The 576,716-nt window shown below is 32.2% G+C and overlaps 39 protein-coding genes and 2 long non-coding RNA genes across 67 annotated transcripts; 17 read left to right on the plus strand and 24 right to left on the minus strand.

The window, feature by feature from the left end:
* Window positions 1-698: 698 nt before the first annotated feature.
* Window positions 699-2,206, minus strand: LOC130450728 (uncharacterized). Its single transcript, XR_008910613.1, has 3 exons — window positions 2,147-2,206; window positions 888-1,045; window positions 699-822 (listed from the first exon to the last, which is right to left on the minus strand). It is a non-coding gene; the product is annotated as an uncharacterized LOC130450728 (long non-coding RNA).
* Window positions 2,207-11,490: 9,284 nt separating this feature from the next.
* Window positions 11,491-15,044, plus strand: LOC130447991 (uncharacterized). Of its 3 annotated transcripts, none has more exons than XM_056785310.1 (5): window positions 11,491-11,646; window positions 14,148-14,388; window positions 14,457-14,590; window positions 14,642-14,794; window positions 14,853-15,044. In XM_056785310.1, exons 1-5 carry the CDS (start codon window positions 11,577-11,579, stop codon window positions 15,011-15,013), a joined length of 759 nt encoding a protein of 252 aa, XP_056641288.1. In that variant the 5' UTR covers window positions 11,491-11,576; the 3' UTR covers window positions 15,014-15,044. The 3 variants fall into 3 exon arrangements, with proteins under 3 accessions (XP_056641288.1, XP_056641120.1, XP_056641202.1); XM_056785142.1 differs by lacking the exon at window positions 11,491-11,646 and adding an exon at window positions 12,675-12,910; XM_056785224.1 differs by lacking the exon at window positions 11,491-11,646 and adding an exon at window positions 12,789-12,914.
* A 1,246-nt stretch (window positions 15,045-16,290) lies between these two features.
* On the minus strand, window positions 16,291-16,988 carry LOC130448153 (vacuolar protein-sorting-associated protein 25). The gene has a single exon (XM_056785432.1). The coding sequence runs from the start codon at window positions 16,910-16,912 to the stop codon at window positions 16,379-16,381; it is 534 nt and encodes a 177-aa protein (XP_056641410.1). The 5' UTR covers window positions 16,913-16,988; the 3' UTR covers window positions 16,291-16,378.
* A 298-nt stretch (window positions 16,989-17,286) lies between these two features.
* Window positions 17,287-18,657, plus strand: LOC130443366 (6-pyruvoyl tetrahydrobiopterin synthase). The gene is made up of 4 exons (XM_056777942.1): window positions 17,287-17,669; window positions 17,728-17,807; window positions 17,863-18,145; window positions 18,507-18,657. Exons 1-3 carry the CDS (start codon window positions 17,608-17,610, stop codon window positions 18,138-18,140), a joined length of 420 nt encoding a protein of 139 aa, XP_056633920.1. The 5' UTR covers window positions 17,287-17,607; the 3' UTR covers window positions 18,141-18,145; window positions 18,507-18,657.
* On the minus strand, window positions 18,153-18,866 carry LOC130443377 (small integral membrane protein 12). Its single transcript, XM_056777953.1, has 2 exons — window positions 18,651-18,866; window positions 18,153-18,345 (listed from the first exon to the last, which is right to left on the minus strand). Exons 1-2 carry the CDS (start codon window positions 18,778-18,780, stop codon window positions 18,221-18,223), a joined length of 255 nt encoding a protein of 84 aa, XP_056633931.1. The 5' UTR covers window positions 18,781-18,866; the 3' UTR covers window positions 18,153-18,220.
* A 271-nt stretch (window positions 18,867-19,137) lies between these two features.
* On the minus strand, window positions 19,138-21,453 carry LOC130441590 (protein arginine methyltransferase NDUFAF7, mitochondrial). The gene is made up of 5 exons (XM_056775334.1): window positions 20,702-21,453; window positions 20,443-20,647; window positions 19,775-19,908; window positions 19,575-19,723; window positions 19,138-19,517 (listed from the first exon to the last, which is right to left on the minus strand). Exons 1-5 carry the CDS (start codon window positions 21,225-21,227, stop codon window positions 19,260-19,262), a joined length of 1,272 nt encoding a protein of 423 aa, XP_056631312.1. The 5' UTR covers window positions 21,228-21,453; the 3' UTR covers window positions 19,138-19,259.
* Window positions 21,454-21,554: 101 nt separating this feature from the next.
* Window positions 21,555-26,281, minus strand: LOC130444819 (transmembrane protein 145-like). Its single transcript, XM_056780088.1, has 12 exons — window positions 26,146-26,281; window positions 25,933-26,082; window positions 25,696-25,879; window positions 25,078-25,235; window positions 24,838-25,026; window positions 24,065-24,149; window positions 23,337-23,558; window positions 23,108-23,280; window positions 22,921-23,052; window positions 22,472-22,633; window positions 22,045-22,417; window positions 21,555-21,849 (listed from the first exon to the last, which is right to left on the minus strand). The coding sequence occupies exons 1-12, from the start codon at window positions 26,230-26,232 to the stop codon at window positions 21,650-21,652; spliced, it is 2,115 nt and encodes a 704-aa protein (XP_056636066.1). The 5' UTR covers window positions 26,233-26,281; the 3' UTR covers window positions 21,555-21,649.
* Window positions 26,282-26,610: 329 nt separating this feature from the next.
* Window positions 26,611-42,615, plus strand: LOC130447280 (serine/threonine-protein kinase Tao). Its single transcript, XM_056784009.1, has 15 exons — window positions 26,611-27,056; window positions 29,213-29,477; window positions 29,532-29,747; window positions 29,807-29,933; window positions 29,991-30,203; window positions 31,437-31,629; window positions 31,691-31,965; window positions 32,026-32,199; window positions 32,257-32,468; window positions 32,523-32,796; window positions 34,031-34,147; window positions 36,793-37,029; window positions 37,089-37,247; window positions 37,744-37,862; window positions 37,926-42,615. Exons 2-15 carry the CDS (start codon window positions 29,245-29,247, stop codon window positions 38,077-38,079), a joined length of 2,703 nt encoding a protein of 900 aa, XP_056639987.1. The 5' UTR covers window positions 26,611-27,056; window positions 29,213-29,244; the 3' UTR covers window positions 38,080-42,615.
* Window positions 42,616-43,869: 1,254 nt separating this feature from the next.
* On the minus strand, window positions 43,870-79,856 carry LOC130447287 (rabankyrin-5). The gene is made up of 16 exons (XM_056784020.1): window positions 79,738-79,856; window positions 78,922-79,646; window positions 58,752-58,978; window positions 58,577-58,699; window positions 56,568-56,887; window positions 56,323-56,514; window positions 54,016-54,134; window positions 53,835-53,956; window positions 52,186-52,425; window positions 51,953-52,121; window positions 51,664-51,900; window positions 51,378-51,595; window positions 49,989-50,187; window positions 49,022-49,135; window positions 48,842-48,964; window positions 43,870-46,510 (listed from the first exon to the last, which is right to left on the minus strand). The coding sequence occupies exons 1-16, from the start codon at window positions 79,739-79,741 to the stop codon at window positions 46,250-46,252; spliced, it is 3,393 nt and encodes a 1,130-aa protein (XP_056639998.1). The 5' UTR covers window positions 79,742-79,856; the 3' UTR covers window positions 43,870-46,249.
* On the plus strand, window positions 61,700-75,745 carry LOC130447295 (uncharacterized). The gene is made up of 3 exons (XM_056784033.1): window positions 61,700-62,086; window positions 74,804-74,980; window positions 75,053-75,745. The coding sequence occupies exons 1-3, from the start codon at window positions 62,026-62,028 to the stop codon at window positions 75,316-75,318; spliced, it is 504 nt and encodes a 167-aa protein (XP_056640011.1). The 5' UTR covers window positions 61,700-62,025; the 3' UTR covers window positions 75,319-75,745.
* A 588-nt stretch (window positions 79,857-80,444) lies between the features above and the next one.
* LOC130447300 (protein NipSnap) lies at window positions 80,445-82,798 on the plus strand. The gene is made up of 5 exons (XM_056784046.1): window positions 80,445-80,599; window positions 80,658-80,831; window positions 80,894-81,065; window positions 81,119-81,386; window positions 81,892-82,798. Exons 1-5 carry the CDS (start codon window positions 80,553-80,555, stop codon window positions 82,038-82,040), a joined length of 810 nt encoding a protein of 269 aa, XP_056640024.1. The 5' UTR covers window positions 80,445-80,552; the 3' UTR covers window positions 82,041-82,798.
* A 7,820-nt stretch (window positions 82,799-90,618) lies between these two features.
* LOC130447310 (TBC1 domain family member 4) lies at window positions 90,619-182,474 on the plus strand. 3 transcript variants are annotated; one of them, XM_056784059.1, is made up of 14 exons: window positions 90,619-91,004; window positions 124,451-124,645; window positions 166,456-166,581; window positions 167,697-167,858; window positions 167,916-168,326; window positions 170,588-170,705; window positions 170,761-170,905; window positions 173,021-173,324; window positions 173,385-173,572; window positions 173,749-173,984; window positions 174,037-174,357; window positions 175,153-175,304; window positions 176,461-176,713; window positions 178,114-182,474. In XM_056784059.1, the coding sequence occupies exons 1-14, from the start codon at window positions 90,891-90,893 to the stop codon at window positions 179,103-179,105; spliced, it is 3,717 nt and encodes a 1,238-aa protein (XP_056640037.1). In that variant the 5' UTR covers window positions 90,619-90,890; the 3' UTR covers window positions 179,106-182,474. The 3 variants fall into 3 exon arrangements, with proteins under 3 accessions (XP_056640037.1, XP_056640054.1, XP_056640045.1); XM_056784067.1 differs by lacking the exons at window positions 90,619-91,004; window positions 124,451-124,645 and adding an exon at window positions 159,259-159,489; XM_056784076.1 differs by lacking the exons at window positions 167,697-167,858; window positions 167,916-168,326.
* Window positions 127,746-149,692, minus strand: LOC130447326 (fasciclin-1-like). The gene is made up of 6 exons (XM_056784090.1): window positions 149,420-149,692; window positions 147,226-147,377; window positions 145,087-145,307; window positions 143,209-143,649; window positions 131,975-132,263; window positions 127,746-128,110 (listed from the first exon to the last, which is right to left on the minus strand). Exons 1-6 carry the CDS (start codon window positions 149,473-149,475, stop codon window positions 127,779-127,781), a joined length of 1,491 nt encoding a protein of 496 aa, XP_056640068.1. The 5' UTR covers window positions 149,476-149,692; the 3' UTR covers window positions 127,746-127,778.
* Window positions 175,039-189,531, minus strand: LOC130447333 (uncharacterized). The gene is made up of 6 exons (XM_056784103.1): window positions 188,981-189,531; window positions 188,324-188,922; window positions 186,479-186,687; window positions 186,212-186,413; window positions 185,981-186,152; window positions 175,039-175,339 (listed from the first exon to the last, which is right to left on the minus strand). Exons 1-6 carry the CDS (start codon window positions 189,219-189,221, stop codon window positions 175,296-175,298), a joined length of 1,467 nt encoding a protein of 488 aa, XP_056640081.1. The 5' UTR covers window positions 189,222-189,531; the 3' UTR covers window positions 175,039-175,295.
* Window positions 189,532-190,428: 897 nt separating this feature from the next.
* Window positions 190,429-193,417, minus strand: LOC130447927 (protein pygopus-like). The gene is made up of 5 exons (XM_056784984.1): window positions 193,213-193,417; window positions 192,410-193,155; window positions 191,884-192,351; window positions 191,597-191,822; window positions 190,429-190,810 (listed from the first exon to the last, which is right to left on the minus strand). The coding sequence occupies exons 2-5, from the start codon at window positions 192,660-192,662 to the stop codon at window positions 190,690-190,692; spliced, it is 1,068 nt and encodes a 355-aa protein (XP_056640962.1). The 5' UTR covers window positions 192,663-193,155; window positions 193,213-193,417; the 3' UTR covers window positions 190,429-190,689.
* LOC130452352 (protein CUSTOS-like) lies at window positions 192,671-193,306 on the minus strand. Its single transcript, XM_056791558.1, has 2 exons — window positions 193,213-193,306; window positions 192,671-193,155 (listed from the first exon to the last, which is right to left on the minus strand). The coding sequence occupies exons 1-2, from the start codon at window positions 193,304-193,306 to the stop codon at window positions 192,671-192,673; spliced, it is 579 nt and encodes a 192-aa protein (XP_056647536.1).
* A 414-nt stretch (window positions 193,418-193,831) lies between the features above and the next one.
* LOC130443065 (ras-related protein Rab-43) lies at window positions 193,832-197,598 on the plus strand. Its single transcript, XM_056777527.1, has 3 exons — window positions 193,832-194,185; window positions 194,239-194,580; window positions 195,987-197,598. Exons 1-3 carry the CDS (start codon window positions 193,973-193,975, stop codon window positions 196,095-196,097), a joined length of 666 nt encoding a protein of 221 aa, XP_056633505.1. The 5' UTR covers window positions 193,832-193,972; the 3' UTR covers window positions 196,098-197,598.
* Window positions 197,599-197,947: 349 nt separating this feature from the next.
* On the minus strand, window positions 197,948-222,801 carry LOC130443055 (uncharacterized). 2 transcript variants are annotated; one of them, XM_056777506.1, is made up of 5 exons: window positions 222,678-222,801; window positions 202,724-202,973; window positions 200,339-200,480; window positions 199,934-200,284; window positions 197,948-199,882 (listed from the first exon to the last, which is right to left on the minus strand). In XM_056777506.1, the coding sequence occupies exons 2-5, from the start codon at window positions 202,965-202,967 to the stop codon at window positions 199,792-199,794; spliced, it is 828 nt and encodes a 275-aa protein (XP_056633484.1). In that variant the 5' UTR covers window positions 202,968-202,973; window positions 222,678-222,801; the 3' UTR covers window positions 197,948-199,791. The 2 variants fall into 2 exon arrangements, with proteins under 2 accessions (XP_056633484.1, XP_056633493.1); XM_056777515.1 differs by lacking the exon at window positions 222,678-222,801 and adding an exon at window positions 211,072-211,327.
* Window positions 213,901-222,325, plus strand: LOC130443046 (RING finger protein nhl-1-like). The gene is made up of 7 exons (XM_056777494.1): window positions 213,901-214,082; window positions 215,654-216,056; window positions 217,453-217,594; window positions 217,657-217,844; window positions 218,824-219,059; window positions 220,230-220,627; window positions 221,920-222,325. Exons 1-7 carry the CDS (start codon window positions 214,000-214,002, stop codon window positions 222,282-222,284), a joined length of 1,815 nt encoding a protein of 604 aa, XP_056633472.1. The 5' UTR covers window positions 213,901-213,999; the 3' UTR covers window positions 222,285-222,325.
* Window positions 222,802-222,906: 105 nt separating the features above from the next.
* On the plus strand, window positions 222,907-229,889 carry LOC130442705 (uncharacterized). Of its 3 annotated transcripts, XM_056777051.1 has the most exons (8): window positions 222,912-223,013; window positions 223,135-223,217; window positions 223,340-223,560; window positions 223,618-223,882; window positions 225,167-225,391; window positions 225,456-225,482; window positions 225,542-225,844; window positions 229,480-229,703. In XM_056777051.1, the coding sequence occupies exons 2-8, from the start codon at window positions 223,173-223,175 to the stop codon at window positions 229,693-229,695; spliced, it is 1,302 nt and encodes a 433-aa protein (XP_056633029.1). In that variant the 5' UTR covers window positions 222,912-223,013; window positions 223,135-223,172; the 3' UTR covers window positions 229,696-229,703. The 3 variants fall into 3 exon arrangements, with proteins under 3 accessions (XP_056633037.1, XP_056633029.1, XP_056633022.1); XM_056777059.1 differs by having other exon boundaries at window positions 222,907-223,217; window positions 229,480-229,889; XM_056777044.1 differs by lacking the exon at window positions 229,480-229,703 and adding an exon at window positions 225,931-226,290 and having other exon boundaries at window positions 222,917-223,217.
* On the minus strand, window positions 229,679-232,481 carry LOC130442733 (sodium/bile acid cotransporter 7-like). Its single transcript, XM_056777085.1, has 5 exons — window positions 232,257-232,481; window positions 231,983-232,202; window positions 231,770-231,920; window positions 231,422-231,665; window positions 229,679-230,242 (listed from the first exon to the last, which is right to left on the minus strand). Exons 1-5 carry the CDS (start codon window positions 232,366-232,368, stop codon window positions 229,953-229,955), a joined length of 1,017 nt encoding a protein of 338 aa, XP_056633063.1. The 5' UTR covers window positions 232,369-232,481; the 3' UTR covers window positions 229,679-229,952.
* On the plus strand, window positions 232,439-237,184 carry LOC130442723 (uncharacterized). The gene is made up of 5 exons (XM_056777073.1): window positions 232,439-232,633; window positions 232,691-232,920; window positions 232,976-233,525; window positions 233,586-233,678; window positions 236,926-237,184. Exons 1-5 carry the CDS (start codon window positions 232,576-232,578, stop codon window positions 237,099-237,101), a joined length of 1,107 nt encoding a protein of 368 aa, XP_056633051.1. The 5' UTR covers window positions 232,439-232,575; the 3' UTR covers window positions 237,102-237,184.
* An 86-nt stretch (window positions 237,185-237,270) lies between these two features.
* On the minus strand, window positions 237,271-241,409 carry LOC130442689 (protein-cysteine N-palmitoyltransferase Rasp). Of its 3 annotated transcripts, XM_056777023.1 has the most exons (7): window positions 241,234-241,409; window positions 240,667-240,841; window positions 240,433-240,614; window positions 239,843-240,382; window positions 238,274-238,491; window positions 237,903-238,222; window positions 237,271-237,850 (listed from the first exon to the last, which is right to left on the minus strand). In XM_056777023.1, the coding sequence occupies exons 2-7, from the start codon at window positions 240,752-240,754 to the stop codon at window positions 237,759-237,761; spliced, it is 1,440 nt and encodes a 479-aa protein (XP_056633001.1). In that variant the 5' UTR covers window positions 240,755-240,841; window positions 241,234-241,409; the 3' UTR covers window positions 237,271-237,758. The 3 variants fall into 3 exon arrangements, with proteins under 3 accessions (XP_056633001.1, XP_056632991.1, XP_056633009.1); XM_056777013.1 differs by having other exon boundaries at window positions 240,667-241,263; XM_056777031.1 differs by having other exon boundaries at window positions 237,718-237,850; window positions 239,870-240,382; window positions 240,667-241,256.
* Window positions 241,410-241,820: 411 nt separating this feature from the next.
* Window positions 241,821-244,826, minus strand: LOC130445212 (putative glycerol kinase 5). The gene is made up of 10 exons (XM_056780764.1): window positions 244,537-244,826; window positions 244,390-244,483; window positions 244,115-244,284; window positions 243,970-244,059; window positions 243,603-243,914; window positions 242,727-242,958; window positions 242,567-242,661; window positions 242,349-242,512; window positions 242,156-242,289; window positions 241,821-242,106 (listed from the first exon to the last, which is right to left on the minus strand). Exons 1-10 carry the CDS (start codon window positions 244,645-244,647, stop codon window positions 241,952-241,954), a joined length of 1,557 nt encoding a protein of 518 aa, XP_056636742.1. The 5' UTR covers window positions 244,648-244,826; the 3' UTR covers window positions 241,821-241,951.
* A 256-nt stretch (window positions 244,827-245,082) lies between these two features.
* On the plus strand, window positions 245,083-257,414 carry LOC130446631 (SKI2 subunit of superkiller complex protein). 2 transcript variants are annotated; one of them, XM_056783008.1, is made up of 16 exons: window positions 245,117-245,617; window positions 245,667-245,880; window positions 245,934-246,101; window positions 246,292-246,612; window positions 246,672-246,925; window positions 248,541-248,815; window positions 248,873-249,118; window positions 249,685-249,829; window positions 250,703-250,981; window positions 251,037-251,264; window positions 252,962-253,273; window positions 253,754-253,927; window positions 253,978-254,233; window positions 255,410-255,600; window positions 255,683-255,817; window positions 256,975-257,414. In XM_056783008.1, exons 1-16 carry the CDS (start codon window positions 245,435-245,437, stop codon window positions 257,185-257,187), a joined length of 3,594 nt encoding a protein of 1,197 aa, XP_056638986.1. In that variant the 5' UTR covers window positions 245,117-245,434; the 3' UTR covers window positions 257,188-257,414. The 2 variants fall into 2 exon arrangements, with proteins under 2 accessions (XP_056638979.1, XP_056638986.1); XM_056783001.1 differs by having other exon boundaries at window positions 245,083-245,617; window positions 248,541-249,118.
* Window positions 257,415-258,490: 1,076 nt separating this feature from the next.
* Window positions 258,491-261,181, minus strand: LOC130452460 (transmembrane protein 209). Its single transcript, XM_056791752.1, has 9 exons — window positions 261,051-261,181; window positions 260,853-260,987; window positions 260,622-260,800; window positions 260,458-260,568; window positions 260,057-260,401; window positions 259,865-260,001; window positions 259,489-259,815; window positions 259,123-259,335; window positions 258,491-258,797 (listed from the first exon to the last, which is right to left on the minus strand). The coding sequence occupies exons 1-9, from the start codon at window positions 261,062-261,064 to the stop codon at window positions 258,669-258,671; spliced, it is 1,590 nt and encodes a 529-aa protein (XP_056647730.1). The 5' UTR covers window positions 261,065-261,181; the 3' UTR covers window positions 258,491-258,668.
* Window positions 261,182-261,456: 275 nt separating this feature from the next.
* LOC130452462 (microtubule-associated protein RP/EB family member 1) lies at window positions 261,457-271,880 on the plus strand. 6 transcript variants are annotated; one of them, XM_056791753.1, is made up of 7 exons: window positions 261,690-261,763; window positions 261,841-261,902; window positions 264,027-264,295; window positions 266,632-266,902; window positions 268,966-269,084; window positions 269,912-270,046; window positions 271,241-271,880. In XM_056791753.1, the coding sequence occupies exons 3-7, from the start codon at window positions 264,029-264,031 to the stop codon at window positions 271,295-271,297; spliced, it is 849 nt and encodes a 282-aa protein (XP_056647731.1). In that variant the 5' UTR covers window positions 261,690-261,763; window positions 261,841-261,902; window positions 264,027-264,028; the 3' UTR covers window positions 271,298-271,880. The 6 variants fall into 6 exon arrangements, with proteins under 6 accessions (XP_056647737.1, XP_056647732.1, XP_056647733.1 ...); XM_056791759.1 differs by lacking the exons at window positions 261,690-261,763; window positions 261,841-261,902; window positions 266,632-266,902 and adding exons at window positions 261,457-261,572; window positions 265,597-265,822; XM_056791754.1 differs by lacking the exons at window positions 261,690-261,763; window positions 261,841-261,902 and adding an exon at window positions 261,457-261,572.
* A 1,049-nt stretch (window positions 271,881-272,929) lies between these two features.
* LOC130443330 (putative uncharacterized protein DDB_G0271606) lies at window positions 272,930-296,908 on the minus strand. Of its 5 annotated transcripts, none has more exons than XM_056777900.1 (9): window positions 296,514-296,741; window positions 293,654-293,683; window positions 293,407-293,588; window positions 293,086-293,339; window positions 292,853-293,030; window positions 292,686-292,795; window positions 287,351-287,494; window positions 285,320-285,442; window positions 272,930-285,216 (listed from the first exon to the last, which is right to left on the minus strand). In XM_056777900.1, the coding sequence occupies exons 1-9, from the start codon at window positions 296,642-296,644 to the stop codon at window positions 284,077-284,079; spliced, it is 2,292 nt and encodes a 763-aa protein (XP_056633878.1). In that variant the 5' UTR covers window positions 296,645-296,741; the 3' UTR covers window positions 272,930-284,076. The 5 variants fall into 5 exon arrangements, with proteins under 5 accessions (XP_056633878.1, XP_056633909.1, XP_056633901.1 ...); XM_056777931.1 differs by having other exon boundaries at window positions 296,612-296,699; XM_056777923.1 differs by lacking the exon at window positions 296,514-296,741 and adding an exon at window positions 296,861-296,908 and having other exon boundaries at window positions 293,407-293,683.
* Window positions 296,909-298,158: 1,250 nt separating this feature from the next.
* LOC130452353 (dynein axonemal heavy chain 10) lies at window positions 298,159-366,151 on the minus strand. Its single transcript, XM_056791560.1, has 59 exons — window positions 365,920-366,151; window positions 365,808-365,864; window positions 365,468-365,656; window positions 364,906-365,243; window positions 363,708-363,997; window positions 363,476-363,656; window positions 361,570-361,809; window positions 361,325-361,515; window positions 361,068-361,266; window positions 359,130-359,377; window positions 358,457-358,601; window positions 358,198-358,399; window positions 357,484-357,657; window positions 357,278-357,421; window positions 357,023-357,225; window positions 355,191-355,412; window positions 354,858-355,130; window positions 352,666-352,935; window positions 351,715-352,071; window positions 350,139-350,484; window positions 347,570-347,760; window positions 347,215-347,471; window positions 341,909-342,294; window positions 338,656-338,802; window positions 338,415-338,598; window positions 338,102-338,354; window positions 337,863-338,050; window positions 334,394-334,531; window positions 333,724-334,336; window positions 330,960-331,199; window positions 330,202-330,870; window positions 330,025-330,144; window positions 328,780-328,943; window positions 328,309-328,563; window positions 325,666-325,916; window positions 323,136-323,465; window positions 322,821-323,077; window positions 322,138-322,489; window positions 320,457-320,807; window positions 318,864-319,110; window positions 317,109-317,290; window positions 316,762-317,010; window positions 315,527-315,756; window positions 315,231-315,472; window positions 313,376-313,558; window positions 311,679-311,865; window positions 311,327-311,618; window positions 309,738-310,120; window positions 307,752-307,964; window positions 307,399-307,643; window positions 305,246-305,437; window positions 304,911-305,191; window positions 304,316-304,599; window positions 303,171-303,342; window positions 302,403-302,534; window positions 301,822-301,981; window positions 299,056-299,275; window positions 298,820-298,999; window positions 298,159-298,481 (listed from the first exon to the last, which is right to left on the minus strand). Exons 1-59 carry the CDS (start codon window positions 366,149-366,151, stop codon window positions 298,185-298,187), a joined length of 14,418 nt encoding a protein of 4,805 aa, XP_056647538.1. The 3' UTR covers window positions 298,159-298,184.
* Window positions 365,355-365,768, minus strand: LOC130443033 (uncharacterized). Its single transcript, XR_008909814.1, has 3 exons — window positions 365,718-365,768; window positions 365,468-365,656; window positions 365,355-365,414 (listed from the first exon to the last, which is right to left on the minus strand). It is a non-coding gene; the product is annotated as an uncharacterized LOC130443033 (long non-coding RNA).
* Window positions 366,152-367,005: 854 nt separating the features above from the next.
* Window positions 367,006-367,679, minus strand: LOC130441080 (50S ribosomal protein L27). Its single transcript, XM_056774603.1, has 2 exons — window positions 367,403-367,679; window positions 367,006-367,326 (listed from the first exon to the last, which is right to left on the minus strand). The coding sequence occupies exons 1-2, from the start codon at window positions 367,547-367,549 to the stop codon at window positions 367,045-367,047; spliced, it is 429 nt and encodes a 142-aa protein (XP_056630581.1). The 5' UTR covers window positions 367,550-367,679; the 3' UTR covers window positions 367,006-367,044.
* Window positions 367,664-372,789, plus strand: LOC130441069 (lysM and putative peptidoglycan-binding domain-containing protein 2). Its single transcript, XM_056774592.1, has 3 exons — window positions 367,664-368,162; window positions 370,103-370,356; window positions 370,408-372,789. Exons 1-3 carry the CDS (start codon window positions 367,977-367,979, stop codon window positions 370,616-370,618), a joined length of 651 nt encoding a protein of 216 aa, XP_056630570.1. The 5' UTR covers window positions 367,664-367,976; the 3' UTR covers window positions 370,619-372,789.
* Window positions 372,790-373,600: 811 nt separating this feature from the next.
* LOC130441091 (TRAF3-interacting protein 1) lies at window positions 373,601-379,364 on the minus strand. Its single transcript, XM_056774615.1, has 6 exons — window positions 379,016-379,364; window positions 378,669-378,956; window positions 377,351-377,743; window positions 375,633-375,983; window positions 373,831-374,026; window positions 373,601-373,772 (listed from the first exon to the last, which is right to left on the minus strand). Exons 1-6 carry the CDS (start codon window positions 379,266-379,268, stop codon window positions 373,631-373,633), a joined length of 1,623 nt encoding a protein of 540 aa, XP_056630593.1. The 5' UTR covers window positions 379,269-379,364; the 3' UTR covers window positions 373,601-373,630.
* A 587-nt stretch (window positions 379,365-379,951) lies between these two features.
* Window positions 379,952-388,366, plus strand: LOC130441098 (zinc finger protein 678). The gene is made up of 9 exons (XM_056774628.1): window positions 379,952-380,007; window positions 380,566-380,861; window positions 381,680-382,094; window positions 382,986-383,102; window positions 383,157-383,441; window positions 383,496-383,652; window positions 383,724-383,833; window positions 384,877-385,198; window positions 387,466-388,366. Exons 2-9 carry the CDS (start codon window positions 380,569-380,571, stop codon window positions 388,044-388,046), a joined length of 2,280 nt encoding a protein of 759 aa, XP_056630606.1. The 5' UTR covers window positions 379,952-380,007; window positions 380,566-380,568; the 3' UTR covers window positions 388,047-388,366.
* A 1,776-nt stretch (window positions 388,367-390,142) lies between these two features.
* On the minus strand, window positions 390,143-407,438 carry LOC130447559 (putative phosphoenolpyruvate synthase). 2 transcript variants are annotated; one of them, XM_056784436.1, is made up of 20 exons: window positions 407,248-407,438; window positions 406,190-406,317; window positions 405,995-406,133; window positions 405,426-405,597; window positions 405,263-405,373; window positions 402,256-402,477; window positions 400,464-400,753; window positions 399,088-399,251; window positions 398,404-398,549; window positions 398,088-398,348; window positions 397,556-397,703; window positions 395,518-395,784; window positions 394,291-394,575; window positions 393,845-394,226; window positions 393,543-393,787; window positions 393,329-393,483; window positions 392,010-392,237; window positions 391,745-391,956; window positions 390,412-390,510; window positions 390,143-390,356 (listed from the first exon to the last, which is right to left on the minus strand). In XM_056784436.1, the coding sequence occupies exons 1-20, from the start codon at window positions 407,354-407,356 to the stop codon at window positions 390,232-390,234; spliced, it is 3,888 nt and encodes a 1,295-aa protein (XP_056640414.1). In that variant the 5' UTR covers window positions 407,357-407,438; the 3' UTR covers window positions 390,143-390,231. The 2 variants fall into 2 exon arrangements, with proteins under 2 accessions (XP_056640414.1, XP_056640421.1); XM_056784443.1 differs by lacking the exon at window positions 402,256-402,477 and having other exon boundaries at window positions 390,152-390,356; window positions 407,248-407,390.
* Window positions 407,439-409,147: 1,709 nt separating this feature from the next.
* On the minus strand, window positions 409,148-442,006 carry LOC130441396 (uncharacterized). Of its 3 annotated transcripts, none has more exons than XM_056775081.1 (6): window positions 441,599-442,006; window positions 436,565-436,585; window positions 420,034-420,218; window positions 418,356-418,613; window positions 416,914-417,095; window positions 409,148-414,344 (listed from the first exon to the last, which is right to left on the minus strand). In XM_056775081.1, exons 1-6 carry the CDS (start codon window positions 441,874-441,876, stop codon window positions 414,210-414,212), a joined length of 1,059 nt encoding a protein of 352 aa, XP_056631059.1. In that variant the 5' UTR covers window positions 441,877-442,006; the 3' UTR covers window positions 409,148-414,209. The 3 variants fall into 3 exon arrangements, with proteins under 3 accessions (XP_056631059.1, XP_056631044.1, XP_056631050.1); XM_056775066.1 differs by having other exon boundaries at window positions 416,904-417,095; window positions 441,599-441,978; XM_056775072.1 differs by lacking the exon at window positions 436,565-436,585 and having other exon boundaries at window positions 416,904-417,095; window positions 441,599-441,978.
* A 17,592-nt stretch (window positions 442,007-459,598) lies between these two features.
* On the minus strand, window positions 459,599-460,782 carry LOC130452355 (tetratricopeptide repeat protein 12-like). The gene is made up of 4 exons (XM_056791561.1): window positions 460,500-460,782; window positions 460,284-460,432; window positions 459,851-460,094; window positions 459,599-459,648 (listed from the first exon to the last, which is right to left on the minus strand). The coding sequence occupies exons 1-4, from the start codon at window positions 460,780-460,782 to the stop codon at window positions 459,599-459,601; spliced, it is 726 nt and encodes a 241-aa protein (XP_056647539.1).
* A 304-nt stretch (window positions 460,783-461,086) lies between these two features.
* Window positions 461,087-480,059, plus strand: LOC130445930 (citron Rho-interacting kinase). Its single transcript, XM_056781842.1, has 18 exons — window positions 461,087-461,817; window positions 463,065-463,298; window positions 463,350-464,015; window positions 464,080-464,608; window positions 465,974-466,242; window positions 466,291-466,571; window positions 466,627-466,912; window positions 466,974-467,194; window positions 469,477-469,650; window positions 470,858-471,107; window positions 471,170-471,433; window positions 472,434-472,531; window positions 472,618-472,881; window positions 472,941-473,239; window positions 473,542-473,715; window positions 474,960-475,159; window positions 475,221-475,474; window positions 477,958-480,059. The coding sequence occupies exons 1-18, from the start codon at window positions 461,248-461,250 to the stop codon at window positions 478,499-478,501; spliced, it is 5,577 nt and encodes a 1,858-aa protein (XP_056637820.1). The 5' UTR covers window positions 461,087-461,247; the 3' UTR covers window positions 478,502-480,059.
* A 1,082-nt stretch (window positions 480,060-481,141) lies between these two features.
* Window positions 481,142-490,285, plus strand: LOC130440548 (sodium/nucleoside cotransporter 2-like). 3 transcript variants are annotated; one of them, XM_056773796.1, is made up of 13 exons: window positions 481,158-481,298; window positions 483,195-483,332; window positions 484,118-484,215; window positions 484,308-484,458; window positions 484,513-484,717; window positions 484,937-485,090; window positions 486,350-486,547; window positions 486,609-486,770; window positions 486,838-486,931; window positions 487,049-487,208; window positions 487,963-488,108; window positions 489,692-489,879; window positions 489,929-490,285. In XM_056773796.1, the coding sequence occupies exons 3-13, from the start codon at window positions 484,186-484,188 to the stop codon at window positions 490,157-490,159; spliced, it is 1,719 nt and encodes a 572-aa protein (XP_056629774.1). In that variant the 5' UTR covers window positions 481,158-481,298; window positions 483,195-483,332; window positions 484,118-484,185; the 3' UTR covers window positions 490,160-490,285. The 3 variants fall into 3 exon arrangements, with proteins under 3 accessions (XP_056629783.1, XP_056629774.1, XP_056629791.1); XM_056773813.1 differs by lacking the exon at window positions 481,158-481,298 and adding an exon at window positions 481,633-482,845; XM_056773805.1 differs by lacking the exon at window positions 483,195-483,332 and having other exon boundaries at window positions 481,142-481,298.
* Window positions 490,219-544,327, minus strand: LOC130440568 (uncharacterized). Of its 3 annotated transcripts, none has more exons than XM_056773824.1 (9): window positions 543,981-544,327; window positions 500,267-500,431; window positions 498,635-498,844; window positions 498,321-498,566; window positions 498,073-498,269; window positions 497,667-497,818; window positions 496,137-496,285; window positions 495,795-495,986; window positions 490,219-495,449 (listed from the first exon to the last, which is right to left on the minus strand). In XM_056773824.1, exons 2-9 carry the CDS (start codon window positions 500,413-500,415, stop codon window positions 495,077-495,079), a joined length of 1,668 nt encoding a protein of 555 aa, XP_056629802.1. In that variant the 5' UTR covers window positions 500,416-500,431; window positions 543,981-544,327; the 3' UTR covers window positions 490,219-495,076. The 3 variants fall into 3 exon arrangements, with proteins under 3 accessions (XP_056629802.1, XP_056629809.1, XP_056629817.1); XM_056773831.1 differs by having other exon boundaries at window positions 544,155-544,294; XM_056773839.1 differs by lacking the exon at window positions 543,981-544,327 and adding an exon at window positions 538,241-538,292.
* Window positions 544,328-559,645: 15,318 nt separating this feature from the next.
* Window positions 559,646-569,635, plus strand: LOC130444557 (uncharacterized). Its single transcript, XM_056779763.1, has 8 exons — window positions 559,646-559,788; window positions 562,148-562,390; window positions 562,529-562,795; window positions 563,958-564,140; window positions 566,827-567,030; window positions 568,259-568,439; window positions 568,498-568,705; window positions 569,459-569,635. The coding sequence occupies exons 1-8, from the start codon at window positions 559,734-559,736 to the stop codon at window positions 569,597-569,599; spliced, it is 1,482 nt and encodes a 493-aa protein (XP_056635741.1). The 5' UTR covers window positions 559,646-559,733; the 3' UTR covers window positions 569,600-569,635.
* The last annotated feature ends 7,081 nt before the right edge of the window (window positions 569,636-576,716 follow it).

Raw genomic sequence — 576,716 nt, forward strand, 5'->3', positions numbered from 1 at the left:
AGACCACGTCATCTGTGAGTGCCCTGCTTTCTCTTGGGCATGGTTCGATTACTTGGGCAAGCCTAGTGACGTCAAACAGCTCTAGCCAAAACGATTTTTCATCGTCCTTTCGTGATTTCAAGTAGATGGATTTATCAGAAGGCCTACGTGTTTAACTGTCTTTGGTCATTATTGAACCAATAATGAAGATCCTCAAAAGAGTAATTTTTGAATATGGATTGCTGGAAACCATATCATAGATCAGTTTTTCAATTCAGAGCAATTTGTACGGAGAACTATTCTGTAATGCATTTTATTCCATTAATTGTTGCAGTAAACTTAAAAACACAAATGTTTCTAAATAGAAAATGAAGAAACCTCGAGTCTCATTATTACGTTGAATAATATCAATTTATAATTCCAATTTGACGTGGTTCGGGATTTTTTTTTAATAAATATGCACAATGACAGTTCCTTACTTGCAAGGTAACGACGGATCATCCTGATTTTTACGACATATTTCTAAATAACATAAAGGAGTTTTCGGAAAATGTTTCCCTTTCGAAACTCCAGTTGTTTTCGAAGCTCCTTTCCGTTTTATTGGTTGTTTAACCTCAAATTTACTTTTCTAAAAAATAACATCTAAACCACGTTCATGAAAGTTACTTTTAAAAATAATATTAAACCTACTTTTCTGAAAATCGAATCCCTATCGATTAAATTTATTTTTTCGGAATTACCACAGTCCGTTTTGTCTAAATTCGTGGCAGTATCTGTCTTATTCGGAAGAACTTGAAAACTCTTTTCTCGAGGCGGTTGTTTTTCGTCCAAAGATAATAAAATCTACAAATAAACAATGAGATATCCGAATCTAATATATTGTACCTATATATTAAAAGTAATCATACTTCTTGAATTATATCTTCTAATAGTATTTTGATGTCTTGAATGTTATTTTCGACATTTCTTTGCATTCTATCGCTTTCCAATATCAACACATTATTCACGACATTCTCTAAGACGTGCTTCACCTCATTTTGAATTATATTGAGTGGTGATATTGGAACTGCAAATAAATTCTCTAAATCAGTGATTATTACACTAGACAACGTCGAAAAAGTAAAAATAAGATCTGTTCGGTGCTTAAATTCGAATTCGATAATTTAGCTGACTAATTTCTTCTCAAGTTCTTAAAGTGTTCTTAAACCAAAATCTCCAACTCAACCGATTTAAGTGTTCAAAAACTCAAAAGAAAGAAGGTGTTTCAGCGAGTGTTCCTAAACCAAAACGAGCTCTGTAGCTATATTAGAACCTGAGATATAGATCTTTGAATGTAGAAAAATTGCCAAAAACCTACAAAAATCCATAACTCCACATTGAATGTCCGCGCCTACCTCCTCTCCAACTCAACCGATTTAAGTGTTCAAAAACTCAAAACAAAGAAGGTATTTCAGCGAGTGTTCTTAAATCAAAACGAACTCTGTAGCTATATTAGAACCTGAGATATAGATCTTTGAATGTAGAAAAATTGCCAAAAACCTACAAAAATCCATAACTCCACATTGAATGTCCGCGCCTACCTCCTCTCCAACTCAACCGATTTAAGTGTTCAAAAACTCAAAAGAAAGAAGGTATTTCAGCGAGTGTTCTTAAATCAAAACGAACTCTGTAGCTATATTAGAACCTGAGATATAGATCTTTGAATGTAGAAAAATTGCCAAAAACCTACAAAAATCCATAACTCCACATTGAATGTCCGCGCCTACCTCCTCTCCAACTCAACCGATTTAAGTGTTCAAAAACTCAAAAGAAAGAAGGTATTTCAGCGAGTGTTCTTAAATCAAAACAAACTCTGTAGCTATATTAGAACCTGAGATATTGAGGATAGAACGTGTGTATGTGAAAAACTCCCATAAGTAATGTACAGGGGGAAATCGCATTTGAGTATAACTTGAGAATGGTGAAAATTAGATGAAATCCGATGATTGATGGTGGATCTGTGCATCAATACCTTTCATTGAAAAAAAAATTAAGCAAATCGATTGGGTAGAACGCCTGAACGGACTCGGAATGGAAATCATCAATTTTTTTAATATAGTTCTCGATCAATTGGCGATATAAGTATAAAAATTAGTACATTTGAATTACAAACATCGTATTATATTACCTGAAGTGTTAACTGTTATTTTTTCTTGATTATCCGTAGTGGTATGTTCGACAGTCTGAGAACTGTCCAACGATCTTATAGTTTGCGTAGATACGCTCAATCTTCTTTTAATAATCGGTTGAAATAGAGTAGGATGTAAAAATTCGCATTGCGTTAATACTAAATGAACATTTTTCGCTTGTTCCTCCAAATTAGTTTGGAGTAATTTCGTTAATTGAATCGTTACGTCTACAAAAAATAATTAGTTACCACATTTGATTCGTATTCAGATTATTCACATTATCAATTATTTACTTGGGCCCCAAAAGTAAAACCAGGAAAGTCTAATATTCGTTTTTTCAGTTCTATTTCGATTGTTTGATATTCTAGATCTTCTCAATAACTCTGATGATTCTATTAATGATGGCTGCTCGCCATAAACTGTGTTATGTGCAAATCAGATTAGATATATGGCGCTCAAGTGATCTTGTTCACGATTGCTTAGCTAAAGGTGCTATAATTAAGGACAGCAAGTACAACAGCTCACAACGCCGTCTAGTGGCGTCCGTATCAAAATTCTGGAGAGTATTATGACAAATTTACCGAGGATAAACCCTGCTGATACACTGGAAGAGACTAACAATCATTACAAATTGTAGTATGGCAACATCAGAGACCGAGCGATGTTTTCCAACACTAAATCGAATCAAAATATTTCTTACAAATATATTTATCAACGAGGTTAATTTTTTTTTTTTTGAAAAAATTACAAAGCACCTTATATTTTCCACCACGAGCTGTCATTGGCGCGTCATTTAATGAAGTGGTAGTTTTTATGAAACTCTGAGGTTCAATACTAGATTTATTCATAATTTCAAGGCAACAGAATAAGTTTAAAACAAAAAATAATAAATAATTTATTGATGCAGTAACTGTATACATAATTTATTATGAGTTTTACTCATTAATTCATAGGTTTCCAATTAAACCGTTTGAATACCTTATGGTGGGTCCACACGATACAGACTTTCATAAAATGTCGGTGCGATCCAAAAGGCGGAGTATGCATGTAAATCTGCGTATTTATCGCAGCTAAAAAATTTAAATTGTATATATATGTATATCCAAATGTTGGGTGAAATTTTTCACACCGACTTCATAATTTGTACGAACAAAAGTCTGTATCGTGTGGACTCACCATTAGTAATTTTAAATTAAATGATAGTCTGCTTAAAATGGAGACTCAAACTGTAGTTATAAGCCTAATTGTTCAGTCATAGACTTCGATATTCGTCTAGTAACATGCTGAACCTATAGGCAATTGAGCCATTTCAGGAGGGATCGAAATTATTGGACAGGTGAGATAGAAACCGATCGATGCTTTTGGTTATTGGAAAGATTGGATAAATACGAGATTTTATAGATTTAGATTCATTTTTTTGTAAAAACACTGATCGTTCATATTCAATACGTACTCAATTTTATACTATTTGCTAAAGACTTTAACACATTGTAAAAACTTACCCAATAAATTTTTGTAATCTTGTTCCAGTTGCTTAAATTGATTGCGCTTATCGTTATTAGGAATTTCGCATTTTTTTACCTTTTCTTCAACCTTGAAAATGAAAATCATTTGAATGAGAAAGAGGTTATAGACTATTCGTTAATTTTAATCTGTATACAACCCGTTTCCTCGTGAAAAGCCTAGGTTAGGGATAAACACACTACAATCAGAGTATATTTAATCTGCAATCTAATTCGCTATTTCTGAAGACTTCGTTATTGAAATTGTGTTAACATATATTTCAAAAAATTATCACTCACATTTCGTAAAAACGTATACATCGTTATTCTTCTATCTGTGGCGGAAATATTTTTTTGAATAGACTCTTTACATTCATATAAAACTTGACCAGAAATATTATTTAATAAAATATTGCGATCCCTGCATTCATTCCTCAGAACGTCAGCTGATTCGTTGAAATTGTTATTTTTTAAAAACTAAAATATATATAATAAATAAAAATAAAATATTTAGTAAATTTAGCAAATCTTACTAAAAATATTGTTGCTATCACATCTCTGAAATCTTCGCTAAAAAATATTTACAATCGTTAATCAAAATTGAAGAGTAAATTTGAATATTCAGTATTATAAGCTTTAATCCTAAACTGAAATGGCCATTTTGTTTGTCCTATATAGAATAGTAGACGTTATAGACGTTAGTTTAGTCATAACTCGTCCAAACGAAGGAGCTTGCTCTTTCAGCTTTACTTCAAGCCTACTTTTGGTTTGTTATTTTGTACGCATTTTCATAAATTGGTCATCGCACATCACATCAATCAATTTCCAATAGAATCTGACGTGAAGCCCTCTTCGAAAATTACTGTTGATATTTATGAATATTTGATTTGTTCGTACTCGTACAGTTTTGTGAATCGACAGTTTCAAATGTTATATCCAAGAAAACCAGAAGATACGCAAATTACACACTAGAGATGAAAAATAACAATACAGGACTCATTCGCCGCCGAATCCTGATGAGTACTTTAAAAAAGAAGTCTGGTGCCACTAGCTCCATTCTATATCTTTAAACCATAATGTTTCAATGTAGTTATCCAGATTTATTTCGTTTGGGTTTGTATCTAGAGCAGGCACTAATTCAAATATTCGAAAGACTTAATAGAATTTAGCTATATTAGAAAAAGTATGAACCTATTCTGTTGTAAATGATAAAGGGTTTTCCAATAAGAGGTGTTATTTTGAACAGCCCGCTATTTCGGTAAATGTCACTTTTGAAGCTGTCATTTTTTGACATTTGACAAGTAGAAACTACGTCATTAATGAAAATGGAACGATACACGCTTCAACAATGCATTGAAATTATTAAAATTCACTATAAAAATGGTGAAAGTGGCAGAGACGGTTCGTAAAACTAAAACATTTTTGGGTCGACGTGAAGCACCTTCTCGGACCGCAATACAGAAATTGGAGGAAAAATTTGAGCTGTTGGGACAAGTTAGTGATGTGTCGCTCAAGTACAACTGAGAATATTGCTGCTGTAGCCCAAAGTGTTGAAAAAAACCAAGGTTTGTCCATTCCTCGTCGTTCTTTGGAATTAGCCATTCCACAAACGTCATTACACCGTATTTTGCATAAAGACTTGGGTCTTGAGGCCTATAAAGTTCAGTTAACACAAGAACTCAAGCCGGCCGATCATCAACAACGTCGTGTCTTTGCTGATTGAGTCCTTGAAATGCATGAAAATGATCCGGGATTTCATCGAAAAATTATCTTAACTGATGAAGCCCATTTCCACCTTGGTGGTTACGTCAATAAACAAAATTGTCGAATCTGGGGCTCGGAAAACCCAAGAGTTATTGTTAAAAATCCTTGGACCTTACTTTTTCGAAAAAGAGGCTGGAGCAACAGTTACGGTGAATGGATTGCGCTATCGAGAGATGATTAATGATTTTTTATGGCCGGAATTGGATGGTATTGATTTGGACAACGTTTACTTTCAACAAGACGGCGCTACGTGCCACACAAGCAGCGAAACCATCGATCTTTTACGGCAAAAATTTCCGGACCGTGTTATCTTCCGAAGAGGTGATCCCAATTGGCCACCGAGATCTTGTGATTTAACACCTTGCGACTTTTCCTTTTGGGGCCACGTGAAAGATTAAGGTCTACGCCAACAGTCCAGCATCGATTCAAGACCTCAAAGATGGAATTCGTGAGGCTATCGAGGACATAGGGCAGCCGCTTTGCAATTTGGTTACGGAAAATTTCATGAAAAGGATATGGTCCTGTAAGCGCAGTCGTGGCGGCCATTTGGCTGATGTTGTGTTCCATTATTAACGGCATACCTTCCTCTTTATAATGAAATAAACATCCGATCATTTATCTCAAAAAATGGCATTTTTCTTTGAATATCAAAATAAGACCTCTTATTGGAAAACCCGCTACCTCTCCATACATTTATATTTTGGGTTCGACGTTAAGTTTGATCTACACAATTTTGCATTTAAAGAAAAAATATAGAATTGTGGCGAAAGGCTGAGGAAAAAATTTTGTTAGTGACAAAGATTTCTGATTGAATACTAAACATTTCAATCGAGAACACTGAATGATATAATGGACGAAAATATTAAAACTTTCAACAATATTTTGTTAATTATAAAAATTTTGAAACTCACCTATATCCATCCATGATAATGGAATGAATTGTACAAAATTGTGAATCGCGGGGTATCTTTAGTCTTTGCGGAGGAGCCGCGGGATGGAGAATTATAAAGGATTTTCTTAGCGTAGATTTTCATCAAAATTCAAATCGATAAGAAACTTCCCGTTGCATGACGAAATGTGTTCGTTCAGCTGCGTCACTAATACATATAAATTGAATTTTTCGAAGGAACAGCTCGTCATTTATTAAAACAAAACTCAAATATACGAAGGTAACATGAAAAATTTCATTATTTGATAAAATAAATAGTCAGAAACAAATCTATATTGAAAATCTCATGAGTATTCTCTCCAGAATGTTGGTTTTGATAGATTATAATAAAGGCAAGATTTATGAAGGCATTTTTGGATTTGGATCGTTAAACATTAAGCAGAAAGTGTTCATTTCATTACGAACGAGCGGAAATGCAACGGAATGCAGTTTGCCAAATCTACTCATATTCTTCACCTGTCACTTTTGAAGTAACGTAAAAAGGTCAATCGCAGAAGGTGAATCGTTCTCCACCACTACAATGCGAGCTCTCACAATTCAGTTCAAACAAAAACGTTTTTGAACAGTCAAAACGTCGAATTGATGGGTCATCCACCGTACAGTCCTTGTTTGGCACCAAATGATTTCTTCTCATTCCCGCAGATCAACCTGAAGAAACGGTGGATGCGTTCAAATCACATGTTTTAATGAAGAATATTTTGTAAACAATAAAACCATATCCAATTATAAATATTTGTTTTTATTTGTCTCAAAACTTGAGTAGCAACCCTCGTACTATATAAAAAATTTGTAAAATTGTCACTCCAACAATTCTTTTTTACTTGACTGCTCTCAATACAGGACGATTTGGGCATATCCTTAAATTTGGAATAGCTGATTGTTCAATTTAAATTTACACCGCAACTCGTTCTTGTTTGATCGCAAGTAAACTAAACAAAAAGCAAGATAAACAAACTGTGTACTACTTTGGTTCTTAACAATCCCAAACTACAAAGATTTATACAGTAGATTAACAGAATGAGCTTCGTTCTTCGCTCCCGAGACCAGCTCTACACATCGATCACAAGTCCAGAATACTCGTTGTATTGTTAAACATAAATAACAGCAATAAATTCATTAAAAGTATATAGTTAATGTAATGATTTGAACCAATCTGTTAATGCATTAAAAACGATTGATAGTTCTTGCGAAACTTTATAAAATTGACGCTTTAAATCAAAATTCGAGTTGACCTAACCTAACAAAAGTCCGACTATGGTTTGCGTGCTTGAACGACGGATCAATTTTGAATATATCTGTCGTACATTTATCATAAAGTATTATATTTTCTCGTTTAATCTGGGAACAGGGAGTTTCGTGCCTTGCTGTGTTATGCTCTAACGGTAAATACATTCTTCAAGGAATAATTAAATACACCGAGAAACAACTTTCGATAAAAACCAACATTAATAGGTATTAGAAACGTCGAAGTTGTTATAATCATTTTGCAAGCTACAAGCTACCAAATAACACAAGAGTTAGTCATGAAGGCTTACGTTGGATGATTTTTTATGATTTTAAAAAAGGCTTTAGTCAACGACAAGACATATAATCGCTTCGTGCGGCTTTCGGTAATGAATCACCATATGAAAAAATTGTTTACAGAATGGTCGTGCATCCTTCAGCGATGAATGTAGAAAAGGTGGGCCAAAATAGGTTAGGTTACGTTAGGTTAGGTTAGGTTACGTTAGGTTAGGTTACGTTAGGTTAGGTTACGTTAGGTTAGGTTACGTTAGGTTAGGTTACGTTAGGTTAGGTTACGTTAGGTTAGGTTAGGTTACGTTAGGTTAGGTTACGTTAGGTTAGGTTACGTTAGGTTAGGTTACGTTAGGTTAGGTTACGTTAGGTTAGGTTACGTTAGGTTAGGTTACGTTAGGTTAGGTTACGTTAGGTTAGGTTACGTTAGGTTAGGTTACGTTAGGTTAGGTTACGTTAGGTTAGGTTACGTTAGGTTAGGTTACGTTAGGTTAGGTTACGTTAGGTTAGGTTACGTTAGGTTAGGTTACGTTAGGTTAGGTTACGTTAGGTTAGGTTACGTTAGGTTAGGTTACGTTAGGTTAGGTTACGTTAGGTTAGGTTACGTTAGGTTAGATTACGTTAAGTTAGGTTAGGTTGGGATATCGCATTATCGCAAATTGTGATACATTCGATTTTGGATGAATATTTGGGAGTGCAGCTCCCACAAATCACATTAAACAACTGACTATTTGAAGAAGAAATATCGAATTAATGTCTGGTATTCAGATTTCACAACAAACAGACATCGACCTCAAAATCATGTTTCTACGATATCCTCTTCAGAATGGAAAAATTGTTTTCAGAATTGGTTTGAGGTGTAGAACTTAACAGCGAATATTTTTTTAAATGTTTCGTTTCTGTTAATGGTTTTCACAAAAACATAAGAACCATTTAATTAATTAAAGTTTGATTAATCTTAAAGTGTTTTTTTATCAAAGCCCAAATGTTTCTATTATTATCTCAGACGATGAATTAAAGGTTAATTATTTTAATATGCAGAAAATTTTTTATTTTTTATAATTATTTTATCTATTTTTACATTTACCGGTTCTAAGAATGTTGTTCATAGTCTAGGTTGTTAAATATTTATGAAAATTTATGAAAATCGACTTTTAAACATCTTTGAGACGTCTTCATGAAAGGATAGCAACGGCACTTTGAATTGGTCTCGATACGCTTATGAAAAAACCATTTGCCCCCTTGAATCACCATGAAACACCTCCAATTTCCAAAGGGTTAGTGGATATATCTAGAGAAGAAGTGAATTATGAAAAGAAAATCTCGTCTACCATAAAAAACGAAGCAGATTTCAACGATTCAGAAAATTAGAAAAAAATGCTTGATTTAAATTTATCATTCTTCGAAAAATTCGACTATTACGGTAGGCATGACTAGAAGAAAAATGGGGGGCACATCATTTTTCCCATGTTTTGAGACCTCCTGGAACACGATTATGATGGTTTTTCGAATGTCTGTAGTTTATATATATATATATATATATATATATATATATATATATATATATATATATATATATATATATATATATATATATATATATATATCTGTTTAAGCTACAATTCTTATTATCGTCTCTCGAGCAATTGCTATGGGTCCAATTTAGTTCAAAATTAGCATACATGGCTTTTTTGGCGGCGGATTGATGTTATTAGAGTTTGGTTGAAAACAAATGAATATTTCGAGGGGTCGCAGTGCAAAAAAAGTGGTTTTTGACCTTTGCTCACCTCTGCAGGTCAAACGAAAAGCGACTGAAAAATGAAATTTCACACGTAGGTTCAATTAGTTGCGAGATGATTTCCTGTCTAAGATCGAAACTTTCCATTTCCACCCCTCTCCATTTTATGGTCATTTTTGTTATATTTTCTTATTTTTTGGCCAGAAAAAGTTTAACTAGAGGGTTCGAACTTCGCATGCAAGTAGGGGTGATGTTGAAGAATTGTCTTTCTCAAGTTCAAAGTTTTCTTCTTCAGTTCTTCTAGCACAAAACGCCCGAAATCATTTTGATTGTTGTAATTGTTGAACTGGACTTTTTTTTACTTCCCATTTTCGAAATTTCTTGTCATTATGACAATTTTTTCTTTGTTGTCAATTGGAATTGAACAAGAGGGTTCGAGACCACCGCGTCTATTGAAATTATGAATTTTCATTCGAGAGAGAGAGTTAACTTGTGAAATGAAAAGTTATTGAGGAATAGCAAACTTTCCATATAAAGAAATAAGATTGAGAATTGATATCATTTCCAAGAAAATCATTTTATCGAAAGATTTGTTTGTGTATTAGTTAAATTCTTCACTCGACGAAAAATTCGACTTTCGTGATGGAGCTCTGCTGCTCACGGCTTTTTATATATAATTAGGTTTTGTACAAAACATAAAACAGGCGATTATAACACGGAAATTAATACCTATAACTTTGGTAATGGTTTATTCTAAACATTCCAAAAAATGAGTTTTGATAATATAATATAGTTTATCATTGCAAGAAGCATTAACTATAGATTTTCGCACTTTTGAAATTGCTATGAAACGAAGAAAACAAATTGTTTTCCAACAAATGCTGAAACCGGTGTTTACCTACGTACTCAGAAGCATTGTTGATGCTCCCACATACATTCGAAATAGCTAGCCCCATAACAACTTAGAGAGAGAAGATTCAAGAGGACGAATCCTTTTGAGTTATTTATTCAAAAAGCTTCTACTCAATAAGACTCTTAGTTTCAATACATTTATAATGATTTATGATAGAAAGAAATTCTTCATTATGGTACAAGAGGCCATCATTTATCCCGCGGCATCACTGAAACTTAACCATGGAATTTTCAAAAACTATTCCAGCAGATCAAAAGTAAATTACAAGGTCAACGTTTTTGTTCACCCTCAGAAGCGGTTGGTGTGTTCAAATCACTTGTTTTGGAGGTACCTCAATCGGAATGTAAAAATTGATTCAAACGCATGCAAAAGGGTTTTGAAAAATAATAAAACCATAACCGATTTATTTTTATTTGTATATCTGAAAACTTAAGTAACAACCCTCGTATACACCTTGTATTAATAACAATTTCGGCTTTTTGCTTTCGGTTTTACAAGAAAATATCTCGAGAAAATATTCATGTCGAGATATGAATATGGGGGATGTCATTTATTTGATTTGTTTCAATCGTATTCGGTAAATATGTCAGGGCCGGGTCCGCAAATATTTCAAATGAAAATAATTTTACATAAATACGTTCTAATATAAAAAATTATTATAATCTTTATGTTATTAGAAAAATCGTTCAATTAATGTCCGATTAATTACGCTGCTGCCATAATTAATATAAATTGGAGCTAATTATTTTTTAATGAATACGATATTGACTTAAGTTGTTTATTATTGTGAAAGACGATAAAAATTTTGAAAATATGAAAAAATATACGTTCTAGTAATGGATTTGATTCAATTCTCATAGATGTAATGGTAACATTTAAAAAAAAGGAGCATGCTGACATTGAGAAACAGAATCGTTTTGATGGTCAAAGTCATAATTTAAGTGGTTATGGAAACTTGTTGTATTAGGTATATATATATGATATGCACATTTTAATCTACTACAAACAGAAGTTTTAAGCAGTTTAAAATTGTTTATAAAGTTAGAAAATGAGGTCGTTACTGAATATATTTATTTTCACTTTTACTGGTTTTGTATTGACATATGGAAAAATGATACGTGAGTATTCTTTTTAAATCACTTATTTCAAAATGGTTTTTCCAAATTTAGTAGATTATTTGTAAATTTGCATCATCGTTATTTTCCCTTAATCAAGTCGGGGTGTTAATTACTCAACATCAAAAAAACTAGAGCTTTTTCTATCGAGGGAAATTCTTTTCTTAACGAAATGATAGTCAAATTAGCGTGGTTTAGTACCAACAAAAATTATAACTGACGTCCTGCAAATCAGTAACTTTACAAGAAAAAGGAAATTTCACACAAAATGATTGAAGCTGAAACAGTTATGAAGGAATTTTTCCTCTTTATGTCGTAGATACAATCAAACCTCTTCGTCCATTTCTTCGTCGATTGTGAAATGCGTTCGTCCCGAGTACTTCTTTAATCTAGCAAAAAGATGGTAATCACTGAAGGCCAAGTCTTGACTGTAAGGGTGCTGTGAGGCAGTATTACATCTAAATATGAATTCTCTACACCATTTGCACACTAATACACTTGGAGGAACGTTTTTTGCACATAAAATGGAAGCCCAATCTTTCACACCTACCAAAACAAAAATTAACTGAGCGGAAATCGGGAGAAAGAAAGTCAAACTACTCGTCAGTCTATCCAGATCCTGCCTAACAGCGTTCCTAGCGTCCCCAGCTCCTTGGTAGCCTTATTTTGTGGATAACCCTAGGATTTGTAGTATTTGTATATTTTTTGTATCAATAATACTTGATAATAATAACCACAGGGGTAGAAATGACTCGTTATCGCTAGTGCTCAAGGAAGAATAGGGGTAACTGTTGAAATATGTTCAAAATTTTGATGGCCGCCACCGCTGGGTTATATATATCAGCTCCACTGGGGTCTATTTTGAAGCAAACCATTTTGAAATTACAATAATCGAATTATTAGTCCCTTATCTAGTTCTTATTGAATTTGGGTGCATTAAAAGCGGCAATAAAAAAAATTAAATCGTAACTTTAACAGGTGTTATGGGTTGTGGTTACAGTAATTTACGCAAATGGAACCAAATAAAATTTATATTTAATGTGAATAATTTGAATATTACATTTATGCATCGACCTTCAAATTTTTTCAGCGGTTATCGTCACTTTTTGTCTTAATGGCTTTTAAATTAAATGTCTTTACGATTTATATTTCGACTAAGGAGACGCATCTGGGTATTTAGAATGAAAATACCGGTCAGGGAAGGTAACAATGTGGTTTAGTTCGTTGTTAGTTCTTTTTGTAATTCACTGTGATGGTTATTCTTTACGTACGTATGTAATATCTTTAATCAACCCACCTTAAGTTACATAACAAAATATTTAATTATTAAATATTCGTCCAGTGAAATGACGATTCAATTAATAACAATCCTGCATTTTTCAATATAAAATAATTTGTAGACTCTCGCATATTTGTCAAAATCGGAAACTATTAGAATAAGTCAAGATTGCAAAGTACAAAATTAAATTTTAACCACTTCAGAACAAGATTAAAAATGCAGAAATATTCGGTATGACCTTCCCTGTTCTGCAGCAAGTACTTAACTCGCTTGTGCATAAAAACAATAAAGGTGTTAATGGTATACATGGTATTCCATTATTTTTATGTCGCGAGTGTGAATTTATGTTTGAGACTGCTCGTCCCACCAGCTCCATGTGCTCATGCATTGGATTCATGCATTCATTTTCCTTCTAGAAATAGTTTCCTTCGTGTAATATACGTTTGTTTCGAGGCAATAATTCGGCATAGCACAGCCACATCCAGGTACTGAAAACTATGGCAATCATCGCGTCGACAGCTTTTTCATAGCCAAAATTCATGCAGAGTATGACCCAGGCGATTTTTTGCAATGCCTCATCTATTTGCGCACCTTCAATAGATCAACAACAAAACAAAACTCGTTAAAACAATTGTTTAGAAGAAGAAGAAGAACTACTCAACACAACTTCCAGGCGCATTTATTTTCCAAAAGGAAGGACCCGATAAACGAGCGATAATTTTCTTTTTCCATTTTTCCAAAAGTCGCTTCTACAATGGTTATTACAAAATTACAAGTCCAATAAGGCTGAAATTTCATCAGTAGTCGTCTACGAGAAAATAAATGTTCTGAAATCTGAAAATATTTTCCAGAGTATTATTTGGACCACTTTAGTACTTATATTTTTCACCACAATTCTAAACGACTAATGGTTTATAAGTTACAGCATTTTGTATTCTAATCTGACACTGAATTATTATTTAATTAAAAGTATGTTTCTATTTATATTTATTATTTCATTTACTTGGTTTAATTGTTTATGAATTAACTTTTATTTTTTCTATTAATTAATTGGCCTTCGGACCGTAATATAATGAATATATGAATAAATTTATCAATATTTCAATTTTTTATCTTATATTGTAACTTCCTCTTCGTAATCTGAAAATTAATGTAATTTTTTTATCATTCTTCACGATGAATTTTTCCGAAAGTCAATACCTCAAATTATTCTTTTTTGTTGTAGCTGAATATTTACCTCGATGTAATAGATACGATAAAAACTTGAATGATTGCCTACTCACTGCCACTGAAACTATGAAACCTTATTTAAGGAAAGGTATACCCGAACTAAAAATACCCCCTTTCGAACCTTTCATAATACCAGAAATAAATTTGGAACAAGGAACTTCAGCTTTAAATTTTAAAGCGACGTTGATAAATACAGAAATATATGGACTCACAGATTATACATTCACCAGATTTGAGTAAGTTGGGTTTTGTAATATATCTCTTAATTTAAGTATATTCTCTTAATGGATCATTTATTTTGTAGTTTTGACGTCCCGAATCTACAATTTTTCTGCGATTGTAACATAAATTGTCTAACTTTGAAAGGCAATTATACTGTTTCTGGTAAAATTTTCGTAGCACCTATTCTTGGATCTGGTACTTTCACAGCCTCTGTTGGTGAGTAAAGATTTTTTTTCATATATTCCAAAAGTAACATCTTCTTTGTAGAGAACTGTAACGCTTCCGTTTATCAAAAAGTAAAAATAGAAAAACTTAGAAACGATCAAGACTTCATAGTCCCCACCCTTACTAACAGCAGCATAAATGTCAGTGGACCTAAAGCAAACTTACAAGGACTCTTTAATGGCAACAAACAATTAAGTAAGATATCTATTATATATTAAGTGAATTTACATTTTATTGTTATCATTTTTTTAAGGTGAAATCACAAATAAAATCATTAACGACAACATAAACGAACTATTCCAAGATTTGAAACCCGTTTTAGAAAAGATTATGACAGAAATTTTAGAAGATATGCTTTTAAAAGCCATCGAAGGACAAGTACCATTTGATGAATTATATCCACCTCTACCCTGATCATATCATAAAAAATAAACTTAAAATTTTATCACTTGGTTTAATTATTACTTCAATTATGAACTATAAATTCAAAAAATTCGCATCCGTTAGTTTATTCTCCAATAAAAAAATCGATTAATAAAATCGGACAAAAACCATCGACTATTATATTAACTGTTATATCAACATCTGAAGTCAGAAACTGTATTAGAGTAGTGTCAGTGTAGTTGTGGTAAAACCACAGAATTCCTGTAGTATAACATCGAAACATTCGATTAATCGTCTTTTCATTAGACTCGATTGCAAAGAATAATATGGCGAACGGTAATGTTTACTAGTTGAAATAGTTACTATTAAAAAATAATTTAGTTAAAATAAATAAATTTATTAAAACAAGATATCGATTTAGTAATGGCAGCTGTTTGGACAGCCCTCGAAAAACGAAGACTTTTATATGCTTTATACCAATACGGTCCGGCTAACATAGATGCTTTACATGAAATGATACCAACGAAAACTAAAACAGAAATAAAAGTATTGTGTGAAGAACATAAAAAATTATCTCTACTAAAACCAGACGAAAACTCCAAGGCCCCTGCTGTCAAATTATGGCTTCAGCTTTTCAAGAAACTAAGAAGAACACAAACCAAACCCGAAGATATAGTGCCCAGAGTTTTGAAATATATAGCCTTATTTGAAAAGGGTCGGCCTTTATCATCTATAGATCTAAAACAGTGTTATTTGGCTTTAGCCAGTATGTGCAGAGGACTGGATTTTGAACAATTAAATGAACCTAATAATTATTTTTTATTTGAATGTTTATCACAAATGGCCAAACATTTGAAACATGGAGAGAGCAGCTATCTTAGGAAGCACATTAAAACTCTAACTAAATTTAGAGATCTGTATAAACATAAAACAAATCCCAAATCAAAAATAGAAAACTCTTTGGTTCTCAATCCTTTGGGAATACCAAATGATCTTTTACAATTGCCTGATGCTGCTTTTATGACAGACTAAGGAACATATAATTTTAAGATAAGTATTGATAAATTTTATGATTTTTGTTGTTTTTTTTTTTCGTCATAAATAAAATAAAAATTCAATCAATATTTTTGTTATTCTTAATAATAGAAGCATCTGTGGTTTATATCAAAACTTCTCTGTAATACATACTACTAAGTTCAAATATGCAAGTTATACTTTAAGAGAATTGTCAATATTGTAAATTAAATATAGTTTCCTCATCATAATTACATCATTTTATATATACTAAATAAGTTTATTAAATGTCGAGATTCTAAAATTTTACATTGAAAATGTATATTGGAAAAGAAAGAAATATCAGTATATTAATTATTTATTTGAATTATACATATACATTTAAAAAAATTTTGCTCCTTGAATATCATCTTCCAAGATTAGTTCACATTTTCGTTCATTCTCCAGAACCCTTAAAGCTTTAATAAGTACATCCTGATTCATCCCGAAAAAGATGAGATCAGTAACATCATCTCCTTGTGTAAGTTCATAGAAAGTCACTACAGTATTCTGCATACCTCTATCGCAAATAGAATCATATATTATACTGGCCCATTCTTCTAATGTGTGCCAATATATTTCCCATCTATTTTTGGATTTATCGACGGGGGCTGCGTTACCGCTTTTTTGTAATTCGCTCAAAATTGATATTATAACGTCTTGTTCTAGCTTTCTATTTATTGTGGTGTTATTGAATAGAGGATTCTGGTTTGTTTCTCTTACATCTATAGTATACGTTTTGGTTTTTTCACAATAGTTCAATATTAATGATTTCCACGCCGTTACTTGTTTAGCTCTAGTCTCAGGATGAGGTTGTAACGTGAAAAAGGGTGGAAAATTATATTGCCAAGGCCATTCTATATCTACTTCAGGCATATTTGGAATTTATTATTATTATGACACTACTTTTTCAATCATTTACTCGACTTCGTTTTGTTCGAAACCTATGTCTAATATATTAAGCTATACAGTCAACTATTTTTATTCAGGTAGATACATAAATAACTCTATGGTTAAGTTGCTGATGCACATATTTGCTCGATATTATTCGATAATTAAACTTAGAAATTACTAGAATGCTTTATAAACAGGTTTGATATACTACAAATATTTTATAGATGCATTTAAACGTATATATATTTAACAAGTTTCTTAATTCTCATAGATTACACTAATGTATTCTATGGTTCCTCAACCACAAAACTAAGATTTTATATAAAGATCTTCTCTTTTAATTCAAACAATATGGTAAAATGAATATCTTGTCAATTGCCAATATAGTATGAAAAATGTACTAAGAACTAATTAAACGTGAAACTCAATATATGAAATTAATATTATAGTACTTACACCTCTTTTATTTAATATGATCAATTTGTCAATTTGATAGAATCTTGTTTTCCTCTACCAAATATTACCATAGTTTAAGATCTTCCAATATTTTCTACATTGACCCAATTATCCTGTGTAATTTATCGATGATCAAAACCAAGGAATTGAGTTTGTAGTATATCTGTACTTGAGATTAATTTCTTATTTTTTAAATTTTAATTTGAAAGTTAAATATAAAAATGACTCCGAAGGCATATTTAACTAGAAGAACACATTTTTCAGCATGCCACAGATTACACAGGTTCTTTTTCATTTTCACTCCAATAATTCCATATTTTCACATTCATCTTTAATTTTAGTTTGCATCTCTCGGACGAAGAAAACAAAGAAATTTATGGGAAATGTAATAATATTCATGGACATGGTCATAACTACATAGGTGATTTTGTTTAAAGTCGTACTAAGAAATTTGTGTATAGTGTTTTCATTTGTAGTTAAAGTGACTGTGTTTGGTGAAATTGATGAGGCTACAGGTATGGTAATGAATATGGCAGATCTAAAACGAGACATGGAGGAAGCTATTATGAAACCTATGGATCACAAAAATCTCGATTATGATGTCGAATATTTCTCAGATAAACCCAGCACGACTGAAAATCTGAGTGTATTTATATGGAAACAAATGAGAAATGTGATGAACAAACCAGAACTGTTACATCAAGTAGAAATACATGAAACTGAGAATAATATCGTGATTTATAGAGGAGAATGATGCTAGTAAGAATTGAATTAATCACTTTATATTAACATAACTAAGCTTTTACATAGTAATAGATAAATCACAGATAATTTTCAACTCAATGATGGGGACAGATTGGTATCTAGTACATCCGTTTTGTATTTCAACTTATTTTTTTCGTTAGATTCGCTCAAGTTTTCTGTTAAAACTCTATCTTGTCTCTGATCCTTTACAGATTCTGAAACATAGAATATTTAAATATAAACCTTCAATCACATTAAAAATGTTCCTAAAGTTAATTTAATATTACATATTTATTTCTTGGTGGTGCTATTTTTTAGATTTTTTAAAATAAATAAGTGAAAAAAAGGTCTGCTAATAATTTTTTTATTATTTTAGATGATAATAAAATACATTGAAACAAGGTGCATGTCTTCTAAAATAATATCGTTATAAGCTTATCTACATTCCAAATGAAATATTTTACATAAAAATATATTTATTTATTGAAATTATATTTATTTGTAATTAAATATTACTTACTATTGTATGGAGTATATTTATCTGAAAGCCAGTTTTCTAAATTGTAACCAACTACCCCAACTAACGCCGCGAATGGTAAAGTAACGTACGGTGCATAGGTCCTAAGTGCGTTATATATAATCGGCCACATTTTACGAGGAAAATTATTTTTTATAAATTGGTTATTTAAGGTTGTTTTTTAATACTAAAAACAAAATTGACAATATTGACATCTAAAGTTTAATATCAATCTTCTTTTTTAACTCATAACTATCATTTATAATTATGTTGATTTGATCTACCAATGTCAAGAAAATTGTACATGTAGCTACTGTATGAATTAACCAAGACCATTAAGAAAAAGAAGAATGATGACATTCGATTTTGGAAAATTCAAATACTGAAAGTTTTAGTAGAATTTTGGAAATTGGTCAATTTGGTAAACTTTATAAATTAAATTCTCTTGTATCAGTTGAAAAAATACGTGAAAATTAAATAAAACAGTAAATGTTTTTTGTATAAATATATTTATTAATAGAATTATCACAGTTATAAACTGATTAGAAAAATCGACATACATTTGGCAATAGTGAAAATGTACTAGATAGTAATAAACTTCCGACTTTGCTTTTAAGAAAACCCAACAACCGGAAATCTGTCTAAAATTTTCTTCATGGTTTCAGGAAAAAGTGCCATAAATTTGAACCGTTCTCCCATCTTGTCCGCATCTATGAGGATGCTATAACATTTATTTAAGTTGTATAACTCCCTGGAACTGGTGAGATTCTCTTTCAGAGCTTTAAATCGTAACTCTAAACCTGTTTTGAGGAGGAAATCTCTTTGATTCACTGGACCCAATGTTAAAATTCCTTTTACTTCATCTGCTACCTATCAAAACAATAAATTCACAAAATTTTGTATTACTGGTATAAGCACAACACTTACTTGTCTAATAGAACTGAAATCTACATCTGCTGTCAGATCAGCCGAGCCTGGTTGAATCAAAGGATCAACTTGTTTATGTTTTTTAAAAGCTCGAAATGTATCAGTACCAGATCCGTAATGACCATAATCACAAATCAATGCCAAACCACCTTAAAATTGTTCTTTTTAATTAAAATCCAAACCCTGAATTGATAACTAACCAGAATACTTCAATCTCTCACATATATCTCTTTGGATAATCATAGAATCGGGCGATATTTCCACATGGTCTCTTTTTTCGTGGGGACTAATCAGTTTCTTCTGTATAGGAGTTTCATGACGCGAAAGAACGTACCTTAAAAATGTTATTATGGGATAAAATAAAGCAGACATTAGAAGAGAAAATAATAAATGTATGTGTAGTAGTATAGAGCACAAGAATGAATTAATTCAATTAAAATGAAATATATAAAAAGAATAATGGTTAAAAGGAAATTTTAAAATGTTTTCCTTGTAGACTTTTTTACATGCTACCTCCTTGAAATGGAATGTATTGAGAAAACATAAATAAAGATTATAACCAAATTTGGCTAATACAGGATGTCATATACAATGCAACTGAACATAATCTATTGTATCTTCTTTTCTTGCTGCAGCAGTGGGGATTCTAAGTATTTACAATTGATCTTTTTATCCCACTCATTTTATAAAGTACAAGATGCAAAATGATTATAGCTGTCAAATATCTTCATATATCATACTTTAGGTTTCCCTAGTCCTCTACTTAGCAGTTTCAAGCCCTATACCTTATTCCAGTAACTAATTAGCTCTTAATATAACACATACTTATACTTCAAGATGAGCAAATGGATATTACAATATGTATTACCTAAATTTTGGTTCAAGATTCTCATTATTCAGCTCATAACTTGGATCAATATCTATGAGCACTTCTTTGTACCCACTGTATGTTTTGTGAAATTTGTGAATAGGTAAAGCATCAAAAAACTCGTGGGCAATTAGTAGACTAAAACATCTCGGTACATCACTCAATTGCTTGTACCAGTTTATAGGAATACCTTCCTTTGTTATACCTATAAATATATTTTGATAAAAAATTTCACATAAAATTAAACAAACTTACATACCTGTTCTGTATACTGGAACTTTTTCGCCTATAAGTGTACTTTGACTACAAAGCTTTTTTGCTTGTATTTCACTTAATGTTGGACTTACTTCAACTAATTGCAAACTTGTTTTTTGAAGAACTTTAAAATGGTTGAACACTTTTAAAATGTCACTAGCTAAAGTTCCTCTGCCTGGACCAAGTTCTATAAGTTGTAGGGGTTTGGGAGATCCCATTTTTTGCCACTCGTTCAGTAACCATACCGCTATCATTTCACCAAACATCTGAGAAACTTCAGGAGATGTTATAAAATCTCCAGTTTCTCCAAACATGTCTTTCTGCATGTAGTAACCAACTGTAGGATTAGTGAGAACTTCCTTCATATAATCGGCTATAGTGATAGGTCCTTTGACTTTGATTTTTTGATATATTTGTCGAGGTAAATAATTTTCATCTTTTATAAGTTTTTTTTTAACTGAATAATAACTTCTGTATACGTTTAAATAACGAAGGGTAGATTTTGTTTGTAACAAGTAGCTAAAATTCATGTTTTATTAAAAATTTAATTTTTCATTATTACTGAACTTCTCTAAATTGTCAGATTTATTATAATATAGTTTTGACGTTTACTTTATATTTTTATTCTAAATTTTTGTAAATACCTAAATCTTCTTCTTTTTATGTGTTCGGTTATAATATGAATGATAATTGACCCAATATCAAAAGATAAAAAAATTATGATCAAGACCGTAATTGAATCTTCTAGGTTAGGTTAGGTATTAGGTTATAATACTCTTCTTTATAAAAGGTAGTGTCTAGTGATGCGAATAGGCCGACGATTAATTTTTTATTTTCATTAAAAAATTGTTCGAGTAGATTTATATTATTTATTCGTATTAAATACCCTACAAAAATAAAACAAGGAGAATTTCGAATTGTCATAGCAAGTAATTATTTCAAAAATGGTTTTTTATTCTGGCAGCGGGGGAGCTGTAGGCTTCGGTACATTATTCGTCGTTACTATCATCTTACTGACCGTGAACAATTCTATAGGAACTTCTCGTATATATCCTTCGTAATGGGGAGTGATATTTTTAGAATTAGACAAGTCTCTAAACGACGAATTTCTACTTAGAACGTTACTGATGTCGCTTCGTGAATGGGCTGAAGCTAAAAAAAAGGTTTTTCTCGTGACATTCCTTTATAAACTACCCCTACACCAACTCTGACAATTACACGCGTTTCGATAATCGAGTTGTCGTCTTCAGAGACCAAGCCCTCCGCCGGTCTCTGAAGACGTTAACTTAATTACTGAAACGCGTGTAATTGGGAATTTTGGTGTAGTGAAAAATCACTATCGAATACCTGTAGCACTATCACTATTGTGGTTTAATCGATCTTTTTTATGCAATTCCAAATTTTTAGCCAAAGACCAACTCAAAACGTTATCTATCGTTTTGTCCCTTTCATTTTCATGAAGTGGCTCGGTGTCCGGAAGATCAGTTGAAGTTCTTCGATTTGTTTGTTGGTACATGTTTTCGAAAATTTCTTCCGTTCTACGCGTCAACGGTATAATTACGGTCTGTTCGCGCAAAGTTGCCGTGGGTTCGTAAATGTGATGACCGAATTGTTCCATGGTACTAGTACCGGTTCGACCCGTCAGTTCCATTATGCCGATTTGAGTAGTACGTACGTGATAAGGAAAATTCTTATTTGCTACAGAGGGCATTGTTAGAATCTAGAAAAAAATGAGTTTCGGGCATCGAAAAATTTTTAGAAGATATAATTTTACCAAAAACATCAAGTGCCCTCCGAATGATATGAAAAGAAGTATTGCAAATACCACCGATTCTCGTACCCATTTGTCAATGTACGTATTTGCTGATATGATGAAAGCCGGTCCTGCTACAAACCAGACCGTTCCAAAAACGTTGAACGGATAATAAAAATTTCCCTGAAATATGTTATTGATCTATTTTTGATATTGAAAAACAAAATATTTTTTGATAAGATTTGACGATATATTTCACAAAACTATGGATGACAGAAAAAAGGAAGCAATTTTATTATTAAACAACAATTAGAGGAAATGAGTATAAGTTAGGCAATATATTATACATACATGTAAGAGTAGTTGTATGTAATAAATAATTATATTTTGACGCCATCTATGTTGTAATAGCGACATCTAAATATTTTAGATTGTCAATCGTTTTTCTTTTGATATAGGGACGGACTTACCTTTTCAGGAAAACGCTTAAGTGTGAATATAGTGGAATAAATGAACATACACCAAGCAGCCACTCTTAGTATAATCAAACCGTAACCCGCAGGTGACTCGTAAAGATATAATACTTCACCTGGATCGAAAACCTTGAAAAAATTTTCATATTTTCATCCCTATACTGATTTTCGTAATAGTTCGTACCTGTGATTCGTATATAAATAAAGCGGCGTAAGTAACAGTGTACATACACATGAATACTGTTAACTTTACTGTACCGCGTACAGGTAACCGTCCTCTAGTAACTGTATAACCTTTAGCAAGAAGTAACAGGAGCAATAAAAAACTAATTTCCGATATTCCCATTAAAATTTGACCTTCAAAAAAAAATATGTTAACATTGGATTTAAGAAGAAAAAATCAATAAACTTACCGAATCGTCTTATTTTGGTAACCATAAAACCGGATATAGCCAGTTTTAGATAACAACTACTAACGAAAAGTATCCCAAATAACTGTATAGTTACAGAAAATACGAAAATTTTGTATGTGGTGTGTAATAATTGCCTAGATTTTAATTCTAAACTACAAACTACTATTCCTAGAAGAAGAAAGCAATACGCTGTTGTAAACGCCATTAAAACTGGCAAGATATCTGGAAAACAATAAGTTTTATAAAATATTATAATGTTTAGTTGTTTCTTTATTTTTAAAACACACTTTATAAGCCGAAAACGATACAATAAATTTCGAATTAATTACTAAATATACAAATATTTGGCTATGATTCCGTATCTGCCTGGTTTCGGATCATAATAAAAACACACTTAGCTTAGCGTTTTCGATGTCGTAGAATCCATTTATCAAGGTCTCAGATATCGGATATTAGTACTTATGGTTGTTGAATTGATTGACGCCTTGTTAAAAAACTAATTATTGTTGTTTTTATTCACAAAACCATTTTCTGGTTAGGTTATTTGAGCTTCGATTAGGTTATGTTTACTTTACACGAACCAGAGGTCAACAAATTCATTTCTGACATCTTGGAATTCGATAAATGGATTTCGTTATTTCCAAAACGCCAAATTAGCGTGTTTTGATTCCAATTCTAAACGGAAGTGTTTCCAAATATTTCGAAAAGTGAGTTGATTTGCTACTTACAAAATTCGTCTGCAGAAAAATGTTCGTGCCAATAATCTCCGGGCGGACCGTTTGTCATCAATAAACGATATCGAATATCAATTCCCTAAATAAAAGAAGGCTGGCAACATGTTATACAGAGACAAGAAATGATTCACATTTAGAGAAAAAATCATTTTAAAAAACTAAAACTAGTTCCTCCTGTATATATTCTTCGATGATTTGTATACCGATTGATTCGAAATCTAGACAATATTCTTCAATTAGGCAAAATAGTGAATAATTATTAGAGCGATTTTGATATAAAAATAGTCATATCTTTCTAAATAACTTATTTAATTCGAAAAACTGCATATTAAACAAACGAGATCTATATGAGGAATCTAAATTTGAGCAAATATACAGGTTTTGTTATCAGCCACCCTGTACATATCAGAAATCAGTTAGTTTGACGTTTTTAAGATCGTTGAATTCATTTTTCGAGATCCCAGATGCCTGAAATTATTACTTCCGGTTTTACCACGAACTGGATTGGTTGACAACAATCAAAATCGGACAATAACCAATCAAATTATTGGTAAAACCGGAAGTAATAATTTCCTAGATATGAAACTTCGACAAAATGGAAACTGTGACCTTGAAATGTCAAATTAGCGTGATATATAAACAGGAGTATTTTCGTGATTGCTGCTTTTTTGTTGATAACTTTTATGGATAATATAAACAGTTGTCACACTGCGTGTTTACTCATTTAAGAATATACAAAGAAACGAGACTTTAGTTATAGCTTTTACCTTTCTTCCATCGCAATTGCTTATAGCAATAAACCACCATCTTTCTCTAGAACTTCTGAATCTTCTTGCGTTGTGACACATCACAGTTCGTCCTTTGCGCATGAGCTGATCGTTATAAAACGTCATAGGAGCGTATCTTTTTGTCAAACGCGATTGCTTCACAGGTTTAACACTAATCGTGGACGTTATCTTGAATAATTAATGAATTAAAAAGTAAATTGAAATGGAAATATAACTTACTTCAGTCGTTGAAATTCCATCTGTACTTGAAAACGTTTCGTCATAAGCAGTAGTGGACATTTCATTGTCATCAAAATAAGTAGTATATTCTGAAGAAGTCGATGGAATGGTAGACCATTCGGTACTGTATTCGTTTGTAACGGCAGATTTGGTAGTTACTACAACATGTAATATTTAACAAAACAATTTCGAAAATCCCTTTAAATAGACTTCTTAAAATCAGTTCGCCGATAAACTTTCAACCATAATTTCAAGAGAATTTAATGGAGTATTTTGTCATGGGGAAATCTATCGAGATTGCAGTATAACCAGTCGCGGTTCGTGGTAAAAAATTTTGGAATGTTTCCAAAAAAAAAAAAACTTACTTTCTACAACAAATTTCTTTTTCTCTATAAAAAATTTTTGACTAAACCTATTTTTCACGTCATTTATAAACGTTCTTTTACAGCAAGTTCACAAATTTGTTGAGTATTTGTAGAAAAAATGCAACTCCGATATATCTTTCCATTACAAATTTCCTTAGACTTGGGATAAAATAGACATGACAACACCGCAAATCTCCATAAAAATTATAGAAATTCCCCATTTCTGAGAAAACGTATTATTTATAATGAATACCTTTTTCTTTTAATGTCTGATTTACAGGCTTCAACGTTGGAACGATTAAATTATACGTGGGTACTGTAATGGGTTTTTCTAGAAAGACGCAGCCCGACATATCTTTGTAAGATGAGAAACGCGCAGTCAGATTTATTATTTGATTTTGTCGAATATTTAGAACTCTCTCTTTTTCTTCACAAGTCTAAAATGATAATTACTAGAGATGATGTTAAAAAAATTAAAAAACAATGTTACTTTATTTGTTTTATAGACCGCTGGCCATTGCGACTCGGTATCGTAGTAAAGTAAAAGATTAGGATCTCCCTGATCTTCATTGAAGTCGATTTGATATTCAAATTGACCTTCTTCCGATAAAAAACAAAATCTAGTTAAAAATGCCCAATTCTGAAACATTATAATAAGTCGCCCTATTTATTTTGCTATGTTCTTATTAAAATAAATACTCACCTCGCTAGTTTTTAAAACACCCTCTATATATTTACAATCAATTTTAATCAAAATACAAAAAAATATAACAAAAATTAACTTAAACATAATTAGAAGGAAATATCGGGGTTGTTAGCGATTACTTGGATTAAAATGTAAATAAGAAATGAATATCGACGCAAAAAGGGTTGGCATGGATACGTTGTATACAATACTATTGCTACACATTTTGTGATTACCCTCGAAATCTTAAATTTTAATTACTTATTAAATCTCAAATAAATAAACCAAAAACAGTTTATAGAGTAGATTTTTAACAATATCACTATGTGTGCTGCAAAAACTGTATAAAATAATTGACATTTATGCATTTTCTTGGAAAAAATACAAATTTAAAATCCTTTTTTATGCTTAATTAAAATTTTGATATTTCCTGTATATATAGTAAAGCAAAGTTGTACGGTTGGTAGATAGATGTCGCAGAAAGGACTTGCCAAAGAATAAAAATCTGCTTTATCTACATGGCTAATGAATGAAAAGTGAAATTTATTTTTCAGGGTGGGGTTTTGTATTTTCCAGTTTTTCAATACTTTTTGTGATATTTTCCCATGTATTATATACACACTGTTTTATTATTTACTTATTACGTATAAAATAATAAAATATACAAAGTTATCGATAGAGACAATTTGTGTAACGTAATGTGAGGTTAACGATGTATTTCTGTTTGTGACAGATCGTACTTTTTACGGCTTTTATAATAAATTTTATAGGACTAGTTGCAAGTAAAACGTTTAGTATTAATCGAAATACATAAAAAGAAACGAGCAGCAGCTTCAAGAAGCAATGAAGAAGGTGTTACAGAAAAAGTGAGAAAAGAATTTCAGTCTATCGAATTTTGGCAGCCATTTTAGTTTTCTTGCAAGATACTTGTAAGTTTTTTGATTTTGTTAATTAATTTATTAGTTATTAGCTATGTTTGGTTCGTTAATTTATTCATTATTCCATTTCATTACCGTTTAACATTCGATAATACTTTTTGTTAAAGGCACTTTAGGTATGTTAGTTACGAAAATGTACATAACAAGTGTGTCCCTTCTAAGCAATGTTTTGCAATAAAGACCTTGATTATTAACAAATTCACTTATACAGATTTAAACAGGCTTTTAGAGTTTAAATTTCTACAAATATGAATTTAAAAATGTATTAATAACTTTGAAGAAATATTATTTTATTTCATAGTCTTGATAAATTTGGTTTTCATTGAAATAAATGGAGGCTACTGCCCTAAGAACTAAAAAAATATACGCTTAATAAATAATTTTATTTTCTAAATAGACGGTATTCAACTTACAAAATATATCTTAAATAAATATAATATTTTATTCATGTGAATAGGATAAGTCAAACTATGATTCAACTTTCAAACATCTTAGAGTTTTTTTACAACTCTAATGGTTCTTAATTATCAACTGGAATATTGAATGAGTTTTCACTACTTCTACTTACTGAATTCACATCGAGTGTCTTTAAAACCTCATTATAATTATGACTAAAGATGTGCTATTTCATTGTATACGTTCAGTACATTTAGACATATATTGACTTCTATTCAAGGTAGTAGAATATATTTAATGTTGTGGAAAGCACACAATGTTTGAAATATTCCACTTTATTGAAGTATCAAAGCACCAAAATAAATAATTCACTTCATCTATTTATATTTAACATAACAGCCTATTAGAAACGATTTACAAAGTCTTTATTTCTTTTACATGTGGTAAATAAGTATCATTATTTGCAGAACTATTTTTTTCTTATAATCAATTAATTTCCTATAATTTGTAAACAAAGGAACTTAAAATTTCAAACTGTATTTAGTTTTTTAGAAAATCAGTATAGATACTGTCTAGCAGAGCATTATTATCTAATAAATTTCAATATTTTTGCTTGAAGTATATTCAATTTGTTACTGTCGACCTTATTCTTTCAATATTTTATGCTTACCCTATAGTATGTGTGATACACAACAAATAAAAACAATACAACAGGTTTTGGTATTTATATTTTAAAGAACATATATTTAAAAAATATGTAGTTATTTCATTGCACAATTTTGGTATTCTCTCTAATAATTCCAACAAATAATTGTCGTCTATTTGGTTCCATTTGTTTTTCAGGATATTCCAAAGATGGGAAGTGAAAATAAGATACTGCTTTCTGACTTCCCAGTCCAATTTGTGCTACAACAAATCAATAACTTTCAGTGCTTTCTTCCTTTCCAATTCATTCAAATACATTTTGCACAGGTTCTACAAATGCTCGGGATTGTTGTCATACTGGAAGATAAATTTTCTGCTGATCAGGCATTGGCTAGAACATACTACATTGTCCTTTATTATTTTTTATAGTTTCCTCTCTTCAAATGCCTTCAATTTTTACCAGGTCTTCAGTCACCCCTTCTCCAAAACATTCTCAAACCATCACCAAACCTTTGCCGTGTTTTATAGGCGGAATTACACATGGATCTAACATCTGTTCTTCCTTTGTCCTGCGCACAAATACTCTTCTGTTAGACCCAAAAACCTTTGACTTGTCACTCCATAAAACTCTTTCCCACTCTTCGTGCGTAAAATTTCTATGTTTTTTGGCCCACTGCAAATTCTTAAAAGAGCTTTCTTCACTGCCACCATTCCAAAGGTGCCAGCTTCTCTCAATCTGCTTCTCACTGTAGAAGTACTCAAAGACAGATCCCTAGATTCATTGATCCGAGCTGTTATCTCCGCTGGTGAATGCATATTTTTTCACGTCGAGATTTTTTTAATTCGGCGTCAATTGTACAGCTACTTTTGTTAAGTGGCTAACTGGGACTAAACTACAATCATAAACACTGAAAAAATAATTCACAGTTAAACAGTAATGAACCAATTAGCTTGAAAGTTTTAACTTGTCGCACTCACACAATTTGACAAAAAAAACTATAGGGTGAGCAAAGATTTCAACAAATATTTAACTATGTTTTTCGTGACGAATCTTGATATTAGGTCTCTTTGGATTTTTTATATGGGCAAATGAAAATTGTTTTTAGAACATGCCATTATAGCTGTGGCAGTGCAAAAAATGGCACCCGTGCCTCGCCCGGGTAGCCTACGCGATCCCGAGATCGCCGATCTCTTTTTTAAACATGATCCAGAAAAGATATTTGAAGATCTCAGAGAAATTGGACACGGCAGTTTTGGAGCAGTTTATTATGCAAGATGTCTCCTTACAAGAGAAATTGTGGCTGTCAAGAAGATGTCGTATCTTGGAAAACAGAGTTTAGAGAAATGGCAGGATATCTTGAAGGAGATAAAGTAAAATCGTTCGATATTATTTTGATTGGAGTAGTTGAAATAATTTTATTGCAGGTTTTTAAAGCAATTGAATCATCCTAACACTATAGAATATAAAGGATGTTACTTGAGAGACAATACAGCTTGGCTGGTGATGGAATATTGTCTAGGTTCTGCTTCTGATATTATTGAGGTACATAAGAGGCCTCTAAAAGAAGATGAGATATCTGCTATTTGTGATGGGGTATTACATGGATTAGGTTATTTACATGAATTAGGAAGAATCCATCGGTAATTTATTTTTTTCTAAATTAAACATGAGCGTGAAGAACTCATTTGTTATATTTTAGTGACGTCAAAGCTGGCAATATACTATTAACTGAAAATGGTACTGTAAAATTAGCGGATTTTGGTAGTGCTTCAGTTAAATGTCCTGCTAATTCATTTGTGGGTACACCATATTGGATGGCACCTGAGGTAATATTAAATGAACATTATTTTATAATTAAAATAATACATTTTTTTTCATTTTAGGTTATATTAGCTATGGACGAGGGTCAGTATGATGGTAAAGTAGATGTATGGTCTTTAGGAATTACATGTATAGAATTAGCTGAAAGAAAACCACCATATTTTAATATGAATGCAATGTCTGCTTTATATCACATAGCTCAAAACGAATCCCCCACTTTATCTTCTTCAGAATGGTCGGATGTATTCAAACACTTTGTAGAAGCATGTTTACAGGTAAAGTGCAAGTGTATTATGAAAGTTAACACGAAAATATCGTTTTATCGAGAAGATTTTATCGTTTGAAGTATCCCATTTTTTTGTATATAATAATGGCCTAACACCCCTAATTAGGTTGTGTCACAAACATACTTTCTAATTTTTTCTGTTGGAATGGATTAGTTCTCATAATCTATCTCTATAAAACTTTTTCGTTTCTTTTCCACCACAACTTCCTGTGCCAGAGTCTAATTCCTACCCTGCTTAGGTCTTTTTCTACCATCGGGATGCCATTGAATCAAATTGTATGGTATAGATTTTGTTCTGTCTCTTCATACATGTCCCAACCACTTAATTCACTAAGATTTCTTACATCTTCCCATTATTGTTCTGATTATTTTTCTTTCTGTTCTTTCGTCATCATTTCTTGTTAGTGTACACAATTTGTTAAATTTTCCATTCAAAATTGAAAGATGAAATAAGAAAATGACTTTCATTGAGGATTTCGTTGTACTTAACTGACTTAACTAATTGATAAGATTAAAAAACTCTTTGTAAAATCACATCTTCAACAGAGCAGGTTAAAAATTGTTTTATAAATCCAAAAATATATAAAAAAAAATCGTTGGGTAATCTCAAGGTTGAAGTACTAGATTTGGAAAAGTGGTATTTACGAAATTAACTGTAATGATTGTTACAAGAAGTATGTGGGCAAACTAAATGATATGTTAATGTTCGGTTTAAAGAACATCTAACTCATTTAAAATATGGATGGACAGAAAAACCATTTAAAAAGTATTGTTTATTACAAAAATAATTTAAATAGGGACAGCCCACTCTATTGTTTTTCACGAAAAGAGGTTTATTTGTTTGAAAATTTAGTATAAATAGGTAGGCCAAGTTAATAAATTACGTCAGGCAGTGTAATTTAGATCATAGTATTGTAAACAGTATTTTCAGTAGATTTTTCGAGGTTATAATTTTGATTAACTCTTGGGAGGCAAAAGTTTTGGTGTGTAAATAAGTATTAGCCCTATTTTTGCCAAATTATTTTCAATCTCGTTGTCTTTCATACCCAAGTAAGTTGGTACCCAGGACAGGAGAATTTTGTATACTTCATTAATATTTTTAAACCAACTTTGACTTATTATTTTTGTGAGTTATGGCTACTTATCTGTAGGATGGGTCTGTTACATCACTTTTCTTATTTACATTAAATAATAAAATTTAGTTGAATGTTTTATTTTGAAGAAATTACCAGTACAGCGTCCAACTTCATCTCGATTGTTGAGCCACCAGTTCGTTACTAGAAGTAGATCACCGAACGTCCTAATAGATTTAATTCAGCGTACTAAAGCAGCAGTTAGAGACTTGGATAATTTGAATTATAGGAAAATGAAGAAAATACTAATGGTAGATAATTGTGAAACAGAAAGTACTATAGGTATAAAACTCTTACAATTATCTAATTATTTTATTATAATTTTTATTTAAATGATTTTTAGATGTTGATGATACTCCAGACGAACATACAGGCGGCGATAGTTCAAAAAGCAATTCAGTTACCTCCGAACAAAGTGTTCATTCAGTGGGAGTTTCGGCTAGTAGTCAATCGAGTAGTACAAACAGTTTACCAGCAGGTGGCGAGGACGGTACAGCCCGGAGACATCGACAAATTAATCATCCGGTGGCTGTAGTTGTTTCAGATCATGGTACCAATAATTTTGCTACCATAAGAACAACGAGCATAGTTACCAAACAACAGAAAGAGCATATGCAGGTAAATGTAAATTTTTATTCATAACATTAATTGGAGAAATATTTTTATAATTTTATTTAGGAGGAAATGCACGAACAAATGTCCGGCTACAAGAGAATGCGTAGGGAACATCAAAGTGCCTTGTTGAAATTGGAAGACAAGTGTAAAATGGAAATGGATGCACACAAAAATCAACTAGATAAAGAATACGAAAGTTTATTACAGAACTTTAGTAAGGAACTGGAAAGGCTGCAGGTATAAACATGATTTTATGAATTTCATGGCGCGGTCTATAGGATAAATTTGTTTCAGATAAAGCACCAACAAGAACTCGAGAGAAAGCACAAACAGAACGGCGCCAGCGAAAAGAAATTAATTAAAGACATAAGCGGTCGACAGGATATGGATCGAAAAGCTTTTGATGCCAATAGAAAGAAGGAGTATAAAGCAAACAAAGAAAGGTGGAAACGTGAATTATCACAAGACGATTCAACGCCGAAAAGACAAAGAGACGCTACTCTACAGTTAGTATTTAAACATATTTCAAATTCGATTTATAATTCTTTATTTTTTTTAAGGACTCACAAAGATAATTTGAAATTGGTAGATGCTCAAGAAGAACAACGTTTATTGCGTTGTCAGAAAGAGTACCTCGAATTGGAACTGCGTAAATTCCGTAGAAAAAAATTGATGTCCTATCATCAGTTAGAACAGGAATTGTTGAGGCAGGAGTTGAATAAGCGTCAACATCAATTGGAACAAGCGCATTCGATGTTATTGAGACATCATGAAAAGACACAAGAATTGGAATATCGACAACAGAAAGCTGTCCATGCCCTGAGAGAAGAACAAGTATGTATTACTAAAAAAAATAGTTTTCTTTATCTATATATTGCACTAAGAAGAAGCAATACAATCTAAATACTGTTAACTACAAAATGAAAAACTTCTAGAAACAAAGACATGTTAGAATGACATTTTTTAGTAACAGGGATAAGGCAAAATAAGACCTTTATAATCAATTTCACCAACCACATAATTTAAAAACTACTAGAAATTTGAAATAATTGAGATGAGCTAAGGAAGATCAATCAAATCAATATTACAAACCACAAAATTCAAAATTTACTAGAAACTTGAAACGCTTAATGTGCTAAAGGAAGATCATCTTACTCAATATTAGCAGCCAAAAAATTCAAAAACTATTTAAAATTACACCATTTTAGAGAGGAATTTTAGCTTTTGATTTGAAAGAGATTAATTTTACCTTGGAATATATAAGATGAACTGAGTAAAAGCAAGACTTTTTCATTCAATAATACCGACCACGAAATCCAAAAACTACTGGTAACAATACCATGTTAAGCTGACATTTTGTCCCTTGTAGAAGAAAAGAGTTTTGGTTAGAGGCATCCATAATTCAAGATACATCTTATTTTGAGGTTTCAAGTCCTAATCTAAACCTAGTAGAACATCTTTGATATTTGTTAGATATAAGTATTCCGAATTCGTGAACAACTAAAATAACTATAATCAAGGAATGTGAACAAGGATTAAATGCTCCAAGCTACAGATATCTGAATTAATTCGTGGCGGAGGTTATGAGGAATTGAATTTACCACTTCAATAAATATGTTTATTTATAACTGCAATCTTTGTATTTTTTTGCGAATCAATTCATAGATTTTTTGAAAAAAACAATCAAAAACAATTTTTATATATGAATAACATACTTTAGAAATTTTTTTCTTGGCAAAACATTTATTTTTATTTTGGATTTTGATTTACATTGCAGGGAAGATCATTACCCATATATTACCTTTTTTAAATTTTCTAATTCCTTTTTCAAAAATAATAAAATAATATAACAAAAATAACATTTTTATTGATCAAAATATTTACTTGATTACATTAAAGTGTGAAAAATGTTAGCTATATAAAATACGACGCCACTGAAGCTGAGGCTGTTAATAAAAAGTTAAATGTAGAATTTGTTTTGTTTTCCCAAATTTTTAAAATATAAACATTTAGATTAAGTGGAAATTAATGAATTCACCATATTTTTTACTAATGATATTGTTTCCAGGTTAAAAATCAACATGATACAGAATTAGCTAATCAGGAAGAATACATGAAAAGGGCTGAACGCGAAATGAGAAAAAAACACGCCCTAGAACTAAAACAACAACCTAAATCTTTGAAAGTATGTGATTTGTAATTCTCTTTGTATATTTTTCAATTTACCATCTCTCCTTTTCGAATATCCAATAACACATTGCGACAATTTTGTGTTTCAGTTTTGGTTATCAATGAAGAAGTTTTCATTTTTTTTATATTGATAAATTATAAAAATTTAAGTAAAATAAAACAAACACGTGAAAGAATTAATAAAATATCTCAAGAAATTAAAAAGTTATGGGACTTTGAAGTTACGCTTGCAAGAATAATTTTATTACACGCGGAGCTCCATCGTGTGACGTCATTTGACCTAAACGATGCAGCACGTATTCGCTGAGTACGTACGAATGTATTGTTGTGTAGTTGCTTGCGCCGTTCGATTCGCATTTTGTTTATTACCCGATGGCAGAAGTTGAAAAAAATGCCTACAAATATTGTATTGTTCCTATGTGTCAAAGCACAACAGTTAAAAATCCCAATAAATTTTTTTTTTCGTGTACCAAATAATATAACAACAAGGAAAAAGTGGTGCAAAGTAATGAAACGTGATTTAATTGGCCCTAAAAGCACTAAATATGTGTGTGAAGATCATTTTGATGTAAGTAACTATTAATAATAGGTGCCTATTTCTGATCGATATAGCTATTGAATCGTAAGTAGGTCCGGAATAACTTATTCAGTAAAAATAACTATAAATTTTATGTAAATATATTTGTTATTTACTTCATATGTATGTAAGTACTGTGAATATCGAATTTATTTATAGGTTGAAAATGACACAGAAAATTTAGTTGAACATCGACTAGTTGGGGGAACATTGAAGTTAAAAGCCAACATATGTCCTCATAAATTTGACTGTCAAAAGGCGATGAAACCTCAAAAAAAACGAGTAGCGTATGAAAAAAGACGTCGAATTTAATTTTATGAAAATCTATTAAAAAAAGAAGTACCGTCGACTTCAAGTCAATCATCTTTGTTTCAATCTTTTGAAATGATTGTGTGTGATGAAATGGAGTTAGATGAAATAGAGGATCCGCTACCAGAAAGCATTATTTTTACAGAATCAGATAATCATCCCAATAAAAAGAGAAACAAAGGGGTTCAAGTAAATATGAAAACGTCACAGAAAAATCAAGCAGTGCAAACAATTGTAAGGAGGAACAGTGGGAAAAATACAGGAAATAAATACTCCCAAATTGTTTATGAATCTCCTCAGCACTCTCCATCGAGAATATCGATATCTTCTCTAAGCAGTTCTCAATCAAAAGCATCAATATTTTCACTGAACAGTACAAGTTCAGCTAACTCCTTCTCAAACACAATCAAGCCTCAATATTGCAATGATACCATAAACAAAATAACTAAAAACGTTATTTTTTATATAGGGTTGCCACAAGAGATTTTTTTTTCTCACGAAACTACTATCTGAAAGTGTTGCTAGTCCATTAAGATATATTTTAATGTCATTGAAGAAAATTCGTTTAGACGATTCCTATGTACGTCTGGCTATAGATTTTGATATTTCTAAAATCTCAGTAAGTAAAATATTCAATAAAACTGTTTCCTTAATAGCTGACCGAATGAAACAGTTAATATATTTTCCACCTATCGAAGAAAAGTTACCGATATCTTTTAGAAAGATATCGGCAACTCGGAAACTAATACTTGAATGATTCGTGGTGCGGTGATATTGAATAGGTCAAATGACGTCACAGGCGAATCAGAAACCACAGACGTTCCGTACTAAAATACGTAAATTTCAATAATTTATTTCTAAGTCATTTATAGATGGATTTCAAAAAATTTTTCAGTGATTAATTACTTTTGATCTATATTTTAATACCATCACGTTAAATATAATATTAACAACATCATGAAACTTCTCCATTCATTGATAACAATTTAAAGAAATCAATGAATCTCTATCACGCTACAGTATTGTGAAGATAAGCTACTATTTATTTCGATTTCTCAACAGGTGTCATTGCTTCAAACAATTAAATTTATTTTATGATAACCACTGGAGAGCAGAAATTTTCTTCTTAAAATATAGTGAGTCCTAAGTAGTTACAAAATTAAATGATGATTATCATTTAATTACCTTTAGTTTCTCTGTATAATAAAGTTTTACATGTGTCAAGAAACTTCTTCATTTTGGCTCTATAAAGAGCATTTTCTCTATAAATTCTTTCTTATGAAGTATAATTTCTTCTAAAAAATCCCTTCCCCACCTTTATTGTAATGTATAGGAGAACCAACAGCTCAATTTAGTTGTTAATGGTACATAATGGATATTAATCAATAATTATGGCAAATTGTATTGAGCCTAGTGATAATTGGTATGGGATTCCCCGAATTATTCATAGAGCAAAAATTGACTTGAAATTAAAAAAAATTTCTTTGTACACACAATTCTCTTTTTAGAAGAATTTTTTGGAAAAGTATCTATCGTGTAAAAAGATAATTAGGTGTAAAATTTAGGTAATTTTTATTAGAAAAATTCAGCTCTAATATCTGAAAAATATGAAAGTTGTGAGAAGACTTCTTATCCCAACATAGGTTTTCTTGCAGTATGCAGCACAGGGTCTTTTCCCCTCGATCTCGATCTATTTTTCTGTTAAAATTATATGGTAGTAAATCAACAAAATGTACGATGGTTTTGATTTTTAGCAAAAAGAAATGATGGTGCGCAAACAATTTAGAGAGACGTGTAAGGTCCAAACAAAGCAATATAAAGCTCTAAAGGCTCAAATACTTTTGAGCACACCTAAAGAAAATCAAAAGGCGGTGATAAAGAAGTTGAAAGAGGAACAGAGGAGGAAATTAGCTCTATTGGGTGATCAATACGAGCAGAGTATCGCAGAAATGTTGCAGAAGCAATGTATCAAATTGGACGAAAGTCAAGAGGTGAAATATTTCCCAGTTGTTTGAATTAATATTTTGTAATTGTTTTTTTTTTTTTTTAGTTGCAATGTCAACAATTGAAAGAGAGGCTCAGGTACGAATGGGAAATTTTGATAGCCTATCAAAGTAAAAATAAAATGCAGGCCCAAGCGCAAAGGGATAGAGAAAAGAATGAATTACAAGAAAGGGTCGCGGTTAGGAAATCTCTCCTTGAACAAAAGGTAATTTCAGTTTCTATTTGACAATTGTGCATAACAGCGAGGAATATTCTCAATATGAGGGTAGATATATATATATATATATATATATATATATATATATATATATATATATATATATATATATATATATATATATATATAATAAAATGAAGTCAAAAAATTATTTATTATCCAAATTAACTGTTTTATTTTTCAAAATATTCTCTATTGATATTGATACATATCTATTCGATTTACTACTGACTTTGTGCAACGGCTGCTTTCCCTTTCAACTAGACCCTAACTTGTTATTGAATATTCTACAGGGTTCCTGAATGTTCTAGGAGAGAATCTAGAAAAATACGGCACAACGGATGATGGAGAATCTTTAATTCTGTATAATTGTTGTTTCTTGTTACTAAATAATACAAAACCCTCATTATGTAACAATATGCTTAATAATGACTATTGATTAAGCAGTTGTAGTTGTTAGAAAAAACTTGTTAATTTTTTTTAGATGACTGCTGAAAATCAGAGGTTTATCGAAGAGAGAGGTGAAAGGATAAGAATTCTCCACGAAAGACAAGAAAGGGAATTGGAAGATTTTGATGAAGAGTCTGTAAGACTGGGATTTAGGTAAGCAAACACGTTCGTTTCGTGTATATAATGATATTGACTTATATTTTTTTGTGTTTTTAGTGCATTAATGATAGCTGAGATGTCGCTAGCATCTTTGGCATTAAATGACATGTCTCGTGACAGTTACGACGTTGACGACGCCAGTTTATCGGGTTCGATGCTCAGTTTGGCGCATTCAAACAGCTCTACCAGTTTTCCACCTAGTTCCGTTTAATAAGTGATGATCGATATTACTTTCGAACAACAACGAATTTTTTTAAAAATGTTTTATTTAATAAAAAACAAGTTTCGTTTGATTATAGACGTTTTTCATTGTTTGTTTTACAGCTCACATGAATTATTGTGGGAATCTTGTACTAAATTTTGAGTTTTTTTAGTTATACAAGAAATTTTAGATGTGATAGTAGATTTATCTTAATCTATCCTATTTGTTAGAGATTTTCTATGTCCACTTTGTTTTTTTTTTCTTTACGTTCAATTAAATCTTGTCTATTGGTGACGTTATATTGAGAAAATCGTTAAATAAAGAAAAAAAAAGAAGCAGTTTATTGACGTATACATCATTTTAAAGAATGTGCAATACTCAATAGCATAAATTCGTTGTTGGTCGAACAGTGATATTGATCCCTTTTTATTAAAGGTAAAAATAAAAAATGTATATATTTATTTAGTACATACTACCTGTAATATAATTTTACCAACTTTTAACTAAAAAATGATGAAAAAATATTCCTTTTTTTATATATATATATGCATAGATCTTCCAAACATAATCACCGAATCGTGTTTGATTTTTTTTTAATTCTCTTTGTAATTCCCTCGTAGATCGGACTTTTTTCGAGGAAATCTCCGTTGTTTTGATATTATTTTTTCGACTAGTTTGGTCGTTTTGGGAAAAAGAAGTGTAAACACATTTTTTATTGTTCCGCTTTCGATACTCAATGTTTTGGCTATTCCTAGTGAAACTGAAACCCATCTGTTAAATACTATATGCCCAATTGAACTTTAAATTGTTAAAAATAACAAAAATTGATAAACCTCAGTCCAATTTTTAATTATTTGAAAGATGGCATTTGAAAATGTTTTCAGGCATATAGTTACTGTTCTTAATGAACATTTTATGCTACTTTTCAGAGCATTATTGGTTGTATGTCGTGAAGAAGAAGAATCCATCAGATCAATCGTTGAAAATTGAGGTTCACTTCTCGAAATCAATTTACCATCAAAATTTAAGTTGAATAACTCCACATACAATGATATAAATCGAACCAAACGCTGCGTAGATATAATAAAGTCTTTATTGGATTGGTATAGCTCCTTATGCGGCCATTTTATTCATTAACAAACTTATTATTCCAAAAATGATCCTCATTTTGAGACAAAACATCAGATCAGTTTCTAATTGATCTAAAATAAGACCTATTCATATGAGTGTATGTCAAGATGAAATATGAGATGAAATGACCTCAATTCTTCCGAATTCGGATCTTTTTATAAACTTCATTTGAACTACTGGGAATTGAATTTTTTCTTTATTATAATCGAAGGTTTATCAGTTACTCAATGGCGATATTTCTTCGACGTTTTGCATCAATTAAAGAGTTTGTGATATAAAATCTATCCGAAATCGACGAACGGCTTACTCAGACAATACTCAAACTATTCAAGATTACTCGCCATAGTATCTTAATTATAAATATAAACAAAGTGGCAACTAACTCTTTCTCAAGTTCTATCGAGCTTTACAAAATACCAAAACAACCAGTAGTTCAGGAATTTTTTACATGTCCCTCTCCCAATAAATAGAAATAAAAAAAACTTGATATATCGATAAATGTATCATAAGCAATGAAAGTAGATTAACATTACATTTCTCTATACTTAGTGTCGAACAAGTAATTTGTTAAATACTTCTCGTATCTCAATGGATCATTTGAAATAGTGGCAATTGAATTTTTTTCTTTATTATAATCGTAAGTTTATCAGTTTCGCAATGGATCATTTGAACTACTGGGAATTGAATTTTTTCTTTATTATAATCGAAGGTTTATCAGTTACTCAATGGATCATTTGAACTACTGGCAATTGACTTTTTTTACTTTATTCTAATAATAAGTTTATCAAGAAATTGGAGTTGGAGCATATATGTTTGTATTTTATAAAGTATACAGCATATTTTTAAATAACCTAAATTATTTATATTGAAGATTTTGTGTATCATCAACTTTGTGCCTATTAATTTTTGACGTTGGGTATCTGCAACTTCTTATCATCCCTGCAAATATGTATTATACTTTCTCTGACATTTAAAGAATAAATTTTAGATTGAACTGTATAATTTTTTGTAGTTTGAACTAGGATTCGATAAAACTAGTGTTTTGTTGATAGAATGTAGGAGTTTCCTCGAATCTGGACGCTATATCTTAATTTTAATATCTAATTATTAGATTAACAAAATTAAAAGACTAATTTGTACCAAAAATGTTTGGTAATACGCTTACTTATATAAAATAATATTTGCTAAAAAAAACGTTTATTGTAAAAATAAAAGGCAGAAAATTTATACCCGCAATTTCTTTGTTTCAAATATGTGAATGTAGACTTGGAGATCTTTTGGACCGTAAGATTTGCTCAAAAAAATATATGGAGTTTTTTAAGTTTTTTTTAATTTATATTTATAAAATTCCAAAAATAGTTTGTTATGTTGAAAAGGAACATTTTTTATGCGTAGGGATCTCTGCAGTTTTGATAAAAGACGAGAACGTTCAGTTTTTACGTAATTCTTTTAATTTCCTCCTCAACAAATATTTATATAGTACCTTTAATTTTTTTGTAGAGCTTGTTTTTCAAGTTTTAATGCAAGGAAATCTACATTACACATTTAAAACAAATTAGGTTCAAAAATAATGAATTTTGTTAAAGTAGAAGAATTGTGAAATCGTAAAACCAACGAAACAGTGTCAAATTGACACGTACTAAGAGGATATGTGACAAAAACACGTTTTTCCCCTATATGTACCCAAATGAACAAGTTTGCAACCTGTTAGCTTTTCCACATTAAAAGTAATGCTGGGTCATTACGAATCTTTCAACTACACAACTTCGTTTTAGCAATATTCTGAACATTGTCAATTTCTATGGATTCACTGATCTCAGAAATAATCAAAATGATTCATTTGAACTACTCATATATCACATCCAAATACAAAAACCAAGTTTAGTTATTGGCCAATAGGAAATCTTGAATATTCTCTTAATGTGCTATTTGAACTACTATCAATTGAAATGTATTTGAACTACCGTTAATAGGTATCATTTTCTCTAAATGCAAAAACCAAGCTTAGTTATTGGTAATGGGAAATCTTGATTATTCTCTTAATGTGGTATTTGAGCTACTATCAATTGAAATGTGTTCCACAAATTATTTAAATTGAACTTAATTTTAGTTAGATGATTTTATTATCCTTTTTCTGAGTGTATCATTTGAACTACCGTTAATACAAATTATCCTCTCTAAATGCAACAACCAAATTGAGTTATCGGTCAATAGAAAATCCTGAATATTCTGTTAATGTGCTATTTGAAATGAATTTAATTCTAGATGAATGATTTAGTTATTTATCCTATTTTTGAGTGTAACATTTGAACTACTTTTAATTGAAATATATCCAAATACAAAAACAAAGTTTAGTTTCTGGTCAATAGAAGTTCTTAAATATTCTCTTGATGTGCTTGATGATGCTTGATATTTGAACTACCATTAATAGGAATTAGTTTCTCTAAATGCAAAAACTAAATTGAGTTATTGGTCAATATAAAATTTTGAATATTCTCCTTATGAGCTATTTGAACTACTATCAATTGAAATTATCTTATCCAAATACAAAAACCATGTTTACGAGATCTTTAATATTCTATTAATGGGTTATTTGAACTACTATCAATTATTTGTTTTTGCAATGATTTAAATTGTACTTCTTTTTAGTTAGTTTAATAACCTACTTTTGAATTAATCATCTGAACTACTGTGTATTGAAATTATTTGGTCATTAAATTTGTTCAAATTAGAAATAATTAAACTGAAATTCAATTAATGAGATAAACTTTCTAGTGATGAAATTTTTTAAATGTGTATTGTAATTCCTTTTGTTCCAATAAAAATATAAACATAGTATTTAAACCTCGGAGCTCATTAAAGGCGCGATTTGTTGAAGATTTTATGAACATTTTAGTATTAATTAGCATATTATATAATTCTTTACTCGGTTTTTTTCATAATTATGTATTATATACCCAATTATTTTCTGTGCAATATAAAGAGTTTTAATTTATGATATTCACATTGTGCTAAGTTTGATTTAGCAAAAAGTATAATATCCGATTTTAATTATGAGCTCTTGGTTGAAGAAGTGATACGAATAAATTTATATAAAACCACTATTGAGACTAGGTAATTATCGCCAAAATATTTGTTTTCTTTTTAGTGTATATATTTATATCGTTGTCTTTTGCCTGGATATCTTTTTTAATAGTAAAAAAAATTTGTATAAATTTGTAATTTTGTTAGATTATGTTTTAGTATTGTATAGTAAGTTAATAACATCTTTTTTCATTGAGCATTAGCAGTATTTATTATGATAAATTTAGTTATTGTATTGTAAATAATATGTTGTTGAAAACTTCTTTAGTGTCAAAGGTCTATTAATAATGTTTTTTTTAACTTGAATTATAGTTTTCAGCTCCAAATAAACACATGTTTCATTTATTAATAAACTTACCTTTAGATGTTTTGATTACTGAAAATGATAACTAAGTTTTTGAAACGTGCATCACATAGTGAAATGTATTTGTTAGAGTGGTTCCAGTGTAACCAGTGTTAATTAACCGTAAAGGTTCCTGATGTACACAGCAAATTATTAACGATTTGAAGCTTGGACTTGAGTTTTTGAAACGTGCATCACATAGTGAAGTGTGTTTGTTAGTGTGGTTCCAGTGTTAATTAACTGTAAAGGTTCCAGATGTACCCAGAAAATTAAGGATATGAAGCTCGGACTTGAGTTTTTGAAACGTGCATCACATAGTGAAGTGTGGTTCCAGTGTAACCAGTGTTAATCAACCGTAAAGGCTCCAGATGTAGTCAGCAAATTATTAAGGATTATACAAAATGACTTTGGTAAGTACAAAATGCATCAATTATCCCGAAAGTTGGTAAAAACTGGAGTTCCAGGAAAAATTTATTGAGATTTTGTGTAAAGTACAAATGGGATTAATTAATTAAATTATAGCGGGTAGCAAGTGGGGAAACAGAGTACAAATATAAAGTATATTAAAAGAAATACATCAGTCAAATGGAGAAACTTTAATAAATTTTCTTTATGTACATACTAAACTGCAAAATTGACTGTAAAACAATATCTGGCAGAACCGGTACACCCAGTTTGTTAGAAGACGATCCACTATTCATACAAAGTTGAATTGGTGCATGAATTATTAGATGATGATTTCAATTGGAGTGAAAAGTTTGCCGAGACAATGGTGGAAAAATGTTAAAAAAATTTGTTTTTCGTGTTTCCCAATATTTCAATGTCTGTTATTTCTACAATTACTGAGTTTTTACCAGAAACCTGCACAAGTTTAGAGACTGTGATTTAAGGAATTTTGTGAACTGAGATTAAAAGTGAGGTTGAGGACATCACGTTGTCAGATCTTGTCATCAAAATAAACAAGTAAGTACATAATACTAAATGATTGTAAACAGTCATCGATGTAATTATAAATATTATTTTAGTTATGGCGTTTCTTTCACTGCGGATAACGAGACAGTTGGATGACTAATGGTAATGGTGAATTTTATGGGGTTATTGAAAATATTGACCTACATTACGCATTCCTTTTATTCACTGAGTAACGGCATCATTATCTGAGTATAAGATACTCACATAACTGAGTGCTTCAGTTCCCTTGAATCAAAAACGATTAAAAAAAAGAAACAAAAAAATTCGTGTATAATGATTTTAATTAATAAATAATCAATTATTTATAATAATATAATATAAAGTATTAGAGATAACATTCTTCTTAAAAAATGCGAAATAAATTTTTGTTTTTAGATACAAATTTTTCAATAGATATAATAAAGCAAAGAAAATGAATATATAATTTAAGTATGCACATAGAAATAAAATAATAATAAAAAATAAAGTTTTATTACAGGGAATGTATAATTTTCTATTATACTTTTCACTTGCCCTCGTATATCAAACAATGCAGGACAGATTCTTCAACAATTATAAAATTCTATATAATTGGGAATTTTAATTTTGAATAACAGCGCAGATATCATAAAATGACAATAGTACCAGAAAATGCCCCCAAAATAATTTATATGATTAAAACTAGCAATAGAATAGTTTTTTTCTGGTTTAATTTCCATACCAAAATTTTTCCTGTACTTTTTGCTAAACATTTGAATTTGATAAAATGCAAGAATCGTTTTGTATCGAATAAGCAAGGTCTAAGGCTAAGGCTGTTTGACATGAAACAGTGCAATGCAAGCAAAATTTCTTGATGAAAAGCATTCGCAGATGAAGTTCAGCTGATTCAGTCTGATGTGACCAAGATGTGTCTTTAACTTGAAAAAATCAAGTAAAATTTTAGTATCTGATCTAGTATCTCCCACCTCTCCACATAGTAATGGAAAGCGTTGCAAAGAAAACATCACTTAGAATGTTCAGAAACGGAATCACCAAGAAAAAACCTTCACTAAGCGTTGTATCAAAAAAGAAGGGCTGTAAAAGCAAGTGGGACCAAAACACCATACAAGAAATGAACAGAAATGCCATTGAATGATTTAAGGACGGATCTAAAGCAACAGAGAATAGTAGTATATGGGCCCAGAACCAAATACTCTGAAAGTCTGAGCAGTGCACTAATCATTTTTCAACCAGAATCAATGCAATTGAAAAATATGTTCAGTTAAATCTAGAGAGGAGCTATTGCAAACTAGAGATCATCATCCTCTTCCATAGCCCAGCAGCCAAGCTCTAATATCATAAAATGTAAACTCGTTTGGGATTGCCTCGAAAAATTAAATGTACTAAGCAAGAAAAATAAAGTTCTGGGGCACACTGGAGTGGAGAGAAATGAAATTGCTGATAAACTCTATAAAATGGGGGCAAACAAGCCCTTCATGGGATTTAAACCCTTCTGTAGTATCAGCTACAAAACAATGGAAAAAAACATTGTAAAAGAAGGTAGATAGGAGCAAAACTACTTATTGGGACAACCTACAGTGGCTGAGACAACACTGGATTGTTCAGTATCGCAGCAAGAAAGGGGGACATGATAGATCTTTTGGGTCGCAGTGTATACGATACCCCAAAATCCATACATACACGCACAGGAATTTTTTTATTGAAAATTGTTGCAAATACAAAGTAATCTTTTTTTTTAAAGGGCAGTGTATAATAAAAGGAGTATTTTTAAAAAAATTTACTTTAAAATAATAAAAATGTTTTTTAACAAAACTACCAACATAGTGGGAATAGACTCAGTCCTAACCTCAACTTCCATTAAAAACAACTTAACAGCAAAAAATCTGGACACCTTATATTTTTCGTATTAGAAGCTAATTGTGAGTAAAGTATTTTGTTTTTGTGAGTAACCTGGTTATGTATGGGGGTTAAGTCCATACAGAAACGAGCTACTGATTGGAGAAACAGTCATTCAACACCTCCACAATACGAAGTAAACTGAAGAAGCATGGAATTGCATCAAGGCGACTAGAGACGAGGCCAATTCCTGGAAAATCGATTATTCATCGATCAGCATTCTGCTTGGAATGTAGAGCAATGAGGAACTGTTGTTATCCTCCATATCACTCAAACAATCGAAATAGAGTGTGACGACGATTGGAGGATTTGCTCAATGTTTTCTTCGAGAATTCCTACCTTTCAAAAGATCACTTATGATTTGGAGTGGAATTCATTTCATTTATAATGGAGCTCTGATTGCTAGGAGTACATCGACCAAGTACTCCTAGAGACGGTTTTCGAATACTGCGGATAAAGCATTTGTGAGATAATTTAGTAACCTAGTAACTTAAACCAAATACTCTTCGTGAAGATGCCAGTGAAGTATATCAAAGGTTTAATCTCTACAAATGAAAGATAGTATTTTAAAAATGTGTTATTTTCTTGCTTTTTCTTTGTATTTTTTCGTTAATAATGAAAGAAAATTCTTTTTGGCGGATTTTGTATGAAACTTACAAATTAACTAATTATTACTTTGAATTGATAAAATAATTTAACAAAATAATAAGATAAAATTTGATGTCATTTTTTTTGTTGTTGAGTATATATTCTTTTTATCCAATAAAATTTTCGTTAAAATTGACTACCTCCTGTTTTTAATACATCAAAACAAACGTTACAAACTCGAACCGGTTTGTTTTCGCCGAATTTGAGAATCGGTACTTCTTTTTCCGAACATTTAGTACAAAGTGCTCGGCCGCAATGACGACAATGATGCATGCGTACCGTGAGGGTGAAATGTTTACCGCATTCTTGACAAGAATCCGTCGTCGTCCATGGTGCGGGCTGAGAGAGCGTGTCGAGAAGACGATAAAGAAGTCTCTTAGTAGGTACCTACGAAATATTTAAATAAACAAGAATTACTGAAGCCGGGTTTCGTAAATCCTGTTAACTATTATTTAACGAAAAACCAAAAATTCCATTTTTTTCACCTTCTAATAAATTAAACCTCTGAATAAAAAGAGATATGTGCCAAATAACTTATTAAGCAGTCACAACGTCAATTAAAGAGTTTAGTAGAAACTTAACCTAAAATTTTATACATCAAAAGTGGTTTGTTTGTTTTTTAACCGTTTTCTTTTTCCTTTCCTATCAATTATTTTCAATATAAATTATAATCACAACTTTCTCCAACTCGCGACTACTTCAACATTAACCTTAACAAAACACGTGTAAATATAATTAATCACAGATCATTATCACAAACACAGATCATAGGAAATCGTCAATAGAAGAAAGATTTTTCATTTATTTCTGTCCTTATTTAATATATGGACGATTACTATGTAGGCATCTTTCATAGTGTTACCAACAGTAGACTATTTCTTGAGTACATAGTAAAGTGACAAATACTTGTTAGTTAGTTCGAATTTAAACCAACTAGGGTGAAGAAACGGTAAACATTTATTCGACAGTCAAAAGTTCCTACTAAAGTTATGTAGCTAATAATTATTTGGCATTTTATTAGAACTTGAAGAAACCGGCCCTTTAATTTTTAGGAGAAAAGATCAGAAGACTTTTATTTTATATATAATTTAAGTACTAACAGTTCTGACATCTACCGGTAATTTCTTCATATTTAAAATTGGAATTAAAAATGTTTACTTATACGGCCATTTTAGATGCAATTTAAGTAAAAGTGGTGACATCTAGCAGTCCAAAATCGTAATTTATATATTGTTTCTTCTTTTTTAGTGCCAATACTAGTTTACGAGGGTCGTAAGTAATATCGACGACATAATGATGTAATATGTCAAAGCTGTTAAACAAAATATGAAATATCACTGTTTTTAGGTATATTTCTAAATTGGGAAAAGACATAATGGCTAATTGACAATATTCTGCCAACAAAAGTTCATATTTCTTGAATTGTTCTTCTGTTTCGTTTTGAGGATTTGGGTACGTGGATTTGGAATTCTCGAGTATAAACCTGTCGCAACATAGTGTTCTTAAACTGATTAATTTTTTCATACACCTCGTAATATGTCAAAAGATTCAAATAAAAATTGACAATAATCGAAATAAAATTAATAAAGAGCCTTTTTAGATTCAATCAAAAATAGTTAAGTTAGGTTATTCGAATGTCCTCTAGGGTTCTTTCAACGTTTTAGTTTTGGGAAAAAGTTACAAGGATTCGAATCAGGATTTTTAATCGTTGTCAATATTCTATTAACCAAACCGTTTTCTATTATCCTTCCTGTTCAGTTTTGATTACATGTAATTGGAACTGTTGATTGTAAACCTGTTTCTAGACGAAACGTTGCCAGATCACTCGTAGTGTTACTAGTTTCATTATTTTTTTTCATACACCTTATAATATGTCAAAGTATTTGAATAAAAAGTGACATTTTTTTTGAAATAATTGTAAATTGGAAATTTCTAGTTGGAATCAAATTGATAACCTAATTTTTACATTATTTCTTCTGTTTTCATATCAATACTGGTTTACAAGGGTCGTGAGAAATATTGATAGTGTATGTAAGAAATGCTAAATGAAAATTGGGAATTTTTGTAAATCAATGAAAATTCGAAATTTATATTTAAAATAAAATTGAGGAGTAAGTGAGAAGTGTGGCGACATCTTGCGAATACAAAACGAAATTTTTAGATTATTTCTAATGTTTTAGAATCAATACTAAATTACGGGGGTCGTAAGAAATATCGACAATGTACTATGACAGAGAAGCTGAATAAAAAGTGACAATTGTTTTGAAACAATTGTAAATCGGAAAATTTGTAGCTGGAATTAAACAAATAACCTAATTTTTAGATTATTTCTTCTGTTTTAGTGTCAATACTAGTATACGAGGGTGGTAAGAAATATTGATAGCTTATGTTATAAATGCTAAATAAAAATTTTTCGAAATTGATTAAATTTCCAAATTTATATTTAAAATAAAATTGACGAGTAAGACGTGCGGCGACATCTTGTGGATACAAAACGACATTTTTAGATTATTTCTAATGTTTAGATTACGGGGGTCGTGAGAAATTGACTTTTTTGAAAACCGTTTTATTCCATTAAAAATAAAAATTTCTAAGTTTCTAACAAAGGGATTTCTTATATTTTGGGATAAAAATAATAAATGATGTGGTTTAAACAAAAGTACGTTTGCGAAATATTGAAAATATAGTAAAAATATGAAATTTTTTTAACAATCTCACCTGATAATTAAAAATAGTCACCCTTTCGGAATTTTCCGAAGATAAACAAGCTTTTTTCGACACCAATATTCGGCACAAGTTCGCGTTCGCTTTCATGTATGCTAACAGTAAAGGCGAATTTCCCTGAAATTGGAAAAAAAAATCAATTCCGCATCCACATCGATACCATTTACAACTTACCATTAAATCGGGGCTATTTATAGGATAATTCGGCATACATTCTAAAAATAATTCACAAATCGCAGCCGCGTTGTCTTTACCGTATTTACATAATTCGTGTAAGGGATTCCGACCCTGAAAAATCAAAAATTTAACCAACTCTGAGATGAAACGGAAAATTTCTTGAGGCAACAGTGCCGTTATAGTAAGAAAATTGATTCGAAATGTTCGGTAAATTCAGAAAATTATAAATAGGGCGCTGAATAATTTTTTTAAATGCTGCTCAAACTACCAGTTTTTAACCAACCGAGAATATCGAGTTCTCGATTTGGTACATTTTTTTCTACCAAACAAAGTAATTTGAAATGTCTTTGGACTCATGGAAAAGTGATAAGTTTGGCAGTACAACATTTCTATGATCATTCATCTGTTGTCACTGTGACAGCTGTCAATAATTGTTGTTTCGTATAGCAGCGCCTCTACTGTTTTTTTTTCTAAGTAATATGCATCTGAGGTATTATCCAACTGCATAATGGTAATAGCCTTGTTGTCAGATCTAGTTAAATTAAGCAATCTAAGTAAAACTGGTGACCTTGGGGTAAACGATCAATTTTCTCGTATGTACCTACCAATGTTTATCTTCATTTTCATGTTTCATTGCGTATACGGAATTACGTTGTTGTCAATTTTACTATATCTCTATATCTAGGCAAATAGAGGCTTTGTTATAAGTATATTGGAAATGAAATGTTGCCAAACGTACTATATACCCAAATCTAGGTAAATAGAGGTATCGTTATAAATCAGAGTAAGTAAAATGTGTTGTTGCTAAATTTATTATATCCCCAAATTTGGATAGAAAGAGATTCGCTATTAAAAATGTGGTGTAGTCAAAATTACTATATTATTAGTATATTAGATTAGTATATCTGGGGAAATGGTTATATTGTTGTATGAAGTTTTTCTTTATTGAAAAAAATTAACGTACTTTCAAATTGACTGCTTCGGCGTCTATTGTCGATTCAATTAATAAGGTTCTAACGACGTTCAAATGTCCTTCTCTGACTGCGATATGTAAAGCGTTATCGTTTTCGACGTCTACGGCATCGTAATCGGCGTCGTTTTGTAAAAGCGCCAAGACGGCGGGAGCGTTTCCTGCTTCTGCTGCTATATGTAAAGCGGTTCGTCTAAAAAATAGTGAAAAATTATTTCTAAAATGTAATTTAAGCGAAAATAGATTTTATGAGTTGATTTTAGTTAATAATTTTCCAATTAGTAGTTTTTCTAATATACATATATTGATAACAAATTTGTTTTGCTGGCCTTATTTTGACCAAAAATTGGCTTTTTCCAGTTTAATTTTGTTTTCGAGTTTTAGTTCGCCAAAAAAATGATTTTTTCTAATTTAAATCGGAAAAAATTGGCTAAAAACGATTTTTGATTGTCTTTGTTCAATTGATTGAAAAAAATCGTCTCAAAATAACTTTTTTTTGAGTTTAAATTTGCAACAAGAGTTTGAATCAATCAAGATTGGGATTAATTCGGCCAAAAAAGATTTTCCCAAGTTTAAATAGATAAAAATTAGATTTTCAGAAATTAATTCACTCAAAATTGAATTTTTTAAGTATAACTTGGTAAAAAAGTGTCTTTTGTTTGCCAAAAATGTTTTTTTTTTTTAATTATATTCGATACAAAATGTTTTTATTTTGGATTTGAATGGGCTATCAAAAGGTTCAATCAATCAAAATGGGAATTTCCAAGTTGAATTCGGCCAAAAAAGATTTTATTAATATAATTCGTTAAAAAATATATTTTTTCATAGTTTAAATTGGTAAAAGTTGTTTTTTGCACTTAATTGAATTTTTCAAGTCAGAACTCTCAAAAAATGATTTTCCCGAGTTTAAAACGATAAAAAATAAATTTTCCTAATTTCAGTCACTCAAAATTGGATTTTTTAAATATAACTTGATAAAAAAGTGTATTTTATTTGCCAAAAATGTTTTGTTTTAAATAATATTCGATACAAAATGTTTTTTTCCGGATTTGAATCGGCTATCAAGAGTTTGAATCCATCAAAATGGGGATTTTCAAAGTTAAATTCGGCCAAAAAAATACTTTTTAACACTTTAAATCAATAACAATTGTTTTTTTGCACTTTTTTCGAATCAAAATTCGCCAAAAAATGTTTCTCTCATGTTTTTCGAAATGATTTTTTTAAATTCAATTCGATACAAAACTTTTTTTCATTCTAATTCAATAAAAACTGTTATTTTCAATTTTTATTCAATTTCCATTTTCTTTCGCAATTCCAAAAATCAGTCAACGTCCTTAGGTAAAAATATACGGGGTGTACTAAAAAAATGATTAATCGGTTTACTTTTGAGCATCTCTATCGTCCACTCTGGCTCCGGCAAGTATCAAACTCCTAACTAAAGTTTCGTTACCAGATCTGGCGGCTAAATGTATCGGGGGCGTTAGCATGGGATCCTGTACCCTCGAATTAACATCAACTTGCACCGTCAACAAAAATAAGGCACTTTCTATGTCTCCCTTTTTTATTGCTATATGAAGAAAATTTTGACCCTTCGAATCGAACTGAAAACATAAAAAAAAATAATCGCAAAATACAGTGTTGAACAAAAATCAATTAATAAGATAATCACCTGTTCTGCGGCGTTGGGTAATTTATCCAAAATCGCCTGAGCGGCTTTATTATTCCTATAAGTAAGGGCAGTAGCGAAAGGACTCAAACCACTCTTATCCCTTAGACTCAAATCAATTTCCGGTACGCTTATCAACAAGGATATTATTTCGTCCTGATTATTTTCGATTGCTATATGTAAAGGAGTTTTATTTTCGGCGTCTCTGATATTAACGTTCGCCCTGTGTTCCACTAAAGTCTAAAAATAAAAAAAGTTAATAAGTCCGCATAATCGATAAAAAAATTCGTACCCTAACTACAGGTTCCAATCCCCATTGACAACAAAGATGTAGGGGTGATTTTTTATCTTTAGCCTCTTCGCCACCCTCGCCGTTATGACCGGGCATTCTGGGCGAATTCAAATCGCAACCGGATTGAATTAAAAATATAGCCGCGGATTCTTTATTTTCGTCTATCGCCCTTAAAAAAAATAGTTTATGATAATATAAAACTTAACGCGCTACACTCGTATTTAAAGATTTACCTATGAAGAAGCGTCTGACGGCAACCGTCAGGTCCCGGACCCCAACAATCCGTATCAGCTCCGTGTTTGACGAGTATACTAGCGATGTCTTCTTGATCGGAATCTAGAGCTGCCCAAAGGGCGCAATTACCTAATCTATCCGGCGCCGACATATCAACACCTCTCGTACACAAATCGTCGACTACTTCGCCTAAACGACAATGGATGGCTAATTGTAAAGGAGTTTCTCCTTCGGTGGTTCTAAAAAATTTCAATATACGACGATTTACTTATAGTTTCGCAACCCCGAGGAGTTGTCTTGGGGTCAAAACTTCATTTTCAACCGTTCAACTCAAAAATACCATTTTTTTATTTCGAATAATGGTAAGTAGTAGCTGATCTAAGTGATCTAACCTCAAAATTTCACATTTTTATTAACCTTCCGGAATGGTTCAATCACCTTCTACTTACCATTACTCAATATCTCCATATAGTGTACCAAATTTGGTATTTTCAAGTTTCTGGTACCTTTGACTAATCGTGGATGCAATTTGGCACAGAAGTAAATTCCCCCAATCGTCATATATTTGTCTCCCCTATACGTCTTTGATTTTTGTCGGTTCTTTTGCAGGGCATCCTGTATAGGATCGAGGTCAAGAGAATTGTCTCGTTGTTTGATTGGCGTCACAATAGTTTCGATCAACATTTTGAAAAACTTTTTTATAGGTTATATTCCTCTAATTATTTTGGACTAAGTGCTAATTGAGGTCTTCAACTAATCAAATTTTTAACTCAATTTCACCCATCTACGGTTTTCTACCAACAACTAATTACTAGAAAAAAAATTCAGCCCACAGAAAGTCTGTCTAACTGAAATAGGGAAGTTTGAAGATCAATTCCCCCTTTAATCAATTCTGGAGTTTGTGTGTTTATCTTAGGAGCCCTTATAACGCTGAAGGAAGTTCCTCCATCCTTTGGGGATTTCGAAAGATCGAGCACTTTCCCAGATAAACCCATTTGAGAGTTAGAAAGCCGATCAAAAACAGTGAGGAAGTCAGATTCATATTAAGAGGTTATGTAAATGTGATTTCCACACATTTGACACAAAATTCAAATGGTTCCATGGAGATACGTAACAGTACAACTGCACACTACTTGAACTTTTTCCTTTACATCATCTACCAGTCACAAAAATTTCAGCCCACAGAAAGTCTGTCTAACTGAAATTTATCTCCTCTTTTAACCCGGTTCTCCTTCCATCTATTCTCCATAAACGCTAGATGCGATCATTAAGTTGTTCTTCTTTTTTTTTTAAATTTGGCCTCTGTCTACACAATTACACAGGTATCAATACACTGTTCTGACTGCGTTCGAAGAATATATAAGAAGAAATCGGATTGAAGTTGACATATTATTTTGAGAAAAAATAAATGACAACGTTTAAAACCAAGATGTGTTACAATAATTGTTATAGAGATGGGATCTGTATTGTTATTAGACTTTTAGTGTTGAGATGATCGGCAGTAAAATTAATTAGTCCTACGAATCATATACTGACGAGACCCACGAAGGTTAAAACCGAACTAGTATGAAAATCGATAATTATAACGTAACAGATATAACGATATAAATCGAATTTGGAAATATAGATGGTGTTTTAATATACTTACATTGCGTTGAAGTCGATGCCGTGATTCAATAAAAATATGGCGGTTTTCGGGTCTTCTTTTATAATGGCTTGATGTAATAAAGATTGATCGTAATTATTACGTACGTTTATGTCGGCTTTACCCTGAAGATTTTTTTTGAAGTGTTTAGGCAAATAGAAAAAGGTTTTATAAAGTGACTCACCTTTATTAAAACCGGTACTAGATTATTGCGATTTTCGGTGAGAGCAAGACAAATCGGCGTTTCGTCGTTTATATCTCGACAATGGAAATCGCACATTATTTTATCGTCCTTGGATGTTTCTACAAAACGACAAAAATATCCTACTCCATGACGATTATATAGAAATACAAATGGGTTAGATTATTGTTTAGAAATTTTGGATCACCCCTCGTATAAAAGGATGTCTCAATAGTTTTGGAAAAGTTGTATTCAACGGAATAAAATCGATTTATTTAAAAAAAAATAGTTTGATCGAAAACGAGTTTAGAAATATTTGAAAGATACAATTACAGCGATATATGGAAAATTATTTTTGGTTTGGAAGGTGATAATTACGTCAAATAATCGATTTCTTCTTTTTTATATTCAAAACAACGATTTTCTTCTCATAATTCGAAACATTATGATTAAATTAAGGTAAATGGTTTTCGATAAATATGAAAGTTGGAAATTTCGTTATCAAATTTGTTGAATTAACAAATTTCATTTGTTATTCATTGTACCGGGGTTGATTGAAGAATTTATATATTGTGGAATACTCTTCTTTCGATTTATTTTTTTCAAATCGATTATTACGTCGAATAATCGATTTCTTCTTTTTTATATTCAAAACAACGATTTTCTTCTTATAATTCGAAACATTATGATTAAATTAAGGTAAATGGATTTCGATATATATGAAAGTTGGAAATTTCGTTATCAAATTTGTTGAATTAACAATTTTCACTTGTCATTCATTGTACCGGGGTTGATTGAAGAGTTTATTATTGTAAAGGCATACTCTTTTTTTGATTTATTTTTTTGAAATCGATTATTACGTCGAATAATCGATTGATTTCTTCTTTTTTTCAGTCATAACTAATTTCGAAATTTAGTTACCAATAGAAAATTTTTATTTACATTTTATTATACCAGGGTTCATCGAAAAATTTAGTCAATATATTTGAATAATAAGATTACAGGGGTACCTAGGAAGTTTCAATTTCAAATAATTCTTGATTGGATAATAATTATGTCAAATTTATTTTTTTTTATATTCAATATAATGATTATTTCTCATAATTACGAAATTATATCAAATAATCGAGTAATTTCTTCTTTTTTAATATAATATAATTTAATATTGTAACGATTATTTCTCATAATTACGAAATTATATAAAAAAATCGAGTACTTTCTTCTTTTTTCATTTTATTTTCGATAAATATGATAGTTAGAAATTTCGTTATCAAATATGATAAATTAACAATTTTCATTTTGTTATTCATTATACCGGGGTTGATTGAAGAGTTTATATAAAAGATAGGCATTTTTATTTCGTTTTATTTTTGAGAAATCGATGATTACGTCAAATAATCGATTGATTTCTTCTTTTTTTCAGTTTTTTAAGATACTAATTTTGAAATTTCCTTACCAAGAAATAGAAAATTTATTTACATTTTATTATACCAGGGTTTATCGAAAAATTTGGATGTATTTGAATAATATGATTACAGGGGTACCAATTTCAAATAATTCTCGATTGGATAATAATTATGTCAAATAATCGATTGATTTTTTTTATATTCGATTCGATAAATTATAACAAAGTTTGAAATTTCGTTACGAAATCTAAAAGATTAACAATTTTAACATTGTACCAGAGTTAATTAAAATTTTATACAACATATTGAAAAAATATGATTGCAAGGGTATCTAGAAAACCCTTTTTTCGATTTATTTTTGAGAAGTAGATGATTGAATCGAATAATCGATTAATTTCTTCTTTTTTATAATCGATTTTAGACGTTTTTACGAAGCTAAAAATTTCGTCAAATCTCAGAAATTGACAATTTCTATTCACAATTTTTTATACAAGGGACGCTAAAAAAATTCATATAATTAATTTCAACAATATGAGTACAGGGGTATGCAGAAAAGTTTCATTTCGGTTTTTGTTTTAAGTCGATAATTACGGGTATAGTTAGAAACTTTTGGTTTTACAGCTAATTTTAATTTTTTTTTAGTAATTTTTTATACAAAAGGCAAACGAAAAATTTCTTCGATAAATATGATTATAGAGGTATTTTGAAAATATTTCTTTTCCGATTTTTTACACTCAAAAGTATAAGAAAATTATAATCGACTGTTAAACGACTGAATCCTTCTTTTTTTTATATTGAGGTTTTTGTCAGATTCGAAATATCGTTACCAAATCATAGTAACGGACGATTGTATTGTACCGGGGAGGTTCCAAAATTTCAAATCTCATTCATAAAATCTACTTACCGGAATTTTCGATTTGTTCATTATATTCGACCAAAGACAAAATCGAATCTTCGGCATTATTTTTAACGGCGTAATGTAAAGCCGTTTGACGAGTTTCATTCGTCAACAAATTCGGATTACAACCGTTTTTTAATAACGCCTTAACTAGATCGCTATAATTTTTCGAACAAGCAAAATGTAAAGCGGTTTCACCTAAAACAAACGAAAATTTTTATAACACACCCCTTTTATATTCATTTTTTTACCTTCTGCATTAGCGTGATTCAAATATCCCGCCAAATGTTGACATAAATATACGGCGGCTTTTCTAGCTCCCGCTAAAATGAGCACTTGCAATAAACTGTTGCGATTCGAAGAATACAACGGATTGGTTTGGACGTCGTGTTTGAGCAGTTGAACCGCGTAAGATTCTTCGCTATCGTCACCGGATTCGTATTTCAACAAAGCGTAATATAGCGGGGTGTGTTCTTCGTTCGTTTTCAGATTCACGTTGATATAATCTTGTTTCAGGAGTAATAGGAATATCGGTTTGTTGTCGGCTTGGATAGAGATGTGAAGAGAAGTACTGACCAACGGAAAACAAGATTTTTTTTAAAATAAATACAAGTTATAGTATACAGATATCGAGCCTTTAACTGTTTATAGTACATCGGAAAATTTTATCATATTATGAAGGTTGTACCAAAAATAAAATTCTTAATTAATTAGAGATGAATCCGACAACATTGCCATGCTCAGTGGTTCCCCCATTTTCGATCAGAGCGTTTCGGGATTCGCTTATCAACCATTAGAGATGAAGGGGGTTCATGGTGTAGAGTTCATGTCCTCACCTGGTGCAGAGCTTTTGCTGAAGGTTTAACGCAAATTCACGACGAAGACGTGATTATTCAGAAGATGAACAGTCGGCTGGTGTAGGATCGAAGGGTCTGACACAATTGAAGGAAAGTTGGATTATTTTCATTGAACCTGAACCCTTCTGTGGTATCAGCAGCAGAGCAATAGAAAAAACAAATCATAGGTAAAGACTTTATTAGGACACAATAACCAGATAAAATTTCCTGCATTTATCAGCCTGAATAAGAACAATCACTGTCGCCTCCGTGCGTATTTTGAGGACATTCTCTCGAAATGTCAGAGTTCAAGGGTGTATGAAATAGAAGACGAAGATTTGTGGTAGCTAGAACCATCCCAGAACCTGAATTTTCTAAGAGAAGTGGGATTAATAGATCAGCTGTAATCATAAAAAGTCAATATGAACCAAGTTGAACTGACGCAAGGACAAGGTTGGTAGTAACCAAAATTTCGTTTATAATGTTAAACATTTAAAAGTTAGTTTAGGAATTGACGTATTGTAATTATATACCCGGTAATCTAGAAGATGTGTTATCTCAATATATACAACTAATTCGAATGAAACCCCTTATAAACAAATTCAACGTTAATATCCAAATACAGTATTTCAAACTAGTTTTTTTTTCATTTTTAATAAAATAATTCACCGTATTTTTTGATCACACCTCGTTTTTCAACAGACCTGTTGATACATTATGAATTCCTAATAGATTGAATTGAAAAATACCGAACGCGAGATAAAATTGTACGATTTATTTCAAGTAACTACTACCCTAACCGCCCCTAATACAACCACCCCGATGTAATATCAGTCGGCGAATAATCAAGAAATTAATAGTCCAGTATGAGAGGCGGTTATTTTTTTTCGCGACGGAAGTTCATCAGTTCCTTTACCAATTAAAACCTTCAACGTCGAACTGTTTAATACGTTAATTCGGGTTGTTTTCATTTTTTAACCTTTCGGACTCGCTATTTCCTTTCTGTTTAAATCGCTATCCGATCTTCGAATTCCTTGAATGTATTGCGGATCCAATTCCTCTCCAAGCATAACATCAAAGCAACGCACGTCAAGTTGGAATTTTTTTAGATGAATCACATACATCGCAGATTTAGTATCCAGTGACTATTTTTTTATGAAATTCCAAACGTACCTGATCGTTAATCAAATAAATTCTACGTGCTATTAAATACTTAAATAAACTTGTTAATTCTGTATACTTTTCAATTTCTTATTTTATTTGTTAATAAATATCTACTTTCTTCACCACCCCTCGTATTAAAAACTTGCCTTGTATAAAGAAATAGTTTGAATATCGAGAAAATTAATTAATTATACTATACATAAAAAATTGTTATATTTAGTATACGAGGTATATTTGGAAAGTTATTTATATATACTTACAATCCTTGACGATTTTGAGCGTTGACGTTGACATTTCTATTAATCAACTTCTCGGCTATTTTCTCGCAATTTTCGATATTATTAGCCCCTGCGATTAGATGTAACGGCGAATCATTTTCATTTCTATAATATAAGATAGGGTAACAACATTCCTTTATGATATGACTCGAGTTACCTCGTAGATAAAGTTGCATCGCAATTTTGTTCCAATAAAAACATCGCCGAAAACGAATCTTCCGTTTTGATGGCTCGATGTAATAGAGTATCCCCATTATTATCTCTCATGTTGATGTCTGCGTTGTGTTGTACTAAAGTGACTGCTATACTTTCGTTGTGAGACCTAAGTGCTAAATCTAGAGGAAGCTCTCCGTTGGGGCTCCAGAGGTTCACTATATCCGTTAACTGCAAACAACAAAATCAAAATGATCAGTTAATTAGTGGATTATCATATATATTTACAATCCTAAAACTCGTATACTGGCCAAAATCATCTAAGATAACAAGAAACATTTTGATTGGTAAACTAGGCAAAAAACTAACCAACGTCTCATCTAATCGCCAATAAGCTAACAACAACATCCATACTTTTGAAACACTAACTTCACCACCTACGAGGATGGTTCCACAAGTACCTGCCTTGACCTAGAGATGGCGGTACACAATCTACACAGCATGTGTTTCAAATTTGAAGACTCCCCGTTGTGTTTCTTAATTGTTTGGCAGCCATCATTAGTGAACGTTTTCGGCACAAAATTGGTCATCGTTATGTGCATTAGCCCAACTAATATAAAAATTGGAACTAGATTCTACTCCGGGTGAGACTGTTTGTTCAGTATCAACGGCAAAATATTTTGTAGTAGAGTTCAAATGAGACGATCTCTGAGGTGACAACTCCAGAAATGTTAAAGGAAATCCACAGCAATACTGGATGAGCGTCGACTGAAAGTGCGTGAGCTCTTAGACATAGTAGACATTTCAAAAAGTGCGGTATATCGCATATTAAAGTTGTGTGCAAGATTGGTGCTCACAGTGGAACAAAATCAACGTCGTCAGAATGTTTCTATCGAAGGTTTGGTAATATTTCACAGAAACAAAGCCGAAAGGGGAGAACCGGCTCCAAAGAAGGCAAAGACCGTTCTATCTGCAGGTCATGGCGCCGGCATCCGGAGAGGTGGCAAAAATGTGTAACTAGTGAAGTGAAACTGCAAAAATAATTGGGGTTTAGAGGAAAGTTTTGCTATACTTTAGATTTTCTCGCCATCTATGTTTTTTGGCATTCTTTGTTCAAATTTTCACACCTTTTACAGTTTTTGGCCCATACCTCAGAAAGATTGTAGACCAACGCTCTAGAAATACAGAGTTATCCAAAAAAACTAGTACAGGCATAGAAAATTTTCATGAATGTGTCGTTTCGATCCCATTTGAATCTCCCTCGTATTTTACCATAAGTTAACCAAACTGCAGGTTTCTCTGTACGGTATTTGTTCCCTATTTTCGTGAACAACCCTCATAAAGGATGTAGATATCTCGACTATTTTTATTTTTTTAAAGAAACTAACCAGATAAATAATAAACACGTTCAAAAATGGGGCATGTCTTACGTAAAAGATTATTTACTTAATTTTTGTTTTTTTTTACTCGATGGATGTTTTAGGTTATTTTTTACATCTGTCGTGAACTAATCAATATTATCAACAGTGTAGAAAATAGAATCGGAAATAAACATTGATAATGCGTCTAATTAAAAAAACCAGATAACCCATTGGATTTTGTTTATCTGAAACTTTTAAACCATGTATGAAAATCATAAATAAAAAAAAAATGAGATCATTTTTCAAATCTTCTACCCCTTAACGTGGTTTCCAGTTTTGCTAACAAAAAATAGTCGAACGGTACCAGATAAGGGCTATACGGTGGATGATCAATCAAGTGAATTTACATAACCCCTAAGAAAATAATCCAATGAGGTCAAATCACTCAATCTGGTTGGCCAAATAATCAGACTATCAAGTGAAATTATTTTTTCATCAAATGTTTCTTCGAGTAAATAAATTATGTGTCATGTGACTTATTTCTATTAGAATTAGATCATTTCCAATTAATTAAGGTATTTTGCAAAACAAAAAACTCTAATATCAAAAAGAATACAAAATCTAAAAGTTGGCAGTTATTATAATATTTTTTTTTATTTTATTTTCTGCAAAGGGGTAGTTTTTAAGGGTCGAGTAATAAAAATTAATAACCAATTCAATTTTATTAAGATGCTATGAATTTTTCACAGTAAAAATGATGAAAGATTTTTTCTTATAATATTTTCATGAGAAGGGTAGTTTTTAAAGATTTTTAAGGGTTGATACTTCAAAATATATAAATTTTCTATTATACAATATGTTAAGATATTTATGCTGCATAAACGAAAAACATTTGAATTGAAAATTAAATAGGAAAAACTATAATATTGGTATTTTTCGATAAGGGGTGGTTTTCACTACTTAAAAACAATTTGTACACCTTGCGACCATGTAGATCTTCATGTGGAGGGTAAGACGAACTTAATTCTAAATTTTTATGAGAATCGGAGCTGCATTAAAAAATTCGGGAGGTTTGACATAATTTTGAGCTAAAATACCTGCACTATTTGGTTTCTGTGTTACTGAAAATTAAATTTGGTACGCAGTGTATAAAGATTTATTATTTACTCGTAGTTCTTTAAATTATGTAGGTAGGAAGTGGAATATGGTATATTTGCGTACGTTTACCGTAAATTATAGAAAAGTAATGGGGAAAAAACGTCTATAGCGGTTCTCTATAACTAATTCGACGTATACCAAGCGTGTTAACTTTACATTATAAGCCAGTCCTAATAGAATTGCGACATAACACGATGTCAAGTACTGAATTATATGAATCACTATGTACAAAGGTTAACAACGCCGCACTGTATTAACATGCGCGACAAATCCCGATGACAAAAAGTGTAAAATTTCAACGGACTACTCCGAATATTTATTATTGGGATATAATGCGGTGTATTATTTCTGGTCAAATAAACGAACGAACGAACTGGCCTAAAAAACATTTCTCATCGTATTGTAATCACAATGGCCCTGGAAACAAATCAACGAGTTGAACGCTTGCACATCGCGGCGGCGGCGAATTTCGTGTTACTCAAAGCCGTCGCGATTTTGAATCCACTATTTCCAAGTCAGTCTACATAACGCGTTCGAGCGGTGCGTACTGACTAACGCGATTTTTTTCTTGTTCAAGATTTTTGCTCGCAAAAAAATGTTTATGGTGTAACGCGGTTTCGAGGATTAGGAAATGTTGGGAAAATAAATAAAAGTTATTTCAGTTTACGCGACAAGTGTGAAAAACATGCAAAGCTGATGAATGAATCGACAAAATAAAATTTAGATACAGGATTTATTAATGATAATTCTAAGGAGAAGATGACGAAGGGTATTAGGATTAATTTTGTTTTGACTGTGATAAGCGTCATATTTTTAAAAAGTAAGCATATTATATAATATATAATATATAAGCCGGTAAATTGTGTAAATTATATTTATTATATTATTCAGATATTATTTTCCTAGTAAATATTTTAATATAAATTCCTGTGAAGTATCCGAAATAGATCAGTCAAGAAGTTGAGTGTTTTTTTTGAATTTTAGAGAAACGGTGAAAATCATAAAAAAAAATCTTCAAATCAAAATTGGGGGAGAGTACGATTTTCGGATTAGGTTTAATTAGGCCAAAATAAATCGAAAATGAAGAATGACATTTTTCGATATCTCGTTTCGTTTTCGAGATATTGATACTTAAAGTTATAATCAAACGTTAGTTCAAAATTGAACAGGTGGCGTTCAATATTTCCTTTTAAATGAATATTTTATCACTTCGAATTCAATATGAATCTTGTAATTTAATAAACAGAATTTTTTTTTTCAATTTCAATATTATATATATATTATATTTAAAAAAACAGATTTTTATAACAAGAAAAGCCATTTTTGATAAATTCCATTACTCTGTGATGAATATAATTTAACATACGATAAATACATGAATAATTTGATGTTTTTCATAAAGAATTGTCGGTTGTTTTGTTGTTTTCAACGACAAAATCAACTGAATAAGAATAATGATCGTAAAAAATCGTTCCAAATCTTATCCGCTCCGAATTTATCTGCCCCCAATATCCTCTCTCCAAACTCACCCGTTCCTCGCGGCGAAGCCCCCCATAAGAAAAAAAAATAATAAAACAAAACTAAAATAATTTTGGTTGTGAAAAATTCACGATTTTTGAATTTTTTGCACTCAAAATCCACCACGAGATTAAGTTAGATTAGGTTAGGTTGATATATACAAATATTGAATAAAAATAAATGTTTCCAACTTCAAGTATCGATATCTCGAAAACGAAGCGAGATATTAAAAAAATTTATTCTATATTTCCGACTTATTGGGTCGATTTACAAAATGGCATAGTCAAATCCAGGCGCCACGGAAATCGTACTCGTGTCCAAAATATCTTTTTAATTTTACACAGAAATAGCCATTTTGAGTTTTGCTAATAGTGGCTGGATTTTGAGAGATGATAATTAAAGTTTTAAAAAATCATAATTCCCCGAAAAAATACGATTTTTCCAAAAAAATCGTGTTTAAAAATTTATGAATCTTGATTTCACTCAAATTGTTATAAAAAAATTCATTTTCAACGACTTTTCTCAATGGAATAATTTTTCAGCGAAATTTTTTTAAAGCTATCATTATTATCATCCCTTAAGCTTCAGCCACCCTAACTTTGTAAATATCAGTAATAGCGAAAAACCTAGTTTATGTGAAATGGGAAGATCCTAGTTTTTTTTTCCATAACTTTTAATGCCTTTCCGAAAATCCGAAAAAAACTATTTCTATACCTTTGGGGCCATCCATAAAGTACGTCACACGAATTTTAGGACTTTTGAACCCCTCCCCCCGTCCTTGTCACAGGTTGTCACATTTTTATAACCCCCCCTCTTGATGTGACGTCACACATTTTTTAAATTTATGTATGTATTTAAATATACGAGAGAAAACAGCTATTTTCATTTTTATTAAATAATAATCTAATAAAATCAACATAAAGTCCAACATTTCATAATACTTTTTAAATTTTCAATTCACATTCAAACTTTGCGTTATAGTATTTTAAATTTTAACATGTGACGTCACAAAACTATTGATCCCCCCATGCCCCTTGTCACACGATGTCACACTTCGGTGATACCCTCCCTCCCCATTAACGTGTGACGTACTTTATGGATGGCCCCTTTTAAAAAAATTTCAAAAAAAGTCTCAAGAACCTACACAAAATATGTAATTTAACAACCAATTTTTTTGGACTGTTGAGAAAAAATATTCACAATTTTTGTTTTTTTTCAAACCATTTTGAGATCAAATTAAAAAAAAGTGATATTTGGGGTAGTTTTTAATTGTGTTCTACATCTTAAATGAAATAAAATATTTCGAAATTAACAAGGAGGCGATTTTTGATGAGTAGTTACGTTTTTACCAGCGAGATTAAAATTTTTAGATGGAAATGGCAGGCGCATTATCATGAAGTTTGTTTCGGCTAAAATTCGGTAAAACTTTTCAGAAAATCAACAAAAAATTGGTCAGTTATCGTTTTCCCTTTTTCAAAATAACCAAAAACGTTTCAACTTTGAAATACAAAAACAGGATGAAACTAATAATTTAGACTTTTTAAATTTTTGCGGCAATTTCTAACGTCCGTAAAATTACCATTGACTTTACGTTTGCGAGGGAACTTTTGATCAGCATTGAACGATTGCAGCACTAACCTTACAGATTTAACTATTACATATCATTAAGTGGGATTCTAGGATATGGAAATTTTCCCTAATTTTTTTCATTGTTTTTCAATTAACATCGCCAAAAAATTTTTTTCTTCGTGTTAATCTAACAACGAAACTATTTTTATATAAATATTGGAACTAATATGTGAGATTTACGTGAAATTTTGACAATCTTAAACAATGCGTCAATCAACCAGTAACCTCGCTAAAAATAATCGAAATGTGTCAAATATGACATATCGTTTGACAATTAAATGTAAGTGGTGCGCATCAAAAATAATCAACAATCAAAAATATTATGGCAAACAAGAACAACTTGAAATAAACGGGAATGGCATACATTTGTGTAAAAATTAAATACCCTCAATTGGTTAGGTTAGGTTAGGTTGGTTTTTTGTCTAACTTTCCAAATTATTAGCACTACTCCTTCGAGGTACTGAAACTTTTTTCTGGATTGTACAGGAAATTACTCTGCTACCTCTAGAGGTCCGTAAGCGTTTCTCAAGTAAAAGCTGAAACCCATTAGCAACACGCCACCCCACGCCACGTGTCGAATATGTGTGCATATGGTTTCCTATTTAATTCGGTGCGTCCACACTCAGGCGCTATCGCTATCTCACGTGGGACGATTCAAAATTCTCAGATGTATTGAATTAAATGGAAAAAACGAATGAATTCGACACGTGGCGTGGAGTGTTGCTAATGGGTTTCAGCCTTTACTTAGGCACTAAAGATGATAGGCATAGATTCTAAGAGCAAGCTATAGAGAAAGCAGATCAATGTCTTTTCTTATGCTTAGAGTTCGTTCACCCTCCTACTATAAGGTTTAGGACTTTCGAGGCCACTTAGAGAATGTAAGATCATATGTTTATTGACAGGAACTCTGTCTGGAAAATAATGGTATGGAGATTTTGGTCCTGGAAAGCCCAATCAAGTTCCTTGAGCTTGCTTCGAACCATTTTTATATGCATATCGAGTTTGCGGAAGATAATTCATCGCCATTTCGAATGGTTTATCTGTTATGTTTATCACGTTACGTATTTGATAAATTTAGCTCTTTGAATAAATTTAGTTTCTAGAGTATCTATTATTTATTTTTAATGCGTATTAACTTTGGCCGAGATCCATTCAGAAGAATCGGTTTTCCCGATTGAAAATTGGTTTCAATATCAATTATCCTAATAGATCTTTTGCTGGTGATGATAGAAAATATTGCAGTTGCAACTAAACTACTGAAAACTAATAAATAGTCCAAGAGCCCCAACCAAAAAAGTAGAATATGATAAAAACAGGTATCCCCTGAATGTAAATCCAAGTGGGCGTGATGAGGGGGGCTTCACTTCAGACGCCATCTTGAAAAACACGTTTTATTAAATATCTCGCGAACCGCGCATCGTGCAACAAAATTGTATAGATCATTATTGTAGATAATAATATTTGCCATCTTTTTTATTAGAAACTATTTTTTGTATAACGCATAGGTTTGTAATTATAACGCTCCAAACTTTTTTCAATATGGTTTTTGCTAAATATTTAGTTAATGGACAATGATCGATTAAAAATGTTTTCAAATAAAAAAGATTGCCAATATTATTATCTACAATAATGATCTCTACAATTTTTGTAATACGATGCGCGGTTTGCGACATATTTAATAAAACGTGTTTTTCAAGATGGCGGCTGAAATGAAGCCCCCCCCCCCATGACGCCCACTTGGATTTACATCCATACCTGTTCCCGTACATTTTTTACAAAAAAAAATCCGGCTCTTGGCCTAAAATATTTCGCGGTATTCCTATGTCGGCTAGTGAATCATATTAAACGGAATTCGATAAACGGAAGATAGAAACCGCATGTTATATATATATAAAAAACAATATGAATCATCGTCTACGTAAAGAACTTGAATTTATTCAATATTATTTAATATTAATGTATCGTTTAAGAAATTTAAACATGTTAGATCAAATTTTATTTAGTCCACTATAGATTAACAATTAACAGAGAAGTTGTTTTAAAAAGTTTAATTGATTATATCAATTGGAAGTATAGAGATGAGAACATCTACTAACTAGTTTAAAAATAACAGTTCCTTTAATTTGTTATTTGCGATTTTTTCAACGGCGAAGCACGTTAAGCTGTCCGCGAAGAGTTTCAAATTCTTCTTCAATGGCAGTTCGGAATGACAGAGTATTTGATCGTTCTCCATTTGCCCACGTGAATCTTCGAGCATTTCCATATAACTTTGGCCCGTCACATGACCCCCATAAACCCACGAGACCTCCCGCATAAGTACCTGCCCACACACACACCCTCCACTCAGGTTTAATCCTTCTTCAATGAAGATGTAAGAATTGAGATCGATATTTCAAGTTCTACCGATAACCGCACTGCAGATTCTTTCTGATACTCTAGCTAACGCCCGCTGTTTTGATATTTTCGTTAGTTGTTACAGATTCCCGTCGTCCAGAATGCGGCGCGTCGTCAACAGAGCCCGTTTTTAAGAATTTCTGGTACGTCTTTCATACTGTTGAACGATTCGGTAGCGGCGTGTTCGGGAATTGTTGTTGAAATTCGGTAAACATAGTTTCGTAATCCGAAAGCAGATACGACGTAACAAAAAAAATCTTTCTTGTATCGGTTATTCCTTCGGAAAATGTGTCTAATCGACGAGCACGTTTTGTCATGACAGATACATGGGCCATCCTCAATAATTTCCATCCTCTCAACAACTCGGTCTTTATAGAACTTGCGCATGCAAAATTTAGCCTCCGATCTCTCCCTTATTAGTCTGTTTTATTGCGGGCAATGCCTTTTGTTACAGTTTTTTTTTGTATAAAGTTTTACGAAATACACAGGGTGTCCCACTAGGACTTAAAACTATCTGTATATATAACAAAATACTTATAGTAAAATCATGTCGACTGTAACTTTGTTAGTTTAAATGGAACACCCTGTATATTAATACATTTTTGAAATCTACGTAAAATTTTAGTATACTTTTGTCAGAAAACTTTTTTTCGAAAAATGCATACTTTTTGAGTTATTAATTTTTTTGTAAAAAATTTTATCAGTTGCAGACCCAGTTACAAATTATTTTTTTACGAGTTTACCCTTAAAGATATGAAAATTTTTTTTGGTCGGTTGCTTTTAGCAAGGTCAGATGTATTTGAATCTATGTTGAAAAATTTCTTTTTTTATACAGGGTGTATCAACGGGTCAAAATTGCATCTCTAAAAATTTACAGAAAACATTTGAAATCTGGATAAGGATAAGGTGTATGTATATATTAATTTGCCTTATTTTTTACCCCTGAATGCAGTAAAATAGGAAAAACCGAGTGATCTATTTAAAAAAAAATAAAGAAATTTGATATTTATAAGTTAAACTTTGAACACTTTTTATACACACCCTGTATAAAATGAAAAATTTTTCAACATATATTCAAATACTTCCGACCTTGCTAAAAGTATCCGAACAGAAACCAAAAATTAATAACTCAAAAAGTATGTATATTTCGAAAAAAAATTTAGACAAAAGTATAATAAAATTTTACGTAGATTTCAAAAATATACTAATATACAGAGTGTTCTATTTAAAATAACAAAGTCAGTCGACTGACAGAACCGGTAGTCGGCCAATATTTTAGTTAAAAAGATCGTAATCGAAAACCCAAACGTAGAAATTTTCATGATTCTACTATAAGTATTTTCCCATATATACAGATATTTTTAACTCGTCGTGGGACACCCTGTATAGTAAGTAATAATATTATCAAATTATTCGGAGTGTTTATGATGTAATTACGATGATTGAGTAAAAATCGAATTGCAAAATTGACCGTAACAAATTATCTAATAGTCGATTTACTACACGCCGGATTTAATTTCGAATTCAAAAAAAGTAAAAAAACACACACCGGGTATGTAGAAATTGAAGAAAGACAAAGTAGATTGTTGTTGACCATGACTTGGACGTTTTCTTAAACTTTAAATGGATATAAATAACGCAACGTTCATTCGGATTACCTATACAAGTTGTCCCCGAAAAAAATTTTAACCGGTCCGAAGAACTACTTCATTCGAAAATAAAAAGTATTTTTTAATATAATCGATCAATTCATATTATCGTCAACAGCGTGAAGATGAACAAAGTTTGTTATAGTCCGGGGAAGTATGATCATAAAATCAATCTATTAACAACTTTTCCATATAATAGTCCGGTCAAATTAGACCAAAAAAATAAGAGTGAAGTTACATAAATTCCAATCAAGCTGAAAATCAGTAAAGTTTGAATGTTCCCTATCATTTCCATGTATGGAAAAAATTTTATTCACGATCAAAGGTCAAAAAAATGAGTTTTTCGCGATTATCAGCAAAACGGTAAGTTTTATCATAAAAATATCTTAGACAAAAATTGTAGATCAGAAAATTATCTACAAAAAACGTATGAGCCACCGTTTCTGAGATATAACGATGCAAAAAGTTGTAAAAGTTAGATTTGAGTTAATTTTTGTTTCGTTATATCTCAGAAACGGTGGCTCTTAGGAAAAAAAGTATTGATACGTTTTTTGTAAATAATTTTAAGATCTACAATTCTCGTCTGAAGTATTTTTATGATAAAACTCACCGTTTTGCTGAGAACTCATTTTTTTGACCTTTGACCTTGATAAAATTTTTTTCATACATGGAAATGATGTGGAACATTCAAATTCTATGTTCAATTGTATTTTAAACAATTTTACTGACTTTCAGCTTGATGGGAATTTATGTAACTTCGAATGTATAAATTGACCGTACTATAAAGAATAAATTTGGATTGAGCTTCATCGAAATTTATGCAAATTATTGAAAATTTTTTTTATTTTTGATTAAAATTGACAAACGTTAACGATGTGACGTCAAAAAGATCTTATTTGACAAATAGTGTACGAGGGTTGCTACTGAAGTTTTGAAATACACAAAGAAAAACAAATATTTATAATTGGATATGGCATTATCGTTTTTCGAAATATTCTCCGTTAAAATCAATGCACTTTTACATATGTTTAAACCAATTTTTCCGTTCCGATTCAGTTACCTCCAAAACAAATGATTTGAACGCACCAACCGCTTTTGAGGGTGAACAAAAACGTTGACTTCGTAATTTATCTTTGTACTACGGGAATAAAAAGAAATCATTTGGTGCCAAACAAGGAGTGTACAGCGGATAACCCATCAATTCCATGTTTTGACTGTCAAATTTGACATATACACATTAGGGTAGCTGCTTTTATAAAACCAAAAATTGGACATGATTTAGACCAAACTGAAATAGAATCTTTAGTTTATTTTGATGTAGTGTGATTTGGAGCATGAAAAACTTGATAACAAAATGGTTGTTATGGAATCACGTTGTATCATCGAACTTGGTTTATTGGACTTATTGGTCTCGTATAATAAATAGATCGCTATAGTTGTTTCGATGGGAAATAGATGATCCACGTACAGGTAATGATAATTCTGACATTTGCGTCAAAAAATTATCGAAAAAGTGACACGGCAAAATCAGAGAGATGTGTCTCTTAACAGAGATTGAACACCCACCATACAGCCCTGATCTGTCGCCGTCCGACTATTTTTTGTTCGCGAAGCTCAAGGTCGAGTCAAGGGGTGAAATACAGACGTTTTGAAAAGTGTTCATTTCAGTTATAATCTTGTTTTGTTATGTTTAGAACCCATGAATTTCACTATGTGAAATACTTGTTCGAATGACCTCGTATCTATATAAAAATTTAGCGACACCTACGTCATAATTTCGCCGAATTTATATGTCGCGTGTTGGACAGTTTTATCGGGTTCATTTCCATATGAAAAAATATTTCATTTACATTTTTTTTTTTTTCAAATCAACAGCTATTCGTTTGTGAGTCATATGTTTTAACATAAAAAGATGGTTTATCAGTTTTGTTTACGACAAAATTTGTTGTTGTTTTTATTCCATTTTATTAATTATAGAGTGTCCCAAATTGATATTGCATTTATTTAATCAAATTTCATGAAATTTTGATTAAATTCTTGATTTTTTTGAAATCTTATCATCATTTTTGTCAACTACTTTGATCAATATTTTCGTAACGTCTTCAAGAGATACGGGGTGATGTCCGTGAGTTTTTGGTCGCTAATAGCAAAAATCTTAATGTGATCAGTTTCAACAATACTACTTTGATATTTTCGAAAAACAAAATCGAATACAAGTCGCAAAAATAACTACCAGGAGCTTGGGGGATAGAAAATGTTAAGGGCGGACTGCCAAAGATAAACGTTTCGTATTTATCAGTGAACGTGATCGACGACTCACCAGCTCAGATCAATGAATCTACAGATCTGCCTTTGAGAACTTCTGCAGTGAAAAGGAGATTAAGGGAAGCTGTCTTTTTTGGAAGTGAAGAAATCTAAGATGTCAAATAGAATTTTATGGTGTGATGAGTCAAAGTTTGAGGTTTTTTGAGGATTTCGAGGAAAGAAGACTATAAAAAACATTAAATGACAATGTACTACATTCTGATCGGCAGAAAAATTGATCTTCCAGCAAGACAACGAAAAAATCTAACGAATTGCGCTATCAAAATGAGTCGAAATCGTAAAAACCACAACGAAAACGTTTTTCTTTGAATACTGTGATGTAGTTTACCATAAATTCGTCTTAGAAGGTCGAACAGTCAATAAGGAGTGTAACTCGGCCAATTTGAGGCATCTACGAGGTGAAATTCGTCTTAAATGACCGAATTTTTGTGTGTACAATTCATGGATTTTTCACTACGATAATAAAACTGATTTTTTTCGATAAAATCATCATTCAGCCACCGAATTTTCAAGATTTTACTCCCTGCTACTATTAAATTATTAATAATCGATACAGATTTCAAACAATACCAAATATTTTAATACTCATAGCAACAAGTAGTTTTGTTTCTTTAAAAGGTATCGGGTACAGAGTGAATTGTTTTTTTTTTAATGATATAAGGGACATCCGGCATAGAGTACAAAGAGACAGACATCGAAAGAGGAAGTGCTAATCACGGTAGTTACGACGATGGGAAGACGTGGGCCCGCTACATCAGATTTTTACAATCGACAATTTATACGAACAAAGTTTCGATCAAAAAGAAAAGGGACAAATATATACGAGGGCGGTTCGATACAAAATTCACTTCATATAGTCAGTTCCCGTAATTATTTTGATGTCAATTGTCAAAATTTTGAATAAATCTGACATATACGAGTTTTAGTATACGTATCGATATTCCGAAAAAAGTACAGCAATGCGTAGAAAGGAAATAAGTCCATACGAAGCTTTTTCGAATCGAAGCTGCGGCTTTTTCGATACGAAGTCGCGGGTGTTTAGTTTCATAAGCAAATATTATATATTTTATCGAAAAAAAAAAATATTTGAAAATCCTTTTGAATCTATAAACGAGGTTTATCACGGTAGAAGAGCGGCAAGAATTCAATCGGGATTGCTAAGAAATCAAATTTAGAGAAACATTTCACTAAAAAACATACCAACTTTGATAGTAAATATCCAACCGGCGAAGAACAAAAAAAATGTCGACTAGGAACAAAAACAGCGATCAAGTTCTAGTAATTAGATGCAATAAAACTTCGTCTTCTTCATTTTTAAGATCTCATGATTTTTTGATTCATTAGTTTTGTAGGTTACTCTGTATCAGTTCTTGGGAGCTGTCCATCCATCTCTTTGGTGGTCGTCCGGGTTCTCAATATACCAATAATGTAAATCGGTAAAAATCCGCTGTATCAGTCGATATTGCAAGAAAAGAAAAACCATTCACAAAATGGTGATAATGTCGATGATTGCTTCATACGTGCATCTAAAGAACTGTTCCGTGATTTCAAAAACAAACGAGAAAAAAAAAAGATCAAAGATTCGCCATTATCTGTTGAAATATATTAGCTAAAATTTCTTCGAATGTAGCATATTTACAGATGAAAGATATTCAACTTTCTTTCGCTTTATCACTTGCTATCGATGAACCTTGCGAGATATATGTCTGTCCAAAATCAAAGAGAAGATCTTCTAGGATTGCAACCGAATTCCGTGTAGAAATGCCTTGAAGACAAAAGGAGGAAAACATAAAGAAGCAACAACGATCATTTAGAGCAAAATAAACCACGAAATTCTGAGGTTGTCACTGAAGCGCTTTGTTGAAATTATATGATCAAAATTGTTAAAAGCACCGTGTCAAAAGCACTCTACTATCGCCGGTTTAAAAAATTATTAAGAAAGGGTTAAAAAATAGACATGATTATATGCCTTTTTTTATTTTTTACGTTGGAAACTTTTCAAACAACCCTCATAAGTGAATAGAGTTATAAATAAAATTGAATAGTTGTCGAAACGCCCTCGTATAATATACTCCGTTGATAAAAATGAGAACAGTCATTAACGTTAAAAAGTCAAGAACCCTTATTAGATCATTGTACGTTTGGAACGTTTCGTTTGACGCCCTAACATTATTACGAATGTTATACAGGGTTATATACAAAAAAAAAATAGTATATAGTACAGTCTTAATGTAATTTCGTCTCTATACTACGATTTCGCCTGTTTTTGAGATGCTTTTTCCAACAAAAACCTATTTTTTCAATAAAACTTTTCATAAAGTGTTTCAGGGTAAAGGCCGAAAGCCACTAGCAACACGCCTCGCTAGCCCACGCCACGTATCGAATAGTGTCCCACTTGGGATAACGTGGCGTGGCGTAGGGTGGCGTGTGTTGCAACTAAACTAAACTGGAAAGGATACACAACTTGGACATCATTACTAAAAAAAATGTATTTTTGGTGAAATTTGTTGGGAAGAATCTTATGATATAGCTATGTAATCTTCAATTATCCAATTATGAACCTAACGGAGAACATTCTACGAATACCAACAGGAGTTCTATCGGGACACCACAGTCGCCTCAGCAAACACCTGAAGACGTTGGACCTAGCAGATAACGCTGCGTGCAGATTTTGTTGCACAGAGGACGAAACCTCTATCCACATTCTCTGGAAGTGTAAAACACTGAAGAGCTCCAAAGCACTACACCTCGAAATGTATGAAATAGAAGACGAAGATCTCTGGTAATTAAAGCTATCCCACATTCTGGAGTTTTTAAGGAAGGGATTGATGAATCTGCTGTGAAAACTGGTATCTCAGGAAGAAAGGGTCATACCATACAGTCTCTTGGTAATGACGGTAAATTCTGGAAACGTCAGACTAACTCATGATCAGCGCTGGAACCATATTCTCTCAAAGTGTTAGATACAACTGGGAGTATATGAACTAGAGGATGAAAATCTTTGGCGATTAAAGTTATTCTACATTCAGATCAGCTGTGAACACTGGGTTATTCAGTATCGTAGCAAGAAAGGGGGACTGAATAGATCCTTTGGATCTATCCAGACCTCAAATCTATACATACATACATGTAATTTCCAATACACAGGTCTTTTGGCCTATCCAAACCATTTCTCATTGTTCTGTGCAGGTTATGGTTATAAAGAACCAATAAAAGATCGGAAATTATAAATTAGGTTTCGCAAATACAAATATACTATAGATTGGTCAAAAATTTTAAACTAATATTACAAAAAAAACATTTTTTTCTCACCAATATCGTAAATTATTTAAAAATATTTCGTAATTAAAAATAATATTTACAAATCGATAGGTTACGTATTAACCTTGGATTAAATACTTTTTTTATGTGTAGGCGTGGTTCAAATGACCTAGAAAGCTGTTATTATTATTATTGATCACTTTTTTGCTTAATTGTAACAATGATACAATGTCAATTCAATACTTTCAATTTTATTTATCACCGAAAAATGTTTCCTTGAAACAAATTTGAATGAAATTGAGACAAATAATAATAATTTTCAAAATTCCCGCTAAAACGTTGAAACCGGATATATGGAGGGGAGAATAACCTTAGACGAGCGCGCATCGCCTCCATTTTGATATTTGCATGAGTTACAACGTTGTCAAGTGTTTTACATAAAATTAAGACGCAGATGTGTCAAAATAATCTGATTTATATAAAAATTATGTTAATATATGTATTTCGTCCCAAAAAAATAATACCAGTATTTAATGTTTATAATTTTATGTTCTAAATTTAAAAATGTCGTTCTAAAGCCGGGGTTGTCGCAGCGAGAAACTGTTTCGCGAAACGATTTTCGCCTTCGTACTTATCTCGAAACTATTTCCGCCTGGACCCGAAACGATTCGTCCAGTCGACCGAAGGCAGTTTTTCGCGTAGTGACAATCCGGTTTAAGAATGAAATTTCCATAATTCATCGAACAATAATCGATTTTCAGATGTTCCTACAGTCGAGAGCACTATCAGATGTTACAAATGTTTAGCAGCACTGCCTCAATATTATAGTACCGAGCCTGTTAGACTATGCAAAGATTTCGATTATTCTGAAAAATTCATCGTGACATGTCCTTATTCAACGTTCTGTACAAAGAAAATCACTAGCGCCAAAATTCCCAGTAAGTAATTATGATATATATATATATATGAAAACAATTCGATTTAATTCGATTAATTGCGATAAATTTTAGCTACTATAAATGGTACGGAAAGAGATTGTGCCAATCAGAAACATGTCATTCAAAACTACCATCACGGTGAATGGCACCAAGAGGTATCAGTAGAAGAACCATACACACCGGGATGTCATAAATTGGATGATAAAGGAACTAGAACGTCCAATATCGAATATTGTTATTGTAATACGGAATTATGTAACTCGGGCAATAGTTACAAAACATTAGGTTACCTCAAGTCATTTATATTTGTGATACTCTTTTTGTATAAATATTTTTAAATATTTAATTCCCGTCTCGTGCTTTTACGATAATTCTAGAACATTGTATAACTTTCTATGTCTAATTCTTCTTCCGAAAACACATTTTTCTTCCCACTATTTTTTATAGTTTCCAATATATAATGAATGGCGACGTCAAATGGCGTGCGACTGTGTACCAGTCACAATAATGTCATAGACAAATCCAAATAATGAATGAATTGAAAATGCGAATATTGTTTTGAAAATAGGAGTCAAGATGATGTTCTGGACGACATTTTCAAATAAATATTCCTGTACGACTGTGCAAAAATTTAATATACTAGTCAATGGTTATTTTGCTCATTTTGTTTACAGCAGACTAAAAAAAATATATAAACTTGTATGTATCTAAATATGATGTATATTTTTTGTAATATTATAAAGAATATATTTAAAATATGACGTCTATTGCTTATTTTTTTCTCACCTTCTGGACTTAGAGCAATGCTTCCCCAGTAATGGCGCAAAAATAACGCATAAATTTGAGTTGAATAGTGGAAGTGCTGTTTCGAAGTGGAAACTTGGACCTCGAAAGCTCAAATTATCAAAAAAACTTGAAGTATTTGAGATATGACTCTATAGACGCATCCTGAAGATACCCTGAACTGATGATAATCACCAGCGACGAAGTACTAAGTCGCATTGGTCACGAAAGAAAGCTGTTGACAATTATTAAACAGAAAACTAAACTTACACCTCAGAATAGGATTCGTGGAATGTCATGCGTGGTCAGAACTGCTGTACGGAGAGGAAACCTGGACCTCAAAAGCTCAAATTTTCAAAAAAAACTTGAGGTATTTGAGATATTACTCTAAAGACGCATCCTGAAGGTACCCTGAACTGATGAGAATCACCAGCGACGAAGTACTAAGTCCCATTGGTCACGAAAGAAAGCTGTTGACAATTATTAAACAGAAAACTAAACCTACACCTCAGAATAGGATTCGTGGAATGTCATGCGTGGTCAGAACTGCTGTACGGAGAGGAAACCTGGACCTCAAAAGCTCAAATTTTCAAAAAAAACTTGAGGTATTTGAGATATTACTCTAAAGACGCATCCTGAAGGTACCCTGAACTGATGATAATCACCAGCGACGAAGTACTAAGTCCCATTGGTCACGAAAGAAAGCTGTTGACAATTATTAAACAGAAAACTAAACCTACACCTCAGAATAGGATTCGTGGAATGTCATGCGTGGTCAGAACTGCTGTACGGAGAGGAAACCTGGACCTCAAAAGCTCAAATTTTCATAAAAACTTGAGGTATTTGAGATATTACTCTAAAGACGCATCCTGAAGATACCCTGAACAGTGTGAGAATCACCAGCGACGAAGTACTAAGTCGCATTGGTCACGAAAGAAAGCTGTTGACAATTATTAAACAGAAAACTAAACTTACACCTCAGAATAGGATTCGTGGAATGTCATGCGTGGTCAGAACTGCTGTACGGAGAGGAAACCTGGACCTCAAAAGCTCAAATTTTCAAAAAAACTTGAGGTATTTGAGATATTACTCTATAGACGCATCCTGGAGATACCCTGAACTGATGATAATCACCAGCGACGAAGTACTAAGACGCATTGGTCACAAAAGAAAACTGCTGAAATAGGACACATCTAACGCAACGACAAATACCTACTGCAGGGCAGAGTAGAGGGAAAGAAAGGAATGGGTCGGAAGAAGAAATCAAAGTTCAATGATTCGATCGCATCAAAATATTTCGTTGAGTTCTAGTCGCGTAACTGGATCAGTTATGAAGCAGAAGTCGTCTGGTAGTGAGGGCGTCGGTTCTTCACCGTTAGATAGCGTGCAGCCGTGTATATTACGTTATAGGTGGCGACATTAGATGGCGATGTATTCGTCATAGTATTAATACTTATACAAAAGAAAACTGTTCTTGTTGTTGGTTCGAAAGAATTTCGAGTGTCAATTGAATATAAAACCACAAAGAAGTTTTGTTAAGTTGAAAGACATCATAAAAAGTGTTTTAGATATATTGAGATGCAATTATGTCTCAAGAGCATCTGTGATTTGAAATGTGAATTGAAATTTCCAACTCACTAATTCAATTTATTTGTACACTAACACTAAATGCACTAAACTAAACACTAAACTATGCGCTAAGACTACTAATTTATTTAATTACACTGTTTACTTGTCTATCCCGATGTGTTCGGGATAACGTCAGATTTTTCACCGATTTTTGTATGTGATAAACAAGCGTCTATTTATTCAAAAACTGATTTCTCGATAATTCGCATTCTAGAATGTACCAATACATGAAAAAGCCTTTTTAGAAATTGATTCTATAAAACTGGCCATAATATACTGTAAATAAGTTGAATACTAAAGAGATTGCCGCAGGATCCGTTGTTGAAAATTTGTACCCTGCGCGTCCACCAAATAATCGAAAAGAAACGGCTTCACGGTCAACGTCAGTAGACGATTTCGTAATGGTATTATGTAGATTTTTTTGTTGTGTATAATTAGTTATTTGAAATGAAAAACGAAAAAAAATAAAAAGAGATCGTTTTTTCACTTTGTTTTACATTGAGAATATTCTTACGTTTGTTTTTTTATATTTTTTCATAAATTTATAATGAAAGAAATTGAAAACATGTTATTTTTAATAATAAATGCGACCCTGTATATATCCTTGAAACAAATTTGAATAAAATTGAGACAAATAATAATTTTCAAAATTCCCGCTAAAACGTTAAAAATCAATGTTTGTACCGGATATATGGAGGGGAGAATAACCTTAGACGAGTGCGCATCGCCTCCATTTTGATATTTGCATGAGTCACAACGTTGTCAAGTGTTTTTTATGAAATTATAACGCAAACGTGTCAATAAGATCAGATTTATATAAAAATCATATTAATATATGTATTTCGTCCCAAAAAGGGGTTGAGTTGATAAAGTATTACTAAAATAAATAATACCATTATTAAATGTTTATAATTTTGGGTTAAAATAGTGATTATACGTCAACTGGCAACGCTGTTGTGTTTATTGTTACAGCTGATTCGGCGCATTCGGTATAGAGATTGTTTTCTGAAGCAATGTGCTCGTGTTTTCTGAGTTTTAGTCACATAGTACGCAGTTTTAGTTTATAAATATCATTTAGTGAAGAATGTAGTTGTTCAGAGAGAATGTGTAAAAACACTAAAAGGTTTAAACCTGAAAGTGAGTCCTTTCACTGTAAGTAGACCTGTATCATAATTTTTATGCAAGTTCAGAAGTTTTGATTACTACAAATTTGTCACTGAAGCCAAGATCAAAATGGCTGCCTATGGCAGTAGTACATTTGCGCATGTTGACGCTTTTTCTCCCCTCCACATGTAAATTTACCACTTGGGGCGAAAAGTTTTGGAACATCCCTCGTATATACACATTTAAAAATCTTATCGTAAAATAATGTTTTTTCGTTTATACTAGATCTGGGGGTACGTTAAACCCTTTAGAAATGAAGATAATATAAGAAATATAATAATTAGAAATCAAATGTTTGGATACCTCAAGTAAATAAAATCGATTTGAATGTAAAAAAAATATTTTTAGGTAGAAAAAACTCTTACCTTAGACGAATTTTCCACCAAACACAGAAACACTACGTCTTCCCTTTGCAATCTAACAGCAGAATGTAAGGGTAATTGTGTTTTGCTTTTCAACATCTTGTACAATAAAGGTCCTGACATATGATCGAAATCTGATGAATTGAGATCATCCCAATGAGTTGAAATCAAACCAGAGCAGTATTCCCTTAAATTGATCGCATCTATTTCCTCGGCTACCGAGTAAAATTTAACGCATGATCGTATGTTTACCACAGATATTAAAAACTGTTCACATAGCTCGACTAAGCTGTTCAATTGAAACTCGTGTGCTTTCTTGATTAGATTCAATGTTAAAATTGAAGATGATAGATTTAAATTGTTGGTGTACAACCACAAAACTATGGAATTGGCAACTTCTGGATCAATTTCGGTCCAATCTAATTCTTTTTTATTCATTAAAACGTTTTCGTTCCACATACTACTTCTAGCGGTTAATACTAGTTTGTGGCCGTTGATTTCTCGATCTTTTAGTTTGATTTTTATATCACTATACGTTTCTGAATCGTAGAGGTTGTTAATCATCTTCAAAAGTCTCGAAGCAAATGTATCTTCCGTATTTTTAATATCTGAAGCTACCAGATTGTTGTATTTAAATTCTATATCTCTGTATTTAGTTAGAAGTTTCGAATATTCTTGTTTCAGCAAAGATAAATGTTGCTGGAGTTTTATAACTTCTGATGATTGAGCTACAACAATAAATAATATATACATTTATATTGCATCGTTAATTTCGTTAATTATTATAAAATTATGTTGATTAAATAATGGAGAAATTACCCATGTTGTGTACTTTTTATGTTAGAATAAAAAACAATTATTGGTGAGATATTTATTATTGTTTTCTTTAAACCACCCCAAAAATTTTAACCTCTAAAAATTAGACATTTGACATTTGCGATTTTTGTAGACCGTGTATACACAAGTTATATTAAAACGTATAAAGTAAAATCTATAATATCATCACCAAAACCAATTTGTAAATAGAAAAGAATAGTTGATCATTTACTATATAGCTTCAATTTTTTTAGTCTCTCTGACGATAAATTTTTAACAAAGTTTCTATCCTTCGTGTTGTATAAATAATTTCGAGTAACATGATACGTCGGCGATATTTTATTTCATTTGTATATTGAGAATTAATCATTTTGGGCACTTTTTCTATCGAAATGAACACTTTTGGTTCAAAAAATTGAAATAAAACACCGCTACTAATAATAATTGTAATGTAAACGAAAGTATTTGTTTCCGAAGACAATATTATCATTGTATAAAGAATATTCTTTATACAATGATATTATGATGGTTGGTTGTGACGTTATAAACCTACATTTAATTTTTCATTATTTAATATCGGTAAACATCAAATAAAATTATTTATATTAAATTTTTATTAAGAAACTATTGATTTTTAAACGGAAAATTTATTTAAGTTTCTTATATGCACAGTTGCATAACTGAAAGGAGAATCAGTGGTTTGTGTAAACGTAGTCGTTGGTCTATACCCCCACATGATAATATAATAAAATCAAGCACAGAGTGATAACCTTTTAATGACACCGATAGTGTAAAAATAAGTATTTTAACAAAAAAAAATGGCCAACACCTTCAAATATCTCAACAAATTAAGCCAAAGTTATAGGTAAAACATCCTATCTACAATAGGTAATTTTCGAAAAAAAATTCATTTTTTTCCATAGGTCACTGTCTACAACTGGTAGCAAAAATGATGCGTGGTTATCTAAGATATTTGTACGAAAAATTGAACCTACCAAAGAATCCCATAGTAGAATGTTGAGCGATAAAGAAATTATTTACTCTTTACAAACCCATAACTATAGGCCTGATTCTAAAATTGCTTATTTACAAAATGTGTAAGTAAAAACAATTTCTTTTTTTTTAAAGACTCGATATATTTTGCGTGTTTTTTTTTAAGTAAAAACACGGTTGATTTTATAAAATCAAAAGATTCCCTATCGAAAGAGGTCGAATTAGTTGGTTCTTGGACCGTCAATGTGGGTGATCAAGATCAAGCTTTACATCTGTGGAAGTTCACCGGAGGCTATCAAATGATCGATACTTATAACGAAGTCGTAGGTAACAGCAAGGTAAGTCACCAATAATTAGATTAATTACACTTTATTATCAACAAAATTATTAGGATTTTCAACAACTGAACGAAGAACAAGGGAAAATCGTCAGATCTCGTCATTTACAGTATCTTTTAGCGTTTAGTTACTGGCCGCAAATTTTGTTGAGACAACCGAAAAATATTTATGAAATTCGTAGCTATGCGCTTAAACCGGGTACAATGATCGAATGGGGCAACAACTGGGCTAGAGCTATCAATTACAGGCAAAATAATGATGAAGCTTTTGCTGGATTCTTTTCACAAATTGGTCGATTGTACAATGTACATCATATTTGGTGTAAGTACATAAAAAAAACTATCATTTAACTATTTTTACTAAAAAATTAGTTATTAGTTATTTTTTTAAATATTGATGATTATATATAAGAATAGACTTATTATTAAGTATATAAGAGTGATATCAGGGAAGAAAATCATTATGTGTACTTACCACAGGAAAAAAAATTATCAACAATTATAGTGACTGAGATTATCTTCCTCAAGAGTTTAGGAGATAAAGTTTTTGATCTTCACTCTCTCAATAAATATGAAGAAGAAAAAGCTCTAAAAGAACACCATTACTTAAACAGTTGAAGGGAATAAAAAAACACGAGCATTTGCAGATTCTTAAAAAAGAGTGCCAGGGTACAAAAATAAAAAACTAACCTCTCCCTTAGCTGTCTCAAATAATGTATTTTAATCAATAGGGAACAAAGGGGAGAAAATCTTTTTATTTAGCAATGCATGAGTAACTTTGTTACAAAATTGTTTATTTTTTGGATTCTATTTTGTTTTTTTTTTAGGTTATAATAGTTTGAACGGTAGAAAAGAGACCAGGGAAAGTGCGTGGAGGTCTCCTGGATGGGACGAATGCGTAGCTTATACAGTTCCTTTAATTAGAGAGATGCATTGTAGAATAATGGTCCCGACTGAATTTTCCCCAACTCAATAAATCTTATGTCAAAGTTTAGATCAGAAATTAATTAAAAAAGTTCACTCGTAAGAAAATAGTTGAAAATTACTTATAATACATATCTTACACAATATATATTGTGTTTTTAGTAGAATTTTCTGGTGAAAGAGTGAACCGTTGCTGTGGGACGTTTGATAAGTTGATCACGCAATAGCAACACTTATAATCACAAGTAGCTAAACGTGGTAACAAAGTATACCGAACATCAATTTTAACCTTGTTTTTACTCGGTTGCAACGTTCTAATGCGCGTTTCGATAACCGAGTTATCATCTTCAAAAACTGTCTCTGAAGATGACAACTTGGTTATCGAAACGCGTTTAATTATGATTATTATTGCAGTAGTACCGTGAACAATATATTACCGAATCGATTGTTAAGTTTCCAGTTTCATTTATACATTTCTTACTCTTAAATAGATATTAGTCAGTTGACGTTTGATAGGTAATAGTTGACATATGTCAAACAATTCTAGTGGCTCCATCGCACGGAATATATTGTGACTTATCAAACGTCTTTGTAATATTATATATAAAGCTTCTGTCAAATTTTAGAGGTTATAACTTGACATTTATATCGATAGTCAATTATTTATATATCATGGGATATATTTCGTGTAAATGCCAGGATATAATTGCTTCTATTTCATTTATTAATGGTATTAAATTGCAAAAATCGAGGGTATATTACAAATTGTATTGTCTTATTGAATATAGAAAAAAACTTATGTAATTTGTATTTATATTTGTTTCATATTATTCCGTATATCTGCCCGGTTTAGAATCACAATACATTCATTCTAATTTCGCGTTTTCGAGATTTCAGAATCCATTTATCGGAAATTAGTACTTCCGCTATTGTCAATAATTGTTCGACTTCCGGTTTCGTTTTTTGTGTAGACATGTATGGTATAAATGTAGCGAATTTAGATAACCTAACCTAAAAAATTATAAAAAGAGACGCACTTTCTCAATAGTGCTTCCATTAAAATCCACCCCGATGCTAATATGGTGCCGGTAATAATGGCAACTCGATGGAAATAAAAGACCGATGTGAAAGCGGGAAATGGAGATACTTCAGTCTCCAAGGACTACCAAAGTCACGTTTATTGATCCAAAAAGCGAATCTATCGCACAATTCTCCACCCGGTTGTCATGTACGCTTGCAAGACTTGGGGGTGTTGAACAGAATTGAACACCTGGGAGCGAAATATCTCACGCCGAATATATAGCGCAGTCGTAGCTCTAACGAGCGTATGCGTGAGAAGCGGAGAGTGCGCAAAACGTTTCGATACAAGCGACCGCGCAAACGATGTCCGGGTGATATCGAATAGGAACTAGGTGTAAGAATGTGGAAACGTCGAGTGTTGGACCGTGATCACTGGATGAATGTGGTGGATGAGACCAAGGCTCTTCGAGGGCCGTAGTACCAGTGGTTGTAGTAGTAGCCACCCTTATTTAACGCACTTTGACGTACACTTTTATATCTTTGGTTAAGGTTCGCTTAAATTACACTATTTTAGTTACGATTAGTATAATAATGGCGCTGCTCTAAGGATAAACTTTTTGTTCCGTGATTGACGTTTATTATGTCAAGTTATAGTGGCGCCGCGTGTTTTATAGCGGGAATTTTTACCATTTTAAATTGTCAGGTATGTTTTAATCTTTATATATTATTATGAATTAACCAATTAATTTTGTTACAAGATTCCTTTATTTTATTTTCTATAAATTTAGCAGCTGTGTATGTACGTCCACAAAATAAGGTTCTCAAGAAGATACGTACGCTAGGAACGATGTTAGACGGGATTTTATGAGACTCGCGTATATTTTAACTCCTTTTCTACCAGTTACCTCCCCGACGAGTGTCTCCAACGTTCCTTATAGTCTTGATGGCCGTGATTACGTGGAAAAATCAAAGCTAAAAGATCGTTTCGGGGCATCAGCGAGATGATTCCTGATAACAGCAAATCCTGGATTCACATCATTTTGAAAAATTGACGTATGACGACGGCAACGTGTAGAAGCGTCCCGCGAATTTCTTCACGTCTACGAAACCGACTCTGTTGTCATTGAGGAAGAGATCTGGGTTCGCTATCTCACACTGGAAACATAAGAATAATCCTGTTAGTGGAAAAATCACAACTCGCCGAAGCCGAAGAAATTAGGATAGCAAAAGGTTGTTGTTTTGTTGTCCATTTGGATGGAATACTATTTCACACTCACAGCCCAGATGTAGAGATGGTAATCATAGTGATTACCATCTCTTTCCTGAAGTAAATAATCACTTGGGAATCTTATTTTATGGACAAGTCTCGTAAATATATTTTTGTTTCCAATTAATTTTGCATTTCATTTTGTATTTTATGGCATTTTTTAGGAGTTTCAAACACGTCCCTCCATACAACTCCTTTAGACTAAATATGTTTCCATTTAAAACGTCCTAAAACCCTCAAAATATGATTAAATAATATTTCAAAACGTCTCTAGTCTCTGTTATCTTATGAAAGACAAAAAATGTCTCTTGTCCCGTCTTCCGGAAGCCATTCTATACCATGGGGTTGAACACCCTTTTTACCCTACCACTACACCACTAATTACATTGTTTGGGCACGTAATTCGATTACCTAGTTATCGTCTTCAGAGACTGATGTTAAACTAGATCCTATTAACTTGACTTAACTGCTTTATATTAAATTTTCCCACCATAAAACCTTTTCAAGCGAAAATTATTTCAAGCGTGAAAACATCCTTGGCGGGAATCTTCACATTCATTTTTTAATTACTAAATTATAGAGTGGACTGTAAGGAATTGGACTTTTGTCTATATTTAAGTTGTTCTTCATCATCATCATCATCAAGCCTTTTAATCCTTTGGATTATGGCTATCGCTTATACCGCTTTAAAAATCCTTTTTTGAGGTGTGTTACTCCTGGTTTTCTTTATAGTTTATCGTTTGTCTAGGCTGCTTTTGTTATTATTTTCCATTCCTTTTGGTTCCGGCATTGTGCCCTCCAATTCTCTACATTAAATGCTCTTATGTCCTTTATTTTGTTTCTCTTGTTTTTTCTTGGCCTGCCTCTCCACCCTGGCCACAAAAGGGTCCATCTTTTGATCTTTCCAGTTGGTTTTCTTCGCATTATACGCCCAATCCAGTTGAATTGAGAATATATGAAATTGGCTGTAGTGATTGTGACGGGAAGTATATTGGGCAAACAAAGAGATCCGTTAATGTACGGTTTAATGAGCACCTAACTTATTTAAAATATGAACTGACCGAAAAATCGTGTATAATTGCCAGACATGGTATAAACGGGGCTTTCAATATAAGTATCACCAACAGTTCCAAAAATTCCTTATATACCATGGTGCGTCAACAATACCTTGTTTTAGAATCTAATTTCTGACCGGTTCAGCTCCAAAATTATATGTAGTGTGTTCACACATCCTTTAAGACCTTTTTGTAAATCAACTCATTTAATCAACGTAGAACGAAAATATTGTTCGTCTGAAGGTAAAATTTGTTAAATCAATCATTGATAAACTAGTAACCTCCAACGATGCCCAAACATGCTGGAACATAAAAAATTCTAACAATCAAAATGGGCGGGAGCGTTTTGAAATTCAACTCCACTTTTATATTATTTTCTTGTACAGAGTAATAAAATATATTAAACATAATTTTTGTGTTTTGTTTTCACCTTCAACCCCGAAATTAATGCTTGCAATCATAAAATAACAAGAATAATCAAAATGGTCGATTCGCACGGGGAATTCACCAATACGAACACCGCCCTGAAGAGTCTCAACGCAGGCGATGGTTACTACGGGATCTAATTGACAACTGATGTACAACTGAAATTCAGCTTCATCGTCTAGAATCCTCGAGGATTCTGCAAAAAGAACAGAAAGATACCAAATGGAGAATTCGCACGGGGAGATTCACCAAGACGAATACCACCATGAAGAGTCTCAGCGCAGACGAAGCTACCAGTACTTGTAACTGCAGGACCTAATCTACGGCTGATGTACAGCTTCAAAGAACAGGAAGATACCAAGTGGATGTAGCAGAATCATCGACGTCAAATGCCTGGAAGTAAAGGGTTGGCATACAAGAACAATGTCGAGTACCTAGTGGAAAAGTCAAAGCAAGAGATTGACTGATATGCCCGATCCACACTCTCTACGAGATTACACCAAGGAACGTATACGAGAGTGTGGATGGTGCGTTCACATTCTTTCGCTTTTCTGTCGTTCTGTTTAGTGTCCATTTATCGGAAGCTAGTTCAGCAGAAATCGGTAGTGTGGATGGCTAGCACTTAACTCACCAAGAAGATGCCTCGCCTATTAGGAGTCATTTGAAGATAGTACAAAATTGAACTAAAGATTAATCTCCACTCTAGCATGTATGCGTCTATGGTGAGAGAAAAAACTCTGAAGGATCATCGCGAGCTTAAGAAATAGCTTGAAGCAGCAATGGTACATCAGGATCTAGTAGATTATAAAGTTGTACTAAAGTAGAAAGGATAAATTGTAGAAAAACATTTCAATCAACACAATTTACAGTTGATGGATCTTACGAACTATATCCGGGACTTAAGGCCGAGCAAATATATGGATCTTGACCAGCGTTAAGCATAAGAAAAGTACAAGGATAGAAGGGATAATCTACGAGAATTTGTGAATTCTGGAAGAATCTCTCGTAGAAACATTCGCTTCTTCTACTAGCAACGATTACTTAACCAACAAAAACCTCCTAATAGAAAAAAAAAAGAGTGTAATGCATGATAATACCCTGGAGAAAAGCAGAGGAATGGAGGCTTCATTTGAACCTTTGGAGGTAAGGTGAAGAACGAACAGCTTCGGATGAGTTGGGGGATGGTAGATATTCTAGTTCTTGTGCGGTGAATTGTTAACTGATTTGAAGTACAAAACAGACCTTGAAACTTCTGATAATTCCGTGAATCTGCGGCTTTCTGCAATCCTTCCTGTCAATTCATTGAATCGGGTTATCTGAAACGACAAATTTGCGTCCTTTAAACTTTCGACATCATGCACGCACAACACTTACACAATTACTTATTAGTTTTCCCCATACACACGGTTCATTCTCTGATGAATTTCTGCGCCCCTACAGTCTTCAGTTTGTCGAAAATGAATTACATTTGGCGGGCGCATCAATAATGTTTACGTGGCTGTAGCACAACGCCGACTGACGCCTGAATAGTGCGAGAGATTCGCATTGATATTGTCACAAGTCTATGGTCTGTTATTTGACTTATATGCTAGTTCCATTATTTCTTACGCATTCATTAATGTTATCTACATCACATGATCGTCTAATCACTCAAAGTAGTGTAAAATCGAGGTCAAAAACTACAGGTGAAACTGATAAAACCGTGTTAATTATTTTTAACGACTTTTTTTACCACCATGATATTTAATTTTATAACAATTTACAATTAGTGAATATCCATTTTTAATCGATAACTAATGGCAAAATAAAATTCTCCATGCCATAAATTTTTATAGTAATAAAATACCAAAAGATAGTTTTATAACTACTTATTACGTACAAGAGAAGTCACTTATAAACAAAATTAACGCACCAATCATATTTTTCTCGATATTCCATTATTTTTTATTGATAACTGTAGGCCATGAAACTTGTTTGACAGTGATAGTTGCTATTTAAATCAACTATCGTATCATATAATCTTGTTTTGTCTGTCAGTGACAGTTGCTATTTAAATCAACTATCGTATCACATAATCTTATTTTGTCAGTGACAGTTGCTATTTAAATCAACTATAGTATCACATAATCTTGTTTTGACAGTGACAGTTGTTATTTAAATCAACTATCGTATCACATAATTTTATTTTGTCAGTGACAGTTGCTATTTAAATCAACTATAGTATCACATAATCTTGTTTTGGCAGTGACAGTTGCTATTTAAATCAACTATCGTATCACACAATCTTGTTTTGACAGTGACAGTTGTTATTTAAATCAACTATCGTATCACATAATCTTGTTTTGACAGTGACAGTTGCTATTTAAATCAACTATCGTATCACATAATCTTGTTTTGACAGTGACAGTTGTTATTTAAATCAACTATGGTATCACATAATCTTGTTTTGACAGAAAATCGTATTAAACCTCGTTTCAAACTAAAACTGTGTTGTTGGAAGCAAACTGTTGATTGCAATTGTTTTTATTAACGCGCGTTTGGAAATTCATTTGAAAGAGGCAGTACGAATAGCGATTCTCCCGAATGAAGGATATTCAATAGGACAAGGACGAAAACGTTGCACTAATCAAATTGATGATCGTTTTTTGAGACAACGCGCTCTCAGAAACAAGTTAAAAAATGGAGACGTTTACATGAAGTAGGGTTAAAGCAACAGAATACCAACCAAAAAACCCTTGCTTACCATAGAACACAAAGTTCAGAGATTTAATTCTACAAGTTTACATTAGAATTGGACCATCAATGATTGGATATGGGTTTTGTTCTCCGATGAACCTAGAGTTAGCCTTAAAGGTCCATATGGACGTGTGGGTGGCTGGTAACTGCAAAGAGAAACGTTTGCTAGCTGTTATATCTCTCCTAAAGTGCTTTTTGGTTGTGGATCCATACTATTAGGAAAAGTTGCTAGCGATCCTGAAGTCCAAGTAAGCGTGGGGGTGCAAATAAACTCTTAATTCGTTGAGACCCAACTGATGAACTTTCCTCAGGGTCCAAAATGTTTACTACTAGAAGAGGTAATCAATAACCGCCGTCGTAGTTCAAAAAAGATCTTGAAATGTATCTTCCTCGTATATATATATATATATATATATATATATATGACTCGAAGCTAACCGAAGGAGCTGGGTTAGGCATTTTTGGACCAAAATGCAAGCTCTCCATACTACTAGGAAAAGTTGCTAGCGATTCTGAAGTCCAAGTAAGCGTGGGAGTGCAAATAAACTCTTAACACGTTGAGCCCCAACTAAAACTGATGAACTTTCCTCAGTGTCCAAAATTTTTACACTCCATATAGGGTGTGGATCCAAGAAAATATAATAAAAAGATTTATTTCGAATAAAAAGTTTGAATAATGATGTTTTTTGTGTGTGTTACACAAGTTTGGAGTGTACAAAAGAAGCCGAATAAAGGAAACTGTTAGCAAAGAAAACGATTTTAATAATATTAAAATTGAAGGATAATGATGCTTTCTACAAAATATTTTGATGAGACAATAAGCATTGGATAGACTATCAGGCATGGTTGTAAAGCCTAAAGCCGTGGTCGACTATAACAAAGGCAAATCTTCTATAGATCTGTCTGATTCAATAGCAAGCTACAAAATTTTTTTCAGAAGGACGTTGAAGGGGCATTGCTATTGAGCTGTTTTTTGATGATAATGAAAGAAGTAGAAAAAAGAATATAGCAATTACTGATTCTCCAATCAGTGTAGAAAAGAAGTTACTGATGAAAGAAACTACGACTGTTGCTGATTAAGAGACGCCAAAACCAAAAAAACCCATTGCCTAGTAAAGAAAAAAGGTTCAAGTCACTAAATAAGAAGAAGAGGTTTTTTAGGGTATAATAGATAAAAAAACAAAAAGACCAAGTCTAATTTAATGTTTCAAGGACGCAGGAAGGTTCAACCAAACTGTGAAACACATTTAAATATGGTCCTTTGGGCCGCGGAAAAGGTCAACGTGTTAAAATAACAGAACAGGCTGAAGGAGTTTTAATAACACCTTGGGAAGTGGGATAAAAAAACAATTACCCCTTTTGGGAGGAGTCTATTATCTATCTATCTTCTAGGTTTAGGTGCGGAAAGGCTGAAAATCCGAAAGGATCCCTTAAAAAATCTAGGTAATTGCTTAGAATTGGGGCTCCAGGCAAAAATCTTTCCAAAAAATGTTTCAAGCATTTCAGGTTTGTTTCTGAGGGTACAAATAGTAAATTTAAGGCGGGGTAGACATATTATTTCCATTATTTTAGACATTACAAGGTACAACTTACATTTGATAAATCAATTAAACCTAACCTAACCTAACCAAGATGGTAATTATTTAGAATTGGTTAGGTTAGGTTTGTATTTGTACCCTGAGGAACGAGAGCGTGAAAAATGGTTTTTGCCTGGAGCCCAATTCTAAATAATTACCAAAATCTAGAGTAATCAGTGAAATTCGTTTTCTTTTCAATAATTACCGGAATTTATTGGTTAAAATAAATGAAATATTTGATTACACCTCTGTGTAAATGTTTACATAATATTTTTCGAATGAAATATTTTAATTATGCATAAGAATGTATAATTTATCGATATTTTATTAGTTGCTGATACTTGACCATTCTCTTAATGACTCATTTTAAGTGATCGTACCTGAACGACAACTTTTGTCTATTGTACTTGCGTAGTTTTAAAGAAAACACGCAACTACAAAATTAGTATTATTACAAAATATCTTATCTAAATGATAGTGGTTTTGGTACCGGCAAAAAAACCACAACCTAGTTGAAAGAATTAATTATTTAACCTTGCTTCTCGCTATTAAGCACTTATCTCGGTAACAATTCATTTTTTTTTATAAAAAATAAAACATTTTATTTTGTATACAGTCGTTGGGTTGTGAACGCGATTTTCCCAGTAGATCAATAAAGTGTCTCTAATGTATGCGCAGTAAATACACAAATAGGTAACCTCCAAGTGATTGTATGTTTGTGTGTGTTTATAAACTTGATGACATAAATTTAACATGCGTTTAGTGAGTTTTACGTAAAAAATAATTCGTTAATCTATTTTTCGCGATAAATTTTTTTCAAAATGAAATTAATTCCGGTAACTTATCAAGGCTTTACCGCTATGGATAGACGGTTTTCTAGCCCTATGCTGCCTTGGATAGTATCGGAAATAAGGAAGAGGAATTGCGCGGAAAAGGTAATTCATTGTTTTTATTTTGCCAAATTTCAAATTATTTACGCATAGATGAGGTTGAATTTTTAACAAACGTGATAAATAATATTGCAGACATATAAATATTTGTTTATTAAAATTGTAAATTAAATCGATTATAAACAAAATGACGATTATATTTAGATGATTTTTGGACTTTAAATTGTTGATTTGCTATTTCAAAATTGGTCACGAAAAACACCATCACTAATTTATAGTATAAAAAATGTCATTTCATTCTTATTAATTATTCTTTATGTACGATCTGCTAAGAAAGTTTAATTAAATATACTGACCTACACAATTTTGGCCACACAGTTCAAATAATTATTTTTATAACGCTAACACGTAGCGGGGTCCATTAGTTTTAAGCCAAACAGATTGAAATGTCATAAATAAAAAAACTGATAATTTTTTAATATATTCTCCTTTTATTTCCACACACTTTTCCCAAAGTCTCACTAAAGCTTCTAGGCCATCAAACCATTGAGGGTGTCCCATAAATTATGTCGTTTTCCACGTTTCACTTTGTTTATTAAATAATTATACAAAAAGAATGCCTTAATACGAAGGTAGCTATTTCAGTTTTTTCATATGTCAAAACTGACGTGAATATGTCAAATCTGACATTGTCATAGTATAGTTTAACATTTTGAATGTTGACAGAACGTGTTGTCATACGAGAGCTATTTGAGTTGTTTACATATACTTGAAACATGAAGTTTCGTACGATGATTTTCTATGGTTAAACCAACAGCTGTATGCTGATCAATTTTTGGTGATGAAGCATAATTTGAAGCTACACTGCTTCGTTGGTTTTTCGAATTCAATTGTGGTCGCACTTCGCTACAAGAAGGTCGTCCAAAATCTGCTGTCAAAAAACATCGATGTGTGTGACATACCATGAGATTGAGGCATACTTAGGCATTAGATCCTCTCGTATACATTCAATATTGCATGAACATTTGGCTGTCAAAAATATTTGTTCGCGTTGGATACCGTAAAATTTGACAATCGCTCACAAAAAAGCTCGTATCGATTAGTACGAAGAATGCTGAAAAAATTCACTCGCGGTACTTCAAAAAACGTCTATAAGATCGTGACAGGCTATGAATCATGGATATATATTTATAAAAAAAAATGATCTGTATGAACACCTTCACAATCACTATTCGCAGTTCGATTACTCGACTCAACTGCCTCACGTCGCGCCGTTTTATATGGTTAAGGAAGGTTCTAGTCTAGATCGAAGCGCGTGGAATAATAGGATATTTCCGCTTGCTGCTAAGAGATGGCGATACTGTCTTCTTCTCTCTCGCTAGCGTAGACACGCGCTGTCCTTGAAACTGCATATAAACATCCGTAGAGGAAGCGAATGAAGTCTAAAGTCCGATAATCGCTAGGCAGTTGGTTTTCTACTGCCTTCCTTGTAATATCAATATCCTACGCATGACTTTGGAGCGCAGTATCTTCGAGCGTCAAATTTTCACTATTAAAACTATTAAACTAACAATACGACGTTCCTTTCGCTCAATAAATGCGTCTTCTCCTTCAATTTCATATATTCTCCTAGCTGCCACGGCTGCTTTAAACTAAAAAAAACCTTCTCTAGAATGTAAAGTAGGAGCGTTGCTTTGAAACTAATAACGCCCGGAGGAGGCTCCAATCCTCGAGAGCCTCGTTGGGTTAAGTTGAGGGCGACCAAGTATACTTCCAGGCAATTAGCACCCCATACGCAGTAGTATTGTATTAGTATTAGTATTTATTTAAGAACCCTGTTGAGGAAATGGAAGAAAGTTAATAAATTACTGAATTATCATTGATTTTTGATGTGTGCAAAATTATAAATTCATATATTCATTTAGAATACGTCAAAATCAAATCAATCCCAAGCTGCCTGGTCACTCCAGTAACGTTTCTCGTTACTATACTATACAAAACACTCAACCTGCAATAATTTACTTATAAATATCATTTAAATAATTTTTGCGGCTACTGCGTTTACATAAATCATTTATATACCTAAATAAAATTCCTTACAGTTCTAGAACAAAACGAAATAAATAAAAAGACTTTTCTAGAAATTATTTGGAAGAAATACTGTAAATAAACCGCCTGAACTAAAAAAATTACATACAAACAAACGAACAAAAATGTGAAAGACGCCGCTTGTTAAAATTCCATTGTATCTGGACAGGGCCGACCTAAGTATCCATTTCGCGAGCTTGTTCGTAATAATTTTGTGAAATTATTATATTGTGATCGGATTTTTATGAGAGATTTAGAAAAATTATAAACAAAAACTCAATTAAAACAAGTTTATGATATGAAAATATGATTTTAATAATAAAAAGATCATGTAAATAGAGGGCTGTTGGAGAAATTCTTCAGTAGATCTTTTATAATCAAAGGATGGGCGTACATCGGTAGCAAATCCAAATGACTTTTGAGGAAATTCAATACTTTTTGTTCGATCATTTTCGGATACGCTAAAGACTTGAATTTTTCTTCTAATATTATTTTCGATTCGGTAGGTAACTGTAAAAAGATATTATAATTAATAAGTTATCGAAAACGATTATAGCAGATCAACAAAGTGCATATGATGAAGGAGCACTTCGTAGATATTTGAAGCTCTTTTTTGCGTTGCCTTCTTACTTCATAAAGCAACAAATACTGTTAAAGTGAAAAATAACAAAGGATTTTGCCGCCTTCAGCGGCGTCTAATTGTTAACATAACTGTGTTATAAGGGACGATTCGCGATTATCCGGCCCACAGTTATACGTATTCGCGATTATCCGGCCCGCAGTTATACGGATTCGCGATTATCCGGCCCGCAGTTATACGGATTCGCGATTATCCGGCCCGCGGTTATACGGATTCACGATTATCCGGCCCGCGGTTATACGGATTCGCGATTATCCGGCCCGCGGTTATACGGATTCGCGATTATCCGGCCCGCGGTTATACGGATTCGCGATTATCCGGCCCGCGGTTATACGGATTCGCGATTATCCGGCCCGCGGTTATACGGATTCGCGATTATCCGGCCCGTGGTTATACGGATTCGCGATTATCCGGCCCGCGGTTATACGGATTTGCGATTATCCGGCCCGCGGTTATACGGATTCGCGATTATCCGGCCCGCGGTTATACGGACTCGCGATTATCCGGTTCACAGTTATACGGATTCACGATTATCCGGACTATCAACTGCGACCAATTAAATAATTGAGTAATATTGAGCCAAGTTACAAAATATAAGATAGTGGGTCACTTGTGACAGTAATGATCAAGGCTTTCAGATTATGTCGGATGACGGAAACATATTACAGATAAACGAACAGCAGGAAAGATGAAACAGAAAAAAATCTAGACGTGGAAAATGATGTAGGACCATCTCATGATTATTTTTGCTTAATAATATTATTTATTGATGAATATTATTATTCTTAAACTTATTTTATTTCACAAAATCCGTTTTTCTTCTTACATTCGATTATCCAGACTTTCGATTATCCGAATCCATTAAGTCGAGTTTCCACTACATTTAAAATTAATTTGATTGAGAAATAAGATTTGAATTTATTTTTACTTCGAATTGACTTCGTTCTCTTAGTGGGCCCCGGCTCGATTTTAGCTAAATCCAACACTGGTTTGAATCGTGCTCGTGAGAGATAACGTGGTCTGCAGTTTCATCATGGATGGGTTCTGGGCCCACACGACTTCTTATCAACATATACATGTTGTTTAAAAAAATACAAATATCAAAATCGTTCTTATTGTTTATATTTGTTGTATACCACGTAAACTATAGGTTGGACAAAAACTTTTGACCGGTAGTGTATATTTTCGAGTCTGGTAACCTTGTAAAAATTCAACAATACTATTAGAAACAGCGTCGCCTTATACAATTATGCAACACATGTTCAAGTTTGAATTCTATCTTTTTTTATTTAGAGATATTCGTAGTGTATATGAAAAACCTGTATAAATAATTAATTTTTTGATTAATTTTAAAGCGAAACAAAACCAGTAACAGGTCATAAACATTAATTATTATAAGTAATAGAATCCAAATTATTTTTCGTATTTAATACATTCTCTATTTTATGTAGAGGGATAATTAATTTATTGTTTAAATTACTAGCTTTTGGTGCAATATAAAATATAAAAAAAAAAGTTTTTATTATTTAATGAATAGATTTTTTTTCCGCTTTTTTCGTTATTATAATTGGAAGTAATTGATGACAATTTGTGAACTGAACTTTCGTTTTCTTAATCTCGCTTTACGTAAATAATAACAACAGACGTTCGAATTTACCTTCGGTAAATACGAAGATTCCAACGTTGCCGAGGTGTTTTTAAAATCTGTATTTGTCATAAAAAATCGTCTGGAAATATGTCCATGTATATAGTTCTTCCAATATCAATTGCAGATTATAAAAACCCTTGCCGACAATTTCGTTTTATCTACCATAGGCGTAGATACCTCATTTTATAAATTTATAATTTTCATAAATACTTTTAAAAATATTTATATCCAACTAATGACCAGACATCTAAAACGTCATCTTCAAACCATGGGCATCAAGGATAATCCTGAGTGTCGGAGAAGGACGAAACTGCAGACCACGTTATCTGTAAGTGTCCTGCACTCACACGGGTGCAGCTTAAACACCTGGGCAAACCCCATAACCTGTCTAACAACAGCCAAAGCGCCTGATCGGCTTCTTAAAGAACATCGGACTTTGGTGACGTGAAGTGGGGCACGAGGGACCTATTTGAAGGCTTGACTACCGCCCACACCTACGAACTATTAACTTATACGAATATTGGTTAAAAGGCAATTGAATCATTATAAATCGGATGATGTTATTTAGACAGATGGATTTAATTGTACTTCTACTTGCTACTAAACTGAGTATTAAATGATAAAACGTAAATAGACGAGTAAAATGTACGTGTCTGTAAGGGACTTTGGTTTAAACAGGGTACCAGACGTGAACTGGGTCCGTTTTGTACCACGTTCGTTTTGTTTTCTGTAAAACGAAATTTCGAAGCCAAAACCATAAAGGAAAACAAATTCTTTCCAAATAAATCAGAAGAAAAAACTTATATAAACTATAAATTGTCCTATGTATACAATCTTGAGTAGCTTTCAGTTTTACTTAATATGTTTTTCGGTTCTGTCCATCCCTTTCGTGATTACTCGATAAATGGAAAATTTATTTACTCTAGTTGATTCAGCAATTTTTATTATGATTGCATTATCAGGTTGCTGATTATTTCCCTTTTTTAAATATTCGAATATATTTAAAATAACCTGTGTTTGTATATCTGAATCTTTATTATGAAATTGCAATTTCATTGTCTTCATTCGCCGATGGTCTAAAGACCGTCATATTTCTATTTATTCAAAGAAATTCAGGAACGCCACTGCTTTTTTTGTGTTTAGATTAATGAGGTGCAGGGGGAACCTTCAAAAGGTACTCGCTTGGATGAACCTTCTACCAGCCAGGCGAGTTATATGGGATTCTTACCGCACTAAACCTTCCCTAACACCTCTGACCCTGCTCCTGGAACGGTGGTTCCCTGGCGGCACTCTTCGTAAATACTACTTCGCCGGGGCGTTCTTATATGATGTTACTGTTACTCTTCGTACGTGGTGCGGAGGTCCTTGATGATGGTCTCCGCGTACTCCGCTACCTTGTTCCATGCTGCTAGGCTCTTCAGCATGTGTTCCACTATATCTTCTGGACTGATGCTGTGGTCCAGGTTCCTCTCTAGTTCCTCCCGTGTCTCTTCATAAGAGGGGCACTTGAAGAACACGTGCTCCGCATCCTCGGTCGCATCGCCGCAATGATGACAGTTTGGGGAGTCACTTCTCTTGAATCTGTGTAGGTATGCCCGGAAGCACCCATGTCCAGTCAAGAGCTGAGTGATGTAGTACCCGACTTCCTCGTGCTGGGAACGCCAATGCTTATCGCAGGCTATCTGTCAGGAATATTTCGAATACATTGCGTACATACGCCTTCTGACAGCTTCGACCAATAGAAATGCGTTTATGTTTACGATTCGATATTTTCATTGATAAACAGTGGAGATGATGAGTCCGCGTGGACTGACTAACGAATTTTATACGGGGAGTAAACGTTATTTTTCATTTATTAATTTGGTATATTGCGTGAGTTGTTATAACTGTCTTACGCAATTTATATCGGAAGTACTATACTTTCTGGATGCTCCTCGTAATTTGATTTCGTGAATTTTCAAAAAGGGAAGATATTTCTTTCCTATCACAAAAATTTTTTAGTTTTTAAGTATGTTATCAGATATTTATAGTATTTCTTAATTCTTTTACGTTACTAGGAAAACATGAGCTTTTATAATTGGGCCAACTTTACGAAGACAAAGCTCTTATACCTTTTTCCATTTGTGCTCCTTATACAGATTTATCAGATCGTTTATCAAAGTCGCGTGACCAGATGAACCCTGCAAAAAATTTCAATATACTAAATCATAGAGAAACGCAGTACCTATTAGATTATATTTACAATATTAGACGAATGTTTTGAGCACCCTTTTTTTACTACTGGTTTTTAAATCTAACTTTATTGATAATTGTTGAGATAATAACATTGTTCATCAGCTGAAAGTGTTTATTTAGATAATAGATGGCAGATCTGAGGATCCTCAAGATTTGTATTGATGCGTTTGGCCCTATTTTAACATCATCCGCTGGTTAGGAATTGTTCAATATCACACAACCCATATCGAGGAAAATATTTCATATTTTTTCAATAAATTCTCCTACTTTCTTTCCCGGAATATCCTCTAGAGCACCCCGAAAAGTTATGCAGGATATTGAGCGATACCGATCGACTGCTATTTATCTTGTACCAACGCTTAGTAATCAACTCGACTTAGATGATCTTTTTCTCTGTCGAATGCTTGTATTATCCATCTGTTCAAAAAGCTGTCTCCAGAACTTACGCCCATTGAATTTTCCTATTTTGTATTCATGAAATCAATCGTTATTAAACAACTAAAAGAAACATCAATCGAATTTAATACACCAGCGTATGTCTGCTTCATCGATTCGATCAAGGCATTTGATAGAGTCCGCGTCTCCGCATCATAAATATCGAAAGAACAACACAACCAAAATTAAACTAAAGGAAGGAGATAGTTATACTAACACCAGGAGGCATCAGGCAGGGCGACAGCCTCAGCCCGTTTCTTAATGGACAGAATTATAGAGGAAGTATCATCACTAAATATGGGATACCGAATGGGGCAGAATAAAAGAATCAGCAGCCGACGATGCAGCTATTTTCGCGGAAACGCAGGACGACCTACAGAGACAACTACACAAATTCTGCCAGATTAGCCAATGATTATATCCAGAGAAAAATCGAAAAGCATAACCTCTGATAAAGAGCCCGTACGATGTAAACTGATCCAGATCCTGAAGCCAGATCAACAAAGCGACTGCCAGATCTGGCTGCTTAAGGCAGACAATACGGGCAAACGACTACATGCGAAAGGATAACCAGGTTAGGATCTACAAGACTTGTATTAGGCCAATCAACATATGGAATAGAAACCGGAGGAAACAAACAAAACGAAAAGCATGCTTCGGGTAGCCGAAATGAAAATGAAATATATAGTGGGAAAAATAAAAGTATATCGAATCAGGAACACTGACATCAGGGAACAAGACATCTTAAGATGGAGGAGACTGGTACTCCCACGTGAGAAGAATGGAAGAGAGAAGACTGCCACGTATCGTACTTGAAGAGAAACCAATAGGGAAAAGAGAACCACTTAAGAGATGGCTGGACAGTTGGCAGTCCACCTACCAGGAACTGATACAGAAGAATCTGTGAAACTAACAGATCACGAGATCTTAAAAATGAATAAAAGGAGTCGTCGCTAACCCGTCTACCCTTTTATTTCCATTAACACCAGAAACCACGCAATTTTGATCATTTGCGTCGACGGCATCCGAAGTTTTATACCACCTAAGAGTTGAGAGCAGATATAGATACTTTTGGTTTGATTTTGTGTCCTGCGCAGACCTCTACTTTAAAAAATATAGCTAGGGCCTTCTCCATTATCGGCGCGTCACTACCGAAAGCTTTTCCTTCTCCTAGTTGTGATTTGGACCCACCTGAATAGATAATTGTATTCAAAAACATTTTGGGTTTCGACAGTATCATATGACATACATGAAACATATTTTGGACCAATAGATTTGGTGTTTTTGATGTAGGGTGCTCAAAAATTTCGACGACTATTTCATTTACCACGCTAGACGTCATCAGCATATTGAGTTCATCTAAAAGACAATTGAAATCTTGATGGTACAAAGCGTACGCCCAAGGTTCTTTGAAATACGCGAACAGATCAGTTATAAGTACCATTTCGAATCTGATAGTCAGATTGTTTAACAACTTCTCGTGTTTCCCCCAAAGACAGTGCAGGTTGTATGCATCTATTGGCTATAAAAAGAAACTTTTTAGAAAAAATGATAAATTAAAAGCATACGGGGTTTATTCCAAAAGTATTTGGTGTTGGTCTACACCAGTTTCGGTATTTTTTGAACAAACCTCACATGGTAATAAAAAACTATGAGAGTTGTCTATTGAATAATGTTCCCAAAGGGCCGAGGACACTAAGAAAGCTGTTACGCGGGTTTTGGCGAGTTAGACGAGTAGCTTGGTTCCCTTCCTACTACTTCCCGCCCCGACGCACCTATTACAGCGTTCATTCATGTCTTGGTGGTCGTGAAAGAAAGAACTTTCAGTTGATTCTCACGTCAGGCACGAATTAAGCTCTTTGATCAGTTTTTGGTGTGCACTAAACGTTCCTCCAGTAGACATGAGTGTAAATGCTGCTTCCCTTTACAGCCCAGACTTGGCCCCTAGTGAATACTATTTCATCACCGGATTAAAAAAAACATTCTACAACCGATGAAGAGCTGAAAGTTGTAGAAATTTGTTGGGAACCTTATTCAATGGACAAATTCAGTTGCTTATGGACGCCTTCAGATTTAAACGACTTACCAAAGTGTGTAGACACGTGATAGTTTCCACTTTCTTAAATTCGTTCAAATGCAATTGAAAATAACCTTGTTTAGTTAGGTTACGGCAATTGCCGGTTATCAAAACTTGACCCTGAAAAAATTTAGTACAAACATCTTCACAACAAGATAATAGAACTAATTAGCATAAAATACTCTATATATTTTGAGAAATTACGAAACTAGAGTAGCTAGAACTAAGAACCAGAGAAATACTGCATTTTTAAAAACCACCATCGAAAAGTGGTCAGCTCTTAGTAATATCCACCCTATTCCCCTGATCTAGTTATGTCCGGATATTCTCTCTTTTTTTAACCTAAACAAAAATATCCGAGATTGCTTTTTCACAAAAGGGTCTAGCATGTTGTGGGGTAGAACATCTTTAAGGGCTCATACAGAATTGGAAGTTTTAGAGTGGTCCGCACGTAACCCGGACTTGAATCATATTGAGCATATGTTGGAAACTATTTATAGAAGGGCGGAATGTATTACATGTTTTTTTTTGGTTATTTATTTGTATTTTAATAATAGAAATGTTCTTACATAATTTTCCATACTAACTGCCGTTTCGAGTGGGATTCGTCTACCCGGTTTTGTTATAGAGAGATAATAGAGATTACCAGGTAATCTACAATATCTCATTATCGGATCTACGTATCTAGGTACTAAAGATTCGCCTCTTTCTATACGGAAATTCCATCCCGCTTTCTTTTCCTTAAACAAACTCTTCTAGAATTAGGGAACAAATTATGATCGAGACATAAACGAAATGACACTTCGAAATGTCAATCTTTTTGACCGTTGACTTTTCGAAATACCTAACCTTACAGCGTGGCACCAATTTTTTTGATACATGCGTGGATTAAACGACGTAATTATATAAAAATACTTGGCAACGCTGTAACTTATTTCACGATAAACACAATTAGAAGCAATTAACAATGACTGTTAGAACAAATTTCGCATTTTCGTTGTATGTTCGTTGTAACACCTTAATCGTTTTGCTTTTAAATATTTTTCTATAGAAATATGAAAAAAAGATAAGAAATGATTAACACATACATTTTTCATTGTTTATTAATAAAGAAGATGACTAAACTATACGAAAATAAACACACGTGTACAAAAAAATCGACTCGGGCGACTCTGAGAAATCGCGCACTCACTGGTGTTCAACAAGTCCAACAAGAACTCAGAGAAAAGCGTCGCGTAACATAAAAGAAAACGTTGTTTTTGCAGAAGGTTCCTAGATTGTTGGTATTGCTTTGTTCACAAAGAAGACAACGAATCTACAGAAGACCTGGAGAAAGTTTTTCGTCGCGTTACATAACAGAAAACGTTGTTTTTGCAGAAAGTTCCTAGATTGTTGGTATTGCTTTGTTCACAAAGAAGACGACGAATCTACAGAAGACCTGGAGAAAGTTTTTCGTCGCGTTACATAACAGAAAACGTTGTTTTTGCAGAAAGTTCCTAGATTGTTGGTATTGCTTTGTTCACAAAGAAGACAACGAATCTACAGAAGACCTGGAGAAAGTTTTTCGTCGCGTTACATAAAAGAAAACGTTGTTTTTGCAGAAGGTTCCTAGATTGTTGGTATTGCTTTGTTCACAAAGAAGACAACGAATCTACAGAAGACCTGGAGAAAGTTTTTCGTCGCGTTACATAACAGAAAACGTTGTTTTTGCAGAAAGTTCCTAGATTGTTGGTATTGCTTTGTTCACAAAGAAGACGACGAATCTACAGAAGACCTGGAGAAAGTTTCGCGTCGAGTTACATAAAAGAAAACGTTGTTTTTGCAGAAGGTTCCTAGATTGTTGGTATTGCTTTGTTCACAAAGAAGACAACGAATCTACAGAAGACCTGGAGAAAGTTTCGCGTCGAGTTACATAAAAGAAAACGTTGTTTTTGCAGAAGGCTCCTAGATTGTTGGTATTGCTTTGTTCACAAAGAAGACAACGAATCTACAGAAGACCTGGAGAAAGTTTCGCGTCGAGTTACATAAAAGAAAACGTTGTTTTTGCATAAGGCTCCTAGATTGTTGGTATTGCTTTGTTCACAAAGAAGACAACGAATCTACAGAAGACCTGGAGAAAGTTTTTCGTCGCGTTACATAACAGAAAACGTTGTTTTTGCAGAAAGTTCCTAGATTGTTGGTATTGCTTTGTTCACAAAGAAGACGACGAATCTATAGAGGACCTGGAGAAAGTTTCGCGTCGAGTTACATAAAAGAAAACGTTGTTTTTGCAGAAGGTTCCTAGATTGTTGGTATTGCTTTGTTCACAAAGAAGACAACGAATCTACAGAAGACCTGGAGAAAGTTTCGCGTCGAGTTACATAAAAGAAAACGTTGTTTTTGCAGAAGGCTCCTAGATTGTTGGTATTGCTTTGTTCACAAAGAAGACAACGAATCTACAGAAGACCTGGAGAAAGTTTCGCGTCGAGTTACATAAAAGAAAACGTTGTTTTTGCAGAAGGTTCCTAGATTGTTGGTATTGCTTTGTTCACAAAGAAGACAACGAATCTACAGAAGACCTGGAGAAAGTTTTTCGTCGCGTTACATAACAGAAAACGTTGTTTTTGCAGAAAGTTCCTAGATTGTTGGTATTGCTTTGTTCACAAAGAAGACGACGAATCTACAGAGGACCTGGAGAAAGTTTCGCGTCGAGTTACATAAAAAAAAACGTTGTTTTTGCAGAAGGTTCCTAGATTGTTGGTATTGCTTTGTTCACAAAGAAGACAACGAATCTACAGAAGACCTGGAGAAAGTTTCGCGTCGAGTTACATAAAAGAAAACGTTGTTTTTGCAGAAGGTTCCTAGATTGTTGGTATTGCTTTGTTCACAAAGAAGACAACGAATCTACAGAAGACCTGGAGAAAGTTTTTCGTCGCGTTACATAACAGAAAACGTTGTTTTTGCAGAAAGTTCCTAGATTGTTGGTATTGCTTTGTTCACAAAGAAGACGACAAATCTACAGAAGACCTGGAGAAAGTTTTTCGTCGCATTACATAAAAGAAAACTTTGTTTTTGCAGAAGGTTCCCCGATTGTTGGTATTGCTTTGTTCACAAAGATGACAACGAATCTACAGAAGACCTTGAGAGAGTTTCGCATCGAGTTACATAAAAGAAAACGTTGTTTTTGCAGAAGGCTCCTAGATTGTTGGTATTGCTTTGTTCACAAAGAAGACAACGAATCTACAGAAGACCTGGAGAAAGTTTCGCGTCGAGTTACATAAAAGAAAACGTTGTTTTTGCAGAAGGCTCCTAGATTGTTGGTATTGCTTTGTTCACAAAGAAGACAACGAATCTACAGAAGACCTGGAGAAAGTTTCGCGTCGAGTTACATAAAAGAAAATGTTGTTTTTGCAGAAGGTTCCTAGATTGTTGGTATTGCTTTGTTCACAAAGAAGACAACGAATCTACAGAAGACCTGGAGAAAGTTTCGCGTCGAGTTACATAAAAGAAAACGTTGTTTTTGCAGAAGGTTCCTAGATTGTTGGTATTGCTTTGTTCACAAAGAAGACAACGAATCTACAGAAGACCTGGAGAAAGTTTTTCGTCGCGTTACATAACAGAAAACGTTGTTTTTGCAGAAAGTTCCTAGATTGTTGGTATTGCTTTGTTCACAAAGAAGACGACGAATCTACAGAAGACCTGGAGAAAGTTTCGCGTCGAGTTACATAAAAAAAAAACGTTGTTTTTGCAGAAGGTTCCTAGATTGTTGGTATTGCTTTGTTCACAAAGAAGACAACGAATCTACAGAAGACCTGGAGAAAGTTTCGCGTCGAGTTACATAAAAGAAAACGTTGTTTTTGCAGAAGGTTCCTAGATTGTTGGTATTGCTTTGTTCACAAAGAAGACAACGAATCTACAGAAGACCTGGAGAAAGTTTCGCGTCGAGTTACATAAAAGAAAACGTTGTTTTTGCAGAAGGTTCCTAGATTGTTGGTATTGCTTTGTTCACAAAGAAGACAACGAATCTACAAAAGACCTGGAGAAAGTTTTTCGTCGCGTTACATAACAGAAAACGTTGTTTTTGCAGAAAGTTCCTAGATTGTTGGTATTGCTTTGTTCACAAAGAAGACGACGAATCTACAGAAGACCTGGAGAAAGTTTCGCGTCGAGTTACATAAAAAAAAACGTTGTTTTTGCAGAAGGTTCCTAGATTGTTGGTATTGCTTTGTTCACAAAGAAGACAACGAATCTACAGAAGACCTGGAGAAAGTTTCGCGTCGCGTTACATAACAGAAAACGTTGTTTTTGCAGAAAGTTCCTAGATTGTTGGTATTGCTTTGTTCACAAAGAAGACGACAAATCTACAGAAGACCTGGAGAAAGTTTTTCGTCGCATTACATAAAAGAAAACTTTGTTTTTGCAGAAGGTTCCCCGATTGTTGGTATTGCTTTGTTCACAAAGATGACAACGAATCTACAGAAGACCTTGAGAGAGTTTCGCATCGAGTTACATAAAAGAAAACGTTGTTTTTGCAGAAGGCTCCTAGATTGTTGGTATTGCTTTGTTCACAAAGAAGACAACGAATCTACAGAAGACCTGGAGAAAGTTTCGCGTCGAGTTACATAAAAGAAAACGTTGTTTTTGCAGAAGGCTCCTAGATTGTTGGTATTGCTTTGTTCACAAAGAAGACAACGAATCTACAGAAGACCTGGAGAAAGTTTCGCGTCGAGTTACATAAAAGAAAATGTTGTTTTTGCAGAAGGTTCCTAGATTGTTGGTATTGCTTTGTTCACAAAGAAGACAACGAATCTACAGAAGACCTGGAGAAAGTTTCGCGTCGAGTTACATAAAAGAAAACGTTGTTTTTGCAGAAGGTTCCTAGATTGTTGGTATTGCTTTGTTCACAAAGAAGACAACGAATCTACAGAAGACCTGGAGAAAGTTTCGCGTCGAGTTACATAAAAGAAAACGTTGTTTTTGCAGAAGGTTCCTAGATTGTTGGTATTGCTTTGTTCACAAAGAAGACAACGAATCTACAGAAGACCTGGAGAAAGTTTTTCGTCGCGTTACATAACAGAAAACGTTGTTTTTGCAGAAAGTTCCTAGATTGTTGGTATTGCTTTGTTCACAAAGAAGACAACGAATCTACAGAAGACCTGGAGAAAGTTTCGCGTCGAGTTACATAAAAGAAAACGTTGTTTTTGCAGAAGGTTCCTAGATTGTTTATTGCTTTGTTCACAAAGAAGACAACGAATCTACAGAAGACCTGGAGAAAGTTTCGCGTCGAGTTACATAAAAGAAAACGTTGTTTTTGCAGAAGGTTCCTAGATTGTTGGTATTGCTTTGTTCACAAAGAAGACAACGAATTCACAGAAGACCTGGAGAAAGTTTCGCGTCGAGTTACATAAAAGAAAACGTTGTTTTTGCAGAAGGTTCCTAGATTGTTGGTATTGCTTTGTTCACAAAGAAGACAACGAATCTACAGAAGACCTGGAGAAAGTTTCGCGTCGAGTTACATAAAAGAAAACGTTGTTTTTGCAGAAGGTTCCTAGATTGTTGGTATTGCTTTGTTCACAAAGAAGACAACGAATCTGCAGAAGACCTGGAGAAAGTTTCGCGTCGAGTTACATAAAAGAAAACGTTGTTTTTGCAGAAGGTTCCTAGATTGTTGGTATTGCTTTGTTCACAAAGAAGACAACGAATTCACAGAAGACCTGGAGAAAGTTTCGCGTCGAGTTACATAAAAGAAAACGTTGTTTTTGCAGAAGGTTCCTAGATTGTTGGTATTGCTTTGTTCACAAAGAAGACAACGAATCTGCAGAAGACCTGGAGAAAGTTTCGCGTCGAGTTACATAAAAGAAAACGTTGTTTTTGCAGAAGGTTCCTAGATTGTTGGTATTGCTTTGTTCACAAAGAAGACAACGAATTCACAGAAGACCTGGAGAAAGTTTCGCGTCGAGTTACATAAAAGAAAACGTTGTTTTTGCAGAAGGTTCCTAGATTGTTGGTATTGCTTTGTTCACAAAGAAGACAACGAATTCACAGAAGACCTGGAGAAAGTTTCGCGTCGAGTTACATAAAAGAAAACGTTGTTTTTGCAGAAGGCTCCTAGATTGTTGGTATTGCTTTGTTCACAAAGAAGACAACGAATCTACAGAAGACCTGGAGAAAGTTTTTCGTCGCGTTACATAACAGAAAACGTTGTTTTTGCAGAAAGTTCCTAGATTGTTGGTATTGCTTTGTTCACAAAGAAGACGACGAATCTACAGAAGACCTGGAGAAAGTTTCGCGTCGAGTTACATAAAAGAAAACGTTGTTTTTGCAGAAGGTTCCTAGATTGTTGGTATTGCTTTGTTCACAAAGAAGACAACGAATCTACAGAAGACCTGGAGAAAGTTTCGCGTCGAGTTACATAAAAGAAAACGTTGTTTTTGCAGAAGGTTCCTAGATTGTTGGTATTGCTTTGTTCACAAAGAAGACAACGAATCTACAGAAGACCTGGAGAAAGTTTCGCGTCGAGTTACATAAAAGAAAACGTTGTTTTTGCAGAAGGTTCCTAGATTGTTGGTATTGCTTTGTTCACAAAGAAGACAACGAATCTACAGAAGACCTGGAGAAAGTTTCGCGTCGAGTTACATAAAAGAAAATGTTGTTTTTGCAGAAGGTTCCTAGATTGTTGGTATTGCTTTGTTCACAAAGAAGACAACGAATCTACAGAAGACCTGGAGAAAGTTTCGCGTCGAGTTACATAAAAGAAAACGTTGTTTTTGCAGAAGGTTCCTAGATTGTTGGTATTGCTTTGTTCACAAAGAAGACAACGAATCTACAGAAGACCTGGAGAAAGTTTCGCGTCGAGTTACATAAAAGAAAACGTTGTTTTTGCAGAAGGTTCCTAGATTGTTGGTATTGCTTTGTTCACAAAGAAGACAACGAATCTACAGAAGACCTGGAGAAAGTTTCGCGTCGAGTTACATAAAAGAAAACGTTGTTTTTGCAGAAGGTTCCTAGATTGTTGGTATTGCTTTGTTCACAAAGAAGACAACGAATCTACAGAAGACCTGGAGAAAGTTTCGCGTCGAGTTACATAAAAGAAAACGTTGTTTTTGCAGAAGGTTCCTAGATTGTTGGTATTGCTTTGTTCACAAAGAAGACAACGAATCTACAGAAGACCTGGAGAAAGTTTCGCGTCGAGTTACATAAAAGAAAATGTTGTTTTTGCAGAAGGTTCCTAGATTGTTGGTATTGCTTTGTTCACAAAGAAGACAACGAATCTACAGAAGACCTGGAGAAAGTTTCGCGTCGAGTTACATAAAAGAAAACGTTGTTTTTGCAGAAGGCTCCTAGATTGTTGGTATTGCTTTGTTCACAAAGAAGACAACGAATCTACAGAAGACCTGGAGAAAGTTTTTCGTCGCGTTACATAAAAGAAAACGTTGTTTTTGCAGAAGGTTCACCGATTGTTGGTATTCACATCCGCCTCGGTGTTTTATTTTTAAAATTGACATGAAAAAAATGGGTGAAAGCAATGTCTGAAACTCATCAATGATCTTTTGACGATGGAACACTGATTGACAGTGTCAGGAGGTTATAGGAGCTGCATAAACTGAAAATTACCATCAAGAAAGTTAAGTTTAATGTTAATTTCAATTCAGTTTTAATTATTACTGAATAAACCAAGCTTTTAATGACATATATTTACCTTTTTCAAAACAAAACAGGAAGGTAAATTTTTTTTAATATAAGAAAAAAGCAGCAAAAAGCTCAAAAAAAAACAAACAAAATAACAAAAGAGAACTAGAACTATGACGTAAACAAAACGTCACAAACATAACCTCATTTATTCGTTTTTTATACCGTGGAAATTAGTTTTTTGTAGACGAATCTCGTACTTACTTTTTGTGGTAATAATAAATTACCGATTTGTGCACCTAAACGTTTACCGATTTCGATTCGGTTATAATATTTGTGCGCCATATTTTGGGCAAAATATTTTCTTGAATATTTCGTTAAAGTTCCAGCACCGAATATACGAGAATCGTTCGTTTGACAATTACTATCTATCACTAATCTACCTACAAAACGAACAGAAAAAAAAAACGTCAAAACAACGAAATTATCTACGTGTCAATTTTTTACACCCAAAGGCATTCGACACAAAATTAGAGCAGCTACGAATGCTCTGAGGACCATAGATATTTGAAATTCGATGGATATTTGAGATTCGATCAATACGAAAAGGAAAAAAACGAAATCAATCATCAGAGTCAATCAGCATCCAAAGTATTCCTACTATATACTCCGCATAAGGGAAAACGTATATATAGGAAAAACAAAAAGGTCAATAAACACAAGATTTTAAGAGCATAAATGTAATTACTATTTGAAACGCACTGGAAATTCCGCTGTAGAGAAACACGCTCACAAAAAGAAAAAAAAGCTAGACAGGAAGCTAGAACAAGAATAAATATCTACTGAAAACTTGGTGGAAGAGAAAGATGAAGGTCGAGATGGTTGGATTTGAAAAGAGTTTGTAGTCAAGACAAAGGTACAAAAGATAAGAACTGAGCCTCCTTGGAAAGGGCTCTTCAAAGCTGGAAATGGAAGTGACTGGTGAACAAATTGAAAGCATAAGCAGAGAGGCTCTGAGCCTCCCCTGAAAAGGGCTCCTCCTAGCTGGAAATGGAAGTGGCTGGTGAACAAATTGAAGACGCAAGAAGATAAGCTCTGAGCCTTCCCTGATAAGGGCTCCTCTGAGCTGGAAATGGAAGTGGCTGGTGAACAAATTGAAGACGCAAGAAGATAGACACTGAGCCTCCCCTGATAAGGGCCCCTCTAAGCAGGAAATGGAAGTGGCTGGTGAACAACTCGTCGTGTGACACGCCGTATATAAAATAACATTTATTTACCGTCATAAACTAAACCAGCGTTATTGATGACGCTGTATACTCTCGGACTGATTTCTTTTTCGCTGAAGAAAAACAAAGCCATACACTCCATCTCTAACATTTTATGCTTTGATTCGAATTTTGCTTTGGTGATGCAGTTGCTTTCCGTGTCGTACGTCCAATCAATAAAATAATAAGATGAATAGATCTGCGGGAGAAAAATTGTTTTAAATTATAATCGTACATCGCTCAACAGACAAACACCTTAATAGCCAAACAAGCCTCTAGATGAGGTTTTTTTTCTACAGTATTCCAATCAACGATTCAAAAGTCCCCAATTACACACAAGTCCGCCCCCCCCCTCTCAACCATTAAAGGCTCGTTTCCATTCTTCTCCTAATTTTATTATAATAGAGTAACTGCATCTATTGCAATACTTAGCAAACGAGCCACGTCTACAATTTTGTCCCTTGCCACATAATTTCGCTTTTTAGATTAGTCGCCATTAACCTCTATTTGTAAGTTATCTAACATGAAAAAAACACGACTGAATAAATAAAAAATAAACTCCCTATGTTTATCAACGGTAGAATTAAGTAGAAACTTGTTTTTCTCAATTACCTTGACCCGTTTGTTTTCAAAAGATTCATAAACTACCGAATCCACTTCGGGATTATTATAAATCGAAACGTTGTGTCTCTGTCGTTTCTCCAAAGCCATACTATAAGGGAAAGGTTCTATCAGAACCAAATGATTTCCTGCTATACCGAAATCGATCAAACCGTTTACGGTGGCGTGCGCTTGAAGAAAATGACCGTAAACGATGATGGTATCTACGAAAAAAAATTCCCGATCCATATTGATAGCGTAATTGGCGCAGTCAGTAGTATACTTACAATTATTATCTTTCCGTTTCCGATATAAATGTCTCAATTTATTAACAGCTTGATTCGCATCTAACGCGGTGTTTATTACGAAGACGTTTTCCGGTTTTTCCGGAAAAGGTTGTTTGTTAAGTTTCGTCGGTTTTTGGAATTGTTCTCCAGTCATCAAGAATAGCATGTCGTATTCGAGAAAACTGTTATTGTTTACAACAACATACTGCTCCTTCCTAACAATATAAAATGATAAATCGGTATAAATAGAAACGTAGTGTGATCCATGAGTTCTGGGTCGGCATGACATTTAATATCATGGTTATTATAGACTGTTCGCGTAGTCATTTTGACTTTACGGCTATTCTGAACTTATATCTAGAAGATATTTTGTATAAGGATCAAATTCCTCACAAAGGAAGCTATTTTTCTGGGGTTTTCGTGTTCCATTCCCCATGGCTTCTTGGAAGAATCCGCAGTTGTCCTTTACCACGCATAACGTCTTAACGGGGCATTGACCGATCAGTATTTTTTTTTTCTGGTCATCACGAGAGGTTCTTAACTGAGATGGAGCGTTTCTCCATTGAAACTCCATCTAACTTTTCAACCATCAGTCCAGTTCATTATTGATATGACCACAATCCTAGGCATCAAGTCGTTATTTCTTCTTGTCAAGGCTGTTTGCTTCCTAGTATACTTTTAGAGTTTATTTGCAGTCTTGAGCACATGTTTATTGCTAACTACTCTACCTGGAACATTGTGAGTGATGTTTCTAGCTTTCAATGCTCAATCCGACTCCTTCGAGTTTCGAGCATACGAAAGATTTTTATTGACCCATGATTGGTGGTCGTTAATCGCCACTTCGAAAGGGATATATTCATCCATTATGCTGTTCAGTTGATTCATTGGTTTGTTACTGTTTTCTAGCTCGAAAATTCTTTGGTGATCTGTCAGATTTCCTGGCTTTAACTTTACTGTCGACCATCACACAAGTTTTGTAGTATATAATCTTAAGCTTAAGTCCCCCAGTCTTGCCTACGAGCTTGTGACAACTCCTTGTCTATATAATTGCTCCAAATAAGTATTTTATCTAGATGACTCATTATAAAGTAATAATTCAGTTCTATATATGCCTTCCTCGTTCTTCAATATGTCAGTTTTCAATTCTAACGTCATTTTGATGGATTAACGTGAAGTGTTGTCAAAAGCTTCTTCTTTTTTTTAGTTACAAGTTCCTTCACAAAGCTGTCTGTGTTCAGGTGCTTTTCTAGGGTTTATTTGATGTCTGATGACGTGTTTCACTTCACTGATACACTGACTAATTTTTTTTCTCTAGAAACATCTAATTGATTTGGAGGTCTTAGTAAGTGGAATCGTCTTCAGGTTTCTCACCAGGGTACGAATAGAATGTCTACCGAATGATTCACATTTGTCTCTAGGTTGTTTTTGGCCCAATGACCTTTACAGCTCTCGTTTGCTTGCGATTTTTGGGTAATTCAGAGATTAAAAAGTTGCTCAACTAGTGTTTGATAAGTTTTGTGTCCTTGTAAGAAAATAAATTAGTATTATTATCATTACCTGTCGATTTTAGTTATTTTGCCTTGAACGATATTGATGTACGCCTTCAAATTAATCATATCCATATACCGAGCGTCCATAAAATTTTTTTTCACCACAAAAGAATCTCGAATTTTATTGTTCATCTTTTTATGTCTAAAACCATTCGGGCATATCATGGTAATATTATTATAAGTTACCTTGAAAAAATTCTCTAATTTTATTAGGAATAATGTGCGAAAAGTGTTTGGACGTACCAATAAAGAAACGCTTTGTCTGAATATTAGACCATGGATGAAAGCTAGAGCCGTATTACTGCATCCTACTATAATGATTTTTGTATTGATGACATGTCTAGTATGGCTGCAAATGTTTACTGTCGAAACGTACAAAGCGAAAGGCTCCTTTTTTTCGGTTACTACTTCAGAAGGTGCGCATTCTACAATTCAGTGTCCAATTTAAAGCAATTTATTTTTCGATATACGAAATTGATTACGAAAATGAGTTTTATTATAAAAATCATTTTACATTCGAATTCTCTCCTTCAATATCGTTTTTTCCATTGATCGAAGCAGTGCTGGAATTCTTCTTTGGCGAGGGCCTTCAGAAGCTCTGTCGTTTTTTGTTTTATCGCTTCCATCGACTCAAATCGGGTCCCTTTCGAAGCAGATCTTTGTCTAACCTTTCAAAGAAATCTGAGCAGACCCGTTGGCGCAAAAGCAGATTTTTTGGAACCAACTTCGCACAGATTTCGTCATGTGTAATTCCTCGTGTAAAATTTTTCAAACAGTTTACAGCCTCGTCAATCATCCGGATACTCATTCGACGATCTGCACGCTCAATTGGTTGATTTTGGTCACTGTGTCTGGTCACGGGGCGACCTGGGCGCTGGTCATCTTCAGTTCTCTCTGGGGCCCTCACTATAGCGCTTACACCACTCAAAAACACGCGTACGAGATAGAGAATTGTCCCGATAGGCCTATTGCAACAATTTATAGCATCAAGTCGGATTTTTTTTCAATTTAAGATTAATAAGTTGCACAAATACTAAAATAGGGTTTTGGACCGTGTATAGACAAGATATCTAGATACCCCATACTACTAGGGCGCCCTCTAGGCCAGCAATCTCTTTATTTAATAACCAGACTCGTATCGTCTAGATCAAAGGTCTCTTATGATTGAAAATTAGTTTATAAAAAAACAAGTAAGAAATGGACATTTCGACTTTTCTTTGAGTGTTTATTAAAATATGAGTTGACATCGACAATTCATATTAATCAATAGGTCATATACAATGAATTTCAAAATAAAATCTGATTCAACTACAAAAAATTGCCGCCATCAGTTGCAAATAAGTTGAAACCCTCTAAAATATAGGGTCAACGAAAACTGTACAAAGTAGTAAGGTCCATGAGTTCCCAGCCTTATATAGTAAAAAAAGGTCGTATATAGAAAAAACTAACCATTTTCCAATATGTTCTCTCTTTGTTTCCGCACATTTTTCAAAACGTCTGATTTTCAACCCTCAACTCGGCATTTGCCGATAAAAAAAGTCTGACGGGGCCAGATCGCGGTTAAATGGTGGGTGTTCAATCAAGTGTAAAGCCCTGGAAAGCGAAGCAGTGTGAACTGGAGCTTTGTCATAAAGCAAAAGCTTTCCATAATTCCATAATTTTTTTGACGCTTTTCGTGACCTTTGCTTTTTTAAGGCACAGGTTCTCCTTTCCGATGCTACTCCATTGAATCTCTTTTAAATATTGAATCATACTGAAAAAACGAGGTTCGTAACCAGTTACAGTTGATTACTCTTTCTTGGACCTCTCGACAAAGCTCTAAACATTCTATTCGACTCTACCTCGGCTCTAAGCTGGGAAGTCGTAGCACCATGTGTACTATTAACAGTCTCCACCCCTTTTGTTTTATATTCTTCATCAAACAAGAGAAGAAAGACAATTCAAACCACACAATAATTTCGTATTGTCCCGGCCGTTCGATTAGAGAATTTAATGTGATTCCAGCTGACTTAGAACGTAAGTTTCTTCAGCTAGTTTCCTCATCTCTTAGAATCTTCACTTGGCGCTGTGTAGACCTGGTTCTCATCATTCTAGTGCATGTTTTGGTTTGATATCCTGCTTGACTAGCAGCTTTCGTCCAATCGCTCACGATGTATCTTGAAACTGTAGATGTTTACATCATGATCGGAATGAAATGCCCTCGGAGATGTAACTTTGATTCCATCTCTACTTTTTGAGGCTTGTCCACGTTAATTGATAATTATTTAAGAAATGTTTTTAAATTAGTTATCTATACTTCTAACTTACCTTCCTCTTTGAGTACGTTCAAATCGTATTCCGGCTGCATGATTGGTAAGATAGGAAGTAGATTTTGCAGGTTATTTATCAAAGGTCTATCTCGATAAGCTTCTAAATTATCGTACGGGGTATGTCGATAAAAAAGTATAGAGTAGTTGGACAAACGATGTAAATCTCTCAAAAAAAATTTGTCGTGTCGTTGGAATATGGGTGATATTATGATGCTTTCTATGATGCCGTAACTTCCCGGAGGGTAGGAATCGACGTGTAAGGAACTGATGTCGTAATGAGATGTCAGGTAATCCAAATCGATTTCCTCTGACAATACTACAAATAAAGAAAATTAAATTCAGCACGCCGCCTCCGCGAACTTTTCCGAATGTAAAAAACTTATAATCAAATTTTTGAGATAAAAACGCTAGAAAAAAAAAGACTTTTTGTAATGACCATGTAACGGCTAATGGTATGTCTTCTAAAAGAAGTGGCAGGCAGTTCGTCTAAATATCTTTTTCCAATGAATTGTCTCATTAAAAAAATATTTCAATTATTTGTTCACCTGGAATCCCTCATGACACATTTACGGATCATCGACGTTGTTGCTGGATCTTCTAGATCCATCTGGGATTCGTTTCGGACCAATAGTGCATATTATGGTGATTTGCTTTACCATTACTATGAAACTTGGAATTATATCTGGTAGAATATGTTGAAGAAGTTCCACTTAATTGGGTAAATTTAAAAAGATTTCGCTTTTTTTTATATCAGTATATACTTACTGCAAATTCCGATGATTTCTTTATCACACAAACACACAAAGGACGTGTAAAGACCTCTGGGAAAGTTTATCGAAATTTCAAATTGTTGAATGGCTGAATAACTATCGGGAATCGTCGACAATAGTTGTTTAACTTGTTTCTCGTGACTTTTAGAAGCAATCTGTATACGAAACGAAAACAAATAATAGTTAAAAAAAAACTGAAAAACACGCTTTTATAGTATTCAAAATAAAAGTCTAAAGATTCCGTTATATTCTGCCTTAGTGTCCCTAGCAAACGAAATAAATCATTATTCATCCATTTATTTGACCTAGTTCAAAATATTACACATTTAAATTGTTTATTCAGTAATATAGTGTCAGCTCCATTTTGATTTTAACAATAGACTTGTTGTTACCAATAACTGGGTCGACAACACAGCGAAAAACGAAAAAGGGCACGATTTAATTTAGAGTTAACATTACGATATTATAAGAAGTTTTAATGCATCATAGTGACGAATCACCGATTATCTTGCTTCGCCTCGAAGACAATTCGATTTTAATGTAAAATAAATCATTAAACATTAAAAAATTCAATGAGATACGAATTGTGACATAACCTATTAAAGCTTCTGCTGTATTTTTGCAGTTGCCATTTATTATTATTCACCCCAACGCTCCGGAACTAAGTGGAACGGGAAAGACCGTGGTCATGAACATGCTGGTCGTACTGATGCACCAAATATATGAGGACGTGTTTGATAATCATTTTCACACATGAATCAGACGTTTTAAAGTCCGCGGAAAGTCGAATTTATTTTAAAATGCAAGATGTGGCGAAAGTAAGCAACCAATCTTCTTTTTTTGTATCTTTTTCCATCAAATTGAGAAAAAGTGGCCGCCATCAGAGTTGATGACAGATTCTCGCAGTCTCTGCGAATATTCTTTACAAGGATTTCAAAAGTCAGAGTTTCGTAAGCTAGGAACTCCAAGAAAAGAATTCTGAAGCTGTTGAACCTCAATTCATCCAAAAGAGGAAAGAAAAATTTGTTAATAATTGCCACGCGGAGTCATCCTGAAATTTGATCTTATTGACCACCGAAAAATTCTCAATGTCGTAGTACTCGATGGTCTTGATCGACAGCAGCGATATTTCAAACAAAATGGTTGCTCTTGTGCCCGCTAGCCTCAAGAAGATCTGATTCATGGCTTGTCGATTTGTATTTCACTAGGATGATTACTTTTGCCGTACCCGTTACATTTTTTTTTATTACTATTGACTCACCTCGACCGCCAATTCTCCCAGCATACTATTTTTATGCATGACGTACAATTCCGAAGGAAAAGTACCAGTACATCTTGGCGGTACTCTACCGAAATACTTGGTCAGTTTGATTACGCTGATCGTAGTTGGTACTGCCATCACGCAATAATCTCTATTAGGGAAACATTCGAAAGCTGATTCGAATAACATTATCAGACCGTATTCGTGGGAAGGAAGACAAGCTGCTATTTCCAAGGAAAAAGCATTGTCTTCCCCTTTGAATTCGGGAGTTTTTTGGATGTGTCCCTTTGAAGTCGAATCTAAAATCACATTATAATATATGACTTAAGCTCTAGCTAAAGCATAGGTAATAATTAGTATGGACAAGGTTGAGTAGACCAGTCTTGGGTCTCCAATAAATGACCAAGTTTGGATCATCTAATATTAACCAAACTTAGGTAAATCACCAAAACTGGGTTAAGTAGTCTCAAGTTTGGGTAATAATCAATAACTTCAACCAGGCTAGTCCCAAATTTGGGTGATGACTGTTATGGTCGAGACATCTATTCTCAAGTCATGTCCAATAAATGACCAAATATCTATTGGAGGGTTATATCTATTCTCAGGGGTTTTAAGCCCTTTTTAACAATAATTACATCACTACAAACGTACTAAGCCTGATAGTTAAAATCGAGCTCAATAGTTAATTATTCAATTGTATTAATGTTCAGTAATGTACTAAGATTAATCGTAAAATGTGCATGTACATATTTATAAGGGGTTTACCAATAAGGACTTGACAATTTTGAATTTAGTTTGTGAACAGACCTATTCACTTAACATCGAACTGTCACTATCAGTTTATTCAGTAGACATAACCTCTTCATCATGGTGTAGTACACGAACAAAAAACGTCTGCAAATCTTATAAATTTACTTCAGAAATTCGGAGTCGGTGGCCGCTACTTTAAGAGCGTTAACTTCGATTTTCGGTCGTAATTCTCGACCTAGAAACAAGTTTAGTGAAAAAGTTTGAGTCTACGTATTCGTTGTGTGATATTGCCGTGTCAGTGAGACTACGGGTTGGTCGGAGTGTCGAAAATATTGCTGCCGTTGAAACGTCAGGTAGCAAATGATCCAAATCAGTCGATTGCACGGCGTTCTCAAGAATTGGGCATCGCCGAGACCAATTTTGCGTAAGGATCTTACTTTACGCCAATACAAGATCAGGCTCACTCAAGAATTGAAGCCGATGGACCATTCGAAGCGACGTACGTTCTCCGATTGCGCCAAGATGATCAATTTCATCGCAAAATCATCTTCAGTTGCGGAGCTCATTTCTGGCTGAATGGATTTGTCAATAAACAAAATAAGCGGTATTGGGCAGATGAAAATCCACATGTGCTCAATGATAAACCACTTCATCCACAAAAAATAAATGTTTGGTGCGGTTTGCGTGCCGGCGGCCAAATTTCTTCATCGAAGATAGTGGTCGGCACGTTAATCTGAATTGTGATCGTTATCCCGCCATGATTATCGATTATTTTTGGCCCGAATTGGAATATATAAACATGTGGTTTCAACAGGACGGCGCCACAAGCCACACAGCACACCTTAGAATCGATTTATTGAAGTTTGATGAGCGTGTTGCCTCAAGAAATGGACCAGTCGATTGGCCTCCTCGTTCGTGCGATTTAACGCCTCTAGATTTTTTTCTTTGGGGTTAAGTCAAGTCATTGGTTTATGCTAATAAGCCGACGACGTTGGAAGAGCTCAAAGCCAACATCGTACGCGAAATAGCAGCCGTTTCGGCCGAAATGTGTGGCCGAGTCAAGGAAAATTGGGTCCAACGAATCAACCGCTGCAAACGCGCCCGCGGTAGCCATACGTGCGCAGTCGAGTTCCATTGATAAATGTTTTGAATGTACTTCAACCCGATAATAAAGTTTTTTAAATATCTCAAATGGTTTCATTTTATTTTGAAAAAAAGTCCTTATTGGAAAATCTCTTGTTTATCAAAATTTTTCCTTACATCCAGATATCCAATCGATGGTATTATCATCCAAAACTTCTTTTTCCGGTATATCCAAATATTTGCTCAATACAGATTCGGAGCTAAAAGATTTGCTATCGACGTGAAAGGACCTCACCGAAATCGATCCGTCCTCGTCGTCTTGGAAAACGAACATCGAAGCGGATGTAAACACCAATGAAAATTCATCCGATTCCGTTAACGAAACCGTCATAAACATTTCCTCGTCTTTAATTTCCGTTTCAGATGTACGCGAACGCTGTTCTACTATATCTAAAATTCTAAAATAAAAAATCCTAAAAATGTCTCAACTTGTTAAGATCACTTTCTAATTTTATAAAGTCTACAAATTTGCATACATCGATTAGGAAAATAGACAAATAAAAACCAAAACGCATTAATTGCTTCTTCAAGTGTAGAAAATAAAAATAAAAATCCTTTGGTACCAAACAAGGATTGTATGGCGGCTGATCCATCAATTCGATGTTTTTACTGTTCAAAAACTGATGTTCGAGAGCCCGCATTGTCGTGGCGGAGAATGATTCATTTTCTGGGATTGGTTTCCCTGGTTTTTGCAAACACTTCGAAGTGCTTGTTGGATTTGGATCGTTTTGAAAGACCCATACAGTCAATTGTGATTTAGTTTCAGATCCATTATTCGTCGACTTGACCATTAGGTCATGATGTTAAAAACTAAATTGATATACCAACTCCAAATTTCGAAATACGTACTCATCATCGGAGGCCCTGGAATGGCGGATCCTTTCCGCGCTATGTTTAGGTAAATATTCCACAGATAAGTCTGTAAAATCGTCAGGATGTGGTTTCTTGAGACCATTATACGGGATCAATTCGAAATCTTCATTTAGGACCTGTTAAAAAATGACTGTTTTACGAGGGTATTCGGACAATCAAACGAATTTGTTTGTACCTTATAGTTGACGACGGAATTTAAACACAAAACTGCTACGGCCGTACCTTGGTACTCGGCCACGATGATATGTCTTCCTAATTCCTTGCCGCTCATCAATATTTCAGCTATGTAATATTGACCGTACAATTCTGTGAATTTTTTCGAATGGGTTTCTATCAACGGTACAAGATCGTCGTTATCTTCTTCGACGGCTCGTCGGATCTTATATTGAACTTGAAAATCCTTACGGCAAAATACGTACAAATATTGACAATTCGCTATATCTTCATCTAAAATATATGTTAGAAGTACATAACATGTCGGAAGGTAAGACCATAATAACAAACACCATGTACAAGAAGACTTGAAGACATCAAAAGAAGCTTTCGACTAAAGAAGAAACCAAAAACATAACAGACCAAAACACAATCGGAATCAAACGGTTGGAAGCCATTGCTAGATACACTATTAAAAAGGACAAACACGAATCCTGGAAAGAGAAAATGCCAAACAACAATCAACCTACAACAGGTCACTAGCATTAAAAAAAATGGGGTTCCCACATCTATACAAGACTAATGCAGTACTAATTTTGGCATCCGTTTTTTATGCATTCTCTCAATATGTCCCAAACATTTCACTCTCCGTCCCTTAATAAACGGAGCTTATTGCAGCTTCTCCATAAAGTTCCTCCAATTCTTTATTAGTTCTTCTCCTCCAGCCCTCTTCTGTGTGCGTTCCTCCGTAGAATCCTCTTAGTATCTTCTTCTCCCATCTTTCCAGCATGGCTTCATCTGCATATGTTGCAGTGGGTTTGATATATTTTTGTTTTTGACTTCATCAGTGATCTAATGCATCTAATTTTTGTGTTCCTTAAGTTATCCTGGCTTTCAGTTCTAATTCTTGTACTCCCTTGTCTTCTACTTCTACTACCCCTAGATACACAAAGTTGGCAATTCTTTCGAAATTGTGCTCTTTGTGTCTGGTTGTCCTAAAGGACAAGTAATATTCTGTATATCTTCGTGTATTTCCCATGATCCTGAAAGACTGCAAACTAAATAATAAAATCTACATTGAAATCCCTTGAGTATTGAATCTCGATTACTTGCTAAAAACCCTGCTTGGTTGAAACGAAAAAAGTACAACTGCTCATTTTAATATGAATAAATTCCATTAAATTGGACAAGAATTAGAAAAACTACTATTTCAAAACGTTTGACACACAACTACGCTGGAACTTAGATGAAGAGGACATTTAGAACGTGATTTCCTTGTATTTCTACTGGTTGTTTTTTCTTTAGTTGACGAAGACTTGAAACACAACCGAAGGCATCCCAATAGGCTGGAGAAACCTCGAAGTGCCAATCATGATGATTCGTTATACGTATTTAAAATAAAAAAATATAATATGGTGCATGAGCTTATATATTGATCCGTACGCAATTGCGTAATTTGAAACTTTTATTCCCTTAAAACGAAAAACCCGTATAGGATTCTACAATGGGCCCAATATAGATCTAAACTTGGGCCAAGTATGTACAACTCTAGGCTTATCTTGGGAGCATTTAATGGCTTAGATTTTGGTGGGACCCTGGGATGATAACAACTTTCCTCGCTTGGTTTGCAACCCGGCACCACCGACACCTGGTTACCTAAATAAACCCAAGGTCTGCAGCCGTAAACCAGGCTGGTTGCTTATAATGGGACGGGATTGACTTCAACCAGGCTTGGACTATTATTGGTTTGCCAAAGCCGGGTTTCCCAGCTTTGGTACCAGCTAAGCCCCGTCGTTCAAGTCTGGGGGCTTCTACTTGGGAATGTTTGTGTCATATTGATCAATAAACTGTTTATCGTACTTTTACATTTTTTTCCTCAAATGTACTTCGTACGTCTCACGAATTTCGAACTCTACAACATAGGCCAGGTATTCAAGCATTCTCCCTCCGAATTCTTTAATGCAGATCCGATTTATTTGAAATTTTGACAGATGATTGGTTTGTATCCAAAAAGCGAGGTCTACATGGTGCCGAAGTGTTCAACCCTTTTCGGAGGTGGAAAATTTTTCATCCAAAATAGCTCCAGGAATCGAAAGATAAACAAATTTGAAGTGAAAAATGTTTTTTGCCAGATCAATGGTATTTGAGTTATTCGGAATTGAAAAGTACGATTTTTCGTCAAAAAAACCGCATTTTCAATAGTTTTCTACGTATAACTCTGTAATGATGTGTTTTATCGAAAAAAGTGTAATAGACAAAAATTAAGCTTATAAAAAATCAAAGAAATTAAGCTATATTTTAAGATCTTAATGTTTTGTCTGAAGCAAGTTATAGATACTTGAATCGTTTTTATACGTAATTGAGAATTTAACCTCAAATAACGGGAAAAGGGTACATATTTCAACAAAAAATCATAGAATACTTTTTAAAAAGCTTGAAAAGACCTTCCAAATGATTATTAATAAAAGTCGTTTCGACTGAAATTTCATTGAGATATGATGTAAAATAGTGAAAGCTAAAAAAAATTGCACTAAAACTAATGCAATTTCATTGATAATCAAAATTAAACTTATTTTTTGTACCAAATACTTTATTTGGATGTTATTCACGACATCTAAAAGTTTGGCATAATTTTGAAAAAAATTAACATTAAATAATATTTTTTTTTTTTCAAAAAAATTTATTTTGCTCATTTTTTCTCCATAACTCTGAGAGATAGAAAACAAATAAACAATCAAATTAAAGCATTTTTTATGACGATTATTTTGCTTTTTTGATTTTTTTTGTAGCATCAAAATTGACGGAGTCACTATAGTGCGAGGTTATCTTATCCACAGCCCTTTGATCCTTTATTAATAAAATGTGGAGGGCCTCAAGCCCTTTTAACACACATAGGCTTGTAGCCCTGAAAATTAACTTTGAAACGGTTTTTTGTAGGATGTGATAGCTTCAAAATTAATGGAGTTACATAAAAAATAAAAATTTGAAATTGTTTTTGTGAATTGAAAATGAATTTCCATTGATGAAAAATGTATAATCAAAACATTGAATGTCATTAAACACTACTTTTTCATTGTATTTTTGATAAAGGGGTGGTTCGTAAGGGTTGACAGGGTATAGACAATAAAAAATTACTTCAAATAGAGACAAGAAACTTGAATGCCTGTACTATCATAATAACCTCATATATTCAAATGATGACTCACCGTCTGGAAGCACTTGAACGCCCAAATCGCCCAAGAAGTCCAATTGATGCTGCCCGGGCGGTATCACTACAACTGCGTATTTCAAAAAATTTCTTAATAGGAACAAATGATGAACGAGTAGTTTCAAAAAAGACGAACTATAATCCGGAGAAAATAGAATCATGTTAATGAAAAGCGTATTACGAGGCGTTGCCAAAACCATCCCGTATTTAATTTTGATCCAATATTCCCATTCCCACGCCGCCATAGTCGGTATATTCGGATGAGTATTCACGAAAATAGCCCCCACTATTTTATTATCTTCGTTCATCAACCCCAAAGATATATAAGAGTTGAGTCTGCAATATAAATGAGGTTTACACGTTGCGAAAATTTAATTTAAATACTTACAGTATTATTTCTATTTTTTCATTACCGAACAGATTGGAAGTATTCTCGCCGTCTTTCAATTTTTCTAAAACTTTAGCGTGTTCCAAATAAAGTCTGATAACGTGCAGATGCGGTAACATTATAGAATCTGCAGATTTAAATCTCGTACTCATAGACGGTTTTTGAGTTATCCTTTCCATTTCTGAATAATTATTTAAAATATCGGTGTATATAATGAATATTTAAATAATGTCAATATGACACATTGACAGTTCACTGACTATACAAAATGGTGCTTGTTGACGATCGACGTTTATTTAGAGCGTTAAACGAGGTCACGTGATACAAATTTGACTGGAGCATCATTTCTAACCAAAACATTGTTTAGCTGACAATTTATATTCAACACATACTTTATTTTTATAGGTTATCAGACTGACGCTCTTATATTTTAGGCTGTATTAATTTAGGGTGATACTTCTGTCTAAACTAGATTGAGTGATATCATTTGGCGCCATCTTTAATATGAAATTGGACCATTATATTATTTTCCTACGTCCATGTCTGTAAACGTCAAAAATCGGATTGTCGATATTCCTTGTAAATGACATTTAACTATGACATTAAATTACATTCAAATTTTTATTTACGTAAGACTTTGTTTGATCTATTTACACAAATTTACACAATTAAAAAACATAAAAACTTTTTTCTACGCCCATGTCTGTAAACGTCAAAAATCGCACTGTCAACATTCCTTGTAAATGAGATATAACAATAACATAATGAGATCTCATAACATAACATTAAATTACAATCAAATTTTTATTTACGTAAGACAAATTTAGTCAATTAGAAAAACATAAAAACTTTTAGCATTATATATTTAGAATTGAAAGAGTGATGCCCCTAAATTTAGGCAGCACATTATGCAATTTCTTTAAAAATATATATTTCTTTCTAAGTTTCTTTCTTGTTACATAAAACACGAGTGGGAATGTTCACGCACAAGGCCCCAGCGATTTATGTACAATATTTTCCCTACGATTTCCACAAAGCATTAAATTTTTTTTTTAAATTTACATATTTTCAAACACTAGCTGCGTCCCGCGGTCAACCGGACCTATACAGGGTATCCCACGACGAGTTAAAACTATCTGTATTATTATTTTAAATGTTGTGTAAGCTTTAGAAAATTGTATACAGGGTGTCCCAAGACGAGTTAAAACTATCTGTATATGACAAAATCCAATTCTATCGGAAGTCGACTGTAACTTTGTTATTTTAAATGGAACACCCCGTATATTAATACATTTTTGGAATCTACGTAGAATTTTAGTATACTTTTGTCTAAAAACTTTTTTCGAAAAGTGCATACTTTTCGAGTTATTAATTTTTTTGTAAAACATTTGATTAGTTGCAGTTACAAATTATTTTTTTACGAGTTTACCCTTAAAGATATGAAAATGATTTCTATTCGGTTGATTTTAGCAAGGTCAGGCGTATTTGAATCTATGTTGAAAAATTTTTTAATCTATACTGGGTGTGTATAAAAAGTATTCAAAGTTTAACTTCATAAATATAAAATTTTTTGAATATTTATAAATAAAACCGCCTGGATTTTTCTATTTTAATGCATTCAGGGGTAAGAGATAAGGCAAATTCATGTATACTTTTCTATCCCTAAACCTTACCGTTATCCAGATATTATATGTTTTCTGTAAATTTCTGTAAAGATGCAGGTGTGATTTAAATTTTATTTTGACCCGTCGATACAAACACTAAGAAACAATTTTTTTCTTTTTCTTGTCAATTTCTGTAAAAACAATCAAATCAAATTGTATTCACTAATCCTATTTCAACTTTCAGTCGTTTCCAAAATATTTGAGATTTTAAATTATTACTCTACTACTCTACTATAAGTATTTTGCCATATATACAGATAGTTTTAACTCGTCGTAGGACACCCAGTATAAGTCGATAGTGGTTGCATTAGGGATGAGCATTTTGACCATGAATCCATGTCTTTCTTTTTGCGATATTGGGGAACCCAGTGTTTACAGCTGATCTGTTCACACTGATCCCACTCATTTTAGAAAGTTCAGAATGTGAACTGTAGCTGCCAGAGGGACGCACTTACCAAAGTTGTTAACACCTACTGGTTGTCTCGTATGTTTTTCTCATTAATAATTAAGAAAAATCTGATTTCGAATATTTTTTGCAGTTGAGTTTGGGAGTTGAAGAAGGAACGTTACAAGCGTACAATCAAGATTTTGAATTACAATTTTCGCATAGAGTCTCATCGATGACGAAATTTTCTCAAGCGGATATGGATCCGACTACTTTCCTTTATCTTCTTAAAGACGAACAAGAAAATCTTCTTTATTGTTATCTTTACCTCGCCAAGAACGTTTCGGACGTAAGTACATCAAATTTTTAACACCTGTTGGAATGGAAGATATAGAAAATTAAAAATTGAGAGATGATTTCGAAAGTTGGAATAGGGATCTAAATTTCGATTTTAAACAATTTATATCAACAACTTTTTATCGTATGTGCCATATAAAAGGCACTTTATTGTAGAGACAAAATTTTCAAATCAATTTTTCAAAACTAAAATTACGAGGGTGATTCCAAACATTCGTTATATTTTACACACTTTTGGCACTTATCTGGAAGCTTTCGAATGCATTTTACGTAAAAATTTTCTCTTTCAATGATTTGGGGCGCCGCGTATGTGATAAGTTAACCAACACCAATCATACCACGGTTGCCAACCGTCCCGGATTTACCGCGACAATCCCGATTTCCACTTGTTTATCCCCTTGTCTGCCCACGAGCTACGAATTTATTGTCTGTTACTAATTCGAAATAATTTTTAACAACCTGCCCACGTAGGGAAAGTTTTAAGGAGTGTACCTCTAACCAAGATCTAAAATTTTATATTGCTCTTGTTTCTTCGGGAAATTATTACCCAAATGCGTTGAAACAACTACCGAGCTTAGAAGATATGGACCTAAATCAACCAGGAACATTTGATCATTCGAAATCGCTGTTTATAAACATTTTCTAGCTTATATATGCGCCACCATGGAAACACCAAATAGAATTTGCAACAGTGAAACGTTTAAAGGAATAAATTTTTTTGGATCCTATCTGGAGTCCTTTTAGAAAATGTCAGTGAATTGGGCATTGAGTACAACATCTATTCAATGATCATTCTATCAGAAAACCAGTTCTTTCTGAAGTTAGCAAGCGTTCAACTTTGAAAGTTCACGAAAAATGTTCTGCCCACGAGAAAGTTTTAAGGAGTGTACCACCAATCAAGAACTTAAATTTTATATTGCTCTTGTTTCTTCGTGAAATTATTGCCCAAATGCATTGAAACAGCTGCCGAGCTTAAAAGATATAGACCAAGATCAACCAGGAACATTTGATCATTCGAAATCACTGCTAATCTTCATTTTCTAGCTAATGGAAACACCAAATAGAATTTGCAACTATGGAACGTTTAAAGGAATACATTTTTTTGGATTCATATGAAGATGGCCAAGAATCATGCAGATGTAGACGTTTTTCTATAGTTTCCCATTTACATTTTTTTATGACAACATTTGCTACTATTTATTATTGATTTCTATCAACCCGTGTCAAAGGATATCTCTTTTGAAGTCCTTTTAGAAGGTGTTAGTGCATTAGGCATTGAGTAGAACATCTATTCAATGATCATTCTATCGTAAAACCAGTTCTTTCTGAAGTTAGCAAGCGTTCAACTTTGACAGTTCAGAAAAAATGGAATAGTGCCAAAGAAGCGAATTTGGTAGCTCTAAAAACCGTTTTGACCTCTCTCCTTCTAACGTCTATGTCGAAAGGGTATTTTCCCACGTACATTTCCAATGAACGAAATACAAAAACTATCTGATTATATTGAAAAAGGAGAAACAGCCATTGGATAAAAAGAAAGTCTTGTTTCATCAAGACAGTGCACCAGGTCACAAATTTTTCATTGCAATGGCCAAAATTAATTAATTAAAGTTTGAATCACTACATCATGCACCCTATTAGTCAGATTTATCCCCTCTGAATATTTTCTGTTCCCAAACTCGAAAAAATGGCTTGTCAGAATTCATTACCAAATAATAGTAATTAGTCCGGTCAAATTAGACAACAAAATAAGATAGAAGCTACATAAATCACCATCAAACTGAAAATCAGTAAAATTGTTTAAAATACAATTGAACGTAGAATTTGAATGTTCCCCATCATTTCCGTGTATAGAAAAAAATTTATTCAAGATCAAAGGTAGAAAAAATGAGTTTTTTGCAGCAAAACGATAAGTTTTATCATAAAAATACCTCAGACAAAAATTGTAGATTATAAAATTATCCACAAAAAACGTATCAATACTTTTTTCCTACAAACCACCGTTTCTGAGATATAAGCTATGTTTCAGAGTTACTTTTACAACTTTTTAATCGTTATATCTCAGAAATGGTGGCTTGTAGGAAAGTATTAATACGTTTATTGTACAATACAATTTTTGTCTGAGGTATTTTTATGACAAAACTTACCGTTTTGCTGATAATCGTGAAAAACTCATTTTTTAACCTTTAACCTTGAACAAATTTTTTTCCATACACGGAAATGATGGGGAACATTCAAATTCTACGTTCAATTGTATTTTAAACAATTTTACTGATTTTCAGTTTGATGGGAATTTATGTAACTTCGAATATCTAAATTAACCGGATTAAATCGTGATCTAGACATACCTAATATTTGGTAAATAGTTTATACACATTCTTCAATACTTTGTTTTTGTTTATCATTAGTTTTAGTGAGAGAAATTGATTATTGGTGAGTCAGCCAACATATATCGAGATTCGCAGCGTTGCCAAGCCGTTTGAATTTTGACCGTAATAAAATATATCAACTTTCAAACTGTTTTTTCATTTTTGCATACTTATAATTCTTTCTACTCGGCATATAACTTTTTTTTAACAAGCTTCAAAGAGCACGATACTATGGATGGAGCAGCAGTTTGTAGCCCAATTCGACCAAATTAAGTTGATACGAAATAAACATACCTTTTGAATCGTTTGACAAATACTTGTTTTGATTAACAAAATTTTTGCTAAACAATCGTCGGATTGTTGCTCAATACTTAACAATTCTTGATATTAGGCCTGTCGCCATTTCATTTCGCTTTTTCGCTACCGCGTCAACATATCAAAATGTGCTTATCGCCTGCCAACTTAACTAAATTTAAAAAAAAATCAACTTGAACATGGTTACCAACTTTGAGTCTATATAAAACAAAATAGTATGAGGTATGGATCAAGGTTGGGATAGGTCAAGTCAACTGTCAATTTGATTAATTCTTACAGTATCCGAATGCTCAAACGTTCACGAGTTATTTCGACAGTTGAAACTCGTTGAACTAATTTTTGACGGTTGCAATCAAAGGAGAAAAGTCATCATACATAGCATCCAATTTTGCGAAATAATTAACTCTTGTATTTTTTTTAAAGTTTTATTGCATTTTTTTATATTCATTCTAATTCATTATCTTTCAAAATCACGCTAATTTTATCTAAAAATCTCCCTATAATATTTCCAAAGTCGTTGACATCCCTTCGTCTAAAATTGGCTAAAGGACTTGCTAAAACATGTACAATGCCATCACTGCATTCGTAATTCGTTCTAATTATTTTAATGAAACGATTATGCCATTTCAAGTAATAATCTCCATTAATTAACAGTACCATTATTCTAAGAGGACCTATTGGGGTATTCAGTTCTATATCTGTATAGTTGTTAGCCTTTGTTAACGAAAGCAACTGTTCTATGGAAAAAGGCGAGTATGATAATATTAAATGACGACCTACAACAGAAAAATTGTAGAAAACGTTGGGTTTCCGTAGAAAAAATATTTTTTTCTATGTCCGTTAAAATATTTACGTTTTTTTTCATTCATAAAAATAGTTACTTGCAATGTCAATATTAATTTTTTTCTTTTTCATCATCATCTATTATTATTCATTAATTTAGACAAAACTTATGATAAAACAAATAATTACAAAAAATTAGAAATTTATGGTTATGCAAAATCATCGAAGTGAAACTGTCAACTGTCAACATTGAAGTTGTCTGCTCCAGAACGTTCCGAAAGTGTTTTGCAGTACGGAACTGTCACTTTCAATACATGGAACACTCGAAACGCAACTTTAGATATGTAAATGAATATAGAACGAAAACTTTCAGATGGCGTCGTCTAAAAATGTAATTTCTGAATCGGTCAAGATTCAATCATTCTTTTATGGAGTGGAGTACTAAAAAAGGCGTAAAAACTTCACAGAAAGAGTGTTTCTAGCTTACTTTGAAACTAAATTCGAAATGTGGACAACACTTCGGTCGACGTCAGTTCAAAACTGAAAAACACCCTAATGGTAAATAACGACGTAGATATCAGTAAATACTCGAAAATAATTGCATATTTGAAAAATAAATCAGTTGTCTATAGATCCAAAAAAACCTGAAACATTTGCCCGTGAATAAATTAATAAGTTTCTCCAGACGACGACAGCAAAAAATCGCAATAAAAAAAATCAAAAATATGAGCATTGATAAAATGGAAGTGTCAAGTTAATTTTTATATTTGGCGCGCTTAATACCAAACGGAAAGGCAACACTGTATCGATGGGAAATAACAAAGAAAAACGTCAACGCTATAATGAGGATTCGAGAAAGGCATTTGGAACAATGCGACATCTGACAAGGGACTTCAGTGGAGGATTTGGAAAATATCGTCTCAATTAAGGATAATATTGTACAAAAAAACGTTTCTTTTTCTTCGTCTTCATCATCAGACGATAATTTCATGAAAGATAAGCAAAAAGGAGATCAAAGAGAATACGAGGAATACAGTTCGAAGAGTTTTTGGAATATAGGATCCGAAAAGGACGTTGACGAAAATTATATACCAGATCTTAAATAAAATGTACCAAGAGAAAACGACAATTCCGATTTCCGTTTATTTTTATATATAAAAGAAGAAGCTGGTGATTCGGATGATACCGAGACGAAAGAAAATAGAGATATCTAATAATTTAGATATAAAAATGAAGAAAACGACTTCCCCGGAAGATAAAATATGGTTGAAAATTATGTAGATCGTACAAAAACGTACAAAAACAACGTACATTGAAGATGAAGGGACTTTTAAGAAAAAAACTGTCAGAAATTAAAGAAAATGAAGATATCAAATAATTTAGATATAAAAATGAAGAAAGCGACGTCCCCGGAAGATAAAATATGGTTGAAAATTATGTAGATCGTACAAAAACGTACAAAAACAACGTACATTGAAGATGAAGGGACCTTTAAGAAAAAAAACTGTCAGAAATTAAAGAAAATGAATATATCAAATAATTTAGATATAAAAATGAAGAAAGCGACGTCCCCGGAAGATAAAATATGGTTGAAAATTATGTAGATCGTACAAAAACGTACAAAAACAACGTACATTGAAGATGAAGGGACCTTTAAGAAAAAAAACTGTCAGAAATTAAAGAAAATGAAGATATCAAATAATTTAGATATAAAAATGAAGAAAGCGACGTCCCCGGAAGATAAAATATGGTTGAAAATTACGTAGATCGTACAAAAACGTACAAAAACAACGTACATTGAAGATGAAGGAACTTTTAAGAAAAAAAACTGTCAGAAATTAAAGAAAATGAAGATATCAAATAATTTAGATATAAAAATGAAGAAAGCGACGTCCCCGGAAGATAAAATATGGTTGAAAATTATGTAGATCGTACAAAAACGTACAAAAACAACGTACATTGAAGATGAAGGAACCTTTAAGAAAAAAAACTGTCAGAAATTAAAGAAAATGAAGATATCAAATAATTTAGATATAAAAATGAAGAAAGCGACGTCCCCGGAAGATAAAATATGGTTGAAAATTACGTAGATCGTACAAAAACGTACAAAAACAACGTACATTGAAGATGAAGGAACTTTTAAGAAAAAAAACTGTCAGAAATTAAAGAAAATGAAGATATCAAATAATTTAGATATAAAAATGAAGAAAGCGACGTCCCCGGAAGATAAAATATGGTTGAAAATTACGTAGATCGTACAAAAACGTACAAAAACAACGTACATTGAAGATGAAGGAACTTTTAAGAAAAAAAACTGTCAGAAATTAAAGAAAATGAAGATATCAAATAATTTAGATATAAAAATGAAGAAAGCGACGTCCCCGGAAGATAAAATATGGTTGAAAATTATGTAGATCGTACAAAAACGTACAAAAACAACGTACATTGAAGATGAAGGAACCTTTAAGAAAAAAAACTGTCAGAAATTAAAGAAAATGAAGATATCAAATAATTTAGATATAAAAATGAAGAAAGCGACGTCCCCGGAAGATAAAATATGGTTGAAAATTACGTAGATCGTACAAAAACGTACAAAAACAACGTACATTGAAGATGAAGGAACTTTTAAGAAAAAAAACTGTCAGAAATTAAAGAAAATGAAGATATCAAATAATTTAGATATAAAAATGAAGAAAGCGACGTCCCCGGAAGATAAAATATGGTTGAAAATTACGTAGATCGTACAAAAACGTACAAAAACAACGTACATTGAAGATGAAGGAACTTTTAAGAAAAAAAACTGTCAGAAATTAAAGAAAATGAAGATATCAAATAATTTAGATATAAAAATGAAGAAAGCGACGTCCCCGGAAGATAAAATATGGTTGAAAATTATGTAGATCGTACAAAAACGTACAAAAACAACGTACATTGAAGATGAAGGGACCTTTAAGAAAAAAAACTGTCAGAAATTAAAGAAAATGAAGATATCAAATAATTTAGATATAAAAATGAAGAAAGCGACGTCCCCGGAAGATAAAATATGGTTGAAAATTATGTAGATCGTACAAAAACGTACAAAAACAACGTACATTGAAGATGAAGGGACCTTTAAGAAAAAAAACTGTCAGAAATTAAAGAAAATGAAGATATCAAATAATTTAGATATAAAAATGAAGAAAGCGACGTCCCCGGAAGATAAAATATGGTTGAAAATTATGTAGATCGTACAAAAACGTACAAAAACAACGTACATTGAAGATGAAGGAACCTTTAAGAAAAAAAACTGTCAGAAATTAAAGAAAATGAAGATATCAAATAATTTAGATATAAAAATGAAGAAAGCGACGTCCCCGGAAGATAAAATATGGTTGAAAATTACGTAGATCGTACAAAAACGTACAAAAACAACGTACATTGAAGATGAAGGAACTTTTAAGAAAAAAAACTGTCAGAAATTAAAGAAAATGAAGATATCAAATAATTTAGATATAAAAATGAAGAAAGCGACGTCCCCGGAAGATAAAATATGGTTGAAAATTATGTAGATCGTACAAAAACGTACAAAAACAACGTACATTGAAGATGAAGGAACCTTTAAGAAAAAAAACTGTCAGAAATTAAAGAAAATGAAGATATCAAATAATTTAGATATAAAAATGAAGAAAGCGACGTCCCCGGAAGATAAAATATGGTTGAAAATTATGTAGATCGTACAAAAACGTACAAAAACAACGTACATTGAAGATGAAGGGACTTTTAGGAATCAAAACTATCAGAAAATGAGGATACAAAAGAAGTTAAAAATTATATGATGATGATCTTGCAGCGCTAAATGATATATTCTCATAGTTTACCTAAAATTTGAATGTCCGTATCCAATTTTTCCAAATAATTATCCTCTGCTATTTTCCAGGCCAGATCATTAGGAACAAAATAAGTGAAAGTGACGTTTTTCCTGGAAAATATATCGTTGAAACCCGTCCTTTCGCCCATTTCATAAAATACGTTCGTATTTGGATCCAGAGTAATTTTTTCTAATACCGATAGGTACGGAAACGGTTTAAGATTCCTCGAGTAAATACCTAATGGTTGTGAGATCAAATGTACCACTCCATTTCTAACAGGAATATTCGGTACTAAAACCTGAAACAAGATTACAAAGTATCCAGAGCTTTAGCTATCTATATATCTATATATTATGATGAAGTTTACTCAAAAGAATTATTCATATGAAGTTATGAAAAGCTTCGTTTTAATGTTGTTTTACAATGTGTAGACTTTGGAAACATTCTAATAATAGTCAGACATCATATTCGTATCACAAAAACTTTGATAACGCCTTTCTATCACAGTATTTTTGCTCTTCGCTCATACCTCTTAAATTTTCCCAAAACCCATCCAGGTGATTATGAAATTTTATTCTCAAATGGATACCATATTTTTATACTCTGCATCAAACAGAGACAAAAACTGCTAAAGCTTTTAGTTCTAAGTCTAAATTGAGTATCTTTCGAAAGTTGTCTAACCTGTGGGCCATCGAAAATATCGTCTTTAATCTTTTCCATAATGAGCCGAGAATATTTTTAACAAACTCATTCATGATGACCAGTTTTATATGTAGAGGTGCAAGGATAATTTTGTCCAGAACTACTAATGAATTCTTGGTAATATTTTCCTTCCCAGACTCCATATTTTCCACATTCTTCTGGGCAGGAAAATTATTACCATTTTCCACTTATTAACAATATTAACAAAATGGTAGGATGCAGCTATTTTCTGGTATATTCGGCATTAATTTAAGTTTCATCGCAGTGATAATTGAGACTGGAATTCGAAATAATCTTGCTAAAAACATCCTCCCCATAATTATCCTGTTCTTCTGTTCCTGTTTATTAGACAGAGCTATCGTATAACATCTTTTGGAACCATCAACCTATCCTTTACTGGGTGTATCATGGGTGTCCTTTGAACATCGTAGAGTACACTACAAAAGTATAGCGAAACGATAAATCCCCCCATCAGTTTCTTGGAACAGTCTCCGTCAAAAGTGTATTTTTAGAAGGTAACAAATTATTAACAACTTTCCAAACTGTTCGTCCAGGAATGAAAAGTAGTTTTTGTGAAATTGCTCAAACAACTTTAATTATAATTTCTGCCTCAACGGATAAACATCAAACTTTATAATACACTGTTTCGTGGTTAGAAATGAACTGACACAGACAACGGCACACAACTTTCGAAACTGTACTTCCAGGAATGAAAAGTAGTTTTTGTGAACTTGTTTAAACAACTTTTATTGTAATTTCTTCCTCAACGGATAAACATCAAACTTTATAATGCACTGTTTCGTGTTTAGAAATGAACTGACACAGACAACGGCACACAACTTTCCAAACTGCACTTCCAGGAATGAAAAGTAGTTTTTGTGAACTTGTTTAAACAACTTTTATTGTAATTTCTTCCTCAACGGATAAACATCAAACTTTATAATACACTGTTTCGTGTTTAGAAATGAACTGACACAGACAACGGCACACAACTTTCCAAACTGTACTTCCAGGAATGAAAAGTAGTTTTTGTGAACTTGCTTAAATAACTTTTATTATAATTTCTTCCTCAACGGATAAACATCAAACTTTATAATACACTGTTTCGTGGTTAGAAATGAACTGACACAGACAACGGCACACAACTTTCCAAACTGCACTTCCAGGAATGAAAAGTAGTTTTTGTGAACTTGTTTAAACAACTTTTATTGTAATTTCTTCCTCAACGCATAAACATCAAACTTTATAATGCACTTTTTCGTGGTTAGAAATGAACTGACACAGACAACGGCACACAACTTTCCAAACTGTACTTCCAGGAATGAAAAGTAGTTTTTGTGAACTTGTTTAAACAACTTTTATTGTAATTTCTTCCTCAACGGATAAACATCAAACTTTATAATACACTGTTTCGTCGTTAGAAATGAACTGACACAGACAACGGCACACAACTTTCGAAACTGTACTTCCAGGAATGAAAAGTAGTTTTTGTGAACTTGTTTAAACAACTTTTATTGTAATTTCTTCCTCAACGGATAAACATCAAACTTTATAATACACTGTTTCGTCGTTAGAAATGAACTGACACAGACAACGGCACACAACTTTCGAAACTGTACTTCCAGGAATGAAAAGTAGTTTTTGTGAACTTGCTTAAATAACTTTTATTATAATTTCTGCCTCAACGGATAAACATCAAACTTTATAATACACTGTTTCGTCGTTAGAAATGAACTGACACAGACAACGGCACACAACTTTCGAAACTGTACTTCCAGGAATGAAAAGTAGTTTTTGTGAACTTGTTTAAACAACTTTTATTGTAATTTCTTCCTCAACGGATAAACATCAAACTTTATAATACACTGTTTCGTCGTTAGAAATGAACTGACACAGACAACGGCACACAACTTTCCAAACTGCACTTCCAGGAATGAAAAGTAGTTTTTGTGAACTTGCTTAAATAACTTTTATTATAATTTCTGCCTCAACGGATAAACATCAAACTTTATAATACACTGTTTCGTGTTTAGAAATGAACTGACACAGACAACGGCACACAACTTTCCAAACTGCACTTCCAGGAATGAAAAGTAGTTTTTGTGAACTTGTTTAAACAACTTTTATTGTAATTTCTTCCTCAACGGATAAACATCAAACTTTATAATACACTGTTTCGTGTTTAGAAATGAACTGACACAGACAACGGCACACAACTTTCCAAACTGTACTTCCAGGAATGAAAAGTAGTTTTTGTGAATTTGTTTAAACAACTTTTATTGTAATTTCTTCCTCAACGGATAAACATCAAACTTTATAATACACTGTTTCGTGTTTAGAAATGAACTGACACAGACAACGGCACACAACTTTCCAAACTGTACTTCCAGGAATGAAAAGTAGTTTTTGTGAACTTGCTTAAATAACTTTTATTATAATTTCTTCCTCAACGGATAAACATCAAACTTTATAATACACTGTTTCGTCGTTAGAAATGAACTGACACAGACAACGGCACACAACTTTCGAAACTGTACTTCCAGGAATGAAAAGTAGTTTTTGTGAACTTGTTTAAACAACTTTTATTGTAATTTCTGCCTCAACGGATAAACATCAAACTTTATAATACACTGTTTCGTCGTTAGAAATGAACTGACACAGACAACGGCACACAACTTTCCAAACTGCACTTCCAGGAATGAAAAGTAGTTTTTGTGAACTTGCTTAAATAACTTTTATTTTAATTTCTGCCTCAACGGATAAACATCAAACTTTATAATACACTGTTTCGTGTTTAGAAATGAACTGACACAGACAACGGCACACAACTTTCCAAACTGCACTTCCAGGAATGAAAAGTAGTTTTTGTGAACTTGTTTAAACAACTTTTATTGTAATTTCTTCCTCAACGGATAAACATCAAACTTTATAATATACTGTTTCGTGTTTAGAAATGAACTGACACAGACAACGGCACACAACTTTCCAAACTGTACTTCCAGGAATGAAAAGTAGTTTTTGTGAATTTGTTTAAACAACTTTTATTGTAATTTCTTCCTCAACGGATAAACATCAAACTTTATAATACACTGTTTCGTGTTTAGAAATGAACTGACACAGACAACGGCACACAACTTTCCAAACTGTACTTCCAGGAATGAAAAGTAGTTTTTGTGAACTTGCTTAAATAACTTTTATTATAATTTCTTCCTCAACGGATAAACATCAAACTTTATAATACACTGTTTCGTCGTTAGAAATGAACTGACACAGACAACGGCACACAACTTTCGAAACTGTACTTCCAGGAATGAAAAGTAGTTTTTGTGAACTTGCTTAAATAACTTTTATTATAATTTCTGCCTCAACGGATAAACATCAAACTTTATAATACACTGTTTCGTCGTTAGAAATGAACTGACACAGACAACGGCACACAACTTTCGAAACTGTACTTCCAGGAATGAAAAGTAGTTTTTGTGAACTTGTTTAAACAACTTTTATTGTAATTTCTTCCTCAACGGATAAACATCAAATTTTATAATACACTGTTTCGTCGTTAGAAATGAACTGACACAGACAACGGCACACAACTTTCCAAACTGCACTTCCAGGAATGAAAAGTAGTTTTTGTGAACTTGCTTAAATAACTTTTATTGTAATTTCTTCCTCAACGGATAAACATCAAACTTTATAATACACTGTTTCGTGTTTAGAAATGAACTGACACAGACAACGGCACACAACTTTCCAAACTGCACTTCCAGGAATGAAAAGTAGTTTTTGTGAACTTGCTTAAATAACTTTTATTGTAATTTCTGCCTCAACGGATAAACATCAAACTTTATAATACACTGTTTCGTGTTTAGAAATGAACTGACACAGACAACGGCACACAACTTTCCAAACTGCACTTCCAGGAATGAAAAGTAGTTTTTGTGAACTTGTTTAAACAACTTTTATTGTAATTTCTTCCTCAACGGATAAACATCAAACTTTATAATACACTGTTTCGTGTTTAGAAATGAACTGACACAGACAACGGCACACAACTTTCCAAACTGTACTTCCAGGAATGAAAAGTAGTTTTTGTGAATTTGTTTAAACAACTTTTATTGTAATTTCTTCCTCAACGGATAAACATCAAACTTTATAATACACTGTTTCGTGTTTAGAAATGAACTGACACAGACAACGGCACACAACTTTCCAAACTGTACTTCCAGGAATGAAAAGTAGTTTTTGTGATCTTGCTTAAATAACTTTTATTATAATTTCTTCCTCAACGGATAAACATCAAACTTTATAATACACTGTTTCGTCGTTAGAAATGAACTGACACAGACAACGGCACACAACTTTCGAAACTGTACATCCAGGAATGAAAAGTAGTTTTTGTGAACTTGTTTAAACAACTTTTATTGTAATTTCTGCCTCAACGGATAAACATCAAACTTTATAATACACTGTTTCGTCGTTAGAAATGAACTGACACAGACAACGGCACACAACTTTCCAAACTGCACTTCCAGGAATGAAAAGTAGTTTTTGTGAACTTGCTTAAATAACTTTTATTATAATTTCTTCCTCAACGGATAAACATCAAACTTTATAATACACTGTTTCGTGTTTAGAAATGAACTGACACAGACAACGGCACACAACTTTCCAAACTGTACTTCCAGGAATGAAAAGTAGTTTTTGTGAACTTGTTTAAACAACTTTTATTGTAATTTGTTCCTCAACGGATAAACATCAAACTTTATAATACACTGTTTCGTCGTTAGAAATGAACTGACACAGACAACGGCACACAACTTTCCAAACTGCATTTCCAGGAATGAAAAGTAGTTTTTGTGAACTTGCTTAAATAACTTTTATTATAATTTCTGCCTCAACGGATAAACATCAAACTTTATAATACACTGTTTCGTGTTTAGAAATGAGCTGACACAGACAACGGCACACAACTTTCCAAACTGCACTTCCAGGAATGAAAAGTAGTTTTTGTGAACTTGCTTAAATAACTTTTATTATAATTTCTGCCTCAACAGATAAACATCAAACTTTATAATACACTGTTTCGTGTTTAGAAATGAACTGACACAGACAACGGCACACAACTTTCCAAACTGTACTTCCAGGAATGAAAAGTAGTTTTTGTGAACTTGCTTAAATAACTTTTATCATAATTTCTGCCTCAACAGATAAACATCAAACTTTATAATACACTGTTTCGTGTTTAGAAATGAACTGACACAGACAACGGCACACAACTTTCCAAACTGTACTTCCAGGAATGAAAAGTAGTTTTTGTGAACTTGTTTAAACAACTTTTATTGTAATTTCTTCCTCAACGGATAAACATCAAACTTTATAATACACTGTTTCGTGTTTAGAAATGAACTGACACAGACAACGGCACACAACTTTCCAAACTGTACTTCCAGGAATGAAAAGTAGTTTTTGTGAACTTGCTTAAATAACTTTTATTATAATTTCTTCCTCAACGGATAAACATCAAACTTTATAATACACTGTTTCGTGGTTAGAAATGAACTGACACAGACAACGGCACACAACTTTCCAAACTGCACTTCCAGGAATGAAAAGTAGTTTTTGTGAACTTGTTTAAACAACTTTTATTGTAATTTCTTCCTCAACGGATAAACATCAAACTTTATAATACACTGTTTCGTGTTTAGAAATGAACTGACACAGACAACGGCACACAACTTTCCAAACTGTACTTCCAGGAATGAAAAGTAGTTTTTGTGAACTTGCTTAAATAACTTTTATTATAATTTCTTCCTCAACGGATAAACATCAAACTTTATAATACACTGTTTCGTGGTTAGAAATGAACTGACACAGACAACGGCACACAACTTTCCAAACTGCACTTCCAGGAATGAAAAGTAGTTTTTGTGAACTTGTTTAAACAACTTTTATTGTAATTTCTTCCTCAACGGATAAACATCAAACTTTATAATACACTGTTTCGTGTTTAGAAATGAACTGACACAGACAACGGCACACAACTTTCCAAACTGTACTTCCAGGAATGAAAAGTAGTTTTTGTGAACTTGCTTAAATAACTTTTATTATAATTTCTTCCTCAACGGATAAACATCAAACTTTATAATACACTGTTTCGTCGTTAGAAATGAACTGACACAGACAACGGCACACAACTTTCGAAACTGTACTTCCAGGAATGAAAAGTAGTTTTTGTGAACTTGTTTAAACAACTTTTATTGTAATTTCTGCCTCAACGGATAAACATCAAACTTTATAATACACTGTTTCGTCGTTAGAAATGAACTGACACAGACAATGGCACACAACTTTCCAAACTGCACTTCCAGGAATGAAAAGTAGTTTTTGTGAACTTGTTTAAACAACTTTTATTGTAATTTCTTCCTCAACGGATAAACATCAAACTTTATAATACACTGTTTCGTGGTTAGAAATGAACTGACACAGACAACGGCACACAACTTTCCAAACTGCACTTCCAGGAATGAAAAGTAGTTTTTGTGAACTTGTTTAAACAACTTTTATTGTAATTTCTGCCTCAACGGATAAACATCAAACTTTATAATACACTGTTTCGTCGTTAGAAATGAACTGACACAGACAATGGCACACAACTTTCCAAACTGCACTTCCAGGAATGAAAAGTAGTTTTTGTGAACTTGTTTAAACAACTTTTATTGTAATTTCTTCCTCAACGGATAAACATCAAACTTTATAATACACTGTTTCGTGGTTAGAAATGAACTGACACAGACAACGGCACACAACTTTCCAAACTGTACTTCCAGGAATGAAAAGTAGTTTTTGTGAACTTGCTTAAATAACTTTTATTATAATTTCTTCCTCAACGGATAAACATCAAACTTTATAATACACTGTTTCGTGGTTAGAAATGAACTGACACAGACAACGGCACACAACTTTCCAAACTGCACTTCCAGGAATGAAAAGTAGTTTTTGTGAACTTGTTTAAACAACTTTTATTGTAATTTCTTCCTCAACGGATAAACATCAAACTTTATAATACACTGTTTCGTGTTTAGAAATGAACTGACACAGACAACGGCACACAACTTTCCAAACTGTACTTCCAGGAATGAAAAGTAGTTTTTGTGAACTTGCTTAAATAACTTTTATTATAATTTCTTCCTCAACGGATAAACATCAACTTTATAATACACTGTTTCGTGTTTAGAAATGAACTGACACAGACAACGGCACACAACTTTCCAAACTGTACTTCCAGGAATGAAAAGTAGTTTTTGTGAATTTGTTTAAACAACTTTTATTGTAATTTCTTCCTCAACGGATAAACATCAAACTTTATAATACACTGTTTCGTGTTTAGAAATGAACTGACACAGACAACGGCACACAACTTTCCAAACTGTACTTCCAGGAATGAAAAGTAGTTTTTGTGAATTTGTTTAAACAACTTTTATTGTAATTTCTTCCTCAACGGATAAACATCAAACTTTATAATACACTGTTTCGTGTTTAGAAATGAACTGACACAGACAACGGCACACAACTTTCCAAACTGTACTTCCAGGAATGAAAAGTAGTTTTTGTGAACTTGCTTAAATAACTTTTATTATAATTTCTTCCTCAACGGATAAACATCAAACTTTATAATACACTGTTTCGTCGTTAGAAATGAACTGACACAGACAACGGCACACAACTTTCCAAACTGTACTTCCAGGAATGAAAAGTAGTTTTTGTGAACTTGCTTAAATAACTTTTATTATAATTTCTTCCTCAACGGATAAACATCAAACTTTATAATACACTGTTTCGTCGTTAGAAATGAACTGACACAGACAACGGCACACAACTTTCGAAACTGTACTTCCAGGAATGAAAAGTAGTTTTTGTGAACTTGCTTAAATAACTTTTATTATAATTTCTGCCTCAACGGATAAACATCAAACTTTATAATACACTGTTTCGTGGTTAGAAATGAACTGACACAGACAACGGCACACAACTTTCCAAACTGCACTTCCAGGAATGAAAAGTATTTTTTGTGAACTTGTTTAAACAACTTTTATTGTAATTTCTTTCTCAACGGATAAACATCAAACTTTATAATACACTGTTTCGTCGTTAGAAATGAACTGACACAGACAACGGCACACAACTTTCCAAACTGTACTTCCAGGAATGAAAAGTAGTTTTTGTGAACTTGCTTAAATAACTTTTATTATAATTTCTTCCTCAACGGATAAACATCAAACTTTATAATACACTGTTTCGTCGTTAGAAATGAACTGACACAGACAACGGCATACAACTTTCGAAACTGTACTTCCAGGAATGAAAAGTAGTTTTTGTGAACTTGCCTAAATAACTTTTATTATAATTTCTGCCTCAACGGATAAACATCAAACTTTATAATACACTGTTTCGTGTTTAGAAATGAACTGACACAGACAACGGCACACAACTTTCCAAACTGCACTTCCAGGAATGAAAAGTATTTTTTGTGAACTTGTTTAAACAACTTTTATTGTAATTTCTTTCTCAACGGATAAACATCAAACTTTATAATACACTGTTTCGTGTTTAGAAATGAACTGACACAGACAACGGCACACAACTTTCCAAACTGTACTTCCAGGAATGAAAAGTAGTTTTTGTGAATTTGTTTAAACAACTTTTATTGTAATTTCTTCCTCAACGGATAAACATCAAACTTTATAATACACTGTTTCGTGTTTAGAAATGAACTGACACAGACAACGGCACACAACTTTCCAAACTGTACTTCCAGGAATGAAAAGTAGTTTTTGTGAACTTGCTTAAATAACTTTTATTATAATTTCTTCCTCAACGGATAAACATCAAACTTTATAATACACTGTTTCGTCGTTAGAAATGAACTGACACAGACAACGGCACACAACTTTCGAAACTGTACTTCCAGGAATGAAAAGTAGTTTTTGTGAACTTGTTTAAACAACTTTTATTGTAATTTCTGCCTCAACGGATAAACATCAAACTTTATAATACACTGTTTCGTGGTTAGAAATGAACTGACACAGACAACGGCACACAACTTTCCAAACTGCACTTCCAGGAATGAAAAGTAGTTTTTGTGAACTTGTTTAAACAACTTTTATTGTAATTCCTTCCTCAACGGATAAACATCAAACTTTATAATACACTGTTTCGTGTTTAGAAATGAACTGACACAGACAACGGCACACAACTTTCCAAACTGTACTTCCAGGAATGAAAAGTAGTTTTTGTGAACTTGTTTAAACAACTTTTATTGTAATTTCTTCCTCAACGGATAAACATCAAACTTTATAATACACTGTTTCGTCGTTAGAAATGAACTGACACAGACAACGGCACACAACTTTCCAAACTGCACTTCCAGGAATGAAAAGTAGTTTTTGTGAACTTGCTTAAATAACTTTTATTATAATTTCTGCCTCAACGGATAAACATCAAACTTTATAATACACTGTTTCGTGTTTAGAAATGAGCTGACACAGACAACGGCACACAACTTTCCAAACTGCACTTCCAGGAATGAAAAGTAGTTTTTGTGAACTTGCTTAAGTAACTTTTATTATAATTTCTGCCTCAACAGATAAACATCAAACTTTATAATACACTGTTTCGTGTTTAGAAATGAACTGACACAGACAACGGCACACAACTTTCCAAACTGCACTTCCAGGAATGAAAAGTAGTTTTTGTGAACTTGTTTAAACAACTTTTATTGTAATTTCTTCCTCAACGGATAAACATCAAACTTTATAATACACTGTTTCGTGTTTAGAAATGAACTGACACAGACAACGGCACACAACTTTCCAAACTGTACTTCCAGGAATGAAAAGTAGTTTTTGTGAACTTGCTTAAATAACTTTTATTATAATTTCTTCCTCAACGGATAAACATCAAACTTTATAATACACTGTTTCGTGGTTAGAAATGAACTGACACAGACAACGGCACACAACTTTCCAAACTGCACTTCCAGGAATGAAAAGTAGTTTTTGTGAACTTGTTTAAACAACTTTTATTGTAATTTCTTCCTCAACGGATAAACATCAAACTTTATAATACACTGTTTCGTGTTTAGAAATGAACTGACACAGACAACGGCACACAACTTTCCAAACTGTACTTCCAGGAATGAAAAGTAGTTTTTGTGAACTTGCTCAAACAACTTTAATTATAATTTCTGCCTCAACGGTTAAACATCAAACTTTATAATACACTGTTTCGTCGTTAGAAATGAACTGACACAGACAACGGCACACAACTTTCCAAACTGCACTTCCAGGAATGAAAAGTAGTTTTTGTGAACTTGCTCAAACAACTTTAATTATAATTTCTGCCTCAACGGATAAACATCAAACTTTGTGGGTAGGAATGAACTGACACAGACTAAGGCTGTTAGAATCTGATATAAAGATTCTATTGCATCTCACATATTTTTTCTTCTACTCAAATAATTTAATGTTAAAAAAAGAACTTACTTCGGAATAAAAATCCCCGTCTCCAAGCATTCCTCTCATCGTCCCTTTAACAAACAACTTTTTCTGTATTTGCTCGAAGGACAAAACTATATAAACCGTCTCGTCATTGGCTAAAGATTCGTAAGCGAATTTCCTAGGCGTAGGTCTAGTGAATAGCACTTGAAAAGGTATAACATGTCCGAAAATAATATGTTTGTTAATCATCTTGAACTTGTAAGGTCCTATGCCGGAATCTATCGGTACGAAAAATGTATATCCGGAGTTTTGTTTAAATACGTATTGTACTTTAGTTTCCTGTATTTTCGTTAAAAAATTCGATACGGTAATATCCGTACCAAGGTTCCAATTAGATATAGAATTTAAAAAGTCATAAGCCGTGGGGGATGTTGTTGGGGTCTCTGTTATTATGGGATCCAGTACCGAATCTATCACATGGAGAACCTGGAATTGTAAACTTGACGATATACGCTAAGATACGAATGCATTATTTAAATTCATTAATATAAAGAAAGCTTTTGACAACGTTTGGTAAAACAAAAAGCAAAGAAAGTCCTCTACAATTGTACTAAATTACCTAGTTAAAACTATTGAAAATGCTAGTTTCTCCCGAAGTTAAATACTTGAGTTGAAATTTTTGAAAGTCACTGAAGACGATAACTTGGCTATCGTCAAACAGTCTAATTGTGAGTGTTGGTGTAGTGGGAGCTCCTTGGAAATATAAGTTTAAAATGGTGTACTAGGTATACTAAAAGGCCATCAGCTTAGAAAAAATTGAACAAAATTCAAAGGCTGAGTTGTCTTGGTATCACTGAGACAACAACAACTTGTCGTACCACAGCCATAGAGGCGTTGTTAAATCTACCTTTTATTGACCTTTTGGACATGGACCAAATTCACAACAACGAGCTGGTTTGATCATTTTTGGACCTCTTCAGAAAAATCTTCAACACAAATGGTTGAGGAATGTTTGGATAGAAATCACATTCACATTTTCTTCGATGGCCAAGTGGCCTTGGAGGTTCCAAAAGCTATTAAGGCTTGAATCTATTACTTTACGATTTATTTACGATATGATAAACATCTGCTTAACCAATTCAAACAAAGTGAGCGTTCTATGTTAGAATATGGAAACAGGGAAATATCTGTAGAAATATTGCAAAATCTATGGAAAAACTTTAAAATCTTATATAATACACTAAAGCAGTTTGGTATGCAGGGCCGGATTAAGATTTATAAGGCCCTGGGCTAAAATAATGACGAGGCCCACCTAAAGAAATCGGAAACCCTGAAAAATTTTATCAGTTTTGAGGTTTTAATACATCAAAAAATACAGAATGTTTTCCAAATGATGGGGCACTCTTGGACCTGGGGCCTGCGGCTATAGCCCACCAAGCCCCCAACTTAATCCGGTTCTGTTGGTCTGAGAAAGAATAGAGAATTGATTTAATACAAGAAAGACTAAGTTAAATGTGTAACAAGCAATTTATAGATGCATAACGACTGTGAAGTAAGGATTCATGATATTTATGAAACAAAGACAGTTAATTGGTGGTCATTTACAAAGAATGTAAGAGGCAAGATTAGTGAAGAGTGTATGAGACGCAAAAATAACCAAAAATTAAGTAGTATGGGGAAACTTAATCAGTAATATATCTTAGGAAAGAGATACAACATGTAGAAAAGTAAAAAAATTGACAAAAGTCGTATAGAGTATGTCTGAATGCTAAAATCTGTCGCAAAATCTAGTTACGTATTTAAGTTTTATTTTTTCACATGGATTTGGAAATTATTTTAGTAAGTAATAAATTTTGTATATAAATAAAAGAATTTGATGGAATATTTTTATTGTTTCTCTTAATTAGTCCGATTTTTTATTACCTGCTGCTTTCCCATATCCCCCGCTCTACTTCTAGCGGAATAATCTGACTTGTCCTGTATAATTTTCGCATTATTGACATATATATCTCCAGCAAATCGAGTTATCCATAAAGGGGGATTTTCTAATATAACTGTAGGTATAGAATTGATTTTGTACAGCATTTCAAGCGTTATTACTTCAAAACTCATGTGATAAAAAGCTACATTAGGACTGTATTTCACTAAAAAAATATTTAAATAACTGCAATCTTATAGTAGTTTTATTTTTATTTGAAACAACAATTACTTAACAAGGATTCAGACGCTTTCAGTGACGTCCCTTTGTTAACATAACTAAGTTGTATTAACACTCAAGAAATCGCGTGACTAACTAGAAAAAACAAATTCTTTTGCCAAAAATCGATTTTATTCATCAACGTAATCTCCTTCAAAAGCATTACAATCATTCCAACACTTCTCAAACTTCTCGATGACGTGTTTGTAGAAGATTAGTCTTTTGCGTCAATATAGCCTCAAGTTTCAGCAGTTGTTTCTTCATTTTAGCTGAATTTCTTACCGACGAGCATTTTTTTGATATCAACGAATATCTAGTAGTCACTGGGAGTTAGATCTGGACTATACAGTGGATGAGGAAGCAATTCCAAGTGTAATTAGTTCAATTCAATCGTCGTTTCCATGGACTTTGTGAATCGCTGCATTTTCTTCGACATAAGAGACCGTTTTTCTTAGATTTATGCATTCAAACGATCCAACAACTCTATATAATATTCCCAATTGATTGTTTCCTCCTTTTGGAAATAGTCGATGAATAATATTCCATGCGCATCCCATAATACTGAAGCCATAACCTTCCCAGCTGACTGTTGTGCCTTTGGACCTAGTTCACCGGCTGCAGTCCACTCAGATGATGATCGTTTTGATTTCGGAGTGAAGTGAAGGATCCTTGTTTCATCCTTTATCACATATCGAAGCAAAAAATCTGATTTTTACGTATAAACATGCCCAAACATTGCTCTGAATCATCAACACGTTGTTTTTGATCGACTGTGAATAAACGCGGCACTCACTTTGAAAAATGCTTTCTCATGATCAAATTTTCATAAACACGCTGCCTTCTGATATCTCCAATTTCAATTTACAATTAGAAATAACAAATTTGTAGACTTTTTTGGAGTAATTACTTCAATTGGACGACCAGAATGTTCACCATCTTCGATGTCTGTGCGACCACGTTTAAATTTAGCAAACCAATAAAAAATAGTTATTTTCGATGAAGTATAACACTTTTGAATCATTGCTGAGCTTCTACAGTATTTTTTTTTTCATCAAAAAGCAATGAGAAATTAATAAACAAAATTATTTTGGAAATAACAAAAGTAGTTTCATTTAAATGGTTGTCACTTTTTTCTGACTTATCCAAGTGTCATGAAATTTGACACAAAGTCTATTAAAAGTTGGTACTTCATAAACGTCATATTGATTTGACAAAGACAGCGCTATCTATGTATCAGTCACACGACTTATTAAAGTGATGTTATGTAATAAACAATAATGTTATAATAGAATTCTCATATTGGAATTCTCTGTAGATATTTCAACATTAAATGAATAGATAATGCAGTGGGCACAAACTTTAGACAGGTAGTGTACCACAATACTGCAACTACAGTTAAACATTTAAATTAAAAAAGAAAAACTGGAATTAGAAAACTTGAAATATTGTTTGTTAGCGGAGTCCTGTCTATTTTTTGTCATAAAAAATCGAAATATAAATTTTTTTCTGTTAGGTTATGTATGCATTCTTCATAACGTTGCGTGAAAGTCACAGTGTAGAAAAATTTGTTTATAGTTAATACGAGGGCCGTTATTTTTGTCAACCTCCGATCGATCGGTGCAAACGCTTCGAAGCTCTCGCACTACACACTCCGCCATTATTAATATTCAGGCGACAGTCGGCGTTGTGCTACAGCCACGTAAACACTTCCGCCATTAATGATGCTCCCGTCAAGTGTGAATTGAGGATGTAATTACCCGAGGACACATTAAAATAACCCGATTAAGTAGATCTTAAAGGGATTTATACACAACCCCACAAAAGGGGTGTTTTACCCTAGTAATATATTGTTCCCAATGACTTACCTTTTGAATGTTTAAAAGAGGCATTTAGAGGGACGAAAACCGTGAGTTGATCATAATGCAGATTTAGTAGAGCGACTGTGTTGTTTTTGATCAAAGTTTTAAATTCTGCGTATTCTCTTTCTTGTTGTATTTTTTGGTAAATTGTTCTATATCTGGAAACACAGATTATGGAAAACAGATTATAATTAAGAAACGGTCAGGTTTTCTAGTTTTGGATATTTTATTGAACAAATGTTTCAAAAATTGCAATTTCCTTGGTACCTCCGAAAAATTTATGATACAATATTCTTCGAAATACCACCCTCCTGCATCTATACACTTTTTCCATCGAGGTTTTCGAACGATACAAGAAGGGGATGTCATTCAGCGACCTCCTCGTAACGGGTCTAATGTTACAGCGATCTCTTGAGCAAAGGGAACTAAAAGAAAAATGTCGGGGTGGTGTCAGCGCTGTAGACCTGCTAGAATATGACTGTGATTAAACCAAACACGATTCACCCTTTATTTTCAATATTTCTAGCACTTCGATATAAAATTTAGCAGTAAAGGTTTGTCGATGGTATCTTCGACCATTTTCTAAAACATCTTGTGCGGCCTTTCCGACTAGGATCGCAATTATCTCCAAAGGCATCCTGAAGTACTGCGAAAATTTTCGCTTACGTTTTTTCGAGTCTCATGCAAAATTGTTCGTTTTTTTTTCGACATGCACTAAGTCATTGCGATCCGATTCACTGTTTTGCCAAGATTCCCTTTTATCTAGGCCTACGCCCGAGTGTGCTGCAACGTAGTGTCATTTCCGGAAAGAAATATGACGCATTTTTTTTATCGTATTGATGATCTTTTAGACTATTTTCTAAATACTGTGATGTCTGCCCTATTTTTATTATTGATTAATATAAATACCGCGAATTATCTGTGTCAATATCATATTTTGATAAATACGTCGATTTTTACCTGTTTTTTTGAAACTAATTTTCTATCAAAGAAATGAAAATATCCAAGAATTAAAGGGGGAAAATTATCTCACAATATATTAATAAATTGTTAAAACAACATTTTATGTTACGTATAGTTTTAAAAATAAATTTTTTCAATTTCTTAGACCTTTTAAAACGTTCATGCTTCTACTAGATTTTCTTCAGTTTAAAATTAGTTTTTTTTTATAATTTTTTAAAGATAGATCGCCCACATCATGAATATCAAAACAAACAAAAAAGATTAATTTTTCCTTAGTTTTTACGTTCTCAAATACCTAGCAGTCATCAATTAAATTATTTATTTAGGTCTTTTTTATCATTTATATCTTTTTCGTTTTCATTAATGTTAAAGATGTCTAAAAATTCTCTTTTTCGTATATTATATTCCTTTCCAAGAATTTTTGAATCTTTATAATTGAATTTATGTTTTTTTTGATATTTCATGGTTCGTTAATCAATTTTTTTATCGTATTGATGACCTTTTAGTCTATTTTCTAAATATTGTGATGTCTGCCCTATTTTTATTATTGATTAATATAAATACCGCGAATTATCTGTGTCATTATCATATCTTGATAAATACATCGATTTTTACCTGTGTTTTGAAACTAATTTTCTATCCAATTCCCGAAGAGAAACAAATGAAAATGTCTAAGAATTAAGGGGGGAATATATTTTACAATATATTATTTGATTGTGAAAACAATATTTTATGTTACGTATATTTCTAAAAATAAATTTCTTTAATTTCTTAGACTTTTTAAAATGTTCATGCTTCTACTAGATTTTCTTGAGTTTAAAATTAGTTTTTTTTCATAATTTATATAATTTATATTTAGATTCCGTTCCAAGAATTTTTGAATCTTCATAATTGAATTTAAGTTTTTTTTTCATGATTCGTTAACGCATTTTTATTTTTTTTATCGTATTGATGCTCCTTCAATCTATTTTCTAAATACTGAGATGTCTGTCCTATTCTTATTATTGATTAATATAAATACGTGAATTGTCAGTGTTAATATCATATCTTGATAAAGACTAAAAGAAATCGAAACGTCAATTTTTCATCAATCTTTCAAAAATTATTAAAAAAAACTAATTTTAAAATAGAATAGACTTAAAACAGTATATTACTCGTAGCAGAAGGCGTCAATATATGTTTCTTTAATATAACAAAACGTCTGAATTGATTATATAACAAATAAAATTTATCTCACCTTTGTGAATCGACATTTTCACTAAAAATTAATAAAACCAATAAAAAATGGAACATTTTCTCGTAACTTGAAATTTATATATCGCCATTATTTTGATGAATTCGTCGTTGATAATGTATTATGTTTATCGGAATTTGGACAAGGTTATGACCGAGATGATGTGATTACAACAGACGCACAACATCAATTTCGCTTTTAGATAATTTATTATTCAAATAGACGAAATAGTATCCATAAATTAGATACATTGAAAACACTACACTACACTACACTAAGAAATAAACACAACGATCTCTATTATATTTAATTTTTTCATGTAAAAACAGTTGTACGAGGTCTGGCTATTAAACTGGTTACGAAAAACTATCGCCACATACCTTTCCATACGTTTTTTCCATTGATCGAAGCAGTGCTGGAAGTCTTTAAAGATTCTGCCTTTTATTTGTTTTATCGCTTCCATCGTCTCAAATCGGATCCCTTTCAAAGCAGATCTTTTTCTAACCTTTCAAGGAAATCTGAGCGGACCCTTTGAGGCAAGAGCTTTTGGTTAAGAATCAGATTTTTTGGCTCCAGCTTTGCACAGACTCAGTCATGTGTAATTCCTCGTGTAAAATTTTTCTAACCGTTTCTTTATCGACGTTTACAGCCTCGGTAATCATCCGGATGCTCATCGATGATCTGCACGCTCAATTTGCTTGATTTTGTACAGTGTTTCCGGAGTTACAACAGTCACATGGAGACCTGGGCGCTGGTCATCTTCAGGGCTTTCACTAAAGTGCTTGCACCACTCAAAAACACGCACACGAGTTAGAGAATTGTCTCCGTAGGCCTCTTACAACAATTTATAGTACTCAATCGGAGTTTTTTTTTCAATTTAACGAGAAATTTGAGATTGATATGTTGTGCAAATACTAAAATAGTGTTTTGGGGCTTGCATGGACAAGATATAAAGATACCCCACCTGACTAGAGCGCTCTCAAGGCGCACCGTCTCGTTATTTATTAGACAGACCTCGTATATTACTTAATAGGTTAAATTTTTTCGTTTCTGTGAAATTACAAGAGAATCGTCGAAACTGCATGCTTAATTCCATCGTTTCTGTTAAATATTTTAACCCTTGATTCGGTTTTTGAACATTGCGACATTTTTTATTTTTCATCTACATACACTTTTCCCTTTTTATAATAAAAATCTTCCAACTCCTCAAAATAGCCATTAACTGGCGATATCACTTCTTCGTTTTTGGAAAAACTTTGATCACCGAGACATTTTTTCTAGTATGGGAACAAAAAAAAATCCGAAAGGACTAAATATGGCTAATAGTGTGCATGATGTAGTAATTCAAAATTTAGATCATTAATTTTGGCCTGATATGTAACCTGGTGAAACATCAATTTCTTCTTAACCAAACGCGGCCATTTTTGCTTGATTTTTTCGTTAAAACGTTGCTATAATATTTGCAGTTGATACTTTTTCTTTTTTCAAGATACTCAATGTCAAAAATTATCCCATAAAATCGACGCCATGACTTTGCCTGCAGATGGATCAATCTTTGCTTTCTTTGGAACCTTTTTCAATCCATTACTTCGATTATTCTTTTGATTCGGGTGTGAATTGATGGTGATATGATCTTGGATTTTGATTTGGAAGTGTTTCTCTTACTGATAGAATTGTACTAGTCCGTCGTCCCAGAACTTATCGAATACCTGAGCAAATCTTCAAAAGCTTAGTACACTGTTTTTGTGACTCTACGGACTTGTTCTAAGGGGGCTTGCTGCTCCCTAAATACAAATTAATGGTTAGGTATTAGTCTTCGGCCATTTAGAATCGGTTATATTTTCTCTATCAGTAATTTTTCCAGTAGTTTTGACACAGCATGTAATTGGCTTATTGGTCTATAAGATGTAGTCTCTTCCATATCTCACTACCTTCCATAAAATTGGTAAATATCCTTTTTTCAATACTGCATCGTACAATTCTGTTAGATAAATTACCCATTATTTGATAATTCCTCCAGGATTTTGCCACTAATTAGATCATATTCAGGATATTTTTTGGAGTTTGATGGCTGTATTTTTTGACCTGTTTTACGGTAAATTGGAGATTCCAGAAAATGATCAACTTCGGCTGCAATTTTGGGCTTGAAGGTTTGTTCTAAGTGTTTGACAAACACATTGGCTTCAGTTTACCCATTGAAATTCAGCAATACAAATAGAAGAGTTTCTTAGTTGCGATCTATTTAGTTTTTCTCCCTAAATCCCTAAATTATTTTGTTACTGGAAGCTTGAGTTCTTCACCAGATATTCGTTATTTTCTTTGTTAATTCCATCTTCTGTCTATTTGAATGGATTTTATAAGATTTTCAACTACATTATCAATGTTTTCTCCAGTTTTTAAAGGAACTTGGACATTCAGGAAGCTGTCCAAATCAGCACGAACGTAAATTCAATTGCTATATTTGTTGCTTAAGCTTGACGCTATTTCTTGAGACAGGAATGTGATCAAAAGATAGTTCAAAACTAAATTGTGCATCTACACATTCTTCTGGAAGGTATTTTTAAATTCTGAAGTCTACTAGGTGAAGAATTTCTTTCCTATCAGTTGGTTAATAGGTCAATTCACCAGTTTATAGGGATTCTCTATTTTCCATAAGATTTTAGTAATTGAATTATTAGTCTGAAGGAATCTGTCACCAAATTTGATAAATAACTGGACTAAAAATAACTTTTATTTAAAAATCTCATTCACAGGGTGTTTCAAAATTAACGTAAACTATGACATCAATTAACTCGCTAAATTTTCGTGTAGTTTCTGATTGTATTGGAAAATACCTCGATGGTCGACGGTCTAATTAAAAAAATATTAAACATAAACAATTAAATACTTATAAAAATGGTAGGGGGGTTAATTGGTTTTGGTTTGTAGCAGCGAATTGTGTTTAGTTCATCAGTTTATACCTTCGTTTTCATTTTGATTGAAACCAATCAAATGATGTAAAAAATTTTATAGAATATGACGTACATTCAAGTTGTGAATTATTAAAATAAATATTATTTGGAAATCGCAGTAAAAGTTGATAGTCTATCAAAAACATCTTTGAATCGCTGATATATTTTCGATGTTTAATGTTAAATTTGTGATACCGTTCGAAAAAGGTATGATTTTTGTATATTTATTAAGAACTTTCTCGAATTAATTATTGTGGGGTAACTTTTTTTTTATTTTAACGTGAAAATTACCGACCAAAAAATATAAATCAAAGTTCAATAGAGTTTGAAACAATGTAGATCGTAATCCACACGAAAAAAATTTATATCACCAGCTATAATTCATTAAAGAGAATAGGGTAGAATGAATGGGGATGTCATACGTTTTTCAATTAACACAAACATACTGGTAAATCGTAAACTATTCACATAGAAGATTTGAGCGTTCTAAAGATAAAATACTTTTACAAATGAAAAAGCACTAAAAGTCACAAAATGGAATCTATGACAGACAGACTAAACATTGACACATTTATATCAACGATAACTGAATGAGGTTAGAGTCCATAATAATAAATAAATAATTGATGATGATGCGTCGCTGTGAAGAGGGTTGTTTTGGATTATTTAACTATGAGCTATTAACCTAACATTGGAATAAGGGTCATGAATAAGAAAAAACTAAGTACTTAAACGTTTTTTCCAAAATAAAATTATATACAATGATTAAACACAAAATATGGGTGTGTACATTGATAAAATGATATTTCCCATACAATGAACTCGTTTTGTTTATTTTCAAATTAATATAAACAAATTATAGACTCATATTGATATCTGACCGTGTGTTATTAAAAAATATATTAATCTAAATAATAAACCTTGACGAGTAAATTGTGATTTAACATACAACTAATAAAGATAATTGCGATGTTGATAATAGTCAGATCGTACAGACGTAGCTGAACCAATTGAAGATAATTGATGGTAAATGTTTAAACTGCATGATAATCACACTTTGATAAAAATTTTATTTGATTTTTATTGAAGTGAAACTTTTTAGTGAAGTTTTGATATGGCAGTTAACTCGTAGATTCCGAGCTATCATTTATTGAGTATTTACCATTGTAGATTCTGCATGCGGGGTGAAAAATCCAAATGAAATACACTGGCGAGCAAAAAATTGAGGTCACCTTAAAATTTTCACGTTCTTTGCAATTTTACGTTTTCAGACAGTCTTCGCAAACTGTACATCGTTGCATGTGATTTTGTCAGCTCAATGTGATACTCTATACTAAAGATAAACGCATTTTTTTCTTGGAAAAAGCAACAAATGTACATTTTGGGCGAAATTCAACATTTTGGTACGAACAAACTAAAAAAACTGGACAATAATAACGTGTATTCCCTCCTATTTCATTGATACCTGCTTGAAGTCGGCGCGGCATACTCTGAATTAAGTTGCGGATCACATTCCGGTCGATGTTATCCCATTTCTGCAACAGCTCCTCCTGGACAGTTCTTGATACTGATATGTGTCTGCGGATCATTCGTCCCAACACGTCCCAGAGATTCATGTCTGGGCTGTGGACTGGCCAGTCAAACCGCCAAATTTCTACCTCATCCTGATACTCCCTGACAATTCTGGCTGTATGTGGTCTCGCATTATCTTGCATAAAAATGCCACGTTTCCCCATAGTCACCATGAAAGGCATAACATGGTCTTCTAGCACCTCCGTAATGTACCTGTGAGAGGTTAGGGAGCCATTTTCTACAAAAACCAACTCTGTACGAGCTTGTGCAGTGATTCCCGATCAAACCATAACTGACTTACCGCCAAATGGAAGACGTTCGTAGATTACAAACTTCAGCATATCTTTCCCAAGGTCTCCACACTCGTCGACGTCCATCTGACCTGGTGAGGCAAAAACCCGACTTTTCTGAGAGCAATACCCAGCTCCAGTCATCATCATTCTAACCAACGTGATCTCTAGTAAATGTCAATCTTGCTGTCCGATGCTGGCGTTGCAACGGGGAACCTGTAGCCAATCTTCTGCATGACAATCTAGCAGTTCTAACGGTATAATGACGATGTAGTGATCAAAATGACAAATTACGAAATAATTACTTAAATTAACACATTACTATATAATATTGATTAAAAATGAGGAAATAGTGACCAAAATGACGGATTACGACGAAAAAGTGATGATGAAAATTGACATATAACTACGAGACAGTGACAAAAATGACAAAGTACTACGAAACGGTGACTAAATATGGCAGATTACTATAAAATAATGATTAAAAATGACGAAATAGTTACTAAAATGACAAATCACTACGTTATAATGACTTAAACTGTCGAAATGGTGTCTAACAATGACAAATTACTACGAAATAGTGACTGAAACTAAAATAATACTACGAAACAGTGAAAAAAATGACAAAATACTGCGATTTGGTGATGAAAATGATGGATTAATACCAGAAAGTAACAGAATTTCTGAAAAAAAGTAGCAAAAAGAAATAAGAATTTCGAATTTTTAAAAAAGTTACAAAAAATGACTAAATTTTTGAAGAAAACATAAAAATGACAGAATTTTCGAAGAAAACTACAAAAATGACGAAATTTCTGAAAAAAAGCAACAAAAATGACAGAATTTTTTTTAAAAAGCAACAAAAATGACAGAATTTTTTTTAAAAAGCAACAAAAATGACAGAATTCTTTAAAAAAGCAACAAAAATGACAGAATTCTTGAAAAAAGCAACAAAAATGACAGAATTTTTTTTGAAAAGCAACAAAAATGACAGAATTCTTTAAAAAAGCAACAAAAATGACAGAATTCTTTAAAAAAGCAACAAAAATGACAGAATTCTTTAAAAAAGCAACAAAAATGACAGAATTCTTTAAAAAAGCAACAAAAATGACAGAATTCTTGAAAAAAGCAACAAAAATGACAGATATCTTGAATAAAACAGCAGTAAAACACGCGAGTGATCACTAGGATTAGATCTTTTCTTGCCGAAGAAAGCTGAAAATGGTTTACCTCAGGGCAGCGAAACACACACATTAAAACATTCTGAAAAATAAGCTAAGAGTGTATAGCCATCGGGCTAACTCCCAATTGATTTAGCAGTGAAACCGCAGTAGCTGTCCTATTCCGTTAGTGGACACCAAAAAACGGTCATCTCGTTGAGTGGTAACTCTTTTTCGCCCAGACCGTGGTCTTCTAGTAATCAGGCCAGTCTCCAGAAAACGCTGGTACACTCTTTGCACACCACAGAGTCCAGCATCAACAAGTAAATTGGAAAACGCGCAAGGAAAATGTGAATGCACATTTTTTTTTCAAAGTCATACTCTAATCCATCGAATGACAGCTAATGACAGCTGTCAAGTCTCGGAAAAAATTTGCTTTAACGCCTATTAATCCTCATCAATATTGACGCTAAAATTATTCGTAATTTCTGGAGTGACCTCAATTTTTTGCTCGCCACTGTATATTCGATTAGAAATAAATGAGAGGCTGTTATACAGGGAGTGTGAGTGATAAAACAGATACATTTTAAAAAATTGCGTCTGAGAGCTTTCGTTTCTTGTAACGTTTCACAAAAATCTAATCAGTATAGGATCTTGGTTTTCTAGTTTGAGCTATTAGACCTCTTAGTATGAAACAAAAAACAATTTAATGATCATGTATTGCGGTTCTGGGACTCAAATTGTTATTTCAAACTAAAGCACCCAATAGTTGAGTACCCAAAACGATTTAACTTTGAATTTAACATCTCAATAGTATTTTCTCTTAGTTTGCCATGAAAATCTATCATTCATTGATAGTTATTACGTTGAGTCAATAATAATTACATTTCCGAAATCTTGTTATTTGTTAAATTAGATATTGTCAAGAAGATTTCGTAATTTTCAAATTAAAATATTCCGAAAACGATACAAGAATACCTTTTTGGTATAAAATTAAATGATGTTTTAGGAATTTTCCTCAATAAATCTAATATTAAAAAGGTTATCATCAATACTACTTAGTACTAACCGTATAACTAGCGCCCTCTATGAGAGTCAGACTTAAAAACAAATACGTTGGATGTATCAGTTACCAGTAGTTACATTGTATTTTTTCTGAGTAAACCTCAAATATTTTTCAGTTTTCTATCTATCCTAGAGACTGTCTCACCTTTTTTTCAAATACCCTGTATATTTATGCATGTCTCTTTGACCATGAAGCAGTTTTCGCCTAATTTGTGTAAATGTATTAAGAACAGCACTCAGACCATTAACAAATCACAAGATCAATCTTTGAAAGTTTGTGGTTTGAATCTCGAAATTGCATGGCTTTCCCCTGGGTCAATTATTTGCGAGTCTTAAGATCATCTGCGAATTCCTAATGGGAACCATTTGAGATTTGTTAACCATAATCGTTTCGAATTACCAATTTTTGTCTTATATTAATGTAACTGTGAAGAATCGTAAATAAATTTGTTGTCGACTGACCGTCCTCAACGTCTTCATAAGCGATTCCACAAGTCCCTTAGACCATTAACTTACTTATTTTATTAAATGTGACGACCATAAATTATAACTTTTGTATACAATAGGATTAGTATTTAAGAGAGAATAAACACGCATAATGTGTTCTTAATAGTTTTGACATCAAACGAGTAGAGTAGTCAGATTATTTTTATATTTTATGTTAATAAATAGTTTTTTCAAAGTTATTTAACTTGCTTAATTTGTTTTTGCGCATGAAATAAATCAAAAAATTTTATTTATATTCATTACCATAGTTGAAAACTGAACTTAATATAATCCAAAATGTACTGATTTATTTTCTGAGTCGCAAGGATAATATTGAAAATAGATCTTGTTAATTAAGCTCAAATTCAAAGAGAAAATTGACATTTAAATCGAATATATCACAACAACCTTGATCGGAGTGTGAATGACATATAGAAGCTTATTTTTGTTATTAGTCCAGTGAGTACAGTCCAATTAGAGCCAAAACCCACGAAAATTAGTTATGTCGCAGATTTTCTGGATTTAGATAGTTCTGAGGGTGCTCTATCGATACAGTAAAAGTTAACATCAAAATTTTGGCCGTTGAGCGATATATTTTTATTTAAATTTTCAAAATTCCGAATTTTGCGAATAACTCGGAATCTATGCCGAATTTCGAAAAAAGTTAAGATATCAAAAATGTAGTTCAAAAAATTTCCTACAAAAAGGTTTACTGTAATTTTTTTCTAATCTCAAAATTACTCTTACAAAAAGCGAATTTCCCTCAGACTCTACGTGAAGCGAAAACTTTTTAGTGAGATGCGACCCCGAAGTTTGAGCGCATTTTACAAAGAAAAGACAGCTCTTAGGGAAAAATCACAGGGAACCTGTTTTGTAGAAAATTTCTTAAACTACATTTTTGATCTGCTCACTTTTTTCGAAATTTTGCATAGATTTCGAGTTATTCGCAAAATTCGGAATTTTGAAAATTTAAACAAAAATATATCGCTTAGCGTCCAAAATTTTCTTGGGTCGGTAGCTGTGATGATTGGACTATATGGCCAAGTCGTACTAGGATCATTTTTATTTTTAGTCTTCATATACACTTTTTGTTCTTATTCAAGCACCCTGTACAAATTTCTTGGCACGAAACCAAAAGTTCAAAAATCGCTTTTCATTTGGCAGGAGTCTTTTTTACTGTAAACTTGAACTTTGTATTATAAATTCACGAGAAAAAATCTTTCGTAGTTTTCATAAGTAATATAAATTTATTGGGCTCATTCAGATATAAAATAATTAATAACATTCAACAATATAAACATTATAAACAACGAAAACAAAAGAAATATTTGAAACAATGCCAAACCAAATGCGATTCGGTATTAATAACATTTCTAAATAACTAAATTGAAATTGATTCCAACGTAACGGGTATAAAAATAGTAATTTGTGCCACAAGTGACGAAAAATTGCCCAAAGAAGTCGTCAAGTCGAGTTGAGCAACGCGTTGAGTGCATTAAACTCTTTTTACACGTATTCGATACATTATTTTTTTTACGTTCGTACTGAAATACGAAAAATCGTTTTATCAAAGACACTGAGCTAAAAAAAAAAATGAAACCTACATCCAAAATCGTTTAACTGGCTTATTACTTCCGGTCACACAGTATGATGACATGCAGGTGATTTGTCTGCGTCACTAGTGATTCCAAACAAGTCGTAATCTCATGAACATGAGTTGATTTTCCCTCCTAGTGAGAATTGCGAATTGTCATTCAACAGGGTAAAGAGCAACGGAAATTCATCGAAGAATGAGTCGAGGTCTTCATAACTAATGGGTTCTTCGTGAATGGTGTCGGAAATTTGAAGTTGGCCGAACTGCTTTCAGGATCTATCCTGTATTCTGTTGTTAGTGAACAATTTCTAGCTAAAAACCACGAAACAACCGAATTGGTACAGCATTGGAACACCCACCATACAGTTCCGAGCTAGTATCGAGTGATTTTCATCTTTTCACTGAATTGAAGCGGTGATTTGGAAGGCGGCGTTTCTAAACTGACGCGGAGCTCGAAGAAACTCCACTTTCAATCATTAGTGGCCATGAAGAAGATATTGCAAAGCTTGTTCATAGATATGACAAATGACGAAATGAAATAAGCTAAATCGTGAAACAACCCTCGTATTTTTTATTTTTTGTATTCCAAATTATAAATTGTTCGAACAATTGCTGTTACTAACGCACCGCACACTCTATAGATGTGTGATATATATATTTATTTTTAACCCACGATCGTCATACAGTGTATTCGTTAGAAACCAAATGTTTAATGCAATTATTTTTCAGTATAAACCTGAAACAACATGCTGAAAGTCATTTAGTGACTTCGTGATACGAATTGACGCATCATTATTTTTCGTGGAACTAAATTGTGATAGATAATAATTGTTAGTGTTTTAATATTTTATCGAATTATTATTAGTGTTTTTGTGATATAAGTGATTAAAAAATGATTACCGTACCTAATATTAGTTATACTTCCTATAGCGATGCGAGTTATATAGGAAAAAAAGCTGTAAGTAACATAATATTTCAGGTGAAAAATAAGAAACGTATTTAGGAGCTTTTACTACTTTTTTTTTAATTTTTCATAGTCTAACATAGAAATAAACGTTATAAAGTCATAATATGTTCTGTTTTTGTTTCCATGCACTTTTCAGAACGTCTTCCATTCAATGGAATCTCTTTTGGATGTCGGATCATAGTAAAAGACCTTAGCTACATCTCCAATTACAATTCATCGGCTTGAACTTCTTTGGTCGTGACTGCAAAGCTCTAAAAATCACTTACAACATTCTAGTCGACTCTACTTTGGCACTGCACTGAGAATTAGACCTTCCACTTATTTTTTGTCGTTTGTAAGGATCCTTAGATCACTTATTTGTTAATGGAAATACTTTTGTTTTTAGTCGCGGGTCACATTTTTTGTTTTCTGGAGTAGTCAGCACCTTCTGCACGTGGGTCATCTTCTAATGATTCTCGTCCTTAGCCGAAACCAATATTGAATTGTTGATAATGACACAAATCACTGTAAACAGTCTCTATTTTTAATTAGTGATGGTTTTAAACTATTTTCAACTCAATTTGAGACATTTTTCAAAACAACTTGACTGAGTGGTCGTTCAAGCTATACTATAATAAAACGAATCGAATCGGCAGCTTGTTGAGACGAAGATTTCTACGAACGCACTTCAATTATTTTTTAAGACCAAGAACTCATCTATCGCACTACGTATATCATAATTCTTATTTGAGAATTATCAAATTCTAGTAGTCGTTGAAAATTTCGAATTTTGCAAATAACTCGGAATCTATGCAAAATTTCGAAAAAAGTGAGAAGATCAAAAATGTAGTTTAAGAAATTTTGTACAAAAAAGGTTCCCTGTGATTTTTACCTAAGAGCTGTTATTTCTTTGTAAAATGCTCTCAAACTTCGGGGTCGCATCCCACTAAAAAATTTTGGACACTAAGCGACATATTTTTGATTAAATTTTCGAAATTCCGATTTTTGCGAATAACTCGAAATGTATGCAACATTCCGAAAAAAGTGAAAAGACCAAAAATGTAGCTTAAAAAATTTCCTACAAAAAAGGTTTTTAGTGATTTTTTCCCAATCTCAAAATTACTCTTACAAAAAGCGAAAGGATAACTCATGGATAGCTCTACGTATATCATACTTCTTATTTGAAAATTTATCGAATTGTAGTCGTTAAAAATTGCGTGTGTTAAATTAATAAAACATTACCGACGCCGTTCAAGATTATGTAGTAGTACTTAGCAGCATATGGTCCTTATAAGGTATACAAATAGAAGAAGTTAATTCAAATTTCCACGTAATAGTGAAGCATAGGATATAATTTTAAAACTGAGAAGAAAATTAGAAATAATAGAAATTAGAGCTGGCACCACTGCATTTTCAAATAACTAACTGCCTGCATTTGTGTGCTATCTCAATGCAAATACTGGTACATTCGAGCTACTATGATTGTGTAAGCTTTAGAACGGAGGCAAAGTGTATACAGGGTGTCCCACGATGAATTAAAACTATCTGTATATGACAAAATCCAATTCTACCGGAAGTCGACTGTAACTTTGTTATTTTAAATGGAACTCCCTGTATATTAATACATTTTTGAAATCTACGTAAAATTTTAGTATACTCTTGTCTAAAAACTTTTTTCGAAACATGCATACTTTTTGAGTTATTAAATTTTGTAAAAAATTTGATCCTTGTAGACCCTTATAAATTATTTTTTTACGAGAATACCCTTAAAGATATGAAAATGGTTTCTATTCGGTTGCTTTTAACAAAGTCAGACAAATTTGAATCTATGTTGAAAAATTTTATACAGGTTGTGTATAAAAAGTGTTCAAAGCTTAACTTCATAAATATCAAATTTATTTATTTTTTTAAATAGAACCACCCGATTTAATATATTTTAATGCATTCAGGGGTAAAAAGTAAGGCAAATTCATATATACTATACCCAAATCTTACCGTTATCCAGATGTTAAATGTTTTCTGTAAATTTTTAGAGATGTAGGTGTGGGCTAAATTTCATTTTGACCCGTTCATACACCCTATATAAAATAAAAAATTTTTCAACACAAATTCAAATACGTCTGACCTTGCTAAAAGCAACCGAATAGAAACCATTTCCATATCTTTAAAGGTATCCTCGTAAAAAAATAATTTATAAGGGTCTACAGGGGTCAAATTTCTTACAAAAAAATTAATAACTCGAAAAGTCTGCATTTTTCGAAAAAAGTTTTTAGACAAAAGTATACTAAAATTTTACGTAAATTTCAAAAATGTATTAATATACAGGGTGTTTCATTTAAAATAACATAGTTACAGATGACTTCCGGTAGAACCGGAAGTCGACTATTTTTGAAAATATTTTAGTTAAAAGATCGTATCCGAAAACTCAAACTTAGAAATTTTCATGATTCTACTATAAGTTTTTTGCCATATATCAGATAGTTTTAACTCGTCGTGGGACACCTTGTATTGTGGACAAAATATCTCGCTGCTATGGGGGAATCCAAAAGAGGATGAATATCACTTGGTGATGAGATACGTGCCGGTGGATCATATTTTCCCATTACTGCTAGAAATTTTGAAAGAATGAAACTTATAATGGAAGAAGATCCAAGATACATCTCTTGGTGCTAGATCCGCAACAATAAATCCAATTTTACACAATCATCTCCATATGTTGGGTGCCACATGTGTGGTTGTTAGAGATGTTAAATAATGATGGACGTTATATTCTTCTCAGAAGGAGAGCCACGTATGGCACCAGGACTTGGTACACCACAAAATGTTTACCTGCAGTTCTTGAGTCAGGGATTAATGTTTCGTGACATATTGCACAGAAGACAGTTGAATTTTTACGTGAAAATATTAATTGAGAATCCACTCTAATCGTCTGATTCGACCATGTGTGATTTCTGATTATTCTTCAGCATAAACAAATATTTACGTGCTTTATGTACGTGTTGATTACTTTTAACCTAATGTAGTGTAATGTATAGCGTCGCCCTCGTAGCAAGAATTATTTTTATATTATATTATTATTATTATCTAGCTGAAATAATTATGAACAAGTTTTAGATTTATAAATTAACATTACTCAATATTTTTTAATAGAAAGTAACAGTTTAAAGATTGGATATTTACATACATTTAATTTACGTACAACATTTGTTTTACCTTTTAAAAAACGTGTTTGTTATAATTTATATTGACTACAAAACCAGTTATATTTGATATTAATATTCGAATTCGATTTTGTATCATGGACAAGGTGATATAATTCTAGAAAAAAATCATTATGAATAATTTGTATACAAAAAATGTGTGAATCTCGTCAAATCAACCTTAAAATCCAAACTTGATCACGTAATTAGCCTACACTTTGTTAAAACAATTAGTCCGGGAGCTGGCAATCTCAAGAGACCCGTGATCGCGGAATTGCAAAATTTTTATATAAATCGACAGCTATAAATTAGAGATACGAAATGCGTCGATTTATTTAGCCGAAAGTATGAAAAAAAATGATTATTTAAAAAAAAACAGAAATGTTTTCCCGTCATCTCGGATTTCGCTAAAAAACAGTCTATTCGATAGGAAATTTTGCGATATAATGAAAAAAAAAATCGGTTTACCAATTTTTTCCAACCTGAAGGGCCCGGCTTACCTATTTAAACGGAGTGATTGGGGGATAAAATTCCCCGAAAATTTTTTTGGGTAATTATCTAGATTAGGTTACACGCCTCCGGTTTAGTTAAAATTTTAGTATGTTTAAAGAAAATTACGCAGAAAGCATCCCCTCAGAGATTTTTGGCATTTAATAAATCAAATAATTGTCATGGTTCTTCAGCGATTGTAATATTTGAATTAATCGTCGAAACCTAACCTACATAATTCTCTACAAAATGAAATCACAAACAGGGAAAGCTGTTATCGAAAACTATTCCATGATTTTTACTTGATGTAGTGGTCGACAATAAATAAAATAAACGATGATTTTACATACAGTTCGACCATTTAATGCACTTATTGCCCAATTGCACCACACGGTTAGTTTAGGTTAGGTTATGTTAGGTTAGGTTAGGTTAGGTTAAGTTAGGTTAGGTTTCAACGATTAATTTAAATATTACAATCACTGAAAAATCATTACAATTATTGGATTCTTTAAACGCAGAAAAGTACTGGAAATTAAGAAAGAAATATATTTTATTCAGGAAAAACCGTGGTATATACACTGAATAAATTTTGGCGGGACGAAACTGTCACAAATCGAAAACAAACTTTCCAAATAATTTATCTTCATCAGAAAAGAGGTACATATCGATAATAGAGGCGCCAACTCGTGATTTCGATACCCGCCACAAAATTTTAACTTCTAGTTACAAAGTGCCAACTCATGATCGTGGTTGTCGTGAAGATTAGACAACTCGTTGGATATCCAGAACAAAATGAAGATATGCGACGAAGAACAGGTCGTGTATTATACAGGGCTTTAGGGAAAAAACAGACTAAACAATTGCTTTGGTACGCACGTGTGATGTAACAACCGCAGAATAGAAGAAGACGAGGTAGACCCTCAAGAACCTGGCAGGAAGGAATTGAACAGACAGAGCTATCCAGGAAGACGAGTGGATAGATAGAAATGTGAGACGTACGAAATGCTGGTTGCTACAAAGGAACCTATAAGATCCCCGATGTATAAATGTAAATATTTTTGTTAAAAAATGGGATTATTATTGCCCATCTAGGATTTATTAATCCGAATCAAAACATTCTCGTAACGTGTAAATGATAAAAATACGCGAAGGTTACTAAAAATTTTATAATGGGAATATAAACAAACATATTAGACACGAGCGAAACGTTTAGATAAAAATAACTTTAATTGCGCAAAGAAAAAATAAATAAAATAATTTTTTAAATTGTTTTTCATTTCTAGATAAAATTATTTCAAAGAAAAATCACGTCCATGGGCGTACTATCCTAGAATAATTATAAAATTAAATGATTGTAGTCATTTTGATGAAGATAATCACTTGATATACGAGGGCGGTCCAAATATGATCGAGGCAAATGATTTGACACTTCTCCGGAAGCTTTTTGATGCCGATATTCGACATGGACAACCATGTGAACACACTGTAGTTTTAAAGTTGGCTGTACGAGAAAAAGTTGAACGTAAACATTCCTTATTTTTTCAAGGTATCGATGTTTTTATTCATTACTGACATCGTAAATTGATTCCATACCCTATTTCCAACAACTTGGGTCACTTTTTTGATAGGAACAACTGGGTTACGGGGGTTTTTCAGAAAACCAAAATCCTCCTTTACCATCAATTTTTCTTAGAAATATTTTCGAGTCCAAGATCGTGAATCCATTGTCGATGTGTCCGACGTTTGAAAAATTTAGACGCGTCTCGATTTTTGTTCATAATGCTATTAATTCTATGCCGATATTAAATTTTATTTATCTATTGAATTTCTTGTTTTTACAATTCATGAGGATTGAAAACAATAATAAAATATAAACAAACAGTTAAAACAAAAAACATATAATTTATAGGTATACCATTTGAGAAGAAGCAAGAAAAAAATGAGTTTTTCTCTCGTAAATCGGCACAAACCCACAGGTAATTATTGATGGAAAATAAAGTATAAAACCCATAGATACACTCTTTATATTCGTGGGGTGAATTAATAGAGGCTGTTTCCTACGTTTTTAATTTATTTACACACTATACACTACACTTAAGTTACAATAATTTACTTATAAATATCATATAAACAATTTCTGCGATTATTTTTACCAATTCGATCTTTTCACTACGACTATTTATTTAAAACTAAACCAACTGCGTTTATACAAATTATTTATATACCTAAATAAAATTCTATAAAATTCTAGACGAAAAGAAATAAATAAAAAGAGTTTCCTAGAAATTATTTAGAAGAAATAGTGTAAATAAACCGCCTACTGCTAAAAGAATTATATACAAATGAATATCAAACGAATCCCGCCATTTATAAAAAATGTGAATGACGCTGCCCGAAAAAAGCGTCCCGCGAATTCGCCAAATTTACAAAATTCCATAACAACTGGATAGCGGCTAGGGAACCATTTTGCGGACTTTAGGTTTATGAGCGATTTTGAGCGATTTTCTTTATAAATTTTACACATTTCTTAACTTCAGAGTTTATGTAAGTTCAAACTGCGTGAACTCTAATTGTGATAATAAAGTTAAATTATATTAATTAATTTTGTTTCATCGAAATAGTTTTTTTTTTGGAAGAAAAGGGTTTTTCCATGTACGGGGTCGGCTCAATAAGATATGTCAGAAGGAAATTTTTAATTTAAAAAAATCTGACGATACACAATGATAATAGAAACTAAAAGAAGAACAGCTTAACCAACAAAAAAATAATAAGAAATTCGAAATTTTAGATATTGGTCCACCAAATACATCGATTCGCCCCACTGTACATCGTCGTTGAATTCTCCACCTCTGAGGTTTTCTTTCAGAAGTCCAAACATGTGGTAGACGCGGGAATATACGGGGGATGTTGCAGTTTTGATCCATTTTAAAGAATCGCACTTTGAAGTGAATTGCTTATCATTTTCGAGCGATAAACAGGTTGCATTATTGCAGAAGGTTAGATAAGAGTTTTGGAACGCAGCGATCCCCTTCAGTTCCAGATTACAGTACTCATAATCTTACTCGCAGTCTTGGTGGTCTTCGTTTTGAATCCAATCTTCAAACAAATGATACAATTTTTCAATTGTCCAATGACTGATCAATTATTTTTCTATGGTTATTATTTTTTATTTCACTCACAAACAAGTGATTACTTCAGACATCTTTGGAAAGTATTATCACGAATTTTTCTACTTTTTAATCATTAAACTTCACGAATGATGTGGTTTATAATTTGATTATTGTTACAGGTAACTGATTTATATAAACAAATGAAGGAACAAACTCACACGCCGCCAACTAGATCAGTAAGCAGTGCTGCAAACTTGACGTCGCTATGCGTCGACATCTCACCAAGTTCTAGTAATTTTTTCGAGGTAAAACCAATATTTTCATCGAAATATATCACAAATAGACAAATTTATTATTTAGTAGTATAAAATTTCAAATAATTTTACTCAAATCTGATTAATTGACATATTTACCGATTCAACCCCAAGAAAATAACTCAATTGCCCGAAATCTGACCCCGGGAATTCCATGATGTCTTTTTTCAAGAGCTCCAAGTGTTTTATATCCTTCTTGATATCCTAATAGCATGGAATTTACTTAATCTTCTCCGATATACCTGATAGCACGTTTTAGGAAAAACCTACGTCCTTTCACATTGTTTCATGATACCCCCTCTTATTTTTCACTTGCATCGAAGTGTTTGAATGGATGAACAACTTGAGATCATTATAACCAATCTAGACTCTTCATAAGAAACTCAAGTCTGAGTCGTTCTAGTTTATGACAGTTTTTCTTGTGAAGTGGAATCCAACACTTTCTTTTTTGACCACCGAGCTATTTTTTAAAGTCAGGGAACTTAAAATAATCCAAGGAGGCTAAATCTAGCGAATAGGGTGCGTGAGGTAGCAATTCAAACTTTATTTTATTAATTTTGGCCATGCGAATACGGTTGTTTTTGCTTGATTTCTTCGCTCAAACGCTGCAATATTTCCGTTTTCGAGATAATCGATGGTTATTCCACGCGCATCCCAAAAAAACGATGGTGGACACTCATCTTGCGCACAGCTTTTTCATATTCAAATTTTCGATGATCCAGTTGCTCTTTGTGGATTTCCTTCAAAATTTCTGGAGTCGTCACCTCATTTGGTCGATCACTACGTTGCAGGTCTCCGCTACCCAATATCTTAAAGCAGTCTCATCCAGAATAGACGTCTTCAAATTTAAAACATAAGCTGTATAGATCGTGTATTTTTCAAGCAACTACCGCCACTTCTAGATCAAACCAGATACTTCTGGGACGATTCTCGTAGTAAGCGTAGCCGGCTACTGAATAAATCGAGAGTGTGGATAGCTAACACACCTGCTGCTGAAAGCCTCTAGGAGACGTCAATTGTCTTTTTTCGTATCCCGTTTTTGAAAATTACAATTCCAAATTAATAGTTATTCTATAAATACTAAAATGTTTCGAATTAACTTCTAGGTACTTTATATTGGTAAACTTAAAGTATGGCAGAAGCAGGTTCCCGCCACGTTCATAGATGACGCTTTGGAAAAATTCAAAACGCACGAATTAGAAAAATGTAAAGGAAAACGCATCAGCCGATTGAAAAGCGAAAGTTATCTAATCAGAAGGAATTCGACGGTGAATTTTTCAGTATCTAAATCAATATTTATCAAATTAGCTGTTATTGAATTTCAGGATTCTACTACGAGTGAAGATTCAATAACAAATATCAACGTACATCCTTTATTAAGGTCGCAATCTGTGCATTCGAATTTAATTGCCGACCAAGGAGAACAAAATCAAATATTGAACACCTTGGCTGCGGAATCCGAAAAACAAGACTACAACGCCAACAAACCAGTCACAGATAATGTTACTAATCAAATTAATCAAGAAAACGATTCTATAAATAACAATAACGATGAAACGAACAACAACAACAACAGAAACAACAATTTTACTCGTACCGAATCTACGATGAATTTGGATGATCATAATAGAACAATGGTTTTGCAAGTAGACAGAACCGATTTGAGATTGATAAGTCCCGATAGAAAAATTATTTTATTACATAAACAACATAAGGATATTACCACTTGTGTACAGGTATATTTTGAATCGTTTGGACAAATATATTTTGGTTTGTTACTTTAAGGTCTTGGATTTCAGAAAATAAGTTTATCGTACTTTATTTCATATAAAAAAAAGTTTTTGCTATTCTAGAATATCTTGTTTCTCAATAGCGCTGCTTATTTTTTTAATTACCACTCTCACAAGACACCGTAAACAAAAAAAATTACTTCTTGCAATTATATTTATTAATTAATATCTTCAGTTTTGATTTTTTTCTTATTTAAAACGCAAACACTTTTTTAAGATATTATTTCTAACAAAACGAACCCTCGTTCATGTGAATTGTGTTTTAATTTTTGTATTTATTTTTTTTTTTTTTCTTTACAACCTTGTATTTTTGCTATAAACGGGTATTACCACTTTTCTAAGACACCGTATCCAAAGAAAATTGATTATCTTCTTAATCCAGTTCAAACTTATATATCCTGATTTTTTCATCTTTAGAGCCTTGAATTTCAGCGAAAAAATGACATTAATGATCTTTTAATCATTTAATATCATTTTCATTTAATTTTTCCAGTTCAAAAATATGTTTCTTGTTTTTTTTTCGTTATTAGAGCCTTGAATTTTAGCGACGAAAGGATATTAATGCATTTCTAAGACAACGTATACAAATAAGATCAACTTTTTATAGATATCTTTTTCGATCGATCTATTTCCAGTTCAAAAACACGTTTCGTGATTTTTTTCATCTTTAGAGCCTTGAAGTTCGCCGAAAAATCACTCTAATGATCTTTTAAGACATAGTTTACAAAGAAAATTAATCAAGTTTCCACAAATATCATTTTTATTGAGTTTTTTCCAGTTCAAAAACACGTTTCGTGATTTTTTTCATCTTTAGAGCCTTGAAGTTCGGCGAAAAAATCACACTAATAATCTTTTGAGACATAGTTTACAAAGAAAATTAATCAAGTTTCCACAAATATCTTTTCCATTGAGTTTTTTCCAATTCAAAAACACGTTTCGTGATTTTTTTCATCTTTAGAGCCTTGAAGTTCGCCGAAAAATCACTCTAATGATCTTTTAAGACATAGTTTACAAAGAAAATTAATCAAGTTTCCACAAATATCATTTTTATTGAGTTTTTTCCAGTTCAAAAACACGTTTCGTGATTTTTTTCATCTTTAGAGCCTTGAAGTTCGGCGAAAAAATCACACTAATGATCTTTTAAGTCATAATTTACAAAGAAAATTAATCAAGTTTCCACAAATATCATTTTTATTGAGTTTTTTTCCAGTTCAAAAACACGTTTCGTGATTTTTTTTCATCTTTAGAGCCTTGAATTTCGCCGAAAAATCACACTAATGATCTTTTGAGACATAGTTTACAAAGAAAATTAATCAAGTTTCCACAAATATCATTTTTATTGAGTTTTTTCCAGTTCAAAAACACGTTTCGTGATTTTTTTCATCTTTAGAGCCTTGAATTTCGGCGAAAAAATCACACTAATGATCTTTTAAGTCATAATTTACAAAGAAAATTAATCAAGTTTCCACAAATATCATTTTTATTGAGTTTTTTCCAGTTCAAAAACACGTTTCGTGATTTTTTTTCATCTTTAGAGCCTTGAATTTCGCCGAAAAATCACACTAATGATCTTTTGAGACATAGTTTACAAAGAAAATTAATCAAGTTTCCACAAATATCATTTTTATTGAGTTTTTTCCAGTTCAAAAACACGTTTCGTGATTTTTTTCATCTTTAGAGCCTTGAATTTCGGCGAAAAAATCACACTAATGATCTTTTGAGACATAGTTTACAAAGAAAATTAATCTAGTTTCCACAAATATCATTTTTATTGAGGGTTTTATAGTTCAAAAATATGTTTCTTGTTTTTTTTTCATTATTAGAGCCTTGAATTTTAGCGACGAAAGGATTTTAATGCAGAAAATTAATGAAGTTTCCATAATTATCATTTTCATCAAGTTTTTTTCAGCTTTTCTAAGACAACATATACAAAGAAGTTTTTGTAAATATTTTTTTTGATTGAACTTCTTCATTGAGTCTTTTCCAGTTCAAAAGCATGATTTCTTTTTCATCTTTAAAGCCTAGATTTCCTTCAGTAAAAGGGCAATAACACAGAGTCTTGAATTGCGGCAATAAATATTAAACATTTATCTATGAAGAAAATAATTACCTTTTACTAAAAATAGTCGTTGACCAATTTTTAGCTGAAGGTTTATCATTTTTTTAACTAAAACTTGTAGCCGCTCTTCAATAATTTTTTATTTCAGGGTATTACCAGATCGGAACATTTTGGATTCATATGTAGAGAAGGACAAAGTACTTTCACTCACGTTGGGTACATTTTTAAATGCGAATCCGCTTCGATAGCCAATGACGCCATGGCAGGTGAGGGAAACTTCCCTCTCAAATTATGTAAATTTGTAATTTTCAAACTTTCCAGCTATAACCCAGGCGTTTACCAACGTAGACACCAAACCGAAGACGATTACATCTTGTGATCACTGTCCCATGGTATGGTATCACAAAATTTGCGTCGAAGTAGAAAATATGTCTGACAGAAAAACACAAGCAGCTATCTTTAGAAGGTAATCATTTGCCATAATACGAAGTGTCATCAAAAAAGTTTTTGCCAAAAATTGATTTTATTCATCAATTTAATCTCCTTCAAAGCAAAACAATCATTCCAAAGTTTCTCTAACTTCTCGATGCAATGATTGTAGAAGGATTTGTATTTTGCTTCAAAATAGGCTCCAGTTTCAGCAGTTGCTTCTTCATTTGAGCTAATTTTTTTACCGGCGAGCATTTTTTTGAGATGAACGAATAGCCATTAGTCACTGGGGGGGGCTAGATCTGGACTATACAGTGGGTGAGGAAGCAATTCGAGGTGAAATTCGTTAAATTTAACGACTTGTGATTCGAGATAATGTCTTGTGCAATAGTGGTTGTTTCCTCGATATAAGAGACCGTTTTTCCTTGATTTTTGCATTCAAACGATCCAACAACTCTATATAATATTCCCAATTGATTGTTTCCTCTTTTTGGAAATAGTCGACGAATAATATTCAATGCGCATCCCATAATACTGAAGCCATAACCTTCCCAGCTGACTGTTGTGCCTTTGGACCTGGTTCACCGACTGCAGTCCACTCAGATAATGATCGTTTTGGTTCCGAAGCGAAGTGATAGATCGTTGTTTTATCCTTTGTCACATATCGACGCAAAAAATTCGATTTATTACGTGTAAAAATGCCCAAATGCAGCTCTAAATCATCAACACGTTGTTGTTTTTGATCGACTGTGAAAAATCGTGGTACCCACTATAAAGAAGCTTTCTCGTGGTCAAATGTTCATGCATAATTGTAAACACACTGCCTTTTGATATCTTCACGGCCTCAACTAACCAATTTGGGGACTTTTTTGGTTTTGTCTGGGGTAACTGCTTCAATTAGAGTTTAAAATTCACCAAACCCATAAAAAATAACACTTTTGAACCCATTGCTGAGCTTTTACAGTATTTTTTCCATCAAGAAGCAATGATAAATTAACAGACGAAATTATTTTGAAAATAACAAAAGTAGTTTCATGTAAACGGCTGTCACTTTTTTCTGACTTATCCAAATGTCATAAAATTTGACACACAGTTTTTTGAAAGTTGGTACTTCATAAACGTCATATAGATATGACAGTGTCAACACCATCTGTGTGTGAGTCACACAATTTATTGATTAATGTTATATGTACGAATGTATGAAGGAAATGAATGAAAAGCAGCAGATTTATGTCTAATTTTTCCCGAAAATAAGAAAAAAGGTAAACGAAGAACAATTCGATACTATTACTGATATTGAGAAAGACACAAAAGAACAGAGACCAAAAGAAAATCTAAAGAAAGCTCTCTAGAAATGCTTCCAGCAATTCAGGAATATTCAAAAAGATTCGTAGATATTCGCAGGGTTTAAATCATACTTCACCAACAGAAGTCAATTTGAAAGGGTTGATAAACGATGGCTCAGTACTAGGCCCTATCTTGTTTCTTTTTGTTTATAAACGATATCGCCTATCTAGACATCAGTGGTAAACTATGTCTTTTTGCAGACGATACTAGTTTCTCTTGGAACAGCCTTGATATCATAGGACTTCATAGATCATATCTAGTGACCTAATCACCCTTAAATCAGGGTGCGATTCTAATCTTCGATGTCTCAAAGTCTCTCTAAAACCAGAGTTTCGTCATATCAAAATACTTTACTGTCTTTTTTATTAAAGAATCGTTCAATCTGTAAAATTCTTAGGTCTTAACGACAATTCCTTGAAAAGTGAGTTACATATCTAAAAAATTAAGTTCCTCCTGTTTTGCGCTTAGATCAGTTACAAAAAAACTGAACTTATCCATCTCCTTAACAGTTTATTATGCCCTTATTGAATCGCATCTCAGATATGCCCTTTCCTTTTAGGGTACGACTCAATTTGAACGAATCTTTAAACTACAAAAAAAGATGTTTGATATTTACTCGGACTCACAGGGCTCACTGCAGAGACTTCTTTAGAAGATTGAAAATTCTGATTTATTCATTTTTGAATCTGTTTGCCTAAACGCGGAGCACCTACACCACATTGAGAATTAGTTAAGGGCTCAATACTTTACAATGCAAAAACATGCACAATCATTTGTTTATTGAAAATTTTAATATTGTTTTCAGGATAGAACAGCTGGATGACGAAGAACAGACTATAATATTAACGAAATTCCGAGGCGCCGAAACAGATTCCGTCCGCGAACAAAATGAATTTTTAATGATGTTATTAAGGGCTCATTGCGAGTCGAAACAATTAAGACACGTCCACGACACCGCCGAGAACAGATCGGAATTTTTAAATCAATATTTAGGCGGTGGCACTATTTTCACCAAAGCAAAAAGAAGCTTCGATCAACTATTAAAAAGAAGAATATCCAAAGAGGATTTCGGGGTGACCAGTAGAGGATTGAACCTTCCTATAAATAGGGTAATTTCTCACTACCACCATTTATTTTAATACATTTATATTTATTTTCTACAATTACAGGAATCTTCTCCTAGCGTTAATGATATTTCTGATAGGGAATCTGAACCTAGATCCAGATCATCAACAATAGGATCACAAAACGATCTCAAAGATACTCATCTTAACGTTAGAGAAAATAACAAAAGTTCGGTATCTCCAGAAAAGAGTTTGCAATGTGAAAAAGGACTCAAATCACCTATGATGGACATGTGAGTAAACAAAATAACTTATCACTTGGTTGGGGGGAGGTTTGGAGGTCAAAACAACTTAGGAATGTTGAGCAGGGCCTTACCAATTAGAGCTTCCGTATCGGTAGAACTGAGAGTAGTTTAGTGTGGTTGCCATATTAGTTGAGTTGTTCAAACCCTTAATTTTTGTTCTCCAGATTTTTGAAAGTTGGTAACAGTCATAAAACGACTATTCCTGATGTTGGATCATTGAATAGAGACGCGGGCTCTTGGAGACAGGCTATATTCAAAAGAGTAGCTACCCCCAAACAAGAAAATCAACAACCGCGAGATAGAAAGCGAACACGCGAAGAATTAAGAGTGTTATGGAAAACGTCCATTTATCAGGCCATACTTTTGGTTAGAATGGAAAAAGAAAATGCCAAAATTAGAGGTAGGAAATATTTTTAATTCATATAAATTGAATAATTATGATCGTGTTGCAGCTAAACAGGAAGAATCGGCAGTGAAAAGGATAAAATTGGAATACGATGAAATGCGATTGGTACAAAGAGAATTAGAAGTATGGGAAATGATCACAAACAAGGAAGGCACTGTTGTTAAAGTGGATTCTCAAATGTTATTGCAAGCTATAAGACAAGGTGTACCGCGCGGTAAAAGAGGAGACGTTTGGCAATTTTTGGCTAAAAAATACGTCGCAAAAATCGCTCCTTTAGACACGTCGTCTTTCCCTAATTATAACGTGCCGTATGAAACTTTGCTAAGACAATTGACCTCCCACCAACATGCTATTCTCATAGATTTAGGTAAATATTAAGAAATCAATTAATTAATTGGTAAATTGAAAAAAAAATGATTTCTAGTAATTTCAGAATTATAGTTAAACTTGACAACATCGTTTATTGTTAATTTGATAAGCCTTGATTCCGAATCAGTCATGCGCACTACCAACAGTGTTGAAGCAATACTAAACCGGTTCATAATTAAGCATGCGTATTACACAGCGATTCTAAATTGGTTATGAACTAGTTCATAGTCAGTTCTTATTGTGTCGATTTGCTCATTTAGTCCCTGTTATAAGTTAAATGATAAGAGTTGGGATGCGATACGTTGAGGTTTTTGTATCGACATGTGTATGAGAAATAAACTCAAAAATCAATGACATTACGAGCAGAAAAATGACAAATGATAGTTAACGTCATTAATTGGTGACTTCTATATAAAAAGAAGAAAATTTTATGGACGTCTAAACCGAAAAACAATTGATTTGTATACTAATATATTAATAGTATACAAAACAGTGTATACCGGGTGTCCCAAATGCTCAGCGTATCATTAGAATATAAAAAATGGTGATTGATAAGCAAATAAAATGTGTAGTTGAAGGAATAACGATTAGACATTATTTGAATTCCATAATTAACAAAATGGCAACCGTGAAATTGATACTAAAGAGTGTTACAAAGTTGTCAAATCAGGAAAATAACTTGAAGAATTATTCATTCTGATTTATTTTCAAAAATTATTTAAATTTTCATTGTATAATACTTTTTCTATTTAACTATGTGATATTTTCAATATCGAGATGTATAATTTTGTAGGTAGGACATTTCCGAATCATTCTTACTTCAGTAGTCCTTTGGGACCTGGCCAACTAGCTCTCTTCAATTTACTGAAAGCTTATTCCTTATTGGATCCTGACGTTGGGTATTGCCAAGGTCTGAGTTTCGTAGCTGGGGTTCTTCTACTTCATGTAAGCCAATAATATAACGTCCCCTCGTATTTTGACTGCAAAAAAATGAACAATAACCGAATTTTTTGAATCTTCGTTTTTATGGCCGATTTACGAAAAAAATTACGGACCCATTTACGTTTAAATTGTTTCATTTTTACACGTAATTGAATGAAGTTTTCATATATTTGTTTGTCTATACAAAAAACAAACAAATTATATAAAAAAAATGTTGATTTTTTATGTTATTACAGCTTAAAATCAAAATACTTTCTTTCGAAATTGACCGGGGAAACACACAAATAAAAATATCCGTAACAAACCCCTCTGAATGGTATTGGGATTATTTTCCTTCCTTTTCACAAATATTTAGTAATACCTATTCGACAGATCAAAGACGTTGAAAATGTTCCTAGTGTTTTTTCTCATCTGATTTTAACAATAAATACACGATCAATCCAAAAATTCGCTTAAAAAAACACAGTAAACAAAACCCACGTCAAATTCGACTTTTAGTATGTCAGTTTTTGACGTTACGTCAATTATGTCATTGTCTCTTTTTAGCATTACTACTGTCAAATTTAATAACCTATCACGTATGTCTTGTAATTATTTTTGTAAACAAGACAATTGATGTTATGTTATAAGAAGATAAATCGTAGATTGAGTCACGTGATGCAATACCTCTCCGTTTCTACTTTATATAAATTTAGTCTGATGCTTTCCAAACAAGTTATGTATGATTCTATTTGAAAAAGCGCGTTTAGAATAGCATTTAAAGTCATATAATTAAATAAAATCTTAAAAGAACTGATTTTAACAATAAATACACGATCAATCCAAAAATTCGCTTAAAAAAACACAGTAAACAAAACCCACGTCAAATTCGACTTTTAGTATGTCAGTTTTTGACGTTACGTCAATTATGTCGTTGTCTCTTTTTAGCATTACTACTGTCAAATTTAATAACCTATCACGTATGTCTTGTAGTTATTTTTGTAAACAAGACAATCGATATAATGTTAAAAAAAATGAGGTTAGAACATTATTTTTCATTAATCCGCCGTAAAAACGAAGATTTAAAAAAAGTCATTGAAATCGGATGATGTTTTATGAAACGAAGGGAACAAAATAATATAAAATCAATATTTATATACATCTAGTTAATTTTTTTCAGATGGAGGAATCCAAAGCGTTTTCTCTATTAAAACATTTAATGTTTCGTAGAGGCATGCGCACGCAATATCTTCCGGATATGGTTAGCCTTCAAATAAAACTCTATCAACTTTCGAGACTAATACACGATCAACTTCCGGATATATACGATCATTTCGATTATTACGAAGTTGCTCCAACTTTATACGCAGCTCCTTGGTTATTGACAGTTTTCGCTTCGCAATTTCCATTAGGATTCGTCGCTAGAGTATTTGGTAAATAAAATCACGTGGTTGGTTCACTTTTAAACCGGAATTTTTTAATAAACGCGCGAAAAATTTAGTCTCGTAAAAGTGTTGTTAAACTGGGCAAAAACGGGAAGAATTTACTAGTGTCTGTAGCACATCACATCGTTTATTGTTTTTTAGTCAAAGATATTGTGAAATTCGCGGAAAATTATCAAAAATTCGGCATCATTGAGCAAATAATTTATCAACGGCTCGGTTACGGCAAAATTTTAGCCAAAATTAGCGCCAAGACTTCTGAATTTTGAGCATAACTTAACACGCTGGAAGGAGAAAACCCACTACGTCTAAGGAGTGGAGGAAAGAAGACAAAAGCGCGCAAGTTAAAGCGAGGTCACACTGTCGGCGGTAAAACATGTCTACAGATTAAAACGACGCATAGAGTCGGTTTACAATGTAATCGCGTTAGGAAATATTGAAACGCCCTTCTTATAGTCCCGATTTGTTGCCATGCGACTATTATTTATTTGGTCCAGTGAAAAAGGCACTTAACGGACTGCGAAAACAATGCGGAAGTAGAATTCTTCGTGGCGCTATTAAATTACGTGACAAGCCGAAAGATTTTTACGATAAAAACCTTCCGGATATAAAGCAAAAGTGTGTAGAGAAAAACTGTTAAAAATTTCAGCTCTGTAACTGAGTTGTTACTTGATACGGCAACACTGATGTGAATATGTCAATTCTGACAGAACGTGTTGTCATACGAGCGGTATTGAGTTGTTTACAAATACTTGAAACATTTGGTGATGAAGCACAATCTGGAGCTACGGTGTTTCGCTGGTATTCCGTATTCAATCGTGGTCGTAATTCGCTACAAGATGAATTTGGTGAAGGTCGTACAAAATCGGCAAATGGTCGTCTGTTTTTTCGGAATACCTGGAGATGTCGCCACCGTTTCATTAAAGCAACGTAGAAAGGTCAATTCTGGATGGTACAACAGCATTGGTTTGCAAGAAGTATTTGAAAAATCAGGGAAACCAATCGCAGAAGATGAATCATTCTCAAACATCAATTCAAACGTTTTTGAACGGTCAAAACATCGAATTGATGGGACATCTGCCGTTTGGAACCCAATAATTTCTTCTTATTTCAGCAGATCAACCTGAAGAAGCGGTTGATGCATTCAAATGACATGTTTTGGAGGTACCTCAATCGGAATGGGAAAAAATGCTTCGACTTGGTTCAAACGTATATAAAAATGTATTAATTTTAATGGAAAATACTTTGAAAAACATCCAATCCAATTATAAATATTTTATTTGTGAATAGCAGCCCTCGTAATGAATTTTTTCGTAGCAAAATATCCGGTATAGATTTGAACTAATCCAAAATTCTCGAAAATTATAAAAACTAAAAATATTTTTTTACAGATTTGATATTTTTGGAAGGACCCGACGTCATATTCAGAGTGGCTTTGTCACTCTTAACGATCCATAGAGAAAATTTACTAGTTTGTGATAGCTTCGAAGAAATAATGAATTACCTGAAAGTCCAACTTCCAAACATCGATAAATCATCATTAGAAAAAATAATGAAAGAAGTTTATAGTACGGTTTATACGAAACAACTGAACGAATATAAAGTGGAATACCAAGTTTTACAGGAAGAGATGAATTCCTCGAAGCCCCAAGTAGAAATAATAAATAAATTAGAATCGGAAAATAAAAAATTGAACGAACAGAATAAAAATTTAATGAGACAAATGGAGTTGAGTTTATCGAACGTTCAACGATTGGAGAAGACAAGGACTTTACAACAAGCCCAATTGAACAAACTAGAAATGCAGAACAGAGCCTTGGACGTAACCGTAAGCACTTTGGGATGGTTCGTAAATTCTTTAATAGAACAAAAAGTAGACCTCGATATACCGGACGACGTGCAAAGAATAATTTCCCAATTATCCTTCACGGAAAGGGTTAAAAACGAAGTTAAACAAAACAACCTTCTACGAATGTTCCAAAAAAGTCCGGAAAAAGTTATGACCAAATCGCAAAGTTTGAACAAAATTAATTTACCTACTAGTATATTAGAAGAAAACCGATCGAGAACCAACAGTTTTAGTTCCAAAAAAGATTCTACTGAAAAAGTGTCGAAATTTTTTTCCGATTCACACAATAACATCCTACAACAAAAAATCCATCCTAAAATTGATGTAACTTTGGAAAATAAACCTTCCCCTACCAATTCGGAGGATAGTGGTATAATTACACCGGGTAGTGGTCCTGTTAGTCCTAAATCAACGGAAACTCACCCCCTCAGTAATTGCGATGTAACGTTCACGTTTAACGGTACTAGAGAATTGAAAAGTATCAAGAATATTAAAAATCTAAGACACATTTCACCCGATATTATGAGTAAATGATTCATACAATATTTTAGATTTAGATTAGGGTGATATTCATTTTTATTTATCGGTTGAAAGTATTTTGTTGTGACTTTACATTAAAAAAAAACAAATTATCATCTTGATTCGCCTCTAGATGTTTCAACTGGGCTCTCCAGAACTTCGTGGTCTTCTTTTATCTCTAGTTAACCATCACTCAATAAGTCGTGTGGCTAACTAACATATTGTGAGATCAACGGATAGCCAGTAGTCACTGGGGGGTTAGATCTGGACTATACGGTGGATAAGAAAGCAATTCAAAGTGTAATTCGTTCAATTTAACGATTTGTGAATCGGGGCATTGTCTTAACGCAATAGTGGTTGGTTCCTCGACATATAAGGCCATTTTTCATTGATTTTTGTAATCAAACGATCCAACAACTCTATGTACTATTCGCTATTGATTATATCTCCCTTTTGGAAATAGTCGACGAATAATATTCAATGCGCATCCCATAATACTGAAGCCATAACCTTCCCAGCTGACTGTTGTGCCTTTGGACCTGGTTCACCGACTGCAGTCCACTCAGATAATGATCGTTTTGGTTCCGGAGTGAAGTGATGGATCCATGTTTCATCCTTTGTCACATATCAACGCAAAAAATCTGTTATTACTTGTAAACATGCCCAAACGCAGCTCTAAAACATCAACACGTTGTTGTTTTTGATCTACTGTGAGAAAACGCGGTACCCACTTTGAAAAAGCTTTCTCGTGGACAAATATTCATACAAAATTGTAAACACACTGCCTTCTGATCTCTTTAGGGCCTCAACTGTCTCACGCAATTTCAATTTACGATTAGAAATCACCAATTTGTGGACTTTTTTGATGTTTTCTGGTGTAACTGCTCCAATTGGCCGACCAGAACGTTCACAATCTTCGGTGTCTATACGACCACGTATTTTCGATGAAGTATAATACTTTTGAAGCCATTGCAGAGCTTCTGCAGTATTTTTTTTTGACATCAAGAAGCAATGTTAAACAAACGAAATTATTTTGAAAATAACAAAAGTACCTTCACTTAAATTGCTGTCACTTTTTTCTAACTAATCCAAATGTCATGAAATTTGAAACAAAATCTTTTGAAAGTTGATACTTCATAAACGTCATATGTTTTTGACAATGTCAGCGCCATCTGTGTGTCAGTCACAAAACTTACTGAGTGATGTTACATCTCCGAAATAAATATTACTATTAATGTACTAATGACATCAGTAGTTATATGATATATTTTCGATTTGAATTACTACTGGAGTTAAAATGAGATTTGGTTCACTTTTAAAGAAAATCTATTTATTTGTGAGCAGATCGTGTAAGCACAATTTACACCGTAACGTGGTCGGTTGGTACCAATGATTCATGTTTGACAGTTGACTTAACAAATATCACTTAAATTAAAAAGTTTGTTGAAGTCGGAAGAAAACATTTCCTGTAAGCGGTATATTGGGTGAAGAACTTCATTTTACACCAACCAGAATTACCTCCATAAATAATTTAATACTTGTTAAATCAAAAAACAATTATGAAAAATGTATGACCAGGTGTCGGATAAATGGGCCACTATTATGACAGAAAATTTGTTAATCGTATTTTTTTATATTTAGTTATAAATGCTCAACAATGTAGATGACTTAGACTATGTTAAAGCGAAAGTTAAATATCCGTCAAAATATTGGCGCAACGTCCAGTCAGCTGTCAAAATGAAACTGTCATTCAGGGTCACCAACTCATTACATAAAATTACCAAAAATCATTTCAAAATGGAATCCAATATGGAAACAAACAAAGAATATTTTAGAACTTTTTGATTAACATCAATTCTCAAATAAAACAGAAATCTATAATACTCAATATATTAAACAAAATAAATAATAGAAAATTGAAATACTGTTTATAATAAACAAATATACAGGATGATAATAAAATAGCAGATTGGGGATAGAGTGTGATATATAACGTTTTAAATGGAAGTTAGTATAAAATGTATGTTTGTTAGTTTAATTTGTACTTAAGTCAATGTTATTAAATATATGATTTTTAATTGAATTTTTAATATACAAGTTGAGTTTTTAGCGAAAAAATAAAACAGTTGTTTATAAAAGATACTCAAAGAAAAATATTTACTTAAAAAACATTTTTTCTTATTCACATATCATTTAACCACTCGTGTTCTAAATTGTCGTCTCTGTGTGCGTCAAATTTGCGTTTTCCCTTTGCCCTTGAAACACTAGATAAACGTTCGGGTTTCATACGGTTCAAAATTGCGCTTCAAACACAAACTTCAGGATTCAGGTTATGTAGACATTTTTTAAAAATGTATTTAGCGTGGATTCAGAAGATTTTTTCTCGTACATTATTGGTTGCAGAAATAAATTTCGATAATGCATCATCACTTAATGAAGAAGACAATAAAAGGACCCAAAATATTATCTACTCGTCTTCTAAATTGTCGTCTCTGAGATGTGTGCGTCAAATTTGCGTTTTTCTTTTGCCCTTCAAACACTAGTTAAACTTTTGGGCTTCATAAGGTTCAAATTTGCGTTTCAAACACAAACTTCGGGATTGACATTATGTAGACATTTTATAAAAATGTATTTAGCGAGGAATCACAACCGAAGCTCCGTCATTTTTGACATATATGCGTCAGTCGGCGTTGTGCTACAGCCACGTAAACATGTCCGCCATTATTGATGCTCCCGTTAAGTGTGAATTACGAAATGTGATTCGTTTTCTACAGGCTGTAGAAATCTATTGGAGAAAGAGGAAAACTTCATGAGTGATGGTATTGTGCGTGATTGGTGACATGATGAAGGGAGCCAACGACGCAAATATGTCGTTTCACATAACCTAGTTCAACTAGTTGACAGATTGGTTAAAAAAACCGCAGATTCACAGAATTTCCAGAAGTTTCATGGTCTGTTTTGTACTCTATTGCTACTGAACGGTTAGGGTACATTGGCGGCAACTTTCTTTGAAGGGGGTATCGAAAAGCTTGTCCAAAGATATGAAAAATGTCTCAATATGTTTTTTATAACTTGTCTTTTATTAATAACCTATCGGAGGTTGAAAAAAAAACGTCCCTCGTAGATATTGCTTGTTCTACGTTATAAATTAATTTTAGTAACTTTATTTTTTGAATCATATTGTATATTGGTACCCGAAGATACATTTCTTATTAGTGATTTTGATCGATAAGTTCAAAATTTTTTAAACAATGTCTTAAAAAGAGTTGTCAAACCTAAAAACTCGCCCTGTATATCGAAATACTTTTAATTTATATTGTATATTTTATATAATGTTCCATTATTTGTTTAGTGAAAGTAAATATAAGAAGTTTATACAAACAATTTATTTTTTTTTTAATTTTTCAAATTTCCTGTATCTCTTTCAACATTTTGATAAAATTTAATTTTCTTAAAAAGAAATTGGTCAAGTCTAAAAACAGAAAATAATTCGAGGGGGCTAAATCTGGCTAATAAGCCAACTGAAAAAAAAATTGGTTTTTATAACATTCGATATTTTTAACGAAAAATTTTTGATAAAAATATCGAAGTTGACCATATAAATAATATAAAAATAATTAAGAAAGTTAAATTTCTTTTTTAATTAGTCATGATAAAACGACCTTTGGAATATTAGTCATAACGAGTTGTAGGAAATTTCAATTTGTTTCATATGAATATTGTTGCTAACATATTAGTCACGTGACGTAAGACCTTTCTCAGATTCTGATGCAGAGGAGCCAGAAGAAAACAAATTTAATATATTTTTTTATAAAATCAATATTGGAAGTGAAGAATCGCAGCCGAAGAATTTAAAACATTATTCCGACCATATTTTCTATGAAATTTTCCAACTGCGGCCGCCAAACTTTCATTATTTTCAAAATATTGTTGTATTGTGTAAAACTTCATTTTTCCTATCCTTAAACTGTCAGCTGTCGTTTTTTTTTGTTTCTTAGGGTGGTCAACACTTTATTTCATGATTGGAGGCAAATTTAATCTTGTGACACCCTTTATAAATCAGTTTATTAAATGTAATGTTAATTCAGTCGACCGACTAAATTTTATGTTACCTTTTTGAACTAATAACATTTTATATAAAATCCGAGTCATTCTGAAAATAATTTTGGATTTTTCAACTCATTCACCCTGTAAATCGATATTTTTAACCAAAAATTTTTGATAAAAATGTCGAAGTTAACCATATAAATAAAATAAAAACAATCAAAGTTAAATTTCTTTTTTCATTACAAAGTCATGGTAAAACGATATTTGGAATATTAGTCGTAACGAGTTGTAGGGAATTTCGATTTGATTCATATGAATATTGTTGTTGACATATTAGTCACGTGACGTAAGACCTTTCTCAGATTCTGATGCAGAGGAGCCAGAAGAAAACAAATTTTTATGTAAAAATACAAGTTTTAATAGTGAAATTCCAGAACTTCCTTAAAATTATACAAAAAAGAAAACAAATAATTAGAAGGTAAAGTTCGGGCACAACAATGGAATTTTTTTAAAACCAATTCTTGTCACACATTTCAACGGCCCTAATTTTTCGAAAAATTTCAAACTTTACCTCTAATGTATATACGAAAAAAGCGATGTAAATGCTTACTAAAGGCAAACTGTCAATTTTTTTTACAAAAATCTTTCTAAGGAATGAGAAAAATATCACATCAGTTTACCTAGTAGACAACACTGGGCAGTAAAAAAATCATAAAAACTGATTTATTTATACACAAACGGACCGTATCAGTTTATAACAATTACGGATAAACGTAGGAAAAAAATCATCGATACGATCCATAAAATAACAATTAATAAAAAAAATATCCCCCCCTCAATGCTTTCCCAAGTATGAAACGACAATACTAAGCAGACGCTTGTTTTATTAATAATCATTATCAGAATCGTACCACCCTGTATATTAATAAACAAAATTGTAAATTGATGAATTATTCGTTATATTGCATCACCCTGTACATAGATTTTATGTATTTATTAAATCAAAAAAGTTATTTTTAAAGTTTTGTTTATTTTTTTGTGACAAATTTTCCTTATAAGTAACATACAGGGTGTGAAAGCTAAACTCGTCTAATTTAACACTTTTCAATGTAAAATGCAATATCTTCTTTCCAACCACTTTAAAAGACAAGTACAGTTTAATTGGAAATAAAGGCTTATGACGTTTCATACAAAATATTATAAAACAATTTTAATCAGGGTAATAAAATTGAAATTTTTTTAATAGAGAATAAAAAAATTATTCAAATGACATTTTTTAAACCTACACGTCTAATTTAAACAACTCACAATGAAGAATGTGTTTCATACCAAAATATATGTTTCCAAGACAAATAAAAGTTTCTTGTAGAAATAAATGAAACAATAATGAAATTAATAAAAAAATCGATTTTTGACGATTTTAGAATATCTTTTTTGGGACACCCTATATACAGTAACCGAAATAATGAGTTCTGATTTTGACACGGTGTATAAGCTATATAAATTTCTTATAGGAAGAAATGAGAGAATTAGAAAAGTAATAAAAAAAATCGATTTTTGACAATTTTGGAAATATAGTTTTGCTTGGAACACCCTATATACAGTAACCGAAATAATAAGTTCTGGTTGTGACACGCTGTATAAGCTGTATAAGTTTCTTGTAGGAAGAAATGAAACAATGTGAAAAATAATGAAAAAAATCGATTTTTGGCAATTTTAGAAATATAGTTTTGTTTGGGACACCTTATATACAGTAACCGATATAATGAGTTCTGGTTTTGACACACTGTATAACAGTATTATTATTAACGATAGTCGTTTAGCAAAAATTAGCATCTTTAACGATTATATCACTGGTTTCATTTTACGTCTACCAAATATTCCTCGTTTTCGTCTTGGGTCATTTGAAAAGTTGAAAGGGGAAAATCTTGTATGATATTTTCACAAGTCTAACATGTTATCCAAATAAAATTGAAACACCCTCGTAGAAAATCACAATCTATCATAAAAACAGATCAAATCACAACTTTGATGGATCATTTCGCAAAATAATAATATTGAAAAAGAATCAAATTACATCAGTTAAATTTTGTGTGACACTTTTTGACATCTAATGCCTAATCTGTCACAAAATATCGTTTTCATGTAAAGTATTTCATTTTTAAATAGATACGCCGAGTACGAATCAATTCAAACTAGTACACAAATCACACTAAAATCTGTAATATGAATCAGATTTCGAATGGTGTTGTGGGTTGAAGAATCAAACTAAGAGTTTTTTTAATACCAACGTTTCGATCCTTTATTTCATCTTCATCAAGACTAAAATTTTACAGTACATCATAATTCAAACCTTGAGGAAGTTAAACAAATAATAAAATTAAAAAATAAAACAATAATCAGATAAATTTAGATAAATATTGTAATTCGAATACAAAAAAGGAATTAATTTTTCAAAAATTGGAATTCTGTTTAAAAAAATTGCTAATAGAGGATTGGATTTGAACTAAAAATGTGACACTATATCCCAAGATAAAGGGCAGAATATCATAAAGAAAATATTTGAAAAATTAGTGGTACGATTCCCAAAACTGTTCAAAAATGGAAAATTGTCATTAAAAGTTTTGATAGAAGATTTAATTTAAACCAAAAACTTAGACCCATATCACAAGAAAAATGATGATAAAGAAAATTAAAGAAATTGTAATTTAAATATGAAAGACAACAAGAATTTTTTTATATTTTGAAAAAACTTTATATAAAATTAAGTGTGTACTAGTTTAAATTAACACGTACATAAAAAAATTGTATTCACCGGGTTAGTCGTTTCAGATTCCTCTTACTTTGTTTGGAACAGACGAGATGCTGTTGAATTTTCGGAGGACTTGGAGGTTCCGTTATATCTGTAGTTTTAGTCGTCTCCAAAGGTATCACTGGAACTAGTGATGTTTTACGGGTCAATTTCTTCATTGGTCGTGACACAATTCTTGCATTCGAAGCCGAAAAGATTTTTACCTACAAAACGAATATGAATAATGATTAAATAAGTAGATTAGTATCAATAAACTATCTACTTCTGAATTATCCATGAACGATTTAGACAGATTCCTTTTAACGTTATGTTTAGGTGTCGAAACTGCATAATCAGAAAATGTACCGGACGATTCATCTCTATTCGACATGTTTAGATTAAATGACGAAGAAAATATGGAATTTGAAATATCTGTCATGTAATCACTCGTCGTTGTACAATTACTCAAATCTCCCAATAAACTTCTGCAAAAGTAAACAAAAATTAGTAGATATTGTAGATTATATCATACCAAAGATGATAATCTCACCTATGTTTCGTTGTATTTAATAATCGCGCATTATTGCATTTATCTATGAATGCTTTTGGGCTATTCGCAAAGCTATCACATTTTATACAAACAATATATCCACATCTAGTGAAATTTTGACATTGCGCTATATCGTTTTCTACCACGGAGGGTTTCTGACATTGTGGGCACTTTATTAATGATTGATTTCTATTTAGCTTTTTTGCAAACTGAAAAATAACATTACAAGCATAAAAAAAAAATGAAATATATAATTCGAATTACCACAATACAAATAAAATTTTATATAAACGATTCAATGAAAATACTGATTTCTGAAATTTTTTTTAGGTTGATCCATATCTACTTTCCAATTTTCAGTATCACGTCTAGTTACATCTGCTCCAATTTGTGTACACAATATTTATTTGTATGTTTAATTGTATGTAAATTTTGAAATGTACAGAAAGTACTCGCACTCTGAACTTTCAAAAATTTTTAAGGTTGTTCTACTGCATCCAAAACAACATAAGGCTGAGAATTAAACTTTTAAAAACACTTTTAAGGTATTACAATTAAGGCATTTGTTCCAGAATACTGTTTTCCAAAAAAAAATTATAATATCCCACTACCACCTCAATGTGGTGAAATCACTATTACATAAGTTTCAGCGATTATTCTAAGTTGTTCCACAGAACGATCCTGGAACAACCCCAAACAATCACCAAAATCGCAATACTTTGGAAATGTCGTTCAAGTCAAAAAAGCAAACAAAACAAACTCAATTTTCTGTAAAAGCTTCGTTATCAGCCCTATGCAACTCTGGAACAAAGTAGAACAAACCTAGAACAACCACTAAACTCTAGGAAAACCTATAACAACTCATCTAATAGCGATTTTTCGAAATTAATATTATAGTGGTATATTAGTTGAATAAAATAATCAATTTTTTTTAAAGCAATATTCTGTTGCAATTGAGAACAAACTTGAACAACTGCTAAAATTGCGATACCAACAGTGACAACTAAGTTTTTTTTCCTCAATTTGCTCTAAAAGTTTTACATTTTGTTTAGGAAAAAAGTAAAAGAAAACTAGAACAACCTGGAACAACTTTAAAAAATTTTGTTAACTCCAAAGTGCAGTCCCAACTTCTTGGGGGTGAAAATTACTAACCATTCAACAATTATAAATAAAAACAATAACACCATGTAATTTTCACATTAATTTATTTTGTAACAAATAAATCTGTATCAAAGTGCCTCATACAAAAATAAAAAATGATAAAAATAATCAATTTAAATTGATTTTTCACAGACTCAGTGAGTTGACAAACATTTGGAAGACTTCATACAAAGTGTTTACAGCATTTTACATAAAAAAGCTTTTTTTCAAAATAAGTGCGTCCCGATATAATAAAAATTAATAATTCATAGCGAGGTTTTTATATGGATGGCCATGGATTCACTACGAAATTGATGATACTGTACAAGTCAGGGTAGTCATAAAGAAGAGATAACCTAACCAGTCTTAGTTAGAAATATACATCAATAAACAAATCATAAACTAAATATCATTTTAACAAATCGGTCCTTAAAATACGAACAACAGATTCCGTACACTGTTTAGGACCTATTTATAAAAAAAAATCAAGTGTATTTCTCACAAAATACCTGCACAACACTGAAATTGTTCAATTGAACCCCTGATTCTTCATTTACATTGCTAAGGAAACATATTGAATAACATTTTTTTGGATTTTTCAAGATGCAATTGAACCAGGTCAAAAATGTATTACTACCAATGTAAATGTCACAATGTTATCAAATATTTCAATAAACACACTGTTATTTTTAAATATGTACTTACATGAACAAAATTGATGAAATTCTTTGATCTGGGACTGGCTTCTTGTTCTGTATCTGAACTACTATCTTTTTCGGGGGAACCAGGTGGGGTTATCCTATAATTTTCTTTGTGGTGTTTATAAAACTCAGAATAAATCAAATATCTACTTGAAGCATCATGATTTGATAAAATTGCTTCTTTGAAACCATTGGAAACTTGTGCTAATCTATACAGATCCCCATTAGATAAATCTTTGAAAATTATATTCATGATTACATTGTTTGATATTATTGTTTTTAAAAGATTCTGTTTTGGTATGTGAAAAAGCCTCTTTTTAACGTGATTCGATGATTTATCGTTTTTAAGTGGAGTAGCTGGTTTTTTGCCTTCTAGAGATGGTAATTCTGGGTATAGGATATCGTATGCTTCTTTATTTAAGGGTGATTGTGATTGCATACCAAATTGAGCAAAATTCTTGATAAAACTATTAGTATTTGCTTTTTTTGCAATTGTATCTCTACTATATTTAACTTGTTGCTCTGGAGTATTGGGAACTGAACAAAATTTACGTTTATCTAGGAATTTAGACATCTTAGATGATTGTGATTGAATAACTGAATCTAAAATTTACACATCAATAAATATACATGAAAATTCAAAAAAAACAAAAAATCTTACCTTTTTCATGATTATTATTTAAATGAATTTTTTCAAAAGTATTCATAAAGGATCCATTTAAAGTACTGGAAAATTGGGGCGAGCAATAATCCATGAATTCTGATAAGTTATGATTACAATTGTCGATACAAGAAGCCTTCCTCTTCCTATTACAAGGAGTCCCATTTTGAAAACTAGAAGTATGTATCTCGGAAGAATCCACATAACCTGAATCGGAAGGATTTGGAGAAAAGTTGTTCATTTTGGGGAATCGGGATCCAAACAGATGGTTTCAAAGGAAAAAAAACAACTTGTTAAACTTTCACATTTACATAAAAGGGGGAATTTAAAAATCCAGGAAACAACACAACATATTAAAATGGCGCCATCGAGTAGTGGCCCAGGAGTATTAACTACGATACGAAAAATATATCCATAATTATACTTATATTTGACAGTTTATTATAATTATTTCAATCAAACGAAATGAATATAATCGTTTTTTTAAATATATCTTTTTACAAACCACAACAATCACAGAGATAAACTACCGTATTAAAATTGACAGTTGACATAACTTTTTAATAGCGCAAACATTTGAACAGACTTAATGACGTCACAAATATAAGAGAAAAATGTTATAACATAATAAAAATCATGTTATATATTATAAATAAGAATTATTAATTAATTAAGCTCCAGAATTGAACGAGCATTGATTTGTAATTTCGATTTCACAAACAACGTGTATTAAAAAGAGCAACTCAAATTATTTCTATGAAGAAGTTAGAAATAACATTATAGTGTACCCAGGTTAAAAATTCACTGTAACGTAAAAATGTACATGTAAATCAGTGCTTTAGTCCTCAAACAAATGTAAAACTTTCAGTTTCTGAAGACGATAACTTTGATATCGAAACGCGCGTCAGACAGTGTAATTGTGAGTGTTGGTGTAGTGCTAGTCTAACCAGTGTAAATATCACCAGCGGTTCCAGAAATTACAGCTTGGGTTACAGGAAAACCCTTTGCATTAAAAGTAAATTTAAATTCAATGAGAAAATTTGCAAAACCGAGTTATCCCGCTTCGACCCACCATTTTGATAGACGAAGTGAAAGCTATGCTATTGAGAACGCGCCATCTAGGTGGAACGAGACAAAGGGTAATACCATTAAATGGAATGCACCCATAGAGTTCTCCTTTGCCGTTTCCACCTCTCAAACATTCGACATCATGGCGATCTAATCAGAATAGAGTAGAGAAAGGAATAGAGTGGTATACTGGTGTTATTTCTCTCTCTATCAGCTCATCCCATATCTCGCTCTCTCTATCTTTAATATTAACTATGAATGTACCCCATTCGATATTTTTGACAGTTGATATAAGGAATTTTTAGCGTCGCACAACATTAAGCGGTTAATTGCATTATGTCACATTTAGTATGTATAAAGAAGGTTTTAAATAAAACTACAGTATAATTTTTTTAGCTATATTTAAAATTTGCAAATACTCACAATTAAATTAAAAACTCAATTACTTCAGTGCGACATTTGAAATAAGTTGAATACAAAGCTTACTAACAATTATCAACGATATACAAGACGTCCAATTACAAATTATTTTTGTAATATATTTTTTTCACTCTTATCTATTTTTTGCATATAAAATTCTTAACTAACTATTTAAAAAGGATTTGTCCATTCCGCAAACGGCCTTTGAAGAAAAGATGATATTAAGGTTTAAATTTAACCAAAGGTATATTTTTCGATTGTAGGCATTTGTCGCATACCCACTCTGCGTATACCTCAGCTGTTAAAAGTTGAAACGCAGCTTCAGTCAAACCGGTGCAACCCCTATAACAACACAATATTCTTCAACAATGGATTGGGAAAGTTTATTACAGAAATATATATATCAAATTATAAATTCTGGGCAATTATTTTCAAATTCCATCTCCTTTGAACAGCCTGATGTCAATCGACCTTTTTGCCGATATTAACATCCCTAATGGCTCGCAATTGTAAGGAGAGGTTTATAACCACTGACTAGTTTCGAAGATATTTCGTCTCATCAGAGTAGTATAAAAGCGGAGAATATATTTTCGAAATTATTTCAGAAGTGAATAATCATTTATTATGATATATTTGACACATCTCATTAGTGGTTTGCACTTGGAACCGAGGTTGGCGCTAGATAGCGTTCGCTGATAAATGTTTAACTACAAGAACCAAAAAGCGATGCTCTTTGACGTTGTGTGTTATACCACTCTAATGAGACTTAATAACGCCGAAACCATACATTTTCGAACTATATGGACAGAACAAGGAGGAACGAGAAAAAAAAGAAGACCAAGGAAAAAATCGTACGAAGAGGTGACGAAAGACCTAGAGAGAGAGAGAGAGAGAGGGAGGGGGGGGGGAGAGAGAGAAAGAGACAAAAAACCAATAAAATTGAAAAAAAATACAAGGTTGATTTTTCATTTCTTTGCAACTGATTTATGAAAAATTATATTATAATATAATAGAAGAAATGTCTTTACGAAAACACTCAAGTTATATATCTGCTATAAAACAAAAATTGAAATTTGATTATTTTTCGATTTTCCAGAGCAAAACACATCTTTTAAACATATTGCTCACCTGTGAAACCAAAAGTTGCACCCACTTTCACATAATATGGCTTGATCATTGTCATGTACTTCCTTGTGGCACACTCCACAAGGATAAATCGGCGGAGCATTCGGATTTTGGGAATTGAAAACCATTGGTTGATCCGCTGGATACACTTTACCAGCAGAAACCGGCATAGGTTTCGAATACATATTATTCATCGGCGACATTATAAAATTATTATTCATAGGTGGACCTAAAACAGAAAACACGTTTCAATCCTCATACAAATAGTAACAATTATTGGTAGTACTCACCTACTGGTGGTCCATTACCGGAATTCATATTCATTCCAGGTCCTTGTCCAGGACCTCCATGCGATCCATGAGACATTTGTGGTCCTCCCATAGGTGGACCATTCATGGGATTATTCATCCCACCGCCATTCATAGGACCATTATGACCCATTGGACTAGCATTACCTGATCCATGGCCAGGCATTGGACCCATATTACCAATAGGACTATGCATAGGAGGACCTGTCATGTTCATGTTAGGTCCCATAGGTCCTCCTCCACCCGGACCGTTGGGACTGGGCATCATATGGGGCGGACCGTGACTAGGACCCATATGATTCATCCTAGGACCGTTCATCATCATAGAATTATTCATTTGGTGGGCGTTTGGGCTGTGCATGATAGGGGAATTCATACCCATAGATGGGTTAGGACACATTGGTCTATACATACCCATGTTGTTTGCCATAACCATATTCGGATTGGGACCTATATAGATATTGAAGAAAAAATTATAACAATAATTGAGTTATTTTGTTAATATTACCTCCCATGACCATTTGGGGCCCACCGTGGGGTCTAGACATACCGGTATTAACATTACTGGGACAATCATCAAAAGGGTTCGATGCTACTATTGTATCACCATAACCAGATAAAGGAGGAGGTAGTAAATCTTGAACACTGGGCGGAGGTTGGATAGGCGCATTTTTTCTTTTCCTTTTAGGATTAGAAGGAGCAGGGGGTAAGTCTGAAGGTAAATTGGGGACGTTCAATCTAAATGGCGGCATGTGAGACATTATTATTGTTAATAAATAAACTTCGATTCAACTAACTGTAATGTACCATTTTTATCTTGTTTGTAATTGAATAATTTTTTAGATTTTGTTCTGTTCGACCAATATTTAATGTCTTTTTGTGATAAAATTTCCGCCCCAGACACTGTTATACTCTTCAAATCCTCTTCTTTCACTAGTATATTGCGTTTCACTACGAATTTCTTCACTGGTTGATCAATAGGCAATTCCTCACTTTTACCCGCTTTCAATAACTTGTCTGAATTATAAAATAACTTAACGCCACTAGTAGTCTTCTTTTTCTTTCTATCAACTTTATCCTCGACGGCATAATTAATGTTTTTTTCCAACTGTTTATCCAAAATGAAAGATAGTTGTTTAGCTACGTATTTTTGAAATTCTGGAGTTACTTTAAGGAAGTTGAACTGTTCATTTTCGTCTACAGTTTTACGTAGACTTGCGAGTTCTACAACAGGCTGTAATTTTTCTTTTGATTCTATAAAAAAAAGAGTTCAACAATTTCATAGTTATTTTTGAAAAACTAAATAATTACCTTGTATTGAACTGTATAGGTTTTCTTTAAAAAACTGAGGATCTTGTGCTTCTCTTATTAGGGCTAAATCTTCATCTGAACTATCAGAGGACATTTTTTAGAAATAATACAGCGTTATCCATATTTTTATAAATAAATGTTTTGTAATTTGTTTAAAGTCTTTGTGTTCAATAACTTCATGAAACGCTATAGTTCCAAAAAAGACAAAGAGAGCGTTAATCATTATACATTCTAAAGCGCGTATAAGACAGAGATAGATAATGAGTTTTTAAGTTGGCGTCACTTGAAAATTAGGCATTTTTTAAAATTTCACATTCATTTTCTGAGCATTCCATTTAAATATACATAATTAGAATTATTATAAATACCTAGTAAATTATAAGTTTTAATCAACTCTTGTTTTGATATCATAAGAATCTAGTAAAAATAGTTGATATTCAATTTAAGGTCATCTTTTAGTTCTACGAATTAAGATTGGAAAAAAACTGTAGAAGCCAGACAAAATTTGAAAATATCACACATATTCCATACTTTCATTATCTAATTAAGTTAATTAGTGGTGACGTAAAGCATGATATTTAATTTAGGGAATTTTTGTTTAATGTTGACTAATCTGTTTACTGCTAACTTGGCAATACAAATATGTGGTGTGTCAAAATTGCCAAATTCCTATAATTAAATAGATTAAAAATGTGAATTGTTATTTTTAGCTTATTTATCACAAATTCTTGAAATGATTTCTCCTTAACGAGCATCGAAAATGACTACCAGAAATCCTACAACATTAATGTCAATACCAAATGAAGAGGCATTCGATTTTCTATTCAAAATTGTTATAGTAGGTGAATGTGGGACGGGAAAAACCTGTGTGGTTCAACGTTTTAAAAATGGAACGTTTATAGAAAGACACGGAAATACCATAGGCGTAGACTTTTCTATGAAAACGGTAGTAGTAGATAACAAAAAAGTGAAGGTAATTCTAAATCTATTTGTATATTAAAATAGAGATAACAAACTTTATTACAGCTTCAAATTTGGGATACAGCTGGACAAGAACGATTCAGAACTATAACTCAAAGTTATTACCGTTCAGCTAACGGAGTTATTATTGTTTATGATATTACAAAAAGATCCTCTTTTTTATCTGTAACCAAATGGGTGGAAGAAGTGAAAAGGTATTCTGGTAATTCAGTACTTTTAGCAGTCGTTGGAAACAAAGCAGATTTAGAAACATTGAGAGAAGTCGAGTTTGAGGAAGCCGAAGGTATCTGCCAGTATATGCCTGATGTATTATTTGTATTAGAAGCCAGTGCCAAATCTAATTCTAATATTGAAGAAGCTTTCATGTATCTTGCCACAGAATTGAAGGTATGTACATGTATTTTCATCTTCTACTACTTTATCTTCTATTATCAACCTTATCTTTATCAACTTTTGATATCCTAGATGTAAATGTCCATTTACAGGACAATTTTTGTACCAAATTCATGGTATTTTCTTCCAATCCAGATTTAGAGCTATGAACAATCAATTTATCTTGATATTTGCTTAATATATTCTATAGTAAATAAGTTTGACTCTTGTTTTGATATTCTTTATTTAAATTTACCAATTTATATGTTGTGGTAGGGTTTTATTCACTCCGTATAATTTTGGCGAATATGGTGTTGTATTTAATATAAATCCACCATAAATGTCAACTTTGTTCTCAAAAAAATTTACTAATCATGACGGTTGCTTTACCACATAAGCTCAATGGTAGGTATTTAGTGGAAATTTTGTTGTAAGCCATCTTGTGAGTTTCTCTCGACATTTTGAAATGGAAATCACATATAAACACACAAGTAACACCCTCAGAATTTGATGAAATTTTAGTATAAAGGTTGTACATGTAGAGATTAATTTTTTTTTTCAAATAAAAGGTGTTTCTAACAACAAAATTCAGGAGGTTATTGCTCATATGAAATTAAAAAGTGTCTTTTGTATAACAAAATTTCATTAGTCCACCCCTTTTCGAGATATCACCCTTAAAAGGTGGTGAATCTGTAATTTTCATGCACTCGCAAAGGACTAACCACGGGTAATTTTCAATATTACTGTGCACAAAAATTACAGAATTTCAAGTTTATGACATTACTGAAATTTTAGAAAAAAACTCAATTTTAGTCACCTCCTTTTAAGGGTGATATCTTGGAAAGAGGTAGGCCGAGGAAAGACCTATCTTAATTTCATATGAACAAACACCTCTTGAATTTTGTCTTATAAATTTAGAAACACCCTGTACTACAACATACTTTGTTGTTAAAAGTATTTTTGTAAAATCAAAATTTTGAATTTGATTTTCTCAAAAAGTGCATTTCCAAAAAATTCCTATAAACAGTTTATACTTTTGATAAGTGATTTTGAAAATTTTAAATAACTCTTTCTATTGTTTATAAAACAACAAAATTATTCCGTATCCTGACTTTGTTCATTTCTATTGAAGTTTGAAAGAAAATTAACAAATGTTCCCATTTCGTAATTTTCGCCAATAACTAGGTTTGAATTTTGGGAACCATTGGTTATAACACGTTTACTGCAACCCAAAAACTTTCTAATCACTTCAATTTTCAAAGCTGAAGAACTGGATTTTCTTCTCTTTGAAAGCTTTTCTTTTGGCTACACCATTAGCCAGTAATTTATGCAACTTATTTAATATCCTATTTTTTAAATTTCTTTCCTGTAGTAGGTTTTTATAATTAATTTACAAACTCAGTTTTATCGTTTAATTTTAGAGAAGACATGATAACGGAATGTTGATGCAAGACGATGATGAAGATACTATTAGATTAGGGGATACTAAGACAATTACTAAATGTAGCACATGTACAAAAGGTTTGATATAATTATTTATTTATTTTATTTACATTTATAATGTAGTTTTTGGATTTTATTCAGGTGCCTTAAAATGAACTGAAATATTTATTATTATTTATGTATCACAGATTTTGGTATCTTCACAATAATGTTTTTATTTTAACAGTTGAGGTGTAATCAGTTTAAAAAAAAATTAATACTTATATCAATATATTTTTGGTATCCTTGGTAATTTTGCTAAAAAAATATCAGATCCTGTTGGAAACCATCTCCAAGTTAATCCCTGATATGTACAAGGTTTTTAGGGTAGAAACCCAGTTGTGAATGAAGGAAATTAACTTTCATAAACATGTTGATATCCTGCACCTTCCCCTAGTGAGAGTGCAGTAATATCGAGGTCATTCAGCCCTTTTATCATATATGAGATTTACTTTGGTCAAAACCAAATTCAAGCAACTGATTCCTTTGGAATTTGGTTTATGTATTTTGATTCGATTTGGTTTCGATGTTTCATTATAATTTATGGACAAAACAAATTTCAATAATTTAGGTTATGTCAACTATTTCAATGTTTTTATTTTTTGATTATGTCACAACATTTTTGTTGCTTAAATTAATTGATTATTTTTTATATATTTTGAAATTATTTCTAAAAAGTAAACAAAACGAATATATAGAATTTCATAATAAACTATTCTGACGATCGTATAACAAGGCCGTGACGAATTTAATCATCTGTGACCAGTGTTGCCAGATTTTTTTTGACTTTTCAAATCTTCAATAAATTTCAATTTCAAATCCTTTATGTAGAAGAAAATTCGTCAATTCCGGCAACACTATCTGTTTTATCCAAGGGTATTAAATATTCTGTAGTTGCATATTGATAATAAATTTGTTTAAAATATTTAAGTGCAAACTAATTTTATATAATTTTTTGATATTTTAATTTCGTATTTTTTTGATATTATATCGGAATAGGATTTTATAAAGCTTTTTTTAGATGTGAATTGTATCGTAGCTACACTACTGGATGAATTTAAAATTATATTTTTATTAGATTCTTCCCTAGTTATCGAAACTTAAATTACTTCATCTAGTTGATAGGAATTCCAACAATTTGTTGTTATAATAGGTCAAGATACAATTTTGTCAATTTACTAGTTTTTTCTAAACAGCATAATAGTTTTCTAAAATCGAATTCAGACGAATTTCAATCTCAATAACAATGTTAGTATTGAGTCACCATTTATCATATTCCCCTGTAGATGTGTAAAATGGACAGATCCGGCTTGGGCCTAAATGATAACAACATTATAATGGAATATTTTCAGAGTCGTATTTAATTAAACGGTATAAATATATTAATCCAGTTGTGTAGTTCTATATAATTGTGAATTTTAGATTTTACAAGGTGAATTTTGTATTTAGAATAAAACACGATACGCTTAATTTTTAGCAAATCTGTGAAGTATTTTAATCTATATACTCATTTTATATATGATTACGATAAATAAATACGTTAATTTATTATTTATATTCATTTATTTTCGTATATGTATCTATATATATATATATACAAGGAGTACCTAAAATTAATTTAGTGATGGTGATATTACAATTTCAATTTGAAATCTCATCAAACTTGAGAAGATTTATGAAAATATTTATAAAACGAATCCTCTCGAGTTTATACAGGGTGATATTTTAGTTCTTATACAAATAAAAAAATAAAATATACATATTTTAATTTCTGTACAAATATTGTACTACGCTCTGTATATATTTGTGTACTTTTTTTTTCTATAACTTGATAATATCGATGAATAAAAGTACTTACTCGTATTCGATTTTATTTTGAAAGATAATTATTTTACTTTATAATACGGTTTTGAGGTTAGGTATCGTTAGTAGGAAAATTGTTATGAATTATTGTTGAAAAAATTGGGAAAAAAACTACGAAATCGGACCAAATAGACGTTTGTTTTAAAATATGTTTGATACCAACGATTTCATGTCCTAATTTAAAAAAAAAAGTATAAATATTCTTATGAAAAGTAATATTACGCAATTTCTTAAATATATATTTCCAATAAACTCCGAAATATAATGAAACTTGGCAACGTCGAAAATAGTAAAATCTCCCTTCAGTAAATTTGGCAACGTCGAATATTATTTAATTCTCTGTTTGGTACGTCGTTTATAATTTTTTAAATATTAGTTTCCAATAATCCCTGAAATAAATTTAATTTTGGCGAATCTATTTCCGATTGGTGTATCGTTCATAACATTTCAATAATTCGTTTCCAATAATCTCCGAAACACAGTGACCTTTCTCAACGTCAGTTTAATTTATTGTCTATTCCATTCGAAACTTCAATTTCCGATAATCTCCGAAACACTGTTAACCATGGCAACGTCGAATATTGTAAATTCTCTCTTTTAATTGGTCGTTCAAATATTTGCTATTCTTATTTTACAATAATATCCGAAATACAATAGAATTTGGCAACGTCGAAAACTGTAAATTCTTCCTTCAGTTTGCCGTTCAAATATTTAAAATGTTATTTTCCATTAATCTCCGATATATATATTTAAATTTGGCAACGTCGAATGATCAATTTTCTATTCGGTTAATTGTTCATTTTATTTGAAATTTCAATTTCCAATAATTATTCCGACATAAAATGAAATTTGACAATGTCGAAAAATTTCCGATTTAGATTTAAATTTGGCAACGTCGAATAATGTTTAATTCTTCTATCAATTCATCAATTATGACATTTCGATTATTTATTTCAAATAATCTCCGAAACACAGTAAACCTTGGCAACGTCGAATATTATTAAATTTTCCATTCGATTTATTGTTTATTTTATTTGAAACTTTTATTTCCAATAAACTCCGAAATATAGTAAAACTTGGCATCGTTAAATATTGTATATTCTCCCTTCAGTTGGTATTGAGGAAGTAGTGTGAGTGTTGGCAACGTCGAGTATTATCAAATTTTCCTTTTTTTTTATTACATTCGAAACTTTCCAATAATCATTGTATATCATTATAATCTTTTTTACGATTCAAAATAATATTACAAAAATAGCTGACATTTTCATTTCTTACAATCTTTGAAATAAAATTAGCTCTGGCAACATCGGATATCATTAGATTCCTCGTATGGTTTATCATCAAATCATGACAATTGTAATCAAAACTAAACAATTAATTATCTAATGATTAATGCTACAGTTGCAGATATTTAATTAAAAAAAAATCTTATTAAAATAATTTTAATAAATTTTTAATAGTATTATATTTTCTATTTTATTTTTTTTTTCAATTCCTGCAAATACTTATCACAATCCATAAGTAGACAATTACAACGTTGCCACGTTTTAAAAATTTTTGTGTTCGAAATGAAGTGAAAATAAATATATACAGAATGTATTCAGTCGAAACAATTATACGAATAGTTAGATCTAATAAATCGATTTAATAATATATATACAGGATGTTTCTTAATGCAAAATTTAATATTATGCAAATGAGCTTGTATAACACAATAAAAAGCAATACGCAATTGGCCTTAGAAAAATTTAAATAAATATTATTTACACTTGAGCATTTTTTTTATTATCCTTTCGTCCTTATTTCGTTCAATTACTTTCAGTTTTTTTTGTTTTGACTTAGTTTTAATCACTGTTTTTATCACTTCCGTTGACAGGTGTACTACATATTATGTACAGAAGGATTGTAGGTAACTTTTGACGGCTTTAACAGGTCATCGGGTTCCTCGTGAGGAATTTCGTTATCCTCATCGCTAAAAACCACATTCAATACTTTTAAAAATTACAAAAACATTCGTACTTACTTATATAGGTTATGTTTGGGTAGAAATAGAGATTTAGGACAATCTTTCATGTAGGGCCAACATTCTGCTGGTCCGCCATATTGACCGGTACCAGCATATTCCGCTTCCACGTACTCGGTAAGCATATTGGCGTAAGGTGATTTGCTTGCGCTGAAGAAGAGCTTCAACATTTCGCCGACGAGTCCAAAATTTGTCATTGGATGGGCGTGAACTTCGCAAATAGCCCTTAAAAGACACGCCCTTCCGTCCATTCCGAACTGATCTAATAAATCTTCCAACATCACATATAACAGCGCCCTCTCTCCTCCATGGAAAGCGTGAGGCATTGGTTTAACGTCCTTTTCAGTGGATCTAGGAATAATACAACAACGTTATAATCCGCTAAACCTTTCAAATTATTTTCACCTTTTTCCACGCCTGCGCAACATTCCACCAATGTAATCAGCTAAGATAGTACCAGCAGCTCGACCCATTGACCTAGCTAACAACGGTGGAAGAACTCCATAAGGATTCTCGTTATCTGTTAATCCCAGTTTATTAAAATCAACTAAAACAAAAATTTTCCTCAATATATAATCATAAGAAAAATTAATAAACTCCCAAGTTTTTTAAATTAGGTAAATCAAAAAATTCAAAAGCCGTCTCTGTCTTTTTACGAATATCGATAAATGAGAATCCTGCATTATCACAATACAAATCATATACAGATTCCTTACTAAACTTAAGTAAATCCCCAATAGATGCTCTATTTAAAATAACCAATAATTATTTCTAAATTTAGTCAAAACTATAAAAGTTGAATTAAATTCACTAAAATATTATATTATATCTATTTGTACGTGTTTATTGCCATATAAAGTATAAAATTCATAGATAAATGATTTTATAATTGATCATTAGATTCATACATCGGCAGTGTTGCCAAGATGTGTGAAAACGAATGAGGCTAGGACTTTTCGTTAGCCCGATCATGATATGAATGTTCGGAAACTGCGACGATGACGGATTGTTTAATTTGTCTATGGATTTTTGAACTTTAAAAATATTTATTCCTAATGAATGACTGTCTATTATTAATTCTCGTGAGTAGCACGATTGGTAGGTTACTGAGGTTTGAGGTTTTTATCCCTTTCGGCATTTCAGCGTACAAATAGTACTAAAGTTCAGTGCAAAATATGAAAGAGCTGGTAAATCGTCGTAGAACTGCTCAATAACAATTATAAAACATATAGAATCTATTATAAAACTAAATAAATATCATAGAAGAATCAATGCAAAAAAAGTAATGTTTCAAATTTGAAATTTCCCTCGTAAAATGAGCGCGACGTCCTTAAACTGTGATCTAAATCTCGTTCTGGGTTAAGATCTACGATCAGCTGATAGATGATTTACCAGACCTGAAGATCTTAATCTCCGAAAGGCACTTGTATAATATACATATTATAGGAATTGAGTTGATTTCAAATTATTGTCACTAATTATTTCCATAATTTGTATTATATTGTTTAAACCCATAATTTGCTGCAAATTCACTCCTTACTTTTTGATTTAATTATACCAATTGATAAAATGGCGATATGACAACACTGTTTTATATAAGAAAAGTCATTAATCTCACAATTCGAATAAACTAACAAGAAGCGTTGAAATATACAAGAAAAGTTTCTTATTTTGAGGTTATGTTTTTTATTTCTTATTCTTTTTATTTATTGAACAGTTTCAGTTGCATTATTTTCTATTTTGTTGGATTTGTACTTTTTGTTGTAGTTAGTGACTTGTGGTTTTATTGTATAAACGAAGGTAAGTTCGTATTTATCGATGAGTGTTTGGTTATATGTCAAATCAAACATTTTCATCAAAGTTTGATATTTTTTATTGTGAGCGTAATCAAAACGTGTTGTCATACGAGTGGTATTTGAGTTGTTTACATATACTTGAAACATTCATCTTGGTCAAAAATGGAAATAAATCACGGACATTTTCGTATGATGATTTTCTAAGACTTTCGATGTGAATTCAAAAATTTGTCTTTCCGTTTGTTGGGTGATATTATAAAAAATAACGAAGAATTTTTTATTGGGAGCATCAAACGAGATCACGTGACAAAGGTAAATTGATGTGGTTGGCTCTTTTTTGTTTAAGTTGAAAGTCACCGGCGGCAAACAGCGACATCAAACAACAATTAGGTATGAATAGTCATGCATTTCAATGTTTTTAATTTTGTAACCTCAAACGGCAAACGGAAAGTCAAATTTATGAATCGGCCATAAATCAACGGCAGTGTGGCTATCAACTCGCTTCGACTTTGGTTTTCCGAATTAAATCTTAAGTAGACACCCTTGTATTATAAAAAAAAAAATGTTTAAAAATATGAAAAACATACTAAAAACAATTACCCTAATCTAAGAACTTATCAAATTTAGATAATTTAGTAGAATCACGATAATCAAAATAAAATAGTTAATTGACGTATTTATTCTTATTATTTTTTATTCTTTTATATAAGATTTTGTTATCATTTTTTTGATAAAAAAATTAAAATACTTCATATTTTATTCCAAAATATGAATTTATGATGGTCAAGTTGAAGTTGTAAGCGTCTTATTTGAAGAATTTCTAATATTTTTCCATCAGAAACTATTTAAAAACAAAATTTAAAAAAAGTAATTAGAAATATGAAATTTTGTAAAAAAAATGAACATTTTATAGTTCATATAGTTTGAATTTGAATCGAAAAGAGCTAAAAACTTTCGTCAATAGATAGCGATAAAAAAACATTATTGTCCTTACTTGTGAATGGTAAACTGATGGTCAAATTAGAGAAAAAACCTTCTGGTGGATATCTCACGAACGGTAGCGACAGAGAAGGAGATATAACCAAAGTAGTACCGGGTGGTAGTGCTAAACGTCCATCTTGTGTAACCCATAATATTCTTTTCTGTCTAGATTTCGATCCATCTTTAGTTAATGACATTGGCGTTACCAACAAGATTAAAGTTAAAATGTTTATTGTTTTCAAATTGTAGTCAGCCATTATTATCTGAAATAATAAAAATATGAATAGAACAAATTTCTTTCCGTTTCTAATGGAATACTAAACATCGACGAATAAAAAACTTGTATCTCATACGATATCGATTAATCATAATCTCCGACTGTTGATTTATTTTTGTATTAATAAACATAACAGTTATTCAATCATCACACTACAATATTATGTAGTTGAGATGAAGAAGGCAAATCCCAAATAATTACGGATTCATTATATAGAAACTCGTGTCAACTCACGTCAGATTTTTTTTGTTCGGATTCAGAATACGTGCCAAGCATTCAATATGTATGTAAGTGAAACATATAATTTATTGAATTATTTAACCCGATTATGAATCTAAAATGTCATATGATCCGGAAAATATTCATTCCAATCGAGTACAGTTAAACTAATTATTTTAAATAATTACGAATTTGGTAATTATCACTTTAAATTGCTAAATATCACCTCGTATGGGGTACTAAATGTCTGGGGTATTATTTAGAATGAAACTTAGGTTAGATGGGAAGTTTATATAAAAAAAAATAGGCCAGGTATTCAAGCATTTTTTTTCCGAATTTTTTAATGCGGCACCGATTTATTTGAAATTTTGATAGATGATTGATGATGACGATTTATGCCAAATCGTCACTTACCGAGGATGGTCCTATAAGTACCAAGTCTAGAAATAGAAAATACATCGAGAGTGCTAAATCTGACGAATAGGGTGCATGAGGTAGCAATTCAAACTTTAATTTATTAATTTGGACCATTACAATAAAGGATTTATGACCTGGTGCATTGTCTTGATGAAACAACATTTTTTTCGAGAGTTTTCCTTGATTTTTTCACACAAACGTTGTAATAAGTTCGCATACTATTCACCGTTGATAATCAATGAAAATTATCCCACGCGTATCTCAAAACAACGACACCAACACCTTACCTGCAGATGGAATGACCTTTGGAGCCGATCCTCCTTTTTCAGTTCTTTGTTTTGATTGTTTTTTTTTTGTTTAGGTGTGAAGTGATGTACCCACGGTTATGAAACGGTTAAACATTCGATAGAAACATCATCACGAATCAGTTTTTGTTGCATTGTGAGCAAACGCAGCACCTATCTTGCTCACAGCTTTCTTATGTTCAAATTTTCGGTTAAAATGCGATGTATCACACTTTTTGAAATGCCTACTATGTCTGCTAGCTCGCGTATTTTCAATTGACGTTCCCCCAAAATCACTACGATGCAGGTCTCCGATACCCAATACTTTAAAACAGTCCCATACAGAAAAGTATCTAATTCAGTTTTTATATTATTTAGGTTACATTTTTTCAAATTAAAGTATTGTATAACATAACGATGACCAATTTTGGTTTACAAATTGACTATTGATAGCTGCCAAATAAATACCTAACAACGTGGTGTCTTCAAACTTCAAACACATGTTGTACATAGTGTGTAGTTTCTAATACAGTGATATTTTTTAAGCAACTACCGCCATCTAAAGTTCAAACCAAGTAGTTCTGGTACCATTCTCTCACAAGATTAGATCGATTATTTTAGAAACCAAAATATGTAGTGGAATGAAATACGAAAATGTTATAATTTATAGTTTAATTATGATTAAAAGCATGTTTTTTAGTATTTTTTAACAATAATTCAAGTTTCGCATGGACCTGTTTATATGCCGATAAATAATTTAGAACGCGAACTACATATTATCGCGATTACATTTTTTTGTAACGGCATCTACCTCATTTTTTAGACGATCTCGTTTCGAGTGTATCAGTACGACATTGGCTGTGGCGTTATCCTTATTGACATAATGACACAAAAATATTACACATCTTCCATGTTATGACCGGTCGAATAATTATACACAAACTTTATGTATTAAAAAAAAATACTACAGACAGTAATTTGTGTGCCGAATACTTTTATCCACTAGTCAGTGGCGTAGCAGGACGGGCCTCCAGCCCGACAGGACCGTGAGCACAAAGATGTCCTATTAATACATTATTAGAACATTCAGTAAAATTTATTAGTTTTATCTTTAATTAATTTATAGTTATAGTTCAAGTTTGAAGTTCCAGAAGAGAAAAATAATTTATACATCATAGTTTAGCTTCGCATGTCTAACCTAACCTAACCTAATCTAAACTGACTTAACCACTAATTTTAACTAAGAATATTGATAGAATATCAATTAATAAACAACAATACACAAAAATTCATAGAATTTTATCTTTTTTCATGGTCAAATGAATAAAAATAAAAATTACGAATAAAAAAAAACAAATATTGATAGATTTACTAACGATAGTCGTATGCAAACAAACTAGACTAAATTCTCTTCAAATTTTATGATGTCATCATTAGGTAATGAAGACATGCAAAGCTAAACTATGATGTATAAATTATTTTTCTTTTTCTGCAAATTCAAAGTTGAAAAACTATGTGAAGGGATGATTTCCGCGCCCTACATGTATATATCTAATTTTTCAGCTTAATTTCCTCTTTAACATACTAAAATTTTGACGAAATCGAAGGGGTGTAACCTAATCTAGATAATTACCATAATAATTGCATATATTTCGAGTTATTAAGTTTTTCGTAACAATTTTGACCCTTGCAGACCCTTATAAATTATTTTTTTACAAGGATACACTTAAAGATATGAAAATAATTTCTGTTTGGTTGCTTTTAGCAAGGTCAAACGTATTTGAATCTATGTCTAAAATTTTTTCATTTTATACAGGGTGAGTATAAAAAGTGTTCAAAGTTTTACTTCATAAATATCAAATTTTAAAATAGAACCACCCGGTTTTCTCTATTGTACTGCATTCAGGGCTAAAAAATAAGGTAAATTCATGTATACTATCCCTAAACCTTACCATTATCCAGATATTAAATGTTTTATGTAAATTTTTTAGAGATGCAGGTGTGGGCTAAATTTCATTTTGACCCGTTGATACACCCTATATAAAATGAAAAATTTTACATAAATTCAAATACGTTTGACCTTGCTAAAAGCAAACGAACAAAAACTATTTTCATATCTTTAAGGGTATCCTCGTAAAAAAATAATTTATAAAGGTCTGCAATGGTCCAATTTTTTACAAAAAAATTAATAACTCGAAAAGTATGCATTTTTAGAAAAAAGTTTTTAGACAAAAGTATACTAAAATTCTACGGAGATTTCAACAATGTATTAATATACGGGGTGTTCCATTTAAAATAACAAAGTTACAGTCGACTTCCGGTAGAATTGGATTTTGTTATATACAGATTGTTTTAACTCGTCGTGGGACACCCTGTATATGATATGTCGGCATTATCTTGATGAATAAGCACTTTCTTCTTCTTCGGATAGTGTCATTTTTACGCGATATTGACCTTCAAATGCTACTTTTGAAGTTAGTGGACGAATATTCCAAAAATTCTGATACAAGTCGACTTTTGCGTATTTTTTTCATTATAATTTATATCAAAAAACCCGGTACCTAGATAGTTTTCTCAAATTACAAACTTTTATTGCCGGTTAGAAAATTAAATGGGCACAGTTAGAATTTCAACACGAAATAAAAATTTTATGGCTACGTTGTTTCTGTTCATTTGAATAGTTTCCTTAACGAAAATAATGAACATTCCACAACAACAAATTGACATTGAAATACGACGAAATAAGAAAAACAAACACGTTTTAATGAAAATATATAAAATATCTAAAAAATTCAACTAGAAAATCGTGTTTTTCCATTTTTATTATATTTTTATGCTTCATTATTATTTCGTTTGTCTTTGAGTTCCACAATATCGCTAGAAAAAAAAAAGCAAAATGAAGAAAATCGGAAACTGAACACGCAGAAACCATTAGACTAAACTAAATATTCAATATTCGACAGGTCAGGGTCCTATTTGAAGAAAAACTTTCTTTTTCATTGGATTTAATTGAGCTACAACCTCGAAGAAAGGTGCTAGGCTAAAATCGACAACAATGCCGCGCAGTGGTTCCCTCTGTATTTTCTTCTCTGCAGTCGTCAGAAATGGTTCCCACTAACTATTAAATTCGAGCAGAATTCCGTTTCTTCACGCAAGTAACTTCCGGTGGAGAGCTGTTCAAAGATTTGAGGTTCATTCTCAGTAGCATTCGTTGAACGCACTCCTAAAGCTTCCAATGGCACAATTAAAATAACTTTTACCGAAAAATTGTTGTTTCTTCACACTACCGAAACTCCCGCACTGGCGGAAAACTTCTGTAACTTAACAATATAAAGGCTGAAACAACGTCTCGAAAAGTTTGCCGAAAAAAATGAAAACTGGGTCAAAAATTAACAAATAGAACAATGAATAATGTCTTGTTTTGTAAAAACATCTAATCCCTACTTTTCGTACAATCCTCGTAATTTTTAAATATTTTATAATAAACAATAATAGCTTTTTCTTATTAACAAAAGTGCTGTCAGTTTTTGCTAAAATAATCAATAAACTATTACAAATTAAATTGAAGTTACTGATTTTTTTAAGATAAATTGACTAGATGCTTTGACAGACGTCAATAACGAAGCAGTCTGATAATTTTTCTTTAATTTCTTATATCTCAGACCCTCAGTGGGAAATTTTTCGATGTTCCGCGTATTTTGCCCGACCCTGTATATTCGCGGCACGTTCGTACCAAGTATAAATAAACAAAAGCTTTTAATAATCAGTACGCGTAATCGGTTCATTTCCGATTCACAAACTTTCGATAGATATTTCAACAATGTCACTACATCGATAGCATACGAAATGATTATCGAAAAAAGACGAATTTAAATATATAATAACATTTTTTTTAATTCATTTATTATTTCAAATAAATATTTACAAATTTCTTTGAAAACCATCCGTGCTTTACGAGCTTAAATCCTAGAATAAACGCTTACGAGGGTAGTTTTTCTTTCCGCCATTTTGTAACACTTTTGCTTTCTTTTTGATTTTTATTTGACAGGAAAGCAAGTAATTGTTCGAATATCTGGTATGAAATAATTACTCTTGTATGTCATAATTACTTTTAATTAATATTATGTTAAAATTATTTTACTTGAACTAATTCGAACTTTTTATATTACGAACTCATTTTTATTAGTGTATGTGGTAACTGGAAGTCGATAATTTTCCAGTCATCTGTCACCAGCAATATTGTACTTCATCTGTCTCGTCTGCTCAATAACAATGATTAAACATATAGATTATAATAATAATAATAATATAAATAAGCATCATCGAATAGTTAAAACAGAAAAAAGTAATAAAAAGTAGATCATATTTTAAATTTCCACCGAAAATTTAACGCGACGTTCGGAAACTGTGATCTAAATCTCGCTCTGGGTTAAAATCCGAAATCAGATGATCTACCTGAACACGGGTTATAGTTTAGGAAAAGTCCTTGTTCATCGCATGCTCTAGTGTGCCATCTGTCATTAACCATCTGACATTGTGTCATTTATCTAATAATTTATATCTATGATCCCAACCATTTTGTGAGGTCATCGTAGGTTGTATATATGACGTAAGCATACGAGTTTCAAATTAAAAAACTGTTTTTGTTGATATCGAACCCAAAAACTTTTAGTTACAAAGCACATTTAGTCATAATATATTTCCTATTCGTTTAAATATCTTGATTTAATTAAATTATATTACTTTATGATACCTCCGCCACTGGTACTTTGAAGAATTTTTTTATGAAGACTACTAATTTAATTTTTAATTTGTTACTTATTTACGTACCTCGTAAAAAACGATGTAATATTGTAATACTACTGTAATATTACTCATCAATTATATTTTTTATTGTTTGTTTATTTATTTATATTTCAATTATTATTATCCCTTAAAACCTACGCCTATGAGGCAACAACGAATCTCGGTATAATGAAAGAAGTCAAAATACGATCCTAAGGGAAAAAACTTGAAATTTACGAGCACCTGTTCAATACTTTAAGCCGAAAAAGAAATAAAAAGGTAGACTGTAATGACTAATAAAAATTGTGTTATAATCGGTCAAGGTTATGAAGGAATCCTGTTCTGTAATTCTTGTTTCCATGACTGCCTTTCAAAGTATACGCGTATGTTCATTTAACAACCATATATTATAGCGGAATCGGAATATATTACGAAGAGAAGAATGTCATTTTTTGCATAAATCAATTGTATATATGTAAAGAGAAGAAGTTTGTACGTCAAAAAAATTAAACGCCACAAAATATTAGTATTATACAGTATGTCTCATTATTATTATATAAAAAAGTGTCACAAGACTATTTTCAGCTTATATATTTGTCGTTATCTGTATTTTTATCTTTCGTAATTATTCTTTCCCATTGTTTTAAAATTTATGAATTCATTGCATCGTTAGAATATTATTTATGATCTACAATCTTCGCCTGGTCGGTGTAAAAATGCGGTTAATTTGATTTAATTATCGGTTTTCACTTTATGTCGTCCTTATTTTTTATTTATTGATAGAAATAAAAATTAAAATTCAAAATTATTATGAAAACGCTCTTTTAACTAGACTAAATAGTAAGATTTCAAATTTTGTTTTTATTTTACTTTTATTTATTCAGATGTTTTCTAGAATGAATTATAATATGAATGACAATCTGTGCATAAACCTAACCTAAATTCAGAAGTGGTAACTTTATAGAATTTGCAAAAGCATTTGACTCGCTAAACATAGAAGTAATGACGTGGGAATTCTTAGAATAACAATTGCTCGACCAGGATATACAGCAGGAAAACAATTAAACCAGCGAATTAAAATCGAAAAAAGACTAAGACAGGGATTTGTGGTGTGGATAATGAGCAATACTGAGGATAAAGGGCTAGGAATCAAATGGAACCTATTTGAAAAACTCGAAGATCTTGAATTGGAGAAAAACTATCGAGAAATAACTGCAATAGATAAACTTAATATGAAAAGAGGCTACAAAATTAGCCAAAAATCAAAAGGAAATCTTTAACAAAGATGGAGAGAATCCGCATAACGAAACATGAGGATAGTGACCTTACCAGATCATATATAGAGTGTTTTACTTCGATTTTGATAGATAGAAATGCCCATATTTTTTTAACTACTGCATATTAAGAACGAGGTTTATAGGAGAATATGTAGAATTTTGGGATTGCAGTAAATCAAACACCGAAGTGTTAAATTATGATAAAAAATATATTAGTCAGTCTAAGAAGTCCGTCACCAATCGGATAACCTTTCACAAAAGTGACAGTGAAAATTTTCGTAAAATGTATAAGAATTGTTCGAAATTTCCGAAATTTTCTTGGAAAATCACTTTAATTTTGGAGGAAAAATCCAAACTTCCTACTTAACTTTCAATATTTTCAAAATTTCAAGAAAAACCAGAATTTTTATGAGTTTGAAAGAAATTTATAGAATTTGGAAAACTACTTAAATTTCAGAATAAAGAATTATTTCTGTCGTGTTTTTTTTTAAATTTTCTTTAAGAATTTTAAAAAACTGTCGAATTTTCCAAAAATGTATAAGAATTGTTCGAAATTTTCTTGGAAAATCACTTGGCCCAGCATGTTTTCTATGATTACTACAATTACAAAAAACTCGGCCATATATCGCTCGAAATGATCATTGTATTAATAAAAAAAGTTGGTTTAAATAAACTTAGTGGAATCTATGGATTTTGAAAAATAAATACTGGGCTAAATTCGTAACGACATAACCTATCAAAATTCAACATCATTCCTAACAATAATTGAATAGCAAGCAAAATCAATAAACCTCAAATTTATGTCTTATTGTCAATGATTTAAAATTTTTATGAAATATATATTTTACCACAATTCTCGTTTAATTAACTAATTAATTAATTAATAATGAATATAATGATTTAAAGCCCTGATGGTGAATATGTAGTTTTTTTCGAAAACTTAAAATACATATTAAAAAGCGTACATTTTGGTGTTTGATTGCAACGGTCCCACAATATAATAATAATCATTAAAGAATACCAATGAAATGTATATTATTTTTATTTCGTTTATATATTTTATTAAAATTATATTTTAAAGAAATTATTGAATTCAACTTACTCTGTTTTGACAGTCGTATCTATTCCAAAATGAAACTAAATGAATGAAACATTGTAACACACTTATAAAACATCCTGTAGTAATTTTAAATCATGTCACGGGTATAACTGATTAAAAACGTGATAAATCGAAATTTATTTATAACGTTTGCGTTTACGGGAAAAAATTTTTTTGGAATTTCGTCCTTCGACTGTTCAACTTTTTCGATTCAAGTGACAAACGAGCGTCTCGACTTATTCTCACTCTCAATCCCACTGACCGAGTCGCAGTCGGTTCTGGTGACTTGGTTCTACTTGGCCCGAGTTCTTGTGTTTTATTTTACGGAATTGCATAATAATTAACAATCATTACTATGCCTTCTACATCGTTTTTAAAAATGCGGATCTGACCATTACTTTTTCGGTAATTAGGCGCGGTTAAAAAAATAAAATTTCGTTTAAAAAATTACCATACGAACATAGTACCTTTTAAATAACAATCGTTTTAATAATTAATTTGGTTTTCTACGAGGAGTACGAGGATAGTCCCAAAAGTACTTGGTCCAATAAAGAAAAGACAAAAATTTTGTTTTTATAATAAGAATCATCAATTTTCTCAAAATAGTCATTAACTGCCGACATCACCTCTTCATTATTGGAAAATCTTTGAACTCCGAAACACCGAGGAAACTAAATCTGGCGAATAGGGCGGATAAGATAGCAATTCAAACTTTAATTAATCAATTTTGGCAATTGCAATAACGGATGTATGAACTGGTGCATTGTGTTGATGAAACAACATTTTCTTTTTAACCTTAGCTTACAAATTCAAATTGGAATCAGAAGCAGGACTGTTGCAACCAATACTCAGTATGATTGGCTCCAAAAACAAATGTTGAACATCTCAAAAGAACTTTTGAATCTCCTCCTTTTATCTGTACTCATACCAGTTCAATCTGGTTCAGATCCAACCACGTCATTCCACGGTACGAGGTCTGGCTATTAAATAACGAGATTGGTTACGAAAAAATGGTTTTATTATAAAAATTAATCTAAATTCTATCTATCATATATATCTATCTACATTTAATACATCTACATTTAATATACTCCCCTCCCCTCGCCACACACCTTTCCATACGTTTTTCCATTGATCAAAGCAGTGCTGAAAGTCTTCTTTGGTAATGGTCTTCAGGAGCTCTGCCTTTTTTTGCTTTATCGCTTCCATCGACTCAAATCGGATCCCTTTCAAAGCAGATTTTATCTTCGGAAACAAAAAAAATCGCACGGTGCCAAATCTGGTGAGTACGACGGGTGTTCGAGCACTGGAGTGCGCTTACTGACCAAATACTGCTTGTCCTGGTGCAACTCGTTCTCGTAGTGTTGCCAAAACTGACAAATAGTAAGTCTGGTTAACAGTCTGATCTTCTGGACCCCGTTCAGTCATCGCGATAACGTTAATGTCGAAAAAAAAACGATCAATATTGCCTTGAATTTTTATTCGTTCTCTCGGTACTTACTAGAGCACTTACAACACTCAAAAACACGCTTACGAGATAGAGAATTGTCCCTATAGGTTTATTGCAACTATTTATAGCATTCAATCGGAGTTTTTTTCAATTTAACGAGAACTTTAAGATTGATACGTTGCGCAAATACTATAATAGTAATAAAAACGTGTTTTGGGACGTGCATAGATAAGATATCTAGATACCCAACGCGTAGGACGCCATCTAGGCGCGCAGTCGCGTTATTTATTAGCCAGACCTCGTATTCTGCAATTTCATCAACACGTTTTATCATTTACACCAAATTTACTTATTATTTTATTAATGATTATTTACTGTATTTTACTTAGGTAGGAGCATCAGCCACTCCCGAAGTAAAATTAATTTGTTTTGAATGACAATACTTAGCGTTCGTTCGTGTGTCACATACGGGGTCAAAATAAGAATATAAAATTGTTTTGAAAAGAAAGTACGAACATAACCGAAAATTGCGTGTAAACATAACTCGAAGATTATAAACATGAATAATATAATTAAACAACATTTCGGATCTGGTCTAACTGGAGTTTTGTGAAGAAAAATCCAGAACATTCTGAAATATAAAAGATCAAATTACGTAAACAGCTGTCAACTTTTTATTAGTATAAATATGAATATTGTAAACATCAAAAAAATGATTCTTGTTAATTCAATCGTGAAATTAATTAAGTTATTTCGCTTCAAAAATTGTAAATTGTGTTTTTTGTAATAATAAAGTTTTTTGAAAATATATTTTCAAGAATAAAATCTTCACCCCTGGTCATCGATAATGATGGAAGCACAGGAATTCAGTCTTCTTTCTGATGTGGAACTTCTTCTAGGCAAAAACTACGATTGCTCCTGCTATTATGAAGCTGGATTTGTAGGTTATTCCAGTTTTCCAAATGCAAGTGGTAATTTTCTGTCGCCTGGTACAGGATGTCTGGGAATTGACTCAACTTGATGTCTTCTAATGGTAATTTGGATGTCGAGAAGAATTATTTGCTATGAATTTCTCATTTGGAAGCGTCTTTGTTGCTGAATAGATTTGATATCCTATTGATTGCGCCAATTAACTTTGAGGTCCGTTTTTTCTATGGGAACGCACTCTATTTACCATGATGACAAGAGTTCATGGACCGTACTACATAAATCCACTTTAATTAATATTTTTGTTTCGACAAAAAACTTTATATACAAAAGAAGAAAAACATAGTTTACGAAGATAATAAAACTAATCTTCAAGGACTTCAAGTTCGTGGCGAAATTGAAAACATTTTTATCGATCTTCAGATTTACAAATATGGATTTGATTATCTTTATCCAGATAACGAAATCTTCGAGATAAAATTAAATCTACTTATTTTTCTACTGTAAAGATTGAATCACAGCGTAAGTGAAAATCGATTCTAATTATTTGAAAAATGGACAAAGGAAAAGTGAATAAAGGTAAAAAGCTCACTAGATTGGTTAGCGTGAGAAATGAATATAAAAACGGTGGAATTCAGTGAGTATTCAACATGAATGTTAACAGTAAAATATTTTTTCAATCCATTATTTTACTTACATTTTTTTAATCGTAAATCACAACACTTTATAAATATCTACTTCGATAGCTGAATAATTAAAGAATATTTTCTATCAATTTTATCTTTTAACGTAAATTTTTTACCAAGATACGAGGACGGTCCCAGAAGTACCTGGACCTGAAACTACGCAGTAGCCATCAATAATAAACGTTTTCAGTGAATTTGTGATCACAATACTTTTATTTGAAAGGCTTTATCCCAACCAATATAAAAACTGAACTAGATTCTACTCTGGATGAGACTGCACCTTCTTATTAACAGTAAAATATTGGGTAGCAAAGTTTAGACGAGACTGGACGACCTCCGAAGACCAGCAGCGCAGTGGTCGACCAAACGGGGTAACGACTCAATAATGCTAAAGAAAATCCACAAAGCGGTACCGGATGATCCTCGATTGAAAGTGCGCTAGCTACCGGACATAGTAGGCATTCCGAAAAGTTCAATACATCGCTTATTGAAGCTGTGAGCAAGATGGGTGCTGCGTTTGCTCACAATGATGCTGAAAAGGGAGAACCGCCTCCAAGGAAATCAGTCAGTTTTTTCATATGCGCGTGGGATAATTATCATTGATTATCTTGAAAAAGGCAAAACTTTGCGAAGTTATTGCAACGTTTGAGCTAATGAATCAAGCCGCATTTGGATAAGATGTATCAACTGACACATTCGTTATTGCAATGGCCAAAATTGATGAATTGAAATTTGAATTGCTATCTCATACACCCTATTCGCTAGATTTAACCCCTTTGGATAACTTTCTGTGTCCAGTCTTGAAAAAATGGCTTGTTGGCCAAAGATTTTCCAACAATTAATGGTTAATAGCTATTTTGAAGATCTTGACGATAAAAAGGGTTTGAAACTCATTGAACATCGTTGGGAAAAGTGTATGGAGTTAAAAGTAGATTACGTTATATAGTTTTTCCCAAAATTTTTGTGTTTTTTTTTTGTTGGACGAGAATCATCATCGTACAGCGTTCTAAACTACGATTTGTGGCTATTGAATAACGAAGTTTATTTATCATCTATCCCTACATCATTACAAGCGATTTTTCCATTGTTCAAAACAGTATTTTTCTGACAGTTCTTTGAAGACGCGCGCAGCTTTTTCTCTCACAGCTTCAACAGATTCAAATCGTTTTCCTATTAATGTAGAAAGTTTGATTTGTTCACAATCTCATTCAAAGTGCCAATACAAATAGTTTTAAGAGTTTCCGTTGTTCAAATGTGAAAATTTTTAGCATTTTGTATCTACAGTTTTCGCATGTTGAAGTTTCCTTGTAAAATATGTCGCGCACATTTTTTGACACTTCCTGTTTTATTCAATAATCGCACGAATCCTTAACCGACGTTCAGATCGAACCGATTACCGATTTTTTCTAAATTTTCATCCGTTTTTGACGTACAAGGGCGATTTACTGCAACAAGTGTATTTTAAAATAAAACCGTATTAGCTTTAACAAATAACTACATAAATTCCATTTATTTTGTTTAGAGATAGTTCGTTGGCGGTTTTAGAAGAACTAGTTCAATGCGGAATATGTTTGGAAAGGATGTGCGAACCGCGTATGCTTCCCTGTCAACACACCTTCTGTTTAGCATGTTTGAAAACGATCATTTCCGCTAAACTTCTCTACCTCAAAGATGGTATTAAACTAGCAGTGAACACGGTTGTCAAAACTTACAGTTGTCCTGTATGTAAAGCCGAATTTTCTTTAAAAAAAGGTTTGGAATCTTTGAACGATTTATCCAAGAATTTCCACGTGGAAACTTTACTTAAATTGCTAGAAGGTGAACAAGTAGTAACTTCTCCACAAGTTAAAGCGATCGATTATAGATGTGTCAAATGTCAAACTATTTCGGAATATCAAGAACACGTATGTCAACATTGCGTACAGGTCAGTTACCGAAGACGTCATATGTCACAGTCATATTAGACATTTTTAGTCCCATAATTAGATAAAATGATGAATTTTTAGTGTTACATTGTCATTTTAAACATTTGTAGTCCCAAAATAAGATGAAATAACGATTTTTTTAGTGTTATATTTGAAAATTCAACGCCATATATCATTTAGACATTTGTAATCCTAAAATAAAATGAAATGACGATTTTTTTAGTGTTACATTTGAAAATTCGACGTCATATGTCATTTTAGACATTTATTGTCCCAAAATAAGAGGAAGTTACGTTATATTTGAAAATTCAACGCCATATATAATTTAGACATTTGTAATCCCAAAATAAAATGACGATTTATTTAGTGTTACATTTGAAAATTCGACGTCATATGTCATTTTAGACATTTATTGTCCCAAAATAAGAGGAAGTTACGTTATATTTGAAAATTCAACGTCATATGTCATTTTAGACGTTTGTTGTCCCAAAATAAGAGGAAGTTACGTTATATTTGAAAATTCAACGTCATATGTCATTTTAGACGTTTGTTGTCCCAAAATAAGAGGAAGTTACGTTATATTTGAAAATTCAACGTCATATGTCATTTAAGACATTTGTAGTCCCAAAATGAGAAAAAATGATGATTTTTTTATTATTACATTTGAAAATTCAACGTCATATGTCATTTAAGACATATGTTGTCCCAAAATGAGATAAAATGATGATTTTTTTATTATTACATTTGAAAATTCAACGTCATATGTCATTTAAGACATATGTTGTCCCAAAATGAGATAAAATGATGATTTTTTTATTATTACATTTGAAAATTCAACGTCATATGTCATTTAAGACATTTGTAGTTCCAAAATGAGATAAAATGATGATTTTTTTATTATTACATTTGAAAATTCAACGTCATATGTCATTTAAGACATTTGTAGTCCCAAAATGAGATAAAATGATGATTTTTTTATTATTACATTTGAAAATTCAACGTCATATGTCATTTAAGACATTTGTAGTCCCAAAATGAGATAAAATGATGATTTTTTTATTATTACATTTGAAAATTCAACGTCATGTCATTTTAGACACTTGTAGTTCCCAAATCGAACGTCGTCACCTCCTTTGACTCGCCTAAATAAAGCCGACAGGGAGACGAGGCAAGTGAAGGCGAAAGTAGGTGAGGGCATCGTTCACCTTATCGCACCGAGTTTCCTCATGTAACTTTGTAGAGAGTGTGGATAGGACGTAAGAAGTATCATTCAGTAGTTGCCGAAAATATTTGTTGATTTGCTATTAGTTACAATCTCAAAATATAACAAAATAATAATTTTTTTAAAATCACTATCACTTCGTAACCTCAAATTAGTTTCATGTACCTATTTCAGATATTCTGTTCGATATGTTGGATAGATCATTTGTCAGAGCTGGATTCCAACCTATCTCAACTCACCGAACAAATCGAAGAATCGAAACTGAGATTGAGTCACAAATCTCAAAATTTCTCAAACCGATGCGACCAACTTGTCGGTAGGTTTTTCTAACCTACGAATTTCCGTTTTTTTTTTTCGAAAAAATCATGTGTTTTTTAGAAACAATAAAAGAAAGTATCGAACAGAAAATAGCGAACATTCGGGAATCCGAAAAAAACGTTCTGCTGGAAGTTAAAGCTATAAAAGAACAAGGAAATGTTTTACACGATATGATAACATGCAGAGTTGAAGCAGTTAAAGGAAAAATTCAAGATATCATCAACGATAAAAAACAGAACAAAAATAAGGTACAGTCAACACTAATTATTATACAGTGTGTCCCGCGACGAATGAAAACTATGTGTATATGATAAAATCAGGAAGTCGACTGTAACTTTGTTATTTCAAATGGAACACCCTGTATGTTAATACATTTTTGAAATCTACGTCAAATTTTAGTATACATCTGTCTAAAAACTTTTTTCGAAACATGCATACTTTTTGAGTTATTAATTATTTTGTAAAAAATTTGATCAGTTGCATACCCTTATAAATTATTTTTTTACGAGGATACCTTTAAAGATATGAAATTGTTTTTTATTCAGTTGCTTTTAGCAAGGTCAGATGTATTTGAATCTATGTTAAAAAATTTTTCATTATATACAGGGTGTGTATAAAAAGTTTAACTTCATAAATATCATATTTCTTTATTTTTTAAATAGAACCACCTGGTTTTTTCTATTTTAATGCTTTCGGGGGTCAAAAATAATATATGTATATATAGCATACATGAATTCGCCTTATTTTTATGAAGTTAAACTTTGAACACTTTTTATACACACCCTGTATAAAATGAAAAAATTTTTAACATAGATTCAAATACGTTTGACCTTACTAAAAGCAGCCGAACAAAAGCCGAACATTTTTCGAAAAAAGTTTTCAGACAAAAGTATACTAAAATTTTAGTCAGATTTCAAAAATGTATTAATATAAAGGGTGTTCTATTCAAAATAACAAAGTTACAGTCCACTATATTATCCGCCATATACAGATAGTTTTAACTCGTCGTGTGACACCCTGTATATTAAAATCTACTTTTAAACTAGACCAAATTTTTTTGTGAGTGAATAATAATAACATATTATCATGATCTTATAAATATTTGCCAATTTCTGGTACGCCCAGTTAAGTCGAATCGAATTCGCAAAAAAAATCGATCGACATTTGCATAATAGATGACATTACCTAGAACTAGATATTATAATCATTAACCTGATCAAATTCAAGATAAGCAACTACATGAATATTCATCGAGAAACTGCGAAACTTTTCGAAGAAATTTATCACTACGGCGAAGCGCGAATCGTTTACGACGCCGAACGAATTAGAATCGATCAAGATAAAGAAGGTATCTACTTCGATTTAACGGAAAAAGATCAAACTAAAGGAGAAAACGTTGAAAATCCTTACGAAAATGTCGCTTCCATGGTGAAACATTATAAATCGAGATCTTTTGTACCAAGGTAAGTGTTTAAAAATAAAAACATAATTTAAATCGAATGATTTCACTCAAATTTCAATTAATCATCTTAAAAAAAATATTTCGAAAACAAAAAAACAGCATCTTAAGAAATAAAAAATATTTTTAATACACTTTTCCTATTAGTTCATTTTTCTAGAACAATCTGACAACAATGCATATGAGTATTTCTATCTATATAATCTATTCCGAACTCTTCTTCTTTTTTTTAACACTAGGCCTCAACTGTCAGAGGTATTTAGCGTATTTTCATGATTTTCCTAATTAGGTTAAGAATATTCAATTAAAAGTGATTTTTATTTTAACGAAAAAATAGTCCAAATACCAATGGCTGCTGAAACCTAAGTTTTATATAAAAAAGAATCGTAATCGACGAGGCCATAGATGAATATCCAATTATTTCAATTTACACGCTACCGTCTTCCAAACCGAGGTATTCGCTGTGATGGAATGCACAGTAAACTCAATCTCCTCAGCTGTTATTCAAGATATAGCGGCCGAAATCGAGTGCTCTAGACTAGTCCTACAAAATGAGTGACGGCTGCAAGATCTAACTCGTTTGGGTGCCCGATCACTCACTCAACAAAGACAACTCACTCTCCAGACTGGGAACGACGAACCTAGAACCCATCCTTGGTATTGGCGGTAAGATCCAGGTCGTTTTGGTGTCCAATCACTCGAGCAAGGACGAAGCGGATTCACTCGCCACACTGGGATCGGTTAACTCACCAGAACCCATTCTTGGTGTAGTTAAAAACGTTGCTATTGCGTCATTTAACGTGCTGTTTGCGAGACGGGCTCCGCAGAGATAGATAGAGACACCTGGCATGAGAAAAACGAAGACACACCGAAAAACCGCGGACACTGTCCTCTAAGACGCCATCTCCACACCATGGACATTACGAACGATCCGCTGATGCATGGAGGAAGATGAATCTGCAAACCACGTTAACTGTGAGTGCCTAGAAGTCACACAATCGCGAGCATACACGTGGGCATGTTTCACAGCTTGCCTAATGAAATGAAAGGGCTCAAACCAAAGCGCCTGATCGGCTTTTGGTAACTTCATGGGGGGCATTTCCCATTTGTAGACTCTTGGCCGCCTACAAATGGGAAAATCCACTGATGTGTTAATTTTTATTTAACGTTATAGGTTATTATGGTCGAAATGTCCCAGACCGGGCGGGGTGGGCGTAGCTCCATGGGATCACAACAAAATTTACGTCGCCGCAACGGATACAAAAAATATCTTGATACTAGATCGCGCTAAATTTAAACTTCTCGGTAGGATAAATCATCCCGAGATGCTGTGTCCGATTAATTTGGCATTTTCGAAAAAATATTCCGAAATATTCGTAACTGATAAATGGAAACATTGCGTCCACGTTTTTTCGAATACCGGCGATTATTTGAGAAAATTCGATAACTTGCAATTGAAAAGTCCAGATGGCATAGCGATCGGACAGAGCGACGAAGTTTTCGTATGCGATACGGGGAATAACCGAATCGTCGTTATCGATTCCGAAAGCGGGAAACTACTCTCGACTATAGGTAACTAATTTTTTTGTGTCAAACTCGTATTTTTATCGCTAAAACTTCATAAAAACTGAGCACGCGGTAATATCACGAACATAACCTAAAAGTTTGGATTAAAATAGTTGTTTTTGTTGTTTCGTACATTCTGCACATAATTTTCTTCAGTTTCCTTAGTTGAAGCACATGATTGTCATCAATTCCAGCCTCTATATCCGTCTCTTACTTTTCATGACGTAATTACTCTTATCGTCATCACTAATTATGTCAAAAGTATCTGCTGATTTAAGAAATCGTCATCCATCATCTGAAAGCCCATAAAGATACTTTCTTTTGACAGTTAGAGCATACGGTCTTTCCTATAAAGCCTCTAGAACACCTTGGTACATTGATTCCATAATAGATGGCGCTTTCTTCAGTAATATTACAGCCTTAGGTGGATTTCTACCTAACTGAGAGAGAAACCGTATGACAACCCCAGTAACCGCGTCAATGAAATTCGACATCTAGTTTTCCCTGAAACTGATACCCTGTTGTTTCCTCGACTCACGATCAGCTGAAGATTCGATCGCGTCTTCGATTGATCGCAGCTACCTCCGAGCCCATCTGTAGGTGAAGCTTTACATCTTTTAGAAGCCAACTCGTTGCTGTATGAATCTCTTAACTTGAAACAAACAAATCCATATGGAATGACATTTCCGATTGGTCGAAATAGGGCCAGGAAAGTCAAAAACTTTATAAATCGTTTACAACGCGAACTCTAACCTGATCGAAACGCGAATGAGAGCGTCAACGCAAGCGCAAACTTGAGAAAATATAAATCAGAATTTGACGCTTTCGATTACTGCATTTTGTGCGTAGGTTCGCGTTTAATTAACGAACGGTTGACGTAAATAATAAATAAACACCCGAACGAGGGTTTCCCCTAGACGAAAATCAGCTTTCACACTCCAGCTTACGGGAAATTCGATAAAAGGATAAAAGGCTCTACTGTACTTAATTTATAGCGACTACACTTGCATATCTTCCCGGATTAGAATCATAATTAAACACGTTAGTTTAGCGTTTTGGATGTCGCAGAATCCATTTATCTAGATACACCAATAATTTGATCAATTAACTTCCGGTGCGGCTTTTTAACCGAACCGGAAGTCGACAAACGCAATAATCGATAAAACCGGAAGTATTCATATGCAATATAATCGATTTCGAAAACGCTTTATCAGCGAGTTTTATTATGTTTCTAAACCGGATAGTTTATCAATAAGATAAAATAAAAAAAAGATAAAATGTTTTTTTCATTCTCATAGGAAAGGGTGAGTTGCATATCCCCACCAGCGTCGCTATACACGGCGAAAAATTAATCGTGGCCGACGTGGGGAACAACAGGGTTAAAATCTTCAACAGAGACGGTGTATTGTTGAAGGAAATCGGATCTTTTGGCCGAAATAAAGGAGAGTTTCGTTCAGCGGAAGTCGTTGCAGTCGATTGCTTGGGTTTTATTCTAGTAGGAGACGCGGGGAACGCGCGAATTCAAGTATTCCAACCCGATGGTAAACTGGTGACCATATTCGGAAGCAAAGAAGGATTCGCTTGGATTTCCGGTATACACGTCACATCTTCTTTAGACATAATTTGTACCGATAGCAGAAGTAGAAGTCTAAGAATATTTTAATGTGGATATTCTTATAATTGAAATAAAAATATATTATGAAATACCTCGTATTTTATTACTTCGACATCTAAACCTTCCATTCCAAAACTATTTCCTAAAATTTTTCTCACTGTTAAATGAATTTTACAAAACACTTCGTATACTTAAAAATATGTTTACCGCGCTTCATCTCATCGGTCACTGTCATTAACTTATTCATTACCTCAGTAAAAAGTCCTTTAGTTTGATGCTACCATAAAACAGTAAAAACATTTTATGTTTCCCTTTTTACTTACTCTATCCAAACATATTTTGTCTATTATCACTTGGAAATTTCTTCTTATTATGGACATAAAGAGTTTGCTTCTATTTATAAATGGATATATTAGTTATAATAATAATTTAAAATTATACCTTTTATTATATTATTTGAAATATTCTTCGTCATCTATAATTTCTCTTATTGTAACGTAATATTAAATCTGCTCTTCGACTTTCTATCACAGATCTTCGGGTATGCTCTGTACTTTCTGTCACTGTCATTTCTCAGTAACAAGTACGTTCGTTTGACAGCTCCGTAAACCAGAATATTTTGTTCCATTCAGAATAATACACTCTATACTATTATTTTGTCTATTATCTTGATGAGAAATGTGCTTGCGAAAGAGTTTCCCGCCATTTATAATGATTAAATATTACAATAAATAATATGATTTTGTTCATTATATATTAAATGGCACTATTTAAAAGGTATGTGTTGAGTAATTACGGAAATATACGTTTGAATATATGAAACAGCAATGTGGTTGGCTGATATATTAATTTTGAAGATCGTTATAGCTACGTAACTATGTACAAATTTATTGTTTAGAACATTTGAAATTCTATTCATCAAACATCAAAGCCAGAATGGCTGCAAGATCCGACAAAATTTTCCGTGAGATTCTATTCAAAGTAAGTATCCAATTATATTATTTAATTATTAGATAATTGTAAACGTTTCCTATTAATTTTTCTATAAATAGTGGATAATATCGTAATTATTATTTTTTATTTATGTATTCAATTATTTTTAGCATTACCGATACAATTCAAAAATAGTATCACCCATTTTCTCCAATGTAACTAGAACATTTACACAAAATGTAATTAAGAAAAAAGTAACTTTATTGAAATTAACTAAAAATCTGTTAGAAAAAGACTTTGTCAACAGTAATTTGCAGCCTGCGCTGTTGCCGGCGTTCTCTACATATCAAAAGATAATCGAAATTAAAAAACCGTCATTTCAACAAACTAAGTAAGTAAATTTTCAGGAATAATTTAGATGATGTTGTATAAACAATTTTTTTTATAGTACCAACGATGTATTTCCAAGAAAAAAGTTGTCAGATTACCTCTTCAGCAATTTAGTTCAAACTGACGGGCTAACGGCACAAGCTCGACATTTCTCCACGTTGCAGTCTTCCACTAGACATTATTCCAATAAAAAATGGGGAAATCAGATGGATGCAGAAAATTGTCCTCCTCCCAAAAAAAGTTGCAAAGCTTGTCCCAAATGGCAACTACATAATTGTCCCCCTCAGGCTGATAATTTGGATTGTGCAAAACCGTATACTGATGTAAGTATAAATACAATTTTATGTAAATATATTAGCTTTTAATTGAAATTTTTAAATGAGGGATTTACATTTAAGTTTTTTATTATCTCAGTAGATTAGATTAGTACACAGTCATCCTCGAATTTAATGTGTTGATGTGACGTGGCGAGCTGAATTTTATTTGTATTGAATACAGGGTATAGTCGTGAAGACATATCACAATAAGTTATAATCACGTGACGGTTGGTTTCCAAAAAGGCTATATTCGTGAAGAGGTGATTGAAAAGGCATTTTCAAAAGTAATCTATCCTCATAGCCTGACGCATCCATCAATATGGGTCCACCAACCTTCAGTGACACCATAAGGATATTGTTGAGAGTCGAGAAGATTATAAGTTCGGCCATTATACGAGGTATAGTCGCGATGCTAAAAAGGAGTACATTCGGATGTTCCCAAAGCTAATCTACCCTTATAAAATACGTCAAATAAACACAAAAAAATCCACAATATCGATGCACACCTTGCAATTGTTTGTCTCATCGAACCACGAGGTTTGGAAGGCCTAATTATATATTAGGTGTTGCCAATTTTATTATTGATAATTATTTTTCTTATCAATTATTTTTCCTAAATTTGAAATTAAGTACTTTTATTTGCAAGAATGTTCAAAATTATTATTTGGAGCCGAAAATATTAGCTCAACTGATGCCCTATTATAATTATAATTATTCAGATTTGAATGATTTCAAAATATTTTTTTTATCCAGTGAATCAAAATTTGTTGTAAATACTACTTTTTAAATCGATTAAATTTCTCACTCTGTAAATAACAGAATTTAAATTCTGCTATTTCAATTAATTATAACATTAAAATTAGAATCAAATAAATTACCTGAAAGATAAAACACAATTTGACTGTACTATAACTTTAATTATTTAATTAAAGGCGTAAAGGCGCGCGCGCCAAGTCGACCTCCACGTTCGTACAAACCGGTGTTGCCATACTTTTTTTATATTTCTGACAAAATCATTGGAATTTTCTTAAATAAATAGTTGTGAACATGCCGCGTTGTTGTCAGATGTTATAATAAGAATGTCCCGATTTAATTTCAATAAAATTGATTAAAAATAGTGAATAAATTATTTGGAGTTTATAATTACTTTTTTTTCTTGATGAGTCGTGTTGATTTTAAGTTTCTTACATCGAAAACTTATAAATATTTATAGTAGATAATTTGAAAAAATGAGGTTAGGTATTACTGCAAATGGTATTAAGACGTAAACGTAAACTTTCCAACTTGTAGCCATGTTGTAAAAAGAAGTTGGCGCCGTATCCAAGTTACAGCGAATTATGCGCAGAGAGGTTAGAGGACGATCCATCGGAATGTATGCAATGTCCTTGGAGCAAGTGCGGTGGAGTCGACAATTTGAAATATCCCAAGAGAAGATACCACACCGGTACCCGCGCAGCTTTCTATCGTTTCCCAACCACCGTCGACGTACCTTTATTGAATATCACACAGAATTTGGTTAGTTTTTTCTTATTTTCAATTTTTTTTTTTGAAAATACTAATTTGTTGACATTTTTTCCAGGTACCTATTAATTGTGACGCCAAAAAGGTAATTTATTTTTATATATAGGGTGTTACGATAACCTTATTTTTTCTTTTTTCGTTTAGCCACCTTGTAAACGTCCTCCGGGTAAATGTGACAGAATCCAAAAGACGGAACCGTGCCCGGAACCGCAAAAAGGACCGTGTCCACCTCCGTTTGAAAGGAAAAAGTGCGACAAAGAAAAAAAGGCGAAAGATCGATGGGTGGACGTTTACCGCATGTGGGCCGACAAGAACAACGTCGTACCCGAAGATTGGAGCGTAATTATCCCAGTGGAAGAGCAAACTCCCGCCGCAGCAATCCAGGCGAAGAAAGAAGACATTTGCAATGAAGACAGGATAACGCCAGATAACAGCTGCTGTCTCAAGGTAAGTCGAAAATTTTGAAGCGTATAATTTTTGTTGGACGTATCGCGTTGTTGGAAGAGCCGTCTTCATTTTTAACGAAATTTCAGTTGCCATTCGACAAAAAACAGATGGACTACGAAAGCATTAGGCACAAACAGTGTCACAAACCCAACTGTAGGAGGAAGAAACGTAAAATGGTACCGGACGGTTGCGACGGCTCGTGTAACAAGAAATGCGCAAGTCCGATTAATGAGACTCTGTCTAACGTGAGTTACGAATGTAGTAAAAAAAAGGATAGGTGTACAAGAGGCGATTGCTATCGACCGAAATGTCCCGATACCGATTTGAAGATCGATGTGAGTCTGAAAAAACGAAAGAGAAAATAATTTTAAATGCGGTTTATACCGGGTGATGATGATAATTATACAGAAATACAATATCTCATTGAAAACACCAATAAGTTGACAACCAATAGTCCAAATATTGGTAAATGTTTTAATATTTTTTGTGTCGTTATCTGTCGATGAGTTAGAGGAAGCATTCGGCCATTAATAATCGAAACTATAAAAGGTGGGAGTAAGGAGAACTCTCTCTCTTATGGGGTTAAACTCTCAATTGTGTCCGTCTTGTTCAATAATTTTCTACAATAACAAACAATTCGGGAACCTAATTTTATTTATAAACATATTATATAGTACGTAAATGTTGAAAATGTATTGCTAAACTGCACTCGTAACGTTGCAATAGTAGCTTTTCATAATGTTTTTTTACAAATTTCTTCAGAAGCAGTAGCGCCATCTAATAGTTTTGCACTATTATTAACCCTTAATAATCTGTGACGCCATCTGTGAATCTATAGTAGCAGTAAATTCATTGGAAAGAACATTAAATCCGCCATTTATAGTCCAAAAATTTGTTTCGTAATTTTATTTCATAGATTGATCTGTTTCGCCATCTGTCGTCAGTAGAAATAGTTGTATTAATAGGAAAGAACATTAGGTACACCATTAATAGTCCAAACATTTGTTTATTTGTAATTTTATTTCATATATTGATTTGTTTCGCTATCTATCATTCAGTAGAAGATTTATTCCTTTAAATGAGCTTCATTTGGCCATTGATAATCCAATCATTTGTTTACTCATAATTTTATATTATATATTGATTTGTTTCGCCATCTACCAGTTAGTAGAAGATTTATTCAATTCAATAAAGTTTCATCTGGCCATTGATAATCCGAACGGTTGAGTTTTTTAGAATATTTGACCATCATTCGAAATGGTTTTATTTATCGGAAAGAGCCATAAATATGCCATTAATATTGCAAAAATTTGTTATATTATTATTGTATTTAATAAATTGATCTGTTTCGCCTTCTGTCAGTCAATAGAAGACGGTTTATTCATTACAAACGACGATAATCATATCACTAATATTATTTCATATAATATTCCGTTTCGACATCTACTAGTTAGTAGAAGTAGTTTATGCTTTAAAACGAGAGCTTACCTTTGGCCATTGATAGTCCAAACATTCGATTTTTTCAAATATTTTGAATAATGACCCGTGTCGTTGTCTATCAGTCAGTGGAAAGTTCATCCATTTAATCAAGAAAGAATTTGGGTTTTGATATTTCAGAATTTTGTTTCCTTTAAGATTTTATATAATAATCTGTCACGTCATCTGCCGGTCAAAAGAATAAGCTCAAATTTTAACTGCTGTTTCATGATTGGTGTCGCCATTTGTTAACCAGAAGTGTATTTTTTTAACAGCAAAAGCAAAAATTTGACAACTAATAGTCGTAAAATTTGATATTTAATATCTACTAAACTAGATACTATACTATCTCTGTATAGTATCTTAACAACCTGTACAAAAGAAAATTGTCTTAAAGGAAACGAAATATTAGAAGTTTTTAAAATTATTAGACGTTGATTTTTCTATTATTCTTTAAGTCTAATACAGGGCGAGCAAAAATACCATGTTCACCGGTATTTTTAGACTAATTGACCTGTGTAGTTTATCAGAATCAAATTACATTTACTCTATTATAATTTATCCCGTTTTTTTTCAATATCTCATATACATATATGTTGATTATCCTGTTATTTTTTAGCACTATATGTGATCCTAATAGTTTTTTTTGTATACACTATAAAAAATTATCAATAATTTCGACATGTGTAATATGTGGACCCATTTGAGTCACTAAATAATAATATTAATACTTACCAGGGCACGTAATTGTTGTATCACCCCGTATAAATCCATTTCGGACTTGTCACGATGCATTTTTTAAAATTTGTAAGTTCCTTAAGTGTATAGTGAAAAGTGGGTGTATCAATCGATATATAATTTGTTTTTTCGATGGTAAGTGCAGAAATTTTTCAATAAACTTGCAAAACGAACGGAACTTGCATTTTTTTATAAATGCAATGTGACATTTCATGAAAAATGCAAGTTCTCGAAGAAATTCACTGACATCTCGAATTAATCTTTTATAAATTTGTTTACTTCGAGTTGAAAGTTGTTCTTTCCTTCGAAGAATGGTTATTTTGTAACTTGTATAGATTTTATAAGTAAGTTTATATCCCACCTCTGTAGAATTTTGTTCCGTTTTTAGCCACGCTACAAACCAAAAGATCCTTGTTGCGGACGTGAGCCACTAAGAAGGAGAGACAAACCGAAAGTATTTGTTCCAGATTCACCTAATCATGAAAATATTTGAAAATAACCGTAAGTAGAATAAGATTTTTCGTATAAAATTTGCGTTTTGGACATTCCCTGTATGTGAAAAATACAAATTACTTTTCTATGGTCATATTATAATGTTATTGAATATTTTTCGCTAATTAAAAATAGAAATTTTATACTGTATTTATCATTTTTGCGGACTTAATTCGATAACTGATCAATAATCATTTATATTTGACTGCCCCTGTATATAAATTGTTTTCAACATTTTGGTCAATTGAAAGTTTGTATATTAATTCATTTAGTAACTAAAAGTTAGAAAAAAATCCATTTTTTTGTTCATACAATGACTGTTAGATGAGTGATTCTTAAAGTAGTTCAAATGAACCCCCATAGATCTAGAGGAGTGACTCGAAGAGGGTTTAAGCTTTTATTCAATATTGGATTGGAGTTGTCAGAATGATTCGTCGGAGGTCCCTGAAGGCTCAAACTAGGAGTCTATAGATGAATTTCCATCTTTAGATCAGTGATTCCTAAAGTAGTTCAAATGAACCACCAGAAGTTCCTGAAGAGACGACTAGACACAAATTCCCATCTTTAGATCTACACATTTTTTGACAAATTTTGGGGATATGGATGAAATGTAATTGTAGGGGGACACTAATAATTTGAAAGTGGCCCACGAGGAACAAGATGAGCTTTAGAAAAAATCAATAGTTCTATTCGAATGTAGAAAAACTAGAATTATAAACACAAGATATTATGGGTAGGTTATTACTTTAATTGCAATTTTTTTTCTTTCAGAGTTCAAGTTCTGCAAGATCCGATGACGAAAGGCAGCAACTATGTTTGTTTTTATTGGTTCAATAAAAATTTGAAGAACTATTTTGTTGTAATTGAATCTTTAAATTTTTTTTAGTGTTTTTACCATCTAAAAAAGCAAATGTTGAATTTATTTACAGAACAGAATGGAATTAGCTAAAGAACACGACAAAGGCCATCCACCTCCGTGTCCTAATTGGAGAAAACCTAGCAAACAATGTCCCAAACCTGAAAAATGTAAAAGGCCCTACAGACAAGAACACGATTTACACGAACCCTTTTACAGAAGACAGAAAAAACCTTGGCCAGAAATTGATACAGGACACGGGGAAAGAAAACCAGATTTATACTCGTAATTTAATGCCTCTTATATTACTTTCACAAATTAAACGAAAATATTTAATGTAATCATATTAAGAAATTTGGTTTTCCCTGTATACAAAAATAAATGAAAATAGTTCGGTTCAATTTTCAAACGAATACATTGTAACTATGTGATTACCTCTGTATCATATGAATATGATTTTCAAAAATAAAACTATCAAAAAAATTATGAAATGTTTTCTTTAATAATTTGAATATATTGAATAATGGAGCAAAGATATCATTAAATTTAAATTGGTGGTCGTTTTGATCCTTGCATATGCGTCCAATCTTTGAGTTGAGGCACTACGAGCCCCCCCAATATTATTTGAGTCGGGTGGTAGACCAAAAGTGGTAAACTTATCTGACTCAAGTGAGAATAACCATGAAACATTATACGAAGAATTGGTATACCCAAAGTGAGAGATTTGTGTGTGGAACAAAATACTATGGCTATGATATCTTGAGGACTGAAATATCTTCTAAATCTGCTGGATATATTGAAGCTGATTAACATCAGAGTCAGCTGCATCAGAAGAACTAAAAATCAAACATCAACATTACTATCGTTGAATGTAAATTTGCAATAATCTCAACAATACAGATAGTGTCTTAGTTTTAATATGACACACACTGGTAAATCTCTTGACCCCCTTGTAAGACAATACAAAGTTTAGCATAACCTGGGCATTCAATTTTGCTCATAATTAATAATTACATCAATAATTATACCCAAATCAATTTTATTAATGAAACAAATGTCTCAGTTATCAAAACATTAATAATAAATGCTTTTAAATGAAATTTTAATTGATAAAGACCTAAAATCAAGATAATTCATCAACAAAATCATAAAGAGGTCTAGGGGTTGATTTTAGAAAGCAGATTTTATCGAAGATTCACTACTGCCAGAAGACGACCTTTAAAAATACCTCAACTCACAGATAGCTAAACCCTCTTGGTGCACATAAATTGCCTTTTACCTCATTTTCATTGATCTTTGTCTTTTATTTCATACACTCTTAGTGAATCTGTACATTGCAGTCTCTTCTAAACGTAGCATGTCACAGGTCCATTGAGACGTCACTGCTCCAATAAGAAAAATGTTGCTGTTACCTAGGTGGATACATTCAGCAGATCTTCTCTGGTTCTCTGTAAATTGTCCCAGTAGTTGTTTTTACCCCCAAATACCTTCTTTTCCATTTTTTTCTAAATTCTACTGTAACCGATACAACAAAAAGGTTCAGATCCTATGAAGGGTTTGTATGCCTCTACTACTACAGCGAGTCTGTCAGCTATTTCGTTTCCATCTACTCCAGTGTGTCTAGGAATCCTTTAAAAATGCCTTGACTTATTAGGTAACACATAGCTGGTCCTCATAGCGCACATAAATTTGATTTTGCCCCATTTTTCCTGGTAAGTCCCTGGTATCCATATACTGATGTTGTTGAAAGGGAATATGCACCACAATTCATGATAGAACTGGGGAAAATTTTTTTTTATCAGCAATAATGCTTGACAAAAATTTGTTGGAAAGAGATATGCAAAGTTTAGATAGTCCAGTAACATTGCAAGATATATAGATAGATAAGGAGCTGATTATAACTTTAAGAATGCTACTACGCAAGACATGCCACTGATATGGAAGAAATTTGAAGAATCCAATAGTTTTATCTCTGTACAAAAAGAGACTTTCTATGATAAAAATAATATACAAACCTGAAAATACAGTAAATAGGACATCCAAAGCAGAAAGTCCTGTTTCTGGAACTAGAAAAGTATCACAAAATGTAGTGTAAATAACAAAGAGCAGGGCACTTTGACTTATTGTACTTAAAGGCAATTTGTGAATGTTTACATCAGTGTATCTCTTCAAATATTGACCAATTATTAGAGGTAAAAGTACGGAAGTTGTTAATTGGAATATTGTATCTAAAAGAGGCACCACAGTAGTAGACCCAAGCTGGAATTTAAAAGTAAAAATGGTTGGTGATATCCATACGAAAGAGTCTCTAAATTACTATAGTAATAATAATAATTCAGTCTTCAAAATTCAAATGTACTCACTTGAAATAGTAATAAAATAGGTGTAATTACAATGCCCAAGAAACTACCTAATATAGAATTAAATATAGCAGCTGTTTCGTTGCCTTGTGCAGCTCTGGTTAAAATAACAGCAGATGAAACTGGTGGTGGCATACTCGCCACAGTTATGATCCTATTAAATTGATATAATTGTTAAATTGATTAATTTGAATTGATTTGTTTAATAGTATTTACCCTTTAAGAACCCATGGATGTACGCCGAATATAGACAAAAACTTAATAAATATAATTGCGAATAGAGGTACGAAGAGGAATGTAAAACATTGAATGAAGGAATGTAGTTTATATTGCTGTATAGTCTTGAATATAGTATCAGTTTTTAAAGATAATCCACTTATGAGGAATATAATAAATACAGCTCCATATTTTACAGTGTATTCGGTTCGTAAAGGTCCTTAAACATGTTTACAGTTAGATTCGGTCCTGCCAAGATTACGAAAGATTGTACCTTGTTTGGATCCCAATTTGGGATAAATGGCAGCTGTAAAAATACAACATAAAATACCGACCAGAAGCCAATTTTTTTGCAAAAAACGATAAGGCGTAGTGCGGTATTTCATGTTTTCGAAAATTCGAACAAATTATTTGTTACATTTTGTAATTAAAAATTGAGGTTATGAAATATGACGTGACCGTTTCTGTATGTGTATTGGTAGGTATAAAATCTCATACTGAATAAAAAGAAGAAACAAATGTGATGAATGTCATCAACTGTCATTTGTAAGAGTTAGGTTTGTTTTCATTTCTTTTTTAAAATTTTTATTAAAATGGAAACTACATCATATGATCAACATTCATATAATAGGTCGAATATTAGATCGATAAGTGAGTAGAAATAAAAAATTTTTTTGTGAAAAAATGTAATTTTTATTTTCTCCTAAGGGAGTCCCTCCCCAAACGTACTACCAGGTATAGACAATGAAAATAGTCCACTCCAAATAGCTTGTACACAAGAATCCAGTGATGGTATAGATGTGGTGTGGGATTGGAACTCGCCACAAGGTAAAAAACACCCAAGAAAATGCCAAAAACGGTTGTTGCAATCTTCTAAAAAACCAATTAAGAAACATCCCTCTGTACAAGATTATGAAAAATTGAGAAAAGAATTACAGGTATGTGTTGTCTTATTGAATTGTTAATAAAATTAATAATATTTAATTTTTATAGTCACTAAATGAATTAACTCTACCAGACCGTGAGGAAAATCCTAAAACTTCCCCAGTGAAAAAATCGGAATATAAATCATTAACTGGCATATTATTATTAGATGCACCTAATCAGGAATTAAATGACGAAGAGTTTGATGAGTTAATGGATGATGAAATAAATGAGAAATTATTTGCTATTAGTCAACAAGTTGTAGAACAGTTAAATTCTAGTGATGATAAGGCTAATTTAAAAACTAGTGATAAAAAAGTGGATGATAAATGTAATTTAAAAACCAGTGATGATCAAGAAAACAACCACAAAAGTCCTGTAAGAAATAATCAAATAAAATTTAAAAAAACCAGTCCCAGAGAAAAAGCACTAGCAAACGATTCATTTGACGATTTATTAAGAAGCGTGGACGTTGATAAATTAACTGGAGATAGTCCTAAAGAAGAATGTATCAAAAATGAACAATACATATACACCTCAACGCAGATACAGACAAATTCAGGAAAAGTAGAATTCCATAGAACCCAAAGTTTCGAAATAGCTAATAGTATATCACAAAGTAAGGTTAGCTTCAAAAACATTTTCTTTCTTGATGAATGATTTCTCATTATTGTTTCAGTTTCAAGAAAATGTACTCAACAACAGATAGAACAAAAGAGGAAGGAAGCTTTAGCAAAACTAGAATCAAAACGAAAACTTGATAGACATTTTAGTAAGTATAGTTATGTCTCTTTACTCCCAATATACATGGAGCAACCGAAAAGAAACTAAACTCAAAAGTGACCAACTGGTTGTCAACAGATTAGTGACATGTCTCTGCACATACAGCAGACTCGATTATAATAGAAACTTGACTCAAAAATAAACAAATAATTGTATTGGAGGGTTTAGACAAGGCAGAGGAATATCCGACCAAATTGTTATTATAAAAAAGGTAATTACAAATTATGAATATGAGATACCAACACACATCCTTTTTGTTGATTTCAAAAGAGCTTATGATAGTGTCAACAGAAAAAAGTTAATTCAAATATGACGAGAATTAGAAATTCTAAACAAACTAATTCAACTAATTAAGCTTACATTAGAGGACACAACCAATACAGTAAAAATGAATAACAAGAAAAGTGATCATTTCAAAACACAACAAGGATTAAGACCAAGTGACCCTCTATCAACATGGTTTTATTTAATCTAGCTTTGGAAGGTATAATAAGAAGAACCAGTATCAACAGAAAGGGCATGATATTTAACAAAAGTCATCAATGCTTAGCTTATGCTGATGATGTGACATTAATAGCAAGAAGCAGAAGAAAGCTTGAAGAAACCACAAAACAACTAATAACACCAGCAGAAGAAGAGATAGGCATACACTACAATAACGACAAATCAAATGAAAATAAAGAATAAATGTAGGAGCAAGACAAAAAACAATTTCAAAATACATAAACATGATGGGATGCTAATAGAATTTGGGGAAGTAAACAATTTCATGTATTTGGGCATACCACAAGATAATAAATGCCAAGAAGAAAAGGAAATCAAACTAAGAATTGCCAAAAGTTCCAGCTGTGCAGGTAACCTTATAAAAATATTAACATTGAAAGAGATATCCAGATCTATGAAAGTTTGAATTTATAAGAAAATTTTAAGACCCACCCTGACAGACGCCTGTGAAACCTGGATATGACGAATAAAACTAAACAGAAATTGGAAATCTGGGAGAGAAAAATATTAAGAAGAATGTTTGGAGGAAAGCAGAAAGAATTAGTATGGGAAATAAGATCAAACCATGAAATCTATATATTTTTCAGTGAGTTACCAATCAGCGCGTTTATAAAGACAAGGTCACTTAGAATTAATGGACCAAGACAGACTCTTGAAACGAGTTGCATGGAAGATACCAGAGGACAAGGGACCGACTGAAGTGGAGAGAAATTATAAGGCTATGGATCTAAAATGAAAATACTTGACTCATTACAGAAGAGAGCAATTCAAATTATATGATTTCCAGAGTTTACCAGAAATTTGTACAGCCTAGAGCATAGAAGGAAAGTCGCTGACCTGACTCTGTTTTACCAATATACTACCATGGTAGATGGTTTTCCGAGCTGTCCAATATAATCCCTCCTAGAGCAGTAGTAGCAAGACCTACTCAACAGGCAGACTTACCTCATGAACACCAAGTTCGCCTGCAGACGCTCAAGACCTTCAATTTATGGGGACTTCTATTTTTGGAGAAATGCAAGCCTGTGGAATCAACAACTCAAACACTACAACCTACAGAAGAACAAAATTAATATTCTCAGGTACCACTAAAATGAGTCACACTCTTGTGCTTGCTTTTTACATAAAAAATAACAAATGTAGTTCCAAGACACAAAAATAAATTAAATGAAGGCAGTAATTTTACAAATTACTGACCTGTTGAAGTGAAAAATTTGTTATGTTGTCAACAAAGATTGTTACTCATTACAAACTGTTTAGTGATTTGGGTCAGAAATGAGTTTCTTTTGAGTTGATCCGTGTGTATTCAGCCTTATAATTCCACTTTATTTTTATTTATTATGATCAATATTCTCTAATGTTACAATGTCTAATTGATTTGAACTATTTAATTTTTTCTAATTTAACTAGCAAACAAGTAATTTGTTGCATATTTACTTAATTCTAAAGATCAAAAATTTCATGATTGATTTGATGATGCTAATCTGTTGTTTATTGAAATAATTCATTTCCCTCTAGAAATTCAAATCTAAATGAAGTTTTCTATTGTTTGGATCCCGATATTTGAAAATAGTGATGATCATCTTTGCTAATATCTCGTATTAATGGAGAACTTTTCAAGTATACTTGTTATTTTTTAAAACCTGTGTCAGTCTCATGCCTCTTTCGTTGGATGTTTTTATTTGGCTTTACAATTTTTCACAATTGCCAATTTTCATAAAACAAAAAGATTTGGGATGAAATGTCGTTGTTATTTAGTAGAATATTGATGAATTATGCAGTTTATCTAATTTTGACCAGTCCTTTTACATAGTAATGAGTTAATGGTATTCATATTGAATCACACTGTTCACACCAACACTCACAATTACACTGCCTGACGTGCGTTTCGATAACCAAGTTATCGACTTCAGAGACTAAATTTACCTTTAGATATAAAACCTACACCAAGAATGGCTTCAGGGCCCATTGGTAGTTTGATTGATCTTAGTCTAGTGAAAAATAAGCCTCATCGTTGCTTTAAGAATATCTACCAAGCGAAAAGAAAATTTTATTTTCCCACAACAAAAATTAACCCTATTGTGCTTAGCTCAGACGTTTACATGAAAATACCTTGTATGTTATGGTTATTTGAACAAAATCGATTTTGATTTGATTTTTTCGAAAAAATAAATTTATAGCCATAACCACAACGGCATAAATCTTCTTCTTTTTTGTTTAATAATATGATAGTTATGAGCAAGTTATTTGAACTACTTTGAGTTTCGGTAGTTCGTTTATTCTAACCTTAAAAATGGGATAACTTCACGTTGGGAAAATATTTTAAAAATCAATATTGAGAATTGTATCGGCAAATATTGATTTCATTCTCTTATTGGTTCTACTAAAAGGTTTATCTATTTTTTTATAAAATTTGAATAGCTTTAAAGTATTTTTCTTAGTTAATCATTTTCCCCGTAAAAAAAAATATGATAACCATTTGTAGAACATTTTATTGTTTTTTTTTTCATTTTAATGATGTTATTTATTGTAAAATTTCAATTTTAAGTACTTTTTAAATATGGAATATTCTAAAATCCTATTTATTTGGATTTGTTATCTCTTTTATATATCTTTTTAGTTCCTAAATACTGAATTCGCTAATTAAAAAAAGAGATTTTAGCTGAAATTTACTACCTCGTAGGTTATTGTGAAATTGTGTATTTCTAGTGATATTTTTGATGGATTTTTAGTCTGTTTACAACAAGAAATCGAAAAAAAACGGTTGCAAGCTTTGGCTAAAATGGAGGCCAAAAGACAACAGGATATTATTGAAAGGAAACGACAAGAAGCCTTAAAAAGACTCGAAATGAGTAGGCAAAAAAATGCCGGTATGGTAAAGAGCTCCTTAGCAACCAGATTAAAATAAAAATTTATTTATGTATTTACTAATATTATTATGAATTTATTTTGTAAGGAAAAAAAAATAATTACATTTTCCATTTTCGAAAATTTTTGTTCAGTACCAAGTTTCTGTTATAAAAATTCAATTGAAATGTGGAATTGAAGAGGATTTTGAATTGGGAAGAATACAGAAATGTTTTCAAGGTACTTTTATTGTTTTTTCAAATATTACAATTAGTTTTTACAGAAATGAAAATTTTTATAAGACAATTAATTACTTTTTAAAATTAATAACAAACAATGAAATTCACTGGAAATATGTTTTCTCTCAACTTTTTACTTCTTAGACCTTTTTTTTGGTATAAAATAGTTAGTCATTTAGATTTCTATTGATAAAAAATTAGTTTCAAAAGCAGGTAAAAATTAACTTTCCATCTGTTTATTTATGTATATTTTTTGAGCCCTGTTTTGGTATTCGCTAATTATATAAATATTGTTTATTGCTATTTGGAAACCTTTTATTCTGTGGGGAAACTTTTCACATTTCTATATACAGAGAATTTCATTTAAAATTTGACTTACTACAAAATTATAGAAGATTTTATATAAAGTATAGAAAAACGTTTTATAATATATAAGTTGTTTATTTATTCATCCATTTCAAAGTATATTTAAATATATTCTACATTTTATTAGCTGGAAGGAATTTCAATTCATAAGAAATTTGGCAGCAACAATAAAGAGCCACAATTAATATTACGTTCCCATAATAATCTGAAAATTTATGAACATTTTACATGAAAATTACTTAGGGAAAGGCCATTACCTGAAAATATTCGTTCAAAAAACAAATGCCCTACATCTGCACCAGCGAAAAAGTAAAAATTCGAAATAGCAGATAATCCCAATAAAAACGCAGCAATAAAACAATCTTTTCTACGTTTCCAAGATTGTTTATATACAATTATCTTTTCGTTTACTTTTTTAGGCCATAAAAAATCCTCAATCATTAATCCAGAATAATTTAGTAACGCCCATATTAGTATGTGAATATCAAGACCGTGCCATACATACACAAAAGAGAAACAAATAAAACTTCGTATCGGTTTACTTGTAGTTATATTAGTCAACGGTAGATAAATATTTCTGAAAAGACATATATTTTTTTAAATATAATAAAGCAATAATAGAACTCACTTTATAAGAAAGTTGTATAATCCAGGATCAAAGAACTTCCACATTTCAGAGTACAAATGTATTCTACCGATACATCTAGGTAAACAAGGAACTTTAATATCTTCAAAAGATGCAAAACTTGTACTCATGCCGTATAAAACAACGTATTTCAAGTGAAAAAACTGACCCATCGCATACCCATAACCATATAAAGACCAGCTATTGAATCGTTTAATCATCTAAAAGGAATACGATAACTTATTTTATACATTTATATTTACTTAAAAAGCAACTACAGAAAAAAGCAAAAAATAAGCTAACACATCTGATACATCTTTTAAACTAAGTTATGTGAAAAGTAGCAGAGTTTAATATTATCCCTGAACCAGGAAAACCCCACACAAAGTTTCCTCCTTACTCTCCTTTATAGAAAAATCAAATATGATCCCATCAAAGTAATTCAGGTTTAGATCTAATTACTAATATAGAAAAGTTGCTACAAGAAAAGAAAATTTGTTCCACAATATTTCTAGATGTGGCAAAGGCATTCAATAAAGTATAAGGGGTATAAGGCATATAAATTTCTCCGATACTTCAGAATCCTTTATCTCAGACAGACATCTCAGATTTAAACAAGAGGAAGCCTGAACTTGAGATCAGAGTGTATTGGGGCTTTTCATATACCTCTTGTACACAAATGATATTCCTAAATTGGGAAATGGAGACGATACTATACTAGAAGTGGGAAATAGCCATAAAGAAAAAAAGACAAGTATCAATTAATAAAATAGTGGACAAAAAGATGCAGGGTTAAAATAAAAGAACACAAATCTCAAATAGAGGAACATATTAAAGTAACATTCTTGATTATGAAAAGCTCAAGATAAAAAGAAAATGGAACGACATCAAATCAAATATAAAAAAATGTATTGGATGAACAAAACTCCACTCTGTATACAACAAGCTTCGTAAGTATACTCTCGAACCCATCTGGTCGTAAGGTATTTAACTAAGGGACTGTGTTAGTCCAAGTAGTCTACAAATCTTTCAAAAATTTCAGAACAAGTTACTAAGGAACATAGTGGATGCACCTTGGTACATGCGGATCAGTAGCCTCCATAAGATTGTGTATATAGTCACTATAGTAAAATATGCCAAAAGCCATGAACTATGACTTCATAATTATACCTATCCAGGTAAACCAGCTCCATGGTACTGCAGGAATAGCAGGATACTAAGGAACATTGTGGATGCAACTTGGTACTTTCGAAACAGTAGCTTCCTCAAGAATCTGGATATAGACATTGTTGATCAAACTATAGTGAAATTTGCCATGAATAATGACTATACCAGTCCAGGTAATCCAGCTCCTTGATTCTACAGGAATAGCGAAAAAACTTCAGAGTATTAAACCTTTTCGAGTTTGTTAAAAGTAGTTTTGTACGTGTATGTTAGTGTACAAAATTAAGTTAAGTAAGACCTTAGTTAGATACAGAGTTGTAATTTGAGTTATAATTTGCAGACTGATCTTAATATTAGATGGTAATCTTGGCACAAGGGTGATTGTTATTTAAAAAAAAATATATTTACCTGAGGATGAAAACCTGTAGCACTTACATATACGAAATGAAGGCAGATGTGACAAAAAATATACCAAATTATGGTCCTGCAGATATTCTTACAAAATTGCTTAAATTTTACCAAATAAACTTCTTTGAAATAATAATTAGCTTGATATTCATTATATAAAATAAAAGGACCTGTTAATACTGTTGGGGGATAAAGACAGTATGATAAAACGTCAAGTAAATTATAATTTTGATCAGTTTCTAAATAAAAACTTATGCATCTTAAATTGATCCAAAAAAGAGAGGAAATGAGAATATACAATTCGAAATCTTCAACGTTGAGTAAATGAAATACTATCGAATCACCGGTGACTGTTGATTTAAAATAATTTAAAAATATTAAGAAGAATCCAGAGGTGATCCACACTGAATAAATTCTATATTTAAAATGGCTACAAATATGAAATACCATTGGCTGTAGTAATATTAAAAATAAAAACACATAATTCCATTTTATTAATATGTAAGTAGTCGTAAAAAGAATTTGCCATAATTGTAGCACCTAAAAAATTAAAAACAAAATATAATTTTCGTAGTTAATTTACGACCAACCTGTAGATGTTTTATCCGTTTCTTAATAAAGTATGAAAATATTAAATAAACCGCAATCCATAAAAAATATTGTTTCATCATAAACACGATTAGTTCCCATTCTAAATCAGATTTATCTCTTTTTGGTAAAAATGATAAATCATCTGTAAAATCATTGTAAATGTCTTCATAATAAATGAAATCTAAAAACCGATTAGTTTTTAAATATTCACGATATATACTTACTATTTTTACATTGAAAAGAGTTAAATGAAAAACAGTAAACTGAATATATAACTGATAAAGTCCATCCGAAAAAATAAACAACTAATTCAAAATTCATAACCACAAATCTTCTTCTTTTTGGTTTGATGATAAGAGAATATTATCAGGTTATTCAAACTACTTCCAGTAGTTCGTTTATTCTAACCTATAAAATGTGATATATTCATTTCGTTTTTTTTTAATAATTTAAATAGAAAAAAAAGGAAAGCTAAAAATTTGTGTCGGAAAATACTGATTCTCGTTTTTAGTTTTTTTTATAAAATTTTCTCTTTTTATACGGCCGAGATTTCATTAATTTGATAAATTTCGTCCCATAAAAAGTTGTAATCGTAATGTCCCCGACTGGAGACTCTTCCTCAGGAAATTGTATTCGGCTTCAGCTGAAGTGTATATATACATATAATTGGATAGAGTGAACAATAAATATCAAATTGGACGTCACAAGTTTTTTAATAGAACGAAATTTAAAGTAAAGAAAAAGGTAAAACACTTTCGAAATTAATAAAAATGGGATCTACAAGACCCCTGCATGGATACCTGCTCACACACACCCTCTAGTCAGGTTTAATTCTTCTTCTTTCTTTCATCCGACCACAGAATGGTATGATCATAAAGAACTGCAGATTAGTACAGCTGCTCAACTAATGACATCGCCACTGTTTCCATATTATCGTTCCGGTCGTCCAGAACGCAGCACTTCGGCAACAGAGCCGGTTTTTAAGAATTTCTGGTACGTATTACAAACTGTTGAACGATTAACAAAAAAAACTCTTGCTTGAACCGTAAAGTTCGGTTATTCATTTTAAAAACGTGTCTACTCGTCGATCACGTGTTATCATGACACAGACACAACTGTGTGTAGCATGAACTTGCTTAGTTTTAATCTTTGTCAACAGTGTTGCCAGATTTATACGGATTTTTCGAGGGCCTTGCCTGACTATTTTAGAGGATTATAGGAAATTCCACCTTTTACATATATGAAATGATCACTTGAAATTCAGAAAAATGGAAAAAAAATAAAATCAAGAAACTTTAGATAATAAAATAGTAACAAATTATTTTCCACTTTTCCCTTTGAAAATGGGTATAAATCTCTTACTTCTACCCCAGAAATAAAACTGAATATATTGTAAAATGTTTTTATTTATACAAAAAAAGTTTTAATACATACTGGAAAATATCTAGCACCATATAAACTAATCTTAATCCCAGTTTGTTTATAATGAAAAACCACAATGAAAATTTTCAAATATAGTTACTTCTGATACCACAATTTGAACCTATCCACAGCCGATAACCAATTATTATAATTAAATCTGCATTTTTCCTTATGTTCCTTATCACTTGAAGGCGGAAATGTTTTTGAAACGTCACAATGCCGTTGAAAATCCTCTTTTCCAGTCCAAAATCCTACAAATTAAAGCAGTTAATACAGTGTTGATTTTTTTGATCAACTCACCGCAAGATAATCCAGCTACAAAGGACACCCCCATCACAGCCATATCAGACATATATAACCTAATTATCTGTAAATCTGTTAAGTCTGCTAATAATTGGCATATGAAATCATTAGAAGATAAACCCCCATCAACTCTAAAGGAAACAAAAACAGTTAATTATTATTAACAAGAAATTATTAAATATATACTTACTTTATAGATGAATAATTTCCTTCCCTTTCCCTTTTAAGCAAATCTACTGTTTTAACTATTTGATAAACGATACTTTCTAGTACAGCCCTCACTAAATGTTCCTTTTTAGTAAACGGTTTAATACCAATAAATCCAGTACCGGCTTGATCATCATTAATAGGCGGCTAAACACAAATTATTTTCATCAATTTGTTATTTATTATCAATAAAGTTATTACCCCTAATCCACTAAAAGCGGGAATGAAGAACACACCTTTCGCATCTCCAACAGACAATGCCATTTCCGAAGTAACTTTTGGATTGTCAACTAAACCTACAAAACACAATATCGATTATAACGTTACTATTCAAAACAGTATGTAATATAAACTTACATACCACAATGTAGTAGCCATTGGATTATAGAACCCGCATCAGTGCATGGAACTTCAGAAATATACACCAATTCTTTACCAATTTTATATCCTACTAAAGGATACATACCATTTAAACTTGGATGAATGATTTTCGCTGTATTCACATCTAAAAATGCTCCTGTGCCCATTGTAAGCTTCAGATCGTCTTCAAAGAAACTACAAGTACCCACAACAGAAGATTGTTGATCAGCCATCTAAAAATGCATATTTTATGTTTTTTTTTAAATAAAAGACATATTGACACAATACAAGACTTCCCACATGAACTAATAGATCGAACGGAAAGTTCTTTTGTCATATTGGCATTTCATACATCACAACCTCACCAAATGCCTCTTTGTTTCGTATCATCACCTGGAGGTGATGTAGGGCTCTCAATAGACTTCTTTTATTATTGATGGCCTCAGTCTAAGCCTTCCTTTTGCATTTTCATTTTTAGAAAGAGGTGATAGTCACTAGGCAGTCAAATACTTTCCACTTGAGCTGTTGAACAAGTTCTTTTGTTACATTAGCACTTTGAGGTACATCTCATACATCACAACCTCATCAAATGCCTCTTTGTTTCGTATCACCACCTGGAGGTGATGTGGTGGTTCTTAATAGACTTCTTTTATTACTGATGGTCCCCTCTCATGAAATCAACAAGAAGACATTGTTTTCCTCTTGGTCAAGGTTTGTTGGAGGAGTGCATGAATATTAACTGCTGAACTTATTGAAAGAGCTTTTTTAATTGTGTTATAAGCGATTTCAAGTTTATAGCAAAAGAAAAGACACTAAATAACACATAACATAACATGATCAACCAAATTGGACCTAAAGATCCTCAAGTTAAACTAACCACACAACCAATTTTTATGGGTAATCCAAAGAGATCTTTTTGAGTTTCACCAAAATCATAATCATTCTCTACTACTTTTGGTAAAAAGTTGGTTGGTATCCTTAGTGCTTTGGCTATGATGCCCCAATCTAGAATAAAAGGGTCGTAGAAACCTGTTGAAGAAGCATTAGTGATGTCTGTAACATACGACATTCCCCCTGTTAATTTATATATTAGCCATGTGTCAACTGTTCCAAACATAAGATTGTTTTCTAGTAGAGCTTGTTTTACTGATTTGACATTTTCAAAGACCCATAATAATCTTCCAGATACCTGCAAATATCATAGAATTTATACCAAATATACTCTGATGAAAGTTTATACTTACGTGATTATTTCTGACTTGTAATTTACTCGCCATGCCATATTTTTTATTAAAGGTTCCTAAATAAATGAAATAAGCCACCCACCTTAAAGCCTACAAAGGAATAATTGAGACGAATTAAGATTCTGAATAATTATTATAAACTTACAGTTGTTGTTATTGACTTATTTAATCTCTTTATTAATTCACTTGCTCTAAGATCCATCCAAGTTATGAAATTATGTAAATATTCACCATTATCTTTCCTCCAAGTAATGAATGAACATCTTTGGGTCGATATTGCTATGGATTTTATTTGGTATACGCTTATATTTGCATCTAAAAAATAATTGGGAAACGTAATAATAAATTACAATAATTAATTAAGATTAGAGTACAAAATTCAAGGTTTTTAATTATATATGCCTGAATATTCGTACTTACTTTGTACAGCTTCTAATATAACTTTTAAAACACTTTGAAATAGTTCATCTGGTACTATTTCAACCCAACCTGGATGAGGATAATGCAGTTTTACCTAAAACATACTGTTTAAGATGGTGTATTCATATTTATTTTGTATTAATTTACGATATATGAAGCGTATCCTACAGATCTTGCTGAAGAACTGATTATATGACATTTTATCGTAGTTGTTCCTACGTCTAGAGCTGCTATAAACCCTTTAGAATCACCAGACATATCGTAACAGTCAACCTATATCTATCGAATGATACGACGAACAATAATTAACGTTTGCGTAAGTAATCATGAATAATGAATAATTGTTAAAAAACAACTAGTTGTCTCTGTTGTTATTGATGATTGTCTTGTTTTTATTTATTCTATGAATAATGTAAGATTGAGGTTATCTAAACGTCAAAAGTAACATAACCATAGAAATAACTATTTCTAAGTACATATACTGAATTATTATTTATATGTTCATAGCGTCGAGAGTAATTGTTCTAATTTCTAAAAATTATACATCATTGTCAATTGTTTGAAAATTGAAATAGTAGTTTTACTTTATGTAGTAGAAATTCAAAAATATAGCTCTATAAAGCATTACATTTATTCTACCCCAGCAGTGCGAATTATAGGTAAAATAAACTTCAGCATATGTCAAATTATGATAGCAAAAAGTAACCGAAACAACTGAAAAGCGATTATACCTTTTCGTAAACAATTAAAAATAACTGATTTTCGCTATTTGTAATTATTTTATTTATTCTATGTGCACGAATTAAAGTCATGTCAGCACGATAATCACTGAATGATACTTTTTAGTTCTATGATTTTAATGTCAAAAAGAATTGTAAAGTTTAAAAGAAAAGAAAGATTTCAAAAACTTTGATTATTTTAGTATTATTTAAGTACATTTAAAAAGTTTAATACCCCTATGACAATATGTGTTAATTATAAATACATATTAGAAAGTTTTGACTGATAATCTGGTTTTCTATATCTTCAAAATAAAATAAACAAGATGGTTAAAGTAGAAGTACCTCCAATATTGCCTTCGATAGATAATGAATTAAAAAAGTATCTTTTATGCCCAGAAAATTTACCTATTCACCAATATGAAAAAAATCAAAAGTTTTGGCCTCGACAACCAAAACCTGAAAAATTATTATATTTTGAAGGATCCCCTTTAACCACCACTCTACAAGTAAGTATAACGATCATCCATTAAACTCTAGTAATTAAAATACTTCAAGGTACGTCGAGATCCAAATACGGGAGAAATATTAGATTTTAAAGAAGTATCTTTACAATCAGCAGGTGCCACTGCGAAAAATTCAATGTCTCTAAATAGAGCTCCAGTACCGCCGACTGATGCAACATTTGGCAGTGCTTCTTATAAACCATTTTGGCCCGGTAGTTTTCCACCACCAGAATTAATAAATCGAGAAGAAACTCTTTCTGAAAGTGGTAGGTACAATGTACGGTTAGTGATTTTTAAATTAGTTTTGTTATCGTTTTAGAAAAATTATTGACCGTACCACCTGGTTTTAATAGAGGTCTTGTATTTCAAAAAGATGGTAGAACACTATGTACTGAAGATGAAATAATTGCTGAACAGGAAATACAAAATAGCGCACCAAATGTTATAAATCTACTAGAAATTGTGCAAAGAGAACAAGATTTACTTAGTAAGTATTCATTTGGCATATTACTAAGTTTGTATGTAGTTATAATGGGGACACGTAGGTAGTTTACTAATTTGAAGTAAACTACAGGGTGTTTGTTTATAAAAAAACTATAATTTTAATGTCGTATATTCATACGACATGGTGATGAAAGTAAAAGATGTTCCTATGAAATAGATAAATAATTCTGTAGGTGCTTTTGAATCTGAATATGCAATAGAAGAAAAAAATAAGAAAGAAGAAGAATATTCTCCAGAGGAAGAAGAAATAATTCCAAAAGAAGTACCAATACTTAATATAAGTAAAGCTGATAATAAAAATTTGGCTAAACAAGGTAGCGAATGGGCGATTTTATTAGACACCTCAAAACCTGTTAAAAATTTTAAAGAAAAGATACCGGAAATGGCAATAGAATATCCTTTTGAATTGGATGTGTTCCAAAAATTGGCCATACTGCAATTGGAACAACACAATCACGTATTTGTAGCTGCACATACTTCTGCTGGAAAAACAGGTACAGTACACATCATAGAATTCATATGAACTCAAAGAAATAACATTGTGTTATTTCAGTTGTGGCTGAATACGCTATAGCCCTTTCCCAAAAGCACATGACCAAAACTATTTATACGTCTCCTATAAAAGCTCTTTCCAATCAAAAATACAGGGACTTTAAGGATAAATTTGAAGATGTGGGTCTCATAACTGGTGATTTTCAGATAAATCCAAAGGCGTCTTGTCTTATAATGACAACTGAGATTTTGAGATCAATGTTGTATTGTGGAAGTGACATTACTAGGGATCTTGAGTATGCTATTTTTGATGAGGTGAGATTTTAAAATAATATTTTGAAACTATTATTGTTTCGTTTTTTTTAAGTAAGACAAACTAATACATGTCTTAGGAGATTATCTTTTCCAATACCTAATAAAAATTTTTCTTTATGGACTGTCTTTTTTTAAAACAAATCAACATTAGATTTTAGACACTAGTTTTTCCAAAAATATATCAAAATTTGTCTTCAGAAGCTATTTTTTTTAAACAAATAGAAAATTGCTCTAGGAAACTTTTTTTCAGAAACACATTGTTCTGGAACTGTCTTTTTCAAAAAATTACAATTTTTTTAAAAAACTCTGTTTTTATAAACAAAACTGTCATTGTCTTTTTCAAAAACAAACTGATTTTTATCTATAGAGACTGACTTTTTAAAAAAAATTTTCATTTTCCTTAAGAAACTGTCTTTTTTATAAACAAAACTGTCAATTGTATGTAGAGACTATTATTTTCATTAATAAACTTGTAAATTGTCTCTAGAGACTGTCTTTTAAAAGAAAACTGTCATTTTTCTTTAGAAACTGTCTTTTTTTGTAAACAAAATTGTCATTTTGTTTTTAAAACTGTTGTTGATACTCGAAGTGAAAGATTTCCAATCAATCGAGTGTATGTTAAATTTAATTATTTTATCTCGAAGGACCGTTGTGAATTACTTGATATTTAGGTTGTAAACAAAAGAAGTTTCTAGTTTCGAGTCATTTATTATACTGGTTACCTGACCCTAGCCGATGTCCCCTCGAAAACGAATTAAAGAAATGTACGGCGTTGCCAGCTCTATAAAAAGATATACTATATATAGATATGTACAAATACTTGCAGTGAACTGCAACAACTGTCTTTTTCTAAGACAAACTGATATTTGTTTGTATAGAATAAACTTTTCAATCGTCCTTTTTTATATATAAAACTGTCATTTGTCTTTCGAGACTGTCATTTTTTTATAAACTGTGTTTTTGTACATACAAAACTGTCATTTTACTTTCGAGTTTATTGTTTTTATTAATAAACTTGCTAATTGTCATTTAGAGACAATTTTCTTCTAAAAAATGTCATTTTTCTATAGAGACTTGAAAAATAAACAAATATTTGTCTTTATAGACTGTTCATTTCAAGAAACAACTGATTTTCTTAAAAAATGTATTTATAAAAAAATTGTCATTTTTCTTTAGAGGCTGTCCTTCAAAAATAAATTTGTCACGTGTCTTTAGAGACTATGTTTTTCAAAAACATACCTTCCTTTTTCAATAACAAACTATCATATGATATACAGGGTGATATTTCTTGTTCTCATACAAAAATATAAATTTTTTTCTTCTTTTAACCCTATATGTGAAGAAATCTAATCGCATCAGTTATACCAAAAACCCGTAAACAATTTTTATACATCAAGCTCATTCGTTTTATGAGAAAAATACGTTTTTAAAGTTTGGAATAGTCAGTAATCGAATTTCGATGAACTAAGATTAGAATTTTCTATATTTCTACTTTATATTTTGTTTTCACTTGCAATTTTCGTTTCTATCAAACTTTTAGTGCACAAGGGCTTATTTTTATCAGTAGTAATTATATGAAATTATTTATAGCATATACAATAATTTTCGTTTCTAGGTTCATTATATTAACGACAGAGAGCGGGGTCACGTGTGGGAACAAGTACTAATAATGCTCCCAGCACAAGTTTGCGTCGTTCTATTAAGCGCGACAGTACCTAATACACTAGAATTCGCCGATTGGTTAGGAAGGACCCACCAAAGAAAAGTTTACGTAGTAAATACCCATCAAAGACCGGTTCCATTGAAACATTATCTGTATACCGGTAAAGGTGGAAGTACGAGGGATAACCGTTTCATGATTTTGAATGCCGACAAGTGGATTTTAAACGGGTACAATACAATTGATATTTCTCATTTGATATATAACTCATTATTTGTTAATTTTAGTTATTCAAAAGCCAAAGAATCTATAAGTAACGTACAACAAAAAAACCCTTATCAAAAACCCGGTCAAGAGAAAACCCTTTGGTCTGGATTGATAGCTCATCTTAAAAAAAACGATTTGTTACCGGTGGTAGCTTTCACTTTTTCTCGATTGAAATGCGATAATAATGCGGCTAATTTGACCAGTTTGGACCTTACGACTCAAAAAGAAAAAGCGTATATCACTTTGTCTTTTAATAGATGGATCAGGTGAGAAAAACTTTAATATATTTAAGGATATTATCTAGTTTCAGCTCAGGTAAGTATCCGGTATGCTACTTGAGATTCCGTAATGTTGATAAATAACTCACAAAATCTGAAATTATCTTTGTTCATCAGTTTGAAGATTCTTTTTTGGCTTACTATAGACTCAGTCCTATTATGTTGATCTATGTCTAACCTAAGTCTAGTATTCTCTTATTTTTTTTTAAATATTGTTTGAATTCATTCCAGAAAGGTGTATGAACCCTTTTCTTCACTAGTTTCCTAGCTATCTACTCCATCATGTCTTTGGTATCCACAAAAGGGTTGCTATTCTATTCCTGCCTAGTTTGTTCAGTATGTCTAAACATTTACAAACCATTTTGGAGCTGATTACAGAAAAGACCACTTCTTGAAGGGCCCTCTGGTTGTTTCTGTCTTCTATATTTCTTATTGGAAACATCTTTCATCTTCCAATTGAAATTGTTTCGTTGTATATAACTGAAACTCATTATTTGGTATCATATAAATGGTATAACTATAATGTAAATGTAATGGAGTTATTTTTGTTTTAGATGTTTGAAAGAACCCGATCAAAATATTCCCCAAATTATGAAAATGAGAGACATATTAATAAGGGGCATTGGAGTACATCACAGTGGAATCTTACCGATTATCAAAGAAATTGTCGAGATGTTATTTCAACAAGGTTACATAAAGGTAAAATTGAATTCTGAGGTTTGTTTTTTCTATTAAATCATCAATTGAAATCATTTTTAACTAATTACAAACATTTAAACTCAGTTTGGAACATTCTAGATTCAGAATCTTTCCCGAAACATTTACAACAATCTAGAATTGTTTGCACATATTTTAAATTGAATTAAAAAGTTAAAACTCCATTGGGAGCTTTCTAGATCACTATCGAACAATCTAAATCTAGTGGATTTACTTTCAACCGAGTTTGGACTTTTGTAAATCATTCACGATTGTTTTTAGAGAAATCTACAACAGTATAGATCGATTGGAGTTATCCTTAACTAATTTTAAACTTGATTTGGAATTTTATAGATCTTTCTCAAAATGTTTGATGCCAAGACGCATTGGCATCATCTTTCAACTTAAATTGAAACTCAATTCAATCAGTATATACTGATTAACAATATATCAACTAAATTCAGTGATTTTTAGATTATTTTCAAAATTCTAGAACCTTCTAGATCTATCGAAATCATTTTTGAACAATTTAAAACGCTTAAACCTTTCCAGATCATCCTAGAACTTGTCAAAACAATCCGGAATCATCTTAAACTGAGTTTGTAATGTTTTATATCAACTTTAAAAATTTTAGACATATCTAGAACAATCTAGAAGTTTCTGGATGTATCTAAATCATTCTTAATCAATTTATAACGTTTAAACTAGATTTAGACCTTTCTAGATCTTGGCCGAACAATCTAGAATCATCTTGAACTGAATTTGTAATGTTTTAGACCGACTAGAACATTCTAGACTCATATCAAGTAGTTAGAGTATCTGAGAGCTTTCTAGACCTGATACATTTCTATTGTATGGAGTATTTGTTATTTTTAGCTTCTTTTTGCGACTGAAACGTTCGCAATGGGAGTAAATATGCCAGCAAGGACCGTAGTTTTCGATACTGTTCGTAAACACGACGGTAAAGAAGTACGAGACCTCGAATCTGCGGAGTATATTCAAATGGCGGGTCGAGCCGGTAGACGCGGTTTGGACGCCGAAGGTACCGTAATAATTCTATGTAAACAAGGTGTACCCCAAGAAGTGAATCTCAAAAGGATGATGCTCGGTAAACCCAATTCTCTCGTCAGTCAATTCAGATTAACTTACGGGATGGTAAGTTACCGTGAGAAACGCACCGATTTAGCTAATTTTTATTATTTCGTTTTAGCTTTTAAGTTTGTTGAGAGTGGAAAGTTTGAGCGTGGAAGGAATGATGTCGAGGAGTTTCCGAGAAGCAGATCATCAAAAAAATATGGTTGAGATTAAAAAGAAATTGGTTAAAGTCGAAGGAGAAATGAAGGATTTATGCCGACAACAAATCAGTAGTTATCTACATCCGTTGGTTAAATTTTACGAAATTGCCAGTTTTTATTTGAACGTCAGGAAACAAATTATGGTAATTTAATAATTTATTTAACAGTGAATCCCCGACGTATGGAGTGTAGAGAAGGAGTAACGTCTCTGGGTTAAAAAATGTGAGCTGATTTTTGATGGGTAAATAGGTGGCGCTGATTATAGAGGGTATTCGCTTGAATTTTACGCGCTGATTTGAAAATAACTGTATAGTAATGCTTTAAATAATGCACCGTGATAATGAAATTAGTAGTATTAAAATAATGAAACGATTAACAAAACAGAATCTCGTTAAATTAACTTTATTATTTAGCTATTTATTTGGTTTAGATAATACATATATTCTAATATGAAAAAAAGTAGAATCATGTAACAATAATGAAATAGTATAAAAAACATTTTGGTTGATTAAAATAAAATATTGAATTTTACCCGTAACTAATATAATAATTATAGCGATATAATTAGATCAATAAAAATAATAGAATAATAAAAAAAATATTTCGGTTCATAAAAATAAAATATTGAACTTCATTAGCAACTAATATAATAGTTATAGTCATATAAAAATATCAATAAGAAATATCAAATATCAAAAATAAAATAATTGAAAATAAAACATTTTGGTTCATAGAAATAAAATATTGAACTCTATCCGCAACAAATATAATAATTATAGTTTTGTTAAAATATCATTGTTAATTAGCTTATGCAAGCAGGTACAGAAATATATCAAGTTCTTAATAAAAAATAAAAATCTAATAAGATATTAAGGATTGCACAGCTTTTCACATGAATATAATCAAACGTCAGTCACAACTTTGATAATTTCTTATACAGTAAGTGTTTAACTTCAGATCTCAATCAGCGCCACGTATTATCCCTACAGAATTCAGACCATATTTTAAACGTACCGTCCATAAGAGATGTTACTCCTTCTCTAGACTCCATACCCCGACGTTATACATCTTCTTCAGTCGTCTTTAGATCTACTGCTATCTTCATTTCAGTCAAATATTGTATTATCCATGGAAATAATGAATCGATAGAAGGAACATGGTAAACAAGTGCTATAAATAAGAAAAATCTCTAATTACTTCGATACTAGATACACTTTGTCTTAAAACCTCATGCTGACATTTTACTTTCAGTATTTTATGTTCTCAAATGGTTTTTACTTGGTTTGAGACCGTTCTACTGTTTACCTCACTTTTGACTTGTTTTTTAATGTTTTTTTAGATTGTGTATTTTCTCTATTTTATTACGTTATCTATGGAAAGATTGGACCAGTAAGGTCGATGAAATAGTAAATAAGAACTGCAAAAAAAGAAGAATCTACATTTTATATTATGGTTTATTTAAGAGTATTCAGTATTTTATGTTCTCAAATGCTTTTTTTACTAGTTACGAGACAGTTTTACTTTTCACTTCACCTCAAACTTGTTTGTTTAACGTTCTTTAAATTTGATGATTTTTCTCTATTTTATTACGTTATCAATGGAAAAATTTAGCTTGGTGGTCATATCGTTAAAAAAAAGAGAAAAAGGAAACAACCAACTTAAAAAGAGTAAATATTCAAACAAATTTAATGAGGGAAATTTAAAAATGAAAGCAGATGATTGTAAAAAATGGAATATAAACGAGTAGAAGAATAAGTACAAAGAGATAAAATGAATAACGTGAATAAAAAGCATCTTATATTATATCTTGCAAACAATAACGTAAATAAAATATTTACAGAATGCCGTTTTGTCCTCACCAAAAGTACAAAAGATTTTAAATCCAGGTAGATTGATAGTAATAACACAAAAGAATCACATCAACAAATTAGCTATGATATTATCAACAGTAAGATCGAAATTAGTGTCGTATAAAGTTCTCGTCTTAAACGAACAGTCTTTGGATGATTCCAAACCAATTCAAGAAGATCTTTGGTACTACATGTTATCGTTAGTTGAAGACAAGTTGTATTGCACCGTATCTGCTTCAGGACACGAAATGTTAACAGTAGGACCTGAAGATATATTTGAGATATCGGGAAAAACTGTTAAAGTAAGTTTCTAAGTGATTATTTATTATTTATACTTATCGTAACTTTATTTATATTTAGGTATTTGTTAATCAATTTTCCAGGGGTTAGTATCATAGAGGCCTTTATAAACATTGAATATTTGAAAAATATTAAGTATACTATAAAAAGAAGTCTTTAATAGAATGTTTGACCTTCATAAGTGCTAATAATACTTTTTGCTCTTTATTAAGTTTTTTTTTTAATCAATATACATATTTTTTATCATACAAATAGAGAATATGGTAGAAGTATCTCAGCAGTGGGTCTACTAAATCCTGTAAATGATCTACATGGAAAAAAGTTTGGAAACTTGTGAATTAAAAAGCTGCAAAGTACTTTGTTGTTTGTAATTTGTTCAAAAACACGATAATATAATTTGTTACGTAAAAAGTTTTAAATTTTCATTGATTTTTAATGGTAAAATTGTATCAGCTTTTATAGTGAAATATTTCTATTTGTAGGTAAATATAGATCTAGTTATGAAAGATGTGGAAAAACGTCAAATGGACAGATTTAAAAATGATCCTGTGGGACAAACGTGTCTGGAAGCTGTACAAGAATTACACAAATTAACCACGATGGCAAATAATGATACTGAAAAATTAGAATTTCTACACTATATAATGGATTTAAATGTATTCGTTACAATTTTTTATATTCGAAGATACTAATTTTATCATTTTAGGTTAAAAGTCAAGAATTATATTACGATTTACAAAAAATGTACGATCTAAAAGACAAACTGATTGATCATTTACCTAGTACTAAGATACCTAATTTCGAGCAACAGTTTTCTACGGTTTTTAAAAGAAAATTTTTAGAAGAGCAAAAGAAAAATTTGGAATATCAATTATCTAATGCCAGTTTGAGTCTTTATCCTGATTACGAAAATAGAATACAGCTTTTGAAGAGATTGAATTACGTTGATGGACAAAACAAAAGTAAGTGTAAAATTCATTTCATTGTAACGATTTTTCATATTTAGTAATGGCGAATAATCACTTTTAATCAAATCTGGGAATTATAGTGGCGTTAAAAAATTTGAATCTTGATTTGTTTAATTATTGATCGTTATTTTAATATACACTTGTATGTCTTAGAATTTTATGAATTACTAATCAAAATTCAAGAAAATTTTGGCAAATCCAGAAGTGACTGTAAATGATATTCAGTTTTAATTTGGACGGATTATCAAAGTTTAACAAGATATTCAAAAGTATATCCAGTATTACATTGTATCAATTAATTGTTTAATAACTATTAAATCGATTTTTTTAAATTTTGGCAGTATTAGGTTTAGGAACACTTTATAATCACCAGGATCTGGAGGATATGGTGGTTATTGAGGCGATTCATAATTCAATTTGCCTCAAGTTTTGATTTATATTTAAATATACTAGAGATGAATCTGGAGGATATGGTGGTTGTAGAAGTGATCCAAACACTTCAATTCCTTCAAGTTTTGATCTCTAGTTTCAAAATCATTTCCAATACAACACAAAATATCACCTAATCTGGGTAAAAGAGATGGTCTTGGGGATTGAATTATGACACAGCAGCACGCCATCTAACGGCATCGGTCAAAATTTAATGTAGTGAAAATTATAAACGATAGTGGATGGTTACATCCATTGAATTATTCTTCTAGATGTTTCTAGAGGGAAAAGTGTAAAAAAGTTGTGATTGTCAAATTATCTTGAATCTTTACCTCAGAAACTTTATAAAACACTTCATATTAGTTTTTCAAGATTTTCACATTAACAGGCTTAGGAATACTTTGTAATTACCCAGAGATAAATCTAGATAATATTGTGGATATAGATGACTGAAACTTTGTATAATATTTGATTACTATCAACATATCGGTACCTAATATTTTTTTTTTCTTATATTTTCTTTTATTTTTATATATAATATCAATTTAGTGCTTTAATTGCATAAAAATTCGACAAGAATATGAATAACATTATCAATATGTATGTCTTCCAGTTAATCCCTTGGTTTTGAGATTTTTCTATTAAATACCCATTCGGAAACTATCTATTCAACCACCATATATAAAATTTCAACCCCAAATAAGGAAATCTATATTAATATTTATCATTTATGTTTTCTAGTTCAGTTAAAAGGTTACGTTGCTTGTGAAATAGGAATGAACGAATTATTGTTAACGGAATTGATACTAAGGAACGTATTAACGAAATTGAAAGCCGCTGAAGTAGCAGCTCTATTATCAGCTCTAGTGTTTAGAGTGAAGACACCCAATGAAGTTTTCGATGATAGCGGATTAACACCGGATCTAAAAAAAGTAAGTTTGATCGATAAATGTACTGTGACAGTACCTTATTTACAGTTACCACTCTGTATATGTAATTATATGATATTTATAGGCAATAGTGGAATTACGACAAGTACATCTCGAAATAGGTAACGAAGAACAAAATTTGCGAATCCAAACCGACGAATTTCAAGAAGAATTAAATTTCGGTTTAGTACACGTTGTATATGAATGGGCTACCAACCAGGTAAATTATTTATATATATTTATATATAATACAATAAATCTAGATTATTGTAGAAACTTCTGTGTAGCTACAGTCAAGAAACATCTAGAACAATTGTCGCTCAATAATTGAATGAGCAAAATACCATCTTTTAGTAGTTTCCACTACATTAAATTATGACTGGCGTCGTTAGATGGCGTGCGGCTGTGTATCCATCGTAATATCTATTCCTAACTATTTTTTGTGGTATTTGTACCGCCACATATTGTTTCGTTTATTGTTTAAGTGTCTCTGTAGCATCGTAAAACTCGCTAGTCATCCGCAAATGTACCAATGATATAGCCATTCTCTGTTGGTAGAACTGTAGTACCATTTTTTATAATTTGTCGTGCAGCTGTGTATCCGTCGTAATATCTACTCCTAACTATTTTTTTGTATTTGTACCGCCACATTTTGTTTCGTTTATCGTTTAAGTGGCTCTGTAGTCTGGCTAGTCATCCGCAAGTGTACCAATGACATCGTCATTCTCTGTTGGTAGAACTTTGGTACCATTTTTTATAGTTTCCACTATATTAAATTATGACTAGCGTTGTTAGATGGCGCGCGGCTGTGTACCTGTCACGATAAGTACTCCTAGTTGTGTCGGGCGGTATTTGTATGCTGTTTAAGAAAAATGGTGACGGGTAAGTCATATTTTGTTTCGTTTATTTATATTCTCCACTCTCATAGTCATGTTCGGATATCGTGCCTTTGTAGCATCTTGGACGTTGTAGAAGGATTTTCGTGACTCGCTAGTTATCTGGAAATGTTTCATTCTTTGTTTATAGGGTTTGTAGTATTCAGTACAATGAGCAGAAGTGCCTTGAGGGACATCTGCTTTTATTCGACAGTTTCATTTACTGTTGCGCCTTTCGGAAACCGAATTAATGGAGTCATGTACAATTTTCTGTGTCCACTTATAGGCCAAGATTAGACTTTTAGAATTTTTACCATGTTTGGTTATTAGAATTATTTATGCAGTTTTAAGGAATTGGTGCCAGTACTTTAGCATTATTTTACAATTTTTAAGGTTATGTGATATAAGCCAGGCGGTTTTCTTGTTTTTAGGAAGTTTTTTTGTTGTACTTCATTTGTGGTTGGGTGGTGCATCAATTTTAAAAAATAATTTTGTGTTTTAGCCTTTTGCGGATATAATGAAACTTACAGATATACAGGAAGGTATAATTGTACGGTGTATTCAACAATTGAACGAAACTATTATGGACGTCAGAGATGCCGCTAGGATCGTCGGAGATCCCGAACTTAAAAATAAAATGGAAGAAGCTTCCGCTTCTATAAAACGTGATATAGTATTTACCGCTAGTTTATATACGTTGACGGATTCCCTTTGAACAATTAAGGTCAATACAGTGAACAATATTTTGTCATAAAGATTATTGATAAAAATTTCCTAGGTAAATCCTCTCAAAAAAATGGTAACGACGTCAAATATTTATGAGGTTATGTCTTACCACTGTACTTATTGTTATTTTCAAATATAATTTCACAAAATAACTTCGGTATTTTGAATTTTTGTATTTAAAATTAGCATACAGTGTAAATTAAAAAATTGCTCGATTTTTGTCAACTTTTTTTACCCACCTATTTGAAAAACAAGAAATTCTATTAATTAAAATAGATCCTAATGTTAAAATGCTCATTTCAAAAACGCAAATATGAAAACCTTTCATTAGTAAAGTAAAAAAATTACATTTGACAACGCTATATTCTAATTCATCCATTTCTGTAAATATAAGGATAAACAACGCTTGGCAACATTGCGGTCTTTATAAGCTCCAGTGTTGTAATTAGTCTCAAAATATTGGAAAAAAAAATGTTTGTCAGTACTGTAAGCTTCAAAATCTCTATTCTAATACTGCAATTTTGATAATCTTTTTTATTTTTATTCACTCATATCTAGGAAATCTGGAAATTACGTTTGACAAAACTGCAGGCTTGATATGTTTCCCGAGATCTAGGAAAAAATTATGTTTGGCAATACTGCATCTTTGATAAATTCCCATATTGTCATTCGTATATTTCTGGAGATGGGGGAAATTTATGTTTGGCAATACTGCAAGCTCAATAATTTCTATTCTAATCTGTGTATTTCTCGAGATCTGGGGGAAAATTACTGTTGGAAGTACTGCAATCTTGTTAATTTCTTCTAATTCGTTTCATCCATATCTCAAAATATGTGAAAAAATTACGTTTGGCAACTCTGTAAGATCTAGGAAAAGATATGTTTGGTAATATTAGTATTTATAACACTTTCCCGTAATTCATCAATATCTTGAAATTTTGGAAAAAAACTACGTTTGGCAATATTGTACGCTTGATATGCTCCCATATTGTAGTTCGTGAGATAGAGAAAAATTAAATTGTAATTCATGAATTTCTAGAGATCTATTGAAAAATTATGTTTAGCAACACTAATTCATCCGTCTTTTTAAAACTGGGGAAAAAAACTGCATTTGGCAATACTGCATGCTTGATATGTTACCATATAGTAACTTATGCATATCTCTTTACCATGATACATGCGGCACATACGGAGGTGACATATTGTACGGGGTATATCAAATTATCATGATTTCAGAAAAGGTATTCTCGTTTGGTTTCTTGGATAAGTAAATGTATCAAGAAGCAAGAAAATTTCAGTAAAAAGTATTTATTTCTTAAAAAAATAATTACGAGATCCTTAATAATGTAAAAACATCAACAAAATTGACGTTGCGTCCTAATTATTTAATAGAATATGACAATTTAATTTCATTTTTTGACAGTTTAATTAATTATTAATACATCATATTTATCTATAAAAAAGTCATTTTTATTGGTCGATAACCCACAGGATATTAACGCCGGCTCTTCCCAAGTTAACTCTTCCCAGCATTCCGTGTTCCATTTTATTTACGTGATAAATAAAAAATAATATGCTATGGAACAAATTGTTGTAACCCTAAAAATTCCCAAAGATTAAAAATTACAATTCAAGGTATGTAAAATTAATATTTTTCCATAAATACATTATTGTCGTATCAATGTTTTATATAGACAATTTCTGAAAAGACAAATTAGAGATTTCCAGAAAATTGAAGATTCCAGAAAGTGAAGATAATATATAAAACGAATCTATGGCAACAGGGGAGCCAGTGAACACATTGGGATAGTACACCAAACCGTTTATTAAAATAGTTCAGTGTATTGAGTGTTGGTGTATAAATAAATTAATAAAAATCGTGTATTTAAATTCACCCTCTAGGTATTCATATTATTATACTCACTTTAACCATTTCGTAAGTCTTTCCGGCTACAACTACTCTATAATGAGGCGGTTTTTCACTAACTTCCTGTATAAATAAACTATTTCCTGTTAAAACGGGTACTTTATCTGTAATTTTCAAATAATGGTGTCCACTAAAGGCTTTTGTATCAGGCATATTCGGTAGAGGCATAAGTTGAGTATCCAAATAAGATGCCAAAAGGTGCATGATGATCTATGATAAATAAGAAAAATTAAAACAATAAAACTAAATATATATAATATACTATCAGAACGGAGATTTTTTTAAATGGAAATCACTTAAATGGAGATTAACAGAGCAGCAAGAAATAATGGAAAACAATAGATCTTTTGATAAAAAACTTACTGCACAATCTGTTGGTAAGGATTCATCCCATTCTTTACCACCATACCTTCCTCCACTATTCCATTTGAACTCGCTCATACAGCCTCCTTTAGTTAAATCTCTTATTCTTCTCTCTAGATATTCTTGATTACTAGTGACCTCCAAAAATGGTATCAAGGCAGGTAAAGATGGTATAAATTGAGCTACCGAAGCAGTTTGTGCCGTTTTTCTTAAGCGGTCTAGTCCAACGGCTCCAATTTTTACATCAGACAAACCGTGTTTGTCTAAAGCAGCTGTAACTCTGTCAAATTCTGTTACTAAACGTTCTAAAATCGTTTGAGAAATCCACTAAAAAAATATCGTTGTACAAAAATAATTGTGATTATTAAGTACTCACTTTTCTTATATTTTCATTCCACTGTGTTAGAGCTACACTATCAACGTTAATACGAGTCCAAACCTCAAGAGCAGAAACTTGAGCTGGACTAGAAGATTTATCATCGCTTTTTAAATTAGGACTACCGGATATCTTATCTAGAATTTAATTGAAGATAATGAGAAATAAAAACAATTATAAAAGTTTATTTACTATGAGATTGAGTTGATAGTTGATACTGGCATTTTTTGAGAAATTCAGATACATCTTTTGCAGTTTGTGTTACTGGATGACTCCAAAATGAACTTAGTAAATTTGATGAATGTTCTTGTTTGCTAGTCAATTTATTAGCTTTTTCATTTTCTTCATGTTCTTTTAAATATTTGTTCAAAGAATCTTCATCTTCAATTAATTCCATTGACGAAACATCTCTAAATGAAGATTTAACGGGAGTCTGCTGTGTTACTGGGGATCGTTTAGGTGAAAATTTACTAGAATTTAAGTCGGAAGTACCTTTTATGTAGGTCCATGATGGGGAAGACATTGAATAATTCAAACCTCGAAAATAATAATTTACTTCAATATAATTTAAATCATTAAAGTTGATTACTTACTATCGTTTTCGTATTGAGAAATATTTCTACTTAGAGTAATATTAAATGGAGTGCTACTGTTTTGAGGGGTACCATTTTTAACCGGGGTTTGAATTACTTTATAATTAGGGTCTACAAAAAAATATAATTAAATTTACGCTAATTTTCAAATTGAATTTACTCACCGGAGTCCTTAACACCTAATAATTTCTTTTGTGCTTCATTAATTATCAAGGGTTCTGGATATGTTAAAGATACTTTTATTATTTTTATAAGATAGTAAAATAAATTAATCGTTAAGCATATTACAAGTATATATTCACCATAACGAAAGTAACTCGCATTTGAAGGGCAAGATTCATTTCTAAAAATATATTTTTAAACGTTATTATAAATTCTAGGTGTATAGTACTTACAAATCGTATAAAATAATAGATAGTATGGCGAAATTCAAAGTTCCCCATATAACCTCTTGTTTCATAGACCGTTTAATTTTATTTATCGTTAAACTTCTTTCCAAAATTTGTGAGTTGTTAAAACGATTATTTGATCTAAATCAAAAGTATAATTAAGAATTTTAGTTTCAAAATTATATTGATAATAACGTAACTTACAGAGAAACATTCATATTTTTCCAATTCGATAATTTTATTAAAAAAAATATTGAAAATTTAATAACATAACCTGAAAAATAGCATCAAAAATTAAGCGCCAAACATGCCGCCAAGAAATTTGACATATTATTAACCAATACGAAAAGTTGGCATCGAAAATTGATTAAGATATGTTCACATAGAACTTGGAATATTCCCAGTTTTAACTACTATTCACAATTTTTCATAAAAGAATAAAAAACTATATTTTTAATACATGAGATTTAATATATAGTGTTATTTAATATGAATTAATATAGCAATAAAATATTTTCTTTAGTTATAATTAATTTAATAATCTACGTTTGGATATGTTAAGGTGGCTTTGGATGAGTGAACGATTTGGTGACTTTTTTGTCTGTATGATGCTTTCTTGTTAAATTGGTAGAGCAAAATTGAATGGCCGTGAGGCCAGAGAAATTTATCAGAGTTTTAATTTGTTAGTAAAATATCAAATTTAGGCATTTGGAATTCATTTATCAGGTAACTAAACGAACTTTCTATTGAAATAAATATTTTATAGCAAGCGGTATTATCGTTTAACTTTTAGTATTCATTGAAACTGCAACAAATATCAGTGACATTTTCGGCAAATAGTGACACATCGAATTTTATAAAAGAATTCGGTCAGGTAGTTTCGTTTCGTTAAATGAACTCTATTTCACAATAAAATCGTGAGTGATTTGTTATACATTATAATTTAGATTTCACCGGTTATATCGAATAACAAAAAAATATGATTTATTTATAGAAACAACGCGTTGGTTTAACGTATGTACATTTTTTGATAACGGGACATCTTTGGAAAAACCGGTATTGTATGAATCTATTCTTTCGATTAAAAACATTTAATTCCAACTAATAAATCAACATTTTGTTTCTTCTAAGTGTTGAAATACACAGTTAGATTAAAAAATTTTGAAAATACCACACCCAGACCTAGTTTACGTGAGTGCCATATTTTGAATTTTTGACTAAATAACATAATTTGTAGACATACATTCATTTTATCGTTTTTAATATTCGTCGTATTAAAATTTGATTTCATAGAATAATAGGGGTTAGGTTAGGAGAATGTTTCTGTTTAAATAATATAGAGAATATTTAACATCATATAAATAAATATTAGTAATTATCAATTATAATTTAGTATCAATAAAAATTGAATTACCAGTAGTAGATAACTGATATATATTTTCTGATTTATCGAGATAAATATGTATTTTATAATTACTGACTCATTTAATTAAGTTTAATTAAGCTTGAAAAAAATTGTTTATTTGACAGATTTACATCCATTTTTTGAGAAGTTCAGTGAAGGGTAGATATAAGTATAAATTTGTGAAAGTATGATTATCAGTTTTATTGTGAATACTAGTTTTTATTGGAGTATTAAAACCATACCATTGCTTACTGAATGGCAGATGTCAATTTTTCAACTCATTTAATGGTTTTTTGAAATTTTTCAAAGTGAACATCTGAATTATGTGTTGATTAAGCATATTTTTCACTTAAAACAATTTCATTGAGGTAAAGGCTTTGTGGTGATTCTTCTTTTGGAAAATCGACCATATTGACTAGTAGGTAGAGTTTAAATGTGGCCATACAAGGACACATTATGCCCAACAACCAAAACGTCATGTTAAATAACAAAAAATTTCATAGAATCCTAATAGAATGATGGATAGTAGAGATAATGAAGATATGTAGACAAAAACCATAACAAAATTATTAATACCATCTTTGTTTGGGTGTTGATATATAAATGCCAATCATCTAAGTGGATTGAACCGGATAAAAATGGCCTGAAGTCAATAAAAACAACAATGGAGTGATAAGGTTGTGGCATCTGTTTTTTGAGGTATATCTGGCATATTGCTCATCTAAGTTGGAACCTTCTGGAGCTGTAGCTGATATTCATATTGAACACGTCTTCAGACGATAACTTGGTTATAGAAACGCGGGCCAGACAGTGTAATAGTGACTATTGGTATAGTGGTGTTCAGCTATGTGGACTTGGGATAAAAAATTGCAATTTACTATTATTGGACTGAAATCATAAAGGAATAACTCCATATCTAGAAGAAAAAAATTCATTCATTCAAGGAAATGAAAATCAATCAAATGAGGAATTTTTGCTGATAGACAAGTTTATTTTGAGGTCATATAAAACAATAAATTAATGATTCAGATCTTTGTTTTTAACTGTTTGGGTAAAGAAAAAAGAATGTTGTATGTGTTGATATATAAACGGCAGTCATATCAGTGGAGGTTGTCTCTTTTTTTGTGATATACCTGGCTGGCATACAATTACCATTTACATTATTGATCCAAATCATTAAGAAAAAAATCCATATGCAGAAGAGAAAAAATCAACGTACAGTGCCTTAAGTTGATGAAAACCATGGCAAAATCCAATTAAATTTTACTTTGAGTTGCTTCTGCACCCAACGTATTCTTCAGATTTGGCCCATAGCGAGTATGGGATGTTTTCAGATATTAAAAAGGCTTCAAGGAAAGAAATATCAATCAAATGAGGAATTTTTTGCTGATGAGACTAGTTTATTTTGAGTCTAAATAAACATTTTTCATAAATGGTGATTAAAGATTGGAAAAGCATCAGACTGTTGTATTAGTCAGTGTTCTCAACTCTCAATAATTAATCTCCTTAAAGCACCAATCAAAAACCTCTAAAAGAGGGTAATTGAGGGGAGGGGCGAGGTTATATTTTTTGGGGATTTGGGGTTGTTGGTTTTTGGTTGTTTTTGGGTGGTGTGTAATTTGGAATTTTGGTTGATTACGGTGTATTTGAGATTTTTAGCTGTTATTTGGGATTATTGTATTATTAAAATGCAATTTTCCGATAAGATATATTTTTTGAGGAGATTGGAATTGTATTTATAATAATGTTTGATGAGAAAGTGATATCTTTTACAGAAATGGCGGTGAACGTATATTCAACTAATGTAACGTCAGATAATCTGTCCCGACATGATATGCTAGCATGGGTGAACGAATGTCTACAGAGCAGTTTTGGAAAAATAGAGGAATTATGCACAGGTGCCGCTTATTGTCAATTTATGGATATGCTTTTCCCCGGATCTGTATTACTGAAAAGGGTGAAATTTCGAACCAATTTGGAACATGAGTATATACAAAATTTCAAAATACTTCAGGCCAGTTTCAAGAAAATGTCCGTTGATAAGGTACAAATAAAATTTTAGTACAATTAATGTCTCTTTTAAAACCAATCGAGTTAATTTTATATAGGATTATACATTTTAAATTGTCTCTATTGTCTGTATAAAATTAGAGTGAAATTCAAATATGGAATGCTTTAATTAGCTCCCTAAAGGCTTTGTGAGAGATGGGTAATTTTAAGATAGTACTTACGAGGGTTGTATGAAAAAGTTCATACCTCAACAACTTGAGGATGTCAGCACTTATCAATATAATTTGGGGAATATATTTGTGCATCTATTGAGAGATTGTAACTAAAACTTTAGCCATTTTGGATGCTTAGTTTCTGCTTGACAATTGTATAAGTGAGTCATCAAGATTTTTATGAAAATTGGAAAAAATTGAGGATCGATCTGTCTTTAATATTTGTTTTTTTTTTTAAAAACGTCTATGTAAATGTAAAACACTAAATTTTGGATCCATAAATTGCGACAATGGTACTGAAGGACAGCTGGATGGAGTCTAGAGAGATAGAAGAGGCTATTGGTATATTAAAAGAAAGCATTTGCCATATACTGACTGAAGAATTGTGCATTAGATCAAAGGGGCATTCAAATGAACATTTCCAAAGCGTAAATGACACGGTTCGAGCAAAATCAGTTCCACCATTATATTCTTGAAGCGAAAAGTCAAGATGGTGTATTGAAAAGGGAGAACCTGTTCTAAATACAGTTTCATCTGCTTGGAAAGCGATTGTTTTTTGGGATAATCATTGGATTATGTTTTATCTTATAATGGTAAAACAACAGAAGTGTATCAAGTATTATTGCTTGATGACCTAAAGGAAGAGGGCCTTTTTCAGACAACCCTTGTACATATTCGAATATTTATGTTTTTATATTTACAGATAAACGTTAGATTTCACAAAATTGTAAATACTGTCATAATAATCTAAAACTCTCAAAATTTATTATAAAAATATTGCGAGTAGTTTTCCAGACAAATGAGGCGTCCCAGTAAGAATATTGACTAAATTTCCAAACTGTTTTTATTTCATAGATCACTATGGAAGAACATGACAGATTTCAGAATTTGATTTGTTGATCTGTTAAATTTGACTGATCGTAATTGGTGGGTTTGTCTTTTTTCATTGTCATGTTCTCTTATTTATTTTTTATTCACCTCTATAATGAACCGTTCTTCTGTTTGGGGTCAACAACACTTTATTCTCTATTTTCGAGATTAGTTTTAACTAATACTAGCTATTTTGATATTTTATCAATATATAAGAAAAATTAAACGTATTTGCGTTTGCGATACCTTCCAGATAATTCCAGTAGATAAATTGATAAAAGGCAGATTTCAAGACAATTTCGAATTTCTGCAATGGTTCAAGAAATTCTTCGACGCAAATTATGACGGTCGTCAATACGAAGCTTTAGAAGCGAGAGGTGGTATTGGTATTGGTTCCGGAGCGAACAGTAACGGCCATAGTACTCCTCACGTACATCAAGTAGCCCCAGCCCCAAAACCCCATATACCGAGCAAACAGGGTAACCATAGAATAATACTAGGAAATACAATGGTTTTACTAGATTAGTTCAAATGTACAACATCTAGTAAAATTGCTGTTTTTCAAAGTGTTATTGTGTGGAACAATACAGTGACTTTCGAAAACATTTCTAATATATTTTTAAGAACCAATTACATTTTTTATTTATAACAAATTGAAGTTTTCATTGAATATATTTAAAATTTGTTCTTAAAAATGTATTTGGTGAAACTTATGCTATTTGTAGGCAATCTGTAATAACATATTCGCTTCTTCATTTCCAATTTACTGTTACCCCGTCACTGTAGGGTTGGTTTTTGGGCAAATTACCAATTTGTACGATTTTTTTTACGAATTAATATTATATTTGAATTTGTACAAATTGGAGAAGTTTTTTTGGAAACGTATTGTCTTGCGATTGACATCATTTCCCAATTTAATATTCTCATTAGTACATGAACGTTTATTGGTTACATTTTTCAAAACTAAGATCTTTGGAATGCTACCTCACCACCATAAAATATGAGAAGAAACCCATTTGAAGATATTTAATAACATATTTTTAAATCTTAGTTATTGGTTTATACGAGAATCTCCAAAGATCTTCGTTTTTTTCTATACATGTTTACATGCATCTTAAAATAGTGCATCGAAGCTTCTTATTCTCTTGTTTTTTTTTATTTTCTTTTTCCGCTGCACCTGCCATGACTTGTCCACACCTCAATCAACACAAATTCCACAAAACATTAAAACGTTCGAATAATATACAAAAAAAACCGATTTTGGTATATATGGGACTTGCTGGTGTAGATCGTCCCCATAGACAGGCTGGTGAAAGGTAGATTCCAAGATAATTTCGAGTTCCTGCAGTGGTTCAAGAAATTCTTCGACGCCAATTACAAAGGGACGGATTACGATGCGTTGGGAGCACGAGGGGGCGAACAACTCGGCCAAGGAGGAGCCAACGCTCCTAAAGGGCATTCTCTGATGTTACGTCGACCGAACGCGTCGCCTTCATCGCATGTTATCCCACCGCAACAGACGTCACCGACAAACAAGCAGAAGCCTGCCATTAGGGCCAGTAGGTTTTGGGGCCCCTTTTTAATTAGGGAGGGGCTTTTGATTTTCCCAACTAACAATGATGTATCGGAGGAATGTTTTCGATACTTCTTGTACGTTGGGAAAAATTGGTTTCTGATTCAAGTTGTTTAGAAATTTTATTTAGAATAATAATTATATTTGATAGAAATCAGAAACCAATGTAGCAAATTAATTGTGAGTAATACCTGCCTTAAATGCTTCAATTATTTTTTTACCAAATTGAATTCTAGTCTGTGTATTATATATATTTGGAAAACTAATTTTTTTTATTATTCACTTCGAAATGTCCATTTATATGTTGCAATTTCATAAATTAAGAATTAGATTTTTCCTTTAATGTGTTTTACTTATGTTGATGATGATTTTCAAACAACTTTTCGAAGATAAACTTGAAATCTAATTATCTACATCACCTGCAATTGCTTCAAGTGAGTTAGATCCTCCGCCAAATAGAATCTCAATTTGTCAGTCATTTTTCAAATACAGAAGTAAGTTTTGAAAGAGATTTTTTCTGATGAAACCATACCAAAGAAATTTATTTTCTAACTTGAAATGGCTACAAGATAACTCAAATAGTGTGTTGTATATTTTGAGTATCGAGCAGTTGATGTATTCATTATCTTTCTTTATTCCGTAACTAGATTCTATAATTTTACTATTCAGATGTTTGGGTACACCGTGTTAAAAAGAAACAGTTCATAGTTGAGTTATTTGGAAGTCAGATACTAATGCCTTTTGATGGGTTTGTCATTCCTACTTAAAACTATCAAAAATACCTTGACTTCAATCTCTTAACATGGTAGACCCTCACTTCTGACGTAGTCTGCAGTTTCTTCCTCCATGCACCAAAGATGGTGTTCCATGTCTGTTTAAATGGAGTAGTTGTTTGGTAACAGAGGCAGAAGACTCATTAATGTGTGCATGAATTACATTTGGATCCATTGGTGGATTTACTTATCCCAATCTGGCAAATGAATCAGTCTCGTTGCACTGAGACCAGGCACCTAAACGAGCCGGGCCTTGTGGATCATCTACGATTCTAGCACAAACTTAGAGTATATAATTTTGGATGTTATGGGTCTTATAACAGCTTTGATGTCTAAGCAGATTGAGCATGTCATGGGTGTCATCAGCAAGTCTGTTTAGGCCAAGTAATTCACCATATGTGTATCAGGAGGCTTCAATATTTATTATTGCGGACTTAGAATCATCTGTCCGCAGTGATGTGTGCCTTCAAGCTCTTATTTGCTCAGTTGTTCCAGTCTGTTGAGGATCTTCAGCCAGTACGCTGCCCTTGTAGCTTAGAATTGTCTCAATAGGTCCAAAGGTTGTTCTAGTAGGACTTCAGTTGAGGCTATATGTAAAAATTATGGGATACTAAGACAGATTAGGCATTGAATTTTTTCCGGATGTAATGTTCTTTTTATTTTTCTGTATAGGAGCACTACATGAAAAGGCTCAAAAGGGAATAAAGAAGAAACTTTTCAGTAACTTTGTAGCTTTATCAATTAGGGAAATTAGGTTATCCAGGTGTTTATGGTGTTGGTGGGTACCCACTATAAAGCTGTGTCTAGTTTGTATAGGTTTAATCTATTTTTATATTTTCATTCCAGTTTACAAATATATATATATATATATATATATACACAATAAATTTGAAATTTGTTTTTAATTCTATTATTAGAGAAATGAAAATTGAACCACGGTCAAGAACTAATGCTTCATATTCACTTTTCCTCATTTTCATTGCTTATCTATTTCAATTTGAGCGATTTTTCTGAGTTTTCCTTTTCTTGTTGAAACAATAACACTTTGAATGCTCAAAATAGTAAATTTTGATACGGAAATTAAATTTTCAATAACAGCACGTTTTCAATGCTTGATTATATCGTTTCAATCGCACTTATTTTAATGTAATTGATAAAAATTTTGCTCGGACATTTAAATATTAGAAAATTTTGATTGGATATTCATGATTTAAGTGTCTGCGCAAGTTTTTTTCTATGTATTATTATAGTATTTTTTTTGTACCGGAAATTATAGTGCCCAAAGTGAATGCAGTAAGACCAACAACGAATACACAGAAACCGATGATAAATAGATCCCAAGCAGGTGATGCTGGAAAGTTAGATGAGTTAACGAGTCAAATTGCTGAATTTAAGGTAAAAATTTTCAATTTATTTATTAAAATTTTATTGTTTTCCCTATACAAATTATTATACAGAGCGTCCCTCGTAAGAACCAACAGGCCAGAGGCGTATAAGGGGGTGACGATTGGGAGCAATTTACCTCTGTACCAAGCTGCATCACTGAGGAGTCATAGGACCCCAAAGCTGGGCCCAAAATTCAATTTCAAAAAAAATAGTTTCTTTGTAATTTTTCTACTTGAAAATACCAAATTGGGTTATTTGACTTTTCCTTGAAAATGAAAAAGTTTATAAAAAATTACAAGGGAAAAAAATTAAAATTGAATTTTTCTAATCAAGTATCAGATAAAAAACTTTTTAAGGTTATGTCATCCCTAAGAATGGTTAGATCGCCTTCTACTTACCTGTAATTAATGCCCTTAATAATCTTATGTATTGAATAAAATGGGTTTTTGAGACTTTCATATGTTCATACACGGCTCGAAGGACCAAATAGTCAAATTATGAGCGTTGGTTTACAGATAATAAACATATTACTATTTATTCAAATAAATTTACCATTTGGTTCAATCAATATCCAAAAGGATCAAATAGTCTTATTATGGGCGTTGGTTCATTGATGTGCTCAGTACTAAATTATGGAAAGCTCTGTTATTTCTAGATTATAGTTTGTTATCTTTAGAAAACTATTTAAGAATAAATGATTTCTTTTGTTATACGACTCGAAGGACCAAATAGTCTTGATATAGATGTTGGTTTATTGGTGTGCTCAGTATTACAACTTATTAAAAGCTGGGTAATTTCTAGTTTATTTATATCTATATTTTTGATATTTATTTCAGCTGACTGTCGATGGACTAGAAAAAGAGAGAGACTTTTATTTCGGAAAACTTAGAGACATCGAGGTGATGTGTCAAGAATGCGAAGATGGGAATCCGATTATCCAAAAAATATTGGACGTTTTATACGCAACAGAGGTGAGTGATTTAAATAAAATGATTCGATTTATATGTATATGAATAAATAAAATGTCGTTGTAAGGAATTATAAACAACAAACCGAGCGGAAACAATTTGTTTTATATTTTTTCTTGAATTTCAACATTCCGTTATCACATTGTAGAGATAAGAACCAATATAATACTTGCTAATGAGGTAACAGACGAGATTAGAAGTAATTTTTGGTATTGTTTGTAAAAGTCACTTCCGGGATTTTATGAAACGTTTCCTTTGACATATACGTGGACAAAAAAATTTTAAAAAAGTTACAAAATTATGAATTAATGTGTAATTGTTATTGTTAATAGTTTTTTATATAAAAATTCAAAATTAATCACTTAATTGGAATTCATTCGATATTTTCAAATCTTTTTCTCTTTTATGCACTTAGAATATGAAAAAGTGTCTTCGAAAATATTATTTTACCATTTTTTCTTTGTCTGTTCAATTATTATCAAATTTCCTACAATAATTTTTTTTACTAGATTGCCAAAGGTGTTTTTCTTCCTTCTGTCAATTTTTAAATGTTCATATATTTTAGATTTTTAATCTATGGTGTTGATTGCTTTGTTTTCATATCCATCTAAGAGTTTCAACATCCACCTGGAAAAAGCTGAGATTGGTAGAAAGTCTTTTGATATTATTAGAAAGTTGGATTTTTCTCTCAAGGGCCCTTTATTCCCTTGAATCTGTATTTCTTCTTTTTCTGAATACGCTTTCGATCATCCTGATCCATTTCGTGTACTTTGTGGTTTTGGTTAGATATACCATGTCATGGTATGATTTCTGTTTTACCATTTCCTTCACCCAGCAATAATAAGAAAGACTTCTGATATTATTAGAACGGTGGATTTTTATCTTAAGGGACTTTCATTTCCTTTAATCTGTAATTCTTCTTTTTTCAAATCCGCTTTCGATCCTGCTGATCCCAATAAAGAGGTAACATCATATTCGGATGAATATCTTTTATAGTATTGTCTGAATAGTTTTTCAACGTTGAATTTATAATTACAAGTATTTCTGGAAGTTTCTTTTTGGAATGGTTTTCTTATGTACCAAGGCCTTTGGTCATATGTCAAGAATGGATTATATTACCGCTATATTGTCGGTATCAAATTTAATTTCCGAAAAAAATCAAAATGTTCTGGTTTTAATATATAATTTTTATTACAGGAAGGATTCGCTCCTCCCGATGAGGTAGAAGGTGTGGGTGACGAAGACGAATACTAAAAAATCGACTTGTAATCACCTTGCGGAATCAAAATCGCCTTAAGTTATTGAACATAATAATAGAAAAAAAAACGAAAAAAAAAACGAAAAAAAAAAATCATTTTTGTATCTACAGCAACATGGATTTTTTAAAATAATAATTCAGTTAAGTTTATTTGATAAAATAGTTTTATAAGTGTTGCTTACATTCGTGTGTCAAGATGGTATTTCAAAAGCACGTTATTCGTTTTTATACCCCTTACAAACAGAAACTAATTTTTATTTAAAATCGAATATGACTGCCACTTTGATTGTTCTCTTATTTGTCTCTTGCGGTCGGGTTAAATCGGCTTCGAATTATCTTGATATACAACATTGTTTTTAAAATGTTTGTAAGCTTTTTAACGGACACGTCAATCAATCAAAAATTTTTTGTACGTTAACATTAATGTGTGTGTGTGTGTGTGTGTATTCGGAAGTCGATATGCGATCGATGCGACAGTCAACGTGTCGCAATCGCAGACACCTGCATACATTATATTTGTGATCCTGTTTTTTTGTAATGCTAATCGTTTCTATTGATAATACATCTGTCAATATTAAATATCTTGTTTTTTTTATTACTCACGTTTCAAATATACAATATAATGCAGTAGTTTGTCCTTCAAATCCAATAACAATGAACCTTCTATAGATTTACGTGTTGCTACCGCGTTTCTCGACGGTCTCCTCGTCAAAGATAGATGTAGACACCTAGCATGAGACAAGCGAAGGCACATATAGATAGACCTTGTGCGTCTCTTACCAAACAACTAATTTAATTAAATCGTGAAATCCGACTAATGACCGGGCATGTAAGACGCCATCTCTGCACCATAGGCGCAGGTAATCCAGATCACGGAAGATCTGGATTACCGCTGGTGCTTCCTTTACAGAGAATCTTGTGCAAGTCTCTGTAAACAAATTCCTAACCTCAAATTTTATCTTATAGTTTGTACCTAGTTTAACAATGAAAGGAACAAAAAACAAAGTTACGAAAGTCAGCAGATCATGTGCGCATGCCTTTGATCAAGTGCGCATGCCTTTGATCAAGAAATATTGCGTCTTGCTTTGCATCATGCCAAGCGGCCTTTAAGCTTAACGTACAACCACTTCCTTCTGATATGTCAATGATTGCGTGCCCAGAGATAAAAGCCACGCCTACTTTAATGATGGTTGATATCAATTATTGACTTGGTAGCGTTGTCAGTTCTCAATCAATTTAGAAGGTGAGGTATAACGAAAAATCCGATGTTTAGGTAGTATTATAACAAATCGTTAGTCAACACAACAAAATAATAATAAAGTTAACAAATACATAGTTGGTCTTCTGTTCATGTTTACGGCGAAAACTATAGTGGATATTTATTGTTTATTTCTTCTGCGTTCCTTATATCTAGAAATATTACTGAATGTCGTTAATATTTTATTTTTTTTCTAATTAAATAAATAATTAGATATGTAAATAATATAATAAAAAAAATGGGTGCTCATCGGAATAAAAGCCACGCCTACTTTGATAATGGCAGATTTCAATGATGGATACCACTTAACAGAGTTGCCAGTTCTCATTCGATATAGAAGGTAAGGTATAGCGAGAAAACGGTATTTTCCTAAGAATATTTATTATAACTGGGATATTTTGTACATAGCCTTAGCGCCAATAAGTCATTTATTATATAATATTTCTCACTTTTCACAAGACAGAATAGTTTTCGACGTCTTATAAATTTTTTTTATTATCCAACAATTTCGTAGAAAAACATATCACTAACGTTATAATAAAAAATTTCAAAAAAATAACAAGTATGAAAAAAAAACTACCGAACGAGTCGAAAAATATTCTTTCCATTTGGTTTTTCAGTTTTAATTTTTTTTTATTCTAAAATTAGCTAATTTACATATTTATACTAATTTCTAATACTAAATCAAGATCTGGCGTATTACGTGGGTCCAAACTTACTATCTTCTTAAGCCTCTAAAATTGAACACACTTAATTGTCTCCCTGACAAAGTCCACAAATCCTAACTATTATTATTTTAAAATTGCCGATAGATGTCGTTAACTTTCCAACCTCTAAGCTTCCCTCAAAAATTTTTCCAGCTCAAACACGAATATCGATTTTTTTAGAAAAAGAATTGATTAAAACGATATTTATACTGTTGTTGTTTCCTACCGCTTGTGATAATATCTCAGTATTTTTTTTATACAGAGTAATTCATTTAGATTGGAAACATTTTTCTTTGCGATTAAATTTTGAATTTATTTCCCATTTTTGTAGTTAAAAATAGAAAATTATAATTAGTGCTTTGTGTTTATGGAATGAAATTATAAATTGATGACAATTTACAGTTATAGAACTTCCTAAAGTAACAATAAATTGATGGCTATGGAAATTCTATACATGCAATTTAGAAAGCGCTGAAACAACTAAATTTCTTTAAATTTTGTCCCAAAATAGGTACTCTACTTCTTGGTATTCAAAATAAATGGTTAAAATCGGCAAATAACCTTATATAACGCGTTTCTTATTTCAACGACTCCCACCGATCGCCCCGCATTGTAACTCATTTGTACCTTTATTAATTTAAAATTTATTTTCGATACCAAATTTCTAGCTACATAAATTGTTGAGTTTTTTAAGTTATTTTTCATATCTGATTACTAGATTTTTAACGGAATAACGTATTTTAAATAATAAAAATCCATTTTAAATAAATGAGAATTTACCAATACTTGTTAAATTTTGAATTTATAGGTTATGTTCGAAACATTTTGTGTTGTTTTCGTTGGTAATTTGTTTTAGATATAAATATATTTCAAAATGGGATTTATACGTTTATTTCCAATTTTTTTGGTAAATGAATATTATTATTGACTATTACAAATACTTTTCTTTAAATACCTACACATTAGTCAAATGAGTTAAGCCCATCTCGAAGTGAAAATTGATATATTATAGTAGGCGTCCAATGTAAATGTCTCAAACGTATTTCTCACAAGAAAATTTATTTTTACATAAAAATTATCCCGTTAAAGTGAGGTTCTTTAATCAAATTTAGTCAAATTGGTATTACAAACAAAAAAATAACTAGTTTTAGTACCACGAATTACATAAATCTCATCATCAATTCATAAATCTGTTTATAAGATACAAACTTACCTCAAATTCAAAAAATCAAGAAGCACAAAAATGTCTAAAAATACAGAAAAAAAAAAACAAAAGATTGTAACACGAAGATATTTTGAAATCCGAAATTTTTCCACTAAAATATTGAGGACTCCTGGTTAGTTAATTGTTTATAACATAGAATATTTTATGTTCTAAGGTTAATTGTCATTACATTAATACAGAAAAATGTTCCACGCGTATCGATTTTAATTCGATTGATAACTAAAATACGAGAATATTTCGATTTGTTAAAACGTCGTCAAAAGATGTTTTAGACATAAAATGCAGGACACAACTCAGCAATTTTCGCTATAAATCAAGAATTTATTATAACTATAGAAAGTTTGTTATCAAAATATTTTCGTTATAATGACATAATAAATCATTATATTCGTCTCATACTTTTTTATTTAGATTAAATAATATCAATTTTCGTCATGATTTGTAGACTTCTTAATAAGTAGGATACAATGTTTTTTAAAACTATCACAATGTTTTGGCTCATCACTACCTATACTTTGATTTGAAAGAACTTCTTTTTTGTAAGAAACGTTTATCGTAGTTTTTTATCTATAAAAAAAACCTCACAAAAAATTATATAACCCAACTTTCTATACGAGGTGTAAATATTAAATGTGTCGAAACTCGTAGAATCCGTTACTGGAGCTAATTTATTGAAGAAAAAAAATCATTTTTGTTTTGATTTTGTACGAGGGTTGTAAACGAATCACAAATGTTCGTTTGTAAATGTCACATTTCCCAACAAAAAAATAGTTACCATGACTATGCCTATGAGGACGTTTCCTTCTAATACAGATGAAACTGCAAGTAGCCTGAGGAGAAGACATCAAGAAGCCTGCAGTGAAATTTAGTTTCTAGGGGTACGTTTCTCCAAGGAAATTAATATAGACGATTCTGCAAGAAGCCTAAAGAAACATCAAGAAACCTGAAGAGAAATCATGAAGCCAGGGACGAAATTAGGTTCCTAGGAGGACTTTTCTCACAAGGTAACTAATACAGACGAGATTGCAGGAAGCCTTATTGTCAATACATGTAATACATCTTTTCCTCTCGGTGTTCCTTGTCGAATTTTACATCCTACAATTTCTATCAAGTTCCTTAGGTGAATACTGCATCAAGGTGGGTGAAATTTTGTTCAATGATTGGAGAAAAAAAAAATTACAGTCTCGCAATTTAATAGTCACAACTAGTATTTTTAATCTCACTGTGTATAATTTTCTGTAAATAAAGTCGATTATTTATTTTTGTTGTGTTGGTTTCACTTTACATTTCTAGAAGTTCTCTTTTATTGAGACATCCTTTACCATATTAGTGTTCATATCAAAACCCTTTAATTGACCCATAACCTAAATATCTAAAAAATATATATAAATATAGTCCCTACTTTTGTATGACACAACCTTGTAGAGCTTATTACAGGGTGAACCGTTTACAAAGCGTTTCGAATTAACTCGTTAGTTTCTTCGAAACGCGCTGTTAATATGGACGTTAAAATTCTCAAAGATTCAACAATTTGTTTTTTGAACTTTAGATGAATATGTACTGCAGGTAAAAAATTGGAACACCCTGTAAGTTATTTTTACATAAATTATATCTATGTACACGGTACGTAGTGTAAATTGACAAGGATGTTATTGCTGGCCGCTACTTTTTGTGCTCGATGACATTTTAAAAAGGTTGCAATTAGGAGCAACGAGAATTTAAAAAAAAATTAGAATCAGAAAAAAAATTCGTGGAAATGAAATACAAAATTCTCTCTATGTCTTGGGAATAACCACTTTTGGCTGCACCGCCAATTTTATTACTTAGATCTGGAAAAAATGCCCCTACCCCCAGCCTGAGGAAACATCAAGAGGACTGTAGTGAAATTTAGTTTCTGGGGATACGTTTCTCACAAGGAAACTGATACAGAAGCCTGAGGAGACATCAAGAAACCTGAGGAGACATTAAGAAACCCTAGAAAACATCAAGAAGCCTGTAGCGAAGTAAAGTATCTGGAGGTACGTTTCTCACAAGGAAACTGATATAGATGAGACTGCAAGAACCTGAGGAAACATCAAGAAAAATGAGGAGACATTAAGAAGCCTGCAGTGAAGTTAAGTTTCTGGGGGTACGTATGGTAAGTGGACGCGACGATCAATAAAGGAAAACCAAAAGTAGTGCGTGAATGTAAACTTTCCATTAACCATATCTTTAATCAGTATAGCTTTGAGCTGATAAGCACCATTTTGGCTCAAACCGTTCAACATTTGCGTCAAATTTTGAATTTAGAACGTCCATCTAAGCGAGAAATATCTTTTTATTGATTTTTGAAAAATTGGAGAATTTTCACTTTTACAATTTGATTCCACAACTGTCAGAAATTAGATATACGAAGATCGGTAGATATAACCAGATCGTTTGCAGTGTTGCCAGTGTGATTATTTTGTCTAAAAACCTTGTGACATTAACAGGTGGTTGGAAAATGAGTATAGACATTTTGTTTGAGTTAGTTGAGGTGAGCTGGATAGAGAGAATAATGATGTTAAAGAAAGGTTATAAAATATAAATGCAAGCAAATTAAATTTCAATAAACTTTGATACTCCAGTGCTTATTATTATGATTATTAAAGTAAATACTTAGTAAAAAAATCATCGAGTATATGTAATGTTCTCGTACATATACAGGTTGTCCTGAAAAAACGTGCTAGAAACTATATTAGTTGCCATACTTACACTTTTATATATGATTCCGAGAAAATTTGTCTTTAAGCGCGCATTAAGGGGTGAATTCATACATTTTTAATAAAAGTTATTTTGAAATGCCCCTATTAAAATTTTCGATTATTTTCTAGGTTTCTCAAATCAAAATTGTAGACTTTTCAATTTTACATAAAAATAGTTCTTCAAAGTTTTTCGCTTTTACTTATATTTTTGAGTTTGGGGAGTTAAACGTTGCTTGAGATTTTTTTCAAATTTAGAATTTTTTAACCAGTTATAATTTTTTTTATTTGTAATTTACCATCCTCTAAACTCTTGCCACCAATTTAATTTCAAAGATAAAATTCAAAATTTTATTTTTAACCATTTTTTTTTAATAATAAAACAAATTATTACAACTTTTATGAAAAATATTGATAAATCTTTTTTAATTTTCTAAAATTAAATTTCATTTTTTTAAACATTTATGAATTTTTTGAAAATTTATAATTCTCCGAGTTACAATTTTTTAAAGTTTTAAATCATCCCCTAAGCTTGAGCCAACTTAACTCTGTAAATAAGTGACAGAAAAAACCTTCAATATACTATTTTTGAAGTAAATTAAAATATCTACAACTTTTATCCGAACTATTTCTTTCTAACTTTTATCGTTTTTCCAAAATTTTGGAAAAAGTTTTATTGTACACTAACCTACCCAACTCTGTAAATATGAATATTAGCGAAAAACTATAAAAGAAATAGCCTTGTGTAATATTAAAAGATCTAGAACTCTTCTTCCAACATTTTGTAAAATACTTTTTTTAAATTTTCCCCACTCCACTCCTGTCTCAATTCCTTTCTTATAAATAGAAACTTTCAAAGGTCCTTTTTTTTTGTAAAATTAAAGGATCTACAACTTACATTATTTTTCCAAAAATTGAAAAAACCCTTTTTTTACTCTTATTTCAACCCCCTTAACTCTGTAAATATTAATGATAGCAAAAAACTTTCAAGGACCATATAAAATTAAAAGATCTACAACTTTTATCCGAACTTTTTCTTTCAAACTTTCATCTTTTTCCTAAATTTTGAAAAAACTTTTCTTCAATTTTTTGGACTCTTATCCCAACTCCCCTAATTCTGTAAATATTAATGATAGCGAAAACGTTCAAGGATCATTTTTGTGTAAAATTAAAAGATATACAACTTTTATCTGAACTATTTCTTTCAAACACTTACCGTTTTTCCAAATTTCAAAAACAAAACACTTTTTATCACTCCCACTCAGTAAACTATTCCAAAAAATACTTCATAAAACTATTTTAAATACTTCGGAATATTTTATATTGTAGATTCAATAAATTACCTCATAAATCACCTTTGAAGACAAATTTTCCCGGACTGTATCCTCGCCAATGCTATAAAAATATCATTAAATTTACTTTAACAAGTAGTATACAGGGGGTGTAGTCAATATTGTGTATTAGCGCGCCCTGTACACCAAATAAATTATTTACAATTTGTAATAATACACAGGTACGTTGTACATTACGCAACAACAATAACAAGAAGAAAAGAAAATACAAAATACGACATTTTTATTATTATTTTTTTAAATCTCTTCCAAAACGAACTGGTTAAGAAACAAACGAAAAAATCTGTAATTATTGACAGGCAGAAAATATAAATATTTTTAGGAACAAATAACTCAAAATAGGAACAATACGAATGAACATTTTTTATTAAATACTAATTGTACCTACTTTACAAAGGACAACACAGAAAAAAAAATTTCTTTATTAGAGTTGTTACTAGAAATTTGGAAAAGTGACTCATATATTTTTCTTTAATACCCCAAACAAACTGCTGAATAATTAAAATACTCCTGTTGAGGCATAATTCACATCGAACTTATTATTCACTTTCTTCGATTGTCTTATGAAGTTGAGAAGACAAAATTCGCCACAAGGAACTTGAAGGGGAAACTATGGATACAAATAGAAGAAAAACTGATTAGGTATAAGAATAATGAATAATGAATAATGAAAATTTCAAATGACGTAGCTATGACAAACCAAAAAATTTCACAAAATTTTGTAAAATCAGGTACACTCAAGGTGAAAAATGACAAATAGGCAAGATTTGATGACTCTAGAGCATATAAAGACATTAGTAGTGAAGTTAAGGCAGAAAATAGTAGAATTATAAATTGTTTTTCAATTTTTTAATAAAAAAAATAGAGAAAATATCTGATTGGAATCAAGTCGAAAAATTGTTAAAACAAAATTTCAAAGTTATTGTTTTCCATTTTCCATTAATAAAAATTTCTAATTCGTTAACGTTTTCATATAAAATGATTTATTCATTAGGATGGAATTCGATTGAAACGTGTTTTTTTCTGCGTGTCAATGTATTTTGGCCAAATATTTGAAAAATTCAGTATCTTATGTAACCTCAAATATCCCTTACAAACTAGTTCAATAATTTACCTTCCTTACATACTATTTTTCAATGTATATAGAGAATATGTATATTTTTTATATATATTTAATACAAACTAATCTATTTTTTTATAAATATCTTTATATGGGAATATACAATTTTGAAAAATCAATTAAACAAAGTTACCATTTCGGAAAATATTTTCCTCAGTGGTAGCTTCTATTAAATCGAAAAAAAAACGTGTTTCTACGTTTGAAAACTGTTAGGCTTTTTGGAACGTTTAACAATTTCGATTTTTCGACATTTTTGATTGATTCGATGACAAGAAGAAAAATAATACTTTTGTAATAACTTTCGTCGAAAATTATTCCCAAACGTAATTTTTCTTTTTACATTCAAACGGCATATAAAAACTACAAAACATCAATAAATATTTTTTAACAAACGTTTTAAACTGTCACAGCCTAAAATTGAAAAATACAATGTTGCTTAAGGTTTGTTCAAATATTTAAACGGAAACGATTTATACATTATTACAAATCAGAAATATTCCATCGTTAATCTAGAAGAATTTAAAATAAGAAACGTCATTTCTGAGAAAAAATATTAGTGTACCGAGTGACCTAATAAAATAGTCACTAAAAATGACAATAAAATAAATAATTAGTATGAAAAGTACCTAAGGATCTTTAGAACAAATATAGAAAGAATTTGAACGAGTATTGGACAAAATATGGTCAAGAATCACGAAAAAATATGGAAATAAATGTACCACGAAAAAAATTATGAATATTTAAAATAATGGTTGAAATGAACATGTTGAGATTGAACAAAATTCGCTAGGAGAAACTGTTTCCAGATAAATATAAGAAGAGGTGCTTGAACAGTCATTGGACAAATAAAAATATTTAGATATTGAAGAACAATTTAAGTCAGGAAACTATTAGTGAAGAGCTTGAGCAAGATAACCTCAAATAATAATGATGAAAAGTTGAGTACATTGGACAAAAATGAAGTTTTGAAAATATGTGTTTAGAACATTAAAAATATAGAAATGAATCGAAAATAAGGGTAAAAAACTTGACTACAGAACTTGAAAAAGCAAAAAACCTCAAAGGTACATGCAAATAAAATGGACATTGGACAAAAATAAGTGTAGTAGTTGGGAAAAACTATGAAGTTACGTAGAGGTCTGTAAACATGTGGAAACAAATTAAGAAAAGGAAAAAATAAGCTGCAAAAAACTTGGGAAAAAGATATGAGGATGATTTCAAATCGATCAAAAGGAAAATAAGTTGAATAGTCATTGGGCAAAGATCTCAAACAAACATGGTAACAAGTAAATTAGTCATTGGACAAAAAGGATTGCATTAAATAGTTGCGAAAACCATTAAGTTGTGCCCAGAACACAAAAAAATGTAGATATATATTGAGAAAAAGGAAAAATACACTACGAGTAACTTGGAAAGACATAAAAATGTTTTCGAATCAATTAAGGAGAAATAATTGGGTTAGTCATTGGACAAAGTAAGACAGATAAGAAAATTATGACTATTCTTTCGAAAAAAAGTTATAAAAATCTAGAGCATAGAACTTGCCAAAGCTAAGAAAAATTCAAACAAACATGCTTATGAGTAAAATGGACATTGGACAAATAAGATCGCCTTGAAGAGTTGGTAAAACTATAAAGTTGTGTCCAAATCATTGAAAATATAGAAATCAATTGAGAAAAAGTAAAAATAAGCTACAAGGAACTTATAAAAAGACATGTAGCCCATAATATTTGGAATCAAATTAGGAAGAATAATTTGAATAGTCATTGAACAAAAGACAGATAATAAGAATGTTACGTTTATTGATTCAAAAATAGATACAAAAACTTCGAGTAAAAACCTTAAAAAGGCAAGAAGGATCCCAAAAAAACATGCCGAGAAGTAAAATGGACATTGTACAAAAAATATAGTCACAAATAATTGCTAAAACCCTAAAATTGTGCCAGATAATTGAAGATATAGAAATAACTATAAGTTAGCTTCAAATCATTGGAAATATAGAAAAAAAATGAGGAAAAGGATCTAAGAAAAAGAAAAGAAACAATAATTTGAAAAGTCATTGGGCAAAAGGAGCTAGGTGAGAAAAATTAAGAAGACATTGGACAAAATAAGATCATTTTGAATAGGAGGGAAAACTAAGGAGTTGTGTCCAGATCATTAGAAACATATACAAAATTCAATAGAAAAAAATATACAAAGAGGAAACTCAAAAAGACACAAGATTCTTTCTGGATAGATATTGAAAAAGGTATTTGAACACTCATTTGACAAATAAGGAAACTATTAATATTAGGTACTAAACCTTATGTAAAGAGCTTGAGAAAGGTAAAAAAATTTCAAATAAACATAACTAAGCGTTAAAGGGTCATTGAACAAAAGAAGATCGACTTGAAGAGCAAAAATGATGATCATTTTTGCTCTTTAATGCTCAATTATTAATACATAGTTTAGAAAGTTATTTTGTATTCAGTAAAGTTTTGTACTAAACATTTATATTTGGGCTTGAATATAAAGAAAATAAGATGAAAATGTGAAAAGGAAATGAAATAAATGGAAAAATATATTATATCTTTTCCTGGATACAAATATGTTTTTTTTGATAATTTTTCAAAATATTCTTCATCAAATACAGTGATCTGGATACAACACAAAGGATGTAATAAGAGTATTCGTCCATTGAGGTACACAGGACAATTTACTACAAAATGAAAGAAAATTTTTAACGAATCAATTTTGTTCCAAATGTACAAAACTACTACTACTACTTATAAAGTTTTTTATACGTTTTTGGTACACTAGAAATGGAAAATATTCAAATTTTGTTCTATTGGACATTTAATGGACAAAAACTAATGAAATTCAATCAGGATATAGATCATTTCATAATCTGTCAAATTCAATCTCTTATTTTTCAAACGCCCTGGCAGGATTTACTAAATCGTTTCCAAACCGTAACTGGCAGATTATTTTTGAGCACAACTTTCCATACAAAAGAAAATATTTTGTAATACAAGGCAGGTCACATTTTAAAAAATATGTAACAAACATTTGCGTACCGTAATTCAGTGAGTGACTAACCCTGTACGTTTCAAATATTAAATAGTCTTTTAACGAGGATAAATTCATTCGTGGTTGAGAGATCGTAACTTAAGTACTAGTTTTGGCAAAAAAATACAGGGCGAGTCGATATATTGGATCGTACGAAATATTTTCATTTAGATAATGAAAAATAAATTTGACTGGATATTGTAACGGGTAAGTTTTTTTTTGTTTGTGTTGTTAGGTAATGCAAAGTGATTTTTTGCGTTTCGTCTTTATTATTAATATCACAGATCTAAAACTTTTTCGTTCGACAACAAAAAAAACTTATCCGCGTTATTTTGATTTAGTATACGAATTAATCAATTTTCCCAAGTTTCGAATAGTTACAAAACAAAAAGAAAATTTATTAGTTTCATACAGACAGAGAAAAGTTTTCAATATTTTAATGAGAATATGAATTTCCAAAAATAATTTTAATATAAAAAACATCAAATTTATTTTAAATGAAAACAAATTTACCTTTTGATTAATTTTTTCGTAGAAACGTAGGAAAATCAATCATCCTCGTCAACGACGATATATTTTTCAATTATCATAGAATAAGAGTATCTTTTACACATAGAAACAAACGATAATAACAAACAAAAAAACTATCGCTTACAAATTTACGTTATATATAGTCTTAAATATTAAATAACGTTTTTTATTTTTATTTTTTCTTTAAATCCGTTTATCCGAATCTAAATAACTCACCTTAGAGCACAATGTTTCATCTAATAAAAAAAAAAAAACAAAACTAAACTACGAAACGCGTCCTCTACAGATGGCATCTCACTGCTTTAATTCTCAACGTAATATTGTCATTTAAAAATCTTTTTCAATATATATATATATCATTATATTTTTATAAATATATTGTTCGAAAACTCAAAAAGGGAGGGCGCAATCTTCCAAGTTCGATTTCGGTTCTAATCAATACAAAAATAATGTCTTACTGGTAATAATCAAATTGACTCCTTATTGCGATGAAAAAGGGAATTAAAGAAGAGGATTTTGGGGTGATAATTGACGATTTCTAATTATTTTTATTTTTCTTATTTATTGAGAAGACTGTCGAAGTTGGACGAGCCCGCTCCCAAAACAACAACAAAATAATCACTTTTCGTTACACACACATATATATATATCCTCATTCTTCAATAAATAAATATATTTTATTATAACCCCTTTCTCTCTTTCTCTTTCTTACGTACATTAAATTTACGGTATATTACATTTATTGTACAGTCTTAAATAAATAGAAAATGAAAAATATACAAAAAGGAGACAAAACAGAAAAAAAAGGAGGATGTTACAACTTGAGCGAATCCATCTTCTTGCGCACCTCGCCGGCGACTTCGTCGGGTAGCGGAGCGTCTCCGGCACCGATTTCGTTAACCATACCGCTTCCGGCGCCACTGCGGCGCAACGAACGTTTACTGCGTCTCGCCTGCGGTTGCGCAGTCACCACCGCCGGTACGTAACTCTGATTTGTCGTAGTCGATAAATGTACCTGGGAATCGGAGGATTGTGTTAAGGATTCAGGATGACGGGTTTTATCATCAATTATCAAATTATTGTTGTTGTTGTTGTTAACGGGTGGGGTTTTGTTTTTGTTTTTCGTCAAATCGTTAGTAGTATTCGATACAGTCTTATTGTTGTAATAATAATATTTCATATTATCGTCATTATTGTTATTATTTTGTTTTTTGTAATTGTTGTTGTGAAATGATTTCGCATAACTGATCGATTTCAATTGTGGCGAATAGGGAGCCGGCGGGGGTGTATTTACTATTTTATTATCCTCGTTTTTATTTTCGTCGACTAGACTAGCCGAAGATGAATTCGAATCGGTGCGTAAACTCGAACGACTCGAATGATCGTTCCATTGTCTATGATCGAAATTTCGTTTACGCGTTCTGTTTATATTAAAATTGTTCGGACGTCCTTCAATGTATCCGTTAAATCTGCGATAATCCGGGAAACCGAATACCGAATGAGGATGATGAGGACCGAATAGGGGCGGAGGAGGATGTTGAGGGTTGAATCCTACGAATGGATTAACGAAACCGTTAGAAGGATAAACGGGGATGTTTTGATTATTTTGCATAATCGGTTTGCGTCTGCGCCCGCTTTGCATCGACGAATAGTCTTTTTCCTGTTGTTGTTCGATCGATAAAACGGATACGACCGGCGTCTGCGATTTTCTATCGTTCGGTAAAATATGCGCCCGGTTTGTATCCGTTGATTGTTGTTGTTGTAATGATGATGGTCTGCTACAGCCGAAACTAACGTTTGACGTATCGTTATTTGTCACTTGAGGTTGATTAGACGAAAAATTGGTACCCGATGATACCCCCAAAGGGAGTGCCAACGGCAGTTGTGATGAAGGCATTAGCGATGTGTCAACGTCTTGTGATGTAAGGGTTTGTTCGGTAATATCGTAGTTATCCTAATGATAAAAAAAGTCAACAGTAAGTGAAAATTTCAATACAAAAAAAAAACATTAACAAATTAAACATATACTAAATTTTTCGTAATCTAAATTTATTTACCTCGGTGTATGGTCCACCGGCGCCCAAATCGAATGCTTCGGAATAAACGGCGGGCCCTTCCATGGTTGTTCCGTACATTGGTAGATTGTAGAAAAATTGCTCGTTTGGATTATACGGGGGCAACTGTAATATTATCAATATTTATTCGATATACGAGATGAATTTGACGAAAAAGTGACTTTTTAAGATATGAACAGTTCCGTAACTTCCATGATTATATTTTTAGTGACCGCCATGAATCAAATGTCATTCGTCAAAAGCTTACCGATAGTTGCAATAATCGTAGAAAAAAACTATTTCAGTTGTTAAATAAATATGGAAAAAAGGAATAAAAAACAAGGAAAAGTTAGGAAAATATTAATATTATTGTGTTCTTTTACCTACTTTCTTATAAAAAGAAAATTATTTCCGTTATTGGTTAAAAGAATGTAGAATGTAAATAAATTATACTTTTTTACGCGGAAAACCAATAAAAGAAGCTGAAAAAAAGTTGTGTAAATATTTGAAATAACGCATCCTTGGATTCAGCTATAAAAAGGAAAGGGTTTTCATTGTTGAGTAAATATGAAAAAAAAAACGTTTCACCTATTGATCAATCATTATTTTTACGCAGAAAAACAATTGAAGAAACCGAAAAAAAGTTGAATATTTAAAAAAAAAACGTAGCCTTGAATTAGCCCATATAAATAGGAAGATTTTCATTAAGATTTCAGATTAAAAAAATTTATTACTTTTCACACAAACAAACTATTAAAGTAACCGAGGAAAAGTTATGTAAATATTGAAAAAATTGTGTCCTTTTACCTATTTTCTCATACAAAGAAAAATATTTCCCATATTTTCATAAATTTGGTAAAAAGAACTTCGACTATTGTTTAATTCATTTTTAATTCAGAAAAACAATAAGAAACCAATAAAAAGTCACATAAATACTGATAAAAATCGTACTTAGCGCTTGGCGAACAAAAGTATATGAGTTACATATGAAAAAGCTATCTGCAAGGTGAGTGCAACGATTGCCTGAAGCTTATTAAAAGCTCGCTTACCGTAGGAAAACCTCAGGAACAAAACTACAAATGGAAAAATGGACTTTACCTAAGGAAAGTAATTCCAAAAAGGCACAAATCGTTTTTAACTTTTTACATAGACAAAATTATTATTATTTATATTTATATATATATATATATATATATATATATATATATATATATATATATATATATATATTGTTATGGTATGAATATATCCAAAATAAATTATTAAATAATAATAAGATATAAATAAAGCAATAAGTTCAGTTCTGTTATTCGGTTATTTAGAGCAGTTTATCACAATAAAATAAATAACATTCTTTATATTAAGTTTTGGCCAACACTATATTCTAAATTATTATTTAATTTTGACAAATTTCCAATTAAAAAAAAAAAATTAAAAATACAACATAACAAACACTTAAGAGGTACTGTTCTATTAAGTTTAAGTATTTCTTTTAGTATATAATATTTGAGTTCACATTTCCATATAATTTAGTTTTATGAGTGTAATTACGAGTATGAATGAATGAATGAATGTTTGTAAAATAAAATAATTGTAATAGCTAGTTAAGAAATTCTATATTTTGAATATTTTATTCATTATAAAGAACAGACCCGGTCTTAAGACTATTATCATCTGACCTTATAACCATAACAATTTATCGCAATAAAATTTTTTAATTTGACCTCACAATATAATACCCTGAGAATAAAAAAAAATAATAATAATAACATAATAAAATAAAGAAATTCAAATAATTATTAATGGCGCCCAAATTAAAATCTGATTTTATTTAAAAAAAAAAAATTTATAAAAATAAACATTACACACATTATCATATCATAACAATATATATATATATATATATATATATATATATATATATATATATATATATATATATATATATATATATATGAAGAGGAAGGAAACACAAGATTTTTTTATTTAAAAGTCACTTTGCCGTCAAACCACCCTCGTATTTTGATTTATTACCTGTTGAGCATAGCAATTGGGTCTTTGCGGACTACTTGATCGAATAATGGGATTACATTGGGTACCTCCTGGACCGGTTTGGCCTCCGGCCATGTATTGAGTCGATGGCGGGACGCCGTTACCCTGGTAGAAATTGTACTCAAACTACAAATTCAAATCATACTTTTTATTACAGGGTTGCGTTGAAATTTTAAAGGGGTCGCTCGATAAACTGAACTTTTTCAACGTTTTTGACAGTCACTAAACTATTTACATTCTGATAAAGTTACGTGAAATAAAGTCTATAAAGAATTTTTAGAATTCTTTCCAAAGATTTTCATACATAACCAACCGATATCTGGTATTGCTTTGAGTGTGGTCCGTGAAAGATAACGAGACCATCGACAACTTTAGTCTCTGAAAACGATAACTTGGTTATAGAAACGCTCATATCAGATAGAATAATTGTGAGTGATGGTGTACAACAATGTATCAAGTTCGACTAAAGAAAATTTCACTGACGACACTCAAGAAAATATCTTAAAATGTCCGGGTTTTAGGTTATAAAATCGTGGCTTTAATAATCTTATTTCAGAAATGACACTTTTTCATTTTTACTCTCACAAAAAAATTGTAGAAAATCTTATATCCCATAACGTGAAAGTTGTTTTTGAAAAAAAAATTCAATAGGTTAGGTTAGTAATGGCAACTAGATTAGTCCTGGTTTCCCAGAAGACCTGAGGTAACTAGCTAACCACCCTCCCATCTCTTTTGCCTTTCATTATTTTTATGCATTGCCAATCCAGAATACAGGCAGGGCACTTCTGTGTTGAGTGAATCTCATTATCTTTCTAGTATTTTCTTTGTTGATCCTTGGTCAAAACGCTCTATATATCGTACAATCACTTTTGTTTGTCCATTTAATCCGACTGATTCCTTAGATCCACCTATAGCAAACCCAAGGTTAACTCCAGGGTGACAATCCAGGCAAATACCTCGTGGCACATTTTGATGCTAATGTTTTCTGCAAGGTGGGTGCAACGATCGCCTGAGGCTGATTAAAAGCTCGCTTACATCAAAAATTTAAGCGAACATTTTTCCCAAATATTTTCGCGTCAACCGTTTGGGAATTAACTGGTGTAAAATAATAATGGTAGAGAGAAGTTTTCCAATTTCAAAAATTCAAAATGGCTGCCGCGTAAATTGACTTTATATACAAATATATTTTTCTTTTCTACTAGGATGACTGTGTTGAACAAAAATCAATTATTTTAATAGTTATCGAGCTACCCAATTAAAATAAAATATACGAAGTTTTCAATTAAATTCGCAAAATATCGCAAATATTGGTGAAAAATGTATCCTTCATCAAAAATTCTGTACGTGTACCTATTTTTATTAAAAAATATTAAAAATTTAATCAAATATAATTTAATTTTGTTTTTATTAAGATCTGTAACTTGGTTTCAGAGTCTGGATTATTTTCTAACCTACATTTTTATACATCCTGTTATGAATTTAAATTTATGACTGTTAGTATGAGAAAATTTTCAAAATAATTGTTCTAAATAGATTTTTTCCAAGTTTAATATCTGACAGTTGCAATTCTGGTTTAACATAAGCAGAATTTTATATGAAGAAAAACTTTTTTCGTAATATTGATAATTAAAAAGTTTCCAACAAGCTAAGAAACTTTAATGGACATTCTGTATAATATCTAAGAATATCTCATTCATAAGATACATAATCATGCTAATGAGAGAAAGAAATATTTTTCGAAAAAAAAAACTCTAAATTTTCGCAAAGTGCTACTAGGAAAATAATTCAAAATGGCGGACTACATGCATTTTCAAATTTTCGTCCAATTTTTTCACTTTTTTCACTTAAAATAAAAATTGATAGAAATTACGTAGCTTATTCCTAAATCCGATAGAGTAATAAATCAAAAAATCAACCAAACCAAACGAGGGTTGCTACCTAAGTTTAGAAATGTGGCAACATCGATGTGAATATGTCCGTGTACAAGCTACCTTAAATACTAAATCTTATCGTATACAATAATAACTGTGCGAATATCCAATGCAAAAATCCCAACCTTTTAAGATTTTGTATTTTTAAAATAATGATTTTAATATTTTGGAAATGAAGTTTTCAAACTTAAAACATCTGTTAAACACATTTTAAGCTCGTCAAAGAATATATTTTGGTATTTCCTAAAATAAAGAAAAAAAGGTTTTCGAGCTACAGGTCATAAAACCAGGTATAGGTTTATATTTAGAGTGGATAATAAAAAATCCAAAATGTATTCATATTAGGAAATACGACATACCTCCGAAACTCTAAATGAAATAAAATAATTTTCGAACTGAAAACGTATTTAATTTTTCTTTTTATAACTTTATACAACAATCACAACAATAACACTCTGAAGCGATTTTGAAGAACATAAAATTTCCCCCTAAGTTCATCAAATTGATTTTATGATTTACAGTTATTATTGTATATGATAAGATTTAGGATGTAAGGCAGCTTGTACAGGGATACTGGTTCTTAATAGTTTGACATGACATCTATAAACAACTCAAATAGCACTCGTATTCTACATTTTACATGGTAGAACTTTATATTTAAGTTGTAAGTACTTAAAATTGATATTAAGAAATCAAACTTGGTAAGATTTTTTTTCTACATGTAGATTAATATTTTTTGTTTGAACACCAAAAAAAATTTTTTTTTCGGAAATGAATCACCCTACTGTACATCGAAGACAATGTTATTTCTTTTATTGTATAATATTTTGGGTCGAGGTTGTCTAGCAGGTACTTGAATTTTTTCTAGAAGGGATTGTTATTTCGAGAAAGGACACGTGTCGTTTTATCACAATTTCTCGTGATTCTAGGAAAAAAAATTCTCTTTTATGTTTATATTGGAAGAGGTAGTTTATGACATACCCCATGTAAACAGAATATCAAATTATCGATTTTGTTTTCAACAATAATCAAAAACTTACAGTAAGACATTATTTTCCAAAGTTCTTCAGTCTGTTTCAAATAAAAAAAGAGGAAAAGGACTTTTGGAAGTAATGTATATCAATAGATTTTGTTACACACATAAAATTTCGCACAAATGTGATATGGACACAACTTGTATGAAGGAAAAACCATTTTTTGGCAAAATTAAAGTTGAAAAACCAATTTTCGAAAACAAACTCGGAAAAGCATTTTCTAGACAAAATTCGATTTGAAAAATTCGTTATTCGACCAAGCTGACTTAAGGACATCATTAGAAAAACTTTGATTTTAAAAAAATCATTTTTGTAAGATATAAAACCAATTTTTGACGAAATGTTGAGAAAAACCAATTTTCGATCACATAAATCTCGGACAGGCATTTTATAGACGAAATTGGATTTAAAATATTCAGTTTCCGACCAAACTGGCTGAAGGAAAACATCTTTTGACAAACTCTGAATTAGAAAACCATTTCTAAGCCAAATTCAAGGTATAAAACCAATTTTTGAAGGTTTTTAACAAAGGAAAACCATTTTTTGACAAAATTAAAGTTGAAAAAACAATTTTAGAACAGATTAAATTGGAAGAAGCATTTTATAGGCGAAATTGGGTTTGGAAAATTCCTTTTCCGACCAAATTGGCCGAAAGAAAAACATCTTGTGACAAAATTTGAATAGGAAAAACCAGGTATTTTATATTTAAAAAAAATAGAAATTTCCGTGGAAATTTGATAAAAATTCTTACAAAAAAGCAGAGGATTTCAAGAAATTTTATCAAATGTAAACAACCCGATATAATACAAAACATTCAATCTTTTAAATCAAGTATCTAAGTGAAATCTACAAAATATTTGAAATGTCAGCAAAAACTACCATGTAACACGATAGTTTTCAGTTCCAAAAAACGTTTATGCAACGTTATTTCTCAAGTGTCCATAAATAATACCTCAAGTGCCCATAAATAATACGGAAGATAAACAAAGAGGATAAAAAAGGCACTTAGTCACCTCATTTATATATGAATAAGTCGAGTCAGGTTAAAATTCAAAATTAAACGAACTATACATGTTTACATTTATTCCAGAACACGATTTTCAAAATAATAATTTACTATACGAGTTGTCTCATATCTCAAGTTTTACGTTTTTTAGCCTCCTCGTATAAAAATCTATCCATCGCATGCAATTTTAACATTAAAACAAAAATATACCATAGACAAACATGAGCACATAAAAAGCATCTGCAAAATACAAAGCAGAACAGTTATTTTTTATTTTTGAAAATTTTTTGCTGACAGGACCTTAAGAGAGGGATGGCGGGGGGCGGGGGTAGTTGCCCTCAGTACTGCAGGCCGTCCAGCAAAACGTAAGTTGGTTGTTGGGTAACAGGGTACAATCCTGCCTCCGATATGTAGTTGCTGGACTGAACAAAATCACCCAATATATTTACACAAGAAATTTTCTAACCGTCCCCTTACATAAATATTCAATTTATAACAACAATTATAAAAAAAGTTTTTTTTTAATAGTTTGTAATAAACGCTGTATGAAACGAATAAATTGAGAGTTTTTTTTTTATAATTTCATACATCCCCCCTTTAGATTTCGATTTTTATATAAAAAATTAAGTCAATAGAAAAATGAAAGTTTTATTTATAGTAGTCTAGTGGATTGTGTTAGATTTGGCAACATGTTGATGTAAGCATAAATTTTGAAAATATTCAAAACCAATTAAAATCAAATTATTAAACTTTATGCCAATTTTGAAAATCAGACTTAAAATAACTTGAAATACTTTCATTTTATTGGCATATAACTTTTTCACAAAAATACAATAAAAATATTAGAAATTTGATATACGTGGTATGTTCAAAAAATAACAACAATTTGTAAATTTCAGGAATTTGGAAAGTCTGAAAATTTTTCATTAATTTATAATCCGGCTACAAACAAAGGAAAAATCATTTCTGGTTGAGAAAAATAAAAGAAATCTATTTTGTCAAAAGAGCCCTAAAATTAAGTTAAATTTCAAAAAAATTCAAATAATACAAAACCCATCAAATCATTAAAAAAATCGAGTAATCTTAAAAAAAATTACCCTCTACTACAATTACACTTAAAATATTCCTTGATCGTTGGAGAATCAAATATAATGTAATTGTGAGTATCGGTATAGCAGTTGTAGAATATCAAATAAACCCATAACAAAAAACGTTAAAAAACCCTAAAACAATATCAAAATACATATAGGTTCCCCACAAAGCCAATATGAATTTAAGCAACTTGTAAACGTTACATGGAAAAATGGAAACAATTATAAAAATTCTTTAATATTTAAAAGACTCACCGGCATAGGTATTGGATACTGTTGAGGCATGTAAATAGTCTGAGGAAACATCATAGATGGATAAGCAGGTGCCTGAGGCGGACCAGTTTGTGTAGGATACATCGGAGGAGCTGAAATATTAAATATTCACATAACTTATTTCCTATTATATTATAAGAAAAACTTACTTTGGTAAACAGGGGGTTGTACTGTAGGATCTCCTGGTGCGGCAGAGGCCGGTTGGTGATAATAGGCTACGCCACCTTGGAAATATGGCATAGCCGCTCCAGGTGGGAAAAAGAACTGAGCCGGGTTACCTGCTGCCACTGCTGGAGGACTAGAAGCATCAAAGGTTCTATTAAAAGGCTAAAAAATATATAAAATGAATATATTTATTTCAGCTTGCACAGATATGTGTAACCTGTTTCTTTATAGCTGGGGCTATATTGAGTTTTCTTTCGCGCAATACTATGTTTTCAGCTTCTCTAAGAGGTCTCTTAGCGTCATCTTCGTTTTCAAAAGTGATAAATCCGTAACCTCTAGACACACCGGCTCTATCTTGAATAATTTTAGCAGCCTTTACAGTGCCATAGTTGCTAAAGAGTTGCATCAATTCACCTTCAGTTGTATTAGCTGAAATTCCTCCTACAAAGATTCTATTGGGCACCAATGTGCCTGAAAGAAACATTTTATTTTCAATTTCTTTTTCAATGCATATATTTATATATATATATATATTTACCATATTTAGGTGCATTGTTGGGTGGTGGGGAGCTCTGTGTATTTGTAGTGCTAGTACCATTAGCTATTGTAGTAATGGGAGTACTGGAAGGTGTGTTAACAGTAGAGCTATTTGAACTCTTTTTACCATTATTTTGACCTGTAGTCGACATTTTTGTATTTTCATTCGCTTTCAACATAAACCTACAATTTTTGTCACAATTAAGTTATGGCACATTATTTCAGTTGTTATCCCTGAAAGATTGTACCTTTTTTTGGAGGCAAACGACGTTAATTTTCTGCAAACAATTTAAGAAATGATATCAACTATTCACAAAAATCTAGTTATATTAGAATTTATTAACATTTATGTAAGGTGCATTTTTGTACTTATAAATTATGACAAATGCAAATAAAAAAATTAATGCTGTAACTTATTTTTTATCGTGATTATTTATCTTGGATTGATGTCCCTTTTGATAGAAATTCAGTTTACAATGACAGGTAAAAATTTGATGTTTTGACCTAGTTCAGTCAAAACTCGAAATAAGTCGAAAGAAAAAAAAAACTAAGGTCAAAATAAATCATCATCGTAGCATTGTGAGCGGACTAGTGCCGTTAAGCACATATGTATAGTGATAGGCTTGTTGTGCCCCTCTTGACATCTCCAAACGCCAATGTCCTTTGAGAAACCAATCAGAAGCTTTTGCTCGAACTTTTTGATGTTTAGACAAGCTGCGAGGATTGTCCAAGTGTGGAGTTAACAGCTTAGAGGACAGTGTATGGTTAAAAGTCCAGTCACTAGGAGCAGAACAACCTGTGTGCCTTAGCCAGTCTCAACCATTTCCGTCAAGCCCGCCTAGCAAGCAGATTGTTGTGAGATAAGATACCACTTTTAGCTACAACGAGAATGATTTCTGGATCCATTGGTGGATCTGCCAATCCCAATCTGGAGTGAACAGGCCTTATTGTTGCTCTAGACACTGAACTACATCTTGCAGTCATAACTCACCAGTTCTTGATAAGACTCTGTTGCACTCTAGCACTACAGTCCAGTCACATGAGAGTGACCACTATGTATAACCCAAACTAAGTCACTAAATAATTTTCATATTTGTTTTAGTTAAACATACTATTGAACCCTTGAAAAGTTTTTGATCAAGTATTTGAGAATATAAATTACAATTTTATAAGCGTTATTATAGAAAAACAAATACTAAATTAGCCGAGTTTGGGTTAAACATGGCGGCCACTCTGTCACAGTGTCACTATCAAGCCAATGTATCCAGCACTAGCCTAGAGCCACACTCTTTTGGTCGTTATGGCTTGTATAGCATCTCTTCTATCTGAACAGATTCAAATTACTGTGTTCCAGTGGCGTTGATTGAGTACCGCACGTTCACATTCCATCACAGCTAATAACTCGACTTTGAAGACAGTGTCGTGTTTCGAAAGGAAAAAAAATTCGCAGTAGCCTACTTAGTCCAAACCGTTCATCTTGGAGCCATCTGTATATCAGGTGACTATTATTTAGTATAGCAGGCTTGAAGTTACCAGTCAACTGTTTTCTCTCAGTAATGTATGCCTTCAAGCTATTATTATTAATGGTAGTAGTTATTCACTGCCTAGCAAAATGATTGCTGCTTCATGTGTCCCAATTTTTGCAGGGTCAATTGATCCAGCCTGGAGTTCTTTGTGTATGTTCAACCTGTATGATGATCTGCTTTGAATTGTATTATTAAATCCAAGGGAGAACCAGTAGGCTTTCAAAGGTTCCAATTGGGTCCATACACATGTACCTTACAGGGCTTAGTAAGTGTGAAGGGATTTAACCATTGAAAAATAAATACAGTGGAGGATCCTAAGTGAAAGACCCCAGGTACAACCAGAGGCCCTTCTTCATGCCCAAAGGGCACAGGTGACCTTTTTTATATTGTTATTCAAGTGTTTGTACCAAAAAATCACAAGAAACTTATAAAATGCCAGCGAAGTAAAAAGTTGAAGAAAATTATAATTTTCTTGTGTATTGTTCCACCTAAACAAGAGTCTGATGTTGTTTACCAAGATTTTTTTCATATTCTTCTCTGTATAAACCAGTAAAACATCCAAATTTCACTTCACTTTCAATTTCAAAATAACGTGTAAAATATGTTCAATTTAATTGTTTTAACTTAAATTTTTTCACAAATAATTCAATTGTGAAATAATTATTGAGTATCCACAGCCATATTAATTTGATTAAGTTCTTCATCAGAATTCTAGCCATGTACATTTAACATGTAATGTTTCATTCCATGTTCTCCTAGGACAAACTTGATCATCTTCTAGTAGCATTTTAGTTTTAATTCACTCCATTTTTTCATTTTCCATTTAATCCTCTTATTCTCATTTTCCAAATAGAAAACTTATTGTTAAAAGATCGTAGTATTGAGATATTAATAATCGAGCCCTAATTGTGTCACAGAATCGAGTTCAGCAACAAAAATATTCAAAGAAAGTGTAGTCTGACAGTAAGTATACAACTTTTTCTGTAGAATGGTATCAATTCTAAATGTAATTTTTGGTTAAAACAAATACATAGAAATTATAAATTTCCTAATTGAAAAAAATATTCGATAAATATCATGTAAAATTAAAATTTACAGTTAATATATTTTACAAGATATAAAAAATATTTGAGCTATATTACAACTTATTTTAATTTGGTGTACAGCTTGGAGATGATAAAAATTTTACCTTTTATCTAAAATGAAATCGAAATGAAAAATTAGGCTCCTTAGGCTTGACAAAGACAATGACATTAGATATTTTCTTAAACAATTGAAAATCCCTAGGCACTGACCTACTTTCATTATTTTTATGGCCTAATTATAAAATGGACGGGAACGGTATATCGTACAATAGCATATTATCCCTTTTATATACGCAATTATGAATACTCAAATCTACTTACCAAATATCATTTAGTTGTAACATAGAATTGTTTAATTGTCGAATTTTGTGAAAAAATAAATTGCACCTCAATAAACAATGACTTAGTTTCAAAAATGCACATTCACATAAACATTTTACAAACACAATTAACATAAAAATTGTTCAAAAATATGAGAAAACTATTCACTAAACTACCTGTAATATACTGCAGTAAGATTGCAGGGACTAAGGACAATAAGCTTGACCGATGAATAAAGAAGCTTAAACAAAATAAATTGTATCATCAAACTTACATCTTTTAACAGAAGTATTATTTTACGAATCATTAGAACTTGTACAACAGTTCAACACAGAAAAGATTAAACTAAAAACGATTTCTATGTACTACTAAACGGATCGTCCATGTAAAATGGCGTCTTAACTGACCAATAAGAAGCTAGCGCCAAATATGACGTAACGAAAGTTTGGGGGATTATTACTGCATTTCAAAAATTCTAAAATTGCAGTTTACTCCACATTTTATAAAAAAATTATAAACTCACCTTATGTGTAGTGGGGTTCCAAGAAATGCCTTATTAAAATTCAATTTTTTTGGTAAGACTTATTTTAAAATACTTATAAAAGCATTTTAAAGTATTAAAATGAAACGAATACCAAACAGCAAAAGTTCAAAAACAAATTCAACTGTCAACAAATAAACAATTGAAGTAAACGACATATACCCAAACAACTTGATTTTTTATTATTAGGATATGTCTCAAGTAACGTTACCGTTTATTTAATCAGTATTAATCATTTATATTTATTGGATATGTTTAGAAATTTGAACAAAATTAATATTGGGCTGTACTTCAAATTGCAATTGTTAGTAATTGAGTATCAAATGATTATTCTATGTTTAATTGGGATTCTAATTTTGATTATAGCCGATTTTACGAAATATAATTCTTAAGAAAAATAGATGTATATATGTGAATTGTAAATCACACAACTTTATTTGTAAATTGATTTTTGAAAAAAATTAGTATTGTAAATATGTGACTAATATTACGGTAACGGATATTTAGGTTTCTGCTTTTTTAAAATTCTCTGTAAGACCACAGAACTTAAAACATAGAGTAGATCTACTTTATGTTCTAAGGAATAGAATCAATTTTAGACCATAGACAAAACCAACCTGCTTGGTATCTATTGTGGATACTTGTAATGAATATCGAGACACACTCTTAGGTTAACTTTTGACAGTAGATTGTCAAAAATTATTTCAAAAGTTAAATTTTGTTTACGTAAATATATTTCTGCACAATAATAGTTATTAAATAAGTTATGACTGTTTGTCTAGGATTATTTATTGTAAAATAATTGAAAACATTTAATCTCAAACTTCAGTGAAGTTTTATTGTTTCCTCACAAAAGGTATTTCATAAGTATCCAAAGGATTTGATATATGTCCAGTTTGTAGTATAAACATTAATATTGTAGATAAAGAACCACTTATTCACCTTTCTGCTTCATATTTTATAAATAGTGTTCAAGAATGATCTTAGAACGTTTTTCTGTATGGCCATTACAAATAAATTTATAAGCCATGTTCATGCAGTAATAAATTTGAAAAATGATCTTTGAAAGTTGAGTCACAAAAAATTTTATTTTTTTCTCATATTAATCACCTTCTTGAGCAGCTCGATGCTTACCTTTAGTAGGTTAAATAATAGAAATAGAAAGCTTTTTCCCTCCATTTTAATTTAACTAGTTGGGGCAATAAAACAATCCAAAATGTAGCAGTAAACCATTATATTTAGAAATAATCATACAAAATATCACTTTATATATAAAAAAAAATGATCCTTAAAAATCTTAATTGAATCAGTCAGTGTTGAGTGTGAGACAGACGCCTTGTAACACCCAATGACTTATATGCTGAGTAGTTCTTAGATCGGCTTCGAATACTAATCCCACACCCATCGCGTTTCTTCTCAATGAAGTCGTGTATACGGGGGTCTTAAAAGTATTTTGCAATTTCAATCTATAAGATTCGATCGGTACAACACCCAATACAGGCAATCGTTCTATGAGTACTTTAGGGGCTGAACGCTTTAAACAGTTGTTTTCAATGTCCCATGAAGCTCCTTCCAAATACAAACCAAAAACCAAACAGTTTCCCTGAAATAAAAAAATTCTTATTAATAAAAACGTCTTAAATTGCAAGGGAATTGGAAGAAAAACGTCAATTCTGATGCTAATTTTTTTGGATATTTTTAAAATTTATAATGAGGGAATAAATTTGAAATTTTGCTTTTGTTCGTATTGCGCAGAATTGTCACCGTACCAGGACGGTTTTTAGATGGTTTGGAACGAACCTATAGCTGTCACAAAAAATTTGTTGTACAGGGTACATCAAAACAAACAAAAATCATAAATTTCATGTAAGCGAATTTCTATAAAATACACAAATAAAATGACTAAAACAGTATAATATTTAATTATTTTCAAAATTATACCTGTTGTGGACGCAAAACTACATCAGTCGGATCGACGTGTTCCGTGACGTACGTATACAAGGTGGATCTATCTAAAGGCCAGTTATGTAAACGACAAGCGATCTGAACCAGAGCGGCCAAGTAAGTTTCTGGTATGTGCAAACCGGATATCCAAAGAACCGTCGGTTCGCCCGTCGTTGACTGAAAAAAATTATCACATTCAAAATAATGGTAATAAAAGAAATATTAAAATTTACCCAATTAAAATATTGTGACTGGCGATGTTCGAAATGTTCCAGCCAACCAGATAAATTTTTACAAGTTGCCGGTGCTAATTTACGCCAAGATGTCGGTAATTGTCCGTTAAATAAAGAATAGGCAACGTTATCCAACACGCTGTCCATACCGATTTCCCCGCACAAGGCTTTTTGTAATTGGATTAAAGTCCTGCGCATCGTGGCTATCAAACGATTGAATCTATAAAAAATACATCAAAATTGAAGAACACCAAATTTACAGTGCCTCTATATTTTCAATTATCGATATCAATCATCCACAGTAGAGATTAATTGACGTTAATTGACATAAATTGATGTCAACAGACATAAATCAACATTAATAGACGTCAATAAACGTCAAAAGATCATCGATCACCACCAATAAACGTCAAAAGATCATCGATCACCACCAATAAACGTCAAAAGATCATCGATCACCACCAATAAACGTCAAAAGAGATCAATTAACATCAATCGACGCCAATAAACGTCAAAAGACATTGATCAACATCAATAAACGTCAAAAGACATCAATCAACATTAATAAACGTCAAAAGACATCGATTAACCTCAATCGACGTCAGTAAACGTAAAAAGACATTGATCAACGTCAATAAACGTCAAAAGACATCGATCAACACCAATAGACGTGAATAAACGTCAAAAGACATCGATTAACATCAATCGACGTCAATAAACGTCAGAAGACATCGATCAATAAACGTCAAAAGACATCGATCAACACCAATAGACGTGAATAAACGTCAAAAGACATCGAATAACATCAATCGACGTCAATAAACGTCAGAAGACATCGATCAATAAACGTCAAAAGACATCGATAAACACTAAGAAACGTCAAAAGACATCGATCAACACCAAGAAACGTCAAAAGACATCGATCAACACCAATAAATGTCAAAAGACATCGATAAACATCAATAAACGTCAACATTGAAAAACACCAAATTTACAGTGCGTCTAAAAATCAATACATGCAATATCTTTATACAAGGTACATTCAAGTTTTCAAAACAAGACGCAAATTTGGCAGTTGAATACGACATTGTCGCCACGAGTGGTTTGGGTCACTGGCTGACTAGCAAGACAACGTACAATAAAAACAATAATGACAAATCATCAATAGATGGCGAGATTTAACGCAGAAGACGAAAAATTGAGTTTTATAAAATTCCTGTAAACAATCAGCTGATTGCCACTACGTCGAAGAATCGAGACAAAGAGATTCGATGGGAATTTTTGGATAGAATAAGGGAAATTTTTTTTCAGTAAAGTTTGTTAGAGTTGACCCTGATATAGGATTTGTCCGTCTGCAGGGCTGGCGTCGTGGTGAATTGGTTTGTGGTCGTACTGTCTAGGCTAGGAAAGGAAGAAAAAACGGCGAATAGAGGGAGATAGATAATGGTAAACCGATGCTCTTTCTCTCTCTCTCTCTCTTTTCAATAGTACAATTCCACTTACTCTGTATACCTAACCTAACACTATGTGACAGAAGCTCGATATCAAGCCTTGTGTTACGAAATTGTATCAGTCAACAGAAAATATACACATTTTGGCAACAATGGTATAGCTGTTCGAACACGAAAAACCATTTTCTTTAATATTAAGTTTGCAATAGAAATTTCGTTTTTTATAACCTCAATAATGTTCAAGTGGGTTAATTTAAAACATATTAAATCACAAAAAGCCGCACGAGTTATTGCTTTAATCGAAATTCGAGATGTTACTAGACAATTTGATATGACCCCCGTAGCTGTTCGATGAGTGTGCCAGCGTTACGGATCCTTTCGTAGGCGACTTGAAACAGGCAGAACACGTTTTACAACTGCTTTATTGTGTCAACTATATTAAGAAATCGTCACCTTAATGCCGTGCAAGTGCAACGTAAGCTCTATAAGGCGAGTGACTTTTAATCAGTGGAAAGTGAGACGAGGTCTGCAGGAAAACAACCTGACTCCTAAAACACCTGCCATTGGTCCAAAACTTACTCCATTAGCAAGCATTCATTGGACGACACATCTTTTAGTTAAAATACATAACAGTTCTTTAAAGATGGGAGTACCCTGCTGCATATTATGGCGAGTGCGTCTCCGCCCTGGAGCCGGTCCTGTCTAGATGTAGTGGAATGCTAAAATTCGGCCAAGACGCGCGGCGCATTCACGAAATCCGTTTGATCTTTATGTCTTATATTATAGCAGGCGATTTATTTACATTGTTTCTTTTAAATAATTAAAGTTTTTAGAATTCTTTTGGAATATATGTAAGTAGTTTGTGTAGCGCAGTTTAGTTAGTTTATAATAAATAGTCGTAGTGAATAGACCTAAATAGAAAGTAAACGAAGAATTTAAATAAATTATTTCAGTTAGTTAAGTGATAGAGATGTGAATTGAATAAATTAGTAAAGTTTAGTGTAAGGTATTTAAATAAATTAAAAACTTGATAGACAGTGATTATTAACTCACCCCACGAATAGAAATCGATAAATTATAAGAAAAAAATTACGATATAAATCAGTTTGGAAATAACGTGGCGGTAGTGATGGTAATTTTGACTGCCACATATAAAAATAACATTTTGGTAGAGATGGGGATTTCTTTCACCACATCTGCCAATTTAGAAATAACAATTTGATTGCAAAAGTGAAGTTCAATGTTCAATTTTGTTTTTAATAAACTTTATCTGTAAACGCATGATTTTTGTCTTAAATTTTCAAATTGCACGAACCTTTCTAATTCCTGTAACAATACAATGACAGTAGGCGACATCATACGTTGAAAATATCTTCTTACTTTCCAAATCTCATATTCTTCGGGTATTTTCTTCAATATATCTTTAGCTACATTATCGATGAATTCTTCTCTACTGATACCAACACCAGTCGACGCTGAAAATTGAAAATTTATATTTTCAATTATCGATATAAATAATCCAGAGTAGAATAATTGACGTCAATTAATATAAATTGATGTTAACAGACATCTATCAACATTAATCGATGTCAATAAACGTCAAAAGATATCGATTAACATCAATCGACGTCAATAAACGTCAAAAGACATCGATCAACATCAAAAGACGTCAATAAATGTCAAAAGATTTCGATCAAAACCAATTGAAAGTCGATATTAATCGTTAACAATAGACATTATTTGAAGGCAATGGATATAAAAAGACTTCTGTCAACATCAATCGATTACAATGGACATCATTCGTCAGCAATGGAAATCAATTGAATCAAAAGACGTCAATCGAAATCGATAGACAACAAAAGACAAACAAATAAAAGTATGAAAAACGTCACTCACAAGTTTGTGGTTGAAGTTCGATCAAAATGCTCCACATTTCTTTTGTTGCTTGCGTGTAATATCCGATCTCGGCGTTCGGGTGTAAACCGAATACTTCGGGACTGTTCGTTAGCGGCAATTCATCTATAAATTCTAAACGAATAAAAAAACAATTGACCTCATTGTTACTACAGATCATTTCAAAATAATAATTAAAAAAATGACCACACACTAAAAACTAGGTGCTGCTTCTTCTCTTTTTCTTCTTATTATTTTCACTGCTTATCGTAGTCTATCTGTTGCCCGAGGTAGTCTTTTCAGGTGTAATCCGTCAGCTGGCGGTTTCGCCTACGATAAATCTTCTTCTAGCTCCTTATGTATCAAGATACATTCAACCGATTGCCTCAGTATGATATTAAACTAGCTTCTTATGATGAATCTTGTCAGTGTGTACTCACACAGCATCATGTTAATAAGGATTGTTTTGATGTGGTGCGACTTGGTCTTCAGTTCCATTTGAGATCGTCTTTCCTCAAGTCCTCCGAATACTCCTCTTGTTTTCCTTGTCTTGTTCACCAAGTAGTCGACGTGATCGTTTGAACGTCAATCGAATGATTTCCAGGTATCGGGCATTGGTGTTCCACTTTGCTTTCTGGTGTTTTTATGTTCTTTGGGATGTTCTCCGCGTAAAAAAAAGTGGACAATCTTTGAATGAAATTATTAACATTTCTACTGACCAATTATTAACAGAAGTCTATCTGGTAGAAAAAAAATTGTTGGGTAATTTACCGACATATTCTTCTTTAGTTCCCTCGGGCGGTATGTGATAATCTACAGTACTGTCATGGAAAAAGTGGAAAGGTTGGAAGGTATCGAATAGGAAATCTCCCATGTATTCGTCCATGTAAATTTTAACTATCCTTCTATCGAAATCGTCTATAACTCGTCCACCATACATCACCTAACAACAAAAAGAAATCTGTTAATTTATCAGTAATTGATTCGAATGTTTTCCGATAGATGCCAGTAGCTTCATATAGTGAATAGTGTACGTTAGCGTCAGTGACAAGTCTCAACAAGCTTTACACGTAGTTTCAACTTCGATCTATTTTATCACATAGCAGAGCTTGAACGAGTACTGGGTCAAGTTGTTTCAAATTGAAGTCAATCGCTAAAAATAGATTAACACCAACACAAATCAAAAATGGAGGCTGTTTACGGTGATTTATGCCCATCATTTTGAACAATTGAACATCGGTTTCGCTTGGGACGTGAAGAATTAGAAGATAATCCGCGAGCGGGACGTCCTGTGACGAGGACTGCTCCAGAAAACATTAATTTCGTTTTACACCGTCACGGACAAAAGTAAATACATTAAACGATTAAACTGCATTCAGAACTAACTTCTTACGAATGATGGTATATGAAAATGCAGTGTTGCCCAACCTAATTCGACTATTTACAGAATTTGAAGTTATTTTCAATAGATGGCGATAGTAAATTAAAATTAATATTTACCTCGCCGATGATATATTTGACACTGTTCTATGGCAGTTTGGAATCCTTGGCCTTAACGGCATTCTTTAGGTAAGTATTAAAAATAGTAACGCACACGTTGAAATCAATTAACATCAATTGACGTCAATAAACGTCAAAAGACATCGATCAATATTAATAAACGTCAAAAGACATCGATCAACACCAATAGATGTCAATAAACGTCAAAAGTCATCGAGCAATACTAATAGACGTCAATAAACGTCAAAATACATAGATCAACATCAATAAACGTCAAAAAACATCGATGAACACCAATAGACGTCAATAAACGTCAAAAGACATCGATTAACATGAATCGACGACAATAAACGTCAAAAGACATCGATCAAGATGAATAAACGTATTTTCGATAGTAAATTAAAATTAATATTTACCTCGCCGATGAGATATTTGAGACTGTTCCATGGCAATTTGGTATCTTTGGCCTTAACGGCTTTCGTTAGGTAGGTATTCAAAATAGTAACGCACACGTTGAAATCGGATTCGTTGAAATCGTACGAAATATTCCAACCGATTTTATCGTATTTTCTTCTTTCTTGAACGACGGCGTGGAAAAAGGCCAATACGTAAACGAGAGATTTGAAAGACGGATGCGAACATTGGTCCAAAGTCTGCGTGCGCATCTTGAAATACGTATTTCGCAAATTCAACTTTAAACCTGAAAGAAAATAATTTTTTTCATGCGATTTCCAAGTGTTTTGAAAGAGATAAATCAATGGAAAGCATTTTGCCGCAACCAACACAAATCCTAATAAATAGAACCGAATATACAGGGTGATCCTATCCTGTCTTTAAAGGTCCTCTCATACAAGGGTCGTTTGGAAAGAACACAGACTGAAGATTTCCTCGAAACTAGAATGAATTGATTATTGTTTGCTCACTTTGGACCAAAAGCGCTTTCAAATGACCATTCCAGGATCGAATATTCTGTTTGCCGCACAAATATTAAAAAAATAAAACGATACATACCGTTTGGTGGTTCGGTTACAACTTTTAAGGATCTCTGCAGGACTCCAATAGGAAAAGTTTCGACGGGATCGGTAGTTAACCACAATCTGAAATCCGGATGAGGTTTGCTTATTTTTTCCAACACTTTTTCCAATCTTTTGATAAACGAAAGTAACAAATGACAATTCTGAAACATCAACCATTGCCCCCTGGATATAGCGATATCTAATAGACTCAACGCTGTTGGTTCTTGACCTTGTCCTAACGATAAATATCTGAATTTGCCTCCGCCAAAACCCATACTAAAAAAAATTCGTACAATTATTCCTCTTTAAGCATCGAAATTTATTATTTACCGATCGCCTAATTTCATTAAATCGGCAGTTGGATCCGATCCGGGACTCAATATAAACACCACAGGTGTAAGTGGACTGCTTTGATCGAAAATATTGTCCAAACTAATCACCGGAGGCATTATATATTCTTCACCCATTACTTCTGTTATATAATTTCCCACTGCTCTAAACACTCTGTCTACTCTAAAACACCTGAAAAAAAAATTTTACATAGATATACATTTGTGAGCAAAAAACTGAACAAGAATTTGTATTTTCCTTAGTAAAATTTGGACAGAACCGTTTTTTAGGATGGAGCTTTCTTATTTCCTTCTTCGTGTCACGTTTGACCTAATTTCAATGAACCTTCCTCTCTATAAAAAATTTCCTCAACCCACCCAAAATATACCCAATAAATCTCTCTCTCTCTCTCTGTCTCTCATTCACCACCAGTTAGCCTTCAAACATCAACCCAAACACATTCCCATTAACAACAAACAAGAATTCCCCTAAGAGCGCTATCCGACAGAGATTACCAATTAATTGTCATCACACTCGTTGGTGTTTAAGTCCAACAAGAGCTCAAAGAAACGCGAAGAGTGGCTGGATAGTTAGAAGAAGACTTAAGACACCTAAACTTGATTCAAAAAGACCAGTTACTTGCCCCAAATTAACCCCACACTACCAGGAAGTCCGACTACGACTTACCAAAGAATTCATTAATTGGACTGACGAAGAATTCTCTTCTAAGATGAAAGTAGAGTTTGCCTGCATGGTAGCCATAGAAGAAGACAAGTCTACAGAAGAACTGGAGGAAAATTCGCGAAGTGTTGCATATGAGAAAACGTGGCTTTGAGAGGAGGTTCATGAATGATTTGAAGAAGACTTAAGACACCTAATCTTGAGACATACAAACCAGCTACTGGCTCAAAATTAACCTCCAATTACCAAGAATTCCGTGTACGCCTTACCGGAGAATGCATTAATTGGACTGACGAAGAATAGGGTTCTGTTCTTTTTTAAGATGAAAGTAGAATTTGCCTGCATGGTAGCCATAGAAGAAGACAAGTCTACAGAAGAACTGGAGGAAAATTCGCGAAGTGCTGCATATGAGAAAACGTGGCTTTGAGAGGAGGTTCATGAATGATTTGAAGAAGACTTAAGACACCTAATCTTGAGACACACAAACCAGCTACTGGCTCAAAATTAACCTCCAATTACCAAGAATTCCGTGTACGCCTTACCGGAGAATGCATTAATTGGACTGACGAAGAATAGGGTTCTGTTCTCTTTTAAGATGAAAGTAGAATTTGCCTGCAAGGTAGCCATAGAAGAAGACAAGTCTACAGAAGAACTGGAGGAAAATTCGCGAAGTGTTGCATATGAGAAAACGTGGCTTTGAGAGGAGGTTTCTGGATGACTTGGCCGGGCATTTCTATTGAAGCAAAAACTGAGTTGGTTCTAATTGAAACTGGAGGTGGAGCGGGAGAATTAACGACGAATCGATATAAAGAGATAATTTTATGAGATCGCATCGTTCCTCACACCAATTTTATCTAATGCAGGACAATACCGGTCCACATACTGCATATTCCGTACGGCAGTATTTATAAGATGTCGAAATTGCAGCTATGGATTGACCAGTGCGTTATTAGGATTTCAATCCTATCGAGAATTTATGAAATGAACTTAAGAGAATGGTTTGGGCTAGGAAACCTGCACCAGCCACGAAATTGCACCTCAAAACGACGTTCACTGAAGAATGGGATATCATTTTAACGAATTAAGCTTGAATTTTCTTCACTGTTAACTATAACCTTTTTTAATCATTTAAAGACTTTGGTATTTATTAAAATATAACTTGACATTGACAATTTGCGTAACGATTAATCAAAAACATGTAATTAGAGTCGATTAAGAGACACGTCCCCCTAAAACGCTACGCTAATAAATAACAAACTTTGTAACTGTAACAGTATTATTATTAGTTACTGGAGAGAATCATAGAAAAAATTCTAAAATATCTATTCGACTTGAATATTGAAAATGCTGTTCTGATTAATGTAAAATACGAATTTTGTTATGTTTACATTTACTGACATTATTGAAATAAGTTTATCAACTTGACCATCCCCACTTTTTCTTTTCCTGAAATGATTGAATGAAAATCTTACCTGAGAAGCATAAGGACGTGAAAGTTTGGAAGTTTTTCCTTATATTCGCACGGAAATTCCTCATTTTCTGGATCGTCTAAATCGTACCAGTGATGCCAAGTATCGACGTCCCTTTCTATTTGTGAAGGTAACTCGAAAAAGGAATCTGGAAAATCAACTGACAGTTTTAAGATATTTTCCCAATTGCTAGATGAAATCCAGGGTGCCGGACATTCCCTGGTCGTTTTCTCTAAACTCACCGAACCCTAAGGATAAAATGATCATCTATGTATTAAAATCAATTAGTATAGGAAACATTTCCTTCGTATGTTAAAGCTCTTCTAGAGGAACGCATTTTTTCCTCCTAAAATTACCTTGATGAAAAAGTCGATTTCCGATTGGGTGATTCGATTTTCGTTTTGTTCCAATTTCGACGTCATTTGAAAAGAATACAACAATTTGTGTTTCTCAAAAATACCCGTACATCCGTAATCGTATACATTCTTCGTCAACATATTTATGATATTTTGTAATCTCTTCATCAATAATGTATGCGGTAAAGCCTTCCTCAATGAATAAGCGAAAACCTATATCAAAAAGAAGATTTCTGTAATTCAACAGCTTAAGTATTTTATAAATTTACAACAGATGTCGACGCAACTTAAGCACAACATCGAATGTGAGTTAAAGCCACAGGATTTGGCAACGTGGTTCTGGTGCCCGGGTATTTGAAATAGCCATGGCGTTGCTTTATAGGGATGGACGTGGGTAGGGTAGACATGAAAATTTTGACATAAAGCGTACAATTCAAAATCGACAAGATATTTATACAAAATATCAATGTAATGGTGGTAAATATTATAGATACAAGGTTTGTTATAATTTTTGCGTATCTAATCGGTACGTGTTTGTTAATCGAGTCGGACACACGTTTTTGATTTATCGTAACCTACAATTAACCTTATTATTTTTCAATGACTTTCTGTGCTTCAATCTAATTATTTCATGTTTTTTTTATTTCATGTATGATACATTAGAAGTTGCGCTTATTATTCACAACGTCGACCTGGAGCCCACTACCTTCTTTTCAATACCTGTATGTAAGATCGTGGTTCAAACTACCAGTGATACAGATCTTTAACTATCACTAACATTCACAATTATACAAATTCCTGTTGAATATTGTAAACCTCGGGTGGATGACGAAAATTTGTCACACAACCCTCCTAGTTGGCGTTTACAGACAAACTTTTGAGTTCACTCAGTAAATGACTGAGATTTGCACTTTATATTAGATGAACGATGATGATGAAGAAATTATAAACATTGTCTATACATTTAATTGTGATGCAGTATTAGCAGGTAGAAGATGTTTTGTTTGATTGAAGGTTAATTGTAGCAGCTGCTTCAATTCAATTCTGGCCCTTTGACCCTAGTATTTGTACTGTCACTGACTCCAATGACCTCTTTGATTTCCTTATCTATTGTAGTGATAAAAATTTCGGTTTTTAATTGATAAATTTTTGTTTTTCGAGATTATTCTACTTTATTAAGGTGTAGAGTGGAATTTTTCAAAAACTCATTGCGCCGGGTCATCCAGATACGAACGATGCGGCTGAACGTAATGTTCAAACCCTTAAACATCGATTAAAAACCATGGCTAACCATCCAAACCCCATGTCTGCAAATGTTCGCTAGATCTTGTTTAGATATTGGCTTGTGGAAAATCACCAGCAGGGCCTTACCATGGAAGGAACATTAGATGCCTACTGGATGTACTTCGTCCAATAAATCACAAGCCAAACGTCGATCATTGTGTCCAGAGCCGCCATTAAGTCAGTGTTGTGACTGTCATGGTGAAAGCAGTGTCATCGTGAAATTAGAATAGTAATGATACCGCGCCTACGTAGTTTGTAGTAACTTTTTTATTATTTTATCCTTCTCCATTCAAATCAACGAATCGTTTTTTTTTTGGATTTGACTTTTTGTATACTTTCAAAATGTTTACCAACAGCAGTACCTCATTGTTAGAGACGAAAAATTAGATTATATTTCTGGTTTAATAAACAACTGATGAGAAAAATGTGGGTCCAATGTGACACGTGAGGAAGAAATAGAGAGATTCGTGAATATGATTGAGACATTATGAGATGAGGAATCTTTTAGGTTAGACCCTGATTTAGGAAAACTTTTCCTTTGCAGATATTGCATTGTGGCAAATTTAGAAACTGAACTGGACTGAACTGAAAGACAAACTCGCCGAAATTATAATTTTCAATTTAGTTTAATCTCAAGTTTCACCCAAAGATGTAAAATCGCGCTTAAGTAACAATTTTTAATAATAATGCTCAGATATTTACCTCTAGATACGAAGCTAGAGAATATTGATACATCGCGTTAACGCCCGCCATATCTGACAATACGAAAAATAGTACCGCTCCTCTTTTAGCAACAGATCTATATCCGTCTCGAAGTTTATCGATATCTTTGGATGTTTCGCTAGCTAAAGCTAATTTTTCCATAACTTCGGTAGCTTTGGTTTTCGTATTTTCCAAAGTTGCCACCAATTCTACGTTGTCCAACATATTTCCGGTAGTAGTTGAAAGTTCTCTTAAAAGAGAATCTTCCAATTCCGACAGTAGACGTTTATTTTCCGATGTTTCCGCTATTAGATTTTCACGTTGCTCTTCCAAATCGGGACGTTCGTTTCTAACGACCACACTCAACAATTGATCTTCCAAACCTGTTAAAAATAATCGTGAATTTTTCTTCAGACATCTAGTAGGCCGATAAAGTAAATTGTGTTAAATTGTTTTCAAGTCCAAATAATGCCTTTTTGACATTTGATTGTCATTCGATTTAGAATCGAAAGATGCACCTCTAAATTTTCAAAACAAAATATATGAATTGTGTTCGCGATATCTGGAAAAACTCAAATTTTTGCTCAGATGAGGTTATGTTTCATAGAGTAAATTACCATAATATGCATTACTGGTTTGAAACAAATCCATGTTGGATGCAAGAGATCTAGTTTCAGAATCGTTGAACGTTAAACGTCAATCGGATTCAAGAGACTGTTAATCGACAAGATCTGACAAAAGTAGACGCCAATTGACCGAAGATGGTATGAATCGAAGTGAATTGACATCAATCGGCTTCAATAGACTGTTAATCAACAAGATCTGAGAAAAGTAGACGTCAATTGACCTAAGATGGTATGAATCGAATTGAATCGATATCAATCGGCTTCAATAGACTGTTAATCGACAAGATTTGACAAAAGTAGACGCCAATTGACCTGAAACAGCATGAATTGAAGTGAATCGACATCAATCGGCTTCAATAGACCGTTAATCGACAAGATCTGACAAAAGCAGGAGCCAATTGATATGAAATGGCATGAATTGAAGTGAATCGTCATCAATCGGCTTCAAGAGACTGTTTATGGACAATATCTGACAAAAGTAGACGCCAGTTGACCTGAAGTGGTATGAATTGAAGTGAATCGACATCAATCGGCTTCAATAGACTGTTAATTGACAATATCTTTATAAAAGCAGGAGCCAATTGACATGAAATGGCATGAATTGAAGTGGATCGACATCAATCGGCTTCAATAAACTGTTAATCGACAAGATCTGACAAAAGCAGGAGCCAATTGATATGAAATGGCATGAATTGAAGTGAATCGTCATCAATCGGCTTCAAGAGACTGTTTATGGACAATATCTGACAAAAGTAGACGCCAGTTGACCTGAAGTGGTATGAATTGAAGTGAAACGACATCAATCGGCTTCAATAGACTGTTAATCGACAATATCTGACAAAAGTAGAAGCCAATTGACCTGAAATCGCATGAATTGAAGTGAATCAACATCAGAAAACAACAATCAACTGTGGACTGTTAATCGACAATATCTGACAAAAGTTATTTAATTGGTCTAATTACCCGTCAAAGTGACTGTATAGTTGATAACGATCGAGACGGCGTACACTGAAGGATTGAAAAGTGGATTTGCGAATTTCGTCGTCATGTACATACGAAAATTCGGATCCCAATCGACTTCTTTGTCGCCCAATATAACAAAAACTCTTCCCGATTGGATTTTTAGATTTTTCATGATGACGTTTTCCGCTACGGGATCTACGTAATCATCTACGTCTTGAAATAATACGGGTGAACCGTATTTTATAGCCATATCGAGATGTTTCAAAAAATCTGAATCGTTGAAACTGAGCGTCTGTAAATTTAACAAAATATCAGATTCGAAATTCACTTTCACATATACGATAATATTTACTTTTAAATTCATCTTTTCTTCCCTTTTTCGTATCCAATTCAAAGCTTGTTGTTGAGGATCAATGCAAAGTGGGAATCTGGAACCTCTCAAAGTCAAAATGCCGTTCTGAACCGATAATTCGTCGGGGGGTAGATTTTCCGAGGTCCAAGTACTTACTTCAACGTCAGATGTCAAATGTGCTTCGGTTCTGCAATGTATTTTCATATAGTACCGATAATATAATACAGAATGTCCCGCTTAACAGACGACACAGAATAGAGCCCAAAATATGACGATTGGGGGCAATTTACCTCTATTCCAAATTAAATACGCTTGGAATTATGAGGCTCAACATTTTTCGCAACCTTTTAACTTGAAAATACCAAATTTGGTAAAATGTACGTGTGTGTGTGAAATTTTAAGGTTAGGATATCCCAAATTAGTCTCCTAAAATGGTTTTATCATCTTTTTCTTATCAAATTTGGTATTTTCAAGCTAAGAATCATTTTATTTTATCTTTTTATTTCTAGAATTAATCTCATGCAGTACCACCATCAAGATTATTGTGGAAGGCAACATTTATCAGGAATAACAAATTTTCATATTATTCATTATAAAATGCATCTTGACAACATCGAAACTCATTTTCTGTGATCACCTTGTCCAAAAATGGTACTATCCGTCTACTGATTTTCGAATTTATAATTTTTTAACTGTTTGTGAATAGATTTTCACGATTTTTAACATAAATTGCATCTCGACAGCAAGAAAAGTCATTTTCTTTTATAGCTTTGCTAGAAAGTTGATCTTAGGCAGTACCACCAGCACAAATAATCCCAAAAACAAAATTTCTCGGGAATTTCCGAACTGATTTTGGTATTTCTCATTACAAAATGCAAATTAACAACAGGAAAAAATAATTTTCTGTTATCGTCCCAACTTAAAGTAATCTGTAGGTGGTACTGACAGCATAAAATGTTTCGGATGTACGAATTCCAAGGTACTTGTAAAACAATTTTCACGATTTTCATCATAAATTGCATCAAGACAACAAGAATGGTCAGGTGGTACTGATAGCATAAAAATTTTCAATATTTCAAAATATACAACTTTCAGGGTACTTGTAAAACAATTTTCACGATTTTCATCATAAATTGCATCTAGACAACAAGAATAGTCGTACTAGGCAGTACTACCAGCACAAATAATCCCAAAAGTGAAATTTGTGAACCTATTTTTAATATAAAAAGCTTTTTAACAACGAGAAAAATCATCTTCTGGTACCATCTCGTCCGAAAGTAGTGTGTAGGTGGTACTGACAGCATAAAAAGTTTCGGATATATAAATTCCATGGTACTTGAAAACCAATTTTCACGATTTTTATTATAAATTGTATTTAGAGAACAGAAACATTCATTTTCTGTTATAGTTTTGTTCAAAAGTTGACCGTAGGCAGTACCACCAGCAAAAATATACCTACAATCACCAATTCTCAGTTTTTTGTGAAATGATCCGATCTAAAGATGATACTACTTATGGAAATATGATCAAAACCTAATTTTAAAGCTACGTTCGAAAGGATTTTGATACGTTTCATATTGAATATCTAAAAAATGAAAAAAAAAACACTTTCCGTCAAAATTTAATTAAATCAAAGTGAAAAAATCACATTTTCAAGCATTGATTATAACAAAATGAGTACGAGCATTAGAACAAACCTGTACGGTTGTGTTAAAGGAATCTCCTTTCCTACAATGTCTTTCTGCCAATCTTCGTATACCATCGTCCTTCTAAATTCATAAGTAAAGGGTCCGCAGTACGCCAAAAATCCAGAACACAACAAACAATCCCCTACCAGTCTGTCTTTCGCTAAAAACAGTTCGGCCAAGTCCACTTTCCATCTAAAAAAAGTAACACATGAAAATTTATGTTTTTATTTTGATACCAAATTAGTAGACCGAAGGCAGTTGGGAAGCCAGTTCATTTTGCTTCTCTTTAAATTTAATTCCTAAGGGAAAATTAACGGAAAAGTATTGTTTCGAGTTCTTCACCTACAAACTCAAAAGCTGCAGCTCTGACTCAAATTTCTTCAACATCCGCCATCCAAAATCATCTATTACTGTCATCGTGTAGTTTTAATTCTTGCAACAATTGAATTTTTTATAGATACGTCTAAACACCAATTATTTCCAAATTTCTTCAACCTTTCTCTCAGTTGTAAGAAGATAATTCCCGAAAAGATCATGCGTCGTTTTGCTAACATAAAAAACTATGCCACAACACCTGAGCACTGAAGTTTTATGACTGGATTTGTTTTCCACGTGATTTTGATCTTCAGGGTACATACAACATCGCATATAGGCGCCTCCACTACTAGCCGCTACTTGTGAATTAAGATTCAGGCTCAAAGCAACTGTTGCTAACTAAAGTTGGGCTCTTCCACTAGGTCAAATCTTAGGATTCACCTCCTTGTGTCAATAAGAGCTTAACAGTTGCAGATGTATCGTATATTTGTTTTCTATTTCAAAGATTAGGCAGTTGGATTTGCAGGTATTGCATCTGTGGTAGACGACTTCCACGTGCTCCTTGATTAGATCTACCAGAACTTTTGCCTCCCTTCAACTATGAAGCGGGTATGCGCTGTAGGCGACTGCGTCCACGACCACGTCCGCCATTATTGATGCTCTCGCCAAGTATGATTCGTTTTCTACAGGATGAACGTCATAGCGCTGCATAAATCCATCGGAAAATGAGTCGTGTGTATGGGGAAAACTTCGTGAGTGAATGGTGTCGAAAGTTTAAAGATGTCGTTTCGGATGACCTGGTTCAACGAGTTGATAGAATGGTTAAAGAAAACCACAGATTTACGGAAGTTCTAGTAGTTTCTTGTACTTTATTGTCACTGAACGGTTGGGCTACATTAGGAGCATCGAAAAGCTTGTCCACAGATATGACAAATGTCTCAATCTCTTCAGCGATTATCGGAGGTCGTGTAACTGAAGCTTAATCTATGAGTTAGAGATGCCATCATGCTTAGTACCATCTACCTCGTTAGTATTTCTTCGCATCTGCGTGATTACGTTGATTTGCAGAAGCTCCACGACCAAAAAAACCTTTGGAACAGTTAGTTTTCGTCAATTGTTAACAGAAAAGGAAACACGATAAAGCAAGATGAAACTGTGTAAAATAAAACGAAAAAAATCATGAATTCAAATGGGATCTGAACTCTACAACATTTTTTTAGTGGGGGTACTTTTGGAAGGCCTTATTTGCAGAAGATCCACGACCAAAAAAGCCTTCGGAACAGTTAGTTTTCGTCAATTGTTAACAGAAAAGGAAACACGATAATGCAAGACGAAACTGTGCAAAATAAAACGAAAAAAATCATGAATTCAAATGGGATCTGAACGCTACAACGTTTTTTTAGTGAACGCCATCATCTAAAGGCAAGTTGATCTCCTTTTGGTCTCGTTTTTTCCTCCCAGGAAACTTGACGTTGAAATTTTCTTCTTCTATTACCAGTGCTGTACCAGTATAAGTAAAAAAATATAAGAAGACGAGAATGTTTATCACCTGGCTTGTTCGGAACTTAATCCGTTTATCAATTTATCTGCCGCTTCCAAACGTCTCATCATCAGATCGGTTTCTTCTTGCAATTCCATCCTTCGTCTCATCGCGGTCGCGTACCTTTCGTTTAATTGATTCAATTTTTCTTCTAATTTTTGAATTTCCTTATTCAATTTATCCAAAAAACTCTTCGCGGCCCGATATTCCGCTTGCAGTTGCTCGACTCTCTCCTTTTTCGGTTTCACTTCCTACGTAAATCAACAGATGACGCTCGAAATTCATTTTGAATACGTCATTTTTACCTTAAACACTTCGCAGTATCCCAAAACTGCTTGTACGAATTTCAACAAACCGTAACCAGCTTTACTTATACTTTGCATCTCTCCCAGTTTCTTGGAATTCTTCATGTGCGCTTTGACGGCTTTCTGTTGATTCTGCGTGATAGCGTCGACGTTCATTTCCTGTAAACTGCGCAAGAAATTACCTTCCGCCATCATACCTTTAGCCGCTTTCCAATTTATCTCTTTATAACCTGAAAAACAAAAAAAAATAGTTCGGGAGAATTAGACTTTGAGAAAAAAATTATAACCAGTACTCGAAATGATAAAGCGGGTTTCAATAGAAAAAAAAATGCCTCGACAAGAGGGTTTTAGGGTAGTTTACATAATGGATAACCTATCAATCTATTGTAGATACGACCAGAGAAGAAAGGAAGTTATGTATTTACGAAAAAGCTTTTGACCGAGTGCAACATCATAAAATCGTTCGAATATTTAGGTAAATTGACATAGACCAGAAAGATAAACGCTGTATTGGAACCAAACAGCTGCAGTTACTTTTGACAAGCAATTTTTAAATGTCCAGAATATCCTTATAGGTGTTAGGCAGGGATTTGTCCTGTTGAACCTTAATTCGGTAAAAGTCTTTCAAGAATCCCTCGAGGGTCAACAATTAAAGGAAACGGCACGTGGATCTACAATATACGATAGGCCTTTGACACAGACATGATAGTAGAATAACTTCCAAAGGCTCCTGGACATAGTTCAACATAAAAAAGACAAAATTCCTCGTTGTAACGTAGTTTGGACGTGTAACAAAGTTTATGTGAAGACTGGTCATCAGACGTAGAGATCAATCGCGGATAAAAAAGCGAGGAGCTCATTCATGGGATCCAAGAACTTTGATTTTGACCTCAACTTCAGAATATTTTACGTTTATGGAAGGGTGGACGCTGAAAGTTAACACAATGAACAGATTGGAAGTATTTAAGATGTGGATCTACCGAAGGTTTTTTAAAAACCAACGAAGAAATTCTGAGGAGAATGATAAGAGGTCGTGGATTTCTGGGCACGATAAAACGTGGGAAAATAGCATACCTGGGACGTGTGATACGAAGCGAGAGGTACAATTTGATAGAAGAAGAGATTCTTACCACTAAAGACAGGATAGAATGGTCAAAAGCGATATCAAACATCCCTAAGTCCTTCAATTATTTTGAGGTTTGATGTTTGTCGATGCATTTTGACGTATATCTTACCTCTGAGTATGAGTACGCATTCGCATATCGTTTGCACAGGCTCTGGTGGTGTAGCGAACGATCTGATTTCGGTAATATCCGATTTATCTAAATCGGACAGAGCCAATCGGGCAACTTCCAATGCTGGTAGAGCTTCCGCTAGAGCTTCTTCGGCTTCGGATTGTTCAGCGGATATCACCTTAGCTTGTTCTTCGATTTCTTGACTTTTCATCGAAGCGATATCTTTCTTTTCTGTCGCCGCTTGTGTACCTTGAAATTTAAGAATGTAGATTTGGAATAATTGCGCGAGACGACGTCCATTTTCTCAAGCGACATTTCGTGAAAATATATATAATACGGAAACTCACTTGCGTTGATTTCGGTCAACATGGCTTCACATTCGGCGGTAGCTTGGGCTACTATCACCTTCTGTTTCGCCAATTGCTTATTCAAAACGTCCAATTCTACCGTGGCTTCTTCGATTTTTTGCAAACCGCTTTTTAATCTTTCGCATTGCGCATTTATATAATTGTCTTTCTCATCCAATAACCTTAAAGTTTTAATTGAAATTAGAGAAGTGGAAAAAAAACTATTCCATTTGGGCGAGCACCAGCACCACGCCAAATCTGTTTGGCCCATGTACAGGGTCCTTCACGACGAGCTGAATCGATATTTATGTTGCCCCCAACTTGAGATTCTTCTTAAAAACCCGTGCTGAGTGGCGGTTTCGAAATTCTTGCGGTGAAAGAAATTGATTCCGAACTCTTTTCTGACAGTCGTCTTTTGTTTGTCGATATAACAGCTTTTTTTGATTGCTCCAAACAACCGGCAATTAAAAACCTTGAAGATTTCAGTTTTCTGAAACTACGGGTTATATCATTATTCGTTAATTTTAACGGTTTTTATTAAATTTTTGGAATCTACGCGAAATTTCAATATAACTTTATATAAAGCATCGTATGCCCAAAGTCAATCATTTTTTAATTATTTCACATTTTCGAAATTTTTGGATACATGCAGTCCTTCACTAAAAAAATTATATTTCTAAGTTTAAGTGAATCAGATCTAATATTTATGAGATTTGTCGAATAACACTTAAAACTTTCAAAATCTGTGAAAAACTTGGCAAAAATTTATATAGGCTGTTCAGAAAATGATGGCGAATTTCGCTATATAAAAAAAATTTTTCAAACGGTTACCCCCATTTTTCTCTTTACCATTGTATTCTACGCTTTAACAAAAGTTAACGTATTAAAAATTAAAATACTTCAGTCAATTAGAAAATATTTAAAAACACTACACTAAGGGGAGAAGGACAAAATTAAAAATTAAACTAAAGTAAATGTTCGAAATGGTTGCCCCCAACTTGGGATTCTTCTTAAAAACCCGTGCTGAGTGGCGTTTTCGAAATTCTAGAGGTGAAACAGTTCGAAATGCATTCCGAACTCATTCCTGGCAGTTGTCTTTTGTTTGTCAGCTTTTTTTGTAGCTCCAAACAACCGACAATTAAAAACCATGAAAATTTCAGTTTTTTCAAGTTTCTACAAAAACCGTTAATTTAAGATATATAAATTTACCCAAGAAGTCCCCTTAATTTAAAGCGTAGAATCCAATGGTGAGAAATAAATGGGGATTGCCTTTTGAAAAAATTAAGTTTTCGAAGTTTTTAGATAGCGAAATTCGGCACCATTTTTCTCAACACCCTATATAAATTTTTGTCAAGATTTTCACATATTTTGAAAGCTGTAAGTGTTATTCGTCCAAATCCCAAAAATATTAGACCTGACGCACTTAAACTTAGAAATATAATTTTTTTAGTGAAGGACTGCATGTATCCAAAAATTTCGAAAATTTGAAATAATTAAAAAATGGTTAGGCATACTATTGCCATATATAAAGTTATATTAAAATTTCGCGTAGTTTCCAAAAATTTTACAAAAATCGTTAAAATTAACGAAGTTTAGGTATAACCGGAAGTTTCAGAAAACTGAAATTATTTTAGCTGATACGATCATTTCGGAAAACCCATGCAAGCAAATTTTCAGTATTTTCTCATATACATATCGATTCAGCTCGTCATGAAGGACCCTGTATTTCAAATAGAAGATTTCGGAAATTTTCACCTCAAATAAGTGTTGATGAAATCCAGATAATGTTTCGGTGTAACGTAATTTTTCCTTCTGAGCTTCAATAGATAATCTGTGGTATATTCATTCACCGAACTGTGAACGTGAACGACGTGATCTATGATTGGATCTCTATATTGTTCAGGTATTTTTGGATTTTCTTTCAAAAATACAGAAGCTACGGCCACTAGAGCTTGAAGGGGCCAAGGAAAAATCCAATCGATCGTTGTATTATTAACCAATCCTAAAATTTCCACATAATTATAGTTCATTCATTCAGCGCGCGAAATAATTTTGTCTAAGCTGTAAAAATAAGGTTAATATTCGTAGATAATAATAAAAAAAATGAATCATAACCTCCTATAATCTTCTACAAGGCTCAAATTCGTTCATATTTGGAGCTCGATTCCCAAGCATACCGTGAGGATGCTCGACTCAATACAATTCGATTTATTGGCGATCCAGAGTTGACCAGAAACTTGGAGAGCTTAGAGCATAGAAGAAAGATCGTTTCTCACGTCGGATGCTCTTCTGAGCTGATCAATTTTATCCCACATAGAGCAATATTTGAAAGACCTACTCGAAGTAGCTCATCAACATCGAATTTACCTTCAGACGCCCAGAACGTCAACCGCCGCCATCACCTCTTGCTGAAAAATCTTGAATCATCGGAGCTTTAAGTTTGGGAACAGAAAATAATCAGAGGGGGCTAAATCTGGCAAATAGGAATGGGGTAGCAATTTAAACTGGTGCATTGTTTTGATGAAACTTTTTTCTTAGTTAAATGTGGTCGTTTTTGCTTCATTTCTTCGCTCGAACGTTGCAATAATACTCTCCGTTGATAGTTTTTCCTTTTTTAAGATATTCAATGGAAATTACCCCAATAAACGTTGCCTGCGGATGGAAAGAGTCTTTGCCTTATTTGGAGCCGGTTCTCCCTTTTCATTCCATTGTTGTGATTGTTTTTATGTTTTGAAATATCTTCACGACGCTGTTCTATCCATAGTCCACATTTTAAGCATCCGTCTTGCTCACAGCTTCAATAAGCGATGTACTGAACTTTTCGGGATGCCTACTATGTCCGGTAGCTAGCGCACTTTCAATCGACGATCATCCGATACTGCTTTGAAGATCTTCCTCAACATTTCTGCAGTCGTCACCTCAATTGGTCGACCACTGCGTTGCTGGTCTTCGCAGGTCGTCCAGTCTCGTCTAAACTTTGCTACCCAATATTTTACTGTTGATAACGAAGGAGAAGTCTCACCCAAAGTAGAATCTAGTTCAGCTTTTATATTGGTTATGCTAAAGCCTTTTCAAGTGAAAGTATTAAATCACATAACGATGAAAAATGTTTTCCATGTCTACAAATTAACTGAAAACGTTCACTATTGACGGCTACTAAACAACGTGGCGTTTTCAAACTTGAAACATATGTTGTATAGACTGTGTTATTTTTCAAGCAACTACCGCCATCTCTAGGTCAGACCTGTTACATTTGTGACCATCCTCAACCACCCAGTTACTACTTTTAAGTTAGATAATTTTCGTCGCTAAACAACTATACTTTTGAAAAATAAAAATAGATAATACCTGGAAAGTTCCTACACCTTTTGCTCAAAATATCACCCGAAGAAGACATTGATAGTACCACGTGTAAATTATCCTGGCAGGTATGTAAGAAGTAGTGCCAAACGGCGTCTTTGGCGACTCCGTAACCAGCTCTACCCGCGGCGGATCTACAGGAATTTATTATTTGATCTTTATCGTCTTCGGTGAATAGAGAAGGTACATAACCGATCATTAAAATGTTATTAATAAATTCCAAGAAACCTTCTTCAACTATTTGACCTGCCGTGAAGAAGAAACAAGTTGGTTTGTTGTCGATACCTAGTTGCGAGTACAATTTCTTGAGGTCTTCCTTGAACAAGATTTCATTATAACCTGTGAAACGATATTTTCGTTAAGTTTTCCATGAAAACTTAAAACCGAGATAGACATGACCGCACCGTGTCACTTCCGTACGTAATAAAAATTACCGTGTATTCCTCGCTTTAATTTGAACGATAAAAAAATCGATATCACTCAAAATATTCGCCATTAGAACTCATGGAAATTACCATGGAAAGTGCTGGAGTAAGAAATTAATGATTTTTGAACAAAGTGATAACGACAAATGATTTTTTCATTGTTCACAAGTTTTTTAAATTAAAAAACATCAAAATCCGTTCACGAATAACTTAGATATCAAAATTTTTCAAATATTTAAAGCTAAAGAAAAATTTTGAGCGAGACGGAATCAGAAAATGCTTCTAATTTTTCTCAAGATGGTTTTCATAATGAAAAATATCGGAAAATTTTGACAAAACATGTTTTTAGAAATCATTTTTTGTTTACGACGATGCGCAATCTTTTTCAGTCAGAAATTCCTCAGAAATTTCACTTTCGGAAATATTTATCCTAGTAGTACGGGCTACAATTCATTTTTGATCAAAATGGTAACGAAAAATGATTTTTTTTTCATTGTTTACAAGTTTTTTAAATTAAAAAACATCAAAATCCGTTCACGAATAACTTAGATATCAAAATTTTCCAAATATTTAAAGCTAACAAAAAATTTTGAGCGATACGGAATCAGAAAATGCTTCTAATTTTTCTCAAGATTGTTTTTATAATGAAAAACATCGGAAAATTTTGACAAACTATGATTTTAGAAATCATTTTTTGTTTACGACGATGCTCAATCTTTTTCAGTCAGAAATTCCTCAGAAATTTCACTTTCGGAAATATTTATCCTAGTAGTACGGGCTACAATTCATTTTTGATCAAAATGGTAACGAAAAATGATTTTTTTTTCATTGTTTACAAGTTTTTTAAATTAAAAAACATCAAAATCCGTTCACGAATAACTTAGATATCAAAATTTTTCAAATATTTAAAGCTAACAAAAAATTTTGAGCGATACGGAATCAGAAAATGCTTCTAATTTTTCTCAAGATGGTTTTCATAATGAAAAATATCGGAAAATTTTGACAAAACATGTTTTTAGAAATCAGTTTTTGTTTACTACAATGCTCAAACTCTTTCAGTCACCAATATCGTCAAACAATCATTGGTAAAATCGAAGATGTTATATTTTAATCCTCAAGAATTCCTACGACTTAAATCGCTCTAAAACGATATTCTAATGAAACCTCAAGGATAATAAAAACTATTTCATATGGAGGGAAAGTGTCCAACTGTAAATTAATACAGAAACATCAGTGATCATTACCTCTGCATAATGTGATTTCGAACATTTCGCAACCAGCAGTGAATGCTGCCAAGTTCGTGAAACTTCGTTTACCGGAACCTCCCACTCCCACCAACATCATGTGACCTCGTTCTAAGCGCAAACCTCTGTGGATTCTAGTCAGATGTTCTAGAGCGTCGTTGAACAGCACTATATTCAATTTTTCTTTTCGTTCGTTATAGAGTTCGATCAATTCTTGAAATAGCGAATAAATAGCTTCGTAATCGAGTAGATCTTCGTAGAGACGAGGTTCGGTTTCGTTGGAAGCGTTTCTGTAATCTCCGAATAATATCGGATCGCGCATAGCGTATTCCGTCACGTCGATTTTGTCTTCCTGAAAACGCATATACGAGTGACGTTCGTTTAGTTATATATAATTCAATTTCCCCAAAATACAGTTGAAAATATTATAAAACAAGGTAAAAATAATGATTGTAATAAATGAAAAACTAGTTTTTTTTACATTTGGAACATCGGGGTGACAAAAAAAGACCTTAATGAATGGAAAAAAAAAACGAGAAGTTATGATTAACGTTAAATTGCAACGAAAAATTAGCCAGGAAGAAGATTTAAGAATCTCGGAGCTTCTTTCAATAGAACATCTTCTAAACTCTTTGGAATTGCTTCTGACAAAATGAAGATTACCAGCATTAAAGTGTCCTTACCTCATCTTCTTCTGCGGTCGTTTCTTCGATAGGTTCGAAAACAAAATCGTCGTCATCTATATTTTTCAAAGTTTCTTTAATAACAGCTTCCTTTTTCGGGAACGCTTTATCCAATTCGATAAAAATATTTCTTGCCATGAAGTTTCGATCTTCTTGATTGATCAGTCTATCGCATATGACTCTAATAAACTCGTTTCTCCATAACCTCACAATAAAAGGTACTTTGGTGTACAATTTCGGTACGCTTTTACACATACCTGAATGGAAATTTTTTTCAAAAAAATATTTCGTTTTATTTTATATTTATTATAATACCTGCGGTGATTCTAGACAAATCTCTCATGTTGAAAATGTAGTGGAATTTGCTGGGAGTCGGTGGGAGCTGGTTCACGCAAATATTGTACAAATTCAAAGTGATGGTCATCAGAATTGGTGCTATTTGTACGGGTTCTTCGAATATAGATAAATGCCCGCTCAAGATATTAGTGTATATGCGATGTAGTGTCGAAGTTGTTGGAAAAACCAAATTAACAACAGTAAACATGGACATGAAACGCGGATCTACTTCGTTTCTACCGCCGCCGGCTACTCCCATAGCGGCGAAGTACGAAATGTCTTTCAAAATCTTCCAATTCAAATCTTTTCCTAAAATATCATACAAATTATAAATGGAATGCAACAAATTGCGAATCCAACACGTGTAAAATCTGTTTTTCCACCATTCGCAGGTGAAATTATTACCTAAACTACCTGGAGTTGGTTTATCAATTCCAATATAACGAAACATCTCGAAGCCTTGAACATCAATAAAGTTGCTGGCCCCGAGGGAATTCCAGATGAGACAACAAATCCGCTTTGCAAAATCATTCTTTTCCTTATCATACAAAAGATGTATCTGTAGATTTGGAACTTGCCCAACCCGTTTCAAAAATAAAAGAGGAAAAGACAGTTCACAACAACTACTCTCCGATTGCCGTCGTTTGCCAAGGTCATAGAGAAAATAGTTAATCAGCAAATATTAAGTCCAGGACATCATCAGCGGCCATCAAGGCTTTCGTAAACATAAATCAACTTAAGAATCTCATGGCCTATGTCACCAGCGTCAAGGAATCTCTGGACATGTTGAAGGCTTCTGATTGAGTTTAACGCAGTTAATACCCAGGCTGTTGTTTTAACAAAAAATAATTGCGCTTCAGCTCTGGATTTCGTCACCATCATCGTAAATTAGCCTGCTGGGGGTTGCGCTGAGGTAGCTTCACAGAAACTTGGCGTCCTCTTAAAGACCAAAAAACTGTATACTCAGCAACAGATTCTAATACTCCCCATGACTTTGAATTGTCCATATTTGGAGTACTGCTTGTACAGCTAGAGCCTTGAAGAGGCTCGATTAAATACAAGAAAGAGCAATTAACGAAGAAAGCTGTTTCTCTAAGACTGGAGATCAGACTCGGTTCTTGTACGACAATCTAGATACCAAAGATGCGTTTCTTCTGGATTTTTCTTATATATATATATATATATATATATATATATATATATATATATATATATATATATATATATCTCATGACTTATGTCACCAACGTCAAGGTTGTATAACAACCCTTCACGAGAAATGATCTCTGGACATATTGAAGGCTTTTCACATACCCTCTGTCTCCTGTACATCAATGACCTACTCAAAAAGATTGAACTATAACTTCGCTAACGATAGGACATTGGTGACGTTTAAATCAGCCGGCCCAATGAACTCCAAATCCAAATCCGTAGACGGCAACAGATCACAACCATGAAGAAAGATCTTTAAACATTCTGAAAGCTATCTGATTGAGTTTAATGCAGTAAAAACCCAAACTGTTTTTTTGACAAAAAATATTTACGCTGCAGCTCCGGATTTGGTCCTATCTTGACATAAACTATCACTATCATCGCAAATTCGCCTGTTGGGGGTTGCGCTGAGGTAGCTTCACAGAAACTTGGCGTCCTCTTTAAGACCGAAAGCAACAGCTTCTAATACTCCCCAAGATCTTGATTTGTCCAAATTTGAAGTACTGCTTGTACAGCTAGAGCCCTGAAGAGGCTCGATTCAATACAGGAAAGAGAAGTTAATGAAGAAAGCTGTTTCTCTAAGACTGGAGATTAGACTCGGGTCTTGTACGACAATCTAGATATTAAAGATGCGTTTCTTCTGGATTTTTCTTATATATAAAGAATATTTTTATGTATTAACTATCTTAACAATCGCCTAACACGTCACGGAGGCGTTATTAGAAAGCTATATAGCTTATAGCACTGGTACATCCGTTTTTTCTTATATCTCTTCAATATTTATTCTTACAGGTGTTTTATCCACAAACGCGCACGTGGTAAAGCCCGTCTTGTTAAGGATCCACCTCTAGACGTTCACGTTTGGTTGCGAAGCAAGACATTCCTCTACACCTTGTCGTAATTCGCTCCCCGTTGTTCGTACGAAGTCTCCTCTTCTGTGGGACATTCTGGGGGTCTTTTTCTCGTGAAGATCTTTATCGTCGCGATTGTTATTTTTATCATAAGTATGTTTGCGCTTCCTCTATTAGAACCGTTCCGAGTTTTTTTCGACGATAACAGTTCCAAACCTCCATCTCTGAAGATATATTCTATGATGATACGCAGTTTACTGAACTTTGAAAATATAATGTAAAAATGCTACCATCGCATTATTGCAGCCATCGTTAGAAATATCTTAGTGTGTGAAGTGTTTAAATCTAAGTATTTCTCAAAAAGTGATTGACAATGTGTGGAATCAACCATAGAGTCGATTTTTTTGTCATTTTCACAAATGTTTTTCCTTAGTTGCCCCACTTACCCCTATCGTAGAAACCTCCTTTTTCGAACAGCAATTTGAGCAAAGCGATCGGTTGTTGAGTACCGTATTCATCTACTTGAGGCATATTCATATCGTCTATGAAACATATCAATTTTTTCCCCATAGGAGGACCGTAAATTTCTTTGGTACGTTTCTCCACCGACGATTCCAAATTTAATTGCACATCCATCGACGATGTTCTCGAGGAAAAATTTATGTTCAACAGAATAAATATTTCGGTATCCAAATTTCTGGAAAAAGAAGTTATATACGAGCTCATGTCCAACAGTTTCCAGTTAAAGTTAAATAGTCCAGTAATTTTGGGTAGATTTAGACAAGAATTTCGAAAAATCGAGATACCCAAATATAAAGTGGTCCAAACTTGTTCATTTGACCAATTAAAACTCCTCTCAATATAATTCTATGGAGGCAACTTCAAAAATCGGGGGTCAAAAGTAAAAAAAAATCGATTTCTAGCACATTTTTTGCAAATAACTCGTTTTCTATGGGTTTTACGCTTTTTGTATATGTTATCAATATTGTAGAGCATTAAATTTTCTACAACTTTTGTTTCAAACATTTTTTTCATACGGTGAATCATTTTTGAGATTGAGGGCAGAGCGCGCGCGTTTAATATCCCGTTTGAAATCATTTGGTAGTTCCGATCAAAATAATAATAATTGGGTGAACTTGCACAACGACGCGATATAAATGTGACAAAATTAAATGCCGAAGTGTAAAGTGTACTAACTCTAATATATTTCCGAGCGTTGTTTTTTATCATCAAATCAGTGTGAAATCATAGAAATCGATACGAAATTATGATATATGTAAAACTGTTGATATATTGATGATTGCAGAACATAAATCGATATCTATATCGATTAAAATTGATATTAAACCTCAATGATCGATTTAAAATATGATAAATCATCAAAGATCAATATGAAAATTGTAAATCTATACCAATCATTGCTAAACCATGTTAATTTGGATAAATCGATGTATATCGATATAAATTGGTGTGAGATAATGCAAATAGATGTGAATCGATGCAAGAATATCTAATGTGACAAATTCCAACGTAAATCGATATCCATATCGATATAAATTGATGTTAAACCACGATGATCGATATTAAATATGATAAATCATCAGAGATCAATATGACAATTGAAAATCTATACCAATCGTTGCTAAACTGTGTAAATTTAGATAAATCGATGTATATCGATACATAAATTGGTGTAAAATAATGCAAATGGATGTAAATCGATGCAAGAATATCTAATGTGACAAATTCCAACGTAAATCGATATCCATATCGATATAAATTGATGTTAAACCACGATGATCGATATTAAATATGATAAATCATCAGAGATCAATATGACAATTGAAAATCTATACCAATCGTTGCTAAACTGTGTAAATTTAGATAAATCGATGTATATCGATACATAAATTGGTGTAAAATAATGCAAATGGATGTAAATCGAGGCAAGAGTATCTAATGTGACAAATTCCAACGTAAATCGATATCCATATCGATATAAATTGACGTTAAGCCACGATGATCGATTTAAAACAAGATAAATAATCAGAGATCAATATGACAATAGTAAATCTATACCAATCGTTGCTAAACCGTGTGAATTTAGATAAATCGATGTATATCGATATATAAATTGGTGTAAATTAATGCAAATAGATATAAATCGATGTAAGAAGTGACAAATGTCAATGTCAATCGATATCCGTATCGATATAAATTGACGTAATGATCGATTTAAAACATGATAAATCATCTTAGATCAATAAGACAATCGTAAATATGACTATGACTATAATGATCTTTGGCGAACCGTGTAAATCTAGATAATTCGATGTATATCGATACATAAATTAGTGTAGAATAATGTAAATGGATGAAAATCGATACAAGAATATCTAAAGTGACAAATGTCAATGTTAATCAACATTAATCGATATGACACTGCCATGATCGCTCGGAAACATTGTAAGTAATCATAAATCGATATGAAAATCAATGTAAGGATATGATGATCGTTGCGAAACGGTATAAATTGAGACACATCGTCATCTAAATATGTAAACCTCAATAAATCGTCTTAAATAGACATACATCGTGGTATATCGATATGCAAATTAGTTTAAACCTTTATAAATCTATACATAGATTTTTATCACGTCACGTCAAACAAAAATTTGAAGTCTATTCATTCCTAAGACATACTAGACGTAAACAAAAGTACGCCATGTTGTCTACTCGTGATGGTACAAAATGGAATAGGACCAGACTTTGTAATAACACAAAAAAATGTTTTAAAATGAAATAAATACATTCGGCATTGTCATCGGCAAGGAAGTAATCAAAGAAAAAATATTACTCTCAAATTTATCAAAATATTGTGGCTGTCATTTTATTTCTTGAAATATTAAAAACCAGTGAAAAGAATGATATTTTAAATGATATAATTGTTGGTTAGATTAACACGTTATATTAGATTTCCTCTAATTTCTTACTTTCTTTTTAAGTCTGACAACGTTGTCTAAACCTTATAGTCATTTCACGATACGTGTCATAATTTTTTATTTTTTATTTTTTTTTCAAATACGAACCTCAGGAAATCCTGGATGATTGCAGTTTTCGAAGTGCCGGTTTCTCCTATGAGTACGATAGGTCTTCGTATTTTATTCATCAATTCTAAAAGATAAGTTACTCGTACGGTATCTACTGTCGGAACGAGAATTTCGGAAAATCTCTTTTCTCTATCGTGAACGTAAGGTGATACCAACCAATCCCACGCCACCCACTTCTTTTGTTTGAGGTCCAAAAAATAATCGTAATAAGATGGAAAAGTGGTCGGTGTGTGTCTAAAATATGACGAAATAATAATTATCATCAAAGCAAGCAATTCCACATCCACTGTTTCTTTTAATGGAGTCATGACTTGAAATATTGGTCGGCAAATTCATCAAAACTTAACATGTTTTATACATGTTAAATAGACGACTCGAGCGTTCAGGTTAAAACCGCAGAATCTGCGCTATTCTAAAACTAAAAATGTCTTATCCATCAATATTCTTTACCTTAGGTCGCACATATTTTCTGGAGTATCGTCAAATACCAAAAGCGACACCTGCGATTTCATATATTCGTCAAATTCGATTCTGGAAGCATCCACCAAAGACGCTCCGACGGAATTGTAGATGCATGTGACAAATAGGGCTTGAAGGAGATCGACGTCAGCCTCCTGCATAAAGAAACTATCTAAATATTTATAAAATTACTACTTTTTTTATTTTGATATGCCAAAAAAGTGGAGAGGGTTGCAATTTTTAATACCACCAACCATAAGTAGTAAGTTTTAACTTCAGTTGAGGCACTGCTACTAATATATCAAGAGGGCATGTGCACAGTACATTTTGAATGTAAATATGAACTAGCCAAGACACCATTAACCGTTCTTTCGAACACTTCGGGCTACGTTAAGCATCTCCTGGTGTTTGGGAAAGCTTTTCCAATTCCTTTCTCTAAAAATAAACATCCAAAAGAAACTAACAACTCAAGACCAATAAGCCCGTTGCTGGTGGTATCAAAAATCCTAGAAAGACATATATACAACCAAATTTTTGACTAATTTATACCAACATTAATACCAACATAAATAAAAAACAGAGTGGAAGCTGCTGAAGGTGATTTGTGTCAACATTTAAAAATTGGTCTAATCTTGTGACGAAAATAATTAGAAGGTGAACATTATATTAGTAGAAGAAATTGTTCAAAATGGCCGACTCCCAAAATAAAAAAAAAACACAGCATAGAGCGGCATTTCCAAAACAAGTGTTCTAAGGTTCCTACATGAGAATGACAAAAACAGCGTCGAATAAAATACGTAATTCGATCAATTGTAACCAGTGACGCAGCTATGGTCTTCTACTATGATCCGACATACAAAAGAGATTCCATAGAATGGCCAAAAGTCACGAAAAGCACCAAAAAAGTGACGGCTACAATATTTTGATTGTCTTCAAGAAATTAAAGCCAACCGTCATATGACTTCGACCTACTAAAGCAATTGCATCAAAAAATTATCGAGAAAAACCGCTTCTTGATCTCCTGTCCCATCCACACTTCTTCGCACACATACTTCGACTACTGTACTGTACTGTACACGAATGTGACTTTACAGAGATCGAATAGCCACCGCATAGCCCTGATCTGGCCCCGAAGAACAGAAGCTTTAGTCAAACGGTTTTGAAAAGTGACTTTATGATGTTAGGTTAAGATCTAATGGAGCACACCACGTATTATTTGAATATAGTATATCTTACCGCATCAGGATCAGTTGGAATATCTTCCATTTTTTGCGGATATATAGAATCAATCATAAAACACAATTGTGTGATCATATTCAAGCCAGTTTGAGGGATAACAGTTTTGAGTGGATCAACCTACGATATAAATATTTCTAATACATCTTAGACAACGTTAAAATCGAATTATCTCACCTGTCTGGTACCCAAAACCCCTTCCAAAACATACGATAACAAATCCGGTATGAATTTAAGATACAACTCTTGTAATGCTTCCCTTTCTGCGGCCCAACTGCGCGTTTTTAACCATTTATCCCAATAGGGTTGGTAACCGAGATTTTTCGGATCCACGTACACCATTCCGGCTCTGGATACAGTTGCGGGGGAGGCGTACTGAAGATCACCGACTTCGAAAAGCAGCGCGCAGACGGGAGTTTGTAAACGAATTCGTTCACCATTAGCTAAAGTCAATAATTTGTTATCGTCCATTACGGAATTCATGTTTTCTATCCAAAGAGCATCCACGTCTCCGTCGAATAATATGTATCTTCTTTCTTGCTTCTCCGTAGGTCTATTCATTTCTCTGAAGATGCACGATAGTAAACCGTCGGTCCAATCTCTTGTTACTGGATCTAAAATTCCGTATAGTTCAATAACCGAACACGCCTTCGGGTTCAAAGTGTGTATTTTTGTTACCAGACCCATATAGGTTTGAGCTTTGGCTAGGGCGTTTATTACCACAGATTTTCCTCCACCGGTGGGTCCCACTAACATAGTGGAATGTCTAGTCATCATAGTTTCGTACATCTGAACCACCTTGTCCACTTGATAGGGGAGTACAATATAATTGTCCTCATTCAGTACCTTAAAGATTGAATTATTCAATAATCCAAACACTCTAATAAACCCCGTATATGAGAGAATCCTCGAAAGTAGCTCTAAATACGACTTACGTGTTCTACTGCAGCATTGAAATCGGGATAACCGACTCTAGGACAATCCATTCCGGGGAAAAGATCCTTGATGAGTCCCAAAAAGAGCGGAACGTCTTCGTATACAAATTTCGGATGGTTCATGTCTCTGAGAGCTCTCATAAGTACTAAAGCTTCTTTTATATCTGGAGAGGCTCTTTTCAACACGCCAGCCATTCTCAAAACAGAATTCAAAGCCCTCAATCCCCAATCGTAATGGAACTATAAATAATTCGATAAATAAAATTAACTAAATCGATACAGGGTAATTAAATCGATATAAAACGATTCAAAAACTAATGTAATCGATTACTAAGTGAAAATCGATATCACTAAAACCAGATTTATCGATGCAAAACGATGTAAATCATCATAAATAGATGTTTATTGATGATTAACTTTACGAAAACAATTACAAAATGATTTTGATCAATTTAAATAATGGAAACAATATTCAATTGATATACAAATTGATATGAATTGATGCAATTCGGTATACATTATACATCGATGTTTATCGATTGACAATTTGATGTGAAACCATCAAAATTGACATGAATCGATAAAAAACTATTTAAATCGATGTGAATCGACATAAATCGATGTGAAACATAAACAGAAACCAATTCAAAACAATTGGTATAGTCATAACTTGTTATGTTTCTAAATATTCCTGATTTTAGATCTCTTCTGTTTCAAAATTTTTTGATAATTTTTTAAAAGAAAGATAAAAATTGACGTTTCTACTTCGAAATATTTTGATGAAGACTAAAAGAAGTCGAAACGTCAATTTTTATCTTTCTTTTAAAAAATTATCAAAAAATTTTGAAACAGAAGAGATCTAAAATCAGGAATATTTAGAAACATAACAAGTTATGACTATACCAATTGTTTTGAATTGGTTTCTGTTTATGTTTCACATCGATTTATGTCGATTCACATCGATTTAAATAGTTTTTTATCGATTCATGTCAATTTTGATGGTTTCACATCAAATTGTCAATCGATAAACATCGATTTATAATGTATACCGAATTGCATCAATTCATATCAATTTGTATATTAATTCAATATTGTTTCCATTATTTAAATTGATCAAAATCAACATCGGTGTACCAATGCTCATTAATTAAAAATAATGTAAATTGACATAAAAGGATGAATATTGATAGGCAATTCGATGCAGAACTATACAAATACATGTAAATCAACATAAATCAATGTGAGTCGATCTAAAACCATGCTAATTGTCGCAAAACGATGTACACACATATAAATTGATTACTATCGATAGAAAAATCGGTGTAAAACTATTATAATTACCATTAATGGATGCAAAACTATGTAAATGGATATAAATCGATGTTATTCGATTCACAAATAGGGGGTAAAACCGTGCTAATCGATTCAAAATTATGTAAATTAACATGAATGGATGTATATCAATATTCAAATGGATAGAAAACGATGCATAACATGTGAAACAACATAAATCAAATTTAATCGATGCAAATTGATAAAACATATCATTTGAATCGCTAAAAATCGATGTATATTGATACACAAGTGGATGAGAAATGATGAAAATATACATAAATCGATACAAAACTATATAAAAATCGATACAAACTGATGTATAGAAACATATTTCTATATGCATCGAGCTAAATTCATTCCAAATTTTGAACATGGAAAAAAATATCTATAAAGTCATATAAGTCGATGTATATCGACATAAATCGATATAGAAATGTTTAAACAAACACAAATCGATGTAAAAATGTCCAAATAGACACAAACTGGTGTGGAAATGTCCGAATAGAAACAAATCGATGTGGGAATGTCCAAACAAATACAATTTGATTTAAACTGATGTAGAAATGTTCATATAGATAAAAATCGATGTGGAAATATTCATAAGATACCAATCAATATAAAAATGCCCAAATAGACACAAATCGATGTAAAAATGTCTAAACAGACACAAATCGATGTGGAAATGTTCATATAGACACAAATCGATATAAAAATGTCTAAATAGAAACAAATCGATGTAAATCGATATGGACATGCCCAAATAGACAAAAATTGATGTAAAAATGTCTAAATGGACACAAATCGAAGTGGAAATTTTAATATGATACAATTTGATTTAAACTGATGTAGAAATGTTCATATAGATAAAAATCGATGTGGAAATATTCATATGATACCAATCAATATAAAAATGCCCAAATAGACACAAATCGATGTAAAAATGTCTAAATAGACACAAATCGATATAAAAATATCTAAACAGAAACAAATCGACATAAAAATATCCAAATAGAAACAAATCGACATAAAAATATCCAAATAGATACAAATCGATGTAAAAATATCGATGTGAATCGATGTAGAAATGTCTAGACAGACACAAATCGAAGTGGAAATGTCTAAATCGATGTGGAAATGTCCATATAGGCAAAAATCGATAAAAAAATGTCCAAATAGATACAAATCGATTTAAGCTGATGTAAAAATGTCCGAATAGATAAAAATCGATGTAAACATGTCTAAAAAGCCACAAATCGATTTGAAGATGTTAAAAACACAAAAAACGATTTAAATGGACGTAAAAATGTCCAATTAGACACAAATCGATACAAACCGATGTGAAAACGTCCCGATAGCCATAAATCGATCCGAAACTATGTGAATTAACGTGATTAAATAGAAGAAAATTGATACTGAGATAACGACTAACCTGTTTGGATAGTTGTTCTCTGGCGAGTTTGTACAAAACCGTCATCTTCTTAGCCAATATTTTCGACTCTAGAAATCCATCGGAAAACAACGAGATCATACAAATCATCTCCAAATCGGGTACGATGCATACGACCGGTCGAAAAAGTGCCTTAACCGATTCGGGTAGTTCGGTTCTACCGGCATAACCCGGATTCATTGTGATGAATATACCAACTTTGGAATCCAAAGCGATTTCGACACCTTCGAAAGTGAATTTTTCCAATTTCATCATCAATGCGCTTCTGATTGTTTGCAATTGTGTCGATATGACGGACAGTACGGAAATATCGATTCTATTGAACTCGTCGAAACAACCCCACGCGCCGCATTGCGCTAAACCGGCCAAAGTAGTACCGATCGCTTTGAAATCCATCCCTTCGCCGCAATTAGTCACTATACAAAGCAACGCCATGGCTTTGGCGAGATCTTTAGTGGTTTCCGTTTTACCAGTACCCGCAGGTCCGGCCGGAGCTCCACCCATATGCATTATCAACGCTTGCGTTATGGTTAAATAGATTCTATCCGTTAGAGGAGTAATCACTAGTCTACCATTCAATCCCATATATTCGTACCTAAAAATTTTAATATTAAGATATACCATAAATAAAATTTATTTGGTAGGTATTCACCCATATTCGAATGATCCAGTGCATTGTGTTACCCAAAGATTATCCAATTGGTTGACCCAATAGAACCTCAATTGGCTTTCCCATTCGAATTCCGTTATACTTGTTACGCTGTCTCTTACAAATCCTTCCACAATGTCTCTAAAATATACAGTTATTATAGAAAAGTCCCGATAACTGAGAAACTGGATTATTGGGAATCTTGGGTATACGTTCTGGATATATCGACATTCCGATCCTCGAAATAAATAAATTTGTCGTCTAATTTGGTTATTTTCTCAAAAACTTCGCTTTCAGGTCACCGCTGAAATTCCCAGGGATGCATCTAGTTACTCACCCTCTTTACCATCTACATCAACGAACTATCCGACAAAATTGCTTATACTATCTACCCATTAGGTAATAGAATAGACCGTTAACATCAAAATGATGTACGATGTTTATTATGACAGTATTAACAAACACAAAACAAATAGACGTCATCTACTGAATCAGGTTCTTCAAGTACATCTTTAATATCATTATTAGTTCTTTCTCTTTCAATAGGACCAGGTCCTGTTCAATCCTGTACGTTTGACCCTCTTCCTGGATCTTCCTTTGAAGCTCTCGTACCACTTCTTGGTGGTCTGCCTACAGGTCTGCCTCTTAGCCCACTTTGCCCTTCAGTCATTCTTTCTACGTGATCCATTTAGGATCTTTTTCGTGCCTTGATCCATCTCACCACATCCTGCACGCCCAATTCTTCTCTTATGTCATAACTCCTTATTAGGTCCCTGAGGGTGATTCCTTTGATGGTTCGCAGTATTTTCATCTCTGTGGTTCTCATTATTATTTTTTTTGTTAATGTCTCGGCTTTGGTTTCTGAGGTCTCACACACGTTTTATAGATTCTGGTCTTGCTCTGTGAACTCATCGTTTTGTTTCTCCACCCTATATCTCTCAGACAGCCGCCGACTTTTGATCGTTATTAGTGTTAACTATTACCATAATGAAGCCATCGGTCTTTGGAACAAAGCTCTACAAATATGATTTTCGTAATCATCGTACCACCATCTTGGTTTCTTATATTAACTTGAAATCGGCTTTAGACGGGACGAAAAACCGAAGGGAATATCCCTTATCTGACTTGGAGATAGTCTAATGTAGATTTTTGTTTACCTGCTGAAGATTTTTTTATCTTTTACGAGTGCAGATGGATAAGGTCAATTAACCCACTTCCTTCTGCTTATCGGGGTTCTGATGGAACCAGAAGTATCTGACCCAACAAAAAAATTACGTAAATTCTGTTTATTTTTCAACGTAATCTCCTTTCAGCTCCTTTTTCCCCAGCGATGTTCAATAAGTTCGATATACTTTTTATAATAAGATTTGTCAAATCTTTGATTACCGAGACATTTTTTCAAGTTTGGGAAGATAATATGATCCGAGGAGGCTAAATCTGGCGAATAGGGTGCATGAGGTAGCGATTGAAACTTCAATTCAATTAATTTTGGCCATTGCAATAATGGATATATGAACTGGGTATTGTCTTGATGAAACAAAACTTGCTTCTTAGCCAAATGCGGCCGTTCTGGCTTGATTTCTTCGCTCAAACGTTGCACAATATTCATCGTTGATAATAAATGAAAATTATCCCACGCGCTTATCAAAAAACCGACGCCAAGACCTTGCCTGCAGATGGAATGACCTTTGGAGCCGACCGATTATCCTTTTTAAGTTCATTGTTTTGATTGTTCTTTTGGTTTTATTTCTATGAAACATGATCAAACATCATCACGACGCAGTTTTTGTTACATTGTAAGCAAACGCAGCAACTATCTTGCGCACAGCTTTCTCATGTCCAAATTTTCGATTTTTGCTTGATTTCTTCGCTCAAACTTTCCAATTAATACGCTGCAGATAGTTTTACCTTTTTCAAGATGACCTCGCTTGCAGATGGAACTCCATCAAATCACCCATATCCAGAAACGTAATTAACAGAAGTGTTAAAACGAAGGGGCTACTATACACTTCACTATTTAAAGATCTTAATCGAAGTGAAAAATTTAGTAAAGGGAATCTACAATAATTTAATTACTACATCCATAAAAAGATTATTGATATCAATAAAATAATTATCATTAGAGCTATAGAATGAGAGTTGTACGATCCCAAACTTTATAAAATGAGCGAAAATTATGATAATTTAGAGAACATAGTAAAGAGATAGAACCAGTTGCTGTTTAACACCTTAGCTTTTATTAATGGTCAGTATAAGAGTATTAAATATGTTTTTCTTTAACTGAAATGACCTCAACCACTAATTTAGCGCATCATTTTGGAAACGCACTTCTTATCATTTGTAGTGCATTTCATATAAAATAGAAGTTTCTTGAATTAACGCCATAAATTTCCAATTGTTTTCAAGTCTGGTAAATCACCATGTTAATAGACAATCCTCAAGTTATATTGAGATATTCCATTAAATGTTTCCGTCTTTTTAGAAAGGTGTTTCCGCTTTCCTCTATTGTAAATGGTCTCATCTCAAAGATACACCTTGATATCGTCTAATAGCAGTTGATTCTACAAATAAATGTGTTTCATCGTTTGAAATAACATTTTTCCAATCATTAACAGTCTTTACTATGCAAAATCAGTTTGTTTTTTCTTTGGTTTTCGTCGTTTCGGTCTTTTCTCATACAGTTGGAGTACTCAGTTCAATACCATAAACCAGATGGTGGAACGGTCTCCTTTGGAGCCGCTTCTTCCTTTTTAATCCGTTGTTTTGATTGTTATTTTATTTCGTGATGTATCCACGTTCCATCCATGGTCATGAAACGGTTTTTGTTCCATTGTGAGCACCCATCTTGCGCATAGCTTCAATATGCGATGTACTGGTACGATAGCAATTCAGACTGGTGATTTTGCTTGATTTCTTCACTAAAACGTTGCAATAATAATCGCCGTTGATAGTTTTTCTATTTTTAAGATACCCAATATCAAAAATTATCCCAAAAAACGACGCCATGACCTTGCCTGCAGACGGAACCGTCTTAATCTTCTTTGGAACTGATTCTCCTTTTTCATTCCATTGTTGTGATTGTTTTTATGTTTTGAAACATCTTCAGCTTGTTTTTGCTCCATTGTGAGCACCCATCTTGCTCACAGCTTCAATAAGTCATGTACTGAACTTTCAGTCGACGATCATCTAGTAGATTTTCTTCAACATTTCTGTAGTCGTCTCCTCATTTGATTCACCACTACGATGTTCTGATCTTCGCCTAATTTAAAATTTTTTACAGTTTATAACGAAGGAACAACCTCATCCAAAGTAGAATCTAGCTCGGTCATCTCTAGGTCAGACCAGGTACTTCTGAAAGCCTTCTGAATCTATTTTCGTCCAATTTAAGACTCCAAATGCTCAAGTACCATTAAAATTGGCGTATTCTAACTAATTATCTTCTTATTATTAAATAAATACATGGAAAAATTACCTGGAATGTACTTCGACGATAGCGATCGTTCTAAATTTAGTTCTATCATTAGGCGACAATTCCGCCCTGACGGTCAACACAATTTCCTCCAACTGTTTATTCAATTGTTCGAGATATTCTTTCATGGCTCGTTTATTGCCTTTCTGGAATTTCGCGAAAACGTTTTCCACTTCGGCAGTCCACCAAACCTTAAAACCACAGATCGAGACACACTTGACAGTAAAACCGGGAAGCCTCACCTCACTACCGGCTAATGTCACCATTCCCTGATACTCGAGCATCCATTCGGCGCGCGGCCTTCTTATTTTTCCGTAATAAAATATGGCGCTCTTCGTGATGAACCTATTGGACCGACGCATTTCCTTCAAAATATCGTTCATCCATTCCTCGACTTTACCTTCGATGTAAACGACGTTTCGAAACTCCATAACTTCCCCTTCGGACGATACCATAGCCGTCGATATCACCCTATCGCTACTGTCCGTAGAAAATCTAAAAAAAAAACGATCGATTACGGAAAATATTTTCTTTAAAAAACGAAAACATTCAAACCTTAAAGATTTAATGTTATCGAACATTTTGATCATGTGATCTTGTACGCATGTATGTTCACTACTACCCAATATCGACAATAATTCCTCGGTGGATATGAAATAGAATCTAGGAAATCTTCTCCTTTTCGAATCCAGATATTCGTTCAAAGATTTCTGACAACGATCCAAACCATCGCTTAAACCTATATTAAATTACATAATTAACCTATTTATCGAACCGCCCTCGTAACTTTACTCACTCAAAAATTCGTCTAATCGTCCTGCGGTGTTGCAACATTCCAAAACGTTCGGTCTTTTGGCCGTTTCGTTCATTATCTTCCTGAAGGATTTATCGATATCGTCAAACTTCCTAGCTTCCTCTGGTAATTGGATCCTAATATCACCCCCTGTAAAGATTATCGATGAGGTTAAATGGAAAAACGACACAGAAAAGCCACACGAACGTATAATAAAATAAACGCAATCAAATTTCGAAATCACTAGAAGGAGATTAAACTGTAAATTATATTTCAAGTATCTCTTCGTCAACATCGCTAACAGAAGAAACCTGAACAGAAGAAGAACTAAACAAAGGTAAACATGATTGACATGGGGGGAAGATAATACGTATTTAGGGGCAGATTAAGAGTTAATTCATGATAGTTACCAAACACAGCAAGGGAGGGAATATTATGGATAATATTGTATGTGATTATCAAAGGAAGATTTTATCTGAATAGCTGGAAAAAAGTAATAACTATTCTTTAGGGAACCACCAAGATTTTTGTCAGATGGGTCAAATGTAGAAGATACCATGTGGACAGAAAGTCGTATCTCAGTATCTGAGAAATGAAACCTAGTCATGGGATCAAACCTCGACGATGTTTTGATATAGAAGAGTGAAGAAATGAAGAATATGTAATCACCATCCGGGCTGTCAGCTCTGTGGAATCGAGGAGGGACTACGATATGCATACATTTGTAATTGTGGAAGAGCGGCTATAGTGAAACTGACCAAAGGACAATTAGAACCCACAAGGCATTCCCATTCTCAATAACAATACCCAAACACGTTGCTACAGTCAATGAAATAATATATAATAATATCACACATTCATTTTGAACACTCTTGAACTGTTTAGTCTCTGAAGACGATAACTTGATTATCGAAACGAGCGTCAGTACAATTTTGAGTGTTGGTGTAGAGCTAGTGTGTTTAGTACGGGAAAAAATTGAAAAATTTGAACTTTTAACGCAGAAAATGAAAACTTCATCTTTTTAAACGTGATAAATTTCATATATTTGCTTTCCCAGTCGATTTCTATTATAGAATTCACCGTCACCAAACTCCAAATCGAGTTATATGGCACAAAAACAAAGGAAGAATCTCTAAAAATTTAATTTTCCAGATAACTAACACATTCTCAGTGATGTTACCATTTCCTGAAGCAGTTCAGTTTTCTCAAAAGCGCCTTCATCGATTAAAATTTGAACCGAAATTTTTAAAGATATTGTCAATTTGGAAAAGACTCTCTATAAATTATTTCTGGACTGTAGGGTGGCCAAGGCCCGTTTCTTATGTTTTAAAATCAGTCTTTTGAAAAATTTTTTATTGAATATAGGTCTCTTCTGTTTTAAAATTAGTTTTTTGAACAATTTTTGATTGAATATAGGTCTCTTCTGTTTTAAAATTAGTTTTTTGAACAATTTTTAATTGATTTTAGGCTTCTTCTGTTTTAAAATTAGTTTTTTGAACAATTTTTGATTGATTTTAGGTCTCTTATGTATTAAAATCAGTTTTTTGAACAAATTTTTGAGTGATTTTAGGTCTCTTCTGTTTTAAAATCATTTTTTTGAAAAATTTTTGATTGAATATAGGTCTCTTCTGTTTTAAAATTAGTTTTATAAACAATTTTTGATTGATTTTAGGCTTCTTCTGTTTTAAAATTAGTTTTTTGAGTGATTTCAGGTCTCTTCTGTTTTTTGAACAATTTTTGAGTGATTTCAGGTCTCTTCTGTTTTAAAATTAGTTTTTTGAACAATTTTTGATTGATTTCAGGTCTCTTCTGTTTTAAAATCAGTTTTTTGAGTGATTTCAGGTCTCTTCTGTTTTTTGAACAATTTTTGAGTGATTTTAGGTCTCTTCTGTTTTTTGAACAATTTTTGAGTGATTTTAGGTCTCTTCTGTTTTAAAATCATTTTTTTGAAAAATTTTTGATTGAATATAGGTCTCTTCTGTTTTAAAATTAGTTTTTTAAACAATTTTTGATTGATTTTAGGCTTCTTCTGTTTTAAAATTAGTTTTTTGAGTGATTTCAGTTCTCTTCTGTTTTTTGAACAATTTTTGAGTGATTTCAGGTCTCTTCTGTTTTAAAATTAGTTTTTTGAACAATTTTTGATTGATTTCAGGTCTCTTCTGTTTTAAAATCAGTTTTTTGAACAATTTTTGAGTGATTTTAGGTCTCTTATGTTTGAAAATTACGTTTTTTCAAAAATTTTTGATTGATTTTATTGATTTTATGTTTCTTCTATTTTAAAATTAGTTTTTAATAATTTTTTGAAAGAAAGATGATAAAATTTGACGTTTTGACTTTTCTTTAAGTCTTTATCAAAATATTTTGACAAAGATTTAAAGAAAAGTCGAAAAATCAAGAACATTTCTTTGCATCGAAACTCAATAATATTCATAATAGTCTGCACTTTCCGAATTTGAAGTGCCTTTTTGGTTTTTGGTGATATAGAACGAGAAATTGTTTCTAGACCATCACCACATTTTTTAATTAATTAATTTATTTACAATAAAAGCTCGCCGTTGTCTACCAATCGCGTCGAGACAACTTATTGGTGACGTCTATGCACTACAAAGGTTGCTAGGTAACTTTCACGCGAAAGTACGAGGGTAGGATCGATAGTTTTCGGTTAAACCACATATTTAATAAGAAGTTAGGTTATGTGTTGCTGATTCAGATATAATTTCACAACTTCATTTAGTTTTTTGATAATTGAATCTCCTCCTTCTATTTCGGACTATTTACGAATATAATTTCTACCTGCACCGTATAATTAATTCAAATTTCTATACAGGATGGTCCAACGAAAAATATGCACTTAGCTTTCCTTTTTCTTTTTGTAAATAAATTCAAAAATGCTGGGACACGACGATTTTGCTTTTGATGGGGACACATTTTAAACATATTATTTACTCCCTAGCGGGGGCGAATAACAACCCTAAAATTTTAAATGGAAAGAGGGGTCGACTGATATATTATTTGAAAGGGCACAAAATTGTCTTTCTAATGATACTTTATTCGTTGAATTTTACTAAAACAGTTAATGCAAAAACGGCTTTAAAGACATTAATTAATTAAATTTCGAAAAATACAAATAAGTTTTAATTATTACGAGTGAAAACAACTACATACAGTCAATTCTAAATTATTAAATTTAAAGGAGAACGGGATATTAGTTATAGTCTCGACTTTTTGTGGAATTAACAAAAAAAAATATAATTACCGACAAATATGCCTTCTAAGTACAACCATTTTCTCTGTACCGATAACCACTCATCTATAACTTCGCCAATATTGGCCAAAGCCTTTTCCCATTTCTGCACTTGTCTCAAAAAAGGTCCGACGAATTGAGAGCCGGCCATACTTTGAAGATTCATCGAGTTATCTTCGAGAACTTGCATAATTTCGTCGGTAGAACCTATGATGTATCCACGATCTTCCAATCCTTTAACGTGCTTGTGTACAATAAAAACTATGGAATTCCAATTATCGGCGATTTCCCTTACGCCCTTTTCTATACTCAATTCTTTAATGGCGTTATTTATTATATCTTCCGCTATTTCTTGGTAACGGTGAAGCTCCATCGCGAACATATTATCCAAAGTGAAACTAAAATAAACGCGAATATACAGTATGTCGCATTTAAGATGAAAACACCATCGCAGCTTCGTTATTTGTAATGAAATTGAAAATCTACAGGGTGTTTTCTAAATTCCCTTAAACATTTGTGATAAGTATTGACAAAAATAAATTAAAACTGGAAAAAGAATGATTGGAAGAGGATGAGGATGATTACAAACCGAAGTTAGGGATCCATTTTTATAATTCTAATCTAATCTAATCTAATTTTCTGTATGTATCTGTCTCTATAAAGTTCCTTTTTACGTAAATTCTCATAATTTGTCTCAAAATAATGCGATTTAAAGGAACGGAAAACATTTTTAAAAACAAAGAAGAATTAGACATGTTGAAATACTAGACAACTGTATCTAAGGTGCATAGAATTGAACCCCCAACCTGACTAAGGGCAATAACTACCCAAACGAAATAAGAGAACTAAGACCTGAGACGCAGGTGGGATCAAACTAGAGCTCCAGAAGACAAAACCAGACTGAATAATGCTACTCAACAACTGAAAAGGAAAATCAAAAATATCAAAAACAAAACTAATTGAACGAATTGACAAACGACAAGTCTACGGAATATTCACAATAGAAGGCGACCAAAAGATTAAAGAGACTTCTCCACCACCTAACCTAACCTAACCTAAGCAAATCTAACCTAACCAAAAGATTAAATAGACCACTCCACCACCTAGAAACAATCAACGGGGTGCAAATAGATTTTCAGTACATTAAGCACACACTTTTACAGCTACCAAAGGAAAGTAACGACTTAAAAAAATAATACAAAATGAAGACAGTTTGAAAATAACTTATAACAACTCCAAAGGAAGTATCCACAATGATTAAAGTAAATATCAACCCGAAGAAATCACCTGGATTGGACTCACATATTAAAACATTTACCAACGAAAGTTATAACCAAATTAACGCATATTATAAACGCAGCCTTCCGCCTCGAATATTTACCTACCTACAAAGCATGTATAAAAGAATAAATACTCCAAAAAGATCAAAACTTGACGTTTCGTGATTTTCCAGCATTATCTCTAGAAAAATGTATTCGGTTTTTTAATAATAACTTGACTTCCTTTAAAGCTTTTTGAATTCATCCATACATCATTTTGTAGGGAATTTCATAAGCTACAAAACCATGAGAGTTGCAACCCTTCTAGGCCCTTTTCTTCGGAGAATTTTCATGTTAAAGGGTAAAATAGACTCTTCCTTAGCAGTGAAATCAATACTTTAAACGCTTATATCTCGTTTAATTTTTAAGCTACATGATTTAAAAAAAAAAGCAAAATGTTCAGTAAACTAAAAGCTAAATTTTAGTTACAGAAAAATTCTTTGGTTGATCCAATAGTTTTTGAGATATTTTAAAAAAATAACGTTTTTTATTAATCGAAAAAAAAAAAAAATATCACATTAAACAACTTTTTTCAAAATATACGTGTTCCAAACCATTCAAACTTTTGGAACGTGTTGTTAGGGCTTAAACAAAGATAATTTTACATGGGGTACGATTAATTTTAATTTTGCCGCACATGGTGTCAAATTTACTGACATTTTTTTTTCAAATTTGAGTTACTCTACTTATTTTCATCATAACTCGCTTAATTTTCATGCTAGACGGTTTAATAAAAGTTTATTTTGAAGGTCTGAAAAATTACTTTAAAAATGTTTTTCACAATTTTTTATGAAAATTGATCGTTTTTCCGTTATTTGAGCTCAAACTATAAATTTACGAAAAAGAAAAAATTGGCTTTCAGTGACTCATAAGTTGATGAATATTATTTAAAAAATTCAATTTAAACTGACTAATTTCTTTGTTTTTTTATAAGCCTCAATTTTGATAAGGATAATTTTTTCCAGAAAATGTGTAATTTTCGAGACTTTCCTGAAAAAATGTTGAAAAACGTGTTTTTTTTATAATTTTCAATCGCGAATAACTCAGAAATTATTGAACTAAATAAAAAACTTCATTCCACATTTTCTTCATAAAATTCAATTCTCTATCAATTCCCGGTATTGTTTTGAAATTTAAAATTCCCACGCCCTAGTAAGGGTGGCATTCACCCCTGGGATAGAAGCATACATCGGCACCAAATCAGGTTTGTTATTTACATCATTTTTGAGCTTCTGTCATAATTTCAAACTAACCCATGAAAGTCTTTAAAATTGCGAGTTGATTTGCTTGGTTCACTGTACCGTACGGAAAGTACTAGTACCTTCATTCAGACGAATATCAAAGCTATTAGAAAAAATACTACTGAAAATATTTAACTCTATACTTGAACAAAGAAAATTAATAACTTCACATCAATTGAGCTACAAGGCAAACCACTCCACTATAGACCAAGTACACAGTATAACAGATGTCGTCGGTTGCTCCTCTGTTTTTATAGACGTTGATAAGGCATTTGACAAAGTTTGACATGAAGAGCTTAAATACAAACTGAATAAACTTTTGTCTAACCAATATGCAAAAAAAGAACGAGCCTTCAGAATAAAGCAAGAAAAAGCTCACATAAACTTGAAGGAAATCAACGCGGGTGTACCACCAGGTAGTGTTCTTGGGCTAGTGACATCCGTCAATTAAGAAATCTATCGCCACCTTTGCGGACGACACAGCTATTTTGACCATAGAGGCGATTCCCGCTCACATAAAAAAGAAACGAAAATAACTAGGTATAAAACCCAAGAAAATGTATTGGTTGCTTCGAAGACAATCCACTCTATCAATTTATAATAAATTATTTGTATATGAACAAATCCTGAAAGCTACGGGATTCAACTATGAGGATGTGTCAGCGAAAACAACACCTAAATAATCCAAATATTTCAAAATAAAATGCAAAGAAGCATCATTAATTTACTTTCGAAAGAGCGATCTTCATCGAGGTAAACCAGCTCATTGACAACAAGAAATTAAAAAGAAAACTGAGAAACGAAAAAGCTTCTGCTGAGTAAGATCCTTAGTATAAAGACACTTATAATAATTTAGGATAGAACGAAATTGTTCATTGATCGTTATAATGATCAGATCACAATGTTAGAGAGATGTACAATTGACTAGCATTAAAATTTCCAACAATACTACTAGCCACGTGTAAAATGGAAACTTCGCACTAATATACCTAGCTTGTGCTAGTACTAGCGACGTTTGAACAGACCATTTGGCTATACTCATGTTATTGCTAGTTTCTAGTACTTATCGAAGAGACAAATTTGAGATTTGACCGGTCAGACATATCTCCATCTTGTAGAAAGTTATTTCGTTCTCCCTCAATGCTTTGAAGAAGAAAAAGAAAAAAAAACTTTACCACAAGGGAGCCCAGTTTTTTTGACACATACTTTTCAACATTACCTTTGCTTGATAAATTATTAGAGTTAAAAGTAGAAGGTACAGGGACGTTAATGTCTAACATGATAAAAGGATGTGTTTTAAAAAAAGATTCAGAGATGAAAAGAGGACGGGCAGAGGAGTATGTCAGAAGTGACAAAAAAAAAATATGTGTTACGAAATGGAAAGATAATAAATCCGTTATTATGGTTTCTACGACCTTTGGAATAGCTCCTGAACAAAATATGAGGCGGTGGGATAAAAATACGAAGAAATATCCTGCCCGAATGTAGTTAAAATTGGGCAGAGTCGATATTTGTAACCAAACGACTGAAAGTTTTTTTAAAACCAGAAAATGGTGATCAATGTCCTTCGTATGCGACCGTGAAAATTGGACTGCAAGCTTCAAAAGAGGTAAATTTGCCATTGAAGATGATGACCGATCGAGAAGGCCAGTTTCTGTGTCAGTACCCGAAAATATCGATGCAGTTCATGACATGATTTTATCAGGCGGTCGAATTGGACTAGAACGGATATCTGAAGCACCTCAATTTGGACATGAGAAAAATTGCTGCAAAATGGATCCCCATATGTTTGAATGTTAACCAAAAGCGTGCAAGAATTGAAACATCGCAATCGATCTGTGCTCGATGTAGAAGTCTTAAATCGAATTGTTACTATGAATGAGACTTGGATACATTTCTACGATCCAGAAATAAAGCAACAATCGATGGAATGGCGACACTCTGGTTCTCCAAGACCTAAGAATTACTACGGGAAAAAATTAAAGAGAAAAGATGCGGAAAGCTATCCAAAGGAGTTTTGTTTTTGCAGGACAACGCCACTGCACACAAATCCCATGTCATGCAAAAAATTCGTGATTTAGAGTTTGAATTACTAGAACACTCCCCTTATTCACCAGATTTGGCTCCGTCCGATTATCATCTCTTTCCTCAACTGAAAAAAAGTTTAAAAGGTCGTAAATTCTCCTACTCCAACGAGGAGGTAATAAAAGCTAAGGAAGTCTGGTTTGCAGACCAAGAATAAACAAGTCCAAAGATATCATGGATTTTTTGAAATTTCGTTTGAGTTTAGGAGAGTTTTTAGTTTGTGGCACTAAAAAAAGGAGAAAAGAAAGTGAAGGCACTGATGTAGGAGAAGAAGATCCGAAACACAGTTCTAAGAAAGCTGGATACACTCCACTACCTTGTGAAGACAAAAGATTTGATGGCTTCAATCATTGGCCAGTTCATGGGAACCAAAAAAACCACAACATGTATCGTCTAAAAATTTGTCATAGTCGGTCAAGAATAAAGTGCGATAAGTGTAAAGTTTATTTGTGTTTCAACAATGATCAATCAAAACTGTTTCATTAAATTTCACTGTAAATAATTATTTTATATAAAATATATTAGTTAAGTATTAAATGTGAGTTTAATCTGGTATATGTTGACTCCCAATTATCTCAAAAGCTGCTAGTAATAATAATTCTTAACTGAATAAATAGAAAAATTCATTTTCAGGAGCGTAAGGGATAGAAATATTTCGAAAAAACTTTTTTACCGATCCGGAGACATGTCGAATTCAATTCCCGTCTTTTCCATCAACAATTTCCAATGTCTTTCTCTTAAAGCTTCATTTTTTAAGGCTACCATCAACGGTACGGCGTTTTTAAATTGTTTCATTTGATTTTCCAATGTTACACCGATCGCTTGTGTACGTATTTCTTTAGCCAATTTTCGAAAACTTTTCAAAAATCCATCGATACCGTCTACCAAAGCTTGCGGATTCAAATTCGCCCACAACGTTTTTCCCCACATCTAAAAATCCACAAAATTTAAACTCAAATCGATTCCAAAACACCTAGTATCGAATCTCGCATAAAAAAACAAAATCATCGATTAAAGTATTTGTTTACCTCTCTGGCGTGTTTGAGCGACTTGTAAAGCTTATAAAGAACTTCCATCCCTTCGTAATCGGTCTTAGCTTGAAGGTAATTGGAATAATCGGCTAGAGGGATGTCGAATAACATTTCTGCGTTTATCAAATCTAATCTACGCGCTTCCAAATTTTCAAATTGCACTCGATATTCTTCCATTAGTTTCACACCTTAAAATTGGTAATCAGTAAAAAACTACTAATCAAAAAGAAACGTTGATCAGTTGCAGCTTTAAATTTTTCGATTTACCAGAATTTAGACAAGGCTTCTAGGCCTAAGTGTTGATAATAGGCATAAAAGTACCAGGTCCAGAAACAACATTGGAAGTCATTATAGATTAAACACCTCTGCACATTATTATGGAGAAGAATGTGTGGTAGAAACTCCTCTTCGTGAACTTCTTCGAAAGATGATTTACGAAAATAAATACTGAGAACCTCCCATCTTTCTTTAATGTTAGCTTGTTTTAACTCGTAGTCTCTGCCGTTTAATTATTAGAGAGGTTGTCGCTCCATCTCTTGCTACGCTTCGGCGACTTGTCTCTAACTATTTTGACCATTCTTTCGTCATTCATTCGATCTATGTCTTCCTTCCATTATCTCTTTCTTCCCAATATCCATTCGTTTCCATGTGTCAATTTTAAATGTTCTTCTAAAGTCTTCGTTTTTCTCCTTGACAAAAAATGTTTATCCACCGATCCTGCGCACTATTTTTATTTTGGTTTCTAATATTCTCGTTGGGTTCGATGTATCTGGTCTGTTTTCCGCTGTGCATGTCAATTAAGGCCTTGTAGATTCGTGATTTGGTCTCGATTCCGATATATTTGTTTCGGAAGATTGTAAGCTGAGGTTCGTGCTGCTTTTGCCGCTTGGTTTCTTCGATATCACCGTATCTTGATATTTCTTTGCGTAAATATTTAAATTTCATCTCTTGTCGAGTAAAATTTCGTCATCTACAACCAGTTTGTTTGTCATCTTCGTTTTCTGCAATTAGAACACCATCATCGGCATAGGATAGGATCTTGAGGTATCTGTTCCCCATTTTATACCCTTTCAGGTTACGAGTACTTCATCCATACGGGGCTAAGAGAACCTTCTTGTCGAATACCATGGCTTACAAAAACTTCCTCGCTAGTTATACCATTGATTTTGGCTTGTATTTTGTTTCTCTGTTAAATGTTTTCGATGGTTTTTATGATGTTATATGGGATTTGCCTTTTGTATAAAAGGTGTATTCGGTCAAACGCCTTTTCCAAGTCTATAAAACACATGAACGCCGGTTTATTATACTCGATGGATTTTTAAGTTATTTGTCGCATCTGTAAAAGATCTTACTGATCTGAATCCTTGCTGTTGATCGCTCGATGTGGTGATTTCATTCATTTCTTTCGTCATTATTTTTGTTACTAGCTTCGAGGTTGTATTAAGAGCTATAGCTGTTAGATGCAGTTTCAGACTTCTCCCGCCGCTTGCCTCGATTTTTACTGCTCTTAAATTTCGTCAACGCAGTTTCTACATCTCTTTCTTCTATTTCAGCTACTTCGTTAGTTGCGATTTCTCAACTATATATTCAATTAAATCCTTAAAAGTTTGTCAATTGCTTTCTGTTAATCAAGGCAGTGGAAAACGCGAAGTAGCCTTGTTTTCTACTCTTTGGTATATATTTGTTCGTCCATTATAAATTTTTCTTCCTTTGGAATTTCTGGAACCGTTAGTTATATTCCTACTGAATACACTGTTCACATCACCACTACACCAACACTCACGATTACGCTGTCTGACGCGCGTTTCGACGAGACTGAAGACTGTTTACGCTACCACTACACCAACACTCACGATTACACTGTTTGACGCACGTTTCGATAACCAAGTACTGAAGGTAATCAGTTTACTTTCAATCTATGAAGACTCCCTGGAAAAGTGCAACTTAAACAGCATTGTTTACGCTTCTTTCACATCCTAGCTTTTCTAAATATCCTATTCGGTAGTCATTGATCACCAAACTAATTTTTCTTTCACCCATATTGAGCATATTGGAAGGGTATTGGGGAACCCACCGAAATTATCCTTTCACATATTAGCGATGGGCATAATCCTTTGATATTAACCCTCCGGTGAAGTGTACAAGTTGATTCAACGTTCATAGTTCAAAGTAGGATAGAAGAAGACATAAGCCTTCTTCTTGGCAAACTGTGAGGCTTGTGCAAGTGTTTGAACTTCAATTTTGGCATTTGGTACGCAGTTTCTTTCTCCTCCGTACACCAACGGCCCTCCTGGTGATCCATGATGTCCCTAATGTGAAGAAACGTCGGTTAAAAGTCCAGTCATCAGTCGAATTTTGAGTCTATTTAAGTGGAGTAGCAGAAGGTCCATTTATGGGTGGCTTAAAGTGTGTCTTGCAATATCTGGCTACACCAAGAAGGGTTTCTTGACCTATTGGTGGTTTTGATGGAGTTTCTTATCTTTCAACTCAACAACAACAAGGAAATTGATATTCTAAGGAACTAATATTAAATTTCGTTTGATATTCGACATATTTTTCAACATACCTAAATCGAGATTTTCTCCTACAGAGCCGGGACCTTCGGCTTCGTATTTACTAACAAACGCATTTATTATTTCCAAAAAATCGTTAATTTGCGCTTGCGTTAAAAGCGCGAAACGTTCTTTAGTAGATTCCAAAATTTGTTCTCTATAAATGGCCGATAGTAACAATTCCTTCCATTCTTTTTCCAAAGCGTAAGCGAGAGCTTCGTGCTCAGGAGGAAATTGTATACCGTGTTGACTCAACATCCTGTAGGTCTCTTTGAACTTGTAGAAAGATAACTCCGCCGATATGTTTCCTTTGGAAATCGTGGCTATAGCTTGAAGGACGTTTTTGAACTTCTCTAAACCCTAGAAAAGGAAATTTTATTTGATTCAATTTACAAAACCGAAAAATCTTTTCTTCTCTATTTATAATATTGATGTGAATATCCATCTTGAGCTTTGGTAGGTTGTAATGTTAGGGTCGCACCTCCAAAGAAAAGAGTCCAAATAAATTCTGGACGTTTGCAGGCTTGGGACTCGGCTCTCCAGCATACCCTGAAGATGATGGACTCAATACAAAAAAAAAATTATTCCGCTAATAGGCGACCAGAAACTTGGAGAGCTTAGAGCACAGAAAGAAGTCGAAACTACCAAGGCAGATGCTCTTCTGAGCCTTCCAGCATCATCCCTTCTAGAGCAGTATTTTCATGACCTTTTCGACTAGCTCATAAACATCGAATTTGCCCTCAGACGTGCAGAATTTATTGGGACTCTTTTCTTTGGAGGAGCGACGTCTGCAGGCGAATTCTATGTTCATGAGCTAGTCATGCAAATACTGTTTTAGATGGGATTATGTTGGAAGGCTCTGAATAGTTTCAGTAAAACAAAGTCGGTCAGTGTTCTAAGCTCTCAAAGTTTCTGGTCGCCTATGAGCGGAATCAACCTCTTTTGTATTGAGTCCATCATCTTCAAGGTATGCTTGAGAACCGAGCCCCAATTGTACGAACAGTACTCCAAATCAAGGTCTTTTGGAGTATTAGAAACTATTGATAAGTATTGATCTTAGCAAGGGCGTCAAATTTTTGTCAAATTGCGTTAGTTAAACTCCCAAATTTGCGCCGATGGTGATATTTTATGTCTAAGTACTACCACTTCCTGAGCTGAAGTACAAAACTTCTTTGTTAAAACAACAAGAACTAATCAGTTTGAAAAATCGAGGATAAAAGCTATTAACACGACATCTATCCACCATATGTGCGCTGGACTGAATGCAGATAACTTCTTCTGTTAAACATATCCGAGATTATGACGTAGGTCATGGAAAGAGCACACAGAATACGTTCGTGCAACAGCGCGATGCGAAAAGCTGATAAATTATTTAACTGATTGATTTTACTCAGTTACGAGATATTTTCTTTTGAAATAATGAATATAAAATGTATTGATTCAATTTACCACCACAAGGCGTGTCAAATTTTTCATTGCGAAAACAAATAGAGGCATTAATCAATCGAAAAAGCTATAGTGTTATAAAACGATTGTAGCCTCATGTGTTATCAAAAATACGTGATGTTTTTTTTTTTAATTAATACTCACTTTGATGTTCATTCGAACCAAAATTTTCAATTCGTCGATTTTCTCTTTCATTTCCATCATTTTAGCTTCGGTATCTTCATCGATCAATCTGCCTAATATCGTCTTCCATTCCAGACAATGTTCGACGATTGTATCGAGAAGTGGTCTCAAATTTAATTGTATACTTTCGACGTTTTTCAGCGGATTAAAGTTGTAGATATTTCGAACTATTTCTAGATAAAACATAAATTTTTCATCGAAAACCGATAGATTAGTCGTTTTTTGAATCAGTTTTTCGCAAGTCGATACTTTATCGTAGCTCCATAGGTTTTTGTATCGCTTCCATTTTTGTAATTGTTTATTTACCGCCAAAATAACCTTTAATTTACAAAATGAATTAACAAAATATCATAAAAATTAATAGTTCAATCAAATGTCAATTTTCGTTGGAGTTTAGAAGAAACAAAATCGTTTTTTTTAAACCTTCTTTAAAATCTACGCTGTGATTAAGTTTGGTTTCGCAACAGGGGGAAAGTAACCCCAACTTTTTTTTTAATTGATACTGAAAAAACGCTTTCTTAAAGCATAATTCAAAAAGTTTCAACTTTTAACTGTTGTGATTGTGAAATATATTGGACAGATTCGGTTTATACCTCAATCGTCTCAGATTTCAAGAGGAAGTTCGTTGGAAAGAAATTATGCTCAGTTGAGAAGTTATCACCTCTGTTTTGACTAAAGACAAATCGTATTACAAAAATGGTGTCGAAAAAAAAGATTTATTTCCATATCTCGACTAATCTGTTATATTATGAAATTTTCTACTCGCAAGGGATGATTTAAAGGGGTTGTGTCATTATGAATCAATCATAAACTTAATCTAGAGCGGAAAAAGGCGTAAAAAAATGAAAAGTAAATGTAAATAGATTTTGTTTCTTGAAATTTTATTTTTTCGTTTTGGTCTATATAATTTACCTTGTGCGCCGTATCGGCTTGTTTCCCCAACGATTCGTTAACGTCTGGAACTTTGATAATTTCATCGTAATACGAATAAAGATACTCCTCGGTTTGCGAAACTTTAATCGGTTCGCAATTGATGCACGAATTGTTCTGCCATCTCGGTATTTGTTTCAATCTCTCCATGAAATTTTTCGAATTCTTTATCAGTATATTATATATTTCGGTAGCCGTAGGTCTCAGTAAAATTTCTGGCGTAACAACCACGGCGTCAACTTGAAACATCGGCTACAAAAAATATTGTACGAAATTTATGTCTGTGCTTGACTCAAAACAAATAATCCGCTGTTTAAAAAGTTATATAAGAGATGGCAGTTAACCAATGCCGGATATTTAGGTATACATCCGAGGAAACAACACCGGAGCATCCCTAAAAATTTTCACATAATGCTCGACTCAATGATTTCGTCGAGTGAACACGTGTGCTAATAGCCTGGGGTGAAACTGAACATTAAACTAAAGCTTAAACTATGGTTTTAATTCTAGTTTAAATAAAGAATAATCAAGATTATGTCACAGTAAGACTTTTGTCTGTCAATTGTCAAAAATTTGCAGTACCCTTTGGACGAAAGACGCAGTCGATAGGATGCCGGATTGGGGACCTGGAAAGAAGCCAAAATTGACAGAAACTACGAAATAGTGACTTAAATTGACAAAATAATACGAAATGGTGACTTAAATTGACAAAATAATACGAAATAGTGACTTGAATTGACTGTATACTACGAAACAGTAACAAATATAAAAAATGACGATATAGTGACTAAAATGACAAATTACTACGAAATTATGACTTAAACTGACGGAATAGTTTCTATCTATGACAGATTACTATGAAATAGTGACTTAAATTGACACCATACCATATAATAGTGATTAAAAAAGAGGAAATAGTAACCAAAATTACGGATGACGACGAGAAAGTGACATAAATTGACACATTACTACAAAACAGAGACAAAAATACTACGAAATGGTGATGAAAATGATAGATTACTACGAAATAGTGACTAAATATGACGGATTACTATAAAGCAATGATCAAAAATGACGAAATGGTGACTAAAATTATAAATTACTACATAATAATGACTTAAACTGTCGAAATAGTGTCTAACAATGACAGATTACTACGAAATAGTGACTGAAACTGATATAATACTACGAAACAGTGACAAACATGACAAAATACTACGAATTGGTGACAAAAATGATGGATTACTACCAGAAAGTAACAAAATTTTTGAAAAAAGTAGAAAAAATGACTAAATTTTTGAAGAAAATATAAAAAATGACAGAATTATCGAAGAAAACTGCAAAAAATGGCAGAATTCCCGGAAAAGCATTAAAAATGTGAAAATTTTCGCAAAAAATTACCAAAAATGACATGAATGAATTCTTGAAAAAGCAACAAGACATAATAGAATTCTTAAAACAAGCAACTAAAAGCAACAAATCTTCAAAAAGAAACAAATGTTTCGAAACAAACGGAATTTTTGAAAACAGCAACAAAAATGACAGAATTCTCTTAAAAAAACAACAAAATTGACAAAATTCTTTTAAAAAAGCAAAAAAATGACAGAATTTTTTTTAAAAAGCAAGAAAAATGACAGAATTGTTGAAAATAGCAACAACAATGACAGAATTCTTGAAAAAAAAAACAGCTGTAAAACACGCGAATGACCAATAGGATTCGATCTTTTCTTGCCGAAGAAGGGTTTACCCAAGGCAGCGAAAGATGTCCAGAAAAAGAAGCTAAGAGTGTATAGCCATCGGGACAACTCTTAACAAAAAGACAAGACATCCCAGAAACTCCCATAAAACTCAGAGGAAGAAAAGGAATTTACGCGCGAAATTGTGACGCGAATAAAAGGACCTGTTGAAATGACAGGGGTTGGTGATATCTTCCCATCCATTCGTGGATTTATCCGGGGGTGGATGCGGACATTTTCGCGCGCGCGTTTGTGTGTGTGAAAATAAAATTTTTCAACGAATTTTTACGAATGGCATTTCTGAGGCATGTTCCAAGTTTGGTCATCATTTAGAGACGGCTTTCCCTTGATGATTACGCCACGTTTTTTTACAAAATAACAAGACGATATGGTGTAACAGATATGATAAAAAGTAAGGTTATGTTACGTAAGAATTACTTCTTTCGCTTCCAATTTTGAATTGAAATTATCCAAGTTTTTAATGGTCATAGTAATGAGAGCTTTATACATTTCTTCTTCCCACGAGGTGTAATAAGGAAACATTGCCGGAGAGCGTCCCGTGTTTGTGCCCAAAACCATCGTTTCGAGTTTCGTAAGAATTGGAGCGAAAGAATCGTAAATTTTCATTAATTTCGACATTTTTTCCGTACGGTTATCGTACATTACGTTAAAGAAGTCCTTGCACGATAATCTATCCACATCCGGAGGTAACTGAAAATATAATTAAATCAGGAAAAGAAACGAAATAAACGAAACAAATTAAAAACTCACCGATTCAAAATCGAACAGATTAGCATTCGATAAAATTTTGATTCTTTTTAGTATATCGTTTTCTACGTGTTCAACCTGAAGGTACAAAGTTTTTAGATTGTTAATGAGAATCAGATTGTCGTTGGCGTATTCGGTTATTCCTAACGAAGACCATTTTATCCTCATCAATCCCGGCTGGATGTTTAGTTCGATTTCTCGCATTTTTTCTTTCAACAGATGCATCTAGAAAACAAATTAATAAACATACTAATCTAACATCATCATTCTACGGACACCATGTAGTTCAATCTATTCTTAAGATGTCAGTGAACTAGAGAAGATAGAAATGGCAACATCGCGCAGCTACTATTACATAGTAAATTTTGGTCCATACGATTTATCAACTAAATATGAATTTGTGAACATTTGGGCGCTTCTATCTACACTCTCGTCAGCAGAAAAATCGCCAGTCCAACAATATATTGCGATCGGTAACCACCCTTTTTATGCTGGTTTACAATAATGCTAATTAGGTGTAACTGACCCTTACAAAAGATTATCTACCAGATCAACTACTATCAGTTAGCCATCAAACGTTAAGCGAATCACGTTTCCTTTAACAACAAACAAGAATTCTACCCTAAAATGGATAGAACAATTGATAAGAATTTTCGAAAAAATCAGGAAAACCAATCGCAGAAGACGCATAATTCTCCAACACGACAACGCGAGCTTCCGCACATCAAAAAATCAAAAATAATGATTAAAAATGACGAAATAGTGACTAAAATGACAAATTACTACGTTATAATGACTTAAACTGTCGAAATAGTGTCTAACAATGACAGATTACTACGAAATAGTGACTGAAACTAAAATAATAATACGAAGCAGTGTCAAAAATTACAAAATACTACGAATTGGTGATAAAAATGATGGATTACTACCAGAAAGTGACAAAATTTTTGAATAAAAGTAGCAAAAAGGAATCAGAATGTCGAAGTTTAAAAAAAATGATTAAATTTTTGAAGAAAACATAAAAAATGACAGAATTGTTGAAAATAACAAAATTGACAGAACTCTTTTTAAAAAGCTACAAAAATGACAGAATACTTAAAAAAGACAGCAAAAATGACTAAATTTTTGAAAAAAAACATAAAAAATTACAGAATTTTCGAAGAAAACTACAGAAAATGACAGAATGCTTGAAAAAGCAATAAGATATAAAAAAAGCAACAAAAAGGAAAACAATTTTTCAAAAAGGAACAAATTTTTCGAAAGAAGAACTACCAAAATGACGGAATTTCTGAAAAAATCAACAAAAATGACAGAATTGTTGAAATCACATCTCCTTTAACAACAAACAAGAATTCTACCCGAAAATAGATATAGCAATTGATAAAGTTCTCGAAAAAATCGCGAAAACCAATCGCAGAAGACGCATCATTCTCCACCACGATAACGCGAGCTCTCACATATCAGTTCAAACAAAAACTTATTTGAACAGTCAAAATATCGAATCATCTGCCACACATCCCCTGTTTTGCACACAACGATTTCTTCTTTCCGCAGATCAAAAATGAATTGCGATGTCAACGTTTTGTACACTCGTTCATGCGCTCAAATCACAAAATTGATTCAAATCCATGAAAAAGTTTATTGATCTAAATGGAGGCTGTTTTTCTATTTGGTTTCCACAAGGTTTTATTTTCAAAAATAGTAAAAAATCCAAATTACTCTCAAATAAACGCCTCATTTCGATATTTGCACAATTTCAAGCTACAATGTTCGACAGAAAATAAAAATACAGAAAAAAGAAAATTCCAAATTGATTAAATTGATTAAAATCTTACTTGAGATTCTGTTAATTTATATACAATGTCATTATATCTTTTCACCATTAAAGTTACGGCATTAACATTAATTTGCGTCTTCTCTTTTTTGATGGCGATCATTCTAACATTTTCCGGTAAAGAAAATTTCATCGTTTCCAATAATTCCACACTTTTGAAACAAGCCCAAAGCTCGTCGTCAAAATTAATGTCGAATTGTAATCCTAAATAAAAATATCCTATTGACCGCGCCAACTATTCTAAACGCTCTCTTACCCAAATCCGCTAAAATGTAACTACCGATAATTTCGTGCCACGTTAAATTTCTTCTCGAATGGATCCTTTCCATGATATCTTGAACGGATCTAGTGCTACTCTTGCTTGAATTTCTCCTGCTAGAAGATCCTTTTCCTACTTGTGCTAAAACGTGCAATTTCCGACATCACTTTTTTGGCGAGAGATCGTATATTTGATTAACAAACCTTTTGTCACGCTAGTTCGGGTGCTTACAGATTTAGTAAGAGCAGACGATTGATTGTATTTCGGAGGTCTGTAAAACGTACTCTTCTTACTTACGTTGGTCAATTTCAAAATGTCCATTTGAAGGGCTTTCTCCATAGTCGCGCTGAATTTTCGCACCCAGTCGTCAAATTTCGCTAAATAATATTAATATAGACACTGCGCACGCGTTTTTATGTAATTTTTTAAATAAATTTATACAAAGTGAGTTTTAATTCCGGAAACCTGACTGGTTTTTATAAAATTTTGGCTTTAATGTTAATTTTTCTGTTGCATTTCAAAAATCGAGGCGTTTTTGGTTTATAATTATGTTTATTTGGAAGGCAACCATTTATACGTCTCCCTTGACCCCTCGAAACTATTCTCAATTAACAAACACGATGCCCAAATCTCCATTTGTCGTTTTTTCTCTAAATTCATCAATTACACTCAGTTAATAATTGTAAATAAAGATACGAGTCAGAAAATTTCATTAAGTACTTCAAGATATTTCGTTAATAGAAACAAAAATTCTAAATTACGAATTAGTATCAAGAACTAGTAAAATTTCAGTAAATTTCCAACAAAAACAAATATCTGACAACAATGTAGTTACCACTGTAATTTCTGTCATATTTCAAAACACACTTAAAACTCACCGTGTATAATATAGAGATAACCAAATATTCAATACATACTTTGCTCGAAATATTTTAATTCTTTCGCAAATTTCAAATAATGATTGAATGTACTGGCTTTCATCGAAGAATTTACTATTTCCGGTACCTTTTGGAATTTTAAAATCGGTCTTTTTAGTTTGTAGTATAATAAACGCGCCCAATAGATGGCGCTTCCTCTAGCCGGCATATTTTTATATAGTATCGGATGTCTTTTGTATCTCTAAAATAATTAATTATAATTTTTCTTTTATTTCGAACACTAATCGTGTGTACGTACCGTGAAATTGTCGTCAACCATTAGAATTTCCTTAATGTATTGATCGAGTATAACGTCAAATTTAGACATCAACTTATTCATTATAACCTCTCTAGTTTCTATGTATTTAAATTTCAATAACATATCTAGAGCGCTTTCGGAACTCCTGAAAATTTATTTTTCAATAACGTGTCTAACGAGGCATAGAGGACGCCACTGTAATCGATACTAATCAACCGCCATATTTAATCCTACATACACTATAAAATTGAAGGACGCTACTTTATTATATCATATCAATTACCCTCCATCTTTAGTCCAAACTTTAATATCAAGCATATTGAATTGTGAATACACAAATTAATAAATGAAAAGTGTGTCCAGCGAAAGACAGATGACGCTACTTTTTCAAAATCAATTTACGTTAATCTTTAGTTCAAATTTCGACGTAAAACTAAATGAAAGTGTGAATAGAGAAATTTATAAAGGAAAAGCGTGTCTAGCTACTTTTTCAAAATCAATTAATTTCCATCTTTAGTCTAAATTTCGATGTAAAACTAAATGAAAGTGTGAAAGACAAATTTATAAATGACTAACGTGTCTAGCGAAACACAGATGACGCCACTTTTTCAAAATCAATTAACCTCCATCCTTAGTCGAAATTTCGATGTAAAACTGTTAAATAATATCGTACCTGATCATTTTAAAGCTTTGGTCTATAAAACTGACACCTTCCAATTCAAGTTGGCGTACTTCTTTATAAAAAAGACCCATAATGGCTTCCCAATTTTCCGAGCTATTCAAATCGAATATATCGAAGTCGGTGTTCTCGATTTGAACAACCAATTTATCTACGCGTTTTGCGACGTTGTCAATACTTTGCGGATCGCTTACAATTGATCTCAATTCTGGTCCGAATATATTTTTAAATTGATAAATTATCTGGAAAGACGAAAAGTTCGATCGAATGAAACAAAAAATTTTCTGCAGGGAATCAGTCAACTGATTTCTCAAATTTGTAAATCGTCGATTTAAAATACACCACTAGATTTGTTTTATTGGTTCTAGTTTTTAAAATACAGGGTAATTGATGTTAATTCACTTAGTAATCACAATTGAAGGTATAAATACCGTGTGCTTCAAAATTAATTATTACAAAATGTAGCACTTTTCAATATAATCTCTTTAGATAGAATTTCACATTAAACTTTGGATAGAGCGAAGGATTTAAATACTCAAGACAAGTCTCTCCGCAGTTGAGAGATGCCAAATTAAAGGACGGTACTTTTATTGGGTCACAAATTGGAAAGATGCGACAATTATTTCATAGAGAAACTTACCAGGGAGAATTTAGGGCTTGGAATTCAGTGAAATAAGTGTGTGGGAGAATTTTTCTGCGGATATGGAAATATTTTGTTATCCACATAGATTTTTAAATAGATGCTACTACAACTTTTTGTTCACCAGTCTAATTAGACAAATATTAATGCTGCTAAATGTTCTTGATTTTAGGTTTCTTCTCGTATAGTGAGATTTTAAGGTTAGGTCGCCCATAATTAACCCCACAAAATGGTTCGATCTGTTTCTACTCACCCTCACTTGAAGCTTTTCACGGTCTCATACAGTTTTCAAATTTTGGTATTTTTAAGTTGAATAATTGCGAAGAAATTAACTTTTATCGAAATTTAGGGCCCTACTTTTTGAGGTCCTATAATATCTCAAGGTTGTTGCTAGGTATAGGGATAAATTTCCCTCAGTCGCCATATTTTTGGCTGCTTTATACACCATAGCTCTGTGTCGATTTTTATGCGGGACATCCCATAAAAATATCTGTCTAATTTCTTTAATTTCTCATTTCTTAGACCTTTTGATGTATTAATACATCTAAATGTAAAATCAACAACATTTAGATGCATTATTATATCAAAAGGTGTGAGAAATAAGAAATTAGACAAATATTTATACAGGGTGTCCTGCATAAAAATCGACACAAAGCTGTACAGCCAAAAATATGATCAATTTCACTAAAATAAGTTTTCGTATACCCTGTGGTATATGCAACATTACCTACAGTAGAAAGCATTACGTGTTGCGTGTATCGAAGATCGAAGGTTATATATATATATATATATATATATATATATATATATATATATATATATATATATATATATATATATGGAACAAAAACTGAAGAATAAATAACAATTGTTGAAAATATAAAAATTAGGTAATAAATATCCTTAAAGATGAATATAATAAAACTCTAATATCAATACAATTCTAATCGAAAATAATATTTATATTAATAGGATATGCAACATCACATACAGTGTAAAGTATAAAATGTTGCACCTTGAGAAGTTATAGGACTTGAAAAAGTAGGGCCCTAAATTTCGATAAAAGTTAATTTCTTCGCAAATATTCAACTTAAAAATATCAAAATTTGGATACTGTATGAGACCGTGATAAGCTTTAAGTGAGGGTGAGTAGAAAGAAATCGAACCATTTTGGGGGGTTAATTAGGGGCGATTTAACCTTAAAATCTCACTATACGACTCGGATCTTATACAGGACGCAATCGATAAATTGATCATTTAGATTCATATAAGTTATAATAGAATTTACTCACCGTTGCAACATCTTTCAAGTCTTTACAGACTCTAGCCATGTAATTAGAAGCGCCGAAGAGTTTTTTCTTATCGAATTCCCATCTTTGACCCTTACCCGAATCTTCGATTCTCTGTCGAGTTTCCAAATAGGCTGTTTGCCACCTATCCAACATCTCACCGGCGTCATTAGTTAAAGTTTTAACAACTTCTATCGGATGTCTAATTAAAAACGTCACCACAAATGACAGGTCATTTATTTATAAATAAAGTTTATTACCTGAATAGCATTTCGTTATTCAAAGTATTTCTCACTTTTTCCAACAAACACCAGACGATCCTTTCCATGAACGGTACCATTACTTCGTCGGTATTGTAGTAACCTGATAGTACCCAAATCAGTTGCAAACCTTCCATCAATTCCGGTATGGATTCGGTCATTTTACGGAAATCGTTACTGTGTGTTATCAACTATTGAAAAATAAATCCTATTGACCGGGCCTAATCATCGATATCGATACTCACTTTAAGAAATCTCAAAATGGTGGAAAGAAATTTAACATTATCTTTCGCTGTACTGTAATGCCTTCTCAAATCTATCTGGTATTGAATAAATGTGTTGATGACTGGAGATTTCGACAATTCCAAAAGATGACAGATACGCATCACGAGAGGTTTTTTTAATTGTTCAACGACGGAGCTTAGAGCCGCTTCTCTATCGTGCCAGTATTCGTATTCAGGCAAAGGACCTTTTCCCACGGGACTCTACAATATATTGTAATTATTTATTTCTACCTCTATTATTGTTTTTATTTTTCTATTGTTGTCGCTAGCACGTTATTTGCCGGGCATGAAACTCATTCTCTCTTTGAGTTCTGGCATAAATAAATAACTTATGGATGTTTTTCCTTTTAACAAATCAATAAAAGTTTTATGTTAAAAGTTAATTGTATTATTTTTAATTCAAATAAAGTTTAATAAAATGTACGCCTATGAGTCTAACTTGAAGTTAGCCGTTCCTCTAATTTGATAATTCTACACAGTTCTCTGTTATAAATCGACTCAGATGAATATTCTATTATTTAGATGTACAATATAAGGAAAATACTAAAAAATTATGTCAATTTTATATGATATAATCAAGAAGTTCTATTTCTGTGGAAGGATTACATATGATACATTGAACAAAATTTAATTATACTACACAATTCATATTATTTCTACGGAAAAGGAATCTTAACCTCACAAATAAGGAATTTTATCCATTGTCAAAGTAAGTATAGGTAATATTCCTTTTTTTTTTTAAAAAATTATTTTATATTGTTACTATTATTATTATTATTGGCCAATAATACGTGAAGGAACTGACCTGAGATGATAATATCTTGCAATATCAGATCTAAAACTTGCATTTACTTCTGTAAATTATCAGTAACAAATCTTCAACTCATTGGATTTTCTTCAGTCCAGATATTTATCTTCCATTCATCTTTAATAATTCGCAATTATTTTGTATTTTGATTCAAATTTAACTTCTATTTCTTATAACTTTGCACTCCCCATTCTCTTTTCTGCTGATACTCTTCTCCCAATAAATAATAATCCCCTTCTTTTTTTTTTCCTTAGCAACCATATAACATGACTGACTAGACTTTTGCTGCTCTTGTCTCCTCACAATGTCCTTCACTTTTCAAACACTTGCCAGTTCTTATATTTATGTTTTTAAATAAACTTTTATTTCATTAATAGTTTATGAATTTTCACTATTATGGGTCATTTTGGCAACAGTTTCATATATTTTTTAAAAAAAATCAATCTTCCACTAAGTTTTATATTAATTTATAATTAATAACAATATTCTATGATACAAATTATGATTTGTACATATGCAATCCTTTTAGAATATATCATTTTTAATAAATAATTCCTTATATATAAAATAACTATAATTAATTAACTTGCAAATATGAATTCAATTTCTTTTATTTTTTTATCGATTTTCTGCCTTTAGTTTAATTATTATCTTTAGTAAAAATAATCTCAATAAATTATAAATTTTTATTATGTACCTACTTGCTTTTAGATTTCTGATCATTTCAATATATACAAATATTGGCATCCAAAAAATTAAATAAATAAATCGTGTAAAGTAGCTCAATATTTTTTTAACTGTATTATCCGTTTGTTTAAATTCAAATGGGACCATTTCAACGATGGTCGTTATACAAAAATATGAAAAATGTCCATAGAAATACGTTAAAATTTACCCAGATGCTAATGTGGCGCCACACTTATTTAACGCATTTCGACGGACTTTTTTCATACTTACAATTGGTTCTCCTTTACTCCCCATAGGCGTGCGTCAACATGAAATTCCAATTTATAAGATGACAGATAAAAAAATTCGAAGCTTAAAGAGACAAATTTTTACCTTAGCCAAATAAGCTTCCAAAACTTTCATAATATGTTTTTCCCATCCCTCGACGGCCTCCTCAATGAGAGCTATAATTTTCGGATTATTCGCCAACTCCGTATCGGTAAGATTAGTATGTATAATATCGCTCAAATCTACCATCGGTAGATCTAAATCGTCTTCTACATGCTCAGAAACCCTAAAAACGTGGTCAATAATATACCGAAAATCGAATAATATTTAGATTTACCAATCAAATGATTGTACCAAATTGGTAACTTCCCTGTATAATTCATCTTTGATTGGTGTATTGTCGCTATTGTCTTGGACGTCTTCTTTAAAATCGATTTCATCGACAGTTTCGATGACAAGACTCGTTTTCATATCTTCGTTGGATCCTAATGTTAATTTACGATAATCGGAGGGTCCTAGAAAGTCACTAGAATCAACTGGATGTTCGTTGGGATCTTTGGCTCCGGTTTTTTTCGAGGATTTTAAAGCCGGTTCGACGAAGCAACTATTCATTAACGGGGCATACATCTAAACAATTAATAAATTATTTTCCCAACATACAATTCGATCAATTTCACTAAAATAAGTTTTCGTATACCCTGTGGTATATGCAACATTACCTACAGTAGAAAGCATTACGTGTTGCGTGTATCAAAGGTTATATATATATATGGAATAAAAACTAATGAATAAATATCATTGTTGAAAAGATAAAAATTAAGTAATAAATATCCTTTTTAAAGAAGAATATAATAAAACTTTGATGATAATACAATTTTAATCAAAAATAATTTTTATATTAATAGGATACGCAATATAACATACAGTGAAAAGTATAAAATGTTGCATACATCGAAATAACAGCACAAAATTAGGTTTTTAAAAAATGTATACCACAGCTAAAACTATTTTAAAAAATGTATTTCTTATAATTACTTACATTATTTACTTAAAAAATATTCTTTTCGAAGAATTTTGTCGCTATGCAATTCCATTAGAGAGAATTTTTCAATACCAACAGAGTACGCAACATAACATACAGTAGAAAGTATAACGTGTTGCATAAATTGTAGATAATTAAAATTTATACACTTAGGTTTCCAAAGAATGAACACCATAGTCAAAGTAATAATAATACATTTACAATATTCGCATATATTGCTCAAAAAATATCTCTAAAAATGAATATCATAGAAATTTTTGTAATAAGTTGATTCTAATTTTTTTAAAATTTTTATACGCGCAGAATATGCAACATTATATACAATACATCGTATAACGTGTTGCGTATATCGTAGGTAGCTAAAAATCGAACATTTGGAACAAAAATTATTTTCTTTATGAATATTTTAGTAAAAAATGTTGGATTATTTGGAGATTTTTTTAATTCTATCGATTCCACCAATTAGATAAACGAATTCTTAAGAATTATTCACCTGTCTGCATAGAAGCGTTACCGAATGTAAGAAATTTCCCGTGCTAGAGCCTATTATGAAATAATTTGGCATTTCCAAATCGGCCGTCAAAGTATTTTCGAAAATAGGAATGCCGTCGTCGCTTGTCCTATAGAAATATATAACTCTATAAGCATCGTTCTCGAACATTTCTCCGCCGATTTTCATGAAACCTCCATGAAGTACATAATCGACGACGTTTTTTTGAATAATTTGCTGAAATAATTCAAATGAATAAAGATATTGATGGATACTTTTATATAGACCTACAGGAACCATAATGTATTCGTCTTCTTCAGGTGGCGGTTCGGGTACTGGTTCTAAATAAAACAAGGAGAATTGATTTGAATATTTAAGACACTTTCTTCAAACAAATTCAACAGAAAACATTCTATTACCACTCATACCTTTCTTTTTCTTTTTCCCTTTCTTTCCTTTTTCTTTCTTTTTCTTTTTCTTCTTTTTGACATCCTCAGTATCAGTAGGGATGTCTAAAAATTATATCAACAATGAAGGTATGATTAGAAATAAATGGAAAGCTAACCATCTACATCAGTGGTCTCTGCATCTGTTATTTCTGGCGTCTGTAATGTCGACGCTTCAGTTTCTGTTAAAGGTGGCTCGGTAACTGTAGGAGAAGCGGACGTTTCAACAGTTTCTTGACCTTCTTCTGGTACTATTTTTGTATCGATTGGATTTTCTACATCGGAAGTTGTAGCATCACCTTCGGTTTCTAAATTAATAAAAGAAACGTTTTTAAATATTAGATTATGAATTTATTAGTCTTCACTGACCATCAGCATTGGATAATGTGGTAATAGGAGTGGCAATTTCATCGCTTTCAGCTTTCTTTTTTTTCTTCTTCTTTTCTTTTCCACCTTTACCCTTCTTTCCTTTCTTCTTTGGTTCCGGTGGAGGTTCAGGAGGAGGTTCTTTGATTACTAAATAAAAATAGATATACAAAAATACAGAAGACAATGTCAAATAAATATCAACCTTTTTGTGGTACCAAGATTTCTTCTTCAACCAATTTTGCATAAGAAGTTTTATAAACATAGAAAAATTCTTTCCTCTCGTCACTTTGCATATCGTCATCTAAAAATGAAGTGAATTTATCTTCCAGATCTTCATTATTAGCCATCATTTCTTCGAAGTATTCCTCGGAATTCAATCCGAATAATGTTATAATTCGCTGTTTCATCCATTCCCTTCTATAATCAACTCCCATTTTGTACAATTTAAAAGTCTAAAATTGACATATTAAATCTACAATTTTCATAATATTTTTGTTGTAATAGACGAAAATGTTTCTATGGGAACTACAAATCTAAGCACTTTGTTGCCATGGAAATTTGACATCTATATTAAAATAATTAAATATGAAAACCTTTGATAAGCAGTTTAATATATTTTCTCATTCAACTTCCTCAATTTTAAAAATTTCGTTTTCACTTGACATGTTTAAATAATAAACTATATAGAATCAGTACCAGTAAGATAAGCAACATAACATACACCGTATAGTATTACGTGTTGTATATATTAAAAGATGAACATTCTCACTAATATATATGTTTATCACGGAAAATGAAGGCTATGTAACCTTAATAAAATTTATAAAAAAAGGCTTCAATTCCTAGTGACAGAATAACATTTTGATCTGAAGAATTCCTCAATTAAATCTAAAAAACATCACGATTAGGAACACTACATACAGTACACAGTATTGTGTGTTGCATATGCTAAAGAATAAGAGTCATATATTTAGGGTAGAAAATATATTAAATAACAGACGAAAAATGTAATTCCCAACAATTAACGCCATTAAAAATATACATACATATATGTATATATTTCTTCAACTTTTCACTCCTTAGACCTTTTTATTTTTTGATTTGAGGTTTATTTTGATAGAAAATTGGTTCATATGACAGGTGAAAATTTTTCTATCAAAAGAAATCTAAATTCAATATAAATCATGAGGAACAAAATATATTATTTTGATTTTGTATTTTTTTTTTGTTTTATTTATGAATGATTTCACAACTGGATTTTTTGATGGTATGGAAAGAAAACTATTCATTTAACTAGCATATTTATATTACATTATTACAATTACTACTAAATTTGATCGATGAGTTTGAAATTTTGATGTTGGGTATCTGGTAGTACATTAAAATACTTTTTATAAAAGTCTACTCCTTTTCTATGTCCGTGACACCTCTGTACCCACGTGTGGCTCCAATCTAAATCGGCTTTTTCACATGTAACTCTAACCCAACCATGTACGAGCGCAAATAATGTACCATTTCTTCCTAGACCCACATTTAAACCAGGATGAAATCGTAAATGACGTTGAAGAACTAGAATATTACCAGCATGTACGTAATGACCATCTTGTATCTGAAAATAAAATAATTATATATAAAAGATGTAAATAACTAAAAATTTATGTATTAACTTCTTTAATAAATCATACCTTTACTCCTCTATGTTTAGGCCTAACTTTTGGACTTGTATTTCGAGTACTGCCTCCAGTCTTTTTACTAGCAAATCTAATTATATTTTGCAAAATAAACGGTGATTCTGAAATACCTTTTTTAAGAGAATTAATACCAAAATACATTTTTTAATAAAAATCAGTTTAAATAAACACAACCTCAAAAATTCTTCTTTTTTTACCATTTACTAGATATAAAAGAAAAACTACGGAGCTATATCAAACCTTTGATTAATAAGCAGTTACAAATAACACGTTAAAGGATGATAAGTCAAAAGCCATAGTCACGTGACGAATTTTATTCTTCAGACACTTACAACTATCAGCTGTTAGTGGGAGTATAGCCCAAAATGGAACTGAAAGAATGTATTTTCTGTTCGATTTTCAGCTGAAAGTTGAGTTGTCACTAATTGAAAAAATTATCGGAAATTGAAATTAAATATTTATTATGACTTGAAGTTAATTTCCAGCAATTTATCATAGTGATTAGAATAGTGATTGTTAAATCAGTGAAAGTATTTATTCAATTACTTCTGAACAAGACTTTGAAGGTATGGATAAAATAGATAGAGGCTCCTACGAAAGATTAAGTATACGAGATAGTATAAGGGAATCGGCACAATCTCTAAGAAAATATGGCAGTACTAGCAAACATGTTATGAAGAATGAAAATTATATTAAGCACTTTGTGACGAACACGGACACTTTACAAGGAATTGCATTAAAATATAACGTTACTGTAAGTACTTTGTATACTATTTTATATATATGTATATATAAATCACTCAACCATAACTGATTGAAAAATAGTAAAATTTCTATTTATTTACAATATATTCTTGATTCTTGTAGAAAAATTTTTACATACTATTTGTTCAACTAATAAATCAAATTTTCCTTTGTTTGAAAAAATAGAAAACGCAAATAATTTTTAAGTGATAATTTCCTTAATCAACAATAAAATTAGAAGAATATAAAGGCCACCAAGGTTACAAGTTTACGTTTATTTAAAACTTTTGATTATTACATAACAAGAAACACTTGAAAAAATGTTTATCTAAAAACCCATTTCTACTTTGCAATCAAAATTTAAAAAATATACTGAAAATATTAACATTCATATTTGCTGTCGTATTAGTAACTATAAACATAATCTTCTGATAACAGTAAATTACTAAAGGTCAAAATTTGTTGAAAAATGTTTTGTTTTTAAATTATATTAAGTTGAATTTGAATTGTAGGTATCATGATGAAAAATATGAATTTTTTCAGTTATATATCATAATGTTTTTATTTATTTAAATAGGTTGTAAACAGTAGGGAGAATTTATACATATTTTTGTTTCTTTTATGAATAATTTGTTTTGATTTAGGTCTTCTTTAAATCAAATTGCCTTTAAAAATTTATAAAATATTGATGTTTCAACCTACTTCGGTCTATATCAAAATATGATAATGGTCAAAACGTCAAGATTTTATCTGTTTTTATATGTAATTTCCATTAAAGGAGATTTAAAATCAAAGACAAATCAACACAAAATATATATAATAAGGTCTGAGAAGTGAACAATTTAATAAATTTATTTAAATTCACAGTTTGATTTACTTTTTACTGTCTCAATGTGTTAAGTATGACATCAAATTATTTACTAACTGTTACTGCTGATAAAGCCTCATCAAAATAGTATTATACCATTTCTAGTTTGAGGTAAACAAATAAAAAGGCTTTCTTGGAAATTGTCTCTATAAAACAGTCACAATACTAAATATTGTTGATTTTGTTGATGTTATATTTTGATAAAGACCGCAATAGGTCGAAACTTCAAGATTTTATCTGTTTTTAAACAAAATTTCCATAAAAAGATACCTAAAATCAGGATAATTTATCGACAAAACCATATAAAAAAGGTATAAGTAATGAGAAATTGAAGAAATTAATACTGTTAATTAGAGTGGGCCAAAAAACACTTTTAATATAATAATAATGTTCAAGATGACGGAAAAAAAATTCTGGTGAAGTTTAAGCTCCTAATATCAATCTTTAAAGATGCCACATTGTGATTTTTGATTTTCCATTTAAATTACATGGGAATTTATTTGTTTTTTTTTGTAATATTAATGTATTGCAACGAATTATTGTGTAGTAAAAAAAAATAGATATTTTTGTAGGAAATTAAACAGCTTACAAAATGATTTTACTAGGCTAAAAGTTATTCGCAGTTAAAATTCAACCTAAAATAATATTTAAATTGATTAACAGACTGTATCATAACACTGTGTGTGTCTGTCAATATCAAACTGTTATGTAAGTAAGCAACATCATGTCTAATTAATCGTAAATAATAATAAAAGTTCATTCATACCGAGCAATTTTTTATTTGTTTTATTAGAAAAAGGATTCCTTTTATTTGTTTTAAATTTATTTTATGCAAAAGTTTTATTTATCGATTGAGGCAAGTATAAACTCTGTAATAATAACTAATGTAATAAATATATAACTGTTTATTACTGAAATGTTTATTTAACCAATTTTGAAATATTATTTTATTACATTTTCATTCAATACAATAAAATTATATTTGACTAAATGATTTAGTAGTTTATCAACAATTATCGTTAAAAGATTAAATTTATTTAAATCTTTTTTACTATTATTAGTTTTTTTCTCTAATTTTGTAGATTGAACAAATACATAGAGCAAATAAATTATGGACTTCTGATAGTTTATTTTTAAGAGAATATCTTCTAATACCTAGTGAAGAATCATCTTCTAGTTTTGTTGATCTTGAAGAACGACCTAAATCGATATCGAGTCTTACGTCTCCTAGTAATTCTAGTTTCGATGAAGAAGATATTGGAGGTTTTTTAAGTAAAATCGACGCGGCAATTGCTACAAGCAAGGAAGGCGTCAAAAAAACTAGTAGATCTAACGAGTAAGTATACTAGAGATTAAAATAATTAGCAATTTATAGTTTTTATTATAGATTTGTTGATGATTTTGAAGAAATCGAGAGGCGATTACCACCCGTATCGAGAATGAAGCAGATGGTGAATAATAACAGTAGTAACAACGTAATTTCGGAACAAGGCAGTCTCTTACACAATCCAAATAGTATAGTCGTACAGCAAGGTACTAAAGCTCGTACGTCTCCGAAACAACACGAACAACATCAAGATGAATTTTTTGAACTATAGCTAAAATACGGATTAAATTTTTTTTTGTTGGAATATTATACCTACCAAAAATACGAGAATAAATGCAATTGGTTTATATCTTTTATATATAATATATACCGGATGTCCCGCTACGAAATATATCTAGAAAATAAATTGAAATTATAAAGTGTTTCGATCAAATTTTTATTATTTTACATTTTTTGAAAGAAAAAATGTTTAATATTTGTAATATTTCAAATTTTTTCTTGTCAAGTACTAGTGGACGTACTGTATACTTAAAAGGAGAAATAAAGATAAAAATGTATTCAGGAATTTTGGAATTGAGCCACTTAATGGTTTTTATACACATTCTGTAAGGTGGATCAATCCGTTGCTAATTGTTCTCTATGTGGTCCTGTTTTGTTTCTTTTTTTTTTCCATTGCTTGATTCACATTCTATTTAAATTCCTCTTTTTCCATTGCTTGATTCACATTCTATTTAAATTCCTCCTTTATTTATAACTATTTTGATCTGGGCCTTCTTTTTCTGCATCCTGGATTCCATCCATTTATGCCGTAGTATTCTTCGTCCTTTATTATGTTTATCTTTTCATTTCACTAACTCTATTTATTCTTCATGCTGTCCTGTCCTGTCCTGATCTCTTTCTTCCTCATTGTTTCATTCTTGTATTTTGGTTCTTCTTTATTTATAATGTAGCATTGACAAATCTAGTATGTTATCGTTTACTATCCATTTGAGCCATAGTATTCTTCTTTTATACTTTCGATCAATGTTTTTCTTTCATTATTCATATATTTATCTTTTCATTTCACTATCCGTATTCTCAATGCTGTCTTGTCCTGGTCTTTTTTGCATCTTTTCAGTCCTTATTCTATTCTGGCCCTTTTTTATTTTGATCTATGCCTTTTTCTTCTTCTTCTTTACTAACCACAGATGGCATTCTTTCTATTACTTTAATTATATCTTCCTCTTTGTGTAGCACAGAAACAATGACAAAAACAGAAAAAGAGTTGACAATAACAGAAAGAATAAAAAAGAAGATATTATAAAAAGAATAAAATAAAGAATTCTATGACATCTAGATGGTCAGCTATATCTTCTTTTTATCCTTCTTTCTGTTATTGTCCACTCTTCTTCTGTTTTTATCATTGCTTCAGTGCTATACATTAGTATCTTGTCTCATCATTGTTTTATCCAATTTGATCTCCTTATTAACATTGAATTATCCACTATGTTATCTCATACTCTCAATAAATGTCACAATATTTTTTTTGAAATCTTCCCATTTCACTTAATATCTATTTTTATCAATTTCAATCTGTCCCATTATTTTTCTTTCAGTTATTGGTAACTTTTCTTTCTTTTTCTTCTTCTTTTTATGCATAAAGTTTCTTCTTATTATTCATTATATAATTTCTCAACATATTCTAATTAGCATTTACTGTGATATCTCTTTCAAATTGATTGAGTCGAACGCTCTTTGGAAGTCAACAAACAGCATTTTCAAATCGTTTTAGTGTTCGTGTGTTTTTTTTTCTATTTATTTTTCTCAAAATAGGATCATTTAGAATATGGAATGTGTTATTAGTCTCTCAATTTTTTTATATAACTTCATCACTTTGTATATTTTGGCATATTTTGATTAATATTTTAATTAAAATGTAAAAATTTTGTTATTGAAAGTTTTTTAATAATCGTCTATAGTAAAACTGTGATTCTAATTATTATTATATAATTAAATTTCCACCCTGTATATTTTATATAATTTATTTATCTCGCAATAAATCTGGAAAATTTCAGTAACTGAAGTGATTTTTCAATAAATTCGTGCTCAATATGAATAAACTGACTAATTTTAGCTTCTAATTGATACCAGTAGTGTTTCTTAAATAGGGTGTTTCAAAATTAATGAGAAGCTTATAGATTTAGACAATAATGTTGATAATTCGTTAAAATTTTACAATTTAATAGTAATATCACTGAACATTAATATATACAGGGTGAAATTTGAAATATAAATAGTATTCCGGTTCTTGTGGGGCATCCTTTTAATATGATAAATAAATTCATGTTCTAATTATTTTTTTTTGTATCGATATAAATGTTATTTTTGTTTGTAAATATATTGAATGTAAGAAAGAGATGTATTAAATATGTATATGATTAACGGATTAAATATTTTCTTGTAGACGTTGTGTTTTATTATCCTTAAAAATGTCTGAAGATGAAGTCGTGGTAATGGAAACCTTCATTGAAAAAGTGAAAACGTCCGTTTCCAAATGAGTTGTAATAGTAAAAAATATTCTTTACATAGTAGATGAGCATCAAATTTCAAAAACCCAGGTGAAGATGTCATTGTTGACATTATTTTCCTTCCCTGTAGGTAACTTCGAATGATTTCGTAGGTTTAGGACTCAAAATAAAACTGTCCTAGAGTTTTTGTAAAATGGCAACGTTTCGATCATTTATTTGATCTTTATCAAGAGTTTTTGTAAAATAAATGGCAACGTTTTGATCATTGTTCTTTATGAAGAGTTTGTTGTTGATGTTTGTTCTTTATCAAGAGTTTTTGTAAAATAAATGGCAACGTTTTCATCATTATTCTTTAGCAAGAGCTCCGTCAGCTAAATATAGCTCTACTATAAGTAAATTTGATACCATTCTGTGTAGCAAAGCTACCTATAACTTGTGAGAAACCGGACTGTTCAGTTCCCAGCCGGATGTCGAAAAACAAAATAACCGGACTATATAGCAGATCTCCAGTGTCACTTTTTGAATTTGTAGCAGAGCTACATGCAGCTCTGCTACATAGTGTAAATATTGCTTTAGAATTGCTTCTAATGCAACTGTTGGTATTATTTCATGGCTCCGGTTGCATATATGCAAAACAGTCTTTGTATCTTCAAGAGAGATACACCAAACCACTTCCTCAAGATCTTTGGGCTACAAACCAACTAAATATATAAAATAATTATAATATTTTGACAAAAATAACGGAAAAAATTTCAATTAAACAAATATATTTATTATTAACACAACAATTCCTTAATCCTGTTATCATTTTTAAGCATGTTACAATTTATGTTCGTTATTTCTTGTTGTATTTTTTTAATATCGTGATTAAGTTGCTCCAAATGCGTCAAAAGCGGTTTGTTCGATTCGATATTCGACCTTAAAATTGAAAAATTATAAAAATACAATATTTCTATATATATTATGTAAAACTAACTTTTTTTGCTTCCTAATTTCGGAATATAATTGTTTTTTGGTGTTAATCCACAACTGCAACTCGCTATGCATCGCTTCGATATCTTCGTGTAAAAAGTTGATCAATTTTCCTAGCGGGTTCGCCGTTTTAGTCAAATTTTGAATAACGTCAGCTAACTGAGCGATTTCTTTCGTTACACCCTCTCTAGTTTTCACTACTAATTTTTAAAAAATCATAATACAACAATAAGAAACTATAAAAGTATTGTAACTAAAATAAACAGTTGATAATTAGAAGCTTGTAGAGGTTGAATTTAATTTAATACAACGTTGCCAAACCGTCTAGAATAAATGACTGAATTGAGAATATTATATTTTGCAGTTAAACTGTGGAGGGTAGAGGTTAGGAGAACCATCTCTGTGCTACATGAAGTAATATTGGAACATTTGTTGAAAAAATGTTGGTGAAAAGTGGAAAGGAAATGTGTTACGTCCCAAATAAAACTCCACGTTCTCTTTTGGAAAATATAACAAGTTCTCAGTATTACAAACAACCCTCGTATAACTATGATTGCTCGGTTCCATTGGAAAATTTTGGACCCTACATTAAATCCCTCTATAAAACTCCTCAGGTATACAACTTGGTGTACAAGTAAATCTCCCCCGATCATTTTTGACTTCCCTGTACTCCTTTATTCTATGTTGATTGTTATGCGGGACACTTTGTATACAGGGTTTCACGCGACGAGTTAAAACTGTCTGTATATATGTCAAAATACTTATAGGAAAATTATGAAAATTTCTACGCCTTGGTTTTCGGATACGATCTTTTTAACTAAAATATTTTCGAATATGACAGACTACCGACTGTAACTTTGTTAATTTAAATTGAACACCCTGTATATTAGTATATTTTTGAAATCTACATAAAATTTTAGTATGCTTTTGTCCAAATTTTTTTTCGAAAAATACATACTTTTTGAGTTAATAATTTTTTTGCAAAAAATTTGACCCTTGCACCTTATAAATTATTTTTTTACGAAAATACCCTTAAAAATAAGGAAATGGTTTCCGTTCGGATGCTTTTAGCAGGGTCAGACGTATTTGAATCTGTTAAAAAAATTTTTATTTTATACAGGGTGTGTGTAAAAAGTGGGTCAAAATAAAATTTAGACCACACCTGCATCTCTAAAAATTTACAGAAAACATTTAATATCTGGATAACGATAAGGTTTAGTTATAGAGAAGTATACATGTATTTGCCTTATTTTTTACCCCTGAATGCATTAAAATAGAAAAAACTGGGTGGTTCTATTTAAAAAAATTTAAAAAACTTGATATTTATGAAATTAAACTTTGAACACTTTTTACACACACCCTGTACAAAATGAAAAACTTCTCAATATAGATTCAAATACGTCTAACCTTGCTAAAAGCAAATGAACAGAAACTTTTTTCATATCTTTAAGGGTATCCGCGTAAAAAAATAATTTATAAGGGTCTGCAACGGTCAAATTTTTTACAAAAAAATTAATAACTCAAAACGTATGCATGTTTCGAAAAAAGTTTTTAGACAAAAGTATACTTAAATTTTACGTAGATATCAAAATGTATTAATATATAGGATGTTCCATTTAAAATAACAAAGTTACAGTTGACTTCCGGAAGTCGGCCATCTTTGAAAATATATTAGTTAAAAAGATCGTATCCGAAAACCCAAACGTAGAAATTTTCATCATTTTACTATAAGTATTTTGCCATATATACAGATAGTTTTAACTAGTCGTGGGACAGCCTGTATATAAGTAAAACGAGTTCACTTACTGTTATTTTCTCTTTCGATATCCATTTTCTTACCACCCCCCGTACTATCTCCTTCGATTTGTTCTAAAATCTGTTCGACCAAATGCCCTTTGTTGTCCAATTCGATTTCGTGTACGATTTGAACCGGTTCCGATTCGGCGGTGGCGGTTTCTATAACAACAGTTTCTTCTTCGTCCGCCATAGAATCGACGTTTTCCACTATGACGTTTATCGTTCCCATGGGAATAGGTTCGTGCATGGGTATGGCGGAATCTAATCGTAGACGCGGTGCGCCTGGACGAGCGCTCGATGGACGAACGCTCGGCGGACGAAGAGAACTTTTAGGACGACTTGCATGCGATGATTTTAGAACTGAAATTTTGAAAATTTTAATCACGAAGAAAATATAATTAAAATAAAAAGATTATTGCTTGGAAGTGGGATCCACCCTATTTTCGGTCGTAACAAAATGAAAAATTCATATTTTTGAGGTTAGTTTAACCAAGAAATATGGATACATCAGTCCGAACGTAATATTAAAATCAGACATAGCGATTTGAAATAGAGTAATCGAAGAATCGATTTCTCGGACCAAATAAATGAGATTTTTTAATCGATATGTCGTACTGAATTGATATTTCACCCTTGAATATCGATTTTTTTCGTAAAAATCATAAAATTGTTTACAATTAGCTAAATGTACGCGCAATATTACAGTGTTGCCGGTTATAGGATTAATTACTCAAAAATTCGAGAGACGGCTGTGAGCTTAAAACTCGTGAAAACACAGATTGATAAGAGACCTAAAAATTGTTTATTATAGTATCTTTCTTGTTTTTAATAAAATGGGTTTATATTTATATTGTAAACACAAACTTTTTTCGTGAATCGATTTATCAGAATGCGATTCGAATCGATTTAAAAATCGATCTTTTTTAAAAGAATCGTCATCACTAGTTGAAATAACGGTATCATTTTACAGGTAGGGAGATATTTCGCCGGTAGGGCGCGCTACTTATTATCACTTTTACTGAAGGTAAATTATTTACTTAATGTCGGTACTTCCTGGATGCTTATGCAGCCAGTGGCTGAAAAGAGAACTATGATTTGGTTTTATGATTAAATACGTAAATAAAATATGAAAAATCGTATACCGTTCGGACTCTACATATACTTCGTGATTTTAACAAAAATGAGCAGTTTAGAGCTGGAAACTCGTTGGAGTTAAGTGTGATTGTTAGCAACGTTGCCAAATTGTTTATAATAAATAAGTAAATGGGGAATTTTCAATTTATATATATTTTTTTGATTTTTTTCATTTTATCGGCGTATTCGTGATAAAAATGGGAGGGGCTAAGTTTGAAAACCAAAATTTCAACCAATAAAGCATCTGAAAACCATAAATTACCCGAATTGTCACGAAAAACTCCGAAGATAGTCGGAAAGAACAAATAAAAAGCGAAAAATTCGAGAAAAAAAAACTTTTTGGTTAGGTTAGGTTAGGACGGATTTTATAGTGATTTAGTTTTTTCATAAAAATGTGTTTCTTGTTGATGATGAAAAGTGATAATACGATTAATAATATGATTTTTATTATTTTTTTATCAACCAAAAAAGTGTTAAAATTTTTATTTTCAAACTTCGGTCTTAGTTTTGTCTTAAGTGCGTCAAAAAAATGATTCTTAAGGACAAAAAATCTGGCGAATCCCAATTCCAATAATTTACCAATGAAAAATTACCAGATGATCCTTCATTTTCCTGAACCGTTTCATTTTTATAATCAATTCTCATTTTTTCCATATCACCACTTCGTGGTCTAGCAGATTTCGGTCTAATTTGATTTTTGTTAATATTTTCTTCCTTTTCAAGGTTATCTTCTTTCTTTACGATATTATTATGTTCTTCTTCCTTCGGATTTAACTCAAGTTTAGGTATGTTTTCAATATTCCCTGTCATTGTTGTTTCATGTTCACCAGTTTCCTCCATTTTCTCCGCTTTTTCCACAGATTCAACTGTTACATTTTCTTTTTTATCATTTTTTGCTTTGTCATCATCTGTGCTAGGTGATTCTTTCTCGGTTAAATGTTTCCTATTTACTTTATCTTCGTTTTTACTCGTTTTACGTAATTTTACTACAACATATAGAAATATTAAGCTCGATTCAGTTTCTCCAAGAAACTACGCTAATTCACAAAGCTCGGTTCCTCTCGCCTTTTCTCGCCTCGACTCTTTGCCGTTCCGCTTCGTGTCGGTTGTTAGGGCGCGAATGAAAATACGTGAAAATGAAATTTTGACAAATGGCGACTTTTAGAGATTATCTCTTAAAATGAATCCGTTTCCGGTATAAACTTTACTTAAATCACGTACATTTAGTAGTAGACGTAGCATACAACTGAATAAATCACCAAGAATCGTGCCTATAGCCACTAGGTGGCGCTCCGCGAGGGTGTGAAATGAAGTCCCTGTATGTGGAAACGAGCTATAACGTCCATGTGTAAGAGAGAGAACTCTGTGTTTTTTTCTATTCTCTCCTACCGAGAAATTAATGGCGCCCACGCTTGCGCGCTGCAACTATCTCTCCTGTCACGTGAGTTAGCGAATTTAAACAAAATAGACCAAAGTTGCATTTGTTTGCATTGTATTTTACTTAAAACATTATAATTTGACTCGTAATTTCATTATTTATATGTATAAATGTTATTTCATTCACAAAACTTATATAATTTGAATATATATCGTTATAATTATTTCATTTAAACAGATCACTGTTTCCCGCGCTTCTCTTATTGGAGCCGCCATTAATTTCTTAGCACAAGGTTAACCAATCGCGTGAACGACCGATCGAATCCAGATTTTCCTATATGAAGCGTATGGCTCATTTATACTAAGCTTTTTGCGCATGATCGTGAATGGAAGATGTGGATCTACTAGAAATATAATTTAATATGAAATTACTTGAATTTTTTTAAAACCTTTTATATGTTTTTTTTTTCGAAATTGTCCTAATTTTAAAATTTAAGACGATTTAACCACAATATTAAATATATGATCAAATACCTTTGCTTCCTTCTTCTTTTCTTACAGAACTTTGAACATTTTTACTATTTTTAGGAGTGTCTAGTTTTTTATGCGTAGATCCTTTATCCTCCTTAGAAATTTTCGTGATATTTTTCTTATTCTTTTCAATCTGTTTGTCTGATTTAAAATTAGTTACGAATTGTTTAGTATCAATGTTCGAATCAAGACATTTAGCTATTGCCTGAAGTAATAAATTTGTATTCGTAGCCTCTAAACCAGCTACTATTTTATTTGCTTTTACTGATAGTTTAGTACCGCTGGCGGTTTCTACGATATAAATAATTACATAAATAAAATATTGATTTTCGTTATAATGATTTACTTACTAACAGCTTCTATGAGTTTATTTAGAAAGGCTACTTTTGCATCTTTATCTTTTACGTTATCCGAAATCATCTCATCGTCTGTAAACAAACCCTTCAAAAATCCAGTTTCTTTTATCAGAGAAGTTATAATATCGTGCAGAAATCTAAAAGGTGGTTTTTTAAGTAACTTATCCGTTAACTGAGGTTTTTTTACGTATTTCCCTAAAGTTCTTTGTGTTTTTTTGATAACCTCGGCACTAACTTCTTCAGACATTTTAATTTTTTCACTTATTTTATTATCTAGTAAAAAACTATTAACATTTTTGAAATATTTAAAAATACGTAACCTAAATATTGAAATTGTTGTCAATTCAGTGATCGGTTACCTCGGAAACGGTCACACGTGACTCGCCAGCGGCATAGATTCAGGTTTTAGTTTTGATCTATATTAATAATATAATTAACAAAATTAAGAAACTTTAAATGGAATTGTAACATCTACATTAATTTATTATCTTAAAAAAGTGTTTTATTTTAACTCCTACATAGCTAATAAAAAAAAACTAGCGGTAATAACATACATTTTCGACGATAAAAAATTTTAATTATTGTTTATTCATTCAATAATTTACTATTGAAGACCGTTATTGATTACAAAAATTTCAAACATCATAATTATATTGAAATCTATAACATTGTTCCATGAATTACGTATTTACAAAGAAACTTTATTAATTAATTGATTACCAACGTTTCTCATACACACATTAACAAATATTTATTTTTATTGGAAAATATATAGTTTGTTTCAATTAAAAACAAATTTATGTGATTATTAAATATGTAATGATTATTTATTTGAAACAGTTAAATTCTCCCCAATTGTACACCACTGCTAACGGATTTCCTATGACGTTCTCAATGTCATGCGCTGTGTTAAACGACGCGCCTAGAAAATAGCCCGCCTCCATCTTGAGTATTCTTGTGATACAACGGTTGTCGAGTTTTCAGGCGTAAGTGTTGAATTTATATATTATTTTCATTGTGGTGTGTAAAGTGCTGTATACTATATAAACCGAATAATAATATTAGCAACAATTTGAAGTAGATGAAAAATAATTTCGTACTAAAAAAACTAAAGTAATGAAAAGTGTGATGACTCACGTAACACGTTGACGAGCGAACTTTCTACAATTTGTTACCTTCGACATTGTTCATAACCAATCTCGAAGTAATGTTTTTATTTTGAAACTCGATAATTTTATATAAATTAATTGTATAATTCCATTGCTCATTGTTTATTTTGTGTTGTAAATAAATAGTAGGTGATAGTAAATTGGTTTTTATTAATCTAATCACACTATGATAAAATTATTATATATTTTTCCACGCAAGTAGAGTTGTCTAACTATTAGGGTAGAGGTTTTTAATTTTGTATTATTTTACTGAGAATAATGAATAATAATATATTTTATTTTGGTTTTAGGTATAAAAAAATATCGTTAATTGATTTGTGATAATTTATATAGAAAATTTTAGTGCCGAAAGTTAGTTTTATAAATTATTTGTAGAGGATGGAGGAACCTCCAGGTGGTATCGTCAAAACGGAAATTCCGGACGTAAAACCGGAAATAATAGAAACAGGGGTCGAAGTGCTGGAACCAAATACAAATTTTATAGAAATAGAAAGAACAGATGAGGAAAATGGTGAAGTGCATACTGTAGTTTTACAAAATATAGATATACAAGAAAATGGTAATGATCAATTAGCTATTATTGGTAAACTTATCTCCCAAAACAATTCAGATGGTAATCTCCGAATTGATACTATGAAGGAAAACAATGTTATACATACTTATATAATCAAGTAAGTATATTTATCTCTACTAATGAAAAATTGTTTCAAAATATAAAGTAAACATCAAAATTTAGATAAAAGTTAAAATTTTGTTTGGTTATTTCATAATTTAAATGCTCCTCACATTAAATATATGTTTGAAGTGATTTCTATGGGATTCTTACTGAGTTGTGGGTAAATATACAATTAATGGGGAGAATTTTATGGTATGTTTGTTTTATGATGTAGTATGAGGTTTTTTTATTCGTATGTCTGTTTTATTTCGATTATGATATTTGTTGAAGTATATTATTTCATGCAAGTTCGTGGGTTTGGCCCCATGATATGGCCGAAGATTTTGCGTTTTTTATCACTAATATACGAACAGAGGAATGTTTTCTAGAAAAAAATTACCCGAGTAAATTTTTGGAAGTGGAGCTCTTCCTATTTTTGCTCATAAAAAATCCAAAAATTGATATTTTCCATAATTTTTTGTTTTTTGGGCGTATTTGAGATAAAAATGAGATCGGAAGTTTGAAAACCAAAATTTTAACATTTTTGGACCCATAAAGAATTTAAAAACTAAAATTCTGTATATTGTATATCTTACGTAATTTATTTATATTAACACTAAATACACTAAACTATTCAATAACACTTAACTATTCATTCTAAACTATCCACTAACACTTAGCTATTTACTAAAGTAATCACTAACGTTTGACTATTCACTAAAATATCCATTACTAACACTAAACTATCCACTAAAACTTAACTATTTACTAAACTATCAAATAACACTTGACTATTCACTAAACTAAACTTTTTTCTAAAAAATTACTAATTAGTAATACAGAGTACGAAGAGATAGACGGAGACGCAATAATTTATGAAGAAGTCTGCGAAGATGAAAATTCCATAGAATACGTAATCGAGGAAGATATAGGTTATGAAGAAACTGTAGATTCGACGTCACAAGACGATTACAACAGCGCAGAAGCAACAGATGAATATGAATTCCGCGACGAAGAAGAAGCGATAGACGATCCCGAATCGGTAGATGATGAAGTACTTACAACCGATGAAGAAAATCGAAGAAAAACTGAAAATAACGAAAGTGCGAAAGAAAATTCACTTAAGAGAAAGCGGTTATTGGAAAACGGTGAAAGTTCTAATAATGGCGGACGAATGGACGCCGTGCAGGATTTCAAAGACGAGCAATTTGAGTGCGATTTGTGTCATAAGCTTTTCCGTACTTCAGCAGTAAGTTTATTTTTAGTCATTTATGATAATAATTGTATAAAAAATTGAAATCATATAAAAAACTTGTTGTAACTTCATGGTAATTCAACTTTTTGTGCTGTTGTAAAATAAGTATTTTTGAAATTTTTACAGTAAAGGAACATTTTAAGAAAAATATTTACATACCTTTTTCTCCGTTTCTCTAATTTTTTTTTATTACCAAAAAAATATTTTTTATCTATATTTACTAAAAACTAAAAACAGTTTTCTTTATATAAGTATTGAATCTAATTTATATAGCAGTTTTATGTGAAATTTTGATATTTGATATCAAAAACATGGCGGAAATTAATATAATCACTGTAGTGTGTGGTTTACTGTTTAAGATATAAACTGAAACTGTACGTGTGTGGTCAGCTATACTTGTATAAGATTAATGACCATGTTTACATAGACTGGTTAGGTTAGGTATCGAATTCTATTTTTACTATTTTACTATATTACTATATTACTATTTTTTCTTTATTTTTTGTTTATTCCACTCAGTTTTATACCTTTCTTTTATTTAATTTACATTTTACATTTAACCTTTACAATGAAGCTACGTTCCCATTTTTCCGTATAAATGAGGTTATGTTTTTGTTTATTCACATCCTTCAGAATCACTTTAATTTTTATTTCAATTTCCAAATTTGATAATTGTAGGTAAAAAATATTGAAAATTAATTGGTAGGTATAATATTTTTCTTTTAATCGTGTACCGTTATGTGAAACTCTGAATTGATTTCTAACTGATTCGAATCGATTCTGTCATAAAACTAACATCTAGGATGAAGCTACGTTGCCAGTTTTCCGTACGTAGAGTAGAGTGACACGTAAAACTTATAAATGAGGTTATGTTTTTGTATTTAGGCTCTGAAGAGACACATTACGGTGAATCACGAAAAACGCGAAGAATCTCAAGGAGACGATCCGTTATCGTTAGAATTGTGTCCTTGTTGTGGAGAACCATCAGATTCCGGTCACGTGGTAAGTTAAACGACGTAATTACGCGTATTTTCGTGATATTTGAATATTTTTCAGATAGGTGATTTCAAATGCGAAGATTGCGATAAACTATTCGTCCAATTGAACTTCCTCCACCGCCACGCTAGTATAGAACATCCGAAGAGCGACGTTTATCAATGTTCAGAATGTTCAAAACAATTCAACACCAAAGACGGTTTGGTCGATCACATGCGAGTCCATTCGGTGAAAACTGTCAAGTGCTTGGAATGCAACAGGGAATTTACGAGAAAATACCATTTGGAAAGACACATGGGGCAGACCGGATGCATGGGACAACCGAGGAAAGTATTCGATTGTAGGGTAAGTAACAAACAATCGAATTTTAAATTGATTTTGATAATCGATATTTTGCAGGTGTGTCAAAAATGTTTCACGAGAAAAGATAACCTCGCCGAACATTTGAGAATCCACGCCGGACAAGCGAAAAAGAAGAAGAAATTAACTTGTACTTATTGCGATAAAGAATTCCAAGGACTTACGTTGTTGAATATACACGTGCGCACTCATACAGGTCGGGAAAAGCGTTTTTATATTTTTCTATTGAGTTTTATTGAAAATTTTTTTGTTTCTCTATATTTTCAGGCGAAAAACCTTATCCGTGCGATTTGTGCCCGAAACGGTTTCCATCTAGCGGAGCTTGGAAGAAACATAGAAGAATGCATACCGGGGAAAAACCGTATCGGTGTAATCAGGTCAGTTGAGATTTTTTTCAATAAATTTATTAACGATTTATCGATTATTTAAATTATTACCAAGTTTCAGTTGACTTTTATCCTATTCTAAGGATAATTAATTAGTTGATTACCTGGAAAATTGTTCTTCTACGTTTTTTTTATTAAATCCACCTATTGTTTCAATCCTTCATTTTTTATTCAAATCCTATACTTGTTATTTCAAATCCATACTTACTATTTCAGTTTTATACTTGTTATTTTCAATTATATACTTGTTATTTTCAACTCAATACTAGTTATTTCGATTCTATTCTTGTTATTTTCGAGTCTATACTAATTATTTCAACTCTATACTTGTTATTTTCAACTCTATGTTTGTTATTTTCAATTCTATACTTGTTATATCAAGTCTATATTGTTACTTCAACTCTATACTTGTTATTTCAACTCCTTACTTGTTATTTTCCACACTATGCTCGTTATTTTCAACTCTGTTCATGTTATTTCAATCTTATAATGTTATTTCAACTCAATATTTGTTATTTCCAACTTTATTCTTGTTATTTCAATTTTATATTGGTTTTTTTCGATTCTTTACTAGTAATTTCGAATGAAGACTCAATTTTGCACATTTTTCTTCTGCCTTTTGTCCACTGAATTTACATATATAGAGAGAAAGTCGCTAAATTCCATAATACAAATAAATTAAATATGATCATGATTCTTATCCTGACCGATAATGTATTTTTCAATGTTCTTATGTACTTAAACAACTCTATGCTTGTTATTTCATCTCTATACTTGTTGTTTTCAACTCTATGCTTGTTATTTTCAATTCCATACTTGTTATATCAAGTTTATACTGTTATTTCAACTGTATACTTGATATTTCAACTGTATACTTGTTATTTCATCTCTATACTTGTTATTTCAACTCAATACTTGTTAATTCAACTCTATACTTGTTATTTGGCAACTATACTTGTTTTTTTCTTTCTTTATCTCTAGTTATTTTGAATTGTTGATTCGATTCAGGATTTTTTTTCTTTGATATTCTCTAGTGCGACAGGACGTTTGCCGCCAAAGAGACCCTCAATCGTCATCTGCGTACCCACACCGGGGAAAAACCGCATCAGTGTAAATTCTGCGGCAAAGCTTTCATTCAACCGTCTCAGCTTCGAGCTCACATTTTCCACCATACAGGTGAAAACGCGTACACTTGCCAGTATTGCGGAAGGGCTTTCAATAGAAAACTTCGTCTAACAACTCACATTAAATACATGCACGAAGGGGCCGAACCGCTGCCTTGTCCCAAATGCGAAAAAACGTTTTTCAGAAAGGAAGATGTCGCTAGACACATGTTGTCTCACAGCGGGGAAAAACGTAAGAAGACATTTATTTATTTTTTCTAAATTTCGTCCTGATTCCGGATCTGTTTTTACAATTTTTTTATCGTGTAAACATTTCGAGTTATTGACATTTTATTTTTTTTCATTAGCAATCGAAAAAAAAAAATTTTATTGTTGTTTGATTATCTATTATAACACCCTCGTATAATGTACAAAGATATAATTAACTTTTTTACATTTATCTATGCCTAATAAGAATTTGTTCAATATGTTACACTGATATTTACGAAAATGTCTTATTTGTATACAGAGTGGCGCATTAAATTTTGGGTAATTTGAGGAAAATAAAAATATCATTTGTAATTTACATTACGGCTTATTTCTATTGATGACCATTTATATGATACAGGATGTTCTGTTAATAATAGATACATATTTATATTAATACCCTCGTATAACTTGAACATGGAAACAAACAATTTTTTTCACCCTTATCAGTGCCCAGAAACTTTCTCTTGAATATTTAAAAACCGATTTTTTAAAAAATGTTTCTTACTGTATACATAGGGTGTAGATAAGATTTTGTGTGATTTGTGAAAAATTAAATTTTCATTCAAAACGATTTTTAAAGAAAACGACTGATTAGATTTTTCAATATATTCTAAACGGAAATTTATAAATTGCAATTTATATCGTAGCAATTTTTTATATTTTTATATTTTACATACTTTAATATTAATACCCCTGTGTAACGTATAAATGAAGATTATAAAGTTTTTTTGACATTTACTAGTGGCCAGAAGCCTTCTTTTGAAAATCTTATACCGATTCGTTTCGAAATGTTTTTCAATGTGTCTACGGAGGTGAATAAGATTTTGTATAATTCGATGAAAATGAAATATGCTTACAAAACGATTTTTTAAAAAAACGACTAGATTTTTTTTGAAATTTCAATATTTTCTGAATTTGAGTGTCTTAATTGCAATGTATATAGGATGATCATTCAATATTAGACTCATATTTATGTTGATACCCTCATGTAACTTACATATGGAAATAAACAATTTATTTCACTCTTTTCAGTGCCCAGAAACTTTATCTTGAATATTTTACACCAAAATGTATCTTAATGTGTATACAGGGGGTAAATAAGATTTTGTGTGATTTGCGAAAAATTAAATTTTCATTCAAAATGATTTTGAAAGAAAACGACTGGTTAGATTTTTTTGAAATTTCAATATGATCTGAATTTGAGTATCTTAATTGCAATTTATATCGTAGTAATATTTTATAAACGTCCATTTGGATGATACAGGATGTTCGTTCAATATTAGACACATATTTGTATTAATACCCTCGTATAACTTACACTCAACAATTTTATGACACTTATCAGCACTCAGAAGATTTCTCTTGAATATTTTATACCAATTGTTTTCAAAATGTTTCTTAATATATATTCAGGAAAAAATTCAATTTTGTGTAATTTTAGAAAAATTAAAATTTTATTCAAAACGTTTTAAAGAAAAAACTACTCATTATATTTTCTTGAAATTTCTATATGTGTCTCAATTCCAATTTATATCGTAGCAATTTTTTATGAACGTACATTTGGATGATACAGGATGATCAAATAACATTAGACACTTATTTATATTAATACCTCCGTATAAAGTGTACATGGAGATAATCAAGTTTTTTTGATATTTACTAGTGTCCAGAAGCCTTCTTATAAATATTTTATACCGATTCTTCACGAAATGTTTTTCAATGTGGGGGTAGATAAGATTTTGTGTGATTTGAGAAAAATTAAATTTTTATTCAAAACGTTTTCTAAAGAAAACGACTCAATAGGTTTTCTTGAAATTTTAATATATTCTAGATGCACATGTCCTAATTAGAATTTAAATCGTAGCAATTTTTTATAAACGTCCATTTGGATGATCATTTATTATTATACATATATTTATATTAATACCCTCGTATATCTTTCACGTGGAAATAAACAATTTTTTTGATACTGATGAATACCCAGAAGAATATTTTAAACTGATCCCAACGAAATTTTCCTTATTCGTATACAGGGTGTGATTAGATTTTGCATACTTTATGAAACTTTGAAAAAATACTTATTTTGAATTTTCTAATTATTTATTCCGATATTTAATTAATTTGTACGTTTAGAAATATTTTAAAAATTTAAAACAAATCCTGAAGTACCATTTAAATGGTTTTTATACTTAAAATTTGATAAAAAAAAACAATTTTCATCGTAATCTAATTACTGTATTATTTTTTCAGCGTTCGTTTGCGAAATATGTCAAAAAGGATTCGCGGTGAAATCTTCTTTGAAAATGCACATGAATATCCACAGGAAGGAACCGCCTTGCAGCTGTGAGACTTGCGGTAGGGCGTTCATAAGACGCGACTGTCTCATGAGACACATCAGAGCTAGACACCGAGATGTTTTGGAAGACATTTTAGCCAACGCCGAAAAGAAGAGACTCCAACAACAATTATTAACAGCAGTTAGCGAATCGGCTAACGAAAGTTTAACAGAAAATATAATCTGGAACGAATTGACTCTAACGGAATCAATCAAGGAACTTTTGACGCTTCTCGTTGATGAAGAATGTCTTACGGAATTCGGTTATCCCGACGCCCCGGTGGACAGGGTGTTGGATTCGGTTATAAAACGTTGCGGACACAATCCTGCTTCGGAAGAAGATTTCGATTATATAGGGAGGATCAGGGAAAATGCAAAGTTATTGTTCACCGTCGTTATAGATGACGAAGCCGTCAAAGCGTTGTTGAATAATCAAACTGTCGACGAGGTTATATTGCACGTCTTGAGATTGGCCAGAAAAGAAAATAAAACTTGAATTTTTCGATTTCTTTTTTCGAAAATTTTTCCGTACTATATATACATAATGGAAATATATACTTTTTTGATATTGGAATCGTATTTTTCTCGCCCCCCTCGTATATTGTTTTAATTGAAACAAACTCTTCGGTACTTTGAAAATTTGTTGATATTCATATACAGTATGATGAATTAAATTGTGGTTAACTTGAATTTTTTTTATAAATACGATTAATGAAATTTTTTTGAAACCCTGCTATTTCACACGCACAACTCTCTTATATACCAGGTACATTGTAAAATATTTTAATGGTTTGAATTATACAGATTTTTTATCAATATTGGACTATTATTTATTTTAAATCCCTCGTATTATAGACAGATTAAAATAAAATATACTTTTCATATAATTGAGTGTCCAATGGTTTATTTTTAAATATTTGATACTGAGTGTTGTGAAAAAGTTGTTGTACCTGTATACAGGGTGTAACTTGAGGAAAATAAATTTTTAATTCTTTTTTTTTAAGAAAACCACTTGTTGGATTTTTTTGAAATTCATATATATTATTGATATGAATCTCTCAATATCAATTTACATCGTCACAATGTTCTATTAATGATCGTTTGGACCATACAGGATGTTCAGTTAATATTAGACTGTTATTTACTTTAACACCCTCGTATAACGTAGCGGTTAACATAAAGAATTTTTTTTCACATTTATGGGTAGCTGATAGCAAATTTTTTAATATTTAATACTAATTCTTGTAAATATGTCGTTTATTTGTATACCAGGGGTAAATGAAAATAAGAAAAATAAAATTTTCATCCAAATTTTTTTCTTTTAAATGAATCGTTACATTTTTTAAAATTTCAATATTTTATAAATGGGTACCTCTTGAAAACAATTTACATAGTTGCCATTCTCAATCAATAACCAATTGGATAATATCTGATATTTACTCAATATTTGACACTTACTTACTTTATCACCCCTCGTATAAGACATCAATGAAAATAAACAAATTTTTTTCACATTCTTGGGTAGTTAATAGCAAATTCTTGATTATTCTCTACTAATTCTTGTCTAAAAGTCGTTCATTTGTATACAGGGGATAAATTAGATTATACACAACTTGCAAAAAATAAAATTTTCATTCAAATTTTTTTCTTTTAACCGAATCGTTGAATTTTTTTGAAATTTTGATATATTATAGATAAAAAACTTTTAAAAGTAATTTACAAAGTTGCCATTCTCTACTAATAATCAATTGGATAATATATGATGTTTACTCGATATTTGACACTTACTTACTTTAACACCCTCGTATAAGACACCGATGGAAATAATCAAATTTTTCTCACATTCCTGCGTAGTTAATAGCAAATTCTTGAATATTTAGTAATAATTCTTGTCTAAAAGTCAATTATTTGTATACAGGGGGTAAATTAAATTATACACAACTTGAGAAAAATGAAATTTTCTTTTAAACGAATCGTTGAATTTTTTCGAAATTCCAATATATTATAGATGGATAACTTTTAAAAGAAATTTACATAGTTGTTTTATCAATAACCAATTGGATAAAATATTATATTTCTTCTATGTTTGATACTTATTTACCTTAACTCCCTCGTATCATACTCCGATGAAGGTAATCAATTTTTTCACAATCACGGGTGCCCAATAGGCTTCTCTTGATTAATTAATACCGATATTTGAGAAAAAAATATCTTCTTTATATACAGGGGGTGAATTAGATTTTGTATAACTCGTGAAAAATAACTTTTCTTACAGATAACGAGTTGAATTTAGTTGGAATTCAGATATAAGATTGGTAGAAACCACTTGGATAATTGGAATTCAAATTGTATTCGATAGAAAAAAAATACAATCATCTATAAATTTTTAAAACATTCGAAATGTTTTCACAAAAAGGTGAATTTTTGCTAAATTCTCATTGCTAGTAGATGTCTACTTCCTTGTTATCAACTGATAATATAGAATAATTATAAGCTTTTTACATCATAATGGAATTTATCGTAGCCCCTCGTATAATATCCAATGAGTTTTAATTTGTTATAGTTGTGTGTGTTTTTATAAATAAAATTTAATTTTGAGGGTATTTATCATTTTTAATTATTAAAATATATAATACAATAATAAACAACATATTGAATTTAACGTATTTATCACAACTGCATTAAATTTTTCCCAATTCTCCTCTATTCCCATCTAACTGTACCATATCGCCGGTTTTGAAGTGTTTAGTGGCATTTTGTACTCCTACAATACACGGCAATCCGTATTCTCTAGCTACAACAGCTCCTATGGAAATAATTCGATTCAATATTTTTTTTTTCGTCTAAAATTCATATCATACCATGTGAAACTAAACCTCCCAATTCAGTTACGATTCCTAACAACATAGGAAAATACGGCGACCAACCTATATCCGTACTATAAGTTATCAAAATATCACCTAAAAAGGAAATTCACCCCACGATGGTTAATTGATTAGATAATTTTTGAAAAATTTAAGCAAAGCTAGAGATGCGTTTCTAATAATGGTAGTTATATCAAAATATTCATTATTAGGCATACCAATGACCTGTCAATGTTTTTACAAAATGGCGTCTACGGTTAAACTACAGTGGCTTGACGATCACATGAGAGTGGCTGCCATGTTTAATTCAAACTACGTCACCAAATAAATTATTTTCGTATTTTTTTTTAGTTAAAAATACTATTGAGCTCTTGACAAGTATTTGAAGAAATAAGTTTTGACTTTATAATGGTTATGAGAAAAACAAATGCTAAAATAACATAGTAAGGGTGAAACATAAAGGCCGCTCTCTATCTCTATCAAGCCTGTAGGTTAAACATGTTTATCACCCCTTATAAGAATGTAGTAATTTTCTATCCTTTCAAAGTTAATTGAATTTTTATTATGTAGCCCAGTTTTAACTCTTTTTCTATTTCTTTGATTTTTTCTTATTAAAATCTTCAAATATTAACTATGAAAATTATCATTTTACAATTTAATCAAAAATACTTCAAAAAATTGGTCGTAATCTTAATTTAGGTACATGTAGTATTTTGAATCACGTGGTTTGGAAAACGTGATTGATGCACTGTTAACTTTATAAAATAAAAACTGAGAAAGTAACCAATGGTAATCAACTAACAATGAATGATGAATCGATGTGAAAAAAAAAACAGTTTTATACGTTCATTGTTCATTTTTTGTCATAAATTTATGTAAAATATGAAGATGAAATTGATGCCATTGCATAATTTGTTGATTGCTTTGTTATGCAAAATATCGCTTAAAAGTTTAACAATAAGTAGACTGATAAGGTAAGACATAATTATAGTCAAGTAAAATATAGAAATTATATATAAAAAAAACACCTTACCAGTTCTAAGATAGATTCATAACGTACTTTTTATCAAACATTCAATTTACACTATCACTAAATAATAAACTAAAATTTATCTGAACTTTAAAGACGACACTCAATTTAACACTTGAATTTCTAGGGTTATAATCAAATGACAAGTAAATTCGCGGGAAACTAAAAGGAAAGGGAAAATTAGTCAGCCATATTGTGCGAGCGAAATATTTGAAATTAAAATGATATTTTGGAATATACGCCACAAGAATGTTTATAGAGGATGATTAAGAGGGCCCCGCTAAATATAAAAGTTTTCACCTGTATTCAATTGATTTATTTCATCTAGACTTTTAATCACACACGCTCTGCCCCGAACGATTCCAGTACATACAGGAGTACCTTTACATAGTTCTGTCAAATTTTCTACGAGAATTTTCGAATTATCTTCTTCTGGCTTTGGAACTTCCGGCATTATTTCCGGAAATTCGAGTTTCTTCCATATTGGATATAACTTTTGACGTCTAATAGCTCTAAATAAAATAAAAAATAATAGCAAATCTACAATTTATATTCGTAGATATACTTCGTTATTAACGTTGGATTTCTTTTGTTTATTATCGAACCGATTTCCTCATGAGTAAGATGATAAATTAAATTTTCGGACGGTAATAATCCTTCCAATACCATCGTTTTCCCTAATAGTCTGTACGCTTGTCTCAATTTATCGTAACCTCTAATCATTTCCGATTTGGTTTGTTCTCTACAACCAACTGCTACTCTGATACGTTGTATCAAGAACTTTATTAGGCTCCTAGAATAAACGCCATACATTTGTTTATTATTTAAAACACATAATTAAAAAAGTATATACATATTTAATACGCAACCATATTTGCAGATATGCCTGAGTGATTGCCTAAATTTTAACGGATTATTAACTAAATTTACTTCTAAATATATATAATTGAAACAGCCTCTGGTCTAAGGTAGAGCTATCTTCGTTCCACTGCACGGTGGTTGGCGAAACGAGATAGGGGAGTAAAGAAATATCATCGAGCGATCAGTCTATAATTACTATTTCTATGGTTGAAATTTTATTACGTCACGACAACACCCTCTGTGTGAAAATTAACAACCAATAGATATATTCAAATGACATAACGGTAGTACTGCCACCACGATAGCTGCGTGTTTTTCATAGCTTCTTGACCTTGGCTTTATGGTATTGTTGTGAATTCAAAAATATGTTTTTTTTTTCATTATTTTGTGAAAAAAAACTAGTGATTATTAAATTTTAAATAGAAAGTGTCTAGAGTGTCATTTACTATAAAAAGTTTTTTCAAAATAATTTTAAAACGGCAGTAAACACAGCTCCATAACACTCAAAAAGTATTTCTGAGACCTTATTCACACGCAAAATTTTCTTTTGTTTTGAAATGATGAGAAACTGCACAATGTATATCAATATTAAATTATCCAATTTTGTTTCAAATACTCCATAACTTGATATATAATTATGCTAGCAGATCCATCTAGGGTTCTGAGCGTTAACTACAAAAATGATTCAGCTTTGGGCCATCAGTGTGAAAAGTTCGGCAACGTTCAATCATACGCAACCAGTTGGCAGCACTGCAAAACGGCGACGTTCACTTGTTCTTTTTGTTTGTCAATCGCGTCTCTTAAATAATTTTGTTCAAACAGTTTTTTCCGGTTCCCGAAGTGATAATACATATTATTTAAAATGTGCAATACAAAAAATTGTTTTTAGTGATAAATTAAGTTATTTGGAATAGTTTGAGAGGTAACTAAAGTTTGTTTTATAAAGTTTATATTTTATAAATGGCGACTTGTTGTCAAGTTTTAAAACAAATTATATTCTATAAGTGATTATATATATTATACCTTGTACTTTTCCTTTTTATCGATTTTAGATTATTAACGATATCTTGTAAATTTTTCGTATCTTTTTTAGTCGTTCTTTGATTTTTTACGTTTGCTTGTATCATCGATATTATTAAATCGGGATTTTCTCTCCAAGAAGGTTCCATAATTTCAAACTATAAAAAGAACACGCGTTTAAAAGTTAAAAGACTTTTGGATGATAACATTTTTTTACCTCGTGTAAACTTCTATGTCCATGTTTATCCATAAATTCGTTAAATAGATAGTAGGCTTTGTTAACATGATTTTTTAAAAATTCTACCCCATCGCGAGGACGTAAATTTAAAAATTCATCTGAATATTCTTCTTGATTTATAATTTTAGCAATATCTTCTAAATATTTAGGAATTTCCGCTGATATAACGTCTTCACATGAAGATAAAATACAAGCGAAATCGGAAATATGTTCCGTGGTTAAATCTAGAATAAAGCACATTAAAATATATAGACAGGGTGGTTATAATAATATTTAGTTACCCGATTTTCCTTCAAGCATTATATTCATAGCTATAATTTGATAAAATACGGATACTGCACTAGTTTTAGTGTGACATACGGCGACTTCTCCTAAATTTATTAAACTGTCGTTGATATTTTTGTAAATTCCAGGAACATCATCGGTTTTTTTCAATTTCAATTCGACTCGGTCTACTAATTTTTTGGCATCGCTTACGATGTCGTACCAACTGTTTTTCATTACTCTGTATATATCTTTTAATAAGACGAAAGGTGATGCTATACCGAAACGATTCTTTATAATTTCGTGGATTTTTTTATCTAATACAGGGTGGCCGAATATTGCTAGATCTAATATTAATCCGCTGACGTGGACTTCGGATCGAACGTTTTTGTGAATTGACTACAACGTGAATGTAAAAAAATAATTTTTTTTATACAGTTAGCTTAGAAAAATAATCACTCACAATAGTTATATCTATTAAAGCGTTATGTTGATGGATGATGATTCCTTTGTTGGATAACGGATCGAAATTTACTTGAGCGAATTTTTGTATAGCCCAATCGGTACATCGAACGGAAGTGGAATGTGATAATACGGTCGTTGCTTTCGGTATAACCTCTCTTATGTTGGCGGTTGTGAAAAAAGCCTTTTTAGTCCTTAGAGGAGTATCCATTTCGTGTGACAGTTCGAAATCCGACCAACCATTTAAAGTCGTTATAGGTCGAGATTGAAGCAAATATAATTTATTCTGAAATTATTTTTCACTGATATACACATTTCTGAGATATAGTATCTTAAAGTTTTCGATAAACTTGTAAGATTTGTACCTTAAAAAGGGAAAGCTTTTCAATTTTATGAAGATATATACTAATAATTCTGGGTATATACGAGGGTTGATTGAAAAAAAAAATAAGTATCGAGTACATGTATTAAGAGATTAAGAGATTCTAATTAAAATTCCAGACGCTCAATTCCCGTTTGATAATCGTAGAAGTCGAGTCATATTGATCCCAACCTAATCACCCGACAAGCGAATTTGAGGTGATGGTGATATTTTTGCTGCATTAAACTCGAAGCGGATTGTTTCCATCCCATTCCAGAATGTTTCCAAGATCGGTGGTGATCTGTTTGTCGAGTAGATCGTTGACGTCTCTTGGGAACACCAGCGTTAACCTCAAACTTCAACCGGTATGTACATCGAAAGCGATCTGGATGGATCGATCTTTTTGAAATCTGCTAAGCCAGTGGATAAGACGACAAACCGTACGTAGAAGGTTGTCATATCAAATCCTGCCAAAAGTCTTCGATATTTCAAGTGGGATTGCTCTAAATTGCCCATATTTCTCTAGGCCAGAAGGTCCCTGGTTTATTATTGATGATGTTAACAGTCTCAAGATATCTCAAGAATAAATGAAATATATATGAAAATGAAAATAAATTAATAACGAACGATTAGGATTTTGTAGGTTAATTAAAGTACACTGGTAGCCCTTTGTGTCTAATATTTGATAGAATTTCACTCGTTTCTTGCGAAAAAATCCGAATTTTTGAGATACAGAACGTCAAATATCAAATTTCGAAAAAAATGATATGACTTGGGTTATAATAATAGTTTATTTTATCGCGAATTTTCGAACAAGTTTAGTACCCAACAAATGAAAATTTTCGTAATATTCAGAATGATATTCACCTTGTAAAAAGCCCATTCGATATCTCTCGGATTTCCAAACGCCTCCTCGAGTAAAACACCAACTTTCCCCAATTCCACTGCTTGTTTATCACTTATACTCCATGATTCTTTACAATTTCTGTTATCAACACTTTCTTCTAAACCAACGGACGTTATTTCAAGCACTTTATTTTTCGATCCCAAAATTTTTTCCAAGACACACACTTTTCCGTCCCAAGTCCTGTTTAAAATGAAAGTATCCGGATCGCTGTCTCCGGAAACCACCGTCTGGAAATCTCGAAATCAGTTCAGAATCAGTACATATAAGATTACTTATGGAAGTCCCCCGATAAAATTTTTCGTATGATTTGAATGAATTAAAAATAAAGAGAGAGAATATACATGTGAGTGAGAGACATTGAGAGAAAGGGAGATATTGAATAAAGAAAACGAGAGAAAGAAAGAGAAGGTGAGAAAAACAGAGAGATTAAAAAAGTAAGACTAAATAAAGGAATAACGAGAGAGAAAAAGATGGAAATCAAGACAAACAATAAGAAGATAAAGATTTACAAAAGAAGACAGAGGAATTGAGAGACAGAGAGATATTGAAAAAAGTGAGAGGTATAAATTGGGGAAAAAGTAAAGAGGGAGGATTTTCGAAGGAGATAAAGAGAAAGAAATTGAGAGAAAAAAAGTGGCAGAGGGACATTGAGAGAAAATTAGAATGACACAGGTAGAAAGAGATTGAAAAGAAATCATAGAAAGAAATTGGGTAAAAGAGTGAAGATGGAGAGATTTTGAAAGAGCGAGAGGAGAAGGGGAAGTGAGAAAAAGTGAAGAGGGAGATATCTCAAAAGTGAGAGATAGAGAACTTGGATGAAAAGAAAGTGGGAGTGAGACATTGAGAAAGTTGAATTGACAGAAGTAGAAAGAGATTGAAAAGGAATGAGAGAAAGAAATTGGGTAAAAGAGCATGGAGATATTTCGAAAGAGCGTGGGGAGGGGGTGATTTGGAAAAAAGTAAGGCATTGAGAGAGATGGGAGAAATTGAGAACAAGTGAAGAGGGAGATATTTCGAAAGAGATAGAGATGAGAAAATTGAGAGAGAGAGAATGGGAGAGAGACATCGAGAGAAAGTTAGATCGACAGAAGTAGAAAGAGATTGAATAGAAATTGGGTAAAAGAGGATGGAGAGATTTCAAAAGAGAGAGGGGATTTGGGGGGGTTCGGCAAAATTGGAATTTTCAGAGAGGTAGGGAGGGATTGAGAAGAAGTGAGACAGGGGAATTGAGAAAAATTAAAGAGGGAGAGAAAGAAGTTGAGAAAAAGACAGTGGGAGTGAGGAATTTAGAGAAAGTTAGATCGAAAGAAGTAGAAAGAAATTGGGTAAAAGAGGATGGAAAGATTTCGAAAGAGAGAAGTTTGAGAAAAAGTGAGACATTGAGAGAGCTATGGAGGGATTGAAAAGAAGTGAGAGGAAAATTGAGAAAAGGAAAGAGAGATTGAGAATTGGAAAGAAAGATATATGGAGAAAGAGATAGACAGGGATTGCAAGAAAAAAGGAGACATCGACAAGAAGCGATAGACTGAGACTAAGAGAGATATAGAGGGAGTGAAATTGAGAAAGATAAACAGAGAATAGGTTTCGCCATTGTACATATGGTTTCTATGGGTTCGAACGTATGAACGGTTGGTTTTTCAATTGATTCGATCACGCGATTCAATATGGCGTTTGTGGGCAACCATTTGCATTAAAACTATGGAGGGTTTTGGGTTTATTTGGATTGGTATCGAGTTAATTTGACTTTATTTTGTTATAAAATGCTTTTCACGTCGCCGACTATTGAAAAAAAATACCAAGGTACGAATGATATTCGAGAATATTAATGATTACGAAAATGCAAAACATGAAACAGTAGCTTCATCGTTTTTATATAAATTTGATTGAAGCGGGAAATTATTCAATTATAAAAGAAACAAATGATGATCTGTTTGCCCACAGTCGCCATAATTGTAAAATTGTAAATTGACATCTCAACTTTTGTACCCATTAACATACCTCTCCGAGACCGAAATTAGAGGTAATGACCATTTGAGATGGATTCGAAGTTGATGGGTGGCATGTAAATAGTACACCAGCCGAATCAGCCTTCACCATTTTTTGTACCACAACAGCCATTTCGGTTATAACCGGTAAACCGTGCTGCCTGAAAGATTATAAATATATACAGAGTACAACAAAAAAGTAGGTCATAATACTGATAAGTAAGAGTGAGATAAATATATTAGTTGTAAGGATTTTGTCAAAAATTTCGGATTAAAACTGTTTTACAAAATAATTTCGTTTTTTATTGTACCTTCCCTCGTAATCCATAAAAAGCATTTCCACAAATGAAAATATGAAATATTCTACGTCTTTTCGGGTATGTTACGAGGTACATTCAGAAAATAAGATCTTTGTCCTCGCCGAAATGCTTTACGTGCAACAGGAATTTCTTCAGATTCAAGAAAAAGTGAAAATCGTTGAAAGCAATTGACACTTTTACTTTAAAGAGAAAAATATCTGGATGTACCTCGTACATATTACTTACCATCTATATTGAACGCTCTGGTAAGTATACAGCGAAGCCCAACAAGCTAAAACCTTATTCAGAATCTCAGTTTGATTGCGACAGGCAAGGAACGTTTCGTTTTGTCCCGCCGCGGATAAATCTTCAGAGTCTTCTCCAATAGCGGAAGATCGTACAGCCCAACCAAAAAATTCTGTTTCTTTCGAATATTTTTCTAATTGAGTGTCGATTTCTTTGCGAACATTGGGGTGAATCGAGTCTCGCTTGAAGGTTTCGACTACCCTAAAATAATTAGAACGATAAGAAATTTCCCGATGAAAAATTGATTTCCTTTTACTTTCCGCAAGCTTCTTTCAAGTGTCCATCTAATTTTCCGCAGCAAATTCGATTTAAGGCTTCTACGAGGTTAGACAACTCTGTATTTTTTGACAGATGTAGATTGTACGCTTTGACAGTTACTATGAAACCTTCGGGAACGCTAAACTAAAAGAGAAATCATCAGAAATGGAATGGATTAAACAGTTTTTGGTAACACACCACTGGGATTTGAAAAAACACTGGTTCGTGTCATTGTTTGACCTAATATAGTTTTTTTGCTACAATACGAGGGCGGTTTGATACTATGTTCATTATAGTGTTAGTTTCTACCATGTTTTTGATGTCATCTGTCAAAATTTTACATAAATTCTCGATTTGGTGCGGAGATGGAGGAGGACAGTAAATACCCAAAAACCCGAAGCTATAGAAGATTTCTTCCAGGCAAATTTCGCCTGGTGCTTTGGGGACAACACCTCGTGATCCGCAGACAATGTTTTGTAGTCGAAACCTGCTCCCAACAAAGCAAAACCGTTCTTTCGCCCAAAGTCACAGTGTTTTGGGATTCTAATGATGTAATTTTCTCTCTAATCTTAATCTCCTCCCCCCGATTCCAGACAAACGAATAAGTGATTGCAGACTTTTCTATTGAAAATTTACTCTATATTAAACCGCCCTCGTATCGTACGTTTCATTCTTCACTTACCATCGATGAATTTAATGAAACTAACAATGCCAACGAATTTCCTTTTCCCCCAGTAAGATTTAATATCAGAGATTCTTCTTCGTCTATATTAGTTACTAATTTTTCCGGTAAATGATCTACTTTTTTATCGCACAATTTTGGTTTTGGTATGAACATTTCATCACCTTTATTAGAAATAAAATATTTACGTTAATAAATACTTAAAACTTCATGAGATTCCGAATCAGTTTAAGGACCGATCGCATGCGCATTTACAAAATTATCGTTCGCGAGAGGGTGAAGTCATCGATTCGCCAACAACAAATTTGAGAGGGCACGATCCTAAAATGATTCGGAATTCGACACGCGAACAACGCTTATAATTATCAATTCGAAAAACATATCACTTTATATCGTTCAGATTGTCTTAAATCGCTTGCCAATATTAAAACCAACTCCAAATCTACGCGTCCTTCCCTTATATTTACTTTTACGATGCTCTAGAACATTGTAGAACCTTTCAGAATGAATACTGATAAACAACTGTCTACAGAAACAACTGTATTGGTAACTACTCAATAGATGAAGGTAGACACAAATTTTTTATAGTTTAGTATAGTTCTACAGTAAATTATGCCCAACCCAGTCAGACGGCGTACGGCTGTGTCCTTGTTTATACTGCTTACAATTATAGTTTTCACTGCAGTAAATTATGCCCAACCTAGTCAGACGGCATGCGGCTGTGTCCTTGTTTATACTACTTACAATTATAGTTTCCACTACAGTAAATTAAGCCCAACCCAGTCAGACGGCGTACGGCTGTGTCCTTGTTTATACTGCTTACAATTATAGTTTTCACTGCAGTAAATTATGCCCAACCTAGTCAGACGGCATGCGGCTGTGTCCTTGTATATACTACTTACAATTATAGTTTCCACTACAGTAAATTAAGCCCAACCCAGTCAGACGGCGTACGGCTGTGTCCTTGTTTATACTACTTACAATTATAGTTTTCACTGCAGTAAATTATGCCCAACCTAGTCAGACGGCATGCGGCTGTGTCCTTGTTTATACTACTTACAATTATAGTTTCCACTACAGTAAATTAAGCCCAACCCAGTCAGACGACGTACGGCTGTGTCCTTGTTTATACTACTTACAATTATAGTTTTCACTGCAGTAAATTATGCCCAACCCAGTCAGACGGCGTGCGGTTGTGTCCTTGTTTATACTACTAACAATTATAGTTTCTACTGCAGTAAAAATTTGAAAATTCAAACGTGATAATTCAAAATTTAATTGTAATGTTTGTGCATTCGAAATAACTATTGAAAGTAAAAATTGGACATAACCTCACATTGTTAATTATTGTTTAAACAATTAGAAGTTTCTCTTACCTTGTTGCGCATACCAAAATTCAACGATTGCTTTACCGCTGTTGACATTGACGATACAATCAGCCGTCATTGTGTAATATTCGAATCCGTATTTAGTATTATTACACGAAGAAACAAGACTTCTTTTATTCAAATGCAATATTATTTTGTAAATTTTGTTATTAGCTTTCACGTCGGTTTTTATACAATCTGGAAAATTTTTATTTTCGCCTATATGTCGCATTTGGTAATTTACCTTACTAAGAGGGTATTTTTTGTCGTTGCTGAGTAAAACGAACCCGTAAACAAATCTGAAATTTCAAAAAAAATTAGTTATTTGTAAATACGTTATATTTTTCAGCGACCTTCTTATGAAAAAAGAAAGACTATTTGGTCTTGATATAGGAAAACTTTTCTTCTGCAGGGTTGCGATTTACTTTCATCGTAAGCAAGTGGGGCTGTATCGTCAGCTAGTGAACCGATTCACCATGTTACATACAGAAAACCCGTAGAAAACACCATCGATCGACGAGGGGTGTGGTGTATGGCTATGTTAAAGGATAAAAATTCTCACGCCGCCTCCGGTGATTACTGCAAATAATAACACCCCAATCGGAAAAACAGAGTGCAAAATAAACTTCTGACCATTTCTATATACAATTATTTATATATATTTTTTCCATGACTTCCGTTTTTTATTATCTATGGCAACACTGATGTCAATATGTCAATCTGATATTGTTTTCTCCAGTCAAGTCCCCTTGGTCGAGCTTTCCTTGGTCTCTGGAGGGGATTGAAGTCACGAAATGTCCTCAGATCATACTTAATGTGGTTGCGTTTATTATTCTTCGTGTTGACAGCTTTTTTATGCTTTAAATTCCGTGTGAATACACTTTTTTGTTATGTTTTCATTTCTTTTGGTAAAAAACAATTCACGCTTTGTTTAATTATAAACCTTGTTCGTTAACGTAAATTCCGAAACTACCTTTTAAATGTTTAACAATATTATGAACGTAACTTTGTACCTTGTCCTCACTTCAGTTCAATTTAGATCATATTGGTTTTTATCGACCATGGGGGAATTTGTAGAGGGTTTAATCTATCTTGGAAGTAGACGTAATTTCATAAGAAATCTTCTAGACCATAATTAGCAGTTGAAGCAGAGGATAAGAAAGTTTCCTTTAGATTTAGAGGAAAGTGCTGATCCAAGGGAATGAAAAGAGTGTCTTTGGCTTGTTTATTTAGTGGAAATAACGAGCAAGAAGTTTTACTCTCGGTGTATTAGGATTGTTGACGACAATCACTTGAGTTTTTTTAAAAAAAATGGAGAATCCCCTTTAATTTTTTGCACGAATCCGAGAATTGGGTCAGGAAATTTTGGGATTGAGCATCGAGAAAGCGTAGTGGGGTATCGTTGAGGGTCTCGAGGCAATCGCATAATTAGAAGCTGTGACATACCAGACCAGATCGAATATTTTCTGGAGATCCGTGAAGATGGCAGAGGCGTATTAATCTGGTTATTATAGTTTGAATATTGGTTGTTGTGAATTCAAATTGGAATTTTGGAATTGTTTGTGCTCAGAGCATAAGTTCCAGATTCTGTTAGGGATCAGACGTTTAAATACTTTACTCTGGACGCTGATTTTGAAATCAGATGAATTTTTGATTTTCTAACGCCAAAAAAATCTTCTCAAATACTGAGATCTTACCTTTAGTACTTATATACAGAGTGTGATTGGATTTAGATTAAAAAAATCGATCCTGAGAATTAAGTGAGACTTACGTAATATAATTTTTAAGTAAATAAACTTACTGAATGCTATTATCTATTAAACATTTGACTGTAATGTTGAAAATATTTCCATATTCGTCTATAATTAGAAATTTCGCGGTGTTTTTCATTGAAAATCTATCGCTGATTCCTTTAATCCTACATCTGTTACCAGGAATATTTAGAATTAAATTTTCGGTGTAAGAATCCCCTTTTATAAATCCCTTGAGGGCGCCCAATTGTTCGAAACCATATTGAGGTATACTGAAATACATTTTTTTATATCTGCTTCAAAATTTACGTCACTAAAATTTATGTAATCGCTACATTTCAATTTCTATTGAAATCATTATTAAATTTTTTGGGGAGAGTACGATTCGCGATTTAACAGCGGATTTGGCTTAACCCAGCCAAAATAAATCGGAAATGAAGAATGAAATTTTTCGATATCTCGTTTCATTTTCGAGATATCGATACTAAAGTTATAATCAAACGTTAGTTCAAAATTCGCTTTATTGAACAGATGGCGTTCAATACTTCGTTTCAAATGAATATTTTATCACTTCAAATTCAATATGATCTTGTAATCTTCCCCCCTCCAAACTCGTCCGTTTCTCGCGACCTGTGGGTTTTGGGCAGACCAGGGCCCGGAGTCGAAGGGGCGAAGCCCCCCCGTAAGAAAAATAAATAATAAAATAAAACTGGAATAATCCTACCGCGAAGAAAATTTTTTTAGACAATTTTGGCTGTAAAAAATTCACGATTTTTGAATTTTTTACACTCAAAGTGCACCACGAGAAGGTTAGGTTAGGTAAGTTAGTTAAGTTAGATTAGGTTTGGTTAGGTTAGTTTACGTTACGTTAGGTTAGGTTAGGTATTAAATAAAAATAAATTTTTCCAACTTCAATTATCGATATGTCGAAAACGAGATATCGAAAAATGTTCTTCTTCATTTTCGACTTATTTTGTGTCGATTTATGGCATAGTCAAATCCAGGCGCCACGGAAATCGTACTCGTGCCAATTTTTTCATAGTACCTCGTACATATTAATAAAAAAATGAGAAAAATTTCGAAATAATTGCAACTGTTTTTAGTCTTGATAAGAAATACGTAAAGTCGTGTGACTAATTAGAAAAAAAAGTTTTTTGCCAAAAATAAAGTTTTTTTTATCAATGTTATCTCCTTCAAGAGAAATTCAATCATTCCAACTTCTCAAAGCCGTGTTTTTAGAAAGATTTGCCTTGTGCCTCAAAATAGGCTGCAGTTTCAGAAGTTACTTCTTCATTTGAGCTGAATTTATTACCAAATAACATTTTTTTCATATCAACGAATAGCTAGTAGTCTCTGGAGGTCAGATCTGGACTATACGGTAGATGAGGAAGCAATTCGTTCAATTTAACCATCGACTTGTGAATCGGTACGTTATCTTAGTGAAACAGTGTTTTTCCTTTAATTTTTGAATTCCAATGATCCAACAGCTCTCTGTAGTATTCTCTATTTATTGTTTCTCAATTTTTGAGATAGTCGATGTACAATATTCCATGCGCATCCCAAAATACTGAAGCTACAACCTTCCCAGTTGACTGTTGTGCCTTTGGACGTGGTTAACCGTCTGCAGTCTACTCAGATGATTTTAGTTTTTATTCCAAAGTGAAATGAGGGATCCATTTTTCATCTATTGTCACGTATCAACCCAAAAAACATGCCCAAACATTATTCTGAATCATCAACACTTTGTTCTTTATCGACTGTGAGTAAACGCGGCATCCATTTTGAAAAAACTTCCTCATATAACCAATTTGCGGACTTTTTTGATGTTTTTTTGGAATAATCACCATCATCCAAATAAAACTTCTGAAGTCATTGCTGAGCTTGTACAATATTTTTTTTCATCAAGAAACAACTAACTCCACGACATTTTTTCGAATCCATTATTTCACCTAAATAACTGTCAATTTTTTCGACCAATCAAAATTTAATATATAATCTTTCAAAAGTTGGTACTTCATAAACGTCATACAGATTTGACAATGGCATCGCCATCTGTATGTGAGTCACACGACTTAATAAGTGAAGAGATACTGTGAAAGTATAAAATAACAAAGGATTCTGCCGTTTTCAGCGGCATCCCATTACCAAAATAACAATATAAATTAATATCGAATTATAATCGTTTATCTTGAAATATAGGGGTTAATACAGGGTGTAGTACGAAAATTTTTAACGAAAAGTAATGACAGAAACAGTTATGTTGAAGTTGTAGGTTATAGATGACGCTGAGATCGAATATAAAGTTGTTCTGTATTTGAAGTTTGAAGGGAATCGATTGTTATTTATTGGTTAGAATTTCACGAATTTTTTGGTTTAGGACAACATCATATTCGAACTGAGTGTCAATCATAACTGGACATGTTTCGATATCAAAATTTTTCGATTCTCGATACCGATAGCTAAAAATCGATTCTGTACACCGATACCTAAAAAATCGATTCTTGATTCTCGATTTCGATACCGATACTATCGATGTATAGTAGCCCCACGTAAAAAAAATCTCTTACTAGAAACATATTCATAATGTGTGTGAACAACCTACAAGCCAATTTTAAAATATATTTAATAAAAAAACAATGGTTTAATAAAAATTATTCTGAAATTAAATTGGACCAATCCTTAACAAAGGGAAACACTTGGTCTACGTTAACCTCATCAATCATCATTTTGACAAATGATTTTTCAAAATATAGTAATTTCATTTTGATAACAATATAAACTGGGTTGAAAAATAATTTTTCCGTCCATTTACTGGTATCGATCTCAATTTTTTGCGATCGATTCTCGATACTGATCCCAATGTCCAAGAATCGGTGGTATCAAGAATCGATTCATTCCTAAACATAACCTACAAAATTTCAACATAACTGTATCCGCCATTACTTTTGATTTAAGCTTTTTGCGCCACGCCCTGTATATCAATGGTGACCGTTCTATTTTAACCTAGTTCAAATAAATTCATGGAAATTATTTATTATTATATAATATAGAACTTACATGTTCTCTTTCCACGAACCGTCTCTCCAACGGCAACTAGCTAAAGAATTTGCGTACATCGTGGTGTCTATATCTTGGGGGAAATAATGCGGGGAACAGAACGAAGTGAAACTATAAAATTTCAACACTAGAATAAACAATCGATTCATTTTCGATTACTTACATGAAATTGAACTGTACATGTTCAATTTTTTCGAAACCTGTTTCGGAAATATTTTTCAACAAACCGTTAAATGTGATTCTCAATTTTCTGAACGGTTCCAACGTTTCTATACACAGTCCGGCGATTTTCCAAGCGGTTTTTGGTAAGCTAGTTTGGACGCTTCCTTTTTCGCCTGTAAAAAAATTTTACGAGGGTGCTATATAAGTTTTGAGATCGAATCTTTTAATTGATTATAACTCCATAATTGGACACTTCAATTTCAATTGACATAACCAGCTATTGAGACGTGGAAAACGAGGTAAGAGCTAGAGCAAATAAGGTCGCGGGACGTTTTCGAAACGTAGTATGGCGGACAAACTCTTAACACAACAAAGACACGAATTTATATCAGAAATAAGACCAGAAATATTATGAATAAAAAAACAAATCTTGGATATCGTAGAAGAAACAGACGTTGGACCTATTACGGAAAAAAGAGGGAAAAGAAAAAGTCTTAACAAGTTACCACGTGTTTAAATTGAGACGTATGATTTTTCACATATGAAAACCGACATTATTTGTATACTTACCAGGGAAAACGTACGTGTTGCCATCTTTTAGCCTTAGATGTAAACTAGCTTCCGCTATTTTTTCAATTCCTATTTCTAATTTGAAATTTAGAGAATTGCCATCGGAGTCTATACCGTGAAACGTTTGAGTATCTATACTCTGAAAAAAAAGTTTGAATATATTTTTTCAAAATTGTTTTCATTTTTATTTTATACCTCTAAATTCGGTGAAAATATTTCCGTTTCTAGTCTTTCTTTTAATTTTTTTAACCGATTCTTATATTTTGTTTGATGTTTTCTTATCTCTTTTTTGGCTGCGATTAATTTTATCAAATAAAACCAATCTAGAAGAAAAATAAACATTCTGTATATAACTGGCAATTCTTGAACCGTTCTTGACGTCATTGAAATTAATCGAAAAAACTATAATTCTGAAACAATCTGAGTCTAGCAATTATTGTACATTCTAGACGTCATTGCATTTAAACGAAAAAGATTTTAGTTCTGGGACAATCTGTACATAACAACCAATTATTTAACCATTTTAGGCATAATTGATATTGACCGAAAGAAAAACTATAATTCTGAAATAACCTGTACATAACATTCGATTATTGAACCATTTTAGACGTCATTGAATTTAAACGTAAAAGACTAATTTTGAGACAACCTGTACATAACTAGCAATTATTAATAAGTACGCCTCAATCTTACGGTATGTCACATGATGACATTATTATATCAGCTTACGTACAGTATCGATGTTTTCCGACATAACAGCCGATTTTGGACGACCTTCAAAAATTCATCCTGTAGCGAAGTGCAACTACAATTAAAAATCGAAGCGAAATTATCCCACGAAAATTTAATTCCAAGTAAACAACTCAAATAGCACTCGTATGTCAACACGTTCTAAGTACGTTCACAATTAGAAATGTCAAACTTCGTGATAGAAATGTCAGATTTGACATATTCACATCGGTGTTGTCATATCTCAAAACTTAAGTATCAATCCTCGTATCTGTAGAGAACTCCTAACATCATAATACAAAACAACTCTCACTACCGGTTATATAAGAAAAAAAAACGATTGTTCACCCCACGGTCGCCATTTTGACGTCGATCAGCTGTTTTCTTAGATTACCCAAATTACTGATTGCATCAGATGTGGTTACGTCATTATGCACATGCGTGACATATGAAGAGCGAACGATTCTTCGTGTTTTTATAGTGAATGTGTTGATCAGATTTAGATAGTAATAAAAACGGCTTACCTGTTTGATAATAAACACTTTTAGAATTTGTTTTAAATAACAAAAAGTACAATAAAACCGGTAGACACAACAAACTCGTATAAAACAATAAATTAAATAAACATTCCATTGTGCAATTAATATACTTTATGATATTTAAGCGGAATGGGAATCAATTATTTCATTGAATATTACAATATCTTATCTCTATTAAACTTTGTCCCTGTTTCTATGTAGTTGATACCAGGTATACCAAAAACGCTGTTGTACAAACATTTATTTATCTTGGAACTATTAATTAATTTTTATTATATTAATTTATGAATAAAATCCTTGTAGTAAATACGAAATATGAACGAGAAGGTTATCTCTAGTTAAATATTCTACGATTGTATACGAGGGTCAATTGCTGTTCGTTAGTCTCGCTAAAACTCGACAACGGCTAGACAGATTTGCCCAATTTTCGCCTTGAATTATTTGTGGAAGTCCAGAGAAGGTTTGACAGGTGAATAAATATGAAATTGCTCGGAATTAAATGAAAAAAAAAATAATTTTGTTTTTCCTTGATGTTTTGTCACGAATTAAATTTCTGAACGCAACCATAATATTTGACATTTGACAACCAACTAATATGTCGATCGATACATCAGACGCAGAGTGCATTCTTCTATCTTTGTAACGATTTCGTGAAACGTGCATGAGAACTTAGATGATCCTTTGTGATAGTGTCATTTCAATTTATGTGCTCTCCTTTTGTTGATATTTTGTGATAGTGACACTTTACTACTAAGCGCGCGAGAACTCACTTTAATTTATCACAATTAGTCCAGTCAAATTAGGTGAATATCTCGGAAAATCGACATACCCACCATATTAACACTTAGAAACTTGTTTTTTCGCATCCTAAAACTTTTCTCGAAATTCACATATAATTGGATGATCCCAAGTTTGCAAGTCGAGGGGTCAAAGGTTACAAAAATCGAGCACACGAAAAAAGCGCGCGGTCAGAAAATTATCTGAGATCAACTGGTAATCTCGATCAAAAACTCGTAATATTAAGGTTTATAGAGTTCTAATTTATACTCTCTTCTTCTACTACTCCATCTTCTTCTTTTTCTTCTTCTTCATCATCGTCGTCATCGTGCCTCTGCTGCAGAATTTCAATTTCCTCTTCATTATCATTTTCGAAGACATTCGTTTTCAAATAACTCATGATTTCTGGGTCAAAGATTCTATCATCATTAATATCGATCTGAGACGAGCTTGTCCATTACACTGACCACAAGCTGAAGAGCACTGCAACCTCGCTTTCCTGCACCCATATCTTGAGCCACAGCCATTTTTGCACTTACAGAAAAATAGTCATGATAGGTTCCAGGAATTGTCCAAACCCATTCCCGGTGTTCAGAATCACGCCCTAACCAAATTTCATTTCGATAAAAAACGCGATTGAAATATTGGTGAACTGCTTCACTCGTTGGTGGAATATTTGATAACTGCACAGGTTTATTCGATTTTGATGACTCAACTGTCCCACGGAGTTTTTAAATTCACTAGAATTGCCTGAATTACCACCCAAAAATTTGCAATAAACGTTTACTATTTCCGGTACGTCTAGTCTTTGCTATAACCATAAATAAATCGCAAGGCCAGTCATCGGAAGTTTGCGGAAACAGCTTAGAGGTTAGGTTAAGGTTTCGCGTATGGACAATTATAAGTTTAGAAGTAGTTGTTTACTAGTTTGTAGTTTATCAGAAAGCTTTAAATTGCTACATGACATATTCACATTAATGAGGAGCGTGATACACCTATGGATTACGAATGCTTTATCATTTTATTACTCTCTCATCTATAACCTACATAATTTGTAATCTCGCAATTAAAATAAAACAAATACTTTTACTAAAAAAATTATATTCACAAATTTTCTAATTTACAATATTTACAAGGCTACAAAAAATTAAATAAACATAATTATAAAACAAAGATAATATATAATAATTCTGGAAGTACAAATAGAATAATGATTAGAGAAAAAATAATGAGGTCGTGCAGATTAAGAAATACCATTGTATGACATAGAGCTGGTTCAATAATTAACTAAGCTAAGTTTCATCAACCCAAAATTGATATGGGAGTGCCCAAATAATAAACCAGAGTCTTTAGTATCGTTGCGACCACGCCATATGCCTCTAAAACGATAATCCATCCACACCTGACTGAACGATACCTGACCCAAGAAATTTCAAAGAACCTTGATAGAATACAATTAAATCAATCCATCCCGATATACCTGACCTGGGAAAAACCAAAACCTTCTATCTGCTCTTTGATTCATACCTACACGAACCCAATCCGGGCGTTTGGAATCGAGGAGTAATTCATTCTGTCTCGAGACAGCGAAGCGATCAGATCATAGATCTCGGCGTTTCCAAAGACTCAGCTTGCGCGACGTAGCTGCTTATACACTTTCTAGGAAACTGGTTCGGAGCCATGTAGTTTTTTTGTGATGAAGGTAGAAGCGTATGAGTAGAAGAAACTAGCACATAATTTCGCAATTAAACATATTAATCTGATTTTAAATGGAAGAGTAAAGTCTATTTATCGAAGAAAAATAGTAAACCAAAACAATGATCAGTGCGTGATCATAACGTGAACATCCCGGACCAAACGCGAGGGGCCTGTGTGACAAGACGTTATTTCCAAAATGGCAAATATTTCGAATTTTGTGTTGTACTACCAGAATTAAAATAATATGTACAATTGTTGATAATAAATTATAATATACATGAAATTATGAATTTGAAAAGAAATAGTGTATGGTCTGCTTTACTGTATATATATATATATATATATATATATTATACAGAGTGAATGAATTTTAGAAAAAAGTTTTTTATAAGGATTATGTTGAGAAGGTTAGAAAAATATTAGTAAATGTCTTCGAGGTATGTATTTTGAAATTATCTCGAATTATACCGAGGATGTTAATCACAAATATCCTTTATCAATATAATACGTGATATTAATACCACGATTTAATATTTACTTGCTTACAATCTCTAATAATAACCCCCCCCCCAAACAGACCAACACGCAATATACAATATCGTCAGAATCCATTATATACACATATTTGAGAGTTACAATATTTCTAAATCACCCTGTATTCGGAACTATTTCAATATAATTGAAATTAGAAAAAAAATGAACGAATTATCTCTCGGTTTGATGTTTTTTTGGGAATTTCCGAAGAATTTGATATAAAAAATGAACTATCAAAGTCATTGGATCGCTCGAACATAAACAAGTGCTGCCAATCCTTTAAACGTGGCTCGAGGATGCCTAATCGGTTCCAGGATACCGTAAGACGAAAAACTGGAAGACCCACGGTAAGAATGGAACTTACGGTTCTTAGAATTCCTCGTTGTACCTACAGAATCCTGTCAACAAGGATTTTTAATGCTAGAGGTACAATTCGACAGCGATGGGCAAATGAAAAGTTTGAGGCTCAATGGTATTCCATATTAATGGTTCGAAACGACAAGTAGAGTCTATCAGATAGCAGAGCTGCCCTCCATTCACCACCTGAATCAAAGATGTAGCGAAAAATTCTTTTCATAGAACCACAACCTTTTATAGGTTTCAAATAACCATCAAGTATTGCTTATAAAAATGTAGGAAAACGAGGAGAAATCAGAAACATGGAATAAGCCTCCAGGTCTTAAACAATTGAAATCTTATTCTATTATTTGGTTCCAAAGGGCTCTTTCATTAAGCAAAGATAAACTACTGTCTGATGAATTACCATCTGAAGAACATAAGTAAAACTTCATTTTATTGTTTATGTATAGACACAGTCATCCATAGACAAAGACCACTATGGTTACATTCAAAATTCTCAAAGCTACAAAAAGAAAGTCGCGTAGCTACCAGACACGTAGTTCTTTATGCAAAGTAGTACTAAACAGTCCGCGCATTTTAACACTGAGCAGAAGAATCTGTAGAGCTAATTTAAGATCCAGATGGCTTCTAGGGAGAATACCATTGACACCTGTGCATATACAACAAAGATTACCTTGAACATTGGAACACCAAAAATGTCCTCATGAATGAATCTTCATAGATTAATCCTTTCTAATCATCGTGGAAGAAAAATAATATTTCTTACAATCAAGCGGTCGTCTATCTTTGGGATATTGCTCTCACATTTGGAGCTCGGCCTCCAAGCATACCTTGAAGATGTTCTACTCAATACAAAAGAGAAAAATTTGATCCAGAGCAACTAGAAGTTTAGACAGTTTAGAGCATAGAAGAAAGGTCGCTGAATTGACTCTTTTGCCGATACCACCACGGCTCTTCTGAGCTGTCCAGCATAAATCCACCTAGAGTAGTATTAGCAAGACCTACTCGACAGGGTCACGTGGTTCATTAACTCCTAGTTCGCCTGCAGACGCACAGAACTTTAATTTATCGGGACTGATTTCTTTGGAGAAGTGCAAACGTGTAGAATTAGCTACTAAGGCACGTCTTTCCCGTACACTACAACCTAGAAAAGTTGAAGATCAATGTCTATAGGCATCTCCACACCATAGGCACTCGCGAGTCGACTCCTAGAGGTTCTCGAACGAGTCTTGCCGAGAATTCGACTCTTTCCTTTGGAGAAGTGCAAGCGTGTAGAATCAGCTATCAAGACAGGTCTTTCCCGAACACTACAACCTAGAGAAGTTGAAGATCAATGTCTATAGGTATCTCCAAACCATAGGCACTTGCGAGTCTCCTCCTAGAGGTTCTCGAACGAGTCTTGCCGAGAATTCGACTCTTTCCTTTGGAGAAGTGCAAGCGTGTAGAATCAGCTATCAAGACAGGTCTTTCCCGAACACTACAACCTAGAGAAGTTGAAGATCAATGTCTATAGGTATCTCCAAACCATAGGCACTTGCGAGTCTCCTCCTAGAGGCTCTCGAACGAGTCTTGACGAGAATTCGACTCTTTCCTTTGGAGAAGTGCAAGCGTGTAGAATCAGCTATCAAGACACGTCTTTCCCGAACACTACAAACTAGAGAAGTTGAAGATCAATGTCTATAGGTATCTCCAAACCATAGGCACTTGCGAGTCGCCTCCTAGAGGCTCTCGAACGAGTCTTGACGAGAATTTGACTCTTTCCTTTGGAGAAGTGCAAGCGTGTAGAATCAGCTATCAAGGCACGTCTTTTCCGTACACTACAACATAGAGAAGTTGAAGATCAATGTCTATAGGCATCTCCAAACGATAGACACCACTCGAACTACTCTTGTCATTGCTTTTCACATAACAAAAAATTTGCATTAAATTTTGACACATAAATCTCTCTAATTTCAATTTAAAAATTGTAGGTTATAACACCTTGTTGCTGTAGATCTGACGACATTAATTTAAAACGAACGTACAGGGTCAACTTTTTGTACAGATCGATTTATTTGTGGTTGTAAAACTTCTAAAACAATACGATAAAAGATTTGTAACGTGGTTTGTCTTTTCTAAATCGCGCTGAAATGCATTCCAATATCTAACGAGCGACTACAATCGCCTCCTAGAGGTTCTCGAATAAGTCTTGACGGACATTCGCCTCCTAGAGGTTCTCGAACAAGTCTAGACGAGCATTCGACTCTTCGGCTAATGCTCTTTCCTTTGGAGAAGTGCAAGCGTGTAGAATCAGCTACCAAAGCAGGTCTTTCCCATACATTACGACCTACAGAAGTTGAAGATCAATATCTATAGGCATTTCCACACCATAGGCACTCGCGACTCGCTTCTTAGAGGTTCTCGAACGAATTTTGACTGATATTCGCCTCCTAGAGGTTCTCGAACGAGTCTTGATAAGCATTCGTCTTCTAGATGTCCTCGAACGAGTCATGACGAGCGTTCGTCTCCTACAGGCTCTCGAGCGAGTCTTGACGAGCATTTGTCTCCTAGATGTTCTCGAACGAATATTGACGAGCATTCGCCTCCCAGATGTTCTCGAACGAATCTTGACGAGCATTCGCCTCCCAGATGTTCTCGAACGAATTTTGACGAGCCTTCGTCTTCTAAATGTCTTCGAACGAGTCTTGACGAGCATTCGCTTTCTAGAGGTTATAGAACGACTCTTTACGAGTATTCGCCTCCTAGAGGCTCTCGAACAAGTCTTGACAAGCATTGGACTCTTCTTCGCGTCTTCCACTTTATTTTCGTACTTTGAATAGCATCCGAAAAACCGACAGAGCGCGCTGTATACATTTGGAAAGTTTGGATCGGGGAATACAAAAAGTGACCCGAATACGTTAGAAACAAAGGTCGTGTGAAAAGTATACGATTTACTAGGTATCAACTGTCCTTTTAATTCCAAGTTAAAGGACATCAAGTATTGGTTGATGGTATTTTTTGGTTAATTTTATTGGAATTGGTATAAGCACGTTTGAATTGGACTGATTGAAGTGTACTAATAAATGTTCCCACACAACCCTCGTAGATTGCTTAAAATTAAAAACGAAATACATAACCTAGTAACCTAAAACACAGTCTTATATTTAGGGAGCTTTATCCAAAAAAAAGCAATTGGTAAACATGAAAATTTGTCGTATCTTTTCGGATAAATCTCCGAATTTTCAGCAAGAAAATTAATATATACACTAAAAAATAAATTTACCGATTAATCATAGATAAATTTAATTTATTGTTCGTTAAATTCTGCAAATCCTCATGTTTGAGTATAACTTTCGATCCGATTATTCTCGATCTAATATCGTAAGTCGTCGGTTCGTCGTACGTCATGTGTTGTCTCTGATGTCTGATATGCCTTTGATGCGGGCGCGCCACCAAATCCGGCAACGTCGCCAATCGTTCTAATCGATCTTTTTCCACGAGATATTGATTTTGTTCGTGCATTTTTTTAAGGTTACAAGCGTTTATTCGCGATTTCGTCTGTAACGTGTAATTCTCCGGAAATTCCAACGTGCATATGTCTATTGTTGGTAACATATATATGTCACTATGTAGGGCTGATGTTGAATTGCGTCCAAGTACGTTACGAACTCGGTCCAATTCATTTGTTTGACGGACTGCATCAACGATAATGGTGGGGATGGGTTTTGGTGTGGCTGTAACAAAAAAAATTACCATGTAGACCATATTTACATATATAGTACAGTCTTGATTATCCCAATTATCAAAAAACAACCACTATTAGGACCCTCTGTACCTGAGCCTAGCCATCAAACGTCAACCAATACACATCTACGAGAATTCGAACTAAAAATTGCTTAACTGGTCATCCTATTGCGACAAGGCCAGAATCAGCGAGAAGTGGTCAGTTCTAAACATCAGTAAGTCTGTTATTTCCAGTTTACCATCGATTAATTGTCAGTACATCGCCGAGTGTTAAGTTTAGTGGTTGTAACTGTCTGGAGAGTCAGAATAAAAATTAAGGCAACTAACCTTGAGCCATAAAAACCATCTACTGGCCTCAAATTAACCCCAGCCCATCTACAATTTGCCAGAAAACACGTTAAATGGACTGACGATTAATGGGGCTAGTGTCTCTTTTCCGAGTGAGCTTGCATAGAAGAGGACGAGTCTACAGAAGACCTGGAGAATGATTCGCGCAACGCTGCAAGAAAACATGGCTTTTGGAGGAGGTTCCTGGACATAGAAGACATTTTAGGGGATCATTCACCGCAGCTGCCTCGAGCATTTATGGAATGAACCAGGGAAGGGAACACCAACCAAAACTTGATAACAACATAGATCACTCATTATAAAACTGAGACGAATGGTTTTGAGATGCTAAAATGGGAGCTACAGATTTTTGCTAGAAACTGTTGACTTGTCACCTAGTTTGCTGAGATTGATTCCATATATTCAACAAAAAAAGACTTTGCACAAATTACACAGCATCATCTATTTTTTTAAGTCAGGTTTTTTTCAACAGACCACTCGAAATAAATTCTGATAATAACTCGTGAAAGAAGAATTTTTTGACATTTGAAGCAGCGAAATCGTCATTCCAAAACTATCAGTTTCTTGCGTAAGTCGTAATTGTCGATTTTCCAAGGTCATATTGAGAGGAAAGCTCCACACACTCAACCTTACAAAATGTCACATTTTTCGGCTAAAGTTGAAGCTTTAAATCAGTGAGGCTCTGATAGAAAAGGATATTTAAATAGTCAGTCAAACGGCGACAGTTAGGATTAAACAGGATTTGTTAGAACCGGCTTGTGATATTGAGCTTTTTATTGTCGATATTCAAAAATTTAAGAATCTTAGTACAAAGTAAAAGTCCAATTTGACTGGACTATAAAATTATCACTTTATATAAGTGTGAGATTTGACTTTAAATGAAAAAAAAATCATTCAGAACATAAAAATATGCAAAATTGGACCTTTTCACCGATGGTCTTATGGAGTAGTACTAAGATATGACATACGGGGGCTATTCGAATTGTTTATTTTCAAAGCGCATGCATTCTAATATTAATTATTAAAATAAACTATTTTTACGTAATTAATTCATGCGTTTTTTTTCTATTATTCAGTTATCGAAACTACGAGCAAATCGTCAACCTATAACACCTCGTTTATGTATATATTAAAAAAAAACAATTTTATATACGAGTTGTGAACAAAAAATTCGAAAAAAGGGTCTCAGCGAAGTGTCGAAATCTTCTACAATTGATGTTCGCGAGTGTTTGATTTTTGGCCATTTGCGTAAGTCTTAGTGCATTTCCAAATTACTTTGGCCCGTCACGTGACCCACAAAAAGTACGGACCACCACGACCACCTGCCTACGTACACACACACACACCCGCGACAGGTTTTGGTCGTTCCGGTACGCGTAGTTATGTTCAGCTTCAACCGACCATGAAATGGAATGCTGCAACGGCGGATCATCATTGACATCATCCTCGTGAAGTGCGTGAAGGAGACGCAGACGATAAACTCGATAGTACATGAGTTTTACTATTCGTCGGCGCCATTTTCTCGTTAGTTGTTACAGATACCAGTCGTACAGAATGCGGCGCGTCGGCAACAGAACACGTTTTTAAGAATTTCTTTCTTGAAGCGTAAACGTGTAGACACAACTGTCTTATTTTTCGATAGCTTTACCTGACTTCAAACGTTCTAAAGATAAGCTCGTGTTTATACAGATTTGATCTTAAAAAAGAGGTAGGCGAGATAGCGCGAATAATCTTGACGTAGAAGTGCGAGCCGAACGTGAATCATCTTCAAGATTCAAACTACTCAATAACTCATGGACACGACGACATTCATTGCCGTACACTTATTTCAGGCGACGGCTACACTGGTTTGTCTACACAAACGACAAGAATCGCATTTGAAAGATTAGGCTTCAGGTTAAACAGCTGATACAGTTTCTACTATCACTTCAAATAGTGTTTCCAATTCAATAATTCAAAAGGTATTAAACAGAAATCTTAATACCGAATGTGAAAGAGAACGAATTGCTTGAATGATGATTTGCAATTGGATGCAACAGTGGGCATCTTCTGATAGATAGACATAGAAGACATACTTAAAGATCGAAACCGGTTTAGGGAATTGATAGTTTTTAGAGATAAAAGGAGATTCATTTGATTGGAATATCTTTGTACAGAGTTATAGATTGACATTTATGTTAATAATGTTAATTCACACTCACAAAATCCAACCGTGCATGATGTTCCTTTGAAAACTCTATCTGCTCGTAAGACGTTGCCTTCTTGATCTTCTACCAACACTCCCAATCCTAAATTTCTTCCTCTAGTCCAAGCTTTGGTCGCCGGTTTTATGCTTAATTCCACCCATTTGGCTGTTTCCGAAATGACTCTGCTATCGGACAGGCGTTTCTTAACTGAAACCAAATCAGGATATAAGAAATTTTATTTAATTTCCCAAGGATTCCAAGGCTATCGTCGGATACGGTTTTTGAGCTGATCGTCGGTTGTTTCTCATTCTTCAAATAGATGCAATTTCTGAAAATGACAATCTCACGAGTTAGAGACAACCGACGAACAGCTCAAAAACCGTATTTTAACGATTTTAAGGTTAGGAACTGGGTTATAACAGCGTACGGCATATCGTTTCTGATACAATATTTAAAATCGACACTTTTTATTATAGTAGACAAAATCTAGCTTCCTCATTTCGTATCCAGAAGCAAGACCATGTGAAAGCACCCTTGATTGTCAATGACAAAGAAATTTTAAGCTACACCCCTTGTGGGTGAAGTTATGGCAACCATAATCTGGTAATCTTATGGTGTTATCCTTCTTGCTTACCTATAACTATGTCAAGTAAAGGGAAGCCCCCCAACGTCAAGGATCTGGCATGTCGAGTCTAGGTATGACGATGTCAGATAGTTTGGTCTAGCGCAACGTAATGTCTTTCCAGCAAAAGGTTTTCGTTTGGTACTGAATCCACTTTCACATCGCACGTACAAGTTTATATCTGAAGCAAATCGACGCCTCCTTGAGCCGTACAAATATATAAAAATCCAAGGGAACGAAGTCTGGGTTCTAGGGCGGCTGTTCCAGGATCTCAAGGTCGAATCTGTTGATTGTTTCTATGGTGGATGATTGGGTGCAATCTGATAGCGGAACTGACATGTTTCAAATATTGTGATCGTGATTCAATTCCGCATTGATCTGAGCCTGCAGCCGTCTCCTATAAAGGATAAAAATTGGGACTGTTTCCAAATTTTCCGCAGTTCCACATCTGTTTAATCTCAATTGCAAAATCCACGTATTTGGCCAGTTTCTCTTGATGTTTTTTGAGAATATTGTCTGTTGCTGTTTCGACGAGGAGGACTGAACGACTCGTCTATCAACCACCATGACGCCAGGCATGTTATTCTTCACTATTTTATTGTAGTTGGATAGCTATCCGTCTATGGAAAGAGGATTCTGCTAGTAAGACATTCTGGAACCGTTGGCGATAATACACCACGACAACACGAACTGTTTGGGCGCGTTTTTAGAGATCGGAACTGCAAGAACTTCACAAACCGGGAATGAGGTTCGCGAGTCTACTTGTAGGAATAGGATCGAGTACTTTGTTATAGTTGATCATCTATTTATAAGTGTTAAAAACAATATGGAAACTTTTTGCTCACCTCTACGTTTTTTCAACGACTTGGTATACCAATAGATGCTGATCCTCAACAATTTTTCTTCTTCGGATGTACCTAAAACGTCACAATCTGGTTTGTCGTTATTTGTTTTCGTATTGTTATCAGGTAGTCGGTATAACCTCAAAGTAGCCGTCGCTATGTTCGCGTTTCGGGATTCCGAAAAAAGATCGAAGTTGAAATAGAGATTCATGACGTCGTCATCTTTCCAAAGATCTTGATCCGTATTAACTGGTATGTCACCTATAAACATCAAGTTAAGTTATACGTCAAAGATCTAAGTTGATTAGGGAATAGGCAAAAATAATCAAATATCCAAGTTGTTGATTAGGAATAAGTAAAAAGAATCAAATATCCAAGTTGTTGATTAGGGAATAAGTAAAAAGAATCAAATATCCAAGTTGTTGATTAGGGAATAAGTAAAAAGAATCAAATATCCAAGTTGTTGATTAGGGAATAAGTAAAAAGAATCAAATATCCAAGTTGTTGATTAGGGAATAAGTAAAAAGAATCAAATATCCAAGTTGTTGATTAGGGAATAAGTAAAAAGAATCAAATATCCAAGTTGTTGATTAGGGAATAAGTAAAAAGAATCAAATATCCAAGCTGTTGATTAGGGAATAAGTAAAAAGAATCAAATATCCAAGTTGTTGATTAGGGAATAAGTAAAAAGAATCAAATATCCAAGCTGTTGGTTAGGGAATAAGTAAAAAGAATCAAATATCCAAGCTGTTGATTAGGGAATAAGTAAAAAGAATCAAATATCCAAGTTGTTGATTAGGGAATAAGTAAAAAGAATCAAATATCCAAGTTGTTGATTGGGGAATAAGTAAAAAGAATCAAATATCCAAGCTGTTGATTAGGGAATAAGTAAAAAGAATCAAATATCCAAGCTGTTGGTTAGGGAATAAGTAAAAAGAATCAAATATCCAAGCTGTTGATTAGGGAATAAGTAAAAAGAATCAAATATCCAAGTTGTTGATTAGGGAATAAGTAAAAAGAATCAAATATCCAAGCTGTTGGTTAGGGAATAAGTAAAAAGAATCAAATATCCAAGCTGTTGATTAGGGAATAAGTAAAAAGAATCAAATATCCAAGTTGTTGATTAGGGAATAAGTAAAAAGAATCAAATATCCAAGTTGTTGATTGGGGAATAAGTAAAAAGAATCAAATATCCAAGTTGTTGATTGGGGAATAAGTAAAAGATTTTGTCCATACAGAAGTGTGAGAAACTGCGAAATTCCAGATTTTACACCTGGAGGCGTATGAAATGAAGATGAAGAACTTTGGTAGCTGTAGCCATCCCACTTCCTTCAATTTCCTAAAGGAATGGATGCAGGAGACACTGAGCATCCTAAGAGTCACAACAAAAAAAGGGAGCCCAATAGATCTTTCGATCATACAGCGCGATCCACTAGAAAGTGGTATTATATGGCATGCCTGATCACGCTGGAATAAATGAAACAATGTTTTGAAGAAAAAAACTGTACTATGTTGGTAGGTCTGCAGATAGAAAAACTGGTTTGAACTAATTACCAATCTGCGATGAACACAGATAGAATAATTGTCGGGTATTTGGAAATATATGTCTTAAAAAAATTTTGCAGTAAAACCAAAATTATCTATTAAATCATAAAGTTGGAATTATTTAGATCGTACTTACATGAGGGATAGAAGCTTCGAATTTTCTCGGTAACCGGATCGTCGGTCGAAAAACTCGTTATATTCAAAACTCTCGGAATAATTTGCGATATATTCATCGAATTAGTAGGTACATCGTCTTCCGGTTTCCTTCCTATATATTTTAAAATCGTATCTTTTAATTCCTGGATTCTATTTTCTCTAGATCTGAAATAAAAACAACTTAATTTTATACAAAGTATCAAATACTGGACAATTTATTATACTGTCATTAATAAAACTGTGACGACATTCCAACCCTCAGTATCTGATGTGTGCTCATCAACTGTGTCTTTCCCTTCAATTTCACATATTTTCACGTCGATTCCTAAGCTGGTTCCATCCTAACGCCCGTCCACATACTGCAGGTTCGTTCCGTATTGTAGTACTGACAGGATATCGAAATTCCGTTATTAATTGGACAGTGCGTAGCCCGGATTTGAATTCTATCGATCATGAACATAACAAATCCTACACCAGCCATGAAATCGGGATTAAATACATTCGAGGAAGGTCCAAGAAGTATTTTGCCTGACCCTATACAGCAAATGTTTCAAATTTGAAGATTCCCCGTCGTTTTCAGTAAATTTGTCACTCAACTTAAGATACCTATTCCTATCTGTAATGTGATCTACCTTGCGTGTGAGTTAGTCTTCCTGAACGTCCCCTAGGTGTGAAGTAAAGGGTTTTCCAATAAGAGGTGTTATTTAGAACAACCCGCTATTTCGGTAAATGTCACTTTTGAAGCTGTCATTTTTTTGACATTTGACAAGTAGAAACTACGCCATTAATGAAAAGGGAACGATACACGCTTCAACAACGCATTGAAATTATTAAAATTCACTATAAAAATGGTGAAAGTTTGGCAGAGACGGTTCGTAAAACTAAAACATTTTTGGGTCGACGTGAAGCACCTTCTCGGACCGCAATACAGAAATTGATGGAAAAATTTGAGCTGTTGGGACAAGTTAGTGATGTGAAGAATAAAACCCGTGCACGTCGCTCAAGAACAACTGAAAATATTGCTGCTGTAGCCCAAAGTGTTGAAGAAAACCAAGGTTTGTCCATTCCTCGTCGTTCTTTGGAATTAGCCATTCCACAAACGTCATTATACCGTATTTTGCATAAAGACTTGGATCTTAAAGCCTATAAAGTTCAGTTAACACAAGAACTCAAGCCAGCCGATCATCAACAACGTCGTGTCTTTGCTGATTGGGTCCTTGAAATGCATGAAAATGATCCGGAATTTCATCGAAAAATCATCTTAACTGATGAGGCCCATTTCCATCTTGGTGGTTACGTCAATAAACAAAATTGTCGAATCTGGGATTCGGAAAACCCAAGAGTTATTGTGGAAAATCCTTGGACCTTACTTTTTCGAAAATGCTGGAGCAACAGTTACGGTGAATGGATTGCGTTATCGAGAGATGATTAATGATTTTTTATGGCCGAAATTGGATGGTATTGATTTGGACAACGTTTACTTTCAACAAGACGACGCTACGTGCCACACAAGCAACGAATCCATCGATCTTTTACGGCAAAAATTTCCGGACCGTGTTATCTCTCGAAGAGGTGATCACAATTGGCCACCGAGATCTTGTGATTTAACACCTTGCGACTTTTTCCTTTGAGGCTACGTGAAAGATAAGGTCTACGCCAACAGTCCAGCATCGATTCAAGACCTCAAAGATGGAATTCGTGAGGCCATCGGGCCGGCGGGCAGCCGCTTTGCAATTTGGTTACGGAAAATTTCATGAAAAGGATATGGTCCTGTAAGCGCAGTCGTGGCGGCCATTTGGCTGATGTTGTGTTCCATTATTAACGGCATACCTTCCTCTTTATAATGAAATAAACATCCGATCATTTATCTCAAAAAATGGCATTTTTCTTTGAATATCAAAATAACACCTCTTATTGGAAAACCCGCTATATATCCTTGACCTACCCAATTCGATACTGACAATTTGCACCAAATGAATCTGGAGCAGGGTCTAAAAGAAGTAAATGATATTATACTTGATGCGTACGAGTTGTCCCATAAAGTCTTCCAGAGATTGGCAGAGGTAACCAGAGAACTGCTTACAATAAAGAAATTGCACCTGGAAGAGTATGAAATAGAAGCAGCTGCAGTCATCCCACGTTCTGGATTTTCTAAACAGATCAGCTGTCAATTCTGGATGCCCCAGTATCGCAGAACGAAAGGGGGATACAATTAATCCTTTGGATCGTACTGTAATCTCTTTCAAGAGCAATACAATCATTCTAACGCTTCTCTAACTTCTCGATGTCGTGCTTGTAGAAGGCATCAATTACAGTAGTTGCTTCTTCATTTGGCCTGAATTTCTAGCTAGTAGTTACTCGGGGCCAGATCTGGACTATGCGGTGGATAAGGAAGCAATTCTTTCAATTTAACCATCGTTGTCATCGACTTGTGAATCGGTGGGTTGTATTGGGGAAACAGTGATTTTTTATTCGAGGCCGTTTTTTCGTGAATTTTGTTTTCAAACGATCTAACAACTCTATGTAGTATTCAATATTGATTGTAACTCCCTTTTGGAGACAGACGATGAACAATATTACATGCGCATCCCAAAATACTGAAGTCATAACCTTCTCAGCTGACTGTTGTGCCTTTGGACGTTTCGAACGTGGTTCACTAACCGCAGTGTACTCAGTAAATGATTGTTTTGATTCCGGAGTGAAAGTATGGATTCATTTTTCATCCATTATCATATATCAACCCAAAAAACATGGCCAAAAACTGCTCAGAATCATCAACTCGTTGGTTCTGATCGAAAAAACCTTCCTCATGGTCAAACATTCATGCATAATTGTGAACACACTGCCTCCTGGTATCCATACGGCCTCAGTTATCTCACGCAATTTCAATTTACGATTAGAAATCACCAATTTGTGGACTTTTTTGATGTTTTTTGGAGTAATTACTTCAATTGGATGACCAGAACGTTCACCATCATCGATGTCTGTGCTACCACGTTTAGTTTTACGTTTAAATTTAACAAACCAATAATAAACGGTTCTCTTCGATGGACGAGATTCTGGATAACAATTTTGAAGACATTGCTGAGCTTGTACAGTATTTTTTCATCAAGAAGCAATGATAAATTAACAAACGAAATTATTTTGAAAATAACGAAAATAGCTTCACTTAAATGGCTGTCATTTTTTTCTGACTATCGAAATGTCATGAAATTAGATACATTGTCTTTTGAAAGTTGGTACTTCATAAGCGTCATATAGATATGACAATGTCAGCGCCATCTGTGTGTCAGTCACATGACTTATTGGGAGCTCATGGCTAAATGGACGATGTCCTTTTTTCATTATTCAAGATTCCTTTTCGTTAGATATTTTTTCTTTAGCACAAAAAAACTCAAAAACAATTCATTATAAAGCTGAAACTAGTGACTTTGAGATGCTATAATCAAAAAAAGAATTGAAGCTAAGGATTTTCTGCTAGGGACTTTTTGACCACGAGCGTGCGACTTGAGTAAATTTTTTTGCTAACGATTGTAGCTATGATAATGATGAATATAATCGATTATTTCTTGAATAAATTTCGTAACTTCTCGTACGTAACATGAGGTCAGTGTTATGTCTGGTAATAAAAAAAACTATTTCGTTTATATTTAAGTTTAATAATGTCAGTTAAGAAATATTAACAAGCTATTGCATAATTTTTGTCTAATCAATTTTAATGAATATACGTCTGGACAGTTTTTTATTTCATTTATTAATTTTGCTGTTTGTATCCGGAATAGTTTTATACAGGGTCGGCTTAAATCGTTCTAATAACGAAAAAACTCTATAAAGTCCCCCATACACGAGGAACAGACATTTCAATGAAACTCATTGGAAAAGGAGGAAATTATGATAAAAACGAAAGGAAAAATAATTTACGAGCGATCTGAGGTGAGTTTTTAAGAGTAAAAAACTGTTTATCTTGATGTCTGGCAAAAAAACAAGTCAAACAGCAAAGTTGAAGATCCACAACTTTAGTATCAACATTTTTTGTTCACATAACCTCAAAATTTATGCTAGAAATTAAACAAAAAAGGTTTTTCTTACGAAATTCGGTGACAATTCACCTTTTTATGTCCCAAATACTTTGAAATCTAATTTTTTTTTAAAATATTCGTGTTTCAAACTTTAATTTGATTTAATATCTAGTTTTTAATCGGAATTTTTTTAAAATTTTATTAAATAATGATATAATTTTTTTATAAATTAATATAATTTTTTTTAAAAGTGTGAGAGAGAGAGAGAAAAATGCGTTATAGTGAAAACATTTTTTACAATTTATAGAAAAAAGCTTGTAAGAAATAAACTTCAATAAAATCCAATCTAATTATAGAGTATACAAAAGAAAACTACAATGAATAAAAAAAATTACCTGTGAAAATTAACTATACGGTAATCCTGAAATGGGTAATAATTTGATTTCAAAATCAATACCTATTCAAATTATTACGAAATGCGTAGATAGATTTAATTTCAATTGGCAAATGATTGTGCATTTTTTCGCATTGTAAAACATTGAGCCCTTAACTAATTTTGAGTGGGTAGGTAAAGGTCGTGCTTCGCGACGATATTAGGAAGATTTATTCTTTCGAATATTTTGAAGAAGCACCCGCAATCAGCCCTGCTGTTTAGTCTGAGTATACAGAGTGTCCCACGACGAGTTAAAACTATCTGTATATGGCAAAATACAGTAAAATGATGAAAATTTCTACGTTTAGGTTTTCGGATACTATCTTTTTAACTAAAATATTTTCAAATATGTAACTTTGTTATTTTAACCTTGTATATTAATACATTTTTGAAATCTACGTAAAATTTTAGTATACTTTTGTCTAGGCACTTTTTTCGAAAAATGCATACTTTTTCAATTATTAATTTTTTTTTTGAAAAAAATTTGGCCAGTTGCAGACCCTAATAAATTGTTTTTTTACGAGGATACCCTTAAATATATGAAAATAGTTTCTATTCGGTTGTTTTTAGTAAGGTTAGATGTATTTGAATCTATGTTGAGAAATTTATCATTTTGTACTGAATGCATTAAAATAGAGGTTCTATTTAAAAAAATAAAAAAAAATTGATATTCATGAAGTTAAATATTGAGCACTTTTTATACACATCATGTATAAAATGAAAAATTTTCCAACATAGATTCAAATACGTCTGAACTTATTTTATGCATTTTTCGAAAAAAGTTTTTAGACAAAAGCATACCAAAATTCTACATAGATTTCAAAAATGTATTAATATAAATGGTATTCTATTTAAAATAACAAAGTTATCGTCGACTTCCGGTAGAACCGGAAGTCGGCCATCTTTGAAAATATTTTAGTTAAAATGATCGTATCTGGAAACCCAAACGTAAAAATTTTCATTATTTTATCATAAGAATTTTGTCATATATACAGATAGTTTTAACTCGTCGTGGGACACCCTGTATACTTCTACCACGATATGACAAGTGTCTACAAAATTTCGGGAAATTAATGCAACAGTTGTAGATTGTTGTACCGGGCGGGAAAATTAAAACTGCTGATCTATCCAACCGCTTGATTTCACGTATAGAAAATGATGGACGACATTTTGAACATTCATTTAATGATTTGTTCTCATTGTTAGTAATTATATTTGTAGGTGTTGCTGGAAAGCTCTTTCAAACAACATTTTATAAAAATCGGCTAAGCAGGACCGGACTTTTTTCATAACAAGTCCTACTCTCCCCAATCTCTTATTTGGAAAGATAAACTAAAACTTCTAAAATAAAAAATGTGAAAAAATTAATGAGAAAATCGATTATGCCACTAAATTGGTTAAATTTCCTTTTTCCAATTTCATATTTTCAAATACGCTTACTGAAAATAATTTCCACGTTTTTCTAAAGGCTATTTTCGTTATAATATTTTTTCCCTGAAGTTTTAAGCAGTTCTTAGTTGCTCATCAAGTACAATAAATATTTTTTCTTTATCTATACTCAATTATATAACCAACTTTCTTGATACACTTCATAGATATCTTTAAGACGAAGAAATTTTCTCAGACTATAATCCGTTATGAATCAAACAAATGATTTTTTACATGAATGCCCCTATTCGAGCTGCTCATATTTTTTGAAACTTTACGCTACACCCTGTATAAATATAGTTAGCGACTAACAACTATTAAAAATTTGAAAATACGAAATTTCCTCACAAAAATGAAATATTTCGAATAATGACGCGATTTGATTTAGCTGCGAAAAATATTATTTCGTCAAATATTCCACTTAAGCCGATTCTGTTTTAATATATTATGTTTCGATATCAAAAGAATCGTCCAATGGTAGGCAGGCGGGTACGATTGCTGATGCTATTGCACCTATGACATTAAAAGGGAACGATTCTAAGGTCATTACACCTGGCTGAAGTCTAGACATCCAACATTATTTAAAAAAAAACACATCATATGCAGTTGCTTAATTACAAATAACAAATTTATAGTAAGTCAAAACACTGGAACTATAATCATAAACGCGGAAGTTATGTAGACAGCTAAAGCTAACCACACACTCAATATTTTTATATCGAGTTATTTCATAAAACAATATTCTAATTAAGATACAATGTTTGGTAATCTAGAAAATCGAAAAATCATGCGATTTCGAGGAATTCTTTTTTAAAATCTTCGTGTTTACGGCGGATTTATGAAAAAAAAAATATAGGAAATATCTCACCTGGTGATTTCATATAGTTTTATGAGTTTAAATCATAAACGCACTTTTTCGTATATAATCGTTCATAACTTTTTACAAACCATCAAAAACAGTTTATATATATTTTTTTGTTAATCTGTACAAAAAACGAGTTTTTTGGGAGAAAAAAATGAAAAATGTTTGTTTATTCATTTTTTATCTCACTTGAAGATTATATATAGTTTTATGATTTTAAATTCTCTTTAACATTCAAGATACCATTTTTGAATGGTGAAAATTTTCAATTTTTCAAAGTTAACTTTTAATATTGTACATTTGATTACAATAAGTGATTTTAAGAATGTTTTTGTTCATAAAATTTTAATGATTACCTAATAAAATAGGTGCAAACGATTATATGTGATAAAAGGTCAATTTTAAGATAAGTTTTTATTATTTTTAATTGTAAAAACTTGATAAATCAACATTTTTCTCAGGAGATTTATCCCTTCGATATTTCTAGAAAATTCAATCGATTACAAAAGTTTTTAGAATGTTTAGTTGCGTTTTGTATCTGATTAATAAATTCAATCAATTTCTTGAAAAATTTAATGAAAAACTCTCAAAAGTTTGTCACGTTTTGGATCATTATAAAAAACGAGTAATTTTTTGATAGCTTTGGAAAACTACGCCAATTTCCAGAAAAATTTAACAAAACTCAAAAGTTTGCCAAGCATTTTCCAGCAGGTAGAATTTTCCCAAAAACTTTGGGAAATTCTGAACTTTCTTGAAAAATTCAATAAAAAACACCCAGAAGGTCTATCAGAATTTGGATAACATCAAAAATCAAGCAAAATCTTGATTTTCTATAAAGTTTTGTGATGTTCTGGATCTTTCTAGAAAATTCAAGAAATTTTTTGAAAAATTTAATAAAAAATTCTCAGAAGTTTGATCACGTTTTGGATCTTTAAAGAAACGACTAATTTTTTGGTAGCTGTTGGAAAATTATTACAATTTCATGAAAATCTATGATGTTCTTGATATTTCTGGAAAACTACGCCAATTTCTAGAAAAATTTAATAAGATCTCAAAAGTTTGGAGAACTTAAAAGTTTTCTGAAGCATTTTTTTGAAAAATTCAATAAAAAACTTTCAAAAGGTCAATTACATTTTGGATAATCATAAAAAGTCAAGCAAAATCTTGATTTTCTAGAAAGTTTTGTGAAGTTCTGGATCTTTTTGGAAAATTCAAGCAATTTCAATGACTTTCTCAAAAACTTTGATGGTAACGTTCTAGATCTTTTTAAAAATTGTATCGATGACCTCATCACGCTCACATAGATAAAACGATATCCTTTCGAATATCCTGTTTAAATATAAAAATCGACAGCTTTCAGGATTTTCCTTAAACTTCATCATAAACTTCTAGAGCCATAAAACGAAGAGACCGCAAAAAAATTACCCAATGTTTAATATAAGATATTTCATGTGAATTATATTAATTTTTTATCGAATTAAATAGGAACGTATACGAGGGTGGTATGCAAAGTTTACGTATGCCATAACTTTAAAATTACGAAACAGAAAAAAGCCACTTGGGGCCAAACACATTTCCTAAAAAACGGTCGCCATCACGTTTCCAATAGATAGAACCAACCATCTTTGGCTTTTTCGGAACAGGTTCGTCCAATGCAATCCACTGTCTTGTCTGTTTTTTCATTTTAAATGAAGGATCCAAATTTTATCTAAATATAAATCGATTCAAAACACCTACACCTAAACATTTGGTTCAAACCGCGCCTGGGCAGCACACCAACCATTTTTGAAGCAGACATATGCAATTGAGAGCAATTTAGGGCAACAAATAGAAGCTCTAAGCTCCAATATCATAAAATCCAAACTCGTTCGGGATTGCACTCCGCTCTACAAAGCAGCAATCGTTTTCTTGGTCTTCGGTACATTTTCTTTCTTCGGTGGTTACCAGGGAGGTATATTCTGGTCTCATCTGCATATTTCTTTTTAAATTTAAAAAAAACCATCGTGAATATTTACAGTGGGCCTATTAAGTTTAAGTAAGTTTATATTCATAGAATTACATTAAATCCAAAGATTTGATTGACCGTTGAGAATTTTTCAATTTTAATATTAAATATTTGAAAAATCATCTATTTTTGAGAATTAGCAAGAATTCAATGTCTTTTCTTGAACACTTGATGTTAAAACTTCGAGTAGTGTATGGTCTGCTTTATTCGTTGAGTTAAGTCTGCAACAGACCTAGACATTATGATGGTTAGACGGGTAGACGTGCATGGAAGGACGTGTTATTAGTCTAGCGGTTGTTGTATATTCCATATTAAAATAAAAAAAACTTCATTCCGAATTGAATTGAAATTTTTCACATTCCCACGGGAAAATTACAATAATATACAATTTCCAAGTGACCGCTGAATTCTTTTATAAATCTAAATGAGTCTATCTGTATTTAAACTATTTTATTTATTCCAAAAGTTGTTATTTAGACTAAGGCTTTTCCAGTTTTCATTCGGAAAAATTGGTTTTGCATATTTAATTTGGACAAAATTAGATTTTCCAATTTCATTTTGGAAAAAAAGCTTGTGCAATTGATATTTCGTAAAAAAATTACAGATACAATTTGTATTTTAGTGAAAATCGGTTTCCAAATTGAATTTTTTCAAAAAAACTGCTTCAGAAATGGGTTTTATACGTAATTTGAACTAAAAAAGTCTTTTTCAGTTTTATTATTTAAGAAAATAAAGGTTTTTTCAATTTTCATTCGGAAAAATTGGTTTTACATATTTAATTTGGACAAAATTAGCTTTTCCAATTTCATTTTGGAAAAAAAGGTTGTTCAATTAATATTTCGTAAAAAAATTACTGATACAATTTGTATTTTAGTGAAAATCGGCTTCGAAATTGAATTTTTTAAAAAAAAACTGCTTCAGAAATGGATTTTATACGTAATTTTAACTGAAAAAGTCGATTTCAATTTTATTTTTTTAAATAAAGGTTTTTCCAATTTTCATTCGGAAAAATTAGTTTTGCATATTTAATTTCGACAAAATTAGCTTTTCCAATTTCATTTTGATGTAAAAGCATTTTTGAGTGAAAAGCGGCTTGCAAATTGAATTTTTCCAATAAAACTGCTTCAGAAATGGGTTTTATACGTAATTTGAACTAAAAAAGTCTTTTCCAGTTTTATTTTTTAAGAAAATAATATAGATAAATAATCGATTTGATTTGATATCATATTTCTCCAGACACACACACCTTAGACAGTTTTAATTATTGTTCAATGAAAACGTGACACGCATTGTTACAAATACCGGTCGACTAGGCACGACGCGTCGGCAACAGAGCCCTTTTTTAAAAATTCCGGCACGCCTTCTACACTGTTACTTATGCCGATTTTTCGAAAGCGTAGTCTGATTCATGATGACCTCTGTAACTGTGAAAATTTTTTAAATACCCCGTAGAATAAATCACGTAATGGGGAAGTCAAGCTGGTTCTTAAGATGCAATAAAATATAGGGTGTTTAGTATGTAACTTTGATTGTAAATACTATTAAAATGATCGCTAGAATCTCGCAAATTTCCAAATTGATATTTCAAAGGACAAAGAGACACTGAACTACAGCGCACTAATCAATCACCCTGTATAAAAAAGTGACTGGCAACTATTTGATAGCAAAAAAAATTACGTGTAATGTTCTGTCTAGGCATGTGAGAATGTAGTTGATACCGTCGGGGGGATTGGCAAAAAGAAACGTGATACAAATAGCAAAAAAAGCGACGATGTTCTAGACACCGGCCAGACGTTCACTGTAACATTATAAGGACACAATCAACATTATTCGAGATGGAAAGTGCACATGAATGTATAAAACGTTATATCGGAACGTCTCCTTTTCTATTATGCTTTAGTAGAATTGATTCTACATGATATCTTTTAAAATTATGTGCGAATAATTTTCGTACTCAATATTTTCTATTCTCTTCAATTAGGGCTGTTTTCCAACGCGGGGCTCACACATGATTGCGAATGGGGGCAATAAGAATAGTAAACTAAAATAATGATCAGCACGTGAATATCTCGGGCGAAACTCGGCGCGGCATCGTTATTGGCCCAAATCACCAGCAACTTAATATACCATAAATAAAAAGCCGTTTTTAAGAATTTCTGGTACGTCTTCTACACTGTTTCTTATGCCGATTTTCCGTTGCTTGATTTACAACGACATCTGTAAATGTGGAAATTGATTATAGCTTTTTAAATTCACTCTTACTCCTGCATATTTCCTTTATCCTTCACGACCTTTCAATATTACGATTTCTAACTATTATATTTCATTATTTTCTACCGTATCTTTACATTATCTTCTTTTTTTAATATAAATTCTAGTCGTTCCATTACACGCAGTTCGTTGTTACGAATACCGGTCGTCTAAAGCGCGGCGCGTCGTCAACAGAGCCCGTTTTTAAGAATTTCTGGTATAACGTACGAAAACGATAATTCGGCGACTTTTAATCACAAGAAATTCTACAATATTCGTCATTTGATGATGCGCCAGGCGTTCTACTGATTGGAAAATGGGTCTAGAGTTTGAACAGACTGGATAAATCAAAATCGCGGCGTTCAAGGTCTTTTAGAACGGTCGAAAACGTAGACACTGTTTGATCTGTTCGTTACGAGCGTGTATATATCATCGATCTTTCGAATTCTACAAAAATTTGGGGCTGCTCTTTTACAAACTCGACTAGGTGCATGAATTGAAGCCTCTGGATGCTGGTAAGAGGCTTGATTTCGTAAATCAAACGATTGAGTGTTTTCCATCGTTTACCAGCATTTTGGTTTCGAATGAAACACATTTTCATCTTAATGGACATATTTTACATACCAAATTGATATCCAGGAGAGGTAATTTAAGGTAGCCACCATGCACTCCTGACTTAATACCTATAAATATGTCAAATCTGAATTTTACAGTAAGAAATCGACTTTCCTGGCATAATTAAAAGAAAGTATCCGTCACGAAATGGCCGTTTGGACGATGTTATTTTAAAAAATAACTTCCCAGGCAATGGATTTATTTCAATATACTTTTCTTTATATTGAGACACATTGTATTCGAGGGTTTGAACCGGTTCATTTCTGAGGGTTTCCATTTTGTAATAAAAGTTCAAAAAACTCGTATATGCAATCCAGATATGGGACATCCTGTACAATTGAGTAATACTAGTAAAATATTATGATTATTTCAAATAAGCGAATCGAATGCTTCGCGTATAAAAAAAAGAGACAGAGCTAAAATGTAGTTAGGAAAGTCCAATGTCAGATCTATTACTATTACCAATAACACCTGACACCTGTTCTCTACTGTCTGATTGTCTAGTCTGAGACCTTTAGACTTGTCCTAAGGATATTGTTTTATTGGTAATTTTCGACTTTCTCTTCTATACGGCATGTAATACTTTATAGTCCAGTCGCTCGAGACCAAAATCATTCTGAGCAGAAATCGCGAGAAATAAAAACTGAGGTTAGTTCAAATTTTGGTTGTAGACCTTCCATGGACTCTTGGAGGTACATGGTACAATAGATCAAATAAATAATGGTTGCAAGGTGTTCCACCAGCTCACACATCCGTTATTGCAATAAACAAAAATTAATTGAATTAAAGTTTCAATTGATACATATACACCCTATTTGCCATATATAGCCTCCTCTGATTATTCTCTGTTCCCAGACTTGAAAAAAATTGTTCGATGTTCAAAAATTTTCCAACAATTGAGGGGTAATGTCAGTAGTTAATGCCTATTTCTTATCAATTTTATTTTTTAAGATTGCGGATTCAGTCACAAACAAACAACAAAGCAAATAATGTAATAAAGGATAAATTATTTTATCTGGGAGATTCCTAATGTTCCCTGTAAAATTATTAATCATACATTCTTCAAATTCATCTACCGAATCAATTCAGGTCATGAAATCATGTTAATTAATTTTGATTGTAATCTGAACGATATGAATGAAACTGTTTACTTCTTGTTTTTTTTTCATTGCGTGCTATCGAATCAGGACGGTATCTGATCACACAGAAACATTTTAAACCGATTACTACGAATATCAACATTATTTGATGCTGTTTCCTAAGTCCAAATATTTGTGCACTCATTTCTTTCCAAATTTTGTTTAATTTAACGAATAATGTAGTTTATAACTCACGCAGATGAAGTTTGCATCACGAAGCGCAAGTAGATTTCCTTTCTTACTTATTTTTTTTCCACTAAACTATTCACTAACACTAATTTATTCAAATTACGTGGGTAACATACACTTTGCTCATGTAGTTTATTTTGAAACAACTATTCACTAACTTTTTCTGCTAAACTATTCACTAATTTAATTAAATTACGTAAGTAAGATATTTTACTTGCATATTTTTTTTATATACAACTTTTCTTTTCAAATTGTGTTTAATCTAACGAATAATATAGTTTATAACACACGCAGATGAAGTCTGTATCACGAACCGCAAGCAGATCTCCTTTCTTACTTATTTTTTTCTACTAAACTATTCACTAACACTAATTTATTCAAATTACGTAGATAACATACACTTTGCTTATATAAACCAGCTTCCTGGTTTATATAAGTGGACGAATTTTGGCAATATTTATGTTTATGTTTACTTTTTGGGAAGCTGTAGATATATTGAGATTATTTTTTTCTTCTAGTCTACTTCAGTCTCGAAGTTCTTGGTGCGCAAACCAACTTTTGTTGGATTTGGCTCATCTCATAAAAGACCCGTACAGTCGGTTGAATTTTTTCGGCACCAATCGACTGAAACTAACCATGTTTTAATTTTTATTCCATTCGCAGTTTTCCGTTAGCCGCTTTAACCAGTTTCCCTCTTGTTTTATGACATTTCTTTTGCTTTTCTGTCTGATCCTGACTATTCCCATGGATTTTGTTTATAAAACAATTATTTTACTTCGTTCGTTTTTTTTTTAGATTTTTCATATTTAACATTAACAGAATTTAGAGTCGGATCTGCAAGATAATTGATTTAAAATCTACGCACTAAAAAATTTGTCAAAAAAACAAGTCGTAGTACGTGATATATAATTTTTTTTTCACGAACGATGCTGTTATTTTTCAACTTGTCGACGTCATTTATTTTCGTACGTCTATTATTAGTCAACGGTCTAAATTATTTCGAGTGAAATAATTCACAAGGAAATATCATTTTTATCCTGTCTCGATTCATGTTACAGATTAAAATAATAATAAAAAATTTAAAGTAATACAGGGTTGCCAGTTCGCCAAATCTAATTGCCCAACATTATTGAGTATTTTGTCTCAGTCTTAATATTTTTAGCTGCTTCAAGAGATCAGTTTCTTTCAAAATGTATTTGTAAAAATTCTTACATGTCAAATGTTATAAATTAAATTTTAGTACCAACATTTTGGCAAAAGTGTCAACATGTAATCTGCTGCGTTCTTTCGTTCATTGCTGACCTTGTGTTGATCTACACAAAAATACGAACATTTTGGAAATAAAAAAAAATTAAAAATGTTTGTTTATTCATTTTTTATCTCACTTCAGGATTTCATTTGGATTACTGATTTTAAATGTTATCATAAACGATCTAGAACATCGAAAAATCATCAGATTTCGATGATTTTTTTTAATATTTATGTGAAAAAATATAGGGAATATCTCACTTGAAGATTATATATAGTTTTATGATTTTAAATTCTCTTTAACATTCAAGATACCATTTTTTGAATGGTGAAAATTTTCAATTTTTCAAAGTTAACTTTTAATATTGTACATTTGATTACAATAAGTGATTTTAAGAATGTTTCTGTTCATAAAATTTTTATGATTTCTTAATAAAAAAAGGTACAAACGCTTATATTTGAGAAAAGGTCAATTTTTGTATAATTTTTTTTCAATTTGTTCGTTTTTTTGTGTAGATTATGAAAAAAAATATAACAATTTCATTTGATTATTTGAAAAAAAGTTATCAACAATTATACGTGAATGAGTGCATTTTCATGAACACTTAAAGCCCTGAAACCAATTTAAGTTTTAATTTTTTTATTCCCATAATTTTTTTCGTAAATCTGTCGTAAAAAAGATTTTGAAAAAAAGTCATCGAAATCGAATGATTTTTCGATTTTCTAAAGTCATAAAACGAGGGGCGAAGCATTCAATCAAATTTTCAACAAGTGTTTTAGTAGTTTTTCTGAAATTCATTGACATTCCAGATTGTTTTTGGATATTTTTCGAAAATTTTTCAATACTTTTGGAAAATACTAGTAGTTTGATATTGATATCGTTGTGTATTTTTTTTTAGAAAATGCAAGCAATTCTTAATAGTTTTGGAAAATGCTAGTAGTTTTTTTTAACTTTGATAACAATTGAGATATTTTTGTTGACTTTAAACAATTGATCAAGAAAATTCTCAAAAGATTGATCACTTCGATATTTCAAGAAAATTCAATCGATTCCAAAAGTTTTTAGAATGTTTAATAACGTTTTGTATTTGTCTTATAAATTTAATCAATTTTTTGAAAAATTTAATGAAAAACTCAAAAGTTTGAGCAAGTTTTAGATCAAAAAACTAATAATTCTTTGATAGCTTTGGAAAATTACACAAATTCCAAAAAAGTTTAACAAAACTCTCAAAAGTATGCCAAGCAATTTTCCAGCAGGTACAATTTTCACAAAAACCTTGAGACATTCTGGACTTTCCTGGAAAATTCAAAAAAACTCCTCAATAATTTCTAGAGAACTTTTCTGAAGCAGTTTCTTAAAAAATTCAATAAAAAACTCTCAGAAGGTCAATTACATTTTGGATAATCATAAAAAGTCAAGCAAAATCTTGATTTTCTAGAAAGTTTTGTGATGTTCTGGATCTTTCTGGAAAATTCAAGCAATTTTATGAAAAATTTAATGAAAAATTCTCAAAAGTTTGATCACGTTTTGAATCTTTAAGAAAACGACTAATTTTTTGGTAGCTATTGGAAAATTATAACAATTTCATGGAAATCTATGATGTTCTTGATATTTCTGGAAAACTACGCCAATTTCTAGAAAAATTTAACAAAATCTCAAAAGTTTTCCAATTAATTTTCCAGCAGGTAGAATTTTCTCAAAAAACTTGAGACATTCTGGACCTTCTTGGAAAATTCAAAAACTCCTCAATAATTTTTGGAGAACTTTTAAAGTTTTCTGAAGCAATTTTTTTAAAAATTCAATAAAAAACTTTCAAAAGGTCAACCACATTTAGGATAATCATCAAAAATCATGCAAAATCTTGATTTTCTAGAAAGTTTTGTGAAGTTCTGGATCTTTATGGAAAATTCAAGCAATTTCAATGACTTTCTCAAAAACTTTGATGGGAACGTTCTAGATCTGTTTAAAAATTTTATCGATGGCCTCATCACGCCCACATAGATAAAACAATATCCTCACAAAAAACCTGTTTAAACATAAAAATCTACAGGATTTTTCCTTAAAGTCGCCACTTTACGAAATAACAAATGTATTCGTTTTTATTTGCACCATACTGTATATATATTAGTTATAAAAAGAATGCAGAATACTAAAACTCAAGTTAGTATACGAATAAAAAGTATTCTTCAGCAAAAACGATAAAATGAACAGCATGCAATAATATTGTAGGTTTTTTGATCCCATGCACTTAATATAAACAAAATAAAAAAAAATATATCTAGAACACATACAACAAAAAAATCAACACATCAATTCATTTACCTTTCATCCGGATCGTTTTGGCTGTTAAAAAAAAAATTGTTAGTTTCGGAAATCATCATAAAATAAAATTACTATTTCATTTAATACGATATTTTCATAAAAATCTGGCAACAACGCATCCAGCTGATTGGCTTGTAACGCGGTATCAGAAAATCAGTTATAAAGTGCTTCTAAAAAGTCTCCTTCCCCCTTTTTCCTTTCTCTTCTTACAAAATATTTTGATAGACTCAAAGAAATGTCAAAATTTATCTTTCTTTTAAAAATTAACAAAAATAACTAATTTTAGAACAGAAGTTAGCTAATCAAGAACATTTAGATGCATTAATATAATGTAAACCTGATATCTGCATTAACAAAATGGTGCGTGCTCTAGCTGTCAAAGTAACAGCCACAGAACATAACCTAAGAAGAAATGCAAACTTAGTTGTCATTCAGTGGAAACAACATGGCGGATTTTCGATGACAGTTCCCTCGATAATACGTAGTAGAACTAAAATATTTTGGCGGTTAATTTAAATTTACAACACAGAAAATATACAATATTCTACGTAATTGATTTCTAAACAATTCTAATTTTGTAATTTCCTAAATTCAGGATAAAAAAAGAACATGTTGATTTACTAAATAATATTTACTTAAATTTTTAACAGAACTTTAATGAGATAAAGGTTGTTTTGAGATTTCTTGACTAAAATTATAACAATTATTGAGGATAGCTTCGGCGCGCGATTCAAAAGAGGAAAAACATTTTCATAAATGGAATGCGTCTCGACAAGGATAACAACCCGTGTCACAACTGATCTCATCAACAGATTTTGATGGAATACTGTCTCACATCCCTTTTACAACCCAGACTTGGTCCTCGGTGATTAACATAATTTAGTTGAACTAAATAAGCACTTGGGGGAACGCCAACCGACGAAGAGGTTAAAGAAGAAGTTTTAAGTTATATTCGTGGAAAAAAACGGAAGCTTTACAAATATGTATTATTAAATAACAATAAATTTGTTTTTCATCATGGAAATTCGTTGGGAACGTTATTTAATAAATTAAATATATGAAAAAATTATTTTTTTCTGTTTGCTTACGAATTTTTCGATTTACCTTATTTTAAATACCAATTTTTAAATAAAAGTGGATGTATATATATGGAGATTAAGTAGTATATTAAATATCGTCGAAAATATCTTGAAATCGACAAAAACTCTTTCCGATAATATGAAAATAATCTTGGAAATATTTTGGCTGAAGCCGAATACTTTTTCAACGAAAGAAAGTTGACAAAAATAGATCCAATATTTAATCCGACATGCCAACGGTCGAGTGTGTTTATTTCGAAAAATTAGATCTTAAAAATAGTATTCGGAAATTATGAGATTTTTGCCTCTGTACAAACAGGTTGGGCTTATATTAAGAAACTAAATTGTATATATAAAACAGAAAAAAACGTGTAATATAATAAAAAACTTCATCTTAATGCTATTTTCTGATGTATTAACTTTGAAAAATAATTTATCGGAGGTTAGCTGTAGTCCAAAATCATGTTCGTATCCTAGAAACCTTTTTAGAGCTTTTCCATGATGCTTAAGTCCTGATACATCTTCTTCGGGAGTTGCTACTTAAGTTTTAAGATATGGCAACACTGATATGAATATGTCAAATCTAACAGAATGTGTTGTTACACGATTGGTATCTGAGTTGTTTAAAGATACTTTAAACATTCATCTTGGTCAAAAGACTATGAGTTTCGACGTGGTTTAAACCAACAGCAATACAGCGATCAATTCGGTTCAACTTTTGGTGATAAAACACCATCTAAACTCAATTTTTTCAATTTCGTTATCAAAAATCGGCTGTTGCAAGATCGTTTGACATACCATGAGATTGAGGCACACCTGGACTGTTCCAGTCGCATATATTCAATATTACATGAAAAATTTGCTAAGAAAAAGATTAGGATACAGCATAATAAATCGCGATGCTTCTAAAGATATTTATAAGATCGTAACAGTCTAAAACCCGTAGTTCTATACATATGAAACGGAAACTAAGTAATATGAGTCAAATCCAAGAAAAGCTGTTGTACTTCGAAGCAAATAGTCGCTTGTTTTTTCGAAATAACTGGACATATCGTCACTGTTCGATTAGAGCAACGTAGAACGGTCAATTCTGAATGGTCAACCAGCATTTGTTCTCCAAAAGTGAAAGGGAGATTCATTGGTTGAAGTTTGGTGGGTTTGTTGGAGTAGGTCCTGATATAGCTCCTCTGCAAGGCTTGCCTGCTTTCTTCGCTTGTTTTGGAGGTACATTTATCGATATGGAAAAATGTTTCTACAAAAATCAGCGAAACCAATCGCAGAAGACGAATCATCACGTTAAAAGAAACAAAAACGTTTTTGAACAGTCAAAACATCCAATTGATGATGGTTAGGTTCTCATTTCCACAAATCAAAGATAAATTCCAATTTCGACGTTTTTCTATGCTTGTTTTGGAAGTACTTTAATCGATATGGAAAAAATGCTTCTACAATAAAACCAAACTCAATTATAAATATTTGTTTTCATTTATCTATCTCTGGATTTAAGTAGCAACTTTTGTATCTCCTAAATTTTCCAGAAGATAAATTTGGTGTTTGATATTGAATTGTCAGATTCTATAGAATTTCTAAATTTAGTATCATTCGTACGTCCTCTGATTTTGGAGGCCATCAAAATCTCGGCTTTCATCTTTTCCTCCGACATTTAAACCGGCGATTCAATAAACTGATTTTTGATCACTATATCTTTCTTTCTAGGCATCTTCTTTTTTCTCAAGTGTTAGCCCTTGTAGGAGCCCCCCAGACTTGAACGGCGGGGCTTAGCTTGGGACAGCCAACGCTGAGACACCCGGCCATGGTAAACCTAGCTTGGTTGAAGTCTGGCCAACCCGACCTCGGCAATATGTTTTTACAAGCAACCAGCCTCATCCAGGGCTGCAGACAATTCTTGGGTTTATCTAAACAACCAGGCCTGGTCCAGGCTTGCAAACCAAACGAAGGAAGTTGTTATCATCCCAGAGTCTCGCCAAGTCTGTGCCAATAACAGCTTCCAAGCTAGGACCAGTGTTGTACAAACTTGATCCAAGTCTGGGTCTATACTGGGCCCATCGTAAAATCTTGTATAGGAGTTTCTTTTTATCCAATGCTCTTGTCAAGCTCTACTCCCCCAAAGACATATAAAACATCAGAACCTAGTGCAACCATTTTGTTGAATAGGAAGAATGTTCACATTTTTAAATTGGTCACTTGAATCGATTTTTTTTAACTAAGCGTCTGTTTTTTCGATTTTCAGGTTTTGGTGGTTTTATCACGAGTGGGAAAGGGTCAAATCAGAATTTTAACTGTTTGGTTTATTTTAATAGGGCGCGAGTCCAAAAGAGTTTTTTTAAAAAGGCCACTTTCTCTATGGATTCTGTTGTTTGATTTCTGAGCTATCGCCTGTTATCTACAGTCAGTTGTTACCGCTCATTTTTATCTATTATTATCATAACCTCAAAAATATTGTAGTGAATGGTACTAAACATACTTGTACAGTCCAGTACCAAGCTGAGCTTCGTCTGTTTAGTGATAACTGTTCAGGCTAAAACAAAAACCAAGTGATGTCAAGGTTTTGCTTATACCCTGCAGATTCATATCGTTTCCAGAAGGTCACTCAGTATTTCCCACAGTTTAAAGAATCATGACCGTATTTTTGATGTTAATGTTTACTGTTCATGAGGTTACATCATCTGATATAGATTTCAAGATATGTCAAAATGGGTTTTACAAAAAATCGTGTGTATCACAAGAAACAAAAGGAAAATACTGTTTAAGACAAAAGCAGATACTCTCTCCCCACCTTTGGTTAAAGCTTACCAAGGTCGAGTGCCAATAAAAACTGCGGAGATGGAAGATATTGAAAAAATGAGGGACTAAATTCCAAACGAACATCGGAAATTTTTTGAAGAAATTGATGACAGATTTCGAGGTCGAAGAAACCAACGATGATCCATAAATCAAAAATATTGCCTCAAATCTACATCTTTGAGTTTTTTTTCCTTTTTTAAACTCATTCAAGTAATTTTAGTATCATTTTATTGAAATGTGAACACTAAAATAAAAATATGAGTTTTTACTTGAAATTTAATGGTTTTTAATCTTTTTGCAATTTGATTTTTTTTTTTCAAAGGGCGTTAATTTCACATTTTTAGAGCTAGATTAAGTGTAAAATTTTACAACCTGTTGTAAATTGAATTTCTTTAGGTGTCGATATGTTTTTCAAAATATTTTAAGTGAAATATTTTTATTTTTAACAGTTTTTTTTTAGTTTTTCGAAAATTTACTTTCTTGGACTAACGAAATGTCACAATTATTCTTTTTTAATCTTTGCACTGTGGGCAAAAGGCATCCCAACTTTTTTATTTCCATTTTTAGACCAGGGTCGATAATTTTTTAAACCAAATTTAGAGAAAATATTACAAAAGTTTATTACAATTTAGTGATTCAATAAATAAAAAAATGTTTTTAACTTCAAAACCCTTTAGAAAATTTACGAAATTTTTAATGAAAACTTTGAAATTGATGTAGATATAGAATTTCCACATTCAAGTCACTTTAAATATACTCCAGCTCGATAAAAAAGGGCGCCTTTTGTATAATATAAAATCGTTAGATAAAAGGCAACTTTGAAAAACATCCTGTCATAAATCATAATTTATTTTTTGAGTTTTGTTAGTTTCCGAAATAAGTCTAAATGAAAAATATATAAAATGCACAAAATTTTTGTTCTTATTTTAATCATATTTTTTAGTACATATCCATATACAAATTCGTTTTTTGGTAATTATTTTAACAAATAAATTCAAAATAAAAATAAACGCCGTTAAAACAAAAAAAATGCTAAATTAATTTAATTTTGAATATATATTAAAACATTACGTTTAGTAAAAAAAAAATAATACGAAAAAATCTACTAAAAATTGTTTAAAAAAATTTAAAAAAATATATAAATACTAACCTATTTCTCATTGCCCTAGAATATTCTATTGACAAATTTCTGTTGTCTCCCGATGTAGTGGGTCCAATTTGTTGTATGTTATTTTCCTCTTGGGGTTGATCTCCCTGCATGGTATCGTACAAATCCCCTTCGGGCACTCCGTTCGATTCTATTTGATCCAAATAAACGTTCAAAAATTTATTTAACGACGTTTCGGCATCTGCACTGATACTCCGCTGATTTCCAGGCGCTGCCGAAACCAACGCGATTAAATTCAACAACAAAAACCAGACGCACATATCTGAAAATTATTTCCAAAAAAAATGAAAATTTTGGAAAATTCGCGAAAATTTTTTTCGGATTTTTTTTTTGAAAAAGTGACTAGTTAGTCTCGAACTCTCCGATAGGTCTTAGCGTAACTTGAAAACTAAAGAGTGTATTATTATTAGGTGCAGATATAGAGTGAGATAGACAGAGACGGAATGCTTAAGCAAGAGAAGGTTTTAGAAGCGGCGTACGCTTTCATTTTATAAAGGTTTTTGTACAATAAATATATTTATTAATCAATTTATTCGATCATTCAAAAAAATTATTATAAATCCGCATGTAGCTTTATAAAATGATACATTGATTATATTTATTAACTAAATCGCAAAATTTGTGTTCGTTCAATTCCAACACCACCAATAACACAGCCCCCAACCTGAAAGACCACGAAAATTTATATCGTAGCCTTCTACCCTTAGCTAATTCGCCCTTTCATTGAACCTGGAGAACCAGGAAGATTTCTGTCGGGGCTTTCTACCCTTAGATGACGTCTTCCAGCTAAAGAGACCTGGAAACTAGTTCTTCGTCCTCTCTAGTTTGTAACCTAACGTACATCCATTGTACACCAAGTTTTCAGGAATCAAACGGTCCAAAAAGTGGATCTTCGAAGACTTGAGAGTAGAATGAGCTTCATTTCTCAAATATCTAGCTCGTTCGACAGGAATCGAAGAGCCTTGAGTACCAGGAAGATTTCTGTCGGGTCCTTCTACCCTTAGTTGACGTCTTCAAGTTATAGAGCCCTGGAAACTAGTTCTTCGCCCTCTCTAGTTTGTAACTTAACGTACATTCGTTGTACACCAAGTTTTCAAGAATCAAACGGTCCAAAAATTGGATCTTCGAAGATTTGAGAGTAGAATGAAGAATGAATCGAAGAGCCTGGAAAACCAGGAAAATTTCTGTCGGGGCCTTCTACCCTTAGATGACGTCTTCCAGTTAAAGAGACCTGGAAACTAGTTCTTCGTCCTCTCTAGTTTGTAACCTAACGTACATCCATTGTACACCAAGTTTTCAGGAATCAAACGGTCCAAAAAGTGGATCTTCGAAGACTTGAGAGTAGAATGAGCTTCATTTCTCAAATATCTAGCTCGTTCGACAGGAATCGAAGAGCCTGGAGTACCAGGAAGATTTCTGTCGGGTCCTTCTACCCTTAGTTGACGTCTTCAAGTTATAGAGCCCTGGAAACTAGTTCTTCGCCCTCTCTAGTTTGTAACTTAACGTACATTCGTTGTACACCAAGTTTTCAAGAATCAAACGGTCCAAAAATTGGATCTTCGAAGATTTGAGAGTAGAATGAAGAATGAATCGAAGAGCCTGGAGAACCAGGAAAATTTCTGTCGGGGCCTTCTACCCTTAGATGACGTCTTCCAGTTATAGAGCCCTGGAAACTAATTCTTCGCCCTCTCTAGTTTGTAACCTAACGTACATCCATTGTACACCAAGGTTTCAGGAATCAAACGGTCCAAAAATTGGATCTTCGAAGACTTGAGAGTAGAATGAGCTTCATTTCTCAAATATCTAGCTCGATCGACAGGAATCGAAGAGCCTGGAGTACCAGGAAGATTTCTGTCGGGTCCTTCTACCTTTAGTTGACGTCTTCCAGTTATAGAGCCCTGGAAACTAGTTCTTCGCCCTCTCTAGTTTGTAACTTAACGTACATTCGTTGTACACCAAGTTTTCAGGAATCAAACGGTCCAAAAATTGCATTTTCGAAGATTTGAGAGTAGAATGAAGAATGAATCGAAGAGCCTGGAGAACCAGGAAGATTTCTGTCGGGGCTTTCTACCCTTAGATGACGTCTTCCAGTTATAGAGCCCTGGAAACTAATTCTTCGCCCTCTCTAGTTTGTAACCTAACGTACATCCATTGTACACCAAGGTTTCAGGAATCAAACGGTCCAAAAATTGGATCTTCGAAGACTTGAGAGTAGAATGAGCTTCATTTCTCAAATATCTAGCTCGATCGACAGGAATCGAAGAGCCTGGAGTACCAGGAAGATTTCTGTCGGGTCCTTCTACCTTTAGTTGACGTCTTCCAGTTATAGAGCCCTGGAAACTAGTTCTTCGCCCTCTCTAGTTTGTAACTTAACGTACATTCGTTGTACACCAAGTTTTCAGGAATCAAACGGTCCAAAAATTGGATCTTCGAAGATTTGAGAGTAGAATGAAGAATGAATCGAAGAGCCTGGAGAACCAGGAAGATTTCTGTCGGGGCTTTCTACCCTTAGATGACGTCTTCCAGTTATAGAGCCCTGGAAACTAATTCTTCACCCTCTCTAGTTTGTAACCTAACGTACATCCATTGTACACCAAGTTTTCAGGAATTAAACGGTCCAAAAAGTGGATCTTCGAAGACTTGAGAGTAGAATGAGCTTCATTTCTCAAATATCTAGCTCATTCGACAGGAATCGAAGAGCCTGGAGTACCAGGAAGATTTCTGTCGGGTCCTTCTACCTTTAGTTGACGTCTTCCAGTTATAGAGCCCTGGAAACTCGCTCTTCACCTTCTCTCGTTTATAACCTAACGTACATTCGTTATGCACCAAGTTTTCAGCATTCAAATGGTCCAAAAATTGGATCTTTGAGGACGCGTAGGGCTTGTTGGTAGAGCTGAGTTTGATTTCTGGAACATTTAGCTCATTCGACAGGAATCAATGAACGTTTCATGGAAGTTACCGTTTGATTGCCTCTAGCTGTCTAAGACATTTTACAATCAACAAAGGTCTGTTACAAAGGTGCTGCAATTCACCAACCCTTTTCCAAATATATGTTGCGAGAGCTCTAACAACTTGGAAGAGTAAATTCAAAGGAATGGGGATTCAAATCGACGATAACACCTATTTATACACCCTCCAATTTTCAGAATTTTCAGAGATGATTCAGAATACGTGGCCCGTAAACTAAAGGAGAAATGTAGAAAAACAGAGCTAAATCACTAAAATGGAGTATTGAAAAAGGAACGACAATTGAAGAACGAGTAAAAAAACCAGAACAACTGAAGCAAAAAATAGAAACCACGGAAATGGAGGCCCTAAAAAGATAAAACAGACCATCAAGGTTAGATCGAATCAAAAACGTCACAATATTTAAGCAAATGAACCTGAAAGAACCAATTATAGGATGGGGAGCAGAGATTACCGAAAACAAAAGTTAAAGTGGATCCCGCAGAAGGAAAAATAGGAAGACCAAGATTAACATGGACGTATGGAATGAAAAAATAATTGAATGTACGAAATATGAACTACAGCGACATGTTTATTTAATGATATTGATCTAGATATACTAGTTATAGATTTCAAACAAGTATTTGTGGCATGTATCGTAGCAAAATGAAAAAAAAACGATAAGTAAAATAAAAAATACCCATATCAATTAAGTGATCCTTTTGATAATACATCTGGTGTTAAAAAATAGAGATCAGAGATGTACTAAATGTATTAAATCGATCCATTGCTACTATGGTTTCAGGATATGGCAAAACTGATATGAATCTATCAAATTTGACATCGGCATCATAAAATTTGACATTTTTAACGGTAATCTATGGCTTTGTGTGCCTATCAACTCGTTTCGACTTTTGATGATGTAGTACCTTCTCCAATCAACATGTTTCGTTGGTTTTCTGAATTCAATCGTGGGGGCTACAGGATATATTTCGTAAGTGTCGTCTAAAATCGGCTGTTGTACCAGGAAAAATCAATGATGATGTTGCAAGATCGTCATGTGACATAAGCTTGTTTTATTTTGCCAAAAGTTTTTTAAAAAATCAGTCAAAACATCGAATTTATAGACAATCCACCGTACAGTCCTTGTTCGGCACCTATTGATTCGTTCTTATTCCCGCAGATCAAAAATAAATTGCGAATTTAACGGTTTTCTATATCTGAATAAAGTTTGAATAACAAAATATTCAATTGTCCATCTTCTGAAAAAATTGGAATATCTCATTAAATTGTGGAATCGATTCTTTAAGAAATATCTGCTACACAAAACAAACAAATAGACCGGAGTGGTACTAAATCCATTAAATCGATCTATTGCTACTAAAGTCTCAAGATATGGCAACACTGATATGAATCTATCAAATTTTACATTGCAATAATAAAGTTTGACAATTTTAACGGTAATCTATGACTTTGTGTGCCGATCAACTCGTTTCGACTTTTGATGATGTAACACCATCTCCAACCACCATGTTTCGTTGGTTTTCTGAATTCAATCGTGGTCTTAATTCGCTACAGGATAAATTTCGTAAATGTCGTCTAAAATTAGCTGTTGTGCCTAAATTGATATTGCAAGATCTTCCTGTGACATACGCTTGTTTTATTTTGCCAGAAGGTTTTGAAAAAATCAGTAAAAACATCGATTTGATGGATCATCCACCGTACAGTCCTTGTTTGGCACCCTTTGATTCGTTTATATTCCTAATCTGCAGTAACATCTTTAGAAATGAAAACTACAAGTTCTTTAATTTCTTTTAATCGTTATCCCTTGGTTTATTGGCTACGCAGTATGTTTTTATAATAAACGTGATTTTGAAAACAAAAATTCAAAGCAATCGTATCAGAAAATACGTGAAACTGAAGGGGAAGATACAGTTTATGATCGAACGGCCCAACGTTGATTTAATCGTTCCAATACACGGTAGCTGACACATTTATTGATGGACAAGTCTCTAATTCAATTTCATCTTGTGATAATGTACTATGAATAAAATGTTGCGTTTTGAGTGTTCCATGTAGTGAATGTGACAGTTCCGCACTGCAAAACACTTTCGGGACGCTCTGGTGTACACAACTTTAGCGTACTTCCTTAAATGTCACTCTAGCCACTTCAATGTTGACAGTTTCACTTCGATGATTACAATCAACATTACTTTATGCAAATAATTAATAAATTAATATTGACATTGCAAATATCATTAAGTACATTATATTGTTCAATAAATAAAAAGTTTATAATTCTCTATTATTTATTTTCTTTCCTCGCTTCGCTCAATTTTCAGACTCGTCCAATAAAGTTGCAATTTCAGTCCTGGGCATACAAATAACTATTCAACAAGCAGGTATAAGAATTGTATCAGTTGTTTTCTATCAAAAAATATCTAAAATCGAAAGATCTGCCAAATTGGCAGCCCAACGTTTAAAAAATAAATTCTGACAAGCTCAAAAACTGCAGTTTTTTTACCGTGAAATTCCCAAAACCCTTGTACATTATAATCTTGCTATTTTTTATTTTTTCGATAAATAAATATCTGAGGATGATTCAGGGAAAGTATCAATGAGTTTTGAGCATACATTTTATTTTTTTATTAAATAAAGTGCTAAAGCGATCGCAGAAGATATCTGTGATTAAGTTTTATCAATGATATTCTTTAATCTATATCATTGTAATTCGAAATAGTTATTTGTGAAAGTGCTACTTTGTTGAACAAATAATTTGGGATAAAACAAATAATTTTAGAAAATTAAAATTTTAAGGTTATGCAAAATCATCGAAGTAAAACTGTCCACTGTCAACATTGAAGTGGCTAGAGTCACTCCAGAACGTTCCGAAAGTGTTTTGCAGTTCGAAACTGTTACTTTCACTACATGGAATACTCAAAACGCAACTTTCGGATTGTAAATGAGTACAGAACGTACAACTGTCAAATGGCGTCGTCTAAAAATAATATTTAATAGAAACATAATTAAATTTTAGCTAGAAATTTTGAACGGGGCTCCTTCGATTGTAGATCAGGTCATCCACCACCCGCATGGGATATTGAGGTTATCACAGAAGTAATGACAAGTAGTGACAAGCCCATGAAATCGACTTTAATTGTTTAATTTCCATTCTGTATATTCTCTATATCGTGTTCGTGCTCAGCTCTTTACTCCTCAGAAACACTTCAGAACATTTTATTTTCCGATCTAATTCTCTCTGACATTTTTTTTGTTTCTATTATTTATCTCGTTCATTGTTGCTTCCAAAAACTTGAAATATTTCATTCTGTAGAAATGGTATCATCTCAAAATGATCAGCATACGGCGGAATCCTTTGTTATTTTTTAGTTGCCGTATTTTTTGCTTCTTCTAGTAATAATGAAACTACTAACATTTTGAAATAAACTTTCTAATTATTATAAGGAATTTTTTTTGTCATTTTTAAGAAAATATTGTATTAAACAATTAGAAAATTCATATTACGTAACAAACAATTTGGGACGAAGATAATTTACTATTTTGATATAGTAAAAACAATCGACACAATTATTCACGTTAAAATTCCCCATGTGCTACGCCTCTGTTTCCTGACGATGTGTGTCTGGTATTTTTATTTGAAAATACCCGGCTAGACGTAGTGGCGACCAACGTGTGTATGTACTTACATACTCACACACACACACACATACGTATAAAATGTGTAGTGGCTGGATCTAAGATGAACGAAACGAAGAAGAAAAATTGCAAAACGCCGTAATAGCACAGCAAACTTCGACCAACAGGTGCAATAGGAATTGGAGAGATAAAACTCGACTTTGAAATATTAATATTACGAGTAGCGAAAGAGAAGTAATCGATATGTTGATCGATATAATGATAAAAATTGTGTATTTTTAAAGCAACTATCGCAATCTTTAGGTCAGGACAGGTATTTCTGGGACCATCCTCGTAACTTGATATTAAATCGGGAAAGGACAGAAACAAATAAAAAACAAATGGAGGACTATGGATAAAAACAAATATCCAAGAACTCAAGCTGTATAAATATCCACCAATAACAAGATACATAGAAGCCTATAAAAGTAGTGTTACGAACTTGTCCACGACATGAACCGTGAAGCCGGTCTTGTTCGATTAAAATGGTCTTAAATTCGGCAAAATCGGAATTCGTTCGATGTCTTTTACATTTATTCGCAGTAACTAGGCATACAAGAAGGGATTTCTCCCTTATCCTTCTCTCATAATCTATTATTAGTCCTTCCTGACGCTGCAGTTTAGATCTAGCAGTATCAACATTCCGAAGGAGCTTATTGGAGTTATCGAGATTAGGAAAGCATCTCCAGAGTGGTTCTTTTCCAGTTGCCTTCTACTACTTGCCAAAGGTATTTCTTTTTCTTTCCTAGGAAATGTATTGGTCTCTTAGAGACTTTTGATTCCTGTATATATTTTTGTCTTCCACAGCTCAATAGTTTTATAAACTCAGAATCTGCTTTTTTGCTATATTAGTCTTATTAGCACTTCCTGATGCTCTAGTGATTTGTAAGGAACTCATTTTGAGGTGTAACTTGCTTTTGTTCAGATCTAATAGCTTTAACATACCAAATGAGCTTATTGGAGTGATTCAGTCCAGGAAAGCACCTCCAGAGTTGTTCTCGTTTGGTTTTTATTCGCTTGTTTGTTTGTTTACTTTCTAGAATTCCAAAAATTCCTTTCTAATATATATACCAGCTTGTTTGGAAGTTAGAGTTTATAATTAAAAGTATGGAATAGTTAATTACATAAGAACTTGGATATTTATTATTATATAAGTTAGTTAAGTTCTATGTATGATGAAATAATGATGAAAAAAGAAAAGTAAATCGTTTACTGTGAATATACGTATGTCCTATATGTCGTTTCTTCAATTTAATATAAAAACCTCACGTGGTACAGCGTTTTCATATTAAGCTTAAGCCGGTCCTGTTCGGTTTTCATGGAAGTCTAAAATTTGGCGGTGTCGAGGGTTCGCGACGTTCATACGTTTTTTTATAAACAGCGGCGAGTTTTTTTTAATAACTAATTTCTAAGAAAAATTTTTTTGTTTCTTCTTCTTCTTTGAGTGTCCTCTTCTAAAGATAACCCCAGCAAAGTTATTTCTGTCTTTGGCCCTTTTTATCAGCGTCTGAGAGTCTAAACTCCCGAATATTCCTCACCCATGAAGCCTGTCGTCTGCCAGGAGCCACGTTTTCCATCGATTTTCCCTTCAGATCAAAAGTTGCAAAAGTCTGTATTTGTCATTTCTATATATGTGTCCCAGATACGAGTTTTTATTAATTCTATAAGTTCCCTGTCGGTGCCTGTTCTTTGCGTTACTGATATGACCGGTCCAGGGAATTCTCAGCATCCTCCGAAAGATCGAAACTCTCTAAACGCCTTAGTGAGTTCACCTTAAAAGTCCAAGCTTCCGTTCCATATACTAAGGTGCTGTATACACCATCCGGTACCGGATTTTAAGGTCGAGTGCTCGGGATGTAAAGACCAGCAGTCCATCGTGTCTTACTTTGTCAAAAACCTTTTCGTAATCGATAAGACATAAGAAGAGGTATTTTTGCTGGTTTCGGCATTTTTGTAGTATTATAATGAGACTGATCAATGCTTCCAATGTCCCAAATTCACTACGGAAACCGTAGTACTTTCTAGAATTCTAGAACAGTCATTTCTGATATATATTCGAGCTTGTTTCGCAACAAGAAAGAGTGTATCGGACTAAATAGTTTAAACTTATGTTACCCATAGTGATTTATTTATTATATATTTCTAAATTTACGAGTTACAAGGCTTTAAAATCAACAAAAGCTTACCTTTGAATTGAGATATTTCACCCAAAAAAAAACACAATAATCACTGATATGTTTATTTTGAAGAAACAATTTATATTTGATTCCATCCAGATTCGACTACACTTTTTATAGTGTTGATTACATGTATTAGCATAAGACCCAAACTTTATTTGATGGTCACTGTATTTTCATTTCTAGACATTACACTGTTAAAATACGCTCCTAAACAAAGTATAGCAGCACAAAAAATTTTGAATGTTTTCAGCCGATTTTCATAAACCTGATGTTGTTTGAAAGAGATTTTGTCCAACAATACACAAAATCTAAAATCTAAGCAATTAAAATGCTAGAGGGCGTTGTTTCATATATTTAAGATATCGCGATTTCTCTTTACAAATTTGAATAAAAACATATAAGTTTGAGCAACTTTTTTCTACAAGATACGACGAAGAAAACGCGGTCAAAAACTTTCGCACAATTCCCCGCAATCCAGGATATTTTTTGTGGTATTTCTGCCTGCAGCCAAAATTTTTTTTACCCTCTTTTAAAAGTCACTTTCAGCTCCTAACTACTTCCGTTTCACCGAATGGATTTATGATCCATGTGGTATCAGAAATCTTCAAATCTGATTTTAAAATGTTTAAGCAGGACAATCAAATGTTGAACGTACGTCTGAATATCTTCATCGAGGCATTCTACCTGCGATAAGTTTGAAAACTTTTTCATAGACACCCGCTTACGATTGTGGACCTCCGATGGAACTCTGATGGTCCAACTGGATCACTTTGGGAATCACGGGTCTAAAAGAACAGCTGTTAGTAATTTTCTTCGAGAATTGTTTCTATTGTATTTGTTATACGATGTATTTAATCAATTTTGAAGTGCCTGTTGCGGAATAACCCTGTCGAGTCTCCCTGGGACCCCTGGTGGTCCAACTGGTTCAATTTGTGAATCACGAGTCTAAAAGAACAGCTGACAGTAATTTTCTTCGAGAGTTACTTCTATTATATATTTGTTATACGATGTATTTGATCAATTTTGGAGTGCCTGTTGCGAAATAACCTCGTCGAGTCTCCCTAGGACCCCTGGTGGTCCAACTGGTTCAATTTGTGAATCACGAGTCTAAAAGAACAGCTGACAGTAATTTTCTTCGAGAGTTACTTCTATTATATATTTGGTATACGATGTATTTGATCAATTTTGGAGTGCCTGTTGCGAAATAACCTCGTCGAGTCTCCCTAGGACCCCTGGTGGTCCAGCTGGATCAATTTGTGAATCACGAGTCTAAAAGAACAGCTGACAGTAATTTTCTTCGAGAGTTACTTCTATTATATATTTGTTATACGATGTATTTGATCAATTTTGGAGTGCCTGTTGCGAAATAACCTCGTCGAGTCTCCCTAGGACCCCTGGTGGTCCAACTGGTTCAATTTGTGAATCACGAGTCTAAAAGAACAGCTGACAGTAATTTTCTTCGAGAGTTACTTCTATTATATATTTGTTATACGATGTATTTGATCAATTTTGGAGTGCCTGTTGCGAAATAACCTCGTCGAGTCTCCCTAGGACCCCTGGTGGTCCAGCTGGATCAATTTGTGAATCACGAGTCTAAAAGAACAGCTGACAGTAATTTTCTTCGAGAGTTACTTCTATTATATATTTGTTATACGATGTATTTGATCAATTTTGGAGTGCCTGTTGCGAAATAACCTCGTCGAGTCTCCCTAGGACCCCTGGTGGTCCAAACTGGTTCAATTTGTGAATCACGAGTCTAAAAGAACAGCTGACAGTAATTTTCTTCGAGAGTTACTTCTATTATATATTTGTTATACGATGTATTTGATCAATTTTGGAGTGCCTGTTGCGAAATAACCTCGTCGAGTCTCCCTAGGACCCCTGGTGGTCCAACTGGTTCAATTTGTGAATCACGAGTCTAAAAGAACAGCTGACAGTAATTTTCTTCGAGAGTTACTTCTATTATATATTTGGTATACGATGTATTTGATCAATTTTGGAGTGCCTGTTGCGAAATAACCTCGTCGAGTCTCCCTAGGACCCCTGGTGGTCCAGCTGGATCAATTTGTGAATCACGAGTCTAAAAGAACAGCTGACAGTAATTTTCTTCGAGAGTTACTTCTATTATATATTTGTTATACGATGTATTTGATCAATTTTGGAGTGCCTGTTGCGAAATAACCTCGTCGAGTCTCCCTAGGACCCCTGGTGGTCCAACTGGTTCAATTTGTGAATCACGAGTCTAAAAGAACAGCTGACAGTAATTTTCTTCGAGAGTTACTTCTATTATATATTTGTTATACGATGTATTTGATCAATTTTGGAGTGCCTGTTGCGAAATAACCTCGTCGAGTCTCCCTAGGACCCCTGGTGGTCCAGCTGGATCAATTTGTGAATCACGAGTCTAAAAGAACAGCTGACAGTAATTTTCTTCGAGAGTTACTTCTATTATATATTTGTTATACGATGTATTTGATCAATTTTGGAGTGCCTGTTGCGAAATAACCTCGTCGAGTCTCCCTAGGACCCCTGGTGGTCCAACTGGTTCAATTTGTGAATCACGAGTCTAAAAGAACAGCTGACAGTAATTTTCTTCGAGAGTTACTTCTATTATATATTTGTTATACGATGTATTTGATCAATTTTGGAGTGCCTGTTGCGAAATAACCTCGTCGAGTCTCCCTAGGACCCCTGGTGGTCCAACTGGTTCAATTTGTGAATCACGAGTCTAAAAGAACAGCTGACAGTAATTTTCTTCGAGAGTTACTTCTATTATATATTTGGTATACGATGTATTTGATCAATTTTGGAGTGCCTGTTGCGAAATAACCTCGTCGAGTCTCCCTAGGACCCCTGGTGGTCCAACTGGTTCAATTTGTGAATCACGAGTCTAAAAGAACAGCTGACAGTAATTTTCTTCGAGAGTTACTTCTATTATATATTTGTTATACGATGTATTTGATCAATTTTGGAGTGCCTGTTGCGAAATAACCTCGTCGAGTCTCCCTAGGACCCCTGGTGGTCCAGCTGGATCAATTTGTGAATCACGAGTCTAAAAGAACAGCTGACAGTAATTTTCTTCGAGAGTTACTTCTATTATATATTTGTTATACGATGTATTTGATCAATTTTGGAGTGCCTGTTGCGAAATAACCTCGTCGAGTCTCCCTAGGACCCCTGGTGGTCCAACTGGTTCAATTTGTGAATCACGAGTCTAAAAGAACAGCTGACAGTAATTTTCTTCGAGAGTTACTTCTATTATATATTTGTTATACGATGTATTTGATCAATTTTGGAGTGCCTGTTGCGAAATAACCTCGTCGAGTCTCCCTAGGACCCCTGGTGGTCCAGCTGGATCAATTTGTGAATCACGAGTCTAAAAGAACAGCTGACAGTAATTTTCTTCGAGAGTTACTTCTATTATATATTTGTTATACGATGTATTTGATCAATTTTGGAGTGCTTGTTGCGAAATAACCTCGTCGAGTCTCCCTAGGACCCCTGGTGGTCCAGCTGGATCAATTTGTGAATCACGAGTCTAAAAGAACAGCTGATAGTAATTTTCTTCGAGAGTTACTTCTATTATATATTTGTTATACGATGTATTTGATCAATTTTGGAGTGCTTGTTGCGAAATAACCTCGTCGAGTCTCCCTAGGACCCCTGGTGGTCCAGCTGGATCAATTTGTGAATCACGAGTCTAAAAGAACAGCTGACAGTAATTTTCTTCGAGAGTTACTTCTATTATATATTTGTTATACGATGTATTTGATCAATTTTGGAGTGCCTGTTGCGAAATAACCTCGTCGAGTGTCCCTAGGACCCCTGGTGGTCCAACTGGTTCAATTTGTGAATCACGAGTCTAAAAGAACAGCTGACAGTAATTTTCTTCGAGAGTTACTTCTATTATATATTTGTTATACGATGTATTTGATCAATTTTGGAGTGCCTGTTGCGAAATAACCTCGTCGAGTCTCCCGTTGACCCCTGAAGGTATTTATGAGCTAAATATGTCTGTCGAGTAGGTCTTGCAACTGCTCTAGACGGGATTATGTTGGTCAGCTTGGAATAGTATCTGCCGTGATAGTATCGATCGAGAAACTTTCTTCTATACCCTAGGCTATCTAAGTTTCTGATCTACTTTGGATCACAGATTAGTCGAGTCTTCTGTATTGAGTCGAGCTCCAAATGTGCGAGGAATATTCCAAAGTTGGAACAATTTAGGCCTTGTAGAGAATTAGAAACAGTTGCGGCGTATGAAACTTTTTTTTTCTTTACCAATATTTTCGTCATCGCCATCATCGATTTCATCATTATTTTCCGTGTCAGTGGTTTGGAAAATATAGGGCTAATGCAATTGACTCTTGTTATTCATCAGTACCTACCTTTCTAGGTGTCTCTTCTCATTTCAATTTGATTAATTCCTCTATTATTATTCAATCTTCTTGGTCTACGTCTTCTTTTCTTGTTTTTTTTTCTCTCGTTTCTGTCTGTATTTTTTCTTTCTGATGATATGTCCATATCAATTTAGATGTTTTATTTCTCTCATTATTGTTGGTTGTTTTATTTTTTGTTGCGCAATAAATTTTTCACTGTGTACCACTTTACGATACGTTGTTCGCAGTAAATTTACAAATATATGAATAAATTTGGTGTCGTCGTCGTCGTAAATTGAAAAAAGGGTTTCTGCGTTAAGGCATCATCAGATTGTCTAGACACCTTTCTATAAATATTTAAACGTATCTAATCTCCGCATTATCTTACTTATCCAATGAGATTTTTTTTCTGAAAGTTGTAGAGGTGAATCCACTTCCGTTTTACTCATTTCAATCTTCGCAACTTGAATAGAAAAATACATGAATTCACCTATAAATACAAAGGGCTTTCGATTCACTTTCTTTGAGGCAAGATTATAATAAGATTTAAGCTCATAAATCTAGATCTACTGAAGGAAATGTGGACGTATCAGAAATACTGAAGGTTCACTAGCTCATTGTATTCTATTCAATTCAACTCAACGCTTAGCACAAGCTCTTTGAGATCTTGTTAGAACCATAAAAGCAAAAAATTGTAGCACTGCATTTTTAACATCTTCATTGGATTCAAATTTTTTCTCATGGATCTAAATAAATGGTAATCTGACCAGAGCTAAATGATGTTGTAAATATTTCTTCTACATTCGCATAGCTCGACCATCTGGACCGATTTCGAAGTACACTAAACCTCCATTTTTTCCAATCGATTCGTCGACCTCTCCCTGCGATGGATTCTGGTAATTATATTTTATCTAACCATTGAATTTCCATGTTTGGGTTATTTAGACAAACCCATTCTTTATCACAAGTTACAACGCGTCTAATAAAACTATGTATGGTATCTTTAGAAGATCCTTTGGAGTCCAATAATCAGCAAGTGCTGGTTCTAAGTTACTGCTTCCCTTGACGTTTTTTATATGTAATGTTAACAAAGCTTTTCCCTTCAGGATGCTTTTTCTAGATGAACTGCAATAATCTAGATATAACACATTCTTTTTCGTATATTTTGGCGGTTACAGAAATTCCAGGAGGACAAATGTATGCTGAATAACGACCATTTTATCAACGAGACTTCTAAATTTCGATTTTTGTTCAATTTGGTGCTTCCCAGAATATTTTGGTGTCCGTTTTCTTGATTTTTGAACTACATTTTGTTCCTTTAGAATGCTGCTTACATATTTCTAATCGATTTTGATTTTACTGCCCAAATTTTTGTAAACTGCTTCCCAGTTTTCCATGTGCCGCTTTAACCAAAGCTTTTCTCTTCTTTTTTTAGTATTTTTATTATTCAAAAATTACGAATTTTTGTTTCAACATATACTATGTGACATGTTACGATTTTACTTCGCCTCTTTAGTACAACTTATAAACTTTGCAAGTGTTTAATCCTTTTCTAGTTCTTTATAACTTCGCTTTATTTATGACCGGTTACGATTCACTTGGCCTCTTCAGTACAAGCTATATAATTTCTACATTTTTTTTATTATTTTCTAATTGTTTATAATAATGTCGGATTATTTATGACCGATAACGACTTCATATGACTTCTTCAATACAAATTATATGATTTGTGCAATCGTAGGTTTCTTTTCTAATTTTTTTCTAATAATATCGATTTATTTATGACCGCTTATTATTTTACTTGGCCTCTTCAGTACAACTTATATAACTTTGCAAGTGTTTAATCCTTTTCTAATTCTTTATAATAACTTCGCTTTATTTATGACCGGTTACGATTCACTTAGCCTCTTCAGTACAAGCTATATAATTTGTAAATTTTTTTATTATTTTCCTATTGTTTATAATCATCTCGGATTATTTATGACCGATAACGACTTCATATGACTTCTTCAATACAAATTATATGATTTGTGCAATCGTAGGTTTCTTTTGTAATGTTTTTTAATAACATCGATTTATTTTTGACCGGTTTATATTTTACTTGGCCTCTTCAGTACAAATTATAAACTTTACAAGTCTTTAATCCTTATAATAACCTCGCTTTATTTATGACCGGTTACAACTTCACTTGGCCTCTTCAGTACAATTTCTACATAAGACTTCTTCTATCTTCAATCATTCATTTTTCAATTGAATCGATAGAAATGTACAATAGGATTATGTAATCACTTTCATAGAATTTTTTGCATATTTTTTAGAATTTATGGTTTGTTGAATAAATTTTTTATATTGAAAACGTGTTAAAGCTAATTCTATACGTATAAACAATACAAAAGAACAATTAAAGTGCCATAAAAGTCTTTCAGCATACGAATTGGGTAATTTCATAACGAAAGATATTATTGAAATGACTTAAGTGCTGTGGAATTTTTTTATCACTTTCAATATATCATATTTAATGCTTAATAATTACTACAAAAATTACTCTTCACTTTTTTATATTATTTCAGTTTTGAAACTTTCCAAATTCCCCTCGTATACAGCTATTGTGTAGGCGCCTCATAATAATAAAATAGTTAATAGTTAAAAAAGATGAATTGGAATTTTGATGAAGCATTTGAATACCTGAATATGAAACTTAATTGGGAGTGAATGCCCTTTTTGAACGGTGTCATTTCCAATATAAATTCGCCATTTACATCCTCTGCTTTGTCAACAAATGACTACACGGGCAAGAAATATGAGAATCATCAAATTACTATCGCATGAATAATCTGTTTATTTTAACGATTGTTTTAAAGTTTAAATCGATTTTTAACTCGTGTCAATGGCTTACTCAGACGAATTATTTAAAATATCGTGGGCGTAAATATTTATCAAAATTTTTTTGACGTATACCATCTCGATTCTAACCTACATACATATGACGTTGGATTTATCGATATTTTTCGATTCGATCAACAGCCACACGTGTTCGAAGTTTCCCTATGCTTTATCTTTTGTCTATGAACGGTGCACTGTTGCCGATTTTTATTTTATTAATTAACACCAGAAAATACTACTACGAATAAATTATAATAATTGGTATAAAAAATTAAGTTTGAATATGATTTATATATCTTACAAAACGTTTTGTATTATTTTTTTAAAATACCTACAAGTTTCACGTATCATTATATTACATTGTTATGTAATTTAAGGACAATTTCGTACGAGACGAAATTGCATAACAACAAAAGTAACATCTAGACAGATAATTGTGTAGGGATACCAGTACGTAACAGAAAGAGCAATACTAGACAGATATAATCGTTCCAGGAGGCAACAATGTATCATTTTAAATTGTTTGGAATTGAGGTTATAAAATAGGCAAGGACGAAATCTTAATTTGATAAATGCGGATGGAAATTGTGTCAAACGGTACTTGAAAATGTGTTTTACGATATAATATTGACGTTACGTATACAGGGTTTATCAAATAAAACTAATATATAAAGAAAAAATAAAAGAAGTACGGTTATTAGCGGAAATAAAAAAATAGTAGTTGATATTGTGGATAAAAACTAATCTTAAAATAAGAAAGTGAAAATAGAGGTCCTAGATGTCTAAAATTAGTACAATTTAACCAATAATTAAATTAGTTGACTTTCGATTCGTCTTTTTGAACTTTATTTATAGTTACACGTAACGGCAATTCTTTTAATTATAAAAACATATGGCATGCCGTAGAATAATATATTTTTCTCGAGTTATAGACGAATTAAGATAACCTAAACTAACCTAACTAGAAAATGAATTTGTTGCTTGGTCTGCTTAACATAATGAGACAGCTCCCAATTCTAATGTAAAGTTAAATAAATAAAAACGCGAAAAACACTTATTTTTGACTTTTGTACATCTTTTTCCCCTTCAGCCAAGCTCCAATCTCCTAAAAATTGCGCTCCACAAAATAAAACCTTCCGTTTAATTAATAAATCCAGTTCAAAAATCAATAAAAGCGAAAGTACTAGTTTTCGAAAATTGGAAACTCAATGATGGATTTTCCTATCGAGAAAACCCTACACCACTACGTGTTTTTATTATATAAAAGAAGAAGAGCAATGGTAGAATAACAAAAATGAGCAGCGAAGAAAAAGAAGAAGAAAAAGTGACAAATAGAGGAAGAAAAACTACAGAATAGTAGAATTGAAGAGAAAAAATTAATGAAATAAGGTAATAAATTAAAAAAAGAGAAAGGGTAAGAAAAAGTACTTGTTGTACGACAAATTTGATTTTCAAGTGACTCAATTTTATTTCTTCATTTTCAAGTTATTCTATATTCAATATTTCAAAATAATTTCTTAATATTTGAATTTCAATTGTTTCGCATTGAATTGAAGACGTGTCAAAATTAAAATTTAATATTTCGTTCAATGTCTGGTTTATTCAGACGGCTCGTGCATCATCATTTGAATAAAATGATTAAATAACATCAAGTGAACTGATACGGAAATTCCTGGTCCCAGACCCAGACATACATACAGAGTGGTCAATCGAACTTAATTAATTCAAATTTTAGAAATATCTTATTTCAAATAATGTTATTATTAATTGAAAATGAAGTTTTCTCGTCAGTATTAAATCTTATAAATAAATTTTATATTATCTAAATTATATACAATAAAATTTGAGAAAATTATTATTAACAAACTCTTTACGTAAATTACATTTCTATTTAAATATAATTATAATGAACATTCACTGTCTATATTCTTCTCCAAACTCATTATATAATCTAAAAAATTAAACATATAAATTAAAATATGTATTCTACGAGGGGCTGCTGCTTAAGTTTTGAGATATGGCAACACTGATGTGAATATGTCAAATCTGACATCGCCATCATGAAGTTTGACATTCTTAATGGCGAACGTACTCAGAACGTGTTGTCATACGAGTGCTATACTACTTAAGAAAAATTACTTTTAAAATAATACCTTTAATAAAATATTCTTGTTTCGGATTCCTCTCTATAGCCTCTTTAATATCTTTATCGTATTTCTCTTCATTTTGTTGCAAAAAATGAACTTTTGCCAACAATAACCATGATTTTAGACAGTCCTCGTTTAATCTCAAAGCCAAATCCAAATCTTTCTCAGCTTTATCATATAATTTTAAATTAATATATGTTAAAGATCGATTGTTATACAACATTACACTATCTTTGATTTGTTCTATAGCCTAAAAAAACGAAAATTTCAACTTTTATTATGATTTCAATAATTCATTTCGAACGACCCTGTATTCTCGAATTAAATAACACACAAAACTTATGCAACGGTTTCTCTTTACACGAAATTGAATAACTTCTATTAGTTATGCAATCAGTATAACCGAATCTAATCTCGTAATACAGGTATTATATATTACTTTAGTATAAAGCGTTAAAGCCTTTTCAAATTCGCCTCTTCTAAAAGCATTATTAGCTCGCTTTTTAAAAGTTTCCATTTTTTCTGTTCTTACTAATTTATCTTTATACCTCTTATCGGCATCTTTTTCCACTTCTCTCATAAAAGCTTCTAAAACATTCGATAATCAATCACTTAATTAGAACAAATTTGAATTTATCAAAATATTATTTTTTACCTTTTGACATTGTACTTTGATCTTTTTGTTCATTTTCTAAACCTTTTTTGTTTACAACAGTTCTATTACATTTTATTTTAAGTACCACGTCCTCTACTTCTTGTATTTCCGTTTCTTTATCTTCATTCAAATATCTTTTCGCTTCTAAATCACCCATTTCGGATATAGCTTTATCGTTAGATGCTAATTTCTTTACTATTCTGTTTACTTCGTTAACTTTTATCATAAAGTTGTTGAATTCTTCATCTTTACACAAATATTCAGCATCGTAAAATTTTGACATGATCACAAATAACTACATTAAAATTATTGTTTTATCAATAAATAACGAAACCATAGTAACTTATTTACATAAAATAACATTTTTATTATTATCGAAATAATTTATTTCATTCCGAAATATCGAGATGAATCTTAATTTATTATGAAAAACCCTGTATACTTAATTATGAAATGTAATAATTATTTTCTATATAATATTATATCTAGTAGTTATACAACTAGGATAACAAATATAGATATCTTATTGCGCATTACAGACCATTCTAATCAACATTGCTAAGACTCGTCTGCAGCCATTCAACATTAGATTGTAAAAGTTTATTAGGCGCTACTGCATTATTATTGTTCAGATATAATTGTCAGGTGTCAGTTTGGATTTTTTTGAAGTTTCTTATCTTAACGGTTTTAATTTTCAGTCGTTATTATCGAAATATGTTGGTGTATTAATTTTTCAATAAAAAGAATAATGGAGCATCACAAAGATCCGATAAGTGTTCGTATAGGTAGAATTAATTCTGAAATTTTAGGAACAACTACTAAATTAAAAGAACCTAATCTATTATCCAGAGAAACGCTTTTAGATATTTTGCAAACTTTATATGAAGAATGTTGTATAGAAAGTTTACAAAAATACGATACGAATATAGCACAATTCGTTGAAAAATATAAGGAAGCCATCAAGGATATTAAAAGATTAAGAGTTAATATAACCGATTTTGAGATAAAAAATGTTATAGGAAGAGGACATTTCGGTGAAGTTCATCTCGTTAAAGAAAAACAAACAGGTGACGTGTATGCTATGAAAACTATGAAAAAATTTAATAGTGAAATAAGTAGATTGAGTTTTGAAGAAGAAAGGAATATAATGGCGTTTAGTAATTCACATTGGTTGACTTCATTACAATACGCTTTCCAAGATAGTACATATTTGGTGTATATCATGGAGTATCATCCCGGCGGGGACCTTTTGGGGTTATTGTATAGACAAGGAGGAACTTTAACGGAAACTGCTGCAATTTTTTATTTAGCTGAAGTGGTAAGTATGGATTTTTGTTCCACCAAGAACTGGTCGCACAATCATTTTACTGTTAAACGTTCAAAATGAGATTATTACTAATATAATTGGTAAGTGGTAATTGAAATGTTTTAAAAAGTCACTGACAAATATTGGTATACATTGCAATTATTTTCAAAATATGATTAAAAGGAATAAAAATCAAGGAGGAAAACGGATAAAGGAGAAGAAACCATGAATTATATCCATTTAACACACAATATTTTTACTACTTTAATCAAATACATATAAAATAAGATAGTCAACAATTAAAACACGATGCGCATTATTTTGAGAAATAAACTAAATTCAAAGTCCAAATTTTTATCACGGGAGGAGAAAATGATTATACTAAAAAATGATGTGCCTAAATATTAAGGAGATGTTCATAATACCCTAGATTAGTCCCTAGGGCTATAATGACACAATTGTTGGGGTAGTACCTCTTTAATCCCACTAGGAGGCACAAAATTTAAAATTTTGTTAAAAATAAAGCTTAAATCTATACAAACTAAAGGATATGAAAAAATATTCAAATTCTCCATAAATATTTTATATTCATCTTTGTTTAATGGTATCCATTAGTTTCTCGATTGTTTTATTATTTTTTACAGTCAAACCATTAAAATAATCAATCTCATTGTTTTTGCATACTTTATTAACATTTATAACTAGCAATTAAACTAGAGAAAATTCTAAACTACGAAAATTGACTTTTTTATACACTTTTGAAAATTACTGGCTACTTTTAACTTCTCTTGTTATTTTATGAATCTCTTTGTGTTGGAAATGTGTATTTGTAATTACAAGTTCATTTTTTTACATAGTTTATTATTCTTTTGGCTGTTCTTATATTTTGTCTAATCTTCTTGTTTTCTTTTAACATCATTCTATATTTTTCCCACTCTACCATTCAGGTCACCCAGTATCATATCACAGTTACTTCCATTTGTTATCCCTTCAAAGAATTTGTCTTTTCTTTCTTTAATTGTTTCATATACTACAACCATTAATAGTTCTTCATTTTTTCTTTCTTCTCTTATGTTTACTTCTGTCATTTCCTTCCGTATCATCCAGTATCTTTTACTTAATTTTATTACTTCTTTTCTTCTTAGTTTCTGTTAATCTTAGATAGTTTATATTTGTTCTTTTTATTTCTTCTATTATTTCATTTTCTTTATTGCAGTTTTTTACATTCCATAACCTAATTTAATGTCATTACTTTAAAGGTTTTAGCTTTAGAAGATCTTCATTCTATGGGATATGTTCATAGAGACATCAAACCGGATAATATTCTTTTGGATCGTTGTGGTCATATCAAATTAGCTGATTTTGGATCGTCTGCGAAACTAAATGAAAACGGTTTGGTGACTGTTGGACCACCGGTCGGAACTCCAGATTATATTGCACCGGAAGTTTTACAATGTTTAGATGGAAAAAGTGATAAAAATATTGGATACGGCGTAGGTTTAATTAAATTTTAATCACTTGTGGTATAATTTATGTTTTTATAGGTATTGTGTGATTTTTGGTCTCTCGGAATTTTAGCATATGAATTGACTATAGGGAATACTCCATTTTCGGGTCAAAATTCCACATCAATCTATTCGAAAATAATGAATCATAACAATTCTTTGAAGTTTCCTTCAGATCTTTTAGTTAGCCAAGCTTATACGGCTCTAATAAAAAATTTAGTGACCGATGTAAATTCGAGATTGAATCTTGAACAAATCAAATCACACGATGTATTTAGAAGTACGTCGTTTGATAATTTGAGAGAGCAAATACCGCCGTTTGTACCGAAAATAACTTCCGTTGAAGATACTAGTAACTTTACGGATATACAATCTAAAAAGAAAAACCCCAATATGGATTCTTTTAAGAAGAGAACTCAATTTTCTGGTAGGAACTTGCCGTTCATAGGTTTTACTTTCACTCATGATCCTGATTGTTACGAACGTACCTTCGAAAGGAAAATAATGAACAAAGACGAAATTGTGGAGAAACTAAAATTAGAAATAGAAACTTTACAGAAGACTTTGTTGAGTAAAGAAAATTCCGAAAAGGAAAAAGAACATTTAGAGATGAAATTAGAGGAAAAAGAAAGAAAATTGGAAAGTATCGAGTGTCTGAGGGATCGATTAGAAAAAGAATTAGCAGGAAGTTTAGCAGAATGTACGGTGAGTATATAATATAATTCAAATTTTTATATAAAATTATGAATTTTTATGAAAAAAATTTAAGGCTTTGAAACGAACGTTGGAATTGGAACGAAAAGACCGAGTGGAATTGGAAAAAAAGGCTTTAGATCTAATTAAATCCGCCAAATTGAAATGGGAAAGTTCGGAAAAAGAGAAAGTCGAAGCTTACAATCTCGAACTGGAACAACAGAAAGTAAAAATCGCTCAATTGATGAATACGAATAAAATGTTGAACGAACAATTACGGCATGCTTTTAAATTGGAAAATAAACATAAAGAATCTTTGGAAAAAGTCGAATGTTTGAGTAGGAGAAGTGTAATCGGATTGGAATCGCGATTAGATAAAGTAACTAATGAAACTCAAGGCGTTATATCGGATTTACAGAAAAAATTGACGGAAGAAATTCATCATAAACACGTTTTGGAAAATAAATTAACAGAAATGAAAGACAAGGAAAGGAACCTGAAGGAAAAATTGAAGAGTTCACAACAGGAACACGAATATTGGAAAAAATTGATAGATGATGCCGAACATCAAATTAGAAGCTTAAACGAAAAAGTAAATTTGCTTGGTAAGTTCCCTTATTAGTTTATTTTCATTTTTTTTTGTACAAAAAAAATTTATATTTCTAATTTTATATCTTCTACCAGAACTTCCACCACAAGTCAACAACATCACCTTGTTGGAGACAAATAAAAGGCTCTTGAATGCAAATATATTGCCTTAATAACCTTCATCAATATAAAAAGAGCTCTTGCTTTTGCAAATGATCAGATTTATTTCAAATCGAGCTAATAATGGGTCAAATAGAATGACAAACTGATACATTCATTCAGCTTATTGTATTTTAATCCAAAATGCACTTTTCAGTATATAAATTGAAATAAATTCCCAAATTTTAACCAAAAAAAGTTGAATCTAACCATTAAGATTGGGCAACATTAATTTACGAAAAGAAAAAATAGTCTGAACCATTACAACAACTTTTTTTTTCAATCGGTTGTCAAAATCAAGTTTTCAGCATTAGAACGTCTAATTTTTATTTGACTACAAAAGGTCATTCTGAAAAATTCGATTAATAACTTATGTATATAGTTTTGACAAGATTTTTTGTGACGATATCAAAATAAACAATAAAATAATGAGGAAACAACTTAGAAAATTTAATTTTAGTCCCAGTATACCAACAACTAGGCCTCAATTAACCTCTGGATATATATAATTACAGTTGATGATCTTTGGGACCAAATAAGACTACAAATGCTCCTAGTTGAAACTCTTAAATCGTGGTTTATAAAAGACTAAATATCGGGTGTTATTATTACCATGTCTTCGTTCCAGTGGTTATGATAACAATTCAGTTATATTAAAATCGAGCTATGACACAACATTACTGCATAAATCAAGAAAAAAATAATTAATTGACTATTATTAATATTACAAGCACTAAACAACAGTTCTGACCTCAATCCTGGGAATGTAATTATGAACCTCAGTAAACTTACCTAAGAGTTTAGGAAATTTTTAGGTATAAAATGATATTAGTAGTATTCATAGATGCTGTCAAGTAAAGTTATTTAGATATAAAATTTTGGAATGTTATCTTTTACAAGTCCCCTCGTATAGAATCCAATTAAGGGTAACTAGATTTTTTCAATCTACTAGTGCCCTGTAGCAATCTGTTGAATATGTAATAATTATTAGTAGAAAATTGTGTTCTAATATTATACGAGAGAAATTAAATAAATATAAGTACAATATTAATTTATCACCCTGTATTATATGATAGGTGTTTATATACAATAATGATTTTTCAAGAAGAAACTTCTTTTAGATCAATTGAAGCTCGTTAATAATTTGTTTTCTTTTATTTATATACCAAGTGATCAATTAAAATGTATAACTTTAGATTTTTATAATATTTTCATTTATGCAGCTACGGAAGTGGAAAAAAGTGAAGAGTACAAATTAGAAATAGATCGGCTTCAACATAAAGTCGATAATTCACATAAGGCTTTAAAAGAATTGGAAAATAGGAATACGATATTACAAATGGATATGGAAACAATGGAAAGTTACAAAAAAGAGATGGATGAAATGAAAAAGACAATAACCAAAATGCAGGATGATAAAAAAGTTTCTGAACTAGAAATACAGTTAGCCGAAGAAAAGGAAAAGAATGTTTCCTTAAAAAAACAATTACAGGTAATAAATTAATTAATTTTTTGCTTTTTGTTGTATTTAAATTTTTAGGAATCTGAGAATATTTTGACGGAAAATCAGGAGTTGAAAGAATTGAGAACGAAATTTTGGCGTGTAGAAAAAGAGCTAGGTAACGCGAAAATAGATAAAAGAATATTGGAAAGGGAATTAAAGGAAGCGGAAAGTGAAATTAAGAGATTAACGGAAAAAGTAGAATTAAACGAAGAGGAAACTAAAAAAATTAAAAGTATACACGAAGCAGCACTATTAGAAATCAGTAACATCAACGAATCTTTATCACTAGAATTGATGAAAACTAAAAGCAGTTACAAGTCAGTATTTAACAATCGATTTTATTATTACATATTTAATAAATTTTATTTTAAGAAATTTGGAGGATAAACTTGAAAACGAAAAAGAAAAATTCGAAAATGAAAAAACTATAATAAAAGAATTGAAAGAAACAGTTCGTTTGAAAGATGATCAGATACAATCGTTAACAATGGAGATGAAAACGATAAAAAAAGAAAATAACAACCTCGAAAACGAAATAAAGAAACTGGGGAACGACAAAACCAAATTTGTATCATCGATCGAATCTCTACAAAAAGAAAAAGGAGAAACCCTAATGGAAACTGAAAAATTAAAAAGAGAACTACAAAATACGAATCTAGTAGGCAATTATGTTTTTTTTTATTTATAAATATTTAATTTTATTTATTTTGTGTTTTTAGAATTTGAATGCTTTGCGTGAAGCTTGCACCCTCTTAGAGAACCAAGTATTGGAATATGAGAAATTGAACGCTTCCTTTGAAATTAAACAAGCGGCTTTGAACAGTAACACCGAAAAATTAATCAGGGACGTTTGCGATGCCAAAAAGGAAATTCAGGAAGCTAAAAAGTTGACAAACGAAGAGAAATCTTTGAGAATATTTGCCGAAACGAAAATCAAAAGGTTCTTTAAAGTAGTTTTAGATATCACGTTCCGTTTATTGATTCAACATATGATGTACAAAATAAAGTTTCAATTTTATTATCTTTAGGTGTATTTTGCGTGGTTTTTATGAATCTTTTTTCTAAAAGTATTTTAGAAGAATGAAAAATTGAAGATTGGGTAAATATGGGAAACAATGAAGTCTGCATTTAAATTTTTTGAAATTTTTAATAAACACAGGTTTTTTAAGATAATTTGTAAAGTATATGATTCACAAATTTTTCGCCGGTCTAATTCACTCAATTGATACAGGGTGTGAAATAGAAAAAGATACCTAAAATTTAATCTGAATTCCCTCCTATAAACTAATCTGAATTCCCTCCAATAAACTGACCTAAAACTTATCCAAATTCCTTCGTATAGTGCTATATGTATTTTATTCGCCACTCTGTGGAATATTTGGTGGTTTCTTTAGATATACTTCCTATTATTTTTATAATTTAATGTCCTCAATTGATAGAGGGTGTAAAATTTAATAAACCAACCTAAAACTTTTCTAAATTCCCTCGTATAGTACTATACAATTTTTTTCGACACCATGTGTATTTAATAGAAGTTTTTCAAAGTATGCTATCTATTAACCTAATAATTTAATTTCCTTAATTGATTAGAGAGTGTAAAATTTAATAAACTGACCTACAACTTATCTAAATTCCCTCGTATAGTACTATACAATTTTTATCCACACTTAGTGTAATAAATAAAAGTTGATATAGGATGTGAAAGTTAATAAATTGATTCAAACTCCTTCGTATAATGAGATATATAATTTTTTTGACACCCTGTTCATATAATTGTAATTTTCTTCAATACACTCTTTATTAATATAATGTTTCAGGGTTCTCAATTAATACAGGGTATTCAAGTTAATAAACTAGTTTCACAAACTTATCCAAATTCCCTCTTAAAGTAGTATATGCATTTTTTCCCTGTGTAGTTAATAGAAGTTTTTTTAAATATACCCTCTGTTAATCTAATAATTCAGCACCCTCAATTGATACAGGATGTGGAATTTAATGAATTAACTAAAAACATCCAAATTCCCTTCCTATATAGGGTTCACTTTTTTTTTAATTTGAAAAACATTTTTAAACAGAAACTACCCAAATGTACACATTTTTTTCGATACCCTGAATGATAAATAAAGATTTTTCTTCATAAAATTCCAATTATTTCTTGTTCTTACGGGTTTATTTATATAATATGTAACTAAATTTATCTCAATTCAATTAAAATAAAGTGCTTAATTGAATGTATTTGTAGTTAGAAACGTTTAATAGGAATTTATTGAATATATGAGCTTTATTTTTACAAAAAAAACTTTTAATGAATATACAAGGTGATCTATAAACCTTTTAGGTAATCACAGCATCATTTAGAACGTTTTTAAAAATAAACTAGTCAAAAATATAATTTTTTGACCACTCAGATAATAAATAGAAATCTCTTAACAAAGATATATTTATAACTGTCTTAATACAGAGTGGGATGTATAAAAATTCGCTTAAACTTACCTTAACTCCCTCGTAGAATAATTAATTGAAAATAATCAAGTTTTTTTTTTCTAATTTTGAGATATGCGATTGGAGTTTCTCCAATTTGTTTTATACTATTTCTAAAATCTTGTTTATTATTATATAGGGTGATCAAATTGTTTAATAAATACATGGTTGTTCACTGAAATCAACTTATCATCATTCATATAGTGCATAATTGAAAATAATCGTTTTATATCTATATGAATATTATTCATTATAAATTTTTTTAATACGTGATTCGTAATTAGGCTGTTTTTTAAATACAGGGTGATTAGATTTAACATTTTTTTATTAAATAAAATTTATTACCATTTAACAGACATTTTTATAGTAAAAATTATTACATATTTGCGATGTTCTTATACATTAAAAAAATTACTTTCCTCATTTAAACATTATACGAGGGATTTATGATAAATTTGAATTGATATTCAAAAGTCTCCATCATTTTAACAGTTATTGATAAATCTTCTTAGAATATGAAGGAATTGCTTCGTAATGATTCAATTGAACTTTATTTTCATACAGGGTGTGATAAAAGTGTCTTACCAAACAAAAATAATCAATAAACCTGGTGGTCTTGTTATTACCGACACATATTTCTAATTTCTGTTAAAAAATCGAAGATTAGTGTGTTAAAAGAAGAATTAATGATCGAATTATCTACTTCATGTACTAATTTTTCTTTTCGAACCGTTATAACAGATTAGAAGAAGATATAGAATGTCTTCAAAACGAATGTACATCCTACAAACAACAGTGTATTGACTACAAACAATATTCAGCTGGATTATCAGACGAATTATCAGTAGCCGAAGAAAAAATTAACATTCTGGAAGTTACGGTGAAAACTTATGAAAGACAACTTGACGACATGAGGCAAGTTTTTATCGTCTTATCTTCACTTCTACATACTTTTCCATTCAATATTTCCATACGACGTTTTTTCTCGTCATTTTCCATATTTTTTCCTCCAATTATTAAAAATATTGTTGGATTCCTCGCTATTTGTCTCTGTGTCTCACTACATCCCTCTTCAGTTACTTGAATTTTGTATCTTGTATTCCTTTCAGTTCTTTCTCCACCAATTCACTCCAAATTTTTCTATTTCCCATATTCTCCCTATTTCTCAATTCTTACATAAATTGTCTTATCTTTCTCCACTCTTTACTGATTTATTCTATATGTTTTCTCATTTTTCTACAAGACTTCCATTCCCTTCCCATCTTTCTCCACAAATTCACTCCATATTTCTGCACTTTTATATTTCTTTCTTCTTCTTTTCCAAATCTTCTAATATTTCTATACCTTTCTCCATATTTCAACATCTTGATCTCTTTGTAACTTCTTCTATCTCTCACTAATTCATTCCGTACCTTTCTATTTGTTTCCATTCGTTTCCCTAACTATTTTTCTATATTTTTATCTTCATAGTTTCTAAATTCTTTTCTCCATTTTCAACAAGTTACCTCATTCTTTAGACCACTTTTTTTCTCTCAATTATTTCTCAAGTTTATCTATTTCTCTACCAGTTTGTCCATTTCTCTACTTCTTTTTTATATGCTCCCATATATTTATTTTCCTTCTGTTCGCTTTTTTTTTATTCCTCAACATATTTCACCATCTGATTTATTTCAATTATTCTACATCTTCTCTTTTCCTCCTCCCTACATGTCTTCCTTTTTATTTATATCTTTATCTGTCTACATCTTTCTCCATTCCTTCTCTCCACAAGTCTTCCTTTTTATCTACATCTTCTTCCTTTGCTCTTCTCTACAAGTCTTCCTTTTAATCCATATCCTCATCTTTATCTCTCTACGCCTTTCTCTATTCCTCCTCTACAAATCTTCCTCTTTATCTGTTTACATCTTCTTCCTTTGGTATCTGTACAGTCTTCCTTTTAATCCATACCCCCATCTTTATCTTTCTATGTCTTTCTCTATTCCTCCTCTCTACAAATCTTCCTATTTATCTTCATCTATCTACCCCTTTATCCTTTTTCTTTATGTCCTATTGTCCTAACCTAACCTAACCTAACCTATTGGTGGTTTATGCTGTGGTTGTTATTTTTTTTTATTTTTTTAAGGGCTGAGCTGCGTCGCCTAAAACTAGAAACCTCCGATTATTTAACGCAACTCAACAGATCTAAGGAGTTGACTTACAAGTTGAAACGCCAATTGGGAGAAGAAAAAGAAGAAAATATGGCAGTGAAACAAACTTTACTGGAAACACAGCGGATTATAGCGGAAAAAACTAGTTATTACAAAGAGAGAGAAATGAAATCCGAAGCCACGATCAAACAGCAAATCAAATTAATCGATTATTTACAAACAAAGGTTAATCTTTTCGATTTATTTTCATAAAAATAAATTATAATTCTTGTTCCTTTTTTTTTCAGATTGACGAATATACATCGAAGAAAAAATCTTTAACCGAAGTACTTTTCGGTAGTTCGAAGAAGGAGAACCAACCACCGATATCCCTCGCTATGAATTACAAAGATTTGGAAAATCAATTGTTGAAAGAACGAAAAAACAACAAACAACTCAACGAGGAAATTTACAAATTGAAAGCCGCTACCATGATACAAGAAACGAATAAAATCGCTGATAAAATGAAAATCGAAAGACATAAATCAGAAGCTTTAACACCTAAGGGCAAGGTAATCATTCAATGTTTCCATATCAATTGGAACGAAGTATTTTTGCTAGATTATGAGAGTTTTCGTAGTGGGATTGTGGCAAAATAGAACACCAAAATGTACTAAGTCTAGCAGCTTTCGAATACTTTAATATTCATAGTATGGGACTAAAATTCAAACATAACCAATGAAAATTTCTATAACAACCATAATCAATAACCTTGTTAGACCCATAAAAGAATAGAGAAACAAGAAAATAAATTTGAAGAGATGAATGTAAATGAATGGGGAGTTAAAATAAAAATTGAAACAGATAGTAAAAGATGCAGACAGATTAAAAAGGAGAGGGTAGAAATAGGAAAGGAGAAGCATACAAAAAGAGATGTATAGGAATGAAAAGACTGATAACAGAGAGAAACATGAAAAAAATCGAAAGATATGGATGTAAACAAACGGAGTGGTGAAGAGATGGTGTAACTAGATAAGTATATGTCAAGAGAATTAATGAGGAATGAAGAATGTTGAAAAGGGATCCAAATAAATAACCACAATTTTAGAAAAGATCTAAAAGAGTTAAAAGACTCGCAGAAAAATAAATGATGAAAGATTATAGGTTAAGAGATTGTGTAAAGAACTGAATAAGTATAAAGAGAATTGGTGAGGAATTGAGAAAGTTGCTAATGTTATAGAAGGATACAAGGACATGGGATGTAATTGAAAGATATTAACGAAAAATGTAGATTTAATAAAATATATGTAGTTTGTGAAATTTGACAAAAATTGTTTAAAATGTGGTATTTTTTGTTTGACACTATAACACTATATTTTATTTAAAGGATCATATATATATATATATATATATATATATATATATATATATATATATATATATATATATATATATATATATATATTATTTTTCTAAAATAAGAATATGTATATCATTTATTTTCGTTGTAAATTATTTTTTAATTGACTTAGATGAAAAATCTTCTGAATTTTACTGGATTTTCATTTTTAGGCCGCTTTGCAGCAAATCGTAAACTCCCCAAGCAAACAAAAAAATCAATTTTATAGACAGAATTCTACTCAGAGAATGCACCATAATATACCACATAGGTTTGTTAATTTTTCTAGTTTTAATAAATTTTTTTATTTGATCCGGCTCGAAAATCCATCTTTACATTGAAATTTATCAAATTTAGATTCGATTCAAAGCTGAGTAGATCGAGTACGAAATGTTCGGGTTGTTCTGAACCGATTTCACTAGGACGTATGGTGGCGGTATGTTCCGAATGCAACGTGCACGTCCATATGGATTGCAAAAAGCAATTACCCAACACTTGCGGTTTACCGGCAGTTTTCGCGCAACATTATAAAGAAAGTTTGAGAAATAGCAACGAAAAAGTGGATAAAATCGAAGGGGAAATGGAAAACGTTAACGTTGAAGGGTGGATTAAAGTCGTAGGGTAAGTTTTAAACGTTTATCCTTAACAAAAAATGATTTTTTAATTTATCTGTTTATCAGGAAAACTAATACTTGGGAAAAACGTTATGCTGTACTAACCGATACATCGATTAAAGTATATTCTTCTACGCCAAAAGAAAGATCTGCAATACTTATGGAAACATTCGACTTAAAACCAATTAACAGTCATGGAAAAGTTGTTTCGGAACCTTTACCTTCAGAAATAAGTATACCGGTGGCCAATAGCGATATTCCTTTTATATTGAAAGTGGAAGTAGCACCAGATACGACTTGTTGGCCTCCGAAGTGCTTCCTTTTCCTCACTTTATCCGCACAAGATAAAGATAAATGGTTCTTAGGTAAATAAAGATTAATATTTAAAAAACAATAACCAAAATTTAGTTTTATCTTGTTAAATGGTACCCTGTTTTAAAATTCGAAATCACATTTACTTTTATGTAATTTAACTTAAAAATAATTTAGTACAAATATGACATTTTCCATTTATATACTTACATTGCTGAAAATTTCACAAACAATCCAATAAATAATTCTATTATATTCTATTAAGGGTGACGCACCACTAGAAAGGGTATAGGCGACATAATTTCCTAAAGCAGTTTTTTCGTTTTGCTTTTTTATTCAAATAATTGTTTTATAGCGTTGCAGAAAATCTATTACGATGACATAGATAGACCGAAGTGTGAAAGGGTTCTAATATTTCCGGAAAATATCGAAGTGAACTGTATTATCGATTTGAGTGAAAGTATCAAAGTGCTGGGTACTGAAAAAGGTCTTTATTCGTTTTATGAAAATAATTTGGTGTTTATATCAGGTGAGAAACTTGTATTCAAGAAATTTTCAATACTCAAATTCAAATATTTACCACCTTCAATGTTCGAATTTAAATGTTTGGGGAGTTTTAATATTCAAATATAAATATTTTAGTTTTCGTAATCAAATTCAATGATATTTTAGTAGTTTTAATGATATCAAATTGATAAATTCTGGGAGTTCTAATATACCCAAATTAATATATTTCATTTTTTTTTTTTTTGATTAATAATATAAATAACTAGGAAGTTTTAATATTAATATTCTAATAATTAGAGTTTTTATACTCTAATTCAAAATATTGGAGTTTTAATATCTAAATTGAAATTTTTGGGACACTTTATGTGAATATTATAGAGTTTTTAAATTAAAAATTTTAATATTAGAGTTTTCGTCATTAAATTTTATGAATAAATTAATGTATTATAATATTATATATTAATTAATATATTTCACTTATTTTCATTATTAAATATCAATATTTAGGGAGTTTTATTATTAAAATTCTAATAAGTAGCTGTTGTTAGTTGGAGAGTTTTAATACTTTAATGTGAATATTTACGACTTTTTATGCTCAAAGTCAAATATTTGAGGAGTTTTAATATTCAAATTTGAATATTTGAGTTTTCTCAATCAAGTTCAATGATATCGTTAGATTAATAATGAAATTAAAGTTTTAATACCCAAATTAACATATTTCACTTGTTTTAATTATTAAATATCAATATTTCGGGAGTTTTAATATCCAAATTGAAATATTTGATACACTTTATGAAAAAATTGAAGGGTTTTGGCACTAAAATTCAAATGTTTAAAATTTTAATGCTGGAATTTGAATATTTGAGTTTTTGTAATGATTTCGGTAGTTTTAATGATGTCAGGGAGTTTTAATATTAAAATCCGATTAATTAGAGCTTTAATATTCCAATTCAAAATATAGGAGTTTTAATATCCAAATTGAAATATTTGGCACTTTTTATGAAAATATTGTGGAATTTTGACGCTGAAATTCAAATATTTAGAATTTCAATGTTTGAATTTGAATAGTTGAGGAGTTTTAATACCGAAATTAATATACTATATAATAATATGATGAAATTATCAATTTTAATATTTGAATTCGTATATTTGGATGTTAAACAATCAGGTAGCTTTTAAACTTATTAAAATATTTGAAATATTTTCAAATGCAATTAATCAGGTATTTTTAATACTAGAAATAGAAATATTAAAAATGTTTTTAAGGGTTAACCAAGGTCCACAACATTTGTCCGATGCCCACAACCAATAAGGTATTGATGATCGTCCAAGGAGATAGATCGTTGATATCATGCGATTTGAATCATTTGATAAACGTGACCCAATGTTTAACTCAATCATCGAATCCAAAATTGAGGTTCGAACAAGTGGATGTTTCGAATTGTAAGGAGTTTCACATTTTACAAGTAAGTCGAATCGATTAATTAATTAATGTCGAAGCTACTTTTCGGATTGTTTCTTTTTGAGGTTTCTCCGTTTCCGAAACAACAGAAGGTTTGTGTAGCCACCACGCGACAACTCATTATACTCGAATTCGATTTCGAAACGTCGCTATTTGTACCGGTGAAAATTTTAGATACCGCCGAACCTACGGGGTGCGCCCTATTCACCGAACACAGTTTGATCGTGGGAGCCGACAAATTTTTCGAAATCGATCTCGCCACTTTCCATGCCGAAGAGTTTTTGGACTCTTCCGACGTCAAACTCAAATCAGCCGAAAGGTAAATATATTTTCAAAAACCATCTTTTTTTTCATTTTTTTTGTTTTGTTTTTTCGTGTATTTTTCGTTTCTCTACTTTTACTCGTTGTTTCGTTTCTTTTTCAATAACTTTCTTATATTTGTTTCTATTTGCTATTTTAATATTTTTTTATTAACCATTAATTTGCTATTTATTCATATTTTTACCATTTTTCTATTATTTTTATTTTATTTACTAAATACTTAATATTTCATTTATTTATTTCAGCATTATTTTCTTTTTATTTATTTGATTTAGTTGTTTTAATCAAAAACTTTTTATTTACTATATAATGAATATTTCCTTTATTTATTTTTTGATTATTTCCTTTTTATTGTTTTCATTTTCTTGGTTTAATCATAAACTTTTTATTCATTTGTTGTTCCATCATTTTCCTATTGTTTTTATTTTATTAAATAGTTTTATTTGTTTATACATTAATTTTTTTATTTTACAACATTCTAATTTTTCAATCATTTTGTATTTCCTTTTTCCACGTCTCTATACATAATCAATAAGTTTTATTTGTTTCTCTATTTTCCTTATTTATCCATCAATTTTTGTTTCATTTACTTTTTCCATCAATTTTTCTGTTCTTCGCTTTTATTTTGTTTAATAAATAGTTATTATTTTATTTATTTTAATCATAAACTTTTTATACATATTCTTTTCTCACCATTTTTCTATTTTTTTTATTTAACCATAAATCCTTTATTAATTTGCTATTTATTAATTTTTTTTTCATTATTTTTCTTTCTTTTTATTTTGTTTGTTTTCAAAATTTTCCATTCATTTTGTATTTCTTTTTTTTTTACTTATTACTTACTTATTCTTTTTGTTTTGTTATGTTTATCCATTAATTTTTCATTATTTTTCAAATAATTTCTAAGTATATGTTTCTTACTTTATTTTTTAGTTAATTTTCTATATTTATTCATGTTTTTCTCAATATTTCATCCGTTTTTATAACGATTTGTTTAATTTTGTTCCTTTATTCATTGTTTCTTATCAATCTATTCATTAATTTCATTATTTATTTCATCATTATTTACTTTTGAGTTTTTTGTATTTTTTTCACTTTTATTTATTATTTTAAATATATTTTCATTTATTATTTATTTTCATCCAATTATTATGTTTCTTCATTTTTTCTTTCTATTTTCTCAAAAAATTCACTCTATGTTACTTATTTCTTTTATTTTTATTTACTCACTAATTTTTTCATTTGCTTTTCTATTTATTTGTTTAATTTTAATCCATAACTTTCATTATCAAGTTGAAAATAATTTTTTTTAATCGTTATATTTTTTCAACAATTTTGATTCGTTTTTCTAATCTCCTATTTTCCATATACGTCAATTTCCGATTTATTTACTTTTTTTATCAGCTTTTTGTTTTTTTTTTCACTTTTATTCGTTTTTTTAATACATCTTATTTTTTTTTATTCGTTTTTTTTTCATCTATTTATTTATTTATTTTTTCATCCAATTGTTGTGTTTCTTTACTTTTACTATTTTCTCAATAATTTCACTCTTCATTTGTTACTTTTTTATTTTATTTATTCACTCATTCATTTTTTATTTATTAATTTTTTCGTCTGTTTGTTTATTTATTTGTTCAATTTTATTCCCTTGTCAAAATTTGAATATCAATTTTTGTATTCGTTCTTCCATTCCTTTATTTTCTTCATTTATCAATTAGTTTTTGATTCATTTACTTTTTCATCGGGTTTTAATGTTTTTTATTTTTTTTATACATTTTGCTTCTATATTCATGAATTTTTTTCATATTTATATGTAATTTTATTGTACATTTTTTTATAATTTTTCATATATTATGTTACAAATTGTTCGTTTTTTTTACTTTTATTAATTTCTTCATTTATTTTTTCAATAATTCTAGCCTCTGTTCTTTTAATTTATTCAATAATGTTTCATTTATTTTTTTATTTATACTGTGTTTATTTATTCATATTTTCGTCAACTTTTCTATTTATTCTTCTAATTTTGTTTCTTTATTCATAGTTTTTGTTATCTATTCATTTATTTTTTTATTTTCTCAACAATTTTTAATCGTTTTTCTAATCTCCCATTTTCTATATCCGTCAATTTTCGATTAATTTACTTTTTCATCAAATTGTTGTGTCTTTCCACTTTTATTAATATCTCCATTTATTTTCTCAATAAATTTACTCTTCGTTTGCTGTTTGTTATTTATTCCTTATACCTTGTTTATTAATTCATTCATTTTCTTGTTTATTCGTTTTCCTTTATTTATTCATAGTTTCACCAATTTTCCATTCGTGTTTCTATTTATATTTATATATTTTTATATTCTTGTTTATTTTCTTCGTTCATCTTTTCATTCCTTTTCATTTTGCTTGTATATCAATTATTTATTTAGTTTTTCATTTAATTTTTATTCATGTTGTTTGTTATTCATTTTTTATTGATTTATTTTTCAGTTGTTATAAGATGAATTCGTTTCCTTTATCCGTAGTGCGGATCAACAATAATCCCAAAGAATATTTGGTTTGTTTCAACGAATTTTCGGTATTCGTCGACGAATACGGCCGATCGAGTAGACAGAACGAATTGAAATCAGTTCACCTACCGATAACAGTAAATTATAACAAACCTTATCTTTATATAACTCAATTTACGGCAGTAGAAATTTTAAAAATAACCGAAGAAACATGCAACAACGAAAACAAACCCGATACAGTCAGAATAGAATTAGAAAAATTCAAATATTTGGGCTGTAACAAAAACGGCGTCTATTTGAGTTTAAATAACGAAGTGAAATTCGTGAACGGGGGTAAATTGTTACCTTTGGACGATAGTTCGATTATTAACGACGGTTCCGATCAGATCAGATCAGATGATGATTCCGAGGATAGGTTCACTTTCAGTAGTTCAATTGTACAAAGTCTTGATGGGAATTTGAGCGATAACGATTGTTTAGATGACGGACATAAAAGAGTCACGTTCTCACAAACCGATTTGTAAAAACATCCGAGTTGAGAAAATAATCCGGCTCGAAGGACCAAACACGTTGTACTATAACTAATTTTTTTTAATATAAATAGTTCAGTTAGCGTATTTAGATTATTTTGTTGAATAATTGATTCATTATAGTACTTTTGATAACAATCAAATGATTGAAATCTTCGAATTTATTTTGTGTTTTTTTTTAAATTTTACTCGAAAGACCGAATAGTTTAGTTTTTGTATAAATACTGTAATTATTTTGAGAGATATTTAGCATATTTGGTCCTTCGAGCCCGATTTTTGGAATAAATGATCGACAACTTTACTTAAAATTTCTTATAACTAGAACCGGCCTCGAAGAACCAAATACGTTGCAGTTTTCATGCAAGTATAATAAAAATATGATTTCAATAGTACTTGAACTATTTATTTTGCAAAAAGTTTGGATTTTTGGTTATTTTTTATTTTATTAAACTGGCGTATGAAAAAATTATCGAATAACAACTAAAACATCGTTTATTTACTGAAAAATTCTTTTTAAATATGTCAATAGATGAATAAATTACCAGATTGTTTTTAACCTCGGTTTCTAAATTAATATCTTTCGTTTATTTTTAAAACTCTTTTTGTATTATTGAAAAAAATAATGAAATTTTCGTAAAAATAATACAAAAATCCGGCTCGAAGGGCCAAATACGTTGCAGTTTTCGCAAAAGAATTGTAATTATTTTATTTTAAAAATAACAAATATGCTTAAAATTTTACTTGAGCTATTTGTTTTTACGAAAACTGCAACGTATTTGGTCTTTCGAGCCTGATTTTTGAATTTAATGAATTATAGTTATCGAAAATTTCACTCGAAATTTCTTTTACTGGGCTTGAAGGACCAAATAAGTTGTGGTTTTCGTAATTGTATAGAATTATTAAATTTATATTAAAAATAAAATAAAAACAATGCTAAACTATTCCTTAAAAAAATCAATCAATTGCATTATTTTTACAAAAACTCCATAGTATTTGGTCCTTCGAACCCAATTCTGGAAAATTTTTTGGCTTTTTATTATTTATTATTGTGTTAAGCTGATATTTGTTGTAGTTTCATAAACATTCACATTTCGGATATTTGAAATCAGTCTCAAAGGACCAGATATGTCGTTAGTCGTAAAAGTACTATATTGGTTTTTATGAATAATAGAAATTTGATTTTAGCTTTATTAAAACCATCGATATTGAAAAAAATCATCAATTATAGTACTATTTTGAAAATTAACAACGTATTTGGTCCTTCGAGCCGGATTATTTTCTCAGTAACCATAAATAGCCAAATTTTTGGGTTTTTTCAATTTAATTAAATCGTCAATATATTTCAAACTAAAAAAAAGACCAAATAACAAAAATACCGTTTATTTATTAATAAGATATTTTTAAAATGTAAACAGATGGAGGAAGTGTAACCTTCAATTGTTTTTTTTTAAACTAAGATCTCTAAATTAGCGTCTTGCCTAGATTTTTAAGATTGTACTGATTTTGTGCGCGTTTTATTTTATGTTTTAATAAATACAACATTAAATTTTGAGTCGCTTTTTTATTGAATTAATACAGGGGGAGCCGAATACAATATATTGAAAAACAGGAGATTAAACAGAGAAGAAATAAAATCAATTATGGGCTTAAAGAATATGTTTTTCTAGTCACAACATTTATTGAGTCATGTGTTATACAGGGAGACCAATTAAAATGTTAGAAATAATCTGGAATTAAAAAAATTATTTTGTATAAACACTCTCTCCTCGTTCTTAATCTATTTACACACTATACAAACACTTAATTTACAATAATTTACTTATAAATATCATTTAAACAATTTCTGCGATTATTTTTAATAAATCAATCTTCTCACTAAGACTACTCAAAAGTAACTTACTGCCCTACATAAACTTTTTATATACCACAAATAGAATTCTACAAAGTTCTAGAACAAAAAGAAGCGCAAGAAATAAATAGACTTTCCTAGAAATTGTTTAAAATTTACTGTAAATAAGCCGCCTGCTATAATAAAACGTTCTAGAACCAAATATCAAAGGTGCGTCCGCCATTAAAAAACAGATGAAAGGCGGCGCGCGAATTCCATTAATTATAAAATTCCATTGTAGCCGGACTCATGTTGTGTAACACAAAAGGAGGTTTTAAAAAAATGACCAAAATGTACTGAATTGAGACCTCTTGCATAATACCCTGCAAAACAAGAATAATTTATGAAAAATAGTGAAAATAGATGCGAGATTGAAACGATTTAATAGAAAAGACATATAATACCGGGTGAACCAAATGAGACGTTGAAAAAAATTTTTAAAACAGTTCTGAAATAAAGTTTGATTAATATCTCATAAAACAAATGAGTTAAAAGTTTGGGGGCGATACAAAATTTGATATTAAAGAATGTTGTACACCAAATTTTTGGAGCAAAGAATAACAAATAATTGTACATAGTGTTTTAATTTTTACGACATAAATTAAATTATGTGCGACGACCCTGAAAACGAAAAAAAAAAGAAAATTAAAACAATTATCCGCTTTATAAATTACATAAATAAACATTTGAAATACCTTAATCGTTTTTATCTTTATTATGTACTGTTTCGAAAGAATTTTGATGTCATTTAAGAATATTTTCCTTACCTAATCATGACAATGGGTAATTTTGTTATTTTATAATCAGAATTAATGGTTAATTTTTCATTTAAAACGTGATAAATGAATTTAAAGTTATTAGTAATGTTCACAATTTAACAGCAACATTTACATAACCAAAACGGTAAGTATTTGAAAATTTAATTACTTTACAAGGTGTCTCAATTAATTCTAATTGCCTTAAAGCATGTGAAGGACGCTCTGTATGCCCCATTTTTTTAAAATTATTGACGCTGCTACTTTGAAATAATCCGTGGTATAACTCACTCAAATGTTGCATCAAAAATTAGAAAATGTGTTAAAAATTAAAAAAAAAATCATAATCTATCGGCTAGGTCTTCAATAACGATAGAAAACGTGGAAAATCTTACAATTTGGGAGTGTTTTAAATGTTTATAGATCAATATTACAACTTATTTTGCAAAAGATCTAAAATTACACATTACAAACAACTGAGTGCTTCTCGTAGGAGATATTTGTAATTGAATAAATTATATTTCAAAAGAGATAAATTATTTCCAATGAAATACACAGAGAGGATTTCAAAGGGCGTACCTGTTCCGAAAAGGCGAAGACGCTTTTAATAGCTGTGATGGCGATCGTTGGCTTGGGATAGTCGTGGGATTAAGTTCAACGACTATCTTCAAAAAGGTAAATAATAACAGTAGAGTATTACGCATCATTTCTTGATAAGGTAAATGGCATTTGAAGAAGAAAGAATTGCTCTTATTTCCGGATAACGACCTTTTCATACTTAGGTAATATCCATAGTTAAAATCCACAAATTGATTAATCACCCTATACGTATTTACTTTTCTTTTGTTTCATAACCTCAAAGTTTCATTTGCACGAAAGCGCAAGTTCAAGAACATTACTGGGCTAAGCGTATATACTAAACTTTTCTGACAACCCTTGTAATAAGCGAGAGTGACATTGCATAGCAGCTGTCAGTTGAACGTCCATGTTGCCAAGTGCGCGGACATCGAGAAACTAGAATCTTCACGAGTTTGCAAACACGCGTTTATAATTTATAAAATTTCACTTAATTTCACTCGAACCTACTATCACTTTTTGTCTATAAATTGTCACTGCATTCAATAAGGATGAGTTCAGTATAAACGTAGACTGTGAATTTGACCCTTAATCTAAAAGCACATTCGGACTATTTATGACTATTGGACCGAACCTAATACTATTTTTATTACTGGTTTCTTGTAAACATGCTTGTGGAATAAAAAGTAAAACCCAGGATTGCTTAATAAAGTTTATTTGATAAGAAGTAACAAAAATATGAGAATATAAATGTCTTTATTGAAAAATAAAGTATTTCTATTAATTTTAACAACATTTAACAACTTCTTGTTAAGAAGTAGATAGGCGGAGACCTTCCATCACGTGACTAATATGTCAGCAGCACTCAAATCAAAATTTCTTCAACTCGTTAGAAAAAATTGTTATGAGTAATATTACAAACGCTAATTTTTGAATTACCCTGTACATAAATTACCTTCAACACTGAAAATTCTTTATCTATAACTAATAACTAAATAAAAATGTATTACTTTGTGATGTGTATTTCCATTTTGTGGGATTATTTAGTTTGATTCAATTTTTCATCACGTCGTGTCGTGTAAAAACCCAAATACTATGTTGAAATTCTGTTATACGAACGTAGGTTCAACATTCTTTTCATACTTGACCCACAACATAATTTTTGACGTTCCACTATATATATATATATATATATATATATATATATATATATATATATATATATATATTTAAATAAATAAACTAATTATAAAAAAGAATAAATGTAATAAAAACAAATATAGAAAGTTTTTGTAATTTTAATTATATATATATATATATATATATATATATATATATATATATATATATATCTATATATATATATATATATATATATATATATATATATATATATAAATAAATAAACTAATTATAAAAAAGAATAAATGTAATAAAAACAAATATAGAAAGTTTTTTTAATTTCTAGGGCCATTGACCCTTAAAACAAGTTTTCCAGTTTATGTAGATTTAGTTTGAAGTATGTTAGTCGGATGTTTTAGTAGGTATTAAGAGAAATAACTTGAAATATGTGTAAACCAATGGATTAAATCTTCATACAATTAAGGTAACTTTAGATAAGTTCAATATTTATAAATTACTCGTGAATGCCGTGGAACTATTTTTAATGCTTTAGTTCATACCTTCATAAAACTTGAAGATGTAATCGTGTTTTTCGACGAATCGTGCAATACTTTTTCATAATCTGAGAAGGCCTATATAAAATTCGATAAGACACCAAAGTAGTAAAGGGTCGCACTAATTTTATAAAAATTATTTGATTTTAAAACAGGGTGTATTTGTTTTATGTTTTAATTTGATAGGACTCTTTAATTTTAACCTCTAATCTACTAAATAATACACAATATATTAATAAATAAATACAAATATTATTTATCTATTACTGTATATCAATTAGATTAATTTCGGTATCGCTACTACCTTAAAAATCAAGGTAATTCTATACTTTCGCGGTCCCCTCGTTTTTTGTCTCTAGAAAATCGAAAAATCATCCGATTTCGATGTTGCACTTGGTTTTCTTTCGTGTTTTTTCAAAAGCTATCGAGTCATTCATAATTTTTCAAATTGTACTTTCACGGATGCTTGGTAAAACTACCTCTATTTTTCGTGGCCTCAACGGGTAAACATTTGATCTATCGAACTTTATAACTTTATAACTGTTTCATGGCGCGAAATAAACTGCCACAGACAAAGGCGTTGGGGCCATACGTGATCCTGGAAGCTAATAACTTTCTTGGATTGTTATGTTAAACATAAAAAACAGAATGATTATTATGGAACTGGAATTTATTGTTGGTCTCCAACAAGAATATTCACGAAGTAAATTTTTAGGTATCAACTTGAGATTTAATTTTCTTTAACGAACGTCAACCATGAAGTGAAATCTATTTCAATTGATAATGAATAATTCTACAGAAATAATTTTAACAGTAAGTTTTTTTTAGGTTATTATGATGCATAACATCGTTAAATCCAATTTCTAACTGGTTTTTTACTACATTTTAATTTGGAATATTTTTAGGAACTTCCAAATGATTCCTCTACCACGGAAAATAAAAATGACGCTCGTTATCTTTCAGATAATAAAAGACAATTTTTAATATCTGTCTCTACATTATCAATAGTTTCTGGATATTTTGCTTGGGCTACTTATTATTACTTAAATTATTCAGGTATTATACGCTTGGGAATCAAATTAAATTGAAAGTACAAAATTTTATTTGCAGATTTCGGTTGGAACGAATTCATCTCAACAACATGCACTGGTTATGGTTTACTCGTAATACTGTATTGCTTTTTTATTTATGGTTACCTGAACGTTTATTTCGTGAGACCATTGGTCTATCCAATTTTCAAAAACTCCATAAATCTGTTCAAATATAAATTGAATAACGCCGTTAATAAAAGTACTGGATTGCAAATAATAAGAAGGTAGTCAGCCATTAATTGATCACAGGAAGGAAGTCGATATCGACTCAATCATATAAAAGTTGCGCTGTTGTCAACGTTCTGTTTAATTACAACTGACGTGACATGTTTTTCTACCTCGTTCCATATCAACGTGGAAAACGTTAACAATTTAAATAATTACATATTACAGCTGATTTAAATTTATATTTAAATTATATTTTAAATTTATTTTTCTTATAGGTTTTCCGATAAGATATTTTACTTATCTACATTTTCGGCAATCGCTATATATTTAGCAATCGATACTAAAGACAACAGAAATAGATTGATTTCAATATCCGGACTAATTATTTTCTTATTTATTGGATATATATTTTCCAATAACAGATCTAAGGTAAAACTATTTTTTCATTTTATCGTCTACAGAATATAATATGGCAACGTTGCTCAACAATTTTGTATACGAGGGTTCAAATATAAACCGCAATTTTGCTATAAAAAATTTAATTAAGTTTCAGAGCTGAATATTTTTACAGTTTTTCTATTTAATCTTCGTCATACTCTACACATTTTTGACATTTCTCCGGAAGCTTTCGAATGCCTTATTCGTAAAAATCTCTCGGCTCGTAACCTAACCATTCGTGTACGAAGGATTCTAACTCTGACTAAATAAATAATAGTCGCATAACGATAAATCGGTTCTATAAGAAGGATGATTTGACTTTGACTAAAAAACTAATAATAATGCGTTGCGTACATCCTTCTCACTCATCACTATAAGTAAACTGAAAAGTGAGGTTACGCTGTCGCGGTTTCTGTCCAGACCAGTCTAGCAGTGCAGCTACTTCTATAAGACTAAATTTTCGCGCGTTTATTCAAAAATTTCGATTTATATTTGAGCCACCCACGTATATATAGGAATTGGTACTTGCAGGTCCGTTAGTATTAATTTTCAATTCAAAAATGTAAAGCTATTTGTTCGATAGATCTCATCAAAATCTATCTGTGTGTGAAAAGTCATGCGCAGAAGATTTTCTGTGTAAAAAGTATGCAAATGCATTATTTTCACGAAAAATCAATAGATAGAATGAAGCCCTCCTAAGATAATGGCAACTTCCGGTATCTCCGGAAGTAAATTTCTCGTAATATCAATTGTCTATTTATGGAGTTTCATGATGATCGTCGAGGAGTGGCTTATCATCTTACCGAATTTTCATTTCAATATTTTTTATTTATTAGCATCTTAACGTGAATAGATTTGTTCGCAGGTCGAATTCTAAATTATTTTAGGGATCAATCGTATGCGCAGTTTCAAAATAATGTCGTTCACGAGTTGATCATATATGTAATAGTCCTAAATGGACAGTTTCTATAAGTGGAAGTTGTTCTGACTAAGGAAGACAAAATGATAACGCTTTCTCTATCCTCCGTGGTTCCAGTTCGGTTCTGCGCATTCTCAAGCATGCGCAGTATTGATAAAGTGCCTCGAACGAGAGAGAAAATGTATAGGGACGTTTTTTCCTATACCAATTGTCTATACAGACATTACATATATAGAGTTGATGACTTCACCTTCTCCCAAACGTTAATTTTGAAAGAGCGCATGCGATGGAATCGGACCTGCGTACAAATCTTTCGTGTCTAATCTTGTAGATAAACTGGAAAACTGTTATCTGGGGAATAATACTACAATTTACATTCGGTTTGATAACTATAAGGTGGGAATTAGGAAGAAATATTTTGGAATGCATAGGAGATAAAGTCAATACTCTTCTTAATTATGCTTTCTCTGCATCTGAATTTCCTTTTGGCGTGGAGCTTGTTAGGAATCAACAAGTTTTTGCATTTAGAGTGAGAAATTTCGTTATTAAATTGGTTTTTTCTTTTGGTTTTTACTTGAATAAATTTTTAGGCACTTTCGACTATATATTTTATTAGTTTTTTGGTAAATATTTTGTATTATTATGGTATAATGCAAAAAGTCGTATTGTCTTTAGGAAACTTACTACAATTTTTAATGGATACGTCGATTTGCGAAAGTGTAAATAGTGCTGCTAATATATTTTTAGGCATGGTAAGTTTTTTATGTAAAAATAATTAAATAATACATCCGAATTTTGTTGAAATTTAATTTTTTTCAGACAGAAGCTCCTCTTCTTCTTTCTCCTTATTTAAAAAATCTAACAGACTCCGAAATCCATTCTATTATGTTATCAGGCTTTGCTACAGTCGCCGGTGAGCTAAACATAAAACATAAATATGTTTTCGACACCATCTTTTAAACAACCATTATAAAAATCTTCCTTCTTTTCTCTTTAAATATCCCATTTTTTAAATTTCCCCGTCTTATAGGATCGGTAATGGCAGCTTATATCAATTACGGCGCTAGACCTCAAGATTTGATAACTGCCAGTATAATGTCAGCACCGGCTGCTTTATGTTATAGTAAATTAATGTATCCGGAAACGGAAGAGGTTAAAATGCGCAAAGAAAATATAAGAGAAACAAAAATGTAAGTATAATCATATTTAAGATGGCTACAAAGCAATAACAAGTAACGAATTAAATAATTAACAAATTCTTACGTCATAAGGTTTGTTCTTGGTAACTCCACTGGCAGAACAAGTTCCAGAACCAGCGCTAGTGTCGATTTTCTTAGTAACAGTGCAAGAGAACTAGTTATCACTGTACCGCTTGCACTGGGTCTATAATCAATTCAGTCAGTGTAGTGCAAAACAGTGTAATCTGGAAACGGTGTTTGTTAATACTACAGGGTGGAGCAATAGAACGTGCAGTTATTAAATATATATTTTGGAAGCTCAGAAAAAATTGAGTATCAAGTCGTAATACACTCATTTATTTTTGAAAGAAATGAAACGCAAATGTAAAAGTGAACGTGGTCGTTTCAACTTGACTCATGACGAGCGTTCAGGACAACCAGCGATATCATTGAAGGTTAAAGGGAGAAATTACAAAAAGAGTTTGGTTAAAATTTAAAAATTGTTTAACCATCCACTGTATTCAACAGACCTGGCTTCAAGCGACTTTTTCATGTGTCCCAACCTCAAGATTATAGATATATGAACGCCTAATTTCATTAGAAAGGCGACTACTGTTATTGGAAAGCGTCAACGAGTGTATATTGACTTGAAAGTTGAAATATAAAAATGATTATGTAAAAAGATGTCTTGTTAGATCGGTAACTTTACAAAAAAACCTCGTTTATCTGATTAGTTTTTATATGTATATTTTTTTTTTCATTATAGGGAATATACTTCAGTATTAGAGGCTGCCTCTAAAGGGGTTTCGAATGCGGTAAATCTAGTACACGGTATAATAGCTGGACTTATTGCATTTTTGGCTGCTGTCTACTTCATTAATGGTGTATTGGGGTGGTTAGGCGAATTAGTAGGTACGAGTTTTATTTTTAAGAAGAAATCAGTGCTTTTTATTCTAAATATAATAAAGAAATTTCCATTTTCTATCATTATTTCCACAAAATCGAAATTATTTTTGAATATCTTAATCGATAGCGAAAGAAATAATCAATATAGTGTCAAAATTTCATTTTTTTATTTTTATTTCTATGAAGATACACTAAGTTTAAATTAAATCTTATCATATTTCACGCTGTTACTGTACAAAATAATATTACCGAAACTTATATAAAACTACATAAGATCTAAAAGTCGTAAATTTATGGCTATTTATTGGAAGGGCAAAGTGCAGGGCCGCACTATTATAACATAATAATTTCGACATATGACACATATCATATGGCGACATATGACACACTGTGTCATATGTCGAAATAAACTGACACAGATAAAGACGTCTTTACATTTATACCTGACCCTGTAAGTCAATTACATCTCATATTAACTGGAAGTTCGTCACCTTCTTAGATGATAAAAAAATTTTAATCAAAATGTAGTAACGCAATGGTAGTGCACCCTTATGTATTTGCCAAACAATTAAATGTACGCTTTAACAATGAAGCGCGTTGACTGAAACGATTTTAAACATTCAACCTGTCTACAGGATTCAGACAATAATAAACTTAGTTCATTTAGAAATATAACCTCAAAAAGATCACTTACAGTTGTGACACTCTATTTCGGTTATTACTGCTTATTGCCATCTAGGCAAATTGCAGTTTCCACTAGGAGTTACAAAAACACTGTCCAGTTGGTCTTAAGGTACAAATTAAAACAACGTTAACCAGGTCAGAGGCCTTCATACTATTTAATAACACTTTCTTATTGTCCATTTGGAAATGGTTTTAATCAAAATTGTTTATGACACATTTTGGGGCTTCCACTGATAAACTCCAAAGGTACATCGTGGAAGAATGTTAACAGAGTCACAGGCTTTCATACGATCTTATTGTCCAGGTAAAAATTGATTTAATCAGTATCAATGATGGCACAATCTGAGGCTTCTAATAAACTCTTAAGATACAATTTAGAAGAATGTTAATACAGTCAAAGGCTTTCATACGAACTCATAAGACTTGCCCAGTTGGAAAAGAATTTGATCAGTATCGTTCATAGCATATTCTGATAAACTCTTAAGATACAAAGTGGAAGAATGTTACCCAGTCAAAGGCTTTCATACGATCTCATAAGACATTCTCATTGTCCAGTTAGAAATTGATGTAATCAGTATCGTTCATGGTACATTCTGGGGCTTCTGATAAACTCTTCAACATACAAAGTAGAAGAATGTTAACCAAGTCATAGGCTTCCATACGGTCTAATAAGTCTTTCAGTTGGAAATAAATTCAATTAGTGTTGTTTGAGACACATTCTTGGGTTTCTTATAAACTCGATACAAATTAGAAGAATGTTAACACAGTCATAGGCTTTATTACGATCTACGCACCAAATTTCGGTGTATTTACAATCAGATATGTAGGAAAAATAATAATTTGAGTAATATAATTCGATTAAACCGATAAGAATACGAAAAACCGTTGGTTAATATATTTTCTAGGTTTCACCGAGTCTGTGTTATCATTGGAATTAATATCTGGGAAAATATTTATCCCAGTGAGTTATATAATGGGTGTACCGTGGTCGGAGTGCGAATACGTGGGTACATTGATAGGTATTAAAACCATGGTGAATGAATTCGTTGCTTTCGAACGTATGCATACGATGATAAACGCGGGGATGTTATCGGTGAGATAATATAATTTTTTTTCAACTTTATTTTTAGAAATTATTTTAGAACAGGACGAAAGTCGTAGCAACTTACGCCATCTGCGGGTTTTCTAATCCCGCTTCGATAGGTATAATGACATCTGCTTTTAGTACTTTGATTCCTAATAAATCTGACGTGATCACAAGGGTGGTATTTAGGGCTTGGTTCGGCGGAGCTCTAGTTTGTTTTATGACCGCTTGTATAGCTGGAGCAGTTATGCCCGAAGAAGCGATACTAGAATCAATACAAAGTCACTGATTTAATTGATATATTAAAAAATGTGGCTGTGGAATGGATATTAAGGGTGAAAAATGACGTTTTTATAATCCGTATTTATTATTTATTTTATAAAATTTTATAAATACAATAAATAGTACTTATTACTATTACGATCATTTTATTCAAAGGCACGTTTTACAATAAGTATACAGAAAGTGTGTTACTTGATAAATGAACACACTGTATGTTTGTATAATTATAAAGCGAGTACCATTATTGGGATAACTTTATGTTTACACCCTTTAGAATAACCAATAGAAAAGTTAAGATAAGATAAATCTCAATCCCTCTCGGGTACCCTCGGGTTAATAGAGGAGGAACTCTACTCAACAGAACTATGCAGTACCTAGCCTACGCTCATGACATTGATCTACTCAATCGAAGGGATCGTGAACTGAAAGAAAGCTTTGAGCTGGAGGAGGAGGAATCTGGTATAACGGAGCTCATCATTAACGAGTCCAAACCAAAATACGTGGTTATGTCAACGGAAAAACTTCCCCTGATAAATATCACTAGTGACCGAAATTAATGAAAGTTCGATGGAAATAAGACTTCATACTTCAGTTTCCAATGATTAAAGTCACGTTTAGTGAATTGGAAAACGAAAAAGGAGATCTATCGGACAATTCTACGCGAGGAGCGGTTGCACCATACGTTGGAGCGAAATATCTCACGCCGAATATAAAAACATCGGTTCTACAAAGACCCCAACCTGGTAACAGGTTAATATGGCCAGACTCAGATGGTTAGACCATTTGGAGCGTATGCGTGAGGAGCTGAGAGTGCGCAAACCGTACCGGTAGAAGCCTGTACGACCGCGCAAATGATGACCGGATGATATCGAAGAGTAGCTAGGGGTAAGAAGGTGGAGACGCCGAGCGTTGGACCGTGATGACTGAATCAATCTGGTAGGACAGAACCAAGGCTCTTCGAGGGTCGTGGTGGTATCAGTGGGTGGTGGTGGTAATGAAACAAATAACATTACAAAATAAAAAAAAAACTTGAAGAATAATGCGATTTAATAACGAAATATTGATTGAATTTTTCCGAATGTATATACAGGGCGTTCGACCAATAAAATTGTGACGGAATCGCGGTTTCGTTTTTTGTTTTTTGGCGCTATAAAATCCCAAAGTGGGTTTGTATTCTACTGCCCAATATTTTAGACCGAAACAACCAACGAAAGTCATTGTTAATCTACCGTATTCGCCAGATTTGGTTAACTGTGATTTTTTAGTTTATTTGAAACTTAAAATTCGCTATAAAGGACGCGTTATGAGTCAAATGAAGCCGTAAAAAGTAATAAATTTAAGGTTATGTTGACTTTTTCAAACGAAGCTTTCAAACAGTGTATATATAATTAGATTAAGCGTTGGGTTTCTTGTATTGGTTCCAAAATAACCTATTTTGAAGTTGATAATGAATATTTGTATCAATATACGTAAGTCCAGGTTTAAAATTTGATAGAAAAGCATTTTCACTTGTGAATTTTGATTTCATATCATTTTTTATTTTTATTGCTATAAACTTTAAAATATAAAGTCAAAAATAAAATCTGCACATGCGCTTTTTGTCATTTTATAATTTTAGAAGAAATAATTTCTTCCTGATGTTCACCGGACCCTGTATAACAAAAAACATATTCATCGAATACTAAGTAGAGATCCTTTGTCAAGAAACCCATACTGTAAAATTTGATAAAGATCACGAAATTATGATTGAAGATGTTGCTAAATTAATAAACAGGGTTTCCCAAATATATATTAGTTATGGTACTTACTTTATTAAATATTGTTATAAACATTATTGAAGATGTTAAAAGTATTTCCAAGCAATAGTCACAATAATTGATAAGGTGGTTAAAAATACTTTAAAACATCTAACTAGTACAAAAATACCTTTTAAATATATACGAAGGGATGTCATATGTTTAGGTTTTATCAATATATCAATCAACCTTGGATTATATTAAACGGGAGAATCCAAAAATACCAAGAAATGTTTGAAGAAAAAATAATAAAAGCAGCACCAAGCCATTCGCTTTAAGATATATAAATTGACAGTGTCATATTGATATGTATTTTATATACAAAAAAAATTTTTTATAAAAACATCTCAGAATATTCAAACTTTTTCCTTTTTAGATTCGGAATACAATGTTTGAATTCAAAAAGGCTTATAATCTAAAATTATTCTAAATTTTGGTTTGAGCAAAAAGCTTTTGTAACCAATTATTTATACAGGATAATTCGCAAAAACCCTGTAAAAAATTTCAGTATCCAAATGAAGTAACAAAAAGTGGAACAAAATTCTGTAAAGCAAACCATGTAAATATATTTCGGTATTAGTAGATGTCATAATATTTATATTATTATTTATAGTAATTTTTCGAATACAGAAAATTTTTAATAAATAAAATTGTCAGTATAAGATCATAATTAAATTTTGTTGTTATTTTTCTTGTTATATATGATTAAAAAAGTATCAGTCTAAATTGCATTAACGAATTTAATTCCAATATGAAAAAACTTTTGACTCTCACTATATAATTGATTTGTGTCATTAAAACACAATCTACAGGGAGATTCAATTAAAATAACACTACAAAAATCTGTATTCTAGTTTTCCAAAATAAGCTTAATCTTAATTTTGAATAGTTTCCTGAATTTTGTTTCACTCTATATACCGATTACCCTGTTTTATTATGTTTTCCTATGTACAGTATTTGATTGCTTAAAATTAAAATAGGGTTTATAATGGCAAAAATAAGAACAATTGAGCAAAAAAATATGAATCTCAATGAAATGAAAATGGGGGGAAGGAAAGCTATTACTATGCTAATTAATGAAGAAAAATAAATTGAAAACGCATATTTTGGTAAACATATACACAATTTTGATTAAATACAATTTGGTCTGTTATTTAACTCTAGATAACGGGACATTTGTAAAATTTAGGATGGTAAATAGTTGTCGTAATATTTCGTTTGTTTCCGGATACCACAATTGGTCGAGACTCTCAGTACCTTCCCATTCTAGACTTAGTTGGCTCTGAATTAGCGCTGAACTCTGTTGGTGTTGGATTTTTTTTTTTTTTGGAGTTGGAATCTACAATTTCCGAATTTTGTAAAATCAAAATGAATCATAGATGTTTAAAAGGAAAGGATCATTTAACTGGCGTAGTCAGAAGGATTCAGGACCGTATTTTATGTGCCATCTCACCCCGATGCCCAAGAACTGTGCAGTGGTGGTATTAAGCCAACTTTTCTACCCCCTAATTTAAGCGATGAAGAGGATCTACTAGCGATGAAGAGGATCTACTAGCGATGTCGATTTTGAGGTTAGGCGAAGTAATAACTGGTAAGTATGTCACATTAAAAGATCTATCGTACTGGGTTGCGTCAGCGTGGGATGAGGTAAAAACAACCACCGTTCAAAAGTCGTGGAAAAATTTATTTTGAACAATCCCTCAGGAAAAGAAGCATGAAACATATTTTTACTGCCCAAGTCAAAAAAAGCCGGATAACAACAACTTATTTGGACAAAGTGAACATCTGCGTGGAGCACTGCAGAGACATTTGCAAAAAATGCAGTGTTGATGAATAGGAATTTAAATTTTTTTTCTGGAAATATTTTTCGTAAAATGAAGAAAAATTAACGATAGTCCCTTAATGACGTGTTCCGAAATAAGTCCCTTTATCTAGGGTTGATAACAGTATTTTTTTAATCAATCAGTTTTTTTTATATGTTAATAATGAAAAAATGTGGATTATTCAATGTTGCGTTAATATCATCAGTCGTGAAAAATCAGGAACTAGGTAACGCAAAAATATTAACGAGGTAAAACTTAAAAAACGTAGCTTTTTGTTAAATTTCCATTATTTCTTAAAGTTGTCATTTAAGTGGCGCAATCAAAAGGATTCAAGACAGTATTTTCGTGGTAAATCACGAATTTTGTAGAACCAAAATTAATTATAGATGTTTATAAGGAAAGGATCATTTAACTGGCGCAGTCAGAAGGATTCGGGACAATATTTACGTGAAAAATCACAACATCGAAACCGATATACTGAACTTCCCATTAGTTAACGTCAATTTTGGATTCCCGCAATGGGACGAAACTAAAGAAATCGTTACAGGAATCATTCTGTTTATATATTTACATAAATTTATTTGATGAGTATATAGATTAGTAGATTTCTAGTTGTAGATAATAAATTATTTTTCTTAATATTTAATTCCTTAAATTTTGGATAGCCCTCGTATAATTTTTTGTCATTTATGGAGGTTTTAAAAAAAAGTTACGTATTTAAGTTTACCATCTTTTTTTAATTCCCTTATGATACATATAATAAACGAAAGAGTGAGAAGAATTTGAAAAAATAGTTTCAAATATGAAAAAAATCAAAATTGATATAATTTGATTATTATTTATAACTGATAATTTGAGTATTTCAAAAATGTTAGTGTTCTCTTTTGGGGTTATCCCAAATATACCATTAACTTATCCAAAACCATCTGGAGTATAATAGTAAGTTGGAGTAAGTTGACACCTGACAGTATGACGTAAATTTAGAGGTTAAATGAAATTGTGGTAAATTGACACATGACAGTATGACGTGATTTCCACGATCTCACTTATAAATAGAAATTTTATTATTGGTTTGTTCTTATGTCGATTGGTTTTGGGATATAAGTTATTAGATATTTATCATCAGGGGTATGCGTGTTTTGAGTGACTCAATTTGAACAAATAGTCATAATTTCTCTATTATAGATGTGTTTATGCAAAAATGACGCTTCCAAATTTCGTTATTTAAATGAGATATTGCTTTAAACGAAATCGATTATTATATGTATCAGTAAATTTAATAACCACCATTCATCGATAAACGAATCACCTTTTCCTTATAATATTATTACTATTAGTATTATTCTCACTGTTACCAAAAAATCCTAACGTTCTTAAAGTCTTCGTTACCCTCGGAATAAGGGTATCTTTAAATTTCCATATCGTCGTATCCATGACGCTGGTTTTTCTGAACTCCTCGCAGGTTTTCTTCAAAGTTTTCACGCAATCGGCTCTGTAATGATGAAGTTGAGCATCTTCGGTTTCGATGGGATAACTCGTACAACCGCTTCCGATACAACTAAGAGGGAAATGGTTGTGTAGAGTCAATACTTTGTCTGTGTTGTGGAAACATTTGACGTATTGACCGGGTTTGGTGAAATTCTTCGTTCGGTAGACGTGTTGCAACATGTGCATGTATCTATAAATGAAAAATATCGTTACGAACTCGTCCACTGATCTAGACCGTGAAACCAGAATATGTTATCGAAGCTAAAAGTTAGCGAATGACCTGATTACCTTAATTTTTCTTTATAGAAACAATTTATAATAAGTCGTTTTTGTTTGTTTACAGTAAACTAAAGATTTCCGAAAGTCGAAATGTTCTAGAATGCGGTTTTAATATATAAAGCGAGAGTATAGTCTCTGAATACAGTGACAAATGGATTTGAATAAATTAGATGTTGAGTGAATAATTTAGTGTTGAGTGTTAGTGAATAGTTGGGGTGTAAAGAATATGAAATAAATAATTTTTTGAATATATTACTTTGGTATATCTTTGAACCATCCGTGATCGTGTATTAAATCGTCCAAAAAGTATACATTCCTGACGTTATACGAGGCTCTTTCTTCTTTATATGTTTTTAATGTTTTCGCCAAAACTTTATCCATGAGTTCCTTCCAAGTGGTACCTTCGAGTGGCATTATTACTTCGTCAATATCCAAAAGAATGATGTACCTACAAGAGGAGACATTTTGTTGAATATAAATCAAATATGGTTTCTTTTAAGAACGAAGTTTCATTGAAATTAATTAATAATTCAATTACCTGTAATTAGAAAGAAATAGACCGTGCATTATTATATGTACTTATAGTGTAATTACTTACTTGTATTCATACATATGCTTGTAGAAGCAGTCATTGTAAGGTATTAGTTCGTTCTGCCTTTTCTGATTTGTTTTTTTCGTCAGGTATAAATGTTGGAATGATGGCGCATTCGGTTGACCACCAGCGAGATTTATGGGCGTCACGTGTACCTAAAATTAAAAATTGCATTTGAAAAAAAATATAGTAAACTGGTCTTACAAGTTTTAAATAAATATGGCACAGGTAAATTGGCCTAACTTGTTCACTATATTTATACAAGAATTGTGAAAAGTTTTTCTAGTTTTGAAAAACTATTTCAAATAAATTTTTTAATGGTTCAGGATCAAATTAATTAGACTCACTACACGGTTTTAAAATGAAAATTTAGAAGTATTTGGGTAGAGGTAAATTATACTCACTTTATGATTTAAAAATATTTCTTACAAAAGGGGTGAACATAAATTGGACTGTCTTTATATCAAATCATGATTGCTCTAAAAAGTTTTAATTGTATAGGGTACAGGTAAATTAGACTAACTTGGCGTTTTTACAATATTTATAAAATAATTGTGATAAATTAGACTTAATGTTCTTTAATTTTGAAAAAGTTCAATTGGACTCGTTTTAAGAATTTAAATTTTTGAATAATTCGGGTTCATATAAATTAGACTCACTCAATTAGAAATTTTGAAAAAAATGGGTAATCATAAATTAGACTTATATTTTTAATAGAATTATGAAAAATATGGTATCTACAGATAATTAATACTTTAGTTTATTCAAATGTAATTTTGAGAATTCGTATTTTTTAAAAAGTTGGGCACAGATGAATTCAACTCATTTTACGATTTCTAAACATTTCAAAAAAAGTTAATTCCTCTCAAAATACGTAATCAAAACAAAATTGGAAAAAAACGGAAACAAGTGAATTGGACTAATTGAAAAGTTGAAAAAATTGGAAGTAGGTAAATTGGACTGACTTGTAACTTTTTAAAATTTGGACACAGCCAATTTAGATTCTCTCTGTTTAGATTTTGGAAAAAATTTTTGAGAAAAGTGACTAAAGATAAATTAAATTCATTATACATATTGAAAATAAAATTACAAAATTGAAAAAGAAACGAATACAAGTCAATTGGACTAATTGAAAATTTGAATAAATTGGGAGCAGGTAAATTGGACTGACTTGTAACATACTCAAAACAAAATTGCAAAATCGAAAAAAAAACGAATACAAGTCAATTGAACTAATTCAAACTTTTAAAAACTTGGATGCAGGTAAATTGGACTGACTTGTAGCTTTTTGAAATTCTGTAAAATTTGGACACAGTTAATTTGAACTCTCTCAGTTTAGATGCTTTTGAAAAAATTGACTAAAGATAAATTATACTCATTATACACATTCAAAACAAAGTTTCGAAAAAAACATATTACAGATAAATTACCCACTTAATTTTTTAAAAACCAAATTTTGTAAAACTCGTGTACAGATAAATTGGACTCATTTCCGTTAATAGGATGAAAAATTTGGTACAAGTAAATTAGACTCACTTTTCCTTCTTGTTCATAATGTTTTAATACTTTGCTGATGTTAGGGTGGACGTGTAGCTCGTAAAAGAAAACTTTATCGGCTCCGAGTAGATTCAAAAGTTCGATCCATTCTACGAGGCGTACGGAAAGATCTTCGTGAAGAAAATCCAATCCTGATAAATAAAATTTTTTTAATATATGAAAATATGAATTGGAACTAGTTTGTGAACGTGATTGTTGTGGTGATTGTCATTTTGAATGACACGAATTTGATAATTTACACAAAAGACATTTATCGATTAATTTCCTGATGATAATAATGTAATTATTCGAAATCTTGGAATACATATTGAAAATAGTACAATTTGGTGTTTGATCGCCACAATCTCACAATAATCACGTTCTTATCTATAGATATACGAGTTACCTTTAACGCAGACAGCGAAATCTTTTTTTTGCGCCGGTTTTTCGTAAATGATTCTCAAATTGTTGGTGGCGTTTTCACATTGCTTCTCGACTAAAGATACAGATTGGGGTACTTGATCTTTGTATTTAGACGGAAGGATACAAGCTATGAGATACGGTTGGTATATACCTTGTTTGTAATTTCCCCACTTCTTATACCTAAAAAATACGAATTATAAACAACGTTAACAACAATTCAGGACGTTTTACCATATATATTTGTATTCGAAGCTTTTGGATATTACAGGGTCTTTTTTGCCGTCGAACCAGAATTGGCAGTACGTGATTACGCTTGCTTCGATCCTATCGATCATTCCTAGGATTCTGACAGTAGGACCGAGTCTGTTGTTCGGTCTCGCGTCCAAATAAGCCCCGAATAATTGGAAAGTACCGTTGCTGGTACGGAGAGTTTGCCAATATATGTTGTTGAATTCCAAATCGAACATTGATGGAAATCTGTCCAACATTGTAAAGATAATAATTACAGTACGTGATTAAGGGCATCGATTGCTGGTAATACTTACCTTGCACAAGTGTTGTTGTATCCCATCGGTTTATTTTTGTTTTTATTCCAATAGATGATCGGTAAATTTGGCATTCTTTTTTGAATATCGTCTATCAGCATATCTTCCGATAAATTTGGGCTTTTATCTACGTACGGTTCCAAGTCGTTGCTTTCCGTAGTGCTGTCGGCGTGTCTGGTGAGAGGATCCAACCTTTTTTGTAAAAGTAACCTGAAAAATAAGGTAAGTTCACTGAATTTAGTTAACTGCTGAAAAATAACACTTTTCACGACAATATTATAAAACAGAGAAATCCGAGGCAAACATATTAAAAAAAAAGAACAAATTGGAATGAAGTCTTTGCCAGCTAGATTATGAGCGTTTTCATTGTGGGATTGTGGCAAAATAGTATGCGACTAAAATTATAATCAAGTACAAAATGTTTTATACATATTTTTATTTTGCACTCGGTTATAATTTCAGTCTCTGACGATGAATACATCGAAAGTATTCGAAAGCTCGGTAGTATATCAGAGTTAGTACACTTTGGTGTTTAGTTTTGTCACAATTCCACTAAGAAAACGCTCACAACGAACACATTTATCATCAAAGAACGAAAAATAGATACTGAACACACCGTTTACAGTAACCACTACCTTCAATCTCTGAAGACCATAACTTGGTAATCGAAACGTTCATATCAGACAGTGTAATTATGAGTGTTGGTGTAATGCTATAAATAAATAGTGTGTTCAGTATGAATATCACCAACGGTTCCATAAATTCCAACTTGGACAAAAAATAGAGGCTCAAATATAGGTATTCTTAAGAAACTCATCAACTACTGACGCGTTGTTTTCGAAACTACGGGGGTAGTACCAAAGTAAGGTTATCATTGAGCTACAGCATCGAGATAAAGTCCTAGAGTAATTCCGGCAACGGTGCAATACGTAGTTGTTCCCCCACTCTCGAGCCCGCCGGAGCTTGGCTGTGGTTAGAAAATGAAATGTTGAGCGCCACTTTCGATCCAGGAAGTTACCGCACGTAGAGATTCATCGAGAACTGACTGAGGTTTATGATGAAGAATGAATGTCAGTTCAGTAAGTCCAACAAATGATGCAGAATTTTGCTGAGGGTTGCACTGAAGTTGAAGACGCGATTATCCATTATAAAAAAAGATATGTTGGGTTAGGTTAGGTTATGTTAGGTTAGGTGTATGTTCGCTGGGTCTCCTGGATGTTGATTGGCGGGCATAAATAGCAACGCAGTGACTATTCTCGTTAGTTTTTTCAACAATACGAGGAGGAAGGTAAGGTCAGAGAGGAAGAAACGATGTAGGGGCTTCACAATATGGTATAACCATTAACAATGGGTTTAAGTTTAACTGAAACCTTCTTATTTCACTGTTTTCAATTCAGTTTTCCCTTCGTCTGTTGCCTTCAGTTAGAAAAGGTTATTTTCTTGTCTCTAAACTTTTTTCGGACATCTTGAATAAGTTTGATTCTTTGGAAACATGGACTATATTAAAATACACTAATGTTCGAAAACTTATCAGAAATGACATTCAATTTCAATAGTTTTGTCGTGACTTATTGTCATAGTTTTATCGAGTCAAGTACTTTTCGAACGGACTATAAAAATTTTTTATCTTACCTGCTATTTAGATGCGGTACTGGTACATCTATTGTTATCGATCGAAATTGATATAACGTATAAATTATTAGTGCCCAAAGTATACCGAACGTTAGTATTTTGGTAATGAAGCGCCCTTTGCCGCTACGAGCGCTCATTGAGCAAATCATTTTGCGTATTGAATATCTGTAACAAAATAAAAATTTATTTATTCAGGGAAGTAACATAACCAGATTTAGTTCAATGTGAGTTTGATTATTGTGACATACACTTAGGATTTAATGAAAATTCAGTGGAAAAATCTTATTTCAACAACTATAGGGATGTAATAATTCGATATTACGGAGATATCGAAAATACGTTCACCTCAAACATTGTTTAAATAATAGTACATGATCTAACAATGTCTATCAAGTCTAGTTATTATAATATTAACAAATAATGATAAAAATTGTTGATTGTTTATTGTGTTAGCAATAGAAACATATAAACAATCGTATACGAGGTTTATACATATATCTCGAAATAGAAAAAAGATATCGTCATAAAGAACGCCCTCTAGCATTCACTGTGCTAATTAAATTGTTTGGAATTTATAGATTTTGTATTGCTGGAGAAAAGCTTTTTCAAATAATATAAAGTTTATGAAAATCAGATGAGCAGAACCGGACTTTTTAATAACAAGGTTTCCCACTCTCCCCCATCTATAATTTGAAGAAATAACTAAAACTTGTGAAATGGAAAATGCGCAGATTTTGTGGATAAATTCGATTATCGTATATGAAGTGCCAGTTAATTGATTAAATTTAAGAAAATGTAATTTTATATTTTCAAATTCGTCTTCTGGTGGGGACCTAAACTTTTAAAAATGATTTCCACGGGTTTTCGGGGCTACTTTTGTTTTTATTTTTCCCCTGAAGTTGTAATATAATACGGTCCTGATAATTGACCAAAGGTCGTTCTTAGTTGCCCATCCTGTACGAAGATAAACCCAGAAGGACCTCGCCCATCAAATAAAACACGAAAATTTTGTTCATTTTTTTTTTCATTGTTGGAAAATCTTCGACCACCGAGCAATTTTTTCAAGCCTGGGAATAGAAAATAATCCGAGGGAGCTGAATCTAGCGAATAGAGTGTAGGAGGTAGCAATTCAAACTTTAATTCATCAATTACAGATGGAAGGATCTTTGGAACCCTTTGGAGCCGATTCTCCTTTTTCAGTCCATTTGTTTTGTTGTTCTTTTGGTTCAGGCATGAAGTGATGGACCCACGTTCCATACATGTTATGAAACATTGCCAAACACTCGCTGGAAACAAACAAGACGCTGTTTTTGTCCCATCGTAGGCACCCAACTTGTACACAGCTTCAATAAGCGATTTGCCGCACTTTTTGTGTCTACTAGCTCAATCACTTTCAGTCGACGATCATCCAGTACCACTTTGTAGGTTTTCTTCAACGTTTCGTCACCTCATTTGGTCGACCACTGCGTTGCTGGTCTTCGTAGGTCGCTCAGTCTCGTCTAAACTTTGCTACCCAATATTTTACATTTAATAATGTAGGAGTAGTTTCATCCAGAGGAATATAATCTAGTTAATCTTCTCTATTGGTTGGGCTAACGTCTTTCAAATCAAAATATTGTATAAAATAACGATGTTTACATTCTCTATTGATGGCTGCCAAGCTAAAAAACTTGGCGTCTTCAAAATTGAAACATATGTTGTATAGATTGTGTACTTTTTGATACATTGGTGTTTTTCAAGCAACTACCATCATCTTTAGGTGAGGCCAGTGCTTTTTAACCTTCTTCTAGATCAAAACTGCAGGAAGAGAATACACGGTGGGAAACAACGAGTTCAAAATTGTATACTACACAGATTATGGTGTCCTCATAGGAGAAGATGAAGACAATCTACAACGAATGCTTTTCAGATTCAACCAAATGGCAAAAAGATTTGATATGAAGATGTCTATCTACAAGATAATGTCTAATAATCAAAAACCCAGTACAGAACAAAACAATAAAAATGGAAACCTTTTGATTAATGGCAGGAGTAACCCTTTAGGACAGTAAACCACCAGGTAACAGATAGGTAGTGAGGAAAAGACGATGGTGGAAGGTACAAGTCGATAAAATGAGGAGGATCAGCTGTAGAAACAAGCCTGAAAGGAAAATCCAACTACCAGAAGATCAGTAGGCATATCTCTAAAGAGATGGATCGAATCACGGATATTGACATCCCAAGATCTAAATTGGGGGATATATGGAAGCTTTAAAATAAATAGAAGAAGAACTTCAGCAAATTTTATGCTACTCCAGCGGCTTTTATAGAATTTTTCAGGCTGTTATTCTAGACAAGCTTCAACAGATTCAAAATGTGAATAAATTACATTATATAAGTTGATGTGTGTGAGCATTTTCTATTGAGATTTTCAGGAAATATTTAGTGGATTTCTGTTTAACTTACGACAATTTGTTTTGTTAATTAAAAGCATATTTAGTTTAGTACTTATTTGAACAAAAAATCTTTGTTTATTTAAAAGAGAATTAATAAACTAATTTATAAGAATTTTTTGTATATTTTCGACGTATTTGTGTATAGTTTTCCATTTGCATAGATTTCCTTGATCATAATTCTGTATATAAAAAAAACTAACAATATCTATAATACAAGACAATTGGTTAGAATTAATATTAATTTTGTGATGACTGTACATCTTCTCGTAGTCCCCACGTGTCCATTAACTGACTAGGCATTCTGGGATTTTAAGTATTAACATTTCTATATGAAGTCTCTTCAACAACTAATTTAGTCTGTTTATTTCAAACATTTTCGTGAGAGTATTTGATATTTATTTTTAGACGAAACATCAGCATAAACTTTCTTTGATGTCTAAACATAACACCCACACATATAACCAGCAACACACGTTTTCTCAACAGTTTTTTTTCTCCTTATTTTGGTATCGAAATAGAAATTTTATCAAGGACAAATCAAATATTCACCATATTAAGAGAATATACAAACATCGGTGTTATTATTATCTTTAATTTCGTATGATTTTGTCTTGACAATAAAGAAAAATCAACTAATTATATTGTTGCTTAAAACCACGCTTTTCGGTCTTCAATGTTTCAATTACAAACAAATTATTTTCTGAATGACTCCCCCTGTATATTATACCGAATTTAGGTTGACAATTTCATCGAAGGTTTTGTCATATTATACAGGGTCATTTATGAGCTATGGACACGTTATTTTCTATTTGTATTCGAGATGAAGGAAAACACGAAATTTTCTTATTCTTTTATTCGCACCACCCTGTATTTTATAGCACAAACCTCTTGAATCACTCTGTATTACATAACAAAACCTTTTTATAAACGGACTTGAGAATATTAGTTGAATTCCGTATGATATACAGGGGGATTCATTTGAAAAAAAAACATGTTTGGTTTGTAACGGAATTATACAACACTTTGTATTTTTTGAGATAATTTTAGAATATGGATTTATTAGATTTTTTTATATCTCTTCAAATAACCCATATACTGAATCGTAATATTAGTATACTCTGTATAAATTGACGAAGACGCCATTTTGAATTCGATAATACCAACTTTTTAAAACATATTTCATTTATATTTCCTCACAATATCAATTTGATTTTGTAATTTTCGCTATACTCGCCGCATGAATAAATTTTTCACAATTTTTGAGTTGAAAAAATTTTTTTTCTGAATTTTCGACTATTTTGATGCCAATTATTTTTTTGTACGAGCAAAAATGAAAGAGATATGAAAAATATAACCGCAAAAATCAAAATAATAGAAAAATCTGTATAAGTGAAAAAATTTTAATAAAAAAATGAAAAATTACAAGATAATAAAAAGCAAAAGGCAGAATTTATTGATAAAATGATAAAAATAAAAGAAATCTTGAAACGAACACTATCAATAGTAAAATCCAAGCAATAAAAACAAGTTGTTACGAACTCGTCCACTGACTAAACCCGTGAAGCTTGTCCTGTTCAATTCAAACAAAATTAATAGAAATTAAAGTTTCGTAGACGTGCCGGGTACAATTCTCAAACTGTACAAGTTATAAATCAATATTCTTTGTATATTTTTTATAGGATATTTACATCGTGTTGTGATAGTTGTTTGTTTACATTCTAGAATCCGAATTATCAAAAAATCCTTTGTTTATGAATAGGTGCCAGTTTAGCATTTAGCAGTTTGGAATACTAAAAGTAAACGGTGTATTTGAATAAATTAGTTCATTAAGAATTAGTGTTTAGTAAAGTGTAAAATTTAGTGAAAAATGAATTAGTGTACAAATAAATTTCATAAGCAAGAGATTGACAAATAATAACATTTAAAAAAGGAAATTAATAAAATTATTAGAGAAAAACTAATTAAGTAGAAAGAGTTAACGGTAGTTAAAAGTGGAGGAAGTTTATATTTGTATATAAAAAAATATTTTCGGTACGCCAATGCGTCGTATGCTGTTTCTGAATATATAATTAAGTACCGCTTCTTCTTTTCCAAGTATCAGTAATGTTGTTCGTGCTAAGTCAAGTAAAACTGCTAATAGACGACGACGATTCGCCCTGCCCTTGACTGTATACGTAGAGTCTGTATAGTTTTCTAGGACGTGGTACCACAGATAATCGCCAGCGGGTACCTCAGAGAACGGGTCAATGTTTCCTAACATTCTTAAATGATTTGGTTGGAGTGGAAGTTGAAACCTTGCACTTTTATGTCGCAAATTAGTAGCTAATTATTTTTTTATAAAGTCATAAAGTTTCATTTTAAATAAATCTAAAAGTTTTATTCATATTTTAACCAATGTTAAAAGATCTAGGGCTTCACACGAGAATAATATTGTACAAAATATTAAATGTGGCAACCTTCTATTAAATATTATATTGTAAATTCCATAAAACTCGGTAACCCAGTATATAAATGTCACGTAACCATTAGTATAAACAAATATATGACGTAAACAAATAAAAATCATACATATAGACAATTAACCTCAAATAAGTCTTCTTCTTTCTATTCCAATAATCTAGCGAAAGTAACGAGGGCAAACCATTGCAGGAATGAAATCCTTTCTCCCACGAGGGCTCTAAGCAAACCCACTTAAAAGCATCGATTTCTACCAACTCCAGTTTCAGCCTGACGAAAAACGTGGTGCAAAAAAAGAAAGCAAGTCGAAGCTGCCGAGACGGCTCAAGATTTGCATCCTTGTAACCTGGAGGTCTAGGTAAAACCTGTTCAGAGGCTAAGAAACCCTGGTGCGAACAAAGAGTTGACTCAAAAGCCCAGAAATTGCACCTACAGTAAGATCCGGTACTCAAATAACTCTTCTTCTTTCTATTCAATAATCTAGCGAACGTAGCGAGGGCAAGCCATTGCAGGAGTGAAATCCTTTCTCCCACGAGGGCTCTAAGCAAACCCACCTAAAACCATCGATTTCAACCAACTCCAGTTTCAACCTGACGAAAAACGTGGTGCAAAAAAAGAAAGCAAGTCGAAGCTGCCGAGACGGCTCAGGATTTGCATCCTTGTAACCTGGAGGTCTAGGTAAAACCTGTTAAGAGGCTAAGAAACCCTGGTGCGAACAAAGTCCCAGAAATTGCATCTACAGTAAGATCCGGTACTCAAATAACTCTTCTTCTTTCTATTCAATAATCCAGCGAACGTAGCGAGGGCAAGCCATTACAGAAATCCTTTCCCTAACGAAGGCTATAAGCGGAGCTACTACTTAAAAGCATCGGTTTCTACCAACTAAGCTTTGACCGGTACTTTTGACAAAGCCTGACCGAAAACGGCTCAGGATTTGCATCCTTGCAACCTGGAGGTCTAACTAAAACCTAGCTACGCGAAATCGAAGGGACGATCGAATTTACAACTGACGTGGTTTGAGCTTCATGGAAGAACAGCTGCTGGATTCCATTGAAGTGGTGACTAGGGCCATCATGCGTTCTCCATGCAACAGAGGAACCAAGCTACCATAGTCTCTTCCTCTTCGGCTGGTTAGGAATCATATTTAATTAAAAGCGTCCGATCGGCTTTCCAAAAGACATCGGCTTTTGATATTTTCCAGAAGTACGCGATGGATCTATCATAAGGTCCATTATTCTACTATAAACTACATCTTCAAGGAACAAGCTTCACAGTTATTTAAAGATGTAAATATAGATAAAAAAAAATATTGGCACAAGAAAAAAATTATAGAAGCGTGGATCGCTATCTAAATATAGATCTGAGCGAATCTGATTTCCAGTCTGGAAACCGAGCGAACAACTTTGACGTCTCTTTCCGTTATTCATAGAAAGCTGCTCAATATTATAAAAGCACTTTCTATACAATTGTTCACTGACCCCGTCCGGTTGTTAGAGATTCGGTTTCTGTCTCACTTTATCCAGAATCTTCTATATCCTTGAAATCTCTAATTTACCGTAAACAAACTTAGAAATTCTCCCTATAAAAACAGTCGCAATATAATGTAAACAGGCTACAAAAAATAAAAAAAAAAAAACGTTTCAGGAAACTAATAACCGGCGCATTCACCAAAATTTAGATTCGTAACGTAATAATAATATGGTGAATGTCATGTAAGTGATTACTACAAAGACGTTTTCATGTCCGCAAACTCCTATTTTGAAATCTTAAAGCAATAAAAGAAAAAATATTTAGACTAAGTTGAATAAGAAATATGATTATGAAAAAAGATGCTTCGTTTCTTTTTAAACAACCCTCGTATATTGACAATTCAGAATTCGCATGTTTTAGTGTTTGACTTTCTTCAATTTTTAGCAATATTGGAATCTTTTTATTTTTAAGTCAATTAATTATACTTATCAATTAATTTATAATATTAAAAATGCATACCGGATGTCCCCCAAAAAAATAATTTTTGGCGATTAATTTAATACAAAAAAGAAATTATATAAAAATATTGTCAAAAATTATTTTTTTGGGGGACATCCGGTATGTATTTTTAGTATTTTATTCGATGTAAAATCATTTACTATTGCCTCGATGATAATAAATAAATTGACTCCAAAATAATAATATTTCTATCATGGAAATATAGAGAAAATCATTACGAGGGTATTGCTAAAATTTTGAAAACAGTCAAACACTAAAATAGTCCAAGAATATGCGAATTCTGAATTGTCAATATACGAGGATTGTTTGAAAAGAAACGAAGCATCTTTTTTCATAATCATTTTTATGTGTATAGTGTATATACCTTTTCTTTCTTTGCTCTAAGGTTTCAAAATAGGAGTTCAAAATGTTTTATCTCGTTGTGTAAACTCGATGTAAAATCACTTAAAAAATTAATATTCATGAAAAATCAACATTTGCAATATGTATCAGCACATCGAAAGCTAAAAAACAACAAAAAACTCATGTTGTCAGTTTGGTGAGATTACAAAGATTTTAGAGCTGCTTGCAAGGAACCACACAATCAATTCTGATGTTTACTGTCAAAAATTAATTAAACTGGATGTAAGAATCAAAGAAAAACGGCAGGAATCGTCTAATGGCCTCATACATTTTTGGCAACTCGTGGGATACTTTTGGAACTTGAGAAATGATACCACATCCCTCATACAGCCCTGATCTGGTACCATCTGATTACCATTTATTTCGAAGTTTGCAGAATTGTTTGAACGGTAAAACTTTCAATTTTTTTCTGATAAGAACCAGAAATGTTATGTGCGCGGAATCATAAAACAATTTATGAATGGACACAGTTAAAACTCAATTTTTTTTTGATGAAGTACTTTGTGCAGTTGTATAAAAACTCGGCATCTAACCAACGTATTACATTTTGCGCTGGACTGAATACAACGTTTTTTTTTAGAGCTTTGCATAGCTCAAGCATTGTACGTATCAATTTCAATCATATAATTGCAGATTGTAAACAAGACGCAGAAAACTTGATATTCCACCGAGAATATAATTTGGACTATTATTTTTCTATTGACATTTTATTTATTAAATTACGAAATATTATATAAAAATAATGCCATCCGAAGGTCGATACATCTCGAGGTCAATTCAACCGATCACAGATGGGGCAACATGCCAGCGCGCATTCTAATTAATTCTTTTAAATTCCTCAATCGAATGTCGCCATCTATTTTATTATGCCATGAAGATACGAATTCATTTCGTAATAATGATTTTATAATTAACAAAACATCCAATAGGTCAATGTTTCAGTATTAATTAGATGGGTTTTAGTAAAAAATTTGTATACAACTTCTAATAATAACATTTGATTAAATATGTATCGTCCTGCCTGGTTTGGGCATTCTTGCACCCTTCTGGACACCAGTGGTAGTGCCCTAGTCAAGGGGAACTTCACATACTTATAATATCTGCAGATCCTCTCGAGGAGGCTACTAAAAAGATCAATTCTTCTTCTTTATTTGTTGAATTTTTACCAGGAATTGGCGACATAAATGTAAAGTTCTTCATGAATCACTCTATATATTGTTAATGCGAAATTTTGAAAGCGTCAGATACATGCATACATTCTCGAGATGCATTAAACTAATTTATTTTCGTAATTTAACAGATACATTAACCATGTGTTTGATGATATTATTTACTAGTATTTAACCGTTGACCTAAATAAATTTATCAAAATTTATGTGACTAACTGTAGTTAAATAATAACGATACCACCCGACCGATAAGCGATAGGTTTCCGAATATTAAACTTAACCTAGTGTAATCAAACCAAACTAGATGTAAGAATCAATGAAAAATGGAAGTAATTATCTAATGGGAAAGGTTTAATATTCCACCATGATAATACAAGGCCTCATACATCTTTGGCAACTCGTGGGATACTTTTGGAACTTTGGAAATGATACGACATCCCTCATACAGCCCTGATCTGGTACCATCTGATTACCATTTATTTCGAAGTTTGCAGGATTGTTTGAATGGTAAAACAATCAACAATCAATTGGACCATATTGTAGATAGATTTTTAGATAGATACTATCTGTAAGGGATGTCAACAGCTTCTTGAGACTTCACATCAACCTATCTTGAATTTGAATGAATCCAAAGTTAGTGAGCTACAAATGCAGTTTCCGCAGAATCAATAATGATACAATTTTTGTGCTTTTTATGTACGAAGTTTCATTTATCACAAAAAAAATTCAATTAATCTAACTAAATATCACTCTCGGGAGCATAGACGTAAACTCAACATAAATTATGGTACAGTGCATTTAATTATCTTTTTGGTAAAACCCAATCATGATCCTGATGGAATTTTCTATACATAATGCACATGGGGATGATGGACGCCGGTTTCAGGAAGGTTCATTGTAGAAAAGGGATTTTCGTTGCTAATAACGATACGACCTGCCCGATGAGCGATAGGTTTCTGAAAGGAGACAACAGATAAGATGAGGTGGACATTTAAAGGTACAAACCTAACCTAATATAATAATATTTCAGATAAATATTATCTATTAAGAGATGTCCCCAGCTTCTTGAAACTTCATCACAGAGTCTAATTTTCTTAAAAGACCCTTTCAAATGTCCATTTTTTGTGAGAAAATAGCTTTTCCGTGGGTATATTTCCAAAAAATGACTTTTTTAAAACTAATTTTGCCAAAAAAGGTTTTTAAATGAATAAAAATTTGTCAAAATAGCATAAAATGCTCTTTACAGAGTCTTATTTGATCGAAGAAATCCTTTAAAACGTCCATTTTTTGAGAGAAAATAGCTTTTCCGTGTCCCCATTTCCAAAAAAATGCCTTTTTTCAAACTAATTTTGCCAAAAACGGTTTTTAAATGAATAAAAATTTGTCAAAATAGCATAAAATGGTCTTTACAGAGTCTAATTTGGTCGAAGAAACCCTTTAAAACGTCCATTTTTTGTGAGAAAATAGCTTTTCCATGTCTACATTTCCAAAAAATGGCTTTTTTCAATCTAATTTTGCGAAAATGGTTTTTAAATATATAATAATTTGTTAAAATAGTATAAAATGGTCTTTACAGAGTCTAATTTGATCGAAGAAATCCTTTAAAACGTCCATTTTTTGTGAGAAAATAGCTTTTCCGTGCCTATATTTCCAAAAAATGGCTTTTTTCAATCTAATTTTGCGAAAATGGTTTTTAAATGTATAAAAATTTGTTAAAATAGTATAAAATGGTCTTTACAGAGTCTAATTTGATCGAAGAAATCCTTTAAAACGTCCATTTTTTGTGAGAAAATAGCTTTTCCGTGCCTATATTTCCAAAAAATGGCTTTTTTCAATCTAATTTTGCCAAAAATGGCTTTTAAATGAATAAAAATTTGTCAAAATAGCATAAAATGGTATTTACAGAGTATAATTTGGTCAATGAAACTCGTTCAAACGTCCATTTTTTGTGAGAAAATAGCTTTTCCGTGTCTATATTTCCAAAAAATGGCTTTTTTCAATCTAATTTTGCGAAAATGGTTTTTAAATGTATGAAGATTTGTCAAAACAGCATAAAATGGTCTTTACAGAGTCTAATTTGATCGAAGAAATCCTTTAAAACGTCCATTTTTTGTGAGGAAATAGCTTTTCCGTGTCCTCATTTCCAAAAAATGTCTTTTTTCAATCTAATTTTGCGAAAATGGTTTTTAAATATATAATAATTTGTCAAAATAGCATAAAATGGTCTTTACAGAGTCTAATTTGGTCGAAGAAACCCTTTAAAACGTCTATTTTTTGTGAGAAAATAGCTTTTCCATGTCTACATTTCCAAAAAATGGCTTTTTTCAATCTAATTTTGCGAAAATGGTTTTTAAATATATAATAATTTGTTAAAATAGTATAAAATGGTCTTTACAGAGTCTAATTTGATCGAAGAAATCCTTTAAAACGTCCATTTTTTGTGAGAAAATAGCTTTTCCGTGCCTATATTTCCAAAAAATGGCTTTTTTCAATCTAATTTTGCGAAAATGGTTTTTAAATGTATAAAAATTTGTTAAAATAGTATAAAATGGTCTTTACAGAGTCTAATTTGATCGAAGAAATCCTTTAAAACGTCCATTTTTTGTGAGAAAATAGCTTTTCCGTGCCTATATTTCCAAAAAATGGCTTTTTTCAATCTAATTTTGCCAAAAATGGCTTTTAAATGAATAAAAATTTGTCAAAATAGCATAAAATGGTATTTACAGAGTATAATTTGGTCAATGAAACTCGTTCAAACGTCCATTTTTTGTGAGAAAATAGCTTTTCCGTGTCTATATTTCCAAAAAATGGCTTTTTTCAATCTAATTTTGCGAAAATGGTTTTTAAATGTATGAAGATTTGTCAAAACAGCATAAAATGGTCTTTACAGAGTCTAATTTGATCGAAGAAATCCTTTAAAACGTCCATTTTTTGTGAGGAAATAGCTTTTCCGTGTCCTCATTTCCAAAAAATGTCTTTTTTCAATCTAATTTTGCGAAAATGGTTTTTAAGTATATAAAAATTTGTCAAAATAGCATAAAATGGTCTTTACAGAGTCTAATTTGGTCGAAGAAATCCTTTAAAACGTCCATTTTTTGTGAGAAAATAGCTTTTCCGTGTCCCCATTTCCAAAAAATGCCTTTTTTCAAACTAATTTTGCCAAAAATGGTTTTTAAATGAATAAAAATTTGTCAAAATGGCATAAAATGCTCTTTAAAGAGTCTTATTTGTTCGAAGAAATCCTTTAAAACGTACATTTTTTTGTGAGGAAATAGCTTTTCCGTGTCCCCATTTCCAAAAAAAATGGCTTTTTTAAATCTAATTTTGCCAAAAATGGTTTTTAAATGAATAAAAATTTGTCAAAATAGCATAAAATGGTCTTTACAGAGTCTTATTTGTTCGAAGAAATCCTTTAAAACGTTCATTTTTTGATAGAAAATAGCTTTTCCGTGTCCCCATTTCCAAAAAATGCCTTTTTTCAAACTAATTTTGCCAAAAATGGTTTTTAAATGAATAAAAATTTGTCAAAATAGCATAAAATGGTCTTTACAGAGTCTAATTTGATCGAAGAAATCCTTTAAAACGTCCATTTTTTTGTGAGGAAATAGCTTTTCCGTGTCCCCATTTCCAAAAAAATGGCTTTTTTAAATCTAATTTTGCCAAAAATGGTTTTTAAATGAATAAAAATTTGTCAAAATAGCATAAAATGCTCTTTACAGAGTCTTATTTGTTCGAAGAAATCCTTTAAAACGTTCATTTTTTGATAGAAAATAGCTTTTCCGTGTCCCCATTTCCAAAAAATGCCTTTTTTCAAACTAATTTTGCCAAAAATGGTTTTTAAATGAATAAAAATTTGTCAAAATAGCATAAAATGGTCTTCACAGAGTCTAATTTGATCGAAGAAATCCTTTAAAACGTCCATTTTTTTGTGAGGAAATAGCTTTTCCGTGTCCCCATTTCCAAAAAAATGGCTTTTTTAAATCTAATTTTGCCAAAAATGGTTTTTAAATGAATAAAAATTTGTCAAAATAGCATAAAATGGTCTTTACAGAGTCTTATTTGTTCGAAGAAATCCTTTAAAACGTTCATTTTTTGATAGAAAATAGCTTTTCCGTGTCCCCATTTCCAAAAAATGGCTTGTTTCAAACTAATTTTGCGAAAATGGTTTTTAAGTATATCAAAATTTGTCAAAATAGCATAAAATGGTCTTTACAGAGTCTAATTTGATCGAAGAAATCCTTTAAAACGTCCATTTTTTTGTGAGAAAATAGCTTTTCCGTGTCCCCATTTCCAAAAAATGCCTTTTTTCAAACTAATTTTGCCAAAAATGGTTTTTAAATGAATAAAAATTTGTCAAAATAGCATAAAATGGTCTTTACAGAGTCTAATTTGATCGAAGAAATCCTTTAAAACGTCCATTTTTTTGTGAGGAAATAGCTTTTCCGTGTCCCCATTTCCAAAAAAATGGCTTTTTTAAATCTAATTTTGCCAAAAATGGTTTTTAAATGAATAAAAATTTGTCAAAATAGCATAAAATGCTCTTTACAGAGTCTTATTTGTTCGAAGAAATCCTTTAAAACGTCCATTTTTTTGTGAGGAAATAGCTTTTCCGTGTCCCCATTTCCAAAAAAATGGCTTTTTTAAATCTAATTTTGCCAAAAATGGTTTTTAAATGAATAAAAATTTGTCAAAATAGCATAAAATGGTCTTTACAGAGTCTAATTTGATCGAAGAAATCCTTTAAAACGTCCATTTTTTTGTGAGAAAATAGCTTTTCCGTGTCCCCATTTCCAAAAAATGGCTTTTCTCAAACTAATTTTGCGAAAATGGTTTTTAAGTATATAAAAATTTGTCAAAATAGCATAAAATGGTCTTTACAGAGTCTAATTTGATCGAAGAAATCCTTTAAAACGTCCATTTTTTTGTGAGAAAATAGCTTTTCCGTGTCCCCATTTCCAAAAAATGGCTTTTTTAAATCTAATTTTGCCAAAAATGGTTTTTAAATGAATAAAAATTTGTCAAAATAGCATAAAATGGTCTTTACAGAGTCTAATTTGATCGAAGAAATCCTTTAAAACGTCCATTTTTTTGTGAGAAAATAGCTTTTCCGTGTCCCCATTTCCAAAAAATGCCTTTTTTCAAACTAATTTTGCCAAAAATGGTTTTTAAATGAATAAAAATTTGTCAAAATAGCATAAAATGGTCTTCACAGAGTCTAATTTGATCGAAGAAATCCTTTAAAACGTCCATTTTTTTGTGAGGAAATAGCTTTTCCGTGTCCCCATTTCCAAAAAAATGGCTTTTTTAAATCTAATTTTGCCAAAAATGGTTTTTAAATGAATAAAAATTTGTCAAAATAGCATAAAATGCTCTTTACAGAGTCTTATTTGTTCGAAGAAATCCTTTAAAACGTTCATTTTTTGATAGAAAATAGCTTTTCCGTGTCCCCATTTCCAAAAAATGCCTTTTTTCAAACTAATTTTGCCAAAAATGGTTTTTAAATGAATAAAAATTTGTCAAAATAGCATAAAATGGTCTTCACAGAGTCTAATTTGATCGAAGAAATCCTTTAAAACGTCCATTTTTTTGTGAGGAAATAGCTTTTCCGTGTCCCCATTTCCAAAAAAATGGCTTTTTTAAATCTAATTTTGCCAAAAATGGTTTTTAAATGAATAAAAATTTGTCAAAATAGCATAAAATGCTCTTTACAGAGTCTTATTTGTTCGAAGAAATCCTTTAAAAACGTCCATTTTTTTGTGAGAAAATAGCTTTTCCGTGTCCCCATTTCCAAAAAATGGCTTTTTTCAAACTAATTTTGCGAAAATGGTTTTTAAGTATATAAAAATTTGTCAAAATAGCATAAAATGGTCTTTACAGAGTCTAATTTGATCGAAGAAATCCTTTAAAACGTTCATTTTTTGATAGAAAATAGCTTTTCCGTGTCGCCATTTCCAAAAAATGGCTTTTTTCAAACTAATTTTGCGAAAATGGTTTTTAAGTATATAAAAATTTGTCAAAATAGCATAAAATGGTCTTTACAGAGTCTAATTTGATCGAAGAAATCCTTTAAAACGTCCATTTTTTTGTGAGGAAATAGCTTTTCCGTGTCCCCATTTCCAAAAAATGCCTTTTTTCAAACTAATTTTGCCAAAAATGGTTTTTAAATGAATAAAAATTTGTCAAAATAGCATAAAATGGTCTTTACAGAGTCTAATTTGATCGAAGAAATCCTTTAAAACGTCCATTTTTTTGTGAGGAAATAGCTTTTCCGTGTCCCCATTTCCAAAAAAATGGCTTTTTTAAATCTAATTTTGCCAAAAATGGTTTTTAAATGAATAAAAATTTGTCAAAATAGCATAAAATGCTCTTTACAGAGTCTTATTTGTTCGAAGAAATCCTTTAAAACGTTCATTTTTTGATAGAAAATAGCTTTTCCGTGTCCCCATTTCCAAAAAATGGCTTTTTTCAATCTAATTTTGCCAAAAATGGTTTTTAAATGAATAAAAATTTGTCAAAATAGCATAAAATGCTCTTTACAGAGTCTTATTTGTTCGAAGAAATCCTTTAAAACGTTCATTTTTTGATAGAAAATAGCTTTTCCGTGTCTCCATTTCCAAAAAATGGCTTTTTTCAAACTAATTTTGCGAAAATGGTTTTTAAGTATATAAAAATTTGTCAAAATAGCATAAAATTATCTTTACAGAGTCTAATTTGATCGAAGAAATCCTTTAAAACGTCCATTTTTTTGTGAGGAAATAGCTTTTCCGTGTCCCCATTTCCAAAAAATGGCTTTTTTCAATCTAATTTTGCCAAAAATGGTTTTTAAATGAATAAAAATTTGTCAAAATAGCATAAAATGCTCTTTACAGAGTCTAATTTGATCGAAGAAATCCTTTAAAACGTCCATTTTTTTGTGAGAAAATAGCTTTTCCGTGTCCCCATTTCCAAAAAATGGCTTTTTTCAATCTAATTTTGCCAAAAATGGTTTTTAAATGAATAAAAATTTGTCAAAATAGCATAAAATGCTCTTTACAGAGTCTTATTTGTTCGAAGAAATCCTTTAAAACGTTCATTTTTTGATAGAAAATAGCTTTTCCGTGTCTCCATTTCCAAAAAATGGCTTTTTTCAAACTAATTTTGCGAAAATGGTTTTTAAGTATATAAAAATTTGTCAAAATAGCATAAAATGCTCTTTACAGAGTCTTATTTGTTCGAAGAAATCCTTTAAAACGTTCATTTTTTGATAGAAAATAGCTTTTCCGTGTCTCCATTTCCAAAAAATGGCTTTTTTCAAACTAATTTTGCGAAAATGGTTTTTAAGTATATAAAAATTTGTCAAAATAGCATAAAATTATCTTTACAGAGTCTAATTTGATCGAAGAAATCCTTTAAAACGTCCATTTTTTTGTGAGGAAATAGCTTTTCCGTGTCCCCATTTCCAAAAAATGGCTTTTTTCAATCTAATTTTGCCAAAAATGGTTTTTAAATGAATAAAAATTTGTCAAAATAGCATAAAATGGTCTTTACAGAGTCTTATTTGTTCGAAGAAATCCTTTAAAACCGACATTTTTTGATAGAAAATAGCTTTTCCGTGTCCCCATTTCCAAAAAATGGCTTTTTTCAAACTAATTTTGCGAAAATGGTTTTTAAGTATATAAAAATTTGTCAAAATAGCATAAAATGGTCTTTACAGAGTCTTATTTGATCGAAGAAATCCTTTAAAACGTCCATTTTTTGTGAGAAAATAGCTTTTCCGTGTCCCCATTTCCAAAAAATGCCTTTTTTCAAACTAATTTTGCCAAAAATGGTTTTTAAATGAATAAAAATTTGTCAAAATAGCATAAAATGGTCTTTACAGAGTCTAATTTGGTCGAAGAAACCCTTTAAAACGTCTATTTTTTGTGAGAAAATAGCTTTTCCATGTCTACATTTCCAAAAAATGGCTTTTTTCAATCTAATTTTGCGAAAATGGTTTTTAAATATATAAAAATTTGTTAAAATAGTATAAAATGGTCTTTACAGAGTCTAATTTGATCGAAGAAATCCTTTAAAACGTTCATTTTTTGATAGAAAATAGCTTTTCCGTGTCCCCATTTCCAAAAAATGGCTTTTTTCAAACTAATTTTGCGAAAATGGTTTTTAAGTATATAAAAATTTGTCAAAATAGCATAAAATGGTCTTTACAGAGTCTAATTTGATCGAAGAAATCCTTTAAAACGTCCATTTTTGTGAGAAAATAGCTTTTCCGTGTCCACATTTCCAAAAAATGAGTTTTTTCAATCTAATTTTGCGAAAATGGTTTTTAAATATATCAAAATTTGTCAAAATAGCATAAAATGGTCTTTACAGAGTCTAATTTGGTCGAAGAAACCCTTTAAAACGTCTATTTTTTGTGAGAAAATAGCTTTTCCATGTCTACATTTCCAAAAAATGGCTTTTTTCAATCTAATTTTGCGAAAATGGTTTTTAAATATATAAAAATTTGTTAAAATAGTATAAAATGGTCTTTACAGAGTCTAATTTGATCGAAGAAATCCTTTAAAACGTTCATTTTTTGATAGAAAATAGCTTTTCCGTGTCCCCATTTCCAAAAAATGGCTTTTTTCAAACTAATTTTGCGAAAATGGTTTTTAAGTATATAAAAATTTGTCAAAATAGCATAAAATGGTCTTTACAGAGTCTAATTTGATCGAAGAAATCCTTTAAAACGTCCATTTTTGTGAGAAAATAGCTTTTCCGTGTCCACATTTCCAAAAAATGGGTTTTTTCAATCTAATTTTGCGAAAATGGTTTTTAAATATATCAAAATTTGTCAAAATAGCATAAAATGGTCTTTACAGAGTCTAATTTGATCGAAGAAATCCTTTAATATGTCCATTTTTGTGAGAAAATAGCTTTTCCGTGTCCCCATTTCAAAAAATGGCTTTTTTCAATCTAATTTTGCCAAAAATGGCCTTTAAATGTATAAAAATTTGTCAAAATAACATAAAATGGTCTATACAGAGTCCAATTTGGTAGAAAAAACTCTTTCAAACGTCAATTTTTTGTGAAAATAGCTTTTCCATTACCACATTTCCATATTCTGAATCGCAATGATTCCAAAGTGGGTAAATTACATTTATTGCAGGTTCCGCAAAATCAAATTCAATCAATAATTCACTCATTAGAATCCGAGGTGGGTAGTATACTAAAAAAAGATTCCTACCCTTCAATTCCACGATTTATATTTTGTTCATCTGTCAAAAATTCTTTTGCAAATCATCTCCTTTTGCTTTTATTATTTCGGGGCGAAATTTCAAAGATTTGGAAGTGAAAGTAGGAAATTGCTTTTCGACTTCCCTGTCCCATTTGTCCCACAAAAAACTTAATCAAGTGACTACCAAACCATTCTTCCTTTGCACAACTTCGAGGTATGCTTGAGATCGTTATCATGCTGGAAGATAAATTGTCTGCCCAACAGGCGCTGTCTTTTCAATATTTAATACCAGATTTACCAGATCTCAAGACGCCCTTTCTCCAAAACATCCCCGAACCTTCACTGTGTTTTCAGTCGGAATCCATTCTTCCTTAGACCTACGGACATTCTTCTATTAGACTCAAAAAAATCAGTACTCAGTACTCTTCTTTTCACTGTAGAAGTATACATTTATCTTCAGTGGTTGTTAATTTTCGAGGCCGCCCTCAAAACTTTCTATCCCCCAGCTCCTGGTGAATGCAGATTATTTCATGGTATAATCCAAGGTACGTTATTGAGTCTCGCAGGGACTAAACTACAATCATAAACACCGGAGTAATAATTAACGAAATACGAAATAAAATAAGATTTTTATTTCAAGTTTATATTTAATACGAATTTTGTCGAGGATATGATGATACGAAACAATCGGTTCTTTCGACGTTATTTTACACCCGAATTGCGATTCTAATTTTATCACCGTCCAAAAACAGAATGGGAAAATGGGAATAGGTCAGTGCTCCTGTTTCAAATATAACCAGGGACGTAGAAACTTGATTTTTATTAATTTATTTCATCGATATTAAAAAGTTTGTTAGACGAAATTAATAGAGCATACTAAATATATTAATTTTTTTAATTGCAAAAGAGAGCTCGGTATTGACTGATTATCATAAACTAAACTAGAAAAAACAGTTTTGTGAATAAGTTGATTCACAAGGTATTATTTGAAATATACTAGTTGGGGTTTTGGAAACTGAACTGTCCTTAAAGAAAAGATTATTCAATTGCTATCCGTTGCTTATCAAAAAGACATTACCAGTGACCCTAGTTAAAGAAATAGAAAAGGCTTTTGGACAGCAATTTATATTGATCTAGCAACCTTCATTGACATAGATGACGATTGTTGAAATTAAAGCCAGGGAATCTGACAGATTACCCAAGAATTCTAGTACTGATATAGCTAGAAAGCTACAACAAACTAATTGACCAAATGCATACCAATCGAAATGGTATAACCTCCAATCTAATGCTTATAGAGATTCCGAAATTCATCTCTATGGTATACAGATGGTTCGAAGCCACTTCAAGGAGCTGGTTTGGACGTTTTTGGACAGAAATCAAGCTCTGGACAAACTATTTCCCAGATAAAGTTTCTAGTAATGAACATAAATGTTCCGGAGTCTCTGGAGAGAATCCTCTCCCCGATAGCCAATCGGTTTTGAATCTCGTTAAGGCTATTGAATGCACGTCCTAGCTAGCATGGGAATGTAAACAAACTTTGTAAGTACTAACTAACAAAAATAAATTAATCCTAATGTGACTACCAGAATATATCAGACAATGAGGAAGCGGAAAGCATTTCTAAACATAGACGACCTCTAAGATTAGCTAAATGATTAAAAAGGAACTGAGGAACTGTCCAAAAACGATGATAAACTTGTGGTTAGTCTTCTGACAGATCATTCCTTCGTCATTTTCGAGCAAGACATTGGATCCGCAGAGCTTCTACTTTGTGAATGTTCTGCTTAGACACCTTGAAGGAATGATGCTGATACCTTGGGGAGTGGGTCACGAAATCTCAGGAAAATAGCCTCCTTTGGGAGAAGTCTACGTATTTTGGAAGCAGAAAATTGTAGTCGAGAAGCCACTAAAAAATCGACAGCTGTCTTTCTCACAACCCTCAAAATAAGACATGATTTTACCCTCTTTACATTGCAACTTTATTAAAGAGTTGATGGAATTTAATTGAAAACCAACTCAGAATTCGTCCCCCGAAGTAATTATTGACGTTTAACAACATTTCGTTTCTTAGTATTGTGAATTTATACAAATTTCAATTAGTTGCGGTTAATGAAACGGCTTATCATTTATTGACGCGTCAACAAAAGGAAGTATTTGGTTTTATTTGTTTACTAATATTCAAGAAAATAATAAAATAGTGAGTCAATAATATTGATAATCATAGCTTTTACCAAGAAACTAAACAATTGTGTAGCTTTTTCATTCAGTTTAAGGTTGAGGTTCTGTTTGGTATGTCTGATTCGGAACATATCCCATACTGTCTAAAAAACCTCTGGTTCTCCCACGGTTGAGGATCAGTCTCTTTCCATTTTGCCATCACCTTTTGTCCTCATCGGAGCGAATTTTCTGCAACAACTCAACGGCGAACGTGCTCGTTGGATAGTCATGTGTGAATCCGTGGAGGTATTTTCTAAAGCATCCGTGTCCGGGGAGCACGTGGATCAAGTAGTAACTCTATTTCAAGCCTAACAAACGTTATATAGACAATTTCTCATTGGATTTTATTCTTTGAGCCTCGAAACGATCATTGGAAGCCTCACATAAACAAGAGATATGAAACAATCTGATCGAAACAGTCATCGGTGTTATTGCAGTTGCAACACCAGATCTATCTGATGATATTGTACAACATACTGTGATTATAAGTGAATACAAAGGCAATTCCATATAATTCTAGAGAATTCGGGAGAATGCGATATGGGGGGTTTCCGAAATCTGATATAAGAGGACAAATGGCTGGCACAAACAGGATGGATTGCAAAAAATAACGGCCAGTACACATTTGAAAGAGGAAATTCTCACTCATACATTGATGTCACACTCTACTATACAAGGAACCATAAGAAAATGGGAAATACCGCAGGCATACAAATCAGTCTCCAGTATGGTAAAATCTCGACGAAACCATACTGGTGGAACGCAGACATAGAAAATGTAGAATATAATGAAAAATGGGAAAGACGGTATAACAGACCTAGAAAATGATATACGGGGTCAAGGATATAGGATTGTTACAGATGAAGTGCGGGATAGATCAAAAGGCCAGTGCGAAGAGAATAAAAAAAATCCTCCGCTTTCTGTTTCCAACATCGAGACCTCTGGCAGCCATTGAAGAGCCCTTACTGAAGGAAAAACCTATACCCTGGTAGTGCATGTTTTGTTTATTCACAAATAGAAATGGGTTTCAACACTAAATAAAATAGTGTCATCAGAAGAACCTTACACGCGGTCATATGTGAATTGTAGTCACTTTCAGACAATTCCTGCAGAATCGTCATCTTGAGTGGTTTTAAGAGGTTTTCATGAAAAATCCTTTTAGCGGTCAATTGATTTCCGTTTCGGAGCAGAGGCCAACGGGGTTGCGATCACAATAAAATGTTCCTAAACATCATGCCGACTGACTTGGATAAAAAAAAAACAGATTATGCTGCAGCAAACTGTATAATCGCCCTGTGTAACCGTTCTAAATATAATAAAGAGATGGGGACTTTCTAATTACACTGTAGATACATACACTACTATCTTTTTTATAAAAATATATCTGTTTTTATGGATGGTTTTATCGAAATTGATATTTTTCTCAGTGTATGGAATTCTATAAATAAATCATATTATGTACTTGAATTAGCTTGACTGAATTCGAATCCCACCATGCATAACATCGTGATTGCATAATTTTATTTAATTTGCAATAGTCAGATGCCTTCGTTATTGTTCGATTTGAATAATTGTTGAATGAAAAAATTTATATTCGATGTGTACTTTCAGCCATGACAGAAAATTAAACACGAAAAAACTGTTAATTGCGTTAAATTACCAACGTACATCCATTCTAATATGAAGATAGTTCCAGAAGTACCTGGTCCAATAAAGAAAACACAAAATTTTTGAAACAAATATATTTATTTTTCAACTTAACCTCCATACGTTTTTTCCAGCGGTGTTCAATAAGTTCGACACACTTTTCATAAAAAGAATTGTTAAATCTTTGATCATCGAGCTAACTTTTTAAGTTTGGGAACAGAACATAATCCGATTGGACTAAATCTGGCGAATAGGGTGCATGAGGTAGGAATTCAAACTTTAATTCATTAACTGCTATAACGGATTTGTTTAGAGTGTGATATGATGGACCCACGTTTCATCCATGGTTATGAAAATCTGTGAAATATTGCCAAACACTCGATGGAAACGTTGTTTCTGTTCCATTATGACCAAACGCGGCATCAATTTTGCGCGCAGCTTTCTCATTGGTCAATTATCAGTTAATATGTGACATAATGCAATTTTTGAATTGTCTACTATGTCTGCTAGCTGGCACACTTTGAGTCGACGATCATCCGTTGATTTTCTTAGACATTTCTGGAGTCTTTATCTCATTGGGTCTACTACTTCCATACTGGTCTTCGTAGGTCGTACGGTCTCGTTGAAACTAGGCTACCCAATATAATAACAAAGGAACAGTCTTACAGAGAGTAGAATCTAGTTCAGCTTTTATATTGGATGGACTTATGCTGTATAGATTGTGTACTTTTTGATACAGTCCAGATATTTCTGACACCACCCTCGTATTTCAATAAAACATGGCCCGTTCCATAATTAACGTACTCTACTTATTGGAATAGAAATTTTTCAGTATCAAAACAGGATCGGGGAAGTGTAATCCGAGTCTTAGAAATATAGGAATTTAATTTGTTATATTTTGTAGTTCGAAATATTGAATTTTCAATAAGGACCATTCGATATTAGATGCTTGAAATTAACACTGTGACTTATTGTGCAACTTCCTTCACTACTATTATGACAGGTCTCAATAAACCCCACATACTGAAAGGTCTTAATAAATCCCACATTTTGACAGGTTTCAATAAACCCCACATTCTGAGAGGTCTTAATAAGCCCCATATTTTAAAATGTCTCTATAAACCCCACATACTGAGAGGTCTCAAAAAACCCCACATTCTGAGAAGTCTCAAACCCCACATTTTGACAGGACTCAATAATCCCCACATTCTGAGAGGTCTTAATAATCCCCACATTCTGAGAAGTCTCAATAAACCCCACATACTGAGAGGTCTTAAAAAACCCCACATTCTGAAAAGTCTCAATGAACCCCACATACTGAGAGGTCTTAAAAAACCCCACATTCTGAAAAGTCTCAATGAACCCCACATTCTGAGAGGTCTTAATAAGCCCCATATTTTAAAATGTCTCAATAAACCCAACATTTTGACAGGTCTTAAAAAACCCCACATTCTGAAAAGTCTCAATGAACCCCACATTCTGAGAGGTCTTAATAAAACCCACATTCTGAGAAGTCTCAAACCCCACATTTTGACAGGACTCAATAATAACCACATTCTGAGAGGTCTTAATAAACCCCACATTCTGAGAAGTCTCAATAAACCCCACATACTGAGAGGTCTTAAAAAACCCCACATTCTGAAAAGTCTCAATGAACCCCACATTCTGAGAGGTCTTAATAAACCCCTCATTCTGAGAAGTCTCAATAAACCCCACATACTGAGAGGTCTCAAACCCCACATTCTGAAAGGTTTCAATGAACCCCACATTCTGAGAGGTCTTAATAAGCCCCATATTTTAAAATGTCTCAATAAACCCAATATTTTGAGAGGTCTCTAAAAACCCCACATTCTGAGAAGTCTCAATAAACCCTACATTTTGACAGTTCTCGATAAACCCCACATTCTAAGATGTCCCACTAAACCCCACATTCTGAGAGGTCTTAATAAACCCCTCATTCTGTGGGATCTCAGTAAACCCCACATTCTGACTGGTGTCAATAAACCCCACATTTCTTACAAGATCTCGTTTTCAAACCAGCCTAAAAATATTGAAAAAAATTGAGATTGGGAATTTGTTTGTTTTTACTAACGGAGTTTTTGTTAGTGGCATCCATATGCAATATTTTGACCCCACATGAAATTGCATGCAATTTCTAGCACGTTGTCTTGCACCATGTCAAGCGAACGTTATTTACGAATCATTTCTTGAGAAATTTGTGTTTGAAATAGAAGTTGGTTCGGTTGTTTATGCGAGATACTAAAAAGTGTAAACATTAAATGAACTCAATTGACTGTTTTTGTACCCTACATATTCAAGATTTGAAAAATTTACTAAACAAATAATCCCGGGTTGGTTCTTAATAAGATGAAATTAAATTTCGTGATTAAAAGTAATAATTACAACATTGTCCGTTGCGGAAAGATAAAAAACTGCATGATTATATATAATAAGCAAAAGTAATTGAAGATTCGATAGATCGAAACTTATTTTCTAGTGTGCAACGTGAAGAAAGTGCATAAAATCCAATTTGGATGCCCCAGTTTCAATGGCTGAATGAAAAAAAGACACTTTCTGCAATATACATACTTCAAATTAAATCAAATATTTAATCTATTTAACACAGAAAAACATTTGAAAGAAATTCTGTTAAGGTCGCTTGACATGATGCAATGCAAAATCTCGCAATTGCAACTTTAGGGGTTTGCTGTCATTTTATTGCGAGCAATTTTAGGGATTAATCTAGTTACTTTTGACTCAACACATCAGCTGATTTTCGTAAAAATTTGCTTTAGTGTCATTGTTATCTAGGCACAAAGTATTAAATGAAATTTGAGGTTAGGATTTTCACTAATACTATTTTTTGTCTATAACACTCCAAAAACATTATAATTAATGCTAGTGGTGCACTGACCACTTTTTTCTTGTATACTTTATCTAGTTTTGTTATTTTCTTTTTGCAATATATTGATCTTGCAATAAATTGCATGCAATTTATTGCACGTTGTCTTGCAACTTGCCTTAAGGATCTGTATAAATACCCACACGTTCAAAGAGTGGAAGATTCATTGTAAACGCTTCATGGTGCATATATACAGAGTGTTCCAGGATTTGATGTAAAAAAATTCGGGAAAATATTTTTCAACTTATATATTCGAACATTTAAAATTTTTAATTTATTTTTTTTAAACCGTTTGCCATAAAGAAATATTCTGAATAAAATTAACATAAATTGTCATTATTTATTGAAAATATTTAGAATTTCTCCAAAATGATTTCCCAGTTATGTTTTGTGACATTCCTCGAAACATTCGCAGAGACATGTGGTTTATGCCCGTCTCCACTACCTAAATGATATGAAAAATCATCTTAATAACATTTTTCCCACTAGGGGAGGTTCATGTGCACGTTTTCCTGAATTAAATACAGGAATATCTTAAAACTAAATTTTTCTACATTTCAATTTTTTCCTTATGTAAGTAACCCGATGTTCGAGACTATGCAGTTCAATTAGAAATTTTTGGTTATGTTTTAATACCTCCTGTAAGTATTTTCAATAAATTATTACAATATATGATAATTTTCTTCAGAATGTCTCTTTATGGCGAACGATCTAAAAACCTAAATAGGTTGAAACAAAGAGTAACTTTTTGTTAAAACATCGATTGAAAAATTGATTTATGCTATCTTTAGTTTGAACCGATTGTCCCTGTAAAAGTTACGGATTGTTAACCATTGTATATGAACCGCCCCCGGCCTTCAGATAGTAATGTAGAATTATTTATACCGGCACACGCACAAAATAAACATACGTAATCATCTATTACAAATTTATAATGTTCGAATGTATAATTTAGAGAATATATTTAAATATAAGTTCTGATTTCGCAACTTTGAACGCCAATATCTCAGTAACGAGGAGTCGTATGGAAAAATTTTTTAATGTTACAGCATTATTTTTACGTATTTATATCTCGAAATTATTTTTACATTTTATCAAGTAAGAATAGATGAAGTATTTATGAACAGCTCTGTATATTTCGAAGGTGCTCCAGTTTTTTATACGTACGCGATTCTGCTTTTTATTCCGAAACCGGCCTACCAAGCTAATTTTGCAATTTAGATGACAATGTGGTTTATACGTGCAATTTTCTTATTTTTTGCGGTCGTTACCTTCGAAACAACGTAAAAATCATATTTATAACCTGGACGAAGTTCTATAGAATAATAGGTACGTCTGACAACAGCGCAGTCAACTAGTTCAATTCATTTACCAGGAAAATAATAATAGTCCGGACAAATTAGACGAAAAAATAAGAGTGGAGCTACATAAATTCTCATCAAGCTGAAAATCATTGCATTTGTTTGAAATATCATTAAAAATAGAATTTGAATATTCCCCATCATTTCTGTGTATGGAAAAAAATTTATTCAAAATCAAAGGTAGAAAAAATGAGATTTTCGCGATTTTCAGAAAAACGATGAGTTTTATCATAAAAACACCTTAAACAAAAATTGTAGATCATAAAATTATCTACAAAAAACGTATGAATACTTTTTTTCCTATGAGCCACCGTTTCTGAGATATAACGATTCAAAAAAATTGTAATCGTCATAATATATATGAGTACGTCACGTATACAGGTTGTTTCTATATTCGACCGACAACGCTCTACCACAGAGAGATCTCAATAAATGATTCATTTTGATATAGGAATACGAACCCATACGAGGTCTAGTTGCTGAGATATTTTAAATCAAAATCAAAATTTACTATAAATCCGGAAATTTTTTTTCAAATTTGGTGACCAATATGCTCCTTAATAAAATAATATTTTGATATGAAAAAACTTTGGAAAATTTTAACCAGTGGCGCGAGGTCAGGATTTTTTTACAAAACTGGAGAAAATTCTGTTTTAAATTGCCTGATTATTTTTCAGTCGAATATAAAATCACCCTGTATACATCTCTAGAGTTGTAATATATGTTGAAATAAGTCAAAAACAAGAAGAACAACAAGAACAGGAATTTGAAAGTTACGACTCGGACGATTTCAGACGCGTACAAAGTACAAAACTTCAAAGGTGTTGTGGAAACAACTTTTTGAATCCTTATATCTCAGAAACGGTGACTCGTACGAAGAAAAGTATTAAGACGTTTTTTGTAGATAATTTTATGATCTACAATTATAGTCTGAGGTGTTTTTATAATAAAACTTATCGTTTCGCTAAAAATCGCGAAAAACCTTTTTTTTACCTTTAACCTTGAACATTTTTTTTCATACATGGGAATGATTGGAAACATACAAATTATATATTTAATTATATTTGAAACAATTTTACTGATTTTCAACTTGGTGGTAATTTGCGTAACTTCTAATGTCTAAGTTGACCGGACTATGAAAAAAATTTCTTCGTTGAGTGTATTCATTTATATAAATAAATTATTCTTGACATATACCGAGTGTTATTCACGTTGTATCTGGTTACGAGTTGTAAGTGAATGTAAATGTCAAGTAACTAATGCACTTCAAATACCGGTCTCATCCTAATCTTCGACGAAGATTCGAAAGGCATCGATGTTGAGTAGACGCGATGGCAAGATCAGCGATACACTTTTTGCTACTATAGATAATATACAGCGTGAAACAGCGGAAAGGAATAAAATTGTAATAAATAAGTAAGGGGACGTTATATATGATATATATAAAAAATTTTTCGATTATTTCCGCCTAAGCAAATTGTTTCCTGTTTCAATGGCAGTAGTCAGTTTAGGAACCGATCGAATACGCACTTTCATATCACGCATGCGCAAGTTAAAAATTGTATTTGGAAAAAATTATTTCAAAATAATCCATTTTAACTGGAACAGCAACTTTTCTTTCAAACTTTGTTTGTTATTTGGGAGCTTTTTTACTTTTCACAAGGTTTTGTATACATTTTCTGATAACTTTAGCCATATCTGTCAAAAACCCGATTTTATAGTCTTTTTGACTGGATTATATAACCGTTCTCAGAAACTGAACTAACTCATATTTTTTGTTTATAATATTGAATGAAATATATACATAGATATATTATCCTTTATATAAAGCTATTTTAAAACATATTTTATGTAAAGCAAAAAATATAAAACCATAACACGCCGTATAAACCTTTATTTCAGTTCGCTTATCTTCACTTCGGAGCAGTTCAAGTTTTTTAGGGGTGTATCGTATGTATGGTTACAGCATGTTCTTTTAAAAACGCGATGTTGTCATGTTGTGCAAAACTTGCTTCATCGTATTGTATATATTATAAAAAGTAGATTCAAAATAGGTTAAATCGAATTATATAATCGAATGACAAGTATCGGTGAAAAAATTACCATGTAATAAAATAATTTGTCGTAATTATTAACTACATCAATATTTTGAAATGATATTTACTCAGATGAATTTATTATATACTTTATAACACAGTGGCAGTTTTCAAGCTACTAACGCCATCTTTATTTCATAGAATTATCATAGAATTTCAATCTAGTTATTTCAACAATGGGACGCCGCTGAGAACGTCACAATCTTATCATCTTTGCCGAATTTTTTGCTTTTTCATTCAAGAATAAAACTTTATATTCCAATATATCCCATTATTCTCAAAATAATGTTATTGAAATATATTTTTCTTTAAAATTTTGTTAACAGCAGCAGTTTTATAACATTTTTCCCATACAATATTTGACGTGAAACGATCCAAGATGAATATGTTTAGCATATATCAAATAATTTATATTTAATATTAAAAGGTAAATAACCTAACCTATCATAACCTCAAAAGTAACTCGAATGTCTTTATTCAATTTTCCAATACAAAAAATGCAGAATGAAGTTGCGAGTTGTTGGGGGGGAGGTGATAAAAAACTAGTTAAATAATTTTCCAGACAACTTTTGAAAACAAACGGTTAAACTGTATAATTATCTCAATTTGTTCCAACCATAGAATTATTACTTCATTATATACAGAAAAACGTACAAATACTGTGGCAACACTGGTAGCACGCTATATTTTTTAAGTTATTCCTACAAACATTCACTCCGAAGATGTTCATAAAACGTTTCTTTTAGTAGAAAGTGAATCACCAACAATTATTTCGAAGATGATAGTTAATGATTTCACAAGTAAATGAACTTATTTCCTTTTAAAATTTGGAAATTCTATGTGAAAGGTCCAGTTGAAACGAAAGTTATTTTTAAGGACAGATTATGACGAAAAATTACTCTCGAAATAAATATGTTTACGTATTCAAGAAATTTGCCGAATAGTTTTATTCTGAAACGAAAATACGTTAGAACCTTGTATATACCTATAAGTAGAACCTTGATAGCCTCTATAACCTAACTTTTTACTTAAAATACCACATATGTAATACTCCTATATGGACAGTTGGTATAGAAAAAAAGTCCCTATATATTTTCTCTCTCGTTCGAGACACATCTATACTGCGCATGCTTGGGAATACGCAGAACCGAGCTGGAAACTCGGAAGATAGAGAAATCGCTTTGCCATTCTGTCTTCATTAGTGGGAACAGTTTCCAATAAACTGTCCATGTAAAATACGAACTATCTATAACCTTAACGAATAATTTAATCTTTGCACTTCAATAACACAAAGTTGTAACGACGCCGACCTTGTAACTTCAATCATCTATCAACCAGTAATTTTGAATGAATATCGTTTTCGGTAGTATTTAAATAAATTATTATGGAAAGAAATATATTTAAATGCTAATTCTTATTTATTTTGGAGATAAATCGATCTGGTTCGATTTCAAGTAACCAGCATTAAATTTCGTCAACAATTGCCACGTTGTCAGATTTCCACGTACTTATATTAAAATGTTTCATATCCGTGTGGGATTTAAACAAATTATACCTTTTACTCACAATAGTTAATTAAATATATAAGTAAAGATAATTAGTTTGAATTTATAATGAAAAAATATATTAGTATGCAAAATTTAATTCTAAAATTAATTGGATGTTCTGTGAGATTTGACGTAATGTTTGTTGAATAGCAACAGTGTATGTAATTCGAAGGTTACGAACATTGTTGTCGTGATAGCTCTTTTTGGTAAAATTTAATTAAATATTGATTGAATGTATACCGGTGAGTCATATATAACGTAGTTGGGATGTGTATAAACAATAGGTATCAGTAACAGACTACCGCAGGCGTTAACCCGACCGAATAGAATACATTCAATCATTTTAATTTCAACAAGAGAGAGACGAAACGTTAGGTTAATTAAATGAGGAAAACTATGACGGACTGTACCGGGTAGGCAACTTAGTACGGTCAATTTTCAGGACCAGATTATATTACAGCTTCAGGAAAACAAAGCAAATTTTAATAAAATTACCCACTTGAGTGGCAATTCACAAGTTTTAGTCTATTTCTTCATATTAGAGGTGAAGGGAAATAAGAATCTAAGGGATATTGGTAATTATCATACCCCACCCCCTATAGACTTTGGATTGAAAGAGCAAGGAAAGATGTTGTATAAATAGTGTTCTGGAGTAGAACCTAACCTAACCTAACTTAAAAACAATGACCGACGGCTAATTCCACCTTCCATTGTAATTGCCTCCCTCTAACACCCCCACAACCCCAAGTCGATAGGGAGTGGGGGATAATTTTTAGATAATTACTGGGATTTTTTATTTATTGTTAATTTTTTTATAGGTCTTCAAAAATAAAAGTGCGGGAAATTTAAACAAATATTTATAAAAATCGGTTAAACGAGACATCGTCATATTGTTATATTCTTTTACTGGACTATAAAATATTTTGTGTGAAAAAAAGTAGACGGGTTTTTTTAAGGAAACGATGGAAAAATTCCAAGGTGGACGTATAACTTTTTCAACGCCAAATTCCTAACTAATATTTTGTTAATTGTATACCAAGAGTTTGAATCAAGTTATCAACCACACCTAGTATAATTTGTAATCTAGTTTACAATGAAAAAAATTAATCAATCAAAAATAAAACACGTGATAAACTAGTGAGAGGAATCATTAAAACAATTAGCAATATGTTAATTTTTTCCATTTGTTTTGATGAATTTCCTTGCCATTTTAAAATAAATAATTGGATGCAATTTTTAGGAACAATTGGATCTATAACGCCGGTCCTGTCCAGCTACAATGGAATTTTAAAATTCGGCGAATTTACTGTTTTTTATAAATGGCGGAATTTTTATTATAGGAAGCGGTTTATTACAGTATTTTTTCTAGATAACTTCTACAAAAGTCTATTTGTTTATTTCTTTTTGTCTTGAACTTTATAGAATTCTATTTACGTATATAAATGATTTGTAAAAGCGCAGTTGGTTTAGTTTTAAATTAATAGTCGTACTGAAAATATCGAGTTAGTAAAAGTAATCGCAGAAATTATTTGAATGATACTTATAAGTAAATTATTGTAAGTTAAGTGTAGTGTATAGTGTGTAAATAAATTAAGAAAGTAAAATTCTTATTAATTCATCCCACGAATAGAAAGAGGGTAAATAAATACGAAAAACGTTACAATATGTATTAAAATAAATTTTTTTGTTGCTAAATTGTCTAAGGGTCTAAAAAATAAAAAATAAACTTGTTACTTATACAGGGGGCAGCTCCTTGGTGACTTCATTTTATGGACAACCCTCGTAATAATAGGATAATTAATATTATCTACAGTTTTGGCTCCGTCCCTTTTTTTCGAATTCTACGTAGTTTTCGAGTTATTCGCGATTAACAATATTTTTGAACGTTCAAATCCATTTATAATGGAAATTTTGAGGTTAGGAAAAAATTGAAACCGTTTTCGTATAGAATGTTGTGATCCATATTTTTCATCCTAGAAGTTTGTTTCGAAATCCTCATAGTTTTCGAGTTATCCGCAATTCAAAATGTTTTTGAGTCCATGAACCCATTTTACGGTGAAAATTATGAGGTTAAGAAAAAGTGCTTGGACGCCAATCTGTAGAGAATTTTGAGCTGTACAATTTTTTGTCCAGCACTTTTTTCGAATGCCTCCTAGTTTTCGAGTTATTCGCGAATCAAACTATTTTTGAGTGTATAAACCCATTTTAAGGTGAAAATTTTGAGATTTGGATCAAATACCTAAGATGCTTTTTTGTAGAGAATTTTGTATTCTACATTTTTTGCTCAAGCACTTCATTCGAATTTCTGATAGTTTTCGAGTTATTCGCTGTTCAAAATATTTTTGAGTGTATAAACCCATTTTAAGGTGAAAATTTAGAGATTAGGAACAAATACCTAGGATACTTTTTTGTGGAGAATTATTTTGTACTCGACATTTTTTGCTCCAGCACTTTTTTCGAATTCCTCGTAGTTTCAAAATTTTTCTGAGTTTCAAGTCCCAAAATTTCGAAAATCCGTGCCCGTAATTTTGTTTGTGTGAGTTGCTAAACTTATTAGGTATCCCAAAACCTCCCAGAATCTACAAAATCAAAACAGCCCAATTTAATTTGACGTTGTAGCTCAAAATCGCCTAATTTGCCTGTACTATATATAAAAACTGAGCACAACTGTCTAAAATCACGTCATCAGCAATTTTGTGTGTAATTAGAAACTAAAGGTTCCGATAAAATTAATCGAAAATAAAGTTCGCTAAGAAAATCTTGTATTCTTAATTGTATAAATAAATTTACTATAAATAAATCAACATAACCTTCTCGGTGCCGTTTATTTAAGTTCTTCGTTCAAGGCTGAATATGAAAATAGAAATTGTTTACAGAGATATTCAATTAACAGTTTCAATTGCCTAAATACCTACGAGGTTGACGCTAGATATTTTGAAATTCAAGAAAAATTCTTCTTCAATCGATCAGCTGATGTGACTGATTTGGTTGGTTGGTTGGTGAACCAAAAGTCACTATATTAATGACAAGTGACTGATTTGGTTGATTGGTAATCCAAAAGTTACTATATTAATCACTAAATAAATGTTTGAAGCGAGTTAGTTTTCATGTTATTTTCAAATTCTGGCAACGTTGATAAAGACTATTTACGAAACTTATTCTCAAACTAGTAATTAGATTTTTTTTACTTTTTGTTAAACTTACGTAACATGAAACAGAGACTTTATAATATAAACAACAAAACTAACCTTTGAACTTAGCAACGATAACCTTTTATGCATTTAATTTATTTATAATTCGCTTGATAATGCAACAATCATAATCTAGGGTGTATAACGTACTATTTTTTGAATCATAAGCGTAGTCAATAAAAAATTCTAGAGTGGGCACTTCTAGAGGGCGCGCAATCGGAAAATGAAAATAATCAATCAACTCGAGATAACTAGCAGTTAGATCATAAAAAAATGATAATCCCTGAAGGATTCCAAACAGCATGATGACATCAATATAATGGAATTAAAGACAATTCAATACGGAACTGATTGAATGTTTGTTCTTGTACACAAAGATGTATTTATATATAAAAAAATCGTACATTCTCTATTTCAAATCGGTTGTATTTAATTGCCCCTTTCTCCCAAGTATATAACGAGATATTGTTTCATACGATCGAACTTTATAATACCGGTAATTGTAGATTGCAAACCAACGAAATGAGACGCTTTGTATGAATTCTATTGTGTATTGAAATCGGTTATTACAGATTCTCACAGATGATTTCTTGTGGATAAAGAAGGCGTTTTTGTTCCTGTTCAAATGAAATTCGTGAATTATACTGTTATATAATTCAATTGGAGATACCACATGCTGACGAAATATATGTAAATTGTACGTTTTGAAAGGGATAAATCAACAACAGGAAACATAATTAATGTTGACTTATTTCCTCAAAATATACCATATTATATTTCTATGCTCACTCGAAGTAGCAAAAACTTCGCTAGTAGTATAAAATAACAAAGGATTCTGCCGCCTTCAGCATTGTTAAATAACAAAACGAAATCACAACCTTCCAATTAATGGAAACCAACTATCAGATGCTTCTCTAGCTACAAAAGATATAGGACAATTTGGTGGCTTAAGTATTTTGCTTTTCGAGATATTTATAGATATTATAATAATAAATATCTCCTCGATCAAGTCAAAGGAATGATACGTTGGATTTAAGAAGCTGAAAACAGTGAATATATCTAAAGGAACAGCACCTAAAGCACTCAAATAACAAACAGTATTCGAATACCTTAGAATAGAAATAGAAAAACGAGGGAACGAAGACACAGAGATTACTATAACTACAATAACTGCTTGATCATTAAAAATTTATTTACCAATGAAACATATACTTTCATTAATAGACATTTTCTCAATTGTGTTAAGATCGGGCGACTGTGGTGGCCACGATACATTCTTCCTTTCTAATTCTTTCAAATACTCTTTGCACCGCTTCGAGGAATGCTTGGGATCGTTGTCATGCTTGTCATTTCCGATAAGGTGCTAGCCAGAACATACTACATTTTGGAAATGTATGAAATGAAATGGAAGATTCAAGACCAGTGCAAAGAGAATGAAATGCAACAATAGGTAAAGAAGACCTATAAAACAAGACGGGATGAAAGAATTGAAGTCGAATCCAAAGCTTGGGATTTATTTAATTTGGTTGGAAATGATTTCCAAGATAAAAATTAATCTGACGATCATGTCGAGGAGATTATTGACTGCATGCAGCATGAGAATCAAACTGCAATTCCTTCATTCGCGTTTAAACTTATTTGCACTGCTTTTTCCAAAAAGTAGAGCTATTAGAAATCTCCCAGTATTTTTTTCATAATAAGGACCATAGAAATACCCAGTAACATGAAAAAAATTTATTACTGGTTACTTTTGAATAATGTTTGTGCAAAACGATTAGAAAATATATTTAAAAGAGGACGTTTGAAGTTTATAAAACCAACAATACTTTGAAACGCTTATTGAAATATACAGAATTAAGAAAATCGCTGTAATGATTGTTAAACGAAATATGTTGGACAAACTAGGAGGTCTGTTGATGTTTGTTTTAAAGAGCATCTTGTCCTTTTGAAATATAGACCAACAGAAAAATGTATATTGTTGAAAAAATGCACTTGAAAGTATTGAAATAGTTGAAAATAAAAATAGGAACTTTAGAATCCTTAAAAAACACTTATTATTTTTCATCTAATGCTCCCCATACCTAAATGCCATAATATCGGTGTTATAGCTACATTTTCATCTTTAATAATGTATATCCTAACCGAAATCCCATAACAAGTTCTATTGTTAATAAATCCGATCACCGATATGAATTCTTTAAAAAACATCGTTTATAAAACAAAATCTGCAAAATTTGAGCAGTCAGGGATGTTTCAAAATGTATTGCAAAGTTTTAGATAGTGTAACCTAACCTAACATACTCCTATTACTCATAATACACTTTTTCAGTTCCTCATAGTTTATTAGATAGAGAATCGTTTTCCCGATGGAATTTTCTTTAAGGACTAATTTCATTGAAGGGAAAATTTAGTATACAGATTGAGTTTTATGTATGGAACGCCTCAATTATCTTGTACGATTTTTCTAAATTTTTGTGTACAAGATTTTCGTTTTTCCGGAAAAATAATGAATTTTAGAATCCTTAAAAAATACTTATTATTTTTCATCTTATGATCCTCATACCTAAATGCCATAATTTCGGAGTTATAGCTACATTTGCATCTTAATAATGTATATCCTAACCGAAATCCCATAACAAGATCTACTGTCAGTAAATCCGATCACCCGACATGAATCCTTTAAAAAACATCGTTTATAAAATAAAACCTGCAAATATTCAAGAATTAAAAGATATAATTACCGCAGAGATAAGAAGAATTGAACAGTCAGGGGTGTTGCAAAATGTATTGCAAAGTTTTAGATAGTGTAATTGTGAGTGTTGGTATAGCGGTAGCTTGTGAATATCACCAACGGTTCCAAAACTTTCAACTCACGTATAAAATAACGACAGGGACAATTTATTGATTTAGCAAAATATTTCGATAAAAAAACCCATAACAGTCGAATAATTTTCAAATTTATTCATATTTTAGTGGTTGAAATTGCGTATTATTAATCAAAACAAACATTTTCAGTAACAATAATTTTATAGTAAATATCCTGTATCTTTAATTATTACGACAGGTTTTAATGAAATTTCAAAGGTGTGGACACATTCTTGACTCGTTACACGAGAACTGAAAGTCTTGAACGGTCAGGCGACATTCTCTCGTCTTCTTTTTGTACCTACACAATATATTAATTATTGAATTATTACAAGATATTTCAAAATGAAACAAAAATCCCAAGAAAAGAATCATTAATCATATTATCGATACGTTATAAGTATAGTCCAATCGTTATTAAAAGCAATCAAGTATTAGGGTTTAAAAGTTAGTTGGCTGGGAAATAGATGGCGCTACTCGTGTTAAATCCATGTGATTTTCAGTTAGCCCTAGCCTTCAAAAGACACGTGTATAAATTTGGTATTTGTCGTATAGTTAGTTTTTGGGTTATAACATTTTAAGTCAAGCAACTTAACATACCAAATTAACACATGAAAAATAATTTTTACTCCTCGTATATAATTCGGTAAACATCTAATAAACCGTCAGTCCACGTGGACTCATCATCTCCACATGAAAACATCGAATCGTAAACATAAATGCATTTTTATTGGCCGAAGCTGTCGGAAGGCGTTTTTTCGAAATATTCCTGCCAGTTAGTCTGCGATAAGCAGTGGCGTCGCTTGGTGCGATTCATTTAATTCATAAATTTTATAAATAAATAGAAATATGGCGTTTTTTAGACCATGAACGAATGACACATAATTTATCTAGATGAAACATGGTTTGACAATCACGATGTAGTAAATAGTAAAAATTGATGATTTAATGGGCCATGTTTTAAAGAGAAACGATTTATAATAGTACACGGTGAAAGCAAAGACGGTTTCGTGCCTAATCTGTTGAAAAAATTAAAAACTGTGCAGCTGATTATACAAAAAAATCATATTTTCCTTTATGGTTTTTGTTTTGAAATTTCATTTTCCAGGTGAAAAAAAACGGACGGCGTACAAATAGGGCCCAGTTCACGTCTGGTACCCTGTTTAAACCAAACGCCTTTACATGCAGGTACATTTTACTTGTCTATTTACGTTTTGAAAATATAGAAAAAAGGAATTTCGTGTATTGATGAAAGGCTTGCATAGATAAATATTAAAAATTACTAAAAATAATTTTGGATAACCCTCAAAGTCAAGCTGACTGAGACAGTTGAAACTGTAAAGATTTGAAAAGACGAACAAACACACCCGAATCGACAGTGATAAACCAATTCCAAAACGTGGAAAGACCCAAAATCAGCTGGTAAGGTTATAGCATCCACATTTTTGAAATCATATTTAGCAATATAACCTTTGCTGGCAGTTTGAGGTTATGTTTTACCCTTTAAACATAAAAAGACAGTATTCATTTATCTTTTTGTGGAATGTACGAGGTCTGGCTGTTAAATAACGAGACTGCTCGCCTAGAGGGCGCCCTAGTCGAGTGGGGTATATAGATATCTTGTCTATGCACGTTTCAAAACACGTTTCCGTCAGTATTATCGTAGTTGTGCAGTAACGAACGTGTTTTTTTTCTCGTGGAGCAACGTATCAATCTCAAATTAATCGTTAAATTGGAAAAAACTCCGATTGAGTGCTATATATTGTTGCAAAAGGCTTATGGGGACAATTTTCTATCTCGTGCGCGTGTTTTTGAGCAGAGTAAGCGCTTTAGATAGAGCACTGAAGATAACCAAGACCTAGATCGCCCAGTGACTGTTTTAACTCCGGAAACACTGTACAAAATCAAGCAAATTGTACGTGAAGATCGTCGAATTAGCATCCGGATGATTGTAGAGGCTGTAAACGCCGATAAAGAAACGGTAAGAAAAATTTTACGCAAGGAATTACAAATGACAAAAGTTGGTGCCTAAAAATCTGACTCCTGACCAAAAGCTCTTGCTTCAACGGGCCTGGTCAGATTTTCTTGAAAAGTTAGAAAAATATCTGCTTTGAAAGGGACCCGATTTGATCCAATGGAAGCTGTAAAGCAAAAAAACGGCAGAGCTCCTGCGGGCCACCATCAAAGAAGACTTCCAGCACTGCTTCGATCAATGGAAAAAACGTTTGGAAAGGTGTTTGGCAAGGGGACGGGTGTATATTGAAGTTGAACATTCGAATATCTCGTAGGACTTGATAATCCATATTTTTTTATGGCAATTAACAAGGACAATCAAACTTCTATACAAGTATTTTTTTGGAAAAATTGCAAAATGTTTTACCATGAGCTGTTTTGGTTGGCACATGATGTATATTAGAAATTTATTTATAATGTTTATACTTAAATTGTCGTTTTAATAGAAGCAAATCATAGATAATATCATCTAGATAATACTTACCAGATATCGGATCTTGTTTTTTACTTTTACTACACTTAAAAAATTTCTAGAACCAATTTGAATTTATGAACGTATCACCTCCAATAACTATTTGTTTTAAAACTTTTCTACTAAAAAAGGTGGGAAGGTATGCCAATAATTAGGATAAAATATAATATGTGTATCGAGGTAAAGCCTTATGAATAATAACAAGGACTAACATTTTTAGAATTTTCTACAACGAGGTTGGTATTTGAAAATTATAATTGTAATACTTTATTTTTAATTACATCAGATAACGTTTTGGATACACAAATGGTAAACAACAACTTGATATTTTACGTAAAAAACATGAATTTTCACCATAATGAATATGATTCACATCATAATCAGTTACAAAGTACCAGCTCGTAATCTTGGTTGTCGTGAAGATTAGACAACTCGTGACGGTACAGGCCTACGAAAACCTCCCTGAAACACCCCAATGAACGCCCCTTTCTCTATTATTTGGGCTTTAAGATAGATGTTAGTAGATAAGGAATCGAAATTCATCCTGTTTCACTTCAAACTATCTAATTTTATAAACCTATCTTATTAACAATAAAAGATACCACAATAATAAACATTTATATCTAATTATTCAGAGATAACCGAATTAGAACAATTAAAAGTGTATGTAAATATTTATATCAAACAACTGGGGATTTATAATATCATAAATCATCGATTCAGAAACTTCAGAAAATTAGAACCAATAAATTTTAAGCCGAAACGTCGCATTTTTTATTTATGAGTTTAATAACATCAATAAATAATATATAGTCAATTGAATGAGGGTTTAATTTTTATCTTCAACTGGTTTTTTTTTTGTTTTTGGAAGCACAACTCCAAATGGATTCCTAACCTAACATCGTATACGGATGTCTAGCTATAACTGGGCTGAGAAATCTGCGGAAATGACAAAATCACGTGTAGTAGAGCCATTTAGTTGCTCCACTTAAACAAGTGATTGCTTCTTTAACCCAAGATCCGAGCTAACCTAACCTACCCAAGTTCCGATTGAAAAACTTATACAAACGAACGAATATTTGTTTGTCGTGATCACAAGCCTAAGTACTATAATGACAGATGACAGAGTGTAATAAATATCGACGTAAAACATACGCATGTTCCAAAAATCATATCTACCAAAATAATTTGAGTATTGAGTTGAAATTATTGGGAATTCTTAAATATGGTCAGATGTGATTGGAAAAAATTCAGGATGTCCCTAGTTTAACCAGTTTTGAAAATACATATCAACAAACACGACCGGATATCGACGTAAAACATCGCATATACAAAAAATCATATCTATCAAAATAATTTGAGTATTGAGTTGAAATTATGGGGAATTCTCAAATATGGTAAGATGTAATTGGAAAAAAATCAGGATGTCGCTAGTTCCACCAGTATCGAAAATACTCATTAACAAACACGACCGGATATCGATGTAAAACATACGCATATTCAAAAAATCATATCTACCAAAATAATTTGAGTATTGAGTTGAAATTATTGGGAATTCTTAAATATGGTCAGATGTGACTGGAAAAAATTCAGGATGTCCCTAGTTTAACCAGTTTTGAAAATACATATCAACAAACACGACCGGATATCGACGTAAAACATCGCATATACAAAAAATCATATCTATCAAAATAATTTGAGTATTGAGTTGAAATTATGGGGAATTCTCAAATATGGTAAGATGTAATTGGAAAAAAATCAGGATGTCGCTAGTTCCACCAGTATCGAAAATACTCATTAACAAACACGACCGGATATCGATGTAAAACATACGCATATTCAAAAAATCATATCTACCAAAATAATTTGAGTATTGAGTTGAAATTATTGGGAATTCTTAAATATGGTCAGATGTGACTGGAAAAAATTCAGGATGTCCCTAGTTTAACCAGTTTTGAAAATACATATCAACAAACACGACCGGATATCAACGTAAAACATCGCATATACAAAAAATCATATCTATCAAAATAATTTGAGTATTGAGTTGAAATTATGGGGAATTCTCAAATATGGTAAGATGTAATTGGAAAAAAATCAGGATGTCGCTAGTTCCACCAGTATCGAAAATACTCATTAACAAACACGACCGGATATCGATGTAAAACATACGCATATTCAAAAAATCATATCTACCAAAATAATTTGAGTATTGAGTTGAAATTATTGGGAATTCTTAAATATGGTCAGATGTGACTGGAAAAAATTCAGGATGTCCCTAGTTTAACCAGTTTTGAAAATACATATCAACAAACACGACCGGATATCGACGTAAAACATCGCATATACAAAAAATCATATCTATCAAAATAATTTGAGTATTGAGTTGAAATTATGGGGAATTCTCAAATATGGTAAGATGTGACAGGAAAAAATTCAAGATGTCCCTACTTCAACCAGTATTGAAAATACTCATCAACAAACATGACCGGATATTGCGCTTTAAGATTAGACTGTATGGAAAGTTTTAAAAGTGTTACATCCATACAAATTGGTCAGTGTTCAAGCATTAGAACCTAGAGATTTTCAGGTGCGTATGGAATTTTCAAACTGGTAATTCCAAAAGTGTCGAAAAAATCGAAATTTTCCAAAATATGTGTTGTATACAGACGAGGCTAGATTTACTAGTGAAGGAATTTTCAAATGTAGAAATCGTCACGTTTGGGATGAAGAAAATCCACACTTTATTCTTGAATGGGAATTTCTGCATAAAATTTCAGTTAATGTGTGTGTGGGGATTGCTTAATCGGGCCTTACATTTTGCCAAATAAATTAAATAGAGCAATTTATACGCGATTCCTGGAAGAAATGTTGGATGAATTTTTGGAGAATGTACCGTTAAATATTAAACAACACATGTACTTAAATAGACGTTTTAGAGAAAAATGGATTGGTCTGAGTAGACCCAATTGTTGGCCTCCAAGTTCACCTGACTTAAATCCTATCGATTTTTTTATATGGGCCCATATGAAATCATTCAATTCCATTCAGATTTATTCTCAAAGACACGTTTGACATTGGCATAATTTGCTTATGTCAAAATATTACTTTATTAAGAAGCATATTAGTCACCAAATTTGAAAAAAAAATCGATCTTTATTTACGGTAAATTTTTGATTTTGAACACCCTATATCTCAGCAACCTGGTTCATATTCCTATATGAAAATGAATCAATATAGAAACACCCTGTATAACAAAAATGATTTATTAGTTGGCCTATAACGGTATAAATTCGGGCGAATATTCAGAATCGAATTTGTTTTTTTTCGAACTAAAAGTTCGTTAACATCAAGTTGAAGTTTCCGTACGCGTGTGTATCGAAGCCGTATCGGAATCGAATATACCATGAAATAGGAATGCGTCAAAGAATTACGATAACCGAATATTAGTTTTACTTATTTATAAATACCTATCATACGAGGTAATTGTTTTTACATCTTACATATTGACGTAGTAAAATTAATTATGGTATTTTTGAAACAATCACGCGAATAAACCATTAATAAATCACATAGAAAATACCGAGAAAATCGCCAGGTACAGCCAGGTCAAAATTGGCCCAATGTGATAACATTACAAGAAATTTCAGTATACATGTATTGAAATTGTGTATTTTTGAGATTATGTCGGATTGAACGAAATAGTTATTTATATAACAAGTGTGTAAAGTAGATTTTTCGACGAATGTGAAAAAAAAGACCATTACAAACGAATTGCATACAATAGTTTTACTACCAGTGAAAACATCATCATTAGAAGAAATTTAGAAACCAACAAACGATTTTTTTTATTAAATGTTTCAACTTTTCTATTCTGCATGTAAAAATTTCACCGAAAAATAATTATCACTACATAAGCAGAAAAATATAAAAATTGGCATCAGCGGGATTTGAACCCGGGACCTTCCGCATGTGAGCTTCGTACTCTAGCCACTACACTACAAGACCTTAATAATACGTTTTTTATATACTACTGCTGTTTCTTTTGGCACTAATGTGTAAAGTTTTACGCACTCGAAAGTGTGTCTAAAGTACGTACTTTACGCAGGGTAGTAGAAAATATATTTTTTCTACAACTAATATGAAAAGTGACGTATTTCTTATAGGTAACAATAAACAAACAAAGTGTAGGTTAAAAATTAAAATTAAAAACACAAGACGTTTTACTCTAAACTGAATATTTCTTGAAACTTTTTCGTAGTACTACAGGTAGCAACCCTTCAACCCCCAGGTGTCACCGCACCGTTTAAATTCTCATGCTTTATCCAGGCGGTAAAACTCCATTTGGTAAACTACATCTCGTCCATTTAATTGTTTTTAATCGATTTATGCAAGGAAATGCATTTACTGCAACTTGGAATAGCTGAGATCTTGATTTCCCGAACATTGACAAAAATTTTTCCACTATTACTTTGCACTGTGGGGCTAAAGGCCAAAAAGCTAGCCAAAACATTTTAAAACGAACCCATTGAGTTGAAATTTGGTATGCGAGGATTTTTCGTATCGTTGATTACGAATTTGGTGTTAGTTTTTTCATAAACAAAATGGCGGCTTCAAAATGGAGACAGATAATAATGAAAAGATTTCAGATTACAACGCAATTTGGTATCTGGTTTTTTTCAGGTCGCTGATTATATATCTGGGGTTAGTTTTTTTCATAAAGAAAATGGCCGCTTCAAAATGGAAACAGAAAGTAGTGAAATGAACTTCGATTGCAACGCAATTTGGTATCTGGGTTTTTCTCAGGTCGCTGATTACATATCTGGGATTAGTTTTTTACATAAACAAAATGGCGGCTTCAAAATGGAGACAGAAAGTCAGAAAGTAGTGAAATGAACTCAGATTACAACGCAATTTGGTATCTGGATTTTTTTCTGGTCGTTAATTACATATGTGTAGTTAATTTTTACACAAACAAAATGGCCGCTTCAAAATGGAGAAGGAAATTAGTGAAATGAACTCCGATTGTAACGAAATTTGTTATCTGGGTTTTTCTCAGGTCGCTGATTACATATCTGGGATTAGTGTTTTTCACAAACAACAACAACAACAATAGCATTAGACCAACAACCAAAAAAAGGACAGGAATCCAAAAGTCAAATGTCAGTCTTGTGTCCTGTTTTATGTAGTTGAGTCCTGGACCTTGGACGAAGATCCCCTGGATCACCCGGATAACGAAGAAAGTCGTTAGAAAAATGAAAAAAGAAAGAAAAATGATGTAAACCATAAAAAATAGCAAACTACAGTACTTCGGCGAAATGATTCCAGATAATCATAGCTCCAAGCCAATTTTGTAATGCAAAATATTTGAAGAAAGAAATCCAGGAAAAAGTCGAATATCCTAGCTTAAGAATTTCGAAATCTGGTTCAATCAAATCTCCCCTCAAACTCCTTCACTACAAGAAGAATCTGCTTGATATGAAATCAAAATAATGCAATACAAGACGTAATAATTTAATTGCAATTTCAAGTAAAAATTTTAGTTAAAAAACCTTCCAAGAGGGTTAAGTCACTTTATTTTTTATGTTCGAACGGCCTATAACTAATGATTCGAATTTAATTGATATTTATACCAATAATTATGATGATTTTCTTAATAATACTTATCAATAACGTGTTATGATGTTATAAACAAATATATCGATACCAAGAGATTAAAATTTAATAAAGAAATTTAGAAAAATGATCTCACCTTTTCGTGTTATTTCCTATTTAAATTAGGTAGATGTAATATCACATCATTTTTTATTTGAATAAAACCACGTTTAAATCAATCTACTTATCAATAAACATATCACAACACAATTCAAAATAACCTATGCGTTATTGTATATAAGACACAATTCACAAACATGTAAATACGTACAAACGGACATACGGTTTTCCTTGTTTCTTTTCGTTTTCTTGTGTGACCGGTTCGTACGCGAAGGATCAACCCGACAACGGTCTCGTATAACCTAACGCACCCAACAGTCGACTAGCGACTGGTAGTCAACTACAAACAACGAATGGTGTATAGAGTTTTGGGTTTTTCGTTCCAAGAAACAGCTGACTGCAGCTTGCTTTGCTTGGAGACATAGTATGAGCGCCAACGCTAAGAAATCTAATCGTTAATAAAAAAATTATTAGTGAAACCCAAATATGCAAAATTATTAGTGAAACCCGAATATGCAAAGCGCTTATTTCACATATTATAAGAATTTTCGAAATATTTTCATATATATATATATATATATATATATATATATATATATACAGGCTGTCCCACGAAGATCAAAGCTATCTGTATATGTGGTAAAATACTTATAGTAAAATCATGAAAATTTCTATATGTGAGTTTTCGGATACGATCTTTTTAACTAAAATATTTTCAAAGATGGCCGACTTCCGGTAGAACCGGAAGTCGATTGTAACTTTGTTATTTTTACAAAACACCATGTATGTTAATACATTTTTGAAATCTACATAACATTTTAGAATACTTTTGTCTAAAAACTTTTTTCGAAAAATGCACACTTTTTGAGTTATTAATTTTTTTTTTAAAAAATGGACCCTTATAAATTATTTTTTTACGAAGATAACCTTAAAGATATGAAAATGGCTTCTGTTCGGTTGCTTGTAGCAAAGTCTGATGTATTCGAATTTATGTTGACAAATTTTTCATTTTATACAGGGTGTGTATAAAAAGTGTTCAAAGTTTAACTTCATAAATATCAAATCAAAACAACCGATTTTGAACGACCATTAGGAAATTCATCCTGTAGCGAAGTTGAATTAGGAAACACAGCAAAACACAAGTTGAAAGTCATAGAAAATGTGATACAATTCCATTTTTGAACAAGATGAATGTTTCAAGTACTCAAATAACACTCATTCTGAGTACGTTTACTATAAAAAATATCGAACTTTATTATGGTTATGTCAGATTTAACATATTCATATCAATGTGAGCTACTATAATTTTATATAAAATAACTATAGATATTATATATTTTATTTATTATCGAACAATCTCCCGCACTATATACTTCCTTTAACTCTAGATCAAAGAATTGCCTGTTAACCTCTCGTATGAAATCTAATAATGCGCTGAATACATTTTGTAGGTTGGCCGGTTTCATTGGTCTTTTGTGACGTTTTGATACCCAGGTAAAATATTCAAGAAAATACATTTAGATAAATATAATGGACAGAAGTTGTGTCCGTAAATCCACTAAAAGATAAATAAGATAAATTAAACGTTTACGACATATGCGTAACGTCCAGTTTCTTGATGGAGGTTAGGTTAGTATTTACGTTAAGATTAGGACGTTCATAAAATGGACGCTAAGGTGAAAGTTTGTTTTTGTTTGTTATTTATCTATACTTTTAAATGATCCACTGATTCTGATAATTAAATATTGTAATGCGGACCTGGACAAGTTGTTTACTATGATTCACACCCCCGCGAAACAGTTGTTTGTGTCTAAAAATAGGTCATAAAAATTTTGACTACAGAAGGATAAATACTGACATAAATCAAAAACGAAATGGAGACTGTTTACGGGGGATTTTGTCCATTATTTTCAACAATTAAAACTTGAATCAAGTTGTTTAGCGGGGGTGTGAATCATAGTGAACAAATTGTCCAGGTCCGGATTACAATATTCAATTTTCAGAACCAGTGGATCATTTAAAAGTATAGATAAACAACAAAGTTTATTAGCAAAGGATTCTATTCATTTGTGAGGGATGCGCCATAAAATTTGACGCTAATCCTGACGCTTTAATGACCCTTTACAGCGGTAGGCTTAGCGTCAAATGAATAGATCCCTTTGTGAATCAACTTTGTTGTTTATCTATACTTTGAAATGATCCACTGGTTCTGAAAATTGAATTTTGTATGCAGACCTGGACAAGTTGTTTGTATCTAACATTGGGCTATGGAATTTTTGACTAAAGAAGGATGAATACCGACATAAATCAAAAACAGAATGGAGACTGTTTACGGTAACTTTTGTCCATTATTTTCAAGAATTAAAACTTGAATCAAGTTGTTTAGCCGGGGTGTGAATCATAGTAAACAAATTGTCTAGGTCCGGATTACAATATTCAATTTTCGGAATCAGTGGATCATTTAAAACTATAGATAAACAACAACATTGATTTTTTCTCTATTTGTTGACCGTCATAACATTTTTTTTGTATTAAAATTTATAATCCCGTACGTCTATGTCGTAAAGATCTACATTGAGGTACCCAAAAAACAACAATGAAATTAATTGTATATTTAACAAATGCGAATGTTTCATGTGTTGACAATTGCTTCGCGTGAGGTAGCAGCTTCACAAAATAAAAAACACAACGCCTACAGTAGTGAAAATTAGTTGTAGAACATCTTGAGGAATATGAATTTTAAAACAAAAAAAAAACGAAAATGAACATTAAGAAGAAAAATAAACAAACGATGACGGTTTTACGTGGAAGTTCAAAAACCTTGATTTCTTCTTGGATCGTTAAGGAATAGACAAACTAAAAACCGATTGTTTGTTTATGATTTATTTGTATTTCAATATTTGTTTATGTTTATGGAATAGTTTTTATTTATTTATCCAATTGCGTGATTGTAATACATAGTTGATATCAATATTTTTTAAAATAACATGAACTTTATGTTACGTACTTCATAGATAACCCTGAAATGCATTACAAGAAAAAAATAATTTGAAACCAGCACAGACAAAAGGTTATATGACGTGCTCTAATTTCAGTTAAAAACTTCATATATTCAACGTTTCTTAACCAGAAGATTTTTTCTATAGTTTTTTAGCTTTTATCCACCATCTCGTGATGGTTCCACCAATTCATATACATTTCCTTCATTAATTTCACACTTTGGAGGAGGCTCTCGAACTATCCACTTCTATTGGTATATAAATTTGTTACTGAGGGCATTTTGAAACATAAACGAACTCATTAAGATCTTCATGTGAACTGTACACAAATTTAGCGATGTAAATGATTCTTTTATGACAAAAAAGTTAAAAACTTTAACGACCCTTTACAGCGACCGGCTTGACGTCAAATCAATAGGACCCTTTGTTAATCAACTTTGTTGTTTATCTATACTTTTGAATGATCCACTGATTTTGAAAATTAAACATTGTAATGCGGACCTCGACAAGTTATTTATTATTATTATCATTTAGTTGTTTGTAACTAAGCTTTTCTCTATAGTTTTTTAGCTTTTATCCGCCATATCGTGATGGTTCCACCAACTCATATACATTTCCTTCATTAATTTCACATTTAGGAGAAGGTTCTCGAACTATCCACTTCTATTGGTATATAAATTTGTTTCTGAGTGCATTTTGAAACATAAACGAACTCATTAAGATCTTCATCATCTTCTTTCATGGCAAAACGTTCACATTTTCTCCACAAATGTTAAAGGTTCAACAAGAAATTTAAAAACTTTATGAAAAACTCAGTTTTTCCATATTTAAAAGAAATAAAGACCTAAGAATGGTGGTAAACCCACTTAAATGAAACCCAAGCAACGAATAAAAACACATAGAGTAAAATATTTGCAGTGAAGATTGAACAAAGAAGAAAACGAAGATGGATTGTATAAGAAAGGTGATGATTATAAAGAAGCTTAAACAAGAACCAAAAGGAAAGCAAGTAGTCGAAAGATATTTAAACTGGAACACCATAAAGAAAGGAAGATCCAGGAAAACTTGGTTTCAACAAGTAGCACAGGAAAGAAGAAGATAAAGAAAAACTAAAATAAAATTCCAATATTTTGACGATAGATAATTAGTAAGGAGTTCTAGAGAAGAAGAAGAACTTTATGTCTTTAATCGTAATCGTAAAACTAAAAGCTTTTATTTATTTTTTATTCGAGAATGTGATTTATTTCAAATATTATCACCCCTCATTATTATTTATTAAAAGGCGTTGAATTCCTTCACGTTTTCATCGTTTTCTATTCCCTTATCTCCTCTTTCCTAAATTTTCTTTCTTCTTCTCTTTACGTGCCGCCAAAGAGCACGTGCAACCGATGTTAAGATAAAAATAAACTAAATATTTAGTTTGGTTTCGATTATTAGGCCAAGAGCCAGGTTTTTTTGGTAAAAAACGTACGGGAGCAGGTGTTTTTTTTAATATATTCAGGGGTATCCCTTGAACGTAAATCTAAGTGGGCGTCATGAGAGGCGAAGGCTTCCCACAGCCGCCATCTTGAAAACGTTTTATTAAATATCTCGCGAACCGCGCATCGTACTACAAAAATTGCAACGAGAAAAAGTTTCTAATGAAATTTATAGAAAATTTTATGCCCTACAATTCAGTTATCACCATTTTTAATTTATCATTGACCATTAACTAAATATTTAGCAAAATTCATATTGAAAAAAGTTTAGAGCGCTATAATTACAAACCTATGCGTTATACAAAACAAAGTTTCAGCTAAAAAAGATGGCAAATATTATTATCTACAATAATGATCTCTACAATTTTTGTCGAAAGATGCGCGGTTCGCGAGATATTTAATAAAACTTGTTTTCAAGATGGCGGCTGAAGTGAAGCCCCTCCTCATGACTCCCATTTGGATTTACGTTCAGGAGACACCCCGTACCTGTTCCCGTACGGTTTTTATGTTTTTAAATAATGCGCTTTGATCATTATTTTCGCTCCTTCAAGTAGAAATAATTTTCGTTCGAATGTGATATAAAAATACAGGTTGTCTCCAAAGATTTTCAAAAATGATTTGGGAGAATTAGGAATAGAAGAGATGAAGGAAAATCAAAATGTATCAACAAGGATTCAAGATTCAATGCAATTTAAAATATTCTGTAACTGATCAAGGAATGAGTTTAACAAAACTGAATTGATTTACACATCTGCTTAACATATGGCGATGACAAAATGATGATAGTCATTTTATTATTCGGAAACTAAGGAAAGAATGTAATAATGAGTCGGTCGACATCTTGCAGGTACACTTTTTAATTGTGTCAATAGACAAACAGGTGCTTGTTTTTTATACAGAGTTTTTAAATGCCATCCCGTCTCTAGCATAGATAGAAAACTGAAAAATATTTGGGGTTTGCTCATTAAAACATATTTCACGATTTGGCTGCACCTTCTAAACGGTTGGGGTCGACTATTGGGTCATTTTAGTAACGTTGAATCATATCTTTGAATTCTCGAGGTGAATTCGCCTCTGTAGCATCTTTAATATGCGACTAAACTGTGTAATCCAAAGGATTAAAATCGCGTCCAATGAATCGGAGCTTCTGCACCTCTACCAATCCATCGATGCGATGTAGAGCTCCAGGGTGCATAAAAAATAGAGATCTTAGCTCGTTGGTGCTAATATTACCATTTAAATTTCCAAGTAGAATGTGATAACTTGTGAATTTGTTACCTAAAGCTGCTGTCCTTGACAAAAAATCCACTCTAACCAGTAGAGCTCTTGGACTTGTCTGTAACGATAAGGATGAAGCTGTTTCTCTTTGAATATCCTCCAAATACTTGAAAAAGACGTCTTTGTTTGTTTTGCCACATTCCATACACTAACTATTGGATTTTGAACAACCAGAATTATTTTTTTTAGATCTAACATCTCCAGTTTCTCGACGACCTCGTCCAATGGTTTTAAATGTATTTTTACTTGGCGAGTGTCCTAAACACTGTCAGTTTATTTGAAATTTGAGTACATTGAGTACAAGGTTTCAGAAATGTATTTTTGATTGAACTTCACAATAATCAAAATGTTACTAGAAGTTATATATTATTGAATAGACTTTCATTTTTAATAAATATTGACTTAGTTACGGTATTATGTAGTAATGAACAGGCACGAAATCAACAGAATAATAAAAAAATAGAAACTACGAATCTTCAACGCTGTTTTTTTTTACATTCTTATATTCTGAGGACTCTATAGAAGCCTCAAAGATCCCATGAAATCAATCCTTGGCCTTAGGACGCTGTTTTTTTACATTCTTTTGTTCTGAGGACTATATAGAATCCTCAAAGATCCCATGAAATCAATCCTTGGCATTAGGACGCTGGTTTATTAACATTCTTTTGTTCTGAGGACTCCGTAGAAACTTCAAAGATCCCATGAAATCAATCCTTGGCCTTAGGACGCTGGTTTATTAACATTCTTTTGTTCTGAGAACTCCATAGAAACATCAAAGATCCCATGAAATCAATCCTTGGCCTTAGGACGCTGTTTTTTTACATTCTTTTGTTCTGAGGACTATATAGAATCCTCAAAGATCCCATGAAATCAATCCTTGGCATTAGGACGCTGGTTTATTAACATTCTTTTGTTCTGAGGACTCCGTAGAAACTTCAAAGATCCCATGAAATCAATCCTTGGCCTTAGGACGCTGGTTTTTTTATATTCTTTTGTTTAGAAGACTCCGTAGAAGCATCAAAGATCCCATGAAATCAATCCTTGGCCTTAGGATGCTAGTTTTTTACATTCTTTTGTTTAGATGACTCCGTAGAAGCCTCAAAGATCCCATGAAATCAATCCTTGGCATTAGGACGCTAGTTTATTAACATTCTTTTGTTCTGAGGACTCCATAGAAACATCAAAGATCCCATGAAATCAATCCTTGGCCTTAGGACGCTGTTTTTTTACATTCTTTTGTTCTGAGGACTATATAGAATCCTCAAAGATCCCATGAAATCAATCCTTGGCATTAGGACGCTGGTTTATTAACATTCTTTTGTTCTGAGGACTCCGTAGAAACTTCAAAGATCCCATGAAATCAATCCTTGGCCTTAGGACGCTGGTTTTTTTATATTCTTTTGTTTAGAAGACTCCGTAGAAGCATCAAAGATCCCATGAAATCAATCCTTGGCATTAGGACGCTAGTTTTTTACATTCTTTTGTTTAGATGACTCCGTAGAAGCCTCAAAGATCCCATGAAATCAATCCTTGGCCTTAGGACGCTGGTTTATTAACATTCTTTTGTTCTGAGAACTCCATAGAAACATCAAAGATCCCATGAAATCAATCCTTGGCCTTAGGACGCTGTTTTTTTACATTCTTTTGTTCTGAGGACTATATAGAATCCTCAAAGATCCCATGAAATCAATCCTTGGCATTAGGACGCTGGTTTATTAACATTCTTTTGTTCTGAGGACTCCGTAGAAACTTCAAAGATCCCATGAAATCAATCCTTGGCCTTAGGACGCTGGTTTATTAACATTCTTTTGTTCTGAGAACTCCATAGAAACATCAAAGATCCCATGAAATCAATCCTTGGCCTTAGGACGCTGTTTTTTTACATTCTTTTGTTCTGAGGACTATATAGAATCCTCAAAGATCCCATGAAATCAATCCTTGGCATTAGGACGCTGGTTTATTAACATTCTTTTGTTCTAAGGACTCCGTAGAAACTTCAAAGATCCCATGAAATCAATCCTTGGCCTTAGGACGCTGTTTTTTTACATTCTTTTGTTCTGAGGACTATATAGAATCCTCAAAGATCCCATGAAATCAATCCTTGGCATTAGGACGCTGGTTTATTAACATTCTTTTGTTCTAAGGACTCCGTAGAAACTTCAAAGATCCCATGAAATCAATCCTTGGCCTTAGGACGCTGGTTTTTTTATATTCTTTTGTTTAGAAGACTCCGTAGAAGCATCAAAGATCCCATGAAATCAATCCTTGGCCTTAGGATGCTAGTTTTTTACATTCTTTTGTTTAGATGACTCCGTAGAAGCCTCAAAGATCCCATGAAATCAATCCTTGGCATTAGGACGCTAGTTTATTAACATTCTTTTGTTCTGAGGACTCCATAGAAACTTCAAAGGTCCCATGAAATCAATCCTTGGCCTTAGGAAGCTGTTTTTTACATTCTTTTGTTCTGAGGACTCTATAGAAGCCTCAAAGATCCCATGAAATCAATCCTTGGCATTAGGACGCTGGTTTATTAACATTCTTTTGTTCTGAGGACTCCGTAGAAACTTCAAAGATCCCATGAAATCAATCCTTGGCCTTAGGACGCTGGTTTATTAACATTCTTTTGTTCTGAGAACTCCATAGAAACATCAAAGATCCCATGAAATCAATCCTTGGCCTTAGGACGCTGTTTTTTTACATTCTTTTGTTCTGAGGACTATATAGAATCCTCAAAGATCCCATGAAATCAATCCTTGGCATTAGGACGCTGGTTTATTAACATTCTTTTGTTCTGAGGACTCCGTAGAAACTTCAAAGATCCCATGAAATCAATCCTTGGCCTTAGGACGCTGGTTTTTTTATATTCTTTTGTTTAGAAGACTCCGTAGAAGCATCAAAGATCCCATGAAATCAATCCTTGGCATTAGGACGCTAGTTTTTTACATTCTTTTGTTTAGATGACTCCGTAGAAGCCTCAAAGATCCCATGAAATCAATCCTTGGCCTTAGGACGCTGGTTTATTAACATTCTTTTGTTCTGAGAACTCCATAGAAACATCAAAGATCCCATGAAATCAATCCTTGGCCTTAGGACGCTGTTTTTTTACATTCTTTTGTTCTGAGGACTATATAGAATCCTCAAAGATCCCATGAAATCAATCCTTGGCATTAGGACGCTGGTTTATTAACATTCTTTTGTTCTGAGGACTCCGTAGAAACTTCAAAGATCCCATGAAATCAATCCTTGGCCTTAGGACGCTGGTTTTTTTATATTCTTTTGTTTAGAAGACTCCGTAGAAGCATCAAAGATCCCATGAAATCAATCCTTGGCCTTAGGATGCTAGTTTTCCACATTCTTTTGTTTAGATGACTCCGTAGAAGCCTCAAAGATCCCATGAAATCAATCCTTGGCATTAGGACGCTAGTTTATTAACATTCTTTTGTTCTGAGGACTCCATAGAAACTTCAAAGGTCCCATGAAATCAATCCTTGGCCTTAGGAAGCTGTTTTTTTACATTCTTTTGTTCTGAGGACTCTATAGAAGCCTCAAAGATCCCATGAAATCAATCCTTGGCATTAAGACGCTGGTTTATTAACAATCTTTTGTTCTGAGGACTTTATAGAAACATCAAAGATCCTATGAAATCAATCCTTGGCCTTAGGACGCTGTTTTTTTACATTCTTTTGTTCTGAGAACTCTATAGAAGCCTCAAAGATCCCATGAAATCAATCCTTGGCCTTAGGACGCTGTTTCATTACATTCTTTTGTTCTGAGGACTCTATAGAAGCATCAAAGATCCCATGAAATCAAACCTTGGCCTTAGGACTCTGGTTTTTTACATTTTTGTGTTCTGTGGACTCCGTAGAAACATCCAAGATCCCATGAAATCAAACCTTGGCCTTAGGACGCTATTTTTTTACATTCTTTTGTTCTGAGGACTCCGTAGAAGCATCAAAGATCCCATGAAATAAATCCTTGGGCTTAGGACGCGCCATTCTTATTCATCCTAGCCTAACCTAAGCTAACTTAACCTAACCATTCCATGATTGCTGGTGTAGGGTCCCATGAACATAGATTAGGAATATTAAAATGTCATAAATTTTCAGTTTCTATCAATATTTTTGAACGATCGCTAGATTTCGAAAAAATTATCGCAGCAAATCGCTCAACATCAGCACTGTGAGGCTTAGTAGCTGCAATCCCTGCAAACACTTTAATAATATTTCCTTTTTTTTTAGTTTTCTGGTAACGGTCGCGTCAAATTTCTTAGAATATACCCTGTTTGTGAAACAACATAAACCCTCAGTCCCAATTTTTTCAAATGAATCCGTTGGGGTCTACTCGACAAAAAATTTCCAATTCACAAAAAGCTTACTAATTAATAATGCTTAATAACTTTATCAATACTTTATACCAGCATAGGTTATTACTTAATAATTTTCAAATCAAAATATTCCGAAAACGGTACACAGAATCGAGTTTTATCAAGAATAACTTTTTGGTGTGAAATTAAATGATTTTTAAGTATGTAACTAGCGCCTTGTATAAGAGTCAGACATGAAAACAAATTTATTGGATGTATTAGCTTCTGAAACATATCTATTAGTATAAAATTTCAATTGCCAGTAGTTGCGGCAAAATCGTAAAAAATGAGTTTGAAAAATTGTCATCGTTTTTACAATTTTTATTAAATAATAAAAAAATGTAATACCTGGAGTTTAATAATCTGATGCGTTATATCGTTTAGAAATTCTATCGATTTATTTATTTATTTATCATATTTAATCATTGTAACAGATAATAATTCAGTAATTGAAACCATCTAATTCCACAGAAAACATATTTTGATGAATAACTTTTTCGTTTCACCCTATATACATATATTCCTCATTAGAAGTTGTTGAAATTCAATGAGCGTAGTTTCATTGTGCATTGGACAACAAGCAGGGAAGTATGGGGGCCGAAAAATCAATAAAAAAAAACTCCCTTGGTGCAAATGACGTGCCATACTTTGTTCATTCCTTTAGTTTGTATGTTTAGTACGTGGGATTCAACTTTAAATAATATATTATTCTATCTTTTTGTGACATTTTTATAAACAAAAAACATAATTGTGAAGTAATTTTCAATATAACAACTTTCTAGATTTGAAATATTCTTCAGTTTTCTATCTATCCTAAATACCTTTTTCTGAAACACCCTATATATGACAAAAACTTGTTTTGTACCTACAAAAAATAGTTTTGAATAGTTTATGTATATACAACTTTTGTTGTTTATTAAAATTCAAAAATTTAGTAGTTAGTTTAAACATTTTAGAAATGCCGCCATATTGCGTGACGTCATAGGTATAAAATAAACACTGAAGATATAATACAAAGTAAATACGACAGTTAATCGGTTATTTTATTTATAAGTAAGATTCAAATTTTACTTATTTTAATATTTTATAGTAATTCAGATTATTATGCTTTTAATTTTTAACTTGATTATTCACATATTTATCTTTCCAAACGTTCTTGATTTTAGGTCTCTTCTGTTTCAAAATCAGTCAATTTTTATCTATCTTTTAAAAATTATTAAAAAAACTGTTTCTGAAACAGAAGAGACCTAAAATCAAAAACATTTAGAAACACAAACATATCAAAAAGTCTAAGAAATAAGAAATTTATTCTCATATTCAGAAATTTTTTTTATTTATAAGCAACTAATAAATAAAACTGTATTATAACAGCACACGCTTTGTTGCCGGCAATGATAACCTCGTGATAATCAAGCAGACAGCTGCTCGATGTTTATAGTAAACCTATGACGTCACAACTGAAAACCAATGAGAATAGTTTTCTTACGTAGTTAAAATATTGAAATTTTCGCGATTTTCAATTAAATATATACAATTTATAAAATAAACAAATACTTTTTGAATAATGTAGAGCTGTAGATGTGCCTAAACGAAAGAAATTTTGGGCATTATTAGGAAAAAAATTGAAATAACCAAAACGTGATCCCATTGGTTAAATGACCTCAAATGACATTCGGAGTGAATCGACGTCAATAAATATCATTGATCAACATCAAATGACAATAGAATCAATTGGCTTCAATGGACGTCAATTCATGCCAATTGAAGTCATTTTTCATTTAATAAAACAATTATGAGAATCGTCAAGAAATAATGAAAACAAAAATTATTTTCAGAAGTTTATTTCACAACAAAAATTTTTTTTGTTACACAAATAAATGTGTTGGTGTTGCCCATAGACTAAAAAGAAGTCGACTCTCACGTCTCTTTGATTACTAAATATGCATTAGAATCTCCAAGGTCTACTAACAATTAAATTTTTAACGCGGCTGTTACAATTTACATTTTAATGCTTTAATTATTATCGTTGCGATACTTTGGGGTGTCTGAAGGACTTTACTACACTAAAACAAGCAACAGGGAGCACGTGATGAATGATTTATGTCATAAATCAATACAGAACAACGACTGTACAATTAAAAACTTTCACTCACAAAAAAATCACAAGAAAAAATCTGTAGAGAGAGCTCTAGTAAGAATAAACAGTTTGGGAATTTTTTTGAATAATTTTAAGCGGGGAGCGGGTGGGTACAGCTGCTTTGAACCGAGGGACCGTATACAGTTGATCCAAGAGATGAAAATGTTTTTTTTTGGTAGAGGAGTTGTTTCATTCGATGGTACCAATCACATAGCGGGCTTAGAGGTAATTTAGACGGTTTGGAATTGGGAGTTATGTCTGTATTAACATAAACGGTGTTACTGGCACTAAATCTACACTTGTATTGGCAGTAACTGCTCGCAGGTCAGGAGTTTTTTGAGCAGATAGTATGGTAAGGTACTGAAGAAGATGTTTGGTACGTATGAAGTGGATTCCGTCCAAAATTTACTCCGAGTGCTTTGATGAGACGGATTTCTTCCTAAAGTCTCAGGTGAAAGTTTTGGAGTTGATTTCGCGCACGGAATTTGGATATTTGAAGACGATGGCTTCAGTTTTTTGTCAATTGAGAGTTACCCTCCATTTCCTGCACCAATCGGATAGCTGATAGGGTGTCATCCACATACAATTAGACCTTCACTGTTGGGTCATACTTATAGATAATATATGGAAGTGGGACCAGAATGGAGCCTTGTGGAACGCCGACTTTGACGCTGTAATTACTCACGAATAAAATATTGTACTTAGGGATGTTCTTTACCCTTTTCATTGCAACAAACTCTAGGTTAAAATTCGATATATTATTACTAAAATTATGTAGGGATGTCTTAGGATGTTGACAGGCGTATAATTTGGATTTCTTATTTTCTTACAGGAACTAGAGATTCGGATAATGGATCATGAGTGAATTTTTGCTGCAAGAAATTCATCTAACAGCAGAAACTTCCAGAATTGTCAGTGAATATAACCTAATATATATAATAAATAATTGAATAGCACAACGCCGACTGACGCCTGAATGTCAACAATGGCGAAGTGTGTAGTGCGACATTTACTTTTGTCAGATATTGCCTATAAACAATCTATTAAAACCGATTGATAATATATGTAAAAAAAATTGAACATCTCCGCATAAATCAATAATTGAATGATTTATTTTTGTTTTAAAATGTCCTCGAACAATAATTATACCTCGATGATAGTTTGTGAGTTTGATTTAGCTTACGTCGAATTAAAAAAAAAAGATGACTAAATAAGGAAGGTCGTTTGTTTATCTCTCGTTTTTATTGATTACTAATTTTACCGTGATTCCTTGGAAAAAGGATTTTAACACTTGCGTGTATAATAAATATATCTAACAATCAAAAAATATTTAATCAAGATTCTTTTATTTAAAATATACAGTATAACTCATTAAGAACAGTTTTATAACGCTGGCGTGAATTTATACAAATGGTATCTCACTTCCGGAAAACGCCCATGATATAATGTAAACACATACAAAAACAATACAAAAAAATTTCCACCATTTATGTAACCGGCGTATTCACCAAACTTTAATATCGATTAATACGAAGGCAATTTTTTTAACCTCCGATAAACTATAAATAAAAGACTAGTTCATATAAAAGAGACATTTGTCATATCTGTGGACAATACCCTCTTCAAAGGAAGTTTCCGCCAATAAACAGACTTTGAACCTTCTGGAAATTCCGTAGACAAAGCAGTTATGGCGAATCTGTCAACTCGTTCAACTACGTCATCATTCATCTAGAACGATAGATTTGCGTCTTTGGCCCCCTTTATCATACGGCCATCTTTAAATTTCCGACAACACCATCACTCATAATGTTTTCCCCATACACACGACTCATACTCCGATTGATTTCTTCAGCACAATGGCGATCAACCTGTAAAAAACGAATCACACTTCGCAATCCACATCAGCATCAACAATTGCGGACATGTTTACGTAACTGTAGCACAACGCCGACTGACTCCTGAATGTCAACAATGGCGGAGTGTGTATTGCGAGAACTTCACTTTCTTCTGGCTACGTAGCGTCTGCACGGAGCGATCGTTGATTGAAAAATAAACGGCCTTCGTATAATCGAACAGGACAAGCTTCGTATGTAGGAGAAACTCGAGCGGACACAAAAAAATAACGAAGAACACGATGAGGGCAGTAAGAATAAAAATATTGAGAAGTATTAAAGGATTGAGCCTAAGAGATCAAATCAGAAGTAAAACTTTAAGGTGACTCAGGATATGGTACGATTCACGAGACCACGTCGACAGATTGATGGAAGATCGATAGGCTAAATGGGCAAAGGATGAAATACCAACTTCAAGAAGACCTCTCAGTCGATCTTCCAACAGATGACACGAAAGCCAAACGTTCACTTCTCGAGAAGCGGAATACTAGAAGGATTTGGGGTCTCGTATACGCCACGGCCCAAAAGATATATTGTATCCCTTTTTATATACTGGAGAACCCAGTCTTTACAGTGTTTACAGCTGATCCATCAATTCTACTGCTTTTAAGAAAATCTAGAGTGTGAAATGATACTTTTCTAGAGAGTAGGACGGCTTCAATTGCCATAGATCTTCGTCTTCTATATCAACCGCTTCCAAATGTAGTGCTCTGGAGGTTCTTAGTGCAAACCTGCACGCCGCATTATCTGCTAGGTCTAGCGTCTTCAGGTGTTTCTTGAGACGACAGTTCTTACTTTGGTCGATACATTCAGCAGATCTACTCTGGTTATAGTTTCCCAGAAGAGTCCTTGCCTGTCTCAGCCCTTGGTTTTCCTTGTATCTACCTTCTTTTCCAGTGTTTTTTTCATTGTTCTGTAGCTGATACCACAGGAGGGTTCGGTTCCGGTGAAGGGCTTATTGTATAGCTTCAACAAGTCTTAAGTAAAGAGAAAGAAGAAGAGAAGACTTTTTAGAAAAAATTCATGTAAATTCAGCTGAACTGGCGCGTCTACTTTTGTCATATTTTGCACATTAACAATCCATAGAAACCGATTGAGATCGATTGTCACTTCATGTTGATTGATGTCTCCTGATTTCTATTAATGTCGAATCACATCAATTCATGTAAATTCGGCTGAATTGGCTGATACCACAAAAGGGTTCAGGTCCGGTGAAGGGCTTGTTGTTTGCCCCCGCTTCTAGCTTAAACAAGTCTTAAGAAAAGAGAAAGAAGAAGAGAAGACTCCGGTCGAGATATTTTGGGTTATATATATAAAAAATAGATTTATGTGAGAAATATGTATGAATTTTTTATAGAACTTCATTTTATGTTGGAAACTTTTTTATCTAAAATCAATATTTTTAGGAAAAATTGGTAAAATTTTTATTTTAACGAGGTTGGGGACAAACGAAGCGGCTTTGTGGGTTAAAATACTGTTGTCGTTTAAATAAAATATAAATTATATTGACACCCACAGAAATCGGTATCAAGTTTCACAATTTATATGAAATAATGGATGTTTCAAATTCACTAATTTATATTAGCTTGTTGTTACGAAACACTCATCATTTGTGACATAATTTTTCCATTTTTTTGTGAAATATGTGGGTGAATAATGTTTTATTTTCAATAGGGACATTATGCATTTCATATCTAAGTAAGTCCTTGGAAATTTGATTTAACTAATTAAAAAAAAACGACATTGTAACCATGTTTAGTTGTGTTAACAATGGATCCAAATATAGAGAAAAAAAATCGTTAATGATTTCATTAATATTCGTTTTTTGACTTTTTCTCCATGGTAATTTTCATTTTCAGCATTGTACGAAAAGCTCGAGATATTTTTTTTACCTTCTCATTCATACAAATAGACATTATAATCCAGTTTGGCATTAGTGAACATTTATAAATAGAACATGATCTAAAACAAATTCACTATGTCATAGCAATGCGAAAAGAGTTTTACAAAACCAGGTTCTAAAGTTTTTAAACCACAATATTCGTTGTCTTCTTAAAATCTTTTACCAAATATTTCGCCTTGCAGGTTGACTGCATTGGCAACTGAAAGTTTCACAGTGACACCTGTCTGTTGTTGATGACGTACACTACCCTTTAAAGAATTTTGCACACCCTATACCTTGAGTGATACAAAACAAAAGCAATACTATCCATTTTGGTATTTTTTGTAAAAATTTAAACAAATAATCGTTGTCTAATTGGTTCCATTCGTTCTTAAGGATATTTTAAAGATTTGGAATGGAAATAGGACACTGCTTTCTTTCCAATTTATCCCACGATTTAATCCAGTTCAAATCGGGCGACTGTGGTGGTCATGATAATCCTTCCTTTCCACTTCTTTCAAATACTCTTTGTTCAACTTCGAGGAATGCGTGGGACCGTTATCATGCTGGAAGATATATTTCCGCTGACCAAAACGTCCTAGATTTTCCTTTGATATTTTTTATAGTCTTCTTTAAAATTCTCACCAAGTTTCCAGTCGCTCTTCATTCCAAACATCCTCAAATTATCACCCAGCTTCCGCCGGGTCTTCAAGTCTTAACTACACAAGGATTTAACATTTCTTCTTCATTCTTCCTTTGACCCGCGCACACAGTCTTCTCTTAGAACCCAAAAACCTCAAATTTTGACTCATTGCTCAACTAAACTCTCACTCCCTATTCATGCGTCAAATTTTTAGCCCACTGCAACCCTTTGATTTTATTTTGACATCTTAAAGCAGGCTTCTTCACTTTCACCCTGCTAAAAAGACCAGCTCCACTTAATCTCTATTCCATTGTAGAATTACTCACAGTTCTGAGCTGCTATCTTTAGGCCAGTGGTTCTGGTTTTTGGATTCATGTTGATTGATGTCTATTGACGTCGATTGAGGTCGAATCACATCAATTCATGTAAATTCAGCTGAATTGGCGTCTACTTTTGTCAGATCTTGCCCATTAACGATCTATTAAAACCGATTGAGATCGATTGTCACTTCATGTTGATCGATGTCTTCTGATTTCTATTAATGTCGAATCACATCAATTCATGTAAATTCAACTGAATTGGCGTCTACTTTTGTCAGATCTTGTATATTAATAATCCATTGAAACCGATCGAGATCGATGGTCACTTCATGTTGATCGATGTCTTCTGATTTCTATTAACGTCGAATCACATCAATACATGTAAATTCAACTGAATTGGCGTCTACTTTTGTCAGATCTTGTATATTAATAATCCATTGAAACCGATCGAGATCGATGGTCACTTCATGTTGATCGATGTCTTCTGATTTCTATTAACGTCGAATCACATCAATTCATGTAAATTCAACTGAATTGGCGTCTACTTTTGTCAGATCTTGTATATTAATAATCCATTGAAACCGATCGAGATCGATGGTCACTTCATGTTGATCGATGTCTTCTGATTTCTATTAACGTCGAATCACATCAATACATGTAAATTCAACTGAATTGGCGTCTTCTTTTGTCAGATCTTTAGATTAGATTATATTAGGTCAGTACCGACAAACTCGATTTATATTTGGTAGTGATTAACTCGGTGGCTTGAGTTCCGCAACTACTCTTCTATCTTTTTCCCTTTTATAGTTTATTTTTAATATTTATAATTCTGTAATCTATTGTGTTAAATGCAGGGTTAAAATTTGACGTCGTTTCTCAAGCCGGTACTACACGATGCGTCCAACGTTGGCTTAACATTGGACGCATTACCTAAAGAAATGGTTTTTCATACAGAACACGCAAGAACAAAAGAGGTTTTACACGTGTTGGTTCCAAATTCATTTCAATGTTGGATACTCCTTTGACGCAGGCCCAAAAAAAAACAGATTCGGCCAATATTGGAAGCAAAATATTCGTCGAATGACACGACGCGTCCAATCATATCAACGTCCAACGTTAGTAGCATTGGACGCACCGTCTGGTACCAGAAGCCATACCCCACTGGAACACCTTTAGTATTTTATTTGATTCTCCATGAAATTATTGTTTTAGTTAAATCATCTGAATGTTATGAAATTATATTTCAACGCAATAACGATTTTTATGATAAGAGAAATTGGTTGGGTCACGTACCTCAAAAAAAATGCCAGGGATTATTCTTGGAGCAATTTTACGGTACTACCACTTTCAAGACTTTGGAAATAGAACAGATGGTATTTGGAAAATTGAACGATATTATACTAAATGACGATACGGAGATTATATTTGACGATAATACAAAATCGGAAATGAATTGTAAGTAATTATTTCCATACAATTTAGAGAAAAATGTGGAAATATCGCATTTCCACTCGTCCACTCGTCGTGGAAAATCCTATATATAATTTTGATATACAGGGTGATATACATTAACAATTGTTTTGTTCTCTGTAGGCGTGGCGATAAATGGCTCGGAAGTACAACTTCACCATTGGACAAATTTTGATAATTGGTTAAAATCGGGTGTAAACAACGATAATATGGCGATTCCACATTTGGAAAAACTTCCTTGCGTATACGACGATGTAATTTTCCCTAAGGGATACTTAAGTGGGGCTGTTGTTATTTCGAGTCAAGTTTCTATAAAGAGTTTCAAATTCGGCGACGAATATTGGGAGGAATCGGAATTTGTGGAACTTGATAGCGATTATACACTCAGCAGTAAGTCGATAGGCTTGTTTCCACTAAGAATAAATCGGATCGCTTTGAGTTTCTAATGATTAACCATGATAATTAATAAATAAAAAACCAACTTTTCAACAAAAACTAATAGAAAATAAAATCGACGAAATGAGGCGTTTAATCACGTGACATTAAACACCAATTAGAAAGCGTGACGTGACACCGCGCGAAACGCCATGTTGTAGCTGTCATTTTCGTATAAAGTAACAAGGTTATTTCGAGTTTTCATCAATTATTGTTAAATTAATAAAGTTCGTTTTAGTTTAATCTTCAAAGACAGGTATAATTTGCCATGGAATCAGGATTTAATAAAGAAAACTGCAGTAATTTGCCCAAAATTGACGCAGTTATGCTTGACAAATTTTTTGCAATGAATACATACTTTTTTCATCGAAAATCCGCAGTGTTAAAGCTTATATGTGAAGAACAAACAAAGTCTTATTTGATTAGCAGTTAACAGTCAGAAAGTTGCATTTACCCACTGCAGAATGAAAATACTTAACTGATTTTGAGGTTAGCGAATACAAAGTTTCAATAACTTTCAACTTAATTAAGTCATAACATTTTATATGTTATGTGTGGTGTATTATGGTAGATTTTATACATTCATAAATAGATACATCAAGTTTTGTTTGATACTTACATCAAAATGATCATCACAGGAATAATTTGTGGAATTAGTTGATAAAATAAAAGCATCTTGTCTCCTTGTCATTTTTAAATACTTTATTCGTATTTCTTTATTGTTTGGAACTTGTATGAATAATTTGTCTGCCGTTTTTATCGTTGTACTTTCACATTGGGGCACTATACGGTATTTATAATACGAGGTAATCATTATTTATTGAAAAACAATTGACTATCAGAAACAAACATGGCTGTTTTTCGAGGTGTGACGTCATTCAAGACGCCATGACAGTCTTGGCCTTTTTCGCGGTAAATTTCAAATTCATTTCTAAAAACTCAAAATACTAACGTAAAAAACCTATTTATCTCAAAGTAATATATTTTTGGGGTGAAATAGATGCTAAGCTATTGTTTTAAACTATATTTTGGCAACTAGCCTATTCTCCCAAAATATTACGCTTTCATTTACTATTAAACTGTTAGTAATCGTTATGTGCCCACACGTTTTTTCCAGATATTATAGTTTTCGTTAGAGATGGCGAAATCAACGTCAATAATCGTCAATGCGATGATGATTCCGGTTGCGTATGCGGAAACGAATTGTATTACGGCGAAGCGTGTGATGTTTTTGACGTACCAGATACCATCGAATGTAATCAACCCATCTTACCAATTGGGTTTTGTTACAAAATATGCGGTGAGCATTTTTTTTCTTGAAAAAAAGGTTCAATACAGAAAGGAAACAAAACAACAACTTCATTTATCTATTTTCCAGACAGTATTTTTATATCTAGATGAAACATGCCTTTATTTTTCCAAATTTCTTAAGAGGTATAGGATTTGATTTTGAAAAAAACCACAAGTTGATGAATTTCTTGCAAATGTTGGACAAGGTTTCGCTTTAGATAGCCCATGTACAAGGTCCAATTTTGGCCCAATCTCTCCAACATATCGGCCGAATAAATGCTTCAATCGTTGCTGATTTATCCTTGTAGACGTAGCTCCACAAGAAACAATCCAAAGGCGTTAAATCACACGATCTAGGACCCCAAACGTAAGATGAACTGTTAACCGGAGGCGGCTCTCAGTTTGGCCATTGTTTCGCGTGCCGTGTGGCATGTGGCACCGTCTAGATGAAACCACATGTCGTCATGTCCAATTCTTCCATTTTGGACAAAAAAATCGTCAATTATCACACGGTAACGCTCGCCAATCGCCATCGTCACTTTTGAAGATGATGCCCATAATCCACACCGAATACTGACTTTTTCGGGATGCATTGGTAGCCCATGCAATGCTTCTGGTCAGTCTTCACTCCAGATGCGGTAATTTTGCTTGTTGGAGCGGATCTCCCTCCAACTTTTGCCGGCGCCCATTCACCTAATCTTATACGTTGTGGCCGATCAAACTGCCCATAAATCTGAAGAAATGCGCGATGAACCGATGAATTTTGATGAAATTCAATAATTTGTTCGTTCGTAAGTCGATTCATGATTAAATTTTAGACCAAACTGAACAAGTTTGACAATAACACAAGACCACCAAAAAAATCACTCAGTACTTAAGTGAACCGATCACATTACCAGGAATTCTTGGCTATTTTCCTTAATCTCGTATTTTATTGATAAAAAACCCTTTTAAGATACGCCTTGTATTGTATTGTATTTGATTTGTTTCTATATCTGGTCAAATTATTGATTTCATAATCTTCTTCTACGAGTTTACTTGAATTTTCTAGTTTTATCACTTTTCTAGAAGGTTCTTCACCCTTTCTATAATTTGTCCAAGACTTTTTTTCATTGCTTGACAATTTCCTTTAATTTATTTCTAAATATAGTCAATACATCTGTTAATTTGTCCTCATTTTCATGAACCAATGAATTTTTCAGGATTTCCTTGATCTTATTTATCATTTTCATCATATTTTGTGATAACTTTCTTTTATCTATTCCCAAATTTGATCATTCATTGCTGTCTTGTTCATTTTCTTCACTTGTATCTGTTTTATTTCTTTAACTGGTGAAAATGTTGCTTTCTTCATCTTCTTCTTCATCTACTTGAATTTTCTTGTCTATTGACTTCATAATCTTTTACGAGTTTACTGAAATTTTCTAATTTTATCACTTTTCTAGAAGGTCCTTGACCTCTTTTATAATTTGTCCAAGACTTTTCTTTCATCTCTTGACAATTTTCTTCAATTTATGTTTAGATATGACCAATGCTTTTTTTTCATTATTCCGTATTTTCGTAATCCAATCAATTTTTTAGGATTTCCTTGATCTTATTTATCGTTTTCTTCATTTTTTTGTGATAACTTTCTCATATTATTCCGAAATCTGCTAAATCATTAATTTTTCTAGAAATTCCTTGATCCTGTTCATCATTTTCTTTACTTATATCTGATTTATTTCTTCATCTGGTCAAAATGTTGCTTTCTTCATCTTCTTCTTCATCTACTTGAATTTTCTAGTCTATTCACCTTTCTAGAAGCTACTTGACCCTTTCAATTATTCTCTTCATACTCCCCTATAATTATCTGATCATTTTCCTCGATTTATTTTTATATATGGACAATACTTTTGTCAATTAGTCCTCAATTTCGTAAACCAATCAATATTTTAGGATTTTCGTGACCCTATTCATCACTTTTTTTGTGATAATTTTCTCCTATGCGTTCCAGTTTACTTGAATTCTCTAGTCTATTCATTAATATTTTTAGAAAGTCTTCAATCCTTTCATCATTTATTTTATTCCTTTCCCAGCAAGGTTCTTCGACACATTTTTATGCATGCCTAACCAAAATTTTTTAGATTAGTCCCAAATCGTTTTTTTTTATATAATTTTCTTTTTCTAATTCCAATTTTGATCATTCATTGCGTCATTTTTCGAATTTATTTGCTATACCAATCACTTTTATAGGAACCCTTGAATTATGTTCATCATTTTTTATTCATCATTTCTTTATCTAGTCTCTCTCTCCGAGTTCACTTAATTTTTCCAAAAGTTCCTTTCCTTATATACCATTTTCCTTGATATTTTCCTCTTGTTTCCTCTGTTCATAATTTTTCTGATTACATTAATTTTTTTTCCCAAATTTCCAAAATCAATCATCTTTTGATTTTCCTCACACATTTATTTCTATAACAGGCAATATATTACTTTCTTTATCTTCTTTTTCAAATCTCCATCAAATTTTCTAACCTCATCCATTTTCTAGAAACTCCTAGTCCTTCTCGATCATTTTCTTACTTTTCCTGATAACAACTTTTTAATATTTTAATTCCAATTTAAGCTCCCACATTATTTGGTATATTTTCTAATCCAAACATTTTTTTTCTAAGACTTCTTGTCACATTATCTTCATTATTTTTCATATATTCAAGGGTCAACTATTATTTTCGAACCAAAGCAAGATTTCGAAATAGCTCAGATGGAAACCAGATTGAAAAGTTACACGTCGGATACGCATATCAGTAAAGTGAAAAACGAAAACGGCGACGAAGTCATACAAATTATTTTCACCGAGAAACAATTCACCGGAAATAGTATCGAAGAAGCTCAACGTTTCCATCAAATACTTAAAGATGGTAAGGTTTTTATTACATAATAATCCACCTTTGTCTTTGTCTCTACCTCTGTCTATATCTTTAGCTATGTCTTTGGTTCTGCATCATTGTTTTGTTTTTTCAATTGAATATGCTTTGTTTCAGTGAGTCATTTTTCAATAAATGTTAAATTTTCATTGAAATTAGACCACACACTCACACTAATATTTCTTCAGTCCATCCCAAGCCATCTCTCTTGTTTTTTACATCATTATTTCTCTTACTGTTTTTGTCTCCATTCATATCTTTGACTCTACACCTGCTTTTGTATTGACCCTTGTTATATTTATCTCTGTTACGTTGCTATTTTTGTCAGAGTCTATCTTTGCTGTTGTCATTGTTTGTTACTGCAGTTTTCGTCAGCCCTCTAACTTTATCACTGTCATTTTTTGCTTTTGTCCGCCTACGTGTTTGTCTCGGTCTTTATCTTTGATCTTATTTCTACTTGTCGCTGTGTTTGTCTTTGTTTTGTCACTATTTCTGCCATTTTCTTTGTCACTGTATTTGTCCTCTGTCACTGTGTTTGTCTTCATCTCTGTTTTTGCCTTTGTATTTATATCTATTATTGTCTCTTTTTTTGCTTTTGTCCGCCTACGTGTTTGTCTCGGTCTTTATCTTTATCTATGATTTTATTTCTATTTTTGCCAGCTTCCATCTGTGTCACTGTGTTTGTTTTCGTCTCCGTTTTTGATTTTGTTGGTCTCTGTCTATAAATATATTTTTTCTTGTTTCAATCTCAATCCCTGTCATTGTGTTTGTCTCTGTTTCTGTCATTCTCTGTTTCGTCTTTGTCTCTAAGCTTATTATTGTCTCTATCCTCGATTTTGTCATCCCCTAAGTTTGTCTCTGTCTATAAGTCTATCTTTGTTCTTCTTTCAGCTTCAATTTCTGTCCCAGTGTTTGTCTTTATTTCTGTCACTGTCTCCCTCTTTTTTGCTTTCGTCTTTGTTTTTTGTTACTAATTCTGTCTTCCTCACTGTTTTTATCTCTATTATTGTCTCTGATTTCACTTTTGTCAACTCCTGTCTTTGTATTTGTTTTTTTCCAATATTTTCTTCTGTTTCTGTCACTGGGTTTGTTTTTATCTCTATGATTATCTCTGTTGCTTATTTCAGCGTCTGTGTTTGTTCCTATCTTAGCCTCGATTTCTATATCTATTTTTCCCTCTATTTGTCGTATTTCTTTGTTTCCCTATTTGTATTTCTTTTAGATAAAACGATCGAATATGAAAAATCGGAATTTTTGACGTCTTCGTACCCGAACCAGAATGGAAAAAATGCAACAAACGCTATATCAATAATTTTCGGTTCGCTATTTAGCGCATGCGTTATATTTGCAATGGTTCTGTATTTATTCGGAGACAACGATAAAACTAAACGGCTCCGAGAACGGTAAGGCCCTGCTATTATATATTTTCAGCTATTATATCTTTTTTTTTTACAATTTTAGTGTTGGTCTCGGTTCAAGGCCTCTTACTTATAAATCAGTATTCTTTTCGAGAAACAGTAGTATCAGTGAAGGTACTGGATTGATAGGAGAAGGACATTCGGTTGGTAGTTCAATGCCAAATATACCGAAAACGTTCGAAAATCCTAGTTTTTCGGAATTTACAAAAAAATCGTCTTCCACATCGAGTTCTAATGCCAGTTCAGCTGAAGTAAGCACCAATTACTTTAATTAATAAAAAAATTATTTAAATAACGTCGCTTGAGATAAACTCAACCATTTCGGATGGTTTGTCTATTAGTTCATCCACCCCGAAAAGAAAAGAAATTGATTGAGTCGAAAAAGGGTTACTGTAAGTGATCAAATCGAAGCCCACCTTCGGGCAACGTTTCTCAACGGAGAATTACGTCAAGCTTTCTGCCCAATTCTTCTTCAATTGCAATTCGGTGGTTGCAAAAACGGGTTCCTTGAGAAAGACCCACAGGAATAAATCACAGGCTGTCAGGACACATTTCCGTAAGGCCCACTCAAAGAATCCTCGGCTGACTATCCTTTCTCCAAAATAACGCGTAGTATTGCATCCTTGTCCATTTTCCCGCGTAAATTTTCGATAACTTTGTCCAGTCACGTGACCCTCATAGACCCACGAGACCTCCAGCACATACACACACACACACACCCCATGCAGGTTTAATTCTTCTTCAATGAAGACGTTAAGATTCTGGTCGTTCCAGTACAGTCGATTGATAGTGTTTAGCTTCATCCGACCACAAAATGGAATGTTGGTACTGCAGATCATCTTGACTCCATCCGATTTTTACAAGCATCTTTAAAGAGTGTGCCTTCGATATCTGAAGGCGATAACTTGGGTTACAGAAACGCGCTTCTATGGTATGAGTGTTGGTGTAGTGGTAGTAATGAGTGTATTGAAGCTCTTCCAATGTCTAATTAATAAAATTTGCAGGATTTAACAAAAGAAACTGGTTTAATGAAGAAACCTAATGATTTAACGGAGCCGCAGGTGTTTGAAGAACAAACGCGAAGACATTTGATTGAAACAGTAGCCGAAGAAGGAGAATTGGTAGATTTATCTGATATGAGTTAAAATTTTTAAACTAGTTTTATTAAAATATCGATCTATTTTTTTCTTTCATTTCCTAATCCAATGTGTAACTTCAATCCTTAATTGGATATTTGGGCAGAAACTGTAGGAAATCAAGTTGAAGGATTAATATTTTTAGACAAAACTTTTGACTTTTGACAAGCAAGTTTATGTTCTGGTTTCAACAAGCTGATTCTACTCCTCCATTTCGCAAATTTCATTTTTCATGGGTTTCATAGAAGTATCTTCTTTTTCCTTCACTCCTTTTTCTATTTCGACGTTCCCTTTGATTATGGCAGCTAATACCACGCTTCACTTATTGCTAAAGCTATTCCAGAAATCTTGCTAAGCCTCTCCACATTAATGGAACATGTTTCTTTATATTTTTCTTGATATCTTCACTGCTGGTAGTAGTCCAGCTGGTTTTTAGAATATCTGGATATTCTTCTAAGTTCTTCGAATCTTGAATCTTCTAATCGGTAGATTTTCTCTTCTCTGTTCAAATGTTCAAATGCGGTCGCTTTGTAGAAAACTCTTTCTTTTTATTGTTCTACCAATTTGTTGTTGTAGTTGATGAATGTAATACCATGACTATCCCAAAAAATGGTCATCGTCACTTTTCCAAGTTTTCCTTTTGCAATCCACTGTCTTGTTTACAGCATTGTTTCTATGTTTTATCTACAATTATGTAACGACGCTAAAAATCAAACTCATTTTGCTCAAACCGCGTCACTAAGGCCTGAGACATGTTCAATCGAATGAGCAGTACCCTCGGAGTCATCCCACCTATACGCCCCGATTGTTTTTTGTGTAATTTTCAACTATTTCATTCATCCAGTAGACATTTACCCATAATCAAAACCCTGTAAAAATTTTTGCCATCTCAAATCGTTGTTTTTATAAAAATTAAACGAGATATTCGTTACCTAATCTCTTTGTATTTTTCGCGGAGTTATTTTAGAAAGTAGCACCGTATAATCACGTCTTCGCGACTAGTATCATCTTTGTCTCGGGTCTCCAAGATTTATATGTTCGATTTGTCACGCCGCCGCTTTCTGCTTTTATGTCAAAGTTCATTTCCCGATTATAAACCGAAGATTGAAAAAATAATAATAAGGAAACAGTGTCATATCTTTCACTTTCATTTTTATGAAGGGAATATTACGAACTCGTCTACGACATGAAGCCTGTCCTGTCCGGTTATAATGGAATTATAATATTTAGCAAAGTCGCGGCACGTTGATATAATTTTTATAAACACTGGAATTCGTTTGACGTTTGTTTCTATATATGTTTTTATCATAGCAGGCGGTTTGTTTACATTGTTTCTTTTTAACTAATTTCTAGGAAGGTCTTGTTATTTGTTCATTCAAAAATAATAAGGAAACAGTGTCAAATCGTTCACTTTTATATTTAAAATACGATTAGCTACACATCCTTTTCAACACGCCTTTATTAATTTCACCTGAATGTTCATAAATCTCTTTCTGTATCCTTCGCATTAGAGTAATGTTACGAACTCGTCTACGACATGAAGCCGGTCCTGTCCAGTTATCATGGAAATTATAAAATTTAGCGAAGTCGCGGCACGTTGATATACTTTTTATAAACAGCGGAATTCGTTTGAGGTTTGTTTCTATATATGTTTTTATCATAGCAGGCGGTTTGTTTACATTATTTCTTTTTAACTAATTTCTAGGAAGATCTTGTTATTTCTCTGTTTTTGATTGTTTACTTTCTAGATTTCTAGAAATATCGTTTCTGCTATATATATCATGTTCAACGGAATTAGTCAGTTTATAATAAATAGTCATAGCGAATGGAACGAATTTTAATAAATTAAATAAATAAGAGGCAGTGTTCATAAATTCACCCAACGAATAGAAATAGTGTAAATAAATAAGAAAAACATCATAGTAAGAAAGAGTTAGTGGGCGGACTACGTAAGCGCGCAGTACCAAACTTACAAAATCGAGATGCAACAATAATTAATCGCGTCTTCGATACGTATTATATTAATATGTGTATGTGTTGATAGTTGCATGTAGATTTTGTGAATCTGGAAGTGCACGCTTACGTAGTCCGCCCACTAACTTTATCTTCCTTACTCGCATGCGAAAGATATACACTACAAGCATATGTTGACGAAGATGGTGTTTGTTGACTCTTGCGTTGGTCGAATTGAGTTTCGGATCATTAATGACATTTTTTTCGTAGTTATTCGAGTTAATAACTTCGGTCTCTGGAAAGAGATTTCCGCTAGTAAGCTTCTTAGTCAACATGCGGCTGGTTAAGGTCTTCCGTGTAGTACCTTTCGTGGCCATTATTCCAGTTTTCCAGAATCTTCAAATCAGATTCTGGCGAAGCAAGGTTAAGGGGTGAATAATTCTTACCCGCCTTGGATATAATCCGATGTAGGGTTGAGGTTTCTGATTTCCTATGAAAGAATTCACATACTGCAGGTTGAGAAGGTCGATCAAGCCTCTTCCTCCCTCTTTTCGGGGTAATTTTATTCTAATAGTGGATGACTTCGGATAGAGATTGTTGTTCTTGGTAATCATAGTTCGTGTTAACCTCCTCGAGCTCTGTTTTCACCCAAACTGTCGTGCCATAGGTTTTGATTATTTGGACTGAGATGTCCAAATTTAATTAGAACTTGGACTCTTTTGGTATATTGATCCTGGATTCTAGCTTTTGCCTGCTTGTACTCCAATAACTTAGCTTTTTAAAATGTTATGGGAGATGATATAGTCGGTGTCTCTATTAGCTTCATTGTTGAATCCGTAATTTGTACTATTGAGCATGGTAGATAGAGGATTCATTGCAAGGTAGAACCACAAATGACTCAAGATGTCGCACGAATGAGATTTCGTCAGTACAGAGCTTGGACCGGTTTGCTAATGTAAGTTTGTCCGCTTTCATCGTTATTGAAATGAAGCTTACAATAATTGGGTGGACTTTGTAAATCTGCAAGAACTCCACAAGTTGTTCTTTGCACCCTTGGTGATCTCTTCTGCAAACCTTTGTTATTTTCCTTGACGTGCCTATAAAACCTGTTAGTAATACAAGCTGTAAATATCTTATATTGAATGAAAGAGCACGTGATTGATCTGTACTGAGTGGAGTCATCAGTCTGGGAGCTTTTTGGAAGCAAATAAGTGGAACCGAGTGCTTAAAACGTTGGGATATCTTGTTCTACCGTAATTTCTTATACCAAATGTTTTGGATAATATCCGTTGCTTTTCATTTCTTGTAATGACAATTCATCAAACTGCATTGGAACAATATTTAATAGCATCTTTTCGGCTGCTATCCAGTCGGCATTTCTCTTCTGGTTTTTGAAAGTTGACTACAATTGTTGTAGAATTTTTGTGGATCAGGTGAAGTAAATAATAAACTCGTGAAAACTGAATACTTTAATTAAAAACTCGTAACTCAAACGTTTACAAGTAAAGCAAATAACCGACTGACTCTAGTAAAAATACGATACACTTTTTAGACCTCTTTAAACAAGAACAGAGCGTCATTCTGATCGTTAGCAAAACATACACATAAACGAAAAACTAAACCAGTAGATATAAAAACGGTCAACAAATGTATCGATTACAAAAAACTCGTATGACAGCCTAAAAATGCCGACACGCTAGTCAGTGATGCTTTTAAACACTTCAATACTCTCCCTAAAAGTATAACTGACTAACCAACTCACCCAGTCTATAAGCTATTATTTCGAACTAAACCAATTTCCGAAAACAACTTCACAAATTTAGGTTTTGGTAAAGGCTTCGTCATAATATCAGCAACCTGTTCGTCACTAGATACATAAATGACGTCAAATTCGCCCTTAGCATATACATCCCTAACAAAATGATACTTAACATCAATATGTTTTGTACGAGCATGAAATTCTGGGTTCTTTATCAACTTAAGTGCGCTTTGATTATCGATACATAACAATGGATTTTTTACATTTTCTAAACCTACTTCACTGATGATGCGCTTTAACCAAATTACCATAGCCGCACTCACGTATTCGGATTCAGTCGTTGATTGCGCGATACATTGTTGTTTTTTACTGAACCACGTTACAGCCGCACTCCCGAACTTACAAATTACTCCCGAAGTTGACTTTCGCGTATTTACGTCACTCGCGAAATCCGCATCACAGTAGACCTTAAGATGTTCCTTGAAAATTTCCTCCTCAAGATCTCCATACAAGAAAGCTGTCTTGATGTCGAACTGTCGTAGATGAAGCTTCTCCATAGCAGCAAAACTTAACACAACACGAATAGTCTCAAAACGAGCCACGGGACTGAAAGTTTCATTAAAGTCTATCCCGGTTTTCTGCGCACAACCTTTTACGACAAGACGCGCCTTAAACCGCTCAATTTCACCATTGTCTTTATACTTGATACGAAAAAACCAACGATTTCCAATTACCTTTTAGTCAGGAGGTCTTTCAACTAACAACCACGTGTCATTTTGTTGCAGGGAGCTCATTTCTTCTTGCATAGCACGTAACCATTCAGTCGAATGTTCTGATGAAACCGCCTTCTCGAAGCTTTCTGGCTCACTCTGAGCAACCCACGCTACAGGAATACCGTAATAATCTGGAGCATTGATTTTATCCCTGGGACGTAACTGACGTGTTGTAGTTTCTGAAGACACCTCTTCCAAAACTTCTTTTGGCTCTTGCAGCATTTCTGGTATCTGATCTTCATCGTGATTTTCTTCTGATGTATTCTCAAATTGAGTTGATTTTAAAACTATTTTCTCCTCCTTAAAAATCACATCATGACTTAATACCACATCATGTTTTCAAATATGCCTTTCAATGCCTTTTTGTCCAGTTTTCTACGTTTTTGTACAGGTATGTGGACAAAACAATCCGTACCAAAAACTTTTAGGTTACCAATTCTGGGTTTCTCAGCAAACCATAATTCATATGGGCTTTGATCTTTGATTTTGGTTGGTCCTGTTCTATTCAAAACAAATACAGCAGTATTTACAGCTTCGGCCCAAAGAAATTGCGGCAAATGTGACTTTGCATGTAACATAGAACGTGCTGTTTCCATTAAGGTACGATTTTCTCGTTCGGCACTTCCATTTTGCTCCGGGCAGTAAGGAGTTGTTATTGTATGTTTAATACCTCGTTTGTTCAGGAAATCTTCAACCTCCTTATTCACATATTCGCCCCCACCATCTGTACGCATTTCAATGATGTCTCTACCAAAGCGTGTTTTAATTTCCGCGCAAAAAAGTTCAATTTTGTCTTTGACCTCCGATTTTTCACGAAGAAAATAAACAGTCCGATAATTACTGTAATCGTCTTTGAAAAGTACATAATATCTTTTCTTACCTGGACTTTCCACTTGGATCGGTCCGCACACGTCCGAATGAATAATTGCACGCGGTTGTGATGCAATATTCTCACGTGTACCGAACTTGAGTCTGTGATGTTTACCGAACGCGCACGCATCACACAACTCATTGTTTAACTTAAGTTCAACTCCGCGATTTTTCATAACCATCTGCACGTGTCGTTTATTTTGATGACATAACCGTTCATGCCAAAGTTGCAGTTGATCATCCACTGACGCGGCAGAAGCATTATCCGGCGAAACCACTCGCATTAAAAGTCGATATAAGTTACCCGCCTCGATCCCGACAGCAACCAATTTTTTACCTCTACGAAATGTACATTGAGTACCATTATGCGTCAGAGTGAAATCGATACCCTTTTTAGCGGCCACGCGAACCGAAAACAAATTTTTCGACATTTCCGGAGTATAGAGGACGTCACATAAAGTTCCTGGGCACCACTCACCGTTTACAAATGTCTCCATATCAATGTCACCACTTCCAAAAGCTTCCACGGCGGCACCATTACCTACATAAACCATAGTTGGTTTTGCAAATTCTTTAAAATTTACAAACCAGGTCCGTCGATTTGTCATATGCTGCGAAGCTCCAGAATCAATGAGCCAATGATTTTGTCCACTCCCGGTAGTATTCCCAACAAAGGCTTCTCTCTTTTTACTTGACGAGCCTTCACTTTTATTTGGACAGTCCTTTAATAGATGTTTTTTGGAGCCACACGAAAAACAACCCCGACAGTCTTTAAACGTGTGGTTGTTTTTGCGGCATAACGAACAACGCGTCACAGAATCAGCTGAAGATGACTTCCCGAAACGATTTTTCTTTCCAGCAAACTTTCCTGAAACTAACGCTACTTTAGACTCATCTTCAACATTTTCTTGACTGCCAAATCTTAGTTCTTGAGTTAGTAGTCTTGTTGTCAAATTTTCTAAAGTACGTTTGCTTTGTTCTGTGGAATCCCAAGCACTGTGAAAGAAGTTGAATTTAGGTGGTAATGTGGAGAGTATTCTCGTTATCAACATAGATTCCGGTATCTTACCACCCAACTTATCCATCTTGTTTGCCAGCTGCTCAGGACTTGATATGTGATGCGCAATACCACCATCATGACTCCACTTAAATTCAAAAAATTGCTTTTGTACCAACGCAAGGCTCTCTTCGGATTTAAGATCGTAACACTGTGCAGTTTTGACCACATTTCATGAGCCGTTGTACAATTCATAATTAACTGCAAGGGTTTTGTTTCAATTGTTGTGACAATCAACTTACGGGCAAGTTTCTCTCTTTTGATCCATTTTTTAAGTATATTCTGGTAGTCCGTAAATCCTTCAGTTGGCCGTTGTTCTGTCCCTTCACAAATTTCTAACGAGTCGTCACTGTCCAATAGCGTTTGCATCACAAACCGCCACTGCGACCAGTTGTCAGCATCACGCAGTTTATCTATTTTCGGTTTGTCAATTTCCATTATGGCAAACTTGACCGGCGAACGATAGCCGAATGCACTTAGTTTTTACTCAGTCGCACCCGCACTTCACTTTTCCGTTACACCGAAAAAAAACCGAACAATTATTTACTTCCACTACACACCTGGGCCCATAACCTGTTGTAGAATTTTTGTGGATCAGGTGAAGTAAATAATAAACTCGTGAAAACTGAATACTTTAATTACAAACTCGTAACTCAAACGTTTACAAGTAAAGCAAATAACCGACTGACTCTAGTAAAAATACGATACACTTTT

Source organism: Diorhabda sublineata, chromosome 1, assembly GCF_026230105.1.
Source record: "Diorhabda sublineata isolate icDioSubl1.1 chromosome 1, icDioSubl1.1, whole genome shotgun sequence".
Taxonomy (NCBI): Eukaryota; Metazoa; Arthropoda; class Insecta; order Coleoptera; family Chrysomelidae; genus Diorhabda; species Diorhabda sublineata.

Bases quoted from the DNA above. Each gene is read 5' to 3' on its own strand.
- LOC130440548 (XM_056773805.1), top strand. From the start codon at position 484,186: ATGAATAATTCTACAGAAATAATTTTAACA. The intron at 486,548-486,608 runs GTGAGAAATTTC...ATAAATTTTTAG, and splicing joins AACAAGTTTTTGCATTTAGA to GCACTTTCGACTATATATTT. The intron at 487,209-487,962 runs GTAAGTATAATC...TTTTCATTATAG, and splicing joins AATATAAGAGAAACAAAAAT to GGAATATACTTCAGTATTAG.
- LOC130447333 (XM_056784103.1), bottom strand. From the start codon at position 189,221: ATGAACAACTTTTCTCCAAATCCTTCCGATTCAGGTTATGTGGATTCT. The intron at 188,923-188,980 runs GTAAGATTTTTT...TGTAAATTTTAG, and splicing joins AAATAATAATCATGAAAAAG to ATTCAGTTATTCAATCACAA. The intron at 186,414-186,478 runs GTGAGATTATCA...TTACTTTTGCAG, and splicing joins TTAAATACAACGAAACATAG to AAGTTTATTGGGAGATTTGA.
- LOC130441590 (XM_056775334.1), bottom strand. From the start codon at position 21,227: ATGAATTTTAGCTACTTGTTACAAACAAAATCTACCCTTCGTTATTTA. The intron at 20,648-20,701 runs GTATGTAAGTTT...ATATATTTATAG, and splicing joins AGTTCCAGTATACAGAACAG to GTATAACAAAGGAAGGTATT. The intron at 19,724-19,774 runs GTTAGTTATCAA...AACAATTTTAAG, and splicing joins TGAGAGATTGAAGTATTCTG to GTGGTTTGGCATTGATTTGT.
- LOC130443377 (XM_056777953.1), bottom strand. From the start codon at position 18,780: ATGTGGCCGATTATATATAACGCACTTAGGACCTATGCACCGTACGTT. The intron at 18,346-18,650 runs GTAAGTAATATT...TCTATGTTTCAG, and splicing joins TAAATATACTCCATACAATA to AATCTGTAAAGGATCAGAGA.
- LOC130452460 (XM_056791752.1), bottom strand. The intron at 260,801-260,852 runs GTAAGTACTATA...ATATATTTTTAG, and splicing joins TCTATTATTTTATACGATTT to AAATGAATCTTGCCCTTCAA. The intron at 260,569-260,621 runs GTGAGTAAATTC...ATTTTTTTGTAG, and splicing joins ATTAGGTGTTAAGGACTCCG to ACCCTAATTATAAAGTAATT.
- LOC130452352 (XM_056791558.1), bottom strand. From the start codon at position 193,306: ATGTCCTCTGATAGTTCAGATGAAGATTTAGCCCTAATAAGAGAAGCA. The intron at 193,156-193,212 runs GTAATTATTTAG...TTTTTTTTATAG, and splicing joins CCTATACAGTTCAATACAAG to AATCAAAAGAAAAATTACAG.
- LOC130447280 (XM_056784009.1), top strand. From the start codon at position 29,245: ATGGCACCCGTGCCTCGCCCGGGTAGCCTACGCGATCCCGAGATCGCC. The intron at 29,934-29,990 runs GTAATATTAAAT...TTTTCATTTTAG, and splicing joins CATATTGGATGGCACCTGAG to GTTATATTAGCTATGGACGA. The intron at 34,148-36,792 runs GTATGTGATTTG...TTTGATTTTTAG, and splicing joins AACAACCTAAATCTTTGAAA to CAAAAAGAAATGATGGTGCG.
- LOC130447559 (XM_056784436.1), bottom strand. From the start codon at position 407,356: ATGGAATGTTTATTTAATTTATTGTTTTATACGAGTTTGTTGTGTCTA. The intron at 399,252-400,463 runs GTAAGAGAAACT...TTTCTAATAAAG, and splicing joins ATTTTGGTATGCGCAACAAG to GTGATGAAATGTTCATACCA. The intron at 393,484-393,542 runs GTAAAAAAATGT...TTCTTTTTATAG, and splicing joins GACATAGAAGTTTACACGAG to TTTGAAATTATGGAACCTTC.
- LOC130452355 (XM_056791561.1), bottom strand. From the start codon at position 460,782: ATGTCAAAATTTTACGATGCTGAATATTTGTGTAAAGATGAAGAATTC. The intron at 460,433-460,499 runs GTAAAAAATAAT...CGAATGTTTTAG, and splicing joins TCAAAGTACAATGTCAAAAG to AAGCTTTTATGAGAGAAGTG. The intron at 459,649-459,850 runs GTATTATTTTAA...TTAATTTTTTAG, and splicing joins ACAAGAATATTTTATTAAAG to ATTATATAATGAGTTTGGAG.
- LOC130445212 (XM_056780764.1), bottom strand. From the start codon at position 244,647: ATGTCTGGTGATTCTAAAGGGTTTATAGCAGCTCTAGACGTAGGAACA. The intron at 243,915-243,969 runs GTAAGTATAAAC...TGATATTTGCAG, and splicing joins TACAAGTCAGAAATAATCAC to GTATCTGGAAGATTATTATG. The intron at 242,107-242,155 runs GTGAGTTGATCA...TTTAATTTGTAG, and splicing joins TGTAGCTGGATTATCTTGCG to GATTTTGGACTGGAAAAGAG.
- LOC130441069 (XM_056774592.1), top strand. From the start codon at position 367,977: ATGGATAAAATAGATAGAGGCTCCTACGAAAGATTAAGTATACGAGAT. The intron at 368,163-370,102 runs GTAAGTACTTTG...CTAATTTTGTAG, and splicing joins CATTAAAATATAACGTTACT to ATTGAACAAATACATAGAGC. The intron at 370,357-370,407 runs GTAAGTATACTA...TTTTTATTATAG, and splicing joins AAAACTAGTAGATCTAACGA to ATTTGTTGATGATTTTGAAG.
- LOC130443046 (XM_056777494.1), top strand. From the start codon at position 214,000: ATGGACAAAGGAAAAGTGAATAAAGGTAAAAAGCTCACTAGATTGGTT. The intron at 214,083-215,653 runs GTGAGTATTCAA...TATTTTGTTTAG, and splicing joins TATAAAAACGGTGGAATTCA to AGATAGTTCGTTGGCGGTTT. The intron at 216,057-217,452 runs GTCAGTTACCGA...TACCTATTTCAG, and splicing joins TATGTCAACATTGCGTACAG to ATATTCTGTTCGATATGTTG.
- LOC130447927 (XM_056784984.1), bottom strand. From the start codon at position 192,662: ATGTCTCACATGCCGCCATTTAGATTGAACGTCCCCAATTTACCTTCA. The intron at 191,823-191,883 runs GTGAGTACTACC...TTTCTGTTTTAG, and splicing joins CGGTAATGGACCACCAGTAG to GTCCACCTATGAATAATAAT. The intron at 190,811-191,596 runs GTGAGCAATATG...GTGTTGTTATAG, and splicing joins TGCAACTTTTGGTTTCACAG to GGGTTGCACCGGTTTGACTG.
- LOC130448153 (XM_056785432.1), bottom strand. From the start codon at position 16,912: ATGCCTGAAGTAGATATAGAATGGCCTTGGCAATATAATTTTCCACCC.
- LOC130442705 (XM_056777044.1), top strand. From the start codon at position 223,173: ATGGCTGCAAGATCCGACAAAATTTTCCGTGAGATTCTATTCAAA. The intron at 223,561-223,617 runs GTAAGTAAATTT...TTTTTTTTATAG, and splicing joins CCGTCATTTCAACAAACTAA to TACCAACGATGTATTTCCAA. The intron at 225,483-225,541 runs GTAATTTATTTT...TTTTTCGTTTAG, and splicing joins TTAATTGTGACGCCAAAAAG to CCACCTTGTAAACGTCCTCC.
- LOC130441396 (XM_056775066.1), bottom strand. From the start codon at position 441,876: ATGTGCGTCTGGTTTTTGTTGTTGAATTTAATCGCGTTGGTTTCGGCA. The intron at 420,219-436,564 runs GTAAATGAATTG...TTTTTATTTCAG, and splicing joins CAAAACGATCCGGATGAAAG to ATCTAGAGAAAATAGAATCC. The intron at 418,614-420,033 runs GTAAGTACGATC...TGATGTTTATAG, and splicing joins TCGAAGCTTCTATCCCTCAT to GTGACATACCAGTTAATACG.
- LOC130452462 (XM_056791754.1), top strand. From the start codon at position 264,029: ATGGCGGTGAACGTATATTCAACTAATGTAACGTCAGATAATCTGTCC. The intron at 266,903-268,965 runs GTAGGTTTTGGG...CGGAAATTATAG, and splicing joins GAAGCCTGCCATTAGGGCCA to TGCCCAAAGTGAATGCAGTA. The intron at 269,085-269,911 runs GTAAAAATTTTC...TATTTATTTCAG, and splicing joins GTCAAATTGCTGAATTTAAG to CTGACTGTCGATGGACTAGA.
- LOC130447326 (XM_056784090.1), bottom strand. From the start codon at position 149,475: ATGTTCCATTTTTTATTGGTTTTATTAATTTTTAGTGAAAATGTCGAT. The intron at 132,264-143,208 runs GTAAGTTCTTTT...ATCTTGTTTCAG, and splicing joins ACGGGGATTTTTATTCCGAA to GTTTTAGTACCGAATATTCC. The intron at 128,111-131,974 runs GTAAACTATGAG...TTTCTGTTGTAG, and splicing joins TACGGACATTCAAATTTTAG to GTCGTCATTTAATATTATCA.
- LOC130441091 (XM_056774615.1), bottom strand. From the start codon at position 379,268: ATGTCTGAAGAAGTTAGTGCCGAGGTTATCAAAAAAACACAAAGAACT. The intron at 378,957-379,015 runs GTAAGTAAATCA...TTTATATCGTAG, and splicing joins TAAACTCATAGAAGCTGTTA to AAACCGCCAGCGGTACTAAA. The intron at 375,984-377,350 runs GTAATTTTTCAT...TCAAAATTTCAG, and splicing joins GGAAAATGAAGGATCATCTG to TTCTAAAATCATCGCATGCA.
- LOC130443366 (XM_056777942.1), top strand. From the start codon at position 17,608: ATGACTCCGAAGGCATATTTAACTAGAAGAACACATTTTTCAGCATGC. The intron at 17,670-17,727 runs GTTCTTTTTCAT...CTTTAATTTTAG, and splicing joins GCATGCCACAGATTACACAG to TTTGCATCTCTCGGACGAAG. The intron at 17,808-17,862 runs GTGATTTTGTTT...TTTCATTTGTAG, and splicing joins ACATGGTCATAACTACATAG to TTAAAGTGACTGTGTTTGGT.
- LOC130452353 (XM_056791560.1), bottom strand. From the start codon at position 366,151: ATGGGAGTTGATTATAGAAGGGAATGGATGAAACAGCGAATTATAACA. The intron at 365,244-365,467 runs GTTAGCTTTCCA...TGTTTTATTTAG, and splicing joins AGAGACCACTGATGTAGATG to AACCAGTACCCGAACCGCCA. The intron at 330,145-330,201 runs GTGAGATAATTC...TTTATATCGTAG, and splicing joins GGGTTTTGGGTACCAGACAG to GTTGATCCACTCAAAACTGT.
- LOC130442689 (XM_056777023.1), bottom strand. From the start codon at position 240,754: ATGAATTTTGAATTAGTTGTTTATTTTTTCGGATGGACTTTATCAGTT. The intron at 240,615-240,666 runs GTAAAAATAGTA...ATCGGTTTTTAG, and splicing joins TTCATTTAACTCTTTTCAAT to ATTTCATTTATTATGAAGAC. The intron at 240,383-240,432 runs GTTGGTCGTAAA...TTAATTTTTTAG, and splicing joins AACGGATAAAACATCTACAG to GTGCTACAATTATGGCAAAT.
- LOC130442733 (XM_056777085.1), bottom strand. From the start codon at position 232,368: ATGAAATACCGCACTACGCCTTATCGTTTTTTGCAAAAAAATTGGCTT. The intron at 232,203-232,256 runs GTACAATCTTTC...AACATGTTTAAG, and splicing joins CAAATTGGGATCCAAACAAG to GACCTTTACGAACCGAATAC. The intron at 231,921-231,982 runs GTAAATACTATT...TCAATTTAATAG, and splicing joins CATCCATGGGTTCTTAAAGG to GATCATAACTGTGGCGAGTA.
- LOC130440568 (XM_056773824.1), bottom strand. From the start codon at position 500,415: ATGATTTGCTCAATGAGCGCTCGTAGCGGCAAAGGGCGCTTCATTACC. The intron at 498,270-498,320 runs GTAAAACGTCCT...CGTATTTTTTAG, and splicing joins TTCGAATACAAATATATATG to GTATAAGAAGTGGGGAAATT. The intron at 496,286-497,666 runs GTGAGTCTAATT...TTTTAATTTTAG, and splicing joins ATTATGAACAAGAAGGAAAA to GTACACGTGACGCCCATAAA.
- LOC130447287 (XM_056784020.1), bottom strand. The intron at 56,888-58,576 runs GTAAGTATATAT...TCCGTTGGTCAG, and splicing joins GCTCAAAATCGTCAAGGATT to TACTTCTCTTCACATCTCTA. The intron at 53,957-54,015 runs GTGAGTCACTTT...AAAAATCTTCAG, and splicing joins TAGTACCGGTTTTAATAAAG to GGTAAAGCCGACATAAACGT.
- LOC130447310 (XM_056784059.1), top strand. From the start codon at position 90,891: ATGAAATTAATTCCGGTAACTTATCAAGGCTTTACCGCTATGGATAGA. The intron at 173,325-173,384 runs GTAATTTCTCAC...CTACAATTACAG, and splicing joins TGAACCTTCCTATAAATAGG to GAATCTTCTCCTAGCGTTAA. The intron at 173,985-174,036 runs GTAGGAAATATT...ATCGTGTTGCAG, and splicing joins AGAAAATGCCAAAATTAGAG to CTAAACAGGAAGAATCGGCA.
- LOC130447991 (XM_056785310.1), top strand. From the start codon at position 11,577: ATGAGGTCGTTACTGAATATATTTATTTTCACTTTTACTGGTTTTGTA. The intron at 11,647-14,147 runs GTGAGTATTCTT...TTTTTGTTGTAG, and splicing joins GACATATGGAAAAATGATAC to CTGAATATTTACCTCGATGT. The intron at 14,795-14,852 runs GTAAGATATCTA...CATTTTTTTAAG, and splicing joins TAATGGCAACAAACAATTAA to GTGAAATCACAAATAAAATC.
- LOC130445930 (XM_056781842.1), top strand. From the start codon at position 461,248: ATGGAGCATCACAAAGATCCGATAAGTGTTCGTATAGGTAGAATTAAT. The intron at 464,016-464,079 runs GTGAGTATATAA...AAAAAATTTAAG, and splicing joins GAAGTTTAGCAGAATGTACG to GCTTTGAAACGAACGTTGGA. The intron at 472,532-472,617 runs GTTTGTTAATTT...TATCAAATTTAG, and splicing joins CACCATAATATACCACATAG to ATTCGATTCAAAGCTGAGTA.
- LOC130444819 (XM_056780088.1), bottom strand. From the start codon at position 26,232: ATGTTTAAGTTAATTTTTGTTATATTTTTTTGTATTTTGATTAAAATT. The intron at 25,880-25,932 runs GTAACATTGTTT...TTATCATTTTAG, and splicing joins CGGTCTATAAAACAAATAAA to ACTTGTGAAGAAAAAGAGAG. The intron at 23,053-23,107 runs GTACGAACTATT...AATTTTTTCAAG, and splicing joins TATTTATATACGAATCACAG to GTTTTCGATCCAGGTGAAGT.
- LOC130441080 (XM_056774603.1), bottom strand. From the start codon at position 367,549: ATGTATTTTGGTATTAATTCTCTTAAAAAAGGTATTTCAGAATCACCG. The intron at 367,327-367,402 runs GTATGATTTATT...TTTTATTTTCAG, and splicing joins CTAAACATAGAGGAGTAAAG to ATACAAGATGGTCATTACGT.
- LOC130444557 (XM_056779763.1), top strand. From the start codon at position 559,734: ATGTGGGTGAATAATGTTTTATTTTCAATAGGGACATTATGCATTTCA. The intron at 562,391-562,528 runs GTAAGTAATTAT...TGTTCTCTGTAG, and splicing joins TACAAAATCGGAAATGAATT to GCGTGGCGATAAATGGCTCG. The intron at 564,141-566,826 runs GTGAGCATTTTT...CATATATTCAAG, and splicing joins GTTTTGTTACAAAATATGCG to GGTCAACTATTATTTTCGAA.
- LOC130443330 (XM_056777900.1), bottom strand. From the start codon at position 296,644: ATGATTCGTAAAATAATACTTCTGTTAAAAGATGTAAGTTTGATGATA. The intron at 293,031-293,085 runs GTTACACATATC...TATATTTTTTAG, and splicing joins CCCCAGCTATAAAGAAACAG to CCTTTTAATAGAACCTTTGA. The intron at 285,443-287,350 runs GTAATAAATCAA...ATAATATTACAG, and splicing joins CCAATTGCTATGCTCAACAG to TTGCCCCCGTATAATCCAAA.
- LOC130447295 (XM_056784033.1), top strand. From the start codon at position 62,026: ATGACGAAGGGTATTAGGATTAATTTTGTTTTGACTGTGATAAGCGTC. The intron at 62,087-74,803 runs GTAAGCATATTA...ATCGATTTTCAG, and splicing joins AAGCGTCATATTTTTAAAAA to ATGTTCCTACAGTCGAGAGC. The intron at 74,981-75,052 runs GTAAGTAATTAT...GATAAATTTTAG, and splicing joins CACTAGCGCCAAAATTCCCA to CTACTATAAATGGTACGGAA.
- LOC130441098 (XM_056774628.1), top strand. From the start codon at position 380,569: ATGGAGGAACCTCCAGGTGGTATCGTCAAAACGGAAATTCCGGACGTA. The intron at 382,095-382,985 runs GTAAGTTTATTT...TTTTGTATTTAG, and splicing joins AGCTTTTCCGTACTTCAGCA to GCTCTGAAGAGACACATTAC. The intron at 383,834-384,876 runs GTCAGTTGAGAT...GATATTCTCTAG, and splicing joins AACCGTATCGGTGTAATCAG to TGCGACAGGACGTTTGCCGC.
- LOC130446631 (XM_056783001.1), top strand. From the start codon at position 245,435: ATGGTTAAAGTAGAAGTACCTCCAATATTGCCTTCGATAGATAATGAA. The intron at 246,613-246,671 runs GTACAGTACACA...GTGTTATTTCAG, and splicing joins TACTTCTGCTGGAAAAACAG to TTGTGGCTGAATACGCTATA. The intron at 255,818-256,974 runs GTAAATTATTTA...TTTGTGTTTTAG, and splicing joins ATGAATGGGCTACCAACCAG to CCTTTTGCGGATATAATGAA.
- LOC130442723 (XM_056777073.1), top strand. From the start codon at position 232,576: ATGGAAACTACATCATATGATCAACATTCATATAATAGGTCGAATATT. The intron at 232,634-232,690 runs GTGAGTAGAAAT...TTTTCTCCTAAG, and splicing joins GTCGAATATTAGATCGATAA to GGAGTCCCTCCCCAAACGTA. The intron at 233,679-236,925 runs GTAAGTATAGTT...ATGGATTTTTAG, and splicing joins AAAACTTGATAGACATTTTA to TCTGTTTACAACAAGAAATC.
- LOC130443055 (XM_056777506.1), bottom strand. From the start codon at position 202,967: ATGGCTGACTACAATTTGAAAACAATAAACATTTTAACTTTAATCTTG. The intron at 200,285-200,338 runs GTGAAAATAATT...TATTATTCCTAG, and splicing joins TTGCGCAGGCGTGGAAAAAG to ATCCACTGAAAAGGACGTTA. The intron at 199,883-199,933 runs GTAAGTACGAAT...TGTGGTTTTTAG, and splicing joins CCCAAACATAACCTATATAA to CGATGAGGATAACGAAATTC.
- LOC130447300 (XM_056784046.1), top strand. From the start codon at position 80,553: ATGGCCAACACCTTCAAATATCTCAACAAATTAAGCCAAAGTTATAG. The intron at 80,600-80,657 runs GTAAAACATCCT...TTTTTTCCATAG, and splicing joins AAATTAAGCCAAAGTTATAG to GTCACTGTCTACAACTGGTA. The intron at 81,387-81,891 runs GTAAGTACATAA...TTTTTTTTTTAG, and splicing joins CAATGTACATCATATTTGGT to GTTATAATAGTTTGAACGGT.
- LOC130443065 (XM_056777527.1), top strand. From the start codon at position 193,973: ATGACTACCAGAAATCCTACAACATTAATGTCAATACCAAATGAAGAG. The intron at 194,186-194,238 runs GTAATTCTAAAT...ACTTTATTACAG, and splicing joins TAGATAACAAAAAAGTGAAG to CTTCAAATTTGGGATACAGC. The intron at 194,581-195,986 runs GTATGTACATGT...GTTTAATTTTAG, and splicing joins ATCTTGCCACAGAATTGAAG to AGAAGACATGATAACGGAAT.